This window comes from Tenebrio molitor, chromosome X (assembly GCF_963966145.1).
Source record: "Tenebrio molitor chromosome X, icTenMoli1.1, whole genome shotgun sequence".
NCBI classification, from domain to species: Eukaryota; Metazoa; Arthropoda; class Insecta; order Coleoptera; family Tenebrionidae; genus Tenebrio; species Tenebrio molitor.
Window position 1 is genome coordinate 6,648,933 of NC_091055.1, and position 432,824 is coordinate 7,081,756.

General features: G+C 34.4%; 21 protein-coding genes and 3 long non-coding RNA genes across 66 annotated transcripts; 11 read left to right on the forward strand and 13 right to left on the reverse strand.

Moving 5' to 3' along the window:
* Positions 1-13,291: 13,291 nt before the first annotated feature.
* On the forward strand, positions 13,292-66,040 carry MICU3 (Mitochondrial calcium uptake 3). 3 transcript variants are annotated; one of them, XM_069060153.1, is made up of 10 exons: positions 13,292-13,818; positions 44,083-44,186; positions 63,698-63,833; positions 63,884-63,994; positions 64,050-64,097; positions 64,149-64,231; positions 64,307-64,351; positions 64,768-65,257; positions 65,309-65,466; positions 65,523-66,040. In XM_069060153.1, exons 1-10 carry the CDS (start codon positions 13,536-13,538, stop codon positions 65,592-65,594), a joined length of 1,530 nt encoding a protein of 509 aa, XP_068916254.1. In that variant the 5' UTR covers positions 13,292-13,535; the 3' UTR covers positions 65,595-66,040. The 3 variants fall into 3 exon arrangements, with proteins under 3 accessions (XP_068916254.1, XP_068916255.1, XP_068916256.1); XM_069060154.1 differs by lacking the exon at positions 64,307-64,351; XM_069060155.1 differs by lacking the exons at positions 13,292-13,818; positions 44,083-44,186 and adding an exon at positions 61,799-62,034.
* On the reverse strand, positions 66,013-68,010 carry Pus10 (Pseudouridine synthase 10). Its single transcript, XM_069060152.1, has 6 exons — positions 67,729-68,010; positions 67,412-67,676; positions 67,223-67,359; positions 66,850-67,172; positions 66,375-66,793; positions 66,013-66,326 (listed from the first exon to the last, which is right to left on the reverse strand). Exons 1-6 carry the CDS (start codon positions 67,945-67,947, stop codon positions 66,133-66,135), a joined length of 1,557 nt encoding a protein of 518 aa, XP_068916253.1. The 5' UTR covers positions 67,948-68,010; the 3' UTR covers positions 66,013-66,132.
* Positions 68,011-68,362: 352 nt separating this feature from the next.
* Positions 68,363-70,134, forward strand: sau (Golgi phosphoprotein 3 homolog sauron). Its single transcript, XM_069060161.1, has 4 exons — positions 68,363-68,651; positions 68,703-68,949; positions 69,219-69,394; positions 69,445-70,134. The coding sequence occupies exons 1-4, from the start codon at positions 68,463-68,465 to the stop codon at positions 69,691-69,693; spliced, it is 861 nt and encodes a 286-aa protein (XP_068916262.1). The 5' UTR covers positions 68,363-68,462; the 3' UTR covers positions 69,694-70,134.
* A 3,414-nt stretch (positions 70,135-73,548) lies between these two features.
* LOC138139708 (band 4.1-like protein 4) lies at positions 73,549-80,414 on the forward strand. Of its 4 annotated transcripts, none has more exons than XM_069060143.1 (18): positions 73,549-73,781; positions 76,006-76,103; positions 76,809-76,913; positions 76,962-77,083; positions 77,412-77,509; positions 77,561-77,681; positions 77,737-77,824; positions 77,881-78,033; positions 78,107-78,261; positions 78,315-78,433; positions 78,483-78,573; positions 78,619-78,843; positions 78,896-79,057; positions 79,106-79,498; positions 79,546-79,716; positions 79,769-79,966; positions 80,019-80,091; positions 80,184-80,414. In XM_069060143.1, the coding sequence occupies exons 2-18, from the start codon at positions 76,020-76,022 to the stop codon at positions 80,319-80,321; spliced, it is 2,496 nt and encodes an 831-aa protein (XP_068916244.1). In that variant the 5' UTR covers positions 73,549-73,781; positions 76,006-76,019; the 3' UTR covers positions 80,322-80,414. The 4 variants fall into 4 exon arrangements, with proteins under 4 accessions (XP_068916244.1, XP_068916245.1, XP_068916243.1 ...); XM_069060144.1 differs by lacking the exon at positions 73,549-73,781 and adding an exon at positions 73,788-74,048 and having other exon boundaries at positions 80,170-80,414; XM_069060142.1 differs by lacking the exon at positions 73,549-73,781 and adding an exon at positions 73,788-74,048.
* A 9,402-nt stretch (positions 80,415-89,816) lies between these two features.
* Positions 89,817-152,231, forward strand: PlexA (plexin A). 3 transcript variants are annotated; one of them, XM_069060773.1, is made up of 20 exons: positions 89,817-90,271; positions 95,567-95,849; positions 96,069-96,212; positions 96,269-97,425; positions 115,687-115,869; positions 136,611-136,739; positions 138,969-139,069; positions 144,884-145,013; positions 145,071-145,233; positions 145,284-145,492; positions 145,549-145,882; positions 145,935-146,281; positions 146,336-146,568; positions 146,621-146,906; positions 146,962-147,207; positions 147,264-148,307; positions 148,357-148,540; positions 148,597-149,307; positions 149,369-149,523; positions 150,875-152,231. In XM_069060773.1, exons 4-20 carry the CDS (start codon positions 96,307-96,309, stop codon positions 151,049-151,051), a joined length of 5,751 nt encoding a protein of 1,916 aa, XP_068916874.1. In that variant the 5' UTR covers positions 89,817-90,271; positions 95,567-95,849; positions 96,069-96,212; positions 96,269-96,306; the 3' UTR covers positions 151,052-152,231. The 3 variants fall into 3 exon arrangements, with proteins under 3 accessions (XP_068916874.1, XP_068916873.1, XP_068916875.1); XM_069060772.1 differs by lacking the exons at positions 95,567-95,849; positions 96,069-96,212; XM_069060774.1 differs by lacking the exons at positions 95,567-95,849; positions 96,069-96,212 and having other exon boundaries at positions 89,818-90,271; positions 149,369-149,514.
* Positions 152,232-152,233: 2 nt separating this feature from the next.
* Positions 152,234-156,081, reverse strand: LOC138140072 (patched domain-containing protein 3-like). 4 transcript variants are annotated; one of them, XM_069060776.1, is made up of 16 exons: positions 155,940-156,081; positions 155,749-155,867; positions 155,452-155,698; positions 155,331-155,404; positions 155,042-155,281; positions 154,710-154,881; positions 154,543-154,643; positions 154,369-154,489; positions 154,190-154,319; positions 153,976-154,142; positions 153,678-153,926; positions 153,315-153,630; positions 153,124-153,266; positions 152,914-153,075; positions 152,473-152,868; positions 152,234-152,422 (listed from the first exon to the last, which is right to left on the reverse strand). In XM_069060776.1, exons 2-16 carry the CDS (start codon positions 155,832-155,834, stop codon positions 152,291-152,293), a joined length of 2,736 nt encoding a protein of 911 aa, XP_068916877.1. In that variant the 5' UTR covers positions 155,835-155,867; positions 155,940-156,081; the 3' UTR covers positions 152,234-152,290. The 4 variants fall into 4 exon arrangements, with proteins under 4 accessions (XP_068916877.1, XP_068916878.1, XP_068916876.1 ...); XM_069060777.1 differs by lacking the exon at positions 155,940-156,081 and having other exon boundaries at positions 154,375-154,489; positions 155,749-155,890; XM_069060775.1 differs by lacking the exon at positions 155,940-156,081 and having other exon boundaries at positions 155,749-155,890.
* Positions 156,082-156,192: 111 nt separating this feature from the next.
* LOC138140077 (uncharacterized) lies at positions 156,193-157,590 on the forward strand. The gene is made up of 2 exons (XR_011162436.1): positions 156,193-156,335; positions 157,086-157,590. It is a non-coding gene; the product is annotated as an uncharacterized lncRNA (long non-coding RNA).
* kon (chondroitin sulfate proteoglycan 4-like protein) lies at positions 156,762-167,313 on the reverse strand. 4 transcript variants are annotated; one of them, XM_069060768.1, is made up of 12 exons: positions 166,985-167,313; positions 166,621-166,927; positions 166,442-166,565; positions 164,423-165,631; positions 162,348-162,908; positions 161,029-162,294; positions 160,569-160,811; positions 159,825-160,515; positions 159,586-159,741; positions 159,127-159,536; positions 157,479-158,988; positions 156,762-157,421 (listed from the first exon to the last, which is right to left on the reverse strand). In XM_069060768.1, the coding sequence occupies exons 1-12, from the start codon at positions 167,055-167,057 to the stop codon at positions 157,045-157,047; spliced, it is 6,927 nt and encodes a 2,308-aa protein (XP_068916869.1). In that variant the 5' UTR covers positions 167,058-167,313; the 3' UTR covers positions 156,762-157,044. The 4 variants fall into 4 exon arrangements, with proteins under 4 accessions (XP_068916869.1, XP_068916870.1, XP_068916872.1 ...); XM_069060769.1 differs by lacking the exons at positions 166,442-166,565; positions 166,621-166,927; positions 166,985-167,313 and adding an exon at positions 164,243-164,371 and having other exon boundaries at positions 164,423-164,565; XM_069060771.1 differs by lacking the exons at positions 164,423-165,631; positions 166,442-166,565; positions 166,621-166,927; positions 166,985-167,313 and adding exons at positions 163,147-163,191; positions 164,243-164,346.
* Positions 167,314-168,138: 825 nt separating this feature from the next.
* On the reverse strand, positions 168,139-172,041 carry LOC138140073 (nucleolar transcription factor 1-A-like). Of its 2 annotated transcripts, none has more exons than XM_069060779.1 (11): positions 171,892-172,041; positions 171,234-171,634; positions 171,054-171,181; positions 170,843-170,995; positions 170,690-170,791; positions 170,518-170,639; positions 170,024-170,465; positions 169,595-169,867; positions 169,344-169,543; positions 169,068-169,287; positions 168,139-168,901 (listed from the first exon to the last, which is right to left on the reverse strand). In XM_069060779.1, exons 2-11 carry the CDS (start codon positions 171,622-171,624, stop codon positions 168,782-168,784), a joined length of 2,151 nt encoding a protein of 716 aa, XP_068916880.1. In that variant the 5' UTR covers positions 171,625-171,634; positions 171,892-172,041; the 3' UTR covers positions 168,139-168,781. The 2 variants fall into 2 exon arrangements, with proteins under 2 accessions (XP_068916880.1, XP_068916881.1); XM_069060780.1 differs by having other exon boundaries at positions 171,234-171,641; positions 171,892-172,022.
* A 152-nt stretch (positions 172,042-172,193) lies between these two features.
* Positions 172,194-176,644, reverse strand: Nhe3 (Na[+]/H[+] hydrogen exchanger 3). Of its 4 annotated transcripts, none has more exons than XM_069060782.1 (13): positions 176,221-176,644; positions 175,868-176,166; positions 175,500-175,789; positions 175,056-175,202; positions 174,802-174,905; positions 174,547-174,749; positions 174,369-174,480; positions 173,855-174,008; positions 173,755-173,803; positions 173,641-173,670; positions 173,287-173,502; positions 173,126-173,221; positions 172,194-172,911 (listed from the first exon to the last, which is right to left on the reverse strand). In XM_069060782.1, exons 1-13 carry the CDS (start codon positions 176,453-176,455, stop codon positions 172,879-172,881), a joined length of 1,968 nt encoding a protein of 655 aa, XP_068916883.1. In that variant the 5' UTR covers positions 176,456-176,644; the 3' UTR covers positions 172,194-172,878. The 4 variants fall into 4 exon arrangements, with proteins under 4 accessions (XP_068916883.1, XP_068916882.1, XP_068916884.1 ...); XM_069060781.1 differs by having other exon boundaries at positions 173,755-173,812; XM_069060783.1 differs by lacking the exon at positions 173,641-173,670 and having other exon boundaries at positions 173,755-173,812; positions 176,221-176,643.
* A 1,267-nt stretch (positions 176,645-177,911) lies between these two features.
* Acadvl (Acyl-CoA dehydrogenase very long chain) lies at positions 177,912-182,797 on the forward strand. 2 transcript variants are annotated; one of them, XM_069060186.1, is made up of 8 exons: positions 177,912-178,046; positions 178,631-178,838; positions 178,927-179,267; positions 180,602-181,172; positions 181,786-181,954; positions 182,008-182,195; positions 182,252-182,464; positions 182,517-182,797. In XM_069060186.1, exons 2-8 carry the CDS (start codon positions 178,719-178,721, stop codon positions 182,652-182,654), a joined length of 1,740 nt encoding a protein of 579 aa, XP_068916287.1. In that variant the 5' UTR covers positions 177,912-178,046; positions 178,631-178,718; the 3' UTR covers positions 182,655-182,797. The 2 variants fall into 2 exon arrangements, with proteins under 2 accessions (XP_068916287.1, XP_068916286.1); XM_069060185.1 differs by lacking the exon at positions 177,912-178,046 and adding an exon at positions 178,114-178,538.
* A 324-nt stretch (positions 182,798-183,121) lies between these two features.
* On the reverse strand, positions 183,122-282,356 carry mGluR (metabotropic Glutamate Receptor). Of its 7 annotated transcripts, none has more exons than XM_069060179.1 (13): positions 282,261-282,356; positions 235,363-235,419; positions 214,637-215,135; positions 212,882-213,242; positions 211,983-212,309; positions 209,049-209,230; positions 206,568-206,674; positions 203,928-204,056; positions 197,678-198,277; positions 193,075-193,290; positions 187,546-187,741; positions 184,852-184,992; positions 183,122-184,249 (listed from the first exon to the last, which is right to left on the reverse strand). In XM_069060179.1, the coding sequence occupies exons 3-12, from the start codon at positions 215,094-215,096 to the stop codon at positions 184,877-184,879; spliced, it is 2,694 nt and encodes an 897-aa protein (XP_068916280.1). In that variant the 5' UTR covers positions 215,097-215,135; positions 235,363-235,419; positions 282,261-282,356; the 3' UTR covers positions 183,122-184,249; positions 184,852-184,876. The 7 variants fall into 7 exon arrangements, with proteins under 7 accessions (XP_068916280.1, XP_068916284.1, XP_068916278.1 ...); XM_069060183.1 differs by lacking the exon at positions 282,261-282,356 and adding an exon at positions 248,056-248,199 and having other exon boundaries at positions 183,122-184,221; XM_069060177.1 differs by lacking the exon at positions 282,261-282,356 and adding an exon at positions 248,056-248,199.
* On the forward strand, positions 184,534-186,687 carry LOC138139737 (uncharacterized). The gene is made up of 3 exons (XR_011162363.1): positions 184,534-184,688; positions 184,883-185,849; positions 185,907-186,687. It is a non-coding gene; the product is annotated as an uncharacterized lncRNA (long non-coding RNA).
* A 10,568-nt stretch (positions 282,357-292,924) lies between the features above and the next one.
* On the forward strand, positions 292,925-298,761 carry LOC138140337 (transcription initiation factor TFIID subunit 3-like). 4 transcript variants are annotated; one of them, XM_069061302.1, is made up of 12 exons: positions 292,925-293,201; positions 293,259-293,501; positions 294,235-294,358; positions 294,403-295,294; positions 295,346-295,526; positions 296,007-296,398; positions 296,448-296,536; positions 296,597-296,757; positions 297,182-297,339; positions 297,656-297,789; positions 298,211-298,311; positions 298,366-298,561. In XM_069061302.1, exons 1-11 carry the CDS (start codon positions 293,036-293,038, stop codon positions 298,275-298,277), a joined length of 2,607 nt encoding a protein of 868 aa, XP_068917403.1. In that variant the 5' UTR covers positions 292,925-293,035; the 3' UTR covers positions 298,278-298,311; positions 298,366-298,561. The 4 variants fall into 4 exon arrangements, 3 of the variants coding, with proteins under 3 accessions (XP_068917403.1, XP_068917402.1, XP_068917401.1); XR_011162489.1 differs by lacking the exon at positions 297,656-297,789 and having other exon boundaries at positions 298,094-298,311; positions 298,366-298,414; XM_069061301.1 differs by lacking the exon at positions 297,182-297,339 and having other exon boundaries at positions 298,366-298,761.
* LOC138140341 (uncharacterized) lies at positions 298,505-300,391 on the reverse strand. Its single transcript, XM_069061306.1, has 5 exons — positions 299,911-300,391; positions 299,698-299,860; positions 299,494-299,648; positions 299,133-299,442; positions 298,505-298,910 (listed from the first exon to the last, which is right to left on the reverse strand). Exons 1-5 carry the CDS (start codon positions 299,970-299,972, stop codon positions 298,758-298,760), a joined length of 843 nt encoding a protein of 280 aa, XP_068917407.1. The 5' UTR covers positions 299,973-300,391; the 3' UTR covers positions 298,505-298,757.
* Positions 300,392-301,032: 641 nt separating this feature from the next.
* On the reverse strand, positions 301,033-305,418 carry Cul4 (cullin 4). 2 transcript variants are annotated; one of them, XM_069061304.1, is made up of 6 exons: positions 305,183-305,418; positions 304,875-305,134; positions 303,747-304,826; positions 301,770-302,575; positions 301,553-301,705; positions 301,033-301,504 (listed from the first exon to the last, which is right to left on the reverse strand). In XM_069061304.1, exons 2-6 carry the CDS (start codon positions 305,107-305,109, stop codon positions 301,409-301,411), a joined length of 2,370 nt encoding a protein of 789 aa, XP_068917405.1. In that variant the 5' UTR covers positions 305,110-305,134; positions 305,183-305,418; the 3' UTR covers positions 301,033-301,408. The 2 variants fall into 2 exon arrangements, with proteins under 2 accessions (XP_068917405.1, XP_068917404.1); XM_069061303.1 differs by having other exon boundaries at positions 304,875-305,416.
* An 800-nt stretch (positions 305,419-306,218) lies between these two features.
* EDTP (Egg-derived tyrosine phosphatase) lies at positions 306,219-311,657 on the reverse strand. The gene is made up of 9 exons (XM_069061305.1): positions 311,430-311,657; positions 311,171-311,373; positions 310,222-310,512; positions 309,873-310,158; positions 309,547-309,815; positions 309,422-309,496; positions 309,304-309,372; positions 307,434-307,637; positions 306,219-307,379 (listed from the first exon to the last, which is right to left on the reverse strand). Exons 1-9 carry the CDS (start codon positions 311,655-311,657, stop codon positions 307,232-307,234), a joined length of 1,773 nt encoding a protein of 590 aa, XP_068917406.1. The 3' UTR covers positions 306,219-307,231.
* An 806-nt stretch (positions 311,658-312,463) lies between these two features.
* On the forward strand, positions 312,464-312,950 carry LOC138140343 (uncharacterized). The gene is made up of 2 exons (XR_011162490.1): positions 312,464-312,613; positions 312,663-312,950. It is a non-coding gene; the product is annotated as an uncharacterized lncRNA (long non-coding RNA).
* Positions 312,951-313,685: 735 nt separating this feature from the next.
* Positions 313,686-324,348, reverse strand: Med (Smad/Smad4 homolog Medea). 4 transcript variants are annotated; one of them, XM_069061309.1, is made up of 9 exons: positions 324,078-324,347; positions 323,438-323,691; positions 319,064-319,424; positions 318,772-318,894; positions 317,331-317,459; positions 316,613-317,259; positions 316,425-316,563; positions 315,881-316,096; positions 313,686-315,786 (listed from the first exon to the last, which is right to left on the reverse strand). In XM_069061309.1, exons 1-8 carry the CDS (start codon positions 324,130-324,132, stop codon positions 315,885-315,887), a joined length of 1,920 nt encoding a protein of 639 aa, XP_068917410.1. In that variant the 5' UTR covers positions 324,133-324,347; the 3' UTR covers positions 313,686-315,786; positions 315,881-315,884. The 4 variants fall into 4 exon arrangements, with proteins under 4 accessions (XP_068917410.1, XP_068917408.1, XP_068917411.1 ...); XM_069061307.1 differs by having other exon boundaries at positions 313,686-315,802; XM_069061310.1 differs by lacking the exon at positions 324,078-324,347 and adding an exon at positions 323,861-324,048 and having other exon boundaries at positions 313,686-315,802.
* A 6,833-nt stretch (positions 324,349-331,181) lies between these two features.
* AP-2alpha (adaptor protein complex 2, subunit alpha) lies at positions 331,182-336,935 on the forward strand. Of its 3 annotated transcripts, none has more exons than XM_069060319.1 (15): positions 331,182-331,200; positions 332,043-332,143; positions 332,200-332,411; positions 332,576-332,769; positions 332,818-333,049; positions 333,105-333,213; positions 333,634-333,787; positions 334,002-334,358; positions 334,408-334,540; positions 334,591-335,081; positions 335,118-335,288; positions 335,337-335,605; positions 335,690-335,834; positions 335,891-336,098; positions 336,151-336,935. In XM_069060319.1, the coding sequence occupies exons 1-15, from the start codon at positions 331,193-331,195 to the stop codon at positions 336,226-336,228; spliced, it is 2,862 nt and encodes a 953-aa protein (XP_068916420.1). In that variant the 5' UTR covers positions 331,182-331,192; the 3' UTR covers positions 336,229-336,935. The 3 variants fall into 3 exon arrangements, with proteins under 3 accessions (XP_068916420.1, XP_068916421.1, XP_068916422.1); XM_069060320.1 differs by having other exon boundaries at positions 335,133-335,288; XM_069060321.1 differs by having other exon boundaries at positions 335,136-335,288.
* A 1,837-nt stretch (positions 336,936-338,772) lies between these two features.
* On the forward strand, positions 338,773-364,378 carry LOC138140493 (extracellular matrix-binding protein ebh-like). 7 transcript variants are annotated; one of them, XM_069061605.1, is made up of 16 exons: positions 341,763-342,108; positions 348,041-348,768; positions 348,824-349,031; positions 349,087-350,401; positions 354,534-354,756; positions 355,059-357,791; positions 358,022-358,163; positions 358,215-358,302; positions 358,369-358,527; positions 359,379-359,477; positions 359,526-360,075; positions 360,326-360,520; positions 360,572-361,627; positions 362,557-362,703; positions 362,787-362,839; positions 362,918-364,378. In XM_069061605.1, the coding sequence occupies exons 1-15, from the start codon at positions 341,984-341,986 to the stop codon at positions 362,810-362,812; spliced, it is 7,794 nt and encodes a 2,597-aa protein (XP_068917706.1). In that variant the 5' UTR covers positions 341,763-341,983; the 3' UTR covers positions 362,813-362,839; positions 362,918-364,378. The 7 variants fall into 7 exon arrangements, with proteins under 7 accessions (XP_068917708.1, XP_068917705.1, XP_068917711.1 ...); XM_069061607.1 differs by lacking the exons at positions 341,763-342,108; positions 362,787-362,839 and adding an exon at positions 338,773-339,080; XM_069061604.1 differs by lacking the exon at positions 362,787-362,839 and having other exon boundaries at positions 341,761-342,108.
* Positions 364,379-364,532: 154 nt separating this feature from the next.
* Positions 364,533-365,757, reverse strand: LOC138140495 (phosphoglycerate mutase 1-like). The gene is made up of 4 exons (XM_069061611.1): positions 365,507-365,757; positions 365,181-365,413; positions 364,870-365,134; positions 364,533-364,818 (listed from the first exon to the last, which is right to left on the reverse strand). Exons 1-4 carry the CDS (start codon positions 365,604-365,606, stop codon positions 364,646-364,648), a joined length of 771 nt encoding a protein of 256 aa, XP_068917712.1. The 5' UTR covers positions 365,607-365,757; the 3' UTR covers positions 364,533-364,645.
* Positions 365,758-369,478: 3,721 nt separating this feature from the next.
* Dhc93AB (Dynein heavy chain at 93AB) lies at positions 369,479-395,829 on the reverse strand. Its single transcript, XM_069060801.1, has 42 exons — positions 395,499-395,829; positions 395,113-395,449; positions 394,468-394,829; positions 393,742-394,257; positions 393,580-393,690; positions 391,892-392,046; positions 391,645-391,840; positions 391,214-391,469; positions 390,807-391,167; positions 389,299-390,508; positions 388,980-389,252; positions 388,848-388,877; positions 387,821-388,663; positions 386,884-387,432; positions 386,706-386,840; positions 386,389-386,651; positions 384,548-384,749; positions 384,274-384,498; positions 383,598-384,085; positions 382,995-383,277; positions 380,388-380,561; positions 379,620-380,339; positions 379,351-379,512; positions 378,056-378,255; positions 377,416-378,001; positions 377,044-377,365; positions 376,631-376,932; positions 376,286-376,582; positions 376,062-376,231; positions 375,735-375,873; positions 375,511-375,675; positions 375,155-375,348; positions 374,894-375,098; positions 374,448-374,753; positions 374,228-374,398; positions 373,354-373,670; positions 372,197-372,611; positions 371,725-372,126; positions 371,330-371,572; positions 370,331-370,687; positions 370,080-370,228; positions 369,479-369,922 (listed from the first exon to the last, which is right to left on the reverse strand). Exons 1-42 carry the CDS (start codon positions 395,820-395,822, stop codon positions 369,628-369,630), a joined length of 13,410 nt encoding a protein of 4,469 aa, XP_068916902.1. The 5' UTR covers positions 395,823-395,829; the 3' UTR covers positions 369,479-369,627.
* A 4,854-nt stretch (positions 395,830-400,683) lies between these two features.
* Positions 400,684-423,382, reverse strand: LOC138139977 (endothelin-converting enzyme 1-like). Of its 4 annotated transcripts, none has more exons than XM_069060610.1 (17): positions 423,327-423,382; positions 419,911-419,972; positions 413,212-413,360; positions 410,797-411,057; positions 409,228-409,433; positions 408,972-409,148; positions 407,279-407,386; positions 406,945-407,089; positions 406,530-406,744; positions 405,998-406,174; positions 404,779-404,882; positions 404,668-404,726; positions 404,559-404,607; positions 403,757-403,824; positions 403,567-403,703; positions 403,335-403,502; positions 400,684-402,070 (listed from the first exon to the last, which is right to left on the reverse strand). In XM_069060610.1, the coding sequence occupies exons 1-17, from the start codon at positions 423,336-423,338 to the stop codon at positions 401,894-401,896; spliced, it is 2,274 nt and encodes a 757-aa protein (XP_068916711.1). In that variant the 5' UTR covers positions 423,339-423,382; the 3' UTR covers positions 400,684-401,893. The 4 variants fall into 4 exon arrangements, with proteins under 4 accessions (XP_068916711.1, XP_068916710.1, XP_068916713.1 ...); XM_069060609.1 differs by having other exon boundaries at positions 423,160-423,368; XM_069060612.1 differs by having other exon boundaries at positions 410,797-413,150; positions 423,160-423,368.
* Positions 423,383-432,824: the final 9,442 nt, after the last annotated feature.

Genomic DNA, 432,824 nt, shown 5'->3' on the forward strand with positions numbered 1-432,824 from the left:
ATTAAAAGAGGCCGCTGTTGTCTGTAATGTTTTATTCAATAGTAAAAATAAATAGCCTCAAAATGAATTATTAAAAATTATTATTGCAACTATTGCATACAAAACCTATGAAAGGTCACATGTAAATACAGAATGCAAAATGTGTAAATAGATTTATAATTCAACGAATTAATAATGTAGAAGAGTTAATGATACTTAAAAAAAAAATATTTTTAAAAATAATTTATTTGTGTCAGGACAATGTTAGGTAATGTTAATATATAAATAAGGATTTTGAAGGTGCAAAACTCTTGCTATTATATCTGTGTCATACCAATATTTAAGATAAGCTAGCTTAGTGTTGACGTACGAATAAGAAATAAATTAAAAATAAATGGTTTTAGACATCCATAAATTAATTGAGTGAAAATCCGTCACATCTTTGACAAGGGTCGTGAATGTACATTCAAAGATACTGTTTAGGTAGTTAAATTTTACGACTTACCCCTGTGGAGCGGCGCGTCACAAAGTATGTAAACTAACAAAACCTCTTAACTAGGCACCCACAACCCTTATTTTTGTGGTCCAGAATAAGGTGTGGTCACAAGTTAAAAGGAAGCCAAAGCGAATTGAATTAACCACAAGATTGCAGTCGAACATGAAACAACGAAAACAAATTAAAACAATAAACGTGAAACTGTTTGTTTAATATAATCTTTGTAGTGCAACAAAATGTGTTAATAAAATATTTGAAGAGCTCGCTTCACTTTGGAACTGTTGCAGTTTTGCTACCAGAAGTAATCGCAATTGCTGCAAATCAGTTTGAACGAAATCAGTTGATTTGTTCGATAATTTCCTTTATGTGATAAATCTGATAAACTATTGTTACGAGAATTTCGTATGCATTTGAGATAAGGATTTTTTTTTGCAAAGACCTACTTCTCATCGCAGCATTGATAACATACTATCTTCCTATAAACTCAAGTTTATTGAAGAGTGGGTGGTTCGTAATTAAACTGTAGTTTTGTGAGTAGAACAAGATAAAAACCAGAACTAGATCTCTGAGTTGGGAAATAAAGATTTCAATAAATCGGTATCCCTCCTGATTAGTCAATGACAGATAACATGTGTCTCGTACAGGTGTCCAGACTTTGTTCTCGTCTCTCCACCTCGATACTATTTATTAAAAGATGTATTAATTTAAAATGCATACCAACAGATAACATTGTTTTTATTCTAGTTCAACAGTTCAGTCAATCAAGATGAAATTTTAACACGCTTTTTCATCTATACTTGATTTGTATTAAAGTCCTGTACCAAGAGCAGTCAATCTTGAAGTGACAATTAAGAAAAAAATTAAATCATCTTTTAACATTTGAAACGAAAGATGAGTCATAGTATAGAATTGTGCAAATTGTTCCAATTTTACAAACATATGCCCGGGATAATATGTTACATTTAGCTATGTGAATGTGACAAACCACTGATGTTGATCTTGCACCCGTTGCGAAAATAACTTTCTCTCATAAATGCTTTTTATTCAGTCGTTTTGTAAGATTGGATATGGATAATTATAAAAAAAAATGTTTCTAAATAGAAATAGAGCACAAAAAAAAAAAAAACACTTTCACAAATTAGAGGTTAAACTACAAGGTTTCGTAAGTTGGTACACGCGGGAAACAAACAAAATAATGTCAAAAGCCCTCTTGATCAGATTCTTATTCAACCACCTATAAAGCATGACATAATTTTACTAATTTCATTTAATATTTTTAATTCGTGATTTTTGAGCAAAACTTGAGATGTTTCCTAAGATTATTCCTTTTGCATTTTGATTCGTTTGTCAGTGTTTTACAAAGTGCAATTTTCGCCAGATCGGAATCAAAAGCTTGCTACATTTCAATTCAATCCGGTAAGAGCGACAGCTGTTTGTTCATAATTCTCCCGAGAGACGAATAGATTTGGAGCAGTTGTTAGTGAAGCCTTTGTTCGCAATGTTTTGGCCTCATAAAACTTATTAACTAAACATTTGTACACTTCCAAGAATGGTCTTTTGATCTACAGTGGCGACATCATTAACATTGAAATTTTCACTTTTAATGCAAAAACGAAGCAACTTTAAAAATTCGTCGCCACAGTGTAAATTGAATCTATATTTAAATAAAAAATAAGTGTCTTGAACCGAGCTTTAAAGAACTGACTTTTGTGCCTCTCTTAGTATATTTACAAGATTTTAACCCTTGAGTCGGTCATTATCTACACCAGCGCGCGTATCACCACTATAAAATACATTGTCGAACACAAAATAAAGGAGTTTCGATAACGATTTAGGCGAAGAGGTTGTCGTTCAGACAAATCGAAAAAAATAATGTGACGGTAACTGTGTGAGCTTTTGTTCATCACGATATTAGTTAACACCATATTTGGCCGCTTGTCGTCAAATTAACATAAAACTGTTGTGCGTTTTATTGCGAACAGACTTTTGGGTTGAGTGAAGAAGTTTTATCTTCTTGTGGATGGTGTGTTGAGCGATGGATCGAGAGGTCACGAGCAAAACTACAATTGACAAATGTATCTTCTAGTCATAGACTGTCTATTTAGTCGTAATGGTAAAATGAATGGATTGCAATTTATCGAAATCGTTTAAGTGGGAAAGTCTGGAGAGTCATTTATTCTTGTAACGAAAGTATGACTTTGCAGTCCTTCCTTATTTATTGCGAAATAAGTTATGTATTTAAGGAAACAATTTCAACCGCGAATTCCCTTTGCAAGTAATGTTTTATCCTGTACACGTAGCACATAGAGTTTTAATGCCATTTTCCTATTTATCATGGGAATGCGGAGACACTCTAGCTTCACTGTGAATGCGACGAGCCTAGGGGTTGCCGCTCCCTGCCTATCTATTATTTCGAAATTTATTAAGAATAACAATTGTAGGTCCAGCGTCTCTATTTAAAAGTTTTAATAACATCGAGATACGCCTAGATTGGAGATAATCCGTCTAAAATGATTTAGTAACGCGGGGAAAAAATCTCAATTTATAATCTTCGGGTTTCAAAAGAGCACCAAGTATCGATTTCAATTAAGCACACAATTTTCCTAACGCCTTTTAACCAAGTCATTAATGCCTAAGAGGTGCGGTTTTATTTTACAATACATTATGTCCAACAGCTAATTTCCAAGACTTCACAAAAAGTTTGCGTTTAAAAATTTAAATTACTTGTCAAATTATCAATAAATACCGAGCTGGAAAATGAAAACGCATAAAATACGGGGATTTGTAATTATAATCCGTTTAATTCCGAAGTATTTCAAAATATTTGTACGATAATTTGTTTATTTTAACTTTAGTAGCATCTGAATACGCTCTATAAATCAAAATAAATATACGCAAAATAGCACGTCTGGCCATACGAATTTTAGAAACATAGAAGTCAAAATCGGCGAGTGCGTTTTTATTACGTTTTATCAATCCAACGGATCGTCTTCAAAACCGATGTTGATTTATGGTTTGACCTCAGAGTTGTAATTTGCAGCGGACATTAATAAATTTTATTTTGGTTCCGTGTCGGCCTTTGACCGCCGTTAGCTCCTGGTTTTAATAATTGCAAGAAAACCACTTCCATTCGCAATCATTTATTCTTGCTAATAAATTCATTTTATTTAATGAGCCTGCTTTATTTATGTCATCGTCCATAATTAACACATCGTCACATCACTCATATAAAATTAAGCGAATCCGTCTGACGACAAAACGAAAATCTTACTTTTTTGTGATTCAGTTTAAATAAAATACGAGGGATTGCATCGAAGTCATCTTCAACGAGAGCTGCATAATCTGTTTTGTTTTTCTCATCTGTCCATAACCGCTGAAATAATAAATGCACAGAAGTGTGTACCGGGTGTCTCCGTTTCACAAAGAAATTTTTTTTTTTTGAGAAAACAATACGTCATTATTACATTTTGGAGATGATTTAAATTGAAACCTTGACGTTAAAAACAATTCAAGTGTAATAACATTTTATTTAGTATTCAAGTGAACAGATATTTCGAGTTTGTAAATTCCACCGATGGTCAATTTTAAAGGGTGATTAAAGTAGAACGAATGATTTTTAAAATTCTAGATGTAATATTTTCGAATATAATGTCCTATTTCAAATTTATATTCAACCTTTCTATTTTCATTATTTGAGATTGTTCTATAGAAAGTTTTGTCATATAAATGATAATATTGACTAGTAATTTTACAAGGATGCTGAACTTAAACAGAAAGTTTTGAATTGTTGTTAATTTGGAATGATATACAGGGTGTCCCTCAAAAAAAAGACGAGTCCATAGCTTCCTTATTTATGGGAGGATTTTAATTATCTATACATCAAATTAAATGATTGTGAATAGGCTACAAAACGGCCTACTAAATTAATATATAGCTCCAAGGGCTTCAAGGCTAAACTGTCAAAATATTTTTTTTTAAATAGGAATACATATTTTTTTGTAGTAATTCTGATAGAGATTTTTATTCTGAAAACAACAATGTATCACAAGTATACACCTAAATACCAAAAATACAAAAAAAAAATTGTATAAAACGCTACTATCGTCTATACTCCATTTTGCGCTAATCATTGGCCGCATATCTGCGCAATCCCATATGTTATTATTTGTCATTTGTTTTTCCAGCTAACTTAATTTGGTTATTACATTGTAATGCAATGCATTTTGATAGCTTCTCGCTTGGTGTTCCTCATTTGTTTCAAAAGTTAGTGTTATTTTTCTTATGTGAAGTTATACCATATCTTCTACAAAAAAGAAGATTGATTTTTTTAAACATTTTTACCTGATATTTTAATGATTACTTAATAACGTACTGCTCAGTTGTTCCGCGAATTTTGGGGCACCCAGTATTAATAAAAAAGCGAAATAACGACCAACGAAATATTACCCAATATTTAACCGGTGCCACTGTGGTGTAACACGAGTCTCCCATTAAAAATTAAAAATAGCAAGATGGCCGTTCAACGTTAAAAAGTGATCTTTAGACTTTAGTAGACTTTACTAAAATTATTGAACCTTCAAGTACTAAAAGTATTGCAACAAGAGAACTAGGAATTACTGGTGCCTTAAAATTTGAAAATTGTAAGTTTTAAAATTGTCATTTTACTGTAACTGTCGCAAAAGAAAATAAATGAGTTCATGCCCGATTTTTTTTTGTAATCCGCTTGATGATAAAGTAGTATACAGGGTAAATTTGAAATGTATCACAATAAAAAACATGTTAAATTCATAAAGTTCAATTTAGCTTAATTCCATCCCGAAGGAGACGCTTCTGAAAGGTCTAATAAATGGAAACACGAATATCCGCAAAAACGCTTTAAAAACAGAGAGTGACAAAACTTTACTATGAATGAAATAGCCGAAAAACACTTTAAATACACAACCGCAAAAACGTGTAAAATTAAGAGTGAAAACCAAGTGAAAGGAAAAGTCAGAGCAAAAACCATAACTAAAAAGTACCTACCGTACTTACAATTAGAAACACTGTTCAAAATGTCGGCCGTGATTTCTAATACACGCCTGTGCCCTTCGATGTAGATTGTCCCGAACCCTTGCAAAACTTGCTGCATCGTCGCCGATTTGTGCTGTCTAATAAGGGTGTTTTAGCTATTAAAAACTCCGTTACCTGTAAAATCCGCTTCATCGGTAAACAAGATTATTCGCAAAGAATCAGGTTGATCAACGCACATTTGAATCACCCACTCTTGCCGCCGAATGCAATCGTTTGGTTGCAAGGCTTATACCCGCTGAACATGATAGGGGTGTAACCCTTTCTCTTTAAGAGTTCGACATACCACAAATTGAGAAACCTGAAATTCACGAACTAACTGCCGGATACTTGTTGACGGGTTTTCTTCCACAGTCTCTAGAATTTGGGATTCGAGGTCTGACATACGTGGCGTAGACTCTTGGCCCCACGCCACACTTCACGGTCGAAAAGTACCATTTTCCCGTAGACAACAGCCAGAAATGTTTGCGAATGCGGAACACGACACTCCGGAAACATTTCGCGATACAAAGCTTATGCCCTTAAGGCAACACCATCTGCACTTCCGTAACAAAGTATCATATCGGTCATTTCACTATTGGTACAATTTTCCATGATAATAACACACTGAGACGCAAAATTCGAAGCAAACAATAGCCGAAGGTCGCACTGAACGCAACTAATGTACACGCACGTAACATTTTGCACCCTTTCTGCGTTGCACTCGATAACTTTTTAATCTTACTAAACTATTCGTCCTAACGTGATATCAGTGGCGTACTCAACTTTTTTGGTTGAACTTTACATGGTATTTCTGCCCTCATGCGGATCTATAGCGCAAAACTAAATGCACGTGATTTTTACAATTTGTCTGAAGATCCTAGGGTTTTAAGATCCTGAGGCATTTCAAATTCACCCTGTATATAATTCAGAGTACAAGGTCTCACTTCTACTCTTCATGATATAATCACTATTATTCTAAGAACTACTTTGAAGCAATTTTCGAACTATCGTACTAAATAAGGTTGACTACCTTGTCAGAAATGATTTATTTGGAATTTTATTCTGAAAATTTGCACATGAACATAAAATCTCAGTAGAACTAATTTTTCCAATTTATTTAACACAAAATCCAATTTGGGAATTAAAAGAAAAGTTAAGTTTGTAATGTACCGGAAGTCACGTGATAACTTGTTGAATAGAAAGTTTTCCCATATGATGGAAGCTTCTTGGTAAACACTATAAAGAGAAAAATAATGATTGGTGAGACTGGCTTTTTTCTTTGTTATTATTTATTTTATGGTCTTTCAGAATGAACTCCCGACCATTGGAGGAATTTAAGATTGATTATGTTGCAATTGTAAACTGGACCCTCAAAGAAGTTCATAAATCATTTCAATTAAGTAAATCCATGATATCTAAAGGCGAATAATTTAATATTTAAGAGTGGTTTAGCATCTTTAATCGCATATTTTAAGGATTAACATATTAATACATATCCTGAAAATTGTTTAATTTTTTTCAAATGTCATAGAATTAAATTTGAATAATTGAGAAAATGCTTTTGTCCACTTTTACAAATTTTTTTTTTCATAAATAATAATTAATTTGAAAATAGTGCTAAAAGTTGGGAAACCTGATGGTACATACTGACGTAGGTCTGCACCGAGGTCTGTGCCATCGTAATGGTACCGATTTAGAGCGTCACATGTATCAAAATGTATGTTTCATATCAATGGAACAACTTTCTTCCCTTATTTTTGGTTCCTGCTTACTTCAGTTGAGCATAATGTAATAATAAGAAAGTTATTTCATGTTCTAATATTCTTAGTTTTTAGTTGTGTTGAGGAAAGGACAACCAACTCCCTATTCGAAAGAGTCTATTTGAAGAACTCCGAAAACGAGACAAAGCAAAACTGGAACGGCAAGATGAAAGGGTGAAATTCCTGTCATGGTAATACTGTTAAAATTATGATGTTGTAATTCTAATACATTAAAAGAGTAATATACTAACTACTATTACTACTAGAGTTTATGCAAAGCAATCAATAAAAATAAATATTTTTGGAAGAAGTTCGTTGCTCTGTGGGTTATTAAACTAACAATTTTTCTGTATTTGCAAATCCGGAAAATGTGTCGGCCGTAGAAGTAGATTTTTTTCCTGGTAAGTAGTTCCATCGATGCAAATCAAGAAGTGCTGCCGGAGCATCTATTCGTCGATTTATGGACGACACGTGTGTGCTTATGGTGTTTAGAGGGATTAGATAAAACATGTTTAAACAAATATGTTGAGGGAGGGTGATAGTAATTTACTGAACAAATAGAGAGGGTTAAGTTTAGATTTATAAGTGAACAAGTGATTACACAATGGGCACATTAATTGACTTCAGAAAGACATTGAACTGAAAGATAGCTAGCTCAGTTTATGTGTTATAAAAAGCAACAATAAATAATATTTGATTGTTCAAGTGGCGTGTATGACTTAGACAGATGCTATTTACGGATTAAAAATTCATTATCAATTTATTTTAGAGACCATGATTTATGCTTAAACTGGTCGTAAAAATTATTGGTCTAGAGCTTTTATCAAAAAGTAGAGCCGAAGCGACAAATCGTGTGCTTGATGCTTTGAAGTTTATCGAATTATGTCGTAACACAACAACTCTCTCGACTTAACATATACAACGTAAGAATACGGCATAAAGAGAACGTTTTCAACACATGGAAGTCTTTTTTATATTCGTCACCTTGTTTAAGACGTGGCTTATAAACCGACTCAGTAAAGGAGTTAATTTAAGCCTCGTCGTTGCTCCATTTGATTGATAACAAATCCGATACATTTTAGTCTGTTTGAAATTATTTTTCCGAGTGACACTTTTCAAGGGTGCAAACACAAAGGGAGGCAAATAATTTTTAGGGGACGTTTGAATGTGGAAAATGTACAGATTTAATTTGCGATAAGGTTTTAGTTTATAGTGTCACCTTAAGTATCAAGTGACACAGTTTTAGCGTTAAAATAGCTGATTAATTATCTTACCTGACAAAAGACGGGTAATAAATTTCTGAAGCGCCCGGTTAAAAATTTCCCTTCTAAAGCTGAAAAAAGGGGTTATTTATTAGACAATTTTTGGTCAGAGTTATGCCGAAATTGTCTCGGTTATTCCAAAAACTGTTTGTTTCACTGAAAAACAAGGTAATCTAAAATATTTAATTCGAGCGATAAATATAGAAACGTTATAGGTTTGGTTGCATCATTGGCTGTTAATTATCTCAGATAGATAAATTGGGATTGGTGCAGCAAAAAGTATATTTATTGCCTGGCATAACTAATATACAGATGCAGAAAATCTCTTTGAAAACTTCCGCTAGACACCTAAGATAGGTATCTCATTGTATTTAAATTTATGTTTTTAGAGTTTAGCTTTTGTTCATACTAGGGAATAAAAATGAGTCTATTCTACCGAAACTGTCTGCCAAATGTTTCAAGTTGGTTGTTTATATATTTGGTCGGCGCGGGGAATATAAAGTACGTATCGAAAAGAAATGGTTGAAATATTTTTTAGTACGTATGTGTATAAACAGGCGCCACAAAATATACAATATTCACGAAATTTATTTATTGAGTCTGAAACTAGTTTTACGGTCTATTACCACCACATTAAAATAGTCATCATTCACGAATAATCCAAAAACTGCTAGTTTCCTGGTCACGTATTTACAATTGTGGAATTTTTCTCAATAGTATTTACGCAAAACAGTAAAAACGGAAGTAAGCAAACACAAATTTGGCAATCCTCAAAATACAATGCCCCCTATATTGCCATATTAAATCAATTGTGCCAATTTGTGTCAGTTGCCAACGTGATTTTATATCAAATCTGTTCCCGACAAAATTGCGGCCAATATAAATCAAATACATAAAGATCAATGTTGATTTTATTACTTATTGGAACTATTACTTTAATAAAGCTACATTTTCACTTGAATTATTTGACCAAGTCATAAAAATAAATTGACATAAAAGGTAAATATTTGTCGGCAATTAAACAACAAAACAGATTTTTAGCACGATTAACGAACGCTCTATTGTTGTTATTGTTTATCACCATGTGGACGATTGTTTATTAGTGTTAACTGCGAAGACTTAACCTCGCGACTTAAATTTAAATTTGAAGCTTTCGATTTCCTCAAATAATATTCTGGACTGAATTTAGCCGACGCTTACGTTCGTTGTTTGATCAAACAACCAGTAATGTTGAATTCTTATTGCACGGTCGTCGTTTTGTATATTTTATGCCTCAAACGAAATTTCAACGTTCACTTAATGGCACCATTTGAATTACTTTTTTTACTAAAAATAAAAATTTTGTTACACTTTCTGTGATTTATTTTAAGCAGAGCACGGGATCTTAATACAAACAGAATATTTGCATGCGCTTCTTGCTATCTATCGGTCTTTGTTATGCGGACATCTAAATTTGAAAGAAAACATTAGATGAAAATTAATATTTCTCCTTAGAAAACATTTTAAAATTCTCGTGTCCTATAAATTTGTTAAAAGTCAAGCGACTTCTTTTGGGTCATATCGTATCCTGCTCATCCAAATTTTTTTGGAAGTGTGACAGTTTTTAACAACTTTACACGTGCCTTACTTCTCCTTATTTTTCATTATTTATTCCGATACTTATTTTATTTTTGAACAAATAGCACTCGTCAATTAATAAATTCTTCTTAAATTTTGATTACTTTTTTAAGAAAGCTCAGTTAAGTAAATCCTTTGCGATCGAGGAATGGTCCATGATTATTATTACATTTTTCTTCACTTTTTCAAAAATTGTAAACTGATTTTTTTTATTTTAAATTTGGAATGGTTTTCATAAAAAGCTATAGTGAAATCGAAACAGAACTCGATGATTATCGCAAAAAAGCAGTGGTCAAACAACTTTATTGCCGTATTATTAACTTAATTTTTATTGTTTCTTTTTAATTATATTTAACTTCTTAGTAAAAATTTAATGTATACAAATTAAAAATTTAAATTAGTTATAACGTCAGAAATAATTAATTGTTTAGCGTCTTGTTAGTTCTACTGGTGTGTAAATTATAAATCAAACAAGCCACAAAACAAAGCAAAAATTGTGATTTTCGCTGAAACCAAAAAGGATGAAGAAGAGAAAACTTTCCACTAAATTATTTTCATTTATTTTGTTTCCTCATTTTTTAAAGTTATGTTTGTGTATGCTTGTTGTAGTAAGTTGTTCCAAGCTTGCTTGACACTAGCTGTCGCAGGCTATTTCTTGGACCCCATAAATTATGAAATCACTTTCTCTCACACATTTGCTACAAAATACTTTTAAAATTTTATCTAGACTCGTTGGGCATGAAGGTGGTGGGGCTTAGTACGCAATATTATTAATCCCCTAAACCGTCATAGTTTTGTTTGGAAATAGGCCACATTTAATGTTGCCAAAAGACATCTTGGCAGGAAAGTGCTATGTCAACGACTTCCTGTAACAAGTTGCAATTTCATACATTCGAAAGATCAAAAAGGTTTAAAGAAACAACTCTTCTTATGCGTATTCTTTCTCTTGATAATTTCAGATCAACTTTAAGCAGATATCTGAACATCTGGAACAACTCGACGATCTAGATCTACTCACGATTGTCGAGACCGTATCGATAAATCACATATTGTTAATGACTTTTCTTGAGTGCGAATCAGTGTGTACGTACTTTTAAATTTTTGAAAGTACTAAATTAGTTGTTTCTCAGAGCGGCAACTTTTTTCCATGACCTCTAATAATTTTAAGACATATTAGGAACCACGTTGCCTCTTAGAGCTTTAACAAATTTACACAAGTTATTTGCATGGACGTAAATATCGTTTGCGTTACAATTTTCACGTTGAAGAACTTGAAAATCGAAATACAAAACTGTGAAAAGGAAGTGCAATAAATAAATAACCTCAACTTAAAATTTGACCTTTTCTCGCTGAAATTTTATTTCATTTTCTTAAGAAAAAAACTAAGGTCATTTAACGGAAGGCTTTTAAAACTCGAAACAAGTTGGGAATTATTTATTGGTGGAATATAATTAACACTGGAAGAATATACCTTGTTTCGTATTTCGTAAATGCAGCGAACGATGTGGGCGGTTTTTGGGTTGTCTTTATAACACACGATGTAGTCAGAAATCTAGTCCAATTAATTTGTAAAATATTAATGTTTAATTTAATGTCTGCTTTATTATAATTAGGCAGCTTATTATTATTTATATATTGTTAAATAAAACTTTTATTGCCCAAAACACAAATAGATTACTAGGAAGTTGTTCCAGAAGTTTATTATAATTTAAAAAGTGGACCGCGGATTTTTTGAAATAATCTAAATTGCTCTTAATAATGGGCTTATGTCACCAATTACCAACGCAAACCGAGGCCAGAACACCACTTTTAATATTATCAAATGAAAATCTTCTTTGAGATTTCGAGCATTTGCGTAATTTTGCTATAAAAACCGTATAAATGTCTATCTGTCATTAAATTAATTTTTTATTCTGTAAAGGATCCAATTGTCTTACATAAACCTATAGTAAACAAGTATTTTTTTTTTCGGAATTTTACCCAAACATTTCCTTGGACTGAATTTGCGCAGATGTTTTCCAATGATTAGTTTTACTTTTAACAATCACAAGAACTTTAGTAACAAATATTTCTTCCGTTGTGCAACAAAATTACGTCAGCGGGGTTTCACTTCGTTGACACTTTCGGTATTTTTTCGGTCGAATGAGTCTTGTCATGCTCGAATGTGACGTAGGCAGTAAGCACAGCGTTCAGGCCGGCTTTGCTTCTTACAAAATGTTCAACAAGGCAAAACAGATTGTTCGCCTTGTTATTAATTTTTTTCAAAAAACAAAATTTTCAAAAAACATTTTTTGCAAAAAATATACATACTTACATATGTATTTCTTTTTTAATAATTTTGAAAAGTCGATATTTTTTAAACAAAACGAACAACTGATGTAGGTCCCATTGGGTTTCAAGATTTTGTAGTGATAAACTCCAATTAAGTTATTATTTGAAAATCGGACAAAGCAACACTAAGAAAACAATTTCCTCCTTGTTATGGATCACAACACTGTAAGATCGATTTGCTGCAATGATTATGACGACAATGATAATGAGGACGTTTGTTTTTTTTTTGTTATTATAAGAATTGTTAAAATAAATTTGATTAAAAGAAAAAAATAATTTAATTAACAATTGTGATTTGTGGTGCAATGAAAATTGTCAAGAGGACGATAAAGGATTATATCCTTATCTGCGTGTAGTATATTTGTTACTCTTTTTTTTGGAGATAAGATGTTTTGTTTTTGTCATTCAAAATTTGCATGAAATATTATTTTGATTTTATCGATAGTGGATATGTAAGTGATTCATATAATGAGTAAGAAAAGAGTTTTTGGGATAATCCTTGAGTGTGACGTCTTCGAAGCAACAGGAAGGTTCCGAAGGTCCTTCTGGGAAAAATGAGAGGAGGATGGTCCGAGAACACGTAGATAGAAGCGTCGACGGTGGCGAAGGATGTGTCAGCTATCCGTTTCTAGTTTATGAATTTTCGTCTGCGGTCAGGCCACCAAGTGTTCGCCTTAAAATATTAGAAATGATGTTGCGGCGCGTGGAGAGCCGTCACGTCGCCTATTTTTCTAGGGGGGGCGTCGTTTTTCGCGAGGATATTAGCGCGCGAGTGGTGTCCAGGTGCAGAAGTCGCCTCCACGAAGTCGACGAAGGGTTGCGTCCGGCATGGTGTTGTGGATGGGTATCCACGTGAGTCGGCGAAGCTGGTGCTGACTCTAGCAGCACTCAGCAGTAGTGTCAGTGTGTTCGCGGCCGTCGAGCCAGTAGCACGCATGAGAGAGCGTTATCATGAGTGTAGTGTCCCGCGTTCGAGCCTCGCGGCCGCGGTGGCGGCACCGGCCCGGTAGAGAGTGACAGTGAGTGCATTATGTCCCAGTCATGGTGAAGGCGCTGTTCCTGGGGCTGTTAGCTGCTACGATGTGTGGTTTCGCCCGCGCCGCTCCCGCGCCCCAGCCCGCTCTGTCCAGCCGCCGAGAAGCCTCCCCGACGCCGCCCCCACAGCCGTCCCTGGAGGACCCCGCGGCCCGCAGCGAACGCAGCACCAACCTCTCCCACGTCACCGGCACCGCTCGCAAGATCCAGATGTTCATCAAGAACCGCCACCTGCAGCTGCTCCCCGACGGCACCGTCAACGGAACCACCGACGACACCAGTCCCTACAGTGAGTCCCTTTCGGGGGCCGCGCCGCTGCCGCCGCCGGGGCCGCTCTCCGGGTTCAGCGGCACGGCACCCACGACTACGCGCTCGAATTAGTCTGCGACAGAGGCGCGTCATTACGCTTCCCCGGCTATTACCAGCAGGTGCTAAAATAGCTTGACCTATGCGGACAGTGTAGTATGCGTCCAGGTCGCACAGGTACTGCGAACTGGACATGGTGCTAAACCAAGCTGGAACCGCCTCACTAGGTCACCGGATTAGTTTCACTCCAGATCATGACACTCGACTGCATCGCCTCGACCGCACATCCTCTCCACAACCCCATTCGCGACCGAGACGTGCAGACATTTTGGTGGAACTGCCGAAGTACCGTAATGCCAATATAAACGACACGCTCGCACTACCTCTTCGATACAGCATTCGATGGTACCGCGATATGCCACAATTAACTCTCGTGCATCTGCACAACTATCTAGGAAGTCGTTCGATCATATCACATGAGATAAGCAGTACCTACCCAACGCCGTACCTTCTCGCTCGAGCCACTTATTCAGTTTCAGTTTTACTTCCACTTCTTCTTCTTCTTCTTCTTCAATCGATCACTTAAATAACCGCTAATTTCCTAAACAGTACTAATTCTAAACAGAAGTACCACCAATTTACTCTTTATTTCATATGTAACACTATACCGATGGTGATGATTTCCAAGTCCGATTTGATATCCGTATTGTTTCCTAGTTCACTAAGTCCACATACGTGTGACCTCTTGTCACACCTCATTAGACCTACCAAGTAGAAGAAAAAATAATGGATGTTGCATTTAAAGTGATACAATGAAACTTCTATGATACGAACAATAGATCAAGGGTCAGTAATAAAGAGGTATCCACATCAGAGAAAATTTTTAAAATCAGTATGTAACGATACGGACAGCGTTGAATGAACTGTTACAATAGTTTCTTTTTTGCCAAAAATTAAATAATTGATTTTAATTTCTAATCATAAACTTCTTCAATGAGAAGATAAGAAAAAGAAGAATTTCTTTGAGTGTCCTTACTTTTTCTTGCTGATCCTTAACCAGGATGCGTTTTTGTGTGATAGTTTTTTTTGAAAATTTTTGATAAAATATTTTCAAATTCGCATTTTCAAAAAATACGTTTAATAATATTACCTACCTGTAACAAACAAGTACTCGTGAAAGGATGTCTACGGCAAATAGAATACAAAAATGTGACAGAAGATATGGTCCGAATATTGTCTGTGTCCGTAACAACTGTCCGCATTAGAGAAATATTCGTAATTAGTAATTAGAAATTATATTCTAAATGTACGGTAGTACCAAAATGATTTAGTGAAACTACGATGAAAGCGACGTTTGATCCTGTCCTTGAAATAGAACTCTCAATTTCAACCCCGAAAATTCCGTTTTTGCAGGCAATAACGGCAAGAATTTTGATTACCGTTTGCGTTTTGAACTCGAATAACCCAATCAAATTCTTGTTTATTGAGCTGTTGCTAATCGAGATTTCATTCCCTTGAGTGGTCCAAAAGTGCACTTTTAACGATACTTCTCATTTACTACAATCTTTCATGCGGTCAGTTTCACAAATACGTCTATAAGAACTGACCGTGCAGAACAAGGGTGGTTTACAAAGTCGCCAAAGACAAACCCTCATCTGATACGAACGATCAAACGATTAACAAATTACTTTTCCACTTGATTAAATACGTTTATTATTATTTAAATAAAAAATATATTAACGGATTGTTTTTTACTAGACTCGGTGAAACTCGTTAGAGGCAGCGGTCGGCGCTATTCGAAACCGTAAATTATTGGACGCTACTGTGTACCATTTAGCACATCAATTTCTGTGGCGAATTTTAATTTCTGCAGAAGCTCAAGGACTGAAGAAAGCTACCTGAACCTGTTAGTGTTTATTGCAACGGTGTCGAATGATAATGTATGTTGTGATGTAAACAGTCGGTTAGTTGTCACAGTACTTTTTCTGCATTTTATTATGTCTGTACAAAACGGTAATGTCTTTAACGGCAAGTCTTGTGTTTTAGTGTGGTCTTGACGTATTAACTACATTTCACCAAGAATCAGTCGGTGTATTTAAAGAGTCGGTCGCTAGCAAAATGGCCTGATTCCACAAGGCGAGCAAATTTACAAACGCTTTCGGGGTCATTTAGAGTCAAATTAAATTCGCAATTAGACAATAAACTTCTGCAAGCATTAATTAGACGCATGCTTTCACCGAGAAACTACTGTTGATATGCGGCGGTCGCGATGCAGAACCGATAAACTCGTAAATCTCGATTGATATTCCGCTTGATATTCGATTATCAACGACTCTCGGATGAGTTATCAAAAGTGGCCAGGTGGTTGAAGGTTGAGTCCTGATTTGCGGCAAACGTGCCCGTTTGGTGTCTCGAGGAGGAAATAATTAGCTCGACTTAATTAGTGCTGCAAGCCCAGCTTGAAGTATCAATTAAATTTGTCGTGTATTTTTTGTCGATCGATTATCAATCTCGTGAAGGTTTGCCATTTGAATAGACCGCGTTCCGGTTTGTTTCTCTGAATCGGTCGGCGAACAATTTTGAAAGGTTTGTGACCGCGTTGCTAATTTTGAGGGACAAAAAGGTACATTTCCATTGACTGGACGGTTAGTATTATAAGATCGCGACTCGATTAAAAAGTCGGTAAACCGGCCGGACATACTTTTACTTCGTGCTGCCCTTACGTGCAATTTGCACAAAAATTGCACTTTTGAATTATACGCTCCGAACGAAATTGTTTTCGCTCGACCCGCCATAAAACATCGATGGCCTAACGGTGAAATTCATAAGTTCGCCTTTAATGAACCAAGATCGCCAACCAATGATAAATGCACTCGCCCAAATCGAAGGATCTGTTCGTTCGGAAAAGTATCGCCGTTAAGGGATTTTTACCAACGCATTTTTCAAGTGAAAGTTGCTCGAATTACTGAACTATTTACTAAATACCAGTTCTATATTTTTTATACGGGAGCAGAGCGGTATTTACTTAAACAAAGTTGTTATCTTACAGATCTTTCTAAATTAGATAATGTAATCATAAGTTAAATTGAGTTGAATGCATTATAAAGACTCACTTTTATTAGGAGGACGTGCGCTCTTTCAAAATAACGAGCTCCCACTATACATCATCTCCACACCCATCATTTAGATCCTTTCAGGTGACAAACTACAATTAACCACAATAAGCATCTATTTATGTCACTTAGAACAGATTTTTCCTCATTGTTGTAATTTACAACCGCACCAAACTACTTCCTTTAACGTTGCGGTTTCGCATTTTTTATCTTTATCCTGCGTTTTTTCCATCGTTTTTTCACATTTATCTTTTTATGCAATCAACTCAAATTACAAGTTCGGTTTAAAAATTTAATATCCCCAAATTAGGGGAATAAAAATTTCACGAAGACAGGTGTTGCCATTTTTGCAAATTGTTGCTCCAGTTTTTTTGGATCAGTTTCACCTCGTACCAAAGTGTTCTCTACTCAGAATGCTTTCGTATTTAAAACTCAATTTGTATTTACGTGCTCGATTACCTTTGCACCTTCTCTGTGAAAATCTACAATCATCGAGAAGAAACGATAGGTTCTTTGTGCACCATGCACTTTACTATTTTTATCTCGTGTGAATGTCGCCGCCAAAAAATAAAAAGACTGGAGGAATTATCCAAAAGACTTTGATTAATTGTATTTGTCCCTAATGTTTGTACTCCAGTTCTGTGATATCGCTGGTAGGGACACGCGAGGAAGAGAGAAAGGTGTATCTCCTGGATTTTTGACAGGCGTCGGGATAACTGGTCGAACAGTCTGAAAGTACTTAGAGCAGTGACATGTAATGAATGATGACCATATATTAGTCGGATGATTGTCTGGACCTACGGGTGTTCCTAATCTTGGGACCCTAATGTCACATCCGATCACTTTTACCCTTCAGATATCAGCATGGGGTGGCATCTAGTACGATTACAAATTGTTTCAATAAATGGTTTTGGATCTTGTTGTGACCGGACGAATTAAAGCTTATCCGGCGCAAATTAACAATTCGTCTGGGTGGCAAAGCTCTGGCTCAAGAAATCACTATCTTCGAGAATGTGATAATTAAAGAGATTAATACAGGTTGGAAGGATGCCAAATCTTTACTGATGACTTTATAGTTCTTGGTGTCTGTACAAGTGTACAGGCCGGGCCGCTCATTAAAAAGTTAAAGTTTTTTCTTCAGACGAATTGGGATATCTCACTTCACTCGTACTTGTGTAGTGGTTTATGATTCACATGATGAATTATACTTCGTAGGCTCCTACCTTTAATTAACGTCTTAGAAGCATCGGTTGGGCGGACATTAATATCTTGGCCCACCAATTGATGTATTTATTTCTTCTCTCTCCTGTACACTAAATCAAGATACATATACATTTCTGAACTTTAAATGTAGTCAACTAGAGTCCTATTAAAAAAATCTGATTTTTAACGACAGTGATTTATGCCTCCGAGGTGCACCGACAGCATAACTTACATAATAATAATCAAAACAATTTAGCGCAAACGTGAGCTAATTTTGGATCTAAGTATGTACGTATTTTCCGGTATTAGTTATAAATAAGCGCTTGTTCCACTCGAATTTTTCTTGTTTGTCAGGTCTAGTGTAAGAATTAATTCCACGTCTGAACGTGGCTTAATTAAGATAAATTGATGCGTGCTTACAATTGTGTCTTTCCTCGAGAATGTAACCTACAATATTTAATTGATCGTGTTATTTTAATGGGGTTTTTTAAAATTCGATTTTCAGTTATTAAAACGTTGCCTAGAGGCCGGTCGGGCCAAAATTTAAATTCAAAATTAATTATTTCAACAGTCAAAACTAAACCGCATTTCTTAATTACGTGGTCAACAAATAAACCATTTTAAAGAAAACATTGATTTGTGTTTTGGAAGATGAAGATGGTAGTGAAGGAGAGTCAAATTTCATATTGCTTGTTCTCGTTTTGGTACAATTTTTCATCGTTCCAAAAGTAACAATTTTGAAATGTCGAAATAATTTAATATCTTCCCCTTCGAGTGATCCATTCGAAAAAATTTTAATCTAATCGACACATTTAAGATTTTCAGCAATAAGTGCTGTACCGGGGTGAATGTGAAAGCTGTTCTAGTTCTACGTGAAAAATATTTATAACCGTGCTTACACTTTATTACGATTAGTTATTGTGTTTATTGACGACCAACCCTTTAATCATCACGGCAATATCATTCAATAATGGATTATCTAATATTTTTATGAAATCGCAATAAAAATTATCAGGACATCACGCTGTGGCACGTGATAGATGAATATCTAATAACTGCAACAAGTGCATAGCGATTGTTTTTGTTTTTAATTTAAGATTTGTTTTTTAAATGAATGAAGACATTAAGTGGTACCTTATAAAACATAATAATTGAATCATTATGTTGTTAACTATTTAAAGTTACAAAAACCTCAGCACGCATGAATAAGTAAAATTATGCGATTAGATCGTAAAAATCAATGGTTATTTATTAGTCACAGGTGAACATGAATAGAGCTTCCTCCTATGTGGTTACCACTTCCAAAATGTTAATAGGAAAATTAATAATAATTATGGTATGGTTGTGGTTATAATTTCCTAAATACCTGTACAAAAGTTTTTCACTTCCATATTTGTAATCTAAACAGGAACATGCGAGCGATTAGCATTCCCAAAGTCTTTCCCATTGTATTCTGCGGGATCATTACGAAATATTTAACCCCCTAATTTGGATTCTTTCCTGACCATTGTGGTTATTTTAATTCGAACTAATTTATATTCCGTTGTCACTTTTAATTTAGTTCTTTTAAATTGTACCTTTGGCGCACTTGTCAATGCCAAATTCCAGTCGTGGAATGGTTTACTATTTTTACAAGACGCGACTTCGCCATTTACACGATTTCTCGACTCGTCCTGCTTTGACGAATCAAAAGTATCGATGGAATTGTGACTGTCCCCGAAGGCAAAAAGTCTAATATTGAAATAAGAAGTGATGTGATAGTCGCAATAAGCTGAATTAAAAAGCTCGTGTCATTGACTCTTTCGTTTATTATGTGTGCAGCGCGAATTATTCCAAACATGATTGTCAAGGCCAATGAGTATAAACTAGCCAAAAATCGCAACAAGCCAGAAGGTTCGGTTAAGGGTGCCGTTTAGATAAGATCCGGTTGCGATGAAGATGGCACGTGACGTGCCGAAAACACTCTTGTTGCTAGTGCACATTTTGAATGACGTCCAGCCGGTACCACGTGTATGGCCGTATAATTGGTTCCAGCATCTCTCACGTTGGAACCAGTGCGAACCTCGAGGGCAACGCTAACTGGATGTTGTTCATCTCATTTCGTCAGTACCGTCTTGCACATTTGATCCGTTTGTTGGTACCTGTCGAACCGAAAAATTCCAACCTATTGAAATTTGTCGATACACCGGATCCGATCGGTCGATGAAAGCGAACGCGTATTTTCTATTTAAATCAATCGTGCCGACTCCAATAATGTATGCAAATTGTTCGGAATCACAATAGTCGCACAGTGTGAGGCATTATCTACCAGTAATGTGTGGTTTTACGATTATTTCGTCGTATAACACTTATCTTTACCGCACTCGGCTTCCACAACGGCTGATACAAACAATTTTTATTAATTACCTGGAGAGTCGGATAAAAATGTTCACGGAAGCAATTAAACAGGTGCATCGACTGATCAGATCCAAGGAAAGTTTACCAAATACATCGGGACATGCACGCGCTCGATTACGTTTCCATTTTTTTGGTAACCTTTCGAACTAGCACCTCGTAGATTTGACTGTCAACTAATATATGCAGAGCTCTTTACAAGCCGCTGCCATTATATATTCAAATGACAGGCTAATAAACTAATAAACAATAATGAGCCCATTTGGTCCTCAATTCTCAATTCACATTCCTAAAATATTGTCGTCATTAATTTTGTCGTTCCGATTGACGAATAACTCACAATTCAACTACTCTAACTGGTGTCAAGTCCAAAACACTGCCGATTATGAAATTGACACATTCTTAGAATCGATCATTCACAGAGATCTGACCCGCCCTCGCCCAACTAAAAATGCGATGTAAGTCGTAATTGAATTTATTTAGTCATTCAAAATTCGATTTGGTATTTGACTATGATACATTTAAGCTAACTGAGCTCGCATTACCACAGATGCAATAAATAGTGTTATAAACGCTATAAATTAGATCTTCACTAAGCTTTGAGGAGGACCGATACCTACCACAGCTTCGATACCTGCTCCGATTATATTTATGTCAATACCACATACGTACCTTATTAACTAGTAATTTATAAATTTACATCTTTCAAGAAAAACTACATCAATGTCAAATTGATAGACGCGCATATTCCAGGTAAAAAATCTTCCCTGGACTATTAGTTTGACCAGTGGTAAGGCGTCATTATGACTGGAACAATCATCTCCGGACGAAGACTTGTGAATTTGATCCGGCGAGATATCAGAATGTTTCTATCATTTGATATCGTCTCATCAATCTCGACCAGAAGTAGCGGACCTTCACGTATCATTTCTGATAGGCCTGGATACACTGCTAATGACTGAATAATGGCATATTCTTAATTCGAAGCAGCAGTCTCGACATGTCAATTATCGATGTGCACCAGATAGGTATCGCTTTCGTATAATCGCATAGATTACCGCGATACAAGTCCCCCATTAACAAAATCAAATCAAACTGATTTATAGAGAATGGTTTAATGTTTCCGTACGTCACGTGATGCCGTAAACTGGAAAGAATTCACAACTGTCCAGTCGTTCCGGTTATCGCGCGACGTACTGTATTAGTCACTCGATTTCAAAATTTTTCGTCGAGACTTGTGCAAAATTTTAAATGTGTGATCCAAAGAATCTAAATTAAATTGAGAGCGTCTTGGGAATGGTTTACAAACGGCTCTTCAATCCTTAATGGCGAAGCTCATCATATTTTTTTGTCTTGAGTTTCCTTGTTTATGTCATTCTGTTTGTACCCGTTACACATTTGAAAAAAAGAAGTTGGTACAAAAAACTCGATAACTTTTCCAGAGCCAATTGAATTTTATGCCACAAATATTGAAACCAGTTAACTGTACTTTCGGTTTGATTTTTGTAATTCCGTCCGATTTTTTGAGACAAAAATATTTGAGTATAAATAAAATTTGCACCAGTTGTTATTTGACCGTCCCAACGTTGTAATCACAGTTTGAATTACAAACTATTAATAACATATTAACGAATGGAATTGTGGCAAAAAAAAAACGATTAAAATCGTCGGCAAAACTAGTCGTTTGTTTTGAGGTTATCACTTTTGTTTTTATTTATTTAGTAGTAGGTATTTCAGATTAAAGTGAGCAATTTAATAAGACACCAACAGGACGTAACCTGCTGTTTTAAAACACTACTTCGTCATAATAAGATATCATTATATATTGTGTTCTTGCAATTGTGCAAAACTGTTCTGTTTTCGTGCCTCACAAAGACATCTTTATCCCTTCCTTTTCGGTGTGGTGCTGATTAGATACAGACGTCGGCAACAATCGTCTGGTCTCATTTCTGCGCAAATTTTGAAAGCGTGCAATTCACTCATTTTCAAAAAATTCGAATTCAATTGTTTGGATTTGATAAAACAACCTGTAAAAAGGTGAACGACCGATATTAATAAACAGCGATTTCGATATGCAATTACCGACTACCTGCATGCGATCTTAATATTTTGATAAGCCGTTATGCTCTACAAATCATTAATATTTATCTGTCTGAAATGTCTGTCAAGGTCGCTTAACATGTACATAACAAATTAGTGGTGTTTTCAGAAGGATGTGCAGTCAGGATTACTTTTTATGTGTGTGTGAAATTTGCATGATAACCGGTGAGTTTTAGACTCGCGTACCGACAAAGTGACTTAACTTAAGTAATCTCGACGAGAATTAACGGATACGTTTCATTAATAATTGTTTTAAATTTTTTAATTCGATTAAAAGAATCTAGTGGATGCCGTAATCGTTATTTCAGCTTACCAAGATTAATCACTATCGGTTACTTTGTTGGTGTAAGTTTTGTGTACAAAGGGAAATTATTACTATTAGTTTGGGACAGTCGGGAATGTGGAGATTAAAAAATAATTCGGTATTAAGCTTCTTAAAAGTCGTAACTGAATCTGAAATAGGATGAGAGCGCCATTAAAGGGTGAAGCCAAGCATGTTTTAAAATTTCCGCACGATTTCTGTCCCTTTGTCAGTCAAATAATATGTAATTGCGATTTGTCGGAATGACAAAAGGGGGTTATTTCACTTTGTTTGCGAAAATTGTACGAGTCGCAGTTTTTACTCCCGACGATGGAACCATTGATTTTATTTGAATTAATATAATCAATGTCGACTCTACACGATAGATTGATTAATAATTTAACAACAGGAAGTCTCGTCACACATTTTAATCTTTGAAAAGGACTGTATTAATATGACATTTGAACTCCTCTTTAACACGAACCTATTTGAATGATTTATGCCGTTATTATTACACTTGTAATTACCCAATCACTTATTCATTAATTACTTATAATAATTATTTTCGAAGTCGTGAGTATTTTGGAATGCTAAGCTTTGATGTTATTTTCGGCGCCAAAAATGTATTTTTACTTGATCTATTGTTGCCAGTTCATATTTAGGATAAACACTTTTATTTAATTAAAACATCAGGGAAACGATTTGCTTCAAATCATTAACACCTGCTCCAGTGCTATTTTCCCATTGTAATTTTTTAGCGACTTGTTTGTATATTTAAACATGTTTAAAATAAAATAAATAAGTGAACATATAAAACATCTATCTGACGTCCAAACAGTCGCGTAGCTGCTCAATTAATTGCCAAAAAATTTTATTGCGGCCTAAAAAAGTCTGTCCACAGAATGATCACTCGAGTCAACAGTAAACAGTCCTCTTGTTGAATGAATAAATTGTTATTATTACTAAATAATTGATTGATTTATTACATAATTTGTTGATAATTGTGTATCAGTACATTAAATTTTCCGTACGTCTTTAACCCAGCAACCAATTAATTTAGGCAGATTACCAAATCTTTCGTCCAATTTTTACCCGAAACCGAAATTGTTTTTAGTGTTATGTTAATGACGTAATCGCATTTTTAACACGTGTCTCTGACGTCAGACTGTAATAACATGCATATTTTGACTTTTTTTATGGGGCGCTGTTCCTGCACAAGTAAATGATTTTTTTGCCAATTTTTGCTTACAAAAATTATTGTTCGCAGATAAGTCGCGGCTCAAACTCGAGTCAATGAACTCGCCAATTTTCTGAAATCCCTAACAAAAAAAGAAAGGTGACTTATTTTTAATACCCGGTAAAAGGTGGCATAGATTTTGCTTTATAACTGCTACATTTTCCACTATTTTTGATGGCACAGATTTCACAGAACGTTCCTAATGCACATTAAAAACAGTTCACATTTTACACCAAAAAGACCCATCAGTCCCATAACCAACACAGACACGTCTTCTAATCATCTATTTTTATTGTCCTTCATAACTCACACGTGCATTTTTTTGTTGCATTCTCCGTTAGTTTTTACTTAAATACAATCTTATTTTTCGATCTCTAAACCATTTGTCTGCTTTGTTTATTGATGTCAGCCAAATTGTCAAACTGCCATGACCTTGACAATTCAATTTCGTCTCAAATCTTTTTGTGGCGTTTTGTGCATTATTATTGTATTTAAAAATACATATAATCAATTAGAAAAATATTTTTATCGATTTTTTAACAAATTTTCCGTTGAACTTCATTTTCTTGTATTTTACCACGAGAAAAACCGAATACGTCGCCGGATGGGCACTAGTGCATGTTTGCAAAAAGCAATGCAAGTCTACTGCAACTTCCGCACCGTACGGGAAATTCTCAATTCGCACGCTACACAAGAGCTGTTTAGTTTTAATTTAGATACTAGAATTGCAATTGAATGTCATCAAAACAATTATAAATTGTGTAATTGAAAAAATGACAATAAACCAACATACACGTCCACGCTATTATTATAATAATGTAACGGTTTCATATCGTAATTATTATCCAACATCACCAGTGAGGAAGAAATATGTCTGACTCCTCACCAACTGTGCCACTCATCGTCCATAATTAATTATTCGGAGTATTTTATGTCGATCGATGACGCTTGTGGCATCTAACAAAACTTTGATTTGTCGGGTAACAGATGACTGTAATAGACTAGTTGAAATGTTTGTGGACTAATATCATCCCTTGACCTATTCCAGGCGACTCAAGTAATTTAACACTGGTCAGAAGTTTCATCCTAAACTAAATATGACAATAAAATAATGATTATAATTTTGGAAGTCAAAGCAATTACAAGCTGTAATAGTTATTTGTGTATCAAAGCCAAAAAGTGCATCTCTTTCAAATTTATTTTGTATCTACCTTTTTCAAATAGATAGAAATTTACTATTTGCATTTACAATTACTTATTTACATAATTTATGGTGACAGAACAATTATTATCGTTTTATCGGTTTCGTTGCTAACTTATTAAACAGACCAACAGATGGTCCCACGTTCAGCGTCCGAAAAAGAGTTACTTTTCGTCCGCTTGTGAGTATGTAAAATTACCGTTTTCATTAAGGGTGTCTAAAATAGTTATTTGTGTATCAAGGCCTAAAAGTGCATCTTTTTCGTGCGAGTCTGGGTTTTCTAGTCAAGGTGCAGCCGAGACTTGCAAACAGGTGAGGACAAAAGGCACTTTTTGGCGGAAGTGCACATTAAATTTCTTAGGCGACCGCACGAACTACAAAGTAAAAACATCATTGGAAAAATTACAAATTTATCTTGTATCTACTTTCTCAAATAGATAAATTTATTAATATATATTAACAGTTTTTTATAGTACTTTGTATCGTGCGATCCATTGAATTTGTTATTAAAGTTGGCGCTGTCAACGCATGTCTAGTTTTGAACTACCGCGACAAACGTCACATTTAATGACAATAGTAAAACAGAAAATGGCGAATTAAGGATTCGAGGAATGAAAAGAAAAATTACAATGGTAATGTTTATTTTATTAAACAATGTTACAACAGATGCTGAAAGTGTTCACCATTTTGTTCTAAGCACAAACGGGGCCTTCGTTTAACTCCATTGAGAGCATTTTGTAACATTAATTTATACACAAATAAGTGTATCGATTCAAAAAGACCTACGGCTTCAGTTCCAGCGCCAACTTTAATAACAAATTCAATGGATCGCTCGATATCAGCTTAACAACAAAACGAGAAATTTATTATTTGCAATACAATTACATATTTACATAATTTATGGTGACAGGACAATTATTGCGATTATTAGACATTAGACATCACTTTGGCTGTTGTATTAGATATGTCTTCATCACGCTGTTGTTATCGATTATAATTATATGAACGTTCAAATAAAATACTTTGGTTAAATTTAACTGTCAAATATTTATTTGTTTTCAGTCGGTTTACTCGGTTTTGTCGGTTTCGTTGTTAACTTACTAAACAGACCAACAGATGGCGCCATAGTCCATGCCCTGAAAGGTGCGTACGAAAAAGTGCGTCCGAAAAAGAGTTACTCTTGTCCGCATGGGAGTACGTAAAATTACCTACCTTTTTCATTAAGGGTGCCTAAAAAATATGTTATGACACTTTTATTTTCAATTTAGCACATACATAGGTACTGGAATTTTTTAATAAATTTGTAAAATTATCGTTACTTGTATACTTTTGTCATTAAATTCTTTATTGAAAAATCCTTAATTAAAATCGATAACTTACACGTACATATTTGCATACAAAAATTTCAGTATTGACTGAGTTATGAAGGATGATGTCACTAACATTGCCGATGTGAACACATGACAAATACAGGATTGTTTATTTAATTGTTTATGTGAGAAGTAACGTTAAAAATTAATAGCTCTTTAACATTCTGCAACTTTATTTTGTTTTAAGCGAATAAAACATTATAGGCTGTTAATAAACGTAGTGGTACATACTCCGAGGAGTCTATGGTTCTGGATCTCTATTTGTAGTGCACGTATTCAAAATTTGTTAAATAATAAATATGTAAGTATAAAGTTTTAAAATCTGGCTTAAAAAAGAATGTGTTTTAGGGGAACATCGATGCTTTAACGTTGTAGTGGTTTATACAGCTGCGATATTTAAATTTTTTGTTAACAATAGTTATTTGCAAATTCGGTGTAGCAAAATAAAAAAGACAAACACTGAGACGCTGTGAGCTAATAAACGAGTTTTAGAATTTAAAATGCACATAAATTTAATTTATACACTATTATTGTTGTATTTATCGTGATAGGTTTCCTCGGTTTTTTTTTTCACGAGAGGATCTGTAAAATGATAAAAATACGAGCGATGATTACAGATTTATATTTGATTACGTCATAATAAACTTAATAATTAGGAGACATTACCTTATGTGTCTAATTCCAATAAACTAGTTTCCGGGGGACCGAAACTCCTCGGGAGTTAATAAAAGTTAAAAATTCTGTTATTTAAATGAGCTTAATTATAAGAAAGCAACTAATAATTAAGAGTGAATAAAAACTGCTTCGGCAAAAAAAGTACAAAGACACTACTATGCAAAAATTAGTCGGAGACCATCTGGATTAGATTCTAAACACAGAGACAACTGTGCGTATTTAAATGAAAAATATTTGAATGTGAATGAGTGTTCGGATGGAGCTTTGAAAAGCGGGGTCATTTTTGGGGAACTTTTCAGATAGATCGTGTAACCTTCATTGAAGGTCACGTGTGTAAATCGTCGTCGAAGTTATGTCAGTAAGTAAAGAAAAATGGAAACGTGCTGGTGATATGAAAAAGTTGTCGAAAGCAAGCGCACCCATGAGGTAGGGTCGAAGTGACAGCTCGAAGAGAGTTCGACAACGTTTTGTCAATTGAACTTGGCTCGAGTGATAGGAAATTGGGCTAAATCAGGCTATTCGGTGGCAATTTTTAGTCTTACTTAAATGCGATCCAGACATTATTTTATTTTACGGATCCGTGCCAAAATATTTGGTTGTCACGCGTAAAGCCCGTACATACTGCGCACTCTATTTCTGATCTTATTATTAAATTATTTTAGCACTCTAATACATAATATTGTTCGTCCAGTACAAATTTAGGCAGTAAAACAAAATTATTTAAGTCGATCGAAATAGAAACAGGAACGTGAACTCACTCGAAATAGTTCTGTTCCATTTACATAATTCACTGAAATTCGATCAGTTTTTAATCGAATAATTACTCGAACACTGTGAAGGCGACACAATAAATGAGGGCATTAAGTTATCTCGGAAAAAATCTAAATTATGTCGAAAATACGGTGTTCGTATTTTCAACATATTCTTTTATGCATGAGCGGCTCGATCTTATTCGTGATTTGACTTTTACAAGTTCAAATTGTTCAAAAAAGATCCAAAACTTGCGCCGAGCCAGTTTGTATCCGGTATGTGCCCTCTAGTATTTATACCGACAAGTTTTTCAACAAACTTATAATGCAATTTATAATTTTACAACGTCTACATCATTTATTTCGACGATGTTTCAGCTTCAGATTTATACGTAATTGTTCACTAATTGTTCGGCGCCATCACCAAATCACGATCGAACAATCACTGTCAGTTCATGTTGTTTTATTGCCGCAGACGATTTTAAACTGGATCAATTTTATTACCACAAAAAAGCAACTTGCAAACCTCATGCTAAACAAAAATCTACAAACGACCTCACTTTTCTAGGCCATAATAACATGAAGTCATTATACTAGCCAAAAGCGACACATCCTTGCCAAAATACTTCCTCAAATTTTAACAATGCTCTGTGGCTCAGAAGTTAGTTTGTTCTGTTTTATATTTAAATACAAAAATATAAAACTTAGAAATTTGTTTATAAATGTTACAACATATAATATATACTTTTGATTTTAAACTTTTACCAATTTTTCAACTTAGAAATCGAATTCTAACAACTTTTGGAGGCCTAAATTCCAAAGACCTTGAGACTTGAAATTTATCAAAATTCATTATTTTATGACAAGTCCCTTTTATGAACACAAATTTAATATATTTCTTAGAATACCAATAATAGTATATTATAAACCAAGGTGGAGAAGTTCATGATTATAGCCAGAGCGCCAAGATTAGATGTAAGGCGCGAGGGCTATAAGGAACTTCTCCACCGTGGTTTATATACAATTTTTTTTCACTACTAGATACGTTAAAACCCTTTCTAATAATTATTATTAATTAATTAACGCTTGCTAGGAAATTGAACATCGTCTGTCTACGTTAACCAATGAAATCAACGAAAATCTTTCGTTGCTAGGTGACGGCTGTTTTTATTTATTTATTTATTAACTAGGAGGAGAGAAATTCTACTTCTGGGTTCAGTTCGAGAGTCAATAATGACGCCTTCTAAGACTAGTAGTGAAAAAAATATATTTAAATTGTTAAAAAATGGTTTTTAGTCTATCAAGGTCGCAAGGCACTGCATTAACTTATTTAGAAAAATTACAAATAATTTTTAATAAAGATCTTTCCTAATGCTTAAAGTTTGCCAAAATATTGTACATAATTAGAATTCTCACCAGTTTTCGAAACCATGACTACAGAGTGTTCTAATGACACTAATAAATGAATGGGATGACATATAATAATTGGAATGTCTTAATTTTATATGTGCATATATCTTTCTTAATTTACGCTTCTCAGTGAAGTATTTTTATCGAAAAAATCAAATAGTTACCTAAATTCTCCTATTTAATATTACCACAATTATTTATGGAACTATTTCATCGTTATTTTCTTCTAATCAGTCGTAGTTGATTTTTATTTAAGTTCATCTAGGAGATAACCTCTGTGAAATCCACTTTTCATTAAGAATGTTTCGAATATTTTGTCTCGAGTTAAACGAGTTTAGTACAAGTTCCTAAATTTCACCAAATATCAATAAATCAATTGATAATAAAATTATATTATCGAGTGTTCACTGAAATAGATATAGTATTAATGAAATATGTAATTACAATTACATAGTTGTAGATTTTTATGTTCCAACATTCATTCAGTCAAAAGCTGTTATATTGGCACACTGTGTATGAGCAAACCACAGCTGCTAATCCATAATTTTCCTAAGCATTCAAAGGATGTGGTTGTGTTATTTTTGTCTTTTTATTAAAAAACATCTTAACTTCTTGTGACTTGTCGTGCGTTTTCACAATATTTTTAATCTAAATTATCCGAGATAAAAGCTACCGGAGACTTCCGTATTATCAATTTTTTGTTCGAAATGAAATGCCGTAAAATTATACATCAAATGATTTCCCAAAGTTGTGAATTTCTAAAGTTTACATTTTCCATTGATCTACCATTTACCACTTTGAACGTATAAATTGGCTATTCAACTGTAAACTGATAATTTAGACGTCACCTATGTGTGTATAATAAAATAACAGGTGTTATGAAAGTGTCCAGATACTACCATTCAAACCGTGCTTTAGAGATAGACACGATGCTAAAAATATATACAGAGTGAATCATTACTTATGTGTCGAATGGGACTTTAACATGTTAACACTGACCACCATAAGGAAGACAAAACTAAACACGGGAGGAAAGATATTTTTACATAAACAAAGCTTTCATTTATTCTTAGGTGCTTGTAGTAGGTATGGTAAAAAATACTCGTACATACTTTTAAAAAATGAAAAACGTAACATAATGTGATAAGAATGTTTACATTTATACCAGCTATACATTTTTAGATTCTTTTTTAAATTAAATAATTACAATTACAACCTTTCGATATGGACCCACTTATCGTTAAAAAAGTTGTTTTTGTTTTCAGTTTATCTTTATCTTAATTTATAACGATCATGACTAAGTGCCGATTATAAACTAAAAGTAATCTGATCTCGAAGATTTCATCAAACAGATCTTTTTTGTCATTTAAGAAACTACTCGAGTGATTATTTGTACAATACGGTGATCACTGCTTATAAAGAGTGTGTTTTTTTTTTAATTTAGCATCGACGTTGGCGTTGAAGAGTCGATTGTGAATGAACCACTCGTCTTAAAAACACTGAGTTTTCAAATTGTAGATTAAAAACACGCAAAAAGTCGGGTTAGATTTAAACAGCTGATCAGAGTTGTAATCCGGTGGTGCGTTCATAATAGACTCTTCGACGCCAAATTTAAAAAAACACCCGTTATGGTGGTTTTCCAAAATCACAAAAACCGTCATCTCAATTTTATAAACATTCATTAAGCAATGCAAAATTATTTTGATTTGGATAATCGATTATTATAAGTGTGAAACGGAGATTTAAAATATTTTAATACATATATCTTTTTGGGTTGTCAACAAATGTGCAATGATTAAATTATCGTTAATAATGAAGACTCAATCAGGATGCAAATGTTCACATTAACGAGCTACGGGACGTTTGCATTATTAATTTTAATCCGACGTTTCACCAGTGGAAGTCTCCCTTATTATTACAAAGTCTAACAACCCTCCAGACTGCTCTTCATTATGTCTTATCTCGTGAATATTGTAATTACAGGGGAATGACTATAACAAATTGTCGCCGCAAGTAACAATAAAATATGTGACCAACAATTGGTTCATAAATCAAAATTATTTTGTGGTCCATACCTTATGGCCACACTTAGGTTCTGGTGATTTCGTCACATCCCAACAACAACATTATGTTGATGGGAGATAGCAATTTGCATTTGAATAGTGGCGACTAGACATACATCCGTCAATCAAAATTAGTTTTGTCACTCAATTCCATTAAATTAAATACAAAGAAATTTACTGATGAATTCGAGACGCAATAGACTAATTCAATTGATTGAGTTTCAGCGCGGATTTGTGGAAACTTTGACCCAGATAAGCTGAATGCATTGTAGAGTTCTAGTCCCCACTTACAGGTGTTTTACGATGTTGAACTTGACTCAAATTTCGGTGGGCGGCTCTTGGACTTTTTTAAGCGATCGAGTTGTGCACAAGAGTGGAAGAATGAAGTGAAAAAAATTCGGCGAAAATTAGAAAGAGTTTCGGGCGTCGGGCCAAAATTCGTCAAAATGTCAAAACGTCGCTTTCGTTTTCAATAATGGATAGCGATACGTCACCAAAGTCGGAAAGAGTAAGAGTCACTAGATAAGGATTATGATTTTTTCAATTAACATTGGCATTCAAGGTCTCCATCGGTGTGTACGTGCAGTTTATCTAGTAGGCTGGTGTTAATTGTAACAGACAGCCTTAAAACTGCATTACAATTACTACAGTCGAAAAGCGCGAATCAACACTTATGACGTGTGGTATCTGCTGAATGGCCTCCATTGCGTAATAGGCGCGAAATTGGACGAGATTACGTGCAAAAGTCTGCCATACGAGACAGGACTCACGTAGCTCGCGGCTTGCCAATTTTCTAATTCCAAACTCCTTGAATCATGATCGACGTCAAATTCACAGAACGGAACGGACGGATTCTCTCTTGTTTGTACAATTCCCACAGCTTCCACAATCATTCATGTTTCCGACGATGTCTCTCGGAAAATACTCACCTTAACCCAAAATTTGAAAGTCAAATCGGACATGTATCCGAACGGTTACGCCATGTTGGAGCAACAATAGAAAGGGCGACTAGAAATTTTTCAACACGCCCAAATTGGAAAAATTTGAAATAAACATGTCACCCGACATGACTTGAGTCGGCGCTTAGGACATACCAACAAATAATATTCTTACGAGACTGGGCTTCTTGTCGATTTTTAAAACAATAAATTAAGCAAACAGCGTAAAAGTGATACTGTGAATTATCATAATTCAGACGTATTCGTTACGTCACAACCAAACCACACACTCTTAAAAGTACCGTTCGTCTTCAGGACAAACAAATAATATTTTCATATTTTCACAATTTTTTTTTAACAACAAAAACGTATTGCAACTTTATCGCACTTTTATCTATTGTTACTATTATGCTATTTTTATTAAAGCAAATTTAGATTACATTGGGACTTTATCACCACATTATTTAAATATCCCAGTCCAGTTATAGCTTTTGTAATTTTAAAAGTGAAAGTGAATAGTTATCATTTTTAACAAGATAGCCATTAATAATAATTTTAGATATGATTAATTTATTTTAAAACGTCCTTCCTGGTGAGATTATTCGACTCTTTAAAAACAAATTTATATTTAGATTCGTTTTATTTTTCGGTACTCCCGTGTTTGTAATATTTATGAATGGTTGTGTGATGTTCAATAAAACGTTTGTTAGGCGTTTTTGAGCAAACATTGCTTTGTTTTGTTCGCGGATTAACAAAATCCTAATTCTTCTTCGTGTGCTTAATGACGACAACAGTATAATGTAAATAACACTACATATTTTGTGGTCTAACATTTTTTTATATTAAGTATTAAAACAAACAAATTCCATATCCAAGTTATAAGTATTAAATATGTATGTATTTTTATTTGACACCTAGATGTTCCGGTTTTTGACTCGTGGATAATTTTTGCAGGGAAAGTTATTTGCCAGGGTTATTTTGTGATGATATGAGATTTTTTTGAATTATATTTACTTACACAATTTTAAAAGTTCTATTCACACACTAAAATTGAATTTGTAGATAGCAAAGGGAGTCGAGTAGTACTTTATTTTAAAAGTCTCTATCTTTAATTTAACGGTATACTTAAAAGAACGTAGATGTTTACAAGAAAAATGATGTTGTTTTAAAATATTTTATCTTTTGAGTGAAGAAGTTAAATAAAATATTGAAATGATAAATTTTACAATTTTAAGATAATTTGTGGTGATAAGTTGTAGTCCACTCATTTTTTTCCTTTACAATTACTTAAAAAACTTCTGACTCTGTTGTCCGTAAAGTCACTAAAAATCTTCTAACAATAAGACTTTATAGTTTAAATAAATATATGTGCGCTAATTTTGTAATATGTACATATTATTTTATCCTTTTGTTTTTTTTTTGTGTCTTTTATTTTTCGGTGCTCCAAATGTGGTGCACGAGTGGTGAACCAATCCAGCGTTAAATGTATGAATATTAGGTAACACTACAATAAAAGCAAATTTTAACACGACTGAAAACTATAAATAGAACGAAGTCATTATCTATGCAGAACGTTTTAAAATTAGCAACCGAACAAGACGCGTGGAAGTTGTCTGTGTTATGTCTGATCTTCACTTTACAACACCATTTCTATGTTGAAAACCTCCTATCGCATCAATTAGCCACACATAGAGAAAATGTGAGGGCCATTTATACATTGATAACATTATCTAAAAATTAATGTGAAATTACTATTCCACTTTGTCTCGAGGAACCAAAGCTTTTAATACTATTAGACTAAAGCTTTAAGAAAATTCAATTGTTTTAACTGCGATTCGTATCACATTTAACAACGATAGCGGACGAGACGTTGACATCTGAAGTACAGAAAAAAATTAAATGGTTTTATTTTATATAAAAAACAGTAGTTTATAAGTTCGATATTTTTTTGTCAAAACTATCAATTCAAAACATTAAAAACAAGATATTGTTACACTTGCATAATTTGAAAACTAGCTTTGCACTTTTGAGACAAACTTGTGATCTTATCGATCGTCAAAATGTTAGACTTGATGTTTAAGAAATACGATACACACGTGAGTTCTTTTAGCAAACTGGAAAAGAGGATTATGCATATCTAGACTCTAAGATAAGATCCGCACATCCATCTAACACAATTTCTGATATCGATCTTTTAATACTAGAGTTCGATACCCGCAGCTCCTGTCTACTTAGAGGTGGCGTCGAGTAAGAATCATCAATAAACAATATAGATCAATTAAGTAATAACCAGTTTTGTCATGGTTTCTTGAAGTGATGGAATAGCAGTTTCTCTCAACAAGATAACGACTAGTCTCATACCGCAGAATTTGAATTGCTGAACTACCAGATTTAAATTGTACCTGTTTTTTTCTGGTCTGGTACAAAAACCTTCCTGTTTTCTGCATTTTTAAATGTGAATTTGTTTCTATTTTATTCAGAAATTGCTTCCACGATTGTTTAAAAAATGATCTATATTGACACAGGTGTCATATCTCATAACACTGCTAATTTCGAAAATAGTTTGCAGCTTCATTAGATTTATATTAGCGTGACGCGAATATATTATGTACTGTCGTTTTATTTTTGTTCTGTTCATAAAAGTTAAACATACAAACTTACTGAAGCCATAAAACAATTTAGTACAAATGCAATATATTACTGATTCTTCTTTTGAAAAATCTTACGTCTTGCCTCTTTACTATTAAGTTTGCAAATCAAGTTTTTCACATTTTCTTTATCGTTATTATTCTTCTTTTTCTTTCCTGTTCAGGTACTCGTCGTTTCACAGATTGGTTTTCTCATAATCTCTTTTTTACCATTAACTTTACCCACATTTTTTTACCGTTATTTAAATTTTCCTCATTATTCTTTCTTGTTCTGTAAATTGTACTTGTTTTGACATTTTCCTCATTTGACACATCCCGTTAACAAACAGATAAATAAAATGACTCAGTTTGAGTATTTTTCCAGGAATTTTAATTTAATGAACTGGCAGAGCCCAGATTGAAACCATTTTCAGATTAGAATCATGAAAATACATAGTTTATTGCTACTAAATTATTATCTTTATAACTGATTAATGAGATGTATATATCACTAACACATCTCCAGAATCATTAATTATTCATGCTCAAAAGTGTTTTATTAACGGTAGATCACATTTAAAGTACCAGAAGCCGTAAGTTGAGTGGAACTAATTAATAAAAACGTCACTAATAAAGTGGCTAATTACAAGACATTATACAAACATCAATCACTACACTTTTAAGTTTGACTTCAATCAACAAACAGCTAATTTTAGTCGTCAAATTAGTATCTTTTATGAAATTCTCTGTTTCATTTGCGAATTTTGCACAATTCATCTTTGCTAAAAGAGTTCACTTGAAATTTCGAAGGGTTGTGGTTATAAATCTATTAAAAATGTATTAATTGGAGCTTTATCGACAGCGGATCTGATGCTCATTTACATATAATTATTTAAATTATAGTCAATACTCGCTTATCAAATGGGTATGCTTCCCGACTGACATATTTAAAACTGAGATAAGGAAAAAATATTATCCGTCAAGTGAAGCAAACCCGTTTGTTTTAGAAAGTATGAATAAAACGTGATGGTTGGCTTATGGGCGCAAGTTTTTTCTCTAGAAAAAGGACCTGTGAGAATGTGAAAACCGTAGCGTGTTCCTGTCTGGGAGTGTATACAGGAAACGCACGCGTTCAAAAAGGACATTACCCTGATTTGTTACGCAAAAATGTCATTCTGTTAAATATGTAGGATGGTTGAAAAAATAACCTTACATTCTCACAGTCATTTTGTTGTAACTGTGCCAATTCATCGTTGACGAACGGTCAAAAATTGCGAACTCTCGGTCGCGATTTTGGACAAACGGGTGATACTTCATTGTTAACTTAAGTGGTTATAAAATTGAACACAGTCACCGAGAATGCGGTCTATAAATAAACAATACATCGATTCTGTGGGACCGAACGATCTCGTTTAATTTGGACCTGTACCAAGTCAGCTGATTGCGATTTATATCACCTTTATTTAAGTCGCGTCTGCAATCTTTTCAGCTCAGGTCAATGAATAAGCGAATGTATGCAAACTCCAAATTAAAAAACTTGTTAATTTAATATTGTTATACATATAAACGATCACTTTACTGCTCCGAACGAACTTAATAAGCGCAAATTGTGAACAGTTATTAAAAATTTAAGTACGGCCATTATTGCCACAAGTATTATGAATTTTAATTAAAATCATTTTGAGCTGCAGGCGAGAGCATTAAATGTAATTATGGTATTCAACGTTATCATTACCTAGTAAATAGGTGTTCATTGATATTAACACTCCACCGTGTAAGACAGAATCCTAAAAAAATGCATACATAGTTTGACAGAGTTTAAATCAGATTAAGTGTAGGACCTGCAATGGGTGGTCTGGAGATGATATATATTTAATGAACTCGATGTACTAATGAAAAATTATTATCGTCCGTCTTAATAAGATATTCATTATATAAATGTTTTTTCCGCATATTTAGATTAGTGTTATCTAGTAAAAAGAGTTAGTAAATATTGACACTCTTTCATCGCAATTGGTATCAAAAAGTCCCAAAGTTCATTAACTTAAATCTTTTCGTACTTAATTTTTATTAATTACTCTGTTTGCGTCAGATAACTCCTATGTCGACACTTGTCTAGGAGCACAGAGCGAATCGAAAATTTTGCAAAATTTCCTAGTCTTCATTATGTGGCATAAAATTCATTACGATCTATTGTGTCAAACCCAACGTTTAACTTTCTTCAAAATGCGTGCGTAGACAACGCTCGCCAGCGTCGTTCACGCACTTTCGCTTGGCGAAACAAGTGTTTGTATTGTACAAAGGTAAATTTCAATTTTAGCTGCACTACCAATGATAAGCAAAGCGGTGGCGTATCGCAATCTACGTCCCATAAAATTTTGAATTATGGTACGTGATTTGTCAAGAACTGCAACTGGTGTTTATCGACTAATTTCAAATTGCACAAAGATATATTTTGTTCCGTCGAACTTTACTCGCCAAAATATTTCAAAATCACTTCCCTGTAAATATTTATACCATTCGGTACTCGGAACTTAATCAACAAGTAGTAAACCAACCGAGTATCAATTTTTATTTACCGCCTTCTTAACCTTTTTGTTGCCTGTTAATTTATTAACTTGCATTTTCTTCGTAACTAGTCGTGATTAGACAGTCAGACTTAATCCTTTGTTTATCTCTTATGTGTGTATTTTTTTAAAACACCGTATTTCTTCGTCTTCTAATTACTTGCTCCGTTTGTCTTCTAATTCAAACTAATCTAAACCAAAATAAAACGTAGATATTTAATCAAATAGTTTCGTTGCAATTTTTTTCAGCTCCATTACGCAACTATGATTATAAATAACTTGTATGCTGCTCTGGTGATTGTCTTCGAGCTCGATTTTGTCTAGCCTAGTGTTTTTATTTCTATTTAAACGATCATACACCACTGTATTAATAGTGCTGATTTGCTGAAGTGACCGACTAATATTATACCTGAACATTTGAGATAAATTGCTGAGTAGGACTTACAGTTTTGTTACTTAACAGATGCTATTTCTGTATCAGTTGCAAAAGTCGGCGTCAGTTGTTTGCAATTTTCTTAAATTCATGCATCTTTTTAAGATGCGTGACTGGATAGGTGCCAATCACATAATCCTTTGTGCTTTAATACATCATCAGTTGTCAAAACCAGACGTTTAGAAGCACCGAACCTATTAAAATGTGTTCTTGAACGATCCCGCGGAACATAAATTTATTAAGCTGCTATTAACAAATTTTAAATATCTAGCCCAGATAATTTGAACTGATGTACCCGAGTGTGAGGGAACGTGGTTTCTTTTAGTTGCAAGCAGACCAAGTCAGGGAACTTTATAAAATATTTACTTAACCAACATTATAAATTGGAAAATTTCTCTGGCAAACATCCTTGTAATTGAGATTGTCCACATTCGTGGTTAAATTATGTAAGAAAGTTCAATGATGTGCAAATATAATGTAGCGACTTGTTGCTTTCTTAAGAGTAGTTGTAGAAGCAGCTAATAATTTTTAAACAAACAACAAATTAATTCCTAAGGTTACAGCGTGTTAAACAACTACTTGTTTGCCAGGTTTCAGAAAATAAATTACTCTCATGATGACAATAAAATTCTTTGGTGTTGCTCTATCGGGACAATTTTTTCTTTTAATAATCACTTTTATCGTCTGAAAAACACACTCCCTAGATAGAATTGTCGAAGCGGTACATTTTATTTTTAACAGAAGAACAAATCGGTTTAGAATTACCACCGTAAGTGCTAGGGGCGCAGCGTGATGCACGGTATATGTCACTGACAACAGATATATGTACACTTACTGTCATTTATATGTAAAACCCAATCTTTTATACGAATCATTATTCACATTTCAGGAATAACTCCTAAATTAAGGACTCTTCTGTATTCGAAATCACCGATTTATTTATTACTTCGCTTTGTCGAACATTTTCTGGGTCGGTTGGCACAAACTCTTATGCATAACCTGTCGTGAGAAGAAGTAATACACTAAACTTGCCCCCTTACGCAACCCGATATATTATTTACTGTAATCGTTTTTGCAATGTAACGTTCAAAATTACTACCCACTCGAACCATAAACTAATTAAAAATTACAAACGTCGCAAAGGTCAGTCTGTCTTGAATGAGTCTGTTTATAGTCTTTTATCTCGTTTAATCCATTTGGAACTAGATCTTGGTCTCTGTAGGTGGCATTTCTGGAAAAAAGTAAAAACAAAACTCCTTTCGGCATTCAAAAATTTTATTATCGTAATATTTTATGACGCTTTGAATATTTTGCACTTGTTATCATTCTACTAACTAGTCCAGTGCACTCAAGTTACTTAATTTTATTCGTGGTGATAGAAGTTATGGTGCGTTTCCTGCTGTGTGAAGTCGTCTAAATCATTTTTTAAACGTTTGTTCGACTAAAACAAGAGTTTTATCAATATTGAATTATTACATCCAAAAATTGTAAACATATTGACAAAATTGATTATTTTCTAATCGTTTAAAAGAGTTTTTCCCTTAAAAACTCATGAAATGAAAGCGTATTAAGTTTAGTAATTTTGTCTAGTAATTAATAGTCAAGAATTAGAAATCGCATCGGGAAACAGCAAAAAACTTTTGAACAATTAAATCTGACAACAAACTCATATCGCTATGTAGAAAACAAAAAAAAAATCCATTGAAGCGAGCTCATATATAATCAAATATTTGACAGTTAAACTAATGAGCTTAAATAACATAACAGGTTCTCGACTTGTACTCTTCTAATTACTTAATTCTATTTGTACTGATCACGTTTATTCGTCAACAAGTATTAAAGAAATTGTGTGTGAGAAGTCGATTGATTTTGGATTTTATTTCCCTTTAATAGATCGTTCGTAGGTTTGTTGTTAAATTATTGGTATTTGTCTAATATGGGAGTATTATGTTAAAATAAGAAACCTATTAGATACGCCACTGGTTCCATAACACCTAAAATATATGTAAATGTGTAAAAACAACTGGGAAAATTTCCATTTCAGTTTACACACGTTCTCTTTCCGTGATTCTGTTACAGATAGAATCCGTCTTATCATCTCAATTAAGACGTGAATTTTTGTCATTTTTTCCGAAAAATAAATTGTGAACCGTTTGATAGCCGGTCACATAAAAAGTTAAATGGCCGTTTACATTGTTTCCTTGTATTACACTACTGATGAAATAAGAGACGGGCCACTTCAAACGTAAAACGTAATGTGATATTCTCCCGAAGCAGAGTAACTCATGTAAATTATCGTAGATGTTAAAGTCCTGCGGTAGAGCAGACAAAATATCAATGAAGACAAAATATTTCCACCGATAAGATGTGTTCGTAATCTGTCTAATTGAGGTTCTTGTTCGTCCAGTAATTCAATTATGCAACGCGTCTTATAACTATAAAGATAAGAAAAGTAATCTGGAAAATCTGTGGAATAACATCAAAACAACTGCTTTCCTGCTGGGTTTAACTGCGCTTTGAAGAATTGAACACGAAAGCGGATTACAAGCTTCACCAGAAACTTGGCAAACGACATGAAATAAATCGTCTCTGTCACGGTAGCAATTTGATGCAATTTATAAGGAAAAAATGTTAACTTGCTGGTGACAGCTATTGCAAGGTTAATTTGGCGATAAGAGCTATAAAGCTTTTCACAGTCGGTTATATCGCCATATTAATTATCGAACTGGATCTCCTATAACTCCAAGACTTGTTGAAACTGAAGAATTTCGGAAAATTACAGAAACGTGATTTGAACGGTAAACCAAAACTACATAGTAGAAGAGACGCCCATTTTAATCGCGCAGACCTACATTATGAACCAAAAATAAATACCCCACATAATTTAGACTTTGTCAAATTCTACGTTTTTCTTTTAATCTGGCGTGGTTAAGTGCACAGGTATTTTCGTGAAAGACTTGCTAGTATGAGGCAAAATGTGTTCCGGGTTGGCCAGTCTTCAAGTCTCCTTGAAGTCTTTTAATGTTTTATGCAGATGAAATGTCAATGTGTGACAATACTGGATGCCATAACCTAAAATAAGTTTAACAACTCGATCAAAACCCAATCCACCGATAACACCTAATTTTCATTTTTCATTTTTCTGATATAATATCAACTGTAATGCAGACCCGCAGCCAAATTTTCACTCTTCTAATTAACTTCCTGGCTCTTACTCCTAGAATGTCAATTTGTAATTCTGTTCTATAATAACACTTATGACTAACTAGGCTGACATGCGACCGCACAGTTAAATATCAAATCAACAAATCAAAACCTATTTAGGACAATATGATCATTCTCATATTCCTGTGGAATTCAATTTTTTATCTGTAACCATGACCATATTGTTTTAATTATTTAAAAACAGTTTGGAAAAGTTTCGTGCAGTTTTTCTTCGCTTAAAAAATATATAGGTGAACATTCGAGAGATACCAATGGAAAATTTTTAATGTCTAGAACCAATACAGAATCTAGCTTTAGATTTGTAATTCCAATGTTGACCAACCTCTATATTCCACCTCTGGGGTCTCTCTCCTTCATGTTACTTTCTCTTAAACAGCTGTAACAGTCCACTTCCGATCTGATGAGTTAATGGTGGATACAACTGAATTTTTATCGACGAAAAACTATTAAAACCGTTTTTTTAGATAAGAAAAATCTACGATAAGGACAATATAAAATTCGACTGTGGTCTCTAATCGAGCGGAGCTAATTAATCGAGTCTGATCGAGAGCTGACCACTTAATTACATAGCAATTACTGTCGGTAGATTGTTCTTTGGTTGTTTTACCCAGAGTATATATATTTTGTGTAACAGAATGGACAACAGCGATTTGAACTTGAAATAGTAAAATAAAAAGTGCATGCGCGTAAAATTGTTTGTGATAATTATATAGTGATTTCATTGATAATTAGACGTTGCGTGACTCGAAAAATGTGGAAAAGGTTTAATTGGCATTACTCTTGGGTCTTTAAATTAAATGCAATATACTTGGTAGCCGAGGTTTTTACAAGCAAGTGTTACTTGGTTATTGTTTACTGTCGGCATTTTCATTGTGGTGAGAAAAATATCTGGAAGACCGTAGGGTCAAATTGATCTTACATTAAACAGAGTTTAATAAACTGTTATATGACCCATAACGCTGCACAGAAGATTGGAAGTAATTGAAACAGAACCGCAAACTTTGACTTATTAAGCCGAATAGAAATTTTGATCAACTCAAAGTGCAAAATCTGCCACTGTATGTGCACTAGACCAGTGTTACAGCATCTGGTCTCGCCTCGCATTTTAAAAACTTGCATGTACGATGAACCTTTTGCAAGTTTTTTGAAAGTACAAGAACCAGAACACATGAAAGTAATTTTTACCGCGCCGTAAAAACAAGTTTTCGTTTTACTCTCGTAAACTATTAAATTCTAGTTCTCATTTTGTTCAATTTTTTAATTGCTTCGCCACTTCCCTCGGCACAGCCGTAATTGTGATCTTTTGATTTTTTCCCGCTTTTTATCTTATTCCTTTGATTCAATGCAGTTCCCTGGTGTCGTCAAGTTTTTCTACTCGCTCCTGATGATTTATGTCTGCTTTCGGATTGTTGCTCGACTCGTCTCGTAAATTCTTCTAAGTTCGTTTTCTCCCTAAATTTAGACAATTAAATTGATTACTCGATAAAAATTCAATGAACAACTCGTCGGAAAATACGTTTCACTGTAAACTACGGTTTAACGAGACCGTATAACAAAGAGTCACTCCCTGCGACACAATGTCATTCAAATTGTCTAAAATTTAATCCGGACGCACACAAATTAAAACTAGGATTAGGAGTAATCACGACACCTTTCGTCGATTCCGGATCATTAAATGTCACACTTGTAGACACGTTGGTTGTATTGCTCTCAAAATATTCCTAGTCGAGAGTGAAATAAAAGAACTGTGCCAGCTCCCGGTACCATATTTTCTATGAACAAATAAAAGCTTCTGGTTATGTAAAATAGGAGTGAAAAATTATGTTATAAATTCCGATTCAAGCGATCACTTTACACCATCGGAAATCTGATTGTGGCAGATTGACAGTCACATTTTTCCGTAAACAAATAAATCGGAAAACGCCCAAATTTGAATTTAAATAATCGCTTTACGTCCGACAATTCAACAAAACTCACTGATTGGAATAATTTATGCAGTAATAAATATAAAGAATTTGTTTAAACAACTGAATACAAATAAGCGATTCAATAACACGCAGCGATAACCAGGTCATACAGTTGGAAATGATCATAATTATGTCACTTACCCTTAGAATCTTTGTTGATGTCCTTGTTAGGGGCAAAATGTAGAATAAATCAGTAATCTTTTTGACCTTTGTGGAAAAAATTAGTTTCGTATTAAATCACTATTTATATCGGTTTTAATCTGTTGATTGAAAACACAAGTTAATCGGCTGAAATGCTAATTATGCTTGTCGTTATAGCGTCTGGACTAATTTGCAATCGGTTGATTGGTTGCCCATCAATATTTTTATTCCCACTATTTCGTAACTAAAAATTTGCGAATAATGGTCAACAGGTATGTGAGACAATTTTTATTCGAATGCAACCGACAATCACTGGTTTTATTGCCTTCTAATAACACCTCTCGATCTTGTTCTTCGCGAGGTATTTTTTCGTAGCTATCAAATTTAACAATCATAATTGGCCACCACGCCGTCAAACAATACTTATAAAACGTTCAAATCTAACGGGTTCGTCGAATTTTTATTTTATTCTTGCAGTTTATCAGTCGGTTGTCTATAAATGGAGATGATTTAATTGAGTCGTTTTGTTCCAGCTATTTTACAAAGGACGACGGTTGGCATTGGCCAAATGAAAATTCAAGGAGTAGCCACTTGTCAGTATTTATGCATGGATAGTTGCGGATTGCTCTACGGATCGGTAAGTAATTTTTATAGCTTTATTTACTTTCACTTATTGTTCTCGTTATTCTAAACGGTTTTTCGATTCTAATTTCTAAACGTAATCAATTGAAACACGGTTTAGTAAACGGTTATTTAATGCTACATCACTTCCAAGAAAATTTCCTCATCTGGGTTAGGTTTATTCATAATTTCCAGAGCGATTCGTACAGCATTCATTGTGGTTAGTGTGGAAAAGCTTTGACAGCTTTGTGCTTTCGCGCATGATTTGTTGCTTTCGTAATGTGCTGTTCGTCTGCAACAACATTTACGGTAAAGTCACTCTATGTAGCATTAAACTAATCGTAACAAAGTCTACTTCTACTGATTCATAACATCTACTTATTGCTCCAATTTTTTATCCCAAGTAACGGTTTTCGAGAAATTCTATAAGAAAAAGTACGGAAAAAATTAAGTAAAGGAAAGTGCTCTCGACAGAACGAACTGACCACAAAAATTAATTTTTTGTACACTTTTGACACCTGTCCTTACATAACAATTTACACCTACTTGTTTTCTTTTGAATTTCATTTTGCTGCTTTCACCAGACCGTAAAATTAAAAAACAAAACACATATTTCTATATTTGCCAAAAGCTTCACTCCAAGATGTGCGTATATATCGGGTGTTCATTTAAATTTATCCTCAAAGTTGGCGTTGAAGAGTCGATTGTGAACGCACCACGGATTATAGATCACGGATCAGCTGTTTAAATCTAACCTCACTTTTTGTGTTTGTGTTTTTACTGACGGCCTGACGAGTGGTTCACAATCGACTCTTCAACGCCAACTTTGAGGATACATTTAAATGAACAACCGATATACATATGTTAGTATAAATTCTTCTAAAGCAAGTTTCACAAAACAAGAAAACATAAATCTCTCTACTACTAAACGTTTCCTCATTTCTTTAGTCTCTGTATAAATTGTAAATGTAAAGTATCACTTTTTTTTAAATAAACAAATTTAAATCATGTTTTTAAATTCGAAAACGTATACACTTTTTTATAGTCATTACATGAAATAGTCGTACATTGTAATAAACAGCTGTTTAAAAGGGGGCGACATGAAAATCAGCAGGAGTACCTTTTTTAAAGTTTTTTACAAATTTGGTCAATTCCATTGTGTCAGTTTTGTGTAATGTAATACAATATTTGTTATTAGTTAGTTGAATTATAGGTCGTGAGTGGTATAAATACTTTGTGTGTAATGCTCAGTTACTGGAAAATATTCTCTTAAAACATGACTTAAACAAACAGACAAATTTAAAAAGGGAGAGAGATATTTCATAGCATAAACAAGAAGCTCAATGCTCTATTTAATTTACGTTAGACATTGGGAAAATTTTGATCTTGATGTGTCAGTCACGTAACAAATCCAAAAAAATATTCTAACTGGTTCGAGTTTTACGACTTGTACAACAGCAGCGTTAGATCCGGCTGGTAAATGATCGATGCGTTTTTATCGATTTGCACGGCTGAAATTGGTTCGATGGGTTGGACGAAGTGGCGGCGAAGAAGGTGAAAATACATTAAATTTAATCGGTTGTAGGTGTTTTAAAGCGAGTGTAAACTTCACGTTAGAAATTTATGATTAGTATTAAATTGATTTACATTAAAATGGATCATGTCGGGGTGCCCGATATCGGTGTTAAGGCATAAAAGTGTTGTCATAAAATACAAAGCACCAAATTAGTCGGTCTTAAAGCTGGGGTGACTTGAGAGACACCGGGAAAACTTATCTGCGCTATCTTAATGCCGGTAATAATTACTCGGTGGGATTGATTAGGGAGCGGAAGGGTTGTCGGGTTATCTTAACAGGACGCCATGTAAAGGCGCCAACTATTTCACTCTCTTTTTCAACTTAATTTGTTGAATTGTCGACCTGTCGACCTGTCACCTATTCCGTTAACAATTAATTAGACAATATTCATTTAAGCAGCTTATTTTCCCAACCGAATGATTTGTAGCTTCCGACTGAAAGCAAAAGCGTGCGCCACAAGTGATTTGCTTCGTATCAATAATCACCTCCCACGACATCTACAACAATCACTACGAATGTTTTCAAGGGTGTTATGCGGAATTTTTAAGAGCCGTCAGTAAACATTTACGTAAATCCTACAGTTTAATGACATTTCTCTAAAATTCTGCAAAACTTATTCGTAATTTTAGCGGCAGACGTCAAAAACACGCTTTATCAAGAAAATATTTTTTACTTGCAACAACAAATACCCCGTCAAACATTAAAGAAGGTTTACCTTTGCCTCCTTTAAAAATAATATTTAAATGATCTTTTACAAATTTATTATATTATTTTATTCCCATTTTGCCAGCGACCCGACATACCATCCGGATGGCCTTCTTGCAAACTTTTGACCCGAGTGATCGCAACATCGCTTTTATTGCTAGTTATGCGATCGTAAATATTTTTCTCGCAGATAAATCGTCGATATTTGTATTTATTACACAAATGTAGGTCAAGGTAGATAAACTCGTGAAACACTTGCCTTAATGCTGAAAAATTGTTACAAAAGAAAATAACTCTGAAATAATGATACAAATGAACTGGATGCATCCGTCGTTTCCTCTCTTCGAGACGACAACAACTAATCTTCAATGACATTTTTTTTATTGGCATTAAACATTGTTGCTTTTTAACATTTTTCTGTTTTAACAGCTTTGAACATTCCAAATGACGAGCCTGCCCGTATTAATACAAAAGTCACGCGGTTGTTCCTATTCAAAACCTTTTTGTTCCAGTCCCTACATCAAAAACGTCATTTTAAACAAATATTTCCCTTTTGAGAAGCCGAATTGAGACGAAGCATCGAGGATCCAAAAAGTCTTTTGGTCTTAGATTTTAATAGCGAGGTGCGATCCACGCGACTTTATAGGTGAGGGAAAATGTGCTGTTTATTTTGTGACTTGTTAAATTACTATCCAAAATCAATTGTTAATACATATACAGGGTGTAACAGAAATAAGTGCATTAATTTTAACTGGTAATAGAACTCATCAAAAGGGACAACTTTTCTCTCTGCCATTTTGGCGAAAAACGTTGCGTAATGGTTTAAAAAAGTAGGAAAGATTTTCCTAAAACCATTCATATCTCCAAAACTAAGCTACCCAAAAACGTGAAACAACCAGATTTTTACGAAGTGGATTTTTTGCTATAAGGGTAGATTTGTTTGAATTTCGATTTCGGCGCTAAAACACGTTTTCTGGATGAAAATGGACGTTTTTTTTCATATTAGCGCTGATCTCAATTAGCCATTGCAGTATTTAGTGGCGTAGGGCTATTTTAGTGAAAAATCTCTCCAATTTTTTTTTTTGGAATTAAACATCGTTTTTCGGCAAAATGGTAGATAGAAAAGTTGTTCCTTTCGACGAGTTCTATAACCAGTTAAAATTAATGCACCTATTTCTGTTACACCCTGTATTTACGCTGAAGCAAAATTACTAATTTTTTAGTTTGTAACGATCATTAACATTTCTAAGAGAGCAAAAAATAAATAAGTTTGACCTGCACAATAATCAGTTTAACTCACTTGACACGACAATTTAGTTAAATCTAAAAATTAATTTGTTTTGATTGAGCAAATAGTTGCGAGACGTCAAACTGTCAATTTTGGTTTAATTTTACCAAATGTGAAAGTAGATAAAATCGAATATGTATTGTTAAGAGCACGAGGCGGTTAAACCAAAATAATTTGTAACAAACGCAGATAAAAAAAATAATGTGACCAATTTGTCACTGTCGGTACAACTGAAGTTTTTATCAATTTATCAATATTACGTGTTATAAAAGTTCTTAAAACTAGAGGTTGTTGTGGTTGTAGATTAAAAATTAATTTTTAGATTTCGCGGTTGTTTATTACCGGCCATATATTGCAACTGTTCAATTACAAATCGAAGGAATGAAATGCAGTTTTCGATTTTTTTTTCTAAACGACTACTTCTCATATGTTGAAGAATGTGTCATGTCATAGCTTAGAAATGTGATTTTATCAATTGATACGCTTTGAAATAAATCCTGAATGATACCGGTCATTGTGTTTGTAGTAGTAATTTTGAAAATATTGCGCCACCAGCATTTGATGGTGACAAGTAAACGTGTGAAATATTCAAGTCCGTTGATTTTCCATTGACCTGATGTATAAACAGTGGATGATTCTAATAAATATGTATATCCTACAAACTTTCTGTTATTGTTATTACATTGTGATAAGAGGATTAGAGACTTGTAAAAGGAAACTTGTCGGTTGAGACTTAAATATTACAATTTACATGAAATAAGCATTAGCCCCAGTTTACTTTTTGCGGTCGAATAAGTCAAATCTGATAGTGTCGAAGGCTCAGACACAAATAAAACAAGTATACTTATTATTTAGTTCGTCGATTGATCCGATCCGACGAAGAAGATTTGACGATCCTGCCGCATAAATATGCGGAGACCGTGGACAGTAAGAAAAAGAATTGAGCCGTAGTAATTTTTCGTGATTGTTAAAAATATTTTTTGTGGGTTTTGTAGCCGGCGGTGTTCGTCTGTTGTATGTAAATTCGGTCGAAGGATGAATGAAGCGATTCGAAATTGGGCGGTCTGTACTCGCAGGTGTGAATCAGATATTCTTCAAAGGGTTTCATTAGTTGTATACAGTGCGGCTCCAATTATCGGGGTAGCAAATTAAGACGTATAGGCCAAAGAAGGCGTTGCCACTTAACGGATAGTATTTTATGACACCGATATCCGAGACGATTATCTCTTTTTCAACGTCGCGCTAGAAATGCCTTTTTTACTTTATTAAATACCGAGACTTCATGTATAACATTATAAATACAAGTATTTATATGATATTGGTTAAAAGGAGCGCTATAATTGGAAACCATTTAAAATTTAAATTCAAAATTACTCTTTAAATCCTTTTACTTACTACTGGATGTCAGCTTACTCTTATAATAAATTACGTACTTTTAATGCCAATTTATTCTACATTCAATCTAAGCAATTTCGTTGCTGCAACCGCATTTTGTTTACTAATATTTACTGTCGACACTCCGCATAAAATGCAACAAACTGCAAAATTATTCTCTACAACTAACTTAATTCTCAAACCCGTTTTTGTCATTTCTTGAATTTCACAAAAATTCCCTTCGAACAGATATTTTCATTCCTTTTACCTGACACTTCTTACATTATTTATCACATTCTCTTTATTATCATCAATTTAACCCTCCATTCGGTCGGTTGTACAACATTCCGCTCATCCTCATATTCCAAAATATTCCAAAATTCTCCTAAATTAGCCAACGTTTTTATTTCTACAAAAATGTTATGTATTTGTAATTTTTCTCATTATTCTTTTTTTTTTCAACAGATAAGCAGATTTCCTGACAGCTTCCACCTAAATATTATTTTTATCAAACTATTTAAAGATCCTTGCTTCCGTTTATAAGAATGTGGTTAACACTTCACTATGCATCTAATACCTACACCCATTATTCACTTTTATAGCTTACTAAGTCTTACTCTTACACGAACAATTACCGTATTTATTCACTCAGATGTTCAATTTAGACAACAAATAATGTATTTTACCGATCATCAAATTTGAACGCGGGGGCGACAGACAATAAGATTTTATTGATATTGTTCCACCATTGCAAATTGTCAATTTGTCCTCTCGAGTAATTCTAGCAGTACAAACTGCGTTTACTTGGTTCTGAAAAAAGACCTGAAGAGATGTTTTATTGCACTTATTAAAACGCCATTATTACTTATTTTAAAGCACTTTGTTTTTCTGATGTTCCTTTTTGTTAGGTTAAAGTAAATTAGAGACGGAACGTTGCAAAAACTAGTACATCGTGGTGAATTAAACAAAAAAAAAAATGCAATTCTTTGAAAAAATTACTAGCCGCTTTAATCCTGCAATAATGATTTTTTAAAATATTTTTTTCTACGTTAAACATTACGATAATTCCAGAAATAACAAAAGTTGTATGGTTTTTTATAAATGATCACAGTCGGTGCTAAATGATTAAATATTTTTTGTTAAAATCAATCCAATTAGTTTTTGCTTGTTCTTTGTAATAATGTATAAAAAGGATTTCCTGTTTTTCTGGCCTTCCTCTACGTGTTGTTCTTTTTCCACATGTTCTTGTAGTAATTACAACTGTAAACAATAATTACCTTTCAATTTTACCACCCAAGATTTCAGAAGCTTCTCACATGTTATGGTTTATTTTATGTCCGTCCTCGCAGTACTTGAAACCACTTGTAAAGGGTAAAGTGGAAACAAGCAGATAATGATTCTGTTGAAACAATAAATCATCACCAAAATCAACACGCCGTTATTAACAATAAAAATCGTGTTCGGTGTGTGTTACAAAATAAAGTCAAAATTTTCTGATTTCAACGGAAATAGTCCACGTTTAGGAAACATTCCAGGAATGTATTTCACGTACTTTGGTTATGTAAAAATTTCAAGTTGAAATAGCTACAGGCGAGCAATAGTAGATTCTGAGTATTCTCCAATGTTCTCTGATAATGAACAAATTTTATGATCGCGATTAGAATACATAATCCTTGATGATATGTAAATATCGACAAGACTTAGACGAAAATCTACAACATTGCGAGCATTTCACTAAACTGCAAGAATTTATAAGTGTACTTTAAAATTCGAACACTATAAAAATCATGTTCCAGTTAAAATACAAATCGATCGATTAGTATTCTATAATTTTGACCGCGTTTTTAATAATAGTAGAATTAGTCACACAAGCCGGTTGCACAACTCTAAACAGGAGAATGTACTCAGCTACACCTTCCAATTTTCTCCAAAGAAATTTTCAATTTCACATGAGGTTTACTTCGGCAGATTTATTGTTCCAAAATATTGCTTCGCTTTCGGGTGAACCGATAAATCTTTTTGATACGATATAAATAAATGTACATACATGTAATAAACGTGTTTAAGTTGTACCTAGTAAAATTTTATGACGTTGTTATGAGGAGACATTGGCTGAAATGCGGAAGATTGTAAAACCACACATCACCCGGACTTTGTTTAAAATTAAGAACTTTGGCGAACCGCAATAAACCAAGACGCAATTCAAACAAACTGTATACCGAGTCAACCAAAAATCTACCTACTGATCAAGTTTAAATTTGAAATTGATGTCAGACTTGAAAATTAAAAAAAAAAAAAACAGAAAAAATGTCGATGGTCAGTTTGACCAAAAAATACTCTGATTTTCTCATTTTAAATGAAACGCACTTTACTACTTTTACTAAATTTTACTTAAAATAGATCAAGAATTTTATCCGATGAAGAAGTTCAAGTCAATTAGGAGTAATTAATTATTACAATTCAAGCAAATTATAATGATGCATGTGTGAACACAATTGTATAAAAATTTATATTTCTTTAATGACCCAAATTCTTTTATAAAAGATAAATGTTTCGATAAGAATTTTTTTAATTGTCAAAAATAGTATTCCCTATTCAAATATCTTTTTATTTTGATTTTTTTCGAAATGACGACAGCTTTACATTGTCAACAACATAAAAGTTATTTATGTTAAGAATAGCTCCTCCCATCCATTATTTAACATTTTAAGCACAGTTTTTTTTTTAATTTAGCTAAGCTCGAACTGGGCTAAAATGTTGTTTATGAACCTAAATGTTGGTCTAAAAATAAATTTAGGTAATTATTTCCATCATTCAAAGACTTTTAAAAACACGGAGATTAATTTTTCTTAAATAACTCAAGCTCTTCAAATTAGATCTGAGTGACGCAAATGAATTCTTAAAAAAATATCATCCGAAGATTAAAATTATGTTATTAAATAAAATTAAACTAGACCAAAGAAGATATTTTTAGTCAATCACTTTTATTGAGAAGAAAGTAAATTAGCGTTTTTGAAAACTTCTGATTCAGTAAAATTTCTTCATTAGGAGGAATTTTTAAGATAAAAGAAAAAGTAGAAACAAGTCAATCGGTGTGGTCGTTAAAGACGTCGTTTATTTTGATTTGCGTTTTTGTTTCAGAGAGAATTCGGAGATGAATGCATATTCAACGAAACCATCGAGCAACACCATTACAACACGTACTCTTCTACCAAGTACTCCAACGAAAGGAGAACCTTGTACCTGGCTCTAAATCGTCGAGGACAGCCGCGAAAAGTCCAATTGCGAGCGCACCAGCAACTGGGAAGACTTTCCTCGTACACCAGAGTGTTGACACGAACGGTGGTACCGGAACGAGCAGAAGAGCTCCATCCAGTACGACATCACGCCCACATGTGCTCCTCGATAACCCTAGAATCGAGCGGGCGTTTGTCGGCTTCCTCTTCTGACCGCCCCACCGACCCTCCGCGTTGCCGCAAGAGGAAAAAGCGGAAGAAGAAAAAGCGAAAATGCCCTCCAGATGCCGAAAACGACACCGAACTGTGCCACAAAAGACATAATACATCGAATCATCGAAAACTCCAACCGAACAGGTTAGTGAAGAAGTGTGAGAATGAAGACAGTGACGAGTGCCAAAGAGATGTGACTGTTAACAAAAAGAAACAAAAGACTAACACTAGTGATAAATTGTCGAGCCCCAAAAAGAAGAAGAACGGTAAAAAAGGTGGTAAAAAAAGACACCAGGTGATCACCAGCACAGAAGTCGCAACGACTGCGGCGGACGACGTCACCCACGACGAAGACTATGGGTTGGAGTCCACGACCCACTGGGACTGGGAGGACTCCACGGCTATTCCGGATGTGTCCATGTCCATTTCCATGTCCATCCCGGGCGCCCCCACATCCGCCCAACCCGACTGACTCGCTCCGGCGTCCTCTAGCGCCTCTTTCCCTTTTCCTTTATTTATTTGTAATATTTATTGTATCTTAAACATTGTACATAATTATATAAATAAGTAAAATATACCTCGCTATCTACTTCCGAGTTTTTTTTACGTAAGTCTCATTTTCGTAGCGAACCTCTCATTTATTCGTGATATTTGTAGATTTAGTGTGACTGTATAGCGCATTTTTATTAATAATAATAATTCGAATAAAAAGCATGTGCTTTTTCGTCATAATAACACCATACACCATTCTCATCACTTAGTTTTGTCTTAACCAAATCCAAAACACTGATCAACAACACCGTACACTTGTCGTTACGACCTCAACATCCGGAAGTAGTTTCCTTGATTTCTCTATCAGCAGTACCGCTTCCAAAAAACAACAGTTTTAAATGTCACAAAGAATTTTGACTCTCTGACAGAAAAATACGGAAACTGGATGTTCAAAGTTCAAACTCTGTTTATCAGTGTAACTTATCGCAGTGTATTATTTTCAATTAATACTCACTTATTATTATCCTTTCTACACCAGTGATGTCTTCATAGAAATAGTCATATCGCAACAGCAACCGCAAGTCTAGTCGAAAATCACATTAATTGAAAAATATACACTCAATAGTAAAACTGTTCAATAACAAAAACTGTAATAGACTTTATAAGCGCACGAACGATTTGACTCATCAAAATTCGATTTTGTTGTTATTAATCAGACACAGTTCTTGCGCTTCTGTCTGTATATGTGCCACTTTTGTTAAAATTTTAACACAAATCAAACAAAAGTGACACAAACGTAAAATTAATAACATGACCATCTCAATGTATAATTTTTTAATTAAAGTAAATACACTTAACAAGTTTATTTAAAATCAGTATTATTTAATGCTTGTAGTTAATGTACTGTAAATTGTAGAACCTACAATAAAACAATAAAAAACACAAATTTAGTGCCTAATTATGTCAAAATCCGATTTAGAAAAAAAGACAACTGAACAACTTTCGTAGGGAAGGTAAGTTAAAGGTGTGAGAAGTGAAAAAAAATAAGTTCTTGCCTCACATGGAAAGAAAGAAAGAACTGAAAGAAGTTTTTGAGAATTACACTGAAGCCATTAATTTGTTAAAAAATGTATGTACTTAGAAAACTTAAAAAATGATTAATTCAGAAAAAAAGAAGGTAAGTGGAATTGTTTGGTGAAATAATGAGGTTTGAGATTTATAAAAGTTATAAAAATATCGAGCAAAATAAAAGCCAGTATTGCACGATTGTACGACCTCTGTTGTTCACCAACACGTCAGAATTTTATTTAAAATAATTTCATGAAATACTTCCAACATACTGAGGGACAAATTTAGTTTCAGGTACGCATTCAAAATAGCTTCTTTCTTGCATAACACTTTCAACGCTCATAAACAAATAAATAGTAGAATTATAAAAATAATTTATGCGCAAATATGGTAAACAAGATTTCATGCGAGGCAAATAAATACTTTTCGGCAGTGTCATATGTATTCATCGGGAAAAGTTTCTTTATGACCGATTGTTAAATCCCGAATGGCTATTAAAAAGATTTTATGCTGTGATTATTAATGAGAAAAAAGGGTTGGTTCGAATCTTCAATAAACAAGGCTATTTTTTCTATCAACACGCTCATCTCTCCTCAAAGGAATCTGATTGATTCCATATGTCACCAGCAAAATTACTTAATTTGTTATTTCCTATCTGATGATTGGTTCTCTCTACCGATACGCATATTTCACCTATATAAATAAGCTGAAATAACTTTCACAGCTGTTTCAACAGTGACATTATATTCCACAAATAAATTTAGTAAATGAATAACTCTCCTACTAAAAGTTCTTTGTTGGATACAGGGAACGGCCTTAGATATTTAGATTTAGAGGCTTAAGACAATAAATACGCACATCATTTGCCTGTATTAGGCGAGTTAATCGGACCAAGGTGTTAATTCATATTATTATCAGTTTATTTTGTCAAATCGACCTGCCTCTTTTAAACCCCTAATAAAATATTTAAAATATCTCCCCGGTGGATAGATTTATGCTAATAAATTTCCATATGAATATAAAATCAGCAGGATATTGAATAATAAAAGCATCACAAATAAATGATATGGTGAAGATAAAAGCAACCACTTACGACAAGTCTACAAGACGGTAACATCTTACCTCACCGCAGGGTAAAATATTATTTCTCTATTAGTCAAAAACTGGTCTCCTGCCGCGATCGGAAGGTAAGTTTCAGAAGTGACTTATTCAACATAAATTTAATAACCAATTCATAATGTAATAATTTATCTCAGAAAGAACAACCGAAAGATAAACAGACGCTCGATCGAGAACACGCCCGACAAAACCACAAAACATTCTCAAAAATTCTACAAATTTTTTGAAATCGGTATTTCCGCACCAGTAAATTATTTTTATCGCGACTAGGAAACGACGAAAAAACTCAAAAGAACGCAAATGCACAAATATTATTTTAAGTCTAGATAATGCAAATTACTTGAATAACTTCACTACGTATTCGGTAAAAATTATGCAGTGCTAGTTGTACGAATTGGGTTTTTGTACTGTACAATTGCTCTTCTCAACCACTTCACTTAATTATCAACATCTGCAAATACTCTCAAGATTAAAAGCTGCCAACTCAAATTATAGTTAAGGTTGAAGTTCTAATTCTGTAACACGCTCAATTAGCAAATTCAGTTGACACATTTTTGTGGTTAAGTTTAAATTGAGCAAAAAATTAAATTTTATGTTTATGCATATCAAATAATTACTAAATTTTCTATTTTTTACTAAATTGTTTTAATTTTTACATTGTTTGTCGTAATTTTCAATTATTTTTGTCAATATTTTGAATGTTTGGACGATCTTTCCTGACGAGCTGCTCTACCAAGAAGAACACAATTGAGTGGGCTACATATTACATTAATGTCTAAGTCGTACAACGTACAGAACCACAGTACACTAATGTTGTTTGTACTTGAGATTGTTTTTAAATAAAAACATTTTTAATTTGAGGACCGTACAACTCTTACACGAATTTGTGTTATGTACATCACATACATCACATCATTGTTTACTCTTACCTAGTAGAATGCTACAAATCAATTTAAAGTCCCTTATTACAATTTAATCTAATTTTTATATCTTTTAAAATACGGTAGCGCTTTTACTACACATTAAATTTTCTACAACGACCTAAAAATGTTAAATTTTATTTGTCAGTTTTATATTGGTAAGTCAATTAAAAAGATATTACACAGTTTTGTCAAACATTTCACACTCACCGGCGCCTATAAACAACTTAAATGCCTTAAGCTTCTTTTCAGCTTTCAAGCTCGCTGCTAAAGAAAGGTACCCTTATTCACGGTTATCTTGCACGTCGATCTGCTTCTAACTGTTTTCAGACAATTAGATAGGAATCTCATAGTGCACAGAGGCTTCCTTCGCGCAGACAATTTAATAAATTCAATTCCTTCCTAAATCTTAAAATAAATTTTAAATTCACTTTCTACCAACAAACATCACAGCACAGCTTTTGACAACTTATGTCAGACTATTGATACGGTCGAAAACGACAGTTAGTTGTATTTGGACGTTATCAGAGCTTTCGAGACTTATCACAAGATCGCGTACGTTTTCAAGTTTTGTGTAAAGACAGCAAAAATTTTGTTGCAGCCGGTCCTGAGTGACACTCGTGCACATATCGTATTACATGTAATCCAGAGGGGAATGATCCAAAATTTAAATTGCACAACAAGGCCACATGTATGTAATTGTAGGTGTTTTCCTAGGTCAACACCCTCTAACTGCCAGTTAGACCTAAATCTATGGTCTACAAGTATCAGACCGAGAACCCTCGACGGTATCAGACGTATTCATTTCGAACCCAGGTCACAAAATACACATCAAAAATAGTATTTGTTCATTCTTAAAAGCAATGTGATTGATAAGATCAAGATATTTGGCCGGTGTCATTGAAATCGCGTAATTCTGACCGTTGAATTATGGGTGGTGCGAGGTTTTATCCACAAACAGACGCCGAACAAATAACAATATAACCACTGCAGGAATCTACTAGAATAAATTCATTATTAACGATTAATCGGAAACGAGAAACGATAAATATAGGCACCTTCTTCGAAAACTATATCAGTCGATCTTTCCCCAGGCTATTGTGGTGTTTTGCACGTAGAAAATAATTTGCCAATGTGACTAACACTGCTAATTTGCACTGCATCCTGCATCCAGATCACATGATGTAGTGGAGCATATATCTCGTAGATGTGTTTATAAATACGCGCCGAACAACCTGCAAAAATTTTAAAGAAGTGACATTTATGGCCGGCGATGTGTAAAGAATTAAATTTACGATGAACAATGGCTTAACACTTTCACCTACTTGGATAAACAATTTAATCAAAGTTCGAATGCATGCTAATGCGGCACGGTTTGACGAAACGAAATGTCCGAAGACATCGCATAAATAGATAAAATCAAAGATCGATGATTAATATGTCCCACTAGAGCTGCAACATGTGACAAATAAAACACAACTTGAGCCAAACTAGTTTGTAGTTTTTTCAAAATAAAACTACAGTTTTTCACTGTTGAATCAATCTATTTATTAATGTTTTTTAACAAACAGGTTAAATGCTTCTGGGGTCTTGTCCTACTTGCTACAAAATAATTTTATGTATTTGTTGGTTCATTTGAAATTTATTTTCATTGTTGTTTCAAAAGAGAGAGACAATGATTTTCGCCAAGCACAATATTTCTTTAAAAACAAGATAATATTAATTTTTTCATAAAAATTGTACAGCGACTCGATTACCCTCGTAGATTGTGATCTTTAAATTGATTGTAATGCCGTTAGCGAAGATTGTATCTAGCAGAAAATGATTGGTCTTAACACTTTGTATGAAGGGTTTGCGACAGTTACGGTTGAATTTATAGTCGATGTAATAGATGCGTTGGTGCAAAATGAAATCTGCATTAAACAGCAATTTCGAGATTCACAAACCTACAAATAATGAATCTTATTAAAGCAATTACTTGTTCAGGTGTCTGCCAATTATTATAATAATATTAAATTTGAATGGTGTGGTGCTACAAATCTTATCGTAATTGGATGATGTACAACAACGACTAGTTCCAATGCAAATTTTAACACATTCCCTTTATATTGGCAGCATTAATCCCCAATTAACCACATCGAAGACAAACTAGCTTGCAACCTGAAATACAGGATTGTGCGCGACTTCGATCCATTCATTTGCTGTATTTGTGTCATACTGATATAGTTGTTCGCCATTTGAAGAGTCCTGTTGACCGAATAAAATAATTTATCTTGTTGCAAGCAGTTTGAGTGCAATATCACGTCCCGGGACGGTGTAACTATCTGAAGTATTTATTGTTCCGAAGCACTACAACTCGTCTAACAATTCAATGTTTACCATTTAACCTGGTAATATTTATGTTAATTTGAAACTCGTTCCGACTCGAAGACACAACGTATGTTCGGCTCGGATTTCTTATCTGGACTCCCTAAATTGCACATTAGAACAGCCTTGAATGGTGACGCTTTTCCATCAGAGATAAGTTCAAATGGGCTGTTAAATACCGGAGATAACCCCGAACCAAATTAAATTAACCGGGGGTGGTTTACCTCTACAATTCTATCTGGACGAATCGGTGAAAAACGAGACGGACGAATGACAGCAATCAACTGATAAACCTGAGAAAAAATGCTATTTACATAGAATTTAAGGGAGGTGCTCCACTTCGAGGGCGCGTCAAAAGCCGACTCCCGAACCACCAATATTCGATCACTATTTCTGCATTCTTCGATGCAAGGAGAATCGACGAACGCGACCTTTCGCATTCGCACCTAATGTGTAATTATAGGTAGTTAAATTGAAAAACTTCACTTCAACAAAGCTTCGAGTGTTTCAGGCGATAAAGTTTGTAACAAAAAATTGCAAACGGCGAGACTGTCATAAATTCCTTGGTTGTTTGGTCTCTATTATTGAATCTTGAAATTATGGGTTTGTAATTGAAACGACCGCCACTGCCGATTCAAGATCTAACTGAAATGTATTGAGTTTCTGTCGATAGTCGAGAAGCAATACAAAAAAGTTGTTCTACATACTGAACTAAACACGTTGTTCTATCTATTGCAACTGAGTAACGGCCGACAATTTGACAGGAACAAGTGTACGTAATCTAAAATTTGTCGGTACTATTGTCTTACCGATATAAATACTGAAGCGACGACGAACAAAAAGAAATAATACAACATGAAACAATAGATGTTTTGAGCGTGTCAAAAAAACCTCACAATGTAATCTAACAAAGAACGATTTATTCTCGGATTTATATCATATTGTGGTATCTAGATATTAAGGGAGGATTTTATGGGACGGTACTATCGCGTCGGTACCTATAAATATACTCGCTTCTATTTCTTCATTTGTGTATCTTTTTGGGACGATAATTCAGTCGAAAACGAAATACTAATGCGCTTGGTGTAAATTATGAATAAGTGCTTTATGTTGGCGTATCGGATACTATCGACCAAATCTTTGTGTGCAATAAGATCTCTAGGTGAACACTTGCTGGTACCATCTTGAGTTAAGACCACTTGCAAATATAAAGTACAATAAAATGGCAGAACTTACATTCGAGGCAATAAAATGAAATTATGCTGGCAGTCGTAGTTATTTTATTTGTAACAGTTATAATAAACAAGACTTGGACTATAGAATTTTCTAGAAAAATTTCATTTTTACGAGTCGAAGAAAATTCAGGAGTGACACAGAATAATTGCGCAATGTCGTTACTTAAGGAACTTTCCTGTGAAATCGAGCAAATTGCCTGGAAGGCATTTGTGGCAAGCAGACTGCGACCAGACGCTGGTCGATGATGCCTCCTCACGCTTCGATTAGTAACCTTCATCGGACATCAGTAGGTGTAAAATTTCCATCCTTGTTACGAAAGGATATGTGAGTACACAGTACATCTCAACTATATCAAACATAAAATCTATCAGCGACATAATATTGTTCAGACTTCTAAACAACTTGCTAGAAGTTATCTGAATCTTGGCTGAAATAACGACCTAAAACGGACGCTACACGATTTTAAATCATCTAGGACAGATCCAGTACCTACTTCGAGATCTAAAGTACTGACCGGGAGAATTTGTTAATTTTTCGGTTTTCGACAAAAGTGTTTTAATCAAAATTTAAAATCATTTTTGTAGGCACGTCACGATCACGTGATTACGGCAGCAACTCAAAATTTCTGAAGAGTTTGCCTTTTAAGGAAGCCTCTAATTTAAAAATACGAAAGAGGAAGCACATGAAAAATAAATTGGGGCACAAGTTAAAGAAAACTGTGGGGGCATCGGTGTTATTTAACATTTTGTAAATCGAGAAGAGAAAGTTGAACAAGTGCGAATAAAAAAATTCAAAATTCGTTGAAGTTAAAATTAATAAAATCAATTAAGGAATGCACTAAAGTGCATTCTGGAACGTTATCGACGCTCGGTCGTCATATTGATAAAAGGAAAGTTCATTTGAACCAATTAATTCCGTGAAGACAAGTAATGCGCGAATTTACGTTCGATCGAACTGGACTTGAACATGATCACACTCACGTAGCCTTCTCATAAATTCGAACGAGTTCTGACGTAGATATTAAAAAAACTATCAAAATTTGTCATAATCTTTGAATCTAAATTATAGAGTACGTGACATACTAAAAGTCGACACATTTGTCAAAATTTACTCAAAATTTTATGGATCTGCCCGATTGCAAAGTAATATTGATGAACTCAAAGGTCAATCAGGTTTCCTTATCCAAATCTTTAAGTAGATTAACAACATAAACCCATCAAAAACACGCCTTTAGTGACCTTGCCAAAATAACAGGAGATGTACAACGTTGTTACTCGCAACCGGTAAAATGCTCATTAGAATATTTTAAAAATCTGTTTTCAGAACAGATTTAATCAATCAAAATCGTCTGCATAATTTGAATCTCTAAAAACACTCTACTTAATGGTCGGTGTGGGCCATTCGGTTTCCATTTCAGAAGAAAGTGAAAAATAGGACAATTTAGTAGTTAACAAAATTTCGTAATTTAAATAGGTATGCGTAATAGATATATTTAATGTCAAAAACTGAAACATTGATGAAATTATTTGTGTTAAATTTTGAAAGTTTCCTCTCACAAATAAAGAGAGATAGAACGAGGGAGGGAGGGGGGGGTTTGTCGAATTACCACCCTGTATACGCATTTAATTGGTGCACACTTTGACAGTGTTTTCAATTTTGAATCACTTTGAATAACAACGCTTGGATAAATATGGCACCATTATATTATTATTTTTGTTACTTAATGCGGCAAAGCCAACGTTGATTAATTTTATCTCCGCCTTCGAACAATCCCAACCATCATCGGCTCGTTTCCCCTACAAAAGATTTAATAAGAACCTTTCCTATCACGCATAAATTTCGTTCAAATTAGTAACATGTGCCGTAATTAACAAGCATTTCCGGCAGTAAATTTATTTACTATTATAACGAGGAAAAATCGAGCCATTTAAATATTGTAACATCATTTTTCGTGCTAATTTTCAAATTGGATGTGACAGTATTTCTAGCACTATCTACTGGCCAGTAGCGAAAGTACGCCTCAAGTGACAAGTAAACTTCGAACCGAATCAGATGATAGTCCAAGAAAAATGGCTAATATTTGCAAGATCGTGCGGGGCACGTTGAACAGAAAAAATACGGGTTTTAACAAGTTATTTCATAATGTTAGCGCTAAATCAAAGAGAACGAATTACCCGGCCTCTGTTATATGTGTTGTTGGTGGAACCGTCGCCTTATACACAGCCTACAAGTGCCGACAATCACAAAGTGTGTATGCCTCGCAGATAAAAGTAAGTTATCCTCAGCGCAAATAAAGTTATTTAATTCGCAAGCCTTGTTAATGTCCAATTCCCCACGTGAATCCATTTACGTATCAAATATCTCCAACGTGTTCCCGCCATTTTTGAAATCGGGAGACGTATTTTTTGTTTTTTTTTTTTTTAAATTAAGTCAGCACGAGTGAAAATTTTGCCGGCAATTTCGTTGCAACGTGATACCGGAAAAATGACGAATTTTGGATGCACACTACTGTGCTGTACTGTGTTTTATCATCCAGTCGCATTATCATCCCGGAATTATAAATGTTAATAAGCTCGACGATATTCAAATAATTATCGGCCCATACTGTCTCACTCTTTTATTTGGACAAGGAAGAAGTTTTTACCTCTTGAAATTAGTTTGGTGGCAATAAATTACCCACTGCGGTGATAAATGGTTTGGTAGTTGTCACTATAATCCTCACTTATTTAAATGGTCTCTGTTAATATCCCTTTCGGAAGGTAAATGAAATAAGATAATGTTTTTCCATATTGATCAACGTCCTCACCTGTTCAACTTGAATTTATTGCATCTCAACCTTTATCTTTTTCCAAAACTTTCCGATGAAGATTTGTGAGCCTTTCGAGGTAGTAATTGTGTAAAAGTCCTTCTCTTTTCTTTATCGTATTGATCAGAAATAAGAGTACAATTGCGAGCAACACGTATGGTGTAGCAGATTCCTTGTCTAAATTGAACCAATTAGTCAACTGTAATGGTCTCTCGAGAAAAATTGTTCAGCTGTTACAGTTTCGGCGTGCGAATTACGAAAAATAGGGCGCAAAGGGCCATGTGTGCGGAACAGCTGTGCAAGTACTCGCCCTTCACCCTAGAACATTCCAATTGTCATTCGAATATGATAAACTTTACACCTTGTGATGGAACTTTAGACTAAGCTTCTTATCTTGGCCGGCATCTGAGGCACATTCTTCGGTGGCTGCCACATACAACAATTCCTCGATGGTTAAATTGACCATAAAAACGCACATCATAAACTTATAAAATATGTAAATTATATTGTTCTGTGATGAAGTTATTTATAAGAGGATGTCGTGTTAAGGGGGCCGTCTCTTTGATAAAAATCAAGCGTTTTGTCCAACATTAATTAATCGTCTTTGGAGCTGTTTTATTTTGGTTCTAACACACAAAGCGGTGTCTCTCGGTCTTTAATGTATTCCACTCATTTTGCTTTGGGTAAACTGATATCGTGGACCGAATAAATGTCCGCCCTTAATCAATCACAGAAGTGCCTCGCGAACGCTTAATCGAAGCGCGCTGATGATAATGTCATAGTAAAGTAGGACCACGATGTCATTGCTGATAGCGAGTTAATAAATAACCATATATTATTGGCCACTTGTGTGGTCAAGTTCGTAGCTGGGGTAGTTGACTGTTCTTTTACCATCGCCCTCTGGCTCGTTAGAGCTCATAAACTAGCGCCCGATTAGATGAATCTGACCGTTCACCCACATCGTCGCGCTCTTACCATTTTACTCCATCTAATCAGGTTCCTATCCTTCATTTTCTCCTGATTAGCGTACTTTACGAGCCTCGTTTGTACCATCCGCCACCTATTTTACATAATTCCATTCGTATCACAATTCTTTCGCCTCCTATTAAAATGCTTCATGGCCTCAGGAGGAAGAAACGAAGGTGGTCAAACTCACCTCCAGAGAGAAGCGCTTCATAAGATTCGCATCGGTAGAATACGACGGACAACTCTACATGACCCCCCAAGACTTTTTGGAATCGGTCGTAGAAGCAGAACCGAGGCGTGAGTCTCCCCTTTCTGATCACAATTCACCCTAAACTTGGCCCTTACAGCTCGCCTCAAAAGAAAAGTGTTGACGTCCAAAGAAATAGACAAGATGAAAGATTCGACGCCACCTCTCAGTCAAGGCTCGGCAAGACTTTTCCGCAGCTTGCGGGACAAAGGTACAAACCCATCGCCCAGAAATGCCCAGCGAAAATTTGACACTAACTTTTTTAGGTATAATTTCTTACACTGAATACCTCTTCCTTCTATCAATTCTGACAAGTATGCGTAAATCGAAATTTATGACAAATTTGATTAACTACTCTGTTTTAGAGCCCCAGTCCGGCTTCCGCATAGCTTTCAATATGTTTGACACAGATGGTAATGAAAGAGTTGATAAAAACGAATTTCTTGTGGTAAGTCAACGTTAATCGCAATTTTCTTTTCAAGCCGTTTTGTATTTGAGAAATATGATTCAATTATTGTGACAGATTCGTAAACTATTGGCAGGCAAAAAAAGAGAAGATACGATACCTGTAAGTCACAAGTTGCTTAAAAGCTTCAAAGCTTTGTATAACGTAAATAACTGTGAATATTTTACTACTCGGCGAAGAAAAATACGGATCTCTGTGAAAAACAAGAGTCATGTCGTAGCTTAATCCATCTCTCTATGTGTAACTCCAAAAACTAACGAATTCCTATAATTGTATAGCAATTTTCCAGTGTGGCCTTTAAACGACTTTTGTTTTTCTTAGGACCGTGATGACGTCATTCGCTCGTGTGTGATCTAATAGCTACAACGCTTTTTAACTTGAGAAGTAAAATTAACATTTGTTGACCACGTTCTGTACGTCTCTTGTGTATATACTCGTCTGAGTGCATAGTTTTCTTCAAATTTGGCATAATTCACTAAACTTGTGTTGTTTGTTTTCCTGACCATTTTTATTACAAGATGGAGAAAATATTCAGCCATGCTTGGAAAGGCAAAAGAGGAATAACTAGTGAAGAGAACGAAAAGATAATTCTCCCAATACAGGAGCATTACGTTGACGACGAACAAGGTCTCCAAAGAAAACACGTCGTCGACACAACTCTGATCATACATTTCTTTGGACCCAAAGGAAATCACGATTTAAATTTCGAAAACTTCAAACAATTCATGCTCCACCTGCAAACCGAAGTGTTGGAACTCGAGTTCAACGAGTTTTCCAAAGGGCTACCGACGATTTCTGAAGTGGATTTTGCCAAAATTATGCTCAGATACACATACTTGGACACTGACGAGTACGACATGTATTTGGATCGGTTGCTCGACAGGATCAAAGAAACCAAAGGGATTACTTTCGAAGAGTTCAACGTTTTCTGTCAGTTTCTCAACAATCTGGAGGATTTCACGATCGCGATGCGAATGTACACCCTGGCTGATCATCCCATTTCCAAAGGTCCGCTGATTTTATTTTTCAAACAACAAATAATGAGCGAAATCGTTTTAGATGAGTTTCACAGAGCTGTGAAAATATGCACCGGAACTAGTCTCAGTCCTCATCTAGTCCACACGGTTTTTTCGATATTTGACGTCGACGGAGACGGACTGCTGAGTTATCGCGAATTTATTGCTATCATGAAGGATCGCCTTCACAGAGGATTTAAAGTAAGCTCGATTGAGTGTCAAGTGGTAATACCGACGATTTCAATTTGTTGTTGCAGTCCTACGCAAAGAACGAAGGATGGGAAGCGTTTAAAACGTGCATCAAACAAGAAATGAAAAATCCGACATAATTGTTTGGGGAAGTTACCCGATTTGTACATGAAGTGAACAATGTTTTCCAAACGCGTTGCATTATGGGAGAGTTAAAGTTGCAGTTTTAAACCAAAACAAGCTTTTTAAATTCGCAATTTATCCTACATCTAGTCAAATTTAGTCCTTTCTAAAACATATGACTAACACATTCAAATCCTAACGATTAGTCTCGTCGGTACTTACAGTGCCATAATTAGTTACGTACGTATAAAGTAAGTACAAAAACGCAAAACTTGCGTTCCATTTTTTTATGATGTGACATGTATCCCATTTGTTACCACATTTTGTATTATTTTATTGGACTGTTATAGCATCTAGTCATTATTATGACCAGTATTTCTTTGACTTGATAAAAATGTATTACATATGATTGTTTTTGTATGGTTATCCAAACAGTTATTAAATATAAAGCTATTCTGTGAAATTTATTTTTATACTGAGGCACGTGTATATCAAAGAATAAAATTGAACAGAGTATACTGTCCATAATGTATAAAAATTAGGTATATCGTATTATCAATATTTTGAAGATTCGAGTGATGGTGGAAAATCTAAGTGAATATCCAACACATCTAAGGCTAGAATGTCAACGTCTCCTCCAATTATATCACTTAATGATGGTTTCGTTCTTCCAAGGTCACCGTGAACAAATTCTTTCACATAGGTGCCAGCTTGTGTGACCACGTCCAGTTCAAACAAATTGTTTTTCCCTTTAAAATTATTTTTTGTAAATGATTCATCACAAAAAATACACTCACCTGTGACTGGTCGCGCTTTTATTTTGTAGATTTCCCTTTTTCTAACATCTGATGACCTCCTGTGGTAAACTCGAATAGGCGTTTTTTGTTCTAACATTATATTTGAAATATTATTGATTTTATCAATGTAGATTTGTAGGTTTTCTGGTTGCTTTACAACACACAAGGCTCTATATGTCTTTTGTTTGAACTGTTCTCCTTCTTTAATGTTATTTACATATTTCCTATCAATAAACTGTAAATCTCTCACTTTAACCAAATTTGTTTGTCTTATTGCTTCTTCAATTGAACGAAATTTCTCAAAAGATACTTTAGTAATTTTTGGATCACATATTTTTATGAAAAATGGACGTCCTCGTCCAAGCGTTCTTACATCAAAGTCTTCTCGACCACTTGATGAAAATACTAAACTACCACAGCTACAAAATGAAATAAATTTTTTTAAAATATCAATTTTTTTGTGTTCAATATGTACTTAAATATATTGTCTAGTGCTTGAAATATAATTTCTTGTACAGAACTCTTGATAACAGTATCTTCAAGTATCCAAGGAGTTTGAAATAAATTTCTTGAATATTTACAATATCTCCCTGCTATGAAAAGGTGTTCATGTTTATAAGACACTTGGTCTAAAACTAAGGGTTTTGCTGGCGTCTGGGGTGGTATAGGAACATGCTTTTGGAAAACTGCTGCATCAATTGTTTTCAAAGATTCTCCAATAGTGTTTCTACTTAGAATATCATTGTGTCCATTGGATTTTTTAAGTTTGTCTTCTATATGATAAATCACTGAAGATTCCTAGATTAATTTATTAACTTTATACCAACATTAACACATCAATCACCCACCTCCTTCTCCAATTCATAACTTGTAGTAAACTGAACTTGTAAGCTAGCATTCCTGTCAAATTTTTTCTTCAGTTTCTGTGCTAATTTATTTTGAATGGATAAAGACCAGGCTCTATTTAAAGGAACAATGTGATGATCTAAAATATTGCAAAACATTTCAACTATTTTACATTAAATAAACTACCAAACCTTCTAGAAAAGCAGGGAATTTCTCTTTCAAAAAAATTTCCATGCTGTGTTCTCGTATTAATACAGATACAGGGAAACTTATGTAGTTCACAAATGAATCACAATCATATTCTAGCACTTTATCTAATTCAGGACTCAGTATCATACTTTCAATTGTTGCATCTTGCAGCAGGTCCAAACAAATAACACATGGATTTAATTTGGACTTTTTAAAAGCTTGTTGTTCATCATGTCCATTATGGTTGTTTAAATCTTTACAATATAACTAAAAAATCAATCTGTTTGGTACATTTTCTACACTTCATGCTATATTTTACTTCTTTAATGTTCTCTTCAGGTTCGTCATAATTTGTTTGTGTATCACCTACATATCTTAAAGCACATCGTTTGCAACATCCTGCGTTTATCAAAGTATCAAATATTTTTATTCTATCCTCGCAGTCTTCGTCGGCCATAGTCTGGCGCGATATATTACATTGATAAATATCAACAATTTTGGCTACACTTAACAGTTGCGACCACAAAACACTCAACATGTGTCTTGTCGAGAGACGATTCACTAAAGTGAGGTTACGTTACGGACATTGCGTTTGACGTCATGACGTCATGGTGTTCTATTAGCTTATCGTAGAAAGAGTTTTTTCAAAATTATTTTAAATGATCATCTAACGGTTCTCTAATCCATTTACTGACGTCTAAAAATTTAAATATATTTACAACATATTATTTTAAAGATAATAAGGAATAATGAACGGAATCAAGTGAATTTTATTTAAATATCGTTAAGTACAGTACGTAATCAAGTCGAAAAAATCAATTATAACTGATTGTATTTCATTACAAAGGTAAATTTTTCTCTAAACTACGTTAATTAGTTGCACTAGAAGGTCTCGATGTTATTTAATAGATTAAAAATGTTGAGAACGAGATTTCTGTCATTATCCCCCAGTCAAAGCCCATCAAGTTTTGACATTTGCCATGTTTCATTTATGTGAGCTAGGTAAACGTCAAATCGTAGAAAAATAAATAAATTGTTAAATATTTAATTAAAATGAACCGAAGTGAGGGACTAGTGCAAAGACGAAACATAATACGTGATGCAGGTGACGGTGTTAACAAAGAATCACCGAATAACGAGAAAAAACAAGATCACGATGAAGAAATAGACGAAGGCGATTCCAAAGAAACGAGACTAACGTTAATGGAAGAAGTATTACTATTAGGACTAAAAGATAAAGAAGTATTCCGTCGGGACTTGTAATTGATTTGAGATAAATGACCGATTTTTAAGGGTTACACATCTTTTTGGAACGATTGCATTTCCAGCGGTCTACGAGGGTGCATTCTTATCGAGTTAGGATTACGAGGACGGGTGGAGCTGGAGCGTGCCGGAATGCGCCGAAAGGCACTCCTCACCAGAAAACTTATCCTCAAAAGTGACACACCCGCAGGAGATGTTCTCCTAGATGAAGCTTTAAAACACCTCAAGGAAACCGACCCACCTGAAACAGTTCAAAGTTGGATCGAATATTTAAGTGGTAGGCTTTCACTTAACATCAAAATGCAGCAAAATCATTTATTTCACCCATCAATTAAAGAGTTGGTTATTCAACAGTTTCATCATACAATATTATATAACATATTTGCATTATTTAGAATTAATGGCTTGAGTTTTTTTTTACCCTTTCTAGTCACAGGCAACACATTTACAATCTAAAAAATAAATGTTTTGGTTCATTGTTGTCTTGAAAAATAATTTGTAACTTTTAACGAATTTATGATAAATTAAAGAGTTTTTAACATTAAGGAGAGACATGGAATCCCCTGAAGTTACGATACCAGTTGAAAAATGTAAGAGAACGTTTGGCAAAAAACCTGGTAGAAAAAGGTGTTCTCACCACAGAGAAACAAAATTTTCTGCTTTTTGATATGACCACCCATCCATTAACCGACAATGTTACCAAAAGTCGACTAATAAAGAAGGTGAAACACTTTGTTTTTGTTATTGTTGTGGTACTAACGTTATCTTGTAGATCCAGGATGCTGTACTTACCAAGTGGGTGAATGACCCCCAACGCATGGATAAGCGCATGTTAGCACTAATATTTCTTGCTCACGCAAGTGATGTCTTAGAAAACGCCTTTGCTCCCTTAAATGATGATGACTACGAATTAGCAATAAAAAGAGTCAGAGAACTTCTTGATCTAGACTTTGAACAAGAATCAATTAAACCAAACACTTCTGAAGTTTTGTGGGCCGTTTTCGCTGCTTTTACAAAATGAAAATAAACTGTTTTTGCTACTAAATTTTAATTATAAATAAATTGCGTTATAATTCAAAGTTATCAGTTTTGTAATTAATGTGATGTTAGTTTGTATATTGAAATTTTGTATATCGACTACAGTAAAATGGATTTTGTTTCGTGAAATTAGATTTTAGATTTTGGATTCGAAAGTTCACACAATGAAACAGGGTGTTCAGCGCTTATTCCTTTAGACATTACGACGTTTAGATAACCTCTGAACATCAACAAATAAAGGACCCCACTTTTATTTGTATATAACTTGAAAATAAATGTATTGTTCATGTATGTCAGATAATACATCATTATCACTATTATTTTATAATTACATTAATTAATATTATTATTAATAAAAGTTAGATATAATTTGTATTAAATATTCCCATTTTGTTTATAAAATAAAATTATATCAATATTTATAGACACGCATTTCCTTTCCGTTTTTACACCCTCGTCACATCTCTACTAATGAATGGAAACAATAAGTGGCTCGCAGAAATCTGACACAGTGATCGTAAAAAATGTTTCCTTCTTTTTATACATCAGTATTATTCTATCAAGCTAAAGAGGAAATGGAACCGGACGAGTCGATAATTCCTCTTATTCCTACACAAATGGCATTTTGCGTTTTTCACTGCACATGATCCGTCGACCGAGTGATGGTTGCGTCTGCCGACAAAATATCTTGTGCATTCGTAAATCAGCGCAGCATTAATTCTTCAATTTCCGTAACCTACAACTGATCTTAAATTCAGCCGGGCTGACTTCAAAATAAGACGTCTGTTGGAAAATGTCACATGAATAATAAAGACAATCTATAATGGAAGAAAGGTCTGTTATTTTCCATTAGATTTTTCGCCATCGCTCGACTTAAACAGCGCGCTTGCAATTTGGTTTTTTATTGGTTGTCAGTCAATTTATGCAGTCGTTGACCAATAGAGAGAGACATTTTTATGCACCTCCTTTAAAGGTGTTTCTCCTATCGAAAAAAAAAGACCTATCGACTTTTGATCAGCGACCAACCAGTAATTAGTGGCCAACAGCTTTCATCCTCAATTTCAGCAATATTACACGTTCTGTCACGTTCGTCTGAAATATCAATAGCAAAAGACAATCGATAATCGAATATCTGTACTTGTTAATTAGGCGAACACACCGAACGGAAGCGGCTATTAAAATCTGTTCTCAGGTCGAATTCTCAGAAACGACAACGGCAAATTAACTTAAGAATGCTGGGACCAGTGATCGGTCTTAGGGCACTTCCTCTCATCAAAAATACAAATAGCATCATAAAATTATTTACTCTATTAAGCTACACAGGAAGCTGTATTTATCTCAGGTCACTCCGACTTAATAAATTATGAAACATCTATTTTACTGGAATTACTGGTCAGCATTTCCGCTCTTTTTTTATACCATCGGTGTAACTGTAGATCTGCTCCGGTTCAGGTTCAGAATAATTAAGGGAGATGAGATGAAGACAATAATGCAATTAATTCGGATGTAAAACACCCAGATATGAAAGAACCACTGTCCCCGCTAATTGAAACAATCGGATCACTCCAGAAATTACTGTTTTACCAACTACAAGAACCTAATTAGAGTGATTTACTGTTATATCTTCGATCTGTGTACCTATTAATGAGAATTCTAGTTTCGTTTTCCCGGTATCGCTTATTTAATTTATTGGTCGTCAATACTATTAAACACTCATTCGCATTCACGGAAAAAGATTAAAATTAAAAATAAACGAGATTAGGTACACAGCTGAGGCCAATACCTTCACTTGATCACCTCTTTGTTCATTGAAAACAGTGTTAAGGTTTGTTTTTTATGCAGTATTTGTTGTTAACATTTTAATTTCAAACGAATTCTCTCCAATTTATAATCAAATTATCCACAACTATCGCTCCAAACATAAAAAATTGCATCTACTTATCGAATAGTAGTCCACCTACATAACTGCGTCTAATTATGATAATTTTTGTTCTAAATCCATTCCTCTCAAAAGTGGGTACACTTAAGATTGTCAATTTGTAGCGTCAACTACATATTTCACACCATAAAATGTACCAGTAAAAAATATGTAAAAAAACTCACATAATTAGCCAGGACGACACGATTTTGATTTTTAAAAGCGGCCGCGATATTTTTCCCACTTGTCACTGATAAAGTGACAACTGGATTTTACAAATAGGCAATTTAAAGATTTTTCGTTCAAATATCTTCGACATCAGTAATTCACAGTGTTACAAGGATTATAACTCGATTTCTTATTGCAAACAGATGGTTTGAATGGCGGCGGCAGGGCCCTAATAAACAATCTTGCACAGACAGAAACCGCCGTTTTAATAAGCCCTTATTTTGTCGATGCTAAAATTAGGCCGTTTGTTTTAAAAGTGAAGAATTTGAAAAATCTGATCAGTCCCACTCTCCTCGGTCGAAGACGCTGAAACAAAGTACCCACAGATCTGGACATCGAATGTTTTTTATGGTCATTTAACGCAGTTGTTGGGACAACAAAAGAATCAGGATTAACGGGAGAAAGGACCAGAATGACTTTGTCAAAACCTGTAAATAAGTTCCGGTGATTAAGGACTCTACTTCTATTTGTGGAGGTAAGCACATGTTAACAACTCACTACCAGTGATGTGCTAACTAAAATCATATTTTTTTACTTAAGTATATTATTGATCGGATCAAGATTTCTCTAATGGAAACCATTAATAATTCATGAATTAACCGATGAATCTTTAATTAAGAAAGTTGTTTATTTATTTACTGCTTACTACTCATCTATTTCTCAAAATTTCCAAGCAGACTCCTGGAATTGGAGAATTTTGTAATTGTTCTTGTTGGCCCTAAATCGAGTGTAATCGTATTTTGATTTTAACATCCCAGGTTTATTAAAATTAAAAAGTTAAAAAAAATTGGAGGCAATGACCTGGCTTATTTCCTGCAAATATCTTATTTCAGGACGGTCGAAACTGCTGTGTGGCTGTTGTCCCTTTTATTAGACCATTTTACATCCATCAGCATTTTTGAAGAACTAAACACTACATCGTGTCAAACATGATACATACATCAATATCTAGGTAGTTTTGTAATTTTTTATTTGCCGTTGTAGGTACAGCAGACAGTGATGTAATCAGAAACATTGAAAGTTTATCCTATACTATTGTTGTAAGGAATGTTTACTTTTAACTTGCTGTTTAAAATACCACAAAAAAAATTAATTAGAAAATAGGTAAATAGCTACGGGATATACCTACCTAAAATTGTAAACAAAGAAAACGATTGTAAATTTGAAGGATTTTGTCCAGAGAACGTGTACAATAAAATTAAGTTCGTGTAAAGTGTGACACATTGTGTGTCTATTAGTGAACAATAATTGATTTGGTATAAAACGTTAACTCTGGTGAGGAACGACTTTACAGAAGTTTTAGTACAAAATGAATTGCTGTAATTAGTGGGAAAATAAAGCAAAACAAAATACCTAGTAATATTAGAAAAAAGTGTGTGATAACAAAAAATAAGTAGGTATATTTGAGAGAAATGTTTAAAATAGCACGATAAGATATACAAGGCAAGGCGAAACACAGTTAACAACAGGTTTAGTCGAAAATATAAAATCTGTGCGAAGAATGACCTCAGGAGTTTTACTGTACAACGGCTTATTATAATTATCAAAAAAATAAAATATGTAAAATAAAGCTTTAAAAAAGAGCGTAATAAAAACGTGTCTGACACGACAAAATTAACATTGAATAAGTAAATGTTGAATGTTGTAAGTGGGTGTGCGTCCATTTTATTTTAATGTCGATTGTACCGAATTCGCATTTGTTTTGTGTTCGTTGGATGACCGGAAACGGCTGTAAGCTAGTGTAGAACCCATGATAGTACTCGAGGAGGCCTCGGTTATGGTCTGACTCAATTTCAAGCTTACCTGAGGCTGGGAACGGCCGTTCAGAAATCATTTTACAGATCAGTAAATTAGACAGTACCCGTTTTCCCACCTCTTCACTTGCCAAGATAGCTAACACCGCCGATTCGTAAACCGAACAGCATGTAAGCAATTTACCGTGTCAATTTCCATGGGTCGGTTGTTCTGTTCTGTAGTTAGAAGCAGGTCTGTAACGTGTGGTGTGGTGTTGTTACCTGTACCTGTACCTTGATTTAAAACTGAACTTCAAAGTTGAATGGCCTAGGATGTACATCGCTATTTAACTGTATATTGCTAGTGCAGTGTAGTGATCTTGTACACAATTTTAATAATACATAATGGTAACTCACTAATTTTTTCAACTTTTGTGAATATTCACGGTCACTTCTCAGGTAAGACCATATTACTTACTTAGTATTCTCACATGCACGACTTCTCACCTTTTCAAATACTATTTTTGCGAACGTTTTTGCCACACAAAATCGACATTCTTAAGGACCCCATTCATCAGTCTCATTGTTTCGATAAATTCACCACTTCTTTTGTGTCGCCAATAACATTTATTCTCATTTTATGACAATCATATTCCAATAAGAATCATCTAACCGAAACCGCGCAATGAAACGTCATTAATTTTATTGTATTTATCTTTCATTATAATTCTCAGCTCGATGAACTGTATTATTTATTGTTTCGTAGTTTGTCATTTCCACTATCTTCTTTGTTAATTTCGAATAATCTTCTGGAGAACTGACTCCGCCCTTCAGAAAACATTTTCTACAACTGCACTTTAAAATTTTCATTCGTCTGACAAAAAATGCTCTCAGTGAAAACGAAAAATAATTGGTGCATGGTTGAGTGGATTAATTAGTTTCGTTCCCGGAGTATGCACAGGATGCAAACTGGTGGTTTACGAGAACCAGTGCGCCCCACAGCTTCGAGTTTAATTCTGGGTGTATAAATGTTTTTCATTTTTTAACTGCTAAGATGCAAAGTTATTCGGGTTTAAAGATAATGGATCTGGTAATACCGCACCGCAAAATAATATCACGATGGCCACAGCTGCTATTACGAAACCACTTCCGCGGTTTTCTATCTTTTCATAATTTTTTAAATAATTTTTCAAAAGTTTCGTTCGATTGTCGAAATAAACGGCGCATTTCTCGCGAACATGTTTTGCGAGAATGTGCGAATGAATCGTCGATAGTCCGAAACTGTTAGTTCGAGTTCGTGTTTTGCTTAATTTCGAAATTATAAGAGGAATACAGTTATTAATGCGTTTGTCAGGTTGAAAAAAATAGCTTCGGCGCGGAATAAAATTTAATTATGCAAGCTGACTGCCTCCTAATTGGGTTTCATGAAGTCAATTAAACCAAAAACACAGGAAAAGTCTGCAATAAAATTCTAACAAATAATTTAGGCGTATCGATTGGAGCGTGTGGGTTAAGTGGAGATCCTGAAATGTCTGAGTTCTGCGTATGTACCACAAAAAATGGTCAATGACGGTATTTAAGTTGTTCTTTATAACGTGTTATTAGGTTCATGAAGATTAATTACAATATAGTAAAACCGAGAGAGTTTTGAGAATAGTGGACTAAAATTATTTTGTAGCTCGAGGCAAAAAATAATTAATGCATAGCAATTTCGTGACTATATGGCCGCCTATTTCAGCCTGCATCCTGAGAAGCTCCAGAGAAGAATGTGGAGCGATGGCGGCGAACCATCATTTTTTATCTCCGATAATCTAATATTGCCGAGGCCGAAACATTCTTTCTCCACAAAATTAAGTGCATAATCGATGTAAAATAATGTAAATTGTTATTCCCGCAAAATGTCGCCGTCGACAACCACCCGTGTCACGTCAAATCCTAACATAAAATTCATCAAAAATAAATAAAATAAAATAAAGAGGCATATTGTAATCAGCACACGTGACCAACAGTGATCATTTTTAATGCTATATGCATACGAAATTTATTCAGATATGAGCTTCAGGTGTACCGAGTGTGGCCATTTTGTGGTAATGGATAATAGGAATAGGTTATTTTTGTAGATGACGGTTTTATTTTTATTGTCCAGTTAATAAGTTGCATACTTTGTTAAGATTATGGTGTCCACCCTCGTGAGTGAGTGACCTCTGCGTCACCTACTCACAGACTAAAAGTGTAAAAGCTATTGTTACGAAAACCGAGTGGTAAATGCTGTGGTTATAATGGCCCAATATATCAGACTAAGCCGTTTTCCGATTTCTCAAAACTGTACAAACTAACGACTCGAAGATCCGAAGAAAGAACAGTTTCACCGAGTCCGGCTGATTTGACAAAAACATAAAACATATCTATTTTCCAGGTTTTTAACTTAGTATGGACTGTATTTGTTCGAAGCCGAGAATAATCCACTGCAAAATAATCCTTTTAGACGAACAAGAGCTGATCCACGAAATAGAAGTGAGTATTTAAAATTTATTAATTAGTCGAGATAGCGGTCCGATTAGTGGGACATCAATTTTATCAAATTCCTTTAAAATTCTACAAATAATCGAGTCATGTGCGTGTCTATAATTAAAATCCAGTTGTTGGCTTGTACAAAAATTAGTTTTAACATGTCAGCATAAATCATTTCGCCTTAATACCTGCTCTACTGCTCTATTACCTATACCATTTTTGTATAAATGATTATTCATATTACATCATACGTTCGCCTGGATCGTGAGTCAGTGACACCTTTTTTGTGAAGTTTTGTTCTTCGTAATGGCGGTACTTAATCTTCGGTTTCTTACTGGCGATCACCGATGGAACAATGAGTAGTATTGCGTGATAAAATGTTTGGCGCGGCTCAACAATTAATGCCTACCAGATTTGAGAAAATTCAAACTCAAACTAGCAATTTGCCGTCTAGACAACGTAATTGTTGTTTCTGCCTTCGATCGCGCTTTGCCGTTGAAAAATGTATTCAAAACTGTACATTCGTCTTCGTTTCTTGTTTCTTGATTATATACGTCGTACACCGTTTCAGTACCGATTCTTAAAATTATAAATTCAAGGTTTCGCAATATTCTAGATATAATAATACCTTGTAAACTGATAGCCTTAGAGAAATCATTCTTAATTACGATCGCGTTTTGTTCTTTTTTTACACTTTCTTATTTGCAGGATACCGGCACCGGACAATCTTTACTTGATGTCGTATTTCGCAATTTGAATCTACTCGAAACGGCTTATTTCGGTCTGCGTTATTTAGACCAAACCGGTCAAACTGTAAGTTTGTCAAAAGAAAAAAATTCTTTGAAACAATATATTTTTTAGCACTGGCTAGATCCTGCCAAATCGCTCAGTAAACAAATCAAGGGACCGGATCCTTTCACTTTTTACTTTGGAGTTAAATTTTACGCGGCCGATCCTTGCAAACTGCTAGAAGAAATCACGAGGTAAGTTTAATTGCTAATTGTAAAATGAAGTCGACTCAATTTACGACTTGTTGTGAGCGCATTACAGTTTCATCAGGTAAATATGCCACGAAACTAGGCTATTCACGTGAAAAACAATACACACAATAAGTACCAACATAATTGCAATTGTGTTTCATAAACTAATCAGTACTAATCACCTTTCGTGCGTATACAGCGGGGGGTGGTTGCGACTAAGCTGAGCTTACAACAATTTAAAAGCGGTCTAACAAGTAGTTTGGCTCCCACTTCTTGCGCAAGCAAGACACTCTGAAGAGAGGCGCGTTATTTAATCGTCGTTTGTCCTCAGGTATCAGTTTTTCTTGCAAGTAAAGCAAGATATTTTGCAAGAACGGTTGTTGGTACCGTTCGAACTCGCGGCTGAATTGGGCGCGTACATCGTGCAATGTGAGTAGAAATGACCGTTTGATTAAAAAAATATAGGGGAGAAAATTTCAGCTGAATTGGGGGATTATGACCCTCGCCGACATAGCAAAGGTTACGTTTCTGAATTTCGGTTCCTCCCTAATCAAAGCGTAGACCTAGAAACGAGGATTGCAGAGCTTCATAAAAGTTTAGTGTGGGTAGATTGTCAATAAGATAAGAAATAAGTAATAATCTCCATTGAATTGTAGAGGTCAGTTACCATCTGTAGCAGAACTAAACTACCTCGAAAAAGTAAAATGGCTAGAAATGTACGGAGTTGATCTACATCCGGTCTTGGTAATATGTAAATAATGGCAACCAGATTTTTGCATACTGATCGGTGAAATTAACAGGGGGAGGACAGCGTGGAGTATTTCCTGGGATTAACTCCGAGTGGAATAATCGTATTGAGGAACAAAACAACAGTAGGCAATTATTACTGGCCCAGGATCACAAAAATCTATTTCAAAGGCCGATATTTCATGTTGCGAGTCATCGATAAAAACGTTAGTAAATTGTTTTCGTAATTTATCTGGATCGGTCCCCCATTTATGTAAACTACAACATTTTTGCACGTAGAACGATGAGAGCACATACGGATTTGAAACTCCGTCCAAATCTGGCTGCAAGCATTTGTGGAAATGCTGCGTCGAACATCACGCCTTCTTTAGACTGGTTCAGGTGGCACCAACGACACCTGATATTTTTGCATTAGGTTCAAGGTTCAGATATAGGTAAACCGACAACATATCGCTTTCGTAAAAGTCTCGAAATATTTTTTTCGTAGCGGCAGGACGGAAAAACAAGCTGTGAGAGACGCTCAGATGAAAGTCAGGACTCCACCGTCGTTTTCCAGAACACCGTCGAGACGATACCAAAGAAGAATTGTAGAAGGGATGGCTGAACGTAATGTCGAAACTTTTCTAGTCGATTTTGTGTGAAACGTTTCTTGCAGAGCTACCGACAGATGAGAGTTACGGCCGACCTCAGTACCAGCCGCAACCCCAAGAGATGAAATTTATTTCGGTACCTCAGCCCGCCCAGAAGTAAGATTTGCATCATGCGTAGATTTTGTCTGTAGTTTTGTGCAGTTTTGGAGGTTCTCATCCGACGTCTTTCGTCGCGTCGAATGAAGAAACCAAACGAGCTGACTCTCCAAGAAGTATAAAGAGTGCACCTTGGTCCCAACCCCACTCCAAAGGACTCTACAATAACTCCATACCGGTCAGTCCTAGATCGGTGCGTTCAGCCGGTCCGAGATACAGATCGTCATCTCTCGACAGCCAAAGTTCCAATGACTCTCGCTCTTGTAAAAAGTAAACCGTTTTGGCAAAAAATTAAAGACGTTCTAATTGTTTCCGCTTCTAGACGAAAACATCGGAGTAAATTGACGTCAGATAATGAGAGCGAGTTGTCGAAAAGTTCTAATAGATCTCACAGGAAACACAGGAGACGCAGATCCAAAGGCAACAAGAAAGATTCGGAATCGGAACAAGAGTCGCAAGACAGAAAGTACTCCAACAAAATGAAGTAAGTAGGTTTTTGGGAACAGTTTCGCTCGTAATTGACGGTTTGTAGGCATTTAGATCACCAGTACGAGCTTGTGAACTCTGATTATCAATGGCAGGAAGTCCAAAGAAAATTGTATAATGAAGGCAATTCGAACAGCATCCAACAAGCCAATGTAATTAGTAGTCGACGGTCGTGTCATCAAATGTATAACGACGCCAAGAACGATTGTGAGATAGTTTATAATAGTAAAACGCGAAAACATCGCAAACACAGATCCCGGTCTCGCTCCCCCGCCGAACCAAAATCGTGGCTCTCCGAAGAATTGAAGAAGCACTTAGAATTTGATCTTATCGACACTACGGGTATGTCTGATTCCCAACTGAAAGAAATTCCCTATACTGTAGTCCAAACCAATAAGCCCAAGCATGTTAAGCTCAAACACGGACAATGGAATAAGAGGTAACAAGATGGGGTATTAGGTTCGTGTAATCAAAATATTTTCGTAGTATTCACGACGACAAGAATTGTAACACTCCACCCCCGCCGTATTCTCCTCACATCACAGAAACGCAAAGAATGCGCAACGTCTGTCTAGGTCATTACAGTCTGAACGATGAATTGTCAATACAATCGCCCTATAATGGAAACGAGAGCGTTGCTGATACCCTTTTGCCCAGGTTTAGTTCTTGTTTTTTCTCAATACTCGTCTCTACGTACACGTTGTTTCAGAATATTCAATTCTTTAGAAGTTTCGGATTTTCCAAATAATTTTAACCACCATTCGAAAGCTAAAGATGTTCCGGTGGTCTACAACAACCCTCTCGTCGATCGAAGACAAGACAATTCTAACGATCATTTAGGGATAAGTCACGAACACACAGATTCCGGTCTGGGAACTGAACAAGACTGTATTTACAATAGCGAAAAGTATGACTTTTTGTACGTGCGTTGCTGATTTTCTATCGATTGTTGTTTGCAGAACCAACGAAAGAAGAGAATATCCGGTCGATAATAGTAGAATAGGTTTTAATAACGTCGAAGATTATTTATTGGTGAGTAGTCGATTTTTTGTTCAAGTGTTGACGTCACAAATGCAAAAATTAGTATTAACAATTATCAATAATTTAAAGAGACATGTTACAAGGTTTCAGGTCCAGAGAGATTATCAAATGTTAGTGAACACAATGCGTTACCACAATCCAACTTGGAAGCGAACAACACCACCGAAGGGGCTACAAGTACCGCAGCGGTAGATTTATCAGAGATGAGCACCGAACTTTAATTTATAACATTTAGAAAACACTTTCTAGCAATCCAAATATCTACATGTATAATTTTTAATATAAAATACAAAAATAAAATATATCAAAAATCACGCCGATGCTATTTTCTCCAAACACCCAAATTGTTCAGTATGTGTAAACTGAACATGAACGACAAATTACTGAATAAACATTTCAACTTGAAAGTTACTATCGAATTACGACGGGACTCCCGATTCCACTAACAGAATATAGTGATAAATTATGATATAGTGCCTCCACCGAATGTTCAAATTATCAAAGCGGTTACCTCCGATAAGGTAGTGGCAATAGCCATTAATTCCCAACTGAGTCTATATTTGAAACATTGCGCTTTTAAAATACTGATTAATTAAAGAATTGTACAAATATTTGTACCGTGAAAGAAAAAACCACGCAAGAAATTTACCAGAAATCCGGATAATGATAATTTTCCTTTCAATTCACGCGATTTTCATCCACATGACAGAAGATCAAAGACTTACGTGCAGGCGCAGAGCACGAACAATTTTATCCGATTATCTTCGTATATTTACGGAAACTTAACGCTAATGTGTTTGGTACGTTATGTAGAATATGGATCTTCGGTGTGGTTGACACCAACACTGTGCTTGAATTCATTAAATATGACCAATGCTGTACCAAGCATTCCGTATTTAAAAGTTTATGTAATATGTTACGTTTAAGTTTAAGTGTATGTTTGGTTGTATATTAATTTATTAGAAAAAATATGGTCGCCCAAATTTTCTTGGTTTTGTTTTAAACACAAAGAAACAAACAACAGTATTGTTTTCTGATTACCAAATTTGTAGCTGTTAGTTTTGAAAATGTCTGTGAAAAGAGGTGCTTCCAACAAAAAGATAAAATATTAAGATGTATGTAATTGTAATTTGTCAGAAACATGCAATAAATATGAACACAATTTCATATTTAACCAAACAGGTGTTTCTGTTATTTGAAATATTCACATAATAAATAATTTGTTGTTAAAATATTATAATTTTTAACAGTTCTTGGTGTCACTGATACTTTTTAAAATTTATAACACGGTTTTATTAATATCTCATGCAAATGAACTTTAGTCGTTAAATAAATAAATATTAACAAATTGTCTTTGGGGAACGACTAGATTAAAAATGGAGAAACAGTTTTATATTTTCTAATGTTCGTAGATATGTTAAGTTCTTGTCTGTGTCGAAAGTTATATTTTATAAAAATTAATTATTACTTATAACTTATACTAGGAGGCAAAAACAGAAAATTGAGGATTAAATATTTATGTACAAAAAAAAAATACTGATGATAAACATCTAATCGATATACATTACTGTCTTTGCAATCGTTATGATTTCGGGTAAAACAGGTAAACATGCAAAGATAATTAAGCGGTAATTATTCTTCATAAGTGAGACAATTATTAGTGGGCATGATCATTAATAAATTCATTAAAGGAACCGTGTACAATCAAAATTGTTCCACACAGTAAATGTAGTGTTTCGTAAATAAATTTTTTAAATTATAAATTATTTATCTAGAGAAAAACTAAGGAAAAATAAAAAAGCCTTGTGTTGGATAGTAATGTTATTATTATTAGATAGTGATATGTTTTTAAGAATATTAATATAAATTTTTAATAACTTGGGAGGAATAAAAAGCGACTTGTTACTGAAAATTGACCTCACTCTTTTATGTCAGTCTAAAGCAAGAATGTCGTAAGATTGGATATTGGAATTTTTGTATAACATTGATATCGAAAAAATGTAAGCGAAATATCGATTGCACGGAATATGAACGTACCTACTCTAATCACACGTAATAGGTAGTAAAGATTAATAGTGATACGTTTTGTAAAAAAATTGAGCGCTCTTTAATCTTGTTATTTTTATTGCTCATATTTGTTTAATCAACAATACTTACATGCATATTATATTGATTAAAAAGCAATAAATTATACTTGCAAAGTTTATTGGAATAAAAAAGGCTTGTAATACGGTCAATTGAAATATTTAGTAACTCGTAAATTTGCAAGAGTGCTCCGTTAACAAATAGTGGTTGCAATAAAAATTAATTGTAACAAAGATAAATATAACAGCATATAATGTGATTCAATTATTGGACATTTTACAAATGAAGGTTCATTATGCCTATAATTTATTATGGTAATAATTGAGTAATAACTTGTCGTTAGTCATCGATTTTTGCCTATCGAAAATTACTTTAGATAATTTTTTAAATATATAATTCTGAAATCATTTAAGATAAAAATATTTATTTACAATCGTATCTATTAATTTTTTTTTTTAATTGACAAAGAGGTCTGTTATCTGATATTTAAGTGAGTAAGTAGTGTAGGAAATGTTTCTTTTGGACCATAGGAAATTGGGCACTTCAAAAACTCGTTATAATGTCGTCAATATTCGAAATGTACACAATTTTCTGAGTTTGTAAAATTTTAAATCTCAAAATTGTACAACAAAATGAAATTCTTAAATTTGCTTAAAATATGTTTAAAATTACTAAAATCTGTTCACATCACACATCTTTTCCAAATTTACATCAGTGGAAATTAGGAGATAAAAAAACTTTCTAATGAATACTGCAAATCGCCCAAAATTAATTAATTGAATTTGTTGAAAAGTGTTTAGAGTTAACTGAAAAAACCTCCTAAAATGACACGGAATTGCTGGAATAGGAAGAATTGGAAAATTCAAAACCATGCTAAAATCTTTTAAACTTTATTAGAGTATGCATTTTGTTAAAATATGTTATGTGATTTCTGGAAAAACACCAAATGGAAGCTTAAAAATAAACGTAAAAGGCATTAATTTGCAAAAAACATGATCATATAAAAATAGTAAAATTCATGTGAAACTGATTTCGATCTACCTTAGTAGTAGAGATACATTAGTTAAGATATGTATTATAGAATATGAGTCAGAGATTGTATATACATACTACGAGTAAGATTTAGATAACACACGAATGCAGACCATATACAATTTTATATTCTATAAAATTGAGATATTAAAAAAAAACTGAAAAATTTTGCTGCAAAATTAGTTTGTCAATCAAGGTTTTTTAAATATCACGAATGCAAAGTGATTAAAATTTCATAACAAAAATATTATATGCGAAATACATTTTTAAATTGTGTTTATTTATTTAATTTGATGACAAAAACTTTAAATCTCCCCAATCAATTGTGTTTTGTTAGTTGACCATTCTGGTTATAATTCCTACAAGATGAAGAAACAACTACTCTATTTGAAAGCGGTCAAATGATGAACTTTTGTTGGTCTGGTTTATCTTTGCGTGAAATTCCACTCTTTTATAGACGTGGAGAAGTTGGTTCGTGAAAGATGACGTCGAGGCAGCCGAGGTCCTAGACTAGGATCATTATTGAAGAAGATCAGTTTAGCACCTAGCAACGAGAAATATGGTGGAGACGTTGCGATCTTTTGGAGTCAACTGAGTGAGACCACTTAGACGCATACCACAAACATGTAGACGAATTAGGTTGTTCGCGTCGCATTTCATCGTTCAAATTTTAGGCCAGAAATACAGAGCAAATAGATTTCAATGATACACCGACCAATGGGTACTAGAATAGCATACTGTTATCTTCACCGACGAGTCCAGCTTCTGCCTGGTGGTGGCTGTATGAGAATGACAAAGCCAAGGAGCCAGAGGCGCAATTTAGGCTTTTTGCGGAGATGTCACATCGGATTAACACTAGGGATAATGATATGGGGTGCAATGTGTAATGATAGCCTTGGGTGTTCATGCCGGGTAGTCTGAATGCACGGTGCTGCATCGACTTTGTATTAAAACTTGTTCTGCTGACATATTTTGAGGGGTTGCAGGGGCTATTTTTCAGCAACTCCTCACTTTGCTCGGAAGACAAAAGAGATTTCTGGTCCCAATAATGTAAACTTGTTGCTTTGGCCTCCTAGGTCGCCAGACCTATCACCAACAGAACATGTGGGGGACCAGATGGATCGAAGATTATAGAAGAATTATGGAATCAGCTACAGATGGCTTGGAATGAAACACCCAGATAGAAACTGCTTATTTGATTTTTTCTATACCTTCTAGAATTATTGAAGCTATAAAAATCGTCGAAATGTTACTAATTATGATATTTTGATGATACATACAACGTGTCTCAGAAATAAGTACATTACTTTTAACTGGTAAATAGAACTCGTTCATAGAAACAATATATTTAAATATATTTTTTTCCTAAACCTTGAAGTTATCCAATTAAAATTTCGTTCCTGCCTATGGGGATTATTTGCGTCGCCGATGCTGACAAGCAAAGAAAAAAAAAACAAATGCAAGAAAACTTTCAATTGTTTTTTGCTAACTTATGCACAGCGGCTAACTGTTGTGCCCGTTACTGTGATCTATAATGATAAGGGTGGAAAAGAAAAAAGAATCATATGGTAGATATTAAATGAAAATAATTTTAAACTGACCCTAATGAAACACCCATACCTAATAATGGCAAAATGTCTCCTAAAATTAGTGTATTAATCAGTAAAAATTCTCAAGAATAATCACTAATCATTACACAAAGTGTTCAAAGTGACCGCTGTTATTGTCAATACAATAATGAAAGCGCCGACGAAATGATTCTTCCATTCTTTCAAGCATTCTCTTAAAACTTCAATTGTAATGAAATTGGGGTGGAATATACCAAGTCTTTCACTTACTTACCCCCACAAGACGAAGTAGGACGGAAATTTTCTGGGCGCGAAGAGCACCCCCGCACGCTTCACCATACACCAACACAACATCTATGTATTCACTATTCGAAAATAAACGCACCATTTTCACAAAATTTTAGCTTAAATCACAGAATCAACACGTAAACATCCGCCTTGTGGAGTCCGATATAACTAACTAAAAATGTAATCCTCTTGTCTCTACCTCGGCCGCGGAGCGAAAAAACTTTATTCTAAAAACACAATGTTTTGCGCCGATTTTACAAAAACTATTATATCACGGTCACTGTCATTGGGTTAAATAACTAGAAAATACACAGCTCGTTAAATTATAGAGAGGTAAAATACTGAAATGAAAATTATATTTCGAAAAAATGGTACATAACAATTTTGTTGTTCTTGACGAGCTCTGTCACTGGTAAAAATTACTGTATGTACTTATTTTGTGAGACACGTTTTATATGAAAGCATTTTATGCTAAATATTTCATCATCTATGTTGATCGAAAATACATATTTTGACAAAGTTTTGATTGATTCCTTCTAGGTGTTGTCTTTCTTTGACGCGTAGAATATGAATAAAAAAATGTATTTATTATTTCCATTTATTTTTATCAGAATTATAATGCAATTTTAAGTTGAGCTTGTGAACATTTATGTTAGGACTGTATTAAAATTTTGTAATTATATTAATTATTTCCATAGTTTTTTCAATTTCCCAGTTGTCTGTGGTTCAAAAATTATTTTGGAAAAACTGATTTTTATGTGATTTTCAGAAGTTTTTACATGATTTTTGAATATTCTAGTCCGTGGTGGTCTAGATCTAGAATAAAATACCTTTTAAGGATTTTTTGAAGTATCCAATTTCCCTCGGTCCAGAATTTCCTAAACCACTTAGATATGATGCATTATTACATAGATGCAAGTGCATATTTTCAACAATAACACAATTTAAAGTAAATGTGTTGATGCAATAGAGTAATAATTATTATTATAAATGCATACTGCGATGTATGTATGTTATACTAATTTCTAAAACTTCCAACAGATGGCTTTTAAGTTATAACATTTATCAAGTGACATTACCATTTAAAATTGTCCACAAAAGAATTCACGAAAAACATAAAAGCGACTTTGTAATTGGTTTTGTCACTTGTGGTGTCGCGAGGGTGCTCGCGCTTTCCGGCCAAAGTAAGCTTAAAGCTGCCCTCATCGTTCATTAAATCCATTCAAAATGCCAACATTATGATTGCCATTTATGAGAAATAAATTGTTAAATTGTGTTTATTTATTTAATTTTTTCAGAGTGCTCGGTTTAAAAGTTAACAAGGGAGGGAGAAGAGAATATTGAAATTTTTGTCATTTATATTTAATAAAGGAAAAAAGAACACATACATATTTACTCGTAGGATGAAAACAACGTAGACAGAGGTCACGACCCTACTGCAAAAGATGTTACTTATGGGAAAAATTATCGTGATAAAATAAATTTAAATGTAACTCATTTCATCTTTGTACGGATTCCCAATTATGAAGCATCGTGACAAAGAGGCAAAAATTGAAAGTTTTGTTGTTTGTTATGTAGCAAATGAAAAATAAATTATGTAAAAGCGACGTTCTGTACTGTTTTCAGGAAGCAAAGTCCAGTTTTTGATTACCTCAATTAATTTAAATATTAAAAGTCGGAACAAGATGGAAAAGCTTTGATGGTAAAATTTTTCTATTAAAAATGAATAGGTTTTTTTATTGTGAGTGATGAATCCGTTGTCAATTGTTTTGAAACCATCATTTAGCCACCGGTCTCTTTGAAGTACATTACATGCATATTCAACAGGATTCATTTCCTGAACTTGTATAGGTCAGACCAGACCCGAATATTCGATCCTTCTCTGATCATTCTCCACCCCACAGTACGCATAGCTCGGGGACAAGTGTTTAATCATGCATAAATAAAAATATTGATACACCAAACAGCGTTTAGATCGATATAAACAAGATTAGTCCGTCCAATGGCATTAATTATTTCTTGTTCATAATTGTCCCCGCTTGTTATGCGCAACCTGCATTTACTGGGAGCGAAATTTGGTATTTCACACCGGGAGGCAGATTTAGATAATCACGGATTCGATTTTAGGTAGATTTTGATTCTCTTTGATTCGGCCCGTTTGGCATGTAAACTAACTTCGTGCAACATTTTCCACTTTAGTCGCACTTCAACAGTTCGCCGAAACGGAGCATGTCAGTTGCAAGTCTCTTGCTTTTGAATAATAATTGGAAGGGAGCGGTTTTCACCCTCACACTTACGTTAAAATTATTTAAAAAGAGAACACTAATTTCGACAGGACGCCACCCATTTTAAATACAACACCTATAATATATTCCAATTCCTTCTAACAAATGGTGAGTGTATTATATTTGTAGTACGCAACCACAATTACACAAAAAATCACTACATCCACCAACAAAAACAATACACCTTTGAATAAACAATATGTATTCTGTTTTTTTTTTTCGGTTAAAATTAGATGCTCTAATGTTTTAAAAATTTTCAACTATTCCAGTAAATCGGTGTATAGTTCCAGCGTGACGCTGTGTACAATGTGGAGTGACCCTTATGTCGCTAGGCCCTACGCGTACTAATGAAAGTTTATTAGTAGGTATAAGAAATTTGAATAATGTTATAAGAACTGTTCGTAACAAGGCGTCGTTTAAATTTATCTTTTCTGTATAAAAATAACTACGTATGTACTAACAAAAGTGATATTAGCCACAGAATACATTGTAAAGGTGCGTCCACACTTTGCGACTGGTGACAAAAGAATGCAGCAATTTGAAACTACTGAGTGTAAAATAAATCTTCGAATAAATTTTATTTTTGTTCATTCTCGGTGTAATTTTCAAGTTTAACGGCATGAAATTTCCAGCAATGTTGACTAAAGTTACAAATTCAACCAATAAGGCAACGGTGCGTGAAGGTTTTAATTGGGAAATTTTAGACCTCAGGTCGGCCATATTTCAATTATGTAGGTAGAGATTGACGATTTATACCTTACTGAATTTTATAAATGTCATATGTTAAGAAAATTCCGTTTTGAATATTTGAAAATTTGTATATTTATAAGTCTGACTAAGGTGAGTTGTTCATTTGATAAAAATAACTTTGAAACAATTGACATCGAAGCTTTTTTTAAATGTTACCGATACGTAAACAATAGATTTATCATTTATAAGAAAATAGTATTTACAATTAAGTAATAATAAATTGCATGAGCACGTGAAAATATAGGAATGTATTTTAAAAGTATATTTTGTATCAAAATTTGTGGAAATTTGATAAAATGGATTCGATTAGATAATTTTTCAGATAAAATCAACAAATAAAGATGTAAGAAAACTATGACACATCAATCATATTTAAAGTAATTTAATTTCTGATGTACTCGTTTATCTCTTACGGTAAGATCAGGAAAATATAATATGCTACTGATGGTGAGAAAAGATTGAATTAACCAAACGCGTACTAACGTCAGTTCATTGTAGTAAAATATGTTAAAACATCCAAGACACGCTGATGGAAGTTATTCCTATGTTCCACTACCACAACAATTGAGAAATTGTTAAAAGAACTTTGAGTTGCGGTCGGTGCAAATGTGTCCTGATAACACTCAAAACTGTAACACGTGCAGCCTGCGAGAAATTTAAATATGAGATAGGATCTCGTTGTCCTGTTCGGTCAAATTTTAAACAAAAAACTATATAATAGGAGAGGTCATGAGAGTTGGCGCTTCAGTTTGTGGAAAATGCAAATTTTTGGTGTAAGACAAGGAGGGCCGAACAGAAAACAACCTGACAGGTTTAACATACAAAAACAAAATTTATCAGTGAGCATATTAATACATTTTTACACATGGATAGTCGCTGGCCGGTTAATTCGATGACGAGGGTAGACGTGGGAGTTCAAAGAAGAGTTTCATAAAGGATTCTCTGTAAACTTTCGTTATTTTCAAAATTTTCTTGTACATTGTTAAAAATCTCAATACGGGATTGTTATTTTCAAGATATGGGGGTTTATCGAGGAGGTTAAAATACAGTTGATTTTCTTTGTATGCGATATGACTTTACTGAAATTTACTTACACATCAGTGATTTAATTGTTGGCAGGTTGCGAACGAATATTTTCTCTTACTAGGTATTTCATTTTTCATTGTTGCAGATGTATATTAGAAATGAAGAAAAACTTGATGATAATCGAGAAGAAGGAATAAATCAATGTCTAATGAGAACGATAATTTAATTAAAACGATTGTTTTTATTTTTATTTTGTGAAGGCGACGCAGTCATTGTTCATTGTGACGATAACAAAAGTTCTGTATAATAACACTTATCTCCGGTTCTGATGCATGCGAGCACATGGAATATGTTAAGTGCGACAAAATTATTGGTCGAGAGAAATAATGGGATGAAAGCCGTGTGAAGATTTTTGACATTATGCAAAACATCCGTGGAAGAATCGCATCCTCTCAGCCTCGCACCCGGGGCGATTTCGCGCACGAAGCGGTCGGCACCGACGCGATCGTGAAATCCACCCTCGCCATCAACTTCCCCGTGCCGAAAATAAAATCCGTCGAAAAAACGAAATACATTTTTGAGTAAAAGAAGTGAAGTTTTGGAATATTTAGCACAAACGCCCATGAATAACAGGTTGGCGCATGCGCGCGCGCTCTTCTGGAGTTAGGGTGGGGTGGACAGCTAGCTTCAGTTTTTGAACAAGTCGTATAACGCGGTTGTTGTGTCGTAGACTGTATCGTATGCTGGGTAAAGTTTGTGATACCGGTGTTGTGTTCAGTTATAAATAATAAACCCTAAATATCTTATCTCAACTGCTTTAAATACAGGTCGAGTTCGAGTTTGGGCCATTTCTACAGTGTACATCGAAGAATAAAGCAATATCGTGGGTCTAACAGATTCTAACCTAAATAGTTCTCGCAGATGCAGTGAAGTTCAAACCAGTATTGTAGACGTACAGCTTGTTTTGTGAAATATAAACGACAAGTGATCGAAGTGCGACTAATACGAATTGCTCAGGCTTGTGACTGGTGGATTTTCGAAAAATTTCACAAAAACAGTGCATGTAACCTTAAATTGTGATGTGTGTAAGTGGGTTGCACTGAGTTTCACTTCCTCTGGGGAATGCACACGATTTAGGTAAATGAAGTTGCACTCTCCCAGTTTAACAGCAATTGTGACTAGTACAAAGCATATTTCTTGACGGTGTGGCCGACCAGCTGCATTCCATAACAGTAACCATAACTTTCGTCATCATCAGCAGCATCCCAGGGTTTGCTCTTGATACCAGCAATATTTTGGGTCCGTTCATCGATTTTCTGGTCACGACACTCTTTATTCGTTTCATTCAACAAAGCTATTCCGCCGTTCGACTTTATAGTTTACGACGGAATTATCTCCGGATAGTGACAGTCGCTCGATGAATTCGACTTTTCTAACGAATTATACGATTGACACATTCGTATGATTAAATTCCTCAAGAATGTAAACATATGTTTCATTTAACCGAGAGTCCCCTCCCCTGAATTGTACTATTCACCGGTAAATGTGACTGTACTCATTCTTTGTCATTCATCCAAGTACACTCACGCCAACAATCTTCCATCGACTTTGTATTTATCTGAGTATATACACCCAAAACGACCACAATCGCTACTTTTTATACCATAATCTTCACTAATCTCAACAAAACCACAACCGATTTCACACCTTTCATTCTACTACAACAAATAATGCACTTTTGTTGTTTTTACCGCACATTCATGAACTCTCCTCGACTATGTTTTTCGTCAAACTACACAAATAATCAATTAAATTGTTGTTTTAATCGAACGTACCGACGTACTGCTCGAACATTTAGCTGGCAGAAACTATAATATTGGACTGACGGCCTAAATGCTCACAAATCTATTTGTTTATTTTAATTTTTCCCTCTCCCCCTATGAGAACATTTAAATTATTCACAGCTTTAAAAATATACACGGCAACAAAGCCACAATGCAAACAACGTTTGTACGCACGTATTACGGACATTCTCCAATACGGACACCTCCTTTTTACGGACAATCTAACACGAACGCTCCACTAAATCTAATCCAAATTTATGCTTCATCATTTTTAGCGAACGGGTCCGGTATTTAAAATTTTTGCACATCACAACTCGACCGATTTCCTTTTATAGATATTTGGAAGAATGAAAAATTAAAAAAAATCAACACCCGTTATTGTTTGGACAATTTTTGGTTTGGACGGAGATAGCGGTACTTTTTCGTCTGTGACACCATCACAAACGATATGAACTTCTCTCCTTTTGGGAACAGCGTGACACATGATTTATAATACACTGTTGCCGAGTCTTACAAATAACATGTTCAATTTAGTTGTTTTTAATTAAACATGACTGGAAGTGTTTAATTTTCCACACGAGTGTTTGAAAGTGTTAAACAATGATGGACTTGTTGCAGAACTCGACAAGGTGAAATCTAAATCTCATCACAACATTTTGTTCATAACAGTGACAATTTTATTGTTGTTAAATATTGCAACAAACAGCGACGAGTTGTGTACACATTACGGATGCCTGCCAATGCGGACACACCCTTTTACGGACAGCTTGACATATACTTGGTTTTACTCCACTATTAAAGATGACTTGTTCGTATTCAGTTGTGTTGACAACAGTTCAAATTGGTTTAGTTTTAGTTGTCTTTATTTGAGAAATTTGAGAAAACCATTTGAGTGTGTCGCTGTAAAACAAAACCTGTCGAAATGTCAGAATATTGTGTCCCTTAGGTGCGGACTGAGCGTTGCGTGGGTCGAGTGTCCGTATTAGAGGTTCGACTGTATTATAATACTGTTGTAGAGAATGTCTCATTAATTACGGCAAACCGGAATTTCGATTACATCCACAATTCGAGGGTGAAATTCGCCGGGAAAGAACGCAGAAAATCTAAAAGTAGATGTGTTTTCGGTGGAGTTGTAAGAATTTATTTGGTGAAATGTAAGTGATACTGTGTTGTACGTTAGGATTGGTCGGTATTAGCCTCCTCTTCAGACAGTATCACAGACGAGTGCAAAATGCAGACAAAAGAACACTTCTCATGTCTTGTAAGAGGAAAAAATCCGATTCAGGAATTTCGATTATGTCCTACATAGTAAAGACGTACAGTCTCCCTGCGTCTTATAAGTAAAAGGAATTTAAGCACATTTAAGCGCGGTCCCCGCTACTAAAATGTTTACACCGGCAAACATTCTTTTTAAGTTGCAACAAACAATAAATTGTTTGTAGGTTAGGTGTCGAAAACATGTACAATGGAGTCCGACTATAAGTGGATCCGTTGGGTGAGACATTATCGCGTTAATCTTCCGCAGATCTCGAGTTATTTTTCCAGCAGGTCGGCCGGAATTTTCAGTGAAATCATCATTTGTAACGAATAGATGAAGAGCATTCGGTTGATTTTAAAAATAAATTACCTGGCTCAAGTGTTCCCTAACGTGGAGTTTATCTTCGTGTAATTTGTAATTCCGAAAACATTTATAATTTACTTTGTAGGAGAAGCTGGTCACGTATTCTTTTATTTGAGCACAGTGACCTTAAAAGACACAAAGTTGCCAGGGAAATATTTAATAGACTGACTGGTCTAGGCATAACAATTTACTGACGTTACCTTGAATCTCTAAAACCAAAAATTTATTCGAAAAATTCCTTAATAAGCTTCGAAGATGTGTTCACTACGAGCTTGATCGCTTCTTATAACAGCCATTGTAAGAGGTATTGAGTTACGGATCTCAAGAAATGTCGGAAAGGTGAAACCGGTTAATTTTAATATTACCATATTTGTTGGGTTAAGTGTAGTTTAAACAATTTATTGGAAAATACTTTGTTTGTGTTTTTAATGATGCGTACTTGTATCGGTGAAATGAAAACCACATTTCAAAAATACCATCCATCTCGATAAAATTGTGACAATATAGAATTCCATCTAGTCCACGTCTATGAATGTTGTGCAACTGAATTTATTGTGTTCGACGATTTCGTTACATATCATTCCGTGAGGTAGTCGTGTGCAAGTTGATTGCTTCATTTTTTCTACCTTTTGTGCGCGGGAAAAATTTAAAAAATAACGTCGGAACAGTCGTCGGAAATTGACGACGTTGTTACCGAGCCAGCGTCTACAATAGTTAAATTGCTTTAATAGCAATATGTGGCACTGTTGTTATTCAGTAAGATAATAGCTTTCACTTTAATATAAATCGGATCCAGTTTTGTAACAAAGGAAGCCAGCTTTTGTCGCTTTGCACGATTTAATAAGTTTTCCATCGAACTCTTCATAATTAGGAAAAAATGTCCCACTTAGAGTTTCTCTGCCCACTTACATTCCCGTTAAGGATAAGGCATGCAGTCACAATTTTAATGAAATTAAAGTGACTCAAGCAGGATATAAACAAAGAGCAATCATTTTTATTCGCGTTGGATCGAATGTGAAGTTGTGATAAAAATGTTTTTTTTTTTTTTCATTGTCGCGAATGAAGAGAGCGGTGCTTGTAAATGCGTATTGTCTTTCAGGTTTATGCTTTGAGCTTTTTAATTTGTTTATTACCTCCCAAGAACAGATGAATTTAAGGCTGTTCCAGATTTGATTAAATGACCCGAGAAAAACAGCTTTTCTCGACAACCCCCACCCATTATTACTTCTTGGTTGTTTATTACAACATCAACCAATAAATAAACATTTACTTTGTGCGATCGAAAAAACGAGAATTGTTATATTGAATTATTATTTGGAGAGAAAGCTAGTTTCGTAATGTAAAAGACCAAATTACAGTTATTATTTTATTAGGACCTATTTTTCTGTACCGTCTCTAGTAGCTCATTTCATTCATTTCTACTCATATTCGAGCATACCGAAGAATGCACAATTACTGTAGATTCCAGTCGACTGAATTCTCGAGATGTTTCCACTCGAACTACAAATAATTTCGCGAAAACCATTATTTTATTCGCAGACGGTGGATTTGTCGAAAAACTCTAGTCAGTTGGTTGATGAGTCTGAACTCGATGTGTAATAACGAAAGATACAATTTTGCAAATATTTCAATGAATCGCGAGAAACTTGTTCGTTTTGTGTTGAATTTGATGAAGTCATATCGTGTAGAAATTTATTTGATAATTGCTTTGAGAGTACATAACTGGAAAACGAACCGGAGCAGCTTTAATCAATTTTTCAGTTGAGTAATTTGAGGATTTGAATGGTCACTTTCTTTCGGCCGTGCGTATTTTTAATCAGCCATAATGTGAAGGAATTACTGAATTTATTTGAAATTATGCCATGAAAATAAGCTTGTTTTTTCCAGTTTAATACGTTTGCCGTGCCTAAAATGGTGAAGCCAACTGTATATGAGCGTTGTTTTCGAAACGCGTTCTTTAATTTTCCATTTCCTTTTGACTTTCACATTTTCAGACCATAAATTCGCACATTTTACCACGTCGGATCGAGCTTAATAATAAATATTGTATTTCGACGTGTCACGTTATTTGTTTGCGGTGGCGGTGTTGACCTAGACACATCGACAAAATCGATTTACTGATAACGAGAAGGAATCAATAAATCTTTGATCGACCCCAATGGAAAAATTAGGTGTCGTCAAACAATTACGTCACGAGTTATGAGACACCTTTTATTGTGACTGACACTTTCAGCTTGTTAAAAACTGTTTTCAACTTCACTTACGCAACACATTTTGTATCGGTTTCATATTAACAAAGGGATTTTTTGCGGAGGAAGTAAACAATTTCCACCCAAGACACTTTCACCAAATATTTATTGGACATTGTTTATCTCAATATCTCGTTGAATAACGAATACTGATACGGATTAAACCGTAAAATTAAAAAAGAAAAACCTCCACATAATAGAATTAATATTTTTCGTGGAAGGATTAAAATAATGAAACTTGATCTAATCTTTGAACATGTGTTGCAACTGTATTGTCTGCGCTGATAAAACTTGACTTTCACTCTTGTCAATGTGAAGCTTGGATTTGTCATGAAGACATTAAACACACACAAAAAAAGCAAATTGTGTTTTGAAGGTTGAAAAAATGGAGGCAAGGAAACAAATTGATTGATGCCACAGAAGGTGACCTTGGTGATGACTAAAACACTTGAAACTAATTTCGATTCAGATGGTTTTTTCTTCAGTTGAACGCGGGGGAGACGGATTTTTACTGACTCACCTTCACTCTTTATCAATAACTTTTACCTAGAATAACATTCTTCGAATTCTATCGGTTAGATATTGAACGTGCGAAATCGATACGTCCACAAAGAGCATCATTCTCGTCCGAAGTCGTCCTCTTGCTGCATTTTTTGGTCATCCGAACATGTTCGCACGGGTTGTAACTTGTCCGTACTTGTCTTTTCACTTGTTGCAGTGGAAATATGCATTCAGTAAGTGTGGACGTTTGGGCTATTTAGGCGACCTTGAAAATCATTCGCCCGTTTCACCAGGAGTGACTCTTAACTTTCTCGTCTCAAATGGACGCATCCTACGTACGTACTTGCATATTTTTCGAAAGCCGAGAGTATTCCGGACGTAATAAGACATAAGATTTGCTTCAAACGAAGACATTTATTTTTGAAGAATCGAGTAATAAAACATGCAACATGGAGGATCCTTAAATACGATAGCAGTAGCATTCCATGTAATATTGAAGGGTAATAAATTTTTCGTTTGTCTTGTTTCAGTTTTTGAAACGCTCTTTCAACGGAATTTGGGGGTTTATTGAATAGTGTGACTGACTAGTGATTTTTGTTGTCTCTTTCATTTTTGCTCGTTTTCGACTTTGCCGTTGAAAGTGTTCGTTGTATTTTTTCGTACAATTAGAATTGATAGATGAGAATTTGTTTTAATGAGAGTTCTGTGATGACTTTTAGGATTGTGGTTTTTTGCGAGTTTGTGGCTTACTTTCGGTGGCGCTGACCATTGATGAGGAAACGGATGATAGAAGGGAAGGGATTTTGGTTGGTTTGTTGCTGATAATAAAGGTTACTAAATTAGGTTGTCAGTTGTCAGTTGGTGTTAGTGTGTGATATTAATGCCTAGTACCAACTGTCTAATATATTTTGTGTTTCAGGTCCCATGCCTTGAAGTTCCTGGAGAGTCTGAGCCGCTATGAAGCGGCCACTTTTTATACTATTCGTGGCTGTGGCCACGACGTTCACAGCAGTTGCTTCATCAAGCAACGACATTATCAAAACTTTCACCGATTCTAAGGTACAAGCGTTCAACCATCTCGTGGTGGATAAAAATACAGGACGTGTGTATATCGGTGCTGTGAACCGTTTATATCAATTATCACCAGATCTAGACTTAGTTATATCGGAAAAAACGGGACCAGAGATGGATTCAGATGACTGTTCGGTGCTCGAATGTACATCTGCGTTTAGTAAAAAATTAACCGACAACGTAAACAAGGCCCTGGTGATCGACTACACCACCTCGAGACTGATCTCTTGTGGTAGCCTGTTCCAAGGGATCTGTTCGGTTCGGAATCTTGACAACATATCAGAAGGAGTGAGAGAAATTCGAGAGGCCGTGGTGGCCAACAACGCGACCGCCTCGACGGTGGCGTTCATCGCTCCAGGACCTCCGAATCCTCCAGTTTCCCAAGTGATGTACGTGGGCGTAACATTCACCTTGGGTTCTCCCTATCGGTCCGAGGTGCCCGCCGTCAGCAGCCGCTCCCTGGACAAAGACAAAATGTTCACAATTGCTCAAACCGCAGTGACCACCGGCACCCGAATGTTTGTCAATTCCCTAGCCAGGGAGCGCTACCCCATAACGTACGTGTACGGGTTCGCCTCCGAGGGCTTCAGCTACTTCCTGACAACCCAAATGCGCCACACCGGCTCGAACCAATTCATCAGCAAGCTAGTCAGAGTTTGCCACGACGACGAAAATTACTACTCGTACACGGAGATCCCGATGGACTGCATCAGCGAGGCCCAAGGCGGCCGCAAGTACAACCTGGTGCAGGCGGCTTACGTGGGCAAGGCGGGCTCGGACTTGGCGTCCGACCTGGGGATCACCGCCCAGGACGACGTGTTATTTGGGGTGTTCAGTGAAGGTGACCCAGCTATCGCGAACAAACCCTCAGAACTGTCCGCGTTGTGCGTTTACCCCCTGAAAGCCATCAGGCGGAAGTTCATGCAGAATATCAAGCATTGTTTCAGCGGGAAGGGTCAGCGAGGACTGGACTTCATCTCGCCCAGTCTTCAGTGTGTGCCCACGGTGAGTATGTTTGTGTACATATGTGCTAATTAATATATAATGTATGTATTATATGTATTACGTACACGGATACACATCTGCGATTTGCGCACCCCCATGGCGGCGGAGCGGCACTGCCGCTCCCGGTATTGATCGGCCGTCGCCGGGACCTCGCTATGCTAGACCCTGACTGACGTCTCGCACCAAACGCTAAATTCTTACTATTCCTTCACCTTCGTCCTTCGATCATTCATCTGTTTATCAACGGAGACATACTGTATTTTACTTTAAAACCACTGTCGCCCTCGCATTTCCAACAGGAGGCAGAATAACTCACGCCTCACAAAGAAAATGTAAATAAAGAAACCGTCCTTACTTACAATTTCTTCTTCATTTTCTCCGTATCAAACACAAAGCATTCATTGTGTTACCGTATTATCATATAGAAATGTAATTCCTCGCTTTTCACGCCGCCGAACACAAAAAATATTTCGAATAAATTTACTACCGCACCAAATCGAAGCTCGCACACAGCGTATATTGTAATTAATCGCGAAAAAAAGTATTTTTGAAATAAATAAATATGTTTTCGAGGTTCGTTCGGTTCTGCGATGTTGCGAGACACCTCAGTTTCAATTCCGGCCAGATGACCCTACAATATTTGAAACGCAACACCAGAAGGGTGCTCTCCGAGTGTTTTTCTAAAATCGGGCTTTCTCAATTTGGTGAATTCAAACTTACCGAGATAATACACGGTCGAATGCGAGTTCACATTTAAATGGACTGGAATATGCGAGTTCATACATTTATATCAAAAAATAAAGCAACAGGCCGTGAGTGAAATACTGAATGATACGCAAATCCTTTTGTTAATTATTACGATTGACCGCCCAAAACCTGAGCCTCCATTTCGTTGAAGATCAGACAGAAAACGTCACTTTGACTTTTCGGATGTATTTAATATTTCCCGGTAATATATCCTTCGTTCTTTCGGAGGGCTCCGCAGAAATTTCTATTTCCACGGAACATTATCTTGGTTTATATTTCGAGACGCATCAATCATAGCCTTTGTTATTTGTCATAGCTTTGTCAGCTCTACTCGTGACATTTTATACACTTCAGATTTTTGAAATTCACCGAATTCAGTTCGGCCAACGATTTTTTTAATATCGGCAAAATGAGGTTTTCCAAGTTGTGCAACACGTCGAGCTTAGACATCAAGTGGAGAAAAATATTATCAGCATCCGGTGTGGAACAAAAATGAAAAATCATATTTTACTATTCCCTGTTTAGACTTTGCGCCCCTTTTAGTGACACGATGTTGTATCAATATTAGCGTAGTAAATAACGAGATAGTGTTTTCTATCTACGGCGCATTCATAAATTACAAAAGAGCATCTTATTAAATTGCTTATTGTAATTTATTAGGATTTTAACAGTTTTCTCTTAAACGAATAAATCTAAACGTTTCTATTTGATTTACGATTTTGCGTTTCGACTCCGGAAATAATATGTTATTATTTAGGACCTGAAAATACTTCTTGAACAACCAACGTTGAAAATCCAAACGTTCATTGTGATACATCGACACTTCTGATAATTATTATTTGAAATTGATAAATTATTTTTAGCTGGAAAGAAAACAACGTGTTAGTGACATTTTGCACAAAATGTATTTTATATTCGAGTAAAGCTTTAAACACGACCGGTCCTAGCGCAGTAGATGTCATTAAGGAGTGTTGCCTGTTCTTTCATGATATATGGACCTGTCAGTGACCAAATAATAGAATTGTATTGTATACGATTGTCATATTGTTTCTATCTTTAAGTGTATAACATCTCTCTAAAAATCATCTTGCACTCGACGAAAACTTTCACGATTGATTGTGTAGTTTTTTCAACAAAATTATTTTCTCATTGACATGTTGCAATTTTTATTTTCGAGACGACATTTTTTAACAACAAAACCTGAACAGAGATGAGATTCGTGTTGTTGCGTAATCTACCGACTCGATTTTGGTTGTATTGAGTAGTAGTAGTAGTATTGAATAATAGTCCTAATTGGGTGTGGCAATTCTCTTGTGGGAATCGACTAAATATTCATATTGATTTAGATACTTACTGATTATACTTTTCGTTATCCAAAGATCTGAAAACACTTACCTGTTGCGCATCTATTGCTATTTATCTCGCCTGATCTTCCGGCATTTACCAAAATTTCAAGATCGGAAAATAATTTTTGTACCATTCGACATTGTGGAGATGCTCTTTATCGGTTCTCCGTCACGTAGGACGAGTCGGAAATGTCTGTTTGATGTGATTTGTTGATGATTTGATGTAAATTTCTGATGTACCCTCGCCCTATACCTGAACACTTTGTGCATACAATATGGAGGTATAGAGTGCTCCGACGGGCGTATTGTGTTAATCTTCTTTGTTCGGAATTAAGAATCTTTCTCTGGGTGTTCTTGTACGCGCTCGAACTAGTGAATTACTCGGATGAAAGTATATACAACTTGGTAAAGCTTCGGTGTTTGGAAGGGAACACCCGGTGCTTTTGACAGAATCTTACAAACCTATTCTGGATATCACTTAGGGTCCAAAGCAGAAGTTCCACGATGCAATTGTCTAAGCTCAGATTATAAACTAATTGAATTTTGATCTGCAGGCGTTGAAAATTTCTATTGCCATTCGGAGCCGTAATGATATCTGAACCATTTCACCAGTTCAATTTCCTCTGCTTTATTCTCGACATCGTTCGCAGTCAAAGACTATAAGAACGTGTTTTACCACATATGACATACCATTCAAGGACGGTCTTTGCTTTATTCGAACACTGACTTTCAGTTTTATAACGGAGGCCACAACAGTTGACCGTTAAAATAACTCTAATATAAATAAATGCATTCACATTTTCTCTTGCCCTGTTGCAATTCCTCCAACACTTCGTTCTTCGACGCATTCCGTTTTCAAACGAATTCCAATTTTACTTTTGTGCTAGGGAAATGCTTAATTGTGACATTTACAATGACTCCTTATGTGTAGAATAAATCACCGAAGCGAAACACCCCCTTTTGAATTACAACCCCGCTTCGCGTAATTTTTATTTTTTCCGTTGAAGCCTACAGTTGTACAACTTCAATTATGGTAGGTGGAATAATTGAAATTGAAGTGAGAATGTAAGGAAACGGTACAAATCGAAGATCCGGCTCGACGTAGAATAGAATTTTATAAATTGCGCGTTTAATTGGAACGTTCCCCCAGTTCACCGTATTTAGATCACCGTTGTTTCATCCAATCACGATTTTGTCCTTTCCTATTTTGAGTGTTCCAGAATAATATCATTTTAATAGTCTGCAAGTTTCCCTTCGGTTGAACGCGAGATTTTATTTCAATCATAATTTCGTACGAGACGCCGACGATAAAACATTAACAGCGGGAATCCTTTTCACAAAAAATTAGGAAACAAATGAGTTAATTAACGAGTGCCTACCAAACATTTGTTTAGGACCACAAAGCTTACACCAGCGATGATAAAAATTTCGTTGGCCATTTAACATTTTTCGCCAGCAACTTTTTAACGTTTGACGGGAAGCCTTGATTAAACACAATGACGAATTCGATTTTCTAATAAAAGAAAATAACAAGAACCGTACACTTCGGTTAACGGGTTTTAGGTGTGATGTCAAAAGAGCAACTGGGCGTTGACAGTGATGGAATTTTTTAAAAGAAGGTATGGATGTATTTATTTATTCCACCGTAATGGCCATTTTATTGGAAGTTTCTCGATTTTCTCTTGCGTCTTTAATGAATCATGTTTTCTGACAATGTTGAACTGTACTATCAAGATAATATTTGAACAAGAACCGCGTTGATTTTACAACCGAGATTATCAACAGTAATCAGACATATTTTATGTTGCTGTTTTGATAACTGGCGTAACCTACTTTTCCACTAATTATTATCCCAAACAACGGCGAAAAAGGGTTCATCTGGATTATTCATTTTGAAACAGTTTTTCTTTTTTCGTTAAGGTGAAATGACAGCAACTTCACAGTATTCCAGGAAAGAAATTGTTACAGCTGATTCGATAAGAATATTTTGCACCTATAACACGTCAGTATAACACTCAAACGGGTTTCGAAAAGGAGCTCTTTTCGATACGCGGTTTCAGGAACATTTACTTAAATTTTTAATGTTGGCAGTGACTCATAGTCAGTTGTTGCTAGGTGATCACTGCATTTCACGACACTTTAAATTCAAAACTTACAATTGTTCGTCTATTTACCAGCGTTACCAACCCTTATATTTGCCAAATATAATTTTCCTAGCATTATGTTTTGCACTTTTTTTAAATTTAAGGGGCAAAATAGAAAAAATATTGTATTATATACTTGTTTTATAAGCCATTTTGTCGCACTTGTTTGCTTATAGCACTCGTCGCTGCGCTCCTCTTGCTCTAAAAAACGCGTGCGACAAAATGATATCTTATAAAACTCGTATAATAAATAACTATTTTGAAACACCACCACAAAGATATTTAAATATGAATAATTAGTGTCTTTCGAGTTAGAGATGCCCAGAATACTCAGTTTTAATTTTTTGGCGTTCGTGATTTACGGGAAAAACAGTAAAGAGATTTTTGGGGAGATGAAATTAAGATCCATAATTTAATTTAATGCAGTGAGAAATCATTTTGTGCGTCGGTTTATTGACATTGGGATAACTGATAACTGAGTTCGCTTAGACACAAACCACTACTAGTTTGACGCAAACTTTCCACACAGTTTCTAAATTATTGCCAAATAGTACAAATTTGTCTCACGAAATCAAATTTTGAGGGATCTAACTTATTAGCAGACTATTTAGACAGTTTTTTTTTGCCGTAATCTGTACAGACAATTGAAGTAACCGTCACTAAACGTTATTTAATGAAGCTTTAAATTAAATACTGACAAATAAATACAAAAAAAGTTCAAACCTGGCATGTCTTACATCTTTTTACAAAGTGAGATTTTTGTTTTGTCCTTTCTGAATTACTTAATTGTTTTATATAGATAACTGTCACGTTCCTTTCTTTTAATTTTGAATCATTACTTTGTGGGAAAATCCAAGCTCCTTGACGAGCTGGTTTTAAGAAACTTTTGATTCACGATTTACGGAAATTCTGAGAAAATGTTAATTATGATTGAACATAAATTGAAGAATACATTTTTTTAGGTCACAATTATTAAGCCACATTTTTATATGAGTTTATTACATTTACACAGTATTGATTGGTGCGCGTAAATTCCCACGAATAGTAAAGAGATAGCTTTCAGTGTATCGAATTACGAAATTCAATTAATTGAAACTGCCGTCAAATTGTGAGCTCCACTTTAAGAAAATTCAACAATTATTTACTGTATTGATACTCGTTTATTGTTTATAGTGGAAAGGAAATGTTGAAAATGAAATAATTATTGTTCGTAGTGTCAACGACCGTAATTGTTATCACGTTTTGAGGCATTTCTCGCCATGACGGAGTTTAAAATATTCATTTGAACTTTACGCTGCAGGAATGTTGCTGGCGAGAATATTTTGTAAAAATTGTAAATAAGTACACGATGTTATACCTCAGATTTAAATCAGGTTGTGCTGGTAAGAGCGAGTCTATATGATGACTCCTATGTAAATTTCATCCCGTACATCACAATAAGGGTTTTCAGAGGATCTCCCGATACCCTAACTGACATTAACCCAAAAGGATTAATGCTCCCATTGGTAGCACTGCTTCGTAAATTTTGCATTGGGGTTAATATGTTTGTATCTTCTATAGACCATAGACTTATGAAGCAGACAGTTCAAATCTTGTTCTGAAGTTTCAAACTCGGTGTATTATAAAGCAGAGTCAATAGATTCGAAAAGTGTTTTACCCACCCACACAGAATGTAGCAGATTGTTTAAAATATCAGTGGGGGAGCATATCTGTTTTACTAATTTAACTAGTCATTCCAATAGGAAACTAGTTAGTTCGGTAAGTTGTAACTGAAACGAAACAAGAGACGCCGATCAATTTTTGAAGTTTTTACAAGATCATTATTTCGAAAATGTGGTATAACGTTCATTTTAATGAAGTGCTAAAAGTGTGTTTTGTTTTCAAGGTGACAGAGGTCTTGTGGAAAAGTTCAAAAGAGGTTTATGTTTCGTATTGATATAACTGGATTGGGCCTGTTTCTTCATTTTTGTTCGTAAAAAGGTTGTAAAACTGCCGATGTAAATATTTGAAGTAATATTTGTAAAGTGCATATTTCGGGTTGGTTTCAATTTCGAATTGTTTGACAAGGATGTAAAAACCATTGTAGGTACGATTCTTGCCGCCAAAAGCGAAATAGTACTGAGTATAATAAATAGTATTGAACAGTTTATGAAAGTCTCACTGTGTGTTTGATTACAGTGACATTAAAGAAAAATATATTACAAAAATATTTTCTTTAGTTTTAAAGTTATCCTATTTCTTGAAAAATTTACTTCCGGATAAATTACTGTAATCTCGTGAAAGTTTGAGTTACCAAGGAAAAGTAATCGCAATTTTTAGAACCCTCTAGATGAGTCAGGAACGAAAATTATGATCTAAATTTATTTTCAGAACAACACTGCTATAGGAAACATTTCCATGTGATCGCAGCTCGAAATAAATGATTTGTTTGGGAGTCGGAGAAGAATTTTAATTATTACGTTACGAAAAAATAATAATAATGTTTGTGCCGCACTCGGTGACAATGACCGCAATCGCGACCGAGCAACTATCGAAAAAATTCGAATTTTGTTCTCTCCGTTCGTAATTTTATCCCTCTAATATTTGCAATTAAGTGGCCATAACGTTCCATTTATATTTAGAAATTAACCTGCCTCACCCCTTTCAAAAAACGTGTTAGACGCCCGGGGCAGTCAGACCGTTTGTCAGTCGCTTCCGCCCTAAAAATAAATTTTCCCTACAATAAAAGCTTACATTTTTATTTGATTCATCCCACTGTCAACTAATTTCACTCGTAGGTGTCATCTCTTTTGCCGTTGTCAGCCCGCAGCCATACTCTTTTTAAAATTGTGAGAAATATTGACTTAAATTTAAGCTAAACCAACAAAGGGAACGTATTTAAAGAGGAACAGGTAAAAAAAATTCTGTTGTGGCCTGGTTTGTTTCATTGCAAATATTTAGCCCCAGAGTAGTGTGGCACTCGTTGCATACAGGCCGGTGGTAAAAGCCGTAAATTTAAATATTAAAAGGTTCAAGTACAGTTCTTTTGTGGGCTTATTTACAACAAGTCATTTTTTCTTTCAAAAGAATATTTGTACAAGTCGGTGAAGTGGTCCAATTTGATTTTTTTTATTGTTGTTAAATTATCCACTACTTTTCAAGCGAGCTCGGATCATTTTGTCAGTTTATTGACAAACGATGCTTTTGAGGTAGTATTGTATAAATGTAATTAAATATGGATGTAAATAGCCACAACTAATTAATAAGTTAAATAATGGAGTCGACGGCGTCGTCGTTTTATTTATACACTGTTTAAGAATCGGCGAAGACTAAAACTGACAAGGGAATAATTATTGTCTTCTAAAGAGATAAAATTAACTAGATGCTTGGCCTGATTAATGTATATCTCAATAACAATAGTCTCGCGACTAGATTAATTATCATGTTAATGAAGCAAGCCGTGTTAACAATAAAAGTTTGAGAATAAGAGTGTAACTGCACATTGTAATAACAAAATTGTCTTAATCCAGCGAAATCGCAGAGCTTTGTATTGTTCGACGTCGCGTCGTCACAATTATTGCAATATTGTGGATGAAGAATTTGGTTTTGTAGCTTGTAGAACTATTATTACTGATCTGGACTTATGGACAATACCTTGGTTATATATAAGCTACAAGACTGGCTTCAACGAGATGAGTTCGTGAACCGCATGTTTGTAGATAATCAACAAGCTTTCATGTTTCCTAGTTCATGAATCAATATTATTTTCCAGATAGATTTCACAGTTAGAGCTCTGTTGCCAGTTACAACGAACTTTCCTGCCTCATCAGGCTTGAGCTACAGCTTCCACAAAAATTTCAAAAGGTCTGATAAATTCCGCCTTCATTAAAAGAAACTTAGAACAATAGAATCGAAGCAGTTTATTTTCGGGGAAACTTCTTCGAAGGAAATTGCCGTTTGTAAGTCGGAAAACGTTAAAGCGCTTAATATCTGTCGAATTAGAAGGGAAGTCTATTTTTAAAAATTGCGTAAGCTAAATAAGTCGTTAGTTTAACAGGAGACAGAGTAATACAGAGTTCGTCACGTTCATAGAACGTAACGCACCAGTTTTATCGGAGTGATTCTAATTTGCGAGAAAGTGTGTCCGTTTTGATTTAGAACAATCTCGGATATCGTTCCTGAATCATTCTTTCTCTATCACCGCAAGCAGTTACACATTTTTTTTGAAATTTTATGGTATAAATATGTCAATGTTCAAGACATTTCTGATATTGGATATTTGTGTTTACCAAACGTGCTTTATCCAAATTGGACAGCATTACATTTTTTAGGAAACGTGGATAATATTTTCTCGACATTCCAGATAACCTTTAAGAGCTGTTATGATCCCCGAGAACACGCTTTGTAGGAAAACTTGAGCTAATAAAAGTGCCCAGATAACTATTGAACTAATAAGATCGCAGAAATCACGGCAGAACATGATGTTTTAATGAACATAATATTATCATAAATGTTTTTTGAATCTGTTCCCTTATCTCGCTTTGTTGTTTGCTGAAATACAACCAAGTTAAATGTCCACATCATCCTTGGCTAAATATTTTAAGCAATACACAAAAGGTTTGAATTACGACCACAAGTACTTTATTCAATTAGAGATGATTTAACAAAGGAACAATTTAATAATGTATAAAATTATGTCTAATAATGCCTTCATATGTGGACAAGCGTGTTCTTTTTATGTCATACATTTTACATAAATCTTCTCATGTGGACTCGACAGAGATCCACTTTTAATCACATACGTAATTTCATTATCATAATAGTTTTATTGATTTCCACTTTAACCAGACGTTTGAAGGATCCTCGAATATTTTTAATTTGCAGTTCAAGTAGCTTGTTAAATTAGATGCTTCGTATCTAAACTCAATTTTTTCCGACAAAAATAGATTAATAATCCTTTGAATTTTATCACAAACGTCGAACGCTCCTCTGGTATTTTCATATTACATCAGAGTGAATCATAATTATGCAAAATTTATTTTAACAAAAGTAACAATAGCGTTCATCGATTTAACAGATAGGAACTTTATGAAAGGACAACGTAATGCAATCCAGACAATGAATAAATGATAGGAAATAGAAATAAACTACATAGTGGTAAACAGAAAAAAAAAACTCTGCATTTCATCTGTTTTATCTTATGATGCAATCGTTTCGGGTTTTTGGAGCTTTTTCAACTATTCCATGAATCAAGGTGTCATTGGAGAGATGTCGAGTAATTTTTAGATTAACTGAAATTGAAATATCGTAGACGAGGATCACTTGTCACACCAGTGGGTGTTGAAAAGTGATTTTTTAAGCACCCTTAATGAAAACGGTAATTTTACGTACTCACAAACGGACGAAAAGTAACTCTTTTTCGGACGCTGACCGTAGCGCCATCTATTGGTCTGTTTAGTAAGTTAGCAACGAAACCGACAAAACTGAAAAGTGTCCTGGCACCATAAACTATGTAAATAAGTACATAATTGTATTTCAAATACATACATAGTAAATTTCTAGATTTGTTGACAAGCTGATAGTATAAAAAAATTGTTAATTTGTATTGAAGTTATCTATGTATGTATTTCAAAAAGGTAAATACAATACATACATAGTTGTTTACCTAACGTATGCGGAAAGTGAAATTTCCCGCGTGAGCACTTTGTTTGTTGCTGCATTAGTGCGAACGCGGGAAATTTCTTCCCGCAAAAGTTAGGTACAATATTTTTTGTAACGAATAATTAAAAAATATTTAAAAATAAAATTAAAAACATAAATCATTTAACATTGGTAATTTTTTACTATTGGGTTGGTAGCACCTTATTAGATTATTAAAATTTAAAGCGTCGGTGCCGTCTACTACGACCACACAACACGTTGAACAAATTCTTCCCCTGTTATTACTCTTACCTTTTTAAATTGCTTATATTTTGTGTTGATGAAAATTAATTTTTGTAATTTTACAATTGCAAATGTGACGAAACGTCCGTTTTGTTTAAAATGAATTGATGTTTCCGTCTGTCCACGGTATTAAATACCAACCTTACAATGCAATTTCCTCTGATTTCTGCTTGGAAAGTAAAAAACACGGCGTACGGGAAATCGTTGTTTCCGCACTCCGAGGATAACCGGGAAATACCGATTTTGAGGCTGAGTACAAAAAATAAATTTGTAATTTTTTCAATGATGTCTTTTGCTTTTTAGTTTGTGGGGTCGCCTAAAAAATTTAATGTGCACCTCTGCCAAAAAGTGCCTCTTGTCACGGCTGCGCCTCGGCCAGAAAAGTCAGACTCGCGTACGAAAAAGATGCACTTTTTGGCCTTGATACACAAATAACTATAATATTGGCTCTATGGTATATATTTTTTGGCATTGGTAAATTGTCAGAGTTTAAAAAACAATTAAGTGATTAAAAAACTAGATTAGGGTCACGAATCTCGTTTGGAGTAAACAAATGCAAAGCTATTGATATGGTAACTGACGTTATGTCACCAAAGGTCATTGTGAAAGTTATCCACAAAACCAAAATCAGTTCAGGTTCATGCTCCAAAAAACGAGAATAACTTATCGAAATCCGTGTTTATTTTCGATTAGCAGTAGTAATTGCATTTTTTTAAAATATGTAATTAACGTCATTTGATGATGCCAGTGTTAATTAATTCCATATCGGTTGGAAATTTTTATACGCAGTGGGCAACAATATATTTTGATGAATGCAGTTATTCGGCTTTATATTCGATATGGAAATGTGACTGCTTCACATGGGATCTAAAATAAAGACTTAAAACTGGCCATATTCAGCATTCCCAATAGTCCAGCGACTTGAGCGTAAGCCCACTGTAAGCGCTCCTGAAATAAAAAGAAGGCAGGCAGGAATTTTGATAAATGATGATACAATTTTAAGCAAGAATGAATGAGCATTTTTTTACGGTGGAGAGATCCTTCACAGGAAATTTTATGCACAACATCCACCTTTCCGAGGCATGAGTAGCTGCTCCGCGTTATTAGTATGTCAAAATACAGGGTGGGCCGTGAATAATTACTGACACCTTTAATCTTGAATAATAATGAAGAAGATGGTTGCGCGTTCAGCGACACGGTGATTTACTCGTGCAAAGTTTTTAAAAGGAAAAATATTCCGGCTTTAATTAATTGAAAATCTGAGGTACCACAAACTTAACAACACCCAGTTGAGAGGTTATTCTCTACAACATATTGTTGTTGCAGGATTAGAGTGAACATGTTGTGGGAAGCGTGATAGATGAGGGTTAATTTATTTCAAGGTATATGAATAAAATTTCCGCATAAAAATAAAAAGATCTTGCTATATTGAAAATGCCGTGCAATGGAATGTCATAAAATCTGATCTCCCAACGAAGCATTTTGCATTTTCCTCTTTGTAAACATAATTACGTAGTAAGAGCTCTTGCAAAATTAAACGAAGGAACAACGCTAAGCAAGGGTTGCCAAATCGACTTATTGTTCCGGCTTTAATGTAACAAATTCTTTTCCATTTTATGGTATAAGTTGTTCTACAGTTGTCATAGAATCCGTGATCAATATATTATTCGTTAGAGAGGAGGCGTGTATTTATAAAAAATTAAAGACGATTTTAAAAATGGACGATGATACACGAGCGCTGAATCAAAACCGTCACAAGTATTTCAGACGTTTCGATTGTCAAAATGTATCGTCGTGTTCTCTCATAAGTGAAACAACATCTGGTGTAGTCGACAAATTCGATAATTAAAAATATATTTGTTTCGGCATTTATAACGCTATTTTCTGAAAAGACCCATCTGGTGACAAAACCTGATCTTAAATGGCACTGTACTACCTCGAGATTGCACCGTCAGGAACACATAAAAGTAAACTGTCTTTTCTGGATCGTTTTCGTCAGAGTAATCTCCATAATATTCGACTTGTAAATTATTCATTGTCGTTGAACGAGCTTCATAAACGATTATTTGTTATGAATATTACAGAATTGGTAAATTAGGAAACTACTTTCAGACCGTTAATACCTACAACACCGAATCGTACACGCTAGATTGGTTCGTCGACACAAATGAACACCAAGTTTATTAATTTAAGTGTGGTCGAAATTTTTGTTTACTTGTGGTTGAATTTCCTTTCATCATTGTCTGAATTTCGTGATAATTATTATTTGAAATAAACACAAGACGATTCGACTAAGCGTCAAAGCAGTCATTCTGTAACCATCAGATTTTCCGTTTCCTTACTTTTAGGAATGTCAGTTTTGTTTGTAGTAACTGTTTGTTTGTGAGTAGTATACATAATGATCCACCTTCTGCTAATTAATATCCATTTGTGTCTTCGAAAAAAGCTTTATTCTGGTGACACGTTTATTATCACACGAATTCACTTCGTCTCTTTCTATTGTTCGAAGTACACAAGCTTGATAGTTGAAATTAATAACTTTAGAATGCGAGACGAAGCTATAATTTGTAATGACATTGCACAAGCAACATATCAGAGACAATAAAATAGACAATGTACATTCCTGTCGACGAAGACATGTCCTACAACACAAGATTATTAGGTGTGTAGGAAGTCTTTCTATTAATAAGTAAGCTTTTGTTACTAAACATCAAAAGTTAACACTTGCTTAAAAAAAGCACGTATTGTGTCTGGGTGTTATCGAAATGGCAATTGATAACCTGTGAAATTTTGTTTTTTTTTTCGAAACCGAGATTAGATTAGCACTGCAGCGAAACAGATAAAAATCGAAGAGTCAAGAGTTTAAAACAAAATTTTTATTTTCGTCCTAATCAGTCCCGCGATTTGTCAAATTTGAGTGGAAAATTTGTCTATTTGTTTGGGTTTTACCCTTTCACTTTTAGATGTTTACCAGTTGACATGGTATTGTGTACAACCGTAACCGACACGTCAGATTACGAACGATCGAACTGATTATTATTAATACGTACGATTTTTCGTAATGGAAACAATGGATTGGATATTAACCTTCTCGTGTTTATTGTATTTAGAGAAATATGTTGTCATCAATCATTTTAACATTCGACTGGTCCAAGGGAAATTTTATCAAATCGCAAACAGACATTGTTGGTACCGAGGGAATATCAACTGAAACATATTTGTTCACTTAATTAGGAAAAACGTTTTGAAGACGGTTATTTCGTGAAATGTTTTTTTTTCCAAATTGGACTGTGTTACGCATTTTGCAGTTGCTCGCTTGGGTCAATGTGGTTTTCGGGAGTACGTTTCCAAGAAGGAGAGTAGAAATGGCGAGCATATTAATTTTTGATTGTGAGTCCTGTGTGGCCATTAAAACGCGGCTGTAACATTATGGTCATAAAGTTTTACCGTAAATTGCTCATCAATTTAATGTTGCTACATCAGTTGTGTTGTTGTGCTATAAATATGCGGCCAAAATTGAAAGAATGTTCAAGAGAAAAGGAAACCGAGAGGTCTTTCGTGAACCAGGATGTGTAAAGTGAGATCTTGTTTGAATATTACTGTTAACATGACTAAGATTTAGTTTGCTCACATTCTTCGTTCATTCCACAATGTCTGCGCATAAAAATGATACAAGTTTCGGTGCAGAATTCGCTTCTCAGAAACAGAATTTCCAATTTGTTCGATTGTTTTGGATTTAGTCAGAATTACGCAACACGCAATCGATTGTTGTCAAGCAGTTATTTTATTAAAACGTACGTGTTTTGTGTTGAATGGATTATCATATTTACACTTTCGCATATCTTTACATCGAAAGTATGGAATGGTGATGGACGAATAATTGAAACCGGCGATATGTTGTTGGTGTTTTTCAGGAGAACATTTCCATTCAGAAATTTCCATTTTCTAAATTGGAATTCTCATTACATAAGCATCTCTGTTTCGTCGTGTTTCCCACAAAATAAAACAAATAGTCATGTTTGGGTCAAATTTATTTCGTGCACGTTTCGTAAACGTATCTCACAGACAATGTCTAATCGTTTCGACTTAAGTTCGATCAATTAAAAAATAATTACATTGTACGGTTATGTTAAAAGAGATGTAATTAAAGGCGCGAAGTGTTGGAGCGAGAAAATATAAACTTGGGTTTTTAATTAATTAGTTTAAATATTGACTTTCAGGTTTTCCAGACCAGGTGTTTGGATAACCGTATCGGAAGATTGCAGATTATTGGAGAATGCTCGGAAGCGACAATCCAAACAATGCGCTCAAACACCTCAATCTCTACACCATAGAGAATTTCTTTGCCATCTTCTTCGAAATAAAATCAAAATTAAATATTTTCGCCGCTCGAATAACGTATTCGGCACGTTTTTATCATTCCATTCATCGGATAAATCCTGTTTTGCATATTTGTGCACATTCGCATAAGTTTCACCGGTCGAAAATTATCAGTAAATAGCATTCCCATTTATCTCTCTCCAATAATCGGTCCATTTATTTGCTGTTTTTGTCGTGTTAAAAGATTTTGGCACGTTTTGATATTTATCCATCTTGATTAACTTTTGTACCGGCGCGCCGCAAGTGAATTCTCCTTCGTGATGATCGGTTTATTTTTAAATCAATTTGCATCTCGTGCAATGACTCGCTTCTTCTAATAATTACTCCATCGAGTTCGTCTAATGAAATTCGTAAGCAACTTTTTGTTCCGAAACGACTATGTATACCTACCTAATTTGTTGTAAAAATATTTAATGCGGTTTCGGATATCAAATTCAATAATCTCTGCAGGAAATCTAGTGGTATTCCCGCGTTGGGTTGCAGTAATCCGGGGGTTGTATATATTAGCGCATCAACGTCATGACAAGGGTTACCTGAGTTCACATTGTACTATTGAACGTTGTGTATATTTTTTAGTTAAATTGAAAATATCACGAGCACACATGTTTGCACTTCGGTGTCAATTTTCCCGTGTAATAACGAAATTCACTTGCACTTGTGGATTTTTAATTTAAAAGCCCCAAGGAAAATGGAAACATTTACCGATACAGCGAGTTTAGTTTTATTTTGCTGAAATTAACGAGAACAAACAAACTTCAGTACGGATCGGCCTTTTTACGATGAAAAAATGGCTCCCTTTGGAAGTAATTATGTCGTTTGAAAATCGACTGAAACGTCAATTCCATAAAGCGAGATCACGTCAAATTTCAGGTTCCCCGAGGCTATAAATGTCAATTCCTGCAAAAAAATAGCCACGTTGTTCGTTGTTCTAATTAAGTATTCCACAATGTTTGAGTTTATTTTCAAAGTAATTTTTTAAGATTTACTGCCAGTTTCGAAAGCGGCTAGCTAATAAATCATTAGTGGGAAAGACGAAAGACATCCAGGTCTTGTTGGAACAATAAAATTAATTTTATCTGATTGTTTTCGACGAGGATGAAGTCCGCAATACGGGGACTGACAGTTTTCTCGGCGAGATGACGAACGACTGACAGAAAAGAAACCTCGCAGTTCACACAAGAAATTTTCTTTGAAACACAGACGAAAAGGTCACGGAAGAGCATCGAGGTTTTCTGGAATTGTCGCGTTTTCCGAGACGAATCGAATATTTCAGGATTCAGTGGTTTTTCCGTCAAGGAGAGACAAATTAGTTATTATCAAAGTCGGGATGGATCAGAGCAGTTTTACAAGGATAAACAAATCAGGATGTTGGTTTTGGAAGGTAGATGGAGCGGATTGATGTTTTGTTACAAACGTGGCGAGAGAAATTTGTCAATCTCTGGTTTTTGATTTTGGCATTCTGATTCAATTTTTGCGAGCAATGTCGTCGTCACATCGAAAATACAGAGAGGGGGTTGGTGTGCAAGTCTTAGCATTCTTATGAGTGAGAATTGAATTTTAACTTCATCGGTCGCTGCGGGCTAAGAGGGAAAAACTCGGAAGATGTAAAGTATGAGGCGAGTCGCGACGTTGCCTCTCTTTTCAACTTGAATACATAATTTTCAGAGGAATTTGCCACACAAAATAATAATGAGCAACTTTACAGTTATTGGCAAACAGAAGCTCTTATAAAATTTTGATTTTACGAGTAATTTACGCCGTCTTGACAGTTTAGTCTGCTACTACACAATTCCATTTCCGTGTTGTCTCCTAATATTAATAATACCCTATCCATGACACTTCCTCCTCCTAATGTACCTATGTATATTCTTAACTGCCGTTACGGGTATTTACATTAAGCATATTGCCCTGCATCATGTAGAAATATAACATGAAGCTTTCGGCTTCCTTGTAACATGTCCACAAATCATATTACACAAGAGGCTCGGTTATTATTCAACGAGAAACACGTCTGCCTCCGTCGCAACGCTGCAACTGCGTAGTCCCACCTTTATTTTTATACAGACATGTTAATCCTCAAATTGAATTTAACACGTTTGTCACTCCAACACACATTTAATTCGACACGAAATTGGGAATCTCGGTTTACGCCAATTTTCACACATTTGGAGCAGAATCACCGCAGCCGCGACCTCCATTTTTGACCGTTGATGCCGTTTCGAAGAATTTCCCTGGCAGATGGCGTTTGGAATGGTATTCTGCACGGCGCAGCCATACTTAACCTTTCCAGCTGATTAATTGTAATCGTTGGTACATCTGTTTACTTATGTCAGTACAGGTGATATTAGATGCCTGATCCCGTTGTCCGAGGTCTAGCGGCTGTACAAACGCATGGATTCTCACGATTCTCAACTCGCATCACGGCATGGCTGAGGCTCGTTGCCATTTCAGAACATTATTCTTGACCGGAGACTCTATCTACCACTTGAACCTAGCCAAAAGACGTCATTTTGCAGATTATCGCAATTTTGAATCGTATTTCGGTTCTCCTGGTCGGAAGTTAAAATCTTGCAACAATTAACATAGCTTTTACGCGCCTCCGTCTGGAAACATAGAGTTTTCCATGGCTGCTCACAGTCCAGAAACAAAGCAACTTTATATAGTCCGTTTCTGAGTTCGATGCCGGTAAGTCGTAAAACCGGGTTGTCATAAATCAATAATAATCACGGCTTAACACACGCACATGCCAATTTCTTTCGTCGGGAAGATACTTGCGTTCGGCTTACATTAACAAATTGGCCATCCTCGTTCTGAAAGCTGTGTGCGGGGTAAGAGTGAGAAAACATGATGTTTGGAAGATGCCAGGTAATGGATAGTACTTTACTTTAGAGCAGGAAATCCAAAAAGTTGAATTGTAACATTTTAATACCAGTAGAATGGCCTACGCTGCTTATAATTAATTATTCATGAGGTGTTTTGGAAGCACTGGAATCTGTCAGCGCTTCGGTGGTTTTATGGCTTAGCGGCATCGGGCTCAGAAACGTATACGTGATATACATAACGTAGTAAGTGGTACATAACTAAATATATAAAGTTAGCCAACTTGACATCTATCAAACATAACCACAAAATTTACAATTAATAAATGTTCTATTTAATATATTGAAAAGTCGGCGCATAAATCTTGTATATCACGCGTCCAGAAACTATTTTGCGAGCATTCGTGCTTGGAAGACTCGGCTACGCCTCGTACTGCAAACCGTGGTCGTGCTCGCAAACGTGCAGTTTCTGACCGTGTGAGACAAACAACTATTGTACAGAAAGAAAATCTAACATACGAAATAACTTCGTGGCTGAAAGGTTTTTTTCAAATTTTCAAAGTGAAAACGAGACGTTACTCGAGACGCGTCGTCGTGTTTCCGAAATGGTCCATTGTTAGAAAACGTGAAAGAAGTATGTAACAAGTTCGTGCGGGGTATATTAGGGGTTGAGAGTGTGTATCGTAAATTAATAGATTTCCATGGTTTATTGACATTTATTGATCGATGGAGGTTAAGTAGAAAGAGAAAATTGTAAGTAAGAATAATTGTTTCTCGGGTACGGTTAAGTGTTTACTGAATTTCGTTAATGTTTAAAAAGCTTCGAGTCTGCCGTGTCAGTAACTTAGATGTCAGTGCGATCCTCTTGGGTTTTCTCAGTCGTGACTGTATGTTTGTTTCCAGAAATTGCAAACCATCGGAGAGGACTTCTGTGGGTTAGATGTGAACACGCCTTTGGGAGGAGAACAACCCATCTCCGCTGTTCCGGTGCTCCTCTTTGGCACGAGGTTGACGGCAGTCGCCGCCACCTCCACAGGTGATTTCACCGTAGTCTTCATAGGGACCGCCACGGGACATCTCAAAAAGGTTAGTTGCCATGTTCTATTCCCTTAAAGATCTTGATGCCCCTCGAATGCCGCTTATTCTATTTCTCTCCTCCGGAATTGCCAGCTGACGTCATATCGTGAATTACCTACTGTTCCTCGACGAATCCCGAATTGCCCCTGATCCAATAAATAAACTAAAAGCCCATTCGTGAACCGTCAAGTGCCCCCAGGAAATGCAAGATAGATTTTTTCGCCGGTCATTTGTCAGAATCGCTTTCTTTTAAATATCACACCGGACGATTTTAACGCGTCGGACGGCCGTTTCGAATTTGTGCAAACACGTACGCCGTAATCGCGAAAAAATATATTCTGTAAATATTTTTTCCGGTTTTGTCGCAGTAGCGAGATCATTTAATTTATTCCATTTACACAACACCCATGGCCGGATTTGCCACCACTTATTCATGTTAAATAAAATATAAAACAAGCGATAAACTCTGTTAAATGTTACCAAATATTTGCCATTAAAACATCACTACGCATAATTTATGCCATTGATGATTTCGATTTTCGATAACAAATTCAATAGCGTGGACTGGGACTGGAAGCAAGTCGATTGTTTGGTGCGCTTCGTTCATTGTTCGTTTGTTAATAATGCAAAACTCTTCAGTAAATATAGTTTTACGAATTATATCAATTTCACCTTTCACGCCGCCACAACATGACATTCAGCCTGTTGGCGTTTCACAGCCACAAATAGACTTTTTATAATTCCTGCTGAAATCTACGCAGAATTCCTCGATCTTGATATAAAATAATTACCTCGCAGCGCCAAAATGGTTAACGGTATATATTTTAATTAACTCTGTTGCGACTTAGTTCAAACAATGATTATCGTTAATTACACTGTCTTAAACAAAGCATCCCTTTTTCTATTTCGGCCTTTATTACACTGGCTTCTCGTTTTAAATCCGAACTGTTCTGAATCACTTTGTATTTTCTACCGCAAATTAGCCTTATGACACGACTCTAAAAATACGTATGACTTCTTGACGTTGATAATAATTCGGTATCTCATCGAATTTCATTCGAGGAACGTTTTTAGTAGATAACGACGTTTCCATACAACTTGTAAATAAGAATTCCCTGAAACAACCGCTTTAATACAAACGCTTTGTGATAATGCAGATGTTTCGGAAAGCTCTTTAAACCAACTTCTGATTCGACTCCATCAAATAGTTTATTTTAATTGATTTAAGAGCCGTATGAACTTCCGACCAGCCGGTAAATTTTTGTCGAGTACATTTTTACGTATCCATATGGAACGTGTTCAGATACGACGCTGGTTGCAGTATTTTATTCGCACGTATAAACTGGTGCACTTCGTGATATTGATGATTCAATAAATTTCCCTTCTCCTTTATTTATGAAAGTTTTAAAAGAGCCAGCTTGGTTGCACAAAATCTGTTTAAAAATTGAACGCGGCCACACTTAAACCGACCCTCGAATTCACCGACAACTTCATTTCGGATGCTTCACCCCCACAAATATCCGAATGGGTCTCTAAAAAATGTCGAAAATAACCCGGTCCTTTTTCATTTTTTCCCAATAAATTTTAATCGCTTCAAATTCAAATAAAACTTTCGTTTGATTTGCAAATAGGAGTGTCGCTCGATATTTCGACATGCACAAAATGTATTACGGAAAAATCGTAACGAGTCGCAGGTCTGTCTTCGTGTGACATCGAGGAAGTTTTTTCAGAGGTTCAGAGGTCAGACGTCTGCGATGAAAAATTCAGAGGTAACTATGAATATTAGACGAAGGTTTTTGCGTTAATAATGAAAATATCATGTTATTTATCATTGGAATTATTGCATTTAAAAACGAGTCACACTTTCATACGTATAATTTACGATCGATCACCCAGCTCGTAATAAATACACAATCAATATCGGAGAATGCACCGATCTTGAATACACAAACTGCAACGGACGCACTTTCAACAAATCTCATTTTTGTGCCACGTAATCGAATTAAAATTCATAAATTCGAACAAACTATCAGATGCTCCAGTTGACAAACAATAAACAAACTTATCGGACACGCATTTGACGTAACCACCTAAAAAATATGTATTTGCAGAGTGTTTGAAGTGTTCGGTGTGGCTTTGTTTCAAACAATTTCCTGTATCGATCATCCGGCACTATAATAATATACTCTGCTTATAAATACAAACACGTGTACAATTGTTGACACAACCTGCAACATCCATGCAACATAATGTTCACGAACTAGTACGCCGGCTCTGGAATTTCAACAGAATTTTCCGCATGTATGTTGTATGGAAGCCATAAAGAGAATATTCTCTTCTTCTATTTAAAAAATGTTGATTGTATTCTGTTTTTTAACTGTAATCGCAATCGACAGATGTAGTTTTTTTCCGTTCTTACAAAACTCGCCCTGTCGCCTTCGATCGCCAAGACAATCGGTAATTGTTTTCGTTCTTTTATTCAATCGTATTCAAATATTTGTTTATTATGTCAATATTTAACGATTGTCACCTTCCAATCGATCGAAATTTGCACCTGCAATTTTTTGTGAAGTGCCGAATTGTATTAGAAAATATCTGTGGAAATCTGGTACCCCTCGTGTGTTCTCATCGTTTAATTTACAGAACAACACGAAAGTGCACAGTTACACTTCTTAAACTAGAAGATTCTCAATTTTCCGATACGTTTTTCTGTTTTGATTACAAATAAACAGGAGTTATATTGGAATGGAACTTGAGGAATTTCTCTTTTCGATTTTCACTTGAATGACGCCCTAACACCGACGGAATGAAAGGATACTTCATGTTAGGTTCCGCATCAGTCGTTCATGCTTCAATTTTCCGGGGAACACATCAAGAAAGAAAAAAAACTTATGACATATGGACAGTAATTTACCCAACGTGGATAGAGGTTAATTATTCAAGTGAAACTCTTTGTTTCTGCAAAATAGACAGCCATATTTGAAACATTAAATTATGGTAAATATTTTTTTTCTGATACACATGCAAATTATGTTCAAGATATGTCAAAGATACGTATCGTAAGATATTAATTACCAGCTGACGTGTTTTACATTTTTCTGTGTACCATCTGTATGATCATCATTTTATTCGTTAAATATCCTTGGTGAAAACATCGACGGGTTTACTTATTTTCTATTAAATTTCGGACGCAAAGCGTTAAGTAAACGAAAAATGTGATCGTTGAAAATCTACAGCTTTCGTTGTAACAAATTCGAATACTTGAACTAAACTTTCAAGCTAATTTTTAACTGATAATCTCAAATTCAGATATGTAATTGTTTCGATGATCGATCACATATAAATAACAACCATTTTCAATGAATTTTTTTTCGTTATTTATTTTGTAGATATTGATTCGTTATTGACTCGTCAAAATTTTAAAGATAATTGTGGATACATTCTGTTGCAAATTCAAAGTTTAATTCGTAACGAAATATTTTTTGCATACTACAAGCATTTTCATCGATTGCGTATTCAAATTTTTTCACTTTAAAATGTTAACGCATGTGAAGTGTATTTATCTATTTATTGACGTATAGACACTTGAAAATTTTAAGCTATATGTTTAACAAATAAACCGGTAAATAGAAAATCCAGTTCGATGTTCATTATTATCAGTCTTTCATTTTTAGTAATAATGTAAACGAGCGGGTTTAGAGCACGACGAACGCAGTGAGGAACCGAGTTCGACAACCTGTCTTGTCAAACGAGTGTAACATGCTATTTTTTCTACTTCGGCTTCATTAATTTAATTTTTTTTTAATATAAAACAATTATCTAGTGACTTTTATTTTAATGGAATTGGGTTGGTATTGACGAATTTCAATTTCATTGAAAATTAAATTTCAAATTGTCTCCCAAATGTTGTTGCAATAATAATCTACCCCCTTAATCTCTTAATGCTCTTTGTGACACCGAAGTAGAAAAAGTCTTTTGTTTTAATTTTAAGACATTTTTACATGCAAGAAGCACGACATTGTTTCGAACAAAGATAATAATTAAAATACGATGTTGACGTATAGTTATTGGTATTAGTATCTATAATTCAATTTAAAAGTTAATATAGAAAAGCAGTATGGATTTGCGCTTTAATATAGAAAAGCAGTATGGATTTGCGCTTTTATTTATTATTTATAACTTTATTTCAAAATAAATGGAAATGCCAGAATGACAAAATTTACTCTTTTGTTTGTATGGAGAAGAGATTACAAAAATGTGGTGAAAAATAGAGACTTCAGTTACTAAATTATGTTAAATAAGCCGTGAGCATTTTTTACACCGAATTAAATTTTGTTTTAAACCGTTTTTATTTACTCTTTGTTGTACAAACGCACGTAAAAAATTGTAATCTAGGGCACGTGAATATTGGATTTTTTTTACAAAACCGTTGATGTATGTATGTTTTGAATTGTAAATAGATTAATTATAAAATTTGAAATTAATGAATAATTTTTTACGCATCTGCCGTTAAACAAGTCTCATTATTTGACGTTGTATTGTTTTTCAAATATGGTAAATTGGAAAGTTAGTTAAAATGAATTACTGGAATTCTGACGAAATAATTGAGAGGTCGTTGAAATAAATATTCGTCAAATTGAGAATGTTGAAAATGCCTGGCGCAGCTAACAAATCAAATATGTATACAAAACCTAAATCTGCGGAAAAATAGACATATTAATAACCGAACAAGTTTTGATTCACTCGTCGTTCTCTGTATGGGTGGTGAATTTAAAATTTATTCATCAATCAGTCGACCAATTGTCATCAGTCGGTGTCTCTCAGCGCAAGATGTCGCATTGTAAAATTTCAATTGTTCTGTGTATCTCTATTTCCAGCTTCCCAAACAACAAGGTCTATGTTCGACTAACAAGGGAACTTTGACTAATATTGTTATTCAAACTCAATAGGGTAGATGATATAATTATTATCTGCGGCAACAGTCAAAATCTATCTAGTTCAGCCGAACAATTTCAGAAGTTCCGGCCTGGACGCGCATTTCGGTTTTTTTTCTCTGATAAATTAACTTATAAATAGGATTATCTGCGTGAATGCCGCTAAATAAACAATGCATGTTGTGGCTCCTGTTCGTTACTCAGACTCAACATCAGTACAAAATATTTATCATCATTTTTTCTTTTTGTTTTAACCAAAATGAACAAATAATGAGGGGGGGCAAACAAGCGTTGACATTATCGTTCGTAAATTTTCCGACAACTATAAAAAATTGTTGCCATTTAAAAACCATTCCGACGTCGTGAATCATGAATCAGGGGACCCGGATAAAATTTTAATTATCAGATGAGACGGCGCAGCGTCAAGTTTTATCACAGAACTGGTAGGTGGCGCGACGGCCTGCCTGAATGCTGTCGATTATCACCTGACCAGCTCGCATTTATCCGCACAATTTTTAATTGAAAGATGGTTGAATTCTATTGATTTTTAGCAAATGTTACAGCGCTGGCTGTCGAGTGGTTCATAATAAATGCGCCTTGGGTTGGAAGATCGCCGGTTTCGACTTCCCATTGATTTTCAACGTAATTTATTGGATTCTGGATACGTGATCAGAAATTATTAATATAGTGCGATTTAAATATTCAATATGTTAAATGATGAAGGTTGCGCTAATGCGAATCTATGGTTTCATCTCTGCAACATTCCATCTTTGCCCTTTGAAGGTGGATGCCTTGGCAAATATCTGTTCCATGATATTGGTTATTAGTAAAGGATTTATTTCAGTTGGTCGGGTTTTTCTGGGATGAATGGGTATTTTCAGCGGCTCAATCTGAATTAAATAAAACAACGATGAAAAAGTCCAATTGAAATAAAAACGGAACGGAATTGTAATGAATCTCTGCAACATAAAAAGTCTATATATTTTTGTAAACGGTCGACTGGCTTTGGAACTACCCTATCCTTACGTTACGTGGTATGAGCTCTATCGCCCCTTCCTCTATCCCTTTGTGGCGTATAAAACTCCGGGGGAAAACTTGAAAGTAAAGGGACCGGACCCCAACTAACAATGTCACATTAATCGAAACAAAGTAATATCGATGGCCAGCGAAACACCTAAGAGAATGTTAACGCGGAACTTGACGGAGATACATATTATGCCAGTTAATCTCCACTACTCCATCTTTTTATTAAAGTTTAATCCTGAAAGGCGCACGTGCGCCGATAAGATAAAATCAATCTTTTATGTTGCTGAAACGGCAACGTACTTAACATACGAGACTACTTTATTTAAATAACCGTTATTCAAAACTGATAAATACGCAAACGCTTTTTTCGGGGTTGGTTAAAAGTCCCTGCGTACCGACAGAATACGAAAGGACACCGCCACGATGTGTAATTGCACGGCAGGATATCACACAACGCAGACCTGATCCTGTTTCCCGCTTGGTATCCCGCCATGTAAATATTTCGCGTCAGTGTGCGTGGACCTTTATGCTCTCACGATAACCATCCAGTCGTGCAATAGATATTCTATTCCAGATATCTATTTAGATAACTTGAGCTTGGAGCTTAAGCTGATAATTATAAAGCTGCAAAGATGTTTACACAAAGCTACCTTAACAAAGTAGATTCGCAAAAAGTCAACACTGTCTGTCTATCTGCACTAAGAATACAAACGCTAGAGTTTTGTTTTTTTTTTTCTGAATAAAAAGTATTCATATTGTGGTAATGTGTACACACATAAAATTAACGACTCAATTTCAACTTACTCGTTCCATAGTTTTATCAGCGAGTGTTGAATTTTGTCAATTATAATACTTTCGAAAGCTCGATAAAATATTATTAACAGTTCGTCCATTGTGCGAGCGGGAGGTGCGCTTAGGACGAACATTTTTACAGGCTATTTCGTTTTATGGTAAACTCATAGAACAAGAACGGAAATAATAAATTCGCGTAATGTAATTTTCTTTTTTCTTATCGGGAGGCTTAACTTATACAATAAAACTAAACGAAGAGCGGGACCCGGTTTAAGGCCCAAAGTTACGCAGATATCCAATCTTGTAATTATAAAGAGTCAAGACACTCACTGTGGTGGAATTTGGAAGTTTAAGGGCATATATCAACAGGGCACAACGAGCTACCCACCCGCTATCATATTGTCTACCGGATACAGCACTCGGAAGCATCTACAGCCCTCAGTATTCCAACAAAGATATAATTTTCACATAATAAAGTTTATTGTATTAGAACTTCTGGAATATTATGGGCGTGTCTGCGAACGCGCCATCACTTTTTCCAAAAATTCATTAAAAATATCACATCCTTGCAATTAGAATGTTACTACACTATTGTGTGAAATCTTAAAATATACAGTTACACGATTTGTAAACCTAATTTGCGTATTCTTTATGCAAGCTTAAATTACTGGAATTACTGTGCCAGTAGTAATTATTGTAATGCGTTAACTGGAATAGTTATGCTACTACACTCTATGTTATTTTTATTTACTCTGAAATTAACAAACACGTTAATAATATTTTTTTTAAACGGATTGATTTTTTTTTAGCATGATGTGACCCGAAATTTGTTTTCGACTTACCTAACTGGTAAACACACACTTTAGGTTAAGGTAGCTGCAATTTCCCTACCGATGTTGTAAATTTCTGGGGGATATTTACAACATCGGTAGCACGCATCGTTAATTTTCTCTTTTTACAGTTACTTTAAAATTAAAGTGTTCATACGATACTCGAATTTAGTGTAAAAAAACATATTTACACGTATTATTAATCAAATAGTTTTCTTTAATTTTTATTGACTAGTACGTATAATCATGATGAAATAGGGAAAATAGAAATATCGGGTTGGCAGCTCTGTATGTCAAGAAGTCTGACATTTGTTATTTCATAAAAATCTGCAAAAATTATCCCTCTACGGCAAAAATGCAAAATAAAACGTTTGATCAGCCGAAAAGTCTAATACAGTATGTACAAGGTGATTCAAGTTTTACCGTCCGCACGATAAACCCTATTAAAACATTAATGAAAATTAGGAAACGTTAGGGTTACATTCCCTTGATATAAGGCTTCAAATCTGTGCAATCAATTTTCCGGTATCACTTCATTCAGAGCTATAAAATAAAAATCATTGATTTTGAGCAAAAAAAATTTTTTCGTACACCCTCGTAATTCACAATTAATTCAAACAACACATTTATGAAATTCGTATCAAAAGAAAATTATTAGTTTTTGAATTATGTATTCCAATTTTAACATTAACAGCGAAAAATGACCAAGATTTACAACTACAGTGTCATAAATAAATACCTCATTGTTGGTAGACATCTGTTGAGGACTTTTCTAGTAGTTCTTAAGTCCCTAAAGGGTACCATAAACAACCCACGTCAACGTCTTTTGTGGAAGTGACCGCCCAATTTAATAATAAATCATAGCTAAATTTTGCACTTTAATATCAAATTACATTTATTTCAAAAACCGGTGTTGTTTTCATGATTTCCATGACACCAAATTTTTCCTAAATGTTTGAAAGGACTCTCATTGAAAAATTATGTAAATTTATGTAGTAATTATTGAATTAAAATGAAATATTTACCTGTTCCATTGAAATTGAAATTTTTACAGAATATTCTACAGCGATACATAATCGTTCCTGCATTTTTTGAGAATTTTAAATCGATTAAAAAACTTGAATCAGTCGGTACAAATGTCGTACGGTAAGTATTTTACAGCGCTCAACCTAATCAGGCACTTGGCTTCGCCATCGTGTCTGAAACCTAGTTTTTGCGCTGTAATATAACCTACCGTACTCTAATGTAAATAAATATTAGCAAATTCCTAGTTTTTGTTACAGCACTATCGGAATTAACATGTGTATAATATTTGAATTCTTTTTCGTGCATCCAATTAATTATTGCTTGATAGCAACATCCATATTAGTGTATGAGAGAATAAATCCCTTTGAAATCCCTCTTTAGCGAATGACATGTATTTTAATAAAAGCCATATAATGAAAGAGAATTAAGTGCATTTATTATAAACGAACAAATAAAATGTTAAAATTGAATATCATTCTACTACAGTGAACATCATGAATACCATCCTATTAGCTTATGCACAGGTGAATTAGTGTTTTAATTTTTATGCTTTCATACGGAAGTAATATTTTGTTTTTTAAAATGGCAAATGTTTCACTAGTAGATACTGTAGCGCTGCTCAACGAATATACTTTTACAATGATGTGGGGAAGAATCACATTGAGAGGAATTTAAAAAGTGCCAAACTTTGGTATAAGCTAAGCTGTGTAAGATTACCACAATGATCCCAGATGTTATCCCGTGTCAGTTCTGATTGTGATAAATTGGTTCTTAGATGTGCATAAGTACACTTCTCTTACTACCTACGCTGCTGGATTCCGAAAAACATCTTTTACACGATACAAGAGTAAATAAGATCCCACATAATGTAAATGAATTAACCATCGTGTGCGTAAGATACAAAAAATAATTATAATTTTATATATAAAATAAATATGCTTAGGGATTTAAAGCAGATTACTTTTTAATTAAAAACAAACTGAGCGTATGTTGCGAGAATAAAATATGAATTTGATCTTATGGTGGCAATTATTCACTTCAGTTTTAATTGGAAATGACAGAAGAGTTTTTAAAGAAAGGCTTTATTGGAAGTGGTGAATTAATCGTGCCACGTCTTAGTGAAGCTCTGTCGTGCAGAGACCGTTTCAGAGTTGCATCTCCTGCCTGTAAAATCGATCGTGTCGGAATTGATTTTTAGATGTGTGTGGCACGTCTTTGTTGTAACTTAATTTGTTTAACTCGCAAGTTTCGATTGGGCAAAGCAAATTATGTTTTAAATTCCTTGGACGACTGTGGGGATTTAAATTGTAGGAGAAATGTAGATTTAGATTTTTTTTTATTTGGTGTGTTTCCCTTTTGAGAGTTTCAAGAAAACCGCCAACCGCCTTTGTTTCCACAGTGAAATTTGATTATCGCATTTCCGTAGTTATTAGATTTTCGGCAACAGTTTTAACTAAGAGAGACAGCTTTTTTATTTTTTCCACGAAAAAGTGAAAGTCGTAAGCTAGTTTTTAGATTGAGTGCAAAACTTCGGCTTAACTGTGATCGTTCAAATATTGGCATTAAATTGTTCGCAATTTTTCTAAAAGGTTTTCCAAACTCAAAAATTGGTCTTGACGTTTGGTAATGTTTAGGCGTAAGTGGATTATAGATTGCAGGACAAATACTTTTTCATTTTCTTTCAGAACTTGAGAAGCGTTTTATTAGGATGGAACATCGTCAAATACTAACTAAACATAGATAGCAAAGCATTTAAATATGTGACAGCCTGCCATAAGATAGCTAACATTGTTGATTTTTCTCCTGGTATTACTCACAACTCAAATTACATACTCGACGTGCTCACGTTTAAAAAATATATTTACACGATTTATTCATGTTCATTCTTTCCGGCACTAATCAACATCAAATTACATTTTTTTTTAAATAATAAATACAGTCAAAATCAAATAAACACAATAATATTCAAAATAGATATTTTAATTATCTGGCGCATATAATGAAACCTGTCCATAAATAAGCACTCTCGGTGTTGGAAATATATTTTGAACAACAAATACGGCAAATCCTGATTGTTAATTTAATTTGCATTGAGGTTTACATTTTCAATGATAAAGTTGATTTCAGTTAGTTTGAGCGAGAGTATTGCAACAACCGTGCACAAATATAAAATAATTTTGAATCTGTTGGGTGATTCGAATGTGTACCAATAAGATTGTTATCCTATTACATGGCGGATATCCGGTTTTTTGAAACACGAGTGTATTCCGCTAAGCATTTGATTTATCAAAGCGAAGAAATAGTGGTAGTAAATTAAATTTTTTCATTCCGCCTATATGCGGAGTTTAATCGTAAAATATTTTATGATCCAAAGACATAAATAAACAGAATCCAGCAGACAATATTGTGTCACAGTTTATGCAGTTCGTATTTTTGGTTTGCTAGTTGAATCGTCTTCGAGAATCGTTTTGGGATATAATTGATGAGAGAAATTTGCCGCCACAATGTGCATTTAAATTTTTGTATTTATTGGAAGCGAATCGGGTTTTCCGCTTTTTTCCTTTTTGTCATGAAATTCTTTTAAGAAATGGCTGTTTCCGATAGCGCATTTACAGCAGGAAATTGTTCGTTTCACCGAAAGAATTCAGTATAATACTGGAATAATTATTGCTTTATCTTCACTTCATTTTCGAGCGAAATAAGGAGAGACGAGTTACACTTCCTAAACGTCGATCGGTCTAAGACGTTCGTGTATTTTAACAAACGACGAATTAATGTCGGAGCAGTTTTTGTTGGTCTCCATGTTCACCGTCGATGGATTTATTTTAAAAACGTACGTTTGCGTTTCAGAAACATTTCTTATGAGAGTTCTGCAATAAAGATTCATAGATACGGTGCTTTAATAGCGGGATCGTTATGAGTGCCGTAAGGAAGTTTGCGAGGGTTGTTTCCAATTTCAGACGGCGTGAATGGTTCCATTTATTTCTTAACTTATATATAAAAAGTAAAGTCGAACATAAACTGGTACACCTTCCCTAATAGAAAGTGACCCTCGTGAACCAGCCGAACTCCTCGCACAAGAGTGTCCTTTGATTCCCCGAAAAGATGGAAAACATTGGGGCGGATGTGACGTACGCCCTCCAGTCCAAAGAATTGAATCAGCTACAGTTGTGCTTGTCTATTATTTCGCACCCCTGCGATGTCAAATGGCAGTTTATGCAGAAGGCGGTGCTGCCAAACGCTGGTGGCGAATACATAATTCCAAGTTGGGACGGTTTTTTCGAATAATCATAACACATCTCTCTCGACCGACAATTATGTGGCTTCTTCTTCCGTTCATCCTCTTTCCGCAGTATCGCACGTCCAGCCACCACAGATGGCTTTCGATGTTTCCGATTGAGTTGTCCGAAACTACTAATTGTGGTTTGAGACGATGAAACATAAATAAACTCGCACACCGTCCGCAATATTAATTTTAAACGGGAGTAATTTCGTTAGGGCGGCTTAAAAAACCTGCACACCACCCCCGATCCGAAATCAAGAGAGCACAGAATTTGTAAATGCAAATGAAACCTTCAATCTTGCATACCAAGTAATGACAGCCGCGCAGTCTAAATAGAAGCCGCTAGGTAGCGCTGTCGAATAATACCGCCGATTTTCTCCACACAAACCTATTACTTGTTCATTTTACTCTGCACGATCCACATAGTATTAATTAGAGTTAATTCACGCACGACCACCCACAATAACACCAATCAACGAACGAAATAAAGAAATTCGAATGCGTTCCGCAAATGCTAAATAGAAATTTGATGATTGTGCAAGGTGTATTAGTAGTGATGCCCGAAATTACAATTCGTGCTATGCGAAATTCGGCTAACGAGAGGACAGCATTTACCTCATCATTGAGGTTAGATAAATTCGGGGTCGGGTGACAAATTGATGCAGTCTAACCAGAACAATATTCGCCTCCCTGGAATTCGCATCTGAAGGCGCATATATTATAACTTTCGACTTACCCCTTACCTGAACTATCTTATTTTAGTTTATGACACTTGTAACTCCTACAGTTAATGCCCTTCAGTGTAATTTATCAAAAATGAAATTTTTCCGATATCGAAATTTCAAAAGAGAACACGGACGGCTTCGTGTTATTATTTAGAAGCAAAACTTTCAATGGAGAAAATATTTCCCTACTCTTAATATTGCGCCGGAGGAATTTTTAATATGCCGCAAAATTAGTAGGTACTCCTGTTTCATTTTTCAATACGAATCATATTCATTTTATAGATTTTTAATATAATCGTAAAAAAAAAGTATTGCTTCGGTCCCGGAACGTAGTGGAATTTTTGCTCTATTCGACGCGACTCCGGAGATATCCGAGATTTTTATACGCTATTGCTAAATCAGTTCGATCATAAAACATTAATCAGGAGCAGATCGCGAAAATGTTTTCATTTCAGTTAAATACGATCCAGATAATTAAGTTCGTCTTGGTAATTTCATTGGAAAAAAATTGTCAACGTGACCTACTGATGTCACTTGTGTTATTGTTGTGTAAAACAACGCTGCTAGCAATTTTCTCTCATGAATGAAATTCCACCTTAAATTATGAGTATTTTTTTCCCTTTGTGTTGATTCATTTTTCGCCGAGTGTTGTATGTACACAGAACTTTCTTCACTTTTCTTGTGGATGGTTATATCGAATTTAAAATTACGACTGTAAAGCCTTTGTGTTAAATTTAAATTCAGCGTCGGCTGACGGAAAGCTCCAGAGGGTAAACTACAGCGAAAATTTGAACATGTAACGAACTTCACTGATAAAACCACTCACTTGTACATACTTTACTTATTCATGTGGTATTAAATGTATTAGGCGATCGATTCGTTCATTGCCTTTCCGCCTCCAGAACGAGAGTAAGAAAGTATAAAATTAATGATTGGTAAAATTTATGATTGAGGGTACTTTTAAATTGAACGTAAACCACTTGACTGTGCTTAACTCTCTCCGCAAAAAATATACGAGCAAGAAAATCTTTTAATAATTTTCATTAAATTTTATTGGTTGCTATTTTATTAATTGCCAAGATTTAGTGGGGTTTTCGTATTATTCGTTGCTACCGGTGGACGCTTCGATAAACGTTGCACTAAATACTAAATCCATTATCGACACTATAACATGCAACATATCAATTAAACGTAATTTTAACGGTTCCGCCGCATACATATTAAAGTCCCAGAACGATTTTAATATTCTTCAACAACACTCCTAAAAAAATCTACTTACTACTTATTATTATCGACGCTAAATTCGCTGCTGAATGAAATGTTTTTGTATTATGTAGAATTGATTACCTTTAGTTGAAAATTTAGTTACTGATGTGTATCAAAAGCGACCGAGTTTAATCAATTTTTCTAATGTTGTGGTAAAGTGAAATCGTTATATTTTTCTGGTTCTAGTTATAATTATGCATTCGTTCAATGAAGGGTAATATTTGGGGTAAAAAAAGGGTTTCACTAATTTACATTTTCTGTATCAGACGATCAGAAATTTTATTCTTTACATGACCGTGTTAAAACCCTCCAACTCTGCCTGCAAAATATGTAATATTATAAAATATTAAATTTGTGCCGACAATTAACAAAACGAAAAGAGCGAGTAAAACGGAAATGAAGCAATTTAATGATAGGTTAGTAAATTACCAACTGATTGGATTCGACCATTCACTGGAATTTATGAATTATTACTTTTTACGTCATTTTTGTTAATCTTTTAACGACTGAATATAAAATGAGCACGTGCTACTGCTGCTAAAATGTTATTGTTATTGTTTTTTCCAAATTAAAAACTTAGTCGTAGTCTCTGACGAAACTAGCTCTGGAAAGGCGTATTTCAGTTGAAAGGTTGAGTACACTGTTTCCTTCTCTTATTTCAAAATTCAACAATTTTAACTATATTTGGAAGAATATTGTAAAGCTGTAAAGTCTGAAACTTTTACTAGTCCACTTTATGTGCAAAGTCCACACCAAGTGAGCGAGTCCTAAATAATTGTGCAGTTCTAAAAATTCTTATTTGCTTAAGAGCAGTCTCGTTGTAGCAAATTTTAACGCCATTGTATCGATTGGTACTGATGTTAGAAAATTCCTTCATCTTTATTTCTCGAATGACTTAACGGGGGATGTTTTATATAAATATAAATACGCGCTGGTTCGTTTCGTGAAAATGAATTTATTGGCACATTTAATGGCTTTAAACGAGTATTTTATTTGTAGCAAAATGGCAAAATCATGTTAACTGCCTTACGTCGATATATCCATGAAATATATAAAAGCGACTGAATCAAATATTAATATTCGGTTTTCACGGAACATTTTTATTAGTAGTTGTTTGAGTTTTAACAAAGGATTTTATCAACTAAAGTAAAACATGAATACATTTGGAAATCGCATAAATTATAAAGAAGCCGGCTCGAGGGGAGGAATCTTGGGACGTGGAATTTATGCATTTTACAACAGACTAAGTAGCCCAATTACTAATGTAAAAACCACAAATCAATGCGTTCACGTCAGCACAAACAAACACCCTTTACAGGTTTATTCCAATTATTAATTCGTTCGATTCGAGGTGGTGAAATGTGCGAATTGCAGCAAGTCGACTTGACGATGTGAAAATCAGAGGGAAATGGGAAATTAAAAGAAAAGCTTTCGTAAAGGAAACAATTTTTTTTCTTTACGTTCCGGTCAATTGACCTGTTTACGTGTTATCTATAGATATAATAATTCTATTATAACTACTTGGCACATTTTATTACCGCACGCACTCTTATTGATTAGAGTCAATCGCTCAGTTTTGGTAGAACTTCGTAAGTTTTGCGTCGAAACTTTTTACGAGGGTTTGTATTTGCCGAAGTTGGGACCACATATTTTAAAAAAGTAGTTAAGGGCGTTGCTACCCTTGCATGCTTGTCCACGGTTGCCAGCAGTGATAATTGCTAGCTGTAATGGGGACGGCTACATCTGTTTACAGTTCTCAGGATCAGACTGGGATTACATCGCGATTACAGTTAGCCCCCCTTTTCAAATACGCCACATATTTCAATTATACTTGGTTTACATAAGATTTGCTCGTAGAATTTATGTCGCTTCCACCGACAAAAACAATTTTATCGTCGCTTTCCTATTACAAATAATCACGACTGTGATAATTTCATTTCCTGTGCTTTTTTCACATGCACACCCCCATAGTGCAGTAATTTGTTTAAAATGAACCGACCGAAAATGAATACTTTTTCGGGAATCGATGAAATGATAATAGGTGTCGCACAACACTTTTATCGAATTTAACGCGACTTCAATTCCATGAGCTGTTGTATCGACTGTTCACACTGAATTATAACGTTTCCCCACAGCGAAATTTTTCATATTTTATTCCGAACTAATCTCAAATTACTCCCAAGCAGCAAGAGCAAAACTGCATAGACTACTCCGTACACACTACAAACAAAACTTTTCTTGATATATTATCTTTAAAAGCTTTCCAGTATAATTGTTAGAATCCTGTTTTAAAAATCATTAAGGCTAGTAAACAAGAACCAGAGCATTTCGTACCTTGTTCAGCCACGTTGCCTTAAAATGATTTTGATTTTAAATATACAAAGTGTCTCTAAAAGAACGTATATCAATAGTCCTTTGGAATTGTGCGACTCTATAATTTTATTGTGTCGAACTATGTCGAGCCGTTGAAGTCATCAACGTCAAATGTCAAATTATTATTAAAGCGTCAGTTGTGAGTTCGACGTCTTAGTTGCTTTGCTTGTCATTTTCTTCAATTTTTCTCTATTGTAATTACTTTTCATCTCACAACAGTCTATTAAAAACCTGTGGACTTACATATCCTCTGTTTTTCTTTTTGGTACCACAATATGCTACAGAACAGCCAAAATCAAATATATTCGAATTCCACAGGACTCCTGATATTCGTTCTTTTATCGACACTTTGTATTTTGTTATCGTTTTTTCTTTTGTTAATTAATTTCACACCATTTCATCCTTAGCTATTTTATAATTCACCTAAACGAAGAGTGTGTGTGCAAAATGTATTCTCATTTACCGAAATGAGTAATACTGTATACAGGTGAATCATACATTATGCGGACTATCTAGTATTACTGAATAAATTGTAAATTACACTTCCTCTGTATTTTTCGTGTTTAATCTAGCTTTACCTAGATGTGCTTTGATAAAATACATAGTTTATTTCATTTTGTAGATCAAAGAACTCTCCAGTCCTTCTTTCCAAACCTGAAAACCACTTTGAATAGGACTGATTTAACTTTCAAAAGGATAACTTAGGGATAACGTTGTTGCTAATTCTGTGATCATTTTTGTTGTATGATTGAGAAATTAGGTAGCGGTAGAGCGAAATGTTGTAAGTGTGAAGTGACAAGGGTCAGGGTGGTCGTAAATTAGTAAAACTAATGAATTCCCACGAATGACTGCGTAGTAGAAAATGTCTTTTTTTTTGCACGAAGAACAATTCAATGTAACATTCAATTTTGAACGGATGATATGTGAGATTTGAATTAAATGAAGCTAATTACGTAACTACGGAGTTGCAGAAATTTATTTTTTGGCCTCCTCAACTCAAAATGACATGTTTACACATTTTGAACAGCTACGGTATCTTGATTTTTACACACTAATCAAACTATCTGTCATTTTACCGCACGGAGTGTGTAAAATACCACGAAAATTTTAAGTTTCCGGGGACCTTCAAAAAAATGTTAGCTTGTCATAAATAAAGTCCATTTATACTAAGACAAGATACCGCTACCATTGATCCGTTCAGTTTTCGAAAATGAACATAATTTCATTGTTTTCTTCTGAGAAAATTGTGAATTCTGATGGCGCCAGCTTCTGGTATTTTATAAATCAAATGTCAGTCTTTGATAGGTTGTGCAAAATTATTGGTTACAACAAATTTCAAATTTGAGAAAACGAGTTGTCGGCCCAAAAGATTGGTAATTGTTCACTTTAACTACTTCTGGAATGTTCGCGTTTTTTCGGGCTAGACACCCTCAGGGCGTCCTCTTAGATCGTTTCCCACCATTCAAACCTTGTGCAAATGCCTTTTTTTTTCTCTTGTTGTGTTTCAAGGTCGCGCCAATGTGTTAGTATAACTAGAGGGTAAGGAAAATTCATTTGCACAAGGTTTGAATGGTAGGAAACGATCTAGGAGGACGCGCTGAGGCTGTGTAGCCAGAAAAAACGCGAAAATTCCAGAAGTAGTTAAAGTGAACAATTATCCAAAAGATTAATACATTACTAATGGTAGGCATTTTACATCGCTCGGTTTTTGTTAAAACACTCCCGCTGCGCGGTCGTGTTTCAATCTAAAAACCTCGCGCTGTAAAATGTATCCTACCGCATTTGTAATGTAAATAACTACGTATTACCAAATTTTTCCGCCTTCTGTCTTGATAGAATTAAAAAAAAAAAATGTCTTCTAAATCTACAGCTGAATTGAAAGAGGTTATTTGTGTTTATTCCTTTAAATATAATATCTAACATATTTATTGGTAAATTTTTGAAAAATTAGCATGTGTAAAAAATATACAGGGTGTTATGGAAGTCCACGTAATAAATAAATTTAATCGCCAATCTTTTTTTAATTTTCCTAACCCCTAATTTGACATTGTCGAAGATCATAGTACATACATATTTTCTACTGTTACGCATAATCGATTATATGCATTTCGATAATATGTATAATATAATTTTTTTCGTTCTTCTTTATCAATGAATGCGTAAAAACATGGGTGGGTATGAATTTTAAGGATCAAATTATATTTAATTTTGACTGTGTTTGGAATAATTTGCGGAAAAAATGATAAGCAGAAAAAAATCTTTATTTTAAGGAGGTTAAATTTATTACGTGGACTTCGATAACACCCGGTAGAGTGGGAAATTGCTAGTTATAGTGATTAAAAAAAAAACCAAAAGACGATGATGGTAATAATAAACAATTTCGTATACTTTCGTATACATTCGTATACTTTGTATACATTTTTTTTGCTCAAGTCGCTCTCGTGCTTATTGAAAATAAATATTGTAACATCTGCAACTCTCGAAGGTTTTACGGTGCAGTATTTCACAGGTGCGAATAGGATGGACATTTTTTAATGCTTATCCTCCCGAGGTAGGAATGACTGAAAATGTTACGTAACTTACTCGCACATAAATTTTATACACAATTTTGTACACCGGACTTTTGAGTAGTGTTATTTCATTTTATCGACTTACAGACCCCGGCCAAGAATTTTTTAAAGTGTCGTTAAACTTAAACTTTATTGAGTATTAGTTAACACGAGAAAAATGAGAAAACACAGTTCGAAGTTACATTTTGCGAACATCTCTGTTGTCGGTAAAACAGAGAAATCGCTCGATCGGTGGTTTGCCCGTTAAAACTAAGATATGTTTGAAAGTTGTGTGGAGGAGTCAAGAAACGTGAGAAATATTGACCAGTTTATGGAAACAGGGTCCGTAGCCAAATTTATTTTTTATTTAACAAAGTGTAGATACATAATGTGTAATTTGTACGAAAGTATATGTTTGGATTGTTTTTGTGCAAATATAACAATGCTAATGTCGACAAAATGAAAGCGAGAAAACAATTGTTTTAATCTGGAGAAGTTAATCTCACTTGTTCAGTTCTCCGTTTCAACATACCATTGAAGCGGACCAAGAACGGAAATGGTTCCAGAGCAGAAAGCCACACATTTGGCCAACATACCGACATCAATAAACGACCTTTAACAGTAATTTAGCTCCGCTTGATTCTTTTTGTTTTGATTTGATGAGCGTATGTTTTTCAGTTTCCGTTTTTGACTGCGGTAACCTCGACAGATAGTGGTGCTTAAAATTTTGGCACATTTGTTGTTTTGATCTAGTGTAAACAAGGGATCCTTTTTATTTCGGTGCCGACGCTTTCAAAGGGAAGAATCGTAAGTGTAAAATAGCTTTACCCATATGGCGCCCTAACTGTTGCTGCAGTAGTAAAGGATGAATATGTCACCCCACTACAATGAGGGGGTGCTATATAGAGGATCAGATAAATGTTGCTAACCGCCTTTGACTCAATGATATTTTTCCTGGTTGTGAGAAACTATCATTTTTATGCCGCCGCATATGGCAAATTTCTCTGTCCATCCTCACGCGAGCTTTTCTTTGTTGCAAAATGTGCTCTAATCAAATTTTAAGATTGCGATCTGCATTCTGTTTTCGACGGTGCTCAACGACGGAATATCATTGACAATTCGGTGCGGCCAATTTGTGTAAATTAACCAGCAAAGAGTTTCCTATTTGAATGTTGTCATTAGTAAATTTAATTACACTAACAATTTATGTGCTTGATTTATGTGGAATTCGTATCTGGTGAGTGTGATTCATACATCCCAGAATTCCAAGCATGTATGGAAAAAGAGATTAGCGATGCAACAATATAACATTGGATTAACCAAACATCCCTATCATTTGGAATGTTGACATGCGAAGTTATTGTTTTGAATCCAGCACTATTTGTAATTTGTGGCTGCGGTGTGTTGACCTGATAAATTTCTTTGGGAGAGTAATTTTACTTGGTGGGAGTAAAATAGCAACGGGGATTTTAAATAGTTGTCTTGGGAATAAGTCTGGATCGACGCAGGTGAGGACCACAGCAAATCTTATTACAAGAACAGAGTAGGCTGAACTAGGGAGAATCGATGTAAGTTAAACTGTGGTAAAAGATGAGACTAGACAGCTTTCTGCAGCGATCCCCTTTTCCTTATATTACAAAAACTCTATTAATCCTGTCCTTCATAAATGAGTTCTACAAGTACAAGTTTGCGTTATGGCTTCTTTTACTCGTACACTAGCACAAGAAAATCGCACATCTTAAATCCTTCGATCATAAAATTTATGACATCTTCAACATTCAACATAACCGTTTTTTGTTTTTTGCCTAAATTAATTTAAACGCATGGATTTCTACTCCTGTGTCATACCTATCTTGTTGAATTTTGAAAAATATGGCGCTCAAAAATTGGGTGTCAGTGGTTTCTTTGTTGCGGATCTGATTTTAATCTGTGTGTATTTGTTCCAGGTGGTGGTGGAGTCGCGTTCTTCTGCTCTCGAATATGGTGATTTGACTGTGGAAGAAGGTTCGGCTGTAAATCCAGATTTACACTTCGATTCGCAGTTGATGCATCTGTACGTCATGACGGAGAAAAAGGTAGGATTATTTTATGACCATTACAAAATGTGTGTGTTTTGTGTGTGAAAATTGAAAACATGTTGATTCGATGTCCGTTCGGTGTGTAAGTTGGTCGATTCGACAAAATAATATTGATTTAATCACTTCGGAATCAGTTCAACAAATATTTGGGCTACAGCGTTGACAGTTTGGGAATCGTTCCAGCAATAGATTTCATTTTTCCCTTTCCCAGTTCTGTACAAGCTCTTAGGTCCGTGCACACTTATAAAAGAACGTCTCAGAAAGTGTCAGACTTGTTTCGGCTATTTACTTCGTTTTCGTCCTGATTGTTTGTTGACCGAATTTGTGCCTTTTTTGACTGTTTGCTTTGAAAATGTTGTGTTTTTCAATCGGCTCGTACATTTGTAACAAAATCGATCGTTGCGACACTTATTTCGACAGTTAAAACCGGTCCCTCTCTCTAATTTTATTTAGACGGAACTCTTGGACCAACTTTAGCACGGATTATGCCTCCGAATTACCTTTATTTATGAAACAGATTAGTCGCAAGGGCAAGTAGCAAATTTAAGAGGAGCGATTTTTTCCCGTCGATTCGAGCTTCGTCCCGGATACAATTCCGGATCGAGCTTAATCGGTAATGGAATAGGAGTACGTTCCGGTGCAACATATCCTGGCTAGATTTGAACTGTGACGTTTTTGAAAAGTGCCAATCAGAATTGAATTCGCCGCACTACAACCACTCAATAAACTTGACTCATTCGAAAAGGAAAATATGATCAATGAAAAGTTTGTTCCTCCCTTTTGAAATGACGCATGCGTAGGTCTGGACCCATCGGGTGCACCGTCTTGTGCGTGCCTTGACTTGGCATGAACACGAGGGTTTTGTGCGTGTTCTTGGGCCTTCTAACTTATGGAATAGGTATTTTGCTGGGGGAAATACGCGCCGTTATGACTATTTTTGCTGCGAAATCACGCCCATTTGGAGCTTTATAAATTCTTATTTTTCTTTTAATCACATCAACGTGTCTCCCCAAAACTGCCGAAGTATTTTTCCAATTCAATCTCGAAGATTTCATAAGTCTTTCGTCTTCCACCGCCTCCCTAATTCTTATAATACCCCCGTAATAAGGACGAACAAAAGTAATTCCCTTTAAGATACTTCCGATATCGAACCGGTGTTGTACAATTCCCGACAAAATAAATGCAATACGACGGCAGCTTAATCAATATCGAAGTCATCAAAATTTTTTAGCGACACTTCTGATTGTCTCCTTCCCGGAATTCGCACCGCATTGTCGCGCATAAATTACTAACTAATTCGTATTAGTCCATCGTTTAAGGGGTAGGTGTGAATGACGAATTTTTTTTTAAATTGAGGTCGCTTTTAAACACAAAGCTTGTCAGATTGAATTTTTTCACACTGTCGCCGTCGCACGCATGAGACACTAAAGAGTTAAAGATGTCGGTTAATTACTCTTCAGCTACATATGTCGGCTTCATGTGCCGTAAAAAGACTCAAGTGGAATTTTTAAAAACGTAGCCGAATTTTTTATTCACATTTACAAGCTGAATAAAATATGCACTCGTGTATCACCACAAGGTATACGGAATTGCGGAGTCGGTTTAAAATCGCGTTTTTATTTTAATTTAAGCAAAATATAGAGAGAAACATTTCTGAAATTTCAGACATCAAAGTTTCAGCGTGTGCATGTTTGTTCATAAAAATTTAAGAATGGTCTCGTCGTGTTCTGCACCTGCGGATGCAGCTTCCAGGCAACGCTTTTTTTCACAGGGCACGCCCGAAAACCGACTAATTTGTAAATTATCAAGTGCAGTTTAACATTTAAATTACGTCGAAGATACACATGACATTACGCAAAAGTAAACGATATTTTGTTGCATCGGAGTACGGAATACACACAAGAATGTTGAGCAATCTTTGTCGTTCGCGGCAGCGATGGTAATTCATTTTTGTTTCACTTCATGATTCTGCTTTTTATCATTTCGTTCGCCTGCTCACCCATGTTCATAATATTATTATAATGGATTCGTTGGTTCTCCGTTTTATTTTCAAGATAAATTAACCATAAATAATATTTTTATACAAATTCTCTGCCACTGGAAACGTTCCGTATCACTTATTCTCCCGCTATTTTTTTTCCATTCAATATTTCGTTCCTGCGAGAGGAACCACTCGCCGATGACTTAGCGGCGATGTGTTAATTTTGCATTCCTTGTTTGTTTTAGGTGTCGAAAGTAAAAGTGCAGGAATGCAGCGTGTACAGGAGTTGCTTGGAATGCCTCGGTGCAAAGGATCCGTACTGTGGGTGGTGCTCACTGGAAAACAAGTAAGTTTGGTTTTTACCGTATTCTTTTAATACGTTGCGAACACTTATTCGTTTAATCTATTGTAATCGAGCAGAAAAATTTTAATTACGAGTGTAATTTACCTTTGAAGCCGCTCTGTACAACAACAATAATCCATTCTCCTTCGAGCAACGCATAAAACCTCAAGACCTTGGCATTCTAATATTAAGGCCATAGTTAAACGGCGTTCTCTTTTATCAGAACGGATCAAATTTTCTTGATTTGAAGATCCCGCAATTTCTGAGATTCTTTTTTTTTCAAATTCGCATATCTGTCACTCGGAAAGCTTCCTATCTACCTTGCGGAATCATTTTCTAATTGTTGTAAATTATAGTGTAAAATCGCATTAGAAAGATTTAATATATCTCGAAGCGAACCGAGATTCAATTTAGGGCGTGGAGGAAACTTTCCAGAGGTAATTGAAAATTTTAATATTAACACTGAAATGAACTTTGTAGTAAACTTTTTGGTTTATGGTTTTCAGCCAAACAGTTTTTAGACGTAATCTTTGTTATTCTTTGCAATCGATAGCGCAACTGATCAAATTCGTCTTTGTGTAGGTAAGCTTTTTCCAGTGGCCATTTTTAGTCATTAGTGATTTTATTGTTGTCAATATAGACGGACGTACCGGCGTTGTTTGTGGCGTTTCCATGTTGATGTATTGTAATCGAGGAATGAAGTTAGGTTGGTGGAACGCTGTGAAAAGTTTATGAATTATTTTGTGGCGGCTCCGCTTTAACAATTAGAGTATAGACAATCACTGTTCTAATTGTTCATCAAAAGCAGGCATTTCACTCCCGGTCGTATCCAGGTGCACTAATGGTAAAATCAATATGCCGTCAACGATCCCCAATTTGTCAACCATTACATTACAACTGCCATAAATATTAAATTATACATTAAGCTCCAATAGCTATCTGTGGTGCTTATCTATAACCCAACGTCTGACAAAATACTAAACTCTTTTTATGCTTTTATAATTTCAATCCTATTCCGGAGTGCCCATAAAAATTGATGTTATATAGCTCACACGTAAGGTTTTACAAGTACTAAATTGCTTTTTCCTTTCAGCCGTTTTCATGCCTAGAACAAAAATTTCTGAAGGATACTCATAAAATAAGCCTTCTGCGCGACTAGAATTTCTCGCTGTCAGATATATGTCAATTTTTGTATTTCCCCTGATACTTTTAATGAGTCATTCGATATTTTTTTACTAGCTAACTAAAACACTCGAGCGACAACGTACGTATTAAAAATTAATCACTGCAAGAACGCCGCCTAAATTCGTACGGTGGCTCCATTAGAAGATTGCCATAAAAAAGAAACCGCCAAAGTGCATCAAAATAAACTCGCCATATTTTTTTACTTTGATGTACTACCGTCGGTGCAAAACCGGAGTGAATTTTTTCTCCGGTCTGGGGTCCCAGCTACGTAACAGATTCTTGTAAGAAGAAACCATCTGATGAACGGAGACACCGTCAAGGGCAAATTGACCATTGGTCGGTCATTACGTTGCGTAATTCATAAAAATATGACAGCCTTATTTGTGACCGGTGGGTGTTTCGTTTTGAAACACAAGGCGCCCACAATAGGAATTGCCGTTTTAATCGTCATTTTATCCGATTACGTCGGTCAAATTGTAAATTTCGTTCCGACTAATTTCAATCAACATAATTAGAATGTGCTCGGGAAGTTTTCCAAATTTAAATAAATAAATATAAATTTTATTTAATCGAATGTACCCGAAGTACAAAGAATAATCGAATTTGTTAAGGCTACAATTGTGTCAAAAGTGTTCAACCCGAGGGATAGTGAAACAATTTCGATCGCGTGCAACGGAGGGTAGGTCCGACCAGGCCCATAAATATTTTCCCGTTTTCATTCAGATCTGAAACAAATCAAAACGACGGTCTTTTTAATTATCACTATTTATCAAAAGTAAATAATAGGAAAATGTCATCGCGGGATTAAGTTATTTACCGTTAAAGGTTAAAAATGAAGTTTACTTGCTTCTCCGAACGTACCATAAATTTAACGACCCGTTCCCCGTTAATTCGTATCGAAAATGAGTCAACAAAACGTTAAGTTTAAATATTTGGAAGCCGAATGTCAAAGAGATTGTTGAATTTCTTCCGAAACTATTTGGAATTCCTGCTGTTTTTTAAATCCCATAAACTGAAACGTTACGCTGCAAAAATAGAACGTCGTCTTTGTAATTGTGAACTTTGTTGGTCACTTACTATGATTTGATCTAAAAGGATAAGAGGGACGCGAGCGTCTTTCAGGTAACGAACACGTCTCAATCATGCGATGAAAATCCTCGAAACGAATTAACACAAAATAATTAATTTTCATCTCGCTGAGACGTAAAACGGAGCATAGACGTATTTAATATACGTTTAATTGATAGACAACAATGTCTGAGCGTTGGGAAAATTGCAAACGCATAGTGTTTTTAAAGTCCTAAGAAATGTTGATTGATGTTATAAATTAAGCCAACAAAGGGACGTATTTCCTTGCAAATGTTTTGCCCCGGGACAGGGAACTGATGTAGAACTGGTTGTATAAATTTCGGTGTTCAAAGGTTTAGGGGTATGATCCGTTCTCAGGTTTAATTCGCAGCGCGTTGATAAGATTTTTTGAAGGATTTTTAAAAACCGTCAGGTCTCGACGCACCATTACGAGATCGTCAGCTAGTAAATCTAAATATGTAAATATTTGTGTAACGTACCTATGTCATCTTCTTGTCAGTATTGCAAATGCGAGTTTACCGCGAATATCAAATGAGCTGATAACTTAATTGAATCAGATTCATCTACATTACATAAAGTGGTAAAATTCCACGATGTTCCAGCTTTTATCAAAGCAGATCCTGGCTTGCGTTGCGTTAGTGTTACACTCACGTTATGTATCATTTTCAAAGTGTACTCTGTATCGGAAAAGCGATAAACACTTTGAGACCCGGTATATTGAGGAAATTGAAAATACAAATACCACTTTAATTCGATATATTTTTAAGCCCCGTGATCGTACAAACAAGTATATTCAATCTGTGATCCGCCTCTTATTGGAGGATCTTGCAGGGATTTATGTTTATCTTGAAATAATTGCAAATTCCTCCGTTTTCTTTCAGTCATAATGTAAAAACTCGAGGGCCGGTGGAGGAAGGGGTGTTGTGGGGACAGTGAAAGTAGAATTTTAGCATCAGGAGGAGGGAATGAATTGTATCTGATGATAATTTATGTCTAAACACATGTAAACTAACACTGGTATGACTAATACGTCAAGTGTGAGTCACAATTTGTTGTGCATGAGCTGAGATATCACCGACACAATTTATTTATCTCGGCTTTATTAGGTTCATTTTAATCGGTAGTCTTTTGTGGTTTTATCAACCGGAATTGTCTGTCTATCGCTGTTAAGAACAGTCGGCATAAGTAAACAGATTAAGGAAATTATTGGAAGTTGAAGGGAGTGGAATGGCGGGAGTTGTTTATTTTGTAACAATAAAAATGTAGTTAATAAACACGCACATTACTCGGATGTTATCTGAAATGTCGGACGCTCACCTAAGTCACACAATTCAGATAGCTTTTTCTTTCAAAATGACATCGGAATATTAAAGTGACATGGAGGTATAAACGTGCACACTATCTTTGTCGGAAGTAATTTAAATTTTCGGAAATTACGTTTCTAATGCAACGCATCAACGCAAATGAGCTACCTCCATTCGTAACAGATGGAACAATAAATAAAGCTACCTTTCAAGCCATACGCGTAGACGCAGCCGTTTATAGATTGCCATTGCTAATTAGGATTAGTGGGAACATATTTGCGTAGAGGGAAAGAAGAGTAGAAGATTGTGATTGTGAAGTACCGTGCTCGTGCAAGACAATGTAATAAGCATGCCTAGAATTCCTTAATAAGTTTAGAATTTTAATGAACGTAATTAAGTTTAGATATTGCCTGAAAATTCTTTGAAAAGTGGGGGAATGAAATTTGTTTCTACAATGAATTCGAGAAAATTTATTAGATAATAAAGTGCTTTCTAACAGGTATTTTCTAACATGTTCCTGCAATTTATTTCATTAAATACGACAACCAACACAGGGTTGGTATTCTAGTTGGCCGAAGAACTTTTCTTTTCTCTCTCTGTCTTAAACATATTCGCATCGGGCAATTATCCCCCGGAAAATTTTCGATAATCGTCTACTTTTTGGCAATTAAAACTTCTAATTACATATTTCGGAGCTTTTATTAACTAATTACTCAAGTGTAAAATTTTATTCGGGGATTAATTGTATCATTTTGAGAGTTCTTGCATTCGGAAAAGTTTGTGCCATTAAATTTACAAGTTCGTAAATAAAAGTAAAGAAAGAAGTCTTGTAATTGCCGCACGTATATCTCAATTGATTTACTCGGTTTTTAGTCGGTATTGTTTCCCTCGGAATCTTCTTCTCAAATCCGAAATTATTACGCTGACTTTGGAAAAGTGTACAATTCCGCTGAGCAGGTAGGTGCTCTGTTAATATTTAAGAGTTCCGTTGTCTTATTTGCGTAAAAAGTAATTTCAATTCCTTCTTGAGAGATTCAGGTGTTATTTTTGGTTACGTTGATAGTTTACAATTTACCCACGTTCTTTCGCTTCTACCCCTAGTTAATTATGTGGATTCCTTCATTCCACCACCTTCTGACATGCAATATCTGGCAGGTTTTCCCTCGGTTCATGCAAATCTATAAATTGCTCTTTGCCTTCAAATCTGCTTTTCACCTTCACTTAATTTCAAACATTAAAATTCATTCGTATTATATTCAAAAAATTAAAGCCGTCTGAGAATGCCGCGTACATGTACGAATTGCGAATTACGATTTTTTTTCGATTAAATTCTAACTATCTTTGAGATTTGCTCGTCGCTCATTATTGCAAGACACGATCCTCGGTTGACAGAATCCTCCAGGATATTAGCAGACCCTAACATTTCCACGATTGCAGCGTTATTATTACACTTTGCTTCTTTAACAGATTCTGACTAACAGTCCGCATAACTCGTTTAATTAGCTAGCTCTGACTGCTTTGACTTTTGTGAAGTCAGCTTTTATCTCCTCGGATTTTGTGTTGATGGCACAAATCATATATCCACTTTAATTTAATTTTTTTCACTTCCAGTTCTCTCGAGAGAGGTTAGAGGCTCCAGTTCATAATTGGTTTTGTTTCCCCTCTCATGCCAAACAACTTGGTTTGGGTTTCAAGTCGATATCTTAGGTGGTTTATTAGTTTTGCAACTCCACTGCAATCCCTCCAATTTTATTGAATAGAATCAAGAATGTAAATACCGGCTTACCCCACCCTCATCATCCACATTGCAAAAAGTCTACTTCTTTCTTCATTATACTCTCTCGGTTGAATATTAGCAAAATGTAGTTTGATGCAAACGACTTGTAAATAATCCCGGCGTAATTTGCTTGCTCCTCGTACTAATAACGTTTCGATTCTTCCAAATCGTCCCGGTTGTTTCTTTTATAAATCGAATTAAATTATCTAACTACCATCAGAACCGTGTTGCTTTTATTACCGATCAATAAATATACATATTTTTACTGCCACGACTGCGGATTTTTGACCGAAACCTGATTAAAAACTCTCAAATTTATTTCGAACATATTTTTCATTCGATTTTAAGCCACTTGCAAACTTTTTTGATCACAAGTAATTCCATTATAGCCAAGTTTTAATAAACGTAATTAGTTCTCCCTAATAACTTGCTAAAAAACTTAAGTTTGTCGTGATGTTTTAGGTGTAGCCTCCGCTCAGACTGTCAAGATGCTGCCAAAGATCCTTTATACTGGATTAGTTATAAGAGTGGAAGGTGTACAACAATAACTTCGGTTATTCCGAATCAACTACAAAGAACCACTGCTAGAACGGTACATAAAAGCGTTCACACTTAATTTGACGTCAATATAATACTCTCCATTTTTCAGTTGGATCTCATAATTGACAATCTACCCAGTTTAACAGGACATTTCTTGTGCGCGTTCACAGTCCTCGATAAACCATTAATAACCAATGCCACTAGGAAGGGATCAGGGGTTAACTGCACCACTCCTAGGACTGATCTTTTGCCCTCCATTCCTCCAGGACAACGTAAGTTTTTCCTCCATTCCTGTAAACATCGTTAACGAGGCAAATTTCAGACCATTTTACCGCTAAATTGTCGGTGAGAATGACGTCGGGGCCGGATTTCGTCGCGACAAATTTTACCTTCTTCGACTGCAACACGTACAGCTCTTGTACGCAATGCGTTTCGTCTTCGTTTCCGTGCGATTGGTGCGTAGATGGCCACAGATGCACTCACGATACGGCGGAGAATTGTCGAAACGACATTCTGGTAACCGGTGTTAGCGTAAGTAGTTAAACGAACGGTCGCAATTTGTTTTTACTTTGTTGTTCTATTATCAGAGGGCGGGTCCGAGCTACCGGTCAGGTCCGGCATTTTGTCCAACCATCAACGCAACCGTGGGGAATTCCCCGGAAATATTGGTGGCATCCGGCATTAAAAAGGCTATCAAAGTGAAGGTGCACATTATTGGACAATTTATAGTCCAGACGCGATTTGTTTGCCAGTTTAATATCGAAGGAAGAGTCACCAGTGTCAACGCCCAGCTGCTGGGCGACACCATCTACTGCGACCCGATGGAGTTCTCGTACACATCCAGGGCGCCGAATATTACAGCGACGTTCGCGGTCATCTGGGGCGGGTCCAAACCCCTGGACAACCCGGACAACATTCACAGTAAGTATTTGGGTGTATTTCGGCGACCCGAGTTATTTTTTGTGCGTTTCAGTTGTGATATATCGGTGCCGCGATATGGCCGACAATTGCGGAATGTGTCTTGCGCTGGCTAAAAAGTACGATTGTGGTTGGTGTCAGAGCTCGGATCGTTGCGAAGTGAAGGATCAATGCGAGAGAGGTTCCGCCATTTGGCTCAACAGGAGCCAAACTTGTCCAAATCCCGAAGTTACGTCTTTTAGCCCGGCACTGGGGCCGTGGGAAGGGGGCACCAACATCACGATCCAGGGGATCAATCTGGGGAAGACTTTTCAAGACATCTACACCGGTGTCATGATCGCGGGAATCAACTGCCAACCCTACGAGCACCTCTACATCAAGACCAAACAGATCGTTTGCAAGGTGAGTGTGGTGGGGTAGCGTGCGCGAACGGGGGTCACAGTGGAGTGTCTTCAGGTGGACGGACCGGGGACCAACGAAGACCGCCACGGGCCGGTCCTGGTGCGGGTGGAAAATTACAGAGGAGAATCGAAAACTCATTTCAACTTTGTTGACCCGGTAATTACCGGAATATCCCCGAAATATGGCCCAAAATCCGGAGGCACAATGTTACAAATCACTGGGAAGTATATGAATGCCGGAAGTAATATACAAGCTTTTATCGGTGATCTGCCCTGCAGAATACTCTCGTAAGTGTTGCGCATTTGGTGGTGTACAAATTGTCGACGATTGTCCTTTCAGAACCGATCAAAATCAAGCTTTATGTATCACGAGCGCCTCAGACAAAACTGAAGCGAAGAAGTTGAAAATGAAGTTCGACAAAGGCGATAGATACTTCGAAAAAGAGTTGTTCGAATATGTCGATGATCCCATAATTGAATCCGCCGAATCCGGAGTGGCGAGTCAGATCAAAGTACCTAAAGGGATACCAGCCGGGGGCATTCGCATATCCGTGACCGGGAAAAATCTGGCGTACATACAAAAGCCCCAGATGTACGTCTATTACGAGAAAAAGATGTTTATAAGCGTAAGTGGACGAGGCGACGGCCTTGTCTTGTCTCTTCACATAAAATTCATTACAGGAGTGCACCGTACAAAGCAACACCAGCATGATGTGCAGCAGTCCAGTTATCGAAGCGGACGAGACAAAATTAGACGCCGATAATCCCCTCAAGTTGGAATACGGCTTTAGAATGGACAACGTCTCCGGCGTGCAGAATCTCACTCTGAATAAAGACTTTTCGCCGTTTTTACTCTTCCCGAATCCGGTTTTCGTCCCGTTCGACAAAGAAGTCAAATACTACAAGTCAGAATACCTCAACATCAACGTAAGACTCGTGGGATGTCAAAAATCGTGAGTCATTTTTTTTTTAATTTTGTTTAGGGCCAAAACATAGACAGAGCTTGTCAAGAATCTGACGTGGAAGTGAGAATAGGAAATAGTTTTTGCAACGTTACTTCGTTGTCAAGGCAACAGTTGACGTGTCGCCCCCCGGAAACGCAACCCCCAGCTTTGGACCGAGAGGGACAGCTGAATGGAGAGGCTCTCCCCGAGGTGATGGTCATCGTTGGAGGGTCTTTGCGTTTTAACATCGGCCACCTGTCGTACTCTCCCGCTCAAGGCCTAAACGGTCCTATTTCCAAACCCACGATGATCGCAGCGATTGGAATCGTAGTCGTCATTCTCTTGATCTTCGGCGGATTTTTAATAGCTTACAGGAGGAAATCGACCGAGAGCAATCGCGTTTTGAAGAACATGCAAGAACAGATGGACATACTGGAGCTGAGAGTAGCTGCGGAGTGCAAGGAGGCGTTTGCGGAACTCCAGACAGAAATGACAGATTTGACGGGAGATTTGACATCCGGTGGAATCCCGTTCTTGGATTACAGGACTTACGCCATGAAGATTTTGTTCCCGAATGTTGACGATCACGCTGTCCTGCAGTGGGAGCGTCCGGAACTCATCAGAAAGGAGAAAGGGTTGAGATGTTTCGGACAGTTGATCATGAACAAGACGTTCTTGTTGCTGTTCATCAGGACTCTCGAGAGCAACAGATATTTCTCGATGCGAGACAAGGTCAACGTTGCGTCACTGATTATGGTCACTCTTCAGAGCAAAATGGAGTATTGCACCGATATTTTGAAGACGCTGTTGGCCGAACTCATCGAGAAATGTATGGAAGGCAAGAGTCATCCCAAGTTGCTCCTGAGACGGACGGAAAGCGTTGCAGAGAAGATGCTCAGTGCGTGGTTTACATTCCTTTTGTACAAGTTTCTGCGAGAGTGTGCCGGTGAGCCACTCTTCATGCTGTTCAGAGCTGTTAAGCAGCAAGTTGATAAAGGACCCGTAGATGCTATCACATCCGAAGCTAGGTATTCACTCAGCGAAGAAAAACTCATTAGACAATCAATAGATTTTAAGCCGATGGTAGGTCAAAGTCTGGACAATGTAATGTCGCTAATTGAATTTTTTTCAGACTGTGTATGTTTCAATTTCACAACAAACGGTGTTTGTTGGTGGACTAGACCACAATACAGATAACGTCCCTGTGAAGGTTCTGGACTGTGATACAATAAGTCAAGTTAAAGAAAAGTCTCTGGATACAATTTACAGAGCAACGCCGTACTCGCAGAGACCTAGAAAAGATGATTTAGATTTAGGTTTGTTGTGAATTTTTGTCGGTGTTGCTGGAGGGGTTGTGATCGGTTGTTTTCAGAATGGCGCACTGGCACGTCTGGTCGTTTGATTTTGTACGACGAAGATAGCACGAATAAGATTGAAGGAGACTGGAAGAGGAGGAACACCCTTAATCATTACAGAGTACCGGACGGTGGATGTCTGAATTTAGTGTCAAAGCAAAGTTCTATTTATAATTTAAGCATCTTCTCCGAGAAGAACGAGAAGTCTCACAAGTACGAGACGTTGAACTTGAGCAAGTTTAGTTCGGCAAGTCCGCCGCTTAGCCGCGCCACCAGCCCATTAAACCACGATCAAGATCAAGGTTTGAAAGTTTGGCATCTAGTCAAACATCACGACAACGACAACCAGAAAGAAGGGGAGAGAGGCAACAAGATGGTGTCGGAGATTTACCTGACGAGACTTCTGGCCACCAAGGGAACCCTGCAGAAGTTCGTAGATGATCTGTTCGAAACAATATTCAGCACTGCTCATCGAGGATCCGCGTTACCTCTTGCCATAAAGTACATGTTCGATTTTCTCGACGATCAGGCGTTGCAGCACGGCATTTCCGATCCGGAAGTGGTGCACACCTGGAAGAGCAATTCCTTGCCGCTCAGGTTTTGGGTCAATATTATTAAAAATCCTAATTTCGTGTTCGACATACACAAGTCAAATATAGTGGATTCGTGTTTATCTGTCGTTGCTCAAACATTCATGGATTCCTGTTCCACATCGGACCATAGGTTAGGTAAGTTGGAGGACCGGCTCGAATCCGATCAGGTTGATCTCACTCGTTTTGTATTTCACAGGTAAAGATTCTCCAAGTTCCAAATTACTCTATGCCAAGGACATTCCATGTTACAAAGAGTGGGTGGAGAGGTACTACTCGGATATTAAAATGATGTCTGCAATTTCTGATCAAGACATGAACGCGATGCTGGCGGAGGAGTCAAGGGTAAGTGAGGCGAGTTTGATAGATGTGAAAAACAGAAGTTTATCCACCGCAAGTTTTGCCGCCAAATTCAACCCACAATAAATTTCGTAAACGATCAAAAAATTCCAGGGATATGTAAAATAAAATGACTTTTTGTTCATTTGTTATGAGCGCTACTCTCAAAACTGGTGACTTGTTTCAAAGTACATGAGATAAGCCTATGACAAATACATAATAAAAGAGCACGAATTTAGTAGGTTTTATCCTTAATTAATTCTTTTATACAAATGGTTCACATTGACATTAAATTAGTACCTTATTAATTTCCAAACATTTCTATAGATTTGAATATTCCTTGAGATGACTACCTCAGGGAGCTGGTTTATAACGGATATAAGCTTATGCAGTAACATCTAAGATGATGTAATTGCTCAGGTTTACACTAGTTTTTAAACAACTGTCACTTCACATTAGTTTTTGGTGTGTTCATCAATGTTATATAACTATGGCTTAAAATGGGCATAGAAATTGAAGAAGTATTTGTTTCTGAATTATTTTTAATAATTACTGATACAGCTGCTATAGCACAAAACAGTAAAACAATAATAACAATAGCACAGTAAAAATGTTTTCTATTGCCAACTTAGCTTTTTAGTTGGGGACTTTTTTTACCACCAACTTTCCATTTAAAATAACATTCGTTATCTCGGATCCACGGCCTGCTGTATTATAACCAAGGAAGTTAAATTGACTTCCTTGATTATAGCCGGCCTGTTCAAAAATGTAGTGTGATCCCCGCAGAGCGCTAGTAGACGGCTGCTTTTTGGGGATATTATTCATCTTAAGTTTTTGTTACCGAGAATTTTTCTTATTCAAATGACATTTTGAATTTGAAGTCAAAAAAAAACTCCGCGTTTTTTGCTGCTTTGAAATTAAATTCGTGAGTTTTTTCCCTTATTGTTAGTTGTTTTTGTGTTTAGTGCTGTTATTGTTCTTTGTTATATTGCCTCTTGATTAATATTTTTAGTGAAGCGCCCGTTTTGTGGCGCCGTTATCAGCGGAAATTGGCCCTTTCTCGAAAACATTTTCATAATGCATTATAATTTATAATACAGCAGGTCGTGCTCAGACCATTTACACGTTTCTGTTTGTGACAAATTTTCCGTGAAAAATGAGAATTTCTAACAACATCGACATGGTCTGTATGTTGCTGCCAACCGTATTTATAAAAAAAGATGTGTAGATTTGTTAGATAGCTTTTGATCATGTTTTTTGAAACGACAGTATCGAATAGATCTGGATTTTTATCGTGGGTAAATTACTGGCGGGGAAAGTTCCGGTGGGTGGCAGTGGGCCATTTTGTAAGCGAGTTTGATTTTAGCTTCACACCACCGAATTCAACACGAATTGTGCGTTGCACGAGCTTTATACATACGCGATGAAATACAACGAGCAGCTGACTGTGACTCTGGAAGAAGACGAGTTTTCCCAGAAACAGCGGCTACATTACAAATTAGAACAAGTCCACAACATAATGTCAGAGCAGGGGCAACCGTGATACTGGCCTGACCTGATGCGTCCTTCGGCGCCTCCCATCTCTCCTGTGGTCCCCCTGCAGCCATCAGCACCTCAGGAATTGGCCTGCTGATAGAGCAATGCACGCCGTTTATACATATCCATCAAACTTTCTCTGTGTGTTGTTGGATTGCTGTCATGCAGTATAGTCGTTCAGTGTCGGGGTCGGTGCGCACTCAGTGACTTTAAGTGCCTCTGGTAGGATTGAGTGGTGTACTGTCTCCATAAATAAGTGTATATTTTTATGATAACGTTATTCTGTTTATGCTTTGCTGTGCTGAAACTCAGCCGTAGTCCATATATCGATATTTGCGTGAATATCAAGTCTAATGCTTTTTTGATAATTGTATGATGAATGTACCTTATTATCTCTGTACAGTTTAATATTTTTATATTTAGTTGAATGCAATCAAGACAATTGTCTTCCGCATTGGAGGAAGCAGCAGGGTGTAGTGTTTATTTGCGACTTTTCAATCATCGATGTCTCAACCTATACATACTGTGCACGGGTTGTGTCAGTGTGATTTGTGTACGTGTAATAAGGCTGTGTACGTTTTCGTTAAAGCAGACAGCAGTACTAAGACGCTGCGCCCACTAGCCCATGGGACAGTGACAGTGTTGCTGTGACAATTCGTTCACCTTCGTTCCTTCGTTCTCACATGATTTTTATTGTAAAGTACATTCAAATGGAAATGTTTCAGGCTGTAAAACTAATATTTAGATCGTCTGTAAAGAAGTCCGGGGATCCAAATCAGATATATTGATCGTTTTCTTTCGAATCTCATTTTATTCATTCTCTCATACGAATGGTAACCGTCCTTTGCATATTTTCGAAGAAAAGAAACTATCCTCGACTCGCTTTACGGACAACTGCGCATATCACGTCCAGTGGAGCAGTGCGACTTTTTATTATTTACCTGTTTTATATTCTTTTTACTTTTTTAAATTATAACATAAGTTTTATAATTGCATTTTTACCAAAACTATGCTTCTGGACAATTGCGTAGAAAAATTTGTATATACTAAGTGTGTGTGCACGATGTATTCATAGTACTGTGTGTATACTCGATTGCATTTGCAATAATATGAATGGTTATGTAATACTATATGTCATTATAAAAGACTGAATGGAGTTATTTCAAATACTTAAATAGTAAAACATCTCTAAATGTTTCTTCTTTATTACCTCCCCTCGACAATACATTATGTATTTCATTTATCGCTATGTTATTTCTATATCACCTTGCTGTACTACATTTCCTACGTTGTACGGTCGGGGACCCACCCAACTCAAAATCACGGGAAGCAGTACCACACCGTGGAATAAACCAAAAGTTATCACCAAAAAAAATATCTGAAAATGAGCTACTGAAAAACAAACACAAAAAGATATTGCAAAAGTACCCTAAAAAATGATTGAAAAATGTAAGCTTCGGACTGGCTGAGCATAAAAACTCCAATGAGCGTAGACAGACCACCGTATACTACGGCAGAGCCGATACTGGTCACAGTTTTCAGCGACCTGTCCATCCTAGTTCCCTCTTCCACGGTTAGGAAAGTGTGACCAATGTGAGTGGCGTAATCAACACACAAACCGATCGCCAGTTCCAGACCGATGCACGACACCAAATCAATTGTCAGCCCCCAGCGTTGCATAAAACCGCAAACATTTACCATAGTCAGCAGGACGCAAATAAATATCCAAAAACAAATTTGAATGTCGGCTATCAGCAACGCTGTGCACGCCATCACGCACAGCAATGCTAACTGAAGATTTCTCATAACTTCGGTATCGATCAGCTAAAATATTTCAGTAGTTTTAGGAGTTGCGAGAGTAAACAGTACCTCGTCGGTGATCCACGACGCAAAAACTTTCGACCAAGCAGTACTAAACTTATCTCCTGTGGTGAAGTTGCAACTTTCTGCGATTTGCTGCACTTTATGCATCGCTGGGAGATACTCTTCAGGGCCTTTGAATTGGTTAAAATGGAAATCTACCGTTGACATCTGAAACAAGCGATTTAGACAGTCGAATATCGAAGTGAGTCCACACACGATTATTTTTGGTGCTGGTACTCCACATTCAAGCGGTTTATCGAACCGAAAATTTGCTTGATACACTGCGTTCCTGGCACTGAACAGAAACATCGACAGATACAAATTAAAATATTCTTCGCTTAATGTTTCGTTGTAGACGTCTAAAATTTGAAAGACGTATTGTGAAGATTTTAGGGTGTTGCACCCACCTGTTTGGAAATTAATTTTGACAAAATTTCTGAACGGGTCCACCCATGAAATGACCCCTAATGCGATATCATGTTGATCTGATAAATCATCCACCATATTTTTAATATTGATTAATTCATGACTGTAATTCACCGAACCCGTATAAATACCAGCTTCAAAACCGTTAGTAGGAAAGTACGACTTGCGTACGGCTAAGTAGTCTGCGAAGTACGAATCCTTCGGTATAAACCACGTGGGATCAAATCTTTGTTCCAACCTTCTAATACTGTCAAGACTAAACCCTAGACATATCACAGTTATTACTATCACTGAGATCTGAAAACAATGATTAGGCGATCGTTTACAAAGAGTAAAACAATTACTTTTCCTATTTTCGTGAGAATCACTTTACTGTAAATATATTCAAACACTTTGTTAGAAATTTGGAGTTGACTACAAGCGTTGGGTTCATAATTTTCGTGCTGATAACAAACTATGATTCCGTTTCTCTTTTTTTCCACTCGTTCTTGATCGAGTACAAAACACGCGGTAAAAAATGTCACGGCGAAGAGAAACGTCATGAGAACAGCACAAGCCGCATAAATGCAGTAAGATTCGAGGCTTGGCAGGATCTTGAATGGTTGTCCTAAGTTATTGTGTTACTTCGCGAGAATAACTTACAGTTGATGAGCCCACAATGAAGGCCAAGATGTCCGTAACAGATGTTACTGTTATGGACACCCCTCCGTGTTTTAGCATCAAACCTATTCTTTCCGGTACAGGAAGTTTCTTTTGTTCTTTGGATAAGTCGTCCCAACATGCCATAATCACAAACATATCATCGATACCTGCACAATGTTCGATAAATGGAAGTATTAAACGTACCGAATGTTACCTAAGCCCATTAAAAGAAAAGGTAATGAAGTGTGAATGGGTCCGTAAGAGACGCCAAACAGGGAACATAATCCGCATCCAACTATGAAGGCCATTCCCACAGTTAACAGTCCGATACAGCCCAAAGTCACCTACGAAATGGTAATTTATGAAAAAATAAGTGAAAGCTGGGTTTGGTACTCTTGCTTCCACACAATTAAATTTAGAGATCACGAACTGTACATATATCACCATTATGAAGATGCCGATACAGAGAATGCCAATGTCTTGGAACATAGTTGCGTTGCTTATGTCCCCAAAACTGCAGCAACACAAAAGGAAAATACTTTCGTTGGTAAAAACAAATCAATTTACCTTCTGGAAGCTGTATAGTAGACCGTCATATTATTATCACTCTTGTAGTTTTGGAGTAAGTACAGAAAGCGTGTTTCCCATTCCAGAGCTTCTTCAGACGCCTACGCAAGTACAAATAAATACATGTTAGAGTTTTTTTCTGTTGTGACGGTCCCAAATAGACTGACCCAATCTGCAGTTCCTGCGTTATTTCCAGTTTTGTCCATGTCCACAGTTGTGAAATTCACCATAACCATCCAAAAGTTTTGCACGGACTTTGCACCTGTTATGTGTCCCGATCCGTTACGTTTAATACCGCCTAGTAGGTCTTCGTAGTTTTTGAATCGTCCCAAAATAGCGCTAAAAGTGTATCAAAAAATTAACATTTTGATTATTCAGAGGTAAAGTGACCTCTAAATGACAAGCGATTTGTGGCTGCTTCTAAACTATGCGAGTTGAAATTAGATGAGATGCTGCAGTGTTAAGAACTATCACAAGACTGTATACATAAATATTTTACTTTTTGTCATATGTATTTATAGTATTAATGATGTTCTCTTTGGTAAGTTGATTTATTACGGCGGAGTCAAAATCCCATAGTTCTAAAATGCTCTTTTCAAAACATTCGTGGCTCATCGCGTCCACAAAACTGCAATAAAGAGCTGCGTTCATTGTTGCACTCGGGTCTTTCTCGATTACGTTTTGCGATTTCTTGCTTCCCTCCATCAGTTTTATCAAGCCCTTGTCAACTTTTGGAATCCTGTAAACAAATTTGTTACTGCAGACTTACAATTTCCAAGTCATATTACTTGAAGCAAACGTCGCTCCAGCTGACATTATGTGCCGTTTTGGCATTTTCCACGATCAGATGAAGTTCTAAAAGCTAACGTCCTTGTAATGCGCGAAATTAAGTTTAGTACTGTATCTTACATTTTGTAATACTTCCGGAGTCAACACATCTTCCGCAACGATTTGCACAACTTGAGGGCGATATCCCACTTGAAATTTCTCCATTAGCCATTGAGTATCTGTGGTAAACTTTGAATTCGGGGGTACCCATAATTTTATAGGGTTTTTTTCTTGGTGAAAACGCAAAAAACCCAAAGAACTTAAAAACACAAAAATCCAACAGAACAGAATTGTTTTTTTGGGATTGCGGCCAACTTTAAATCCCAAACTGAAAGTGAAACACATCATTCACAGCAATTCAATTTAGGGCATACTTACTTGTAAAATACGTATTCGGTAAAATGAACAATGGCATACGTAAATCGTTGGTACCAACTTAAATTTGCCGCATTTTTAGTTGACATTGCAATCTAGATTGTTACAAGTTTTTCATCGCTCTGTGATAACGATTACGACGAGGTTGCCTGGGTGATTACACAACTAATACTTAATTAATGGGGCATAAATACCTAATGGATGAATTAATTAATATCTTTGAGCAGGTCCCGCTTTCGATTTAATAAACCAACAATTAACGTCGAACATGACGTGAATCATCACGATAGATTGATGTCACTAATAAGTACAAAGCAAGGATAACAACTGTGTTATCTGAAACGAACATTCATGTTCATGATTGTATTCTAATCCACGTGAATGGATGAGTGGTTTCCCCACTGGAATTTGCCACCGGATTTTAACCAACACAAAATTTACGACTAGTCGAGGTCCATGAGGAATTGCAGAAACCTGTAATATCGGTAAAAATATTTCCATTTCCATTCATGATTTTTCCATTAGAAAAATACCCACGAGGTCATGCAAGTACTTTCCCATTCAAGCCTGACCGAATATCGACAACAGAGGTGAGAAAATAGAGCGCGTTCACGTTTGGTTTCGGCGGGATTTGATTTGTACAGTCGCGAGCAATAAATTTTGGTCGCAAGTTCATTCTTTGACGCAATGGAAAGTGGGAAAGTGCTGTAATGTGAAACGGCCATAACCTCTAATAAATTCTATTTGTCTTGTCTTGTCAACTTTTTGGAAGTCCCAACCCAACTGGGTTGCTACCCTAACTTCTGACACGTCAGTCTCTATCAGCGAAATAATTTTTGAATGTTTAGAATAAAATTTAGACAATTTTTTTTAATTGACTTTTTATTGTCATTGGCTAGGGTCAATTAATTAGGATTAAGCAGGGAAAATTTTTAATTTGTGACAGTAGCGGGAAATTTCAAAATGACCTGGACGACCAACAATTAATGCTCGCGACTGTACAATTAATAAAAATGTTTGAAAATAACTGAAATCTTTATTCATTTAAACGTAGCAGAAAGTAAAATATAATTAGTACCTATACTATTGTAAACTTAATATACTTTGGTAGCAATCAATGAACGCAAACGACTTCTAAGCCTATTATTATTGTATATAAAAATACTAACAAAAACTCTATATCTATTACAATTGTCGTGAAAGTAATTACAAACTAAGTTTCGTAAAAAATGTTTGTAATTTTTGTATAAATACACCACAGACCTATACACTGATAGGTTACGAAGTCAGGTTGAAATTTTAAACCCAATACTGATTTCTACGCAGCATAATGTTTTTAGAGGGACACGTGGGATCGGACGCCTCGCAACTACTCCAGTCGTCCGAATGTTGCTCATCGACACCGTACGGATAACAAGCGTGTGATTCGAGCTCACTTCTACTCAACGGAGTGACTTTACACTGTGGCAGTGCTGCGGGTAGCGGTGGAGTAAATCCGTCTAAATGGTGCTGCTTGAGGGGCGACGGTGAAGCCAACAACCGGTCGGGGGGTCTGGGCAAAGGTATCGGTTGTAAACACTCTTCTTCTTTCTTCAACTCCTCCGCTTCCAAAGACCGACACTTAATTATTACGATGACGGCCACCCCCAGGATTACAACTCCGGCGACCATACTCACTGAAACATTTATTTGTTTTTTTTACAAATGTACACTCCCCTAGACCTCGTTCTTACCGATTAGGAAGTAGTCTCGCGTCATATTCGGACTGGCAAAGTGTAAACCGCCCTCGTGCCCAGCTGGATCGCTGGGCCCCGCCAGCGTTGAATAAATATCATTACTAATAGACGACTTTATGTTTATTTTCAACTCTCCGGCAGCCGGTTGGAAGATACTCGCAGCCAAAAGAAAAATCAATCGTTCCTGTATGCCGTTCCAGGGCAGCTCTATATTTTTCACGAACAAATAAATCAAACCGCTTTGTACCTCATCATGGGTGAACGTCGAAATCACCATGTTGAGAACGTTTCTTTTCTCCCCCGAACTCCTTATCACTTTCCTGACTTGAAGACATTGCGGCAAATGCGTCACGGTATATCGAGGGTTACTATTGGTCAGTTTTGCCAAAGGAGTTGCGTCGAGGACGCTCAGAGTGATCCGATTGTATTCTCCAGTCACTACGGTGAAGTTTCGGATCTGCATCAGAGGCTGAACCTTGATGGTGACGTCGACTTCGTTTCCCACCGAAGTATTCCCGGAGATAATCTCCCCTACCACTTGGAACGTGTCGTTGGCGGAAGTCATGTCAGTTTGTAAATACATAACGAAATCATTTTTCAGGTCGACTTGCGTGAATGCCATAGAGGGCGCGTCTTGCACATACAGCACACCACGTTTGGGTTCGCGTTTCACTCTGTATCGTATTTTGTACTTCTCTGCGTTTGTTTCAACGAAAAATTGTTTTTCTGACAGGAACACTACATCTGAGCCTTGTTGCAGATAAACCGGCAGTCCTGCCGATATATTGATATTTATAGGCAACACTATTATGTTAAATAATCTAAATTGGGGTCGGAACGTTTCGTCCCAAACTCTAAAATGAAACGAGTCTTTCAAAACGGAGCTGTTGTGAATGTAGACCAACATTTTATTATCGATGTCTGCTTGGGTGAAATATGTTACGGGAACTCTATCCGGCAGGAGAATCAGTCTGCCTTGAGAAGGTCCAGATATAACGTCGTATTTAATTTTTGACGGCGGAGTGTCCGCATCTTCTGTGGCTAATTCAAGTCTGGTGATTGTGTGTTCCTCCCCTTGCACAACAGTCAGACTTGGAGCTGGTGTGACCAAGTGAAATGGTTGATCATTGATCGGGTTAACAATAATAGGCACTGTTATGTTACACAAGATCACATATCCCGGTAGTAGATACAAGGAAAAATGAATATTGTCCCCTAACGAGTCGGAATGATCGTGTTCGTAATAAATCTGCCCCGATTCCAGCTGTTGTTGGGTGAAGGTGGTGATGTTATGATTGTGCTGTAGAAATATTAGGCCATGTTGAGGGGTTGTTGCCGATGCGTGTATTATCGGAGATCGAATTCCTGCATGATTCTCCAAAAAACTCACAACTCGAGATAAATTCAAAGGAACTGTGGTGATTCCGCCCTCGTTTACTGATATCTTCGGAATGCTGACGTACGCGTCTAAACCACCCGAAGATACAGATATGTCTATTTTCAGCACCTGAAACACGACTTTTAAGATTACATACTCGGTCAAAAACTTTAATACCAGCTCCAAAAAAAAAAAAACCGCAACAAAAACGTTGACAGGCGTTTGGTATTTTTTGGGGCCAGTGTTAAGCGTTACGCAAGACCGGACCTGATTGTGCAACGTTCGTGCAAGGTGGGCTTTCACGTCAAAAACAAACGAGTCGTTGGCGTACAAATCCGAAAACTGGTGTGTGTGCTCGTAGAAGACTTGACTGTTGTTTAGGTCGTTTTGGGTGAAAGTGGAGACAACTTTGAAGATGCCTCTCGATTCTTCGGATTCCATCATCAAGCGTCCCAGACTCGGTGGAGTTGTCACTTCGTAAGTAACAATTCTGGTGGGGTCTGAAACGGTGGTTGACAGATGCGAGGAGGTTAAAAACTTCCTCTGTAGAGGAAATATGTGGAGAGATTTGCTATGCAGTTGAAGTTGGATCGGTTTCGTCTTGATGTAAAAAGTGTACTCTTCGGTGGTGTGTAGGCCGTCGCTCACGTTAAAAGTGAACTTGGCTTCTCGCCCGTCTAAAAAATCAAATTTGTAATGCCTTCAGGTCGGATAGAAATCGATTACTTTGATTTTGGAAAACGATCATTTCCTTGTTGATGAGTTCTTGAGTAAAGTGACTAACTGAACTGGACAAATCGGACTTGAGGGAGAGAATTCCCCACCAACAATTCACAACTTGGTATTTGAGAGTGTCCCCGGGTCGATCCTCGTCGATGGCAGCTGCGAACAAACACCATTTCGCTAAGTACCAATTTGTACCAAGTTGAATAAAACAATTACGTAAAGTTACTCAAGTCGCTCACCTAACATGCTATTAGTTATAACTTCGACTCCGCCCTCCCACATTACCAGCCCTGTATTATTTACGAGTTTCGGTTTTTGGTCATTGACAGGGAACACGTTTACGTTTAAAGTGACAGGATTGCTCCTCTTTTGATTAATAACCGCCGTTAATTTCACCTCGTCGATCAAATTCTCGGAACCATCGTGCGCGTAACTTATACTACCACCCATCAATTTTTTATGGGAGAATTTGTTAACCTTGCTGCATCTCTTATCAATCTGTATGCACCCGTGTTGGGCGTCTTGCAAAATGGCGTACTGTAAATACTGCAATTGTAATTTACTTTTGTAGTAATCGGTCAGTATGAAAATATGCGAGGTAGAAAATGTGGTGACGCCGCCTTCGTTCACCGTTAAATTATTGCTTCCCAAGTAAATCTGTTCTGGGATTATCTCTACTTTCAGCACAACGTTATTTTGCCAAACTATTCCATTTGTGACGTTAAATACTATTCTATCTTTCGTTTGATTGGCGACTGACTGTATGTATAAAACTCTATTTTCGTTTATCAAGTCTTGCGTAAAGTAGTATACGTTGCTCGGTTCGTAATCCGAACGCTTTGAGTCCGTTAAAATACTTATGTAACCATTTTCTGGAGACTGATTCACGTAATAAAAAATTGCAGATGGTGGCACATTCAACTGTGAAATCTGCAAGAAAAAACAAAAATTTTAACTGTGAAAAATAAGTTAATACACATTACCTCTAGTATGTTTTTTGTAATGATAACACTTGTCGATTCCTCGACAGACAGTTTATTTACACTTTTGATTTCTAATGGTTCCCAGTAAGTGGACGGCAGTATTAAAACCCCTAACTGAGCTACGTTGACAGCATCTCGACATCGAACTGTCATTTCGATTTCATCTGCGTCAGCGTTTGATGCTTCATTTACGTAACTAACTTCGCCCAAGTTGATGTTTTCTTGAGTAAAATTTTTTAACGTCTAAAACATAGTAAAACCGTTGAAAAACTGCACACAAAATTTGTATTTAAAAAATATATCATTTCACTTTATCTACATTTTCAAGAATCGGTATGCAACCAACAATACTTTACAGGGACTCCCACAACTTTTACGATTGAATGTACAGATCTACTCTCCAAACAATATTGAACGGATCTGCATATGTAAATATGGTTTACGGTAGGTTATAATTTACCTTTAAATTATTTGTCATTGCCAGTCGACCGGATGTGGGTTGCGAGGTCACTTCATAAATCACGTCGACATCTGACGCAAACACATTAGTAGAATAGGAGAGGTTCTCTTCTGTAACAACGGCCAAACTACTCTGTTGCACGACTAGTTTCTTGTTATGATGAACATGTATGAAGGGTGCCGAGGCTTGGACCTCCAACACACCATTAACGTGAAACTTTCCATCAGTCACCCACAGCCTCACTTTCGCATATTCGGGACCCTTATGTCGAAATACGATTCGATTATTGTCGATGTCACTCTGTGTGAATTCTTTGATTTTTGCGGTTCGATTCCCGACAAAGTAGAAATTCCCATTCGGGGATTCCCTACATGTGTAGAGTATGTTTTTGGGGGTGGTTTCCAGATCAACGTCTGAATATTTTAAATCATTTCCTGAAACTACGCGTTCTCCACCGACGACCACGTGGAACACCTTGTCGATCGCCCTCACCGGGCTGTTGTCGTTTTTCAGGGTGATTTCGATGCTGAATTTGCCCACGTATTGGAAGTTTTCTTCGTTGGTTGAGAGCGCACAAAAAGTAAAGCTGTCCTGGCGAGTTTCCGAACCGTCATGTTTATAATGCACTTGTTTGTTTTTCAGTTCGTTCAGCGTGAAAAAATAAGTATCGTTTTTGATTGTGTCCGAACTTTTGACTTGCAAAACGCCATACTTGGGTTTTTGGGTGACGTTGAATAACAAATCTGACACCACTGCTGTTTTAATATTCAAATGAGTCAGATTAATTGTCCCGACTGAGCCTTCATCTATTAGTAAGGGCTCCGAATGAAATATCACTTTGGAGGAAATGTCCTCCGGGGGGTTGTACACAATGTTAAAAGTGTGAGTCACATTTTTGCAACCTGGCGACCGCACAACAAACTGAAAACTGTCATTCACATAAGAGAACGGTCTTTTATAAAACTTGTATTTTATATTTTTTGATTGTATGTCTTCTTGGGTGAACCCATCACAGGACCGCAACTTATAATTTGACATTGAAGAAAACAAAAATCCATAGAGTGGAGGCGACGTTATCACATAATATATAGACGTCGCAAGCGTCTTAATCGGCTGTGTATAAAACTCCAAGTATTCAGCCGACAAGGTTGCCTCCCATGTTTCATTTAAAAATAACAAAGACTTCTTGTTCACATTCAACAAAGAACACTTAACAAAAGTTAGTCTAAATGTATACAGAGATGATTTGTCTAGCGTCAGTCTAAACTGAAAATGGAAACCAAATTTGAACACAACATCATATTTCGTGACATTTTTACCTGAAATTCGTCAAAATCCGGTTTTGATGTTGTATGACGATATCTGACTCGATGCTGTTTCAGATCAATGTTCGTAAATATTTCTGACGACTCCCAAACGTTCATCGCTTTCTCGACTTCGATTAGGCCGAAAGAGGGTTTTTTGACGACATGAAACTGGACTTTGTGATCGACCCCCATCACGTTAGAAGTAAAGCTCAGGTTAAAAGGCGTTATAACCGCCGCTGTCTGGTGTAGAACGGTCAATCCCGTATTATTTTCCAGTCGCCAGTATTGTGGTGAAACGGAAACGCGAATCTTTGAAATGGGACTGGTCTCGATTCCGTCCGAGACTTGCAAAGAGATGGACGAATCGTTAATCGGTGAGTTATTATGATGAACGAACAAAATCTTCTTCTCTTCGAGATCTCTTTGTGTGAAAGACGAGATCTGAACCCCTTCTTTATTTTTTTGTTCGAAATGTCCGACATCTGACTCTACTATATTGTAAATAATCTGCTCTGGCGAACTATCGGGATCTTTGACTTTAAAAAGGTCGACATCAATAACTTTTTTCGTACCCTACAAATACAAATTGTCGGCTAAACTCTCGACGAAGATGTTCATCAATTCATGCAACATAAATTTACACTAAACTACATTTATTAGTAGTTTTTACTTCTACGATAATAAATCACACTCAGTCAGTTTAGTGTAGATTTTTTGATAAAGATGCAAATTGGAGAAAGATGCTGGGTTAATGATTAAAAACGGCAATTTGCATCTTTAAAAATAAAAATTGTTACGGTTCACTACTCACCATTTCAACTACAAACAGTTCATGCCGTACTTACAGCACATTCATCTTAAAAAATAAATCAAATAAAAAGGTTAAATCGTAGCCATACTCTGCCAGAATTGGGTCAAATCCAGAATTTCTCTCATTCAAACATTTTTATATTGATTGAAAACCTTTTTTTTAACGAATCCAATAAGACCCAATCCTCGTCGATGCACAAAAAATCGAGCATTTAACAGTTAAGTGCTGAAATACTGAAAAAATCGAAATCCGAAACAAAAAGTGACTTTTTGGAAATATGCAGCACTCTTGTTTTCGTCAAAAATATACCATATGACAAAAAAAAAAGTTATCCAAGTTACGAATAATAAATACCTGTTATAAAGAACTGTCACTTGCCCGTCACAATGATTTAAACATTACTTTTTATGGTTTCAAGTAAAAACCGTTTTGTAATAGTAATAGTATATTATTATGCGAGTTGCACAAGACAGTCTATTGTCGAACAAGAGGGTTTAGAACACAACGAGTTCAACATGCTTTGTGAAACGAGTGTAACATATTTTTCTATTTCGCCTTTGTTTATTTTTTTTAATTAAAAATATAAAATAATTATCTAGTGACTTTTATTTTAATGGCATTGGGTTGGTATTGATGAAGCAATGTCATTTCATTTACAATTAAATTTCAAATTGTCTCCCAAGTTTTGTTACAATAATAATCTACCCCCTTAATTGTTTATTTTGATCCAAAACATGGATTCACACTAAAAATTGAACTTTGTGCAACTGTTTTTCAATACTCTTTGTGACAGTGAAATAGAAAAAAATTGTTAGATATAATTATATTGTTACTATTTAGTGCTTCATGGAATAGTAAATTACAGTAATGACATTTCAAATAAAAACTTAGTGAAGACACTTGACGTTTGTTTTTCATGGATAACTTGGATGGCATTTATATTTGATTATACAGTAGGTACTTTTTGTATGGATTTCTGCGCGACTAGTATTAAGATCAACACATTTCCTATATTAATGACAGTACAAATAAAACTGTTACATTGTTTCGGTTAACATTCCAGAAAAAAAAACGACAAAAAAGTGTCGATACATACCAGTTGCTTCATAAAAAATAAATATTTATTTCCCGATGACATTCGGTTTTTGGTTGGTCATAATGAAATTATAGATCTCGACACACACCTAGTTTATTTTGCCAGTTTGGAATGAAGCAACCGATAGATCTACGAAACAAAATTAATAATGAGACATGCTGGTTATCTTCGGAAAATTACCTGTACAATGCGTAAAACGGTGGATTCAGAAGCACTCAGTTGTGGAAGATCGTTAACTGGTACTATGTTTGCAGATAAACTAAACCTAAATCTACCCTGTAAGTATCCTGGCAATATGAATGTTTTATCTGGGGAGAATTCGACTTCCAGTACTATAATATCTTGATAGTACTCTGACCCGTCGTGGATATAGTGAATTTTATCTTTCAAGATATCCGCAAGCGAGAACGAATTCTTCTCGTGGGGCCAAATGTCGACGGTCCCGTGCATGGGTCCTTCTACTACGTAAAAATTAATACCAGAATCTTTGATTCCGAACTTTTGGTAATCAAGGATCATGTATAGGTTATTGGTGGTTATAATGGCACTTTGGCCTTCTAAAACCCGCAAGGGCTCCACGGACAACAATTCTAAGTCTGTGGCAAGGCTGTTGTGTGAAAACACTTTATATCCTTCTGTGAAATTCAGTTTCACACAAAACTCTTCTTGGCACTGGCACTGAAAGGAATCTAGACCTTTCTGTACGCATACGCCGTCGCTGCAAGGATTTTGCAAACAAGGATAATGCCAAACGCAACCGGGCAATAGTCCTTCGCTCACATAAACATCGGACAGGCCCACTTTCATGTCTAATATTATGATGTGGCGCATGCACCCTTTGAAAGCGGCATCACAGTATTTACAACCCTTCGACATGGCCCGCGATCTCTTACTAGCTTCCAGACCACCCATGTACAAACTGTCGCTCAGCTGGAAACTGTGCCCGTGACTGTTCTTCTCGTTTTTCATTTTGCCGTCGACGCTGATCTCGATCAGCGTCGAACTGATGTGCACGTGTATTTTGTGCCAATGACCGTCTGACACGTATTCGCCATTTACAATCTCGGTGTTCTTCGTCTCGCTTTTGATTATACATCGAACGTTACCTTTCCATATCTCTATCAGGAAAAAATCGAGTTTTGTGCCACGACCAGTGCTGTAAAGCAAGATACTCTGCGTGCTTTTCGTTTTAACGTCGAATTGTATTTTGATCTCTTTCGAGTGAAAATTTCGAGACAACAACATGAACGCGTCGTCCTCGACGAAACTGATTGGGTGCTCGAATGTCGCCTCGAATTCGCTAGCACAGTTCCAGGTTATTCGCTGCACGATTGATTGTTGTTGGCGAAGCCTGGCTTGTTCAAGGACCATTACCCCGTTATAACTTAACTACAATAAAAAAAACTTCCCCTAATACCCGTTCAAACTTCAAGTCTCGATGATATAATCAATTTTATATACCTAATTATTAGATGAGTAAAATACTTCAATTTCACACAAACAATCCGAACGAAGGACATTATAAAATGAAGTGATGTCGGAAAAAAATTAAATCAAATCACCGCTGGTCCACATAATAATGACCATTTATAATTGACGCGAATTAAAAAATAATAATACGAAATTATATCACTGACAAAAAGTACGCACGGATTTAATTTTATAAAACTACCGTAATAGATATTATGTGAGACACCCTGTATATAATTTTGCACCTAGCAAGTGAATTTGGATGGATTTTTATCTAAATACTACGTTTACACGCACTTCGGATTTGATTGTGTCAATAATAGCATTGAATGTAGAATGCCATGTAAACCTACTAATCACGCGCAATCGCAGTCAATAATTTCAGGTGAAAAATTCGATTTTAAACATTCAAAGATACACACAGTGATCAATTTATAATTATAATCATATTTCTTCAACATTTGTTAAGGATGTAAATCTTAGAATCTCAGAATAGAAATATGAATCTAAGATTAGCAGTTTATTTTTGAGATACTTTGTGAGTCACAACTCCTATTTTGAAAATAAGAAATTATACATAAATTAAAGTAATTGCACTGTATTTTGAAAACATGTGCTAAATTTAAATGTTTTAAAATTCACGGTTTTTTCAAACAATCAATTAAATTGGACATTATATTAAAGTTTAATTGTTTGATAAAATTGGACTAGTTTCTACATTTAACATACCTCTGACAAACACCCTCTAAAGTTGTCAAGATGACCAAAAAAAATTTCTGAAAAGTTTCCATGTCCTCCAATGAATAACCCATAATGTATGTTTAATTCAAAAAATTGGCCAGGGAGCTGCTTTCTAAAATAAGAAATGACATTTTGATTTTTGTTGTGTCTCCATTATTAAGACTTACTGAACAATCTGTGCCCTATCAACTTGCATTGATAAGTTTGCTTCTCTCCTGTTGATTGACACATCATGCCACTTAAAATCATTTAATTTTAAATTATGCTGAGAGAGAAGCTCTGATTCTCCAGCTCCCAAGTTAATATTTATTTTGATTCTACCATTTTCCAAACGGACAATGCAGTAGTCAGTGGTGCCTGCTACCAACAATATTAAAGCATTTGGTAAAAGTGTTCGAAATCGAAAATGTATATCTGTTGAACTCTTTGCTTCTTGAAATGGCAATGATATATAGCTGCTACCATAAAATGATGCTGGAATAAGAATAAAGGTTCATTCATACACCAGAATAAACAGTTCACTCATAATACCTTGGTCTATGCACATACTTAATTGGAATAACAAACTGGGTAGCAACCATAACACAAATAATTTAGACTCCATGACAAGATCTTTTGTTTATGTCATATTATTTATTTTAGCAACACAACGCGTCAAAAAAAAATCAAACATACAAGATCTCTTTTGACAGAACGTTCCCACTTCATCATTCGCTGTTTCCATAGAATCCAAGAAAGACGGAGCTCCGACCACAGAATGTAACAGACAAGAAACCCAAATTTCTGGATCGTAGTGATAGTGCAAAGTTGGTAATAACCTTCAAGTATCATTTACACAGGCAACAACGGTTGTCATAGAATACAGTGGAGTACAGTTGGTAACCGTACCGAGGTGAAAAAGTGCATTTTTTTAGGTAACCGTGTTAAGTGTAGCCTGATTTGGTTGGTAAGCATGCGCGTTCGCTTTGTTTATAGCAGTGATTCCCAAATTTTTTGACAGCGCGACCCCATCTTGGTGATCTTTTCGTGTTTAGAGAAAACGAACCAACGAACAAATCACGATATAGTAATTCTTGATTAAATGTTTGGTAATTTTTAAGAAACTGGAGCAAAGGAAAATTATAACAGGAGTGAGAAATTACAATACTTCGATCACAATATATGCTTTCATGTGGTTCACACGTTTTTTTACATACAAATAAAGAATTTAACGATTTTACTTGATAAAAGATAACAGACAACATACTTTGTCTTGCGTTCACTATTTTTGATGGCTATAAAATATGTGATAAAATCTTTAAGATATCGTGCATTCATTTAAATGTATCCTCAAAGTTGGCGTTGAAGACTCGATTGTGAACGCCCTATACGGATAAACATTCTAAATAGAGCCTGTTTATTTTGAGAACAGCCTAGTGAGTCATCACGATCTAACAGGTGAACTAATTTTGTTATAACGGTTTTGAACAAACACGCGAAAATGGTGTAGAAAAATCTGAACTTAACATATTAATTACATGTGCCACTGGAGTACTAGCGCCTAAAAATTAAAAATGTAACGTCCGTTCAATGTTTGATTTCTGTACCAGTTTATTGGCATACTATTCTCAAAGCAAACGGACTTCTCTTTTGCTTTCATCTTACAGAACGGGTAAATTAATAGGCTTTCATATTAATAAAAACGCTACAAATACCAAGTTTTATTGGATTCTACAAAAACAGATTGAGTTATAAAAATTGTAAACAAAGTAATAGAGCATATAGATATGATAAACCAGTGAATAAAAATAGATGAAAGCACTAAAAAGGGTGATCAAAAATAACCAGTGCGTTTCATATAAAAATGTTTAGATAAATTTTCAAGTTTAACGCAGAACTAAGACCTAAAATGGGAGCGAGTCCTTTTAACTTTTGTCACATAAAACATGAGACTTTAAAAAAATACACAAAAAATAGAATAAACAAAAACGTATCTGGTTAAAGCTACTGTTCTAAAAGATGGCCGTGGGATTAACCAAAATTATTAATATTATGTAACTATACATGTCATTAGTAGCTAAGTATGTATTTACAAATATTAACGTAAGATTATTTACAATCGCGGTGGAACTTATGAAAAACTGACACAAACCACTACTTGTTACAGATCATTTTGACATAACGACATCGCTACTCAAGTACCACTCAATTTTACAACTAGTCAAAAATAAATATTTATTTTTGCAAAGTAGAAGTACTGATCTGGCAAAAATGCACATTTACGACTCAACCAAACCAAATGTCTTCAAAACTTGAACCGTTTTCGAACTGCCGGCATTAATGCAACAGCTAATCGGTCTCGGAGTCGCGTCCATCTTCGTTATTTGGTACTTCTTCGCCGTTTTCTTCATCTTCATCTTCGTCGTCGTCATCGCCTTCTGAATCCGACGAACATTCCGAGCTCTCCTCCTGAAAATTAAAGACATCTTTCAATCTTTGGATTTATCACGTGATAAAATAAACTGAACTGATGGCCGTGAAAAACAAAAGTCGATTCGTAGATTCTTTCGTGGTCGATCGAATTTTGTTTTTCGTAGCCAACCCGACTTTTTTGACTGCACGTGTAATTGCTTACGTCATCTGATTGAACCTGTTGTTGGCGTGACCTCGAGAACGCCTCCAACTCTTCTTTACTGAGGCTTTTTAAGAACTTTTCAAATTCGACGATGTATGCTTGCTTCTTCTTGACCAACTCCTCCTCGTATTTACGTTTTTCTTCAGTATTTAGTGCCTTCCACGCTTGAACTGGATCACTTTCACCTTTATAGAGCGTGGCAAAATATTTACAAGCAGATCTAAAAATTGTACTCATTAAATCAAGTCAGTTATTTTTTCTGGTTAAATAACGTACATTGGTGGTTGTTCCGGTTCGGTGAACTTAAGTTTGGTTGGTTGTGGTTTTTTGGGGGTCTTACGTTTTCGCGGTTTTCTACCAGATGCGCGACCGGATTTTCGGCCCTTCCGCTTCGACTGCGTTACCAATTTTCTTCTTTCTTCTTCTGGCAAAGAATCTAAGTACGTTTGATAGTCTTGCTTGTATTGTTCCAACAACTGCAAAAAGTCGTTTAAGTATACACTTTACAATATAGAAAACACACGGACCCTTATAACTTGATCTCTGTACACGTTTTGTTCTTCTTCAGGGCAATTTTTCCATTTTCCGGCAATATAATTCATTCTATCTTTTGGGTGTACTGTTTTAATTCCCTCACTTTGAAGCATAACTCTTGAATATAGAGCATACGCTGAGTTTGGCGGTTTAACAGGCTTCCCCAACGCTCGCTCTTTTGACAATTTTTCTCTTTTTGTAAGTATAGGCCTAACCTTATGTACTTGGAAATCTGGATACTTTGCTTTATAAGCTTTTACTTCCTCCTAATAAATCAGAAAATATAAATTATTTTTATTGTTTTAAGTGATCTGCAAATAAATAGAAATTCCAGGTCAACATCACTGAAACAACTCTGGTTGCATTTATTTATTGATCAACTCAGAATATTTTTTTTTCAATTAAAAAAAAACGCGTCATACCTGGTATCTAATGAGATCTTGTTCTGCTAAGTTAATCCAATATATCTTCTTCTTATCAGACATTTGTTTATACTGTTCTTTACACTTCTCTCTGAAAACACTTTTTTCCATTCCCGGTTCCATGTTTTTCAGTTCAGAAGCATAGTATAACCCGAAAGGTGTCTGACACTTCTTAGGTGGCCTTTCACCTGGATTTTTGTCTGCTTTTGGAGGCCGCCCTGGTCTTCTTTCTCCTTTCGGTTTCTCTTTTGCTACTTTTGGCTTCTCTTTATCAATTTTTGGCACCTTTTCTTTTTCAACTTTTGGTGTTTTTTCCTTTTCTAATTTTGGCGTTTTTTCTTTCTCCACTTTTGGAAACTTTTCTTTCTCTAATTTTGCTGGTTTCTCTTTTTCAACTTTATAATTCATTTTTTGGGGTGGCACAAATTCAGGGTGATTTTCACTGTAAATGCAACAATTTAATTCACACATAAACACACTAAGATATTACTTACGAAAATACTTTCCACTTTTCAAAATATTCTTCTTTTTTTAAAGCTGCCAACTTCTCATATTTTTCCTTTTGTTCTGGGGGTAGATTTTTATATATCTGACCCACACGTTTTGTAATATCACTCTAAAAGGCATCAATTTATATTTATTAAACGATCACAATTTTTATAATACCCTATCAAGACCAGGATTCTCACTAATAATTTGATCCTTTTTCTTTAAATAAAATAATAAGTACGATGAAAGAGGACGTCTTGGCATGTCAGGATGTTTCCTCTAAAAACCAAATCAATCAATTTCATCAAATTAAACATTACCATGACATACAGGTCTTGGAACATTGTTGTTAACTTTGGGCGCAGTAACCCAATCCTTAGCATCATTTAAAATTTCTCTTAGTAACCTAAACCTCCGTATTCGTTTTTGAACCTTCAACCAGGTTTCTTTGCATTCCTCAGCAGAATACATTTTAAAAGCTACCTAAAAGTGAGTTTCAACATCAAAATTTGCAGATACAAATAAAAAAAAAAACACTAACATTATCCCAATTTAATTTTTCTACCCGAGATCTATATGCCAATATATCTCTATCAGGTATATTACTATCCATTCTGTTGATCAACTCGATTATATCCTGATCTGGCCAAGTAATCTCATTCTTCTTGTCTATTGGAATAATGGGAGAATTAAACAGTTATAGCTAATGTTAAAAATGTACCTGGGTTGTGATTTTTTATGTTTTTTTGAAAAGTCTTCTCCATCTGAATCTCATTTACACCATTCACAGAAATCTGATCTTCATTTTCTTCATTTTCATTACTTGTAACACTGTCACTTTTAGTTTTTCTCTTTTTCACTTTGACCTTTTTTGATTCAGTTTCATCATCATTTGTTCTCTTGACTTTCTTTGGCACTTCCTCTAATCCTTCATTTTTCTTTTTTCTCTTGGGAGCCTTGGTGATCACAGTTTGAATGACACCATTATTTTCATCTTCACCATCTGTTACTTCTGATTCTGATGAATCTTCGCTTTCATTGTTTTTTCTGATGCTGTGTTTTTCTGAGAACAGTTCAATTTCTTTAGATTTTTTTGTTCGTTTGGAGCCCATGGTCAGCACACTGAAAACTAATTAATTAGATGTGACATGTTAGGTTAGAGGATCAAGAACTGCCAAACTTCGAATGAACGTGGCCAAAATTCGAAAAGAAATGATTTATTACAGTCAAAAGTTTAAAAATATGGACTATTTGTTGTTAAACTGTCAACATAAACATTTAAATTTGATTGTTTGGGTATGTTGAATGCGTTGACATATACCTCAACCACATCAAAGAAATAACCGTTCATTCTTAAATATGTTACACTTTTTACTAACCTCGCAATTTTGAGATGGTTTCTATTCGAGAATTTCAAAAAAATTTAGCTTTATTTTTCATTTACTTTTCAGGTATCCCTTACACCCCGCGGCGTCCACATTTGTTTGTGCATATTTAGTCCTACCAACCGTCAAACATGTATCTTTAAAAATTAAAAATCCCTAAAATACTAATAAGAATCAGGATTCACAACCTCAAGGCACTAGGTATTAGGTAACGTTAAAATGGTAAAGAAAGATTACTGAAAGAGGATCAAAAATCATATTTATATTTTTGGGGAACATAAAAAAAAATGACAATCGACCTTTCACAATAATTTATTGATGATTATGTTAACAATTTTAAGTACTAATTTACAATCAGTAAAAATCATACTTCACAGCCATAATATAATGGTAATATTTTAGCAAAGTGCATGCAATAAAACAAAGACACGTGATTGAAACGTCATATTTAGCCTTTCTTTAAGTACAGTAACTATACTGGCAGATTCATGTAAAGCTTTAATCCAAATAAAAATAAACACAATTAAACTAAATATAGCTAAATTAAACCATTATTGCAGAAATTATTTTGACAAATTTCCTGACTTGTGGAAACTTAACACTCTCATCTACAAACAATTATTGCAACTAAGACGCAATCTATTGATAATGACAGTTTACCTTGCATAAAATATACAACTATGGTTAATAATACTGACTTCTTATCAATACGCAATTTAAAAAATACGAATAGAATTCAATATTGTAAACTAAAAACAATAAAGCAACATTAAAAAGCTGGTCAATTATTTTCAGCATCAGTGTTATTATTAATGATAATAGTAATAATATATGTCTTATACTGAGGAAGTAGCGTAATTGTACACACTGTACAAACAATACCGTGCATGTTAAAGCTTGTAATAAATAACTTGATGACTAGACTTAATTCACAACAATTTTATATGATCGAGAAGGAATTCCAATGAAAAAAATTTGAAGTTAAACTTGATGCCCACTAATAGAATGGATTGGCTGTAAATCAAAGAAGTCAAAGTCATTAAATAGGGGTATTAGTAAGACATTTTGAAATCTGTTGAAAAGTATCTACAAAACAACGAAAAAACAAGCAACAATACTAAGAAAAACTTAAACAATATATAAACATTATTTTATAAAGTAAAGAAACGATAACAATTCAACTAGATCAAAAGAAACAGGACGAATTTTTTAATCTTTATAGACTTACTCTATGAGAACTTGCCCTTAGATCACTATTAGTAAAATCGTTTTCTTCTATACAAAGATCAGAATCTGAATCTCTGTTTGGTTTATTCTGCCCTTCCTACAAAAGGAGGCAAGCAAACGTATCGAGCGGTTAAAAATCTATAAAGCTGATGAACGTCTCACCTGAGTCATTTGCTCAGTGGTCGTAAGCAACCTCGCAATCGGATTACAACAAACTGGTAAAGTTTCGAGAAGAGTGGGGCGTGAGTGTGTGAGTAAAGGCTTCATATAACGCGTATCAAAGGAACCCCAAATTCTCGCCAGAAAAGCTTTCTCATTCAGTCGAGTCAGATCCGGCTCGGCGTTCTCGTTCCATTCATTTCTCGGAGTAGTACTTCCCTACAGGATCGTAAAATTATCACACGAATATAACATCACAACAGACACGTTCCAAAGTGCAATGACGTAATGTTAAAAGTTTTTTGTTAGACGATTTTAACATCACCATCGCACAATTTAATATTAATAAATACCTACCCCTGACGTATTCTCCATCGAATTGTAAACCTAATAATTAATATTGGGTTAAAAATTGAGGATTGTGATGCTAATGAAGTGCAAAATTAACGACCAATTTCAAATCACACTTACATTATGTCCTTGGTGCGACAAAGCTTCCGTCTCTTCGTCTATACCGACCCTGGAATCCCTTTAAAATGAGTAAGAATCGTCGGAAGAAAAATCAACTTACGGAATTTGAAACCAGTGCAACAAGTTCATAGTGGCGCCACCTTGTATAATCACGGTGATTATCACAATTAACGAAGTCGTAGTTAACATTGCTTGCCGTGCTTCTGACACGGTATTTCGTATTGCCAAGGCGAAAGACATTGCTCCTCGCAAACCTGCATTAAATTAAAAATGCAACAAAATACAATGTGACCAACAAAAAAAGAGATACGCAGTTATGAAAGGGCGTTTTGTCGAAACTGCAACAAATCAGTTTGTGTATCGTAAACCCGGTCACCAATTTTTTCGTTTCCATTCAAAAAGAGGACTCTGTCGTGAATATTTTATTTTCGAGTGAAAAACCCTTCGTTACAAATTAAATTCACGTAAATGCCGTAACTGACAAATGACGGTTTATTAAGTTACGCCGTACGTTTTCAGAAATTTTGTTTTCCCAAGTCGCCCATTATGTAATTTTTTTTTTATTGAGATATTGGACCATGATTATTAATTCTAGTTATTAATTATTCTCTTACCCGCGAAGAAGAGCATGTGTTGAAAGTTCGCCGGAATTTTCGGCTTTCTTCCCAGATTTAACAAGAAAGAGAGGGGATAAATGTTTGCTGCTCGACCGATGGCGGCGCAAGTCTATGTACGTGATTAAGAAAAAAAATTTTTCTACTCTTGACAGAACGAGGCTGCTCAAAAGGATACAAATCCAGTCAATATAAAAAGCGGGTCGAAGTGGTGCTTCGGAAAGGTAAACATTGATACACCTATGTATGAAAATATAAAATTTTCGGCTAAAAAATTTAGTAACTCGAACATTTGCTTGGTACGAATTCGTGTGTCGTCTGACAGATTATTGTACGTATAGTGAGCTTGACAAATACCACAGAATAGTACAGCAACAACTCCTAAAAAAAAAAAAAAATTAGAAAACTTCACTCCCAACAGAAAATTCGTTACCTGTCAATTCAGAAGCTTCAGCGATTAGGAAAGTGCTATAGGACATAAGCACAAAAAGCGCCGATTCTAAGAGAGGAAAATCACGAACTCTTGTAAATTTCGTCATGTAATATTTGTTAAGGAAAAACGTAGTTATTGATTTTTTTTATTTTTTTTGTAAATGTAATCAAATGTTATGGAATAGCAATTTAGTGACTTATCATGAACCATTTATAAAAAAAATGTTTTTGTTTGATTTGTTTTTAGGAAAGGATATCAATGCAGTGATGCAGCCCATTACAGCTCCAATGAGTAGAGAAAGCATAAAAATTCCGAAAAAATCTCCAACAGCCTTAAAAAATGCCTTAGTTTCAAATCCTCCAGACCTTGACTGGTACCTCTCCTCATAGTTCTGAATTGAACTGAAACAAACAATAATGTATAACAAAGATACATCTTTAATAAGATAAGAAGTATTTTAGCAACATCAAACACGTTAGAGATAAACAACAATTATTTTGTGTAGATAAGCTCAATTTAGACAATTGAGAGTAAAATCATTTTGATAACAATGACATTACAGTAACGAATAAAACATGCATAAATCTAAAATGGTTTTTTCTTTAATTAAGCCTATTAAACGTAATAGGTGAGGTGGATGAAGAAAATGTTCAGTGTTGCCAACTCAAATGAGAAGTATTAGTGGAAAATAGTCTTACCCACTGAGGACGATTGCAACAGCGTCATTGAGGACGCTCTCGCCAAAAACTAACGCATACAGATTAACATCTACGTGTAGGTCATTAAAAATAGCGAGAATTGTCAGTGGGTCAGTAGAAGAAATGAGGGCCCCAAAATACAGAGTATCCAGAAATGTGATACTGGTGGCTAATTTTGCAGGCATCAGTTGAACAAAGCCATACATCAGTGCTCCTACAATAAAGGACGATATGGTCGTACCAATTATTGCAAATGTTAGTATTGCGCCCAAATTACGAAAGAAATATTTCTGAAAATAGTCATTGAATTAGTTGTTACACCCATACCAAGCCTACCAAGCGACTGTTCTTTAAATAAATCAAATTACCCTCTTTAGCGAATATCCAGCGTGGAAAATGATAGGCGGTAAAATGATATTAAAAAATATTTCCGGATCAAATGTTGCTTTCAGATCGATTTCATTCTCGACGGGGTCGGCGATCTCTCCGCGAAAAGTATACTGAAACGTCTTGTTGCTCTTAATATAAGGCCCTTTAACGGGAAAGTGCAGAGATACAGTGTCTGGGGGCAAACTAGAATTGTACTTGGGGTCATCAGCAAACACTTGCATATTCAAGACATGAGATGGGCTTCCTGAATAGCGAATAATGGCCCCCACTATTAGCCCTAAAATCGAGTGTCGGGTTAAAAGTTGACCGGGGGAACGCTCCGGTGTCTTACCATAAATGACAGCGAGTCCAGTTTCATGGAGAAAACTAACCCTACGATGTTTAAACAACCATATTGTAAGTACTGTTAGAATCAAGAGGAACGTGTACGACAGTAAATTTAAACTATCTATTCGGTGTGTGGTTTGGGCTTTGGCATCCAGTTGTATGTCAGAGGCAGCCCCATCACAGTGTAATATCAAATAACACAATAAAAATGACGCGAACACAACCACACTTTTACACATTTTTCAAACGTAATTCTTGAACAAGGTAAATATAAATATCAAAACTACGGAATTTATACACTTTTAGCTATCTTTTTAAATCTATTTGTCATAATGGTTATTTATTAACGTTGGCAGCGCGACGCGAATGATCTGGAACTTGTTTATTTTGATAGAAGATAGAAGGCAATTTCGCACTGTACGGTTGGCAACGGTGGCGGCCTAATTCGGTTTAATCCTTGGTTTATGTTAAAAGCTTGCGTTAGATCGTTTCGAATGACTAAATAATTTCCACGGTAATAAAAGGAATTTCCATAGTAAACTATCTACCCATAAACAACCGTTTATAACTAATTTTATTCAGATCCCAGAATAGTTTTACGACATTGCTAAATAATGAAGAAAGAATTCGCACGGGTAAATTGCAACGGTAGTGTTATTAAATCGTAAATTTATTTTGGCAACTTAATTGTTTTAAGATAATTGTAAAAATCTTATCTATCATGATGAAGCTCCATTTTTGTTAGAATTTTTTTTTATAACAATGCTTCAACTCTAGACTGCCACCAACTTAGTTTATTGTAAAAAAAATCATTAATTTCATGATTTTTCTTATGTAATTTTTTACATGATATAAAACATGTTAGATCTTAAAAAAATTTTTTTTGATAAACTTGTTTCAAATTATAATCAATATTTGTAAGGAAGACAACATTGCTTTTTGTGAACATACATATTGGAATTACCTATGTATTATTTTTTATTACATAACTACCTACTTTTTCGCACGAACGTAGTAATAATTTAAGAATCTAGTAATGTTTTAATCACAAGTTAGCATAAAGCCAAAATTTATCATTTTAATTTTGGTTAATTCATCTGTTACTTGCGTTGTATTTCATCTATTTTTATTTTTATAAATTGTCCTGTAAGTCGAATATTTTTTTTTTGGGCAATAAAGAAAGAATATAAAAAGACGGCAGGGCATCGGAGATGAATTTATTTATCATTATCATTAGGAATATTTCTATCAAATAAAAGAATTAAAACCTATTCATTTCATTAAATGAGGAGACCTATTAAATAACATTGATAAAATTTGTTTTATACCACTGTTAAAAAAACTAAATTAAAGTTTGAATGGCGTAAGTTCAGTGAACCATTTACACGTGTTTTACAACTGATTTGTTACACTGAATATTAAAAAAAATCTCGTAGCTCCCGGGGCGATGAAATTTGCTCCACACGTTCCTAAAGTCACGAGCCGCCACTGGTTTAATTTTGTTTTACAAATACAAACTCGTTAAATATTGTTTTTTAAAATAGTAAAATATCATTCAAGGTTTATGTTGTACTGTTATCAATCTTTTCATTTTACATAGACTTATTCCACAAGGTTGTAATAAATAATTGATTTTCAAATTTGACCACCTGATCTTTGTCTAAAATCTGCTAAATTTAGTTCGATATTTTCGGGTTAGGTGGCGCTCACGTCCGACAAGTAATGATTTTTGTAATTTGTTCAATCACAAAAATAAAACAATGCAAAGTACGTGAAGGTGACGTCAGTTCTGTTAATTTTAATAATATGTACTTGAAATTGGAACAGATGGTATGTGTGGTATGAATTGCTTTTTGTTGTTCATACACTTAGGTTATAATTGTATACTTGTACTTTTTTTAACAAACGGGAATAAAATCACAATTTAATAAAGTGCAACTTAATCGCAGACGTAAGAATCATGCAGTGGCAACAAAACTGTTTCAAGTATACGCTCAATTTTGACATATCATATACGCTCCGTCTAGTCCACCTGTTTGCATTTAAGTCACTTAAGTTTCCAAGTACAAAGTCCAAAGTTCTAAAATACAGTGTTTGTGTGTGATTAAATATTGGTTATTAACTCCCAAATCTTGGATGTTTCATCGCATTTGAGTTGCAAAGAGGTGTACATTAAATAATCCAGCTGTAAGAGTCATAGCTGACCTCATTTTATTTTATAAGTGTATATTTCGTATTTTATTGTCTTACATCAAGAATGTTGCGTATTGTTAAGTTTTGTGTCCAAAATGAAACCAAGCTCCAAAATGCTGCCCTTAAAAGGTATTTCTTTTTGTCTTGTCTTCGAATTGTCTTGTCCCCTTCCACCTCCTGTTGCTGTACATGTAATTGCTGCAATATTTTTGTTTGTATAGATTTATTGCTACCACCTCGGTACAATGCAAAACTGTACAGAACACAGAAAAAACCCCCGCAGCCCAGACTGAAAACCATTCATTCGTGATGCACCTGTTCCGGGGCCAATTAGAGAGCCGTCAGGTTTTTCCGTATCCAGATGTTTTGACAGACGAGCAACGAGACACCTTGAAGATGCTTGTTGACCCAGTATCAAAATTTTTTGAGGTTAGATTTTTTTTTAAATCTGATAAGATTTGTTTCTGTTTTGATCATCTATCAGTTATTTATGCGAAACACGATGTTCGTGTTATAGGAAGTGAATGATCCGGCGAAAAACGATGCCGAAGAGAAAGTCGAGGAAAAGGCGTTGAACGGGTTGTGGGAGTTGGGAGCTTTCGGGTTGCAAGTGCCCCAAGATTTGGGAGGCCTGGGGCTGACGAATACACAATACACTAGATTGGTGGAAATTGTGGGGGGGCACGATTTGGGCGTGGGGATTACTTTGGGCGCCCATCAGTCCATCGGGTTCAAAGGGATCTTATTGGTAGGGACTCCAGAACAGAAAGCAAAATATTTACCAAGAGTTACTTCAGGTGAATTTGCTGCTTTTTGTTTGACTGAACCGTCTTCAGGCTCGGACGCCGGTTCCATAAAGTAAGTACAAATAATTGTGTCATTGTCATTAAAAACGGTCAATTGTCACGCCAAGAATTTTTTAAAAATGAGGACATTTTGGACCAAAAAAATGAATTAAGTAATCAATAAAAGTTTTTTTTTTTTTTTGGCAAAAATGCCATTTATATCACAAATTTATATTTGTTTTTATATGATCCACTTATCTTATAAAATTTCCTAGTTGGAAACATTTTTAAATTTACGGAACTCGTGCAGTCTTGTTATCAACTGAATGACCTCTGTAAATTAAAGAAACGTCCTATGCACATTACATTACCATTATATATTTGTAATTTTGTAAATGTAACATTTTAAATTTTTTATAAAGAAATAATCATAAAATCACATACTTATATCTAAAACAATTTTTATCAAGTTAGCTTTGCGACATTTTATTTTCGTAGAAGTACGTCGTAACTTGATTTGTAAAGTTTAGAGTTTGAGGTTAGAAAGATTTGAAAAGAGGTAGACGTTTATTTTGTAAATGTAAAATGTTGATAATTAAAGGACTGTAGAAACCGATGTCCTTGTTACCATAACTACAAAGCCACTCGTCTCTTCGTGTTTTCGTAACGATTTCTAAAAAACATGATCTACGTCAAGACAAACATTTTTTTAGACACGAGATTTGAAAAAAATGTATTAGTTCTTTTTAATAGAGGAAAATAAAAAACATTGGTGACTGTCGAAGCTGAGTTCTCGCGACGCGTCAGAGTACGAAACTTCCGGTGAAGGACTATTTTTTTTTTAGAATATTATATATTTTTTAGAATATAATTAGAATAAATTTGATTCCATCTTATTCATTTGGATTTTAAAGAAACTGCATGTTAATACATACTTAGGTGAATAACAGATCGATGAGTGACTAATCAAAATACTTCCCGATTTACATCTACAAAGTTATGTTAATGAGTAATTTACATAAACACAGTAATTGAATCCGTGCGCGCTGTTAGTCTATTCAGCATAAAAAATTAACCAACTCTTACGTTGTCAGTAGTTACGGCCACAATTGGTGCGTTGCTATGTGTTCCGCTTTGAGAAGCAAAATCTAAATTCTATGAGCTGTCTGAATCTGTAACATCTTTGATGAATTCGAGCGAATAATCTCGTTTTTATGACCCAAAAAAAATTTGGAAGCCCTGTTAACCACGAGTCAACTCGTAGATTGACTCGAATAATCTTGAAAAGTCGAAAAAAAATTAAATTTGATGGTCGTATAGTACTTATTTGATAGTTGAAACCGTATGAATCTATCTACGAATCGACTTTTGTTTTTCACGATCAACCCGGCTTTTTGATTTGCACAGGAGTCGAGCCGTCTTGTCTCCCGACGGCAAACACTACATCCTCAACGGTTCGAAAATCTGGATAAGCAACGGCGGTCTGGCCGAAATAATGACAGTCTTCGCCCAAACTCCCGTAACTGATGCCAAAACGGGGAAGACAGTCGACAAAGTGACCGCTTTCATCGTGGAGCGGTCGTTCGGCGGCGTCACCAACGGCCCGCCGGAGAAGAAAATGGGAATCAAAGCTTCCAACACCGCCGAAGTGTACTACGAAGATGTGAAAATTCCAGTTGAGAACGTCCTGGGCGGAGTGGGTAACGGTTTCAAAGTCGCCATGAACATCTTGAACAACGGACGGTTCGGAATGGCGGCCGCGTTGTCCGGGACGATGCGCGCGTGCATCAAAAAATCCGTAGAGTTTGCAACACAGCGACAACAATTCGGAAAGAGGATCGACTCGTTCGGAACAATTCAAGAGAAGATCGCGAGGATGGCCATGTTGCAGTACATCACCGAATCGATGGCTTACATGATCTCGGCCAACATGGACGTTGGCTCTAAAAACTACCACCTAGAGGCCGCCATCTCCAAGGTGAGGGAGCTTGGAGAAAAAAGTAAACCTTGCTTTGAACCAAATTTGTCAAAACTCCTATATCAATAATTCCCTGGCTGTAGCTTTATATGGCAATTCATTTTTATGTTGTTTTTTTTTGGTCCTTCGCTTTGCAATCGCTTGCCCAGATACCCGATTATTTTTTGAATAATACAACAACAAAAATTAAAGTATGTACTTAAATTAAACATCAGCTTTGGTAATACTGTTTAAAAAAAATCCCCCCCACAGTTATGTTTTTGCGCCACCACTGCTGAAAATATTCTGGGCAGACTTTGACGACTCACTATCCTGTTTTGGGGGGGGTGGGGGGTGATAAGTCTGCCTATTCAAATTTTATTGTAAATTTCTCTTGTCAATAAGTGTTGTCAAAGAATATCAGAATTTGTCTGACAGAAAGAAAAGGTAAACATATTGTTTTGGAGTCTTGAAATTTTTGCAGATCAACCTCCATAAAAATTGTCAGTTGTAAAAAATGTGCAGAGAGACGAGTCGACACTTGGAAATTCACAGAAATAATAATAAATAATTACATTTTGAAAATGGGGAGCACGGAATGTTTCCCAACGTTTCTGAAACAATTTATTTACAGTGTTTCGCCTCGGAATCGGCGTGGTACGTGTGCGACGAAGCCATCCAGATCATGGGCGGGATGGGCTTTATGAAAGAAACCGGATTAGAGCGCGTGATGAGGGATATACGGATTTTCCGAATTTTCGAAGGGACCAACGATATATTGCGCCTTTTCGTTGCCTTAACCGGTGAGTCGATCGAATTTATTTGTTAATAATTTTTTTGTTCATTTATTCTCTAGGGATTCAGTATGCCGGTGCTCACTTGAAAGAGTTGCAAAATGCCTTCAAAAACCCTGCGGCCAATCTAGGACTCATTTTCGAAGAGGCCTCCAAGCGAGTGGTCCGATCGGTCGGATTGGCCTCGCCGCCGGCACTAAATCACTTCGTACACAGAGACCTAGCCAATCCTGCGACGCAATTAGCCAAAGTATTTGTCCAAAGCGGAGTTGATAGTTCGATCGATTTTTTTTTTTTTGGTTGTAGAAAATCGATGCGTTCGGACAAGCCGTAGAAATGGTCTTGATTAAGTACGGGAAAGGTATCGTCGACGAACAATTTATATTGAACAGGTTAGCCAACTCGGCTATCGATGTGTACACCAGTGCCGTGGTCCTTTCCAGGGCTAGTACTTCTTTGGACAAAGGTCTTCCCACCGCCAATCACGAAAAGCTGATGACGGAAGCTTGGGTCCTAGAGGTAGATCGCCGCCACCAGTTTGTCGTTTGTTGTGTTGACTGTGTGCTTCCAGGCTTGCGAAAGAGTCGACGCTAATCTTAAGGCCATCGCTACCGGCAAGAATTTGGACAATTTTACAAAACTGAGTCACATCTCGAAGAACATATGTGAATCGACAGGAGTCGCTCAACTTAATCCTTTAAATTTCTAAACTATTTATTTTTATTTGTTTATTATTATTTTAAGTCAGCTTTTGACTGTAAAGAATTTTTTTATAATAAAACCTTGACATCAAGTGCACCTTGTTTGGGAAAAAGCAAAAGTATGGCAAAATAAACAACACGTTTTTGTAAACAGTTATTTTATTTTGTATTTATGGAGCAATAAATAAAATTTGAAGTTCTACAACAAATGAAACTTGTACTATGGGATATCACATTAAGTTAACCTACAAAAATAAATTTTTGGTAACTAGCTTTGAATATTGAAATACAAAGAGTGGAAACACGGCGAGGTCGTAATCCGTAATAATTTTTTAACTTTTGAATGCAGAATTGAAATCCATCAGTGTCTAAATGTCACGGCGAATCGCACCGGAACTTCGTGTGTTTCTGCTACAAACATACGTCGATATTTGACATTTAATAATACACAATTAAATTACACCGGAAAAATACCTTTTAACACGGAAAATAACAGCACATTTTATTAGAGACGAAAGCTCATAAAATGAGAAACCATTTACACACTCAACAAGAAAATACAACTTTGATATGTATTTATTATGTTACATTAAAAAAAACTTCGTTTCAGAGCCACTTCGGGCGCAGCTAAGTTGCGTTCTCCGATCGGATTTGAAACGAAATTTCCGTCGAGTATTCTACATTTACCTATATTTAAAATTTCAATAACTTGCTTTTTATAATAATAATCGAACAAAATATCACAATGAACTCTTTAGAACATATTCTCCTGTATCAGTCGCATAACTAAGGAAAAATATTTCTACAAATTGTCAGAAACAAAAGAGAATATGTCTTGGGGAAAGCATGCTCGGATTGTCGCTTCAAATAAAACATCGGGTACATCGACGACAAATTATAATTCTATTTTTGGTTCTAAATATTTTATGTCTACCTCAATAAGCACAATCAGCAGCGCAGCATCTATTAAACAGTTACAGCGATATTTTTAATAAATTGTATTATCTACGAGCAATAACTTCTGTTCAAACAAGTGGCGAAAAATTGAAGATAAGCACGAATTGAGTCGGTTGATTGGACAACAATACCAGAGAACGCCCTTCAGTTTTAAAATGGGGAAATGCGGAGTTCTTAACATGATACATTTAAACGCATAAGTAGCGGACACTGAGAGTGTGTATCAGTTTGAACAAAGTTTTAACTCGTTCTGTTACCTAAGAAGAAACGTTGCGTATGCATCAAGTTTATTTTCTAACTTTCCGCAGTAAAACATTTATGACAGTAACTTTCAATATCGAGAGAATAATGAAACAGTTAGATTACAAAATGGTAGCTTGAAGTTGATTTAATTTAAAAAAAAATGTTTCTCACATCAATATTGAAATTTTAAAGTTGAATTAAATTTACATGATTGAATGACGGCGATCACGACATACTAAAGACCGAAAGCTAGAAAATATAGATGCACAGATATGTATAATTCTTTGCACGCTAGTGCCGGTATTTCTTGAAGAATGGTTGGAGTTGGCCGTTTATTTTGCAGACGTCGATCGCAAGTTGATCGACTCATTTCCGCTTAAAATGTCCATTACAATTAGTTTCTCTGTTAAATTTACAAAATTGATCAGTTTCCGAATGGGTGAATTTTGTGTGGGGGTTGGGAGAATATGTTTCGGTAATGAACGACACAAATGGGAGTAAATAAAGTAGAAGAATTTAAAAGTGACCGCTAATAAATTTCATAATTACTGTGCATTTGTTTTAGTGGCTTTAAAAAATAACGAGCGCACCTACTCGAGTTGGGGCGATAAAATAAATTTATGTGCGTAATCTGTAAACAGTTTAATTAATTTTATACTAATTAAAGTTGTAATTGGTGGAAATTACCGGAGCAGGCGGAACATATATCAAAGCGGGCAAAAATAAATAGGAATCCTTTCAGAAACTTCATTTCTATTGTGTCAGGAGATGTACGAAAATAATGGATAAATGGGAAAATATGAGAGAGAAAAGTAAAGTTGACATATCGTTTGTAACACCGAGTAAGTACTACTTAAAAATTGATTGCATCGTAAATATATCAGGTTGTTGTTTTTTTAAATACCATAGAAGATCGATGAGAAGGTTACGTGGTTAATGATTTGAATTTATTATTTATGGGAGTTTTCCGGTTTTCTTGACTCTAATAAAACTAATTAGCCTTACCGAAGTAGGAAGAATAATTGTTCCATTACAGTAGGGCTACACTGTCGGAGGCAGGTTCTGCAGCCGCAGCCGCGCAAGAACTTCTCGACGGCGTGTTCGGTCCTACACTTTGCATGGGAATAGTCTCGCTGGGATCTCCTCCTGAAAATATTGAAAAAATATTTATAAACCCACGTATGCACATCCGAAAACTAGCGGCTTTAGATGAGAAAAACCCACACAGTTAACACCAGGGACTATTTCAGTTCGTACATGAATTGTTAATGTGACATGTCTTTTTTGCTTCACATACGAGAATCCAAAATCGTATAAAACTAAACCATCATCCTCGATTGTACATTTTGGGCAAATTCGGTTGACGTTACATTTATTTCACCTCACTTCCGTAAAATAATTACTTGCGAAGGTTTCAACTTGTCAAACTGCTAACTATTTAATTTTATGCTTGTAATCCAACAAATTTATTGCCATTTGCCTCTGTTACCGTTTATACTTGGGGTCATTACTGTCTGTCCACCCCCCGGTGTGCGTTTTACAAAATTGTGTGGAGTAAGTTGTATTTTGGAGAAAATCTGTCAAAATTTCAAACGCCAGAAACGTCAAATAAATTCGTGTAAACATGAAATCAGAACTAATTTTTTTTTACTTTTACTCTCAAGCATACAAAAATTGGCAAATGTCCCTGCGGATAGAGCTCAAAGGTGCTAATTTTACTTTTTATTTAGTGGATAGTAATGAACTCGATAACATTTGCAAACAATTTAACGAGAAAAAATACTAATGGAATTAGATAATATCTAACAGTTGGGAATTTTATATTGTCCCAAGATTCGATTCTGTTTTGAAACGGGCAGCGATATTTCAATACGAACTTCAGGAAACAAGAATTAGTCACGGGGGTTTTAACTGTGGTTCGAATAATAATTCACTAATAAGTGAACTAAATCTGCGGTTGAGGTTCTGTCAGAGTACATCTGAATTCAATTACTTAATAAAGGGTAAGGCATTGTATAAATTTTATTCTATTGTACGCCCAGTCATTTTTCAAATTTCAGGTTTCGCCAAGGGAAAGTGAGAAAACAATGACGTTACATAAACGTGCAAAAATAAAATAATCCTACAATTATTCATTCACTCGAACTGCGGAGCATTTTATGACCCGGTGTATGAACAGCATTAAACTTTTAGTTTTTAATGGAAACGTATTTTTTCATCTGTAACGTTTAATTCTTCGCTTTATATATGTATTATTCTCGATAAATACAGCAATATTATTATAAATGCTTCTAGCACCGTAGGTTGCTGTGGAAATTTGTTACCTAGGCTCTCTATACTGTATTTTGAACAATTGTGTGACTAATTGGTTGCCTAAAAACAAGGGGTTTCTAGATAATGTAATTAAAAATAACCATTTACGTACACGCATAATTCGGGATAAGGAGCGTGAAATTACTTTTTTTTTTTTAATAATATTGTTATACAAGCGTATGAAAGAAATAGTTGCTGGTTCGGTACAGGGATTTGTAATAATATAAACAATCGAAAACTCGTATTTACATCATCCGTCATATTTAAGAAGCACACTTTCGTTGTTTTTGCTTGAATAACGAGAGAACAAGCAAGAGAAGTTAATGATGTTTTAAAATACTGCGGTTATTTAAATTTGCTTTTTGTTGACTTGGACTAATGTTTAACATTTATCGTTCCAAAATAGTTTAAGTGACAAATATTTTAGTGGTATTCTATTTACAATAATTTAAAAACGAAGATTTTTGTAAAGTTAATAAAATACAATTTTATTTTTAATGTTTATCATTCAATAAAAATTTGATGGTTTGTAGGATTCTTTGCAATTGATGGGATTTGTTCTAAAATCTTTACTTGCTATTAAAGAATTTTGTCATACAACAGAAAGAAGAGTGTTTGTGCTGCTGTAAAAATCATACTTAGCAGTTCCGCTACGAGGGTTGTTCATCATTTATTGTCCCTAAGAGAAACAAAAGGCTACCTACATTTAAACATAGAGGACCGAAGACTATATTTAAGTGTTGAGATAATTATATTTACGTCATTCATCATCAAAAATAATTGAAAGCACTAATCAAATTTTACACATGGTAGTTTCAATTAATGATAATTTATTGCCAAAAATTATTCTTTTGTCAGTCTACGTCTCGATGCCAGAGAAAATAAATTATGAATCGCTCTCGTAACAACATTTTGAATTATTTTTATTTTTATAAATAGTATTTTTATTAAAAAAAAGTGTTATAGAATTTTCAACATTACACCACCAGTATAAGAAATATGTGTATAAGGTGTTAAAAAAATAAAGAATATTTTCTTGAAAAGTATTAGTTCCAAATAAAATTTTTGAGGTGGTAGTTTCCCAAAAAAAAATCCTTAGTGTAAAATAATTCTTCGTATGGTTTTAATTTTGTGGAAAATACGGTATTAAGGGTAAAAGTTGGTCAAAAAGTTGAATTTGATTCCCTCGATACGAAGGTCTATTAGTTTTCCAAACGGCGTACATAATCAAGCGTCAAATTTGGTCGTTCGTGGCTAATCGAGAATTTTTTTGCTTTTGTGCGATTTCGAGTAATTCGACAAAAAAGTATTGTAGTTGAACGAAGGAACGAACGAAATATGTCGGGCGTAACAGGATGGATTTAGCAAGCTTACAGTTCGACCAACCTTTATGAGTTGAAGAAGCCGTGTAAGTAGAGGTGGGTCCGGAGTTATACTTCTTGTAAGCTGCGCTGTTCATCGTCAGTTTTCGCACGTTTTTGTCTGGGTGTAGTACTATGATGTATACTTTGGGGGAATACAAGCAGACCAAAGCCACAGTTGCATTCATTGAAGTAGCCACACACAATGTTGTGATCTGAGTCTGGAAACAACCAAATAGATTATCTTCGTGAAATAATCCACGCCACTCGCCCAAAAAACGCACACAAAAATACTGAATAAACATATCGTGCAACGGCAGATTTGAATTAATGGCTCAAACACATCATCAATTCCAGTTTAAATTAACGCCGCTTCATTGAATGTTTTGCATTATTTCTAACCCGCTAAATGTGGCCTGCCACCTTCATCCACTCGGTATAACACAACTATTTTTTTATCACAACTATTTCAACTGTTCGGTAATGACAACAATTCAATTAAATTTTAAATGATGATTATTATCATTAACACTGAACGATCAAACAAATTGAAAAATATTCCACAAAAAATATTACAATTTTGTTTTTAGTATTATTTTGTTAGAGTGCTACGCGACTTTTAGTGTTTTTTATGCCCTTACGTTTAGTGTTATTTCATCACCGTGACAATCTATCATGTTGTACATCTTACATTATTTTATTTCATTTCAGGTAGTAAAAACAAATTATAAATACATTAAAAAACAAATTTATTCTAAAGAATGTTTTGTTATTGTTTTAGATTAATATGCAAGATGATTCCCGAGTAATAATGAGCCTAACAAAATTTGCGATGCAACCAACAATACACATCCCCCATAGTTTTTTTAATTTGTATTTTTACTGATTATTCCGCATAATAATTTTGATTAAATTTGACAAATGCAATGTCGGGCATGTTGACTATGTTTTATAAAATTAAAATATTTTTTTTAAATATACATAATTGTAAAAATGACTAAATAAAGGACATTTAATTTTTTTCTCTACATACATATTTTATTAAGTAATATATTTATTTTCGTCGTTTTAAATGAAATTATGATGTTGTTTTTGAGTCATAAAGTCACGGCATAAATTGTTATTATAAGGAAAAATATTTTATGATTTTATTAGAGGAACGATGTAAACGAGATTTGTGTGTTTTTTAATATTCGAGTTGACGAGGGTGAAATATTTGAGTGTCTAAAAAATTTAGACGTATAGTACGGTTGCAGGAATACACGATATTTATTTGAAATGGAATAATAAAAATATTGAGATTTGTAAAAATATGGCATATTTGTCGTAAGAATCCTCTTATCTTTGAAAAGTTATGACATAAACGTTATATTGAATTTTATTTAATAAAGAGATGTTTTCTTCTTTTAAGGTACGCATTGCAGGTGACACATACAAAACTGAGATTCATATTTTTCGAATTTTACAAGAGTTTGTATTAAACATTTTCTTGAAATTTATTCGATTATGCGAGCTTCTTGAATAAAAAATGAAACCATTTAAATTTCTAAGCGTTATCAGATAGTTACAAGTGTTCTTGACTTCGTTTCCTTCCCAAATTTATTTCGCCCGGAAAATATCATCGCTACGCAGACTTGCTTATGTTATTTAATATTTATTTCATCCAAAATTTTACACAAAATGGAAGCAATGCCTCGACAAATATTACACCGAAAACCATAAACTTAACTGTTTAACTGGAACACACAATTTGAACGCCCTGTAAACCTCCCGAAATACATCTCCGACGTTTTTGTTTGCCGAGTTTTATTTGAAATTTTTAAATTGACGACATCCGTTATTGATCCGGCCGCCGAAAAATTTAATATGAAAAATGATACTCGATATTTCCAATGATCTTCGGAAAACTTATGCCAAGTCATGCCCAAAATTAATGCGTCAAATTAATATCGAATTTCTATAATGTTTGCCGCCCTGTGACGCCGTATTAAATTCAATAATCCTCGAAATTACGAAATTTCGTTTGCAAATAAGAAGTGTGTTTACCCAGCATCGATTGTCCTGTTAACGTCTTTTTTGTACCGCAAAATATTTAAATGTTTGTGTGTACAGGATTTATTACACCCCAATACTTTACGCAAAATCTCCTTTTCAATTTATGGCATAGATCAATTATACAGGCGGACCGACGTCTAATATCTCCATGTATTTACTCACGCATAAATACCTTTCAAATTTCTCAGACGGGCATAGGCCAATTGATCATACCAAAATAACCATGAATTATTTTTAAACCGATAGTAATCAATCACGTCACAGAAAGTTACGCATTTACAACTACTAGACGGAGATACAAAAACATTAAACTTTACAACAACTTTTATAAAACATAATCAGATATCCACGAAACTAAAATTCTCCGGCGTCTTGCTGCCTCAAATCCGTTACCAAGATGAGAAAAGCAATATCCGAAACGTTGACCAGTAAGCTGAGTTTAAATTTGTTTCAAAATTATATTGTATTGGAAATGAAGCGAATCTTTTTAAATTGTGACCCACATTAAACAAAAGTCGAAGATTCTCTTGTAAAGACCAATAATATCTTATTAGTGAAGCTTAAAGTGACTTAATCTACGAGAATTTTTATTAGACGCTGCCGAGACAAGTCTACTTTTCGTCGAAAAACCCCCAGACAGTATCGAAAAACACCATCAGAGACGTAAGAAGTAGAGTTAGTAGAGTTAACAACATTGTTAGTTATTTCTACTCCATTTTCTGTTTAATTAGTGAGTAAAGTTGGTGTGCTTGTCCCGAAGGAATAGTGCAATTACGGCTTAATTGATGCTTAAATCTTTAACCCCCGGATTCCATAAAACTTTAAAACATTTTTATTCAAGCTTAGGTTTTGTAGAACGACTATTAGATGCGTTCGTACGGTTACCGTTCAGTTATCTATTTTCTGCTGTGAAAATGTTATTTCTGTTAGCAAGCTGTTGAAAAATAATTAGAAGCAAATGGAAATTCATTTAGTTATTGTTACATTTTAATTAATCTCGTATGTGAGTGAAAATTTCCCGAGTAATTTATAATAGGGCAGTCATGAAAACTGTGGAAAATGTTATCACGTAATGTAGACAATGCGAGTTAAATTTCACAAAAACTAGACCATGAAACCGAAAATGCACAATGTTTGATTCAGTTTCAAGAGCGGACTAGTTTCTACAAAAGCCGCATGCTTAATTTGTGATCTTTGCATCCAATTCGTCATAATTAAATCTACATAAGTCACTTTTCAAATTGGAACTAGCTCAAACAATACGGGAGATGTTGCTAATTTCATTGAAAAATATCCTGGCGCCTCCACCATTTATACAAGACACCAAACAAATGTAATTTTCTCAATCGGTGTTAGACGTAAAGTTATGTGGTTTCTTGCACTCGATTCATCATAATTAAGTCGAAAAAAGACAGTTCCTAGATTTGACCTACTTCGAATCGTAAAGAAGACATCGTTATTTATATCGAGAAAAAATTCCAGAGCCTCCACTATTTTTCAGAAGATGATGGTTCTGTTTACGGATAGAAAATAATCAGAAGCAAATGGAAATTGAATTTAATTCTTATAGCATTTCAATTAAACTCATATGGGAGTGAAAACTTCCGAGTTAATTAATATGGCACTCGCGAAAGCTGTAGAAAACATCACCCAATGATGTGAACAATGCGAGTTAAATTTAACAAAAACTGAACTGGAAATGGTCATTGTTTGATTCAGTTTCCTGAGTGGTATCCGGCGACTATTTTCTACAGCAGCCACTTAATTTCGATATTATTATGTTTTGACCTCATAATATCTGAATTCCAGCTTCACACTTGGTTTAAACGTAATGACACGACTTAATAAATGGGGTGGCTTATGGCATTGTGAATTTAAATAATGATCAGTCTATTGACCCTCGATTAATCATAATCGCACAAACAGTAATTATTACTTGAAGGGAAATCTTTGATGAAATAAAGGGAAATGAAATTGGCAATTTGTACAATTTTGGGGTGTTTTTAATCACTTTAAACTCGTTGCTTCCGGATATTTCGCCGACCTAGTTTTGCTGAAGGGACTAAAAGGAGGTGCCATTGTTGTTTAACATCATTTTGTTGTATTCAATGAGAGACGAATTTCTCGAGGTTGCTAGTTTATGATTTATATAAATCAAAGGACGTCATTTGATTTTGAAGGATTTTTGTTAGGAAACATCAAAATGTAGTGTACCATTTTTCATGAAGATAACCGCAGTTCTGGCCGAATAACATATGATTAATAACATTGGCCTGCCCATTCAGGATCTTGCCATTTTAGTTATCATTCAAACAGACAAAGAGTTATTGTGTTGCTATAAACCTTCCAGAATCTATTTCAAATTAAATTATCACAATCGACAAACGGATGACTAAACTTTACTCAGATTACATCAAAAACCGCAAATAAAAAAAAATTAATAAAAAATAAAATATCAATTTACACGAATATTTAGCTCGTCGATAATAAATTATACTGTCAGTTATTAATACTCTTTTATCAAAGCCAACAAAATGAATCAATAAAGGTAATAATTACAATAATGATTTTATTCTTCATCAGGTTTATTTTAGAACAGCACATTAAACACGTTTTCGTTAATTCGGACGTATTGTAGGTGGCTGTCGATAATTAAGAATTTTTATTCAACAGTTTTATAGATCCACTGGCGTTTTTATATTTTTTTATGTCCAGTCATTGAATATACAGGGTATTTCACGAGTGATAATGAGCCCGACGGAACTGAAAATGCAACCCACAATACATTTCTAAAATTAACGTGGATATTAAAAAAAAAAAAACATAAAACATAGTTAGCTGTGCAGTTTCGTAAATTTTGACATAAACGTCATTCGCTTGGTTAAATGAAATTGTGGAAAAACGAAGAGTTTTTGGGAAAACGTTTATTGTCTGCATAAACGCGCAACGGCATTTTTATTACATTCTCCATAAATCAGGATCATGTCTGTTTTCTTATCGTTCGAATACATTTTAATCGTCGTATTTTAACTTTTTCGTAATTGTCAGTTGTGACCAATAAAATTATTGGAAGCAAAGCCATCAAGCATTCATAATTTCATTTTAAAACAATACGATATTTAAAATAGCCACGTTAACTTCGGAAATGTATCGTGGGTTGCATCTTCAATTCCGCCGGGCTGATTATTATCACTCCTCAAATACCCTGTATATAATTTTCAAGTTATTTTTCTTAATAATTAAATTAGATATAAATAATTTGGAATAAACGTTTACATGTTAGGTTTTATTAAAATTAGTCGTGTCTGTGATTATAGTTATTATTAGATATTTATTATTCAAAGAATTTACAAAGCACGTATATTCATTTCTGATTTTGACATTTCACTTTATTTTATTGCAAAAAAAATTTATTCAGAAACGAAATTCTAAAATTACAAAAATTATTTTTTTGGAAAAATAATTATTCGTAACTGCGCATAATTATGGTTTTACTTACCTCGTAAGAATTTCCTGTTCCAAAATAAATTGGAATGAAAGCGAGCCATATTATACATGTAGTGTACATCGTGAATCCTATGAACTTAGACTCGTTAAAATTCTCCGGAATTTTTCGTGTTTTCACGGCGTAAACAGTGCAGATTGTTATCAAAACCATATTGTAAAGTTGAGAAAATAAAAATGACATATCCTGGATTTTGCATTTGAGAATTACCTGTAAAAAATAAAATGCATATTTTGTATTTTTTATTTTTATTTTTTGGGTATAGCAATGAAGACATAATTTTTGAGAAGCAAATTTATCTTATTGTAAAGTTAAATCTAGTCACATGCACCAACTGAAAGTGATTTTGACGGATTTCAAGTTTTATCGATTTATTTATAAGTGAAGTTATTTCAGTATATGTATCTCTTTTCAGTTTCAGGAAATTTTTCCATAACTGAATACAATGAAAACTTTCGTCTGTTTCTGAGATCGTGATGTATTCTTTATGTTTATGAATTATGAGTTTATGATTGATGAATGCTTTTAAAAGTTTAACACTATGAAGATCTCGTAAATTACGAATTACGAATTATTGTTACCAAATCGTAAAATTATTTTCAATGTTAATACAATGTTGTATACACAAGAAAATTTTCCGAGTAAAATTAAATAAAGATTGATGGATTCACTTATCAATATTGAACCAAATACAAATCGATATGAATTAAAGGCGCTTTGGGATTAAGAGGTCAAGTTAATTGAAATGAATTTAGTTCTTACAAATTTTTCATTTTGTCAAAAATATTTCTAGGCCAGACTAAAGCGTAATTTGAATTTATCCAGTCACTTTTTATGAAGTGTACACTCATAATCGAAAAATGGATTTTGTTAGTTCACCGTCTTGTGTAGGTTGTTTTTTACGAAATCAGCACAAATTTAATAGTTGTCTATAATTTAAAAATTAACCTTTACTAAAGCAAAAAAGAGTACGCAGCATTGATATTCTCGATATTATACGTATTTTTAAATAAAATTAAATTTTCAGTTCAGTTTCAACTCTCCTCTCTGAAATATAAGTATACTGACAGCCGTATTGAATTTTTTTGTTTTTGCCTTCTATGCTTTGAAGTTTTCATGTGGTGCTACATCAAATCAAAATAATTTCAAATTATATATGATATTTCCATTTTAATTAGAACGAATAAGAAATTTCAATTGTTCACCAAAATTAATTTGTTGGAGTGTATTTTTAATAATTATAAAACATTCTACATTTTATGAAAATTTAGTGGGCAGATCGGAAAATGGTAGGATTCTTCAGCTTATCTTGATCAACCGGAATACACCTGCATATACACTCAGGTTAATCTGCAGCTGCAATCTAGCTGCTTTGGGTATTAAAAGTTTATTTATATAGGACACCCATCATGATGCAAACAAGAGGTAAACAAGCTAATTGGATGCAGCTTAATTAAAAATAAAGAAATGGATTACAGAAATGTTAATTGTTAATATACAGAATTATAGCCAGTTCGTTACGTTAAAAATAAGGCAAAAAAACATCACTTCTTTGTACGATTCATTACATTTATTTTTTTAGCTATATTTTAGGAATATATAAAAAAAATATTCAAACTCGGCTTAAAAAATCCAGAATCATTTTCGTAATTTTAAAATAAAATTTTTATCAACTGTTACTTGAGACTTTTTCCTTAGTTTATCAAATGACAAACATATTAAAATATTTAATTTTAAATTTGACCGGCGCATCCACCATTTTTGTCTCAATAATTTATACTTGTGTCTACTATAAAATTTTTCTGGGTCCATTTTAAATGACAGATTCCATAAATTGTTGTTATGTGTAAGAGGTGTTCTGTTAAAAACTTTTTAATTTTTGTCTCTGACGACGTGAATAGTAATCGAACCACTACTTCAGTTACATTCTCATTCGATTCTGCATTTTGTGAGTTTGTAAAGTAACTCGATCAGAGTTAAAATTTATTTTACTGGAACGATCAGTAGCCCTTCTTTTTTCGATCATTGGTGAAAAGAAAAATGAGCTAGTTTTTTGTGCTTGGACACATTAGCCAAAATTGAAGAACGGCGGGCGAAGATTATTAGGCAGTCGCCCACAATTCGATGAACCTAAACGATGAATGAAAAAATTTGGCACCTTACATAACAATTTTTTTGAGAAAGTGATTAATTTTATTTCAAAAATTTAATTTAATTTTTAATATAAAAATTTTAATTGACCTCAAACAAAAACAAATAAATAAACATTTAAGGTTTAAAATTTAATGCAAATGTTGAAATTGTCCCTCGCCAACCATTTGGCACTCACCGATACTTTGTACACTGCGCTCAATAATGTCAGGGTTTATTTGTTCCATTTCAGCGCGAATTCTCTAAATTATTGGTCTATTAAAATAAATCTTCTATTTTAAATAAAGCCATACAAAAAAAAAACAATTTACATTAAAAATTAAATTAAATTTTTGAAATAAAATTTATGATTTTCTCAAAAAAATTGTTATGTAAGGTACCAATTTTTTTCATCCATCATTTAGGTAGTAGGAAGGTAGAAAGTGAAGAAAAAAGTGGGAGTTGTCATTTAAAAAAATTGGTGATGACGTCACTACAAACGTTACATAATGCTATTATGAATTTTGTTCCAAACTTTATGTTCACACTGTAAATTATTGGGTCATTATAGTGATAGATATGATCCAGTACTGGTTAAATCATTATATTTGATTAATTGTAGCATACTCTAAATTGTTAATTAAAACTATTTAAAACTAATTATCCAAAAATATTGTTTTTAATAATGACACACACATTTCATTATTAAAATATTTAAATTTCTGTCACTTCGGAAAAATGAGTTGTAGAAATTTTCCATCTGACAGCTTAGTCGGAAAATGCAGTGAAAACAGGACCGCAAGCCCTCAGCACAGATGTCTCAGACAATGTGACATTACTAACACTGTGACTCAGTTACAAAGTTACAAAATGATTTATAATTATCTAGTTTGCAATTGTATCGGGTGTTCATTTAAATTTCCGGTCAAAGTTGCCGTTGAACAGTCAATTGTGAACGGACCGCTCGTGTAAAAACACAAATAACGGAAAAACTGAAGTAAATTTTAAACAGCCGATGCGTTCACAATCGACTCTTCAACGCCAACTTTGACCGGAAATTCAAATGAACACCCGATACATTACACAATAATGCCAGTCATTTAATAAACAACGACTACAATGAAAATTCTCCAATAAAACGTGTATAAACGATCTTAGATTTTTGTAATATGTTCTAATACTTTTTTTTTTTATAAAACCATTACTCTCTGAATGACTAAAATTTTTGTTCGTGTAAAAAAGGAGAATGAGTGATTTAATTTCGTTTTGGTAGCTTTTTGAAACTGGGGACCAACAAAAAACTTTTATTTTCTGCATAGTGAATTGTTTATTTTTTGAACGGTGTGAATGTGCAGTGGTGAATCGGTTACAAATTAAATGGAAACAAGTTAGTTTAGACACTATATGACCCACTAAATGTTTTATCCCTTTATTTGTTTTGGTATTTGCGCCATCCTATACGCTGAAGTTTCGTTAAAGTGGGAAGATAAACATCGCTAATTGTTAGCGTTTTACTCTTGAGAATGATGACTTTTTGGTGTGTCTTCAAAACAATAAATTTCACCGGAAGGCACCAACCGCTCAGACTATCTACACTCATCGTCAGGAATAACAAAATGCGTTTCTTAACCTAGTTTCGTGTAAAAATTGAATCTAGTTTGCATATTTAATTTAATTTCTTTGTTGTTGTCTTCCGCTGGTTTCGTCTGTCTCCAAGAAGCGATGTATCAGCACGATTATAAATTAAAATTAAACGAGAGTGCGTGTGCTAAGCGTAATTACTCTGATATCGCTGAAAATAAAATTACTTTTGGGCGTTAATTCCAGATAGCAGATTTATTCAGATATAACGATGTTTTACCTGTCATAAAAAATATGAAAATATCTGACAAAACCCGGACGAATTAATTCCAGAAAAGCCTCAGAAATTGGCTAAGGAAATGTGCTTTTATGTTCGCCGTTTAGAAAAAAGTCAACAAAAATATTTGTCACCGCAATCCAAATACAGACGATTTTATTTATCAAATTATCAATTTAATTATGTCTGCATACTTTGTATTCCAAGGGATCAAAGTTGCAATAGGGACAGTTAAATTAAATTACTTAAACTGCACCCATCCATTCAGGGGCGAAAAAATGAAACCGGCGATGTTCTAATTTTAATTAAAGCCTTCGAGCACGGGATTATAATTCTATATTTTAAGCTAAAGTCGACTTATAATGATAATAAATTGTGAATCGTGTAGAAGCTTCTTATTGGATTCTGTGAAAATTTGCAGCTTTTTTAATTATTTGGTTATTTTACACGTTTTTCGTCTTCATCTCGAGCGAGATAAATAATGTTTGGCCAATTAAACGAAATAAACTTTCAATCTGAGGAGGATTACGGCGGAAACTACCGAAATAATACGTGATTTTCGTAATGAAGTTGTTACTCTAGTGAAACAAAGTGACATTGTGTACTGACCTGATTCCTGTGGGGGTAGTGGAACCTGGTGCCGGGTGGTTCGACGATCATCCAGACGAGGGTGAGTAGAATTTGCACAGCTATAAGGGTACAGGTGATGATTACCTGTGACTTGGGACTAATATAGCTGGGTCTTTGAGCAGATTTGGAAGCAGAATCAAATATTCTAGAGATTCTATTAGTCTTTGTGAGAAGGGCTCCGTATATTATAGAAAATCCAACTCCTACCCCGAATCTTTGCGTAATGCAAGTCTCAGTCGTCGGCCTCGCCAAGAGAGCAAAAGTGTTCAAGTAGCACAAGAGTATTCCAAACAAGAGCATGTAGCTCAATTCCCGTCCAGAGGCGCGCACTAGAGGTGTATCGTTATGCTTCACGAAGAGGGCTATTATCATCAGCGTTACTAATATCCCCAAGCAGGAGAAAGCTGCAGGAACGAGCGCGTAAGGGGAATCCCATCGCATGTATTGGAGCTCCAGCGCGTAGCAGGACAATTTATCCTCGTAAGGCCAATAGCCAGGACCGCAATCTTTACATGTGAATTCGTTGAACACGTATTCGTACTCTTCGCATTTGTCGCAAATCCAACAACACGTGTCCCCCTGTAACAAAACACAACACGCACTCAACCTTCCCGCATAAACGGGACTTTTACGAACAGAAATAACAGAATAAACAAAAACTTTTTGCTTAATTACTACTTTAGGACTTTACCGCCATAGTTTCTAATCGTTTTTCCGACTGTTTTTAATTGGCGAAATAACATAAAGCTAACCGACGCACTGTGCGACGATCTGTCTCGTTTATTCCTGTTCAATTTGTATTCGAGGAAATCATCCTAAATAAAAACAGAACAATCCAATAACTTAAGAACTATTGATTTTGTTGTAGACATTCGACACACTTGAATTGCTGAAAAGGCCTTTACCTTGATCTGGGGTCCCTTCACAAATGAAAAAAACTTGCTCAACGATAGTTCGAAAATTACGTTCTATAACATTAATATTTTATTTTTCCCGTTTCTTTGTAAATTTCTCGATTCAACTATCATATTTTATTTCTTACTCTTTGTAAGTATTTGTGGGTTCTTTTATTCGCATTTCGTTCGTCAGGAAATAAATACACTAACACATCGGGTGTTCATTTAAATTTATCCTCAAAGTAGGCGTTGAAAGTACATTGTGGATACACCACGGATTGCAGATCACGGATCGGCTGTTTAAATCTAACCTCACTTTTTTCGTTGTTTGTGTTTTTACAGTGCAGAATGATGAGTGGTGCGTTTACAATCGACTCTTCAACGCCAACTTTGAAGATAAATTTAAATGAACACCGGATATTTATTAATAACCTTGCCCGGCGCATCCACCATTTTTCAATAAATATTTATATTATTATCGCAGTAGAGGTAATTAATCGATTTAAGTGTTTTGATTTAGGATTGCAAGTTCTTATCAAATGTATTTTTAAATATTTCCCGGCGCCGTCACTATTATTATAATCTGAATATTTGAAATTTCGAATTTACACCAATATAACGGGTGACTATTAAGATTTTCACTTAGGGTTGGCTATGGATCATTCTTTGTTTTCCTTTGCACCTTAGACGCTTAACAATTATTTAAATAAATTAAACATGTTTCATGTTATGCTGATGCCGCGCAAAATGTATAGGTTATGTTTCAATTGTACTGACTGACATTTGTCGTTCGTTCTTGCGTGTGTCTAAAGTAACAGAAAAAATAAAAACTCGTTCAAAGCCAACTCCAAGTGAAAATTTTAATAGTCACCCGTTACATAGTATATGTATACAGTGAGTTTTTTTTAAGACTGGCCATAGGGTTTTACATGCTAATTTTTCAACCCCCTGTTAACTTTTGTTCCGATAAAAATATTCAAACCATTTTTGGAATAAAGTTGGAAGATTTTTTAAACTATCGGATAGATTACAATTCAATATCCCAAACTGTCGAAAAAGTTGTGAAAAAAATATTTTCAGGGCGCCGAAATAATAGTACGTCGAGCGGCCGCCAGAGTAGCGTCATTGTCGGCTCAACCAGCACCTGACGATCTCCACTTTTGGACGCTTTCGGCACGCTATAAAATATTTTTTTCACAACTTTTTCGGCAGTTTGGGATATTGATTTGTAATCTATCCGATAGTTTGAAAATTTTTCCAACTTTGTTCCAAAAATGGTTTGAATATTTTCATCAGAACAAAAGTTAACAGGGGGTTGAAAAATTAGCATGTAAAACTCTATGGCCAGTCTTAAAAAAAACTCACTGTATAGTTAGGTATAGCGTGGGCTGTTTTTTAAAGACAGCCTGTATATGTAGGAACAAATATTTTTTATTTAACAAAATGTTTCTTATTTTAAATAGGTACTTTTAAATGCCATTTCAAATAATTATTTAAATTAGGATGCTCAGAAACTTTGTTTTTTCAAAGCTAAATGTAAAATTAAGATTGGAACATTTAAATTTTTTAAAAGAGATCTACTAATTTCGTTGTTTCTTGCAAAATTTAGATAACATTTTTTTGGAATAAAACAAAAGGCTTTTTTTTGTTCACTTAGATCAAAAGATAAATTAAAGAGAATCTGTTTCGTGTCGATGTACGCTATGAATACTTAAGTATGCCACATAAATTTTGTAATGTTAATACATATACTTCTTGAGCACTCAGACACATTTATTTTTCTAATAAATTATACATCACAGTCCAAAAGTTTACATTTAACTTTCCAGAAGCTTTCAACTCTGCAAGTAGGCAAACAATCTGCTTGTATTTAGTTTATTTTCTTAAATTTTGTGTTAAAGGATATAAACCTACAATAGTTAATTACATTAGACTACGGTAGGGGTATTTTACAGCGCGAAAACTAGGCTTCAGACACGAGGCGAAGCCGAGTGCTGTAAATACCTGTCGGCTGACCAAATGTTTCATTTTGCACTTTTGCAGATTTTTATGATATAATAATTAACATACAGAGCTGTTAACCCGATAGGTTGTATTATCCCTATTATGATTATGATTATTAGTGAATAAAAATTAAAAAAAGCACTTATCGGAAAAATAATACATGTACGTATACTCGTAATAGTACATATTTTAAAAAACGAGTTTCATAACGAAGTGTTTATTTCATGAGTCCAAGTTTATAAAACGAGTCGCGGAGCGCGAGTTTTATAAAGGACGATTGGAATAAACACCTTATGAATCGGGTTTTTTATACTATTTTTTCTCTTTGCACATTTTGAGGCGTTTTTAATTCAAAAGTAAGAATTTTAAAATTCTGGGAAATTTTATAATGGTTGCCAAAAAACAATTGAAACACGGGATATTCACGCGTATTGGGTGACGCTGCCAAAATCTTCTAGTCTAGACTTGAGAGAATTCTGGCAGTACCAACATGATAATCGTAAATTGTACTACCGCTATTATAGAACCACTTTCAGCTGTTATGATACCGTTTTTGGTATCGTAACAGATCTGTTATGAATGCAAAATAGAAAAATGTGTTTTTTTTTACACAAAATTATAGTAACGTATGAACACTTTAATTTTAAAGTAACTGTAAAAAGAGTAAATTAACCATGCATACTACCGCACTCCCCCAGAAATTTACAACATCCGTCGGTAAATCCCAGCTACCTTAACCTAAAGGGTGTGTTTACAGTGTTTTAGGGAAGCCGAAAATGTGTTAAATAACGTTTGAATGGTACTGTGAGATCATTTAAATTTATAATTAAAGTAGGCGTTTTTTTTTTCTACGATTGCGGATCCTGCAAATTGAGTCTGCTGTGTAAATTAGAGGTTATGTAAACGTTTTGACGTTTAGGGTTCTCACGTTCATTGGTTTTAATTTAAAAGAAATGAAGCACTAGAAAATAATACAGTTATATTGACAATCATAGAAAATGTTCAAAGTGTTCTCCCCCCGCTTGGATACAACTGTTAACTCGCCGTTGATATTTTGTATTGAATTTTGAAGCGTCACTTTCATAATTCAAATCAAATTGTCAACAGTTTTGCCAATCTAATTTAAAAGTCATAGCCTACTTTAATTATGAATTTAAAAGATGTCACGGTAGTTCAATTTATTTTCACATGAAATTTATTTTAATTTTTAAGAATTTCTCTTTTCACGTGATGTAAAATTTGTAGAAAAACAAGACTTTTGACAAATTTTCCTTCATTTGCGCTATTTAAAAATCTCTCATCATTAAAGCATCCAAATAGAAGGAAATAATTGTAACACCTCTCTGAGCTCACAGATTGTATAATTTTGTATTCATTATAACGTGCGTTCATTTAAATTATCTTCAAAGTTGGTGTTGAAAATTCGATTGTGAACGCACCACTCGCGTAAAAACGTAAGATTTAAACAGATGATCCGTGATCCGTAATCCGCAGTGCGTTCACAATCGACTCTTCAATGCCAACTTTGAGGAAAAATTTAAATGAACGCATGATAGAAATAAATTAAAATGTAACGCGTTGTAAAATTGAAAAACCTGCAAGCGAATTACGTATAACTACAGGACCAATTAATTTGGCCGTTTATTCCATTTGCTTTGCGGGAAATGTCGCAGAACTACATGAGTCTAGGGAAGGTGGATCTAAAATTAGTTTTGTTCCTAGAATTTGGAGCACTATTCTCCTTTCTTACGTTTCCTCCCGGGAGGTTGAAGACTCAAAGGTAGGGAATTATTAATGAAACACTTTTAAACCATACAGCTTAACATCTAAAATAATCAAGAAGCGAATAAAAACTGTGAGAATGCCTGCACTGACATTACGACATTGTTACGTATTAAATCCATATTCTCTACGTGCAATATATTTGATATAAAAATATATTATTTCGTTTAGTTAATGATATTGTCCTCTTATATTAAAACATTATTTTCTCTCCATTTAACCCCGGATTTTAACGTTTTACCCGTAATCGCTTGACAGATATTAATTTGTACCTAATAGCTTCAAGGGAAAATATTAGCGCGTTACCAAATCTCTCTTTTTAGAATCAATTTCGTTTGATAAAAAGAAATGCGAAAAAATAACAATTGTTTTACAAAGGGTTTTAATTTCAGGATCAGTTCCGATATCGCGTCATTTTTTCGGTTATCAAAGAACAAAGAGTAATTGGATCGTTCATGATTTTTTCAATTTGTTAATTGTTCAGGTGACGCTTGCAGCGTGTCCGGTTATAATTTTTTTAGATAAGTTGTTATGGTGATAAGCCGGTGTGATTCGGACTGGGAGAGTGTGGAAGTGCGAAAAATGATTGAATAACACGTCGGGAATAGTTCGTGTTGCATCGAACTCATCGGTGAACACGGAGAACATTGTGTTCTATGCGAACTTAAATCTCGGGAGAGGGCAGATGGAAAAAGATACATAGAAGGGTGTTTTGATTTATATTTGCTTTTGTCTCCATTGTGGTGAGAAAGCGTGATATTTGAAAATTTCTTTTGGAAAATCCGCCTTTGCGAGTTAAAAAGACGTCCCGCGAACAGAAAGGAAAATTGTAATATTTAAAGGTTGGGTTGGCGATTTGCGCGTATTAAAATTACACGCTACTTGATCGGGTCCGCCGGATGATTTATAGTACGAAATATCATTTTCCGAAATCGCTTTGAGCGATTTAACAGTCAGATAACAAATATCGAACCAAAGAAACAACTGAGACTCTCTCAAATTCTATTTCATACAATTTCATTCGAGCATGTATTGGAAATTTTCCGTTCAAAATAAACTTTTACCAATTCCAATTACATCTTAGGCATATGCAAATCGGAAAGTAAAGAGATTTCGTTCGATCGAAAGGTCCTCAAGCAGATATAGACGGATCAGACGAATAATAGACACCTTGCCTATTTCACTACGTCACCGATTTACAAACTTCCCCCAGTTAATACAGTTCCGAATGTTCTCTTTAAAAAAAATCAATTTTGTCCTTTAAAAACGAACATTTGCTGAGTCAAATGAGGAACACGTGGCTGTCTCCATCACACTTAGCGTCCTTCTCAAATACGAAGAGATACGAAGGATGTGGATCTCTCACAATGACCTGCAACGCCTGTTCGAAATTGCCCAGTAAATCATTCAAACGATAACATGATATTATATTAAATCGCTTCGATCTAAGCAATTCCCCAATCAGCAATTCCAATCACCGAAAAAAAAAATTTACCGAATTTGTCAGCGCGTGTCTGGAATCTATTAATATCAAAAATTCTACTTACTTGCTGTTTTTTTATCATCCCGGGGTCACAAGGGAGCGAACAGGCCGATGTTGGTGGAACTGTTTGGTTGTTGTTCCAAACTAGGTGGTCTAAATTTAATTCCAGGGAGTTAAACCATTTCCCGACTACCTGGAAAAGAACATCTGTGACAGTATTCGTTAAACTAGATTCAATCAAACACACCGAAACTAACAGAATTCAAGTTCAACAGTCATGTGAACAACAATTTATATCTTTTAGCTGTAACACCGAGATCAACCTCAGATGCTTAAATTTTACCACGAAAATACAAACACTGAACGTGGGGACTTACGCTCCTCTGAGAGCTTTCGGTTTCGATTTTACGAAATTTCATAATTTACACCTCATAACATCACATCATAAATTGAAAAAAATTAATTAATGGTTCAAATTGATTAATATGAAATTGTAAATTAAAAAAAAAAGTGCAAATCACATTTTTGTACTATTAAAAAAATGTTTTAACGACTGCTAGAAAGATACGAGTAAGTTCTCAATCAACCAAAAATTAGACAAATAATAACTTCTGTATTTTTCTTACAGAAAATAAAAAAACAAAGATTTGGGGAAAATAATATTTTTAAAATGTTGTAACCAAAGATTACGTACGTTATGAACGAATTTTATGTAGCTGTATATTGTTTTCTTAATTAATAATAAATAATAATTAATAATAACTTTCTTTTAAATCCATTATTCATGTGTTACAAAAAATTTATAGTGGCAATTAATAATACATTTTTGAGAGGTAGGCAACCAACAAAACGACTGTGGATAGCAAGTATAAATCAATGTATGATCAAGGTAAGACGAATAAAACAAAAGATGAGGTAGCACTCTTGATTTGTTTTCTTGTTGATCACTTTGTAACTTTAATTAGATCTACGCAGAGAAGTGAAGAGGTCCGACCCCTTTTTGTTGTCATTCACCGGGTGCCCTCACAGTTTTTAAAGAAATATAAAATATGAACGTTCCTATTTTTAAAATATATTGCAGGGCAATAAAAAATCATCATTCACTACACTTTTATCGTAAAAATATATCCGACTTGTCGTAAAAAAATGGTGAACGACCGTATTTCAACTTTCTGTAATGCTGCAATATTTCTGGATGCAACATTCGAACGTCTAATTTGTTATGCAAGCCGAGGAAAACAAGAGATTGTAATAAAATATATGATGACAGTGGAGTGGATTCGATCAGAGATTTTATTTGAAAACTGTCATCACCACTAAAATATCTCTCAGCAAGAAAATGTAACTGATATTATGATATTTTTATCGGGCGAATATCAAACATTTTGAACACTAGTGGAAAGTAGTGTCAATCGAGGAAATTCGAATGTCGCTCACGAATAATAAAAAAATCAGAAATACTCCAATGTTCTGAGTGCCAAATTGAGAGTAAAAATTCGTAAAAAATTCTGCGATTGGTGAGTAATTAATAAAATTTATTGTAGTGTTATTAATGTGAAATTACTTTTCGTGGTGTTCGACTATTCAATGTACGAGATTTGGTTAATATTCGAATTCTAGAAAAGTGGTTTTTGTCCCATTTATAATGTTCATGTATTGATAGCAATAACAATAATCACATCAATAACGATTATAATACTAAAATAATAACAGAAATGGTGCAATAACATGAATAAAAACATTAATAAAATTTAGACGAAGTAATTGGAAATGTTCGACCAAAAAGATATGTATTAAAAATAGAAAAATTACCTACATTAATTAAAGCTCAGATTGAATAAAAAGAATAAAAAATGAAGATATGTATTAAATTAAAATTATTGGCGGTAGGAAGTATTAGCAAAAGCGGTATATAATCGCCCGTTAAAACGAGTACATTAATAAAACAAAATTAGAGAAGCGGGGTAAATATGGTGGAGCTCCATTATCAGACATAAAAGGCATTAAATGCGTAAGAGAAAATATCAAAGTCGAGGAAGTGACAGATAGGAAAAAATTTAATTGAAAATGAATTACTCGCTTTGTGGTATATACTCGTATAGTAGAATATAAAGCTTTATGGAAAGTAGACAGGCAAATCTACTTGTTGCCTGTACGTGAACATGGATACCTCTAATTAGGAAAACTTTTGCCATTTTACATAATAAATTCTTCGGAAATCGAACGAAGTCGCATTATGTAGTGAAACCTAGCTCGACAACTCTCCGCTATAGATAGATTTACTTCAAATAAGTAGAACCACATTAATTGCTTTAATGAAGAAGTTAGTTTCTTGATAGTTTTCAGAGCAAATTAACAGTGAAAGTTTCTTACTTTCGATTACACCTTCTCTGTGACTTATTCGATCGTGCAGCTTAGTTAGTTTATGTTAAACTAATCTAAAATTAAATGGCCGCTTGGCCAGCGGCCATGATTGACCCAAAACTTGGCCAGAATTTACCCATTTAAAACTCGAACGTTTAAAATCCGCGTTGCACGAAAGTTCCGCAATTTAATTGTTGCTTTTTGCTATAAATGCTCAATCGCTGCCGCAAATTGAGTTTAAGTGGAGGGGCATCGCACGATTCGTTTAAAATCACTCAAATTGGAATTAGTCACGAACGATGCTACTTGGTAGTTGTTGAAAATTTAACTATTTACTTACTCTGTAATGGTATCCTGAAGCATTGATTAGCCTTTGGTAGTTGAGAATATCGTATCGGGCGAGTCCATCACCTCTATGATCGAACTTCACGGGACTTCCAGCCAGATCTGGGGGGGAAAGGGAAAAACCACGTTAAAATGCAATAAACCATTTAAATAGCGGATTTAGGCACCGGCGCCGACACCAACACAAATTATGCACCTCACACAGAACTTTTTATACACCCTCGACGCAAAAAACGCCCTGAATCCCAATTTTAACACGCTGGGGCTAATATTTCACACCACCAAATCCGAATTTAGACAGGTGCATAATGACGTATGTACATAACAATTTTGTCGTCTTTTAAACCACATTTAAATTGTTTATTTACTATGACCCACGTTTAGTGCTACTTTTCTTTTTCTAATTCAATTTGCTCTTTGAAAACTTTCTGTCTAAATCGTCTGACTTATTCACTAACACGAAATAAGCCTCCGATGACCGTTTTTAAACTTCCGAACTAATTTAACTACTGGATAGGAACAACTACTGGAGTGTGGAGTAACGCTTTTCAAACTTTACGAATAATTTTCTATAAGCTCCATTGTGCATGTGTAAGCTCATAATTTGATTTTCTTTTCTTGTTACAAAAATGTCTCTCTACGTAAAACATTGCCTTTATAGTAATCAGACAATTTGTGAAATCCACTAATTAGAAAATATTTGTTTAACTTGAGGTAAAAATTTAAATGTGAAAATATTCATAGATCAGTTTCAATATTTATGTAGTTAAGTCGATGCAAAAAAATACTTAGCTACATCTGTTTTCAACAGTTGTTTTAGTCAGTGAAACGTTAAACTGACATAAAGCAGTTAATTCTAAAATCAAAATAGTTATAATAAAAGTTTCTTTTTTAGAAATTAATTTTTTTGTTTATGAAAACAAACAACTGAGGTGATTTGCCTTGCTGTAGTAAAATATTCCGAGCATGTTTGATACTAGTAATTTGGGGTAGTAGAAAATTGGGGTAATTGTGAAGCTTCACCGTCGTCTATGTTGGTTAGAAAATAAAGCAAATCGATTAGAGTTTTTATATTAGTAGGCTTTTAGAAACTTTGTAATTAGTCCAGTGGTTCTCATTTCACCGATGTCTGAATGCTGTTCACACAACGTATTTCTCTTAAAGTTTTTGAAAGCGAAATTTGTTAAATCTTCCTTAACAAGACGTGGTAACCGAGAAACTATAAAATATCTGTATTGGATGGTATTACAGTATTTGTAAGACGATATTAATGGAGTCTTGAAGTGGTGAGTCAAACTGTCATAATTCTAGACGAGTTTAGAGCAGGTGTCAAGCGTGCTTGGAGTAGTTTACTACGACCGACAAAAGTTAGTGCGAGCACAGTTGTAGTCAGTAATGTTAACAGTTGTACAAGGTGATAAAAAAATCAATCAGAGCAGGCGTCGCAAATTATTGGTTATGTCGTAGCGGAATTTTATGCAAGCGTTCAAGCATTGGGCGTAGACAATTTGTGGTTTCAAACGCCACTTTATAATAAATCATACCTCAAGAATTTTAGACGTAGAAATTATACCTAATTGTGCATTTTATTATTATTGCATGATAATGGAGGCATTTTATAAAATAAACAAGAGCAACATTTTACATTCGTAAAAATGGGTCATTTATCAGCTTTATTTCCAAACGCGACGCCACTGGTAAGCAGATTTTTCGCTGAAATGTCAAAGATACGTCAACGATGTGCTGTTGTTAACCTACAGACGTTTACTGTAATTGTAAGCAACAATTATTACAAAATGGGTTTTACCATTGAAAAAAACGCATTTTTGTTAGAATGTTACTTTCGAAACGGGGTGAATAGGCAACCAATAAAACGACTGTGCAAATCAGTGCACGATCAAGGTAAGACCAACGTTTCGATAAAATAAAAGATGTAGAAGCACTCTTGATTTGTTTTCTTTTTTATCACTTTGTAAACAAACTACGTACTACTATTTACAGAATTGTGTAAACGATTTGTACAAAGTTCTGTTCTTTGGTTTAATTCAAAGTGTTCAATCTGATAATACATAATGACATCTGCATTTGAAAGAATTTTTTGTGTGTCAAACGCTGATAAAGCAGTGTTTGTAAACAAATGAAAAAATTCTTGTAGAAAATGATTTCGGTGTTGGGCTGTGGTGGAGCGTAGTACACTTTACAAAACATCTTGCTTTATGGAATAAATTAATTTGAGATCAGTTTTATTTGAGATTACCTCGGAGGCAGTTGCTTGAGCTTTTTTTATTTGTTCTTCGTTTACATCAATCAACAAATGGAAAAAGTTATGTCATGAGCGCACGTCACTACAAATTTGATTAGCCTAGAGTTGAAAAAACCCCAGGCATCTCATATAAGTTGTTGAAATCGTAAAAATTGCGGCATAAAAGGCATGTCCGGTTCTGTGCTCGTTCAGAATTAAACATTTAGTCCTTACCGGTGAAAGAGACGTTAAGTAGGTACTTTTTGTAGAAGTCGCCGCCGTCATACTGGGTCATTGCCGGGCAAACTCCGGACTTCCGGTAGTTTTTGCAGACGTCACTATAAAGATTATGCAGTGCCAAAGCGAAGGCGTACACTGCATCCACCACGAACTGCACTTTACTCTCTTGCTCGTATCTGCAACACAAGAATTTGCAGTCGCAGGGAAATTAATCACTCAATTCGGGCGAAGCTCGATTTTAAAAAGGAGAAAACTCGGAAGTCGTAATGCGCCACTAGTCAAAAAAAAAATATATTATTTACTTTCAACGTGAAAGTCGACATGTTTCGGTGTTTAGCGCTGAAACGGCACCAAAAGCTTTTCCACGACTGTTTCCGTTTTCTCGGCGCGACTGTTTTATGGGGCACTCAATTAAAGTGGTTGTAATTACAGAAAATGGCGACGGTGCTGTGCCGTCGTGACATATGAAGACAAGTTTTTATAGAGACGGGACAAACTGCGAACTTGGTTTTCTTTTAATCTAGGTCTTCACTTTTCCGGAAGTGTCCATACCCCTCATTCCATCGGGACCCGCATTCCTGTCCTTTGTGATTTTACTGTTTTGTATTTTTCAACGAAAAAACATATTTTATTATTCTCATAGATCACTTATTTAAGTAAAAAGATTTTCCAATGACGTGGAAGGCCAAGATAACGACGTTATTATTATCAGAAATATTGCACTGTACAAAATATCCGACCGGGCTTCACGCTTTACGTGAACTTCATCAAACTCACTTTAACAAAAATCACTAAATTCATATTTTCAAATTCGAACGACAGTAACAAAGTTCTTCGGCCTGTTCCAGTAGGAATATTTTAGTTTATTTTTATTTAATGAATTGCAGTAAACAAACCTACAAAGATAACAGAAAGGAAATATTAATCTTAAAATAAATTTAGAAACAAAGGAAAATATTGGTTTTTAAACGTTATTAAAATTTCTTATGTAGCTAACGAGGTAAAAAAAAGAAACGCCAAAAACACAAAGGCTTGCGGATTATACAGCAGGTTTAATAAATTACATAGTTACTTTGAATTATGTTGTGGGATCAGAATTAAGCGCATTTAGTCATGAAAATCAAAAATGAAGTCGTGCATTGATTCGTACAGTTTTATTTTTATTTGTAATTAATCAATGAAATCGACAATCTGCGAGGAAAAAGTTAATAATTATTATTATCTCTTTTCTGCACTTACATTCTTGTGTTTGGTTTGAATTTATTTAATGTTGAACTTTTAATTAATTTGTAACATTTAATGGATTCATGTAAAATGTCTTCTGGGACAACTATTCTAATCCCTCCCATATTCTCCAGGCATATCCGACATCCTCCCGGCGGTCCTTTCTTTACCTGCATAATTCTTATCAACAGACGAGTTCCTCAGGATGTTATCGGGGATTATCGCCGCAGGTATTCGGCAGGTGGTAGTCGGATTAGATAATAATTATTTTATTAAATATGTACATTTCTCTCTTTTTGTTCAAATGTAAGGTTAAGCTCCCTACATTTTTCCAAAATTAATTTCCACATGTAGCAATATACAGGACTGCTCTTACTAGGAAGGAGAGCAAAGACACAAAGACTAACGATACATGTTGGTCATTTTCACTCAGAACATGTTTAACTTCTATATTGACGCTCTTAAGGAAATAATTAAACTAAACATTTTACTTTGAAATGGGCCTATTATTAAGTGGGATTTACTCCCGCACCCCACCAGATAAGAGCGGGTTTTAACCATTGGTTGCAAGAAGTTTGTCTGTGACATCGATATAATTACCCAGAAATCTTTAAATTTTATATTTTAGGAAAGGCAATATCATTCCAAATTACTAGATAATACTTATCGGCACAGCTAATTCCTTACTATTCACTACCTGCTACAAAACCCTAAAATTTTTGACCGCCGGAACTCGACTGCGCCCTATTCTCCGATTAACATAGAGCAATCACATTCTGTTTGCAGAATCTTTCACGAAGCTTATATTGTTTATTCATATACTGAAATGTTTAATTGCGAACAAAAAAGATGATGTGAGAAGATGTGAGTGTATAATTGATTAAATAAAGCTAAAATTAATCTTTAGCGGTTTGCTTGGTTCAAGTTTTATATGTATTCGGTCTAATTAGCTTTCTCTGTAAAGTTTCTTCACGAATATATTTTATTACCAAGATATTTGCAGTATGCCGCGCGCCACAAAAAATTTAATATGTTTTACCTGGAGCAAGTGATATTATACTGACTTGAGGAAAACAGTGGAAAACCACATTTCCTTTTTTATAAAGCAGCCGGTATTAAAAAAGTAATCGCTATTAAATGAAATTGTTAAGAATTGAAAAATCGGGAATCCACATATTACAAGTGAACGAATATTCAAGCGTACATTTCGCGCCAATCAAATAATGAGTTGACAAACACGTGACGGTCTCAGCCGACTCAGTTTTAATCGGACGTCAATCCCTAAATTATGCGTGAAGTATTTATTGAGTCACGTGCACTTTTCAGTATATGTATAATAAAATCTAGTGAGATTTGCGAATGTGCGCGACTGATATCTGATTAAAATTTGGTTAGTGCAGACCCAGAAATCGATAGTTGCAGATTTTAAATGTCAGCAGTTTAGGAATAATTTGCAAGCTGCACATCGGAAACGAACGCGAACGGGAGAAAACAACTTTTGTTGAAATATAATCCCCGGCGAAGTTTAAACGTAATGTTAGTTTTAACGCGAACAGGGAGTTAAATGCTTTTCTAATAATTCTTACAGCTGGAAAACGACTGCATCCAGGACTCGCACGTCGTTTACTCTGCAGCGATGTGCACTGGCGCCGACACTGCATTTTTCGCGAATGCTCCGTTTCTAGAAACAGGTCTGACACTCACCCAATTTTTGGCGAAAGCCGGAGTTCGGGTTTGCACACGTTGAAGTTGGTGTAGGTTTCCAGAGGGACGTTTTTTTCGAGTATGCAGTCAAAAGTGTCCTCCCAGTATTGTTCGAACCAGGGATTACGGTGGTTGGTGTCTGGAGTAAGCGACATCATGTATTCATCAAAGCCGGGGATGTTGTCAGATTGTAGCTCCACTGTAATAGCTCCTTCTGCGACGTCTTCTAAACCTTCTACTAACTTCTGTTGTTTACCCCATCCATCGCTCGCTACCCAGTAGAATGTATGACTGGCATTCAGACGCTTCGCAGCTTGCAGAATCCTCCTGTGATAACGACAGTTTGCCACCTAATAAATCTTACTCGATATCTATGGTACACCACCTATCCAACTAAATGCGAGCAGCTGAGCACACACGTGTGAGATTATCGACCCCTCTTTAATTAATATTATTTATTCATAAGCCACACTCAGCCGACACTAATAGTTGATTAATCCACAATTAATCGAAACCAATCAAATTAGGCCTCGGGGATTTAATCATCACCAAGACACATCTAATGCAAGTCACATCAACCGTAAAAAGACTAGGCGGGAAATAATCTTCAAAAAGAAAACATCAACTTTTTCAAGGAATAAAACGTTTTTCGGTTTAAATCTCCAGAACACCTGAACAGAGTCGCTTTAAGAGGTAATAAGATGTAATCAAAGGAGTAATGGAGTTGTAAATTTTTATTCTGAACTCTTCCTTTACGCCTTCTAATTAGAAAGAAAGTGCTCACCTTTTAACGATTTTAAGGAAAACATAATGTTTTGTTGGAGACTGACAAATCCCTTTACATTTATTTATTTATTTATTTATTTATTTATTTATTTGATTTTGTTGTTTGACCTCACCTGGCATCTTCAGCTCTGGTGAAGAGAACGACTCCTTTGGCGTTGGTCTTTTTCTTTAGTTTGATGATGATGCTGTCGAAAGCGTGGTCATCGGCAGTACTTGGCACTTTTTCAGCAGTGGCGATGCAAACATTTCTCTCTTGGGCCTCTCTGTGGAAAACTTCAATACCATATTCTCCGTAAGATCCTTCCGAATACACAGTCGAAACGTAGCTCCAGTTTACACTTTTAACAATATCTACTAATGCACTAGATTGAAATGTGTCCGGGGGAACCGTTCTTGCAAAATATTCGAACCGTGACTTGTCGCTTAGTGCTTTGGCCGTCGATGCTGGCGATATTTGTGGAATGTGAAACAGGCCTAAATTAGAAATGAAAATATTTAAAAGAAGACAATGTAATTGAAGGGACTTTTCAATTGTGCACCGTTGTTGCCTACAACGACCCTAAGAAGAGGCCACTCTGACAATATTTACATTTCAAACGAAAAATTTGCTAGTCAAGTCTGAACGAATGCATGCGTTAGAGATAAACCGAATGCATTTTTACGCCCGATGAAAAATTTACCTTTCCATTTTGTCATTTTTAACAATAGAAAAAAGACCAAAGTTTATGACCAAAAAAAATTTTGATCCTAATATACAGGGCGTGTCAGAAATCCAACTACAAACTTTCAGGGGTGATTCTATCATCAAAAATACGCGTAAAACTCTTAATACATATGGGGTAAAAAACGCTTAGTTTGCGACATAATCAACAAAAAACGTAATAGTTATTTATTATACGAGTTTTATAAGACACCATTTTGTCGCACGCGTTTTTTAAAGCACGAGGAGCGCAGCGACGAGTACTATAAAGCAAACAAGTGCGACAAAATGGCTTATAAAACGAATATAATACAATATTTTTTCTATTTTGCCCCTTAAATTGAAAAAAAGTTCAAAACGTAATGCTAGGAAAATTATATTTGGCAAATATAAGGGTTGGTAAAGCTGGTAAATAGTTTTGAATTTAAAGTGTCGTGAAATGCAGTGATCACGTAGCAACAACTCACTATGAGTCACTGCCAACATTAAAAATGTAAGTAAATGTTCCTGAAACGCGTATCGAAAAGAGCTCCTTTTCGAAACCCGTTTGAGTGTTATACTGACTCTGTTATAGGTGCAAAATAGAAAAAAACAATTACGATCTGAATCCATTGGATTTTATGGGGTCATCTGTGCATTGAACAGGGGGGGGGGGGCAAACTGTAAATGAAGTGACTGTCAAACTTTATCTTAAATCAAATCTTATATGACAGATCGTCTCAAGGTTCCCATGTAGAACCGTTATTATTTTGTTTTTCTCGTTAAAAATCAAAACTATTTTTTTTTCAAGAACCTCAGTATTATTAATACACGTTATTGTAATATTGAAATGAATTGTTAAATTTTAACCCTGATATTGATTCCATTGTTTCAATGGTTTTATCTGTTAAGAGGCCAACAATTGAGTTTTAATTGTGTTACATTGTCAAAGGTATTTTGTATTATTGTTCCATGATTTTGTCGGTATCAAATATTGTTTATAAATTTTGCATTTGGTATTTAAGATATTTTTGTTCGATCGTTGGCAAATTAATTTTCGAAGTTTTGCATGAGATAATGAAAATGTATTTTTGGTAATAGATTTGAATTTGATTTAGAGGGCACATATCGGGAATGTATTTTTCGTCGTTGCGTGATGAACAGATAGATATCGGAATGAGTGTAATACCTAGTAGGTTAGCGACTTGAAGGGAGACGGAGCTGTAGGAGCCTCCCACCACTCCAAAGACCGGTCCGGAGTAGTTGTTTCTGGGTCTGGGGATGGAGTGATCGACGCATTCTAAGGAGGAAGTGTCAATGTTGTTGACTGAAGCCCTGACGAACTGAAGGCTCTGATTGAGCGCGTAAGTATCCCTCGAGCAAGTGTCTAAGATGTGGACACCGAGGGTGATGTTGGGGAGGATGTGGGGGTTGCTATTGATGCGGTCGATCGCGAACATCATGGCTTCAAGTCTTTGAACGCCCCGGTGGTAGATCTGTTGGCCGCAAGTCGTCCGGTCGCCCTTCTTGTGCACCGGGAAGAGGCCCCCCAAGATGATGTCGCCTGGAACACTTACGGGACCTAGGTCCAACGGCGTGCCCCCTGCGGGATACAGCAGGAGCGAAAACAGCAATTGCTGCACGATCATCCCCTGCCGAATACCTCAAATCCTCATTCATTCGCAGACCTGCAACAAACGCCCTCATTAATCGCGCTCCTCGTGCGGGCGCCATTTTAATTACAAATTGTCGCCATCTCGAGATACTCGTATTTACCTCGGTTGTGGCGCGCGACACCTCAAACATAAACAGATACTTTTAATTATACTATTTATACAATTCGACATTGTGGAACAGTTTTATTTGTAAATCGGTCACGGAACAACTTTTGTTTTATTAACGCTTTTACGCTTTTGCACAGACATTTTTTCCACTTGCACAACATTTAGAAATCGTTCCTGAAACTTGTGCCAGGGATATTAGAGATTTTTACAGCAGGTCTTCACAACGGCACCCATAAAAATTCCAAACACTCACAGCAATTAAGTAAATTTGAAATATCACCCTATCAGCTAATTTTCTACTTAATTAAACAAATTATTTTCAAATTTACTAACAAGAACATTCGGAACTTGTCCGCGAAGCGCGTACGATTAAAACATTTAAATCGCACAATAAATGTTCCTTGATTTAGGCTACACATTATACACATAAAATACTTTATTTCAACTCAACACTTGAATTTATCTCAAAAGTCTTTGCGGCCTTTGTGTTTGGAACATGAGAACGTGTCTGATCTGGGCTACTGTCATCATATTTTATTACATTTCCCAAAATGTTTTAGCAATTATAATAATTAGAAGCTGAATTTTTTATTCTGAAATTATATTTCAGATAATCCGTTCGTTGATATGATGGACGTGAATTGTTTTCAAGGAATTACGTGATCGTACACTCAAGAAAAAATAGATCTCCTTCTAGAGCAACTTATTTACTATCTTATGAGAAAATATTTTTTATTATGATAGCAGTCTCGAATAGCAGTTCTTAAATAGAGATGAGATGTACGTGTTTCATGCGATAAATGTGCACCTTTTAAAATTTCTTGGCTTATCAAGCTGTATGCCCTGTGGATGACAAATAACGTAAGAGAACTCATAAAGGAAAAAGCTAGCGTCTTTTACAATCCAAAACGTCTAGAAATTTACTCTATTGATCGTGTTAACGTGGTTGTGAAATTATTTTTGGTCTTTGGAAACTAACTGCACTTTTAGAAATCTCACACTCTGATGCAAATTGATGAACAAATTGTTCTCAAGATTTATTTTATTTTTTTGTCTTGATAAATTGTCTAATAAAGTTCTATTTTTATTTTATAATAAAACTTCCTTAGAACGAAAGTTTTGTATAAATATGTAGAAGGTTATTTTTATAAGGTACTCTCCCTTTTTTATGTTGAAGACTTTGAATCAGCAACTTCACAAATTTTTGATTTTGCTTTGTTTTTAAATATAAAATACAGTTAAAGTAACAGCAGTAACTGGATATGGAATCACACATCTTTTCACGTGTTTTCTGTGATGTTAGGAAGGGATTGTCACCACAATGATATGGAAATTAGGTTTAGTTATTATAAAGTTTAGAATTGTAGAATATTAGGGATCATCGTTTATGCAAAAATTAAATATGTGTTCCTATATTTGAATGGCCAGTGTATGTAAATTATTTAAAATGAGACGAAAACGTCACTTTATATTAATTAATTCTGTCAAATAATAATAAAGATAAATCGCAGCTGAATTTTAATCGAAACTGGCAAAAATGACGAATACACATTGCGAGGAAGCTGAAAGAATTAATTTAGATGCATTGGTTTTAATATAAAAACGAAAATTTTTGAGTAAATATTAATGAGCGGAAGATAATTAAATGGAGGATAAAAAATGAGTGTTTGAAATAGTTGCAAAAAAATATAAAAAAGCAAACAGTTGTTTGAAAAATATGTTCTCTAGGTGTAATAACATCAGTACATGTGAAGAAGTATTCTCGACTCACTTTTAAAATTGTGTAAGTTCAATATTTATAAAGAGACTTAAAATTGTAGTGCAGTTCTTCGTGAACCGTGTAAGAAATTCTTCACGTGAATTTTAAAAAGTCAGTTAGTGTTTGGGTGAATTTGAATAATTTAATTTTCGTCTAAAAATACCGCCAAATCGTGTATCATGAATGGTAAATTTTTTAATCGTTGGAGGGGCCATGGCACTCCGGATGGGGGGAGGAAACGAATGCGGGTAAACAGCAAACAAGTTAATTATTAACATTTAATAAGGCGATTAACCGAGGGTTGGAGAGGGCGAGAGTTTGTTTATCGGGGTGCGAATGTATGATAGATGCGTAAATAAGAGTGGCAAGCTGACGAAACCGCTGATTTAGATTTGATCAAGTTTTTGTATAGTCGGTTCGGATTTCGGGGGTGTCGCGGAGTTAGCGATAATTATCAATTAGGGGCTGTCGGAAGCATTCACTAGTCGACTGGTGTACATTAAAGTATCTATTTAGAACGGAATGAGTATATAAGTCGAATCAATTTGCAGGAAGCAAGTAAAATTATGCCTGAGTTGAGTAAAAAATCAGATGCTTCCCTTTTCCGATGGGTTTACTTAACGGTCGCTACTGGAAACTTAATAGAACAGGACGCTGCTCCCCAACACTCGATCCGTATACGGAAATCGTAGAAAGTCGATTAAATGTTAAAGGTGAGCGACTTATCCGAAACTCAGAAGGCTCTTCACCGACACCATTTGGTTTAAATCGTTGTGTTTTTGTAGGGGTTGGTAGTTTCCCCGAAAGAGCGACACTAGTCTTTTTCGGTGATTTACATTCAACGACGAGACCGCAAAACACTACTCACTGCAAATAACAAACGTCTTCACTGTGCTAATTTTATATAAACAAATTATTCTACAAACTTCGACTCGCACGAAGCACCATCTATCAAACCAAAATCTATTCAGCAAATATCCACCGTCTGACGGCTCTGGAAATTGCATGATATATGGATTAGTTTTTCTCCAAGCAAATTCTGATAAACTCTAATAGGGTCAAACAAAGACCGACTTAATCTCCGAGTTTTATTTTTTCAACAAAGAGCTTTGATATCCGCCGGTATAAAAGAACTAAGGCAGTTTTAAAATATAAAGGACTATACGAGGTGGCTCAACGACGTCTCATTCTATCAGATAATAATTAAACGACAGTCTGTTCAACTTCGAATTTGGAAACAATTTCGTAAATATTGTTTTGTTATAAACACCAATTAAAGTTTTTTAAAACTTGTTAAAATCTAGTGAAGTTTTATAATCATCCCAATTTTGACACTGTTTTACAACCAATTATTTTTGTATCGCTTACACTAAGAGCAAATTTTAATTACGCTAAAACCGCGTTCAAAATAAAAAATGCATTCAGTAACTACCGGTGTTGCGGGTTTGGTCTGGTTTACAATTCTGTTGTAGGAGTTTTTGATTAAAATGCTTCGCAAATAGACTAAATTTGTGCGTATCAGTAAGCACATTAGTAAATTTGAAAATGTATTACAGTGAAACGGACACCCACGGGGAATGAAATATTGTCCGCTATAGAGAAGTGTCCGCTTTTGGAAGAAAAAAAACTACCAAAAATGTGTATGTAGTACATAGTATACATACATAAATTATACATATACAGTAAAAGCTCCCTTAACGGACAGCTCTATCGAACGGACAGTTCTTTGGGCACGGTTTTAATTCTTATAGGTTTGTTAAGGAAGTCATCTCTATTGAACGGGCACTCTGTTGAACGGACACGGACAGCAGTTTTTCCTCCCTCTTTGAAAATAAAGCTCTCTTAGGCGGACGCGGTTCTAGTCAGTCGTTACAAGCCAGAGCCAGTCGCCAGGTGATTCCCCGTTTTACATGCATCAGCATTTTTTGACTTACTCTTATTAGTGTATGAGTTGCTCTCGTGATAAATTGCGCAATAGATACATTATGTGGTGGGTGAAGTTAATATAAATTCGAAAAACAGGCATATTTTAATCTTAAACGAAAAAATGTCAATAGTGGACGTTTATAATGCAGAGAGATTTTCTGTGCATGAACTAGCTGAACGTTTCAAGATTGGAAAAACTCAAGCGTCTGTCAAAATATTTTAAATTTGAGCATAGACGATTGTAGTGTTTTTTTACTCTTTTTTGTATTTTTAGAATTCAAATGTATACTTGTCATACATTGCTGTTTTCAGAATTACTAAAAAAGTATGTGTTCGAATTTGAAAACAAATTATTTTGACAGTTCAGCCTTGAAGCCCTTGGGGCTAAATGTGATTTTATTAAGGCATTCTGTAGCCTATTCACAGCCATTTAATTTGGTATATAGATAATAATTAAAATCCTCCGATAAATAAGGGAGTTATGGCCTCGTCTTTTTTTTTGGGACACCTGTATAATTTACATAAAGATTGCTTATAATTTTATATCTACATCTACATTAAAAGACATGACATTTTTAATTTACAATGCAAAAATTTCCGATAAAAGTATTTACTTCATATTATGGCCTACATATACTTGTTCCTTTGAGCTTTCTTTTGAACAGACAAAAAATTGGAAACCGACGGTGTCCACTCAAGGGAGCTTTTACTGTATATTAAAAAAGTGATACATATGTATTTACATACTGTGCGTATCTCATAGCGGAAACGGTTTTTCTCAGAAAACATTAGTTTTCGCGGTGCTGCTGTCCGCTTTAGAGAGAATCTTGTGATCAGAAATTGAATGCCGGCTTCCGTTATTGGGAGTGCCCGTTTTGTAGAAGAATTTAATGTGATGAAACTAATGGGACGACACCGGGGAATTAGAATTTGTCCCCTCAAGGGAATTGCTAGATATCATCAATCAATTCAGATTTTTTTTATTTATGAATTTCATGCATCTGGTGTGCGACGGGCCCTCAATAATTTTTTACACGTTCATGACATTTTTGCACGAATAGTTCGGTTCAAATGTTCAACTTTGCGAATGGCTAAAATCCAAAAATGCGAGTAATTCGGTTCATTTTAACACCCCGTCTGGTCAGTTTCCTGTTGTCCTTCCGCTCCTATCGTAAAATCCAGGAAAGCTTTAATATATATAAAACTTATAATGGAACGTACCCAACAAAAGTATTCGGCGATAAAATCCCCATCAAAAAATCATTCCAAATTAGAATGTTTTATTTACATTTAAATTAAGAAAATTCCTATGCAAATTAGAAATAAAGTTTGATTGATTATTATTTGTCTGATTTAATTCGATAATAATGCAAAATAAATTTGTAGAGGCTAACAACTTTGTCCTCCGGTTTATACGTGATTGTTAAATGATTAGGACATTTACTACTCGAGCAAAATTTGTCACACTAAATATCCGTGTAAGGATAAAAAAATTGCCGCATCTAAATTTATAATTAGCTGTCTCTTCAGTAATTTGTTAGCACCGATATAATCGAAATGTTGTTTTAAATTAACTTCGTCAACTTTCCCAAGAGCGCCTCTATATTTATTAAACGAGATTCGTGTTGAGTGTTTCGCAGCAGGTGTCTGCCACAAACACTACCCTTAGTTTCCAATCGTTTCCAATAAAAAAAAAAAACACGGAACATAAACACACGCAACTGGTTGCATAAAATGGAACCCGTGTTTTATTGTATATTTTTCAAAATTCCTTTTTCTATAAAATGTGATCAATTTCTTTTTGTTCACTTTATGGACGCGATAAAATGCCAACATTATCACTCGCCCTTTCTGGTTCTAGACTCTATATTAAAAATATCTGTCTCTTATCACGGGCTCTTCGTTCCCCATAACCATAATATTTAACAGCACCATCTAAACGTGGAGATTATAATTAAATCGTTAATTAACTGCACTAACTTTGATCTATTAATTTTATTACTTTACACAGTGCTACGACCAAAATACTATACGATAAACGACAAAGACCCACAGAAAAAAATTACTGTTAGATTTTATGTGGCTTTTAGTATCTACGACTCAGAATCGGAATTCTCCTTGATAGATTTTTGTAAAACGTAACAAACTAAACATGCATCTCTGTTTCCCCGATTTGGTGTCAATAGAACGTGAGTAGCAAATGATATTTTCACTACTCTACTCATTCCACTGGACAACTGAAAGATTTTTCAAATTTGTAATCATAATTCAAAAAATATAAATGAATAATTTTAATTCAACATGAATTATTTTGCATGTTTTTGATGCAATCTTTTGTTACGGAACGTGACAAAAAGAAAGGCGAAATTAGTTGTTGGCAAAGTCTCAAGTTTATTTGTTGTTAAATATGTACAACAAAAAACGAATTAAAAAGTTATAATTGTCACTTGAATGATTCAATAATTTAGCGGAATTTATTCAGTTTAATATCATTTTTGTGAAATTGGTATTTGCGTCGTTGTAAATGTGTTTTATTGATGTTTTTGGTAACGCTCAGGTTTTGCATCTCTAAAATGAAATGTAAAAGGTGATTCGTGTTGAGATCCGTACTCGCTCTTACCTTTTTCGGCCACATTTTTAAGAAATAAGTCCCAGGACGTGCCAATAATAAACACTTTTAAAAGCTTCTGAAATGTCAACACGAACAAAAGCTTTGAGAAGCAAAGTTAGCTTTAAATTATTTTTAAATCAAACTTTCCTTTCTGTTAAAACCCGCAGTTAATCTGGTGGGATCATGTACCAACACATGCAACCTTTCATCGCCGCCTCCAGCAGATATCCCCGAATGAAACTTTGTACAGAATAGCAGACAAAAATAGATACAAATTAATTAATAAAAACTCCAAGCGCAATTTTTTTTTGTCTCCGGGCATAATTTTCCCTTGCTATTTTGGAGTATTTCTCGCAATGCCGATAACTCGATTTACGTTATGGATTATGGAAATGTGTTTTAACGCAATTAAGACAGATGGAAGCTTTTACATATATCCTGAAATCTTTTGCGAATGGCTGGAAGCTCTGAAATCTGAAAATTTCAAGAAAAATAGCTAACAGCTTTTCAATTCCGATGTAATGTAATTTTGCTATTCAGTCGAGGTGCAGGTCGAAATTTTCGCACAAATATTAAATCAGAAATAGTAAATAGCCGGAAAATTTTATTAGGAGCGGGTTAGAAAAGGTTTTTGTCGATTCTTGTCAGGGTGGACTGATTCGTTTCCGGCAACAAGAGTCTAATTTCGTGTTTAAATGCAAAATGCTGCAGCTCCACGAGTCTCCTAGGTGTATCGATTCAATTAGTTTTGATAAAATTACCTGCTTGGAGAAATGTAATACATAATTCATGTCTTGATACATTGTTGCCTCCAAAAATCAGACCGACTTGTATTGCATCGGAGACATTTTCTGTTCAAAGTTATTAAAAGGCCACCTGGAAATGCCAATAAACGTGAACGTGCTTGTTGTAAAATATTGTGCATTGCCATGCTGCATTCTGACATATATAATTCATGAAATTCCTAAGATCCCTATTATATAACATGCAATTTTCCAATTCTGTGAACGTTTCGAAAAGCATTGCTCGAAATTTAAGTGCTTGTTTGCTCAAACTTACAATGGTCAAAATTTCTTTTGCGTAAAGACGCAATGAGACATTCTCCAATTACTACTTTCACAATGCACTGATCTGTGTATTTCTTTGAATTTTCACATCGACTTGTCATTAGCCAACCAATTTGTCAATTTTTGGTATTAGTGGCTCCGGCTTCGAGTTACGAAAAACTCTTCTTTCAATTATCCCACATTCTATTTAAACTCACATATTATTTGAAAAAAATGAGTTTTCTTTCATTTATCGCAAGTATTTATTCAGGGAATTGCCTAAAAAGTGGCACACGTGTATCAATTTGTAGCAGAAAATTCAGGAAAAAAAAATATAATGCGAAATTTAATATCCTCTTAAAACAGCTTTAGTGTAAGAGAAGTGTAATATAATGAAAACGCGAAAAGCCCATATTTTACATCTGCTTAACGAGCTTGTTTATCAAATTTTGTTAATGTGTATTGGATCAGAATGAAACGTATACGTAGAGCTTTTACTTTGTAAAAAACTATATATATATACCTATATAGGGTATTTCACGAGCCCGGCGGAATTGAAAACGCAACCCACAATACATTTCCAAAGTTAACGTCGCTATTTTAAATATCGTATTGTTTTCAAATGAAATTATGAATCCATGATGGGTTTGCTTCCAATAATTTTATTTGTCACAACTGACATTTACGAAAAAGTTAAAATACGACGACTAAATATATATTCGAACAATAAGAAAATAGACAGGATCCCGATTATTCCCGATTATCCCAAAAACTCTTCGTTTTTTCACAATTTCATTTAAACAAATGAATGACGTTTATGTCAAAGTTTACGAAACTGCACAGCTAACTATGTTTTATGTTTTTTAAAACAAAAAACAAATATTCACGTTAACTTTGCAAATGTATTGTAGGTTGTATTTTCAATCAGGCTCATTATAATTCGTGAAATACCCGGTATGTATAATTTTTTTACTTGCATTTTAATACAATTTTCTGCTTCCGATAAGAATGTTAAGTTTTCTTTTTTAAAACCTTGTTGAAAACACTAACATTATTCATAACTGAACTTTTGAAGGTAGATAAACCACGGCAACCTAGTTTAACCTGACTTTATTATACAGGGTGTATTAAAAATGGCGCATAATATTTGTGTCATGCGAATACCCAACAAAAAATTATAATTTCAATTTGGTCTTGGACGAATATTGATACTATTTAAATGTATTTCTCCATTTCAATCGAAGCAAATTTCCACGTTTGGCTGTTAATAACACAATGAGCAGAGGGTTAATAGTAAATTGATACTAGAGTTTTTTCCTTGTATTTCAACATAGAATCATGTGATGTAAATTTTATGCGCCATTTTTAATACACCCTGTATTATTGTTTCAAGTGATGTTTGTATTAAGATATGGCCTGGAGTCATCTGCAGTACGAGTGATTGTGTTCAAGCAGCTGCCACAATCGATTTACCAATTGCATTATATTAGTTTGCATCAAATATCGGTATATTATAGATACAAGTCTTGTGAGAAGCTTAGCGGGTTGCAGTTAAACATTTGCATTTATTGTACAGTACAGTATTTAAAATGTCGCAAAAGTTTCGGTGGTGACGAGAGAATTAATTAAGAATGTTTTAATTTAAAAAAAAAATCGATGCGGGTAATTGGGGTGTTATTTAATTGTTTACCTAACAGCAAAATCAACGTTTTTGTTGGCATCTCAGTAAAAAACTAAATAACAAGGATCCGGCCTATTATCAAGTGAAAATGTGGACAAGGTTCAGATTTCGAACTATGTTTACATTCGTGTCGAATCCCTAGCGAGTCGTCTGTTTGTTCTTCTTTGAATCATCTACTGTTATGCCCCGGAACAATTTCAATAATTATCTTCATATGAAGTGCTTAAACACAAGAAAGAAGCAATTGTAGGTTAGAGGTCAAGATTTATTCGAATTTCGACATCCAAATGACGCACCTGCAAATTGATAAATTATACTTTATAATATTATGATCCGTCAAATATCAATAGAATCGGGTGTGATGTCGTTAAAATCTAATGTCAGTTCTGTCCCTTGTTAATCCCTTAATGAAATGACCAGAGAACCCTATTGTTGACATTTATCTGCGCCTAAGTATGATGGTAACGCAACCCACTTATGATACGAATAAATCACATCTCAGAATGTATTTAAGTTCAAATTAAAACACAACTTATTATTCTCAATAGAAGAATAGCAGAATAAGGCTACTGACGTGGCCAAATTATTTTACAATTTATTTTAAATAATATACTTGTAATTTACCATATAATTAGATTGATGATAAATATTAATGTTAATATGAACATTTGTCTACTTCAAGCATTTATTTGGAATTTTCTTCAGAGGTTAATTAAATATAACTGCTATATACAGGGTCATTATAAATTATTGTCCCATCGCAGTTGGCGTTGAAAACCCACACAAATTTTAGATGTGCCGCTAGCCTCGCAACGTTAGACAAACTAGTAGACAGATTTCCACTACCGTCAGTATCGCCACCTATCGGCGATACTAGTCTGACTCATGTCACAAGGCTTTAGACATATCCAACTACGCCACGAAGGCCAATATTTTAAAATATTTTAACTTCTATTTGACAGCACCAGATTTTTTCTTTGGGTTACCCGAAAGACTCCCGGACCACTCATCATCTTAAGAACAACTTACCGATAGAAATTCAAGTGTTGGAGTTGGACATGTTAGAAACTATTATGGAAAATGACATAGAAAAGGCTGCGCTTCCGAAGCGTAAAATGGGGATCATTATCTTCCAGAATTCAAGAATTTTCATTTTTTATACTTTAAAATTATACAAAAAAAACAATCGATTCGAGTAAGTGAAACGAAACCTGTGTTTACTTGTTGTGGTTTAAAATTTGGCAAAGTATCTACATAGTGAAAATATTTTATTGAATATATTCTACCAATTTAAAATTTTAATGTAATTAATGTTTAAAATAAAATGAAAACATATATTTGGAATTTCACTCACAGTTAAAAAAATTAAAAACCCCGTGTGGGTTAAAAAAATTAAAAACCTACACGTTCCTTATCAAGTATTTATGTTTTAACATTAACAATAACATCCATTCATTTGTCTTATATTAGTTTTCTCTGTTCACGTCTCGTGCACATTTAATTATTTTCAGTTTTATAATTTCCCAACAGTTTTCATTGAATTTTTTTATGCTCTAATTTGTTCCTTCTTTGTTTAATTTAGGTGGTATTTTTTGCTTTTTTTAGGTTTGCTGCTTTTGTATTCAGTGGCAGCTAATTAAATATTAAATATAAATTAACGTATTAAAATGTTATGTTGGAAATTTAATTATTTGTAAAGTAAAAGTCAATGTTAATTTGTTGAAGCTCGGTGCGATGTATTTATTTATTTATTTTCAAATTTCAAACAAGGGATAAAACCAACAATAAAACATAATTTGTTTTACAAGTAGAGTTAATAAATAGTTTCAATTATGGTTTGAAACTTCGCCTAAAAAATAAACATAACAAACATAAAATAGGTGTTTGCACTTTTAATTAAAATCGTTTATGCCTTGCAGTGTTTACCATTAAAATGCAAAATAGCAAAGAATTTTTATTAGAGTAACTTTTGCACGGTTCGCGCGCAATTTTAATCGTAATTGCATCAGAACTCATTTTCAGTTGCTCTAAATTAATACGTTTACGGCGAAATCTTTCAATTTCCATAATTTGCTTGACAGTTTGGCTCACGGTTTTTACCGTCGACATTCTTTTTAAAATATGATGAGTGATGGGCGCATTTCCATCCTTGTTTCGTTTTCATTTTGGCTGAAATATTTGTAAGAGATTACGACTTCGGCAATTACTTTGTTTTATACCCGGTAAGGAGAATTTATCATTCATCCTTTATAAAGAGGAGAAACTCAAGAATAGTCAGAAGGCGCTCGTAACAGGAACGAATTATGGTGGATGCGCCGGGAGAACTTCCACTGCGTGTTAGAAATGTTTGGAAAAAGAGCCATAATTTACCAAAGCCACATAATCAGACAAATAGCAACATCTTCTTTAAACGTCTACACTTCCATTATAAAAAGCGGAGATGTTAAATTTTAATATAAAAAATGGCTGCAATAAAATAAACGTGCGAGGGGACCAGGGTTTATTTTAAATTTGGCAAAGATGAACCACCGACGGTGGCAAACGGCTTATTTGTAGAGTTGCTTCTAACACGTTCCAACGAATGGCATTTTAAAATGTGAAAATATATGAGGATTTGTTCGGATTTGCTTGACAAACTATTTTTTTTTTTAATCGGAGTTGTGGTTAATTTAATAAAAAAATTAATAATAAGTTATTTTCCATTAACCCGAAATAAAAATCAAATATGTACGTAATAACAAATGTAATGCCCTAATGTAGGAAAAAATAAAACAAAATAATTAACCAAAACAATTCCACATCTCAAACCCTACAGATTTTTAAATTCATTACCCACACATTTTAAAGCACCATATACAGGTTTTAGATAAGCAGAATTGGTGAATTTTTTACAATTACGAAATATAATATCTAAGTTTTTTAATACAGCCTCAAATGAAATACCTAACGTTAGTTAATGAATTTAAAAAGTCTTTAGAACACATTTATTGACGTTGAAGTTTCACCTATTTATGCTGCACACAACATTACTAAAAATGAGAAACAGTAGTGGCTTCAAATTAGAACCTTGAGGCACACCGGAAGTTGGAACTGCATTAATAGAATGAACATTCTGAAATGCAATAAACTGGACGCGATCAGGTAAATAAGACTTTAATAAAGTTAGAAATGAGTCGCTCAGTTAAATAGATTTCACCAGAATTAGGTAATCAATGGTATTGAACCCCTTGCGAAAATCAACGACCATTGGAATTTCAGCAACATACTGAGTAAGAACAGCAAGGATGATTGTAGTAAACCCCCAGCGCTTAGAACTTTATTGAAAAGTTGAGAGTTTATTTTTAACAAAATTATAAATATACCTTGTATAAAGTTATTTCAAAAACTTTTGATCTGTTGGAAATTATGAGAAATCGATCTGTAATTGTTGTAACAAATGTGAGCTTGTATCGGAGATTTTTGAACATTTGAGTGAAATGTTGAATAAAATTCAAAAAAGATTTTACAAGAACTGCTTTGGTACGTACCATTTAAAAAAACTAGGAAGAAATTAAACTGTTTTTTAATTATTTTATAACGGAAAATATCTATGTATATCATTGACAGAAATTGCTTTTACGTCCAGGTCATCAAAGTTATCGTCAATATGAAGTTCACATTGCAAAACCACAGCACTTTAGAATCGCAGTTGGCGTTGGTGACGTAGTTGAAGGTGCCGCAAGCTTCATAACATGAGTGAGACTAGTATCGCCGATAGGTGGCAATACTGGTGGAAATATGTCTACTGGTTTGTCTAACGTTGTGAGGCTGGCGGCAAATCCAAAATTTATGTGGTTTTCCACGCCAACTGAGATGAGACAATCATTTATAATAACCCTGTATTATAAATACATAAAGTAATGTCAACAAGAAATTCACGTATCAATTGAGAGACTCTTTGCGGAAGTCCAACTAAATATGCCGCCAGAAACCAAAACTAATTGTGAAACGAAAAAACATCTATCAGTTAGCGAGAAATTAGCCATTTGCAACTGTTACAAGAAATTCGCTGCCCTTACCTTTTTGACATGGTTACGATATCTTTTGTTTATTACCAGAAACCACATAGCCTAACCAGATCTAGTGCAAAACAGTAACGAATATTCTTAAATCCTAGGAGTCATTTCTTGTTGATAAATCTAAATATACTCGTACATTACTGAATAATTTGTAGGCTGATTAGTTAAGTATCTTTTATACTTTTTATGGATTCTGGCGTTTTTTCGAATAAATACCGAAATAATGGAGAAATAAAGACATTCTAAGCTGCATTAACGTTACAAAATAAGCCTAATTTATTTTTAAAAGAAGTTTATTGAGTACTGTGAAATTAGCTTTTTAAAAATTGTACTTTTTTATAAATTGTGTATATAGTGAAATTAGTAGGCTTATGAAAATCCCTAGAGAACCATCAATTAGTAGGAATGGATGGTAGAGATTTTCTTCGATGAGTGAACTAAAATCTCTTGAAATTCAAACTAAGTGGCTCTGAATATTTTTTAAGTAGCAAGGTGTATTTTTCGTTCGTTCGTATTATTTGAAAAATAATTCAGCGCAATAAGAACATTGCTGTAGTAAATAAGAGTATAATGCACAACAGTGCAGCAAAAAAAAATCGACAATCAACAGATATACTGGAAAGATTAAAAAATGAATATAACTACATATTACATGAAGTTCTGACATCAACTGTGTCATTTAAACAACTGAAATTCTTGCTAAGATTTCTTATAACCAACAGCACACCTCCGCCCCTGGAATCGTTATTGGGAAGAGGATTATGAAAAAGTTCGTCAGTATTAATGTTGTTTTGAAATCAAGTTTCAGTTTTAGTTCGAGGTTTAAATTCGTGGGGGCACAAATCAAATGGGAAACCTCTTAAAAAGTGCAGTTTTTAATTTATTTTTGAATAAAAATTTGAAATTCTGTATTCTGAAAACACTCGCTCCAGCTGACTAGGCTCGCTTTGAAACTTTGTTAAACGATCTCCTCTGTAGCAGTAATTAATATTAATTTAGTTAAGCTAGAACTGATCAAATTAATTAAATATGATTCGGATAAAAAGTTGAGTAAAGAGCCGACGTTGCCGAACAAATGCTTATATAATAAATAGTAGTCTGTAATTTAAACAACATTAGGGTGGTTCATTTATCACGTGGCCTGTTTATTTATTGGTGAGCTGAAGTAATGTAAGTGCAGAACAGTATTTAATAGGGTCTCTTCCTCCCTTGTTGCTGACAGTAGCAATGTTTATCGCATTCCACCAAGAAGCACTGTCTACATTTAAATACCTACAAGGCTTAACTACACATAAAGTTAGGTGATGAAACCTTTAACCACCGCGTGTGGTTTGAAAACTATTTAATAACAAAACCTTAATATAATAATAAGGTACACAGACAAAACTTTAAATAAAAAAGCACTTTTAAGAAAAAATCAATTACAGTCGACACTGCCAGCTCAGTAATAAATAAATGTATGCCAATTGAAATGATCGATTCGTTTCATTCGTTTCAGTGAACTCAAGAAAATTGTAAAATCATAAAATCAATATTTTACGTTTCATTTTCAAGGCCAATTAAAAATGGATAAGTAGACGCAAGTAATTAAACCAAGCAAAACTAATTTCAGAGTTTTCATAGTGTTTTATTGTTTGCTTTCGGAATTAAATGCAAGAAATATTTCTTTCAGTGTAATATAATTTACATTTTACGTCAAACATTATCTCGTTTTGGAAGTACTACATTACAAATTATCTTTTCCGATCGAATTCTTTAACTTCAACCAAAACCAATTTTGATCTTTGTTCGTGACGACTATCGTAATAAAAACATTTTACCGCTGCAATATTTAAATTACGCCACACGTTTTCAAATCTTTTGTATTTCACAACCGCTCGTGATTTTAAACATATCGTATTTTTTTTTATAAAAATTGCTAAATGTTATTTGAAGATCAATAATAATTTGTGAACAAGAACAAAAATATTTTAGCAATATCTTGTCATTATCTTATTTTTAACTTATGTAAGAGAATTGCCAAATAATTACAAAGTAGTGAAAGTGTTATTGGTACTTTTTCAAAAAAAAATTCACTCTGAAAAATTTTAAAATACGAAAGGAAATCGATTTTTTCAATTTCTTCACATTTGTGCATTACTCTTATTTTATTAAAGACATTAATGATAATGATAGATGTTTTGAAAATATGTAGTAAATATTAAAAGTAGAGTAATTTCTTAATGTTTAAAACCTGTCCAAAATGTGTTTTGGAATCATCTAAACAAGATTTAAACTTGATAGAAAATATCATTTTTACTTTTTTATAATTTAAAAGTTCGCAATTAGTTTTAATTAATTAATTAAGAGGTTCCACAGAGATCTCACTTGGGTATTTGGGAGTCATTTTTGAGTATTTCTTGTGCATTCAAGATTTTCTGGACAGCACAAGATTTCAAAATGAAATGTAAAATATTAAATCGTATAAATTAAATTAGTACATACTGTTATACATAATTTACAGTACCACGTAGAGGCGTGCACGGCTTGATGAAATAATTTAAACATAGCACATTAATTAATACATATAAAGAAGAATAAAAGATCTTTTATTATTATCGACAATATATATTTCGGTTAAATTAATATACGGATTTTTGAAATATTTCATTGTCTCGGGTTTGTTTTATTCTGTTTATTAAATCAAAGAAATGAGTGTCTTTATCAGTAAATTCACAGCTCTAGACCTTCACCCACCGGAAACGACTCTCTCCGGCGTCTTTTCTCTGCGTGTTTTAGCAAATATTTTTTCCTGTTGACTTTTTTGTGGCAGATTTAATTGCGTGTAGTTGAGATTTCTTCGTAAATTCTTGTCGAATATTTTACCGTCTCGAATAGACATATACCAGCATATTTTTCCCTTTTCGACGTGTGTTGTCGTTCATCTGGCAAAATTTCACCTACTTCCTGATAATCTGCTGAAAGTTGAGAGAAACGGACGTCACACTTTCCCCAGGTAATGACCATCGGCGCCGCTCTGTGCAATGGTAGCAATTTATTACAAGAGTTTAATTACCGGGAGCAGCTTTATGACAAGGGTAGAATGCGCAAATTCGATAGTCGAGTGTGGTGCAGGGCGGACCACCAGATTTTAGTATCGCCGATTTTATGAAAGTCTCTAAAAATATATCGCTTCATACATGCACTTCGATTGCTCCTGCAACCGCTTCTTCACGCTTTTCAACCCGTACTGACATCCTATCTCGTCCTATCTACTTTTATTGTTTCAATTTCGTTACACATTTTATTTAAGTCTGATACTGATAAATTCCGACTTTCTGCGGCAAATTCACGGAAACACGGAGCTTTCGGTGGCGCTTTAAAGCTCTCTGCTAAGACCCTAACTACCGATAAAACACCAACACATTATTGCTCCATAAACGCTTTTCTTAACATTTTGGCTAACTAAACTGCAATGGCCGACCGGGATAGACCGCCGAACTTCGCTTCCGGTCCAGTCTAAGCCAATTAATTAATCGCAACGAATCCTGTTAGTTAATAAACTGAGCTGTTATTATCTAACACAGGAAAGGACAGGAACCAAACTTGTTATTGCAATAATTCTACCCCCAAATATAGATTTACGTTTTCCTATTACCCTAAAATCGAGCCATATTTTCGCTATAAATAGGGCCAATCAATAGTGGTTACAGGAAATGCGATTGAGGACACATATGTTTATCATAATTTACGTAGGTAGCTCTGGTAACTGTGGCAACTTCTTGTTTCTTAACTAAAACCAAACTATCACATCACAGCAAGTTTGACACGAAACATTTTGAAAAGATCCATCATCAAATTACTTTTAAAATTAATTTGGCAGGAGTTGTGATTGTGACATTAATAAATAGAAAACATTTGTCATATATTTTTTCTGAAAGCTGTAACAGTTTTTATCTTTCCAGTTTCTCGTTTCAAGTCGATCCGCAAAAAATTAAAAACGTTCTCTACCTATTGCAAAATTAACAACATTTCTCCGTTGGCTTTGAAAGGTATTTAATTAAATTAATTGAAAGAGAAATCTAAAATTAGTCCAGAATGTGGTCCGCTTTGAGTACTTTAGTTGCTGTTAATATTGAAAAATAAATTCATGCAGATTTTTATTTGCTTCCCTTCTCACAACTACTCTTAGATTAAGCAAGAAAATCTGTTGCTCCATTGTCCGTATTATACAGTTATTATTTATAGTCTTCATTGTTCGTTTCAATGGAGCGACCTTTAGTTGCTCGGTTGCCTAACTAGCTAATAACCACTTTTAACTAAATAAATGGACCCTTGAAATTCTATAACTGATCAAGTGATCAATGTATCGAGTTCGGGCCGGCCAGTTCACATTTCGGACCAAACTCGCAGACAGTTTCATCTAAATTCTTTTAATTGATAACAAAACAAACACCCACGTAAATATTATTCAAGCGGAACGACATTTCGTTTGGTTGTTATTACCTCAATACCGGAAGTCTCGTATGAGGCAGAATTATTATTGTGGTTGGAAATGCTGAGAGTATTTCCTTTCAAAGTAGTTTTATAACGTTCAGGTTTGGGCATATTGAAGACTAAGCTGCACGAAACTTACATCTAGAGCAATTTGAATTTTCGATCGATAGTAATCAACACGGTCGCAATGCAATATTTTGTACGAAAATTTAAGCCAGAAAAATATGCCGTTTCGGAATAAAATTGTATTTCTTTAGTCACAACCGGTAGACTTAAAAATACAGCAGAAATCAATAGGGAATAATGGGCATGTAGAAATAATATTCACCTAAAGACCCAAAACAGAAAATGCGACTTTTTTATCTGATCCAACTATGTAGGTAGGATGTGCGTTGCAAAAACGCAAAGGTTTTCAAAATCAAAACTCTAAAAGAGATAATGGAACACATTTCATGATCGGACGGGGGACTAAACACTCATTAAATATGGATTAATGAATGGCGGCCATGATTCGTTTATTTATCTGACCATTTTATTACGCAAATTCAATACATTAAGTACTAATACGTCGTTTTGGTAACTGACAAATAGAAAAATAGAAAAAAACGAATGCAGGATGATAAAACTAAAAATAAAATTTTGTAATGCTTCGCCCGGGAAAACATATTTATTTGCATTCTGTTGGGTATTTCGAAACTGCAGTAAAAAGGAAAAAGTAGATTTGCAAAAGCAGCTCTTCTGGATAATAGGATTTCCTAAGGAATTATTTTGAGTAGCGTGATATACTGTTTTTCAAGTTTTAAAATAAATGTTATATAACTTGCCGACCCTAACGAAATTTAAATGCAGCCAGTAATACGTTATGCAGTTATAACTTGATACCTTTATTTCTGGCATTATTGACAATCACTTGACAATTCCTTCTTGTATAATTTGAAAATAATTTTTGTTAATTATTAAAATGTGTTCCAATGACGAAAGGGTCGATATGATATTGATATACAGTGCATTCGTAAAGTTCGGAATAAATTCGATAAAATTGTAAGTATTCATTTCTGAGAAAAATCCTCGGAGAGGTCAACTTTGTTTTTAAAAAGTGCATATTGTACAATACGTTATTTAAGTTGACAGCTTGTCATCTCCTAATAATGACGTCATCAATAATTTTTTTAAATGACAACCATCACTTTTTTCATCTTTTTCTGGTAGACCTTCTTAGTACTTAAATGACTAATGGAAAAAAATGATACCTTACATAACAATTTTTTTGAGAAAATGACAAATTTTACTTAAAAAATTTAATTTAATTTTTAATGTAAAAATTTTAATTAACCTCAAACAAAATCAAAAAAACATCTCAGGTTAACAATAAAATTTAACGCAAATGTTGAAATTGTCTCCCGCCAACTATTTGGCGCTCACCGACACTTTGTACACTGCGCTCAATAATGTCAGGGCTTATTTGTTCCGTTTCAGTGCGAATTCTCTACCGCAAATCGTTCTAAATTGTTTGGTCTGTAAAATAAACCTTCCATTGTAACTAAATCTATTGGAAAAAAAATTAAGTTAAAAATTAAATTACATTTTTTGAAATAAAATTTGTCCTTTTCTCAAAAAAAATTGCTATGTAAGGTGTTAATTTTTTTCATTGATCGTTTAGCTAGTACGAAGGCGTACCAGAAAAATAAGAAAAAAAGGGGGGTTATCATTTAAAAAAATATTGATGACGTCATTATTAGGAGATGACAATCTGTCAATATAAGCAAAGTACTGAACAATATGCACTTTTTAAAAACAAAGTTGACCTGTTCAAGGATTTTTCTCAGAAATTAATACTTACAGTTTTATTGAATTTATTCCGAACTTTACGAACGCACTGTATGATAAGTCAGTTTCTTAAAAAAAAAATGTTGTCGGTTACTGCCATTTTTATAATTGAAATTTTTGTGAGGGATGTCCAAACCATACAAAACTTTAAAATAATTCATGTTTTTGGATCAAGTTATAAATGATAAACGTATTGTTGGCTGCATTTAAATTTCGTCAGGGTCGGAAAGTTATGTGAATCAGTTTGTATAATTTTTTGGTAATTGATGATAATTGTATTTAGTGTGCAGCAGAAAAAGTGAATTAAGATTTTGATAAATAAATTGAAGAATTTTGGCTTCCGAATATGCTTTTCTGTCAATAATTAAGATACCTAAAACAGCAAGTGACAATAAGATTTATCACAACGTTTGTTTTAGTACTGTCCAAAATATAATTTTACGAACGTCACCGCAAATATAAAGATAAGGGTAGTTATTTTGGAAAAAGGTTTGTTAGATTAGATAACTGGGGTTGTGTTGTCACGTAACCCTCACTCATAATCCTAATGGGTCGGACATAATTTTTATAAAAATAAAATTGTGTCCGTTAGTTACTCCCAAACTATAGATTGATTTGCACAATTAAGTGAAAACGGCGTTAGTTGTTGTTTTATAGTTTTTGGAAGAAGTGACACGACAATACACTAAGATATGTCGACCATTCGATCTAATATTTTGTAAAAGTTTCTCAATTTAACCCACTCACCAACTTAGTCGATCAATTTGAAAGTGAGACTCTTCGATCCATTTACGGCCATGTAAACTGAAACAAACAACTAAAGTTAAAAATACAGTTGTAAGTGAAATTAAATACAATTTAATCATCCAGTTCCCATAGGTATTAAGTTCTATTCTACTTCCTTTTAACGGGATGTTTCAGTTGTGTTCAATTTGTGGTGAGAATTTGGTTGTAGTGTATGCAACTTGTTTTTATCGAACTGGAAGCTAAGTTATCGAACCGAACTTACACAAAACAAAACGTACTGAATAATCTGCCTAAGTATGTGACCCGATTCTCGACATCGAAACTGTCTGATTATTTCAACAGGAATACGTTTATCTCGCATGTTACAGAGTCGCTCATCTTCTCATCTCATCGTTCTCTAATGCGGACCATTATATAAACCAGTTCTTTGTCTGCAAATTTAGTACAGGAAGTATTTCTCTTCTCTCCGGTCCAATGCGTCGATTGTGCGCCAGCGAAGAAATGAGCGACGATCTAAAAATCCACACGCTTCAATTTCGCTGGCACAATCAGTGCCACCAATTATTGAGGCAACTTTATTGTTGTTTGGTTTGCAGTGAAGACCGCGACCGCCATTTTACCACGCACTTCAAAACCCAAACAAAAAGGTGCATCATAGCATCACCAGTGACAATTTCTACCAACTATTTTTCACGAACAAAGATATATCGTCGCTCCTACCACTCGAATATGGAGCAGACAATACATCTTTGTTTGTCACTTTAAAGGTTCAACAAGAAATATTTTGCATTTTCCTATTTATAATTCATATCTTTTCAAATTCCTCTACAAACCCAACTCTTTTCGACGTTTTCCCCAATAACTTCATACTTCAACGCTTGGAAATGACGCTTACACTATTTCACCTCAACACGTTTTTGTTTTACTGTACAAGAAGAATTTTATCAATCGCACTACTCGACAAGCTGCAAAATTTCACATCATCGAATCTCTATCCGGCTCGAAGGACCAAAACAATTTATTGGTCGACCTTTGAGAACTGTTTCAAACAAAACCGGCTTTCATTTTGTAAAATATTTTTCCTCCAAACCCAAAATCTAGTCGACAATTTTGTTCATTTTTTATTGTCTTTAATATTTTACTTTTCAAACATCTAAATTGGCTTAAACTTTGTATACATATTTCACTATCAAATTTTTTTACAACTCTCTCTGATCAACCCATCAAGACTCCTCTTAAGTGAATTGAATAAGTAGTCAAAGTAGCACTTTTGCATTTATCAAGATTTAGATAAATGCCGCTTTATTTTGGAATTATAAATACATATTGCAACAAGTAATGCGATGAGTTTTATTGTTGAAATTTGGTGAAAATAGTGGTCTTCGGAAAGAAGCGTTACGTAGAATAGATGGCGATAAAAGTGTTTTAAAGAAAATTGAAGGTATCGAATTTTTAGGTTATGCCCAAAACAAAGGACGAAGCTTGTCGGAGTGGTTCGGAAAGTTGATGAAATTATTCGAAAACACATTTAGAATTTATTGCGATAAGAAATGTGGACATATTATATGGATGATCGAAACCTGATAGAGACGCCAGGAAAAGATTGCATCTTCCAGACTTCACGGGTCGTGTTATTACGATGTCAATATAACATACAACCCTCACTATTCAAAAAATAACAACTTTATTTCAGCCCCGGCAACAACCCATATTAAAGTCAAGGCGAAAAAGTCAACATTAGGCTCACTATCTGGCATTACAGGCAAGGTGTTTCGTAAACAAACTGGAATAACTGACCGCCCTTTAAGGGCACGTTCGGATTTACTAGTCGATTATCGCCGAAATTAACCGATAATGTATGTGCAGCTATCAATTCAATTAAGCAATAATATTTACAAAGGTTCCATGTCCAGTATTCACTTAATTGATCGTCACAGAGGGTCCTCAGCTCCATATCGGTGCTACTTCCATTGTCCACGACAATTATTATTAACAACTCTAATACTCCACTCAAGTTCTCTCGTTAGTGCCTGACAGTCTTGGCAAAGAGTACAAATATTTGCTCGCGCAACTATTACAAGAAAAACTTGTTGGCCACCTGCCATAAGAGAAATGTGTTTGGTCCTCCGTCTTGATCGCCGTTGAGTTTACTAAAAATAAAATTTTTCGTTTTTCCACCAGCTTCCTGATTATCGTCAACGTGGGGTGAAAAACCTACCCTTTAAGAAAAAAATTAAAATTCGCTCGATCATTTACAACACTAGGTGTCATGTTTTTTTTCGAATTTCGGAATGATAGAGTTTAAAATAAGTTGTATAAAATTTCACTTTGTTTACAATTCAACATACTGACGTGAATCCTCCGAGGAAATTCTGTAAGGTATTTTTGCAATTTATGCTCTTTTTTTGCTTAAGCGCGGTATGTTTCAATTAACTTAATTCCACTTTCCTCACAGTTTTTTGTGACGCTCCTGTCAGGGGGCGTAATGAGAAAAAATGTAACTTCATTTAATTAATACATATTTTCGGTTGGGATTTATACCAAACAATTATAGTAAATAGCTTATTTTCGTGTTATTTTCTCCGAAGATAAAGATTTAACAAAACTCGACTTAATTAAATTTTGTTTTGGTTTAACGCGAAGTTAAATAGTTCTAAAAACACAGTAAAACATAACGAACGTTGTTTTTTTAAGGTCTGTACTCTCAAAAGTGTTAATTCGGAAATGAGAAATACATTTGTTTATCTTCAAGCGGTCGAAAATCGCTCCTTTGTGTATCTCCATAGAGACGGTTAAAGTGTCTTTTTTTCTGAGCGGAAAAGAAGTACTTCAAGTCCTAGAAGTAGTAGTGTCCCGTACGCGGCTCGACCGAGTCAAATGTAAGATCATTTGAAGTAATTGTTGTTCGTTAATGCTTAATAATAATAATAACTAAAGAACACACAACACATTTACGATGATAAAATGAACCTAAAACATCTAACTTGACAATTTATGTCATATACAGGGTGTTTCTGAAATAAGTGCGTTAATTTTAACTGGTAATAGAACTCATCAAAAGGAACAACTTTTCTCTCTGCCATTTTGGCGAAAAACGTTGCGTAATGGCTTAAAAAAACTAGGAAAGATTTTCCTAAAACCGTTCACATCTCCAAAACTAAGCTACCTAAAAACGTGAAACAACCAGATTCTTACGAAGTGAATTTTTTGCTATACGGGTAGATTTATTTGAATTTCGATTTCGGCGTTAAAACACGTTTTCTGGATGAAAATGGATGTTTTTTTCATATTAGCGCTGATCTCAATTAGCCATTGCAGTATTTAGTGGCGTAGAGCTATTTTAGTGAAAAATCTCTCCAATTTTTTTTGGAATTAAACATCGTTTTTCGGCAAAATGGTAGATAGAAAAGTTGTTCCTTTTGACGAGTTCTATTACCAGTTAAAATTAACAGACGTATTTCAGAAACACCCTGTATACCAATTTTCAACATCTTGCATATGATATAGCAATCAGATTATTTTTAATGATGTGTACAGAGATAACAATCCATTTCAAAACCACTTCGTTAAATCAAATTCTAAGCTCTATCTTCTTCCTCTATTTTCAACACAATATTTCAGTTCTGTTTCTCGTCATTGTAGGAAATGTGTCATTAGATATCTTGGACTTATTTTTTCTATTTTTCTTGGTTATATAAAAAAATGTAACTATCCTGTTTCACCAAATTAATTTATTCTAGGAGTTTTCTACCACGTTCAAAACCACCCTGCACTTACTGAGACATCCTCGGTAAACTCTTTATTCTAGTTTTACAAGATAATAATTTACCACATATTTAATGCATAACACACGGTAACATTTTGGACTTCGTGAGGTTAGCAGAAAGTTGTCGTCTACTCCTACGCCTGAACCTTTCGACTTGATCGAAAATATTGTAAACAACGTTCAGATCAATTACACGACCATTTGATTCTGGAAAGGTGTAGGAGGAACAGGACACTTCAAAACGTGTCTTGGGAAATTAAAGACAGTTGCCAAAGTTGAAATTAATTTATGTTACAATATCGCCTGAATTTATTTAACAAACGTTTCCTCCGTGAATTTTTTAGTTGAAAACTCTTCAGATGCTCAAACCTACAACTTTTCTTTATTTATAGTCACTCTTACTTCGTGTAACAAATTTAAATTGAAAACTTTGGATTTCGATTTAATTACATATACAAATTTTACACACTTTCGTTTTACTTTTAATCTAGATTGAAATTTCAGAGATTTTCTGCACTTACTTTAACATATCAAAAGCGACTTTACATAATTCAAGTGTAGCAGAGAAGTTCAGTAATTGCGGATTTTTGTGGTGTTAATTAGGCTTACCCTAAGATTAGTTTCTTTTATTTCTAAAGTTTACGCCGCTAATGATCACGCTGCAGCTTAACATGACACACGAAACCAACAATCTCTTCAATCAACTTAATCAACATTGTGAACCAATTACGAGATCTAGAACTGGAAGAAGATTCATCCTGTATTACTTTTTTAATAAAACGTTGTTATTTTAAAGCAACAATTCTTAATTAAAATTAGAGGTTTAATTATTATTATCTTACTTGCAAATAATTTATCGTCTCCTTCTTATACCTACCGTTTTATTTTGTTTTATATTATTCAAGATGCTTTCAAGACGATTTGACGAAACTATTACAAATTTTCTTGATCCGCTTTTCAATTTCGATTCGTGGTAGAAACAATTTCATACCCGAACAGAACAACGTGAAACAAGATATTCAACGTAACAAGCCGCAATTATCAATTAGTTAGACCACAAATATCAACGTGTCAAGTCACAATTATCAGTTATCTAAGTAGTAAATTGAGTGATGGCTTATAAGCAGGAACGGATAGCCTGTTACGAAGACACGAATTGTGTGACACGTATCGCAACTTTTGCGAAAATGTTTTACGTCTTTGCTGGAATAAAGGTAAAGGCTTCGATTGACCCTTGCTTACCCACCAGCTTCAATAAACCGACCACACCAATTATCACAAAGTCGAAATGAACTTTAGTTGGAAGCAGCTAATCAAGAGTATTACAAATTCTCTTTTCTCCATTTCTCTTTTACTTGTTGTGGCTCTGGTCACTTCGTTTATTCTCGCGTTTTTAACTACTTTGCACTTGTGTTGCACATTAATTCACGCTCTTGTTCACGTTCTTTTTTATCTGCAATTACTCTACGGAAGTGTCTTGTGTCGGGTTAATTTTAATACTAAAGATTTTTGGCAGCAGCATACAAAAGTTCTCAGATCAACTACTGAAAGAGACGGTGACTGAATATTTTATTTGTTTTGTGCAAATATGGACGGCGTAAGTTGACCATTAAAATGCTCTTTGGCACACACGTCATAAAAGAATCGTGAGATCCTAGGCATCCTAGAAGAGACGATTTACATATTACAATAATAAATAATTGAAATCTCTCTTGCTTCCGAGTAATGCAAAACCTAGTGCTCAATACATATTAGGGTGTTATCACTTCGTTTCACATTTTATGCATCAATCGAGTCTATCACTAGAGAACTAGAGAAATGATTGTTCTGACATAAAAGTATTTAATATTCAATAGAAAAAAGTTGTTCATAATATATAAAATGTAATACCAAATTTTTCCAAAGCGTTTCATTGACGTAAAATGTCGAATCTGGACCTAAAAGAATTATATTTTATAAAATGCGAACCACTTTTGTTAAAGTTTAGAATAAAATATTAAATGCTACAACAAATTCCAGTTTAACTGTTTTCTGAAAGTTATTGAGGAAAACTATCACACTTTTTCGTGTGTTTTTTCAGAATGTTGTGCTCAATTTCACTCCTTTTAATAATAGTAGATTATATAATTAAGAGTAGAAGTGAGTCTTTTTGTGCTAAGCTCCGAGATTGAAGACCGAGACGAAAGCGAGTCGAGTCGGCAACTGGGCGAATTACAAAAAGTCAAAAAGACCTACTCTGAATAATATACAGTGTGGAAACTACTTTAGAATAAATTTATTAATTTTAAAAGTAATGGCATTTGTCGAAAACGCTGAACCAGATCAATTTTTATTTCTCATAATGCAATTTATTTTAATTTTTAAGTTGCTTCAATTGTTCATGACGTCATCCATTTTTGAGCTTTGATGTCACACTATTTTTTTTTAAATGACCACCCTCAGTTTTTTCTTCTCTTTCTGATAGACCTTCCTACTACCTAAAAGATGAATTAAAAGATTTGGTACCTTACTTAACAATTTTTTTGAGAAAATGACAAATTCTATTTAAAAAATTTATTTAAAAAAATAATGTATTAAAATGAATATAAACATAATTACATAACATTTATAATTTCCGATAATAATGCGGAATCTGGAAAAGTGCCCCGAATGCTTGCAGCGTTTCCACGTTGAATGGCCAGGGAAATCCTCTCAAAAAGGAATTTCTTAGATTTTGAATACCCTGGTTCCGCGATAAGTCGGTCTCCGATGATATTAATGAAATCGATTGTTTCTTTGCACCAAGGGCCTAAGGTTTCAAAGGCTAAAACTTTAAATATGTAGTTTGACGTAAAATTTTATTCGACCTCAAACAAAAATAAACAAACATGTAAGGTTAACAATAAAATTTAATGCAAATGTTGAAATTGCCCCCTGACAAATATTTGGCACTCGCCGATACCTTTGTACACTGGACTCAATAATGTCAGGGCTGATTTGTTCCATTTCAGCGCTGATTCTCTGCCGTAAATCTTTTAAATTGTTTTGTCTATTAAAATAAATCTTCTATTTTAAATAAACCCATACAAAAAAAAATTACATCAAAAATTAAATTTTTGAAGTAAAATTTGTCATTTTCTCAAAAAAAATACGTACATATTGTGTAAGGTACCAATTTTGTTCATTCATCGTTTAGGTACATAGTAAGAAGATCTATCAGAAAGAGAAGAAAAAAGTGGGGGTTCTCATTTAAAAAAATCGGTGATGACGTCATAGATCAAAAGGATGACGTCATGAACAAGTGAAGCAAACTGAAAGAAACATTATGAGAAATAAAAATTGACCTGTTTCGGCGTTTTCGACAAATGTGATTCTCATTAGTTTTGAAATTACTGAATTTATTCCATAATTACATACATAGTTTTCACACTGTATAAAGCTGATTTGTTAATTGAATCACACGGCTTTAATTGTCAAATTAAAGCTGCGTCAAATCTGTCGATAACAATTATCCATTTTAGATAATTACAAGAATCTTCTACTAAATAAAACTAAAAGTTTAAAGCGTCATTGACAGATGCGACTCACTTTTATTTTTATTTTTTATTTTTTATTTGTACCACTCAATCTACGAAACGGCTATATTTTCTCTCCAACTAGCCTCCCAAATCTTTTTTATCTCGTACGGTATTTTTTACAAACAATTTTTATTTCTCGATTATTTTAGGATTTAAAAATTTGAATGTACATGCATATTTTAAAATAGTATGTATATGCGAGTTGCACAAGATACACTGGTATTTACAGTCATTGTACTATCCTATCAATACCAACCCCATATTCAATAATCTCTAGAAACGGTGTATAAAATTGAACTGTTTTCAGTTGCACAAAATGCTCTTTGTGACACTGAAATAGAAAAAATAATTTGTTTTATTTCAGTAATTTCTATGCTCTTGGTTATTTCTCTCTATAAAAATTAAAAAATTCAAATGCTATTATTCTAATAATATTGTAAACAAATTGTTTTCAGAGAAGTGCATTTCATGGAATATCTCTTTTTAAATTTCTGGGAAGAGCCGCACTTGACGTTTGTTTCACAGATTCGTATTTTTGTTTCGATTCGTGTATTCAATACATAACAGAAATTTGTGAACATGTTTCTTAAATATTTGTATTCGTAATTCGATCTTTTATCTGTTTTGGCGACTACCGACGGGACTTTGTTAGTGTAAATGCTGCTAATGAAGAGACAGTAAACCAGTTCTTTCTATTTTGCTTTGAAGCCCCGAAATTCGGTACTGTAGACTTTCCCCGCTTTGATTGACACATACTAGCGAAAGTTTAGCTTTAGGCTGCGAGTCACCCTGTATCGAATTACGGGACCCGTTAATTTACGTAATTAGGGCTGTGTTATTTTTGCTTGATTTAGTCAGAGCGGCAACTCAGAAATGAGACGTCGTATGTTGGCAATCCTTATCGTGTTACTACACTAAAATAAAATATAGTCGGTGTGCAGGTGCGCAGAATTAAGTTGGTGTCACCGGTAGGCTGCAATCAATTTTAAAGTGTCCCCTGTTTTCTTCATTCTTGATTCACATTTGAAAATGACACCGGTATAATACAATATAATAAATCGATTTTATATAAGTTTTTGACAGTTGTACGAACATATATCATGCGAACTACCGCGGACCTTCAATTACCGATTGAATTCCAACTCGACCCGGTCGGTAATCTGTCTTGTTCGAAACGAAAGCTTAAGAAAAAACGATCGACGTACATATGAATAAAATTAGGCCTAAACGAGTCATCAAGAGAGAAAGTCGACAAGACGAAAGCAATTAATGTATTCCCCTCGAACTAGTGAAGAAGGTTTCGAAGGAACTTTTCGAAGTAAAAAGGGGTCCGACATTGATTTTCTCTTAAGTTGCTGGTCGAAATAACCACAAGATTTACATAGAACCCTCTGTCGATAACTTATGGTGTGTTTTGTAATATTTTAGATTGGCGGAGATATTTAGTTCGGTACGTTTGATGTAGCACGTTTATTCCTGTCGCCGCTTTGAAGTGAGAGACCTTTGTTTGAACAACTCGCGAGCATCCAGAGTAGAAAGTAACACATATTGAATTGTCGGCTGTTGCGTCTGTATCATGTCGACAAATTGCAGAAAAAATCACAACGTGAGCACCACTCGTGAGCAAACGTTTTACGATCGACGGCGAGTAATTAAAAATTTTCCTTTTATTCTGAACGGGTTCAAACGATGACCTTAACTGTGTCGTGTGCAGGAAATCCGCTTCGAATCCTCGTGACACAAGCAAACTAAACATAGGCTCCGACTTGGAGATTTAAAGGATATTGTAATAATGAGCTTAGCGAAGGGCGAGTACTACAACAAACATCTCTCGACATTCCTAATGGTTATCACATTACACCCGCCGCGCTTTTTTATATTTAAGATAAACATTTCAGCGACAAATTGTTATTGTTGCAGTAAACAAGAAATAAATCCCTTAAGGTGAGAGGTTCCGGTTTATTGCACTCGAATCGAACAAGCTGAACACTTACTTTCGAAAGCTTTGCTTTTTTCGGTAATCTCACCTACAAATTAGGTAATAAAATAGGCTGCTCGATTGCTGTCTATTTCTTTAAAGTTGCTCTTTTCTCCGGGATTTCATTCCTCGACTCTCATAGTTATCCTCACATAATTACATCCCCTACTGAAAAAGAATTTCCATTTTATTTTCCATTCAATTAATGTATTCTTTTTTTAATTCTCAAGGATAAACCCCAATACACGCCTTACGCAACTAATACCATAATTGTTTTTGTAAACACTTTTGTGACACCCTTAAATATAAAAAAAGCTTTCATTACAATTGTTTAACGAATCCAAGGTCTCCAGTTAAAACGCGAGCATTCCGGGAAAGCCGTCAGTCAATTCGTGAACACTTTTTTGACCACAGCCCTCGAAAATGTAGAATTTTTCCACCACTTGAAAAATTGTTCCCACGCATATTCCATCAGATTTAAATCTCCGCTACCCGATTCTTTGCTAAGCTCTTGTCTGCTCGTAGTCGCCCGATTGTAAAATCTTGTTTAGGTATAAAAGAGACAGTACACACGTAATTCAAAAATGCTTTTAACATACACAATCTTCTGCAAAAACAGTATTTGATGTTTTCTAAGTGCAAGCATGGAGCACGTCTGTTACGGCTCTATTGCAATTTTGTTTTGGCTTTTTTCATTTTACTTGCCGTCGCCAAAGAGATTGTAAATGTTGTACTCGTAATTAACGAAAGACTTCTCGTTTGCACCAACACGAGAGCTTTAACGGGCTCATCGTGACACCAAGACTTCTCCTAATACATCGAAGAAAAGACAATTTATCGAATTTTAAACAGTGAATACATTATGTGACGGTTGTTTTTCTTGCACAACCTCCTCCTCCTTTATTATTTTATCAAATTTTCTGTAAAAAAGAAAATTCTTTATACTGACGTCACTTTGCTGACAGTTTGCTTTTAATAATTTCATTTGTTATTTCACAAGCCACTTTCGTTCTTACGCTTATGTTATATGTTTCAAAACATTTCTGGTCAAGTAGGCTATGAAAAACAAAAGCATTAAAAACGTATGGCGTAACTTGCATAATTCAGGCGTAAATGTGACTATCCCTATAATTGTTTTAAACGAACTGTCATAAAATGACAGTTTCAGAAAAAGCTTGAGAACGCTTCTTTTCTTACGATTCTACAAGAATTGGCCTTGGCTGAACATTTAAAATTGCCGCCACGAACGGTCTTCTAGACCTTCGTGGTAACAGGTTAAAGGGGTTAAAGTTAGGTTATGTACCCAGATCAACAAAAACAAATAAATCCGCGCAATATGTGTAAACAAGTAATGTAATAACAATAAATAAATAACCAACAATTAACAATAATGTGTTTTAAATTACTGTAAAATGGTAGCCTTGGCTTTCGATGCAAATTGTAAGACGCCTCTTTATGTTCTCAAAAACAGGCACCAATGTCTAATGGGTGTGTCACAATAGTGTTAATGTTAGTGGTAATGTTATAATGTTGGGGGAGATGGCAATGGTGATGTTAGTAATCCAGTGTTCACAATAATGTTAACGGAATGTTATTTTAAACTCGCGCCAGTCCGTAGGCGGAGTCTTATGAGCTGTCAACGTGGTGTGAACTGTCACTGCGCCTGCGCGTCCTGGAAATTCTCGATGTGATTGGTAGTTGAAATATTCAGCAATTTTCTGGATTCAATAACATCTCCTAAGATCGTTTCTAACATTAACATCACCATCACCATTATTGTGAACGGTTGAACGTTTCACTGATGTTCTTAAGATTAACATTCTGACTAACAGTAACATTAACATTACCATTAACACTATTGTGACAGATACTCGCTCGCATTCTTCCTTAATTCTGCTTTTCAAATTATCAATTGTGTGGACAGGTCAGGTCAGGTCCTTGAATATGGTGTTTTTTAAATGAAGTAACAGGTAATAATCAAGCGGCGTAAGTGCAGGCCAGAGATCTCGATTGATCAACCTATCGTCAAAAAATTGCCGCAAATAACGAAGAGTCTTCCGTGTTGTATGGGCTGTAGCTCCGTCTTGTTGAATATACCCATGAGCCAGTTCATCATCGTGGAGTTGATTGATGAAAACATCAAGAATGTTGTTCCCGTACCTTTCAGCTGTTACTGACAAGCTGCCAGTTTCTCGAAATGTGTGACCATTGCGAAAATAAGATTCAATCATGAATGTCTTTTGTTCAAGAGTGAAAACCATTTTGATAGATAACATTTTACGAACATAATTATTATGGCAATTAATGACGTTTCCGACAGTTCAATTATTATTTGACAAGCTGAACCATACGTTTTTAATGCTTTTGTTTTTCATGACCTACTTAACCAGACATTTTTTGAAACATACGGTAGATACAAAACGTATAGAGGAGCTGTTGTGAGGTATTTATGCGTAGAAGAGTAATCAGTGAGAGTCGGAAGGTTTGGGAAACTCTACGAGAGCTTTCGATTTTACATAAGAAAATTAATAAACATGATATGGGAACTACCGACGCCCTACAAGTGTTGTATTGTTTTAATTATTGCCAAAATACAATAGGACTGACTGCCTAAAATGGAAACTCTAATAGGGACAGTGGTGACGCAAACAAGGTAAATTTCCGGGGTGAATGTGATCCATGCATGATTGCATAGTTGACCTGTAGTCTCATTTTATTTCATTTGTCCCCTTTAAGCTCTTATTTACCGTTTTGTGGATCGTATATACGTCAAATAGCCTTAAATCTTCTGGATTTACTAAAGTAATATAACAAGCTTACAAGAATCAAGGAAAACAAAATGCTTTTCCAACTTTTCGCTGGATGCGCATTCCAACAGTCTCTGATTTATTAGTATTTCAATAAGAGTGGATTTTGAACTCATCTCCGGAAATCACAGTAGACTATGATTCTTTCATTTACATTTTAATTATTTTACAATCTGACGTGTGGTTGCAATTTCAAGATTCTAACACACGTATGTTCTAGATGAAACCAAACTTCATGGCGCATATCAATTACCATCTTAATTGAAATCTAAATTGAAACAATCTTGAATACCACATAACCATAATTTTATATAGGAACGTTCACGAAACGTTACTTCGTATTCAATACGTAATTTACGGTCAGTACATCTCACCTAATTAAAACATCATTGTGTGATACAATTTCGTCTGTTGTTCAATTTATTTTTAATTGGTTAATTAAATTTGCTCAGAAAAAATCGACAAGTCCAGATCGTAAATCAAGTTATTACAGCTAGTTTTTGACATGCCGGTGTGTTGCGTAAGTTTTATCAATGATCTGGTAATAGAACGCTCGTTCAAATATTTACAATAACTAACACTTACCCTCAACCCATAATCAAGACCTTCGAATGGAAATTGTATTCACATATATAAATTATTAATTACTGTGAATAAAACATACATTTTTTACGGCATGGTGATGGAAGGAGATAGGAGAATTACTTGCGAGAGATTTGAACATCATGACTGACTCTGCTTAAGTAAAGAAAAACAAATTTGTCAAGGTAAAAATAGACCGTGTCTCACATCCTGCAATGATTCTCCGCGTAAATAATTTAAATAACTATTTGCCAAAATAATTTGTCCAGCGAGGAGGTCGGAGCATCGTCCGAATAAAAAAATTCTACCGAGTTATTGATTTCAGCGCAACTCGTTCATCAAAGACAATTAATATTAACCAAATTATCATTTAATTCGATACTACTATTCTCAATTTGAATTTAAAAACCTTTGCGAGCGATAAAGTAGATTTCGCAGCAAATGTGGGTTTAAATGAAATTGTCCTTAAAATCTGCGAGTCGCCAGGAAACGAAAATCAAATTGTTGAAAGGTTCGCCGTAAACAGAGATAAATCATAATAATTTTGATTGTGGCAAAAGTGTGTGTCGAGTGCACGGTGTAGGGAAAATGAAAAGTTTTCCAGTTAAAGCAATTTGTCTAGGCAAAGATTGGTGTTTTATTTTTGAAAGTCAAAATTGCAACTTATTAATTGATTCAACTTCGGTTGATAGTTAAGGTTTTATCGAGAACAGATTGAAGCAATCTCGTGAAACGCGTAATTTTCATTGAAGAAAAATATCAAACAAGTAATACATCAGAAGTAGAATGCTAACCTTTACTTACTATCATGTTGTTTGACTGTGTGTCTACAATTTGTAGATCAATGTAATTAGATGTAATTTTCTTGCTTTCAGAAGCTAGTTTGTAGGTATTATTCAAGGTAAATAAAACATTTAGTGAAATTATTATGGTATCACTTAAGAAATGATGAAAATTGTCTGCTCAGGTATTTTTACGTTGCTTCGTGAACAACAGACAATAATTCACCCCTGTCCCTCAAGAGTGCTTTAAGTAATGGTCACAATTGATCGATTCCTTTCGGACTGTCGAAGTGAAGAGTAAAATTTTGACGATCACTTGAAAGTTAAAAATTAAATTCGCTTCAAAAATGATCGACGCCTGTGTAAAACCTTTTCCCTCGTTGCAATTTGTTAAGTCGATTAATTAAATAAACCTGATGAGACCTCATCCATCTTCTGGTTCCGCGTAAGGTTGTTAAAAAACTACCAATTAAATAGATTGGTTGTTTCACGTTAGAAACGATAAAAACGAGACGACCTATCAAACTTGCATGTCGGTTTTGTCAGTTTTGACAGCTGCTCAAAATAATCTCGGAACTACGAGAGCCTCTAAATATCAAACAAACGATTCAAGATCGATTAGGGAGCGTCCCAACACTTCAACGCACGTTTTCAACAGAATACATAACTTCGAAAGTCGCAGATTAATCTGATAAATTATTATTATTCTGGTATCGGCAAACACGCATTTTGACAAATCGAGACACTCATTAAAACAAACACATTACGCTTATTACGACTTAGCATTTTTGTAGCGTTTTATTCAACCCACACAAGACAAAGAGACGAACTCGAATTAATTCAGACGGTGTTGTCACACGTCATCGATTGTCGAAATAAGGATACTATTTTACTTGTATTTTTAATGCATCTAATTCAATTTTTTCAATTTTTCGTTAAGCTTAAGCTGACAGTGAGTTTTTGAAAAATCCCTTAAGAAATCAAATAACTCGTCGAGACAATACGAATTTTTAAATTATAAAATCAGAGGTCGTACAAACAAACAAAGTGCGTTTTTACTCGTTACTCGTACGAGTATTTTCATTTCAGCGTACGAACCAATCCACGAATCCTCTTTAACTTTTCAAAGTCGACTGTAATTTTAAATTTATTGACAGTTTCTTAATTTGAGGTAATGATGAGCGGTGTATCTTACAAAACCGTGGCTTTTGTGCACCGTAAGCGTTAAGATTTTTGGTGTGTTTCTCGATAATATTTACCAAATCGATCTATCAATCTTGTTCTGAATTAAGCCTTTAGTCACATTCTATTAAGTTTACAACCGTGTGAATTGATGTTTGGCGAAATAGATGGCAGCAATCACGTTTCAGAGTGTCCGGATATCGAATCTTTAGGGCTGCGATCAAACCTGAAGTAATTAGAGTGTGATTAAGAGACGGCACATGTTGCTTTTAAATAATAGTGTTAATTCCCTTTTCACGTCTGCAATTCGGGAAACAAATATACCCCCATTTTGTAAATCTCTCCATTTTATGTAACCACGAATTTGGTCTCCGAATGTAATTATAACTGAAAATAAGATAACATTTCACTAATTTATAATCTCATTTCGGCTAATGGATTTGAAAGGATTACTTAAAAAAATTACCCATCATTTAGTCCCTTTTGAAATTATCGAAGCTTTTACACCCTTGCATTAACTAAATGCATATTAGGATGATATATCCCAATAGCTTTTTTGGACGGATCATTTTTTCTACATTTGCAATAAGAAACCCTTAAATCCATTTGTTGATAAGGGACCGCTTCATCTCGCCGAGGTCGCAAGGGATTGAATCAGAGGGATTAGTAGGACGGTGCAACAATTTTTACTTCAACCTGCGATATTAAGTTTCGCGTTATAATTTTCAAGCTTTTTATTATCGGCTCAAAGCTTAAGAAACTTGTCTTCATAATGAAAACGTCTATATAATGTCCGGTATTACTTACGAATTAATTAAAATTTTGCAAGTCTCTTCCGTTGACTAATTATCGTGACTGTACAAAACGAGCTGATTTTATAATATATTTATGGTTTCAATTAAGCCAACAAAGTTTTAGATATTTGTGCAAATTTATAATTATCAAGGGACATAAATTGTTTATGTTGCTCCCGATAAAGGCGAGTCGTGGGAACAAAACAAATTAAAACGAAACTTTTTCTATTACTTCTCTTTTCTGCTAAGCATTCGTATCCTTAATAATAACAACGTTGTAAACTCCTTGAAACCTTTGAGAACACCTGTGTCAATTTAAATCCACCGCTTTCAGTGCGTTAAAATAAAAATATTTATTGACTTGGAGACTATATAGTCCGCATATCCAAACTTGTACCCAAGTGTTTACGTTTACATTTTTCCGTACAACTCACCTTCATCAAATGCAAAACGATGAAAATTTTATTTTTAATTATTTAGAAAACATGATCAAAACAAAACTAATTTTCAATTACAAGATATTTTGTCAATAAAACTGAATGAAAAACAGGTAATAAAATTTTGCAAGAAAGCATTTCGAGGATTTTACTTAAGGAAGCCGTGTGCCCTTTTCCTGTACAAAGATTCACTCACCCACGAATTAGGTTTTAGAAGCTGGGAGAATGATAGGCGGATTTAACCTGTTTCAAATGACAAAATGAATGAATATTGAAGCTCACTAAATTTGTGTTTTCATTCTAAATATCGGGTGTTTCCACCTTAAAGGTGATCATCCACCTAATGCAAGTTAAAAGCGAGTCGGTGTCATTTAAATATCACCACCACCTAATCTTAATTCGTGCAAAATCTGATATCCGTTCAAATATTTTTTTAGCTTTTATTTCCTAATTACGCAATTACGACAATCAATAAAGTTACCATAACGTTCGAGTAAAATTCGTGGAAATTTTTTTTTGTCGCACTTTTCAATGCTAACAGTGACGGCATATTCAAAAAAACACTTCTTATTTTGAATTGGCAAGTTATTTCATGACGGTTTTTGTCTCGTCTCGTTTTAAAAATTTTCGCAAAATAACTGCACAAAAGTGGAGTTGATATAAATCGCCAAAAAGCTCTGTTTTTGAAATATTTCACGCAAAAAAGCCATGCTGGCCGGTAAGTTACGGCTTCCGCGTCCACCTGTCGCCATAGAAACGAAATGTTAAATTAAAATTTATCGTTTTCTCTGCAAAAATGAACAGTGTGACCCAATTAGAGAAAAAAATAATACAGCCTGGTGGAAGGCCGAAAGGTAATAATTTTTAATTGCACCCATCTCCATAACGATCGCGCGCTTGCAACATCCATAAAATATTTACGAAGTATCGGAACAAGTTTGTTTTAATTTGTTTTTCTATCAAGTTTTTTCTCGTTTAGGTGTGCAACATTATTCGATGTAATTTTCCATCGTTTATTCATAAACGTGGGGGTTTGTAAAGAAATGTTTGTTCTGTTATCGCATCGCAACAACTCGATCTTACAATGCTGCAACTTCATTAAATAAACTTTAAACTGAAAGCTAAATAGTTTACATGGCCGTTAGGGATGCAGATACGGAGCATGTCAAAGAACTTGCCGTATGATAATGATAATTATAATCAACATAGGTATTAAATTTAATAATTATGGTAATGGAACAATGGTAAAAAGTCGTCAGATAATCACATTATAGCGATATACAGTGTGGTGGAAAAGTAAGGAACAAAATTTATAATTGCGTTATTTAATGATTTCAACCAAGCACCTTATGACATAAAAACTTTACTTATGACGTCATTTATTTTTGCACAATGACGTCATCATTGGTTTTTTCAATGACAACCCCCACTTTTTTCTTCTCTTTCTGATAGATTTTCATACGACCTAAACGATAAGTAAAAAAAATGTATACCTTACATTTATTTTAATAGACCAAACATTTGCGGCAGAGAATTCGCGCTGAAATGGAACAAATAAGCCCTGACATTATTGAGCGCAGTGTACAAAGTGTCGGTGAGTGCCAAACGGTTGGCAGGTTTGCGTTAAATTTATTGCAAACCTTAGATGTTTGTTTGAAAAAACCAATGATGACGTCATTGTGCAAAAATACATGACGTCATAAGTAAAATTTTTATGTCATAAGGTGGCTAATTGAAAAATAAAATTGACCTGTCAGAGCGTTTTGCTTGAAAATATTAAACAACGCAGTTATAAATTTGGTTCTTACTTTATCACCACACTGTATTCAGGGAACCTATAAAATAATAAGATTTTTATAATTCAAGCTTATTAGTTGAAACCCATGTTTTAAAATGAAATGTACCATTTCGACTTGTAAATTCAACAGTTGCGTTATCATTTCAACATCAGCCGTAATCGATTTTTTACCGTAACCTCATAAATTTATTTCACTATAAGGTATTATTTGCCATAACAAATTGTCGGAATAATGTTATATATAATATGTTTCAAATAATTTATCCTTTATTACCCTGAGACTAATTCTAAATAATTTATGGCAATTGGCTTACATTTCCAAACTATCGGCGATACAACAATTTAAAATCAAACTCTCAATGTAAAATATTAGCTCGATTTTGGTATGTTTCGTATAATCTGACTTAGTAGTATTTTCCTTGGCAACTGATTTCAATTAAAAATAGAAACAGAAAACACTCGTCAATTATTCCTTCTTGTATTTCATTGTACTCGCTGTAGCTCTTTGTTTGAATTGTGAAAATACCTAAAATTTAAATAAAATTTATTTCAATGCTGAAAATAAGAACGAGAGGGGGTAGTTAATTAAACATCAAAAAGTCGGAAAACGTGACCACATTAAAATTCAGCTTGTACAAGAAACAAATTGTAATTATCATTAAATTTTGATACAGTAAAACTTATTGTTGTTGCTAATCGACAGAGTAATTAATTGTTCATGGATGTTCAGTACGAATAAAATATTTACGGTTGTTACAACTGTTATTTTAATACTTTGTGGCAGAGAGACCTAAAAGCTCGATTTATTTACCATCACGTCATGAATAATGTAACGTACTCAATTTGTAACGTTTTAAGTTAAGAATTAATTAGTATTGGGTTTCAAAATAGTGCTTTTTTACCAATACAGTTTGTTAAAATGCATTCACGTTGTTTTGACATAATGGGAGACCATGGGAATTTTGCATTTAATTTGGTAGTAAATCTGTCTGTTGAATTAGGTTATGTTTTTATAAGTTTGAGGTTATAAATAGCGTCAATGTCTAGTGCATTGTTGTCAGTTTTACTACTGCAATGGAAGAATACTCAGACATCGCGCGAAATACAGCAACATGTTATGTTCATTTTGATAGGTCAGGCACTTTAGTGTCTCCAACGTTAAAAAATAAATCATTACCTCCCATTATGCCAAAACAACCTGAACGGTGTTTAATTACCACAGTGAGATTAATTTATTGCTAAATAAAAAATGTAAATACATAATGTACATTAAAAATATCTCCGCTTTTTGTTGTTATAATTGATATTACTACAATTATGAATAATTTTTAGTTTGTGTCTGAGTAAGACTCCCTCTGGATAGTTTCTATATTACCATCCATTAGATGACAAACTATTCAACACACAATATTGCGTGACAAGAGATGTACGACGATTACAAAATTACATTTATCGCATATCTAAAGCAGTTAGCTTTTACACCCATTCGATTTTTTACAGCAACTTTATGATAATCAATTCTAGGTGGGACCGTTGCTTGTATTTTTACTAAAGCAATAATCAGCTTAACAAAATCATTATTACCATTTTTATTCTGTACAAAAGCAAAGCACATAATTATATTAATTCGTAAAATTCAATAGTGACGAGGTGGGGAACACATATTGCTTTAATATTAATAACTGGAGGCAAATTTGGAAGTTGTAGGTATCTTTTTTGATCTATTAAAAGCTTTCGACACTATTAATCACAAAATTCTATTATATAAACTAGAGCACTGTCGAAAATGCGAGCAAGCGTAATTCGGTTATAATACGGGGAACGCAGGGTTCACTTTTGGGACCCCAACTATTTGTATCGAAACAACTTCTCGAAATAGATAGAAAGTTGTGGTGTTTTTGCACGAGGTAAGCATACTCGACGTGTATTTCTGAGCACAATGCTTGTGCTCTACCAGTACAAACAGTTTTTTTACTACATTTTAATTAAACATTTTTATTTTAGAAGTTGCTCACGGCTGAAGATGACAGAATATTCGAACACACGAACGTTACACGAAAAAATTGAATTGTTTACACGCATGGGTCATCACGACCACGCATTTATAATTAATTTGGTAGGTTTTTCAATAAAGGATTTGTTAAAATGTTTTGTTTGCTTATTGAAACATGTGCGCCTGGAAATTCGTAGTTGAAACAAAAGCAAGAAGCTTTTAGGCGTGGCGGCTTAAAAATGTCTGTTTATATGCTTAATTCGGTATGTTTAAAGAATCTTTTGTCAAATTTAAGCATGCCCCGGAGATAATGGGGTTGTATCATTAAAAAGGCCAAAAACATATTACAAGTTTACAACAAAGTACCTCGGGACATCATACGTGATAATTTCAAAGTCACGAACTGGAAAATTCAGTTATATTTTCAAAAGCCTGAAATTACCTAATTTCCAACTATACCGTTACGCTGTTTTATTATTAATTTAATACCAAAAATCAAAGTTTTGTCAGATTCATAGAGCCAATAAAAAATATATATTTTTTTAAAATTCAGTCTTATCAGTTTTAGGGCAATCCCAAACGGGCATTCAAATGCAGATGAAATTTATTGATTTTCCTTTGAGTACAAGATATTAGAGGTTTGTCAATGGTCCCTTACGATCTGTTTTCACTATATTATAACTATATTTCAAATTCCAAAAAGCGGAAATTTCCTTTTGATTGAGAATTATCTTCTTAAATGCTTCACTATCGGCCTGGTCATTACTCTTCTTCCAATCGTTGTAAAATGATTTCGTCTGATCAATTTTATTACGCAGTGCTCGATACCGCACTGTGGTAGCTGTGAATAATTTTTTAATAATATCTCGCTCGGATGTTTCAGTTAGAACATCTAAGCCACCCCTGTTCTACACAACGTGAACACGTAGGGCAGCTTGCATTACAGCTGCGCCAAAACCAATCAAGCTATGTCATGACTCAAGTTCGACGCCATTCGATTAACATCACCATAAGTTAGGCAAGAAGGGCACAATTCGACTGTCATCTGTTCAAAATGACTAAGCATCTCAAAAACAAATCAATGAATACCATATTCAATCAAATGTGTGGAAGATAACCGATAAAGGAATGTGTGAATGGTTTACTATTTTTTGTCTAGAAGTGAGTAGAGCTTTTTAATGTTCAAGAGTGTACCATGGTATTGAGCGATGGTGAAGCATTACTAAAAGACAAAAGGTCAGTAATGTGTAAGGTTAAAATTAAACAATCAATATGAGAACAGTAAACTAAAAGAAGTGAACGGATCGATGAACCCTAAAATTCAGTTGTCGTTTAGGAAAAATTGCCGCGTTGAGTTGTTTTATTGTTTGGGCATTACCTGCGGAAAACTGATGTCCTTTCATTATTAACGCTCATAAATAATTCAAGAACAATCAATATTCAGGATTTTTACCTTTTAGCTAATTTACTAGGAGTGCATTCTAGTTTAACGAAGGAATTGTAAAATAAATAGGTTCGAACGGTTTCGGTAGAATCGGATTGGCTAGAAGCGTCATGTTTTTTTCTTTTTGAAAAACCAACAAAAAGTGATCCCAGTCGAAGAGTGTTCATTTGCAAAAGTGGAACTGTTAAATTAAAGTTAAATATCGGTGCTACCAAAATGCAAACAAAATTATAATTAATCGAAATTATGGTGTTTAACCCACCGCGTAAATCAACAAATCAAATTCGAAGTTGAGTTAGGGTTGGTTTGAGAGTGCTGATTAAGTCTAGTTTATAAGTTATTAATAATACGGTTTGAAAGGTTTATTCTCAAGGAAATCACCACATTCACTTAGGCGATATATCTGGCTTTAAATACGAGTTAGAACCTATTTCCTTTAGAAATTCATCAAATCATCATCTCAAACTCAATTAACATTTAGGATTTACGCAGATACGAAGTAAATAATGAGATATTGGCGAAATAAATTCGGAGGGATTGCGGAAATGATTGCACTCATAACGGTAATTGAAATGAAATAATAAAAAAAATCGCGCGAATTAAGAATAGAACGGGTTGTAATGGTTTTTCTCACGCGACTGTCAAAAGAAGATAAACGATAGGACTACCGAATTCAAATGATTTATTACCTAATTTTCAGGAATTTTTTGGATCGCTCTTATTCACGTCGAAATGCAGTTGATGCGTTCTTTGAGCTTGATTCAATAACATCACAAAAAAACGTTAAATATTCCCGATATTGAATAATCCGGCTTCGAAAATTATGGAAATGTTTGAAATGTAAGTAGAGCGGGTTCAATTCAGCAAGTTTTGGCGGTGCGCTCGTTGTTTACTTAATTTTTCTGGTTTGTTTCTTCGATTGTATTTAATTTGCACGTTAACTTGTACTAAATTTGCAACATTGCGACGATTAAGCGTGTTGATGTTGTTCAATCGAAAGGACTAAACGGGGGAAAATCTCAAACTGGTCCCACGTTGCATGACCTCTGTCTATAAACTTGCTCTGACAGGTGTTAACCGTGAGTAACAGCTTAAGCGCCATCTTTCAGGCCGGCGAAAGGTTAACCAATAAATTTTATTTCCGCTTTTATAAAAACGTTTATGGTATAATGATAATAAAGTTTTTATACATTTGTAAAAGAAAATACCTTTTCTATCGAATGTCGTAAAAATTATATTATCAAGATAACGTTTCAGAACTAACATTTAACGTACCTTTCGAATATTTCAGTTTAACTACTGGCGCATTTTCAGGAAATATTGTTAGGTATGTATTTCAAATTTAATGCTATTTAAATTTTAGATAATGACTAAAGTTAAAATCTCTTGGTTGACCTCACAAACACTAAAACACCACGATATAAAACGATGCAATTGTGAACGTGAACGTGTAATGCCCAAATCACGTGAAAGCAGCTTTGCCGATAAATCGAATTATAGATGCCAGAAGGTCTGATTCTGACTAGTGAATATTAAAAATCTCCGATATGTTGTGTTATCACCGCAACCAAACGAGAATACTCCACTTTCAGCATCTTCGTTTGTCGGAAACTTTCTGGAAATTACAATAACAATACAACCGGTTCAATATTTGATTTTACTCTAGAATGGCGATCGGAATACGTCTAGTCAGCATATGTTTTCAAACTGTTCGACTTGTTTGACGTGTCGAATCTTTCATTTACATATTTTTACTGTCTGTGAAAGAATTTCGTTTTTCCGGAACTTGATTGCACATTGAATCATCAGAGTTAATGCCATAAGGTCAAATTGAACCAAAGAAGTTTCAATCTGCGCTTACTCACTTACCACCCCGAATCTCTAAATTTTGAGTAATTTATGTCGACACTAAATCAGGCTATCGACAGCTCAATCAAATTGCAGTTTAACTTACCCAGATTCCCTTAAAAAACTATTCCCGTACATTCTGCTATTCCGCTATTTTTACAACGATATTATGAAACTCGTGAGAATTTTTAAAGCACCACATTTCAACCCTTAGTCCAGTTAAATTAAAATTTTGTTTACATTATATAAAAAAGTAGGAAAAAATCTATATCACTGGTACCAATTTGTTCACTCGATCCTATTACGCATGTGCCCCGGAGGAAATATACAGTCAATTGTTTAAACCACTCTTTGTAATTGTTAAAATTGGAAATTACGTTTTTAGAAGTTAATTCGGCTCGGTATCAAAAACTATGGCAAATACAGCAAAATTGTAAAGAAAATTTTTCGTAATGCACAACATTTCCTAAAAAAAGTCGCAGACGACTGATCGTAGTTATTACGGTTTAAAAGTGAGAGGCGTTCAAAATCCCGCCGCGAAATGTGCCAGTTTTGGTTGATTGACAGTAGGTTCTGTCCCGCAGTGCCTAGATACAATAAAGAAACCAATCATTTCGATTTTTAACACGGCAAAATAAACATTTTATTTATTTATAGATTTGTTTGCTTTTGCAAGAATGATATACAGATTGGTTTATTAAAAACAAATAAGAAATCATAAAATTGTACGTGTTAATTAAGAGAAACATAAAAAAAATCGAATACGTACACACGCGGCCACCCAAAAGTGCATGATTTTTTTTCACATTAATAATGTTACATAGGTATTATATTCCTTCGAGACTAACTTTAGATTCTTGACTTTTTTAAACAAAGCATAAAAAAATGCATTCATCACAAACGTCACTGGACAGGTCCCGTTTTAATCTAAGGAAAAATTGAGTAGTCTGCGCCAGCTATCCTGCACTTTTGGGTGGCCGCGTGTACTTTCCCATTATTACTAAAAAAAAAAATTTATTGTTAAACAAAATTTATAAGCAATTTGATATCAACAATTTCACCGTTAATACATGTTTTTATTTCTTTTTAATTTTAAATTTATATAACACACAATATTCTGCAGATTTTTACACATTCAAAGCGTATGTGGCTTTTTTGAATTTATTATCTAAATTTAAATAATTTATTTATAAATTCCTGAAAATGTATTATGTTACATGAGGCAAATCTGCAAATCCTTTTTTCTGATCTCACTGTTATTTTCTGTCTATTGTCAGTGTAGTCTTCCATGTGCCCTTAAGAACATAAAATAATAATGTTGACACACTATTAAAATAGTAATTTATTATACGAGTTTTATAAGACACTATTTTGTCGCACGCCATTTTTAGAGCACGAGGGGCGCAGCGACGAGTGTTATAAAGCAAACAAGTGCGACAAAATGGCTTATAAAACGAGTATAATGTACTGCTTTGCAAAAAAATCAGAGCACTAAGTATTTATTGCACGATTTTAACAAAATTAACAGAGTTTGATAAACTTAATGAAACATATCGATATCAAAAACTGGGACCACCAGGATTTCTTATACAATCAGCAACACGTCGAGGCATGCTAGAAATGAGATTATTGTCACTTATCAGTATCAGGCTAGGGTATTTGTTTTTCTGTCTAGAGTGTTAGGAGGACGCTGTAAGTTGCCTATATTAACACCTACTCGTATAGGTACAGGGTGATTCATCTTTTACCGCCGATGGCAAAATTTACTTTAAAAATTATAATTTCGTTTCCATATTTTGCAGACATAATTTATTATTCATAAGGCACATAATATGGGAAAATGAAATTTATAAGTTAATTAGGTCAAATTTTGGCATTTTCTCAATTATTAGGTGTTTAATTTATTCAACCTTGTGGCATATGCACACTCAGGTATTTTCACACAATTTTACCATGTTAAATTAATTTTAGCATATGGTATTAATGAAATAAACGCATTTTGATATTCAAATTTGTAGTTGCTTCATGATTTACGACATGATGATCCAATATCTTAACAATAAGATATATTAGGAGATCTTTATTGCCACCGCAGTGGGTCCTTTACAACTCTATTCGTAAAATCGAACAAATTCACCTAAGCAGGTCAGTTTTACAGGGTAGTCATTGTTAAAGAAAATTTACAACACTAAAAGTCAACGAGTACCAATAAAAGCAATTTTTCCATTAAAATCGATTTAATTCAAAAACTATCAAACATTTTTCGAAACGGATTGCAGATAGGTATTGATTTTATACGCCGTTAGCCACATTCTGATGCAAAAATTTAAACATGAAAATTAAAAAAAAACAGTTTTTTATAAATACCTGCTCATAAAAAAACTTTTTTTGAAATAAATTATTATACCAGCCGAAAGTAAATTTTTCGACAAATCAAATCTGTAAATTTCATAAATTTTTCTCATTCCTTAAGGGTCATTTTGCCACCGGCGGTAAAAGATGAATCACCCTGTATTGTCACAGACGTGTTCTATCGGCGATAGGTCGGGAGAACGAGAGGGCCAAGGCAGTAAAATGACTTGGATACGATAAAAAAAATTGTCTTGTAATTACTGCCGTATGAGAGCGAGCATTATCTTGTTAAAAAGTGGGGTTCTGTAAGCCATTTAGTATGTACCCTATGTTCCCGGGGATTGAGTTCACAAGAGAAAAATTTTTTTTTTTGATTTTACACAAAATAACACTGCTTCATTTGAAACTCACATTTTCGTTATTAAAATCTCAGTATTGATATACTGCATTATTAAATTAACATTTTCTGTTAAAATTTGGACTTGGAATTAATTTTATCTTATAAATTTTATTACGTTGACTTTGGTTTTTGGCAAACAACTTATTACTATTAGAAATAATTTCAAAATGTTATCTTTAGAACATAGAATTTATTTAATTCAGTGTTGGACCGGTTTTCGTCACATAAATATGTACAAAATTTAATTAAAAAATTCCTAACACTTACTCCCATGTATCACGCATGGGTGTAAAATTTTCTAAAAACTGGATCAATGACTTATTTACAAAACAAATTATAATGAAGACCTGCTAAGAGTGCTGAAGGACTAAGACAGCACATAAGGAATGCTGTAGCATCATTAACAATCGAAGAAATTCCAAATCGTTTTAAAGAACTTCGATGTAGGGTTGAATTATGTGCAGAAAACGGCGGAGAATTAATAGAATACTTTTATATTCAATTATCGTTTGATTTTTTTCAAAAAAAAGTAAAACATTCTTTCTGAATTTTCTTTTATTTTAATGTTAATTCTTCCTCTGTGTTGAAGAAGACTTTTTAATAACAGAAATGAAGCAAAAAATTGTTTCCTCTTGTGAACTCAATCCGGGGACATACGGCACTGGCTCCAATATGTTTTCAATGTAACGATTCACGTTTAAACTTCGCTCTACAAAAACTAGAGAAGACCGACTCCCGTGTAATATCACTCCCCAAACCATAACTCCCTGAGTAAGGGCGGTATGGCTTTCAATAACAAATTGAAAATTTCGACGTTCACCACGTCAATGTCTCACTCTTCTGTGACCTCATGGGCCCACAAACAGTACCGATACTCATCATTAAAGACAATGTTGTTCCATTGGTAGGTAGATCCAGTGTTCTCTTTCTTTGCACCATTCAACCCTTCTGGCACGATGACGTGGACTGAGAAGTAGACATAGGAATGGGCGGTACGTTCTGATGCCAAAAGATGTTTTTTTTCTGTAAACTGTAGCCATAGATACTCTTCATTTCCAAGTGCCTGCGATGTTGAAAGTCGATCTCTCAGAGCCACAAGACGAAGAGTTCGATCTTCACGCTGTGTAGTGCTTTAGGACATCCTGATGTAGATCTACGTCTATTCTCCCCAGATTCGGACCATCTAGGCCAGCAGCAAACGACCCGCTTCTCGCATACTAATAATGCGACCCCTATTAAAATCGTTCAGGAGATGATATTCTGCCGGCATCTAACTCCGGGCATTCTTTGAAACTTTCAAAACTACAATGTAATAATAAGCAAAGCCTACTTTATCTAGGAAAGCAGTTATATGAAAAGAAAAACAGTTCTAAGTAAAGATAAAATAAAAAATAAATCACCTGAATGAAAACCAAGACATTTGAATGTTTAATCATCGATAGGTTTCGTTAAGCTTAGCTAATGCTGTTAATTTCGTTAAAATCTTTCAATAAATATATAGTGTTCTGATTTTTTTGCAACGCAGTACCTATATAATAATAAAATCAGACTGTCCCTAAAAATATTACGATGAAAGTAATTATTGAAATTTTATACTGAAGTTGCACTGTGCTAAATAAATTTTCGAGATTTTGTAGTAGTCCATTTTGTGATTGGTGAATAATAAATTTTAATCGTAACTACTTCTTCCTGTTTACTTTCTTAATTGAAAGAATTATAAATAAGTTTGAAAATCTAAATTTATCTTTGATAAAGTTGTCGACCTCTTAAAAATAAGATTATCACGATGTTAATTATTGAGTGAATTCTTTTTATATAAGATGATTAATAAATAAAGTCTGACATTGTTCAAGAACTAACTATACATGAGTGGAAGATTAGAAAGATTAACTCAACTCTAATCTACGTCAACATTATGCGTTGGATGTAAACAGGTAAACTCGCTTTAAAATTAACAAAGCACTGTGGTATAAGTTGTGTTGAAACCGAGAGAAGTCAAGAAAACTAGTTTTTTCCAATTTTTAAAAATCAGCAAAAGACACACGCTCGAGTGCTCGTGTGCACGATAAATACTTTATTGAAAATTCTATTAGTTTAGAAAATCTAAGCACATGCTTTTAAATAAATGGACAGGCGAGACTACGCGTGTCATCCTGTCTCTTTCCTTTCTTCCTTTCTTGACTTTAGTGTAAAAAATGTACGAAACAAAATTTCCAAGGATCGGAAACCAAATCTCGCAGAATGCGATTGTATTATAAATAAATACTCGACCGTTGAATTATGTCGAATATCGACGACATTTGATTAAAAAACTTCCTCTTTCACGTTTTTAAAACATTAGTTGCAGTCGCATGAAAGCTGTTTCAGTTTTGCTCAAAGAAACTTTTGGCCTTTAATTCATTACGGGGTCCTGTTATTGCTGCTCCTTTTGATTATACCGCATTTTAGAAGTGTAACATTCGCCGATGAAGTGAGCTTGCGGCGCAGCTGAGACTCGCTGCTTCGATAGATTTTTAAAATAAGATATTCCCCAGCCATCAACTGTTCAGAATAAACTATTTTCCTCTGCAGGAGTTTGCATACAGCTTAAAACGTTCGATATGTTATAATTTCTTTGATGAAAAACTCGAGACCGCTGACGTTATTTTCCCCAAGCACTTCTGCAGAAAGGCAGAGAGCTTAATGCAACACAAAAAACTAATATCAAAGAAGATGAAATGGTCGGAAACACTCCCACGTGTGACTGCTCTTTTATGTACCAACGTGCACACTTCACTAATCGATATTTAAAAATGACACTGCGTGGTGCCGCCACTCTGATTAAACTTGTCAATAGGAGATTGCTGATTGATCCAGTTTCATTTTATCGCTTTATCTCGACCAATAGTCATAGTTTATGGCGACTTATGGTTTGATCAAGTCCACATCGGTTTATTGATCTTTCAGACTGTCCTGTTACTCGCAACGTGTATTGATGATGTCATAACACATTGTCAACTCAAATGGGAACCTACGAAGTTCACAAAAGTGGCAGAGACACGGCCATTCAAACATTCAGAATATATTATTATCGTATTAACCCACAATGTGATAAATCCAATTTTTGCAGGTGGCACTATGACATTTCAACCCTCAGACGCCTGTTTGGTATTGATTGCGGGACCATTTCAGGAACACTGATTGCAATAGTAAACATCAGTTGTTGCTGGATCAACCGACAACTTTCGATAATTACCCGCTCGCCTTCAAGACCCAAATAACTCTATTTGCATTAAAAATATTTGATTTCCAGTTTAGTGATTTCTAAGCTGTGCTCTTTTACGTGTTGGCAACGTTTATTTCGGTTTATTTGCACGATTTTTCGTGTTTGTTGAGATAAAATTACTGTTTGTAATTTGGGGTTATTGGCTGGTTTTGCCGTATTTTATAGGATGCAGATAAAACCATAGCTTCTAGTGTAAATACGCTCTCACACTTTTCCACCCAAACAGAATTTTGCCTCTCAAAAGATCGCTTTGAAGCTCAGCACCGGCTGAACTGTTGAGAGTTTCACGGTTTCTTTTACACTTTTTCGGTAATTTCACGTAGGATTCGCATGATGCCATTTTTCAAAAATTTGCACGCGAAAATCCCACGTGACATTTTACAATTAACTAAAAGATATCGTAATTATGGCTTCCGCTCGCCCTGGCCCTCTGCTCATAAAACCTTATTATCTAAATGACTCGAGCTGAAAAAAGCCAGAACATTACTAAAAAGTAACGAACATAAGACGAACGAGGTGACTTTCCACGTTCGATAATTACAAAGAACAGACGCTTAGACATCGAATGTTTCGAAAAAACTTTCACACAGCTTTTTTGGTAAGCGTCTCATCGTCTCGCTGACAAAAATGAACGTCTCGTTCTCGCTGTTTGATTTTATTGAATTTGCGACGAATATCGATATTTTATTTGAAAAAAATTATAATATGGGTTTACGATCATGATCCTCTTAATGGAAATGCTCTCCTGTGCGGGAAGTTTGCTTCAAAATGAAGATGGTGCTGACTAATTTCCTCCAGTACAAGGAGATTGTGAATGACAACTATAAATCAGAATACCATATGAAGCGTTGTGAAGTGGTTTTAAACTTCTGCAAGTTCCATTTTAAATATTTTTACACAATGCAACGAACCACAACAGGAAAAATTTAATGACGACTTTAACGTTACTACTAAGATTAGGGAAATATTATATATACAAAACATGCTCCAATGCGTTCTCCGGTATTGATCGTCTCTCAAAAAAATTATAGAAATTCAGCTTGACGACAACAAAAATTTCACTTTCATTTTAACCAAACTGCAGATTTATTATTTCATGGGAACATGTTTTTCGTGCAGATCTAAGCCTCGTAGAAATCTATCGAACATTTTCACAAATACTAGAAATTGTTGTTTATAATTTACACATAATACAGTAATTTTTGAAGACAGTACTTTCCTTGTTAAGTTTGCAGCGAGAATTTTTTTTTTCATATACAGGGTGATTTTGAAAGTTGTGCAGATATTTTAATCACGAGCTACTGGGTTCATGTACAACTCGGAAAAAATATTTAAATGTCAAAAAATAAAATGACATTTATTTTTTGAGCTACAATTTTTTTTAATTGCTTTTGGTCTTCTACGTTGTCAAACAATCTCGTAGGTAAAATTTCGGCACATTTTAAAAATACAGCCTGTATATCATATTTTATAAAACGTACACCAATGCGGTTTCCTTGTTTTAAAGCATATTTCCTATAGGTTACTTCGCATTGGCGTACTCAAATTTGGCGAGGTAGTATAAATCAGGCTTTTCATGACGTCTCTACGAACTATCACGCTAACACCTCGTGACTACTCCACTGGTTCACCGCGCCAACTATAGTATTATAGATAAAAAGACTTTTGCAAAAGATATTTTATTTGTATTATTTGTTAATGGCGAAATGTAGAAGTATTGGGAATTTGCAGACTCTTAAGTTGAATGAAATTCTGGGCAAATATTTAACAGAATTAAGAAATCTTAATAATATTTTAGCAGCTTTCATTTAAGAATGTCATTGTACAAGTTCAGTTTCAATATAATGAACCACTGATTAATTAACGTTTCTTAGGATAATGAAAATTCTTTCTGACTAATCTACGACCCCTCTTTCATCACACTGGAGCTAAATAAGTATGATTTCGACACCCCCTGTATTTGGAACAAATTTCATCGAAAAATTATTACAAAAGCTGTGTCATTCTAGTTCGGCGGAATGTCACAGTTTAAGACACTAAACTTTTTAATGAGATTTTCTAAACAAATTTAATTTTAAACGAAACGATGAGTCTTGGGTAAATTGTGGTGACGTCGCAAATAAAATCGAGACGATTTGTTTAGTGAACATTAATTACTTAAAAGCAAGAATTGACAATTTCGACAAATAAAAGGCTCAATTTTGATCGTGTCATTGTACTGTTCATTTTCTTACAAAAAATTGTACGACGTGGTAAATAAATTCAGAACACTAGCTGCATTCACGTTAACGTTAATTACATCGTGTCGATGATAGATTGGATATTGCCAGTACCCTATACTTTGTTGAAGCGATTTTAAATTTGTTCACACTTGCGACTGAATCGTCAACAGAATAATCTACAAAATTTGCAAATTGCAGTTTCTTTTTCTTTTATCACTATTGCTGTCGCCCGCACTGTGATTACCACGAGTCTAAAATAATAAACCTTTTAACATTTCTACTCCTTATGCTGATTGGTTATATCGAGAATATAATAAATATCTAAGAATTTATTGTGGAATGCTGGAAGTGTTCGCGACAAATTTCAAAAAGCTTCCTAAGCTGTGATTAAGTGGACCAATTATTGGACAAATCTTAAGACAAAATCTTCGACGAAAAAACAATCTCCTTGGAATTAAGTCGTGGTTTAGCAACATTCCATAGAGTCCACGTTGTTTGAATTATTGCAGCAACTCCTACAAAATGTGAATAATTTGATAATCCCGAATCATCTGTCGATATCTCAGTTAATCCAATTTGATAGCTACTTGATTCGTTTTTTCGCAATTTACTTTTCTTAAGTTTCTGTCGCTTAACGTAATCAAGGAACTAAATGTATTAAAAAGGGTGCACGGTTGCGGTGTACACTTTTAATATTAAATTTCCCCCGTATCGATTTAGTCCCGTCTATAGCTTTCAGCTTGAAAAATAGATGGCTTACCGAAGACAATAGCATTTTAAGATGGCAAAGTTTAAATAAAATTGATCTAATGTGTATTAATTTTGTTTGATCAATACGTTTTTGAACAAGGGTGATTTGTTTCTCTTGGTAACCAGACACAATACGTCCCGCTTCATAATCAGATTGTCTTATTTAAAAGTAAAAATTGAAAACTTTATTATGCGTAACTTCAATATCGCCTCTATAGGTCCGTTGAAATCGAAAATTAGTTTGTTTCTGTGGTAATCTCTATGTTTGAATCATTCAAAGGGACAAAAACCCACGCGGAACGTTAATCTGGTGTTACCATCGAATTAAAACTTATTATTCACCCTTGTAAGTCAAATGCTAGTTAATAATGAAAGCTGAGTCGCTTTTAATTGGCGTTAAGGGTAGCGTGTCATTCCTAATTATTTGATAGGTATGTGTCCGTAACTTTAAATTAAATAAAATCAGTAAAGGGTTTAATGCGATTTGCACAAAACTGGACAAATAGATGTGTTTATACACTTGACACATGTGACTCGCTTTATAAAGCCAACATAGAATTAAATAATGATTTTTAATCGTTTTATATTTGTAGGTTTTGATCCAACAATCATTTTATCCTTAAAATGGACATTTTGATTAAATACAAGATAAGATTCGATCTCACACCGCAGGAATGTAAACTGTCAGCACTTGTGTGGTGATTAAATCCGTACGAGTCAATCCACGAAGTGACTTTCATTTTCCGCGAGTGAACTTTGTGATTTGTCGGTTATACAGAAACTATTCGGTCTTTGTGCGCTTTGGAACGAACATTTTAGAAAGCGATTTAGCGTCGAAGTTCTGAAAATGTAAGTTTTGCAGTTTTTGTTCTGCAGGCGTGATCCAGTAAAGGATGAGGTCGAGCGTTAAGACTTCCCATTTAGAGTAAATAATTTTTGAGGAAAGATTGAAATTTAAATTGTCGGAAAAACGGATACACAAGCTCCTTTTCATGCGAAATTGTCCAGAAACAGTTTGAATAAACATAAATTTGATACCGTTAGCGTCGAGTCCGAAGTAGCATTTACAAATTAGTATTATTATTTATGCCCCCTTTGAATAATGTATAACGGACTCTCCGATCGTTTCGGAGTAAGTATTCTGTTAAGGGCATCATAATCTTAAGTAAAATGAGACGTCGTAAATACCAGAGAAGGGAAAATGTGGTGAAGCGAAGATAGGAAAGCGTAGATGGAAAACCTAAAATACTATATGCACGTGTTGCTGAATTGGAACATTGTGTGATCACGTGCAGAAAAGACAACCAAATGTGAGCGTTTAGACATTTTCATTTTGATACTGCAAAATACGACTTGGCTAACCCACTGGCTCCAAAATAAACAGCCGCCTCTATATTTCACCGTAAACGAAAATATTACGGCCAAATTAAAATTTTTCTTGCAATAAAGACCGTCCATAAATTATCGAAGCCGTGATTACCGGTTCGAAGGTGACGCTTTTATTAATCCGACTCGATGCATTAATTTATGTTGTTTTATACAAGCTGAAATGCTTTCAGTTTTCAGTTTGTCGAGCGCCGCCCTGAGGCAGTAAAGATAGATAACAAACTAAGCTACCGTTGAATCATTCTACTGACATTCGGAGAAAAGATCTTAAAGCACAAACTAAGGATTAAATCTTTTTTATTCCGTTCAATTAGCGCATTTGCAGGCTTGACACGCACCTACCACACACACACTACAGCGTGTCCCACTAATAAAGCGAATGAATACATTCAGTACAAGTCGGCACCTGTGAAAAACATTTACGCACTGTCACGTACCAAAACTTAAGTTTTTGCCGCCCATTGAACACACTTCCTAAATTGTAACAATTTGCCAAGACCGCACCGAATTAACTGTAAATGTTAACTACAACAAAGTTATTAATTTCAGAAGTTGTTTTGGAAGTTTACGATGACCTACACTTGATAGAACATAACTATTTATTATACATGTTGCTCCTTAAATAGCGTTTGTGTTTATGTGTCAAGTGAACTGTTGAACTGTTGTAGTTCTCAGATTCACGCAATTTATTGAGCCATTAAATATTAACAGCCTACCTAATTCGTACAAAATTTACTCTTAATCAAGTGTGACTTGAACGGCGATTTGTGAATTCATTTAACATAGTTTCACAACTTGTCATTCATAGTACAAGGTCACTTGTCACTTAATGTTTGCTAAGCGAACCGTAAGGTGTGAGAAATAACTTATAAACAACGTAATAATAGCACATGAGCTGATCTAGGACTTTGCAATAAAACCTAGTAAAAATACACATTTTTATAGATTACGTTCGGTCAGGTAAAATTGTATTTTATAGTTGTAGGAATAAATGTTTGAAACAGAGCGGATATATTTATAATCGGACTCAAGTTAAACTGGGTTTGAAAATGTTGATTCGTCAACTATTAAAACCTGACTTTTTGAAATTTAAAAATATTTTTTAGCCACCCTTAATGAAAAAGATAATTTTACGTACTCCCATGCGGACAATAAGTAACGGGCAATGAAATATTGTCCGCTTTACAGAAGTATCCGCTTTTTAATGCAAAAGGCAATTTATGTATTTTGCAACTTACAAAAATCATTAAGAAAAAACGAAAATGTATATCTATTACATAGTATACAGGGTGTATCTGAGATATGTGTGTTAATTTCAAGCTTGAGTAAAGTCAGAAGGTAACAAGGATTGTCATTGATGTCATTTTTGATAATAATTTTCTTATCCCACCTCCACCCGGCGGCACGGCAATTTTGCCGGAGTACATACACTATTACGGATATTACTATCAAGTAATAGTGCAGTGCTTATCAACATAATTACCGGCGTCTTGCCTCCGCATTTTGACTTTGTTGTGTATTATGTTCTGTGTCAATGTTAAGGAACTTCCTCACGATGTGACATGAGTATAATAATATACCTTTTTGAATTTCAACTACCAATGTGTTATCTAAATCCAGAATTTTTAAATTTTTAAAAAGAGATTGCGGTACTATTCCCGTTGCTGAAATTACAAGTGGTAAAATCGAAATTTTTTCTAAACACCAAAGATTTCTCATAGCAACGGAGAGCTCTAAATATTTATTAATTTTTGTGTTATATGTCTGTGTTATATTATGTGAATTTGAAACAGCTATATCTAAAAGATATGCTTGCTTTTGTTGTTTATTTAAAATTATAATGTCTGGTCTGTTATGCTTAATATGAATGTCAGTTAAGATTGTTCTATCAAAATATAACTTGTAACTGTCATTTTCCAAACAACTTTCTGTTGTATAACTATAATGTGGTTGTGTATTCTTTAATAAATTGAATTTAACAGCTAAATTCATGTGTATAATTTTAGCGAATATATCGTGATGTTTTTTATATTCGCTTTGAGCCAAAACGATGCAAGAAGAAATGATGTGTTCAATTGTTTCCCCTTCAGTTCCGCAAATCCTACATTTTATAATAATAATTTAAAAATTATTTGTCTAAGACCAAATTCACATTAGAATTTTTTGTTTGCTATTCAAGGTACATTGCATGACATAATTATTATGCGCCATTTTTAATACACCCTGTATACAGGGCGTATCTGAAATATGTGTGTTAATTTTAACCAGAGAAAGAACTCGCTAATTCATTAAACTTTTCTTATAACATTTTTACGGAAAAGCGTTACAAATTGATTTAAAATTTGGAATAAATTAATCTTTAAAGTGTATACCCGCCTGTGGGTAAGGGTGAAAATTGTATGTTGTGATAGAAACGGAGTCTTGTCAAAAAGTTGCATTGTTATAGAAAAAATTAAATAATTTAAATTAAAATTTTCATGGTTACAAATCATTGAGCCTAGTTAATCACACAAAACGACTCGTTTGGTAAAAATTGGGAGCAAAAAATCTTGGAATACTTTTGCGAATTTTGCAAAATGTTATAGAAAAAAGTTTCATAAATTGGCGAGTTCTTTCACTGGTTGAAATTAACACACGTATTTCAGATACACCCTGTATAACAGGTGTTTTTTTAATTTTGTCGTCGAAGTTGGCGTTAAAGAGTCGATTGTGAACACACCACTGGATTACAGCTCTGATCAGCTGTTTAAATCTAACCTCATTTTTTGCGTTGTTTGTGTTTTTAATTTGCAATTTGAAAAATCTGAGTTTTTAAGACGAGTGGTCCATTCACAATCGACTCTTCAACTCCAACTTAAAAAAAAAACACCTTTTATACATATACAGTGTGGAACAAAATGATTTTCATCTAGTTTCCTTTGGAATTTTTGCACATGTAAATATTCCTGCACCGCTCTACTTTTTTTTTGAAGCGCCCAACTATTAGTTCTGTCAATAAATGCCATCAATCGAATTGACAAATGTTACAATTTACAAAATTGAATTAACAAACGTTGGTTGCCACTTTCAACACTAGCTGTGAGTTGCTTTTGTTAGCTCCTTTTTAATTTCAATCTCAACTTTGCAATCATATCATCCCTTCGCAATAAATCCCATTTGGAATTTGGATATATATTTTGAGGTTAGGCTTTCTTTTTTTTTGTAGAGCGGCATTTCGTATTTTTACAAGGGTAATGCAAAGGTAACTAGATGAAAATCATTTTATTCCACATTGTACTACATATGTCTGTACATAATATATGTGCGTAACTATAAAGTGGTGTAATATACATTGATCTAGGAATTCGAAAATTCGATAGTGGCAAACTAACCTCAGCGGAAAGGGCGTAGAGGGAAAGGGCTTTTCTCAGAAAACATTCGTTTTTGGGGCTGCTGTCCGCTTTAGAGAGATTTTTGTGGTTAGAAATGAAAAGGTTGTTCACGTCCGGTATTGGGAGTGCCCGCTTTATAGAAGAATTTAATGAGAAGAAACTGGGACCACGCCGAGGAATCAGAATTTGTGCGCTCAAGAGAATTGTCCGCTTTTCAGAGGTGTCCGTTAAGGGAAGTTTCACTATATTCTAATTATAGTTGAAACATGCGTACATTGCGGGACACTTGTTTATTTTTAAGCAAAGTACTATATTATTTACTTATTGTAGGTAATTATTTTTGAAGTTAAGTTTCACTCTCCTTCGATTTTAAACCAATTAATTAATATTTTTCTCGTCGATAAACCGCTGACGTTGGATTTTTCCTGCGCTGTATGTTATTAAATTAAGTATCTAAGTTGTTGACAGGGGATTAAATCGGTATTTATTGTAAAATTTAATGCAGAATAAAAGGGTAAAAATTGTTGATACAGCTCCGACCGGCTTTATAAAGATTTAGGCAAATTTGTCTTTGCATGATTTAGATCGTGTAGAGGAAGTTGAATACGGAAAAACTTTAACATCGATTCAACGAAGCGTGGAAAACGTTGTAATTATTGATGGCACTTCCCAGTTACTTTTAAAAAATTTACGCCAACTGGAACCTGTTTTAAAGGACTTTTGGTCACGTAACGCCTAAACTTCTCCAATATTTATAAATTCAAGTGTACAAACAGTAAACCACTCTTAAATTATTTCATTTGTCAGATCTGACGAGAGCAGATTTTCGGCGTCACAATGATACACTTCTGATAATATTCAAAATAAATATTTTTCACCTATGAGCGAACGGCATTCAATTTTGCTGGAAAGTGTGTCGGCGAATTAAGTGTGGGTTGTTGACAAAGCGATTAAATTTTGTGTTTATGAAGCTTGATACTGGATAACAGGGGAAAAAATTGTTGGCAGTGCCCACCAGAGTGTGATTAAGCAAATTCGTCTTAATTTCGGTAAATGTGTAAATGTGTGACGTTTTCAGTTTTAAGTTGTGCGAAGCGCATCCATAATCTGAAACGGCCGATCATCGGGGCGAAAGCGCGGAAAATGTATCGGATAAAATTCCTAGTGAGTAAAAAAGCGTCAGATGGAATCTTGTTTAAGAATCTCTTAGCTACATAATGAGTCTAGTTGAAACGTTTCTAAATTTCCTCCTCGGGGATATTTCATGTTTAATGGTAAACGCTTCTAATTGCCTAATGTATTGGAAAATGCCATACAAAGGAGGAAACACTACGTAAAAATTTAAATTCGAATCAAAAGTGCACACCGAAACAAGTCCCAAAACGAATAAATGACGTTGTATTTCATCACAGCGTGAAGGTGTCATCACTTGGGCCTTTCAATCGATTTTCATTAAAATTTTACAGTTTTGTTAAATTTGAATTTAGGATGACGTTATTACAGTAAATTAATGTCATTATGAAATATTACGATTCGAGACAAAACCTTGTAGACATTGTATCCGACGAATGCCGAAAGTGAAATGCGTATGTCTAAAAACCGGTAGCATTGTGGGAAACTTTGTTTCACATTGTTTTCTAATACTGGTAAATGACAGAGTCTATGGACTGGGTAAAATAAATGTAATTAGTTTCCCGGCGTCATTCTTATAAAAGGAATTTCCACTCCTTGCAAACGTTTACTCTCTTCTTTGTAAGTTAATCGCCGAAGAGAAAGACGGGGATTAACTTTACCGTAAGATGACGAAAGTGTGACAAAGAAATTATTGCATTGTTACAATACTTACAATTTTCTAGTTGTCGTACCGACTTGCCTACACGTTTATGATTCGACTCAATACACTCAATACATCGATTTTAAATCGACAACCAAGAAAACTCGTTACTATTTTTATCCAGGAACACTTTTTTACCGGAAAAGGATTCCATTTTTTATTAGCCTAAAATTACATTCCTCTCTTTTGATACACAATTCCAACCTTTTCATTTAACACCGTTTTCAAACGGGATTTTAGCAAAGCTAAAACTGGGGAACAATAATGACACACAGTTAGAAAAACTCCACTGATTGGTTAATGACCCTCATTTATTAACTTTCCCTTTTTTTACAGCATATTCACGGCACGCATTTTTACAACACTCCCTTAAAAGTCAAAACCAAAACACATCAGTTTTCAAAAATACAAATATAATCGCCGTTTATTTATTTTTACATATCGAATAACTTCTCATTATTGTTTAATTGACGAACGGCAGAAATCCCTAGGGCAAACTCAATTTTTGTTTGAAAAAATTGGATTTCCATTTGATGTGATATTTACATAATTGATTCACATTAATCTTGGTTTGTTTTGTCTAATTTTTTGCTTTCATTATTCTGCGTCGGATGGGATGAACAACACCTATATAAATATAAAAATTTAATTAGAAATTTAAAAAAATTCAAAAACACTATTTCCTTTGCTGGTAACTCAAATTGAAGAAACTGAAAATAGAAAGTAGCGAAGTGGATCAAAATAAAACAAAAGTGCAGGGAGTCGATTAATTGGATCCAATCATCGTAAATATTTTAGGGCGATAAGGTTTTCTTTGAATTTATTTAGAGCAGTCTAAATCGTTGCCGATAAATTCTTGCAAGAAGAACATCAAAGCTCGTTAATACGAATTTAAAATATATACTCTATTAATGAATTGATGATAACAGTTAAAAATAAAATTTGATCTAAACGTAATTCCTAATTCTAATTGTTAAATCGTAGTGCGTTGTTAGCTGCAACGATATCTGTAAAATATGACCACTCTAGAAATAGACAATCTTTAGTAAAACCACTCCAGTAGTTAAAAACCGTTTCTTCTGTACGATTTAAGCAGAAATAAAATTTCACGAGCGCCAGATTATTAATTTAGAGCTTTAATAGGAAGACGGTAATGAAAATTGATCTAATCTTGTTTCGCAACTTAATAAAGCATTGTTAGATTCGACGAAAATTTCCAAATTGGTAGTTTGACTTATTAGAAAATAACGTTAGGAGCAATCACTACATTAGGCGTGACTTTCGTTCTGATGAACTTCCGATCGATAACACCTAATAAATTTTTAGATAAAACTACCCAAGCGTCTGGAGAAAATTACAACGTGTCATTTTTATGCCGGCGCACGGATTTTGTACAGTTTTATCACGTCTATAATTTTCAAAATTATTTATTAGATTAGATTCATTAATCTGAAGTCGTGTTGTATAAATGAAAATTATTTCAATTCCGTCAATTCGTTCAATCATATTTATATCAACGTACAATTCTTAACGCAGATGTCATAATATTTACTAGGAATTTTGTGACGGTAAAGCTTTACTTTTAAGGTGAAAATTCCCAAACAAACGCAAACGCTTTATGCATTAGTAAGCAAAAGCCGAGATAAATCTCAATACGTAAGACCTCATCCATTATGCCATTAATTTGTTTACTTAATAAAGCCGGAAATTCTATACTTAAATAAAATATACAAACGTATTACGTAGTATACCACCGGTATTTAGAGTATCCTGCATTTGTCAACCCTTCTAAACGTTTTATACCGAGTGAAAAAAAAACAAACCAAAATCAAGAGTGCTACCTCATCTTTTGTTTTATCGAAAAGTTCGTCTTAGATTGACTCATACACATATGTTACTTGCTATGCACAATCGCTTTATTAGTTGCATACTTCTCACAAAATCTATTAAAAATTAATTGATTATTAATAACTGATGCTTTATCTTCAATGGTAAAACCCATTTTACCACCTATTCTGGGATAATTAAATTACAGTAAACGTTTGTAAACTTTCCCGAAATCGAAAAGTTGTTTTCTAGTAGATCGTTGATTTCCGCAAAAAATCTGCTTACCAGTGGTGTCCCGTTTGGCAATAAAGCTACGCAACGACATGACCGATAATTTGCAACGTCTGATTTGCTATCTTTTTGAGCAGATTGTACCTCTCCACAGCTGTATATGTATAAATAAAAATTTACTTTACTGCATTATTAATTTTTAATATCTGCAAATGCTTTTTGTTGTGATCAGATTTGAATTACAGTTTTTCCTATATCAACAGTTTGTCTGATAGTCAGTCTCTTAAAGTAGACGACGTATTCAGTAAACGCCTCAGTGTGACTCGAAAATTATCTTTGAATAATTAATTCACCTACTTTATGAGCACAGAATAAAAATACTGCTTGCCTTAAATAATTGATAATGTCAAAATTACAACTCCACATTAGAAGTGGAAAAAGTGTTGTTTCAGAACCGATCTAAATATCACCTTAAATAAATATCGGATTTTCGTAGGTGTCACTTTTGCGTGACGCATCATACATATTTTATAAGAAAATGTAAGGTTATTTTGAATATACGCCTTTCGATGCATAAGCCTTTTAAAATTTAATGCCATATTTACTACACTTGTGGTCTAAATCTGCAGTTTACAAAATTTTAATTCAATTCGGGAACAACTCTTTTACCACGTGAAATTAAAACGAGATAACAAGTTCAGGCATAAAAAAGAGTGCTAGCTTCACATTTTGTGCGGTTCGCAAATAAAAATGTTTTCCTGGTGCATTTTAAGTTTTTTGGTTGCACTAATTACTAGAAATTTGAAAGTTTTAATTAGAATTAGTGGAGCAACAATGAGAATAGAAGTGGGGTCATGTAAAGTTGACACAATTAACAAACAATGAGTAGGGGTAGTGATGGCGCTTCACGATGTTGCAATATATTCGTCGGTGGAGGGATGGTTATCTTTTGATTTGGCGCTAGGAGACAAAACAAAATTGGAAACAGTAATAATTAATATTATCTAAAACTATTAAAAGGGATCTTTGATTAAAATTGATTGAAGCTAGATGTGAGTTATGTACGATTTGAAATAAATGTGAATTATGATCGTGTCATTCTTTGATTAGTAGTCTATGTGTAATTTATAGTAATATTAATAATCGTGAGTTTGAAAAGGTTTGGATTGAACTTCATGGCGCACAATTTCCTTTGCGCTTGATTTTAAATTAAAGCAAAATCATTTTATACATAATATAAAAGTCCGGGAGTTAAGAAAGTTGTTAAACGTTGCCAAAACAAATAGAGGATCCCAAAACTTCTCCAAGCAAACTTTCCATGTCAGGAATCTACCGGACGGTATCTAAAGGCTCACACCCAAATTATAAAATACTTTAAAAGCGTTCGGGCTCTCAATCCATCCAGTAAATTTAAGCTGAACGTGTGATGTTTAGTCCAGCCATTTACCCCATCTTTATTTTCACTCCCACAGTGTACAATCGTATTGATTAAATTTGATAATTCTTTTTCCCTTTGTGCGTATAAAAAATGCCATTACTGGCCAATACGTCAGGCGGCATTTAAAAAACCGTCAAATTAATAAATCGACCCGGAGCTGTGGCTGTGAATTTGTGCAAAGTCCTGCTTCTAAACATTTTTTACGAGACTTTCCGGTGAACGCACAGAATAGCACAATTAACGACTCTCTTGCATTATGGTGTACGTAATATAGCAGCCAGGTAATCGTTCTGGTGGTTAGAAGCCCCACTCATTTACGTAGTGAAATATTTTTCTTTGATAGAACCGCGCCAACGCTAACCGCCCTTTTTGTGTATTCAGACACATAAACACGCATGCACATAGACAGACATTTACAGACAAAGTCGCAAACAATGCGTAAAATAAAATCAAATTTTATAATAGGGCGTGAAGAGGGTTTCTGCAAGCGTCTGTTCTCGCTCTCGCTGAAAGGAGTGTTGCCTACCTTCACCACATTGTTGGTTGCGTCTTTTGCTAATTTTTCTCCTCACAAAATCAACAATAACTACTGGCAAAACCCTTCTTTGTTTACACTTCGTCTCTTACCCGCTTGATAAACCTCCGAATAAAATACATGTTTTGATGGGTCTCTTTTCACAGCAAATATTTTCATTCTATTAAGCTTTCACGAAGTAGCTCGAAATGAGCTTTGTGCATTTGTGAAACTTATTGAGAAGCAACAAACTATGATAATTAAGAGCCAGACACATCTTTGATTTAAAGAAATATAAACTTGTATGTCACACTCCCAGTGATCAAACCTTTGCTCAGATTACTCTCTCGTTCCAATTTTATTTTTAATTGCACAGAGTGGAATCAAACCAGAACGGTTGCCGCAAGTGGTTGTTTTCGAACGATGCACAAACATTTTTCAAATTAATACAAAGCAAATTACCAACTGTCAAACTTAACATGAACTCCTACATCCATGATTCCGACGTAATCTCTTAATTACGCGCTGCAGGCTAAGAAAGCGTAATGAAAGCAAACGAGACTCGCATGTAGGGTTTATGTGTGAAGTACCTAGATAACATCAAATGTACGGACAATTTCCAGAATTATGCCCCATCTTACATGAAATTAAGAAAGTAAACTGGTACGCAATTCCGCGGTTGCTATTTTGGCTGCAATGAACAAATAATCACGGAGGCAATACAAGTTTACAGGACCTGACAAACCAACTCACATGTTTGATACTTGGAAACTGAATTTTGAAATAAATATCGGGCCTTCAAATAAATATATATTTAGAGTAGGCGTAGGCGACATTCTAATTCTGTTAACAGTGTAAAGTAATTTTTGTAGGTAACCAATTATTCTCCGGAGTTACACAGGTTACATAGTAAGCTTTTTCTTTTTCCCAATTTCATTTTGTCATGTTCCGTGGAGGGGGAATAGGGAGAATGCACTACAAAAATTGAAAATATTTTCTAACCTAATTTTATTTCGTTAAAATGTCAGACTTTCTTGTGTCATTTTCTACGCTGGAAAAATGTTGCAAACAATTGAATTTCCATAGGTTGCTCTAAATATAAATTTATTGGAAGGCCCTTTATATTGTGCGGGACTCAAAATATCAAATCCATGGAACTATCAATTGATAGTATTGCATAATTGTAAGATAAGAGTTGTAAGTACAACAAATTCTATCTCTTCCAACGATGTAACAAATCAAAGGATCAAAAGAGTAAGATTTGCGATTTGACAAAAATTTAATTTGTTTCAGTGTGACACGCTCCTGTGAAATGTTTCGTATCTTGCAGTGCATCATTGAAAACACGCTTGATCCGCTGCTCCAAGATGCACAAGAATTTTGGAGAATTGGAATAACGCTGCGACACTGTTTCTGTTTGTATTCTTTCGTTCTCGCATAAAATCTTCTATTGAATATGTGAAACAGTATTGATCGAGTTTTGCAACGATTACTCCAACCCCAACGACCCTAGATCAGCTTAGAGCAAGTATCAAACATGCTTGAACTCACAAGACGTAAACACCTCATTCGAGGCATGCTCGCAGAGTTAAAACTCCCATCTTAGTGGACTAATAACTCCTTACTTCTTGTCACTTCATTTATCCCTTGAGATAAATCCTAATGAAAGATTGACTAAATGCGTCCGTCGAAATTGATATCATTGATATATTAATAAACACCGTTCACGTTGTTTTGGCATCATAAGAGGCCATGATTTATTTTTTTAACGTTGGACACACTGTTTGATTTCCGTCACTAAAATGAACATAACATGTTGCTGAATTTCCCGCGATGTCTGAGTATTCTTCGCTATATTTATAACCTCAAACTTAGAAAAACATAACCTAATTCCATGGCCTGCCATTATGCCAAAACAACATGAATGCATTTTATATTCATGTTTGCAAAGTTAAATAGATATATAAAATTTTCGTCGGATAAGAGTGTCAAGTTGACTCCACGAATCGTAGGTATTAAAATACAAGCCAGAAGCGTCATGTTTAAGAATTTGGTAAGAAAAAAGCCGCAAAATATTTAAATATGGACGAACTGGTAAATTTTAAAGTGATCTCTCTGCTGCCGCTCTCAGATTACTTTTTTCTAGATTAAAACCGACCGACATAGGCTTACAAAGTTATAAACGGTCAGCAAAACAAAATAGCTTTTCCGAAATTGCTTTTTTATTATTTTATTATTTTCTACGCAGTTACTTGCGCTCATTTCCTAATCCGCATTTTCTCGTAACTCCTGCCTTTTATTCTTCTTATTAATTCTCCGGCGATCCGTCATGAAAAAATGTCAATTTCACATGTTTTGCGCTTAATGTTCTGTTGCAGTTCAGCCTGATACGAACACTATCAACACAAAAAGTCCTACCTGAGGGAATCGAGGTATTTTTATTTATTTTCTTTATTATTTCAACTTATTTATTGATAGACGTCGCCGGAACGAAACCGGAAGCGCGGCTAGATTTAAAAAATAATTCACTTTTGTCGATTCGACATTCGGCAAATATTTGTCGAGCACGGGGTGACTTATGCGCGTTTAATATTCTTTTTCTGATTGTCGGTGTAAACACTCTTATCGATTCCATTCATATTACCTATTACCCATGCAGTTCTTGTGTTATCTGTCAATAATCGTGAATTACAACGTATAATGACCATGCTTTTAGTATCATAACACGTTGTCAGTTTATCAAAACACAACTGAAACAAACCGAAACTGCTACCGTTCCGCTATCAGTTGAGACTCTCGATACTAGATACGTCATTTTAATAGAAGTTAACTATTCTAAACCGGCTAAAAAAGTTGTTATTAGAAAACTTTGCCAACATATTGTTCCGTCTTGGGAGTTATTTATGAATACAAAATGTGAACAAAGTTCAAATATCTACTAAAACTTTATTAAATGTCTTACTGAATGAAACAATTTTTGGCGTAACGAGAAGCCACCCTTAAGCAAAGTTTCGACGTACAAAACAATGCATAAACATTTTGTATTTCAATCTCTTCGAGCCAACTCCTGATTCAGTGTCCGGCTAATTTTATTTCCCTTCAAATGAAAAAATTGTTCAGCTCTTATTTTTAAAAATTATTTTTTACGTTGCCGTTTTGTGGAAAAAATATGTAGGGGGGAAAAGTACGAGCAGAACGATTGACTATTCTTTTTGTGACCGTGAAAGCTTTCATATTGCATGGTTTGAATGCATTCAAACAAAAACAAGTTCCAACTCGCAACTTAACATTCGCTTCGGCACATTTTTCACCTCTGCAATATAATTTTTTTTATTGTGTACACAATAGATCGCGAGCGCATTTTTATCCGCCGTCAATTTTCTGAATTGAAGCTATTCGTAATTAATTTCGCAAAAATGTCCGTCTACCGAATCAAAGGGGACCTAGTTTTGAGCTGCACCACACCAGGAAGAATGTTGCTGGAATTAGAGAATACTCTAACACTGCCCGGGGGAGGTGTGGATATGACGGCGAGTCTGATGTAACGGTGTACTTTCAAAATGACCCGCGGTATATCTATATTATACATAGTAATTTATTCTTGTTGCTTCTAAATTGTGATATGTTAATTTAAATTTATAACGTATTCAAATTTTAACACTGCTCACTTAAATATAATTGTTTTTAATATGAAACATATTGTTTAATTCTAGTTGAATTTTCATACTTCGTTAAGAAGATGAACACGAAAAGATTGAAAATTGTCTAAATTGGTTAAGGGTCAGTTCAAAAGGGTCCTAACTAACCGGAACAACCTCCATTAGTTAGACTTGCCTAAAAGTAACGAATAATTTGATGAAGTCCATCAAAAACAACCTAAAATTGACTTCAAAGGTAACTGATAATTGAAATAAAAACTTCATATAACTTTATCAATTTTTCAGGAAGCTAAAATTATCGCAGTCAATATGCATGCTAGGCCTAATTTTATGAAAATTTAATGCAATTATGATAATTTATGAATTTTAAACGGACAAAAATTATTTGTTTTACATTACTTTGAAAGGGCGATTTTGGCAAGATAAATTTGGAGCGCCAATTTTTTTTTTAACTTTTTCCTAATCTTGCATTTTTCGTAATATTAAAATTCGAAAAGAATCGATAGAATGAAATTAAAGAAAACAAAAGACGTTGAGGATAAAATGTTTTGTTGTTATTTAATTATAATTTTGTTTGTTTTGGTGCGCACGTCGTGCACTGTTTGAATTTTTTGAGGTAAAATTTTTCAAAAATTGAGTAAACAGTGGTAAATTCGTGACAATAAAAAAATTTCTATTTACCGATAGGATGACAGCCTTGGGTTCAATGGACAACGTGACGAGAACCGAGTTCGCGTTCCACGTATTTGGCATTTGAAATTCACCACCACCCCCGAGACCACGTTGAATACAACTGAAAGGAGACTGGAACAGACATCGAGACGCCAACAACGTTACGGATCCTGCGTCGTACGCTTTATATAAATTTTCTTTTAATTCAGAATGTTCAATATGTCCATTTGTTGTTGGCTCAGAAGTGTCTGTTCTTTTTTAACAGTGAGCAGATCACCAGAAGAAGAACTCTCGAATTTATTGTTCCAATTAAACGTTCAGACTTCTCGCACCGGACTCGCTTAATTGGGAAATACCTTAACACAATTTCATTTAAATTAGATCCGTTTTAAAAGAAGCAAAAAGGCACAGCACACTCCGAATCGACCTAATGGATACAAAACGTTTTAAATTTTTTATTAAGTAATCGCGTGTGACATATTTTATCGATTTCTAGCGACGAGACAAATGCATTAATGGACATCATTTTAATGAGTTAATTTTAATTGATCCTTTCATCAATTATTCGTATTTCTTGAGAATGGCAAATATTGAGGGTCCTAAGACAAATTTCACTCTTCTGATTGAGAAGTGAACCTTCTCCCCGGCTTTTGTGTGTTACCGATTCGGGCTCTCCATTTTCACGGTTTGAGTTTTAAATCTGTTCCTTTTTCTTGCTTTTATATCCGATTTGTTCATCTGTTTTGGAAGAACTTTTCTGGCTGATATACAAAGTGTCTAGTAAACTTTTTTATCCATAACTCATAAATTCACCATGATCGATTTAGTCTTGCTATTACTAACTTAACTCCTCCTTTCTTCTATCGTACACGTCATTTATATAAAAAAAAATCTAAAACATATTTAAATAAATAATTTTAAAAAGTCATTCAAGTTTTAATCAAACTGTAACAATCAAAAATGCGATTATGAAGAATACACCAAAATAATTAATAAATTTCGCCTTTGCTTATTAATTTACTTTCTCACACTTGTATGACTTAAAAAAATATTATTATTTTTAATAAATAGTATCACTACTCTAATCTTTTATCTTTTTTATCTTCGAAAGATATATTTGATATACTCGTACATACTGAAAAAATGTTGAATATGCCGAAGAAAATAAAAAATATGTTTTTAATATTCCTGTTATTTTGCAAACGAAATTAAACCTGAGAATGTGTTTCCTTATAATGAATCCGGCAACGTAAACAAAATAATTAAAAAGAATACAAATATGGTGAATGCGCCGGGAAATATTTAAATTACATTACTGGATATCTCGTTTATTCGAGACGAGAGATATACGAGGGTCGTTCGTCGTATTTACAGTCCCTGAAAGAGTTCGCCTTCTTAAATCGATAACATCGAGATTCCAGCAGGACATTTATAAGGATATGAGTGAAGTATTAGGCGTATATGCACGTCCATACGAAGTGGTTGAGAATAGGTTCAAATTCCAAAGATTTTAAACTTGGCAGAAAATCTGGTGAACATTCTGCGAGCGTCGGAAATATGAGAACTATTGAAACACAAGAAAATATTTATTTGATCCGTTATGGTTATTCATAATGGAATAGTCTGTGATGTACAACAAGGGGAATTTTTTTCTTGAAATATTTGTCACAGTAAATGAAACTTGCGTTCATAACCTTAAGACAAAATGTACAAGGTAGGTACAAAGATTCACCACATCTTCGAAAATTTGGTGTAACCACTGCGGCAACAGTTTTTTGAATTACTCTTAATCGAGTGCTTGAATAATTTTTAAGTATACAGGGAAAAACATAATCAAGAGAAAAACTTGACACGAAATGAGCTGTTGAAAATGTATTTCTGTGGTTGCTATCCTTAATGCGGGTTCCAAAATACATATTTAAGCAACTTCACTATTTGCCAGATTTACTCTCCAGTGAGTTCTCTTTATTCACAGAACTAAAGTGAACGATAACGACAAGCAAGAGATCAAATCACTTCAGGATCATCACACTACATTAATGTTTGACTATACTGATAATTTGTTGGAATTTTTATAGTCTTCTATTTCTCTATAGGAGGCAATAAATAATGAACCAGCCTCGTAAAAGTTATGTTTTGTAGATAGATTTGCATGTTATAAATCTCGCCAAAGAAATTGCAACGTCATCTTCTAATGTATAATTTTATTGAACTAAAAAATGGTAAATACGTCGAGAAGTGTACTGACTACACTTGGGGTCACGTATAATCCCCCTGTAGTGTAAATTTTCCAATATTGGGTGTTTGAGGGAAAATCAAGTTGAGGTTAAATGTTGTCAAAGTGTGTTAAATATCAAATACGTCAAATATAACGGGCCTTCAAGTAAATTTATATTTAGAGCAACCTGTGGAAATTCAATTGTTTGCAACATTTTTTCAGCGTAGAAAATGACACAAGAAACGTCTGACATTTTAACGAAATAAAATTAGGTTAGAAAATATTTTTAATCATTCTCCCTCCACGGAATATGACAAAATGAAATTGGGAAAAAGCTTACTATGTAACCTGTGTAACTCCGGAGAATAATTGGTTACCTACAAAAATTGCTTTACACTGTTAACACAATTAGAATGTCGCCTACACCTACTCTAAATATATATTTATTTGAAGGCCCGATAGTATGGTGCGATCAACAATTACTTAGATAAGGGGCGGCCATGACTTTAACAGTGTCAGATTTTTCGTATCTTTGCTAACTCAACTAATAAACGTCAAACAACTGTCACTATGAATCAAATTTTAACGCAAAAATGGTTTTTACTTCAGAACATAAAAGATTCATCTTAGTTTCGTAATTGTGTTTTTAAACGCACTAACTTCAAAATGACATTTTGCAAACGCAACGTAGATTTCGCGCACTTGTGTTTCAAAATCATCCAAAAAGCATTGGCCTTTTTGAGTATTTTGAAAATAATTTGACTTGATAATAATAAAATCTGGTTTACAAAACGTCATTTCTCCAATTTGGATGTTGAAAATTTCGAAAGAATGAAAATAAATCGCTATTAATTCGATTGACACTTGGGCAAGCGCCATCTATTCACTAAATTGGAAATTATTGGGTAATAATTTAAAAATGCTAATGTTCGTTTCAAAAAATATTGTACAGTTAATTTCAAAATTATAGAGTACACCTAATTTTGTACAATGTAAAATGGACTTACATTTCTTGTCAATGATCAATATCAATTTTGACAAACAAAATGCCTAATCTAACCGAAAACGTGAAAGTGCACATTTTTTCAAAATTAGAAGGGTGGTCGATCCAAAGGGTCGCCCAGTATTATAACATCGCGAAGAGCACCGTGCAGGGGATAAAACAGACAATATTATGGTCTTCTAAAATATCAGCGACATTTTATCTTTTCAAATTGACCTAACCTATATAAAAAATATGACCGTCAAATTTCAAAAAGGCATCTTTACATGGGGAAAAAACTGTAATAAATCGACTTCTTGATTTTTGAGGTGTACTCTATAATTTTGAAATTAACTGTACAAACCTCGATGCGCGAAGACGTATTCGGCACATTCGCGCAAATGAAGCACTCGCTCCTTCGTCGCTTGTGCCTCAAATAATGCGCTCATGTGCGAAATAGTTATTTACGAACCAAGTGCGGGAAGACGATGTTCCCGCATGAGCGCATTTTTTAAAGCACGAGCGACGAAGGAGCGAGTGCCTTTAATTAATGCGCGAATGAACGGAAGATGTCTTCACGCAAGTGGTTTGTACAATATTTTTTGTACGACAATTAAATTAAAACTTTTTGTTTTAATACATTAAACATAAACGAACATAAAACCAAGTAGGCAGTGATCTTTGGTTATTGGAAACAATTGCTTCACTTAATATTTCAATTTTTGCAATAATTTGTGAATTTTGTAGGAACAATTTTCAACGATTATAAATCTTTCCGTAATTTTTTAATGGAGGAAAACCCAGGGAAGTTGTATTTTATGAACTAAATTTTATTATCATCAAGACAGATTTTTTTTTGAATGCCTCAAAGGGCCAGTGTTTTTTGCAATTTTTACATTCGAGTCGACCGGGAAGCACTCGTTTCGGAGCGAGCGTTGGATGTTGGAAGCGTTGCTTTCAAGGCTATGAGTACAAAAAATGTCTTCTCGCACTCGGTTCGTAAATAATTATTTCAATAACGGAGAATAGACATACAGCTCTGATGCCTGTTTCACTGAATTTCGGCAAACTTCCATGCATTCCAGAGCATTTGTGGAAATACGTCCATAATCTCAAAGTCTTCCTTGATTTAAATAATTGTTGATCGCAAGATATATTATTACATAAGCAAATAAAGAAGGTTTTTATCCACAAAAATGAAGTTCGCTGCACGAGCCGAAGGCGAAGGTATGTAATCATTTAAGTGGATAAAAACCTTACTTGCGATTATACCTAATACTACCCTTTATCTAAGATCAAATACAGGATGTTATTGAAATGCGTGACCAAATTTTGTGTGTTTCAAAATCTCTGTTATTTGATAAACAACAAATTTAAACCAAAAAACTAAATTCTGTAAAACTAGAGTATGATCACTCATGAAAATTTAAGAAATTGGCTTTTATTAGAACTACATATAAGAATTGAGAATGAACTGAGTGATATTTAACTATTACTTGATAGTATTATCCGTAATAGTGTATGTACTCCGGCAAAATTGCCGTGCCGCCGGGTGTTGGAGGGTTAAGATAACTCTAAAGTTTGGGTGATAGTTTAAAAGTAAAAATTGTACATATCTTGTCGATTCCTTTGTGGAAAATCTCAATTCTGTCTTTGCTGTCAACAATTAAATTTCAGCTAAACTACAAAAATGGTGAACGCCCCGAGAAAATGTTTGTACGATGAACCAGTTTGGATCTACAGACCATGCTTTAAAATGTAACTTTTCATATTGTGTTACATAAGGACATAAATAAAATATTTTTGTCAAATTAATAAACCTATTTAGACTCAAAACTAGATGGTATCATTTTTTATTCCAAATACTAATACATACAAACAAAATCTCACATTACTATTTTTAACATTAAACTTGTAAGTGTTGTTTGCGTTAAGTCGGATAATCTTGTATTTGTATTTTTAAATAATAGTCATAAAAACTAATATTATTTTAAATTTAAAAGATTATAGACTCGCGTCCCTGGAAATATTGGAATAGTTATTTAGGAACCAAGGGCGGGAAGACGATGTTCCCGTATGAGCGCATTTTTTTAAAGCGCGAACGACCAAGGAGTGAGTGTCTTTAATTAATGCGCGAATGAGCGGAAGATGTCTTCACGCAAGTGGCTCGTACAAGATTTTTTGTACGAACATTAAATTTAAAAAAATTGTTTTCATACATTAAACATAAACGAACATAAAACCAAGTAGGCAGTGACCTTTGGTTATTAGAAACAATTGCTTTACTTGACATTTCAATTTTTGCAATGATTTGTGAGTTTTGTTCGAAGATATTTGCGCAATATCCACCTATGAGTGATATTAGTGATATTTCTTGTACTCCTGAGATTAAGGAAGCCGCAAATGTGGCCATACAAAATTTACTGTCAACAAAATCAAGAAAACGTTATGAGGTCGTTTATGAAAAATTTGTACAGTAGTGTAAAGATAAAAATATCAAAAATTATACTGAAAATTGTTTGTTGGCATTTTTTTTTTGAATGCCTTAAAGGGCCAGTGTTTTTTGCAATTTTTACATTCGAGTAGAGCGGGAAAAACTCGTTACTGATTGAGCGTTGGATGTTGGAAACGTCACTTCCAAGGCTGTGAGTACAAAAACGATTTCTCAAACTTTTGTTGTTTGTTTGTGGTTTCTTTTCAATTTTACAAAACATTTAATAAACAAAATCGATATGAATCTAGAAAAATGGAGAGTAAACATGAAAATATTAAAATAAACTGGTAAAAAGTGTGCATCCGTGGTAGTGTTTTTAATATTTATCCACACAACCTATCACGATTTGGAAATTACAAATAAACATACATAAAATCTTTTGTGGACAATATTATATATTTTTAAAAATTATATTCCAGTTGTAAAAATACAATTCAGTGATAAGTATCTTTATTTTTATTTTAAATTCCTGCTATACTTTCTACATGTACTTAAAAAATGTGTATAAAAATTTACGGAATGTACATATCGACATACTTATTTAATAATTGATATGATTTATAATATATAAATATTGTTGTGGTCACTATCTTTTATAAAACTCACTCGTATCTAAAGTACGCGCAAGTTTACTTTCGCTCCTTAAGTTATTTAGCAACCCTTCGCTTTTGTTAACTTTTAACGTTATTTTCTCCATTTGTCCATAAAGGTGTTACTAGGATCTAAACTTTGCCGCTACTTTGAGTTTAATTAACATAAGTGAAAAGTTTTATGAAAGTATCAAAAAACTTCATTATGAGACGAGTCACACACATTTTGTGTTTGTTTCTGTCAAAACAACAACGCCCTTATTCATTTGCGAAAATATGATACTCGTACATTTATTAATTGCAAATATATTAATGAATTTTTTCATTCCGCAGAACTAATGATTGTGTTCCTGTGATTAATTTTTATACATTACAAAGTTTTTGTTACTGTTTAATGTTAATTATAATTATTACTGTTATTACTTGGACAACTCACGTTAATACATCCTTTATTAAAAAAATTATTAAAAATTTAAAATCGAACAAAATATTGTCAAATGAAATGTCAAAAGGCGTACGAACAAGAGGCTTTGGTCCCAATTTAAATATTACAAATTAATAATCCAAATAAGGTGAAGAATTGTTTTTAATCCGAGATTTCTTTAAAAATATAATTCGCTGATGAAGCTTCTCAAGATGTAAAACCATTAAAACTTTTATGAGTTTGAAAGTTGAAATTAAGATGTACAAATGCTGTGAAAATTACTATTTCGTACAAAACCTCTTGTTTTTCTGGAGTATCATTTAAAAAATTAGGTAATTACTGTCGTAATTTGTTCCGCTCATTAAACTCATTAAAAGAGAAATTAATTTATGATGTTAATGAAGAGACAAGTTGTCGTGTATTTTGCGTTCTTGTATCACACACCGAGCTCAATTTATTTGGAATTTTTATCCTCTTTTATACACCTGAAAAGGGACAAAACTGGAATAAGCGTCTTACCATATTTATAAAAATGCGTCAAATTCAATTCAGATGAAAATAAGATAATTATGCGAGACGTCTTCAGCTCGTAATATTTCTGTGCCGATTTTAAGAAGTACATTTAAATTACGATTTTCCATAGAAACAAAAAGGGCAATAATAAGAAATTCGTTTAACTTCTTTTATGCACAACAATAAATTTGGACAATACCCTCCACGCTGTCCCGATAGAAATTTAATACGTAAAAATCCAAGAATCAGACTCTGACTTTTTATTTTAATTTTGCCACCATTCATCAAGTGAGGAAGATAAATGAGTACAATTACCGCGTTAATTAACTTTACGTAAATATATTTTTTTTTATTTATTGTAAATACATACTCCCAATTCCACCGTAACAAATAAATCAATACAAAATGTGTACAAACAATTTTTATTTATTTATTAAATAAATTTTGTAGTTTGTATCAACTTTCTTAAGTAATATTGGGATAATGTTTGATTATTCGGATTATCTTTCTTTTGTATTTTAAATTTACGTAATTAAGATTAGATAATAATACGAGTATGTACTAATTAATAAAAATTGAGGAACGGAATTATGACAGAACTCATTCGCAATAAAGCAAGATCCAGGATGAAAATTTGATTGCCTTATTTCTTTTTTAAATTTTGCTGTTTTTAGCAATAATTCTGCACATTCTCTGTAAAAGTTTAATACATTTTAGTGGATTTACTTGCAAGTGAATTGACAGCACAACAAATATATGTATAAGTTAGTATTGATCCCTGAAATATGAATAATTAAAACATAATTTTCATATATGAGGGTTCAAAAAAGATCAGTGAAGGGGGTCTGCAAATCGGTAAGAAAACCATTGTTTCCTGGAAATATTTTAAACAAAATTTAGTAGTTTTGCTACTGTAAGAATGAAGACAAATTTATCAAAATCATTTCATTAAAAGAGATTTTTTTTTAAATTTTAGTCATGCATTTTAACGAATAATTTTTCCTCACGTGTAAATTAATTCAGATAAAAATAAAAATTCAAAGTTAAAAAATAGTCGGCTAAAATTTACCAACTACATAGGTACTAGACTAAAATTTAATTTAATGTGTCATCGTCATCTAAAAAATACGAAATTTTCATTTTTCCAAAAGTCAAATGGTTACAATAAACTTATTTGATACGTAGGCAACCAACAATACCATTTCAGTCTCTATATCTCAGAATTGTAGTTATTGATTTTGTCAGAGACCAAGCCGGACTATCTAATGAAGAACAAATTTTTCTTTAAATTGGTTTGATAATGATAATAACGATAACATAAGCAGTACCGTACAAATTTCCATTTAAAAATTAATAATACGAAATCAACCGAAATTAGGACTTAAGATGAAATTTTGTATGGAAGAAATGGAAATGGGATAATAATTACCTGAGACTCTATTTGAATACAAGGATTGGATTATTTGAGATCAATTCCAAAAATTCATTAGCTGATTTCAGAATTTAAGAGTTAAATTTAAATTTGAATTAATTTTTCTTCAATTTATTTGTTTTTGGTAACCTGTGGACACGGAAATCAAAAAACAAAAAAGCATATTTTCTTCAGATGTAATTTTCAATTATTTTTAATTTTACAAATGCACAAATTTCGTCGTATCTGAATTTTATAATCTAAAAAAATCCGTTCAATGTAATGTTTACGAAAAACGTCTCTAAAAATCAGCCTTTAAAACACTTTTTAGGGTATTGCAAGGAATACTATTTTATTGTGGGGAAACGAAGAGAAGAAAATAAGGATATATCTGGATCCAATGTCTTACAATCGGAATCTTTTAAAGATTATTTTCAATCAAAAGAAACAACCTCTCGCGTAGCTCTTCATGTCATTCTGGATTTCGAATTCTTTGATATGAAACAGAAAAAGAGTAGGTAATGTTCATGTCAATGATTAATATCATATCTTTTTTTGATAAACTTTATAACACATATCGCGTATTGGAACGAAGTGAAAAGGTTTTCACTTTTTTAACGTACCTAATCGAAAATATGTATCTACTCTGAAAATTTAGTTAATACATACTATTTTATTGTTCGCTAGACTTCGATAATCAAAAACATTAATTACTCTTCATATACACACTAAGTGTTACTTAGAAGAAATATAACATCTTGCAGAACGAAAATAATATTGAAAAGAATTAAAAATTTGTTATGATGGGATGTTTTTGTAGGTATTAAAGGGCAGTCTTTATAGGTATAACGTAAAAATAATAGATAGGTACATCTAAAGTAAATTCAGGATGGATTGGGTATTTCAAGGTCAAATAATTTTATTTTTTGGCTATGTGATTATGTCTTGTAAATAGTGACATGCAAGGAACCAACATAATGCGAATTTAGCAATGCTCAATCTAAGTTGGACGGTGTATATTTACATATTCTTAATAAATTATTCTTCATTATAGTAAGGTTTCAAACACACAGAAACAGATAAAAATTCCCACGACTGGATTTTCGAGTATTTTTAAAATATATATTTCCCACGAATAATAAATACGATTGTTAAAATATCAAACATGTATTTTCTCAAAATAATATTCTGTATGTAAAACAATGTGATCCCAATAATTTGAAGTGGTTGTAAACATGTCCACAATAAAATTACATTGTTAGTTTTACGTCAAGATGATTCGGTTCGGTTAAACTGTTAAAATACGCTCCTCCAATTTTACTGTAGGCTATATTTCGTGCATCCCAAGTGAGAGCATTGTTAATAATTAGATCAAAAAATCTAATTCCTAATAGAAGTTATTTAATCTTTCAATGCTGTATATAAAATATATTTGAATATTACAATATGTAAAAAAGTACATAACATTTTTGTTTTTTACATATTTCATAACAGTTTGTTTTACTACACCGATCACTCGACAATTTCAATTTCCTGAATAATGTTAAACCATTCTCTTCCGCCACTAGGGTGACATCAACATATTGATTTCGATCAATTTTCATCTTTGTAGGGTTTATATGGTATTATTGACTACCATTATCATCTAAGTATGTTAATTAGTCAAGACGCAGCTCGTGAACAGATTGAGAGCTTTATTTAGATCAAAAGATATTCTCAAATAATATTCTTTAAGTCAAATAAAGTAATGCCATCTAAAATATTTTTTTAAATTCCTTTGGTTCTTACTTCTTGTTCAGTATCGACAGTACAATACTTGACAGGTAGATTACTTCTGTACTTATCTGAATTTTGTGTGGAATATATGTAGTTATTTTAGCAAATCTTCCCAGACCTTCTTATATTTTTAATTTTATAGAAACCTGTAGGTGGTTACAGTTATTAAGATAAAACTCGATGGATTCATTTACAATTTTTTTGATTAATAATTAAAAAGTGCTGTTGGTTGCATAACCTAACCATTCTTCATCCACTATGGCGCCGTCTGTCGGCTGTCAAGGTCATAAGTGTTGATGGACGTTTATTTGTGTTAAGTGCTTCAATGTTGGATGCTCCATGTTACAGAAATTGTAATATTAAATGAGATAGTAAAATGTCTCGAAATTACACTCGAGACCACCTGAAAATATCCGTAGTGAAGATTTTACAAACGCTAGGATGGAATTCCATAAACTCCACACCTTTAGAAATATTAACAGATATTTTAGGGAGCTACATAAGCCAAATCACGAGGAACACCAACAACTACGCGAATGAATGTACAGAATTTAATGTTTGTAGGTATACGTTGACATTACTAAAAAAATTATTTGTAGTCGGTTGCACACAGCCAAATCTAGATTACTTAGGTCTTACATTTAGGGATATGGGAATATGTGTACAAGAATTAGAAGAATATGTAAAATACGTAAATTTCGGCCCAGTGCCGAGTCCCGTGCCGAAATATCCAATACCAAAAGAAGACCATTTAAATTTTTTAAAACCAGGTAGTAAAGAAGTGGTTACGAGGCCAGTACACATACATGAACATTTACCTCCCATGAATCCGTTATTAGAAGGTAAGATGTGCTAGATGATGTTGCGATTATATACAGGCTGTCTTATAAATAACGGCCCACACAACTTTGCTGTTGATAACCCAAATGAAAAAAGTTATACACGAAACGAAATTCCTCTAAAAACACTACAAACCTGAGTGATCATATAATTTTTATACCATCTACCCGTTGATGGGGAATGGGCAACTTTTATTTTTCAAATGGTAACCTATAATTTTTTTTCTTGATCTTGTTAAGTTTTTTTTTTCTAATTGTAATGGCCTAAAAAAACTATACCCTTTGATAACAAAATTTCCGAGAAAAAAAGGAAAATAAAATTAGATTTACCCTTATTTCATAAACGAAAATTTGTTGGTAGGTGTGCTGGACTTAAATGTTAATTTTACGCACGTTTCATGTTGCAAATTTCATTTATTTAATTATAATTCATAAAAATCATTGAATAATGGAGGTCGGTTAACTTGATTTTTTCATTAATATGACAATAAATCTAAGTTTGATGCCACATATTTTCCTTTTTTTCTTGGAAATTTTATTATCAAAGGGTACAGTTTTTTAATGCCATTACAATCAGAAAAAGAAACTAACAGTACAATAATAAAAATTATATGCTCACTCAGGTTTGTAGTGTTTTTAGAGCCATGTCGTTTCCTGTATTTTTTTTTCATTTGGGTTTCAATAGCAAAGTTATAGCGTGGGTCGTTTTTTATAAAACAGCCTGTATTTATCTTAGGTAATAAAAATGAAATCGAAACAATCAACTGTAAAGTGGAAGAACCAGAAGAGTTGAACACTGAAAATCCACAAGTGTTCAAAAAACCAGCAGATATATCACCATCGGAATTTAAACGGCCCAGGTACTATTACGCATATAAAAAAAATATGTCACAGCTGCTTTTAGTTTTCGCAGAGAAGAAGAAGGGAGTAGACCAACTAGAGAGATCAGTAGTGTAATGATGACCACGTCGGGATTTTTGTCTCCAGCCAGGGAAGGTAAACTACCTGAATCGCGGACTCCAATTTCGTCAGTAGACCCCATGGGTCCAACAAATACAACATCAGAAACCATAGACCTGAACAAGAAACCGACAAAAGTAGTTAAGAAAGTTGAGAAGAAAAAAATCAAAGCTGACGGCACCGCGCATCCGACACTACTGGAAGAAGATAAGAAGAAGCGAATGAATTCGATAAAATGGGTGTTGAAATCTAAACAACAGCAGCAGCAAAAAACTCCCAATAAAATTTTAAATTCAATACCACACAACAACGACGTGAATATTTCTCCAGTCCAGAACAAGATGAACTCGGCAGCTAAAGTGAACAAAGCTTTGGCCAAATTAAACACAACGATCACACCCATCACGGTGAAACCCGCTAGTCCTCAGGTATTCTCGAACGAGTTGGATAACGTGGACAAATTATTCACGGAACCAGACAAGAAGAAAGTGAATATTTTCAAGAAAATCTCTAACGTGAAAAATGAAAAGAACGAAGTGAAGACGAGTAAAAAAGATGATTTGAAACAGGAGTCGCGCGAGAGTTCTCCCGATTTAATTATAGACGAACCCGACGACGCCGTACCAAAATTCACTCATTTGTCGAGCGATGTCACCATCGAGCCCATTAACTCCACAGTTCCAAGTAAAAGCCCGGACAAGCTGGAGGCGCCGTATTTTGATGACGATTCACAGCCGGGGACACCGTTGACACCTAAAACCCCAGAAATGATCTCACACAGCCCGCCGATAGTTAAAGAAAAACGGAAACGGAAAGATAGCAAGAAAGTAAAAAGAGTAATGCGTCTGAACTCTCGCAACGATCTGTTCTTACATGTTTTCTCACAGATTCAGAAAAATCAAAGTCCACATCGATTGGATAACGACACGATGGATATTGACATGGAACGACCCAAAACTCCAGAAGCTCAGGGATTGACACCGAAAATAGAACCACCGCTGGTACCGGTACCACTACCCAATCATGCACCACCCTTGACGCCTATAGCATTCCCGTTTAATTTTGGAGGTACCAGAAATGTAGATTTAAATCGTTCACTTTCGGCATCCGGATGCTTTCTCACTAAACTGAGATGACATCAAACGGTGTTTTCGCACTACAAAGTTTCGTATTTTGTGATTGCTAAAAATTGAGATTGTGATTGGGAAAATTGAGATTGCGACTGTTTCTGTGTTCATACCTTTTAAATGCTTGTAATTGATTTTGGCGTGTTGTCATTTAATTTTTGAGATATTTTGAAATGCGTAATAACTAGTAAAATGCTGAATTCGGAGCAACTCGAAACTAATTAAGTAAAGAAAAAGATTCGCAAACAAGATTTTGAAATCACAAATCGATTCGGACGTGGTTGGTGTCGTTGAAAACTCCCAACTTCGATTTATTGAAAACTGAGTTTGTGATGAGATGAGGTTGTCGCTCGGCACATCGTTGCCGATGATGTCCGATCAAATTTGTCCCGTTAATGTGAATTTGTAATTGATGTTTTAGGACCAGGGTTGATACCGACACCTTTGACGAATTCCCTGTTGCCTTTTCCCTCGATGAATGTGTATAATTTCGGGCAAAAACCCCATTTGCCGACGTTTCACCAAAAGCTGTCGGAAGTACCGCCACCAGCGGACGTACACACCGTCGAGGATTTCCCACCTATTAAGGTAAACCAGGAAAAGCCGCCTCCAAGTGACGTGGAACCGGCCGTTTCACCATTGTCTAAATTGGAAAAGAAGAATAAGGAACACAAAAAAGAAAAGAAGGATAAAATCAAGAAACGTAATAAGAAGGATAAGATCAAGAATAAGGCAGAAAAGAAGAAGTTGAAGGAGGAGAAGAAGGAGAAAATTAAAAAGGAGAAGAAGGAAAAGCGTAATAAGGAGAAAGAGGTTGCGATTGGTTTTTTAATTTTTGTTCGGCTCCATTGTTGTGTTTCAGTTGAAAGACGGTGATTCGCCCGGTGTGAAAATAACGTTGAAATTTAAGTCGCCTTCCCCTCGGCCGGAAACTCCCGAAACTAGGAAGTTGTAAGTTGTAGTCTTTGTTCAACTAATTGGAGTTTGTTACTACTTGCTACTTTGCAACAGAAATATCAAACCGATCGTTAAGAAAGAAGAGGAAGAGCTCGTCACGAGCAGCGAGGATAGGGTAAAACGCGAAACCTCCCCGGGTTTAGCTAAGATATCGGCGTTAGTTTGTGGACCACCCAAACCTAAGCCCGCCAATCCACCGCGAACTGTACCGCCAGGCAAGTTTATGTTGAACTCGGCACCACTCACGTTTAATATGATTTCGTTCATTTATTTATTATTATTTCAGTCTTTAACTAATGCCAAATTCAAACTAACTTTACTTATCGAAGTGGATTTGGCAACGTTGCATTTTCGCGACAGTTTTGTTCACTTTTGGTTTTTTCTTGTGGATGTGTGTGCGATGTTGCCACTTTTACGAATGTTTTAATATGAGTTTTTCCAAGTTTTTAGTTTCGTTTTTGTTTTGTTCACTAAGATTTTTGCTTGCATAAGTTAAAAAGTTTGTACCACTAAGCATGGTATTAGTTTGTTTTAGCTTTTGTTTTGTTAATTGTCGTTTTTAGTTTCTATAGTTGTTTTTTTACTTTTTAATTTTAACATAGTGACGAGGTTTTTCCTTACTATTTTTTTGCTCTGCAGCTTTCAATGACAGTTTTCCTAGTTCCTCTTCTGATAATTTCGTAAGTCAAACGAAGAAAACCATGTTAAAACCTATTCCTAAAATACGAACAAAAGAGATTAGGAGAGAACTCGCTGAAGTTCCAATTATACCACCAGCTCCTCCTTCCAGATACATTGTAAGTACCACGCAAAAAAGCAAAAGAAACGAAGAGCTCAGCAGTAACGAAAAATCAAATCTGACCTTAAAACTCATCATCATTTCCTCTCCGTATCCTTCATTGTCATTATTTTATCATGCATTTTTATATATTCGCTTTGTTTAATTATTTCATTTGCTTCATTTATTTTAATCGATGTCATGCTTGGTGGTTATTAGTGGACGGGGGATGTACTTCCGGTTTCATTTGTGTAGGAATAATTTTGCATGAACTCTGTGTGAATGCTTTCCTTGTACATTCTCGAAATTGTCAGTTAAGTTTAAGTTTTAAACAGCTGAAGATACAGCACAAGAAGAAATACCACTCACACCAGCACCTAGAACTGGTCCTGGACCAGGTAGGCCCAGAATTCATCCCATCAAACAAAAACCTTCCAAGCCCAAAAAACGACGATCACCCGTTAAGAAAGTAAGTTCCGTGTGTGTCGAATTGTGAAACCGTTAAGTTGTTTCTTCACAATTTCGGACATGTAATGCCAAGATTTTTTTTTGTTGTGTTGGTATGAACGTTCACGATTTCATTCATCATCACTAAGTGCTTACACATACTCACAATATGGTCAGATTTGAATTGCTTTATTTCTACGCTGCTTAATACAAAGTCGTTGTTTTGACACAACTATGTGGCCTCGTTCCATCCGCACAAAGCGCAGAACTTGGTTCTTTATCGCTGTTCATCATTGACTGTTAATCAGGTTTCCCTATAATTAAAGATTTAAAAGTGATAAGGATGGCATAAAATATGGATAAGGAATCAATCGTGCGCTTCATTCATTGTTCAGAATAGAAAGCATTTACATTAATTCTGGTGGCCTTTGCACCATTTCAAGGACGCAGACGGGAATGAGGTGTGGATATGTCCAGCCTGCGGTAGGCAAGATGATGGTAGTCCGATGATCGGCTGTGACGGGTGCGACGCTTGGTATCACTGGTAATAATCGAAAGGTCGTCGATGTTGGGCAACCATCACAGGTTATTCTTACAGGGTTTGTGTTGGCATCCAGGTCCCTCCAGATGACAGCGAAGATTGGTACTGTAGACATTGCTTATCAAAAAAGAACGAAGATTTGCAAAGTGATAAACAGAAAAAGAAACGTAAGAAGAGGGAAAAGAAAGAACATTAGTTTCATTTATCGTGTAAATAACTTTATTGATAAAAATCATTTTTGTTGTATTATGTAGCAATACACAATTGTACTTTTTTAATGTAGAAGTCCTGCAAGTATGGAAGATTCATTCACGCGCATCTGGGACAGTGTTTGTAAATGGTCAATTTTTTCTAACATTTTTTATATACACATACTTTCGCTTATTTAGTACAAATTTCGTCTTTAATTTATACAAATGATTTTAAATATTTACATTAAAGAATCATATTTAATGTGAGGTTTTTATTAATGTTTTCATTTTTTTTCTTGCGTCGTAAATATCCTTTTGGCAACCTACTACTTGCAATTTTATCTGGGTATGCAAATTGTCATTTCTTTCCTTTAATTTTCTTATAGTGGATTTCAGATCTTGCACGTTTTTCTGAAATGTTACAAAATTTAATTAGTAAAAAGTCTGGCATTTTATATTCGAGGCAGAAAAATAGAACTATAAAAATCAATTGAGTAAAAAAATTGTTATCTAAAGGATTTAACTGTCGCTTTGCAATGTGTTCCGTTAAATTGAAGGTCAGGTGGTTTCTGGGAAGACATACTTGCAACAGCGCCATCTTTACTGAAACACATGAAATTCCAAAATACTCACTTCTAAGCTCGCTATTTTGTCTTCATTGCCAACTTTTGTTTTTTGCATAAGTGAATAAAGTTGTTTGTTGTGTTTTCGTAATTTCGACACGAGCAAATTTTGTCTTTCAATTTCTTGCTTACTTTTCTGTATTGTTTTTCTATATCTTAATTTTAACTCGAGATTTAGTCGTTCTCCTTCATCCTTCAGTGTGTTCAGTATAATGTGGTGATTGCTAGCCGCGAGTCCCGACATCTTCTGTATAAAATATTGTTTCAACTTATTAGATTTGTCCAATTCCTCGAACACTGACTCACGAAAGTAATCGACTCTGAAAAAAATGATGTACCTAATAGTTGTTAAATTCTATTTGAATGCCTACAGTCCATTTAAATACGAGATGTTTTCTGAATAGAACTTTTCATTCTCTTCTAATTCTATTTGGAATGATTCTCTTTCATAATTGAATGTTTCTAAAAATTCATTCACTTCCTGTACTTTTTTCTCAAAATTTGTTTTTACAAGAGCATTACTAAACTGCAATTATAAAATTTAATTCATGTCAGTTTTTTCAGAATCATTTTACATTCTCACTAAAAATATTTTTCTGTTCAATCAATTCTGTCACATATTCAGACATAAAATAATTTCGTTTTTCTGACAACTTTTTTTTCAAAATTGTAATCAAATCCTGCTGCTCACTAAGTTTCTTGTACAGATTAATATTCTTCAAGCTGAGCTCTTTATACCTTAAACAAACGTAGTTTTTGTTTATCTTATTAATTAATTATGTATTTACCATTGAGTTCGTTCCTGTTCAATCAACAAAAACAATTCACAGTTTTCACATTTGGAACACATTTCAGTTTAGCGTTTTATTGTTTATTACAAAAAATAAACAATATTTTCAAGAATCAAAGCCGAATGTTATGTATACAAACATTTGAAATCTGTCAAACTCTGAGTCGTTTAGGGTATTTATTTACCACGGTTATTTACTACCAATCTCACACATATAAAAACACTAAATATTTTGATTTCAACTCCGTCCACTGATGTAAGGCCGGGTGATCCATTACTTCCGAGGAACTAGTTCTAACGTGAACATGTTAAGCGCATTAGAACTTGTATCCCGAATATCTCCTTGTAAAACCAAATAACCACCACCTGTTGAATTAAGTTGGTGAAAACAAAATTTACTTAGGCTCGGTTGTTTAAAGTGATGTCAATTTCGTTGTTTTGTTAAAGTTAACATAATGTCAAGCGATCTGATTGGGGGATATTTAACATTGGATTTGAATCAGCCAATCAAATGGGCGGATTTCCGACTTGACTAAGGCCTGGTTGTATAAAGCTTAGTTAACATCGTGTCAGCTAACAACGGGTCAAGTCGGAAATCCGCCCATTTGATTGGCTGATTCAAATAAAATATTAAATATCCTCCAATCAGATCGCTTGACATTATGTTAACTTAACGACTTGACATCGCTTTATACAACCGGGCCTTATTAGCGTACTAATGGCAGTTTTGATATTACTAAGAAGGTCCGCGGTAAAAAGTAGAATAGCGCCCAATTTGTTATATCATTCATACGCAAAGAACAACTGAAAACACTTGTACTGAAACTTCATTCAGATTGACAGCTGTAATTCTTTACTACTGGCGGGAATTAATCTGCATCTGCAAGGTTACATTGGTTTCCTAAATAACGTGAAACAATTGATTTGGAGAGCTTAGTATTTTCCACTGCGTTGTTTTGGAATTTAAGAACGTGCAATGCATCAATGTACGCAGTCGCAGTGAAAGGCATTTGTAAGATGTACGAAACAATTAATCATTCGCGATTTAGCAGGACGGACAGAATTCGAAAAGTTCAACTTGCATTTTTCATCCAGGAACGTAAGAAACATCAGACGAGCATTCAAACCACGTAATTTTTTATTTAAATTACAAAAGAAAATAAATCACAATCTAAACCGAGACTTAATCGTAAAAAGCAAATATATGTTTAGATTTCTTCTACATATCTTTATTTACAGATATACTGAGAATTTTTTAACCAAAAATATGTATATATTTACAAGCCGTTCAAAAACACATGTAGTTCACTAAACATCCACTCAAACAAAACAGTTGGTAATTTGTAAATGTTGAGATAAAAAAAATAAAAATTAGCAGTGGTTATTTACAGGCCAGGAGGTCTGGACTAGAATTATTTATATGCTCCACTGTAATAAATTTGATAAAGACAACTGATAAACGTAAACAGATAAAACAAGGATACTAATAAAGTAAATTAAGCAACGTAATTATATTGGTTGGAATTATCTTTATCACGCTCCATGTAGTCTCTGTCGATCAGAGACTCGATACGTTTCTTCAAATCAGAAGGCTGCAAAGACAAACTTTTTAAAAATACAAACGTTTAAACGGAACGAACCTTAACAGGAAACTTAAGCTGTCCTAAAAGTTCACTAATGAGCAAATTGTGACTAAGCGTCTTTCTCATTTTCATAATTCTGACGATGGCAGCATCGATTTGATACTGACGATCTTGGAACACTCGTTCTTCCGTCGCCTTCTGTTCCTCCGTCTGCAACAGATCAAATCACAATAATACGTTTGGACGACGAACGTTCAAACGCGATAAAACTTACGGTTTCTTTCATTTGAATTTGGTTAATCTTGATGCGGAACAGTTTATTTATAAACTCGTTATTGAACCTAAACCTATCATTATCTTCGATTTCTCTACCTTTAGGTATCTTATTAAGAACTCTAGCTTTTCCGCACGCTAAACTCTGCAGTGTTCGTCGTAATTCACCATCTTCTATATTCGTAGCTGCTTTGATATATTCAAAATTGTGCTCGTCGGATTCGTTAAACAGAAGTATCACTAGCGTCTGAAAGAGCGACACCACCAGTTCCTTCTGTCCCGTCTTGAATCTCGCCCTCAAAACGCAATGGCCTAGGGTCGGCTGCCACTGCAACTTCCTTCCGTTGTGTTTGCTCAAGTAGAAGTCCTTGAAGATGTCTTGAAACTTCACCATCTGAGCCGGGAGCGTGACGTCCATCGGCACGTAAGTCGGCCAATAACCCATCGTCAAAATATTCACAGTCATGTCCAAAGGTATCAGTTCCGGGGTGTTGATGTTGAGGTGCTGCTTGAACGCCACATTAATGTCTTTACTCAACTCCATGTCTTTGAACATCCCCTCCAGTTTCGACGTGAAGCCTCCGCCGCATTCTTGCTTTAACTTGCTCAACATGCTCTTCTCCGCGTCGACGCTCGCCGATTTTCCAACCAGCAATCTCTTCGCCAGGTCCTTCTTGTAGAACGCCTCGAACACGTCCTTGCCGTGAATGAACCTGAACAGTACCATTATTTTGTCTAACAAGCGTTCCAGCTCTTCTTCGGTGGCTTCCTTGTTGCCGGCGCGCAATTTCGAATCCACAAATTTGGCTGAAAAACAGAAATCTTCAGGCCTCAAAACCTACACTCAAAAAATGCCTGATCTCTTCTGGATTTTTCTGCACAGTACAAACCAGCTGCAACCAGAAAAAAAATTGACAATACGAAATAATCTCAAAAAAACTGTCACAGTTGGAACCTTTTAGTTTTTGCAAATTTACACATACTGCACTTCAATTGAACATAAAATTAATACAAGTACACCTCTTGATGTATAACAACTACTTTTTGTTCTTAAAACGGATGTTATACACATGATTTAATTTTTCTTGTGACAAATTGAAACATTAGAAAACCCAAATACATGATGTTCTTGCCAAAAAGTCGGCCAGGCACCACATGAAAAAAATTTGTATTCGTTGATTTAACAAAAATCGTCGCTACTTGTCTAAAAACTAAAAATGTGACTGACAGAAGTCACGTCACTTCCGGTTTACGTCAAATTTGACATTTCATTAAAAAAAAAACGAAAATGGGGATTGTATTGGTAATGTCGTAAAAAGTTATAAGAAAATATTGGTTATTTCTACTTCAACAAAAAAAAAAATCTGTTTCAGAATTGAGTTTCATCTTGACTGAACAAAAATTGTACGAGAGCAAATCTCAGCTTTAAACATCTTAAATTCGCCATAATTTTTATTCCAAGAATTATTTTGAACAAATTTTCGTACCAAATTAAATAACAACCTCGGTGATTTTTTTTTCGAATTTTGATCTGAAAATTTGTACATGGGCAAAAAATGTCATTACAATCACCTTTTCCCTGTGACTTTTTTCGATACATTTAACACAAATCCCACTTTCCGATTTTATTTTAATCTCAAATTTCCCGTATACCGAAAGTCACGTGCTAACTCTTGTCGGCCATTTTTTTTAATTTACTGCGAAAATAAATCGTAATAATTTTTTTGGATATTCAACGTGTATTTTCTATTTTTAACTTATAATTTGCGTTTCTTAGAATAGAGTAATTTATCTAATTGTGACCATTTTTCCCAACTTTCCACGAGATGTGAATTTTTTAAAATAATTTCTTTTTCAGCAACGAATTTAAATGAACTTGTTTTAATTTTTTTATTTTACGCAAATTTATACTGTTCCTCGTCAAATAAGAGAACGTAATTCAATTTGACGAGAAACAGTATAGCAGTACAATAAATACCTATGAGTTCTGCTGGTTTGTTAGTCCTTTGGTTAATGAAGTGCTCAAAAGCTTCCTTGAGTGAGTTACCGAACATTTCATTTTTCTTAAAACAGCTGGCGACGATGTTGTCCATCGCGTCCTTGAAGTCTAAAAGTTCTTGTACCATGGTCTTGTCTTTTTCGGGATCGATCACGATAGTGCGACCCTGTTTCTTAATGAAAGCGTTAAAAGCATGACATAACTCGTGAAGACCATTTCTGACCCGACTAAACAGCTGATAGAGGAGAGATAAGTCATGTATACGATTTCCTTCTAGTAGATTATCGAGTCCTTTTTGTAATATATTATTGACGTGTTCACTAAGTAGCTGCTTTTCGACTGTGTGAATTAATTGATATTTTGTACTAGAATCTAAGTAATGTAAGACCCGTTCGTTTTCTTCATGAATTCTTTTATCTACGTGAGCCAAAAATTCAGGCACTTCTAGTTCTTGCATGAGCCTTTGGCCTTCAGCTGCGTACAAGCGTTCGGTCGAATGCAAAAATTTTTGCTCGAATGATTTATTATAAATCTGTAGGTCAGTTAACATTCGTAGAAGCGATTTCAACAAACTGCGATCGACTTTGTCGCCTTGTCTCTCCTTTTCGATCAACATCAGGAGGCCTTCTACTACACGTGTCTCGACCAAAGTGTGTATCATAAAGTACTTACGAAATAAATCTAGACCCATGTCCCAAATTGATGAAATATTTGGATTCTGAAGGACATAAGTGCGATCTAAGCAAAGAAATATACTCCTAATCATTATCATCTGGTTGCAATGAGATTGCCATGTGTTATTCATTTTTTTCAAGAACAAAATTCTATCCATAGGCTCGTTTATGAATTTTTCAATGTTACTGCATACGTGAGTCTCGATCAAGTTGAACAACCGGTTGTACAGAGTTTGGGCCATTTTATGACTGCACATGTTCCCCACGGCTTGATATAATTCTTCCAAGAGGTATTCATTAGGTTTTGACTGTTGAATGGCGATCACGGCACTACTTAACTTCTCCCACGTCGTTTCGTGATAATCCGCGGGTAGTTTGGGCTCGCCTAAAACAACACGAATGTGATGACCCTCAAACAATGCATATTTCTTACTTTTAAAGTTTTTGATAATTAATTTTTTGGTGGTGGGCTTCACAGAATGGATGTTCAAATTTCTGTTGACGCCGTTTACGTTGGAAAAATTCGCTCTTCTGTTCCTGTCTGGCGAATTGTCGCTCATGTTTTCATCAATTTCTATTTCTAAACGCAACTTTTTCGTAGATACTTGGGGTTCTTCCAACCTCTTCAAAGGACTACGGTCCTCAAAGTTATTAACGTGCCTTGACATAGAAAAACATCACCAACTATTACAACTAAAAAATTAATTACGTAAAAACACTAAACACTGTTATTAACTAAACATTTTAGTATTTCTAGAAATTGCTAAAATTCTCTTGGCAGGAACACAACATACAAGGTGCTATCGGCTGTCAAACTTTCAACAACGGAACAACGCAACCACCAAATAAGTGTGTCTGTTCGTTAAATCCATCTCTGTTCGTTACACAAAATAACACATCACTACAAACGAACGGTATACACTTTTGTGCTTTCTGACGTTCCACTAATAAATATTCACATATTTCAAATGTAATCCTCCTAAAATAAAAACGAAAACTTATAAAACCCACATGAAAACTATTTGAAATTACAGATAGTACTAAGATTTTGCTTGCAACAAAAATATATTTCAAAATTATTGAATGAATGAACTCTAAATGATAGTGAAATGAGAACAGTTATTTTAAAATATTAGTTCTAGGAAAGATTTATTTGTCCTATAGTTGTGTACATTTGTCAGTGCAACTTTTTTAAAGTAAAATATGTAATTTTTGTTTTTAATTAAAAACTATAAATTGTAGTTACGAAAAAATATTCAATTTTAGTCTGCACCAGATTGTTAAATTCTTACACTGAAACAGACGAACAGTGGTATGTTACAGATTTACGGTAGTTACGTTTTATTCTACCGCATAACCATATCAGTAACGCGCGGGAACATAACAATGCTTTATCTTCGTCAAACACATGCACTAATATCTACATCTTCCGAAGTTAACGTGGAAAAACACGATATCGGGTGGGTTTTTTAATTGTATTTAGGTGAATGTACAAAATACATATCAAAAATAAAACAGCGAAACATTTAATAATCTTTACTTGAACATCTGCGGAAAACTTAACTGACGTTGCGACCGGCGGATCAAGAAGGTTAATAATTTCAATTTGACTTAAGCTGATGACAACCGAAGACGAAACAAAACGTGACCTCCTCGTGCTCCCACGTGACTCAGTTTTCGTCGGTCTTGTTTTGAATTTAATAAGTTGAATTCGCATTTACAGGTACCAACGTTACGTCTATTGTATTGTTTTAGTTTATTAAATAAAAATGTAAACTTCAATGAAAAATATATTTCTTTAATATCAATTATTTAATTCACAAAACTTTAAAGGAACATTCTGTTGCAGGGTAGCGTCATGGCACAGACGTTTCCAGATGAAGACAAAAATTAACATATACAGAACAATTAACTTGAACACATTTAACAATATTAAATAGATAAAAAAATATTTTAACAATTCACAACCATTTTAAAAATTACGAACAACGAAACATCAAACAAAATGCGTTTTTCAAATGGTTTTCAATTGTTAAATTTTTTTGTGACTCGTGTATTTACTTCAAACATGTAGCTGTGTTTTTACACGCTCACAATAGTCACAAACATTAAACAAATACAGTAGTCACAAATACAATGAACACATCCAGAAACATTAAAAATGAACAAATCACAAATGTGAAACTACCTATAAATAGTCACAACCTTAGAGAATCACAAGTGTAACTTTGATAACTGTTATTGTCAGAAATCACAATTGGTAGATAGCTTAACTCACCGTGACAATATACTCACCAAGTGGTGACCAAACTCTTTATATCTGATCACAATATCCTGTGATTAAAATTAATTAACAATATTTAAGCCTCACGAGTATTATTCTTCAATATAGTCTATAGTTTGTACATACTCAAGAAAACTTTAATACTAGAGAAAATTATGATCAATAAATTAATAATGCAGTGAAATTTTACAAGTTGAAATCAAAAATGTATTGAGTTAATTTAACTAAATAACTTCAACTTGCAAAAATGATTATCACATTTCACATTTGCTTTATCACATAAGTATTGCTTTTAAAATAAATAATTTAACACGTTTAAAGTGCCGGTAAAATTCTAATTTTCTAAAATGATCAGTCAAACTTATTAAAGGCACTGTTAAAATTCAATACGAAAATTTTCGCAACGCAACCTAAAAATTATTGACTCGTAGCCATACCTAAAAACTAGAATCAGTCGTTGAAATAATGTTTCCGGCTCTCTCCAAAAAAAAATATTTTGTCTTTTTTTATACGACATATTTGCTGGGCATCATGTTCGTTTTAAGAAAACTCATGAAATAATTGTCGTATTTGTAATTCAACTGGTCCTCTCTGATAGTATTGTAAAAATATATGTAGAAAAATCCCCTTAGCTTATCCAGTTTCTCTTTGCGACTAAAGAAAATCTATTAATACAAAAAAAAATCTTTAATTCCACTCCAACTAAACCTCAAGTTCACGGTCGTTTGTGAATTTAACCCATCAGAACTTGTTTGCGAAATCGATTCCTCAACGCTTGCAGCGTAGTTTACATTTATCCAACTTCCGGTGCTCGATACAGAGTTAGGAACGGGATTTATGTTGATGGGTTCCGATACTTTGCTTACATCAAAATTTGACAAATTCTCGCTAGAATCCATGGAATCTTGAGAACTGCAGAGAAAAAAAAATCACTGTTTTTTTTTGTGTTAACATTTTATTGAGTTTTATAATCTATTTTTTTTTGGATATCGATTAACCAGTGATCACCAGAGATCGGATTCAAATAGGCGTTAAGTAGGAAGCGGAGAATCAGTTCCTAATATGTACATACAGTGCATTTTTTTTAACTGTTGCCATAGGGAATTGCATGGTAAAACTTATACCCCCTGTTAACTTTTGTTCTGATGAAAATATTCAAACCATTTTTGGAACAAAGTTGGAAGATTTTTTAAACTATCGGATAGTTTACAATTCAATATCCTAAACTGTCGAAAAAGTTGTGAAAAAATTTAAAGCGCGCCGGAATAATAGTACGTCGAGCGGCCGCTAGAATAGCGTCCCTGCCGGCTCAACCAGCACCTGACCAAATTCCATTACAGTGCGACATTTACAAAATAGTCGAAGAAAAACATTTAGAACAATTCCTTTGATAATTTCTGTTAATTTGTTGAATTATTTGTGCGTTAACGTTTTTACGTTTTGTTTTTTTTATAAAGAAATTTAATCATAGCCACGAGAATATCTCGCTATTTATTTTTTAAATGAAACTGACAAAAATCAAAAGTGGGGATAGGCAGTTGCTGGTTGAGCCGACAAGGACGCTATTCTGGCGGCCGCTCGACGTACTATTATTCCGGCGTGGTACAAATATTTTTTTCACAACTTTTTCGACAGTTTAGGATATTGAATTGTAATCTATCCGATAGTTTAAAAAATCTTCCAACTTTGTTCCAAAAATGGTTTGAATATTTTCATCAGAACAAAAGTTAACAGGGGGCATAAGTTTTACCATGCAATTCCCTATGGCAACAGTTAAAAAAATGCACTGTATATTGCATGAAAATACGCTAACCAAGTAGTAAAAGTACTAATCGCTCACAGCTGATGCGGTTTCATATTATAAATACATACATCAGCGCACGGAATAATGCTAGTTAATTCGACTTGAAATGTGTTTTTGACTGAACAGGTCGACTATATGGTTTTTGCGGAGTTTTTGTTTCGTTTTTATTCAGCATGAGACGAACGCAATGTTTGGTGGCGTCCCAAGTGCTTTGCGAATTTATTTGAATAAAATTTGATAACGCTGTAAATTAAATAATACATTCTCAAATAATAATGTAACAATATTCAAACTGTACGACACCAGGTAATCTGTCGAGTCTAGCACAGCTTCAAAAAACAGACAAACCATTATTAAATCGTGAAATTGACGCTCTGCACGCACGTTCATGAAATTCGACCCCCACTACTAGAATCGCCTCAATTTGTCCGAACACTGGTAATCACGTATTCAAACATGCAGGGTGTTCGATTAACAAGTAAAATATCAACACTAGTTCAGTACAAAAATTTAAAACTCACATCAACCGTTTAATGAAATTGTTTAATTTTCTCAAAATGCAGAAAATGTTTGTGATGTTAATTTTTTTCACAGTACCAGGATGAAATATTTGATTTTTAACAAAACGTATGGGTATTACACCATGTTTGGGAAATTCTCAAATAATATCAGATTTTAAAGTCAGTTGAAACGAACCATTTTCTTATTTTCGGTGAAGATATTCTTCACACATACACATTCGTGTAAGTATGTATACATGAAAATGTTACTTACTTATCATTCTTTTGAGAGCTTTCGAATTCAGTTGGAATTGCATCATTAGCTTTGGACATCTCAAAAGTCCTTAAAAAATTTACAAATTACATTGTCTTTCAAAACGAGAAACATTTACCCTGCATCTTCATTCAAAGAAGGTGGGCCCTCGACGTTTTCCTTTTTGATGTCAGTGTTCTGTTGCTCAGGAGGCCTAAAAATGTTTATTGACTAAAAATAATTAAGAAAATGTTGTGCGATTACGCCAAATTGAAAACGCTAAATTCGTCTTCAAAGATGTGCTTCAAACTATAGAAACAGAACAGAAGGATGTGTTCATTCTTGCTTATTCTGTCAGGAAAATTATGCCCGAACAACATCCAATCGTACGCCAAAGTGAAATATAGCATTTCTTTGGGACTTAGATTCTTGTGGATTACGCCGTCGGCCCACAAACTTAGCCGAATCAAACAAATGAACAATGGAGTTCTGTCCCATCCACTAATGCAATGTATCAAAATACCTCCACTCTCCTTGAAGAATCGCAATTAATTTTAAATTGAATCAAAGTAGAAAAATATGTTAAGTACCCGCAAACTACCAATAATGAATTTTAAATAATTCTGGGTTATCTGAACGATGTCCCACTTCTTGTAGTCCTCCCAGCGAATATTGAGAAAGTCGCGAACTGGACTTTTAATTATAGATAACGGGGCATCGCACATCGACGTTGGCCAATCAAAGTACAAACCTTGGCCGGTGAAGGAATTGTCATAAAACTTTTTAAAAAATTCACAACCAGGAAAAGGCATCGATTGCAATTTAAAATTAGAACAATATTCGGCATTCGAATGAACTTTCTCTGAAGAGGTAACCCTAAAGAGAAATAAAACCGTATTCGATTTTGGAAATAATCAACAAATAGAGAATAATCATTACGGCAGTCCAAACTTGATCTTCCTATTTTCCACCATTAGATCAACTATTGTGGTAACATTTAATTTCTGCAACAGAACGACATCAGCGCCCTGAATTTCGGTTGAGGATTTTCTCAGTCTTGGATTTCTGGCAGTATTATCGTCGTCGCCATTTTCGTTACTTTCAAAACGGTTATTTATGGCGTTCCACGTGTTTCTCACAAACATTTCTGTATCGGTAGCGACAGTGGACGATCGGCAAATGAAATTGTTGTTGTACATGATGACAGGCACGGGAAAGCGACCTCTGCACCTAATAACCCCAAATCAATCACTCGATAATAATTTATTTCATACGGGTATGCACCCAAACAGAGAAAACGTAGGCAAAATCAAAATCAAAAAAATAAAATAACACCTTTACTGCTCTAATTATGTAATTTATTTGTGAATAACATTTTTTTGACGTTGACTAAAGCATCTCCTAAACTAAGAATCACGGTTTATATTGCTGTTGTCAAAATATTTGTCTTAAAATCGCGTTGATAAATACATATGTGAAAATATTCGACATAGGTTTATTAGTATCGGAGAAATCGTACGTCAAAAATATGTTGATTAAAGAATGTGCACGAAGTAATCGCACAAATATGCGTTCTCGACGAGTTCTACATTTTCCATGAACATCGTTTTCGCCTAACACTAGCGGTTTGGCTGCGATATGCGTTTAAAGTGTAAAATTAGCGACTTGGCACGCGCCGCTAGAAAAAAAGTGTCATATCTCGTTTAAATGTTACGCGAGCCAGGTGGAGAGAGAGACAATAAAAGTGGGCAACATCCGTGTGTCAACATCCGAAATTCGTTAGGTAGTGCTACACCACACGGGCACCGTGATGCCCACGGTGATTTTTCATTTGGGAGAGGGCAAAAAAAGAACATAACACTTATTGGAATTATTATTCTTAAATTACCTGGCTAGGCAGGCTGTGTTAACAATCTCCACAAGTCCCTGGGGTGAGATCTTTCGTTCAGACTCTGGCGCGCCTATTTCCCCAAGGATGAATGGAATGGTAACAGGGTAGTAGTGCGACAATCTGCCGCACTTATTATCAACCTTGAACACATCATACTCTTTCTCCAGGACTTGCTGGCAAAAGTCTAAAGCAGCTTCAGCCTGTTACCAAGAAGAAAAAACAAACCCACATGAAGACAGAAATCTTTATTGCATACCCTTGGATCCAATTCGTTGGCGTTGTAGGTCTTCTGAAGGAAATACCCCAACATGCTCCGTATCTGTTCATCACTTGGTCCTGGATCCTCCGGCCACGAAATTTTGTCAAAATCGGCATCGTTCTCCGCAGTTGTCTCAAAAACATCAAATTGAAGCTGTGATGGAGAATCTTGGAATGTATTATTCAAGCCTGGAGCGAGATCATTGTCGGAATTGTTCGAAGACATTTTTTTTCCTTCTGTAAAAACAATAACAAAAAATGTAATCTTGTGATTAACTAATCTACGTATGACATAAATTACATCGTATTTTCGATAAAATTGTAATAATTGTGTTTACCTCCTCAAAAACTTGTCGAAATGAAAAAAATTTTCAACAAAATTTAATGTCGACAGAAGGCACGTACATCCAGAGCACACTTATCCAAATGAAAACCACGCGGTGCACGAAAGCGAAAGCGCGTTAACATCGAATCGAGTTGCCCGGTGAATGGAATTGGTAAACATCTAGGGATTTTCGTATGTCAACGTTTGTTTAGTTATATTCATTATTTTTTTAATTTTAACGTTCGTCATTCAATATAAAAATAAATAATAATTTTCTAATTTACACTACAGTAATCTAAAATAAATCAGATTTAACTGTATGGTACAACAACCATGTATTTGATGGTTTTCAACTGACATCTGAATTGGTAACCGGCCCAAATAATGCAAATACCTACATATAATAAGTTCGATCAGTAGCAACTCAAATAACGGTTACGGGAGGGTTACGCGTTAATAAACATTCAATTTTTAAATATATAAAAAATTTAATACATCATAAACAACGCGTAAGTTAGAAATCTGATTTTAGGCCAGCCATAAAAAATAAACGAAAAGATAAAAAGATGCACAAAAACATGGGTGCATATAAATAAAAATGAATAATAACGACATGTTTTTTGTTATAAAAAGTCTCCGCTTTCTGTTACTTTTGCTTATTTATGCATAATCTTCAGTGCGGTTCAGGTTCAGCGGGACCAAGCGGGACTGTGCGTCATCCACATAAGATCGAATCAGTCTCTACTGACGATTTAACAGATTAAATTAAGTACAAGTCAATATTAAAGAACATTATGTAATTATATTTTGAATAGCATTTACCAAACGTTTGGATTATCTTACTCTTTTTTATTCGGGTGAGTTTGATATTATGCTGAGTGTTTTTTAAAACGTTGAAGGTTTCAGTTCTTGCAACACAATTATCGAATTATCTATGAATTTTTATAACATTGAGTTTGTTATGTTCCTTATTCCGTTTCTGCGTCTCATCACTGAAAATGTAGCTGATAATTAATTATTTAACATTAGTAAGATTACATTACATGTAAAGATTAATGTAAACATAAGGGAAATGTTTTGCATTCTTGTCTGTATTTTAAAATTTTGTCATTTTTAAAAATGACCTCTATATGAAGCACCTAATTACCATTTACAATTTGTATAACTCGAACAAAGTAAATAAATATGTTAGTATTTTTGCCTTTTTAATGTTGAAATAAAAGCACGAAGAACAAATAAGATTTCTTCGTTAGAAATAGGTCCTAATGTAATGTAACTGATGTAACTTTTAACCCCGCGACCAAATTATATAACCAACATTACACACATCAACAAACTTTTTAAATGTATTTATTATATCATTGTATTCCATTCAAAATAACTATGTATACGATACACAGTTGCGTCAATGTGATAATTAAGAAAAGTGAAAATACAGGAAGCAAATATCTTTCTATGGAAAATAATTAATAATGTTAGGTTGAATCGAATTTTGAGCTACCTAGGAGTTTGCTAGAATGAAATTAAAACCGATCAGGTTTCATTAAAAATTAATCAACGGTATTATAGAAAGAAATAACTTTTAAGACGAACTTTAACAAGTAAGAGTTCACGGTAAATTCGGAAAAAGCGTTGGAGTTCAAATGATTTTTTTTTGTCCCGAATTTTGTACCGGGAATTTCTCACTATTGTACAATTTTTACGCCACAAAAATAGGGATACGCTGTGAATTACACAGTAAACTTTTGTGCCCTGACCGTTTTCACAATATGTATATATCTATTTACTTTAAAGAACTGGACATTGACTAACGAATTTATTGTTCATTAAATTTCAGACCATGTAGAAACCTTTGACGAATATGCTGTCTGTGACTTTTGCCAAATAACTTCCTGGGTCAGCAACTAGGTTTAAATAAAAAAGGCAATATAGACATATATATTTTATTACCTTAAAGCTACCGTATGATCAAATAAAAATCATTCAGAGCAGATACTACACATCAAACAGTTTTAGAAACAAACTTATTTAAATTTTAAATACCTTGTTTATTATCATTTCACAGCTGAAAGTATTTTTAAAGTAGTTTTTTTAGTTTGATATATAAAAAATTTCGATGTGGACACGTGTAGTACCTCTAAATAGATTTTATATTTGATAACACACAGTACATAACTTAATAACTATACATTTTTTGGAAATACAACACTTAAAACATAAATGGACAACACTTTTCATCACTTAAAACACAGTATGAAAAAACTATTTATATCATCAACTAAAATATATATATTCAACAATTTCCAAAACATACAAATTTTGAACTGATGGCTGAACGTGTTAAAAAAAAAATAACAACACTCCCAGCGTTATACGTTTCTTATTACATCGTGCGTTTATTTACAAACATAATTTTCACAACGATAAATTATCTGTATAAAGTATAAATAATAGAAAAAAAAATTATATAATAAAATCAATCATTGTGACGGATGGAGTATGAGTGCATACCGATACAAAAATGCAATCGATAACAAATGATTCTTGTCGTAACAAATAAATGAAGATGAATCGATATCACCGAATTTGATTTCCGAAAATAAAAATAACTTTGGCTTAAATATATTGCCGAATTTTTACTGTAGTTGCTTCACCTCAAATAAACTAAATTAATAAATAATTTAACGATATTGATTTCTTAATCCTAAAAGTAATCTCTTTCTTCGCAGCCCTTGAAGAATGTCCATTACATGTTATAAAAGTGTAGGATTAAATACAAGTGTAATATTTTTTCAAAAAATATTGAACCTTGAATAACACACAATCGATGTGTCACACACAATAGATTCTACGTACACATGAAATTTGTAAAACTGCGTAGAGTCCACTACAAACACGGTTTATGAAAGAATACAAAAAAAAAGAAAATGTAAATATATTTTCAAAAATAGTAGAAGCTTGTCGATATAAACTATGTTAATATTAAGCAATGAATAACTAAAAAAGACTTAATTTCTATTCTAAATATTTTTTCACAGCCTAATTTATGTATTTACCTATTTACCCTTGTGAAATTTGGCATCTACATTGTACAAAACAAGGTCGATGGCACAAAAATGTTCACCAATTAATTCAAAAAATTGGGTCCTTTATATAAACTATTTTATATATAACATTTTGTTTAAATTAAGGTGTTTGTATTTTTATCAAAATATATTAAAAATTCTGTCCGACTATAAGGCAATTGTTTGTGAGATATTTACAAAATATCATATATTTATGTAAAAAATAAGTAGTTTTCACTAGTGAAACTAAACCGTTTTTATCAAATTAAACATTATTTAAGCGTAATTTACAAACTTATAAACTAAATTATTATTACACCGAAATTACGTTTTTGTCACAAAATCAAATAAATATTAGTTAAATTTCGAGCATTGACCTCCAAAATATGTAACAATTGTCAGAAAAATAGCGCCTTATTAAAATTATAATTTTGTTCTATCTTTTCGATTAAAAATTGTGTAGAAAATTGTGAAATTATGAGTTTTAACGAATTCGTCGATAATTCACTGATATTTTCGTTATCACATTTTCAAGTTTAAGTAAAATGCATTACCAAAGCTAGACACATTACGCTGTTGAAAATATTAGAAGACCAAAAAAAGAAATAGACGAAGATTTCAAAAACACGATAGTATATGCTCTAAACATTCTACAATAATTTACTTTTTGTTAATGGTATACATGGAGATGTTGAACTCTATAAATATTCTAAAACTTTCGACTTTCAGTTAATTCACTCGTATATAAAAATAGTGTAGTATAAAAAATGACTTAAAACTAAGATTCCCAGCACGAAAAATACAACCACGATTTGCTGATAGAGAAAGTTTTATTCATGTTGCACTGATCTCAATTATCAGTTTGTCAAATTGAAAATTAGCAAACAACTGTAACACAATAAATCTGATGTTATCAAAGGTAGTAAGACCATCCAGCTGTTTCTTAGTTTAACACCTTTGGTTCACTGAAATTGTAAACGTCTATGAACACAAAATTGCCATGAATTTCAAACGAACATCGCTGTGATTATCGCAAACAAAAATTCCGATTATACCTACCAAATTATTCAATGCCACGAGGTCCATCAATGGGCATTGTGTGCAGTACTTCATCTAGCAACTGCAAAGCTCGGTGCAAATGTATTTCCACCCAACACGGTGTCTCTTTTATCGACTGTCGGGGGTAATCTGGGCCCCAACCTTTGACAAAACTTAACCGCAAAATACACAGTCTTCTTAGGTCGTCCACCCCAATACCGGTTGCTGCCGATAAACCTAGGTTGGAGAACAACTTTTGTGATCAAATTATTTTTCCACATTTTATTACGTATTTGCAAGTCCAAAATTATTCTAAAAAATCATCTGCTGTGTTGATATTAATTGTACGAAGAATTAACTTTTTTTTAAATTTACTTATCGTTAGGTCGAATTGTGACATACTTAAATTTTATAAAGCAAATTACTTCAACTAACCGATGTGAATACGTATAAGTTTGTTTTTCATAGCCAAGCTGTTCAATGTATTTAATTGGCACGACTCGGTTTTGGCGTTGTTAATCCGTTTGTTTCAAAAATGTTTCAAGACAGTACCGTGTAAACTTACTTATTGCCGGCGCTATGCCACCCACAGAGTGCGGTCCTGGAATATGTCCCGCTACAGCAGCCGCTTGAGCCGCCGCAGCCGCTTGAGCGGTTGCAGCTTGTGTGGTCATCTGATGATGACACTGCCTTAAATCAAACACCTAAACACAGTTTATTTAACGCTGTTGCTCTCCTCGCAGCGCCACCTACCTTAATGTACGCCGACGGATATATCTTGTGGACCGCGTCTCCCGGTTGTCGGCCGGCCTCCCTGTCCAGATAATAACTCTGGACGAAGACAGAGTGGTCACTTAAGCAACGCAACCAAACGTCACCTTCACCCCTCAAATCCAGTTGCACGCCCTTGCCAATATGCAACCGCGCCCTCTCACTCTGATCAGTTCTGTGGACGTTGCTCAGCGCGCCCAAACAGAACCTGTTGCCCCCTGAAGGGTCGACGTAGCCGTCGATTGTCACGTTTGGACAACTCGAAGGTACTTTGAACGTCTCCCCGACTTGGGTGTCCAACTCAAAGTAAGCCACTGAACACCAATATTCGGGTGCAGGCTGTGTGGACAGCAAACCGGCTATATTCACGTCGTTACTCAGTTGATTGTTCCAATATGTGCTGTGGTGCGTTCTGTTGTCAGGAGGTTGCATGGATTGGGTGTAGGTCAAGGTGTTTGAGCCAGTCCATGTTCCTCCCGCGCCGGTAAAAGACTGACCCATGGTGGCTGCTGGTTGGCTGGCGGTTACTCCAGCACTGTTGTTGTTGACAACAGCTTGCGCTGGAGTTGTGTGAGTCGAGTTGGTAAATCCATTTTGTTGCAAAGAGACAGGAGGGTTACTACTCGCACCTACAACATTTCGATTCGAATTTGATTGTTGATAAAAACATGTTTTTATTTATTCTTCCTCTAAAACCCACCTATATTTTGTGGTAACGGTGGTGTCGGCCTATCTACACCACTCTGTGATGAATTATAATATTGGGTGTGCGTTTGAGAAGCAACGCTTCCCCCCGACGATTGCGTACTTGTAGGTACTTGATTTTGACCTGAAAAGTGGAATCCATCAGACTCTCCTACCCACTACCACTTTAACCTTTCACAAACTTGCTTCAGATTATTTGGAAAATTTCGTCGATTAATTCCATAAACTCAATTTACTAATAAATTTTACATGTCAACAGTGATTTATTTCAATTTAAAAACTTCTCTATTCGTTACTTGGCAAATACCTAATGACTTTTTCAATTGTTTGATTTCACGGTCTCAATATGTATAAGTAATTTAAAAAATAAAACAGGAACTGTGAAAAACTCAAATACTCCCGCAAGTCCCCAATCTTATCTCGAATTTTTACTGACGGTAAAAATTATTTAGATAATGGACTACTTTACATTTTAAAAAATTCAAAGAAAAATTCGTGACATTGAATTTATTTGTATTAATATTTAATTTCAGCACACTGAGCGTTGTTAATCAGTTAACATAAAACAAAAATAAAAATGTGACATTTTGTTTCTAAGTTAATTAATCAAAAAAAGTATAAAACAATGTCGAGCTAAGTTTCAACAAATTCTGATATGTATTTACTCGTTACTTTCTCTTAATTTTGCATAGGCTCACGGTTGTCATTTTCAATTAAAAAAAATTAATTTACCTATTGCTGCGCAAATAATTATCTTGTTAAAAAATCAAAAATTTAAATAACCGATCTAGCAAATTTTGATCAAAATGAATAATAAACAAAAAACATTTTTTCGCAAAAATTTTATGTAGATTTTCGAAAAATATATTGTAAAATGTTTACCAATAGAATATCGATGTGAGAAAATATTTTAAAAAAAGCTTGAAATATTTTTCCTTTTCCCGAAACTACAAAAAATTCTAAATAAGAGTTCATAATGTAAATGAAAAATTACTATGTAAATAAAAAAATAATTTTTCTCTAAAAGGTAGGTATTTTTATGGGGCGGAAATAAACTTTTCCAATACCATTTCCCTACATCAACGAAAAATTCTTCAGTTTTTCTATGTAAGTTTCTTAGGGACCATTTAGGTAAACTACTACACAAACATTACATACGACACACAAATATAATCATTTGGTGACATTCAAGAAAATTACTGTAAAATATTAAACGTTTACAAAGTACTTTAAAAATACTTGACCAGATCTACGTCACCTCTTACTTTTTAGGGGGGAATTACCACAAATTCTCCGAACTATGTTACATAAGAAAAACATCTAATTTACATATTATACAACTGCAAGTATAACTAAAGTGCTTTGAACTGAAATAGCAAGATTGTTAGAACATAACAAAAAACAAAAAAAAAGAAAAACATGAAAAAAATTCTTACAATGAGGTAAATGCATGTGTGGTAACCAATTATTTCTTGAACATGCGTCAACTCCACCTTCAATTTTAGGTACGGGAGGTCCCATAACTGGTCTGTTTGTTGAATTATATATTCCCTGATCACCTACCATAACAACGAAAACATAACATGCATAACTAAAAATACCAAATTCAAGAAAAAAAAAATATAGGTAATAAAAAAAGTTCAAACAAACCTCCTTGAATACAAATAATGGACTCGATTACATAACCAAAAAAATTTGTTTTAGAAATTATCGTTTAGGAAATCTTACTTGTGGAAGGTACTTGCAGTCCGCTGAGGGTGAAATTCTGCTGGGGAGGATGATGTTGTATAGTTTGTGAAACTCCTATTCCTATTTCACCATCTACATCCATACTACCACTAGGAACGGGCCCTGCAGTGTACTCATCTTTCACAAGTCTTGCCGTTCCAGACTGGAGAGTCAATCCCGACAGATCAATTCCCGGTGAGACCACCCGTTCATAATGATAAGGATTAACACACACTGAGTCACACTTTAAGTCAAATGCAAACTGGCAATATTTGACATGTTTTAATTCATTTTTATGGAGATCAGGCCATCGCCAAATTCGAGCGTAGATCACATGAGGAAATCCCTTCCGACCGGCGACCTGTGTCAAAATTAATTTAATTAGATTACATAATAAATATATCCGCATTTTGAGTTAATTACGAGAAATTAATTTTGTACTGAACGAAAATCATTCGAGGGGTAGAAACTGGGCAATTTTGGAAACTCTAACATCTACGTGTCCGTATTCATTTTGTACACCTGAAATGTTACGCTGTTAAAATTATGTACATCCAGAAATTTCAAATGCATGGACAAATGCAATACGGAAGCACTCACATGTTTAAATTTGAAGTAAGGAATGAATAAAAAAATTGTATGTATAAAAGAATGTAGATCAACAGCAACACCAAACCAACAGCACTCTTAAGGATATGAATTCATATTGTGTACACCACGTTGGAAATTGAGCAATGGGTGGTCGTGCACTGATGTCGTATGATAAAAGTTGTATGGTTGCATTCAGTTAACGGAAATTCACACCAAAAATGAATAGAAAAGTGTTCCGTCGAGACTACAAACGTTTCAAAACGTTGTCATTTCAAAACAAATACAAATTTTGTAGCGAAAATGTTGTTTTATCCCATCACATTTCACATGTACTTGAAAGTTTTTGTTAATGGAAACTACAAAAAAATTTGATTTCTCGAGTTACATATTTTAATTATTGTTCCATACGACTGTCATTTTAAAAAAGTGAAACCTAGTAGACTCCGCAGTTACAGCCGTCCCATACCTTGTAATAATGAAAATGATATTCGCACATTACTTAAGTGGCAAAGTTTCTTACTCACGTGTGCGTAATTAAAAAAAAAATTGTACTTGTCGGAAAATGGTTTATATCAACAAGATTCTCACAAACAATCGAAAAATTAGCTCAACACGTGAGCGGTAGTAAGGATAGAAAAAAATCTGACCAACTAACTGAAATCGCACGTGTATAAATAATTCTACAGAATAAACACGTAATTTTGAAAACTAAGAAAAATCAAGTCAGAAAGAAACGATAAAATTTGTTTTCAAATAAACTACTTTTTATTAAACCTAGACAATGTAATAATAAAAAAAAAGTGTTTTTCTGTTCATCAGTCTGAAAACACCAACGCAAATAATAATTGCACCTCAAATTGTCGAATTTTCTTATTTAGATCCAAGATAATTTGGCTTGATTTGACATTTTGTCATTATATAATTAAGGAGAACGTAAACGAGAAAATTCATTTGAATCAACAAATTTTCTACATTTAGGACTCATCGAAGCTCCTGCTGTGGAAATTGACGATGTCCTTGATATTATTGTGACTATGGTAACGGCCAACCAAACAAGACGTGAAGCAGCCAGAACATTAACTTTTTACATCTGATATTTTTCAATTAAAAAAATTACTTCTTTGCATGCTTTTATTACTCACATCCCACAGTATGACGCGAGAGTTGAAAATCTTTCTCGTTTGAAAAATATTTACTTTTAATAAATTACGTATCAACAAACAAAAGTCAACTTGCACACCAACAATTAAAACTGTTATAATGCAACCAATTTAATGCAGACCTCGTAAAATAATATTAAAAATTTATGGTAGAAGCTTTACGATTTTTTTTTTGAGTTTCGATTAATTTCCTTGTGAACGTCACAACTTATCTCTCTTTTTTGTGTCCACACACTATCTAACAATAGTCTTTCGGGGGATGACGACTTAGTAAACCTTTCATTGTTTGTTTTGATTAACATGTTTAATATGAATATTTAATGAGTCGGTTACAAAGTACATTTCCTTCTACTGATTTGATTTTTCCCCTTGTAACAAAAAAGCAAGTTGTTTCTATTGATGAATTTTTATCCGTTATTATCAGCGTACGGAATATTTAATAATGAGCCGTGGTAGCTGGTAGTCCAAATGTGCTAGCAACAGTACAAAGTAATTAACTGTTTTCTCTTACAACTGTGGCATTGCGCCAAAAAAAAGTTTAATCGATATTACCAAATTCGATCATAATTATTGTTGATTTATTTTAACGGCAGAGACGAGATAGACAGCTTCGAGACAAACATGTTACGGTTTAGTGGCTGTTACAGTTATTATTGACTACCTAAATAACTCGAGCCTCCGTCGAAGTCAAGTTTAAGTGCCTCTAAATGTATCTAGAATACAATGCAATGTAAATGTAATGTCATTCAAAGGTCCCTTCTACTATTCATTCTACAATTATTTAACTTGCTAGGTTTGTAAACATCACGTTTTTCATCTTCAAAGATAATTCATAAAATTCCAAATCATATAGGGTGAGTCATTCTTCAATATTTGTTTGATGGCCTTTTAATAGAAAAAAAATCATATCGCTACACGGAAAATTACTTATTTTATGTTGATTAATTAAGGTTATCTCCTTATAACAGCATATTAGTCTGTCATTCATGGCATCATTTTTTACCGGAAACTTGTCTGGGCGCACTCCATACAAAGAAATTGCATCGATTATCGATGGGCTTGGCTATTGTTGCAACTGTTGCAAGACTTTCAATATCTTAGCAGTATCTGTCTTATCTTCATTTATCAATACATCTGCGATTACGGTGTCTCAGTGGATGTTTAATTAGATTTTTTGAAAGAAAAAAAATATCATAAGTCACACGACTTATTTATTGTATTCATTCGAACAAATGGTACCCACTCTATCTGACATTGTCTAATAACGACAAAATTTATTGGTCTGTCCTTTTCACATTATTTGTAAAGAATCGACATTGAAAAATGTCACAACAGACTAAATGGAAATTCTAATAAGTACATTTACACTTAATTTCTTGATGTATAAAAAATGAATCTTTATTAGTAATTTCCAATGATTACTTTTTAATGTTTTGAAAATATGTATAGGTTAACAGCTATTTAGTCAGACAAGACAAATTAGTACGTGATTTTTACTAAACGTGATATCTGACAAATCAATAATTGTATAAACAAGGAATTAACATTTGAACAATTTTAACGCAAAATGAGATAAAAGTTGACTTCCACACTTAAAGGACAGAACTATTAAAAAATCTCAACTTATTAACTGATGATAAACCAATGAGACTGGTTTGTAAAACTGAAATGTGAATTTAATGACTACTAAAAGCCTACTACATTTGTATAAATTAATTCGACACCTTAAGTGATTTTCTAAATTTGGACTGTACCGACTTCAATATCCAAAGAAATTAAGTCAACAAACAAATCGTACTTGCAATAATTTTTCTGCATCCAGGCTTGACTTTTTAACAAATGTTTTACCTCAGAACGTTGGATTGGTAGTGGTCTCGTGGCAGGAACAATAACGTTAAAAAAGGATACGTAAAGTTTCTCTAATCTGAGACACCAATCAACTTATCAAGATCCATATTTACAAGTCACACATTCATTAACAGCATGTAGATTAAATAAATGAATAAATTCTTATAAAATATTTCAAATCAATCAAAATTATTTGATTATGTAGATTAGCAACGGAATTAAAATTTAAATAACACAAATCAATAAGAAATGTATTATAAAAATCTTATGCTGATCTCCTTCTATTTGACATAATTATAGTTATATGTTATTTTTAACATGTTATAAAGAATATTACATTTTTTTAAATATGTACTAGATTTTGAGGAAATGCATTTTTTTTGTAAACGCGTTTCGTAATTTGAAATTAAATTATGTAAGAGAATTAATTTGATTTTTAATGTCTAATTGTGTATGTCAATTGGAATTGTATAACAGTTTGTTGTCATCAATTTTAAATGTCATAGGTGACAGTTTCAAATTAGTAAAAAGATATTTAAATTTCCTTTTTGATTGGTGCACATTTACCACATTCTTAAGAATACGCGAAACCGTTGCAGATCAGTAAAGCACATTTTGGCAGTCTGTGGAACCGTACAAATTTTTAACATAATTAATTACACGTTCGAGATAAGAGAATTGTTGTGATGATTCATAAGATAATTATGTGGTGCAATTTCTAATGTGACGGAATAATTACATATATAAAAAGTAATTTTAAAAGAATAGTACGTACCTGCAAGCGTCCATCCAAAGTTCTTTGGATAGTGACGCACTTGCTGGGGTGAGCCCCACTCGTGGTGATTGCCGTTATTAGCGAATCCAATTCATCACGTTTTTCTTTTAGTTTTTTTACAAGAGATTCTATGGCACGTTTGGCGAAGCCCTCACTTTCTCCACCTTGTCTGTGGCACATCAGACTGTGCACAATGCTGAGACAGGCGTCAGCTGACGAGGGTGCTGTGGTGGCTAACCCCGACATATCTCGTACTACAAAAACGGTTAATAGCACTGGTTTCAATCCAAGAAGGTCTAATAACATTTAAAGAACTGACTTCAAATAAATTAAAGTTTCAAGCTGGTAACATGTTTTACACTTGCAAATGAACAAGTAACAACAAAAACAAAAATAAATGGTTATGGTGGACAAGAAGCCTACCTTTACCCAACCGTGGGTTGACATAACCTTATAATAACATAGACATAAACACCATGAAAATCGATTCGAACCACTCAATTTTCCATAGCACACTTAGTTCTAATCACGAATTTTATGAAATTAATGAACGCTTTTCTCAGTATTATCTCCCACCACCATTAAAATGTCACTATTTAATCAATAATCTTGCTTTTATTATAATAGTAAATTAAAGTACCTTCTTGGGAAGAAACTGTTGAAAATAAGTGTCCTCCCGTAGGAAGTCCCACCATTATTTGCCACTATTTTCTTGAATAACATAAAACTGTTATTTGTGTAAAATAACCTACTCTTAACTTTTCGCTCAAGTTTGGCACTTCCAATTTGCTTTACTTCACTTCGTGCCTCTCGCGTGCTTTCGTACTTCACTGCATTTTGACGACAGACAAGACGAACCGACTTCTAAAACAGTAAACTACACTTCGTAACTCTATTTTGGAATGGTGAAACTACAAACCGCCCGTAGTTTTGCCGCTTATTTGCTGACAGGCGCACTCTAGAATTGCCCACGATTGACCATTTACATGATACGAATGCGCATGCCTGCTCAAAAATATACACAGTGATCAAGGAAAGTGCTCACTAGGTAAAGTGCGTCTATGGATATTTTAAAACGACCTTTTGCTTCCTTCAGTGGTTTATTGCCGGCTAACAAAGATTGTCGTAAAAGTAATGAGTAACCGATCCTCAATAATCCGCAGGTACTATCGAGAGTTTTTGTTACAGGGTAGGTAAATAATCCCCTAGTAATGAGGCCATCATAAACGACCCAAAATGTTAACTAGTAAATTCAGGATGGACCTGGTATTTCAAGGTCAAATAATTATATTTTTTGGCTATGTAATTGTTGTAAATACTGACATGCAGGGAACCAACATAATGCGAATTCAGTAATGCTCAATCCAACGTGAACGGTGTATACATATTTTAAGTTTTATACAGTTTTGAATATAATTACATATTATATAATTTTGGAATTTGGACAAATTATTATTATTCTATGAATTTGCACCCGCCCCTGACCGAGATATTTTCAAAAGACGCGGCGCTGAAACTTTCTCCTCCCTCACACCTGAACCTGTGCGCAACATTTGCTTTTCCCAACTTCATGTCCAAACTGTAATTACCAACATGAAGACAGAAGAAACGAAAACTGGATTTGCTGAATAATTTTAAAGATGTTGTTGTTGTTATAACCCAAAGGCACTAGTCTTCGGCCAAAATTCAAACATTTGAATAATTATCAAACCGAACCCCCGAAATTAAATGAATTGGCCATGGCGTGTGAACGTCATAGAAACAGACTTTTTGATCAGCCGACAGTTTATTTTTTGTTAATAAGTTATTAAGCAATCAACTAAACTGTCGGCCGATCAAAAGTCACTACAGACACCTACAGAACACTACAGAATTGTTATGGGCTGACAGTTTATTTGATTGCTTAACAGGTGACTGCCACGTTATGTTGCTAACTCCGGGTCCCTGGGGCCATTCCTATATTTTATCAAAAACAGCAAATTTTTGTTCTTTTACTTTAAACATTTTCTTTTTGACTTCAATTTTTTTTAATTGATTTAAAAAAATGGCACAACATCTGTGCCACCAGGCGTGCGGTTTTTTTTTTTGAGATTTATGGCATGGCACACATACAGTGCCACCGTTCCTGATTGAGTTTTCTAAATTTGTTCGAACTGTACCCGGGAAAACTCATTTGTCCAACGTGAGCCCTGTAAGGAAAAACCCACTTGGACCACTCGTCCGAAAGGCTCTTGGTCTTGGTAATCCAGCACCTTTTGTGTAAATTGTTTTTTTTTTTTGTTAGACATAAATCCAGTTTAAAATAATATGTTTATGTAGTTAGAAATTAAAAAAAAAATAAAAATGTAGCGTTCATTTTATTAAACAATATATGTATATTATTCCATTTTGTACCGAAAATACATTATTTTTGATAATTTTTGTGAAAAAAAAAATTCCGGGGCCAACGATGCATAAAAGTCCACGACGCCGAGCTTTGCAAACTTCCATATGAATACACGCTAAATGTGGAGCCACGATAAATTTTAGTAAAGTCGGACCGATGGCACAATAGTTGTGCGGTTGTGCCACGCGGCGTCCACGAGAAAAATATACGTCGTGCCACGTGGCAGTTAACGTGTTAATAAGTTATTAATAAAAATTAAACTGTTGGCCGATCAAAAAGTCTATAGTGTGCGGACAGTCTTAAACCGGGTAGATCCCCTACGTTCACGTTGTGTTTTTTTTTTTATACAAGATGGCGGAAGATTAATTCGAGATGCAAATGATGGACCTCCGGGGTGGACAAACTTCGAAATAAAAATACGAAAGTCATCCATTAACAATGGCACACCATAATCTTTTACAATCGCAACATTGTGACTTGAGAGTGACAAAACAATATTTCCAAACAAGTGCTTCGTGCTCACGGCTTTCATTGGGGCAAATAAATAATAAATGGCCGTTGCCGTTACCGAAATGAACTACAGTTTATTAATCATCACGCGTTTCTCCCATGTCTTTAACGATGTACTTTGACTTTTGCCCGTTTTCCCCATTTACATTACCCCCAGATGATAAAGACCCCACGCTACTCGTCGATACACGGATAATTACCCAAACTCCTAATTAATACTCCTGCCGTGCGTGATCGGAATAAACAAAGCAAAACATACCTGGGAAATACGTGTCACGGTTAGGATAATACTACCTAAATTAAACTGCGCAACTCGTCAGCGTCACATGTGATACATACCTATACGCGACAACCACGTATGCTATGTGCGTCTCGTGGATATCTGGGTGGCGCGACTTTATTCGGTTTCACAATTATACAAAATGAACGACTACAAACTACAACAGAACACTCAATTTTCACTTTTCAGCTAAACCAACTGGTTAGAAAAACATAACTGTTCAGTTCGAGCCGAAATTAGAGAGCTATCGTCAGTTCAGTAGAGTAGAGAGCGAGCATTTCTTTTACAAACAGGAAGCAAAAAAAAAGTATCCCCACCCCTCAGCGGGTATTTTGAAATGAAATAAATGGTCAAGAACTCTAATGCATTTTTTTTTTACTTATCTACATTATAAAAGCCCCCTTTTTATTATAGTACGGTGTTTCTAGATGTCTGAAATCAGTTTGCAAATATTCCTGAATTTAAAAAATGATTGAAAAATTAAACACTTTTATATTGTATTTGAAAGGATATCAGAAGACGTATTTCTGAAATTGTAGGAAAGACTTACATATAAAATTTTATGCAATTCTAGCCAGGATAATTTCTCGATTTATCTAATATAACATAATTTATTCCTTAATGGATAAAAATGCCAATTTGCAAATTTAAATGTCCTTATGTGCTTTATTGACTATTCCATTCACCTGTCATTTGTTAAAAATGGACCAATAAAAACACAATTTTACACATTTGTTACTATAGTTTCAAAAAATTGGACCGAATATTCCCACTCGTGGAAATTCTATCGGTAATACCACTAGTGATCCCAGCGATAATTTTTAACAAATGAATGCAGCCTTGAGAATTGCTTCCAAATGGACTCACGTGTCTTTTTTGTGTTGTTGGAAACATTTTCTTCGATTTCTGCTTTAATTTCTTCTTCCGATTTGCTGCCAAACTGCCAAAGTTGGTTCATGGAATAGTCCTCCGAATACAACTCGTAGTCCAAATTATGTAGACTATTTTTCAAACTGGTTTCATTCAATTGTGCTTGCAAATCTCACTCGTGCTGACGCACTCGTGGACTCATTCCCAAGCATAATTGATAATTCGTGATCAGTTTGAAAAATAATCGACATTATTTGGACTACTCGTGGTATTAGGTATATATGAATATTCTGAACATTTGAGTATACCGGGTGTTATGGAAGTCCACACAATAAATTTAACCACCAATAGGACTCGTTAAAATAAACGTTTTTTTTATTTATCATTTTTTCCGCAAATTCTTCCAATAAATATGTACGGGGTGATCAAATAGGACTGTTTAAGTTGGTAACACTGAATTGTATTTTAAATCGTATAACAGGAGTAGCTTTCGGTTGTTGATGGCTTGTCGTTGTTAATGCTATACCTACATTAGATATTTGTCAAATAAACCAACAAAACATATCCGGTTGCAGTGTTATAAATAACCGAATTAAAAAATTTTCTTAATTGTACTGCCAACTTAAACAGTCCTTCTTGATCACCCGGTATAATTTGAACCCTAAAATTCATACCCGTTCATGTGTTTGCACATCCATTGATAACAAAGCACGAAAAAAGAATTACTCGATTAAAATACTCGAATGAAAAACAGTAAAAATTGTTACTATTAGAACAGCGATCGTTCTATCTTCAAAAAACTGTAAAGTTTTTACCGCACAAAAACAATTTCACTCACTCTTTCGTTTCAATTGATGATTATCCCATGAGCGAATTTTCAAATTAGGAGAAAAATAAGAAAAAAAAAATATTCGATTAAAAAAAGATCAATAATTATGTAAAAAATGTTTATTTTTAGGAGTTCTATTGGTAATTAAATTTATTACGTGGACTTCCATAACACGCTGTATGTGTGTACGGCGTGATCAAGAAGGACTATTTGAGTTGATAATATGTACTGAATTTTATTTTAAAATAGTACCGTGAGATCATTTAAATTTATAATTAAAGTAGGCTATGATTTTTAAATTAGATTGGTAACACTTTTGACAACTTGATTTGAATTGTCAAAGTGACGCCACAGATATATCATACTGTGGTGACGCTTCAAAATTCAATTCAAAATATGAAACGTTGTATGGAACACCCGGCTTGGAGACAACTGTTAACTCGCCGTTTCATATTTTGTATTTGCAAGTTAGATTTAATTTTAACCATATCACAACAGCAGCAAAGGGCAAATCATAATATGTACCGGGTGATCAAGAAGGACTGTTTAAGTTGGCAATACAATTAAGAAAATTTTTATTTATAACACTGTAACTGGATATGTTTTGTTGGTTTATTTGACAAATATCTGATATAGGTATAGCATTAACAACGACAAGCCACCAACAACCGGAAGTTACTCCTGTTATACGATTTAAAATACGATTCAGTGTTACCAACTTAAACAGTCCTTATTGATCACCCCGTATAATCGTGTCAAAAATAAATTGCGCCCTAGGATTTAGGGATATTCGTTACTACTTACTAAGTTGCTGTAAATTTGGTTAGGTTGGAGACATATCTACTATCTACTACACATCTACTAACTACTAGCAGTTGCATATGGCTCTATTCAATTTTGGTTTCTGGCGGCATATTTAGTTGGACTTAATCTCTCAATTCATAGTAACCAACTTTAGGCATTCAAAATTACTTTTGAAAATTCTAGTTACACCCAACATGAAAAACGTTATTTATGGAGTACCTACCTAATTTATTTTTTACACGATTATACAGGGTTATTCTAAATGATTGTAGTCGAAGTAGGCCATGCCCATGTTATTACGTTTTTGCCGCTTTCATGTGAACTGTCAGTTATGTCGCTGTCACTGTCATTTTGTAGGTGAAAAGTGCGGTGATGAGATTTTTATTTATTTTTGTTAAATTAACGATTGAATCCAGAAATATTGAGTTGTTCTACAATCAATTTCAAAAATATTCAGTTGTTTTGCACCCAATTTAACACATCATTTTGATGATTTATTTTTATGTCGAGCGGCAACCATAAATTTTACATTCAGTTTTCACGCCTACTTCGACTACAATCATTTAGAATAACCCTGTAATTGTAACAACAAAACACATACAGAGTGTCCCCAAAAAAAAAGACGAGTCCATAGCTCCCTTATTTATCGGAGGATTTTAATTATTATACACCAAATTAAATGATTGTGAATAGGCTACAAAAAGGCCTACTAAATTTACGTATAGCTCCAAGGGCTTTAAGGCTAAACTGTCAAAATATTTTTTTTCAAATGGGAATACATATTTTTTTGTAGTAATTCTGATAGAGATTTTTATTCTGAAAACAACAATGTATCATAAGTATAACTTCACATAAAAAAAATAACACCAACTTTTGAAACAAATGACGAACACCAAGCGAGAATAACCAAATTAAGTTAGTTGGAAAAACAAATGACAAATAATAACATATGGGATTGCGCAGATATGCGGCCAATGATTAGCGCAAAATGAAGTATAGACGATAATCTCGTGTCAAAAATGGATTACTCCCTAGAATTCGAACTTTTAGGGAAATAACGTTTTTCATGTTGCGTGTAACTAGAATTTTCAAAAGTTATTTTGAATGCCTAATGTTGGTTACTTTGAATTTAGAGATTAAATCCAAATAAATATGCCGCCAGTAACCAAAATTGATTGTGAAACGAAAAATCATCTATCACTTAGCGATAAATTAGTCATTTGCAACTGTTACAATTAATTTGCTGTCTTACATTTTTGGGATATCTTTTGTTTGTCACCAGAAACCACATAGCCTCCAACCTAACCAAATTTATGGCAACCTAGTAACGAATATCCCTAAATCCTAGGGAGTAATCCATTTTTGACACGAGAGTAGTAGCGTTTTTTTACAATTTTTTTTTTGTATTTTTGGTATGTAAGTGTACACTTGTGATACATTGTTATTTTCAGAATAAAAAACCTCTATTAGAATTACAAAAAAAAATTATGTGTTCCCATTTAAATTTTTTTTTTACAGTTTAGCCTTGAAGCCCTTAGGGCTATACGGAAATTTATTAGGCCTTTTTGTAGCCTGTTCATAACGATTTAATTTGGTGTATAAATATGTAATTAAAATTCTCCAATAAATAAGAGACTTATGGACTCGTGTTTTTTTTTGGGACACCTGTATAACGATCAAATTTGAAAATAATCGTAATTAAGTAAAATGCGCGAATCTTTATAAAACAAGTCGATTTTTTATTTGGTGGTTGCATATTAAAACAAAATCCTTAAAAATCGGTTCTAATGAATTTATTTGTGGTCAGCTTTGCACTCAAATTTCTTATTCTGTGGTAGAAACAGAGTAAAGTTAATTTAAAACTGTAGTGGGTCATGAAAGACAAGTGATTATTCATAGATTAATAATAGCTAGGTTTTAACTGTCAAAACAAAAGTGAGATGATATTTTCCAATAGTTCCCGTGTTATTTATGAAAAAACCGTTTGGAATAAGGTTTCAAAATGATTTAATTGTCGTTTAAAAAGGTAGAAATCAATTGCGTTGAAGACAGGAGAAATTAAACTTGAATACCAACATGGAGAGGTAATTAATAGAAACTGTATTTTATATTAATGAAGATTTTATGGTTATTTTATACTTCTTAGGCATAATTTAATTCACAGAGATGTTACAAATGTCAACTATTTTTACCAGAAAAAAAAATCGTACGTGCCAATGCACTCAAATTTTAATCAAGTTCAAGTCGAAATGTTGAACCTAATTCGACTAACCAAACGACTTGGTGAGTGAGATTTAGATTTTTTATTTTGAGAATTTGGACAAGAATAAGTTTCAAAATTTCAATCACTCGATCATCAACCGTTCATAGAGAATTTAGATTTCACTCAGTCGAACGTATACGATCGAACATAGACGTAAATTAATACGGTTAAACCGCACATATTTTAGATATAATTTGCTAATAACAAAATTATTGGTATTGTGGTTGAAAAGTGAATTAATATACGCCGCTGTCATTGTCAAATCGATAGAAGATTGGGTTGGTTTCCGTACTGTGTGTAACTGTGTACGATAGAGATGTTAGATACAACAAATGACATAAGAAATTTACGATTTTAGCGCCATCTGTAATTATAATAGTTGTTAAGCAGTGTATGTGTGGATTTGTGGAGGTTGATGTGTATAAAAGGGTGTTTTGTTGACAATAATTGATTAAATCTGGTGGCCCACTTTATTGTGTAGTAATTATTGGAATTGGCTATTTTGTCTAAAGTCGTGAGTTAACAGATTTTTTTAATACTATTGCGTACAACTGGTATCTGTCAAAACCGCTATACTTTAGGGGGAGGGTCATTGATGACCTTTTGCATATCTTTTGAATAAGGGTTGACGTTGAGCTGTTTGTGATTAAAATCGTTTTTTAGTGAAGGAGTCTGGGGAAGAAATATTGTTTTAGCCAACATGCCGGCAGTGCGAGGAGATGGCATGCGTGGCTTGGCCGTATTTATTTCAGATATAAGAAATTGTAAGGGTTTTTAAATTTTTGTTGTTCGGATGTGTTTCTAAACGTTTTGCCGTTAGGTAAAAGTAAAGAGGCCGAAATTAAAAGGATCAATAAAGAATTGGCAAATATACGAAGCAAATTTAAAGGAGATAAAACCTTAGATGGCTATCAGAAGAAGAAGTATGTTTGTAAACTGCTCTTTATATTTTTACTTGGCCATGACATTGATTTTGGGCACATGGAAGCCGTAAACCTCCTATCATCCAATAAATACTCTGAAAAACAAATAGTAAGCCAATCTGACAAACATTCATTTCACAAATCATTTGCTCTTAATTTCAAATCATTGTGATTATTTTCAAGGCCATAATTGCTATAAATACATTACCATAATTTTCAACTTGATAATGTTAACAGTCGATATTGTGTTTGTAACATGATGCTATTTTGTAGGGATATTTATTTATTTCAGTGCTAGTCAATACTAATAGTGAGCTCATTAAACTCATCATACAAAGTATTAAAAATGATTTGGCCTCAAGGAATCCAATTCATGTTAATCTGGCTTTGCAATGTATTGCCAATATTGGCAGTAGAGAAATGGCAGAAGCTTTTGGAACAGAGATTCCAAAGCTTCTTGTTTCTGGGTAAGCAGAAATTTGCACCTTTTAACTCTTGCTTATTCAATATTTTAGGGATACAATGGATGTAGTTAAACAAAGTGCAGCTCTCTGTCTTCTTCGCTTGTTTAGAACATCACAAGAGATAATACCTGGTGGGGAATGGACCTCACGTATTATACATCTTCTCAATGATCAACATATGGGTGTAGTTACAGCTGCAACAAGTCTGATAGATGCTTTAGTTAAGAAAAATCCTGAAGAATACAAAGGATGCGTTTCTCTTGCCGTGTCTCGATTAAGTAGAGTAAGTCTCAAAAAAAAAGAATATACACATTTACTTTTTTTTTACTCTATTAAAGATTGTTACTGCTAGTTACACTGATTTACAAGATTACACCTACTATTTCGTCCCAGCGCCGTGGCTGTCTGTGAAGCTGTTGCGTTTATTACAAAATTATACTCCACCAGGTAAGTTCTTTTTATGTTTTATGTAATTTGGAAAATAAAAAGGGTCCTTAGTTTTGGGCATAAAGTGGAAGTTAGTCATTGACTGTTGGTTGTGTCAACAATTTTCTAATAATGTTATCACTTGATTGCTCACGAATTAACTAATTTTCTATTTTTGCGTAAAATCTGCGTATATTTGAAATTCTCAGAAAAGGAGGTGAAATATGTCAGATTGATCGAATACGCCACGGTTGAACTTACGCAAACTACATTTTCGATGTGTATAAGGTGGTCTTGAGATCGACGTATTGTTGAAGATATTTATAATCTGATACCATTTTTTATAAATGCGAAAAATAAAACACGTTTTTCTTTTTACGTGATTATTTTTTAATGATGTTAATGCGCACATATCTATCACCATTATTTTTTTATCTTTAGCGGAAGATCCTGGAGTCCGAGGACGTTTGAATGAATGTCTAGAAACTATTTTGAACAAAGCACAAGAACCTCCAAAGTCTAAGAAGGTGCAACATTCAAATGCTAAAAATGCCGTACTCTTCGAAGCAATTAGTTTAATTATTCATAATGACAGGTATTTTATTTTCGTAATAAAAAGACATATTTTTCTTAAGTTTTCTTATTGAGTTAGTGAGTAGTAATATTTTAGACTGTACTTTGCAGTGTACAAGTTGCGGTAAAATTTGTTGGTCAATTCTGAGAACTTGTGTGGTTTGCTTTTTTGTTATTTGTTCGTATTCTTTTTATTTCTCTTCAAACTAAAGAGGTCTTCCATGTGTATTTTGTAGTGAAGCGAATTTGTTGGTGCGTGCGTGTAATCAGTTGGGCCAATTTTTAAGCAATAGAGAAACAAATCTTCGTTATTTGGCTTTAGAATCGATGTGTCATTTAGCCACGTCAGAATTCTCCCATGAAGCTGTCAAGAAGCACCAGGAGGTGGTCATTTTATCGATGAAAATGGAGAAAGACGTTTCCGTGAGACAACAAGCGGTAGATTTGTTGTACGCCATGTGTGATAAAAGTAATGCCGAAGAAATCGTTCAAGAAATGCTGAATTATTTGGAAACAGCTGATTACTCGATCAGAGAAGAAATGGTCCTGAAAGTTGCAATTTTAGCGGAAAAATACGCCACGGACTACACTTGGTTTGTAACTTTTGGTCGATTATTTGAAATGTTTACGTAATTTGTGCAGGTATGTCGATGTCATTCTAAATTTGATAAGAATCGCGGGCGATTACGTATCTGAAGAAGTGTGGTATCGCGTCATACAAATCGTTATCAACAGAGATGAGGTGCAAGGATACGCTGCCAAGACGGTTTTCGAGGTATTCACACGATTCTCGCTTAGCGACCCGTTCCGATTTTGTATTTTAAGGCGTTACAAGCACCCGCGTGCCACGAAAACATGGTCAAAGTAGGAGGCTACATCTTGGGAGAGTTCGGAAATTTAATAGCGGGCGATCAGAGATCTTCGCCGTCTGTCCAATTTCAACTTCTTCACTCCAAATATCATCTGTGCTCGCCGATGACGCGCGCTCTACTCTTGTCGACCTACATTAAATTCATAAATCTGTTCCCCGAAATTCGCACTCAAGTCCAAGAAGTCTTCAAACAACACAGCAATTTGAGATCTGCTGACGCCGAATTACAACAGAGAGCCTCTGAATATTTGCAGCTCAGCATAATTGCCAGTTCAGATGTTCTGGCAACAGTACTGGAGGAGATGCCGGCGTTTCCGGAACGGGAGAGTTCAATTCTCGCCGTTCTCAAAAAGAAAAAGCCGGGAAGAGTCCCTGAGAATGACATCAAAGAAAACAAAAGTCCTACTCCTGTGACCAACCACAATAATGACGTGAACAATACTAGGTACTAAATTTGGATTGACATCCACATTTTTGTAAGAACCTTTTTTTCCAGTAGCACGGTCTCTGGAGATCTACTAGGACTGTCTACTCCACCGACTGCACAACCCAATTCTGGAAATACGGGTGTCTTGTTGGACGTCCTGGGAGACATTTATGGTGGTAAACAGTCGAACAACACACAGTCAGTCAACATGTACAATCCGAAGAAGTAAAGATAGTGAGATTTTTTTTTCGATAAAATAGTTTTTCCTTCTAGGTTTGTTTGTAAAAACAACGGAGTTTTATTTGAGAATGACTTGATACAAATAGGTGTCAAAAGTGAGTTTCGTCAAAATTTAGGTCGCTTGGGTTTGTTCTACGGAAACAAGACTAGCGTTCCTCTACAAAATTTTGTCCCGACTTTGTCCTGGCCAGATGATCAATCTTCGAAATTAAGTATACAAATGAAGCCTGTGGAACCAGTCCTCGAAGCAGGTGCTCAAATACAACAAATGATCAACGCCGAGTGTGTTGATGACTATACCGGTAATTATTGATGTGTACAGATCAAAAATTTAACCGTTGCGTGCAGGTCACAATTTTGTAACTTGACTAAAATTTATTTTGCAGATGCTCCCAGCATAGTGCTCAGTTTTCTCTATTCAAATGCTCCACAAAAAATAACTATCAAACTTCCTCTCACTATTAACAAATTCTTTGAGCCAACCGAAATGAACGGAGAGTCGTTCTTCGCAAGATGGAAGAATCTTGGAAGGTAACGTTTTCGTATACGGATGTGTTCGCGATTTGACGTTGTGTTTTTCTCTTTAGCACTAATCAGCAAAGATCTCAAAAAATATTTAGAGCGTCATCTCCGATGGATTTGCAAGCCGCGAGAACAAAAATCATGGGATTCGGGATGCAACTGTTGGACGGGATCGATCCGAATCCTGATAATTTTGTGTGTGCAGGAATTATTCACATGCGTTCGCAACAAGTTGGATGTCTTCTTCGTTTAGAGCCGAACAAGAGTGCACAAGTAAGTTGTCGTTTTTAGCGATTTCGCTCGATTAAGTTTGGTTTTTCTTTAGATGTATAGATTAACGGTACGTTCGAGTAAAGAAAGCGTTTCGGTGGAAATTTGTGATCTCTTGGCGGATCAATTTTAAAGGAAGATGTAGAAAACCGGCTAATTAAGAGTGCATTCCACAGTAGACTTACCTTATTTCAACAACAAATTCATAAATTGTTTGCAGAACCGACGACACACAGGCGCTCTTCATTTTGTTTGAAATTCGCTTAAAACCGTTAGAACGAGCATGTCATGAGACAATATGTAAGTGTGTGATGTTAGTGTTGCTTGTTGACAGTTTCTTTATAGGAATATGAATATTTTGCTTAATTAACAAGTTTAGGCCTTTTTGTTTTGAATGAAAAGGGTCCATTTGTGAAAAAGCTTAATGTTCATGTACAATAATTGTATATCCGATAAAAAGTACTTTTATCAAGAGAGATCTGTTGTACTCGAACTGTTATGATATTTACCAAAAAATTTACAAGGTGAGGTAAACTGATCTATCTTTAATGTATATTGCAAATGCTAAAAATAAAACTGTATCATTAGAACATGTGATTTGTGTTATATTGTTATCAAATCTACTGAGGATAGTTGAAGGGTTGACTAGATCACTCTGTTTCAAACGTGCTACTTTCAACTTGTAGATTCATTTTAAAATACACATTAAGCTTCCAACTGTCCTCAAAAATACAAATCTTACCATTTTATGATTATAACTGATTTACGTTATGTAGTAAGCATTGAATATTATTTGTATATGTTGATTGTATAAATAAGTAAAATATTGATTTAGTAATATGAAGCTGTTTATAATTCCATTTTGTATTCCTATTTTTTTTTATATCATCTACAAAGTGCATGATATTTTATGTAAAATAATAATGCCTAATATATGAATTTAAAGCTAAATTTGTTTTAACATCATGTTCCATTTACTTAACAATGTCTGCTTTTATGTATCGAGTGTTTTACCGTTATCCCACTTTCACACGATGTAATTGAAAACGATAGGAAGCATAGTTTAGTTGGCTTCGGTTTGTTTTTTTAATAGAACTAATTTGTTGGTGTACATCTAAAAGGAACTTGTATTGTACATGTAATTAATTTTGTGAATTCTGCGTTAAAAACATAGTTACTTAACATAATGTACCGTCATTGAAATCTTTCGATTTTGGCAATTTTCTATAAATATTTATCGTTGGTTAAAATGTTGACTGGAGATACTGAAGTCACGCGTTAATGCTTCATTTTATTTGTTTCTTAAATTCTGACCTACAAAAACTAGCGTGGGACTCGCAACGAAATGTTAAAAATGGGCGTCTGTGTTTTTTAGAACTTGGAAAACGATTTTCGGACGGATTTCGAGGAAGTAGTGAGTTTATTCCGTAAACAACAAATGTCTCGACAAAACCTTAGAATTTGTTAAATTAACATTTTCAATTTGGTTCAAAGCTATTTTGATGCATTCTATTTTACATATTTTTACGCATTTCTAGTTTTGTTTATTCTACTACGACAGCGCGGCCCGTTTCATTAAAATCAGCGAGAAATAAAATGTGATAACGGTTTTATCTGGAATTTCACTTGATATTTATCTTTTGGAGAAATCTTTTATCCTATCTGGGACCCGTCCTCTTCCTGTGTTCGAGAGAGTAAAAAAAGACCGTTTATTTTTTTTTACTTTAAATAATGAATAAAACATTGAACGGTGCAAAGAACTATTCCGGTTCAAGTTTTTCTCCAGTACTGATATAAATAGAATACCGTATTTAGAATAGAAATCAGTTACAAGGAGTGCATATAAATTTTGTTGCGCGTGGAGTAGTTGAAAAAATAAATAAACACGTATTGTATAGATAAAATTCCATTAAGCAGACCAAAAAATTCAATTAAACTGATTAAAAAATGTTGTTTTATTTGAATTCATACAGCACCACGATGTTTACATTGAAATTATTTTAAGGTAGATTTTCTCCCGTTGTGACGTTTTATGTATTACGTGTTGTGGGAACACCATCTTATAAGCAACCCAATTGTTTCTGCGTGTATTGGTGGTGGTCTAACGCTCTTCGTAATCATTCATAAAATTTAAATGTAATCATTATCTCAGTCAAATTTCGTCAGTATAATCCGTCATGTTTCTTTCAGTTTAATTTTCTTCCTCAGCGAAACTAGACGGATTCCGAATTCCACGAGCTTGACCTCCTATTGTCACTTCATTTGTAAATACCAGCGATTCTTTGCATTTTTATGTGCCGTTGGCACGCCCACATGCCTCATACGAACAAAATTAGAGATGAACGATCTTTTTATTTATAAAATGGACAAGTTGTCGCGCAATAGAACGACCCGGAGCATATTTGGGTGCCTTTATGTCGCTTTGGTCCCACATTTTTCAATTTATTCAAAGAGGGAGCGATTTCGCAGAGGCAGCGGGTACTGAGACCGGACGTGTACCCGAGGAGTCATCTCAGGCGGAGGTACCGGCAACGATCCGGCGACTTCTTAGCATATTCTTTGAGCGTTTTGCATGCTTGCCCAAATGACCGTACCCATAACATGAGCGACCAAGAGGACAGGTGTCTGAGATAAAGAGAGGGGCGCCATACATTGGCCAAGATACGAGGAGACTAAACTTGACTACCTGTTCCCACTCCTCTATAGGTTGGTTGCTTTACGTAGTTCCGTACTGTGAACCGAAACTAGTAAAGTAACAACACAAAATGTTTCTGCTGACTGTTGTTGTGTTCGTCTATGTTTTGTAAAATAATTCGTCGGATGAGCTACTTTGTGGACGCTATCGGAATGTTTGTTAGTGTCAAGCCTAGTGTGTAGTTATGTTAACTGTTTTCGACTTCAAGGTTGTTTGTTGTTCTTTTCGCGTTGTTTTTCAAAAATGTGTTCGTTACTTCTTCGGGATAAATAACATGCATAACATGAAAGGTGAGGAGATTCGTGCAACATTCATCGACTTTGGCCACTTTTACTCGTTTTGACCTGCATGCTGTACCATTTACACGGGGATAATATTCATAACTTTTAACAGCCACTGTACCAATGTGTTTTCCAGTGACAACTCTCCAAACTGTTACCGTTTAAATGTTCTTTCGTTAATTAACTCCCATTCAAAATTGTAATTGCTTGTTTACACGTTTAATTGTTTGTTTTTTTACAACAAAACCACGTTCTTAACCTATAATAATATTTTATCACATTATTATCTCAGTTCACTCGAGATGCTTTAAAATTTAAATCAAACATCTCAGTCTTTAAGGCGGTTGTTCACCTTTTGAAACGTGTACTTCGAAGTTATTAATTTTTTAAAGTGATTTTCCTTTCGCCAGTAAATTTTTTAAAACTAACGATTTTTCAAAATTACTTCTGAGCTTGACTCAACGTTGTCACGACCGTTGCTCCAACTGTCAAAAATGACAGTTATTAATTAAGAAAACACAGCGGAAGTGCAGACCAATGCGTTTCCAAACTTTGTTGTAGAAAAACTAATACATACATGTAATAATGTACTTTGCCGTACTCATATTTCTTCAAGAAAATTTCTTATTCATAAATTCTACTATTAAATTTCGTGATAGTAATTCCATACATGCGGAACAACAAGAAATGTTATTATTTATGAAATGACAGGCATTGTTTTGTTTTAACAACTAGAACATCATGTGCGTAATGTGAACCTTCTCATCTGGTGTGATAAGTTAGTTGAAAAAATTAAAAACCTTGAAATAAAATTTATATTTAAAATTACAGGCTGTAAAAATAAACGTCAAAACTGACAGACCATATGGGCGTTTCTTAACAACAATAATAAACTGACCCGCTCATAAAATTAATTTCAGTAAATATAAACAAATTAAAAAACAAAACTAACAAAGATTCAGATAATCACAATCTCTGACAGACAGATCGCTACTGCAATTTATATAGAGGGGACAGCTTGAGAAAATCCTTTAATTTCTCTCGCTTATCAAATTTCCCAACAAGCTTTTTCAGGCAGATTAATCTCGTCGGCTCACTTAACATTGTAAATATTTACTGAGAAACAAAGCTTCCCAATTTTTTAATTTCCTCTGTAGAAATCATCAAATCAAATTAGATTTTCGCGCATTTTTGTGTGCCTCGGTTAAACAAGGCAGACCAATATTTCCTTATTATTACAAATGTTATCTCTAGGAAAACGTTTAATAAAATTTAACTCAAATCGTAACTAAAAATATCTGAAAAAATGTTTGTTTGTTAAAGAAAGTGAAGTACAGTCGTGGAACAAATGAAAATAGTTGTAAATTCTTCTAATGAAAGACTCGATTCACATTTACATCATCATCTAGAAATGCAACATTTAAATGTCTACATGTCGTATAATAATCATGGTTCTAAATCTTTTGTTGCAAGCGTGTAAATGTTATTTTCAACTTCAGTTATTGTTCTTTCTATGTTAATAAGATTATTTAATCTTTATGCAAATAAAAATAAACAAATACGTAACCGTGTCGTGAGTCTTAATTTAAATTTTGGAAATTCACATTTTAGAATCCATAACTTTTTAAGGACCAAAACAGTCACTAAATTATTAAAGGCGTTTACTAAATTATGAAATTAAAGAGATTTACAACGGTATCTTTATAGCTTCTTAAATTTTTTAAGCATCAACTTGTTCAGTATGTTGTTAGTGTTTCTTATTTTACTTCCAAGTAAATTTTTAATTAAAATTGAAATTTACAGTTTACAACTTGTTTGTTTGTTATATGCACAATTAAATCTTTATTTGATTTATTCACACTTTGCGCATGTTCATTTGCATTGTGCTTCCTATAGTAAATGTTACGCTGTCTGAACAATACCCAACCGCCCGGTTTAAAACTGTATCTTTAAACTTATAAGACGGATGATTTTTCAAAGAACTCGTAGTGTTTTAACTGTATCGGCGATTATCGAACTCACTGGACCCACTTCAAAATTATTAACACTTCGGCGATTGTATTATTTTGGTTGTGGAGCGGTCCAATAGATGTTCCGCAATAAGGACCCACTTGTTAAATGTTATCTAGAATTACTTTAAATAAAGCAAAACAATTCGTTTACTGTCCGCTTTTCAAGAAAACGAGGTAGATCATGTGAAAGCTGACTTCATAAATTATTCGCAAGAAATGTAAAGAGTTAAAGACGTATTTCTCACTGGAGTATTTTCTATTTACATATTTCTATTTTATTTCTGTTTTCATATTATTAATTAGATCTGTCTGATTAGTTTAAAAAAATGCATTCATACTAATTAGTAACAGGTATTGATGAAGGAAAATAAGTTAAAAATGTACCGTTACGTTTCTTTATCTGTAAAAACTAGGTACTATACCTACGTATTACAACATTTTTGATATCGACATTTTTTGTAATTTATTATGTCCACATTTCTATTCAGTAAATGAGCACAACAATACAAATATGTATCGATATGAAACGGCTAGACCGTCTGGCACCACATCATAAATGTTTTTTATTTACATTTTTTATTAAACTATTTATAGTAAACAGAGGTGTGTATCACAATTGTCCTCATTAATTTTTACCTCTGCAAATTAAAATAATATTAAAAATTACTAACGTGGAGATTTAAAATTTATTTTTTAGGATTTTTCAAAATCTGAACTTGGGTACTACATTTCACGTTTTTTTCTTTGCGTTTTTCTCTTTTGTCTTTTTGAATTGCAATTTCTTTTGTTAAACAATTCATAAAATGGAAAAAAATCGCCCAGATCATGAATAAAGTCAAGATTGCACCATCTGGTTCCAGTTCACGAACTGCTTATCCGTTTCACTGATTATCTGTCCTGATGATACCATTTCGATTGACGAAACACCTCGACTTCGACGATAAGTCGTTCGTGTGTGGCGCGTGTCGTTGTACTCATTACAGACTTCGTGTTTGCATTTTTTGTAGAAAAGTAGAAGACATTAGGTAACACTTTCGGCACATGCTCATTTATTAGAGTACAAAGCGTAACATGATTCATAATGAATGAAGTACATACGAATATTTCACACTAGATTTCTTTTGCATATGCTGTAATCTGTCATTTTCATCGTGTTCGTCATTGAGTGTAAAAATGGTTTTTCATTTTAATTACTTACATGTTGTTTCTCGTATCTAAGATTTTAACAAGTTATTCACTATTGTTCGAAATGGAAGACTTGCTTTGAGCCAGATAACCCCGACCCATGGATAATTCAACAAATGGATTACTCCTCGCACGAAAAAATAAAGACCATTAACTTTCATGAAAATAATATGCACTTTTGAAAATTGTAACGTAAAATTGCACATTACTGTAATAATTTTTGAGCCGAGTTTATGGGTCGTTAGAGACATGAATCGTTGCGGAATTGGTGTGACTAACGATGCTGTTCATAACGTAAAGAATACTTTTATCTACTTTTAAGTTTATTCAAGTTTTTGAGGGCACATTTAACTAGGTATGTAATTTCTATTCGAGACAAGCACTTCTATAGTGGATCACGAGGTTGATTAAATGTAAAATTTCCGGTTGTCGATTATTTGAAAGTAATTTGTTATTGAAACGTAATGTTTCGAACATTAGCGTAAATAAACGTGAAACGAATAGCAGAATAGGTGTATTAAAATAGAACGTAATTAGAAATTTGCTAAGAGTGACAATAACAGATGGTTGATTGGTTGTGAAATGCGTTTAAATTTTTATCTGTCTAGCGTTGCTTAAATTTTTGGCGAATCTAGTACAGCGGATAATACTTAGCAACACGATTAGTCATTATAAGGATGCTACTAATTTGATGTGTCATCCAACACTTTAATTGTTGATTTCTTGATTCTTCAAGTTGTAACAAATATTTCCGGCACGAAAAAAATAATAAGATTCTTTTAAGTAATTATTTACGCGATCGTATACTATGCAACAGCGACAAAGTAAGGCCGGGATCACACTGTGCGGTTCAATCGTGCGGTTCTGTGCGTTCTAAATGTTTCCTATTTTCTGCTTGGAAGCATTTACGGTATTGTCTTTGGAAATGAATCATGAAAGTGTCATTTTTTTTTCATCCGATCTTACCAAACCAATCAGTCATTATAAATGCAAAACAAGTCTGATTGTTAATTGTGCTTGTTGCAATTTTTTTAAGGCGGTATCACGCTAATAATTTACCCAGAAATAGCTCAATCATGTCACAGAATTTAATTTATAACCCAGGCTCGAACTCTTGCGGTTTTACTAAAACCATATGTTGTGGTCATTGTTGTAAAATAAAGTATGAATCAATGCATATTGTGTTTTTTGGGTTCTTTTTAAAGACGTAAAGGTGTTATACACTATACAATGTATACACAGTATTGTTACACATTATACAACAGTTTAGTTAACGGATGCGACATTTTTCTAAATCAAATTTTATAAAATAAGGTAGCAAATGTTGAAGAATTAGTTGTACTCTTTTTTGCAAAACTATTTCAAACATAGTTTTTACCTGTTCCGACTTTAGCATATTTTCATATTACATATTGTTTAATTTATTAATTATTTGGTATAATCTCCACATATTTTAGAATAGATGTAATCTAATACAATTTCTTCAAAGAAAAAATTATGCAGTTATACTAATATACAGGGTTATTATAAATGATTGTAGTCGAAGCAGGCCATCATGCCCATGTTATGAAATTTTTGCTGTTTTCATGTGAACTGTCAATTTTTGTCGCTGTCACTGTCATTTTTTAGGTGAAAAGTGCGGTGATGAGGATTTTATTAATTTTTTTTTTTTAATTAACGATTGAATCCAAAAATATTGAGTTGTTTTGCACCCAATTTAACTCCTGTGTGGAAACGGTGTGTACTCACTTATTCACATTATTTTGATGTTTTTTATATTGAGCGGCAACCATAAATTTTACATTCAGTTTTTACGCTAACTTGGACTACAATCATTTATAATAACCCTGTACAAAGTGTCTATAAAGGAACGTATATCAAGAGTCTTCTGGAATTGTGAGGCGCTATAATTTTATTGAGTCGAACTATGTCGAACCGTTGAAGCCGTCAAATCAGATGTCAACAGTCAAATGTCAAATTATTAATAATTAATGAACTTACATAACCTCTGTTTTTCTATTTGGTACCACAATAAGTTACTGAACGGCAAAAATCAAATATAGACAAGTGTCTATAAAAGAACGTATATCAAGAGTCCTGTGGAATTGCGAGGTTCTATAATTTTATTGTGTCGAACTATGTCAACCCGTTAAAGCTGTCGAATCAGATGTCAACAGTCAAATGTAACATTATTAAATCTTAGCGCCAGTTGTGAGTTCAACGTGTTAGTTGTTTTGCTTGCGATTTTCTGCAGTTTTTCTATATTCTAATTACTTTTCATCTTACAACAGTCTTTATTAAAAACCTGTCATTAATGGACTTACGTAACTTTTATTTTTCTACAGGGTTATTCTAAATGATTGTAGTCGAAGCAGGCGTCAAAACTGAATGTAAAATTTATGGTTGCCGCTCCACATAAAAAACATCAAAATGATGTGAATAAGTGAGTACACACCGTTCACACACGGGAGTTAAATTGGGTGCAAAACATCTCAATATTTTTAAAATTGATTGGAAAACAACTCAATATTTCTGGATTCAATCGTTAATTTAACAAAAATAAATAAAAATCTCATCACCGCACTTTTCACCTAAAAAATGACAGTGACAGCGACAAAACTGACAGTTCACATAAAAGCGGCAAAAATGTAATAACATGGGCATGGCCTACTTCGACTACAATCATTTAGAACAACCCTGTATTTGGTACCACAATATGATACAGAACGGCAAAAAAATAAAATATATTCGAATTCCACAGGACTCTTGATATATGTACGTTATTTTATAGACACTTTGTACATACAGTGTGGAACAAAATGATTATCTTCTAATTAGCTTTGGAATTTTTTTACATGCCAATTTTCCTGCACCGCTCTACTCTTTTTGAAGTAACCATGTATTTTTCGTAGAACGGCACATCGTATTTTTGCAAGGGTAATACAAAGGTAACTAGATGAAGATCATTTTATTCCACACTGTATAAGATTGCTCGTGAGTATGTTTGTATGTTTATAATGTTCCGGATAAAATATGAACCACTGGACCGATTTCCAAAATTTTTTCACTCACTGTTTCATAACTTGTTTCTTCAGAAGTGAAGACAGGCTAGTATTATCACTTTGCCACGTGAGAGGATTGACCAGTAAAGTAAAATGTCGAGCAAGGCGAGCGAATCGGGCAACGACTAGTTGTGTGTACAATAAAATGTGACAAAATACATTTTGTGTTTTCAAATTTTGAATGCAACTTTACGCACAGCATGTTACATTCTAATGATCAGTTAAAATTTTGGCGATTTTTTAAAAATGGTGCTAAATTTTGGGTATATCGTTTGTCAGATGTTTGGTTATCTAATAATCAGAGAAGTTTGTCTTATCAGATTATCATAATATGTACTAAATCGATGACAATCTTGTAGTAGTTTTTTCAATTTCAATAAGACAATTAGCTAAATTAACCTTAATTGCTCTCTGAATTTCCAAAGGTTAGCGAGAACGGAAGTGTAGCATATCAAGATTTGAAAATTTCTTGAGGTAACAGTTGAAGGTAAAATTTTACAAGCACGTATGTTTCTTTTGTTTTCAATAGCGTGATGTATCTGACGTAAAGGTAGACGAAATACACTTTTGTGGCGAATATAAGGCCCAGAAACACAAAGACACAAACACACGAACAATGGATGTTGTTCATTTCGTTGTTTTTGATTGATCTAGTCGACCTCCATTGTTTCTAAGGAAATTTCAAGTCGGAAAATATTGAAAAACGTACGAATGAATGAAATAAGTAATAATACACGTCGACCCGAGAGTCGACGTTCGTTTTTCATTTTATTACAGCCTCGCAATTTCAACAAGTTTCTCGAAGAAATATTAAATGCAGCCTTGCAGATTATATCTTTGATTATGTATACGAGTTTGCTAGTTAACGCAACGAGTCCTGAACTAGTCGCCAGTGATTTTAATCAGTTTACGTTACTTATCGTTACCTAAATCGATACTTCTACCGTTACGCATTGGGTACTTATTGTTGCTCGTATTTCGATACCTGTCCTGCCCCTGCCCTAATTCCATCAAGTCGAAGACACGTCTTCGTCGAACAATAGACAAATATAGTTGTTTCGTCGACAATTGCCATGAATTTTAATTAGCTCTTGTAATGTTGTGTCACGTGTTGTTGTTAACATGAAATGTTTGTCGTGCTTTGCAAATGATTAAGAAAGGTGTGTGTGCGTATCTACTTATAACACCACCAAGCGATGTTTTAGACGAGTGGCGTCCAACTACACGACAGCTATCGATTTAGAGTTAATTTTTTTATAGAATAGAATTAATGCTGACATAATTCATTCATAAATTATTTGCGTTGTGGGGTCGTTATTTGTCATCGTTACACCACAACATAAAGTACAGCACTCTGCATACCATTATCGAGAAATTGTGGTATTTTTAGATGTAGCTCGTAGAGTTTTTCGTTAAGTTATTCACGCCGGGCTCTCGGGCATTTTGGTGGCAACGTTACACTCACTACCTTGCATGTGATCGAACGATTAAAGAATCTTAACCAGACTTTCGATAAAATTATTTATTCGTGGAAACACACTTTTCGGAAAATTTTAGACACACTTTCACACCACTTTATTGATTTCCGTTCTTCGTCGAATTGTTATTTACGCAGCCCAGTTTTAGCGAACTCCACTTCAAAATTGTTTCAGAACGAAATTTATGCTGCAACGAACAAGACATGAAAGATAAATATATTTTTTGCTACTTCCTACGATCGAGGGAGTAAACTAAACAAAACTGTTCCGGAAAGACGAAGACGAATGAGACAACTTGGTCAAAATATCATAACGACTGTTTTGTTAAATGCGAAAGAAATGTAATGCTGCAACGAACAATACACGAAAAATAATATTTTTTGATAATTCCTACGACCGAGGGAGTAAAATAAATAAAACTGCTCCGGAAAGACGAGAATTCATGACAACTCGGTCAAAATATTTTAACGATCGTTTTGTTAAACACAAAAGAAATATAAGTCGACTGAAGGACGAAATGTTAGTTGCGGAAGTGACTCGTAGATGTGTTTTCCGGTATCTTTTCAGTCCTTTGATTTTTTAAGTGGATACACAATCCCCCATTCAGGTGGTGTGTTTACAAGTTTTTACACAAAGGAGTAAATTAAAACGGCGTAGTAGTGGGTCTTTGACTACGCTCACTCCTGGTCATAATATCCTGGCGTCTGGTTCAACCCTCAATAAGGATTAGGGTTGAAATCTTAATGTCGACGCCTGGCGTCGGCGCTGTATACTCGGTGTTGCAATTCCGTGATCAGTAAGCTTTTTGCCTGCAAGCGGAGATGCTTTAAAGCCGCTATGATGCTGTGATATGTGATGAATGATCTGTGTTAAAAGAATAATCGTTATGAAAAATCAATAATGATCGATTTTGTTGGTGTATCACGTTTAAATTGAGTGCTTACACCATTGAATTTCGATGAGATGAGAATAGCAACCATTATGACCTACATCAACGAATAGAATTTAAAATGTTTTGGCCCGGTTTAAATATAGGAGGATGTTTATTTTTATTTTTCAAAGTTTAGACGCATTAGTTCGAGAACTTGACACATATATTCCCATCTAACTTCCCATTTAACGAGCAGGAGGAAATAGTAATTAATATGTTTTCTTGTTTGTGGCAACTACGGGATTGGTAGTAGTTTTGTACGTTGTTGTCAAGTAATTTATTTAATTATTTATTTCGCCAGGTTGGATCCCACCAGTATGGAAAACAAAAAGGGAACATATCAAAGTGCACCAGTTACTCAAAGTAACGAAATTCCCCAAAATGAAGCACTACCAAAACACTCACATCAACACAATACTGCTCCTCAACATTTGAGATTATTACAGTACGGTTTAAAAATACCTAATCATCAACATTCACAATTGAATCAGTCCCATCCTCACCAACAGTTGAATTCACCGTTGCATTTCCACATGCACCAACAAGTCCAGTATCAACACAGACACATTCAACCTCCTTCCCAACAGTTAAACAACGTAAATTTCCTCCAAAATTCCCAACCGTACGTCCATCAACATCAACAAACAAATAATCAGAATTTTTATCAAATGAATCAACCACCACCACTACATCCGCACACGCAAATCACACAAAATAGTCCACAAATTTGGGTCCCACATCAGCCCCCGATACACTACCACCACCAACAAAGTAAAGCAGAAGCACAGAAAAAGAACGTTCAGCAACAGCCACAACAGCAACAACCGTCGCCGCCACCAAAACCAAAAGACGGTTTGGAGAAAAAGAAGTCTAATAATATTCCACAGTTGAGGTCGCCTTCGGCTAAGAGACCATTAGAAGCTCCGGTTACCATGCAGGGGTGGTTACACAAACAGGGATCTGAAGGGTTGATGTTGTGGAAAAAACGGTGGTTTGTTTTGTCGGAGTATTGTCTATTTTATTACAAAAGTACTGTAGTGTAGTGGAATGTTTGTAGCGTGTAGCTAAGTTTGTGGTGTTTCAGGTTCGGAGGAGGAAAAACTGTTAGGTTCAATTTTGCTTCCGTCTTACAAAGTTTCGATTTGTGGGCCCGAAGACAAAGTCAATAAAAAATATGCCTTTAAATGTGAACATGCCAATATGCGAACTTATATATTAGCAGCCGATTCACAAGAATTAATGTTGCAGTGGATTCGCGTTCTTAATTTAGCTTGTCTTTTACAAAGTAATTTGTATGTGAAGAATGCGAGTTGAGTAGGGCCAAAAATGTAACTCGTTTCATTTTAGAGAAACGGATCAACAAACCGGTCCTTCAGTGCCATCTATTTATAATCAATCGACCGAAAATTCGGATTCTGGTTTCCACCAACAGTTCCACCAAAATCAGAATTCGAGAACGACACCTGTCCACATGCACTCCTCGAGTAACACCACCGACTTAAGTAATCCGAGTCAGCAGGAACTGAGTCAATATAACCAGCCCCTGTACGCAAACGCGCCCCCTAAACCGAGGCGTTTGAACGACGGCGGCTACTCGTCGCCTAGTTCTGACGTTCTAGAGAGATACTCGAATCCACAGAATGTTCAGACGGTACCGATCATGCGGGCCGTCCCCAAGTCTCCGGTCAACATCTACGGACACGTGCACCTCACTTCGCAATCGCCGCAGCCAGAATACGTACACCACCGTCCAAAACACGAATACGTGTTCGCACCCACGCGAGAAATGCAAAATATACCTCAGAACATGGAACGAAGAACACCAGACACTTACGGCCGTTCCAAGCTGAATCCTGCGAAGTCGCGCCACCCCACGGACTACGAGGACGTCTACGCGGATCAAGTCATGTACAAACGGCCGCTAAGTCCTATAGCTTATAGTCACGTTAAGAAAACAACCCCTGTTGTCAACCCCTCGTACAGGTCCTACACTCCGGTTCACATGTTGGGCCCCAAGGACATGATGCAGTATTCCATTCCGCAGATGAGGAAGTCTCCGGTGACGATCGCGAGACCCCACAGCGCAGACTTTCTGGAGTATGAACTGAACCATCGCCACCTAAACTCCAACGCTTTAACCAGACAACAGCCGCGGCCTAAATCTAGCCTGGATATTAACAGGAACACGAACGACAATGACAACTATTTTTATTCGGAGGAACGGTACGCCGAGAAAATGAGGAAATCGGCGCAGTACTTGCCGAAAATGCCTAAATATTACCCCGCCTCGAACGAACAAAGAAAACCTGTACCTAATAAATATTCTGAAAACGAAAATAATTTTGTTTTAATGAGGTCGAACACTCAACCGATTGACTTCAACAACTTGCAAATTAGCGAAATGCAGCCTGTTCGAAGTCGGAGTGTGCTCAGCGAGGGGTCGTTGTCTAAAGAAGTGGATGCCGATTTGAGATGTACCAGGCAACATGGAAGAGAACCGATTAGTCCCGCTTTTCCGAACAGACAAGAGATGTATAATTATGACGAGATGAGGAATAGGGAATACGAACAGTTTACTCGATCGGCGAGTGCTCGATTGACGCAGAATCAATCAATCAGTCAAGGCGAAGGAAAACCCATGTCGAGAGAGGGAGACAAGAAGGTAAGAATTTCAGTTTGAATTTGACATTTTTTCATTTACTTCCGAGATGTTAAAAGATGAGTAAAATTTCCGCAGATTATCATTTACCTGTTATTTACAGATGAAAAATCTTCGAGTAAATTATGATAATTAAAAATCAATTGCATAATTTGTATTAAGAGTATTTTTGAACTTTTGCTCAACATTAAATTTTAAAGAAAATAAGTAATTGGGGTTATTTGTTTTTGTTTTGGTAATAAAACTGACAAATAAAATTGTGTTGTTGCTTGTTAAGTGAATCGTTTGCTTTCACTTAAAGTTCTAATGAAAATTCATTTTACTGCCTAACAACAGCTATTTCAGTAACAGACTTTTCGAATATATTTTTACGACGGATTTCTGTTCGCTTAAAATGGACAAAATAAAATGTTACGCTTCGTTTCGTTAAAAAACTAAATAAATAAATCTTGGAAACTTAACTCAACAGGTGACATATTCTATACTCGTATTACTTTTGAATAACGCCTAAACTGTATTGAATAAATCAGCGAACGCGACATCGTATCAGACGAAACATTAGATGGCCTCCCAGTATGTTTGTGCGTGAGCGTTACTATACAGGGTGTCTCAGCTAAGATTTTCGAGCCTAATAACTCAGTTATTTTCCAGCGGATTTTTGTGAAATTTAAAATGCAGATATTTTAGACGGCGAAGAATAAAATCCCATCAATGCAATGACCCAAGTCTTAAAAACGTAATTTTTACATGCCTTTTTAAAATGTTGAATCAATTAAGATTTAGGTACATAAAAAATTGATAGTCAATAAAAAATGCTGTAGGGAAAAACTCGTCCTTGAAAGACGTCTGGTTTGCAAAAAAAACTGTGTTAAACGTGGCTGCAAATGCAAAAACGTAGACGCATATGAAACAAACGCGCAATTTTGCAAAATTTTGGTTATCCCTTTTCGCAGAAGCGCAGGTGACATATTTGACGTTTATCTTGCTAACCTTACAAACACTTACAACGTTAAAGACAACATTTGGACGTAATTTATTATACTGGATTCTTTAATTCTTCCATAAAGGACTAAAACACGATCGGGATATTTTAGCAAGGTAATTTAGTTCACGTACGCTTCCTGTGTCTTCAAATAAATTGACATTTTGTAAAGCCTACATTTGTAGAGTGTTCTACGAGAAAACGAACTGTGCCATTGAAGTTCTTAGGACACTCTCCATATGCAATTTTTTTTTTCCTTTTTCAACAATATTGAAATTTTTGCCGCTGTAGTCTATTTTTTGAGTATTTTCAATAAATTTTCACAATTTGACGTTTCTAATAAAGCACGCCCAATTTTGACAGACTTTAAAGAGTGTACAAAATGTTGCTTGGCAATTAATCATCAATTGTTTCAAAAGGTAACTGCTCAAATACCTTCAAATTTTACATTAAATTTTTAACGACAAAATCTAATCTTTTCGTTGAATCAGACAAGTGATTTACTTAATTGTTTGCGTAGACCCCTATTTTTTAATGTTTAACAATCTAATAATAATCGCGCATAATTTTCGATAAAGGAAACATGTGTTAAAATTACATTTTTTAACTTGAGGTAATTTTATTATTACTAATTGAACCTTCACGGTCTAAAATATCTGCATTTTAAATTTCATAAAAATCCGTTAAGTAAAATAAGTAATTACATAATAAGTACATTAATTTTAACTGGTAATAGAATTCGTTAATAACGACAATAACCTTGAAGTTATCCAATTAAAATTATTGACACAAATTTTGTTACCCACCAATGGGGATTAAATTGCTTCGCCAATGCCGATAAGCGAAGAACAAAAAACAAATGCAAGAAAACTTTCACTTGTTTTTTGGTAACTTAGCACAACGGCTAGTCGTTGCGCCCGTTGCTATGACCTACATATAATGATAAGGGTGGAGGAGAAAAAAGGGAATCATGTGGTAGATATTAAATGAAAACAATTTTAATAATAAAAATTTTAAACTGACCCTAATGAATCGCTTTTACCTAAGATGATGACAAAATGTCTTCTAAAATTAGTGTATTAATCCGTAAAAATTCTGATGAAGTAATCAGAGTAATCATTAATCATTACAAGATGTGTTCAAAGTGACCGCCGTTATTGTCAATACAATACAATACTGAAGGCGCCGACGAAATGATTCACTCTTTCTAGCATTCCTCTGTTATTGCGAATTGTTGTGGCAGCATTTTTCACCCGTTCTTAATTATTATACTTATTTAAAAAATAAAATGTCACCGACCTCCGTTTAGGTGGCTTCTAACCAACCACAAGAAAACCATTGCTTCAAAGTTGATTTTATGTGAGGGGTTTTTGAGCCTTAAAACTTCCGTGCCCCCCGCAAGAAGAAGTCGCACGGAAAGTCTCTGGGCTCGAGGAACACTCCCGCACGTTTCACCATACACCAACACACTATCTATGTATTCACTATTTGAAAACAAACGTGCCATTTTCACAAAATTTTTGCTCAAATCACAGAATCAACATGTAAACACCTGCCTCTCCGAATCGGCTAACACTAACTAAAAATTCAATCCTCTTATGTCTACCTCGGCCGCAGAGCGAAAAAACTTTATTCTATAAAAACACAATGTTTTGCGCTGATTTTACAAAAACTATTATTTCACGGTTACTGTTATTGGGTTAAGTAACTAGAAAATACGAGTAAATAGACAGCTCTTTAATTTATGGGGGGTAAAAAACTGAAATGAAAATTATATTTCGAAAAAACGGTACATAACAATGTTGTTGTTCTTGACGAGACCTGTCACTGGTTAAAATTAATGTACTTACTTCTGAGACATTTTTTTTAAATTTATTTATTTATTTATTTATTTATTTATTTATTTACTGATCAAGATTATTCTTACTCTTTGGTATTGTTGGTTAAATTGGCAAATCTGATATTCAAGAAGTTTTAAAAATCAGACAAATGGAATAGAACGAGGTTTTAATTAATAAAAAATATAGAATAAATAAGTAACAATTAAAAACTTAATATTTTAAACGGGTGGCATATTGACAAATTGTAGACAAATTTGACAACAATTTCATCATTCATATGACAATTTCAATAAAGCATAATTTAGAGCAATGTTTTTTATGTGGCAGAAAATTGACGTCCAAAATTTAATGATCGTAATAGAGTGCATTTCAACGAGAGGTACACAGGCGTGGCTACCGAGATGCGCCAGATGTAGGGGAAGGGCGACCCAAAATCGAGTGCATTGGCGTAGTCTAGTTTTATTTTTGTTTTTACTTTCACAACACAGAAAATATCAGATTTTCACAACCGGGATTGAAAATCAAGTTGTATGACATAAAAGAGAAGACGGTGAAGAACAATAACCTGGCTGTGATTTGCGACAAAATGGCGAAAAATCAGCTGTTGAAATAAAATTAGAAAATTCCCTGGGAAGTACAAACTAACGCCGCTACTGTCTAAGTAAGCCACGCCGCCGTAGACCGAAACAGATTTCTGCGCAAGTTTATAGACGTGTACCTCTCGTTGAAACGCACTCTAGTACTGACCGTGATAGTCAAGAGAAAGGATAATAAAATAAAAAAATACATATTTTAAAATAAAAATTACTCGTTTGTAAATATGGAGATGATTTTTTGGTGTTCATTTAAAAGAAAATGGAACAAATAAAAAACAATTGATATCACTGGAATCTGTTGAGGAGTTGTATAGTAATTAGTGATAACTAGGAAACACGTAATTCATGATAATTAGGAAACGCATACACAATTAAAAATAGTATTTGTCATCTTTAGCCACATTCGTAATTTTGAAAATATTGAAAAATACAAATTTATTTAGTCTAATTCAAATGTCAAAGGTTAATATAATGTGTTAAAGTGGTCAAATATTTTTTCCCAATAATTTTTTAAATATTTTCCTCGCTTAGTAGTGGCGTTATACTAGTTTTAAAACCGTTAATAATAATTGTTGATATTGGTAATTTTTTGTTTTTTTTGTTTTTGCTAAATTTAGTTTGATAATTTATTAGAAATATGAAAAATAAGCGATAAGGGGTTGGTGTATTACCCCTTAATATACTGATACAAACAAAAACAAGTTGATTTGTTATAGCGGGAAGAATCAATGAAACGCTTACTCGAATGGAAGCAAAGAATGTTGCAGTCCCCCTTAAACAGAAAAGCTCAGAGTCACAGAGTTTATTCTGGAAGGCCTGATTTTTATAGTAAAAATCAGGAAAACGAATATATGTTTAAAAATGAAAATATTTATCAAGAAGGAAGGAGGTCTGTGAACAATTTGCCACAGTATAATAGTTATTCTTCAGACGACGAAGGTAATTAATTTTGTTGTGTCTTGTGGTACAATGTAGTTGAGAAAACTGAGAATTTCCATGAAATTTGATTAGTTGTTAGTTGAAAATTCTCAGAAGCTCTAGATGTAATTGGTGTCAGGTTTGGTGTAGTCTACACTGGTCCTTCCTGCCTGGAACAACTTGGGTCTCAACTTTCTGTAACTAACATTTCGGGTGGTAACTATTAACTTTAAGTTTTTTTCTACTAACAAATTAATTTACTTATTTGGAAAAGGATCTGTTACTTGATGTAAAATTTGTAAAATTTTTTATGGTCGGTTCAGAAAATGAGGAGGGAAGCAAAGAAAATGTGCGATCACAGGCAGGACGGACCTTGGACACATTTCCGAATAATTCTGAATCACTTACACCTGCACATATCACTTCTATCACTGTGTTTAATACTCTGAAGGAACCTGATAAGCCATTAACCCATTCTGACACAATGCATGATACTACACAGTACACAGATAAATCGTCTGAAGAATTCAAAGAAAGCGAAATTGCCTGTGAAGATAGCACATTTACAAAGCCCTTAGTACAATTTAACAAAGAATCGTCAAATATGGCGCACGTGTCTAGTTTACGCGCAGAATACTCTGATAAATTCGAACCCAGTCCCATTGTTACCGAAATCAAAAGTAACGGAGCGCTAGTCAAGAGTATATTGGCAGAATTCGAAAAGAAATCTTCCTCACCCGACAAACTCGAAGATCCCCCGTCGACCCCCATCAGAGACTCCGAAATTGGCCCCGAAGAAAACTACATGACGATGACACCTAAAAAGAACATTTTGGAACCCCGACTCAGCACGAACAGCGACGCGACCGTCATTTTCAACGAATTGGAAGAGAACCCATACGTGGAAATGACCCACAACCTTGAAATGTCATTTTTGGGCAACTCCGACTTCACCGAACACCAACCGTACGAGATGGTTTGCTTCAACGAAGGAAAATTCGAACCGGTTTACATGGAACTCAAATACACGGAGAAGATTTCGACTGGCAAAAGCGAACTGCCAGACATAATTGTTCCTCCTAAAATGAAGAGATCGAAAATTGGTGGTGACAAATCAGACAGTTCGGACGCCGATGACGAAGCGTCCAAAGATTTGGACTCTTTGGACACTCCGAGCAATCCTAGATTCAGTTTGTCGGATAATTTTCGGCCAGCTTCGTACTACTTAGGGGCTAGCCAGACCGTTCCAGAATTCCAGGACAGCTCAGATAGCGAGCTCGTCTCTCCACCACCCATACCCACGTCGCCGCCTCCTTTGGAAGATCTGGACAATACAGACGAAAGCATCTCGACAAATCAGTGCAACAGAAATTCGGACCAATACTTCACCAGCAGACACTTGAAAGGAAACGGACAGTTAACCTTAGAGAGCAAGAAACAAAATCTGTCTTTGAGTATCTTGAAAGATCAGGACAGTTCGTCAGTTTGCAGCGCAGATACCGAGCGGAGATTTAGCAGTAGACTTTCGCAAAACAGCGACTCCGACGTAGAACTGCGCATACCGCTCTCTAGAAGTCTAGATTACGAGAGAATGCTGAAGAGACGTCCCGTTTCTGAAGAATTTTGCGACGAATTGGACTCTATGGACGGCAACTTTAACGACAGCGCCGATTTGGATAAATATTTAACACACTTACAAATCAATAACTTGACCGACCCCACGATCCAAAACGAACGCAAGTTCCACGAATACGAGAATTTGTGTATCAGTAGATATCGACAGAAAATGGACAAAAACACTCCCGAAAACGCGTCCTGTGCGAGTCAGGACCTAAATCTGAGTCAAAATATGACAGATTCGAATGACAGACAGTCAATCCTGTCGAGTGATGATTACACTCAGAAAGGACGACCTGAGAGTAGTGCTTCTACTTCTGCTGAAATCTGTGGCTTTCTGCAAGGGTCCAATCGTTCAACTCCCAGCATAAGAATCAGTAGTTCTTTGAGCGCCCAAGAAGTGCCAATTACATCGTCTTACTTCTCAGACCGTAGAGATATGTCTTCGAATTCGTCATTCAGTCAACCTGCTCCGTACTACTATTCTGATTTGTCCATGAACGCTTCAAATACAGACAGCACTTCCACCATACTGACTTTGAATAATCAGAGAGGTACAATGAACGGTAGCAAAAGAGATATAACTCGAATAATCAATCCGATAAAGTGTAACAGCCACCTACGCAGCGATCCTCAAGCTTCTCACAGAAACATCATCGACAACACGTTTAAACTGGCTGCGGAGGCTCGATCAGCGTCTGTAGATTTTCTGAATTTGACGGACAAATCGGGACACATAGATAAGAAGAATATCTACGAATCTGACACTTTGAAGCGTTTGAAGGTGTCAGAATCTGCGGGGAACACTCAGTCGGACCCGGAAATGCGGAATTTGTATCCATCGCGCAAAATCCATAAATTCAACAGCATCGAAATTGTGAACAACGAAACGAATGTTCGACGGTCGCACTCTTTGGAGGGTTTGTTGGAGAACGTTCTGAGCGAAAACGTGGACACCCCAAACGACTCGAGTTTCATAATCGACAACACAGCTTCGGACAACACCGAAGGTAGTTATTTGTGGGAGGAAGATTCGATATGGCGAGAGAGATTGAGGTCGGCGAGTCAAAGACATACGAAGTCGATGGATGACTTGGACAGCATCGGGGAGGGTAAGAAAGTGCAGAAGAAGTCTCCAAGAGGTATCACCAGAGGTGCCACTTATGTCAATGATAATATCTACAACATGCCGCTGCAGAATAAATCAAAAGAAACTGAAGGAAAGAATGAAAGTAGTAACAATGGGATTAAAAAAGAGGGGAGTTTTATTATCGATAGAGAGAAGCTCAGACAGTGGGATTTGCTGTCGAGTGCGCCTTCAGATGATCAATTGTCGACAATTACGGCTTCACAGGAACCGAGGGGTAATAACACGGTGCTAGAAATAGGTGATGGGAGTACTTGTGAACCAGTTGAAAGTATCAACACTCAGCAAGCAGGTATTAAACTTGTTTATTATAGGTAACTGTATATTATGTACATAATAGACTCAGTATCGATGTAAATTTGTACATTCCACGTTTCAACCAGAACTATTGATTCAGTTTTTTCAAGAATCTGGTTTTGTTACAAGTGAAATAACTTTTGTTTTGTCGCAAGTTAAATCGATAAATTAGACGACGCACCGACTAATTAGCTTTATGTACAATTAGTTCATAATGTTTTGTAGCGTCAGGTTCAATATCTATAAATACCCGAGACACTTTTCCGAAAGCAATTTCCGCTAAAAGAATATGGACTCCAAATTCGCAAACACTGCAGTCACGCTCTGTGACGAATTTGACGAGAGCCAACGACCACGAAAATTTTATGTGAGTACGTTGGACGACTTAATAGGTTTTAAATAAATTGTGATGTTGTAGGCCACACCAGCAGGGGTATTACTTAACTCAAGGACCACCTCAGCACGATGTATGTATGGATAACACTCACTCGCATAAAGTTAGGAAAGTGAGTACATTAAATCAGTTTGTTCGTTGCTAGAGATTTTTTGTTTGTGTTTTTTCATACAATTAGGAAAATTGGTCGTTAAACGGTAAAATGAACGTCTCGGCTGGTGAATTGCTCGGTAGGACGCACGAAGAACTCGTTTTGCTTTTAATTCAGTTGCGTAGGCAAAATTCCAACACATTGCAAGCTATAGAAAATTGCTATAATGAAATCGATACGATTCAGGTTTGAGTTTTCGAAAGTTTTGACTAACACCACTGACGTACTAACGCTGTTGCTTTCAACTTTTGCTAAATTTACACCAACTAACAAAAAAAATCTACATTAATTTATATAGATAGTGACAATAAAGGAAACACTGAAACTGAATCTAATTGAAAATTTAAATTCTCCTGAAATTCTCATGTCACGTTCTATAATGGACATCTAAGGGTTCAAAAGTAATTACAAGATTTTGAGCTATACTTACTCCATGTATTATAAACGTCCATCTAGGAGGCAATGGAAGTGTGAATGCACCTTTCGCTTTCTAACCAGAAAAGTTACTAGCCGTTGACAAATGACAGTAATGACACGAGCCCCAAATTTTTTTTATTGTTGATAAATTCCACGAAAAATGCATATTAATTGTTATAGCATATTTTCAAACTGGACAACATGGTTGGCAACCATAACAAAACATTAGATGCGAGTCTTTAGCCAGGGTTGCCAAACTAAAAGCAGCTCTCCATAGCCGCCTAAGATGCACCTTTATAATGAATTAAGCATAGTTTTTTCATTTTTATTTTTTTGCTTTTATGTTAATCAGTGTGATAAAGAAATTAAACTTACATCATAAACATCATTATTTGACTAATAAGTCTAAGTAGTAAAAAAATGTAGTTTAAAGTTTAATTGTGATTTGTTACCTTCTTGAAGTGCAACTTGGCAAGATCGAGTTTAAAATAGTGTCAGGTTTTGGGATAATTTCTGATTTCTAGCAAAATATTTACAGTGAATGCTGCTTCACTTAAATAATAATTACATGCTTGTAAAAACAGTCACATTTTTTTTGTAAACCTTGATGAAATTTGCAGGCACAGTTACACGGATCATTATTAAATCAAGCAAAACGATTAGAAAATTTACAAAAGTTAGAACAGATTAAACAGCACTTGATAGAGCTAGAAAAACAAGTAAGTTCCGGCGTGTTACTTATGTTTCGTTTAAAGATTTGTTTTTAGTACGAAAAAGGCAAGCCTTTAGTAAACCTTGTCGATAATATGGTAAAATTGGGTTCACTGTATAGATCACCGAACGAACGTAATTTGCTGACGCCTCACATCAAAGACCGTTTAGAATTCAACCAACAAATCCAAGAGCGTCGTCTCTTAGCCGAAGAAAGACGCGACTGGAACAGATTAAATCCTAATCACTTACAGCTGCAAGAGAAAGTTCAGCAGCTCTACCAGCTGGATCGGTTGATACAAGAAGAATCTGGAACCTTACAAAACCTTCAACAAGACAAAGAGGACATCGAAAGAGCTTTAGGCGGTCTGAGGCATCGTTTAAACAAAGGATTCAATGATCCCGCCGAAATCGAAGAGGCGAGAAAACAACAAGCCAATTTAGAAAATGAACTAAGCAGGGTACACTTGATGTTAGCTCAAAATTCGAAGAAACTTGAAGAGACTGTTGCTGGAAACGCAAGACTGGAACAAGAGTTGTTAATTTTAAAACAAAAACTACAAATTTCAAGGCAACAAAGAAGTTCGCCACAATTCTCAAATGCCGGTATGTTACAAGAAGTGGTTTAGTTTTTGTTGCCTGGCGGCTACATCGATATTATATTTTTTTATTTGGTTTGTGGATAAATGGTTACGGATGTGGTCCTCTGCATGGCACGTTGTTTTTGCTTAAAATCACCATTATCCATTTTATTAATTTCTGTATTATATCTCTTGTGTACAGTCTAGACATTGCGCAAACATTTCATTGATTATTTCATTTTACATTTGTATTTTATATATTTTTTTTTATTCAGGTGATAGTTTGCCCTGTGCGATGGGAACTAGTGCCATGTTAGAATCGGATTTACAACGAGTTCAGCAGAAAGTTGGAGATTTACAGAAGCAACGACAAGAACTTAGCATGCAAGTCAGACAACTTACTGATCGGTCGAATAATTTGCAACAGCAGATTAAACATTCACCCTCGTCGGTTACACAAACTAACCAAAGTAGGTACAAAGGTGTTGCGTAAATTTTGGAATTGGCGTTTATGTTTTTAGACGTGAGTAATAAGAAGAAAGTGAATTCGTTGTGGCGCGAAACCGATCTAGACACGATGAATATAATAGATCACGGCGATTCTTGGGACAATCAAGTCAGTAATCACGCTTCCGTGACTCCCCTGTACATAAATACTGACATGAAGCAGTCCGAATCGGATCTGTACAATCGTAGTTTAAAATCAAGCGATTCCGCAAGTGATGACGCTGTCCAAAACTTGAATTTAACCTCGCACGAGAAGCAGGAGATTAAAACCGTACGCATAGTGAAACGAGAATCGGAAAGGCGACAAAGAGACCGAGAGAAGAGCACCACTGGCAAGTGGGACGCCCTTTTGGAAGAAGACAACTCTTCGCAGAACTCGAGCATCTTGTTCGCGCCTGCTCCTGTCCAAAAGACCCAAAGCGCAACGAACATGATGTCCCCGACGTTCGAAACGGACAAAAGCAGCGGTATTTTGAGCAGGCAGAGTTCGCTGTCCAGCTCCAGTTTACCCCAGGTGTACTCCGACGGAGTGGCGAGTTCGAGCGTCGACGGCAGTCTCGACAAGTCGCTGGAGTTGTCGCCGATTTTCAAGAGCGAAGCCGCGCGTCAGATCATAACAGAAATGTCGATTCAAGATGCTCCGAAATATACGAACAGACGGGCGGTTCCAAAGGAGAAACGACGCCACTACACTGCCCCCCACAACAACTTGATCATGAAGAGTTTGAATCAGTTGCCCACGGTCGACAATGGCTTCGACAAGATCGTTGTCAATGACAGGAGGGCCAGGGACGATCTGGACATGGAGAGGGCTCTCAGGCAGCGAATCGATGCGCCCGATGTCGTTCGGTCCACGCTGAGCAGCAAGGAACTGAAATATAATGAAAGTACCATTGATAATATTTTAGGAACTCCAAATAAAATCAGCATACCTGAAAGATACATACCTGAACAATTACCTCAGTTATCAGCCGAAGAACAAGAACATAGGTTAAGGAAAGTCGAGTCAATTAAGAAAATGCTCTCTGATGCTGCTATCATTAGCAGCAGCTCATCGAATCTCGCCTCAGGTAATAATCATAATACGTCCGTCAAATTAAAGAGATGAAAACACAAAGTAGAGTAACACTTCTGGCTAAATTTCTTGAATGAAGTAGTTTCAGTTGTTGTCGTAAATATAAGAAATCTGTTTAGTGCATTTAGCGCAAGAGGTCGGTCACTAAATACTGTTGGGACAAAAGATCTCCGTATATCTTCCCGAATCTCCGTGTACTTCCTCCAGATCTTCCTGTATCTCCTACGAATCTCCTCTATTTACTCTGGATCTCCCGTCGACAAAAATCTCTCCGTGACCCGCTTCTCAATTTAGCGCTTCGTAAATCGTTGTGATGTATTTAAATGCAGCTACAGTCGATTGAAATTTCAGATAGATTCCAATTTAAAAGAGTTATTATGTAGGATGTTACATTAAAAACTAACAAAATTTGTTGATTTAACTGTTAATGAAAGTTACTTTATTTTTTCAAGATTGGTTTTATTAATTCTATTTTGAGATGTTAATATGTTGTTAATAGATGACATAATAAAACAAAAAACTGAAAACGAGTCTTTTTACTTCATTTTATTAAGTAGTTAATTTGGTTATTGTGTATTTATGAACTTAAGGTCCAAAAAGAAGTGTGATTTTAATCCAGTGTTTCAAACGATGAAACTTCAAAGTGGAAAAAAATAATTTGTTGTGGTTTGAAAAGACATCATCGTAAAATTGGAAATTTTTAATGAACTTAAAATGTGCAAGAACAATAATTGTTATTAATATTTTTATTATATTTTAAAAAATGGGAAAATATTTAAATGTCTACAGCATTCTACAATCTGTCGGATTTAAATATTTGTGTGTTGTTCATAAGTTTCGAGTTTAAAAATGAAATGAATCTGGTTAAGTAGAATTTAAAAAAAAATCGTTGAGTATTTCCACGTAGAAAACGTGTTGTTTCAGATGAGAAAAAGTTTAATAAAACACCAAATAGCGTTACCAATAAGGCGACATCAAAAATGATAGAAGAAAAGAAGCAAAGAGAACATTTGCTTCAGTTGAATCAAATACTTGCCAAGCAAGTTATGGAAATGAGCAAAATTGTTGCAGGTGAGAATCTTACTTACTTCGTGTTTGTGTTGCATGCGTGTTGCAAGTTGTGTTTTGTTTTTGCATCTGTTTCCTTTTTATAGGTACCAACAGTCTTGATGATCAGTAGTAGGCTTGAAGTTTGCTGTTAGATGAGGTTTGTTTTTTTGCATGAGCCGCATGTTTTTGTTTTGTCATTTTTTGATAATTAACTGACGGAAGCTCGTTTGCGTAGTGAAAGCATTGGCGACGTTGCCGCTCCAGCCTCAGCAGATCAACACAGATGAAGAAGATTCTTCACCTGTGACGCCTTTGCCTCTTTATCAACAACGTGATAACTTTTACAGTTAATTAATTTATATTGATTGTACAAATTTCAAGGGTTGTGTTCAAACGTTTGGCCTGTCGTACATTTTAAATATATTAAGCTCTTTTAGCGAACAGTATTAATATGCGAGCTCCTCTTTATGTATATATTTGAAATGTAACTGTAAAGAACTGAGTGCCAGACAATAAGTATTTATATTTATTTTACGTAGGGAAATAAGTTACGTTGTACAATGTTACATAGTTAATTGTATTAATATTGTTTATATCAAAGTTTAGATTATTTGTAAGTTAAAAATTATGCTCACATATATTTACACGTGGTGTGTTAAGTTCAAATTTTGGGATGGTGATGGTTAATTGATCAAAACCATAATAGGTCTGTTTTTTTTACCCTTTTTTATTATTTGATCAATGCATTGTGGTGGTTATCTCTTGAGGGTGGTACTTTATGTCTATACGTAATAAGTACTTAAGTATATGCTTATGGACTGTGGTTGTGTTGTCACATTTGTAGGCCTTCAAATACACCAGAGTTCAATCAATGTAAAGTAGTTTCACAAATTAAATGATGACAACACGGTCATTGCCAGCACTTACAATAATTTTGTACATATATCTCTTTTATTCAACAAATTATGTGATAATTTCCCTCAAATGAATACAATCATCTATCACAATCCATTAGATCAGTTTATCTTGGAAAAATTCGTTATTTGATTTTTTGAAAACAATTTGTGATTTAATTTTACACATATTTTTTATGTAGCGACGTTGGATGTTAAAACAGATCCAGACTCCACTTAGAATTATTTTGGATGTTATTTATTTTCATTTTTAAGGAAAGAGCTTTTGTAAAAATGTATCCATGGTCACAGTGAAAAAATATAACGAACATTAAAAACAGTATCACAATTTTTGTTAATTCAGATAATCAACTGTTTACTTAGTGATTCATTTAAAATTGATTTGTGTTTTTCACGACCTGCTGTATTATAACTGGCCTGTTCATTTCATTAAAAATGCAACATTAAACACAGAAACAACGAACAATAAGGAAAACATTTACGAATTTAATTTCGAAGGAACAAAAAACAAGGAGATTTTTGACTTCAAATTCAAAATGTCATTTGAACAAGAAACATTCTGGGTGACAAAAACTTAAGATGAATAATATCCCCAAAAACCTCCAATAACCAAGCGTACTGCGGGGATCACTCACAATCTCAAACTATACATTTGAACAGGCCGGTTGTATACAGGTCGCGGTATTTTTAATGCTCAATTTGTGTTCACGTGAAAAAAGCGCTTGACACATCTGTAGCATTTATGTTGTAAATATGCAGATTAAATAATTGCAAAAACTGTATTTGGTGCTCTTTACAAAGAAATATACATTTCATCATAAAGAAAATTAGTTGTTACACACCAATAAAATTTAACGAAAATTGTTTACTTTTAATAGCAGTAATAAAGCTATTAACGCTCGTTAAGAAAAAGTTTTAAACAATAATAAAGCGGAATTATGCAGCTTTCAACTTTTAATAAATAAAATGGGTATAACATTTTTTGTGAACTAATACACTTTAATAATTTATTTTCTTAAATTAAAATTGGTAATTTGACATCAATTTATTTACTTAGCTTTGCCTTGGTTGGCCACTGCTTCCATAGCTTTTTTGACAGTTTCAGGGTCTCCCAAAAATTGTAGACTGCCATTTGGTATAGGTTTGAGGTTTTCATCGAGTGTGTACACAAATGGAATACCAGTTGGAAGATTAAGTTTCATAATTAGCTCATCAGTTAACTCTACAAAATCATGTTGAGATAAACTAGATTACAAGATCTATCTCAATTTACCATCAAGATGTTTGACAATGCCGCGGAGACTGTTACCGTGAGCGGCAATTAGGATCTGCTTGCCAGCTTTGATTTGTGGGACAATTGTATCATTCCAGAAAGGCAGTGTGCGCTCAATTGTCAGTTTGAGTGATTCAAACTTGGGGAATTGGTCAGGGGAAGGTCCATCTTTGTAGCGCGGGTCTTTCACGATATTTTCATAATAAGAATGGTCCGCCTCCATTGGGGGTGGTGGAATATCAAAACTACGACGCCAAATCGCGACCTAAAACAACAAAGTAACGGGTGGTGGCAAATAATTTGTATTGTACCTGTTCATCTCCATATTTGGCGGCGGTTTCGGCTTTGTTGAGACCGGTAAGACCGCCGTAATGGCGTTCGTTGAGGCGCCAAGTTTTCACAACGGGAAGGTCAGTTTGTCCAATTTCATTCAAAATGGACTGGAGAGTACTTTGCGCTCTTGTTAAAACCGAAGTGTACGCGACATCAAATTTATAACCGGCGTCTTTTAGAGCTTTTCCGGCGTTTAAAGCCTCCTGTTTTCCTGTTTTGGAAAAAATATTATTCGCCAAATATAAAAGTGAGGTTATGGCGACAAGGTCACACAAGGTCGAAGCGGTTTCCGATAATTTCTTACCTTTTTCGCTCAAATTTGCGTCATACCAGCCACAAAATAAATTCTTTTCGTTCCATTCTGACTCTCCATGACGGACCATCACAATTTTGTACGGAGCCATAATTCTCGATTTGAAAAAATCTAAGCGGTTTAAGATGCCAATTGTCAAAATTGACCACTTCCAATTTCTTGATACAAAGTTCCAACTTGAATGTACGTTCAAATGACCTACCGGTTTGACTTTTCGTGGAAGTGGAAGTAACTGAAGTCACCTTTGTACGCTACGAAGTGAGATAAAATAGAAGGTTATTTTTGCAGACTTGTGAAGTTCGCTAGTAGATAGCGCTAGTAGTTAAAATTTACCATATATCTTCAAATTTTAAATTTATATAGTGTTTTGTGAAGTGCCAATAGAGAACTAATTAAACTTATTGCGAAAAATCAATCGAATGACGATTCATGGCCAAGAAACCTTTTATTAAACAGGAAGTTATTTTAGTGGAGCAATGAGGTAAGGCAGTAGAGGGCGCTAGTACATATTTGAAATTGTCATAGTTTGAAGTTTCGGAAGTATGTATGCATATATTTAGTAAAATTTTGTGTTTTGTGTAGTGTTTAAATAAGGAAAATGAAGAAATCGCAACAATTAACACAGTTAAGTAATGAATCCATGTATAATCATTACAAACCAAAATTTACTCACAATTTTATCATTGATCGTACTTACAGAAATTTGAACCATTAATGAGGTGAAGTAAAATGGAAATTCTATATAAAATAGTGACAATGTCTAAAACCAGACAATAACTTCGAAGTAATTATGAAAACAATAAGTATTTTCATCAATGGAGTATTCATAAGGAAAGTTAAATAAAGTTAAGAATTTTTTAAAATCTTCTTTGATTTTGTAGAAAAAGTTTATGTAGGTATTTTACCCACAGTACTAAAAGATAGGAACTAGGTATTAAGTATGATGATCATGATGATCACAATAAAAGAAAAATTGAGGTTTACGAGCCCCGTCCCACTTGAGTTGGCCCACATATGTACAAAATTTTCAATTATTGGCACTCACTCAAGAGAAATCTAAATAATATTTTAATATAGGTATTTTTTTTATAAATACGTATTCTATAATATACAGGGTGATTCCTAAAAAACGCCGTTTATCATCAATAAATTTTCTTCTAATTTTTTAACAACAATTAGCTAGTCTTATCATAATTTTGAGAAGCTACTACAATAAACAAGAGTTGTTTTATTGGATCTTTGCATAAAATTGTGCTAGAAATATGAGTACGTAAAAAACCCGTTATTTTCACCAATTTCGTGTGTTGAAAAATTAAAAATTATTTAATTTTACATTTTAATACATGTAATCAAAAATGGTTTCAATATTCAGAATAAAAAAATACTGGTTCAACATTTTTTTTTATAATGTCCAAAGAAATTGAAATTTCAGTAAGTGAGCCAACGAAGCGGGATTGGGCCCGTAAATTCCATAAGTTGAATTTTAAAGAATAACTGTATTAACTTTGGTATTCAGACATACCGTTATTTTAAAAACATTAATAAATATTATTTTATCTTCCACAACAAAATAAAAAATAGATTAAGTCAAAATTTTACAAATGTATTTAGAATAATTGGAATAAGTTAAAGTTATTAAATGAATAGGTAACATTGGTAATTGCGTTTTTGTTACAAGAAGCAAAAAAAAATTACAGGTGCACCTAGATATTTAAAGCTCGTAGAGATAGTTTGCGGCCCGCGAAAAACCTTTAGATCACAACTCACGACGGCTTTTCTACCTTATTTATTTTGGTTAATCACTTCATTGTCTGAGGCACATTTGTGTTGAAAAAAATTAATTCGTATTTTACCTTTACTTTAGTTTACAATTGCAGGTAAATCTGTTTTAGTTGCATCAGTAACATTTCAGGTATTTGGGAAAAACTGTCTGAGATATTTTAAAACTGATCTAATAGACAAGTCTCCAGGAAACATTACCAAAAGTCCAACATCATAATTTGAAAGCTTATACTTTATATGTATTCTATTTTTAAGAAAACTGAATGCTTGAATGCGAATTCGCTGTCTCTTCGGTTTATTCTCGTACACGAATAGTCCAGAAAGTAAGGTACTGTTATCGATCGAATGATTAGAATGTGAATATTATTTTAACATGTTTCGTTTATAAAATAATGTTTTTGCACCATGAAATATAGTTATTCAGTGTTTTGAGAGGTACATGAATTTTCAAAAACTTTAAGCGTTAAATTCCACATTAAATTTTATTAATGGGTGTTGTGGCTGTACTGTGTGATGTAGCTTGAACAATTGAGAGGGTATTTACGTGTACAAGTACATCAATTATTATTACTGTTTATACGTTTAAACCCATAAATCGAACGTGCATGTAATATAATACGCAAACAATTCAAATATGAAAGTGAGGAATAGCAATCGAATTATTTTATTGATAATCCAGAAAGGTAACGCATTACCTTCGTAAATTTTTCGGTGTATTTTTGTAAAACCATTCGAAAATGAATGTTTTTCTTTTTTTCATAAAATCTGATTATTCCACACATACTATAAAATTATCGAAACAATTTGGTACATTTTTCCATTAAATAAAGTCTCAGAAATATTGAAAATTCAGATTCAAATGAATCACTTCCCTGAGTGCAATTTATATTTTCTATTTAACCATTTTATTGCCTCTGTCAATGCAATATCGATGCAAAAGTGCATTATTATAATGTATGTAGGTACTACATGCGCCTTGAAAGGATTCATTGTGTTATGAACTTGTTAAATATGTGGAACACCTACGAGAAGGAATGGTATCTTTTATTACTGCTAGTAATACCAATTTACTTCTGTGTGACATATCAGCACATTCGGGGATAGTTTAAAAGGACAATATATTTTTTATTCACATTTTTTTTTTGAGAATATAACAATCACGTAAATGATTTATAGTATCATGTTTTGTATCTTTTTTCTTTTTTTACTATTAATTCCATTTTGACGTTAACTCGTTTATTTTCTTTGTTCTCATATTCATTTTATTGATCTATAATAATTTGGTAGTTTACTATGGAAGTTACCTGAGTTTCTTTATCAAATTGCTGAATTTTACCAGACATAAATGTCATTTGTGATCTAGGCTACAGATATTGAGTCATTATTTATTCCCTGTTGAACCTTGTCTTACTTTCTATTGTTTCATAAGCTTTTACACATATTTTTCTATTTATCGACGAGTGGTAAACACAGTTCTCTGTTCGCTTTATAATATTTTTAATTTCGAATTTATACGTGTTTCATTAAAATATATTTGTACAGGAAATCAGGAAATAACATGTTTTTTTATAGTGTATCACAAAATTTTCTTGTCTGTTTTATTATACAAATTTCTTCTTTCTTTCTTTTTACTTTTTTTTTGTAATTTAAAGTTACTGGTCATCACGCCCCTCATAGATTTGTAAACCAGTCCTAGACTGTGTAACAACATTTTAATGTGATAAAGTCAGTTCTGAATATTTTTATAAAAATGAAATGTACCTCTTGGTAACATTCAATGAACGATAAAAAAAGTTCGACATTTGTTATTGAATTATTGTTCGAACAATAAAAATTGGTTAGATTTTTTCGTAAATGTTGTTACAATTAATATTTACATAATTTATAGTTTATAACAACGAGACGTTTTTTAAAAGACATGTCCTACTGAAGTTCAGCCACGCTTTTTAATTACATTTTGCATGTGATATTTTTGCTGTATCACTCTGTGACGATGTCATCAATTAAAAGGGTAACACGTGAAAATGTTTTTATCCCAACGGAGCTGTTCGGCAAGTGGACCTTGTTGACGGTGGTTACGGCATTATTTAGGAAATTTAATGATACAATAAAAATTAAAATCACTTTCGCACAAACCGCTGAAATATATTTGGCATGAAACATTCTGATTGAAAGTCTGTAACGTTCGAATAATTTATTCTTTTCAATGGAATTCAACACAATAACATAACAATAAGGATTCGATTCAACAACGAAAAACAACAACTAACATATTTCTGAAAGAATTTAATGCATCTACGATTCGATAAAGCTATTTGTATTGTATCCAGTTATGTCTGCAATAGCAAAGCTACACCAGCTAGTGTCCATTTTGCAGGTTTGTCTTTAGTTTTCAAATTGAATGTCCACACATAGGTCGGACCTCTAGTTCTAGTTTTGTACACCGGGCATTCATACATATTTCTCAGGTCTTGTTTGTCCTGGGTTATAGCCCTGATATTAATAACGGGCATTGAAGGAAACAATTCCTTCAGTTTGGAATCCATGATAATTCCAGCTTGTACATCCCATCTGGCACCTTCCATATGTAAACCATGAACATACGCCCCATCTCTAGGAGCGCTCCTACAAGATTACAGAATTTGTCATTTTATTATCGTTACAACAGTTCACATGCTGCATTTCTGGAATTTCAAACAGTCAGACCGTTGTAACAGCTTTGGCGGAAAACCGATACGCAACGGTTGGACTCAACAAATATAATTAAGTACTTTCAACTTACGTGAATTCTTCTTTTTGCTTTTTTGTGACGTCACACTGTAGACACATCTTGTCTAATGGTAGTTCATTTCTTCTGGCAGTGCTTTGCATAATCGCCGTGAGTAACGATTGTGGATTAAAAAATCCGCCTAGCCAAACCGATGCCGGTAACTAAAATACAAAAGTGATTTGTACTTCACCTTTGAAAAGTGTCGGAGCATTTATCTATCCGTCCTTAGGACTGGTGTGATTTAATTGCTGAATTATACTTACGACGAAGTCGGTCGACCAAGTTTCCAATTCTCGAATTCGTAATAATAAGTCAACAAACCAAGATGTTAGGCCGAGGAGAGACGGGTAAGCTCTATTACTCCAGACCGGAGGCACTTGATCTAAAAATAATGCGTTTTCTAGATCTTCCATATCTGAAGTTATTGTAAGTTCCCCTTTTAATCCCAAGTCGAGTTCTTTCAGAGAACGCTTAATTTCGCCGGTTAGGTAATTCATTCTTTCACACTCTTGAAACGCCACAATCACATAAGGAGTGCGTTCTTCAACTTTGCCCATTATTTCTGTCATGTTGAAATCCTCCGGAAGCTTTTCTATCATCTCGTCCACCATTTGCTTCACCTAATTTAACGCAGACAATGAACTAACATCTCTTAACAAATCCAGTTAATAATAATTTTTTTTTTATTAATGCCTTTTGATTGTTCTGATAATTAATATAAACAAATTTGTCACATTGACGAAATCATATTTTTCAACAATATACAGTTGTGTTTTATGTTTACATTTATTTTTCACCTTTTGGCAACTAACATTGTGTTCTTATTATTGATTTAATCTGTTTGATTTTTCTATCGTTACGGCGGAATCGTATTAAAGTACTTTCAGGCATGAAGTATTAGGTATGTTCGACACGATGGTGTAGTCAGTATGTCGGTATGCAAGCCATACGCACGACCCTTCGATTTCGGGTAGGATAGGCACGTTGAAGTGCCATATTGTCCGAGTACGCGTCGATCATATAAATACAGTGGAGCATCTCAGATGAAATTATGCTAAAAAAATTGGTGTTTCTGGTGTTGTTTATGTTTTTAGAATAAATTTGGAATTGTCCGTATGAATCTAAATTTTTATAAGGATAAAAATATGAAAAACTGGAGTAGGTAGATGTGTGTGTTGGTGAATAAGATCGGAGGTGATGTTTAGAAATTATGTATTCAAATTTCCTCGATCGTGGTGAAAGTATTATTTATATTTTCTTACTTTATCTTCTCTGGTAATAGTGGCTCCTCCGGATGTTCCGGCGTCTCTGGGTTGCATCTCAAATACGGTTCTAAAAAGGTTATCGGCGGTGGTTGTCAAGAAACCAATTTCAGCGTTGGGGTGTAGGCCGTACAAATAAGGAGACTCTGGGGGCATCATTTCATCGATATAATTGTGATAGCCAACATAGTCGGTGTTTGGAGGAGCAGCAAATCCTGGTGCCAACATTAATTCGCCGTCAACCTGAAATGCTTAATTTTATCGACACAAATCAGATTATTGTTTGGGTCGGCGAGTCGAGTTCTTCTGTGGGATTGAAATAATAATCAGAGATAAGGGTATTAAGGAGAGGTTGTTTGTAAAGGAGTTATCTTTAAAAGTCCGTTCGAAATTACCAAATCCGGTTGTAAAAGTTCTTCCAAATAAGTAATACATAATCTGCGGTCCCAGTCGTCGGTGATGTGGCCTCCGTACATAATTTCTCCAAATAAATACCGTAAATCTTCCCATGGCACTTTGGAGTTGGCTTCCAGATAGTTGTAAAGCACGAACACGCTGATGTTTAAATCGCCGACGTTAAAGGGGTACACTTTGTTCCATCCTTGGGGTCCGAATTTCCTGCGTTCTGCGACTACCGCGTGAAAATAACACAAAGAAAACAGTATGACTTTAAATTCTGCCTCCTTTCCACATTGCTCCAGCGTCTCTTGATTGAAATTCGATAGAGCTTTGTGTATATTTGCTTGCATTCCCGTCGGAGGCTCGTTCGTTATTTTTATTGAAGATTCCAAAATACCCTGCAACAGTAGTTCCAGATAATAAGTATAAATTTGAGATGTAAGTAAAAAGTTGGTATAGATTTTTTACTTGTGGGATAATGTGAGCAGTGGGAGTTGCGGCGGGTTCGGCACTCATAAAAACTCGATAACTGGAGTGAGAGCCGTCCGCGTAACGTTCTAGATTTTTTTCAAGCAGCGGTAACCATTTTTTAACCAGATGGATATTCTGGAGGACAACCCAGTGTCCATGTAAAGCCGCGATTTCCATTGCCTTTTCAGCGACTACTTCCTGCCCTTGACCCAGAGATACATTGTGGAAATTTTGTTTATCTGATGTAAAGCCCAGTTTTTCCCCCAAATCCTCCACATCCTTCAAAGGATTAACGCCGGGAGATAAAATAAAGAATATCGGTGTCGATGGACTTGTTTCCTCGAATGATTTTGCGAATTCCACAGTTTTGTTTTCCACATATTTTGTCCCCAATTTTTCTTCAATAAACGCCCTGAGAACATAATCGTTCATAATAATTAGTGTCTCACATTTTTTTTTTTCTTTTTGATAAATAATTATTAATCATTAAATATTGCATTTCATTATCAAATTCTTCACAAGTTTATTTTTCGTGCAGATATTCTACAAAATAGGATTCTTTGGGAACAAAATTTTATTTAAATGCCATTTTCATTTTTCAGGTTCTCTAGGAAATCAGTTTAACAAAGCACATTCGTCAGTGACCGTTGTTTATATTGTTTTGTCTGCATTATTGTTTACATAATGAGCATAAAACATTTTGTTGCATTTTATTCATTTCGTTAACTACACTTTAAAGAATTAAAATAGAATTTAATTAACGTGATTATTTTGTCTACCAGTCACGGTTAACTAGAAAATTAAATTAGCTCTACTATTGTTCATCGTATTTACTGCAGTGTACATTTTATTAGTAAAATAAACGTTACTTTATGTATTTAGATTTGGTGTGTTCGTTTTATTAGAACTGTGTTGTTTTTAAATACCAAAAATTAGAATTTTATATTGATGATACTTTCGATTGATAATTAATTTAATGTGTTGTCATTTTGTGGAAGATGCGACTCTTTGATAAAAGTGTTGTGCTTTGAGATATCGAAGGAAGGTGAAATTTGTAAGTAAAAAATCGTTTCTGTTGAGTGGACGCATTGATTGATACACCGAAGCATTACATCAATTGCTGCAATATTTCCTAAAGTTTAGTGGATACTTACATCATGGCATATATCATTCGATCGGGTCTAAGAGCTCGCATCATGCAAAGTCTCTGTAGAGCGGTTTTGCTTTTCCATTCTTGAGGAAACTTCTCCCGCTCTGGACTTTCCGATTCAACAAGTTTCTTCCAACGTTTGGGAGAATTTTCTATGTCCCTGTCCAAGTTTCTGAACTCATCTTTTGTTGCCAGACTACATATACCACCCCAGCTCGTGTTTGATAAAAAATCCACGGGACTGGTGACGTGCGGTTTTATCGGGAATCGCAAAAGAAAATCCAAGTCAGCAGCCATTATCTCTTCGCTCATTAAAAGGATCTTTAAACGAAAATCAATCATTCACTTTTATCACTTTTATCCATTCTTATCCATAAGAATTATTTTTTACGATTAAACATTATACATATATTTCTTTAGAAAAAACACAAATCTACGATTTCATATTTATAGACCTAATTTACGTATTTGAAAAACTGATGAAGTAAGATAGTTTTATGCACAAATTTTTATTTTATATTGTGATGCTCTAAAAAAAAGGTGTGACTGTGCTCATGTAGCTACTCGATGATAATATCCGTTTGAATCAATCTACGACTTAATTCTGGTTTTTCACGTGACCTATTGTGCACAATAAGAAAGGCTTTAAAAGTTTAAATTTTATCCGTAAAAATAATAAAATACTTTTTACTTTTTTCCGGGATAAAGACGGTAATGATAGGATTAGGTAATGATGGGAGCACTGCTTTGAAGAAATTAGTATCAATTGGGATTTGAGGTGTAGAAGTAATTCTGAGACCTTAAGCTGATTTCACATTCCGTTTGTGGTTCATTTTATGAATCCTTTATCATCTGGTATATGAAATATGTACTATTACCTGAAAAGTCATTTGAGAAGCAAAGATTAGTTTATCGCATTCGAAGAGGCCTCTAGTTGTGTACTGGAAAACAGAGAAGGAGATGCAGTCAATTAAATTATTAACCCGTGTGACGACAGATTCAGCGGGTTCAGCTTTGGCAATGGCTTTCTGGAAAACCACACTGAATGCCTGTAAATGAGTGAGTAAACTATCTATAAATTTGTTATATAAATTTTACTTTCAAAGAGAATTGATAAATTGGGTTGATGGTATTTAACTCATTCAAAATGAAATAAAGCAGACTTGCTCGAGCAGCTGCTGGCCTGTAATGTTCTCTTGCTTGATCAATTTGAATTGAAGTTACTTTGGCTTCGGAAACTTTTTGCTCTATTTCGGCCGCCGTTCGTTTTGTGGTTTCTAAATTCTCTACCAGTGTAGTATCGCCTAATAAATTTCCACCCGCTGACGATAAACGAGACAAAAGATCGTCTTCCAATGATTTCAACATTATCTTGAAATCGTTTTGTTGCTTCGTTAATTCAGCCTGAAAAAGACGAAGAACGTGAGTTAACTGCATACACCAAAGGTAAACGGTTGCCTTTTGTAATAATTTTGTCCGACAACTTAAAATTTTAATTAGCTGCCGAATAGGGAAGTTCTAACACCGTGCTTATGTAAACTTACCTTTAAGTCTTCCAAGTCGGGCCTTTCGGCCTTAACAACTTCAGCCAGGAGTTGGTCTTCCAAGCCATCTCTAGTCACTGTGAAATTAATAAGCGTTGCTTGGGCCTGCATTTCAGGCTTATAATGTGGATTTGCCAGTTTCGTGTGAAGAATCAGTCGAAACTGGGGATTATATTCGATCTCTTTATCACCAATTTTGATGGCTCTGAACACAAAAAAAAAATGTATTTGTTTGTTTGTTCGAAAGTAGCCGACCCCTACTTTCCCTTTTTAATTAAATTTCTACCAAGTAAAGTATCCAATACGGGATCGACGCTCTCTTCAATATTTTCCACTAAAACTGTTGCTCCCAAAGTAATTGATTTTTCAATTACATCGAGGAACCCTTTTTGGCCCAACCGAATTACTTTTAAGTCGTCGCCGTACTTCTGCTTTATCCATTTTATTCCTTGTAACTAGAAACGTACATTTTCAATATCAAGTGAAAAACTCTGAACATCATATTAGATTATAAATTTAAATCGGACAATGACAATTAGAAATTTTAATAAAAATGGAGGTAAACGAACCACCGAAATTGCTTTTACGGTTTACAAAAATTTATTTAGCCGACTCACTTGCGGGTCAATCATTAGAGGCCATCGATCAGAGTTCGATAGAATCGTCGCATTTTCAGTTGACATTCGATCACTGGGTAAGCCCTCGTTATGCCATTTTGCTATTTGTGTATCATCCGTCAATAATGCCAGGGGATCAAGATTTTCCGTGATGGGGACAGCTGGCTAAAATCAAGCGTATTACGGAGTTAATTAAATTAAATTGTCGGTTTTATTCCTCTCACATCCAATGTTTTTAAAAATGGCAGCCACATCTTGTGCAGTAAATCTAGACGATACTGTTTAGTGAAACAACCGACGTAAGAAATAAATGCAGTGACCAAGAGCACATCACCTGGTAGCATTTTACCCTGCTCGACGAAGCTGAAAAAGCCGTCGTCCAATTACTTAATAAGTACAACAATCGACTCAAACTAAATACAAATTAACTGAACGTTTTTATTTTTGTCCAAAAATAATTTCCATTAATTTGAGCTAGTCGTCGTCCACGTAAATGAGCGTTTGTTAATTTAACGATGTCAATTTGAGTCGATCTGAGTGGATTTTATTACTTGTTAACTGCTTCGGCCCATCTAACATTTTCACTAGCCAACCCTCCTACTAAGCGATTTGCTAACTGTATTGTCGCGTTTGTTGCATCGGCTTCTTGCTGACAGAGCAATTTTTCTGTAGTCGCTTTCTCGAAATCCGCCGTCAATTTAGCCAATTGTTCCTCCAACGACTAATTATAAAACAGTGATAGGTATCTCGTTGTTCAAAACAAGAGAGAACTTACGGCGACTTTCTTTTTAATACCGCTCAACTTCTCTTGGGCTGCAGCTAACTCTGCATTGGCTGCAGCCAGAGCCTTCCGTTTCGGTTCAACATCGCAGTACACTTCATAGAATTTAATAATATTGATAACCCATGCACAAAGACCTGCTGCAGCGGCTGATTTTGATCTGACGAATTCAGGCTCGAATTCTGCATCTTTCAAGTAGGGCTCTATGGCTTTAGTAATTTCCGGATGAATGTTCTCTTTGTCGTAATTAATTAATGCATCTAGAAACGCATCGACCTTGGCCATAACAATCTAAAATTATGACGTCGTAATAAATGAGGACGAATAAAATTAAATTACTTTGGCCGCTTTCCAACTTCTGTCTTTAGGAATTTTTCCTGCTGGCGCTAAAAGAACCATAACGGCTGCAGTGACATTTGTTACTGCCCCCGGTGGCGACCCAAACGATTTCAGTTCCGTTAGGTTGGCTTTATTTAGAGTGTTGAGAGCTTCTTGAGCAGCAATTAGAGCTGGCTCCGCCTTCAGCAGGTCTTCCTCACAGTCCTTCTGTTTTTTACTCACTTCTTCCGCTATCATCGCCACTTTTTCTTCTTCTTCATCCGCAAGTCTCTTCTCAATCGAGACTTTTTCAGTTTCAACACCTACAATTTCATTACACATTTCAACACCATATTTCTACGCGGTACAATAAAATAATAAATTTAATGATCCAAGTGCATTAGTAGTACAGACCGATAAAAGTAAGTAATTACCCACGATTTCTATGAGCGCATCAGCCGCGTCGTTCTTTTCCTTGAGTTCGATTTCTTGAATTGCTAGCTTCTTCTTTAACTCATCAACTTGCACGGCGGTGCTTTTTAATTTGTCCAATCCATTTTCCAAACGTTCAATTTTACACTGGAGTTCATCAGTCTTCTTTATGAGTAGTTTTGAATACAAATTGATTTGTTCCAAGTAAGATTTGGGTGTCGTGTAATTGTATCTTCTTTCATTTTGAAGAAATAATTTCGACGTTGAATTCACAGATGTGTGGGCGTATGCCATAAATCTAGATACAGAATCAAGGAGAGACGCCTATAAATCAGTTATATTAGGTAGAGACCAAAAGGAAATTGCGATATCACCGGTAAGGCTTTCAGTTCTTGTAAAAATCGCAGAGAAACGGAGACTAGAGCTTCTTGAGGCCACTCATGAAACCAATTAATTTGTGTGCAATTAATTATAGCTGGGAACTTTCTTGATCTAACGCGTAATGTTGAACCAACAGGTGAGAAACATAACACAACTTTTAACTGTCTTCTTACGCGATCAATAAAGAATTTCCAGCAGTTTTCTCGAGTGTCCAACATTCCAGCTCCTTTTACTTCATTACGCACACCTGCTATAATGTTTTCAATTTCATCATCGGGAAACATGTCGGGCACTTCGCCCGAAGCCAGCATGTCATTTATAAGAACCAGAAATTGTTCGTTAGGAACTTGAGCGTCCGTCATGAGGAACATTATTCCGACATTTTTTAGACCTGTTTTTTGGTACAGCGAAGACAATTCACTTTTCAGGTCAAGAACACCGTAGCCTTTTTTCAACTGGATCTGGGATACTTCTAATGACGAGATGAAAGCTGCCAGCCTGGCCAGAGATTGTTTGCCGCTGCCACCAACTCCCACTAGCAAAGCGCTACCCCTTGGAGATTCTAATATTCGATTAATTCTACGAAATACCTATATTTGCTCTGTCTACGTAAGGGGCTAGATGTTTGCTTACCGGCAAACGTGCATCATCGCATCTTCGAACAACACTAGATTCATGGCAGCAACCAAATCGTTATAACTTGACATAGCTTCCGTCAGTAGTTTACTCAGCGTTTCCCATTTTGTTATTGGCATGTACTTTGGTTCTCCGATACCGCCGGCAAAGTGACAATAGATGTTTGGTTTTTCCAGAACTATTGATTCGTCAATTTCCTACATCGGAAAACAATACACGCTTCGAAAATGTCTCGTGTTAAATTTTTTACTGCTAAGTTTAAATTGAATGTAATTGAATTTTTTTATATAATTAATCTTCCTTGTAACACGAGATGTCGTGACAACTTGTAATAAAAATTAAATAGCACTGTCATTATCCATCGCAATTAGATTTCAAATTTTCAATCTTAGGACTTAAAAGATATCTAAAAGTAGTCCTACGGCTATTAAACGTAATTCATTTTACTCACACAGGTGTCCTAATAAAATCAACATATAATGAATGAGCTCGTTTTAATTTCTATTCTACTACTCTCTCACTTAATACGCAACATTAAATTTACATTATCATTATTTGATTTGTAAAAGTGTGCAGATGTAATTACCATTGTTATTAGTAATTTTAAAAAGAGTTTACGAATGCTATTAGTAAACAAATCAATATGTTTTCTGAAATGAAACAAATGAAATATCTGGTGTTCATTTAAATATATCTTCAAAGTTGGCGTTGGAAAGTTGATTATGAACGCACGGACAACGCAAAAAGTGAGCTGATCACGGATTACAATCCGTGGTGCGTTCACAATCGACTCTTCAACGCTTAATTAATTGAGGATAAATTTAAATTTTGTAGATTTGAAAAAGACAAATTTTACAATAAGCCACACAAAATGTAAGAACTACGTAAATACCTGAAGATCGTAGCTTTAAATTTTATTTTTAAGATGTGATAATTTATGAATTGCGTAAAAATAGTTAAAAATAAATTCTTTTTCGTGTTATGAGATGGATGAAATACAAATTTGCATTTTCTGGACTAAGAAACAAAAAAAAAAAAAAAATGTAAGTTTCTATTTCCAGTATAAAACACGAAGAATATAGAAACGCGTCGGAAAATATTAAGAAGAAATATTTGAGCATTTTATTATTTTATGAACTGTATTAAAACTCTTCAATATATCCAATAATATTCCTGAAAAATGCAAATTTGCGACTTGTAAAAACGGTGAATTTGCTGGAAAGTAATTTAACATCTGTTCATATACATTTTAGTTTCGTTAATTAAAAGAATATGAGTTGATAAAAAGTTACCTCGAAATTCTTTTTGAAGAGATCTAATTGTAACTTGGTAAAAGCATCGATATCCTTTTCTTCGATTAGTTTGTCGCCGTAAACTCTTTGACTTTCATGCAGCCAAAGCCTAACTAAATCAGTGGGTTGATTCAAACAATCGTTAGTGCTAAAGAGTAAACCCTGGAATGAATCAAGTTTAACGAAACGTATTGTCAATGGAGTTTTTCAAAACGAATTGAAACAATTGTGCAGTTAGGGTTGGAGCAAATTAAGTTAATTCTGTTTACCTGGAATACGTTGGAAATGTCGCGTAAATTAAAGATATAGTGAAATTTTATAGCTGTAGGGAGAAATATCTGCGAGGCTTTGTGATGCAGCGCGACAGCAGCTGATACAACATTGTCTCCAAGCTTCACGACGATGGAGGGAAACTTGTGTTCTATATTTGAAAGATGTTGACTTAAAATTGCATGATAAATGGTTGACAAGGCTTCACTTCCTGGAAAACTAATTGCAAATACGTAAAAATGTCGTTGCAGTCTGGGATTTATGGTGAAACTTCCTGCGGTTGGATTCATGCAAGAGACGTACTGGCAGTTGTGTATTTCTTTCAAAGACAGGCGAGTCCTGTCGTACCAGTGTCCATAATCTAAGTGTTGCCTTATCAAAGTGTGGGGTTGTACTGTTCCATAGGTGTCCACCTCGGGCATGTTCATATCGTCAATAAAGTAAACAAGAGTTTTATTTCCGGGAGGACCATAATTCCGTCCAGCCTTTTTCTCTAACGGCTTCTCCAAAATCTTTTGTAACATCTCCGATGTTGTGTAAAAGTTGAAAGGCACGTTGGTGACCGCATAGTTTTCAGATAATGACGCCAATTTCTCGCTGACTAGCACAGTCTTTCCGCAACCTGCGTTCCCCACTAACATAACAGGTCGACGTTTGACCATCAACAAATCCAAGAAATATCGAATGCGAATCGATTCCGCCGTGTGGACCAATACCGCCTGGAAATAAACGTCCGACACAGAAAACACAGCCTACAATTCAATTACCTGAAGAGGCACATCGGGGTCCAGCTCGAAACGTCCTAGACTTTCCGTCCACGACACAAATTGCTTCGACTCGGAATCAATATAATAATCAAATACAGTTCCGCCACTTGGAAACTTGACGCTCTTAAACTCGTTCACCCACCATTTGGTGAATTCCACCCGATAATCAGTAGTCTAAAATGAAATCAATAAGTGAGTGAAACGTATGTGACACTCGTCCGTCGAATGCATCCTCTCTTGTAGTTGTAGCCACAACATGTCGAAGCAAAATTAGGCTTGTCGGAGACGAATTTCAACGGAAGAATGTTGGAGTAAATTTAAATTTTAAATTAGATACTTATAGGCATCGATATCTTAAAAATCGAACTGAAACAAGTAAGTGGAGGCACTCTTTTATTATTTATTAACTTCTTACCCCTACTTTTCATGCTTAAAATTGGGTTGAAGTGCTCTCGTTTAAAAAGATTTTTTCGCTGCGAAAAATCGAGCGTTATCTCTTGTAGCACCGTGTTATATATTTTTTGTTTTTTAATACAAATCGTGATGAAACAATTTTTGCCCAAAAAATTAATTTTTGTTTTGTTTGGAAGCTGAAGTAAACGGAAAACCTGTTCCTCTAATGAAAAATGGAAATTTATAAATCGCAAAAAATGGCGGATGCGGCTGGAATGTTTAAGAGAAGTCTGTCAATATTTCTGTCGTTTGATGAGATAGATTAAATGTAAAAATGGAACTCGCACATTCTGTAGTGGCGAATTAATTGAACGAAATTACAGGTTTTTGTAGTTAATACTGGTTTGGAAATGCAGATTATAACCGTAAAAATAGTAGATGCACCGGAAAATACACAACAAGTTGATTTCTCTGTTATTTCATTAGTCGAGAGTTGAGACGTATTTTTTTTTTAAGTCAAAATTATATTTTTTTGTGGCGGATATAACGGGCACTGCCTTTACCTGGCCGATTTCACCCATAATAGATTCTACTAACTGAAAACATTAATTATTATTATTCGATCGAAGAAGTTAAGCAACCCTAAGCGCAGCTAATATTTGGATGGATGGCCACAGGAGAAACCGCGTTCGGTTGTTATTTCATTAATAAACTCCCTTTTGGATCTCGTGTAAAAAGTGAATGTACACAAAAATAAATGATAATACATATAAAATAGTATAATAGTATAAAAAGTGACGAAAGAGCCACGGAGAGGAGGTAGAGAGAGTGCGAGAAATATATTTGAGATGGGTGGTAGGAGTGGACAGAGAAACGCTAGGTTACATAGTAAGAGAAGAGTGCAAGAGGAATAAGATGAGAGTGAAAGCAGGAAAGAGAGCGGCAAAGTTTGAGGACAAAGGAAGGGATGAGTGCAGGATACTAATGGAATGCTGGAGAGAAAAAAAAACACGGAGAAGAAGCAGAGAAATACTACCAGAGGAACGGGTATACCAGTGAAGAAGTGGAAAGATTGGGAGCAAAAGGAAGATGGATGAATCTAGAGCTGAGTGAAAGGGACAAAGACACGGACAAGCAAAATAGAAGGGAGAGAATCAAATAATCAAGGTATAACAGGGAGTATGAGAGGTGTATGACGAGGAAGGAAGAGTACCTGGGGAGAGAGAGTGTAAGAGAGAAAAATGATGCCGAGATTCAGATGTAGGGACGAGGAGAGAGAAAACAAGTATTGGACGGAAGGAGAAGAAAGAAGGTGCAGAATGTGCTATGAGGAGAGAAAAACAATCGAGCACATGTGGAATGGATGTAGGAAGGGAAGGGAGCGGGAAAAAATATTGAATGAAGACGGAAGGGAGATGGATGAAAGAGATATGGAAGAGGAGGGAAAGGATAGAGAAGGAGAGGGGTGGGTATAGGAATTAAAAAGATTATTTTTGGAATTGTTATTTTATGTTTAGTTATGTTTATGTGTATATTTAAACTGTAACGAATCCGAAAGCCCGTAGGGCAAAATAAAGTATTATACATATATGTTTTTGAAATGCATGCAGAAATTTTAATCACGAGCTACTGGCTTCATGTAGAACTCGGAAAAAATATTTAAAAAATTCTATTTAAAAAAAATGAAATGACATTAATTGTTTGAGCTACAATTTTTTTAAAATTGGTTTTAGTTTTCTACGTTGTCCTACAACCTCGTAGGTAAAATTTCAGCACATTTTAAAAATACACCCTGTATATCATGTTTTATTAAATGTACGCCAATGCGAACTAACTTATAGGGAAATATGCTTTAAAACAAGGAAACCGCATTGGTGTACGTTTTATAAAATATGATATACAGGGTGTATTTTTAAAATGTGCCGAAATTTTACCTACGAGGTTGTTTGACAACGTAGAAGACTATGAGTAATGAAAAAAAAATTGTAGCTCAAAAAATAAATGTCATTTTATTTTTTGACGTAGAATTCTTTAAATATTTTTTCCGAGTTCTACATGACGCCAGTAGCTCGTGGTTAAAATTTCTGCACACATTTCAAAAACACCCTGTATATACATATAAAAAGTGATTTCAAAAAGGCACTATGTATCATTATTTGATTAAAAATACCGCAATAATAGGTAAGTTTTATTTGTAGAAATGAATAAATTTACCTGTTCTTGAAACATTGCGGAACCGAATGCCCACACGCAGCAGAACACGAAGTATAGTTCGTACCACTCTTTGGGACACTCATTTGGTGTGTTCGCAGGAATTAACAAACAGTCTAACAGATGACACAACATCTCTATGTGAGCGGTTTCAGCAACCGGAGTAATTTTTTTAAAACGTGTACGCACATTTTCCAAACAAATGGGAATGTACTTGTCGAAGAGCATTATTAAATTTGATTTTTCGGTAGACGACGTTCTAGTTTCAATCCAACTAGTAACAAACCTAAAAGAGAACAATATCACATTTGTGAACAACGCATTTGACGTTGACAAATTTTCAAATGTATCTCTTGTTATAGCAAGAATATATTCAGCTCTTATAGTCCCGTGGGAAAATTTCTTGACATATTAAACGGTATTCATAGAAGTCGGCATGCAATGTTCGCTGCATTGTCTTGAAATAACGGAAATGTGCTTTTAATATTTGAACTGTTGTTAAAATTAAGTTCCAATCGAATTAATTGTTGTGTGTGTAGGTGACACTTGTGGTTTTTGTAGCTTGTCGTTAAATGATCGAGAAGTGTGATTAAAAAACGTACTAACGGATTCCATCCAAGATCTTGAGGATTAATGTAAAGAATGCCAGCGCGGGAAACGGTAGCAGGCGTAGCGGTTTTCAGGTTGGATATTTCAAACAATAATCTCATTGCGGGTGTTAATGCAATTCTTTCATTACTGGCTAAAGTGAGTACTTTGTTATCATCCATTACAGTGTTTAGAGACTCGATCCACATCGGATCGATATCCCCATCCAAAACAATCCATTTTGGATTATCTCCTCCCAAATTAGCTTGGTCTCTCATTAAAACAGATAATAAGCCATCTTTCCATTCTCTCGTGGCGGGATTTATGATACCAAAAAGTTCATCGTTTGTTACTGCTTTAGGGTTCAAATCGTTATAAATGGGTTTTCTTTTTATATTTATATAAGTTTTGAATAAAGTTTTCCACACTTGCGTTTTACCAGTACCGGCATTACCAACAATGAAAACCGAATGGCGCACTTCCAACAGTTCCTCCAATTGAACAACCTGCAAGATTAGAAATATGATGAAAGGGATTCGTTTTGAGAGGTTTTTAAAAGGGGTATTCAATTTAGTTGGGAAAATTAGTCCTGCAATTTCCTTCTACTATTTACCGATTTCTCAAGTTTAATTGGAAATTGATTAATTCAACTTTAAATGAGGTGGGTTTTTAAATATAAAAGTACAAAACTTGCTTTCAGTATGAAATTGTCTTCGGGTTGTAATTTCAAATCAATAGCGGCTTGTTTAACGGTGCGTTCAAACTCTGCATCTCGTTTCCTAGGAACTTCTAATGCTGGGAATAAATCTCCTATAAGTCCCATAAATACGGGAGTATCATCAGTTACAATTTTAGGTATGTTAAAATCTCTTAAGGCCCTCATAAGCACTTCTTCCTCTGGTCTCTCCGGATCACCTCTCTATAAAAAATCGCTTAAATTGCTGACGTAATAAGTCCATTAATCGTACTTTCAAAGATCCTGCCACCACTAAAACAGATTTTATTGCTCGTAACCCCCAATCATAATGATCTTGTTTTGACAACAGTTCTTTGCACAATGTGTACAACGTTATAAATTTCCTCGCAAGAATTTTTGCTTCTTGGAAACCTTCGGCCACCAACATAATTTCACATATTAATTCGAAATCGGGAACCACCATAGCGCACGGTCTGCAATAAATTCAAAAATAATATTGGAACAACTTTCAATTTCAATCGTACCACCCTAGGGATTTCTGCGAACATAAAATTCACATTAAATTATATTATCACGTTTCAGTTTACAACGGAGATCTTCGGACAAATTTCAGGAAGATTTTAATGTGTAAGTCAACAATATGAATAACTTTTTTTTAATGTAGGATCTAATTTAATCGCGACAAATAAAATTGTCGAAATAATTAGAGATTTAACTGTACAACCAATTAACCTTGTCACGGAATTTCTGAATGTATGCTGAAAAGAAAGTGTATAAATAATTCTTCAGAGACAAGAATTCTCTCTAATCTTTTAAAATAGTCGATGGTAATGCTCCAGGCATCGTATAAAAGACACGACTGAACAAATATAGAAAATTTAGTGATCTGCGTTAAAAGCATTTACCTATATTATTATTAAGCAATCTTGTTAAAATGCAATTATGATTTAATGTGATCAACTGTGGATGCGTCTCTTGACTTCTTAACTTCTTTTTCGTTCTCATTATAAACAAAATATTAAATGTTGAGTTAGCTAGGCGTGTTTATTGCTCTCAGTTATAATTAAATAAATACAGACATTTTTAGTTATTTGACTTTATAATGTGATGGAACGGTGGAAAAACCGAAATGGAATAATACTGACAATGAAGCTCTTAATGAAATTATATTTTTGCAATGGATTACTTCAAAATTTATATGTTGCATAAATTGTGGATACACCTGTAGGATTATAAATAAATAAGTTGATAACGTTGTCGTTGGACAGACTAGATGAAATGTAGAGATATTTTAATAAACTGTGACTAGCCAAACAAAGGGATGATTAAAAATAATGATAAAGCACTGCTTTTTGTTATAAGTGGAAGTTTACACACACGAGCGCAGCAAGTAGTAGCAGTAGTAGTAGTTCCACGTTTTGTTTTACATTAACAAACAAATGATCTCTTTAGACGAATAATATTGATTATGTCATGTAGCGGAATTCTATGCAAATAAGCGTTTATAATAAATCATACGTCACGAATTTTAGACGTTGGAATGATAATTGTGCATTTTATTGTGATTATCTGTTAATGGAGAAATTTTATAAAATAAACAAGAGTAACATTTTACATTCGTAAGAATGGGTCATTTTTATTGCCACACGCGACGCTACTACTAAGCAGATTTTTCGGTGAAATGTCAAAGAAACGTCAACGATGTGCTGTTGTTAACCTAGAAAACAACGGCAAAATGTACGGACGTTTACTGTAATTGTAAGCAACCCCAGAATAAGTGGTAAACTGGGTTTTACCATTGAAGATAAAGCAGTAATTATCAATAATAATTATTTAATTTTTAATAGATTGATTTGTTTTCTTTTTGATCACCCGATACTTATTATCGATTTCGTTTTTTGCGTGTAAATATGAAAATTATGTTTTATAGATATGGGAAAGCAAATTGTTTTAGAAATTAAAATCTATAAATAATACGATTTTTACTGTTGTCGGTCAGGTTTAAAATCAATGAGAAAAAAATTCGATTTAATAACGAAATGGAATAGCGGAAGTGAAATGTAATAATAATAATGTAGGTTCGAATGAAATTATGTTTATGTAATGCTTTACCTGAAAAGTGCTTTCAGGTTTTCTGGCAACTCGGTTCTTCCAGCGTAACCAGGATTCATTGTGATAAAAATTCCGACTGTCGGAACTAAAGCGATTGGGTCCCCCATGAAATCAAATTGAGTTCTCTTATTTTTAATAGCGTCTAAAACTGATTTGACTTGTACCGCAACTACTGAAAGAACCTCCACCGAAATTCTATTGAACTCATCAAAACATCCCCAAGCCCCGGTTTGAGCGAGGCCTTTGTAAATATTTCCACAGGACTGTGGACAAATAACAGTTTCTATTATTAAAAATCAACATTATGCACCATATACTTTATAATCCATTTGTTCAGAACAGTTGAATACGTAAACCATTATTCCGAGGGCTCGTCCCAAGTCCTTTGTCGTTTCCGTCTTCCCCGTTCCAGCCGGCCCAGCCGGTCCTCCGCCCATTATCAAATGCAAAGACTGAATTCACTTAACTTAATTTCGTTCAATAATCAACCCTTACCTGAGTTAACGTGATGTAACATCGGTCAGTTAGGGGTGTTATCACAAGTCGAGGAGTATTACCCAAATATTCATAACTGTACCTAAACTGGGCATCACAAATATTGGCAAAACAGTGTTTATCTTTCTCGTCCCATCTGTGTCTCAATTGGGAAACCCACTGGAAAGCCAAAGCACTTTCCACTTTCATTTGAATTAATTTGCTCACAACGTCTCGAGAATGAACGTCAATCGTACAGATCGTCATGATTTTTTGGCGGTCTTGTTTTGTTAAATCTCCAAGCAATAACGAAATTAATGTGCTCAATTGGGACACTTGCTTTTTGTAATAATCGCGAATTGCGTTGTCGTAACCCTCCTCTAAGCGAGAAAATGCGATGTTAACCTCTGTGGTCCACCAAATTTGGGTTCCACATAGGGAAACTTGAGCTGGAAAGTCGAATAACCATTGGTCGCGAGGTTTTTCTTCGTAGGAAACAACTCCTTCACCAATTTGGACACGAATAGTCGTTCGCATTGCGTCTTGTATGCGGTTTAACCACACTTCAACCTGACAAACAGCACATCATATTTAAATGGTGAAAAAATAATAAATTTCAAATTTATTTCAAATGTATTTCGAGTCTACACCCACAGTGACTGAAATAGTAAAATATATAACATTAAAATACATTAAAATTTTTAAAGCACCATTTTTCTGAAATCACCTCATATAGAAATATGTATTATTTATTATATTTAGAAAAAAATATATATTTTTATATATTGCAAAAAGCATATTCTTAAAACTGTGCTGATGTTTGAAACTGGAATTTCCACAACCTAAAATGTCAATTTTTTTCAAAAGATTTTTTAGCTTATAATTAAACCGGAATCTGGTTTTAAGATGGTTTTTACTATTTGTTTTTTTATTAAACAATAAATGTGTAAAATCTTACCGCTTCGCTGCAGGTGGTTACCTCGTTGAAATCGATATATTCCCCATCTTTGGCATGCATTCCGTGAATTAGTTTGTTCAAAGTACCATCTTCTTCTTTTCCAAAATTTAATCTGGCTATGGAATCAAATAGTTTGGTTAAATGTTTGGCAACTAGCTCAGGCTGGTTTCCGTTCGACAAAATATCGAGAAGATCTGCTGAAGAAATGAAGTAAAATCTTGGAAAGAATAATCTCTTGGTTTCCAAATAGACCGCAAGTGCTTTTTCACACAAAGTTAGATTCTTCTGTAGATCTTCCAAAATTGCAAGCAGTCCCGGTTTATTCGTCGACTCCACGACGTTGGGTATTTTGCTCATTTCTGTGGTCAATTCTTTGAAATCTTTGTCAACATTGTCGAATCTTTCAGAATCTTCTGGCAGTTGTTTCCTTATATCTTCCGAACTCATAAAGATCGATTCCAAGTGCATCCAAGTTCTTTGCACTTCGAACCAGATGGAAATTACTTGATCAGCCAGGCTCAACTTGGTTTGCCAACTAGAGACTTCTTCCAAAAAATGAGCAATAAATTTGGAGGTGATCAAATTTTGCAGCTGCACTTGATTGTCTTCTAAGGTTTCTATCAATTCTTCACTTGCCCGCAAGAGTTTGCACCCAGTTCTGGGATGAATCTCATGTTCAAATTCCATTGCGGACCACGTGATGTTCAGTTCTCGCAAAATCTTTTCCATGGACATTTCTTTCACAGCTTTATCTACGATATTTTTGACTTCTTCTTCGCACTCATGTAAATTAAGTTCGAGTAAGTCGGCCAAGGTTGTATTATAATCCATTACAATTCGCGTCTGAAATTATTCAATTTCTAAGTACATATTGGAAATGAATACTTACAAGAAGGTTTTAATTGGCAACTACTACTTACCGTAATAGTGGAAAATAGGTGATGAACAAACTCAACAAGTGATAATCTAAGTGTCTTTTTTTATACATAGTTTTTACAAATCTAAATGTAACTTTGATATTACGTACCGTAAATTCAGGAGGCAAGGCAGCTAAATTCTGGAACAGATTGCGTAGAGAGATAATGCTATGTACAATGATGTTCAGAAATGTAATTGATCTATTTACATATGTACAAACAAAAATTGTCACGCCACTTACCTTGGTAGACTTCATGAGTTGATTCCAATGTCTTTCTCTGATGGCAGGATTTTGAAGTTCTCCAACCGCCTTTAGTGAAGTTAAAGTGTTCTTTACTGTAGATTCTAGTCCTAGATATGTGTTCCATCCACGCATTTCTTTGTCCAACATTCTTATCTCTTTCGCAAATTTCTTGCATTCGATGTCCATATTCTCCACGTCAATTTTTCTCCAAGGTGTAGTCTTCCAATCGTCTACACACGTGTGTACAATATGGACGTAATCCCACAGTTGCTAAAAAATTAATTGAAACATCATATTTTTATTATTAAGACAATACCTTTAACATTTTCAAATCTTTTCGGCACTGCTTCAGTACTTTAAAATCGGGAACATTAACTTCAAAGAGAGATCCCGATTCGTGGATATTTTTCATTTCTGTTTCAAATTTTCTCAGATCTTTGTCAACTTTGTCGAGAACACTGTAAGGTTGGTGACAAGTGTATTGAAAAAAGAGATACTTTTTGAAAACTTCTCGATAGTAAAGAACTCGAACGTCAAATTCTGCAATCTTCTTGCGAATAAAGACCACTTCAGCTGCTTGCAACGGTGCCACTTGTTGTTTTACTGTAATAGCAATCTTCTTCGTACTGTTCCACTGCTCCGGCAACTCTTGAAGGTAAACATTAACTTCTTCGGGGATGTCTTGGTCGTAGAATTTGAGCAATTCGATGGTTTCGCGAAGAGGTCCAAACATTTCGTCGGTGGTTGCTTGTCGTTCTTTGACATGAAGAAGATATCCCATGATGTTGACAAGGGCTTGGTAGTCACCCTCGACAACAGTTTGTTGCAGACCTTCATCAGCAGATCTGATAAATTGTCCCAAATCGGTTAAACTATTTGTAACAGTGTCGACCAAGTGATCCTTGAACATGTTGCCCCACTTTCTAATTGTATTTAACAGAGCTTGTTTGAAAGGTTTTACATCAACTTTAAACCAAGAACTAAAGATATGTTCTGTTTGCATTCTCTCCACTTCGTTGTAAAGATTTTCAAAATGGTCTATTTGTTCTCGAAATTGTTCCATTTTAGGAGGGTTGGGTTTTGGAGCTGCCGAATCTTTCAAATTTACCCAATCAATCTCTTCACCAGTCAACTGTCTACTGTATGTTAAAAAGTGATCTAGATATATTTTCCTGTCATCAAGCCAAATGTACGAATAGTTTTGAAAGTTATCGCAATATTCGTAAGCTTCTTCTATTACTCGATCAACGTTCGAAAGTATGTCTGCTTTAATATCTGATATGTCCTGATTCGCGTTTATTTCTTCTTCGTATGACGCTTGAACAGTTTTCGAAAATCTTGGTACTATAGAAGCAATTTTGATTATATCGTTAATAAGACCCGTTATTAATTTTTTAAATCCATCGTCAGCGTTTGAGTCAAGAGACGGAACGAAAATTATATTGGGCTCTAAAAGAATCAACTGTGCTTCGAATAGTGGCGCTAAGTTGTTAGTTGGATCCATATGTTCATTGATGTAACCTAAGCTGTAAAATTTTTACGTGAATTTTTGCGTTGAAAAAGATTTTGAAACATGAATGATGTAGATGTGAAATAATTGAAAAGTATTTTTCGTTAAGTAATCAATACAAGCATATTTTAGTTTGACGTCTATTAAAGTGTTTTCATTTTAAAATGTTTGTCAATTCTTTGTACTGATCGTATTAATAAATCACCCGGTATACAAGATTTTGTCAACATTTTAAAATGATTTGAATGTTTTACAGTGTGTTTTTATTTTTTTATTTTACAACTCTAATGATAAATTGCATGTTTAAAACTCACCTGCACCCGACACATTGATACAAATAACTCATTACAATTTGATCTACAAAATCAGTGTAACTCAACCATTTTGGATTGTCTTGCTTGTCAGTCATTTGGAACAATTGCATGTTTTGCTCCAGTAAAATCGTAATTTGATCGGCCGCTATCTTGATATCAGAATATCGCTTCGCAATTCTCTCTTCTCTCTCTTCCACACATAAGACCGTATGCTTCTTTCCTTCTTTTCTTTCGAATAAAGGTTGCCGAGCAAATGGCATCAAGACATTTTTGATTTGTGTCAGATTTTCCTGACATTTTTGCAAGTGTTTTTGTAAATTCCCGACGAGATCATATAATTTCTCCATGTACACCCACAAACCTAATTTTTAAAAATGGACCTGAAGTTTTTTTGTGACTCAACTTACCTTCAGAGTTCCAGTTTAATGTGTTTTGTCCTTGAATAATTAGTTTGTCAATTTCGGCAATTTCGCTTTCGATTAAATTAAATTCAACGTCTTTAGTTGTCCGTCTGATTCTGTTGTACCAGGCGATTGTTGAATTTAAATTGGAGATGTATTTTCGAAAAACGTCGTTTCTTTCTGCCAGTGTTAGAGCTATGTCGGGTAATTCTTGTTGTCCCATTAAGTTTAAGTAATGAATTTCTCTTAAAATTGCGGAAAGCTGCAACAATTCGTCGACTTAAGGTGAGACGGATACTACTTTGTGTTTGAAGAAAGCAGAAAATATTTTTAATTTGGATGCGTATTCAGTGGTCTCGGTACAAATCGTGAAAGAATTTAATTAATAAGTTTGAAGAGTTTAGGAAAGACTAGAATCGCTGAACTGCGACACTTACTTCAGGATTAAAATTTAAGTGGAGTTCCCTTGTTTTATGGTTTCTTTTGAGCAGGCAAAGTTTTAAATTTGTTTCTATTTGTTGTGGCACGACTTCGGTCCATTGTTTAAACAACAGATCGTTAAAGTCTTCCAGTTTTTTAAATAAGTCGTTAAATCTGTCGAGAATTTCCCCAGCTTCCGAACTCTCGGTTATTCTGCAAAATCGACATATTTGTGGTGGAATGTTAAAATAGAGATATTTTTACGGATGTTGGAGGTTTTTGAAGGATTCGATCGGACCCGTGAGTCTAACCCGCATATTATTGGTCCATCGTAAACTACCAGCTACGGGAGGCATATATTTGTCCAACATAAATTGTCCATGCTTTTCTTTATGCGACATTTGCTCTTGGAATAGTGCCTGCAATGAAATTGTGAAGAGTTGTTACCCATAAACATGCAAATACCATAATTATGCTCGCGTTATGCTCATGCAATCATAACTATAATAAGATTTATCTAACAATTCAACCAAATATTCTCTACACAATCAATACAACATTAATTCGACTTCAACTGCTGAAGCTATTAATTTAAATTGACTGACATATGTATATCATATATTTCAAACATTTTCTGATCAAGAGCGCCCTTAAAAACAAAAGCATCGAAACATGTGGCCCAGTTTTACATTATCACACATGTTCTAATTGTGATTGTTTTGCGAATTACATTGCTATTAAGTTGCTATTAAGAAATTTTCATATACAGTGTGGGGACTACTTATGGAATAAATTCAGTAATTTCAAAACTATAATGACATTTGTCGAAAACGCTGAAACAGGCCAATTTTTATTTCCCATAATGCTTATTTTAAATTGCTTGACTTGTTCATGACGTCATCAATTTTTGAGCTACGACGTCATCATCAATTTTTTAAATGACAACCTCCACTTTTTGATGATCTTCTACTCTGAATGATATATAGGTACTACTTTATCTTCAAGCGGATCAAAAAAAAAATCGGCATGGACTCATTTATTTTATTTTGCTGGAGTTATAGTAAAATGACAATTTTCAAAATTTAGGGCAATAGTAATTCCTAGTTCTCTTGATGCAATATTATTAGTACTGGAAGGTTCATTAATATTAGTAAAGTCTACTAAGGTTTAAAGTTTGCTTTTTAGAATCTGCGTCTCTAATAGGTCTATTATTGTATCCAATTAATACAAAATTCCCTAGAATTTGAAAATTTATTTTTTTTATTTAAAAAACAACATAAAAGACTCGTTTTATAAGGGAATTGGCGCACTCGTCCCATACAAAACTCCCCTACGGGTCGTTTTCTACACTTGGGACTCGTGTGCCAAATCAACCCTTGTAAAACTCGTTCTTTAATATACTATTTTAATGTTGAACGGCCATCTTGCTAATTTTGATTTTGACATCTCTCATCCATGCACACTGGCGACTCGTGTTACACCACAGTGGCACCGGTTAAATATTGGGTAATCATTTCGTTATTTCGCTTTTGTAGAGGCTTTTATTTATAGAGATAGTTTAATTATTAAATATTTCGTGTAGTTATTGCTAAATAAATCGTAAGAAATGCTTCAAATGACCTTACATTTGACTCGGTCGAGCCGCCTGTGAACATTTCACCTCCTAGGATTTGGAGTGTTTCAAGTCCGTTTACAAAAAAAAGCCACTTCAACCGTTTCTATAGAGATACACAAAAGCATGATTTTCGACCGCTTGAAGCTAAAAGTTTTATTTCAAATTTGAGAATTTTATTAATTTGCGAAATAAAATAAATCTACTTTTGTAAGTACAGATTAAAGAGGGAGAGCAGGTTTTGCTGTCGCTTGGCGTATTTGTAAAATCAGAATATTGGAGTAGAATCTTCAGATGAAAAATGTGTTTGAACAATGAAAATATTTTGGTGTGAACATACCTCGGCTGTACTAATTTCAGCTCTCAGCATATCTAAAATTTTTGTGTATTTGTTTGTGAATTCCGCTTTAATTAATGGCCTTTCGAGTACAGAACCTACGATGCTAATTAGCTGAAAACGTCATAGTAGAGTAAATATCTCATAAATAATTCCTTTTCACACCTTAAAAATACTTTCCAAGTTGGAACAATCCTCAAACGCTTGACACAATATAGCGGCCAGTTTCATGTCCATTTCGAAAATCTTTTTCTTGAAATTCTCGAAATCTGAAATAAACGACGAGTCATCGGGATCAAGTACGTCGTAGGATTTTCCCGAAAATATTGAAAAGCATTGCTGAAACTCCGTAAAAACAACAGTTACTCTAGCGCTGAGATTTCTCCCTTTGATACCGCCGATTTCCACTTTCTCCAACTTGCTAAATTCAAGGACTGTATTAAAAAACCACTGTATAGTTCGCAGTCTTTCTAGGAAAGCATTGAAGCGTTCAAAAACCATGTTCGGATGAAAATTCCAAAGCTTCGGTTCGCGATTCTTAAAGAATCTCCCGAGATTATTTTTGTACGTATTGAAAATTGTGGAGAATTTTTTTAGGGTTTTTATACAAAGACCAACACGTTGCATCGCTTCGTCGATATCACTGTGGAACAGGGTTGTCGGGTCTAAACATTTTTTCGCCTGGAAATTACGCTAATTTAGAAATTACATTCAGATTAAGCCACAAAAACGTCGTAACAGAGACATTTCATTCTTTGAACTTTTCAATGTAAATTAACTCTGTGTTGTTACGCCCCTTTTGTGTTAAATTTAAATGGCCTTAATCGAATCGGCTATGTGAAAGAAACAATTAACTTAATTAAATCTAATCGACCATAATTACCTACTTACTTCTTGAATCAGTAAATTGCAGATTTGCTTCAATAATACGATTATTTTAACTTGATCGTAACATCTCGAATTCGACCAAATCAGACAAACTACATGCATGAGGGGAGCTAAAACTGGAATACATTCGCTGAAATCTGTTTCTTCAACGAGGGAGATGTGCTTTTTCAACGGTTTCAGGTACAGGCAAATGTCTTTCGCCTCGGCCAATGATATAACGATATTTTTAAATAAATTTTTGAAGCAACTGTAATAAGCACTGTTTGTTTTCTCTAAAATCACTGCCATACTCCTGACTCGAGGTTCTCGTAATTGCTCGTATATATAATGAAGATTTTGCAGTCTCAAATTCCAAAACTGCAGCTCTGGAAGTGATTTATTTATTATTCTCGTGGGAAGATAAATGCATCTGAGAACCGTGAAGGACAAAATTGAATTGAATTACGGCAAAAAATTATTCTGAGAGACCCGAATCCCTACATTCTTATTGATTTATTTTTAGTTCAGTGACGTTCACTCCTCGTAGAGGTGCTAGTATTTTTTGTCTGTCATAGCGAATTGAAGAGTTTTTTTTTAATAATACCGCATGACTTATTATTATTATTAAGTATTATTTACATTTCATGTTTCTTTATTTAATTTTCTTACCTACGGAGGGAACGGGATTTTGTCCAAGTCCAGCCTTTTCTGACGAATCATTTAACAAAACATCATTAATTTGTGTCGCCCACTTGATCACAACTCCTTCTATAGCACTTTTCAAGTATAGATCGCATATTTCTCCGTCACTTTCTATCAAAGCCTTTTCAACTTCATGAACCTTGTCTATACCAACTGGCATTGGCAAAACAGTCTGACCACTTACGTGACCTTTAACTTGATAAACTGTGCTTTTCAAACTATGTACATGTTTTTGCACGTCTTTTGCAATAACCGAAGGCCATTCCTCGTGGTTTTTTGAGTTCGACAAAAGAGGAACTAGTATCTGAAAATATATTTTTAAGAAGTGGACAAACTAAAACTCGAAAAAATACTTCATCGACCAGCGATGCCAACTGATCAATTATTTTTGACGACAAATCTCCTGTGATCACAGATTCTGACGGGATGGTTTTGGAAACAGGTTCTAAAGCTTTTTTGATAAAATATACGCCTTTGCTTTTTAGTTGAGCCAATGGAAATCCATTGGAAGCGACGAGTTGTGCTGTTGGTGTAAGAACTATCACCAGAATTATTGGTTGAGGACGTTCTAGAAATTTCATAACTACAGCTTTGTGGTCTTCTGTACCCATCATTCTTGACCATTTTTCGGGTTTAAGTTTCAATGTCTTTTGGACAAAAGTTCCCAAAAAGGACATGCGGTTGTCGACTTGGACCGGTGGTTGATCCATAGCTATACATCAATTAAATTACTTTTCCCACACTTCATAGGTGGTCTAAAATACATACACAAAATTTTGTTGTAAAATATTTGTATAATCTATTGTAGTGAAATAATTGAACTCTTAAAGAAATAGATTTTCTATTTTTAAGGGTCTTTTTCTCTTACCATAAGTGCTTTGTTTTTAAATTCCAATTTAATTGGAGCAAAAATGGATTTTAGATTATATTGTCATGACAGAACAATACTCTTTGTTGCGCCAGTACAAAGAAATCTTAATTTTCTGTAAGTTGTAATTGTTATTAAATAATTGTTGACGCCGAGAGACATTTCGGTGTAGAAGTATATCGATCTTTTTAAGGGTGGTGTCCGCGTGAAGAAATTTGTAGAAAATAATTAATATGCCACCCTCGGCTATAATTTGCACGCCAGATTTTGGTTCAGTAGTTAATCATTTGATTTACAATGGTTTGTAAACGATGACAAGCTTTGTTTTTGACCATGTAGGCGTCACCGTGGAGGGTTTTGCAAACAATTTTAAATTAATCGTTTGCTATTTCAAGGTTCACACTTCACCAATCAGGAACCGAGACAAAAATCACTCGACTTAATACATTATTAGAGACGTTTCTTTTTAAATCTGAGGAAAATGTTTGCAGGTAAGCAAACTGGTAAACAGGCAGCCCTCAATTTAACTTCCTAATCAAGGGGATGATGCGCATGAGGGTTGTCTACTTGGCAAGCCGCGGAAGCCACGACCATGCACAATACACCCGAGCTTGGGCTGGACACTTACGTCACGATTAGACATTAGGGTGAAAGATACACTCATGTGAGAGTCACCCCATTAGTGACTAAATTTAATTACGCAAGTTTATAACAAGATAGGTAAAACCTTCGTAAATACTGCTTAACGAAGCTAACGAGAATTTGAATGTCATTTACGAGTAAACAAAGAAGCACCGAAGAATGAAATTACAAATTATATTTAAAATTAAGAACACATGCAACGCTGGAAAAATTAGAAAAAGTAAGACGCAATAACATTTTATTAAGTGCTCGAATTTTATCCAGAGTTAGACTTTATTTACAAAACAACAACTGCCTTTAGCACAATAATTTTTGTCGTGAATTAAGACTAACATGAACAGCAACCTGACAATTAGCATCAAACTCCGACCGCATCCGTTTATGCAAATTCCATTCTACTCCCTTATGGAAATTTTTGCTAACAATCATCACCCTCTATTTATCTTGTCAATCCCAGTTCTTACCTACATTCTTTGCCAACGACTTTTACAACTAACAGTCATTTTCTTGGCTTGTCTTTCAGTTCATAACAAATCCACCCCTGGATTTTAATTCTGCCTGATGAAATACTTTTCATAATAGAAAAAATAATTTGCTGTCACGTGTCCGCAACAGCCACAAAATATTCTTCAATTATTTTTGTCAACTTAAAACTAAATTAAAAGTAGGCATTCCTTTTGTACATGTTAACCCTACCTTTGTCTTTTTTTACCAAAAGCTCTTAAAAGAAATTCGTTTATATTTTTGTTAGACAGATCCGATTACAAAGCATGCCTACAGAAGAGTTTTCTCTAGGTGTCTCATGTTTTTATATAATTGACAATAAAATAAAAATCCTTCGGTGATAATTTTATTTAATGGGATTACTTCATTTGAAAACAAAACGTCACAGCTGAAATAAGCCTTGGAGAAAATTTAGACATTGTATTGGGATTAAATTTGATTCAAAATTTAAAAGGCTCGTAATGCGATTACTAATAACATGCCCCTCCTTAATTGTTTAACAATAAGTGTAAAATGATTGAATTCAATAAGGACTGACAGTAATTGAAAAATTACGATTTATGTGTAAGAGTTAATTTTCGCAGTTTGGGGTGGAGCTGGTAAAATTTTCTCCATTGTTCTAGTAATTACGCTTGAAGTAAGTTTAGCCAGCATACTCATAAAAACTTTCTGGATTTATTTAAATTTGATTAAATGTATGACAAGTATGTCGCGTCTTTATGACGACTGTTCATTTCTCCGACAGTCTTTATGTGAATCTAGCACGTTCTCTCACACCTTTGACAAGACTTCCGGGAGTTCGCGAAAGTTATAGGATGTGGTTGGTGGATATTTAATTGGTCTTGAAGGCTGTTCGGAATACTTCTGGTTCCAGTGGAGGCGTCACGTCTCGACAGTATTCCATTAATAATGTTAATGGCTATGTAATAATGAGTACGAAAATATGAAATCAGAACCGTGTAAGCAAAGTCTATCAAGGCACTAGGAATTTTCAACCATAAATTGTCAGGAACGACATAAATTAGCTGACGACTTTTAGTCATAAAGACATTTTAAAATACCTCGTTAAGCATTAAATCCCGCAAGATGAATTAAAATAATTAGTGACATTTGTGTTAGGTATATCGGGTGTTGATTTAAATTTCACCTCAAAGTTGGCGTTAAAGAGTTGATTGTGAACGCACCAATCGTCAGTCTGCAGAGTAAAAATACAAACAACGCAAAAAGTCAGGTTAGATTTAAACGGCTGATCCGTGATCTGTAATCCATGGTCGGTTCACAATCGACTCTTCAACGCCAACTTTAAGGAGAAATTTAACTGAACACCCAATATTCATGTATCCTGTGATGAAGAAAATTTGTAATCCGGCCAGCCTTGGAAATGGACCGAGAGTTGTCAGAGGGAATGAAAAACCAAAATAAAAAATAATAAATTTTATTAAAAATATGTCAATTTTCAAAAAAATATCCTACAAAGGCATTTATTTTATATTATAACAACATGTCTGATATAAACAACAGCCAGAAAACACGCATGCCAGAAAGTAGGGTTAGGAAGTTGTTTATTGACGTTTTATGTAAACATCATGTGTTCAGCTGTGAGACAACATGACTACCAAGAATCTGCAGAAAAAGTAAAATTAACCGAAAATACCCGAAAAACGCCTTAATTACACAGAGCTGCTAAAACGTGTAAGAATACTATCAATGTAAACTAAAACCTTTTTGTACTTTTTTTGCGTTGCACTCGATAACCTTTTTAATTTTACTATTCTTCCTAACGTGATATCAGTGGCGTACTCAACTTTTGTGCTTAAACTCTACATAACATTTCTGCCTGCAGGTATGTCTCAAAACTGAATGCATGTGATTGTCACAAATGGTCTGAAGATCCTGAGGTTTTAATATTTTGATGTATATTGGTTTCACCCTGTATATATGTAAATTTTATTTGGATTTTATCAGTCATCCGGTATTTAATCGAATGAAATACGTCGTTTTTATTAAAGATAAAAGTACCTAAATTAGCATGTATGCAAGTGCAGATACACTTTTTTCAATGCAAAACATGAATTGTTTGTAAAAATCCAGTGTAGTAGATGTTCGTTCTTTAGAATGTAAGTAGAATATAAAAAAAAAACTTTATTTTAGAGTTGTCTAGGGACTGTTGAAACAAAAAGAAAATAACAAGTAACAGTTTCGAGATTAGGTGGCAATACTACTACATGTGCCAGATGTTACTAACTGATGAATTTTAAAGCACATAATGGTCGTAGTAATGTTTAATAAAAGGAAACTTCTTATTGCACAATTATAGTCAACAGTGTTTGTCCGTTTGCCTTTACGAAGGAACAATAATAAACGGAATGTCGATTCAACTGCTTTCGTAATGGAAGCGAGAATCTCCCAATTTAAGAGTTTAAGTATTTTCTTAAACTACTGACGAGGATCTTAACTTGGAACCTGACAAAATAATAAAATTGCAAAGTAGCCATCTTCTTCTCCCTAAATTAACACTTTCGAAAATAATAAATTCTCTGTTGTAGATGTACAAAATCCATCAAAGAATTTTTAATTAACGAGTTCTGTGTCTTTTTTGAGAACAATGTCAAGAGGTTTCTACTTGATTTTGTTGCGACTATCTATTTAGTAATGATCAGTTTTATTGGTCAACAAGAAACTGTTGGACTAAAAATGGAAATGTCTATGAGAACGAGTGAAATAATTTAAATCCGTAAAGGCTGCGTTAAAAAGAAATTGTTACTTACCGATCAAGAAGTGGCATCAATTAAAGTTGAAAGTCGCAGCGTAACGCAAAACTGTGCACTTTCCACTGTTGCATTTTCAAGAATGTGCTGCGATTTAAATTGGTGAAAGACTGAAACTAACATATATCATGCCACAATCACGTTATTATATTATTTGCGTGGTCTCATCGTCCCAGAGTCGTACCAAGACACGCTCTTCCTTACCTCAACTAATGACAACATAAATAAAATCCTGGAGGAATATGAACATTCCATCGATTTTTGCATTTAGGTTTACTGCCATTGTTTCTTCACACACAAAAGCAGTTTCAAATTAGATTAGACACCTAATTTTCATTCGGGGTAATTAGTGTTTGCACGAGCGCATTTTCCAAAATTTACTCTCCTTTGTGATATCGACAACCGCGAGATTAAAGTGCTCGATCTGATTTCTAATTGGTCTAATGTCTTTTTTATCGATGTGATTGAATGTGATTTATTAGGGTTGAAGCTTGTAACTGTCTTCTGTAGTCTCCAAATCGAAAGAAGAACAGTTACTTCCGGTGCGTCGGCGCGTCGCGTGTTAGCATGTCTGCAAACTAAGCCAAAATGTTGTCTCGTTTTGGATTTTTAGATTGTGCAATTTTATAATTGTTCTTTAATTAAACGGGCAAGTAGATCACGACAACTTTATTAAATGCATCTTTCACGGAATTTACTCCACTCAGAAACTTCTTCGCTAGTCATCTCACTAACTCCACAAAAGAAACTACATGATATTACAAATAATATTTATTATGCAGATAATTACACAAAATAAACTTATTTTATTTGGAGCAATGCGGATACAACGTAACAGACCTTAAAATTACTTGGTGTAAGTTGTATATTTTATTGTATAGTATAAAATAAATTCCACTAGTTTTAATTTTGTAATTTCGAATATTTTTCTGTTCTGTTCATTACATAATTTATCATGGTGCAACTACTACGCATCTTGCACCAATCAAATGAGTTTTCTTTTATAAAATTGGGTGTAATAACTGACCTATGTTAATTTTTTAAATTGTATTAATGGAACTTATTCTATACTCTGTTTACACAATGAATATGTAAAAAATACAGATTGTTTCAAGTTAAACGTTGTTTTTGTTTTGTCACATTTTCTTTCAGATTTCTTAGCACATTTAAAAGAAAACTATGAAAGTCGGACTATATTTAACTTGCAACATCCGATTTACACCATATTTTAATGTTAAGTATCAAATTTGAGAAATAATAAAATAAATGTATGTAGTCATCTTTCGGCGTTAGTATTTTTTATTATTTTTCAAACGTACTTAATCGCAGTGTTTTGCGTATATCACAATTTCGCTACCTTTAAAACAACAAAGAAAACTCTAACAAATAACAGGAAACAGTCTTAGTTTAACACTTAAAAATAACGCGGCAGTTAATGAATTAATAACTAGTAATACTGTGAAATTGTCAGCTAAATCGATTGATTTTTATTAATAAAAGAAAAATTTGTTCGCACAGTTTTTAATCAAGCTGTTAACCTAGGTAGACATAGAAAATAAAAAAAAATGTTGATGTCAAGTCCATTATTATATTGTGCGTGGGTGTTACTGACTGGTGTGGAATAAAAAAATAAATAAAATCATGTTTTACATAAAAAGGTGGTGTAAAATGTGAGTGAGTCCATTATTGCGGTAAATTTAACAATTAACACTTCAATAGCACTTCGGATTTTCCACATAACAACACCATAAATAATACAGTTGATTTGGTGGGCCGTGTTGTCATGTCGTAAATAATGCCGAACGAATTGTGACAATAGGGATAAATGTTTAATTTAGTATAATAATCTGGATGCGGCCTGGTTGAAATGTTGTTAATTTGTTCCTGACCGGGAGATTGAAAATCGAATTTTGTCGAAGACGCGATGTTGACGCAAACAGTAAAATATTAATAAAACGTTTGTAGTCTACCAGAGCACACATTTATTTACAGGATTCATAGCCGTACCCGATGGACAACCCCAAGCTTTTGCAAATTCTTTCGAATTAGAGAGGGTGCCGAGAACCCGAATGCGATTCGGACTGTGGACTCCATCCACTAGTTTGCTCTTCAGCGCTCCCAAGGTGGAATTGCCGCACCAGATCTACAATAAAAAAAGATGACAAAGCTGAAAATCGTGTCTCGTTATTATTTTTGTTTGGGAGTAAAAGTTTCTCAAGCACTAAATTGCTTTAAAAAAACGCCAATTCGGACCGAATAAGAAAACCGATAGGAACGAATGTTTGTAGTTCACTGATTGCTAGACAACTGTTTGTTATAAAAATATCCGGCAAGTCATAAATGATAAAAATTCTATGAAATTAAATAAAGAAATGATCGTAAAATAATAATTCGAGAACCAAGTACGAGTAGAAATAAGACGTTACTAAAAGAAATATTGTTTGAAAATTTTGCTTATTCTTCAAACAGAAATTTTACCAACAAGTTGGATCTACATCCAATGTACATTTCGTTCGGTATAAATTATAAAACCAACCAAGCTATTTCTAGTCTTCATATTCTTTGCAGATTTTGATAAATTCATAATGGAATTTTAACTCAAAGAAAAATATTTTTGTTAAATTTAAATAATAAACTGACTAAAATATTAGATAACTGCTCATTTTTCATTCAAAAATTGAGAACCAAACTGACCGAAATAATGTGTCAAAAACAATAAATACAAGAGTTTCGCAATATCGTGGGATCATTTAAATTTATGCGTTTTTTTTTTCTACGATTACACACCCTGGCAACTGAGTAGCACATTTTGACGTTTAGGATTCTCATGTTCAATCGTGTTAACTTGCCGTTTCATATTTTGTATTGAATTTTGAAGTGTCACTTTGACAATTGAAATCAAATTGTCAACAGTGTTGCCAATCTAATTTAAAAGTCATAGCCTACTTTAATTATAAATTTAAATGAACTCATGGGGTAGTAGTAAATTACCTAATGCAGGTTTTTTACATTGAGATCAACGACATTTTGATATTTTAAAATGAACGAAACGAAATATGTATTATTAAATCTAGGGGAGCAGAAATAAAATAAAAAAATTAATAGTGAAAGTTTCTAAATCTGGAAATGGTCGAGCAGGTGGCATATACGATGATAATAAATTTGTCATTATTACATTGCATAAAGGAACATCGGTATGGATGAGATAGTCAGTTTAGAAATATATTTTTATGATTTTCTTTAATGTGGTAGGAAGCCAAACAGATTTTAGCGAAATTACATTTTGATTCACAATCGCATTTTGCAGAAAATATGGCAAGCCGTGACAGGATTTTTAGATTGGGGTTGTTTGGGGGTTCCTTTGGGAGAACCACGCTTAGACGAAAAGTATTATTAAATTGTCAAACCTGTGCAAAGCCGAGGAAAAACAATTGATCTGTCGTAACATCTGGAAGTCCTGGTAACCGTTGATGCATGGAATTTGAAACTGCTTCTCGTCGTTTGTATCCTTCAAAAGCTGCACGGAGGCCGCCGTTATCTGCGATATTCTCCCCCTGTGTGTTATATCCTTGCACCTACGAAATCAGGCCTGCTTCACCCCGATTTCCGCTAATTATTTCCAGGTTCGTGCGAACTTACGTGAAATTCGCCGCCCAAGTCTGGCATCGTGTAGTTACTGTACTGATTGATGATGCATTGGACTTTCTGATGGTAATGATTCAGGGTTGCCGCCGACCACCACTGCTTCAAATTGCCGTGCTCATCGTATCTCCTCCCTAAAACAATTAATACTTTTCCGGAAAAGAAAAACGGGCTGCGGTTAATTAACCTTGGTCATCAAACCCGTGTGTTATTTCGTGGCCCATGATAGCACCGATGGCACCGTAGTCGATGGCTCTAAAAGATTACTTCAATCAATACTAATCCATCAAGCGACGTTTTACCATATCAATTTAATCAAATAATCTGTCAATATGTCTGAGGTTTCCTCGACTAATCGCAGAATGTCAGGTACAAAACTAATTTAATTAAAGGAATTAGGTTTTACACCGGAAAACGATTGGGTGCTTATCGAACCGGGTAGACTTTTCGCCGGACCATTTCCCCTCATCATTTCCATCGCTATGGAAACAAATAACGGCTAATCATGTATTATATTACCGATTTGTTTGAAACATCAATCTTTCCCGGAAACAACGAGACCGCTAAAGCAGGTGTTCCACTGTTCCTATTGAAGTTCTGTTGTTTACTATTGAGCCTTCAGACGTGATTAGTCTATAGTTAGGTCAGAGTAACTCTTCTCGAGCACTTGTAAGCCTGTATTAGACAACCGAAAATGTGAAAAGTTTGGTGTGAAGGCTTCAAATTATGAATATGTTGAAGTTGAATATTTAACGCGGAGGTCGTGTTATAATAGGAGTTGGAAAGAAGGTGAGCACATCAGATAGGGGGTGTGGTGTTACGTCGCTTCGCTAGTTTAAAGTCGATTTTAAGAAATACAATGGAGATTGCATATAAATGAAGCAAACAAACAACACGAATCGTTTATTAGGTTACTTTACGATGCAAATGAATATTCTGTAGGTGACTTGCGATAGTGAAGGAACGGTATTGCTTTAATGTTTACTTACTCGATCCCGTTGCCGTAAAAAGGAGACTTTAGTATGCCGGCTGGGAATGCTGGAAATTATTTTACAGATTTATTCCATACTTTTTATTAGGTGTGTAAAAAAGACTTACTGACTGAGTTCAGTGTGGCTGAATAAAATGCATTTACCGTTGTCGCCGAAGCCACCCATCTGAAAGAGTAAAATGTAATGTCTGTTTACAATAAAATGCGCGAGAGATTACCGATTACGATCTGGTTTCTTCCGAATACTTTGCAAGTTCCTGCGGACCGCCGCGTTCGTTAAATTCAAGTAAGTGTCGAAGAGGTTGCCTTCAATTACGTGGGCCTGGAACAAATTTACGGAAATTTTTAATTTTTTAACTGATTTCTCAACTTTACAAACTTTCTATTTAAATTGATGGTAAAGAAATTTAATTTATTTCGCATACGGCGCTCGTTTCGTTGAAAAATTTGCTCTTAAAAGCTTTCGTTAATTTTATTTCAAGCCATTTCAATATTGGACTACCGGATCTTGACACGTCGTTCTCAAAATCGATTAAGATCTTTAAAACGATATTTCATTTGACAACTGATGACGAGAATACAAACCAAAAGCACACATTTCATTTAGAATAAGTGTGCGCAGTTTATTTTCACTGTATAAAGTATTAACAATGAAAACGACAAATTTATATTTTTAAAGTTAATTGGAAAAATGGTGGATGCGCCGGGTAATACAAGAGAAAAATATGTACATGTCATTCGTGTGGCTACACCAAATCTGAGACGTGTGTTTTGTAAATCTGATTGTAGCAAAGTGAATCACAAATTGCTTCTCTTAATAAAACAGAAAATTGGAAAAAATTGCAAATGCAAAAATGGCGGATGCGCCAGGAAATATGAAAGAGAGACGTGCAGATATTATCTCTGTCTGTCTAATGGGTCGAATCAAATCTAAAACTCGTGTTTTGCATAATTTGTTATTATAGAGCGAACGAGAGAAACCGCAAATGACTAAAAAACTTACTTTATTTTCAGCTGTTTTGCGCGTGTTTTATTGAAATAATTTATTTTGTCTAGACATAACTGTATTGACTATTTGTGATCTCAATAATGAGAAAGCACTTTCGACTTTACACAATAGTGTACGTGAACAAATTTTCTTAAAGCTTTCATTAGGTAACATCTGGGTCAACACCGATCGGTGCGAAAAATATGAAAACTAGAGTAAGTGGAAGATTAAGGACACGCTTTGGAGAATCGTGCCGACGGTTCAATCGGTGGTTGAAAACACTTTTTAAACAAGTTTTAAAAAATTACACTGTCTTCTACGTTGTTGAGATAGAAGCGGGGTATCACTGAGAGCTGGAATTTCGCTAGTTTTGTCCATATTTTACTTAGTTGCGCAATGACAAGGGAAATTTACGTTTCAACAGTGCGAGTAACGGTTATATTACATACTTGTTTGTAATGTTTGTCAAGTTGTGTAGCGTTCATAATCCATCCTGGGTACCCAACAAAAGCTCTGATTGCGTGCAGTTTAGTCAGCGTCTTTTCACGCGTGGTTCCATCCATCCAATCCAGCTCATGCACAGCATCTTCGAACGCTTTTCTTATGTCCTCGAGCATTTCCAAAGCCTACATTTTAAAGATGAAATGAGAAACTGAGAATGATTCACATATTTTGGTGCAATCGTTTATGAGATTTGCATGACAATGGTTTTCCAACCCCCGAAATTTAACCAAACGTGTAAAGTGATTCACTATAATAAACGATTTTCGCGATTCTACGAGTTTAGATTCGATTCTGTTAAGTGTATGCAAAATGACGTAAGTTTATGGTCAACGGGTTGTTTTCTACACCGATTGTACAATAAATTAGTTTCGAACTCGTAGATTTTAATCTACCTCCGCATTTACAATATTTGTCATTATCAAGGAGCACGTTTTTAATGCGTTTTAGGTGTTTGGTGCAAGTACGGAGCGGTGTTACCTTATCTCGATGATCTTTATCAAAATGGGATCTGACGTAGAGATAGCTTAAAGCAAGTCCAAAATTGGCGTTAACGTTACTGGTACATCCTTTCCATCTGGGAGTTCTGCTCTGGAGTCCCAACAATTGTTGAGAAAATTCAAATCCCAACGATCGGAACTTTGCTAAAGTAAGTGGGGCTACTGTTGAGAATACGCTCCACCACAGGAACCTCTCTAGTAATACAATTACACATATTACACGAATCCCTTAAGGAAACCACACATTTTCCAGACAAAACAACATTCATAAATGTCTCCACGCCAGATTTCATACAATATAACAAAGTTTCTGTGCTACGTTTTCCCATCAGAGAGAGAATCGTGGAACCAAATTTCAAACAATAATTGAATAATAAAATATTTGTTCAACTTACCCAAAACAAGTTTATCCGACTTTTTTATTAAATTTGATAATTTCTGCAGGTAGGGCAAATCGAGCAGGATTGCTGTGTCTTTTTTCGGATTTAAAACGACGTTGGTGTCGTTAAATACAATGCTCAAGTACCTCGTCCAGTTCACCTCAAAAATTAATTTTAATGAGTCGCACATTTAATGAATCTCCTACTAAATTTGCTGCTTCTATTGAATCGAATTGTTTTCATTAAACGGTTTACAAGTTTATCGACAATATGCAAAAAATTTTAGAAAAAATTATCTTCGTTCGATCAGATATAATTTGGTATGTTTGCTGGGGTAAAAATAACTTACAAATCTCCAAGATTCATTGTCAATGCCGGGCCCGTTAGCTAGTTCGATAAGGGTAACTTCGTGAAAAAGATGGTTGGGGCTGCGCCGAGTTTCAGAAGGGGTCATGACCTAAACATAACCCGGATTTAGTATCATGTTCATCTAACCACTTTTACATACATGTTGCAGCGTGATTTATATGACGTGTGTATTTGCATTTGGTTGTAGTATGTCGTCATCCCTTGCATATTATTCGCAAAAACTAAATTTGATTATAATAGTGATTAATTAGTTTATTATTGAGATAAAGGCATTCGATGGTCGGACCTAATCTAAATGCAATCGTGATGCATGTTCCCAAATCGATCAATCACTATTTGTCTCTCTCGAATAAATTTTACTAGGTGAAAGTGCTATATTTGTGGTTAAAAATTGATTCATTTCCCGATCGTTACGTTCGTTCTGACTAAAACAAATGCTCTTTCTTCATTGATTTTTGTAAATAATTATTTCAAATTAAATTTAAATCAGAACTATTACCGTTTCGATGAAGTCATGACACCACATCTCAAATTAAGACACGAAATGGATCCTAACATTTAATAACACAAATAAACGCGCAAAATTCTTTTGTTATGATCATGTGATGCATGAAAGAAAATTAATTTAGTTCTACAAAGTTACGAAAACAGCGTTTGTGGTACCGGTTATGATGCCCTACAACGCCCTTTGAATGATACATTTCTAAGACCTGTAACGTGTTCGAGAGGTTTATTTTGAACAAAACCGTCAAATTCAAAATGCTTTACTTATTCCACTTCGCAAACTTTCAAATGTTGTTAATAAACAGACATCGAGTTCCATTGTGTATTTAAAATATTGTCAGGACGTTGCAGCTTTATTTACAAACTCACACTTCTTACCAATTTGTACTTTTTTACTGTTTTGTTTCTAAGTATGTAGTTTAATTTTAGTTTTGGATTGAGGTTCGTAACTAATTCTGCATTGTTAAACAAAAAATTATCTCAGAGGAAAACAAGGTTTATATTAAATTCTATTTTTTATGAAGGACCATAAAAAATAGGATTAAGGCAAATTTATAAACCCACCAAGCCGTAGAAAGCTTCAAATTAAAATTGTACGTTCATTAAAACGGTCTATTCTGAATGTAAGTGGAAAGAGATGTTTTAAAAATAATTTAGAGGTTTTATCTCGCACTCGATTTAACGAGAAATATTACCTTGGTATTTGATTTCTCTACAACAAAAACTTTAAACAAAAGATTTTTTAATTAGAGTATACTTACTTTTTCTTGAATATTAATCTACATATTATAATATTCATACAAAAGGTGGTTTAAGAAAAAGTTTAGCTTCTCGATTACTACAAAAATTTTAAAGTAGAAATAGAAAATTTCGCTTTTTTTAGTATAAAAAATTGTAAAATACTAAATCAATTAATATGAGCGAATTGTTAATGAGTGTAAAGAACAACTCAAAAGTTAAAGGGCGTAGTAAATGTTGTGAGATGTGTATTATGCTCTTTTGGAGTTTGCATACAGGATAATAGGACATACGTTATCTGAAAGAATTTGTTAAATGTAAGATGAAACAATTTGCGGCGACTACTCTTGTGATGGAAATATTTCGGTGGTTTACTTTATCCTTTGTTTCCATTTAACACGACTTCAGATTTTAAGTAAGTACAAAATTACCTTTGCTATTTGCGTACTGAAGTTTACAATGTCTTCAGCGAAATGTTCAGCCCCCGTAAAGTTCGTATACGCTCTAAGCATCTGCGTGATGTACTTTTTATAGTTCTTTATTTCTGTTGAAAACTTCTCTGCTTGAAGCAGATATCTCTCACCGAACCCCGGAGACACTTGTTCGATCTGTAACGAATATGCGCCGTAACTAGGAGAATACTTGAGCAAAAATATTTATTTTATATTGGAACAGTTTTATACTAACGACAATCTTGTTAGCGGAAGAGTTTCTGACGTCCTCGGCTACGTTCATTCCAAGCAACATGCTTATTCCCAGCGAACGTCTTGTTCTTGCAATCGAAAGTAGCCAGTCAAAACGCTCGTTGGCGTGATTAATGGGGGGAGTTGGAGGCAATCCGACTGCTTGGAGTATATGTCGAATTGGAGCTAACCCTTTCGCCTCGAGCGTCGCTGCAATAGTTACAACTGGTGTTAGTATTTAACCGAAATATCTGTAAACAAGTATCGTTTTCTACCGCATTTTCGAAAATTTCACTAAAAGCGTGTCGCTTTCCTAAATACTCGGTGTGGCGAGGTTTGTTTGGGGATAGTGTAAACAAAAAAAAATCCCACTCGAAGTTATGATGTATGGATCAAATTTCGCAAAAGCCTCAGAAGTAACAGCTGAAATGGTTTTCTCCAAGGCGGTGTATGAAGAGCTGTTGTGCAGTCAACTCACGTGGCCCATCGAAATATTCTAGAGCCGGTCGAGCTACACTATAGCTATCAATCATCTCCACAGATCCTGTCATTTGTCACAGGCTACAACTTGTCACAAATACTCTATTCGCGAATATCTTATTGTTAATCTGATACGTTTTATGTGCTTGACTTCAAAACTCCACTTCTTTAAATAAATTTTCAGATCGATTTTAAACAGAACAGGGTGGCGCCGGCTGTGCAATCCTGCATGTACATGAAACGAAATATAAATCATGTGGCTAGTGTAAAGTGGGCTTAAAGCGCACATTATTGTCGCACGCATTTGGTTATAGTTTTCTTTTGCATGAAATCAGTTTTTTATGTTAATGTTAGAGCGTTGTTTTACTTTACCAAAAACAACAGACAGAAGTTGTACTATAATTCGTTTTAACACTGTGTGGTGTATTACTGAAAAGCAAGAGCACCAACGATCTCATCATTCATTGTCATCCTTTCATTCAGTAGATCCTGGCAACACGCGTTACATTTGTCTTGTCAAAAATATATTACAACTGCTACTAATTTAGAAAAAAAAGAGAATTCATTCAGATTTTGTCTACCTGTTGACAATTTTGCTTATATATTTTTATATCTCATCAATTTTTAATCAGGATAAATAAATAGTTCTTGTACCTTGAATTTTATGTTGTAAATATTGTCAACTGTCAATGAGTGATGTCACTTTCCGAATACTGATTGATGAAGGTATAAGAATAGATTCACAGGTTAAGTTGTTATCGCTTTCTTGTTGATTATATTGACATAAAGGATTGTATTTTATAAATATTGTCTGGTTTCTGGGGTTTTTGTTATTATCATTATTACTTGTTTGTGATGAATGTTTTGCTTTAGACTGCATGAAAGAAAAAGAAAAGTCGGATTAATCATTTTGCTTTTCGATTTCAATAGTGACAAGACAATAAAAATATGTTTTATCTGAGATTCAACTTACGCCGTTACGTCACTGTTAAAAGCTTTCATAATCGATGAGATGGAAATTACCGTAAAAGGGTTATTTAGCAAAAGGCTGCGGAAACATTGGAGTAGTCGATTTTATTAAATTTCCTCTCACCTGTATCCATGCAAGTTCTGTACAGAGCACGCGCTTTTCTTATTCCCTCCAGTTCCGAAGAATTACTAGAATTAATTTCGTCACCTCTTTCGAGAAGTTGTTTCATACTTTGCATTAAAGACTCTCTGAGCAAAGCTAATCTGTCCCAAGTGGCAGTCCAGTCAGGTACCGGATTTGAGGCCATCCAACCTCCACAAGAATATTGGTAAAAATCTGTACAGGGGTCTGCACTGCGATCCATCGCTTGCAAAACATTGGAAGCTGAAACAATTTGTGTTGCAGAACAGACTGTAAATAACAAAAATCCTACGATGGTGAAATGGACACAAAATGAGGAAGCACGTAGAATAAAGAGGCAAAGTGTATTTTCTGGAAGTAAAAATTAATTAAGGAAAAAAATTATACGTATTAGCAAATGTAAGAACAGTACCTAATGTCAACAAGAAATATTATCTAAGCCATAAATGATTACGGTAGTAATGTGAACAAACAATAGTGAATGAAAATAATTATAATTAAATTAAGTAATTAGAAAGCAAGTAAACATGCAAGTGAGTTTAAAGGCAATGGCAACTGCTTGTGTTAGGTAATTTAAAATTCAACATTGTTTGCTTAGTCCATCTAAATAAAGGTCTATATTAATTTTTCACAAGCAATTGCTCCAGATCTTTACTTTGAATTTTCATTAAAATGTGATTCGAACACTCGACCAAATTTCTCCACTTCCTGGATTTGAGGGTAAGATGATTGGGCGAAAGGACGGATCGAGTACTTACCTCAATTCCCAGAGTTAAGTCCTTTACATTATTTTATACAAAGTAATTTAAAATGTAAAGCCTAAGAGAAGGATTCCCACAACTTAGAAAACAACAAATTTTGATGAAATCCTTTCAATATTATTTTATAATCCATTATCATCTGACTTCTTTACCTTGTAAACTTACAATAAAATGCACATTCAGGTTTAGTTGACATTAATATGATAATAGTTTTTATTAAATGAGCTTTAAAAATACAAATAAAATTTCTACCAAAATTATGTTTGCAAAGTCTTAATTAATTACTTGTCAAATTTAATACTTGATAAGCTAATATTCAATAAGCCAGTGATAAATGGCTTTTTGTGTTACTTAAATAGCTTGCACCCTTAACACACAAAGAAAAAAGACTGTACAAGCGGAACTAAATAAAGAATAGATCTTTGTATGTCGGTCCTTTGTACTTCTTTGATTGAAATGTACGTGAAGGGTCATTCCCAAACCAATTTTCTCGAATCGGATCACATGACAAAATCAGTTTGGTTTAGTTTCTCAATTTAGAATGTATTATAAAATTTTATTTAAAAACTTCACAAGTTCGATAAAATTTTATGCCGCATAGTTTCGTTTACTTAATTTGAAGATTTCATTTCAAGGATTGTCCAATAATAACCGAATTCTCAGACTTTTGAAATTAGTAATAAATCAAATTAAATCAATGCAATTTTAAAAACTATAATTTAAATGTAAGCATTAAAAGAAGAATATTTTGTTGTATATGTATTTACCAACGAGGCAGTTTAAACCTACAAACAATGACAAATAAAACCTTATTTTGTCTGTATTTAACTGTCCTTTCACCGGTGGTTGTTATCACCTTGTACCTTTATTATCATTATTTTTGTCGTAAATTCAAAAGAAATTCAAACAAAGAAAATCTGACTTCAAAAACGATGGCAAAATAATTTGTACCAATTATTTATTTCTGATTTCTACAAAAGACTTCATCATAAAAGTAAATAAATTAATAATACAATTACAATTTACAGACTCATTTAGTTTCGACAATTCGAAAGAGAAAAATGTGACTAATGAAGCCATCGGAAAAATTGTGTGAAGTGGGAGCGTTGAAAAAATAATTGCATTATTTGATGTACAAAGTGAAACAAAGTGAAGTTATTTTTATCTTTGTTTTGTTAAAATTTTATATAAATGTCTCTTCTGTGACGTGATTTTCTTTTCCCGTCGAATGAAAAGTTTTACTGCAAAATAACTATTTTTTTCACAAAAGCTACGTAATAAATATCTATCTGTTTCGTTAAACGTTTCATATTGCTGAACAGTGACCGGAAAATAGGAATCTAACCGCGATATTACTAAGAATTTTCCGGGCATTAAACAGAACAACACTGATAGGCAAACGGAAGAAATAATTTTCTCCATATTCGCGCTCGATCAATTTTGGGATAAAACCAACATTAAATTCCTTTCTAATAAAATCATAAACAGTTAAAAAATAATTTATTATTGTGGTCTGATTTTGAACGACCGTTAATTGAAAAACCTGTAATAGCAACAACATTCAAGAACGTGCTTCTAAAAATACGTAATGATTAAACATCTTACATTGTAAAAAATTAATCTGATCTGTTATTACCTGTGTTGATACATTGTTCAGAAAGACAAAGTTCTTCATTTTTGGATAACATTGGTGTTTTTAAGAGAACGATAGCTGTTATCAAGACAAGAAGTAAATTGACACAGAGAAAAATTAATAGTGGAAATCTTAGTGATCTGTCTGTGGACCTGAAACAATAGAAAAATTTTACAAAATATTGCACATAATAATATGTATGTTTAGCATTGACAGTAACTTTTACGGGACGTACTGGACATATTAAAAGTACTGACTGGATCGTTTAAAATTTATTGAACAATTAAAATCTTGTCGATCAATATTTTGGCAGTATTTAAATCCGGTTTAGTAATACATTTTTAAAGTAAGATTTATCAATGATATTCTGACTGCTAGCATAATGGGAAAAATTGAATGAGAGGAGCTATGGGAACAAGACATCCGGGGGCTAAATGTTTCTGAGACTGACGATGAGTCGAAACTTGAGGGGTGAAATGCGAGAGGTAGAATCAGGGGTGCGAAGACTCCGTATCACGAATCCCAGAGGTCGATAAGAAAATCTTTTCATTATAACATGTAGTAATAATGACCGTTTTGATAACGGAACATTTGGCACGTTCGATCTTAACTTTGCCAATTTAGTTCTTGTTTTATTGTTTTCTTTTTATTTCTACCACTATAATGTCTTGACAAGATTTTAATAAACACCTAAATATTTGACAATAAATATTTATGTATAATTTTAAGAATGTATTTAAACGATTTATTTTTACGAGGAAATCAAAATGTATTAATTAACTTTTTCCCTACAAAGGCAAATTAATAAAAATGTTGTTTATTTAAAGTACTGTAATAGGCATAGAATATTTGTGCTTTAACTTAACTTTGTAAAAATATTACTTTGGGATAAAAGTTCCATATTTTTGTTGAAAAGTAGTGAAGCTGTAGAGAAAGAGTGATGCAAGTGCAACATGAATACGTTTTGGTATTGTGACTATTACAGCGGTAAAGGAACCCCTAATTATGCAAGAGTTTTATTTCAACCACGAATTTAAAACGAATAAACGAAAATCCCGTTCAGTGGACATTTCTCTATTTAAAAGGCTTTCAGCTACATTCACACCATATGACAGTCAAAATCGTATGTCATTGTATCTGTAAATGCATGTCACTTGCAGAATGCTATCGTTGTGTTGTGTGGCGTTATTTTCAGTACACACCAATTTTGTTACATTTATCAGCATACTACGTAACAAAGAAGCCTGAAACAAAGTTATCGCCACTTATTCCCTAGCCACCACGCATTTTTTAAACACGGAAACAGATTTGACGTCAAATTTAATTCTCTCAAAATAACGAACGCTTTATTTTTAAAACCTGAGAGACCATCCGACACGAATTATTAATACGGGCGTCGCATGATTAACCGAATTAGAATTTAAGTGAGGCTGAAATAATTACGACAAATATACGAGTATAGTTATTTGACTCCTTACTGACACTAATTCCTGACTTTTATTGCTACACAAACATTTATTTGCTATTGTAGCAATTTATGATTCATTAAGTTAAATGCTCGAAATGATAAAATTGTTCAAAACTGGAAATAAGATTAAGACTCCATAGTGTCATTCGAAAATCGGCCTAAACTTAATCAGGCTATCCAATCGCAACTCCAGATCGAGCCAGAACATGTAATATGCTTGCAATGATTATTATCAATTTTTCTTCTAGCAATTTTTTTGGTAATTTTGTAGTCACCTAAAAGTATTGTTGAATGTATTTTATTAAATAATTGTTATTAGTTTTAAGCAATTAATTATGTCCAATGAGCATCATTGTGACAATTATTTTTAGATGAAATATTACAGAAAAACTTTTCAACAAATTGTAGTATTAACTGGCTGTCCTATTTAACGAGACAAAACGTCTCGATAAAAGGATACATTATGATTTGCAGGCTAATACCTATTCATATTTAAATTATTTTGTTAAAATAAAATATCTTAATTACAAAAATATTTGTTTCAATATTTGAGTTAATTGTTGCAACAATTATAGTACTACGCTTTTGATCCCCAAATTAAATTAAATTAAATTTAGAAAGTTAGCTCAGATCAATATTTACATCTTTCAAAATTCAATAATTGTTAGAAAAACAGAATAGGAAAAATTGATTTTCATCCCACACATTCGCCCACTTTCTGACTGGATGTTGCGTAAGATCTAGAGAACCCTTCTCTGGCAGAATGTGTATAGCTGGCAACAATCCCCTACAAAATCTGATCTCATCTAAAAAAGTCTACTACCTATTAAGACACCCGTATTCAACTGTGTATCCTTAAACAATTTGCTCCCGTTTAACTCTGGCATTGTGATCGTGTTAAATGCACAGAAAGTTTGTTTCAATTTATGGATGTACAAAATTAGTATTGGACAAATTTTTATATTTCGAGATTATTTATATCATACAGTATATAATCAGTCTATATTAAGTAGTAAAATTTAATAGAAATAATTGATAATGCCTAAGAAGTGCAAATAGGTATACATATTTACTATAGGCAACCAATAAAACAACAATGACAAATTTAATCGTCTTTATAGATTTGAAAAATATGACTGCTAAATAGGTACCACTCCACAGGGATAATTTAAATCAATACTTAATAAATGATAAAAAAAGAGGGCACGGCATCGAAGCCGGATTTATTTACCATTACGGATATTTCTATTAAGTAATGATAATTCCTTTGAACGTTTGAAGGCTTTTATATTAGCATTTATTTTAGCTATACGCCCACGCTTTACACATACAACATCCACGTTGGAGTTTGTTCATATGACATTAGGGATTACAGACAATCCTGAAATCAAGTAATAATGCTATAAAGTATTGAAGCTGCAATGGAATGCCGTTCGCCTCGGCGGTTATCCATCCAAACACTGACCGCGACGGACTTTGCTTAACCGCACTGAATAATAATCGTGCTTTCATAAAGTGGGGCCGCCAAAAATTTAATTATTGTCATTATTATTTCCTACAGGTTTTCACAATTACAGGGAACTGCATACATATAAATAGAAATAATACACACAAATATAAACAACTTCCTAATAAACTTAAGCTTCTACAGCTTCAATAACATGTTGTAAAATTGAACTCAAGGTTAATGTCGCAGATGTTAGAAATACTACACATTTTTTTCTTTGTATACATAGATGTATACAGGGTGTTATTGAAAGTTGTACAGATATTTTAACCACGAACTACTGGCTTCACGTAGAATTCGGAAATAATATTTAAACAATTCTATGTCAAAAAATAAAATGGCATTTATTTTTTGAGCTACAATTTTTTTTAAATTGCTTTTAGTTTTCTACGTTGTCCTACAACCTCGTAGGTAAAATTTCGGCACATTCTAAAAATACACCCTCTATATCATGTTTTATAAAATGTACGCCAATGCGAAGTAACCTATAGGAAACATGCTTTAAAACAAGGAAACCGCATTGGTGTACGTTTTATAAAATCTGATACACAGGGTGTATTTTTAAAATGTGCCGAAATTTTACCTACGAGGTTGTTCGACAACGTAGAAGACTAAAAGTAATTAAAAAAATTGTAGCTCAAAAAATAAATGTCATTTTATTTTTTGCAATAGAATTTTTTAGATATTTTTTCCGAGTTCTACATGAAGCCAGTAGCTAGTGGTTAAAATATCTGTACAACTTTCAATAACACCCTGTATAATTCTTATTTTTTCGGTGATATCGGTGATTTAACTAGTGTATTTGATCTACAGGCTTTATTGTAAAATGTTATATTTTGCCGCGTATTCAAGCGTGGTACTATAAAATTAATTTGGCTCAACAGTCAACTATAATTAATTTTATTATTTACCGATCCTCCAAAAGTTTAATGTTTGTAATGAGACGTAATTAAACCTAAGAATTCAACAAGTTTATGATTAAAACCTTTATAATAGGGTAAACCTCGTACAGTAAAAATGAAGACATTTTAAGATACATCTTTAAACAGATTCGAGTTGATCTATGTAGGTTTTATATCGAGTGTTCATTTAAATTTCTCCTCAAAGTTAGCGTTCAAGAGTCGATTGTGAATGCGCCACTCGTCAATCTGAAGTAAAAACACAAACAACGCAAAAAGTGAGGTTAAACTGAAATAGCGGATCTTTAATCCGTAATCTGTGGTGCGTTCACAATTGAATCTTCGACGCCAACTTTGATGAGAAATTTAAACGAACACTCGATATATACGGTGCCAGATCTGAGAACCATATTCAAGTGCCAAGTTTAGATTTTACGAGTGAAAAGTATTAAATGTTTAATGTGTGAACGTTTTTAAACTTCCTGAAATTCATATAAGTATGTATAACGATTTGTAGGATTTGTTTATCACGTCATTTAGATGTCACGTAAATGAAAGAATGGAAGATGTAGCAACTTATATGAAAAAATATCCTTATCATAGGTTTGACGAAAACAAATGGAAGGAATGTTAGAAAAACAAAAGTGGAACAAATGTGGAAAAAATTAATGAATGTGACACAATTGTTAAAAGAATGGAGAGCAGATGAAAGAGAAAAGGGAATTGTAGTGAAAATAAAATCAACGAGTAAAAAAATGTTTTTCGAAAAGCTTAGTGGAATGTGGGTAAAGAAAAGATAGAAGAAGGAACAAAAGTGAGAAGAAAAACTGGAATAAAAGACGAAAAGTTGGAAGTAAAGCTAAAATCGAATTAGATTATGAAGGAAAAGGTAATAATGCTACAAGATAAAGAGAAGAATTAACAAAGATATGAAGAGAAATGAAACAGCATGTTGTATCGATATAAGTAGGGATGTATTACTATATCTGATCATTCAATTGTGAGCTTTTTGAGGGGATAGTTCGTAAGCAATAATATACTCTTCGAAAAATTGGCCGGTTTTCAACAATTTTGATTGGGATAAAAGTAAATTTTGCGATAATTCCAGCTTGTCTAAACTGTAAATAGGTGATCGGAAGTTAATTAAAGCGTGCATAGTAAATGTGTGACGTGATATTCGGAGAAAATTTGTCATCTTTCGAATAAACATTTATTTTATAGAGGGAAGCACGTTGAAAATTTTCGTTCCTTTGTGCCTGCGTAAACAATGAGTCATTTAATTGGTGAGAACCTTCAAGATGTTTACGTAAAACCGTTCAAAGAGGTACTAAAATAATTTCCTGGTTGGCTGATGTGCGACGTGTCAACCCTTATTTTGGGAAGGTAGACAGGGTAACGCGTCGCATAATTGATGGTCCTGTTAAGTAGAAGGTGGGGAAGAAGGCTAAGATTAGACCTGTTCCTTTGGATAAATCAATTCAGTTTGGAGGTTTTTGTCGTTGGCGATGAAGATTTATTATATCTATAATTTTTGTTTTAATTTGAAAAATGATTCGAACCAGATTTCTAACCGCTCGTACTAATTACCTGTTTATGAGGTTAATTAAGATCGTAACTACGTCGAGCGATCAATTCAATTTCAGCCATCATTAATTATTAAATAGGCCTGTAAGGGAACCAATTTCTTTAATTGCTAAAAGTGTTTAGGCCCGACCCCCTTCCTTCGACAATAAAATTCGATAGTTTTGGAAAAAGGGCACAGTCGAGGACAGCATGTTTTGCATTTGAAATTAGATCATTAAAAACAGGGAGACAATATTAATAAAAGCGGTACGCAGAGTGCGTCAGAGATCGTTAAACAAGGTTACAGCTCGTTTACTATAACTAAAGTTTTTGTTTGAGGGACCAAATTTGTTTGAGATGTTTCCGTTCGTTCCAAACTTGTGATGGTCTGTCAATTATTTAGTTTTAAACAGCTTTCGATGTTCAGCTGTTTTTCCCTCCGTTCACATCCTGCCCTCTAGCTTGCTTTTACGTCTTGTGTTCATGAGTAGTTCATGATAATTTCCGAGCACATAAAACTCTTTATTACTACAGCAAAATTATTTTCTCACAACATAAAACGTTAACACTCAATCTTTTATTACATTCAGCGTACACAAAATTATTTGAAATACATATACAGAGTGCAACAACAAACTAACCGCTCTTTTACAAATTGTCACGCTGGCGCTGTTTAGCGAGTTGGATCAGCGATGAATTCTTACGAATTTTCTTCGACGGATTTAAGTTTTTTGTTTATTTTGACGGTCAAATTCAATCAAACACCCAGTATATTGTACTCATTGCTCTCGTTATTAATTTATCTACTAATTGTAAAATAATTGTGTCAAATCTACTTTAAATTTTTTAACGAGGCGTATTAAATCTAAATACCTTTTATTACTGTCATCCGGGACTAAGTATACTATTGTTGCGAAAGTGTGATGTAGAAAATTTTACCATTTTCGCATAATTTAAACATGTAATAGGTGTATTTACCTAAACTACGTTATTATGATTTTAATAGGGGAACTTACAATTTATGCATTCCAAAATTGGATGAAAGTTAAATCTTGCCGTAAAATTTGGATAAGAATAACATTAATTAAAAAAATTTGATTGTATCTTAATTTATTTTATAGGAAGTTCTCGAATATAAGAATGTTTTATTTGTTAAAGTAACTAGTGCCACGTCAGTTGCATTTACTAATTACTTTATTATCCTTTTAACATTTTTATTTCACGACGAACACGAACAGTTTAACTGAAAAACAATGTTTGCTTACCATTTATCAAATTTGTCGTTGTTATTGCTATGGTTTTCACCAGCAGGGCCGGACACTGAGACCTGAAAAATAAATTTGTGCGTTAATAAAAAACATAAATTCAATCAGTTAGTGTCAGTAGTAGTCGTAAAAATGTGCTGATTTAGTAAAAAATAATAAATCTTTGTTAATAAGTGTTCCGAATCGTGCCTTTATTTTATTGAACGTAAAAGTCAGTACAGTAAAAAATTTTTGCATATTTTTGCTGTGACCGCGCCGTCGTTTAATTTCGGAACCATTAACAAAGTGTCGTAAACATAATTCAACTAAATACATATATGTAAATTACTTCAATTTAAATAAACGGAAAGAATTTGATCAAAACGATACGATATGGCTGAAAACAAATGACTCGATAAATTAACAAATTAAATTTAACTGCTGATGCGGTGTCCCATATTTCATCCGTGAAAAATAAGGACATTTATTTCATTATGTTTCCCTCTCTTGTGGATGACTTGTTAAAGAACACACAATAGATAAAGGGATTTAAACGCTTTTACGTTTATGATGTCTTTATACTGGATTTTTTATCTTTATCATTCAAATGACTATCACATGCTGCTTATGTCGTGAAATATATACTCTGACATTTATATTGTGTTGCTCGTTTTCATTAATTCGCTTTGCCGATGTTGTATTTGTTTTTATAAAATTTTAAATTTGGCTTTGTTATTATTATGATTAATTATTTATTACACAAGATACAATCACAGTTGTTTTTACCATTGAAAATAACACAATTTAAAACGCGTCAACAGATTTATCAACCCAGATTTTTTTTCTTTATTAAATTCAGCTAATTTACCAAATCTAAATGTTTTGGGCAATGTGTTAATGTTGAAAACTTTAAAAGTGTAAAAATTTACAGAATACCGTTTACAATAAAAATTTGAAGTAATTTTCTGCAAAATTTCCAATTACCAATAAAACTTGGTTTCGTGTCTTTCTCAACTATGTATAATGTAATAGCTACAAAATTTTAAGTGAATCCATCTGGTCAGAATGTTTTTAAAACATACTGTATATAATGTGGTGCATATTTCTTGCTGGTATAGTATATGTATATAAATATTCAACAAATTGTGGAAAAAATATACTATAAATAGTGGAATATCTTTCAATGCAAAATAGGAAAATCACAAACACAAAACAACTCAGTTAATTATAAACAAGTAACATGTTAGAGTGTAATAAAAATGTTAAAAACAAATTTTTGTGACAGCTATATTTTATTCATAGAAATTATTGTTTCACTAATTTTCACTATTGGAATGTATATTTCGTTTGATTATTAGTTCCAAATAATAGTAGATTAAGAGTAGAAGTGAGTCTTTTGTGCTAAGTCCAGAGATTAAAGACCGAGGGGAAGTCGAGATCGCAACTGGGTGAAGCACAAAAAGACCTACTTTTAATGATATATGTATACTATTTTATCTTCAAGCAGATCACAAAAAAAAAAATCGGACATGAACTCTTTTATTTTCTTTTGTTGCAGTTACTTAAATGACAATTTTTAAAACTTACACTTAAACAACTTAACACAACTTAAACTTACAATTTTCAAATTTTAAAGCACCAGTAACTCCTAGTTCTCTTGTTGCAATATTATTAGTACATACTTGAAGGCTCAATAATATCAGTAAAGTCTACTAAAGTCTAAAGTTTACTTTTTAACGTTGAAAAGCCATCTTGCTATTTTTGATTTTGACATCTGTCATTCATGCACATGGGCGACTCCTGTTACACCACAGTGGCACCGGTTAAATATTGGGTAATAATTTCGTTATTTCGCTTTTTTAGAGGCTTTTTCTTAATAGTGATAATTTAATTATTAAATAATTTGTGTAATTATTGATAAATAAATAATAGTTATTTGTGTATCAAGGCCTAAAAAGTGCATATTTTTAATCCGAGTCTGGGTTTTTTAGTCGAGGCGGAGCCGAGACTTGAAAACAGGCGAGGACAAAAGGCACTTTTAGGCCGAAGTGTATACAACGTTTTTGGTGTTCGTTTAGGCAAAAATCTTGAAAAACATGAATTAATTGTAAATTTTGAGGTTATCTTTGACAGATGTCAAGTTAGGTATATAAACTGAAAAATGTATATGCATATTTAGTTATATACCACTTTTCATATTATGTATCTCGAGAAACGAAGACGAAAAGTAAGTTTTTCAACATCAATTGGAGAAAATATTAACTGACAAAAAGCGTATATGTATTTTCATTTTCAGGAAAAAAATCTTTTAAGATGTGGTCTTATGATTTTTTTGGCAAATTGATTTTTCAAAATTGTTTATGTTAATTGTAGTTTAAATGTGCGTAAAAATTATGTGGTAGGGAAGACATTCAACCAGAAAAAAGTTTGAACTGGATTAAGGTAGTGGTTAACCGCTTGACAAAATCTATAGAAAGTTATTTCAGGTATTCACCTGATAAACTACTTGTCCTCGTATTTTTTTGTTTGTGCGCAATATTTTCTTGTAAAATTTAAAAATAAATATTATTGGAGAACATCGCGTATGAGAAAATGAATCTGTACGGTGTCAATTTCTAGATTTAATATGTCCATTCACTTTTCAAACGGGTTTAGCTCTTATTAACTAATAAATGACATAATGAAAGTATTGACTATTGATAATAATCGTAAATTACTACACGCGAGATTTTCGATTATGGAAATTTTGTAATTACGATGATTGTGTAACTTGCAATTGTTAAACAGATGATGTGGAGATTATTTACGAAACCGTGTTAATAAAACCGTATCTTAACCGGGAAACCGAAGAAGATGAAAGTGGTCTTATTTTACTTGCACTTTTACGTAGATGAGACCAAACAGCGAAGAAATGTTGATGTAGGATAATTAATTTAGGTAGGTCTCATCCAAATGGCGTCCTTAAAGGATTTTAGGACGTAACACTGCTAATGATACTGCTGAGAAATGGCGTGTTTAATCTATATTAATTAGTCCATACAAAACGCTACTACTTTAACTATTATTGTTTGAATTGTTCCACGTGTTTCCGGATGGTACAGATAAAAACAATTCATTTGGGCTGATTGTTCGGTTTAGAAATTAAACCGATGAATCTTAATCGTTATGAAATAATTTCATCCCTGTCGAATGAAACGGGAACTGAATTCCTGATTTTCTCATCCTCATCATCAGAATAATGTTAAATGCAACTGCAATTATATTACTCACGTGCATTTCCAACATTCAACTTCCTGAACAGAGTGCACAAAAAAGCGAGAGCGCTAATTCAAATTCACATTCACTTTCAGCACTTTAGTTTTATTGTGATCAGTTTTTAAAATTGCGCGAAAGTGGAGAATGTTTTGTAAAATTTTTTAAAAAGAAATTTTACTTACTTTATACCTCATGTTTGATGTAATTATATTAGCTGATATGAACAGACTGAAGAACTAGCCCCCGATCCGGTGCCCTAGAATCCCCCCTGTGCAGCGCCCCCCACCAATTTATCGTGCACCGCTTACCACGTTAAGAAATCTTTATTTGCGAATTATTGTTTATTTTTTCAGTTCTTCTGATTAATTGCGTAACATCGATCTTACCGTAAATCAATTTCACAACTTTTACGTGGTTGCGAGGTTTATATCCTCTATTGATTTCGTTTGCTTAATCAAAAATCTATTTTATTCGCTTTATATCGCGAATATCTAATAACAGTTTCTCGCCACGCTGCAACCGATTTTTACATTCTTATCTGAAGTTTCCGTTGGTCTCGCTCTTTAATATATTTAATTAACACCGTCAATATTAACCATTAAATTAATTAAACAGGAATGGGTTGTGCGTTTAATTAAGGGGTAATATTAAGTCAAATCTGGAGCCACTGGTAAAATTGATAAATTAAAGATTACTAGATTACCAGAACAGGTTTGTAACACGAATAATTTCACTTCCTAGTAAAAATTTACTTCCGTTATTTACCTTGTAATCTTACGTTGAATATTACATAATATTAAAACGTACGGAAGCAAGAAGTATACGTGAGGTGCAACAAGAAATTTTTGAAACACTTTTACCCATTTAATTTAAAAATTGGTAATCGATGCTGTCACAGTAACACAACAAAATATGCACCCAGCATTTTGAAACAATAATTAATTTCGATAATAAATTATTTTTATTGGCTTGTATTAAAAAAATACATACCACGATAGTTATAAAAAAATTTCATTGAAGTGAACATATGGCACAATCTCCAAGTATTACTTCAAAACAACTTTTGAATTTATTTAATGAAAATGGAATAAAAACAGTTTTTTCAATTTTTAAAAATGATCTGTTACAGCTGTCGTTTATGTATCGCTTTGTTCTTCTTTTCTCTACTTAACTTTGAAAATAGTAGATTTTCAAATTCAAAATTGAAATACATTCTATGCGTTTATTAACCTGAGATTAATGCTTTATTTTGTCACACCGGTCGCCATTTGGATTTGGAAATTTAATAAACTGGAAATTGTTAATACTCTATACAAGAAAAAACATGAATTAATCTAATTGCGTATCAATTAGAAATGCAAATTGATTTACAATCTATACGTTCGATAATAAGGTCACAAGTAATATTCGATTATTTGGAGCAAACCGAAGAACTAATACATACTGTGATTTTCTCGGTACCGGTGAATTTTGCTCAAAATATATAATGAATGGTTAAAAATAAGTTACTTGATTTATTATCTTGGTCGTAATAGTGAAATAAAATAGTTGTTTCACGTGTCTGGCATAATTTTATACGACAACAGATTCAACAATTTTCTACTAGTGGGTTACCTAAATCTATATAATTATTAACTTTTCTAATTTTCTGTTTGAATAAACTTTGCATTAGCTTACAACTTATAATTTATTAACGTTGCATTTTTATACTTCTTCTGTTCACTGAACATTATTTATTTCTAAAATTTCTTCTGATATTATTTTCTGTGCGATGTTAATATTGGAAGGATATTTAAATTAGTAATAAACAATTTATTAATCTATAGGATATTCTTTTAATTATAATTAATTATCGAACAACTGTTGACGGTTTTGTTGCACTTTGTCATAAGTTTTATTTGTGCTAATAATAACCAAAAATCCTTAAGACAAAACTTTCGCTTTCTAATTATATAGATATCTACGCAAACGAAGACCTTTTACAAGATGAAAAAAAAAATAAAAACCCATAACTTTCGATTACTGATATTTTAACGTGTATACTTACTTCAGCTACACAGAAACATTAATAATGAACAAAAAAAATATAAGTAAGAAAATGAATCTCTATTTATAATAATAAATTAATTTTATTAAGTGGTAATAGTAACGTGGAAATGCTGCAAGTATTTTAGGCACTCTGCCTTATGCAACTCCACTTGAAGAAGTGCATTGTTTATGATTTATATACATCTAATTTATTGTTTAATATGTACATTAACTGTAATGAAAACAAATTAAATTATCATAGTAAAGTGTAAATACTCGTAGGTAGCATTATGATTTCCGGAAACAATATTTTTTAGAGGAATAAATTTCCTTTTGAGTTATATTGTCACAACACGCAATCATCCAGTACATTATTGTTTAATGTAACATATAAGCATTTAGTCAATCATTAAATTACGAATCGATGATTATAATTAATTAAATTCAATTATTTTAATATTAATGAGATATTGGTAGCCACAATAGTTTAATCATGTGTGAAATAATGATTGTCAAAACTCAACTCGCCTATCAGTTATGCCACAAATATGTATGTATTAATAACGCTGTGTTATTGAAAAGTAATCAGAATAAATGTTTCATTGAAACTCTTTACGAATAATTTCATTTAAAAGAATGTTGATCGAAAGGAGATAGAAAAAATAACTTTTCAAAATCAAAATATATTGAGTAGTTGGTTTTTTAATATTTAAAATGTTATGTAAAATTTTGAATTTAGTGTATTTAGTTAAGTTTAATTTTATTTATGGTTTGAGTACAGAAAACAACACAACACAAATATTTCCAATAAGTAGCGATAAGTAGCGATGTGGAGAAATTCACTCCAACATAAATTGTCATGAATTACTTACGTCTGATCCGGTTTATGGATCTATTAAATCCGTATTGGATTTGAAGAGATTCCACTTGAATTCGCCTTTAAAATTAATTGTTGTCCAGATCAACAAAGTCAAGTTTTTCTTGATTTAACACCAGTGTCCTGTATATTTTCGAAGTAAAAATAGAATTCAATGTGAACGATCTTAGAGCTTAATGATGGAGAATGAAAATATCTTAAATCAAATATTTAATAATTCCGGTGATAATAATCTTTATATTGTGTTTTTTTTTTCAATGATTAAATCGGATAATAATTAAATAATAAACAACATTAAACACGAGCAATTTTAAAAACTAAATAAACATATGAATGCAGTCATATGTTATGCAGTGCATACAGTCATATTATTCACCTTAACACGCAGCTGTTAATTATCCAACTATCCCCAAACAAATGTAATTTCTACAATGTATGTATTGTGCTCAGTATTTATTAAACAGTCACATTTAGAGTTGATTGATATTTTATCTAATTTAATTTAAAAAATATATTGAAAATAGGTTTGCTATTTATTTATTTACAATTTAGGACGGATTTTTCACCTAATAAATAAAAATTAACCTTCATTTAAACATTCTTTTGGTATCCAGCCCTACAAATAAATTTATTTTTATCTTCAGAATATGTATCATAATTAAATTTAAAAGTATGTTTAAAATAAAAAGTAGGTACTTTTTGGTAAATTGGAAAACAGTGACACACAAATTTGTATATAATTCTTTCACAGAGTTTTAAACCTGTTTAAAAATTTCAGGTGAAAAAGTCGACTTTCATTCCTTATTCTTACTTGTAAACAATGAAACAGCAACTTTAATGTTAATTATTTTTATTAATTTAATTTTTTGGTCCATTTTGGTCCATTTTCCAAGAACAACCTGAAGCAATTTTTTAGCAGAAATAAGTAATTGGCGTATACAAATTATGTGTGTTAACTATAACAATTTCTAATTTATGACACTTTTTATATAATGGTAGATTATTTTAGACTCAAATGTGTTGTGTGGAGAAATTGGGTCTGATTGAATAAAAAATTCGTCAAATAATTTTATTTTTTTGGAAATATGATTATGTCTAGTAAATAGTGACGTGCAGGGGACCAACATAATGCGAATTTAGTAATGCTCAATCCAACGTGAACGGTGTATAAATTCTGTTGAATTGAGAAATCAGAGACTTGTTCTATACTTATTTAGAGGAAATTTTAAAGCCTGGTGTTGATTATTTTAAGTTTCTCGCGTTTACAAATTTCCAAGTGTAAACAGTTCGGTTGGATTACACGCTACTTTCAAATTAACTTCAAAAGGGACGTTTAGCAGATAATGAGTCTTGTTATGGACTAAGAACGAGTAGGTACCAGTCATGCATGAGAAATGGTGCTAACGTGCCATTTATGATAATGTAAACTCAGCAATTATAGAGGGTGTTCCTTGTACAATCTGGGTTAAGGAATAAACCAGGACTGTTCTATTTGACTCGTTTCCAAGCTATTCATTTATGCGGAAACACTTTTGTATTTTCAAATTTGCGACTCCCAATTAAATTGCAACTTAGCGGATCGATTCGACTCTCTTTATCTGATCTCCTTTCGACCGACAATGTTTTTCTTGGTAATATTGTTGTTGATTGTGGAAAACAACTTTTTGTTGATTGTAAAATATTTTAAATTGGCTTCCTATAATGTACAACAAAAAGCATTTTTCTGAATGAAGGTTTCAGCCAAGATAGGAAGTTCACATTTTATACATCAAACCTCGAGCTATTTTCTCTTTCAATATTAAGTATAGCTCGATCGTCGGCTTTTTTGTTTGTAACCATTATATGTCTGTTGTTGGAAGAATAATATTAAGAAAAATATTTGTTGAAAATGATCGTGATTCTGTTACCGAGACAGACATTTCATTTCTTAATAAAAATGTTAAAATTTCTTTTGGAATTTATATTCAAGTATTTGGCCAAACCCCATTTCACTCACAAAAAACTATATTTATTAATCTGTTATCAAAGTACTTTGGTTTCAGAATAATTTTTTTTTCATTTTCCTACTCTGCTTTTCGTATTTATAACCTTGGATTAATTGGACAGATGCAGAAATAATTTACTAAAGTTTTTTTTTCGAACGTCAACTAATAAAAGTAAAAATGAAAGTAAATGCCCACTTGCAGTTGTAGTCATAAATATAACACGTTTGCATTTCAATTAAGTCATCAAGAGTCCGATGTTATAACCGGTTTTTGGCTAAGAATTTTCTTGAGAGCTGCCATTAAATTTGGATAGGTCAGTACAAAGTTGCTTTCGTCGATTTGGAGTTAGTAAGAGATAAAAGTAGTGAGTTTGGTGAGACAGTGAACAGCGTGGTAACAATTAGATGGCGCTTTTATTGGTTGTAGAGTTTCTTAGTTTAGTAGTCAATGAACTTGCTTCCGGGTTGGCGCCGTTCATAAAAGATCTAAAAAATAACTGGAGATTGCAACTTACACCATCTGATTTTTTGTCAATATTACTTGGTTTTCTTAAGCGGAAGAGTGCATTTTTTATTATTATTGATGATCCACGAAAAAAATACTTTCACTCACTTTTATAATTTGCACGGCAATAAATCAAAGTCTATTTTAATCGTGCGAGTCTAAATTTTGCTACACTTGTCAGAACTCGAGTGTTTTTTTTTCTATTAGTAGTTGGTCGGAAACGATTTAAACAATTTATTTTTTACAAAAGGTACTTACTTTTGACAAATGATTATAGTAGCCGACGGACAGCAGAAATAGAAAGTTCTTTTTTTAACAGAACCAACATGTACTTTGAAGCTAATTTAATTAAACATTTTTTGTTATTTTGTGCAAAATTTTAATATAACTGTGTAATTATATGAAACATTAGGCAAATAAATTGGTTCTACTAAAAGTGAGCCTGCCTTAATCGAATTTTAAGATGTTTGTTTTTTCTGAATAAAGGTAGTGTAATCGTAATAATAATAACGGCGAGCTATCTACTGTGAAAGCGATATTATCATTCGATCAGTGAAGTTAAGCAAAGTTGGGCTGGGTCAGTGTTTGTATGGGTGGCCGATACGGAAACTGTCAGTTGTAACTCCATTTCAGTATTGGCTGTAGAAATCTGTAATGTCGTATGAACAAATTCCCACGTGTAAGTGGATAGCAAAATAATTCATACTTAATATTTAAAAAGTTGTTCTTCAAAGGTATTGTCATTTCTTGATAGAAATATTCTCAATGATAATAATTAATAAATTCGACTTCGATACTGTACTCCCTTTTTTGTAATACACGAAGCAATTGTTTAAAGATTTGTTCCGTTTTTAAAACATTCAAAACCTTGAAGCAACGAATATTTAAATGGAGAAATGGGGGCTGACGTTTGAATAACACATTAGGGTATCGTACAATGAATTGGTTTCACGTGAATACTCGTACGTAATATACTTTCAATTTTATTCAAAATTGATGATTTTGAACGGAATGACGTACGTTTTAGAATTTGGCGTACGAGGTATTTTAGAGATCTTCTAGAAGTGGATGAAGCAAGTGGCGTCCTTTCAGGTAGCAAAACCGCAAGAAATCATAACATGACGGTGGGTTTCGATGTTTCCGGCACTAATTTGTGCTAGACCATCAAAACCTAACGCTAACACGCACTGACTTATTCATATAAGCGAATATTTTTCGTAGACTTTCTTACATAAAAATAAAACAAGAAGCAGATTTTGACACTCTCTACCTTCCGAGGAGTTCTAGACTAAGTACCCCAACATCATTTTAACTAACGAACATCCATTAGGGATCTATCTTATTGTCTTTAAGTTTCATAGATTCTTTGGTAGTAACAATAAATATTATTTAAGTAACAGTAGAGGCGTGGTGGATGGCTAGTAGTCAAGTTAGATTGAGTGTTTGGAGGTTATCAGTGTTATCACTGCTTCACATAATGATCTGTTTGCTCGTTATTATTTGGTAGCAATACCCGTAATGACGAAGTACAGCCTGAATGCCGGTTAACTGCCGAGCCAGTGGTGGGAAGGGGTAAGATTAAATAGAGGGTTATAAATGTTTTTAGCATCGTATTGTGCTGTGAAAATTGCCTACAATAATATATATTGTACCTACACTATTAAAAAAAACCGTGGTGATTAATTGGTTGCTTAAGAGCAAGGGGTTTCTAAGTATTCTAACTTATAATAAAAAATTGTTACAAATAATAACTAATGTCCTGCACAAAGTAGTCTCGAAAGACTTTTTTGCTGCTTCAACACGGCATATCGTAGTTCATTTGAAAATTAATAAAAAACGAAAACTACAAACTAACAAGTGTAAGCTGTCAAATCTCAAATTTACTAAGCTATAAATTTCGAAAAAATTTCTATATTCTAACTATAATCCATACTGTTAGAATACATATAAATCAACTGCGATGTTAGAAACACTTTTAATAACCCTGTGGAAACCACTGAAGCAGGATTAAAATTGTATTTATTTAAAACATGGAAAAATTCTAAATGTAATTTATATATACAGTATTACAATATGAAGTAAGTTAATTGTGCAATGTGTACAAGCTTGAACTACTGCATCTTACACACGATGGTCTTGCTGGAACAAATGAGTAATAAACGCATTTTTTTCAAGCCCTCTCTGCACTCATAATTTTTTAGAAGCAATTATCTAAAGCTATTTGCCAACAATGTTGTTCCAGTGTAATTGCTTTAAATTGGGTGTGATCTAGTCCTCACAAAATTGTGGGTCAAAAATTGCTATTTATGCGACTTTTCATGTGACGAAACGAGTTCGACATTTCTTAAAAGCAGAGAAAATAGCCATTTTACCATGCTCTGCACAACACTCGGACCCGACCCGGTAGAACACACGTGCAATATATTGGGAAGGCGGGTTATACGTGAAAATATTTTTAAGAATGTAAACCACCATATGCTTGAATAGGTTAGGGTGGGTTGGTTTGGACGATGACCGACTTAACTTCAATAAATACAAGTTTAAAATGTTTCCACATTATTAAACGCAAGGAGAAATTTTGTCATTCATCCGATTTCCACGACATAACTATGGCAACCTAATTTCTGACCATGAAGACATGTTATAAGACATTATATAAGCAAAAGAGGTAAACTGGGTCCTGGGACATTTTTAAAGTTTGTTCTTTCTCTGCTTCCCGAATATGTTTTAAAACTTTTCATAAAAAAAATCAATGAACGGATGGTTGGTGCGCTATTTTTACAGAATTATCCTTTATCGAACACATAGCAGAGAAGGATCTGATTGTTTTAATAGTATTAAACACAGAAATGTTAACGATGTCCATGAAAAATATTAAGAAAGTTTAATTAATTGCTATTTTAATGGAGTAAACGAATCTACTAATTCTAGTCATCACCAATGGTGTCAATTTTAATAACCTAATTTAATATTAACACATTAGTTGACGTGAAAGATTGAAATGGAGATAACATAATTGTAGTTAAATTGCTCTAACCATAAGTTAAAGTTTCACTTTGTGTTTGAAGTTCCAGAGTAAAAAAGTTAAAAACTCATTTAGAAATTATCTCCGATAATAAAATTAGATTAGTAATCTGCTTTATCTCGAGGGTAAACGGACCGAATTGGTTGATAAATAGTCGAAAATTTTTGCAAAATCGTTTGGCCTTTCAATGGGCCTGAAACGGCCTCTGCAGTCATTATAGTGGACAAGCAACGTATTACGTACAACAAAGCGGATAACAACCCCTGCTCTAGATCGATTTGTGGTGTTTCAAGTTAGAAGAAACAGATGTTCAATGTATAAAGGCAAGCCTCCAGCACAAGAATTTACGCATAACATTGTAAGTTAATTGCGGAAGGAGGTGTTTACAAGAAACTAATTACGCCCCACATTGAACACTGTACTATTTTTGCCGAAATGAAAACTACAACCTTCTCTTGTTCTTTAGCCAGTTGGAATGATTTTAATGCAGACAAAAATGTGTTGTCATGAAAACGTAAAAAAATTTGTCAGGCCTCCAGTTATCGTTAACACATTTGCATATGCAGACATAAATAAAGCGTGTAACTGATGAATAAAGATTACAACTCGGTTAAAAGTGAAATTAAATCTTGAATTTTGTAAAATTTGCGTGACGTGGGTGAATTAAAAATATATGAAGGTAATTGAATATGACCCTTTAATGATTCGCGCTGCTTAATAGAGCGGAAGCGGAAGTAAACTGTAGTGCTTTTCCCGTGACGCTCAAATCATTACACTTCGACGACATTTTTAACATGGCGGCGTGAACGTCCAGTTACTGATTAATAACTCTCATAAGTTGCATTCATCACACACCACAATTCGAGTAAAATTCAACATTGTCAAATGAGATTTAATGCAATGTAAAGAAAAAACAAATATTTGGTTTATTGCTTATTGTTCATCGGAACGTAAAATCATCGCTTATTACAATTTCAAGCATAAATAATTATTCATCGAATCGAACATTTGCGTGAATGATAGTTTATAACAATCATTGTTAAACAAATATTACGTTAAATATAGATTGATTTGCATTCGCAATCTATTTAGTTGAATTATGTACACTATTTACAGTGTTGTAGTTATGTATTTATACCACAGCAGAATTAGTTACATATTTTTGAAATTAATGGACTAGTTAGTAATTGACCCGTAAATAGGTATGTTTATTTATTGTATTATTATTTAATACAAATTAATTTAACTAGAACAGTTGTAA

Excerpts from the sequence above, each read along its gene's own strand:
- LOC138139977 (XM_069060609.1), bottom strand. Across the intron at positions 403,825-404,558 it reads TTTTACGGCAACGGGATCGA|AGCCATCGACTACGGTGCCA; the intron begins GTAAGTAAACAT and ends GTAATCTTTTAG. Across the intron at positions 402,071-403,334 it reads TTTTCCTCGGCTTTGCACAG|ATCTGGTGCGGCAATTCCAC; the intron begins GTTTGACAATTT and ends TTTTTATTGTAG.
- EDTP (XM_069061305.1), bottom strand. The coding sequence starts at position 311,657 with ATGTCTTCGAACAATTCCGACAATGATCTCGCTCCAGGCTTGAATAAT. Across the intron at positions 311,374-311,429 it reads CCAACGAATTGGATCCAAGG|GCTGAAGCTGCTTTAGACTT; the intron begins GTATGCAATAAA and ends TCTTGGTAACAG. Across the intron at positions 307,638-309,303 it reads AGCTCTCAAAAGAATGATAA|TTCTCAAGATTCCATGGATT; the intron begins GTAAGTAACATT and ends TTTTCTCTGCAG.
- MICU3 (XM_069060153.1), top strand. The coding sequence starts at position 13,536 with ATGGTGAAGGCGCTGTTCCTGGGGCTGTTAGCTGCTACGATGTGTGGT. Across the intron at positions 63,995-64,049 it reads CCGCAGCTTGCGGGACAAAG|GTATAATTTCTTACACTGAA; the intron begins GTACAAACCCAT and ends TAACTTTTTTAG. Across the intron at positions 65,258-65,308 it reads TGATCATCCCATTTCCAAAG|ATGAGTTTCACAGAGCTGTG; the intron begins GTCCGCTGATTT and ends AAATCGTTTTAG.
- LOC138140072 (XM_069060776.1), bottom strand. The coding sequence starts at position 155,834 with ATGTCAACTAAAAATGCGGCAAATTTAAGTTGGTACCAACGATTTACG. Across the intron at positions 155,405-155,451 it reads CTCCGGAAGTATTACAAAAT|CTTTTAGAACTTCATCTGAT; the intron begins GTAAGATACAGT and ends CAAGGACGTTAG. Across the intron at positions 153,076-153,123 it reads TACCAGCACCAAAAATAATC|ATGTCAACGGTAGATTTCCA; the intron begins GTGTGTGGACTC and ends CGCTTGTTTCAG.
- LOC138140341 (XM_069061306.1), bottom strand. The coding sequence starts at position 299,972 with ATGTGTTCCAAATGTGAAAACTGTGAATTGTTTTTGTTGATTGAACAG. Across the intron at positions 299,861-299,910 it reads GAACAGGAACGAACTCAATG|GTATAAAGAGCTCAGCTTGA; the intron begins GTAAATACATAA and ends CGTTTGTTTAAG. Across the intron at positions 299,649-299,697 it reads AAAATATTTTTAGTGAGAAT|TTTAGTAATGCTCTTGTAAA; the intron begins GTAAAATGATTC and ends TTATAATTGCAG.
- LOC138140073 (XM_069060779.1), bottom strand. The coding sequence starts at position 171,624 with ATGGGCTCCAAACGAACAAAAAAATCTAAAGAAATTGAACTGTTCTCA. Across the intron at positions 170,996-171,053 it reads AAAAATTAAATTGGGATAAT|GTAGCTTTTAAAATGTATTC; the intron begins GTTAGTGTTTTT and ends ACTCACTTTTAG. Across the intron at positions 170,792-170,842 it reads ACAACAATGTTCCAAGACCT|AGGAAACATCCTGACATGCC; the intron begins GTATGTCATGGT and ends TTTGGTTTTTAG.
- kon (XM_069060768.1), bottom strand. The coding sequence starts at position 167,057 with ATGGAGTCTAAATTATTTGTGTTATGGTTGCTACCCAGTTTGTTATTC. Across the intron at positions 162,295-162,347 it reads CGGATTTTGACGAATTTCAG|TTTAGACTGACGCTAGACAA; the intron begins GTAAAAATGTCA and ends TTCCATTTTCAG. Across the intron at positions 159,742-159,824 it reads TATAACTAATAGCATGTTAG|CTGCCATCGACGAGGATCGA; the intron begins GTGAGCGACTTG and ends GTTTGTTCGCAG.
- Cul4 (XM_069061304.1), bottom strand. The coding sequence starts at position 305,109 with ATGTCAAGGCACGTTAATAACTTTGAGGACCGTAGTCCTTTGAAGAGG. Across the intron at positions 302,576-303,746 it reads CAAACCAGCAGAACTCATAG|CCAAATTTGTGGATTCGAAA; the intron begins GTATTTATTGTA and ends TCTGTTTTTCAG. Across the intron at positions 301,505-301,552 it reads AGCTTAAGTTTCCTGTTAAG|CCTTCTGATTTGAAGAAACG; the intron begins GTTCGTTCCGTT and ends TTGTCTTTGCAG.
- LOC138140337 (XM_069061300.1), top strand. The coding sequence starts at position 293,036 with ATGTCTCGAAATTACACTCGAGACCACCTGAAAATATCCGTAGTGAAG. Across the intron at positions 293,502-294,234 it reads CATGAATCCGTTATTAGAAG|GTAATAAAAATGAAATCGAA; the intron begins GTAAGATGTGCT and ends TATTTATCTTAG. Across the intron at positions 297,340-298,210 it reads CTCCTCCTTCCAGATACATT|GACGCAGACGGGAATGAGGT; the intron begins GTAAGTACCACG and ends CACCATTTCAAG.
- LOC138140493 (XM_069061604.1), top strand. The coding sequence starts at position 341,984 with ATGATACCATTTCGATTGACGAAACACCTCGACTTCGACGATAAGTCG. Across the intron at positions 348,769-348,823 it reads TTGTCTATTTTATTACAAAA|GTTCGGAGGAGGAAAAACTG; the intron begins GTACTGTAGTGT and ends GTGGTGTTTCAG. Across the intron at positions 358,164-358,214 it reads AACGACCACGAAAATTTTAT|GCCACACCAGCAGGGGTATT; the intron begins GTGAGTACGTTG and ends GTGATGTTGTAG.
- mGluR (XM_069060179.1), bottom strand. The coding sequence starts at position 215,096 with ATGATCGTGCAGCAATTGCTGTTTTCGCTCCTGCTGTATCCCGCAGGG. Across the intron at positions 213,243-214,636 it reads TCAAGTCGCTAACCTACTAG|GCCTGTTTCACATTCCACAA; the intron begins GTATTACACTCA and ends TTTCTAATTTAG. Across the intron at positions 198,278-203,927 it reads GGATGATAAAAAAACAGCAA|GGGGACACGTGTTGTTGGAT; the intron begins GTAAGTAGAATT and ends GTTTTGTTACAG.
- Pus10 (XM_069060152.1), bottom strand. The coding sequence starts at position 67,947 with ATGTTGAGTGTTTTGTGGTCGCAACTGTTAAGTGTAGCCAAAATTGTT. Across the intron at positions 67,360-67,411 it reads ATTCCCTGCTTTTCTAGAAG|ATCATCACATTGTTCCTTTA; the intron begins GTTTGGTAGTTT and ends GCAATATTTTAG. Across the intron at positions 66,794-66,849 it reads GCACTAGACAATATATTTAA|CTGTGGTAGTTTAGTATTTT; the intron begins GTACATATTGAA and ends TTCATTTTGTAG.
- AP-2alpha (XM_069060319.1), top strand. Across the intron at positions 335,606-335,689 it reads GTGTGTTGATGACTATACCG|ATGCTCCCAGCATAGTGCTC; the intron begins GTAATTATTGAT and ends TTTATTTTGCAG. Across the intron at positions 336,099-336,150 it reads AGCCGAACAAGAGTGCACAA|ATGTATAGATTAACGGTACG; the intron begins GTAAGTTGTCGT and ends GTTTTTCTTTAG.
- PlexA (XM_069060773.1), top strand. The coding sequence starts at position 96,307 with ATGAAGCGGCCACTTTTTATACTATTCGTGGCTGTGGCCACGACGTTC. Across the intron at positions 146,282-146,335 it reads CCAAACAGATCGTTTGCAAG|GTGGACGGACCGGGGACCAA; the intron begins GTGAGTGTGGTG and ends GAGTGTCTTCAG. Across the intron at positions 148,308-148,356 it reads CAATAGATTTTAAGCCGATG|ACTGTGTATGTTTCAATTTC; the intron begins GTAGGTCAAAGT and ends AATTTTTTTCAG.
- Acadvl (XM_069060185.1), top strand. The coding sequence starts at position 178,474 with ATGTTGCGTATTGTTAAGTTTTGTGTCCAAAATGAAACCAAGCTCCAA. Across the intron at positions 181,955-182,007 it reads CCTTTTCGTTGCCTTAACCG|GGATTCAGTATGCCGGTGCT; the intron begins GTGAGTCGATCG and ends TTTATTCTCTAG. Across the intron at positions 182,465-182,516 it reads CGGAAGCTTGGGTCCTAGAG|GCTTGCGAAAGAGTCGACGC; the intron begins GTAGATCGCCGC and ends GTGTGCTTCCAG.
- LOC138140495 (XM_069061611.1), bottom strand. The coding sequence starts at position 365,606 with ATGGCTCCGTACAAAATTGTGATGGTCCGTCATGGAGAGTCAGAATGG. Across the intron at positions 365,414-365,506 it reads CGCAAATTTGAGCGAAAAAG|GAAAACAGGAGGCTTTAAAC; the intron begins GTAAGAAATTAT and ends TTTCCAAAACAG. Across the intron at positions 365,135-365,180 it reads CCAAATATGGAGATGAACAG|GTCGCGATTTGGCGTCGTAG; the intron begins GTACAATACAAA and ends TTGTTGTTTTAG.
- sau (XM_069060161.1), top strand. The coding sequence starts at position 68,463 with ATGAACCGAAGTGAGGGACTAGTGCAAAGACGAAACATAATACGTGAT. Across the intron at positions 68,652-68,702 it reads TAGGACTAAAAGATAAAGAA|GGTTACACATCTTTTTGGAA; the intron begins GTATTCCGTCGG and ends CCGATTTTTAAG. Across the intron at positions 69,395-69,444 it reads AAAGTCGACTAATAAAGAAG|ATCCAGGATGCTGTACTTAC; the intron begins GTGAAACACTTT and ends GTTATCTTGTAG.
- Dhc93AB (XM_069060801.1), bottom strand. The coding sequence starts at position 395,822 with ATGTCCTTTTTGGGAACTTTTGTCCAAAAGACATTGAAACTTAAACCC. Across the intron at positions 394,830-395,112 it reads AAATCCCGTTCCCTCCGTAG|AGCTGCAGTTTTGGAATTTG; the intron begins GTAAGAAAATTA and ends AATCACTTCCAG. Across the intron at positions 372,612-373,353 it reads CGAATGATATATGCCATGAT|GGCGTTTATTGAAGAAAAAT; the intron begins GTAAGTATCCAC and ends TTATGTTCTCAG.
- Nhe3 (XM_069060781.1), bottom strand. The coding sequence starts at position 176,455 with ATGTGTAAAAGTGTGGTTGTGTTCGCGTCATTTTTATTGTGTTATTTG. Across the intron at positions 175,790-175,867 it reads CTGGATATTCGCTAAAGAGG|AAATATTTCTTTCGTAATTT; the intron begins GTAATTTGATTT and ends GACTATTTTCAG. Across the intron at positions 174,750-174,801 it reads TGAAGCTTCTGAATTGACAG|GAGTTGTTGCTGTACTATTC; the intron begins GTAACGAATTTT and ends TTTTTTTTTTAG.
- LOC138139708 (XM_069060143.1), top strand. The coding sequence starts at position 76,020 with ATGGACTGTATTTGTTCGAAGCCGAGAATAATCCACTGCAAAATAATC. Across the intron at positions 78,034-78,106 it reads TGCGAGTCATCGATAAAAAC|AACGATGAGAGCACATACGG; the intron begins GTTAGTAAATTG and ends TTTTGCACGTAG. Across the intron at positions 78,262-78,314 it reads GGTTCAAGGTTCAGATATAG|CGGCAGGACGGAAAAACAAG; the intron begins GTAAACCGACAA and ends TTTTTTTCGTAG.
- Med (XM_069061309.1), bottom strand. The coding sequence starts at position 324,132 with ATGGTGGGACTTCCTACGGGAGGACACTTATTTTCAACAGTTTCTTCC. Across the intron at positions 323,692-324,077 it reads AACAGTTTCTTCCCAAGAAG|TACGAGATATGTCGGGGTTA; the intron begins GTACTTTAATTT and ends CCGTTTTTGTAG. Across the intron at positions 317,460-318,771 it reads ACACATGCATTTACCTCATT|GTCAAAATCAAGTACCTACA; the intron begins GTAAGAATTTTT and ends TCCACTTTTCAG.